The 474,980-nt window shown below is 43.6% G+C and overlaps 3 protein-coding genes across 9 annotated transcripts; 1 reads left to right on the plus strand and 2 right to left on the minus strand.

Moving 5' to 3' along the window:
• The first annotated feature begins 5,868 nt into the window (after positions 1-5,868).
• ATL1 (atlastin GTPase 1) lies at positions 5,869-106,562 on the plus strand. 3 transcript variants are annotated; one of them, XM_033953015.1, is made up of 14 exons: positions 6,016-6,260; positions 25,011-25,258; positions 27,761-27,895; positions 36,059-36,163; positions 42,029-42,079; positions 42,781-42,837; positions 47,312-47,404; positions 49,964-50,102; positions 53,085-53,212; positions 54,888-54,944; positions 59,686-59,757; positions 72,052-72,483; positions 100,442-100,456; positions 105,870-106,562. In XM_033953015.1, exons 1-14 carry the CDS (start codon positions 6,227-6,229, stop codon positions 105,978-105,980), a joined length of 1,677 nt encoding a protein of 558 aa, XP_033808906.1. In that variant the 5' UTR covers positions 6,016-6,226; the 3' UTR covers positions 105,981-106,562. The 3 variants fall into 3 exon arrangements, with proteins under 3 accessions (XP_033808903.1, XP_033808906.1, XP_033808904.1); XM_033953012.1 differs by lacking the exons at positions 6,016-6,260; positions 100,442-100,456; positions 105,870-106,562 and adding an exon at positions 5,869-5,996 and having other exon boundaries at positions 72,052-73,049; XM_033953013.1 differs by lacking the exons at positions 6,016-6,260; positions 100,442-100,456; positions 105,870-106,562 and adding an exon at positions 6,368-6,457 and having other exon boundaries at positions 72,052-73,049.
• A 7,436-nt stretch (positions 106,563-113,998) lies between these two features.
• SAV1 (salvador family WW domain containing protein 1) lies at positions 113,999-183,959 on the minus strand. Its single transcript, XM_033951926.1, has 5 exons — positions 183,399-183,959; positions 176,631-177,077; positions 142,977-143,247; positions 128,225-128,380; positions 113,999-119,321 (listed from the first exon to the last, which is right to left on the minus strand). Exons 1-5 carry the CDS (start codon positions 183,490-183,492, stop codon positions 119,123-119,125), a joined length of 1,167 nt encoding a protein of 388 aa, XP_033807817.1. The 5' UTR covers positions 183,493-183,959; the 3' UTR covers positions 113,999-119,122.
• A 7,139-nt stretch (positions 183,960-191,098) lies between these two features.
• NIN (ninein) lies at positions 191,099-454,837 on the minus strand. 5 transcript variants are annotated; one of them, XM_033951530.1, is made up of 30 exons: positions 454,683-454,837; positions 439,476-439,678; positions 405,963-406,044; positions 394,010-394,179; positions 363,210-363,249; positions 360,420-360,610; positions 345,605-345,751; positions 340,437-340,604; positions 337,277-337,413; positions 336,244-336,384; positions 332,078-332,252; positions 328,982-329,092; positions 321,656-321,745; positions 313,765-313,906; positions 309,592-309,713; positions 307,260-307,789; positions 293,001-295,121; positions 277,061-277,186; positions 276,603-276,675; positions 268,804-269,019; positions 267,268-267,381; positions 266,117-266,239; positions 265,487-265,600; positions 254,307-254,453; positions 240,246-240,425; positions 238,932-239,081; positions 234,052-234,153; positions 216,823-217,014; positions 205,363-205,476; positions 191,099-192,788 (listed from the first exon to the last, which is right to left on the minus strand). In XM_033951530.1, the coding sequence occupies exons 2-30, from the start codon at positions 439,656-439,658 to the stop codon at positions 192,576-192,578; spliced, it is 6,414 nt and encodes a 2,137-aa protein (XP_033807421.1). In that variant the 5' UTR covers positions 439,659-439,678; positions 454,683-454,837; the 3' UTR covers positions 191,099-192,575. The 5 variants fall into 5 exon arrangements, with proteins under 5 accessions (XP_033807421.1, XP_033807422.1, XP_033807425.1 ...); XM_033951531.1 differs by lacking the exon at positions 454,683-454,837 and adding an exon at positions 453,517-453,642; XM_033951534.1 differs by lacking the exon at positions 293,001-295,121.
• Positions 454,838-474,980: the final 20,143 nt, after the last annotated feature.

Here is a 474,980-nt window from a genome sequence, read left to right on the forward strand (position 1 = left end):
AGTTCAAAATGCTATCTCTTGCCACCCTATACCCTCTTCTCTCTCAGGGCGACTGGCTATGCTCCCTCGATCTCAAGGAGGCGTACACACACATTCCTATCCATCTGACGTCCAGGCAATATCTACGCTTTCTTATCAACCAACATCATTATCAGTACAAGGTGTTACCCTTCGGCCTGGCCTCCTCTCCCAGGGTGTTCACCAAATGTCTGATTGTGGTTGCGGCCTATCTCCGCTCTCACAACTTTCAAGTCTTCCCTTATCTGGACGACTGGCTGATCAAGGCTCATTCTCCTCAGGCGGTTCAGCTTGCCACCAATCAGACCATTCACTTCCTTCGACTGTTGGGGTTCGAAATCAATCTACCCAAGTCGCACCTCATTCCAACTCAGCGACTTCAATTCATTGGAGCCATTCTGGACACTATTCGGATGAGGGCGTTTCTTCCACCAAACCGCCTTCACACCATCCTTTATCTCTGTCAGCAGGTGTTTCAGCAAACTTCCATCTCTGCAAATCACATGATGGTGCTCTTGGGACACATGGCCTCCACAGTACATGTCACACCCTTCGCACGTCTCCACCTGCATACTCCACAATGGACCTTAGCGACCCAGTGGTCCCAAGCGACGGATCCTTGTTCACAACACATATCTGTGACCTCGTCTCTTCGACAGTCGCTTCTTTGGTGGTTGACATCCTCAAATCTATCCAGAGGTCTGCTGTTCCATCTACCTCCTCATCAACTAGTCATCACCACGGATTCCTCCCCCTATGCCTGGGGAGCTCACTTGAACGAGTTCCAAACTCAGGGGTTTTGGACTACCCAGGAAAAGAAACACCACATCAATTTCCTTGAACTCCGAGCGATGTTTTATGCCCTCAAGGCATTTCAACATCTTCTCTTCCCTCAGGTACTACTCATTTGCACAGACAATCAAGTTGCAATGTACTACATCAACAAACAGGGAGGGACGGGCTCCCGCCTGTTGTGTCAGGAAGCCCAAAGGATTTGGTCTTGGGCGACAGCTCGTCACTTATTCCTGAAGGCTGTCTACATTCAAGGGGAACAGAATTCCTTAGCAGACAATCTCAGCAGAATTCTTCAACCTCACGAATGGTCTCTCGATCCCATGACTCTTCAGTCCATTTTCGCTCAATGGGGCACTCCTCAAATGGACCTTTTTGCAGCTCCCCACAACCATCAACTGCCCCTCTTTTGCTCCAGACTCTCCTCTCCTCACCGTCCGGCGCCCGATGCATTTCTCCTGGATTGGACCAGTCTCTTCCTATATGCATTTCCCCCTCTACCGCTCCTGCTGCGGACATTGTTCAAGCTCAAGAGGGAACAGGCCACCATGATTCTCATCGCTCCACGGTGGCCCAGGCAACATTGGTTCTCTCTTCTACTTCAACTCAGTTCCAGGGAACCCATACCTCTTCCACTGTTTCCTTCTCTGCTTACTCAGCATCAACAGTCCCTTCTGCATCCCAACCTGCAGTCTCTGCACCTGACAGTTTGTTTTCTCTCGGGCTGACTTCGGCTCATTCACTCCTTTCTCAGCCTGTCCATTCTATCATTGATGCTTCCAGGAAACCGGCCACTCTTCAGTGTTATCAACAGAAGTGGTCTCGGTTTTCTTCCTGGTGCCTCTTACATCACCATAATCCCATGTCTCTAGCAGTGGGACTGGTGTTGGACTATCTTCTTTCATTATCTGACTCTGGTCTTAAATCTACTTCTATCAGAGTTCACCTTAGTGCAATTGCTGCTTTTCATGAGCCGGTCCATGGAAAACCCCTCTCGGCTCATCCTTTAGTTTCTAGGTTCATGAGGGGCCTTTTCAATGTGAAACCACCTCTTAGGCCCCCTCCGGTAGTCTGGGATCTCAATGTGGTTCTTTCTGCTTTAATGAAGCCTCTTTTCGAACCTTTGGCCACAGCGCATTTCAAATTTCTTACTTGGAAAGTGGTCTTCCTTATAGCTCTCACTTCTGCCAGCAGGGTCAGTGAGCTGCATGCACTAGTGGCCGATCCACCTTTCACTGTTTTTCACCATGATAAGGTGGTCCTCCGTACACATCCAAAATTTCTCCCTAAGGTTGTGTCTGACTTTCATCTTAACCAATCCATTGTCCTACCTGTATTTTTTCCAAAGCCTCATTCTAATCCAGGTGAACAGGCTTTGCATACCTTGGATTGTAAACGTGCTCTGGCTTACTATCTTGAACGCACCAAACCTCACAGATCATCTCCTCAACTGTTTTTGTCCTTTGATCCTAACAAGTTGGGTCATCCTGTATCTAAACGCACCCTGTCCAATTGGCTTGCTGCTTGCGTTTCATTCTGTTATGCTCAGTCGGGCCTGACACTGGAAGGTTCTGTCACGGGCCACAAGATTAGAGCTATGGCAGTGTCTGTAGCTTTCCTCCGTTCCACTTCCATTGAGGAAATCTGCAAGGCTGCTACTTGGTCCTCAGTTCATACTTTTACATCTCACTATTGTCTGGATGCATTCTCCAGACGGGATGGACACTTCGGCCAATCTGTTTTACAAAATTTGTTTTCCTAATGGCCAACCTTCCCTCCGTCCCTCTTTTTGTTAGCTTGGAGGTCACCCATCAGTCAAGAATATGCTGCCTGCTTGTCCTAGGATAAAGCACAGTTACTTATCGTAACAGGTGTTATCCAGGGACAGCAGGCAGATATTCTTGCGTCCCTCCCACCTCCCCGGGTTGGCTTCTTAGCTGGCTTATCCTAACTGGGGACCGCGCGCCTTCGTCGGGCAGGAAGACACTCGCACACGCGCGGTGCGGCCTAACTAGAACTTTCTAAGTTCTTAGAGTGCAATCACTCTAAAATTGTCCGTACCGGGGCTCCGTCGGTGCCGTCACCCATCAGTCAAGAATATCTGCCTGCTGTCCCTGGATAACACCTGTTACGGTAAGTAACTGTGCTGTATGGTGGCTCTCAGGGAATATAAATAATGCAGTAGAATTTTGCATGGATTGAAGGGAAAAGAGATGGTTGAGCAGAAGAGCTGAGAGAATAAAGTTGCAGTAATCTAAGCGAGAAGTGATGAGAGTGTGGTAAGGGTTTGGGTAATATGCATGGAGAGGAGAGGTCGAATTTTGGTACTATGTTAATGTAATATTATTTTGGGGGTGTTTGTTTTTTTATTAGACTATGACATTGTAAGTTGCATATTGAATGTCTTGGGATCTTATTTTATTATTTTCATACCTCTATAGGCTGGCTTGAATGCAGGAGGGGTTAATTTTTAGGAAAGCAGATTCCAAAACATAAAAAATTAAATGCATTTCCTTTTGGTTTTCATACCCTGTCCATTTAAATCTGGGTAATTTAAGACATAATTGCCTCACAGAGGGGAATAATTATCCAGTGAAATTAAATATCCCAGTGCAGTCCACAGCAGCATCTCTGGACCACACTTAATAAATACTGTAAAACCTTGGATTACAAGCAACTTGGTATGCAAGTGTTTTGCAAGACAAGCAAAACATTTTATTAAATTTTACTTGATACAAGCAAGGTCTTGCAATACGAGTACATACAGTATTTTATATTAAAATATTTGGGTTGTGGAATTTCCATTATTTCTTATGGTGAAATTTGCTTTGATATATGAGTGTTTTGGATTACAAACATGTTTTCGGAACGAATTATGCTCGCAAACCAAGGTTTTACTGTACTCTGGTAACTTAGCAGTTACATTTGTTTGTTACGAGTTCTAAGGTGGAAATTTCCTAATTCTGCTCAGTATTTATTATTGAAACTTCTGTGGATGGAGAGGGTGTGGTAAAGAACAAAAGGTTCAGAATTTATATCGAGAGTCTGCCCCGTCCTGGAATAGATTCAACATTTTACAGTACTCCTATATAGAATAATTTGGAGGATGCTGTCAAATAATGATAATAGTACAAGTTTTACCAGTGGTTGTAACTGATCAGGGGTCTTGTGGGACATTTTCTAGTAATGTCATTTATAGTCAGTTTTAATGAGGAGATGTGATTGGGTATAATGTCTGGAAATGTCACTTTGGCTTGCCATCTCCATACCTACTCTCTCTACCTCCTCTTGTCCCTGTAGCCTGTGGGTGGAGGGGGGGGGGAATTGTTGGGGGAGAAGGAAGGTGAAGAATTACTGGAAAGTAGAGCCCCTCTATTCTCTGTTCTAGCACGTCCTCTCCTGTAATTGGTAGTTGCTTGCTCTTAGTTATGTTGCTCTTTTTGGGGTGGTGGGACAGTAAGGACAGAAGAAGGGGACAAAAGAAGAAGAGTCTGGAGTAGAGATCTGCACGAGAATGGGGATTGCGGGAATCCCGTGGGTCCCGCAGGGATCCCCCCAGATCTACGGGACTCCCATGGGGATCCCCCCAGGTCGACGGGACTCCCACGGGGATCCCTCCCAGGCTCACGGGACTCCAAGGGGATGGAACTGGGGTTCCCGAGACCTGGAAAGAGAATTAGTAGAAGATAGAGAAAAGGAGAAACTGGGACCAAGATGGAAAAACAAAATATCCCACCAGCTACAGCAAGGGAGATGTTCATTTTGAGCGGGGCTAAGCTCAAAGTGGGAGGCCCAGCCCCCTCTCGTGGATATGCCACTAATTGTGTTTAGTACAAAATGAAGTACTTGCTGAGTTTGTTTTGGGGTTTCCAGTTCAGTTTTGGCACATTTTTCTTATGCAATCATTGTTCTGAAAAGTGCCTTTCTCAATTCTGCTTTAGATGATTTTGATGCCTGTATTCTTTGATTCTTTACTCATTGCTGCATTAAAAATAATTTGTGGATCTTGGAAGGACCTCTCACAAGTTACCTATGCCAGATGGTAGAACCAAATTTGTTTGCTCTACAGATATGAGCTTTAGATATGAGCTTTATATTGCCCAAAATCCAACTCTTATATTTCTTTTAACATGAAATGGTCACCCTACAGTAACATGACCTAATATCTAATCTCTTATTTCTGTTCAATGTTATTTGTTTATATTGTATTTTATTGTTGGTTTAAATAACCTAAGACTAAAAAAAAAATCAAAACTGTCAGAATTGCTGCTGGGGAACGGGCGGGAACAGAGGAGATTCCTCTCGGGGTCTGGTAGGGATGGGCGGGATTTCTGTCCCCCAGCAACTCTAGTCTGGAGCTGAATCCATGGCTTTCCTTTGCAAATTTCCCCCTGTGCTACTGCTGTAAAGTCAAGCTCACACTAGAGGTCTGCACGGGAACGGGTCCCGCGGGGTTCCCGCGGGAATCCCCCCTAACCCACGGGACTCCCACGGGTATGGAAGGCTTTGGAAGCAGGGTTTGTCCATATAATATAATGGACACGTCAGCCTTAGTAAAAGAGGGGGGTTTATAAGTTAATTACCTGAACAGAAAACAAAAAAAGGGTTCCACCAAAGAGATTCCAGCGCAAACACAAAAGAAACTGGAATGGATGATCCTGTCAGAAGTAATTGCTGCTTTTTATGGGGACGGGCGGGGACGAAGAGGATCCTGGCAGGGACGGGCGGGGATGGGTGGGATTTCTGTCCCCGTGCAACTCTCTAGCTCACACTTGACCAAAACTGAGTGCCCCTTTGAATGGATTTAGATATTCCACTGAAGAGTCAATACAACGAACATAGGCCGAACTTTGTCAGAACAGAGGAAAACCTGTTACCATCTGATATTTATTGCCTCAATTCTGGTTATCTTGGTAGCAAGGCATATCATGATTTCCTTCATCCCAGTCAATATTTATAGAGCTAGGGCGTGCTCCTGAATTGTTTGGTCAGTGTAATGCATGCAGGACATGTAATTTGTATGAGCCAGTGGAAAAGTGATTTGTAACAATAGCCAAACGATTAAGGCGGAGTAATTGAATAAGCGGAGCGGATTATATTATGTAAATGATGGTGCATTGATCTCTACGGAGCGTCGTGTGCCTGCTGGTCGATTTGGACGCCGCGTGAGCGTGTGTCACATCACGGTATGTGCGTGCGCCCTTCTCGCACTCGGAAACGTGGGAGCGGGTTCTCTGTGCATGTGTGCCTGTGTGTGACGCTATAGTGCGCGCACACATACACACACACACACACGCTCCAGGTTCTGAGGCTGAGCGGCGAGAGGCTCCAGCCTCGAGAGCGTCTCCTCGCCGCAGCATCAGCAGAGCCAGCGCCCAGGCCAGACAGCCCCCCACCCCCCCTCCGAAAGGCAGCCATGGCCAGGAACCGCAAGGAAAGGAACAGCTGGGGTGCGTAAGACTTCTTAAATTCCTCTTCCCCCCCCCCCGCTACAGGTGGGGGCTGCGCTTCTTCTCCCGGACGCCCTGACTAGCAGGTGATGGGCGTGCAAGACGGTCGCAGGGGCTGAATCTGAACCGCTAACCCCGATCTTGACGCATCGGGGGGGCTGTCGCCGACAGTTTGCTCCTGCGGGACTGGGGTGTAGGTGAGGCGCGGGCGGCTGCAGACGGGGAAGGGAAGGCCGCTGGGGGGCTGCCTTCCTTAGCTTCTGGGGGGGATCCCGGCTGCGACCCTGCCTGGCTGTGGCGTCACTCTCCCCCCCCCCCCCCCCAGGTGGCAGACCTAATTTCAATGAAAATACCCTCCGGGGTAGGGAGCACGAAGGGTTAAAAGCAACCGTGATCTCAGTAACGAAAACTGCTACTGAAAAAAAAAAAAAAGATAGCAGTAGGCTGCATTGATGCCAGGCGCATCTCCTAATGTCTTGTGAGACATATGGGGGTTCTGGCTCCCGGTTTTTTGGGATGAGGCACTTTAGATCGCCGGCTAATGAACTGTTTTAGAATCCAGTCGCGATTCTAGTTGACAAAAATGGGAGATGTGTTCGGGCATAGAGTCGGATATGGGTGGAGTATAGTGTATTTTCCATATCACACAGGCATTTATTACATGCAGTAATGCTGGCTGAATTAGATGAGTCAAATGTACACATTGTATAAAGGAATGGAATCGGCAATTCTTTATCCTAATAGATACTACCATCTCATAGAGCAGAAGAGACGTTTTTGACGCCCCATTCTCTGGGGCTGTGGATCAGTCCTTGCTAGTTTTTTTGTTCACTGCATGAGATGAATCTTTGTATATAAGAAGTGCCCAACAGCAGCTTGGGGGAGCTGAGCGGTAGTTCATTGCACATTGCTTTTGAAATATTTAATCAAGTTTCAAGTTTATTAGGATTTGATATACTGCTTATCAAGGTTATCTAAGCGGTTTTTACAATCAGGTACTCAAGCATTTTCCCTATCTGTCCCGGTGGGCTCGCAATCTATCTAACGTACCTGGGGCTATAGAGGACTGAGTGACTTGCCCAGAGTCACAAGGAGCAGTGCGGGGTTTGAACCCACAACCCCAGGGTGCTGAGGCTGTAGATCCAACCACTGCGCCACACACTCCTAAGCTAAGGTGTCTTTTCCAGGCTTTATATCGGAGGTTTCATGATTAAATGTTCAAATATTGCTTGTAGTTGACAATGGCTTCCTGTGTCCAAGCTGCACTGGCTTCCTGTCATCTCCAGGGTCCATTTTAAATGTGCCTGCTTAACCTTCAAGATGCTCCACGGCACCCTTCCACCTCTTATTCCTCTATCCTGGAATTCCTCAAACCCACTCTCCACCAGATCCACGCAAAAATTAAAACTATCTTTCCCCTCCTCAAAGGGTATCTCCCTCGTCGGTAAACTCGGGTCCTCCCTCCACTTCAGAATCGCTCAGCTCTGGAATAGTCTCCCTTCCCCTCTCCGCAACTTGAGCCCCCTTCTACCATTCCGTAAGCTTCTGAAGACCTGGCTCTTCTCCAAAACGTAACCCATCCCCTCCCTATTATTATCACACCTAACCTCTCTCTTACTTACTTTTATAAACCCACTGGAGTTCCGTTGCTTCCTAACCATGTAAACCGTGTCGAGCTCCACCTGTTGGAGATGATGCGGTATATAAACCCAAGATTTAGATTAGATTAGATTAGATTAGGTGCACATATTTGAGTTCATAATGTTCTGTGGAATACCCTCTTGTCTACTGGTACTTCTCCCCCTATAATCCCCAAAACAACCCCCCCCCCCCCCCCAGCTTCTTAGAAGGGAAAAGACAATTGCATCTAAAGAAGGTACATTTCTTGATGGTTCAGAGTACCCCACCAACTCCAGCAATGGAGAAGTGAAACCTTCTATGGTCTGTGTGTCCCGTGGTCCCGAATGTGGCAGGACTCAGCATGGGCAAGAGTAGGTTTTGACAGCACTTCTGTAGTTGGGAAGTAGGGCCATAGGGCCAGTGCAGGGCAAACATATTTATGGTCTGAGCCCTGAAAATGGCAAGAATGGATCAGGAGCTAGTATGCACATTTTGCACCCCATTCATATCATCTGAGTACAGGTCTTGCATATCAGCATACCATACCCTATGGTTTCTTATATCCTGCAGTTTTCAACGAGGAATCATTGCGGCTTACAATAAGATTGGGATCAGTTATTACATTAGCAATTAGATTCTAGAGAGCGAATTGGGTAGAGATCAATTATTGTGAGGAGAAAAGATAAGTTTTCGACATTCTTCTGAAGCTATAATAGGAGGGAACTTGACATAGGTAAAGGGGTAGTCTATTTCAGATTCTGGGGCCCAGGGATTCAAAGGTGGACTTGAACAGTTTATTTCATCGATGTCCCATCTTAAGATGTTGTGTCTTTCTTGTGTTATGGAATGAACGAGGAATCTTGATGTCTGATACTAGTTTGCCAGAGTTGTCACCATAAATCGCCATTTAGACCATGCAGGCAATCTGTTATAGAATCCTATTTTTCACTGGTAGCCAGTGCAATTCTCCCAACAGTGGGCTAGCCATCTTGAATTTGCCTACTTCAAAAATTAATCTGGCCACAGTATTCTGGAGTAGTTGCAGTCTCTTGTGTTCGTTCTCTGTGATGCCGTAGTATAAGGAATTACAGTAGTCTAATAGCAATATGGCCTGTGTGACAGTTCTAAAATTAGCCTGGCTTAGAAGGGATCATATTGTTCTTAGTTGTCTTAGTTGAGGGGGGGTATGGGGGAAGGTTGGAACTTAGCAAGCAAAATATAATGTACTGGAGTGTTGGTTCAACATTGCCTTGATAATGAATGTGACTGTCGAGCAGACTGGATGGACCATGGAGATCTGCCATCATTATAAAAATAATGATGGTAATGGGTGTTAATAGCCCACTACTCTCCCTAAACATAGGTTCAGAGCAGGTTTACATCAAAAAAAGGGGACATCTGTCCCAAACTACATAAATAAATAAATACACCAAGAAATAATATCATAAAATTATAACAGAAATTCTGAAAACAAATAAAACTTTAAAACGGTTCATAGACAAAACCGCCGAAGACAAAGGCGCGTGCCGACTACTGAGCGCAAGACGGAAGCGCGCGCCGAAGAAAGAGTGTTTTTAGGGGATCCGACGGGGGGTTTTGTTGGGAACCCCCCCCACTTTACTTAATACAGATCGCGGCGGCATTGTGGGGGGTTGTAACTGCCCTCATTATACTGGAAACTTAACTGTTTCCCTGTTTTTTAGGGAAAAAGTGAAGTTTTCAGTAAAATGTGGGGGGTTACAACCCCCACAACGTGGCGCGATCTGTATAAAGTAAAGTGGGGGGGGTCCCCCCCACACCCCCTGTCGGAGCCCTTTAAAACAGTCATTTTCTTCAGGGCGCGCCTCCGCATTGCGCTCAGTTGTCTGCGCGTGCCTTTGTCCCGGCGCGCTTTTGACCTGACACCCTTTAAAACGCTTTTGAACAAGACTATATGATGGACAAGATGGACAAGATCTTATTTCTGTTGATAACATGTTCCATACTATGGCCACTTTGGCCAATTTTCCAGCAACGTACCCCTCTTACCCTCTCTTCCATGTACTCACCCACACAACCCTTATGCATTCACCATCCTCCAGATTCTCCCCATTACATTTATCCATCCCACAAACCTTCTCCCCCCTACACTCCCTTCCTCCTCTCTTTCTCCCAACAAACACACACTCTCATGCTCAACTTGGTCTATCCCCCCTTCCACTGAACTCACCATCCCCAGTGCTCCCCATGTTAAACCCAGCAATCACCTCTATTACTATGCAGTGACCTAACCTGATGGTTAGCTTGTGAGGGGTGTGGAAGGAAGAAGCCATAATAATTGGAGGGAAGAAGTGATTTGGGTGGCCTTCTTTCCTACCACTCCTACAGTGTGGGCTTCACCAACTACCACTGTCTACCGCTCTATCCAATCAAGCCAACCTGCGAGTATGAGTCGCGCAGTGCCCATGCGCCTCCAATTTCCGCTGTCCTCTTTCCTGTGACAAGAATCAAAAAAGAGAACAAATTAACTCCCCCCCCCCCTTTTACTAAACCTTGATAGCGGATATTAGCGTAGGGAGCCGCGCTGAATGCTTTGCGTTGCTCCCGACGCTCATGGAGTTCCTATGAGTGTCGGGAGCAGCACAGGGCATTCAGCGTGGCTCCCTGCGCTAATAACCTCTATCACAGTTTAGTAAAAGGAGGGGGGTAAATTAATAATTAACCCCCACCAAATATCACTGTTTCCAATATCTCGGGGTTTCAACAGCAAAAAAATAAATAAAAAATGCAAATGTAAAATAAATCACCAAACACATACATATAATTTGTGAAAGAAGTGCTCAGTGCCACTTTTCTATTGTGGGCCCTGTTTTATGGAATGCATTGTCAGGAATTTTGAGATTCTGTGGAGATTTGTTGAAGTTTAGAAAGTTACTAAAAACACATTTCTTTGCTCAAGCCTTTTTATTGATGTAAGAAGGTCATACTTACTTTGTGAAATGGGACTCTTCCTTTTTAATTTCTGTTTAATTTTGTTTTATATTATTGGGAGATAAGTTATGTCCTTTTATATTTTGTATGTTTATTGTGAGCCACTTAGACGTTAAGCGGATTTTAAATATTTTAAATAAATAAAATTAATAAATCAAGGAACTATCATCGCACCTCAATTGTTCCCACGACTGCCTTTATTAAAAACAATTTTTATAAAATCAGTCACTTAAACTGAACACACAGGTGGAGATATGATGACTATCCATATTCCAAATTTTCATTGGTCCCAAATCTTTTACTCCCACAAACAGTGCTCAAAAACTCATTACAATGTTAACTCCTTCCAGCTGGTTCTTATACTTTATCGGCTCTCTCCACATTGGTGATTTATTTTGCATTTGTATTTCTTTATTTTTAACATATTTTTTTTGCTGTTGAAACCCTGAGATATTGGAAACAAATGGATCCAACACACTGCGCCTTGGAGTAGGAACCCTCAAACAAAGAGCAGGTCAATGGCGGTCAGCAAGATCCCAGCAATGGCAGCTGATGCAGCCACAGAAAAACTGTAGGTGACCATTTTTGAAAGTACTTGGTGCAAAAGAATTTCATGAGCTGTAACTGAACCTGTTCTAAATATAATGTATGTATGTTCAGTTTATTTGATATACCACTTTTCCTAACAATTATTGTCGAATCAAGGCGGTTAACATTAGGGCCCAAATTCTGTAACCAGTGCCTAATATTAGGCACCTATTTTGGAGGTGCCCAACTAGATAGGCGCCTATCTAAATTGAACAACGAGCTCAATTAAGCCTTTAATCAGCAATAATTGAAACTTAGGTGCCTATCAAGAAAGAGTGATTCTGTAACAAGGCGCCTCTAAAAATTTAGGCGGCCTTAATAAAAAAAGGCGCTATATGCATGTTAAGTGTGGGCGTGGCCACGTGTTAGATGCTTTGTTACAGAATCGCTGCTTTTAAGTGTGCTTAAGCGCTCGCATGGCCGCCTAACTCTTAGTTGTGCCTAGAGCTGGCCTATTTATTGTGCGCCTCCAATATAGGTGCCCAAATAGGTATCGCTCAGCTCCATTCACTAATCAGCATCCAACTATACTTGAATCGCGCTGAACGGTACCTATATCGGTGCCTAACTTTTGGGTGGGTCTTATAGAATTTGCCCCTAGGTGCTTAAAACTTCCTTATCTATCCAAAAAGGCTCACAATCTAACTAAAGCACCATATTAAACATTTATTAACATACTAACATAACAAAATTAATTAATGCTCCCGTGCATTTTATGAGCTAAAAATTCAAAAGAACTCCAGTCAACAGCTAAAACAAAGCAGCAAGACCTCCATTCCCCTTCCCCTCGATCATCCACTTCTGCCTCCCTCCCCCAGTCACCTAGACTGGAAAAGCAGTGGCGGAATCTGCAGTAGAAACAGAAGCAACATAGAACTTGTGAGTCAGTGTGCATTCACAAGTCCTGGCCCCTCTACACAGGTTTCTGGTCTGAGCCCACACAGGGCCTATGAGTACGCAAGGACACATGGGTCTCTCATTGCATGATACTGCCAATTGCAGGTTAGAGTAGAGGTTCAGAGGATTAGAGATCCATCCACTAGTTTTATTACTCCATCTGGAATCTTGACCCACAATTTGGAAACCAGGGATCTAATTATCAGTACCTTATAGCCAAGTGAAAGTCAGTTCTTCTAAAAAGATAGTTAACCGTTGAATATAGCTGTAATTTTAATAATTGGAAAAATGAGAGCCATAACAATATAATGAATAAGAATTGCCATACTGGGACAGACCAAAGGTCCATCAAGCCCATTATCCTGTTTCCAACATTGGCCAACCTAGATCCCAAGTATTTGGCAGAAACCCAAAGAGTAGCAACATTCCAGAGCTGAGATTGTGATGTCATAATTCCTCATTCCTAAGAACCAACCTCATCAGTGAGGTCACAATGGCTTGATTGTCCTATACTTGGCTCATATAAGAGCTGCCATAGTGGGACAGATCGAAGGTCCATCGAGCCCAGTATCCTGTTTCAAACTGGCCAACCCGGGTCCCAAGTACCTAGCTAGATCCCAAGTAGTAAAACAGATTTTAAGCTGCTTATCCTAGGAATAAGTAGTGGATTTCCCCAAGCCATCTCAATAATGGCCTAGAACACTATTATATATCCTAGTTTGCGTTCTGAAAGAAAATTTCATGAAAGTTCAGACTTTGATATTTCACGTGTTGCTTTATTAGAGTCCCCTCAATCTGGAGAAACAGCAACAAAAGACTGGCAGTGTTATGTGAACACTGGCACTCAGAGCAGAAACTGAAACAGATAATGGAGCTTCCAAGTAAATGGTCCAGCACAACATCAGAAAAAATAAGCAGATTTAATTTGCCATTTATAAAAATGGCCTGTCCATATCTCTGAGCAGTTTCCAGGCACAAATCAGTCACTGGAGCACATTTCGCAACAGGATCCTCAAGGCTATTAAAGCTCTTTTTCTCTGACAGTCATTATTTCAGCATTTACATAGTGCCCCAAACTAGAGCTTTTACAAGAAATTACATCTGGGGACTTGAGACCTTGCCCTAGAGAGTCTATACACAAAGCACTTTTACCCAAGTCAGTACTTCCCAGACTTTCATCCAATGTAACACAGCTTTAACATGTGACCCCAGATGCTGATGAAAACAAGATGTAAATCGCTCCCCTAATGGCTAATACCAGGCGGACCATATAATTAACATTGTCCACATTACATACAGTCAGTCTCCCTAATAGAACTCTTTTTTTTTTTTTTTCCATGGATCCTCAGCAGATTTCTATGAGCAAAATGTTTGCTTGCTCAAACTCTTCATTGGTCCAATATTTTACATATTTTTTTTAAATCTTGCAATTCACTTACCTGTATCAGTAATATTCCCCAGCAGGTTCTTAGTCATGTACTTGTAAACCTTTCTGAAGATTCTCAATTAGGTTTACCTCACCCAACATGAATTCATGTTTCAAATACCTTCTTCAGGGTCGAGGCACCACTCTGAACTCATACTCTTTGTATGTAAAAAGAATTCATTCTCACTCTCCTACCAAAATAGGAAAGTTGGCCATTTTATGGCTATGGCACAAGTGGCCACAGTGAGCAGGAAAGACACGTGTAAGCGTCATGTGGCTGTGGCTTTAGTTAAAGGACTCCTATATCTGCTATGAGGGGGCCGTTGAAAAGTTCTCAGCCCAACCAACAAAGTCGGGGCAGTCTTCATCGAGGGCTATACACTTAGGGGCAGATTCTATAAAGGGCACCTAAGTTACTTAGGTGCCTCTTAGGCAGGCGACTGAATTGGCAAAACACCATTAACAGCCTCAATAATTGGTTAAAAAAATTAATTGGGTGATAGGCACCTATCCAAATCTATAAAAGATAGGTGCCTATTGCAGTGCGTTTAGTGGTGCCTAATGCCAGGGCATTTATATGGGTGGAGTGCGAGTTAGGCACCGCTAAGTACGATTCTTCAAAAACTCAGGGGCCTGAAATGTAGGCCTTTAAAGTCCTCACTTACATTTCAGGCCCCTAAGTTTTTACATAAGCGCTGCTAGCCGCGATTCTGTAAACGGTGCCTAAGTGTGATTGACAGGCGGCTTTTTTTGTTAGGCACCATGTATAGAATCAGCCTCTTAGTCCAATGATTTTCCACTTTTTTCATTCCGTCGGAAAAATACAGAATGAAAAAGGTGGACAAGTTCCTGCTGAACCAAAACGTACACAGGTAGGGCTACTCTCTGTTAGGGCGCTGGTCTTTGACCAGAGGGCTGCCGCGTGAGCGGACTGCTGGGCACGATGGACCACTGGTCTGATCCAACAGCGGCAGTTCTTATGTTCTTATAAAATATGTCTTCTAAACTAAACCTTAAGTTTATATACCGCATCATCTCCACGGATGTGGAGCTCGGCACGGTTTACAAGAACTTAAAATATAGGAAGAGAAGGGAAAAAAAGGTTTACATGAACTTATATATAGAAGAGAAGAGTAAGGGGGATAGAATTACATTTTAGTGAAAAGCCAGGTTTTCAGTTGCTTGCGGAATAATTGGAGGGAACCCAGGTTCCGCAGCGGGGTAGTAAGGTCGTTCCAAAGACCTGTGATTCTGAAGAGAAGGGATTTTCCCAGTTTGCCTGCATAGCGAATACCGTGTAGAGAGGGGAAGGATAATTTATACCTTTGGGCAGGTCTGGTAGAGTCAGGACTCAAGGAGTTATAAAATAGTGGGATTAGGGGAGGAAGGATGCCGTGAATGATCTTAAAAGCCAGACAGGAGCATTTGAAATGGATTCTGGAAATCACTGGGAGCCAGTGAAGTTTGGCTAGGAGTGGGGAGACACGGTCAGACTTGCGTTTTGCAAAGATCAACTTGGCTACAGTATTCTGGATTAGCTGGAGAAAAAGGTTGGACGAACCTGATGTAGTGGGATCTTCCTCCCACTTTCTCCCCCTGCCCCCAAAGCACAAGAATATTATCTTTCTGATGTACCTGAGTCCCACTGACTTCTTCAGAAATGAGCCTAAAAGAAGTCTCCTGCATCACCACAGAAATGACCGCCAGTAAGCCTCTGGATCAAAGAGCAGCTCTTGATTTCTTCCCACTGATGGAAGAACCTATGTTGGCACACATGACTCTTGTTATGTCATACTGTGTGTGACATAACTACTTAATATTGAGTCGGATGTATTTAACAAGTCTCATTTGGCATCTATGCTCAAGTTTAACTTATTGTAATTAAGGGTAAGCAGTGCATAGCCTTTTCTGATATACACAGAATGGGAACATGTTTTAAATCAGGTCAGTGCTCTTATAGAGTGTTCTCGGAACCAGAAAATGCAATGGGCAGGCAACCTGAAAGGTTTTTTTTTGGTGGAGTAGAGTGAACTCTATAGAATATTTTTCGCTGGGATAGATCTTGGATGAACTATTAGATCATTTGTACCCTTGAGTATGCCAGATGTTTTAAATACTTTCAGTGTTATGCTGAACAATTGATTCCCTCAGGGCTTCTGCTTAGCATACTACTCTAATAGGGTAAAAGTGCACATTTGGAGGTGATTTTACAACAGTTTGCCTAAGTGTGAAATCTATTGCCCTTCCGGAAGGCAGTGAAGACACTACCATTCACAAACCAGCATGCTCCTGGTCTCAAACTTGAACCGACCAAGACACGGCACACCTGAGACTTTCTGTCAACCAATACTTTTCTCTTATCTACTGCAGCCAAGCTGGTACCATTCTTAGATTCACTATAGCATGTGCGTTCTAAGATTCTTCATAGCATGCGTGTTATTGATACCTGTCTTGAATTCTCTGTAGCATGTGTGTTATTGATGCTGAAGACTTCTGTGTGTGTATCTTTGTAACTTGTTCTGGGTTCCTGGGGAGGACGGACTATAAAACAAATAAATGTGCCTTAAGGCTGGCTTGGTGGCTAAGAAAATTATCCTGGCAGAGTGGGTATCAGATAGCTCCCCCTCTTATTGGGCGTGGCATAGTCAGTTACATGCTTTGATGTTGCTTGAGAGGGGTTGGGTGCGTGCTTCTTTTCGACAATCTAAGTTCTTTTTGCGGGTATGGGGTTCTTATATCTATTTTTTGTCTCCTAGAATCCGTAGTCTGATTCTAAAAACCTTACGAGTCTGATGTGATTTGAGTGGTGGGGGGTCGGCAGCTCTGGGATTGCCTTTCCCCAGATGTGGATCTCCTCTGTATTTCTCAAAACATTTGTTGTTTGGGTCTGGTTTGGGGTTTTTTCTTTGTTCCTTTATTCTTTTGTTGTTTTGCTTTTTGTTTGAGTTTTTGTTTGTTATGTCCTACTTCTGGGGTGGGAGGGAGGGGGGAGCAAAATCGGGGGTGGGGGTTGGTCTTGCATTATATCTCTCAGGGCTCATAAGAGTCCAGGGCTTTGTTTGGGCCTCTCCCGTCGGGTAGGGTTGAGCTTTGGTTCTTTGCTTCTCTTTTATGTTCTGTGATTGTTTCTAGTGTTACTGTACTTCTGTCTATAGCCTTGGTTTATCTTAGCTGTTGCCCCTCGCCTCTGTATAACTTTGTTTTTTTGTTGTAGCGGGGGTAAAGGGACAGTGGACTTTGGGTGTCGGGTGGGATGGTTAGACAAAGGGGGGAGGGCTAGAGTTGTGGACATTGTTGTATAACTCGTGAACAGATATTGTATTCTATTGTTGTTTTCACTGCTCTTTTCTGCTTGTTCAATAAAAATTGTTCTCACTAAATAAATGTGCCTTTATAAAATAAATCTCCAGAACCAGTGCAAGTAGCAGACAATTTGCCAAGCCTAAATTTACACCTGCTCTGAAAAAGATGTAAATGGCATATGCATCATATCTAGGGTTACCTTATGGCTCCAGAAAAAGGAGGACGGATTGTGACATCCGGGCTTTATTTCTACTGAAAGCAATATAAGTAAGAAAGACAGATAGAGACATCTGGGCTTTACTTCCATTGAAAACAATGGAAGTAAAACCTGGATGTCTCAATCTGTCCTCCTTTTTCTGGAGCCATACGGTAACCCTAATCATATCTGATGATTTTAAGGTGGCCAAACAGGTAATCTTCAGGACGCAGTCAGTCTAGACCAGTGGTCTCAAACTTGCGGCCCACCAGGTACTATTTTGAGGCCCTCGGTATGTTTTTCATAATCACAAAAGTAAAATAAAACAGTTTCTTGATCATATGTCTCTCTAGCTATAAATTACAATATTATTATTAAGACTTAGCCAAAAGGAAAGATTTATAAACTATAAAGAGTTTTACCTCATGCAAAATTGTCATTTCTTTAATAAGACATTGACTATTTTTTCTGTGGCCCTTCAATAATAATAATTTTATTTCTTGTATACCGTTATACTGTGAGGTTCAAAGCGGTTTACAGTAGATACAGAAGAGATGCAATTAAGTAAGGTAATTAAAATGAAGAAAAAGTACTTAGAGTTCCCTGACTGTCCCAAAGGCTCACAATCTTGCTAAAGTACTTGAGGAAAATAAATTAATTAGGCTAGAAACATAGAATAGAAGAAGGCAGGAAAACAGTACATAGGAAAATTAATTTAGAATACATTATATAGGAGGTTTTTTTTCGGATACGATATATGGGAAGGATTTAACATAATAAACATAATAAATTATGTATCATTAAAAAATTAAATCTAGTAACATTACAAAGATTCTAAACTGAATTCCTTACATTGATTGAGTAAATGGATTAGTAAAAGAATTTAGAAATTGAAATTGGTTACATTGATTAAGAAAATTGAACCAGGTAGTAGACTAAACTTGGGAATATAAAGAGGAGATAGAAGGAGAAGAGTTTAGGTAGATTGAATATGCTTAGTGAATAAATGGGTTTTGATTTCTTTTCGGAAGGCTTTGAGATTAGATGTTGTGATCAGCAATTTAGAGATTGAAGGATCAATTTTTGCTGCATGTGTCGCTAGGAGGCCATCATAAAATTTCTTTCGCAGGGTGCCTTTGAATGACGGGTAGGAGAATAGAGTCTGGGACCTCCTTGTTCTGGTTGGAAGTAGACGATTTAGGCGACTGTAAAGATAGGAAGGTGCCGTACCGTAAATTACTTTGAAGAGTATACAGTATAACTTGAAATGAATTCTGGCTCGGATTGGTAGCCAGTGTGAATCTAGATAAGCGTTAGTTATATGGTCAAGAGAATAAATCAATCTAAGAGCAGTATTCTGAACAGTCTGGAGTCGTTTGATCATATAATTGGGGCAAGGTAGATAGAGAATGTTACAATAGTCTACTAGTCCTAGTACAAGAGATTGAACCAAAATCCTGTATTGGACTTTCTCAAAGAATTTTCTAATTTTTCTTAAATTGCGCATTGTGAAGAATGCTTTTTGGGTAGTTTCTTTTAATTGAGTCTGCATTGTGCAGCATCTGTCTATAATACACCCAAAATTTTAAGGTACCTTTAAATCCAAAATGTGGCCCTGCAAAGGGTTTGAGTTTGAGACCACTGGTCTAGACGGTGGCTACTAAAATGGTTAGTGGTCTTCATCATAAATTGTATGGGACAGACTTAAAGATCTCAATATATATACTTTGGAAGAAAGGTGGGAGAGGGGAGCTATGATAGAGATGTTTACATATTTCTATGGACTAATTGAAAGGAGACTATGAAACAAGGGAACATAGGATAAAGGTAAAAGGTATAAAGGGGACAGACCCAGGAGTAATCTAAGGGTGTGGACATTTGGAATGCCCCTCCCAGAGAAGGTAGTGAAGATAAGAACTATCTGTATCTGTATTCAAGAAAGATTGGTGAAATGGTGTGGTGGTCATTTTAGTCTACTTTTCAAGGTAATATTAGAAATAAAACAGAAAAAAAACAAAACAAATAAAGTAATACCTCTTTTATTGGACTGACTGATGCATTTTATGATGAATTTTGAAGGTAGCCCTTCTTCAGATCAGAAATAAGCAAATGTTGACAAATATCAGTATATATAAGGAAACATGAAAGCATTTCAGTGGTAGTTTCACAGGGAGAGGTGTGTGGTTACATAGGAGACAGAGAGATGACAAAGCAGCTTTAAATGTCTTTGTAGTGTGAAAGAAAGTCCAGATCTTTGTTAAGTCTTGTCTGGTGGGTATCAAAATATTTCATCATTATAATTTCAAAGGTCTTATGTTCTTAGATTGTCTTAAAATTTCCTTTTAGTATTCTCACCATAAAATCATTGGTGCAGTGGTCAGTTTTTCCAAAATGTTGTCCGACAGGTGACATCCTGGTTAGTACGCCAATTTTTAATATGATATCTGTGTAAATTGATCCTAGTCTTTAGCATCTGGCCTGTTTCACCAATGTAACATCCCTCTTTGCGCTTTTTACATTGAATGATGTACTGTACACCACATTAGAAGATGAACATGTGAAGGATCCCCTTATGAACATAAGCATTGCCCCTGCTGGGTCAGACCAGGGGTCCATCATGCCCGGCAGTCTGCTCCCGCGGCGGCCCCCCAGATCCATGACCTGTAAGTGCTCCTAATCTAAAACATTCATACCCTATTCATTTAATATCCTGTAAAGTAACCCTTTATCTGTACCCTGCAATCCCCTTCTCTTCCAGGAAGTCATCCAGTCCCTTTTTGAACCCCAGTATTGTACTCTGTCCTATCACCTCTCCTAGAAGTGCGTTCCAGGTGTCCACCACCCTCTGAGTGAAGAAGAACTTCCTTGCATTCATTTTGAATCTGTCTCCTCTCAGTTTTTCTGAGAAAGGAAAGATTGGGAAAAAACAGATGATCTATAGGGAGAAAGAAGGGATCGTAGAGCCTAGTGCTTGGAATGAGTGAGTAGACTGGATAAGCTGTATGGACTTTATTTCCTCCCATCTAAAATCTTAGCTAGTATTCAAAAATCAAAGCAGTGTGGCAGTAAGCTCTGCTGTAATTTTCTCTGTTTCGGTTGCAACCCTGTCTCTGGTTCACCCAACCTACACCCTGGGAATGCCTTCACACAGATCTCATGAAAATAGGTACAGTAGACTCTCAGTTAACCAGCACCCATGGGGATTGATAGATGTCAGATAAATGTAGTTTCTGGTTGCTTGAGAGTCACTATTAAAAATAGGCCTAACTAGTACTATACCCCATACTATGCCATACCATAAACTGTTCCAGACAAACTACTGGACATGTGGTAGACAAAGTGTAGGCGTACTTAGGTGTGGCATGCTAGGTTTACACTTAAACTTCTGCCAAAAATTGATTTTATTTCTATTTAAAGTATTAAAGTATTTCTTAGATTTTTTTTTCTGGTTGCTTGAGAGTTCTGGTTAATTAAGTTCTGGTTAAAAGAGAGTCTACTGTATATCTTTTCTGAGTGCTTAATTTACATGTTTGCATGTCGTTCTGCAATTTTATAAAAGTCATTGTCTGTATGTAAAATTGGCTTTAGAAAGTGATTCACTTAATGCTCAGGACTGCTTCTTTCATTGATGAATAATTGATTATCCTCCCCCCCCTTTTACTAAGTCATGATAGAGGTTTCTAACACAGCCTGAAGTGCTAAATGTTCTAACGCTGCTCCAACACACATAGAATTCCTATGAACTTCGGAGCAGCAGCATTTAGCACCCCGGGCTGTGGGGGTTGCGGTAGAAACCTCTACCACAACTTAGTAAAAGGGTGACTTTGGGCTCCTTTTACTAAGGTGCGCTAGCGGTTTTAGCGCACGCTTAGCACGTGCTACAATGCCGTATGCACTAAATGCTAACGCCTCCATAGAGCTTGCGTTAGTTTTTTCATTTAGCCCATGGTTTGCGTGTGCTAAAAACGCTAGCGCACCTTAGTAAAAGGAGCCCTTAGTTTGTACATATCGCACTATCTCCAAAATATTTGAGATTAAATACTTAGAGCAGGGGTTCCCAAAAGGTCGGTCGCAATCAACCAGCAGATCACAAAGGCAACGCGAGTCGATCGCGTTGCCTTTGCATTCTGTTCTCCCTGTTTCCCTGACGCCAGGCCATGTGCGTACAAGCGCCGGAGTCAATTTTGATGTCGGGGGGGTGGGGAGGTTTGTGGGCCCGGTGCTTGCATGCATCTGGCCTGGTGTCGGGGAAGCAGGGAGAAATCGGCGGCAGTGGCTGGGGGGGGAGAGAGAAAGACAGACAGAAAGAAAGAAAGGGGGGCAGGGAGAGAGAGAGAAAGAAAGAAAGGGGGGCAGAGAGAGAGAGAAAGAAAGAGGGGGAACAGAGAGAGAGAGAGAGAAAGTTGGACTCATGGAGGGACAGAGAGAGATGTTGCTTGGGGAATGGAATGAGGTCTGGAGGAGAGGAAGCATGGAGGAGGCAGAAAGAAAAAGGCAGAAAGAAATATTGGATTTACAGTCAGGAGAAGGAAGTGCAACCAGTGACTCATGAAATCACCAGACAGCAAAGGTAGGAAAAATGAGTTTATTTTTAAATTTAGTGATCAAAATGTGTCTGAATTTATATCTACTATCTATATTTTGCACTATGGCCCCCTTTTAATAAACTGCAATAGCAGTTTTTAGTGCAGGGAGCCTATGAGCATCAGCAGCAGTTCAGCTCCCTGTGTTAAAAAATGCTATTGCGGTTTAGTAAAAGGGGAGGGGATATATTTGTCTATTTTTGTATAGTTACTGAGGTGACATTGCATATTTTAAAGTCATCTGCCTTGACCTCTTTGAAAAAACTCTGAGTATAAATGATAATTAACATTGTTTCTGCGTACAGTGTGCTTTGTGTTGTTGTTTTTTTAATTTTATTGTTGGTAGATCATTTTGACTTGGTCATTTTAAAAGTAGCTCGCAAGCCAAGAAAGTGTGGGCACCCCTGACTTAGAGGCTCATAATCAAAACTTTGAAACGTCCAAAAGTCAGCTTAATTCGGCACTTGCATGTCCTAATAGCAGGGACATGAACAAATAGTTTCTTATTATCATAGCAAGAGAAAGGTTGCTTCATCAATGTTTGATAGAAAATCTGAGAGAAATATCTTATTTCTAATTGAAATAGTACAGCAGTAAAATCAAACAAACAAAAAAGTTGACTAAGAAAAATATTTTTCTCCACTAGGAATTTGTGTTACTTTTTTTTCATAGGTAATAGTTTTATTGATAATGAGATAAGAACTTGAAAAATATTGTTCATGGTTTTATCCTAAGTTCCTATAGGATTGTTTTTCCTGCTCCTGCTCCCATAGGGAAACTTGCCTGTTCAGGTTAGGAAGCTGTAAATGCAGCCCTGCATGGTAAGGGACCATATGCTAACAGCAATGTGCAGTTCACATCCATTCCATACTCCACAGCAAACAATGCAGTTAATATGTGAATTAGCTAACACTGGCATGCCAATGTGGAAACTGCTAATGCAATCATGTGCTAACATAACCAATTCGCATGCCAACTTCTTTGCACAATTCAGGAAAAGGGCCTTTAAGTCATGGACAGTGAAGCAACTTGTCCAAGTTCACAGAGCGTGCCCTTGGAGAGAAAGGGTTTGAGCCTTGTCTTTCCTGGTTTATAGGCTGCTTCTTCACTTCTGAGTAGCTATCAAAAGCTAAGCTGCCTCCATCAGTCTAAAACTCTAAAGCAAAACAAGTGGGTATTGCCAGGCAGGGCTGCGGAGTCGGAGTCGGAGGAAATTTTGGGTACCTGGAGTCGGAGTCGGAGTCAGAAGTACAAAAAACTGAGGAGTCGGAGCCGGAACATTTATCTACCTACTCCACAGCCCTGTTGCCAGGGCCAGATTTTTAAAATATATGTCCATAGAAACTTGCAGGGGATGTTGTCTCTTTATATCATGACCTCACACTTCACCTTGTAGATCTTCCTAAGGTCTAGACTAGTGTATCGCAAACTGTGTGCTGCGGCAAGATTCCGGGTGTGTCATAAGAGACGCGTCCTGTAGGCATTTAACCAGCACCAATGCCTCTCCTCCTCTCCGCACCCCCCTCCCCCACTGGCGTAATAATTTCAGGGTTAGCAAGCTCAGGGTCCCATCTGGAGGGCCTCCATGCATGTGTGGACGTTGACGTGATGACATCACACATGCGCGTGATGTCATTGCGTCAATATCTGCACATGCCTGGAGGCCCTGCAGATGGGGCCCCAAGTTTAGTGTGCCAGGGCTAGAAAAAGTTTGTGAGACATTGGTCTCTCTAGACAGTAGCAACAGCATCAGCTTCAGGGAGGTATTATAAGGCCTGTGAGCAAGTCTTCCCTGGCCCACATAAGTTTCCTGTTATTAGGTAAACCCAGGCTGTTGTAGGGCTTGGGTGGGTGGTCACTGGAAGGCAGGCCTTTGCATGGAGATTTTCCTTCAAGTCCTTGCAGTTGCTGTTACTATGGTTACCAGGAGGGCTGGATAGAGGCATAGGCAACCTTGGCACCACAGGCAGCTGTCTATGCTTAAATCTGACTGGGCTTTAAAGAAAAAAAAAATTCCATAGAATGCTTGTTGGCTGAAAGAATGAAACTTTGGAGGTCCTTTTATTAAGTGCAGTTTAGGTTTTGCTAATGAATGGTGTATGTGCAAAGACTGTGCAATAAATGCAGGGGTCTGCCCAGCATCTGCCTTGCATTTACAGCACAGGGCCTACACTTAATGCACAGGTACCAAGTTGCATGCGGTGGTATGTAATGTAGAAACACCTGACTGCCTCTCATGCAACACAATGCAGGCCCACTCAGAAATAAATAAATTTGAAAAGCACAGTACTGCAGCTCTTCTCCCTCCCCATATCTCTCCCCAATCCCTCAAGTCAGAAACTCCAACACCTGATCCCTCAAGCCCTTTCTTTGGCACAAAGCACATCCCACAGTTCCCCAAGCCAACCTCTTGCCCAAACCTCCTTCCCAGACCCTCCAGGAGTTACCAGAGGCCATCCCTGGTGGGCTAGTGGGCCCAGACTGGAGAGGTTCACCCCTGCCCTTGGTTCCAAATTATCATGTGACACCCCCCCCCTAATGGTAGTCTTGTAGTACTACCACATTTATTTATTCAGTTTTCTAACTTTTCTCCCAGGAGAGCTCAGAACGGTTAATATGAGTTTATTCAAGTACACAACCATTTTTCCCTGTCTGTCCCGGTGGGCTCACAATCTATCTAATGTACCTGGGGCAAGGGGGGGGATTAAGTGACTTGCCCAGAGTCACAAGGAGCAGCGTGGGTTTGAACCCACAACCCCAGGGTGCTGAGGTTATAGCTTTAATCACTGCGCCACACTCTCCCCTCCAAGGGTTAGCATTCTACTGTGCAGTAAAACCCACACCAGCTGCTCAATACATCTTAGTAAAAGGACTCCTTATCTGTGTGCCTTATAAGAAATTGCTTATAGCACTGAATTATAGGAAGAACTTCAAGTTATGCTGAATTAGATTTAATACTGAGTCTATGGTTCAGTTTCCTAAAAAGGCAAAACAGGAAGGTCAGATAACATATTCAAGATTACACACTGAAGACCAGAGCTGTTGCCCGTTACTAAATGTATTTACAGAAGAAATTCCAGAAAACTTAATAGCCCCTGTCTGAGACTGCATTGAAAAGTGTGATTATTAGTACATCAAGAACTGTTCTTGGATTGTGTTACTTGCAGGTGGATTTGCAGACAAAAATTACGACTGGAGTTCAGAAGAGGAGGAAACGGAGAAGAAAGCTGGCCCAGTCCAGGTTCTTGTGGTGAAAGATGACCACTCCTTTGAGCTGGATGAAACTGCCCTGAACCGCATCCTTCTGGCAGATGCTGTCAGAGACAAAGAGGTGGTTGCTGTATCAGTGGCTGGTGCTTTTAGAAAAGGAAAATCATTCCTCATGGACTTCATGCTGAGATATATGTACAAAATGGTATGTTAGCACGCCTACAGCTGCTCCTTATTCTGCAGTAGATATTCCTTGCTTTGGTATCCCTCGTCTTCTTTTTATGAAACACACCAGGAAACCTTTCAAATAAAATTTTTTTGTTATTATGTGTCTGTGTGGGAGAAAAATATCTGTTGTGAATGAGGCTCTGTGTGAGCATATTATATAAAAGAAAATTACCTCCATTGATCAGAGCTGTCTGAAATATTGAAACCCCCCCACCCCCATTCTAATGCAGTATTAAATGCTGTGTGGTGTGAAGAGAAAGAGAACAAGGAAAGCACACTCCAGCTAGCGAATAAGGCCAGTTGAGATTTTTTTAAAAAATTAAGCAAATGCCTGCATGCCATTTTGAATAAATGTGAAATGCAAGTTATACAGCCTGTGCATATGTTTTCATCAGGCGCTGCTGTGTAAAAACACCAAGCTATTAATGTAAACCCTCTGAGAAGTGGCAGCCCCTATCATTAGTCAACAAGGACCAGCCTAGAAATCACGTTTTACTAAAACAAAAAGCACATTTGCTGTAATATTTCCAATCTCCTCCTAATTCATCCCCAGCTATTATAGCTTCCTGTCACACACCTTGAAACCGATGCTCACAAGGGCTGCTTGTGATTTAAAAAGGGTTACAAATCTATTCATAAACCTCTGGTGCTTCTTCTTCCCTGGGCCGCATTGGCCGAAAAAAATGTTTCTGGGGCCGCACAAATGCGCAAACGCTGCAGCAAGACAAAGGGGGGAGACGGCAAACACCCAGGGGCAGCAGAGGAAAACACTGCATCACACTCGACTAGGGCTGCACAAAATACTTCACAGGGCCGCATGCAGCCCTTGGGCCGCAGGTTGGACACCTGTGCCTTAGATCTTTGTTGAGTGAGGAGGGCTGATATAGCCCAAACTGTAGTTTGTATGTAGAATCTTGTTTTCTGATATTCAGTTAATATCCCCAGTTTTATAATCACCCCACTCTAGTTCTTCCTAGTCATGGTCTTGCTGATTTTGTTCAGTCTCTTGTTTCTTGTCATGGGTTTTGCCTATCACTCTTGACTACTTTAAGCTCTGAGGAGTGGAACTAGGGGCTCCTTTTACAAAGGTGCGATAGGGCCTTAACGCGCGGAATAGCGCACGCTAAATTGCCGTGCGCGCTAGCCGCTACCGCCTCCTTTTAAGCTACTGCGTGCTATAGCACGTGCTAATCTTGTGCGTGCACTAAAAACGCTAGCGCACCTTAGTAAAAGGAGCCCTAGGTGTCATTGTTGATGATACTTTTTAAACTAATAGGAGGAAATATATACTGTATATATTTTTTTTTGCATGAAATATCTTTTTATTAATGTGTCATTGCTGAGTGTGAAAACATAAAAAGTTATAGCTATAATACCAAGAAATTTGCTTCATTAAGAAAAAATAGCAAATTTTGGGGTCCTTTTTAATTTTTTTTCCCCAAAGTTTATTTTCATTTTCCAAAAACAATAAAACAAATAGGTGATACAGGGCCGCGTGAGCGGACTGCTGTGCACGATGGACCACTGGTCTGACCCAGCACCAGCAATTCTTATGTTCTTATACACAACCCTACACTTTTGCTATACTACTGTTACTAACTAGCAGATCGCAGCAGTATACAAAATAATTAAAAAAGGAGAAAAAAAGCTACAATAATTATCAATAAAAAGAAAAGCAGCGTCCAATCAAAGAGCACTCGCACTATAAACTGGGAGGAGGGAGGGAGGGAAGGCATATTGGTGAGTAGGAGATTGTGAGAGAGGATAGGTAAAGTGCAGAGGTAGGCAATTCCGGTCCTCGAGAGCCGGAGCCAGGTCAGGTTTTCAGGATACCACAATAAATAAGCATGAGATAGATTTGCATCTCAAGGAGGCAGTGCATGCAAATCCATCACATACATATTCATTGTGGATATCCTGAAAACCTAACCTGGCTCCAGCTCTCGAGGACCAGAATTGCCTACCCCTGGTATAGTGGAAGACCTACTCTGTGAGCCTTATATTTAAATATATTTATTAAACTTTTTCAAAGAAGTGCCAACAATTCAAAAGGTTCAACAGTTCAAAAGGTAAGAACATATTTCTCACATATGTGCACAAAACAATCTCCACCCCCCAGACATCCCCCTCCTCCCCTTCCCCCAAATCCCATGTACAAACATTATATCAAGAGCATGTAAAATAATATTGTGACAAAATTATCTATTCAAAAGTCTACTGCATGCATGAGGAGTAAGATCCATCCAAAAACGTTCCCAAATTGAACAAAAACGACAGCCAGATCCTGTGTCAAGATCTCTGTGAGCCTTAAATGTGAGAACTATTAGTTTGTAGATAATGCGTGGGCCGATGACTCAGTGACTGATAAGAGGGAGAAAGAAAATAAACTTTTTACTGTGAATTTCTGTGAAACTAGAACAGACTGTTTTTATCTGTGGAAAAGAGAGTAATATTTCTATATTCTGGTTTTCTCTTTCAGGAATCTAGTGATTGGCTTGGAGATTATAATGAACCTCTAACAGGCTTCTCATGGAGAGGAGGGTCCGAGCGAGAGACTACCGGTATTCAAATTTGGAGTGAAGTCTTCTTAGTAGACAAGCCTGATGGTAAACAGGTATATGATGTGTCTCTCCCTGCAGTAGGGATGTGCAGTCATTTGAAATATCTATTCTCCAAATCAATGGTAACACCGTGGAAAATTCTATATAATAAGTACTCCACGATACAGTGCAATAGTGATAAATAGTGTACACAATTTCAATATATGGGGAGAAAAGGGCCTCAGAGATAGTTCATCTCATTAAGGGCTCCTTTTACGAAGGTGCACTAGGGCCTTAAAGCGTGCTAAATTTCCACGCGTGCTATCCGTTACCGCCTCCTTTTGAGCAGGCGGTAGATATTCAGCTAGCGTGCACTATAGCGTGTGATAAAAACACTAGCGCACTTCATAAAAGGAGCCTTAAGTTTGTGGCTGAATCTATCTTACAAGAGCCAATCATCAGTCCTAAAAAAAAAAAAACCCAAAACATTTTTAATTTCATTTAAGTGTTTGAATTTTATAATTAATGTGAAGCACTTATCTGATAGTGCCTGTAACCAGAACTTCGTTGTGAAAATGCTCAACAGAGAGGGAAGTTAAGTATCTATTTAAAATTATGATGGAGACTGGTTCCTGAAGAAGCTTACATAGTGAAATGGGTAACTCCGTTCACCATTTTGATAATTATGTTCCCGTTGCAGATACGAAGGCCTTGATTTATTTAGTTATTTTTAAATTTTATTCTCCGCTTAATTACTAAGCGGCTAACAATAAAAACAGACACAGTTTCGATACATACAAACATAGCAAAAACAGTATCATCAAACCTTTTCCATAAAAGAATGTACTAACAAAGCTCTAAAATAGCCTTCCCAATAATAAGCTAATAAAAAGTCTTAAACAGCAAGATTTTATTTTTTTAAACATCATCATGAGAAGAAAAACAATCAGAACCAATAGGCCCAACTGGATATAAACAAATAATACAAAAAAGTGTACAACAAGAGAAAACTCATTTCCAAGATGTTTGTAATTATTCCCTCCCTCCCACCCCACCCCCCAATCTGCAAGAGATTGAGTGATGCCCATACAAAGTAATCTCTCAATCTCTACTTAAGAAGAAAAGAGCTCAGAAATACAGTCACAAATTAAGTAAATAGCTGTGGGCAGCTGGTGTTAGGGAGTTCCAAAAGGGTGGCGCCCAGACAAATAACAAGATTTTTAATTGTTTTTTAAGACATCTTGTCCCTACATAATCTCAGATATCCTGGTAGTGCATTCCACAGACGTGGACCTGCTACTGAAATTGTTGACCTCTGCGCACTTCTATGGTGTGTTTCTCCAAGTGCTTCAATTGATAATTGCATTGCAGATTGAGATCTTAAAGATCTAGGAGGAATATAATGTTTCAGCACTTGAGTTAGGTACCAGGGGGCCACCCCCTAGATCACCTGGTGCACAATCGTTCAAAACCTTATACTCAATCCTCATTTCAGTTGGCAACCAGTGTAATTGTATCAGCACTGGACTGATATGCTCATTTCAATCCGTTCCTGTAATCATTCTTGCTGCAGCATTCTGAACGAATTAAAAAAAAAAAAAAAGAGACCAAATGACACGGGAAATGAAACAAGATGAAACTTTTTGTTACCTGCGCTCCCCTACACTGTTGCTTCATGAAACATAAGGCTTTCCTTTGCAACCATCTGTTTGCCAACTTACATCTGTAAGTGATTCCTCCAGCTCTGACTAAGTGGTGAAGACTAGGAAACTGAAGTCAATGGAACTGAGCATTTCTGCAGTTTCATTTACCCATGCATGAGTCACAAGCTTGGTATGTCCATTTTTAAAATATTTTCCTCATAAACAATGTACTACATAAACGTATTTCATAAGTGTACATGAGACATGATTTATCAATGTTTTTATTTCACTCTGTGTCTCTGAGAAAAACGTGTAGTAAATCAGGCCATTTAGTCCTGAAAATTTCCTGATTTAAGAATGTTTTTTTCTACTATGACTTGAACATCTCATAGAATAATGTAACATAGTAAATGACAACAGATAAAAGACCTGAACAGTCCATCCAGTCTGCCCAATAGTCACACTCATAATCGTACTACTACTATCCATTCAATCGAGTCTGCCCCTTGGATACTCTGTAGGCCAGTCCTTGACATGCTTTCCTGTTTAACACGGCTTCTTTCAATTGCTTGATGTTCATTCACTCATTATATATTTATGGTTAAATTGTCTTTTCTTTAATATTTCTGGGCAATAGACCATAGAAGTCCACCCAGTACTATCTTTAGGTTCCCTTTGCTGGAGTTGCCATGAAGCCCACTCCAGCCTATCCTAACCATCCTGTCACTGGAGCTTCTATCAAAGCTCTCCCCAGCTCATCCTAAACCAAATCACCATATATGGGGCACAGACTGCAGGATTGCCTAGTATTGACCTTAGTTTGTTTTTACCATTCATTTTCTAATTAGAGATCCTCTGTGCTCATCCCATGCTTTTTTGAATTCTGTCACCATTTTCATCTCCACCACCTCCCTTGGAAGAACATTCCAGGCATCTATCACCCTCTCCATGAAAAATAATTTCCTAACATCACTTCTAAATCTTCCACCCCGCAACCTCAATTCATGCCCTGTGGTTTTACTATTTTCCTTTCTCTGGAAAAGATTTGTTTCTATATTTAATACCATTCAAGTATTTAAATGTCTGTACCATATCTCCTCTGTCCCTCCTCTCCTCTAGAATATAAATATTCAGGTCTTCCAACCTCTTCTTTGTACATCTTTTAGTGCAAGCCCTTACCATTTTTGTCGCTTTCTCTGGACTGCTTCATGTCTTTTTACATCCTTAGCCAGATACGGCCTCCAAAGCTGAACACAGTACTCCAGGTGGAGTCTCATCAATTACCTTTACAGGGGCATCAACACCTCCTTTTTTCTGCTGCTTATGCCTCTTTCTATACAGCCCAGCATCCTTCTGGCTACAGCCAACACCTTGTCACATTGTTTTGTTGCCCTCGGATCCTTAGACACTGTCATCCCAAGGTCCCTCTCCCCATCTGTGCATATCAGCCTCTCACCTCTCAGCACATATGGTTCCTTCAGATTTCTACTCCCCAAGTGCATCACTCTGCACTTCATCACATTGAATTTTAGTTGCCAATCATTAGACCATTCTAACTTTTGCAGATCTTTTTCATGTTTTCTGCTCCCTTCAGGGTGTCAACTCTATTACAAATCTTGGTGTCATCTGCAAAAAGTCAAACCTTACCTTCTAACCCTTCAATGTTGTTCACAAATATATTGAACAGAGTTGGCCCCAGCACCGATCCTTGTGGTACTCCACTACTCACCTTTCCTTCATCCAAGAGAATTCCATTAACCACCACCCTCTGGCTTCTATCCATCAACCAGTTTCTCATCCAGTTCACCACTTTGGGTCTTAAATTCTGCCTGTCAGGTTTATTCAAGAGCCTCCTATGCAGAACCGTGGAAGAACCATGTCAAAGGCTTTGCTGAAATCTAAGCAAATTACATCTAGCATGCAACCTCGATCCAATTCTCTGGTCGCCAAGTCAAAGCATTCAATCAGATTTGTTTGGCATGATTAACCTTTAGTAAAGCAATGTTGCCTCTGATTTGTAAGCCATTGGATTCTAGAAATTCACTATCCTTTCCTTCAACAACACTTCCATTATTTTTCCAACAACCAAAGTGAGGCTTTCTGGCCTGTGGTTTTCCTGTAACCACTTTTGTGAAGAGGGACTACATCTACTCTTCTCCAATCCCACAGAACCTCTCCTGTCTCCAAGGAGTTATTGAACAAATCGTTACGAGGGACCCGCCAGAACCTCTCTGAGCTCCCTAAATATCCTGAAATGGATCCCATCCGGACCCATGCCTTTTTCAAGTTGTTTAAAGGCACTTTCTTGCATAAATGGTGCAGTATCTACTCCATTCTCATGTGTAACTTTGCAAGCCAATTGCAGTCCTTCTCCAGGATTTTCCTCTGTGAGTGGGGAAGTGCTATGAATAGAGCCATTATTCTAATTCCCCCTCATTCTACAACAGGCTGCTTAATTATAGGCACCATTTTACATCTACATTAATTGAATACGGTCATTTATGTGGGTAGATGTAAACTTAATGCATGTAAATTGCAGCTGGGCACTCGGCACTGTTCTATAACATTGACATGCAACTTGCTTAGCACATAAATTCTGGTCTCCTTATTTCAAGAAAGATATTGTGGCGCTGGAAAAGGTTCAAAGAAGAGCGACCAAGATGGTAAAGGGGATGGAACTCCTCTCGTAAAGGGCTCTTCAGCTTGGAAAAGAGACGGCTGAGGGGAGATATGATTGAAGTCTACAAAATCCTGAGTGGAGTAGAATGGGTACAAGTGGATTGATTTTTCACTCCATCAAAAATGACAGACTAGGGGACATTCGATGAAGTTACTGGGAAGTGCTCTTAAAACCAATAGGAGGAAATTTTTTTTTTCACTCAGAGAATAGTTAAGCTTTGGAACGCGTTGCTAGAGGATGTGGTAAGAGTGGATAGCGTAGCTGGTTTTAAGAAAGGTTTGGACAAGTTCCTGGAGGAAAAGTCCATAGTCTGTTATTGAGAAAGACACGTGGGAAGTCACTGCTTGCCCTGGATTGGTAGCATGGAATATTGCTTCTCCTTAGGTTTTGGCCAGGTACTAGTGACCTGGATTGGCTACCGTGAGAATGGGCTACTGGGCTTGATGAACCATTGATCTGACCCAGTAAGGCTATTCTTATGTTCTTAAATACAACATAGGCATGTCTAATATTTATGTGGACAACTTACAGAGAGCACTGTAAGGTATGTGTGTAACTGCTGCATTTAGGTGAAGGGCCAACAGAGAGCTGAGGCTGCTTTGGTCTCAGCCAACAGAGGGCTGATTCTGTTGAGAGTTGAGACTTCTCTCGGCCCCCATCTATACCTGCTATCGGTGATGAGATCTGCTGATCTGACACCTCTCACTCCACCTGGAGCTGAAGGATAACGTCATTCAGATGGAGCTGAAGGTAGTAGAGTAGGAGGGGGCAGCAAGTGGACATGTAACGTCAATTGTTAGATGATTTTAGAGGATTGTCCGCCACTCCCTCACAAAAACACAATAGTGACTTAAGAGTCTCTATGATCTTTCATGATAGTACTAGATGCTTCTTTTACTGTTTGTGCTATGAAACGTAATAGTCTTGAGGTAGATAGGCCGCTGTCTAGGCCTACCTCGGTAATGAGACCTCGAACGCTATATACTGGTTTCAATAAGTATATATTTATTTATCCAATCAATAACAGCTTACAGGAATAAATCATTTAGTATATAGCGCAACAGAAGGTGACCTCTAGGCCCAGAGGTTAGGCCCAGGCTAGGCACCTTGGCCAATCAGGCCTTAGGATTAGTGGGGATGGGCGGACCCGCTATGCCTAAGGCCTGATTGGTCCAGGCTTCTACAGCCTGGGCCAATCAGGCCTTAGATTTAGCGGGGATGGGCCGGGAAGGGGCGTGCCGTCTCATTTCCATGAGGCAGACCCGTCAGCTGGACGGCAGCAAGACCCATCCAGCTGATCAACATTGAAAGGTTAGTTGGGGGAGGGAGATTAGATGGGGCGGGGGGTCGTTGGGCTTTCCGGCAGGAGGAGTTGGGCATCCTCCTGTCGGCGATTACGAGTTTGGGGGGGGAGGGGGTTCTGGGGTTCCGACAGGAGGAGTTGGGCATCCTCCTGTTGGCGATTACGAGTTTGGGGGGGAGGGGGTTCCGGGGTTCCGACAGGAGGAGTTGGGCATCCTCCTGTCGGCGATTACGAGTTGGGGGGAGGGGGTTCCGGGGTTCGGGGTTCCGACAGGAGGAGTTAGGCATCCTCCTGTCGGTGATGGGACAGGCGGCCGCGGCCGCTATACTTTATTGCAGCAGGGAGATCCCTTGCCGCGATCAGTATAGCGGCCGCATCTACTTACAATGTAGACCAGCATTTTGCTGGCCTACATTTTAAGTGTCTCTTCCTCTACTAGGGAGACGCGTAGGGCCACCTAAGTTCGCCTAAGGCCTGTAGGCGAGCTTAGGCATCTTGCGGGTCTCCCTAGGCTCCTGGAGGCGCCTTCAGGCCTGCCTGGGGAGCATTAAAAAAAAACAAAAACGTGCATCCCGATTGGCTGATTAGACAGCTGTAGGACGTCTACAGCTGCCTAAAATCGGGACGCACTTTTGGAGAATCAGGGCCTTAAGGCCAGCATTGAGCTGGCGTTAGTTCTAGCCGCGTAGCGTGCGGTAATATCCTGCGTGCGCTAAAAACGCTAGTGCACCTTAGTAAAAGGACTATTATGTTGCCTAATGAAGATTTTAAACCTGTTTCAAGTTTATTTAAAATTTGATATACCATCTATTAGAAAGTAAAATTACTATTAATATAAAATAAAAGAATGTTGGGTATCATTAAGAAGGGTATCATGACCAGGACAAAGGAAGTCATCCTGCCACTGTATCGTGCTATGGTGCGCCCGCACCTGGAGTACTTTGTTCAGTTCTGGTCGCCGTACCTCAAGAAGGACATGGAGGTACTTGAGAGGGTCCAGAGAAGAGCAACTAAGCTAATAAAGGGCATGGAAGACCTCTCATATACTGACAGACTGAAAAAGCTAGGGCTTTTCTCCCTGGAAAAGCGGAGACTTAGAAGAGACATGATAGAAACCTTCAAGATCATGAAGGGCATAGAAAAAATAGACAGGGACAGATTTTTCAAATTAAGGGGATCAATAAGTACAAGGGGGCACTCAGAGAAATTGAAAGGGGAGAGGTTTAGAACAAACGCCAGGAAGTTCTTTTTCACACAGAATGTGCTACCAGAGGATGTGATAAACAGGAGCACGCTACAGGGGTTCAAAGAAGCTTTGGATAGGTACTTGGAAGACAAAGGGATTGAGGGGTACAGATAAGAGTAAAGGTAGATTATAGGGATGGGATTAGAGGTAAGTTACGAAATTAATCAGGGACCACTGTTCAGGCACTAGGCCTGATAGGCCGCCGCGGGAGCGGACCGCTGAGCAAGATGGACCTCTGGTCTGACTCAGCGGGGGCAACTTCTTATGTTCTTATGTTCTTAATGAAAAAATAAAAAGGTAAATACGGACAACAATAAATCCATAACTTAATACAAAGAGAGTAACTTGGAGTTTATAGACTATGAGAGTTTAACTCACATATCACATAGTTGAGTTGTATTTGATTAGATTTGTACTGAAAGCTTCCTGTGGTTGCACTATGGGGCCCTTTAACTAAAGTACGATACATTTTTGCACTTAATCTTGTTATATGAAAAGATGTCCCTTAGCAATGGCATAATAGGGTGGTGGTGGGGAGGGGAAGACTGCCCAGGCGCTGGTGCCAGCACCTCTCCTCATCTCTGCCTGCCTCCCCATGTACCTCTTTAAATGTTCGCCAGCATGAACAGCATCTTCCACCTGCTGCTTGCACCAGCCTCAGTTCCTTTCTGACATCACTTCCACAAGACTACCACTAGGGATTAAGGTGGCCATTTTGGAACTTAGCCAAAGCCCAGGCAAGAGCAGAGGGTGATTGATTCCTCCCAGGACCATCGAGCTATCGAAGATGACCCCAGGTAGGTTCCAGGGAGGGGGTGATTTTGAGGGGGTGAAGTTTTCACCATTGGGGGGTGGATTTTGAACCAATGGATGGGTAGGGTTTACACCATCAGGGGGCAGGGTTTCTACTGTAGATAGAATCTGATGTTGGGGAGGGGGGATCAGGAAGAGAGTCCAACTTCAGGGAGAACATGTGATGAGGGAGGGGGGTGCACCACTGCAGCAGTGCTGATACCTGTATATTTGTTGTTTCTGAGTGGTGAGTTGATGTCAGGGATGGTGTTGGGAGGGTAACGGGAGGTGGGGACTAGAATTTGAAAGTGCCAGCAGGGATTGAGTCACCGTTTACAATCGAGCCACTGTTTGTAGAATCAGCCCCAAAGTGTTCTCCAAGTATGTTTAATCAACTGAAACAGTCTCCTCCTCTTCTCACCTGGTACCGGTACTGAAGATCTTTGTGTTACCTCAAGCCAACCACCAGAATCCACAGCTAATGGAAAGGGAGACTGGAATCCATCTGACCTATCTAACACTCATTTTTGAAACTGTAAATATCATGCCTTGACTGTTGCTTTCTCCCCTCAGGTTGCAGTGTTACTGATGGACACTCAGGGAACTTTTGATAGTCAGTCAACACTGAGAGATTCAGCTACTGTGTTTGCACTCAGTACCATGATCAGCTCGATCCAGGTAGGAACAGCAAGAGAGGGTGACTTGTCTTTCAGACACTGAAAGCCTCTTCTAGAAATAAATACTGACAATGTTTGTCCCATAAATCTGCCTAGAATCATCACTGAAGATAATAGTCTGTAGTATTTTGAATAAAAGGGCAAAATAGTTCCTCTTAAGTCTTCTTTGCAGTCTCGGGTATTACTAATCCTGTAAAGAAACTTCAGTAGGGTTCAGGGTCAGTTCCCAGATGCATATAATATCATTTTCCTGCTACTATTATTGCTTATCATTTCTATAGCACTGCTAGACATACACAGCGCTCAGTGGCATAGTAAGTGAAGGGGTGGCCCTCCCCGGGCGCCATCTTCTTGGAGGTGCCAGCACCCATCCTCCTCTCTGCTCCCCCACTCCTTCCTTGCCCCCTCCTACTACCACGTGCGCTCACGCTGCTTCCCTTCCCCCGTACCTCGTTAACATTTGCGACACGAGCAGCAACTCCAACCTACCACTTGCAGCAGCGTCGGCTTTTCTTCTGACATCACTTCCTGGAACTGCACCTAGAGGAAGAGCTGAATGTTAACCAGGTATGAGGGAAGGGAAGGGCGTGCACTCGCGCAGCAGGAAGGGGTGGGGAAGGAGCAGATGGGGGTGGGGGTAGAGAAGAGGGCGGGGGAGGGGCACCACTGCCCCAGGCGCCTCTCCCCCTGGCTACACCACTGACAGCGCTGTACATCAAAACATAGAAGAGACATTCCCTGCTTTAAAAGAGCTCACAATCTTGTCAAGACAGACAAACTGGACAAGAAGGTTTATCAATGCACAGTGCTCAGGCAGGGGGATTACTGAAGGAATGATAAGACAGATATTGATGTTTAGCTGGTGGGTTGGAGTTTGGAATTGAAAGCAGCTTCAAGGAAGTGGACTTTTAATCTGAATCTGAATACTGCTAGACTCAAAAGGCAAATTCAGCAGTACTTTAGATGTGGTTATCCTTCATGTGTGAGAATGGTGAGCTCAGTAAATCTTCATTCAGGGTCTGATTTGTAATATAAGGCCTTATTCTCCTGTTAAGCAGAGTAGAGCAGTCAGAATGTGACTGACATGACTTCATGTTAGGTGCAGCTGAGCAGCAGGGGAAGCCCCGAAGCCAGCAGCTTCAGGAAGTCTTGCCTGCTCAGCTGTTAGGGGATTCCCTTGCCGCAGTCAGCTCGGTGGACAGAGAAAGCAGTGGCGGCAGGCAGAAGAGCCCCCCCACCCCCAGTCAGTAGGAGGGATGCTCACTCCCTCCTCCTGAGGATGCTCCCACATCTGAAATCAACAGAAGGGATGCCCATTCCCTCCTGCTGGAGGACATCCCCAACATCCCTCCCCCCCCCAACATCAGCAGGAGGGATACCCACTCCCTCCTGCTCAGAAGGGCACCTTAGGTGCTTGAGCAAATCAGGGCCTTATGCCCCTCCCAGTGCATCCCAGGGAAGGGGCATAAGGCCCACCATTTTGGTGGGGTTGTTTTAGCTGTCTATAGTTGGTAGTGCGTTTGAGCTTAATTATGGGGATGGGATTCTGGTGAGATCCAAGCAATCCTCAGGTGTGGCTAGTGCATTTGGGGGCCTGAAACTTTGTTGGGCGGAGTGCCAAGGGGAGATGGTTCTGTTAATGGGAGATGTAGTTTGAACTTCTGTGAGACTAATGAGGCATAGAAGAGGTAGGATTTGAATGGGCGAAAGTTTCATTGTGGGAGTTTAGTTTTGGAGCGAGTTTTAGAGTTACTAGCTTAAGCTCTGCGAGTTCAAAGCTATAAGAGTGTCATGTTATAAGATAGGGCTTAGGTGTTTAGCTTTCAGTCAGTTCGTGCTCTTATACTGCTATGGCAGAGCTAGGTTGAAAAGTCTACACTTATCTCTAGAACTTGTCTATTGTGTGTGTGTGTTGGGGGTGGGTGGAAGCACTAAAGAACTGTAGATAGGGATTTTAGGCTCAGAATAATGTCCAGACATATTACCCATTTTTCTATTTTCTGGACATTAATATATAATTGTAAAATTCTGCTGACTTCTGGAAGTTTGCCAGTGTCTTAAGCTGGTCCTGCCATGTAGGAGTGTTTGTAAGATACAGTAGACTCTCTATTAACTGGAACTCAAGCAACCAGTAAAAAAAAAATCTAATACTGTAATACTGTACTTTAAATAAAAATGAAAATAAAATCAGTTTCTTTTCTGGTGGAAATTTAAGTATAAATTTGGCATGCCACACCTGAGTACGCCCACGCTTTGCCTACCACATGTCAGGTAGTTTGTCTGGAACAGTTTATAGCATGACATAGTATGGGGTATAATGTTAGTTAGGCTTATTTTTAATAGTAACTCTCAAGCAACCAGAAACTTCATTTATTCTGTTTCTATCAATCCCCATGGGTGCTGGTTAACTGAGAGTCTACTGTACTAGTTTTCGGAGTGGGGTAATTTATGAGGGGTTTTAGAGCAATGTCATGGAGTACTTTTTGGAATTGGACAGTTTGTGTGGCGGGGAGTTGGGGGCAGTTGCAGGTAGGGTAGTTATTGGGGAGTAGGGTAATTTAAGAGATGATGAGCAGTTGTGGAGGGTTAATGTTTGGAGATAAAACATTTGAGGGAGATGGGGAAATTGGAGGAGTAGTTTTTTTGGAGGGGTCAGTTTGCAGGGGATAATTTTAAAGGGTGAGGCCAGTTTGATGGTCTGGTAGTGGCAAGGGATATTTTTTGCGTGTGGGGGTCATATTAAAAAGATGAAATATGGGACCTGAATAGTTTCAAGTTTATTTCATATTTGATAAAATTGCTTTTTTCAAGGATTACAAAGTGATGTACAATAAATAATTTTCAAATGAGGGGAACATACTATGTAGGGATACACAAACTTACACTTCTAAGGGAAATCGTCTGCTGTTTATATTTTTGTGCATGTATTGTTGTTTTTATTGTGTACTAGCTGATGCCCCGGCGTTGCACGGGTATTTAATTATAGCAATAACACTGTAAATGGATTCAAATAAAGATACTTTATAGTGGTGAATGAAAATATTTTTTTACAGCTTTATAAAAAGTACAATAATCAAATTATAATGTGAAATATTTGACAAAATGAATACAATACAACTAACACAAAACTTGATTATAAACAACATTTTTAGTTTCACCTCCAGGAACAAGAACATATACATTCTTGGGTGAACCCACCCTTCCCACATATTTCCCATTGACATGAATGGGTGAAATCTGATTATCTGTTTGTAGCTCCGCCCACGTGTGCAGGTGGGCCGCGAGACCCCCAGAACATATCACCCCAGGTAGTGAGGGATCTGCATACCAAGTTTCGTTCAAATCGGTCCCACAGCTTTTAACATTTTTTCCATTGACTTGAATGGGTGAAATCTGATTTTCTGTTTGTAGCTCCGCCCACGTGTGCATGTGGGCCGCGAGACCCCCAGAACATATCACCCCCGGTAGTGAGGGATCTGCATACCAAGTTTCATTCAAATCGGTCCCACAGCTTTTTACATTTTTTCCATTGACTTGAATGGGTGAAATCTGATTTTCTGTTTGTAGCTCCGCCCATGTTTGCAGGTGGGCCGTGAGACCCCCAGAACATATCACCCCAAGTAGTGAGGGATCTGCATACCAAGTTTCGTTCAAATCGGTCCCACAGCTTATTACATTTTTTCCATTGACTTGAATGGGTGAAATCTGATTTTCTGTTTGTAGCTCCGCCCACGTGTGCATGTGGGCCGCGAGACCCCCAGAACATATCACCCCCGGTAGTGAGGGATCTGCATACCAAGTTTCGTTCAAATCGGTCAAGCCGTTTTTGAATTAATGTGAGAATGGCATCTTTTTACATTTTTTCCATTGACATGAATGGGTGAAATGTGATTTTCTGTTTGTAGCTCCGCCCACGTGTGCAGGTGGGCCGCGAGACCCCCAGAACATATTATCCCAGGTAGTGAGGGAGCTGCATACCAAGTTTCGTTCAAATCGGTCAAGCCGTTTTTGAATTACTGTGAGAATGGCAGCTTTTTACATTTTTTCCATTGACATGAATGGGTGAAATCTGATTTTCTGTTTGTAGCTCCGCCCACGTGTGCAGGTGGGCTGCGAGACCCCCAGAACATATCACCCCAGGTAGTGAGGGATCTGCATACCAAGTTTCGTTCAAATCGGTCAAGCCGTTTTTGAATTACTGTGAGAATGGCAGCTTTTTACATTTTTTCCATTGACATGAATGGGTGAAATCTGATTTTCTGTTTGTAGCTCCGCCCACGTGTGCCGCGACAGGTAGCGAGGGAGCTGCATACCAAGTTTCGTTCAAATCGGTCAAGCCGTTTTTGCGTTATCGCAGCTTTTTACATTTTTTCCATTGAAATGAATGGGTGAAATCTGATGTTCTGTTTGTAGCTCCGCCCACGTGTGCAGGTGGGCCGCGAGACCCCCAGAACATATCACCCCAGGTAGTGAGGGATCAGCATACCAAGTTTCGTTCAAATCGGTCAAGCCGTTTTTGCGTGATCGCGGCACATACACACATACATACATTCTGTTTGTAGCTCCGCCCACGTGTGCAGGTGGGCCGCGAGACCCCCAGAACATATCACCCCAGGTAGTGTTTTATAGTTGGAATTACAGTGAGAATGGCAGCTTTTTACAATTTGTCCATTGACATGAATGGGTGAAATCTGATTTTCTGTTTGTAGCTCCGCCCACGTGTGCAGTTGGGCCACGAGACCCCCAGAACATATCACCCCAGGTAGTGAGGGATCTGCATACCAAGTTTCGTTCAAATCGGTCAAGCAGTTTTTGCGTTATCGTGGCTTTTTACATTTTTTCCATTGACATGAATGGGTGAAATCTGATGTTCTGTTTGTAGCTCTGCCCACGTGTGCAGGTGGGCCGCGAGACCCCCAGAACATATCACCCCAGGTAGTGAGGGATCTGCATACCAAGTTTCGTTCAAATCGGTCAAGCCGTTTTTGCGTGATCGCGGCACATACACACATACATACACACATACCTCCGATTTTATATATATAGATGTATTTGTTGTGACCCGCTTTCTATAAGGCGGGATACAAATGAATAAACTATATACTATGAATAAACTATATGTCAGGTGGTGTGGCAGTTGCACAGAGTGGTTTTTCGCTGAGGAGAAATTGCAAGAGGTCATTTTTGAGGAATAGAGCAGTTTTCAAGGTGGTGGGACAGTTGCAGGAGGGTAGTGTTTGGGGGTGGGCAGTTTGTGGGGTGGTGTATGTGGGTAGGGGTTAGAATAGTAGAAAATTCCTTCTTTTCAACTAACTTGCCCTTTTCTCTGACTGCTACGTTTCATTCTATCTAAATATCTGTGCTATAGAAGCTGGAACTTATTTTCCCATAGAAATGGAATGGGCTATATTTTGGAGGGGCTCGTTTCTTGGGAATCCCTGGTCCAGTTTGGTCCATTTTCAAACCAAATGTGTCTTTGTACTATTTTTTTTCCCTCTGGCCAAGTTTCATCCCATTCTGTTAAATTATTGGAGTTTTATTTTGTCCCCCAGACAGACTGTCCGAGAAACAGATAGACATATTTGCCCCTTCTGTATAATTCTTTCCAACTTAGTTTGGGTTGGGAAGACTAAAAAATGGTAAAGGTCTCACTTATCATTGCCTAGGGAGGCAGAAACTGCATCTTATACATCCCTCCTCTGCAATGTACTACCCTAGAATTCAGCTGCTCCTATTGCTACAATGTAATTCTACCTCCACTGACAACTATATCTTTATAAGGAAAAATAAGTTCAAATATTTAAGTATTTAATTAAACTTCACTGTCATTTCAAATCAGCTAATAGACCTTATTTTTTAAATTAAGGTATATAATTTATCACAGAATGTTCAGGAAGATGATCTTCAGCACTTACAGGTACTTCTTCTTCCCTGCTGCTTCCTGGGTAGTTGTGTGTGTGTGTGTGTAAAAAGCAGATGGGCAGATTGGATGGGCTGTTTCTATGCGGTATGTCATGAATCTCAAAACCATAAACGGCAGAGGTAACTTCTACTTTCGATACATCCGCAGAGAATTAGTGCACAAGGGCCCCCTGTTTCCATTCTGAACCTTAGATTATTCAACTCTGGTAGTGCATGGAGGAAGCACATATGTCCCCCTAAAAGAAGAGAGCTTTGGTCATCACTTATTAAGAGAAACGGAGAAAAATGACAGCAGGTATAAGGCTGCCCATCCATATCATCCACTTTTTCTTCCTCCCCCAAGGATGTCCTACATGATCAAAGGCAGCCAACAGTGCATGACTGGAAGACAATTCTAATACCAGCCCAGAGGAAATGGGGCAACTGGGAAGGGGGGAAAAGGAGAGGTTAGAATCCTGGCTCTCATATGATGATGGCAGAGGTAGGATTCCACTAGGCTAGAAGTTGAAGGTGGGTAGTCTCTAGATAGTTCCAGAAAAACAATGTGTTTGATTTTTAAGCAACATGTTGATGTGAGGAGACTGAGCAGTTGACTCTCTGGTGCCTGAACAGACCCCCCCCCCAAAATCTCATCCACTGCATGAAGCCACTTGTAAATAGATTTCATGTAATATTGTTTCCTTTATTGTCATTCAGCTTTTCACAGAGTATGGCAGGCTGGCAATGGAAGAAACGTTCCTGAAACCCTTCCAGGTTGGTAAAGCGAAGCCTATGCCATAGTATTTGCTCTTTAATTACTTAGGTCTCCTTTTATTAAACCGAGGTAGAGCTTTTTACCGTGGGCTGGCAATGTAAATGCTCCAATGCTCATTCACCCCCTCCCCCCCTTTTTACAAAGTCACGCTAGTGGCTGCCAATGTGGTATCTGCCCTGAAGCCCAAAGGGATTTAAAGGGCTTCGGGGCTTTTGCCGCACAGCTATGTAAAAGAAGGGGGTCAGTTCCTATGAGCGTCAAGAGTATTTCACTTGCCAGCCTGTGGTTAAAAGCTCTACCGTGGTTTGATAAAAGGAGCCCTTAGCTATGCTATTTGTGCTTGCCACTTTTTAAAACTTTGTACCATAATTTTTAGGATATTATATGAAATGGCTCCAAATTATATGCCATGTTCTTTTTTTTTTACTTCAGACTTAGAAAAACATTTACGAGCAGAATCGGAATTACTGTTTCACTTTCCTCCACATACAGATATTAGACATAAAAGATGTTTAACTTTTTTCTTACATCTGTCTGCTAAATTCTGGAACTCTCTGCCATCCGAAATTAGGATAGAATTGTCTTACCTAAAGTATAGGAAGTTATCAAACGTTTTTATTTCAGAAATGTTTAATGGCTCAAATATAACTTTTACCCTATAATTTTTTGTTAGGATTGCTTGTTTCTTAGTATTTTCTTTTGTAATCTGCTTTAAACCTTTGGTAAGATGTGGATGATATTTACCAGTATTGCATTGTATTGCAATAGGGTAAAGTGGTGTGCAGTGGGACTAAGAAGGGAATGCTGAGGCTGGGAGCTGAGCAGGGATTATACCCATTGCCACAGCTCTCAAACTGCTATTACCAAGTAATTCTTCAGGATTACTAGGCATCCATAGCACTGGATAGATATCTGCAAGAAACACTTATTTGTTTATTGGTATTTATGAAGAGATTCACCCATTTCACTTCCAACTCTCTGAAGCTTACAAACCAAATAATTTCTACCTATCGCGGTATAGCGTTGTACAAGAAATAAAATTATTATTATTATTATTATCGTGCAACTATTACAGTAAAACATGGTAAAACGTTGAAGATCACCCCCTTAAAAACATGACTTTTTTGTCAGGACTATTCATAATGCCGCTTATCAGACTACCCTTTCCATTTTTATCTGTGGGCTTCGTGTTTTTGACCCATTTATGTACAGGATGTTATATACAATATTATGGGGCTAATTTTCAAAAAAGTTGGACATCCAAAAGACAGCATAAATCAGCACTTGGTTGTCTTACTTGTCAAAATGTCCAAGTGGGCATTCTCAAAACAGACTTTCTAGACATCTTTCTGGTCATTTTGTCTCCAGTGCATCCATATCTTAGAGGGGCATGTTAGAGAAATGTTGTGGGTAGGCTTAGGACTTGGATGCTCGGCAGGGATAATCAAACCTTAAAAAAAAAAACATCCAGGGCTTTTTTTTAAATGTGTGGTGCTAGACCTCTTTTAAAAGCGTCTAAATACCAAAAAGGTTGCCCAAACTGACCAGATAACCACTGAAGAGTTTAAGGCATGATCCCCCTTACTCCCCCCAGTGGTCATTGATCCCCCCCTCTCACCACCCAAAGATGTGATAAAAACAGTACATTCTAAGCCACGAGGGGGTGCTGAAAAGTTCTCATCCCAAGCAGCTTCAGATGGTAACTCAAATATTTGAACCCAGAGAGCAGAGGGGTTCTTTAAGTAGCGAATTTCACGTTAAAAGTCCCAGGTACAGATGTCGCTATATCTTGCTTATATTGTATGGTGAGTTCTCCAAAACCTACTGTACCTACATTAAAATAACACCTGCAGGCATAAGGGCAATTGTTGTGGTGTACAGGTGGGTACAGTAAGTTTTGAGTGGGTTTTGGAGGGCTCACCATATAATATAAGCAAGATATAGTGACATCTGTCCTTGGTACTTTGAATGTAAAATTCACTACAGTACTTCTTAGAAGAGCCCCTCTGCTATGCTCAGCTGTCTGAACAGTTTGCTAAGAATGCAGGCTGCCTGGAAGAAAACTTGCTCTTGTGCGTTTTTCATATGGACGTTTTTAAATTCGAGAATGACCAAAACAGATAGATGTACTAAAGGTCTACATAGGTCATATTAAAAAAAAAATAGGCATCTTGCTGTTTTGAGAATGTCTATATATCTTCATTTTAAAGCCAAAAATAACTGCAACATATTTTACAAACATTTTACACTTTAGCAGCACTTAAAAGCAGTCAAAATTATATTTTATAACAAATACATATATCACCCCCCCCCTGTCTACATATCCAAAAATTGCACTCTAACTTAAAAAAAAAATAATAATCCCAACCCCCTCCCTCCCACCCACCCTGGATGTGTATTATCAAAGGGGAAAATCAACAATCACTCCTTACAGAATTTTGTCAATGGCTCCCAAGTATCCATGAACTTCCTATAATGTACCTATTGTATGGCCATCATCCGCTCCATTTTAAAAGTGTAACACAGAGATTCCCACCAAAAAGTATAACTTAATCGATCCCAGTTTTTCCAGTTCCTCAACGAGCACTCCTCCTGCTCCCAACGATTTTAAAGGTATGGGCACATCCATCTCATTGATTAGCAATTTTATTCTATCTATTTTAGTTTCACCATTGTTACAATTACCCATATGTAGCTTAAAGAACTTTAAATAAATGACTCTCAAATGTAATTTTTTGTTGGTTTTGCAATTTCAATTATAATGTGCCATGAAAAACATTTGTGCTGTTTAGTGTGCTGGAGCTAAAAAAAAGTGTGAAAGACACTGCTTTAAACAATGGTTGCTGCATGCAAAAGGGAGCCCTTAGGCCTGCAGAAAAGAAAAGGATAGCTACACCTTATTGAGATTTATAAATACCCCTCCCCCCCTTTTAAGTAAGCCACGGTAGAGGTTTCTATTACAGCCCAGAGTACTAAGGGCTAGATTCACTAACCCCCAATTCCATGTCCGATCCGTTCCCGATTGCATGCAGACCAACGAATTCACAAAAGGCCTGCATGCAAATGGGAATGATCGTTAACATGCCCCCTACGCACAGCCAGGATCGCTAGAGAGCAATCCTGGAGCATGCACAGACCCTGACAGTATTAGCAGCCTCCTGACACTGCTGTGACAGGAGAAGCAGCCTCCTGTCACTGCTGTCAGGGCTTCTGCCGGCTTTTTTTATTTGTTATTTTAATCGGGCAGATAGTTTGCGTGTATTACACACACAAAATAACTGCTTGGTTAAAAAAAAAAGCCCTACCCCCCCCCCCCCCAAAGTGTCAACTCGCTCCTGCCATCTCAAAACCATCCTGGCCGGGCCGGGCCTGGCCCACCTCCCTCCCTGTAGCTTAAGCTAGGCCGGCTGGCTGGGCCCGGCCCACCCCCTCCCCGTACCTTTAAAATCATTTGGAGCAGAAGGGGTGCTTGGTCCCTCCAGCCTCCTGCACAGCAATGACGGCCTTAGGCCATGCTCCTAAAGAAGTCCCTGATTGCCTGAGGAGCCTGAGGTGCCTCAGCCAATCAGGGCCTTAGGCCCCTCTCCGTGCATCAGATGATGCATCGGAGGCCTAAGGTCATCATTGCTGCGCAGGAGGCTGGAGGAGCAGGAGGGTACGGGGAGGGGGTGGGCCAGGCCCGGCCAGCCGGCTGGCATAGCTTAAGCTACAGGGAGGGAGGTGGGCTGGGCTGGGCCCGGCCAGCATGGGTTTGAGATGGCAGGAGGGAGTTGGCATCCCTCCTGCCTTTTGTTCATCGGTGGGGCATCGGTGCAGTTCCCCCTTAGGGTGTGGGCATCAGTGTGGTTGGCATTGGCACAGGGATCAGTGTGGGGGGCATCAGCATGGGGGGGTTAAAACCACAGACTGGCAATGCGTTTTACAGAATTTATAAAAAAGTAAGAATTCATTTTTTTATGTGTTCTGCAAAAGCACATTGCCAGCCCGTGGTTTTAAAGGGCAGGAGAGTTGGTAAGAAGTGAAGCGACTGGTCCTTAGCGGTCGCTTCACTTTGGATCGGCAAGCCCAATCGGTCTTCCTTTTTCTCTTAGTGAATCAAGTCCCTGCCTACTTTGCATGCCGTTTCCCCTAATTTGCATGCATGGATCGGAAGTGGATCGCAGGAGAGGTTAGTGAATCGGGTCGGAGGGAAATCGGGTCGCAAAGGGGTTGCAAACCGATCAGTACACGATCGGTTTGCTTGGTGAATCTAGCCCAAACTGTTTGTGCTGTGGAGTTTGTCTCTTCTTCCTTCTATGTTCTGACATTGGATCATGCTTAGATAGAAGGTTCTTTCATTTAATAGGAACATATTTAGGGCTGATCTAAGTGTTTCACATTGCCAAAAGGTTTCAATTAATGTCTTCATGCTTCAGGGATGGGGGAGATATTTTACATTTTATCAGCTCTAAATCTCACCAATGTGTTTTTCAGTCCCTGATATTTCTTGTCCGTGACTGGAGCTTTCCATATGAATTTCCTTATGGTTCCGAAGGTGGAACTAAATTCTTGGAGAAACGTCTTAAGGTTTGTCTGGAGTGGTTAATAGATCATTACCTAAAGTTATTTACAAATTGCAAGCATGATTTTGGAGCCATTTTCCTTATGGGAACAGTCAGGATGTTTCAGTGATTAGTGACAAATAATTTGTTGCTTTAATATTGAAATATGATAAAAATCAATTATACAAGAGTGGTTTGAAAAGGTTGGTAAAAAAGCAAGTTAAGGGGTTCTGTGGTGAGCTTTGACAAACATGGACGTCTGAAGCTTCAGCTCTCGAGTTTTCAGTGCATCCTGGGAGCTGTAGTTTCTGCACAACTGGCCAGTGCACACTGCTGCCCAGTGATATAAATACATCATTACTGAGGGAGAATCCCTGACTCTTTTACAGTACTATATATAGAATTCAGTCCTATATGAAGCATGAAAATATTTATTTTATTCTTTTACTGTCTTTCCTTATACACAACAAATCAATTTACAAAATTATTAAAAGCAAAAATTTAGGGCTTCTTTCACTGAGGTGCGCTATGCTTTTTAGCACGTACTAAATATTAGCGTGTGCTAACCACACGCTAAACGCTAACGCGTGCATGTTAGTCTATGGCTCTTTTGCTGTGCTATGGAACAAGTGTCCTATATCTGTTAAACAAGAACAGTCCTATTTTTCTTTATGTAAAAGTTTTTAAATGCATTTATTTCAGAAAAATAATGCTCGTAAGTAGAGCTTGTTACTGCTTTTCTTTATTTTTTAGCGTGCTATCTAATCTAAATTGACATTTATAACCCACTTACTCCCTATAACAGTCCAAAGCAGCATACAATCTACTATAATAAAACGCTAAGCGCGCATGCCTTTTACCTGCGTGATCCCTGATCCGTGATCTGTAGGTCTGTGGCCTGCAGGAATGCGCATGCGCGCATACAACGGTCCCTCTCTCACAGACCCCAAGGTGATGTGCGGTTTTGCCGGCTCCCTTTCACCCGGCCGAAGTTTATTTTTAAGTTTAAAAGCCGCTGCGGCTGCTTCTCTTACGAGCTGCACCTGCGTCGGAGAAGGCTTCCGACACAGGCGGCAATCGTGAGAGGAGCCACCGCAGCACCTTTAAACTTAAAACTAAACTCCGGCAAGGGACTAAGGGAGCCGGCCAGACCGCGGGAAGGGAAGAGGGGTAGGGGAAAATGCTGATGCACAGGGACGTGGAGGGGGAAGGAAATACTGCTGTGGCTGCTGCAAAGGAAAGTAGGGGGGAGGGAAATGCTGATGCACAGGGAAATGGAGGGGGAGGGAATGCTGCTGCTGCACAGGGAAGTGGGGGGAGGAAAATGCTGCTGATGCACAGGGAAGTGGGGGGGGGGAAGAAAATGCTGCTGATGCACAGAGAAGTGGGGTGGGGAAGGGAAATGCTGCTGCACAGGGAAATGGAGGGGAAGGGAAATGCTGCTGCATAGGGAAGTGGATTAGGGGGGAAATGCTGCTGCACAGGGAAATGGAGGGGGAAGGAATGCTGCTGTGGCTGCTGCACAGGGAAGTGGGGGGAGAGAAATACTGCTGCTGCATAGGGGGCAGGGAGAGAGACAGATAGAAAGAAACACAGACAGCAGGAGGGAGGGAGACAGAAAGAAAGGAAGAAAGCCACAGGGGCAGGGAGAGAGACAGAAACAGAAAGACAGACAGACAAAGGGGGCCAGGGAGAGAGACAGACAGAAAGAAAGACAGACAGCGGGAGAGAGAGAGACAGAAAGAAAGAAAGACACACACATTCTAGCACCTGTTAATGTAAAGGGCTAAAAGACTAGTAAATGATAAAATACTATAAAAAAACAAAATTTTCTTACTGTAACTAGTAGCCCATTATAGGGTATTGATACATCAAATAATTAATTCACCTACTATAAATAAAATATTTCTCAAGTAAATAAGGGCTCCTTTTACTAAAGGGTGCTAGAGGTTTTTAGTGTGGTCCTTTGAGGTAAATGCTCCAATGTTCATAGAATTCCTATGAGCTTGGGAGCATTTACCGCTCTGACCCGTGCTAAAAACTTCTAGTAAAATCCAGCTTAAGTTTTGAAATCTTTATGAAATAAAAAGTAAGGAGATTGATTGATTCATTAAGCATGGTGGCAAATTGTTCCAAATCAAAACAGCCTGTTGAGAAAAAGAATTCCCCAATAACTGTTACTAATCGTAGGTAATGTATGCTTCTTTGAGCCTTTTAGGATTTAGTGGTATACAAATCCTAGAGCAGTGGTTCCCAACCCTGTCCTGGAGGACCACCAGGCCAATCGGGTTTTCAGGCTAGCCTTAATGAATATGCATGAGAGAGATTTGCATATAATAGAAGTGACAGGCATGCAAATCTGCTCCATGTATATTCACTAAGGCTAGCCTGAAAACCCGATTGGCCTAGTGGTCCTACAGGACAGGGTTGGGAACCACTGTCCTAGAGAATAGAATAGGATGTTTCTATCAGATACCCTGTGGAGAGGCAATATAATAGCCATGAAAGCTGAGAGTTTTTCTGGAATCTTTTTTCTTTTCAGAATATTCTGTACTTGGTTAACAAAATTTTTCCTTTTTTATAGGTATCGGAGAATCAACACGAGGAGCTCCAGAATGTTCGAAAACACATTCATTCCTGTTTCACAAACATTTCCTGTTTCCTGTTACCTCACCCTGGACTAAAAGTAGCTACAAACCCCAATTTTGATGGCAAATTAAAAGGTTTATAGATTTGTTATTTTGGCTTTTAGGGTGGGGGTGTTAGGTTTGGCAGATACCTCCTGCTCATTTAGGTTTTCAATTCCAGTGGAACCAGTGTCTCTTAGCATCATAATGTAATTTTATTTCTTATATACCGCTAATCCGTTAGGTTCGAAGCGGTTTACAGAAAATATACATTAAGGATACAATCATAAGCCTTTATTCACAGCTACAAGGGGCCATTGAAAAGTTCTCAGCCCAATCAACAAAGTTAGGGCAGCCTCCATCAAGGGCTATACACTTAGTCCAGTGATTTTCCCCTTTTTTCATTCCGTCAGAAAAATACAGAATGAAAAAAGTGGAAAATCACTGGACTAAGTGTATAGCCCTTGATGGAGGCTGCCCTAACTTTGTTGGTTGGGCTGAGAACTTTTCAGCGGCCCCTCATATTTGAGGATTCTCCTCTGCTACCTTCTCCCCCTCTCCAACTCCCACATATACTCATACATATATTTGTATTTCCTTTCCCCAAAGACCCAGTTATTAATGTGACAGTAATGATTACTGGGTCAGAAGGAGCCATCCTAGCTTACAGTGGGAGTCTTAGGGCACTTGGAGAAGATACAAGACGTGAGCAGGTGTTCAACACTACCAGTGATCCCAGCCTTCATCATAAACTGTCTTGCATCAAGAGAGATCATACATACTTCATTATGTTTTGGGCTTATTGTGTTTTAATGCAGAATTTTAATTCACAGCAAGCTCAAAACTAAACTGCCGGTGTAGCGACCATTGTTAAAGGTATGGTAAGTTTTGAGAATCTGGCCCTAAGTGTTCCTTTGATAACTTTACATTAGCCAGTCAGTACATAGTAAGGCCCTGATTCTATAGATGATGCCTTAAGTTAGGTTCCTAGATCGGTGCGCCTAGCCAACCTAGGTAGGGTTGCCAGATTTTCCAATCAGAAAATCTGGACTCCTAGACCCGCTCCCAGGCCCGCCCTAATCCCGCCCTCCCAGACCCGCCCTAGCTTCGCCACCTACTGCCTGCTCTTGTCCACCGCTCCCTGTTCTTGTCCGCAAATCGCATTGGGCAGGGAGGAAGTCCACGCATGTGCCGATGTCATGCGATGATGTCGCACATGCACGTGATGTCATCACATGACATCCACGCATATGTGGGCTTCCTCTCTTTCCAACGCAATTTGAGGAGGCTTTTCAAAACCCATACATAGTGCTGGGTTTGTTTTGCATGTAGGCACCTGTTTTAGACTTAGGTTCAAATATTTAGGCCAAGAAAACTATGGTAGGCATCTGAACTGTAGGGTGCATCTAAAGTTCAGATGCCTTCCAGCGCCTAAGTCCACTTTAGGCACTGCTAGGCGTGATTCTGTAAATGGTGCCTAACTTAAGATTGCCATGCATTCCTAGGTGCTTATAATTTAGGCACCATTTATAGATTCAGGCCCTAAGTATTGTGCTATTTGACTAATTCTACCATGCCTGCTCTTTACCCATGCCACACCCCAACAGAAAAATTCAACAATATTCAGTAATGCATGTACAATTCTGGAGGCCGCACCTTCAAAAAGATATTAAAAGGATGGAGTCAGTCCAGAGGAAGGCTACTAAAATGGTATGTGGTCTTCGTCATAAGGCATATGGGGACAGACTAAAAGTGTTTGGAGGAAAGGCGGGAGAGGGGAGATATGATAGAGATGTTTAAATACCTATGTAATGTAAATGCGCATGAGTCGAGTCTCTTTAATTTGAAAGAAAACTCTGCAATGAGAGGGCGTAAGGATGAAGTTAAGAGGTGATAGGCTCCAGAGTAATCTAAGGAAATACTTTTTTTACAGAAAGGGTTGTAGATGCATGGGACAGTCTCCCAGAAGAGGTGGTGGAGACAGAGACTGTGTCTGAATTCAAAAAGGCCTAGGATAGGCACGTGGGATCTCTTGGAGAGAGAAAGAGATAATTTACTGCAGATGGGCAGACTGGTTCATAGACAACGGCGCGAAAGACAAAGGCGCGCCCAGACAATTGAGGCGCGCCACTCAAAATTACTGTTTTTAGGAGCTCCGACGGGGGTTTTTGTTGGGGAACCCCCCACTTTACTTAATAGACATTGCGCCGGCGTTATGGGGGGTTTGGGGGGTTGTAACCCTCCACATTTTACTGTAAACTTAACTTTTTCCCTAAAAACAGGGAAAAAGAGAAGTTTTCAGTAAAATGTGGGGGGTTACAACCCCCCACACCCACCACAACGTCCCCACAACGCGGCGCGATGTCTATTAAGTAAAGTGGGGGGTTCCCCCCCATGCCCCCCCTGTCGGAGCCCTAAAAACATTAATTTTGAGCGGCGCGCGCCTCCGCGCTGTGCTCAATTGTCTGGGCGCGCCTTTGTCCCGGCGCGCTTTTGACCTGACACCAGGCAGACTAGATGAGCCATTTGACTTTTATCTGCCATCATGTTTCTATGTTTCTAAAGTACAGAAAAACCTGTTAATGGAGTCACGTAGTAGCCTATGTTCCCTCTTAAGTGGAGCGCATGAGCATCACTCATAGATTTTACATGGTCACTTATAAAAATACTTGCAAATTTGAAAAATTTTAGAACATTTTGCTCATGCGAAAAAAATATATATATATATTTTGAACTTGGTTGCTCGCACACAAAAAACTTTGCAAGCACTTGGCCAAGCATTGGTGGTAGCCTGTTTCTAGAAATTGACCACAAGTTAATACTTACTGCGCTTAAGTAAAAGGACCCATTATACTGTAACATCATCTTGAAAACTATTTTTCATAGAACAAAGCTCAAAAAGTCCTTTAGTGCAGTTGATATGATGGAAATAAAATCCTAATCGTGTTGATAACTAAGTTATTATTGAGTTAATGTTTGAGTATATACAGTACCTGCATATACTGAACCATAAAACTAACTCCTTTGAGGGTTTTTTTTTTTTCCTTATGCTTTGCTTTGTTTTGTTTTGGCTTTTAGAAATAGATGCTGCATTCATTGAACAACTTAAGATACTGATTCCTTGGCTCTTGAGTCCTGAGAACTTGGATATTAAAGAAATTAATGGAAATCATATCACCTGTCGAGGTCTCGTGGAGTACTTTAAGGTAGTCTCTTTTGAACCTAGGAAAAGTAGGACTATATGCAACTCAAAACAAAAAAACCAAAAAACAATCCAACCAACCTGCAGTGAACAATCAAGCGAAGAAACAAAAAAAAGAAAAAACTGTAGTCGTTGTACAAAGTGTCAGGTTGTTTTATTAAAAATAAAATCAATATCAATTATAGAAATCTCAATGATGGTTCTCTATATGAAGTACAGGGTCCTGTTGCTTTCAGGGGTAGACTATGTAGCCGATGCTCTTTATGATGTGACTCTATTTCCACCTACAGAATGCATTCGATCAGACAGTGGTCGGGTGATTCTGCATCTAAGGCTACCCTAAGCAGACTACCCTTTAAAGGGCAAATGCTATTCAGCAAAGGATTAGATGATCTCCTCCAGAACCACCCAAAGGTATAAACTAGCCTTCCCCTCTCTACTCGGCATTCACTATGCAGGTAAACTGGGAAAATCCCTTCTCTCCAAAATCACAGGACTTTGGAACGACCTCACCATCCCGCTGCGGAACCTGGGCTCCCTCCAATTATTCCTCAGACAACTGAAAACTTGGCTTTTCACCAAATTGTAATTCTATCCTCCCCCCCTTTTTCTTCCCTTCTACATATAAGTTCATGTAAACCTTTTCCTTCTCTACCTATATTTTAAGTTCTTGTAAACCGTGTCGAGCTTCATATTTGTGGAGATGATGCGGTATATAAACTTAAGGTTTAGATTAGATTAGGACCATCGTCCCAAGTCACTGCCTGACAGTAGAAGACTACAGGCACCAAAGGGGTCTGGTAGGAGTTCCTTTCATGGCTACAGGAAATCTCGCCACTTGGCAAGCTCCTCAGCACAGAGACCCTTTCACAGATCTCAGCAGAGATTTGGAGGCTCCAAACAAGCACAGACGACAGGGTCCCACTCAGCAGCCTCCACCAAGAAGTGCCAGGTTTGCAAAAGCCGTCCGGATGCTCAGACAGTCCTCTAAAAAGAGGACATTTCTGGGTAAATCCATACATCTGGTAACCCTAAGACAATCCCACCAGCAAAGGTAACATTTTTAACGTGGTGAAGGGGAAGGAGAGAGCGCAGAGAGAGATGGGTGGCTCCCCTAAAATGGTCTGCTGGCTGTTCCCTGCCTAGCACACTTTAGTAATAAAGCTTCTAAGTCTTGTACATTAAACAATTCTGCAGACATCTTAAGCCTCATTTATTTGTACAAGCTTTTTTATGTTAAACTAATTGACCAAAGAAGAAATTTCATAAGGTTATAGAACCAATTTTAAACAGTGCAGTTATATGGGCATGTTTGGGGGTTTTTTTTTGTTTTTTTTTTTTAGATTATTGTGTTTTACATGGAAAAGGGAATACAGATATGAATGCCTCTGTTTATGAGAATTGGATAACGTCTGAGTGTTAATAATTTATGTATGCTTATTTTGTGATCTGCCAAGGGATAGGCTAGAGATCATTTTTAAATAAATTTGCAGTTATTTCATAAAGGTTTAGAATTTGCAAAGATACGACTCTGAATCCTGCAGTAACCTTATAAAAGAGGATATGTGTTTCTCCCATTCTGTGTCTATGGGAAATTGAGTAGGGGCCAGTCCATATGAACTATAGAAATATTTTCTATTAAAATAGTCCTCTACATCTGAATTGTTCTTATGTCCTAGGCATATATAAAGATTTATCAAGGAGAAGAGCTGCCGCACCCAAAATCAATGTTGCAGGTACATACAATATTTTTGCATCCGCATTGTGAATTTCAAGAGATGTTGAATGGTTGCAACGCATGTTATAGGTGCTCCTGAAGTGACCACCTATGGCATAGGAGCCAACTTTACCAAAATGATTGGGTTGGGTGTGTGTTCTAAACTAGAGAATGACACGGTGGCGGTTTACCCGCGGCCACCGCATTTTAGCCGCGGGTCACCCGCCGAAAATGGGGAAGAAAACTAGCAGTCGCTGCGGCGATGGGGACAAGGCCATTCACCGCCCGCGGGGCGGTGAATGGTCTTGTCCCCGCAGTGAGGCATGAAGGATCGCGCGGTCCCCGCAGCTCACACCCGCCTGCCCAATCGATTCTAGTGTTTAGCCAGCTCTCTCCCTTCTCCTCACCTTAGTTTGTAGATTTTCTTTTTCGGCGATCTGCACGCTATCAGAGAGCCGCGCACGCGCGGCTGCTTAGTGTTCAATCTTCTGCTCTGACGCAACCGGAAACAGGAAGTTGCAGCAGAGCAGAAGATTGAACACTGAGCAGCCGCGCGTGCGTGGCTCTCTGATAGCGTGCGGGTCGCCGAAAAAGAAAATCTACAAACTAAGGTGAGGAGAAGGGAGAGAGCTGGCTAAACACTAGAATCGATTGGGCAGGCGGGTGTGAGCTGCGGGGACCGTGCGATCGCTAGTGTTCCCGGCTCAAATTGGAAGGAGGGAGTGAAAGGGAAAAGGATTCTGGGCCAAGGGGATGAAGTCGGAAAGAAAAACCCACAGCAGGAAAGAAAGGGAAGGACTGGCAGGTGAGCCAGATGCTAGAAGCAGGGGGGGGGGAAGAAAGAGGGAAAAAAGCTAGATGGGGTTGAAAAGAAGAGACACACTGGTATGGAAGAGGAAGATAGGGGAAATCTGGACACAGGAAGGTAACAGAAAGAGGGGAAATTATGTGCATTGGGCATAGGGACAGAGACATAAAGGGGACATGCCATGGGGATGGTATATGGACACAGGGGGGGCAATGACAGATACATAGGGGAGATATTAGAAATGGAGAAAATAGGAGCACAGAAGCGAGATGGTTTGTGGGGATGGGACAGGGACCGAGCTCGCAGGCTCCAGTGGCTTGCACAAATTACATTGTAACGTGCTATGAAAATAAGAGGGAGGAAGGTAGATAGATAAGCCACGTGAGAGGAGCTGAAGGGTAGTAGAAAGGAACAGATGGTAAAGGAGGGAGGGAAGGGTGGTGGTGGAAAGGAATAGGACAGACATTGAAGGAGGGTGGAGAGGAACAGACCCTGAAGGGAAATGTGGAAGACAGAGTGGGAAGAAGACAGATGCCAGACTATGCGGGAGCGGAGGGAAGAAGATGGGTGCTAGACCAATTGGGGGGGGGTTAAGGGAGAGGCACAGTAACAGCAAATGGAAGACGCAGAGAGAAGACACACAGTGGATGGAAGGAATTCAATGAGAAGATGTGGAAAGCAGAAACCAGACAACAAAGGTAGAAAAAAAAATTATATTTATTTATTTATTTTTTGCTTTAGGATAAAATAGTATATTAGTTGTGTTGATAAAAATTTATAAACAAAGCCCTGCCAGCTGAACATCTCTTTCTCTAGTTCAGCAGCAGGAACTTTGATTTATAAGAAAGGAATAAGCTAAATATTACAGTACTAAGGCTTATATGGATGCAGCGGGGACGGTGACGGGGCGGTGAATGGGATGGCAGTGGCGGTGACGGGGCGGTGAAAAGGATGACGGTGACGGGGCGGTGAAGGGAACGGCGGTGACGGGGCGGTGCAGAGGATGGTGGGCCGGTGACGGGGCGGTGACGGGGACAGATTTTTTCCCCGTGTCATTCTCTATTCTAAACCCAATGAAAATTACCCCTCCTTGGACCCACTCAAGGAGTTTGCTGAATATTGGGGGTACTGAAGCACCCACAAGGCAGATTTCCCATGCACCTAAGGTATAGACTTAGGATGAAAGTTTGTCCAAGGTGTATCTGAACTGGTAGAGCTCAGTTTTAACATCTTCTAGAACAAATCAACATGTTTTTTCAGGTTAACATGAGTTTCTTCCAGCTTTCACTAAACCAAAGCAAGGGCACATAGACTCATCCTAGAAAGCCCTTCTAAGTTGAAATGTGGTGAAAATGGGGGTATTTCAGTTACATATTGGAATGTGTTTTGATGAGAGGTAGACTGGATAAATGGAGCCACCAAAAAGGAGTCCATTTTTCACCCCAAAAAGGTATAATCTAAACATGCACTTCTGGTAACTGCATTGATCCTGAAGAAAACTGAAGTCGGTTGTCATGGTGCAAATAGAGACATGACAGAACACATAAGCACGGCTACGATTTATTTTTTTTTCCTTAAGGCAAGCAAGCATGTCCTACAGTGCTCCTTTGTATATCTTAGCTGCTTCTGTTTCACTGTATGTTTTGGATGGCGATGAAATGGGGCAGTTTGGAGTTTTCATGTGCCAGAATCCAGAGACTAGATTGATCTATTGCAAACTGCATGCCGCGGCACACTGGGGAGGAGAGGTGCCAGTGCCGACTGACTGCCTACAGGATGTGCCTCTCGTGGTGAGAGGCACGTCCTGCAGGCAATCAGCTGGCGCTTCTCCTCTCTGGCCCTCTTCCCTGCTGGCACCTGCCACTGGCGTCTCGGGTCCTGGCTGAAGGGCCTTAGGGCATGTGCGGACTTCAACATTATGACATCACACACGTGAGTGACGTCACCACAGCGACGCCCGCACACTTCCGGGTGCCTCAAGATGCGGCCACTACCTTTAGTGTGCCTTAGCTCGAGAAAGTTTGTGGGACACTGGATTAGATCCACCATCACAGAAGCAAAACAACTGTCCCTGTGCATTTTCAGTCAGGGCAAGCAGGGCAACTACTGGTGCCCAGATGCTATGAGTAAATTAATTCTTATTGAATGTGAACAATCTCTTTAATCGGTGAGGGCAGCAAAACAGTACCCATAGAAAACCATTAAGTATTACTGAATTTAAAACAAACTCTAGTCTATGGTTTGGATGATCTTTCTATCGGAGAAGTCTCTCTTTTTTTTTTTTTTTTTTTACGTCATATCCAATACAGAAATATTTGTTTTTGTACAAGTCTGTTTTGAAGACATGCAGAAAAATTAGAAATTTTTTTTTTTTAAGTATTAAATTAAAATTTGATTTTTAATCTGTAACGATAATGAACTGATGGCGAGATTTGGCAAGCTGTAAGTCGTTGGCTTATGTGAAAAGAGCCACCTCCAATGGTACAGGTTGGAGATTGTTCTAAATTCGATAACACTTAAAGATTTTCTTTGGATGCTGGGATGTATGTGCAAGTGAAATGATGCCAAGAAACAAAACAGCCCATTGACAAGCTTCAGTACACAATGTCTGAAACTTCATCCAAAATACTGTTACAGATGATTTTTGTCACATCTCTGCTGTGACATCAATCATCTTTCAGCTGCCCACTATACGAGGGGGTGCTGAAAAGTTCTCAGCTCAACCAAGAAAAGAATGACGGGGATATGGTTCAATCAATGATCTGAAACAATGTCAAAAACATAGAATTTCGTTTCCGCAAATTGGCACTTAACAAAATAAGATAACACTCTTTTCAGCCACAGCGGCAAAATAGTGGTCAGAATTTAGGAAGTTGGTTGGTTGGGCTGAGAACTTTTTAGTACCCCCTTGTATACTCATTTACCATGTACACTGATTGATTAGTGGACTGCATTTAGGGGGGTCATTTTATTAGGGTTATGTTTCAATTTAACATTTTATTCATGGCTAATCGCACGATTAAAAGGTATGTAATTTATTTTTTCCAATTGCAGCTCCTTGTAACTCTGGGCAGTGGAGGATTAATGACTTGCTCAGAGTCACATCGCTAGAAAAATGAAAGAATAAAAGTAATGAAAAGAAATACAAAATAAAAACCGAAAAATTTCAAATGAACGAATCTAAAACAGCCTGCAGAATAGCTATAAACAGCCTTACAGTTGCACAACCTGCCTCAAAACAATACAAGACAAAATCATTTAAAATAGTGGCCTCTTAGGGGTCCTTTTATTAAGGGCTCCTTTTACAAAGGTGTACTAGTGGTTTTAGCGCTCGCGTAGCGCACGCTACAATGCCGTGCGCGCCAGACACTAACGCCTCCATAGAGCTTGCGTTAGTATTTTTCGTTTAGCGCGGGGTTTGCGTGCGCTAATCTTCAGTGCGCGCTAGAAACGCTAGCGCACCTTAGTAAAAGGAGCCCTAAAGTGCGCTAACCGATTTTAACATGCACTAAAAATTAGCGTGTGCTAAATGCTAAAGCATCCATTATATCCTATGGGTGTCTTAGCATTGAGTGCACACTAATCTTTAGCGCATGCTAAATCGGTTAGCACACCTTAACCTTTTCCTATCGTGTGTCCCGGATGACTGGACATTCCAAAAATGTCATTGCCATCGTGGATAAACAGTCTGTATGGACTAATAAAGAGCCAGGAACACAAAATATTTGAATTTACAGACTTATGACTTATTTACATTATGTTTACAATAGCCGTAAATGATAGCGGTGAATAATACAAACCTTTGCTAAAATAATTATGATTGGAACCAGCGTAACGTAAAATTTATTATGATAGGAAAAGGTTAATAAAAGGACCCCTTCATTTGTAATGTATTACTTTACTTAAATGATACACCTAACATAGTTTTTAATTTTCTTTATTCTACTCAAAGGCAACGGCTGAAGCCAACAATTTAGCAGCTGTAGCAACTGCCAAAGACTTGTACAATAAGAAAATGGAACAGGTAAGCTAAAGTGAGACATTCACCACAGGTAATATATTTATTTAATTAAATATAAATTCCTAAAGTAAGCTGGGCATAGTAATAGGCAACAGGTCTATTCTTTAGTTAACGGGCTCTGGATTGCTCCATTTCCTAATAAACCAAACTGATGCCCAGTGGTGTACCAAGGGGAGGGGTGGTCCGCCCCGGGTGCAAGCCCTGAGGGGGTGCTCCCGGTCTGGTCCCCCTCCCCTGGCGTCCAGTTCCCCCCCCCCCGACGTCCGGGTCTCCCGTCTGGCGTATGGATTCCCCCCCTCTCCCCGCACCATTTACCTAGAGAAGCAGCCTGCAGCAAGATCGCGATGCCAGCGATCTTTGCGCTGCTTCGGTGCTATTTCTTCTGCCACGGTCCCGCCCCTCTTCTGACGTCGGGAGGGGCAGGACCGCGGCGGAGGAAACAGTGCCAAAGCAGCACAAAGATCGCTGGCATCGCGATCTTGCTGCAGGTTGCTTTTCTAGGTAAATGGTGCGGGGAGGCCAGGGGGATGAGCAGTCCTTCAAGTTTCAAGTTTAATGATTTTTTTGATTAATCGCTTAATCATATTTCTAAGCGATGAACAGTTTAAAATTACATTTGATGGGAAACAATACAATACAAAACTTTATATAATAACATTAGGGATTAAAGTTTAACTTAACACACTCATAACACAAGGGAAGAGGGGATGTGAAATACAAATCAGTATAGGAAAGTAGAACAAAAAGGGAAAAGGTGGGGGGGCGGGGCAACAGGCCTTCAGGGTGGGGCCGGCAGGCAGGCCTTCAGGAGGGACATGCCTTCAAGGGGGACAGGCAGGCAGGTCTTCAAGGGGGGGACAGGCCTTCAAGGGGGGAGGACAGGCCTTCAAGGGGGGGCAGGCCTTCAAGGTGGACAGGCAGGCAGGCAGGCCTTCAGGGATGGGATGTAGACTTTTAAGGGAGGGGGGCCCTGGTGTAGAAGTACATGGAGGGAAGGGGGGGTTCAAAGAGACGTGCATATGCCGGACTTTGGGTGGGAAGAAATAATGGAGGAGAAAATAGAGGAGAGGGAGAGAGATGATGGACCATGGGTTTTAGAGAGGGAAGGAACAGAAAGGGAGAGAAGTTGGAGGGGGGGATAGAGATACTGGATAGGAGGGTAGTTGGAAAAAGAAAGGGAGAGATGGTGGACCCTGGGGTGGTGGGGAAGGAGGAGAGATGCTGGTTGAAAGGGTAGTTTAAGAAAAGGTGGATCTGTGGAGGGAGACGAAAAAAAGGAAAGATGCCAGACATCTGGGGGAGGGAAGGGAAATGGAAGGGGAGGACAGAGGTGGCAGATAGATGATTAGCATGCAGAAAGAAGAAAGAAGGAGTCCCTGGCAAGCAAGTTATCAGAAGACAACCAGAGCCTTGGACCAACAAGATTTGAAAAATAACCAGACAACAAAAGGTAGAAAAACTAATTTTATTTTCTGTTTTGTGATTACAATATGTCAGATTTGAAATGTGTATCCTGCCAGTGCTGGTGTTAGACTGCAAACGTGAGCTAGGATTTAACAGAGAGAGGAAAAGTCCTTTTTGTTTCTTTATTTTATTTACACCACAGCACCAGTGTGGTTAGGAGAAGCCAAAGGGGGGTGAAAAAGCTATAAAATAAACCCACCAGGAAGTTTGAAAAAAACAACAACACCCAATTGGGCAGGAAAGTCGAATCAAAAAACCAATTCAATAGGCTGAATTGAATTGAAATTTTTTTTCCTGAATCGGGCATCACTAGTTTGCGCTACTGTCTTAGACTTTAGGACCTGGGATTGGGGAGAGATGGCATCCTCAGTATTTTATAATGCAAATGAAACGAGGATTTGGTCAGACTTTTGAAGGGTCTGCAGAAGAAAAATATTGTATAGGCTGGGGACATGTGACAGCAGGAAATGGGAACTTTTTTCTTCTTTCTATTTTTGTGAATGGAAAGGCTGAGGATGTCAGAGAGTTCAGTTAAAATATGTGCTTAATAAGAAAATATAATAATGTGTTTTATAAAGTTTATAAGCATTGCTGGCCTACCCGGTGAGGTGTTCCTAGTGGTGATGGTGGTGGCAGCAGCGTGTCAATGTGTTGAGAGGAAGAGGTGGTCTGGGAAATTCTGCTGAGCAAACTCCGGGCCCATTTCCACCCCCCCAGTTAGTCCACTCCACTCAACTGGTTCACACACTGAGTGGGTCTTTGGGTGTTGTGCCTAGGTAGTTGTTTTGGGATCTCTTCCAGTGGTTTGTCAGTATTTCCTTGTGGTCCAAGGAAGGAAACTTTGTTAACCTTAGCATTGACCTTCAGAATATGTTTGTAACAGCGCTGTTTGTGTGGCATTAGGCTATGTAGTGATCGAAAGAAAAAAACAGACCTTTGCACATTTTTGCACTATATGGTGGGTGTAAGAGGAGATTCACATTTCCTGAACAGCTAAGTCCTTGTGAAGTTACCTTGTTCTTTCTGTATTTGACATCTAGCAAGGTCTCTGTTTGGAAGGAAAGATCTAAGCTTAAAAATGAAGTGGCCAGAAGTTATGGTAAAAACAGATAGCGTAGCTGGTTTTAAGAAAGATTTGGACAAATTCCTGGAAGAAAAGTCCATAGTCTGTTATTAAGACATGGGGTAAGTGTCTGCTTGCCCTGGATCGGTAGCATGGAATGTTGCTAATCTTTGGGTTTTGACCAGGTACTAGTGACCTGGATTGGCTTCCATGAGAATGGGCTACTGGGCATGATGGACCATTGGTCTGACCCAGTTAGGCTATTCTTCTGTTATGTTCTCATCTGTAGGGGCCTTTGTTTTCACTTCTTATTTTAATGTCTTTTTTTTTTCTGGGAACTTATCAGTGTTTTTTATAATGGGAACAAAAATGGAAGAGAATTAATGTGTGTGGAATGGGGGGGTAACTAATTTCTTCAACTAAATAATTCAATCCACCTCAACCAGACATAGGAGAACTCGCGCACCATTCACACACCCTCCAACCAAAAATGTCAAAAAAAAAAAAACTGTTCGACAACCTCCTAGCCATTCGAGCTGCAACACTGGACCCCCAACTCTACAACCTATTGACCTCGACCACAGACTACAAAACCTTCAAAAAATAAATAAAAACCCTTCTATTCAAAAAACACATAAAACCGAACTAACACAATCAGAACTGTCCCAAGCATCACCTGCAACTACTCCATATGTACTTCTGATGTCATGACAATTCAGACATAATTTATGTTATGTTATGTTTGGAATAATGGTTACATATATGAGGTTCAATAAAAGAAAATTTTCACTGCCTGTTTCTATTCTAACCATTTATTCCGTTTCGTTGTCATTACAAAAATGATGGGCCACTGCTGATGCCAGTCTTCATGATTCAAACATTGTATAGTACATTTTTTCCCTCTTCTTTGAGAGGCCTCTATCCTGCAGTTTCTGAGTCATACAAATTTAATTTAAAACAGTTTACAAACAGCTGTTTCTGGCAAAAAGCCCTTTTTAAGTAGGGTACAATAAAAACAATGAATTCATCATGAATATAAAAAAGGACCAATTTATAGAGTTAAACAGACAAAACCCAGGAAAAGAATATATATTAGACACAATGGACCCGATATTCAGGGAATGGATCCCAGCTGTCTAAATAGCACATGACCGACTATTCACCGATATTCAGCGGATCGGCTATATTCAGTGGTTCGCTAGCTAAGTTCGATGGTCAGACACAACTGACTAAAAGGGTGATATATCTTTAGTCATTGAGACTTAACCGGCTAGCTGTTGAATATTGTCATAGCCAGCTATGTCTTGACTGGCCAAAAATAGACTGGAAATTCAATGCCGCTGGCTGGATACGGCGTTGGCATTGAATTTCCAGTATCTCCACAGACCACAGGAGATTGCCGGCAATCTCCTGCAGTCTGAATATGAGCTTGAATAAAGACATCCAGAGCACATTTATTTATTTAAAAAATTTATCAACCGCCTATTCCTAAGCGGCATTACAAAAGTAACATAAAACATATAAGACTTACACAAATATCTTAAATTACAAATGAATAATTACATCTTAAAACCAAGATTTCATAGATCATCACAGTACCATTTATCTTAAAACCAGCAATAAACAACATATCTTTTATTGAAATGCTTCTAGAAATAATATAGTTTTAAGTATCAGACACATACACAAAAAAACCCAAAACAATAATCTCTGAAACTTTATGCTAAACTGTCTACACTTGCTGTGCTCTAAAGCTCAAGAATATCAAACAAACCTGGCCAACTGAAATGCAATTAACCAGATTCTATACTCCATTGTAGAGTTCCAGAGAGCTGGCATGCCACTGAGGACGCTCTGACCCTGGTTCTAGCTTTTCCCCACCTCCTCAGTAAGATGTGTCAGGTATTCTCCTCAGGGCAGGATTAACCAGTAGGTAAGTAGACACATGCCTAGGGCCCCAAATGGTCAGGGGGGCCCGATGAAGGAGGGCATCAACATTGTTATTTCCAAATGGCGATGCCCCCCCCCCCGATTGGCAATGCGCTCCCCCCCCCCTTTGACGGAAAGTAAGACAAGCAAGCAATGCGGGTAAGAAAGACAACGGGAACTGTAATTGTGCAAGCGGTGCTGCTTGGCCAAAGCTTCCCTCTGACACAGCTTCCTGTTTCCGCCTGGGCGCATGGTGGGGTGGGCGGGGCAGGGGGACTGTACTTGTGTGCCTAGGGACCCTCGACGAATTAATCCTGCCCTGATTCTACTTCCAACTAGATCTCGGTTCCTTACTCTGTTTATACCACTTAGCTCAACTCCCTTCAAAACACATTCTGGCACATTGTTTAAATGTAATGTAAGCTTAGATGGGCAGCAAGTTGGCAATGCTCTTACCCAACAAAATTTCTTCCATACCTCCCTTACCACAAGTTTTGGACTAATTGCAGCTTTCTTACCAATCTAGAAACATAAAAACATCGAAACATGATGGCAGATAAAGATCGAATGGCCCATCCAGTCTGCCCATCTGCAGCATCTGTTATCTCCTCCTGTCCCTAAGAGATCCCATGCCTGTCCCATGGTATCTTGACTTCAGATACAGTCTTCATCTCCATCACCTCCACTGGGAGACTATGCCAAACATCTACCGCCCTTTCTATAAAGAAGTATTTTCTTACATTACTCCATCCTATACCCTCTCCTTCCGGAGTTATCTTTCATTTGAAAAAGACTCACCTCCTGTATATTAATGACACAGAGAGATTTAAAGTCTCTATCAAATCCCCTCTCTCCCATCTTTCTTCCAGAGTATACATATTAAGGTCTCCCAGTCTGTCCCCATATTATTTAATAGTAACAACAAAGAGGCACAACCAGTCACAACAGGGTTTGGATGGGGGACGCTCAGAATAAGTAATAGTACTAGCCTGAAGCAACTCCACTGAAGAAGTAAAGGGCGCTCTCAGTGTGAACCATCAGCAATGGGAGCAAAAGCTCCGATGCTTCACTTCCGGGCTGAGGCGGGAAGCCTCCACCACCACACCATCATTGAGCCCCCTATGTATATGTAATAATGAAAACACCTACAATAAGGCCCTAAATAAATAATGTAATCCAAACAAACCCGTGAGCAATTTAAACTCAAACGGTGGAGATACAAACTGAGCGACCCCCACACAAACCCTGCCAGCCGAAACCCGCCAAGCTAACTACAAAGCAATATCATAATTAATCTAAATCAAAATTATACTTATCCAAACCAAACTGCCACAATGAAAGCGCCAGGAGCCGAAGTTCAACCAAGCTGGTTTCGGGGAGGAGCCCTTCTTCAGGAACCAGCCCCCGACCGCAAACCAAAAACAATGAAAAAAACGCCGAAAACGAAGCCCCCTCCCTCCAGCCGTCCCGCTTCGTTTTCGGCGTTTTTTTCATTGTTTTTGGTTTGCGGTCGGGGGCTGGTTCCTGAAGAAGGGCTCCTCCCCGAAACCAGCTTGGTTGAACTTCGGCTCCTGGCGCTTTCATTGTGGCAGTTTGGTTTGGATAAGTATAATTTTGATTTAGATTAATTATGATATTGCTTTGTAGTTAGCTTGGCGGGTTTCGGCTGGCAGGGTTTGTGTGGGGGTCGCTCAGTTTGTATCTCCACCGTTTGAGTTTAAATTGCTCACGGGTTTGTTTGGATTACATTATTTATTTAGGGCCTTATTGTAGGTGTTTTCATTATTACATATACATAGGGGGCTCAATGATGGTGTGGTGGTGGAGGCTTCCCGCCTCAGCCCGGAAGTGAAGCATCGGAGCTTTTGCTCCCATTGCTGATGGTTCACACTGAGAGCGCCCTTTACTTCTTCAGTGGAGTTGCTTCAGGCTAGTACTATTACTTATTCTGAGCGTCCCCCATCCAAACCCTGTTGTGACTGGTTGTGCCTCTTTGTTGTTACTATTATAGGATTTTTGGCATATTTATTGAGTGTATTGTTGTGTGCCCATATTATTTAAGACAAAGACTAACCAATTTTGTAGCAGCCCTCTGGACCAACTCCATCCTATTTATATCTTTTTGAAGGGACAGTCTCCAAAATGGCACACATTATTCAAATAGAGTCTCACCAGAGACTTATACAACAGTATTATCACCTCCCTTGTCCTACTGGCCATTCCTCTGCTTATGTACCTAAGCATCTTCCAGGCTTTGACCATTGCTTTTTCTACCTGTTTTGCCACCCTGAGATCATCAGTCACAATCACCCCCAAATCCTGCTCTTCTTCCATGCACAGAAGTACTTCACCTCCTTTACTATACCATTCTCCTGGCTTTTTTTGCAGCCCAAGTGCCTGACCCTGCATTTTTTTTAGCATTAAATCATAGCTGTCAATTATCAGACCATTCTTCAAGCTTCGCCAGATCCCGTCTCATGTTATCCACACCCTCCCTATTACAGAGCTTGGTATTATCTGCAAAAAGACAAATTTTGCTAGACAGTCCTTTCACAATATCACTCACAAAGATGCTAAATAGAGCCAGCCAAAGGACAGATGTCTGCAGCACTCCACTAACAACATCACTTTCCTCCGAGCAAACTCCATTTACCACTACCTTTTGTCTTCTGCCACTTGACCAGCTTTTAATCAAGTTTGTCACTTTAGGGCCCATACTGCATGTAATTTATTTATCAATCGCCTATGCGGCACTGTGTCAAAAACTTTGCTAAAGTCCAAGTCACTACATCTAGCGCCCCTCCCATATCCAACTGTTTGGTCACCCAGTCAAAGAAACTAATCGGATTCATCTGACAAGACCTGCTTCTCATAAAGCCATGCTGCCTTGGATCCTGCAGTCCATTTGATTCTAGAAATCTCACTATCCTCCGCTTAAGAAGTGTTTCCATTAGTTTACTCACTTCTGAAGTCAGACTAACCAGTGTTTAATACCCAACCTCCTCCTTACTTCCGCTCTTTGTGCAGTGGGATCACATTCGCCCTTCTTCAGTCCTCGGGAACCACACCAGACTCTAAGGAAGCATTGAAAAGATTAGACAACGGACTGCCAGAACCTCTGAATTCCTTGAGTACCCTTGGATATATCCTGTCAGGCCCCATCGCTTTGCCTGTTTTTAATTTAGCTAGCTCCTCACAAACACAATCTTCTGATAATCTTTCCTGGTCTATTACACATCCATTCCCATTTGCATTCATTTTCTGCAGTCCTATCCCCATTCTTTCATCTGTGAACACAGAGCAGAAATAATTGTCAAGAAGTTCAGCCTTATCCTTTCAGTTTCTGCGCATTTGGCCCCTTCACCCTTGAACCTCTCTGTGCCATTTTGACACTTCTTCCTATCACATATCTAAAAAATGTTTTGTCCCTTAATATCGCAAAAAGTAAATTCGATCATGTTTCCCCACTTCTGTCAAAACTTCACTGGCTTCCAGTGATTTCTAGGGTTCACTTTAAATGTACCTGCCTAACATTCAAGATCCTACATGGCATTCTTCCTCCCCTAATTTCACTATCTTGGAATTCTTCGATACCTGACATTATCAGATCCACCCCAAAACTTAAACTATCTTTCCCCTCGTTAAAAGGCATCATCTGTGCAGGAAAATTAGGGAAATCTCTTTTCTTTAAAATCACTGAGCTTTGGAATAACCTTCCTGCCTTGCTGCATAATCTGGGCTCCTTCCATTTATTCCAAAAGCATCTGAAAACCTGGCTTTTCTCAAAAATGTAAAGCTCACCACTCCTTTTATAAGCACTAATTCTTATTATGTTCTTCCCTCATTTATTAAAGTACCTGTAAACAGTGCCAAGCTCTATCTTTATGGAGAGGATACGGTATATAAACTTAAGGTTTAGTTTAGCATATCAGCTCTATTTTCTTCCATTTGCATCTTTGCTTTTCTGACAGCTTTTCACGCTTTTCGTAGCTTTTCCACATATTTTTGTCTGTCTTTCTCTTTCTGTGATGTCTTGACTTTATGAAGGCTAATCTTTTCAGCTACTACATTTGAAATCCAAAGTGGCCTTCTTTTCTTTTTACCTTTATGTACTTTCCTAATATAAAGTTTTGTCGCCTTTAGAGTAGCTTTTTTCCAGTTTCATCCACTGCTTTTCTACTTCGTTCAGATGTTCCCATCTAACTTCTCCTTGAGGTATTCCCCCATATTTACAAAGTTAGTTCTTTTGAAATCTAGAACCGTCAAACTTGAGTAAGTCCTCTCAACCAGCATTTTAATATTGAGCTTCACCATTCTGTGATCACTAGATACTAAATGATCACCCACCTTAACCTCAAAAACACCTTCCTCGTTTGTAAGCACCAAGTCTAGAGTAGTTTTGTCCCACATGGGTTCTGGAACAAATTTTTCTATAGCGAATCTAAGATTTCCTTGCTTCTAGATGACCCCACAGCAGGGAAGGTCCAATCAAAGTCAGCCATATTATGATCACCTTTCCTAGCTCTTTTGTGACTGTCTTTAATTAAATCTTTGTTTATTTCTTCTGTAGAAAATACTTAATTTCTCAACATGTAATTAAACTCTGTCTAAAATTTGTTGCTAGAGAACGTGATTAAAGCAGTTAGCTTAGCAGGGCTTAATAATGTCTTTTGGACTTTTCTTTTAGGAAATTATCCAAACCTTTTTTTAAGATGGACTTGGGAAAATCTGCTGCTTATTTCTAGGATAAGTGACATAAAGTCTATTTTACTGTTTTGAGATTTTGCCAGGTGCTTGTGTTAGCCTCTGTTAGAAACAGGATATTGGACTTGATGGACCCAGTATGGCAACTCTTATGTTCTTATGGCCCTAGAGTAGTAGGTGCTTAGTGGACCCTGACTATTTTTCTGTGCGTATAAAACTATGCACGTACTGAAGTAGAAACATAGAAAGATGACGGCAGAAAAGGGCTACAGCCCATCAAGTCTGCCCACTCCACTGACCCACCCCATTAAGTAAACACATGGTTTAATACATGATTGCCATTAAAAATGAAACTCAAGTGGTTTAGTGCCAAACATTTAAGTCCCACTTGAAAATTGATCTCATAATAATTATGGGCTTGATTCAGCTAGCAGTGGTGAGTGTTTTGCTCACTGGCAACGCAACTATACCCAGATATTCAAAGTCAGGATCTGTCGAGACTTCGGCTTTGAATATCGGGTTATTTTTGAGCTGGCTAACACATAGCCGCTGAAGTCGATATTCAACATGTAAGCAGCCATAAGTTAGCGCATAAAGATAGGACAAACTTTTATGCGCTCCCATTTTTGCTCTAAATCATTGATTTTCTAAACGTCAAAAGTGCAATACACAAATCTATATCATATAATAAGTTAATAAAAGCACATTCAAGTTTCAAGTTTATTCGTTATTTGATTGATCGCCTATCACAATTCCTAAGCGATTTACATATACAAAAAATACATGATAAAACAATAACAATAATATAGTAAAAATATAAAAATCATTTAAAAAACTAGACAAATTACAACAGGAAACACTGGGATAGAGGGGAAAGAAATACAATTTATAATAGGAAAGGAGGGACCGTTAAGGGTAAAATACAAAAGGAAAGGGAAAACAAAATAATTTTTGGAAATAGTATACATAGCTGACTAAAATGAAAGGGAGTTATAAAGAGCAATTGGCATTTCAATTAAATATTGAAAGCATCTTTAAAAAGAAAGCTCTTAAGTTGGCTTTTGAATTTATCAAGATTCAACTTATAAATATGCATAACCAACCATTTTCTCCCCCTCCCAATGATTATTCAATAAAACACAGAAACATAGACTATCCCAATAACCTTGCCCTATTCAGATTAAAAATATCCTCCCACCCTCCTCCCACCCCAGGTGGACCTACTCAAAAGTCAAATTAGGACAGAAATAGCCCCCCTCTTTCCTGGATGTGTACAAAAATAAACCAAAACTGACTCATAATCAAAGACCTACTATAGTGAGGTCCCCAATGGCCCCCAAACTAGCTTAAATAAATTACTGTGCCCCCAACTATCAGCATTCATTTTTTCATATCTATAGCTGGAGCACAAATTTGCCCACTAGAAAGGAAAATTTAGACGGTCATAGTTCTTCCAATTTCGGGTTACCATCTGCATGGCTATCCTGTTCATGACAAGAAAAAGGCGGCATTTATAACGATCCATAGGGGGTTTAACATGTAATAACGTTCCACATATGACTGCCTCATATGTCGGTTGAATGGATGATTCCAATATTTTTTTAATCGTACCCCATATTGCCCTCCAAAAGTTAAGTATCAAAGGACAATAGAACAACAGATGATCCAGTGTCCTTATGTCCAGACAGTGCCAGCATCTATTAAACTTATCCACTTAAGGGCTGAATATCAATACTTATTTATTTGGTTTTATATCCCGTTCTCTCAGGAGAGTTCAGAAAGGGGTTACAAGTTTACATACATAACAAAGCAAGGTAAAATATAACATGACAAACATGGTATGGTGTGACATAGCATGACGACCATTGTATGACAAACCATTTCATGGCAGCTTAGCATGGCAACCATAGTATATTATATATACAAGCTTAGCATAGCATGATAAACATAGTATTTCAAATGTACTAGCTTTGGAAGTCTTTTTCACGGTGTTTCTTTGGCATATTTTATGATTTGGCATTGTAATTTTGAGCATTGACTCATTTTATGAAAAAAGTGACTACCTGGTCTCCTGATGCAGGCTTATTAGCCGAAACACGGCTCGTGTCGAGTCCTATGTATGTTTCATAAATACTTTACATATGCTATATTGGTTGCCATTAAAGTGTGGTTCGTTTGAAGATCTGGCTCGCTCTGCTCTTTTTGGACTTCTTAGGATTTGTGCAGAATGGACTTTCTCTGTTGTTTGGAGCATAATATGGCAGACATACTCTTGTATATACAATCATAGCATGATAAACATAGGATGGCACAGTTTACAAGTGTGGCTAACCTAGTATGACATGACAGTATGACACTTAACATGGTAGAACGTAGTGCAGTGGACATGAAGTGGCAAATATTGTACAGTGGATATAGCTTGTGAATTTGTAGCATGGAAGACATGGTATGGCAAATATAGTAAGGAAAATATAATGTATAGTAGAGTGGGAGAAAAAGGTGACCGTATGACAAAGTGTGGCCAAGCATTGGATGATAAAAAAATCATGATGACATAGTAGAGTAGAGCATTATATGAAGGACAATATAAAGAGCGACAATTCATGGTATAGTGGGTGAAACAGCAGAGGACTGGTGCTCTTCTATGTAAGTTTTGGGAATTTGGGTAGGTGCATGCTCAGAGGGTCAAGGGAAGTGGTAGGTTTTTAGTGCCTTCCTGAAGTCCAGTAGACCACCTAATGTTCTTATGTGGATAGGTAGTTTATTCCAGAGGTGTGGTAGGTAGTGGGAGTATGATCCTTTTTTGTGCGGTCTCAAGGTGGAGGGCACGTCCTGAGGGCATGCATAAAGATTGTATCTGATCTTAGTACACCATGGACCCCATATAACGCTGATGTTGGGGGGTCTAAGATATTTGACCATATTATAAGTGAATCCACGTCATATGGGAGTCTAAAGAATAATAAATAAAAGAAAAAAAGGGGTCCACCCTTGACCATGTGGTAAGAGATACCATGTTATATCAAGACACATTATTTAGAGTCTGTGGTGTATTAGTTAAGCTGAAGTGATCATATTTAATTCAGAATTGAATGGAGATGAAACATTTGGATGACTTTTGCATTTTTGAATTGCAGGTTTGTGGGGGTGACAAACCATTTCTTGCACCAACTGATCTACAGAATAACCACCTGCAAGTGAAGGAAGAAGCAGTTAAGCTGTTCCGTGGGGTTAAGAAGATGGGTGGGGAGGAATTTAGCCGTCGCTACCTACAGCAATTGGAGGCTGAAATAGATGAACTTTATGTACAGTATATTAAGCACAATGACAGCAAGAATATCTTCCATGCTGCACGTACCCCTGCAACTCTCTTTGTGGTCATATTCATCACATATGTAATAGCGGGTGTGACCGGATTCATTGGTTTGGACATTATAGCGAGCCTTTGCAACATGGTAATGGGACTAACCCTTATCACACTATGTACCTGGGCATACATCAGATACTCGGGGGAGTACAGAGAACTGGGAGCAGTAATTGACCAAGTGGCGGCAGCTTTGTGGGACCAGGTAGGATCATTTCCCTTTTGTTAAAATTAGAATTTGCTCATCTCTTAATTCACTTTTGGCCCAATATTTAGAAAAGGCTGAGCTCCTAACTTAGTGCCCTATGTTCAGCCAAACTTAGGGTCCCTTTTATAAAGCTGAGATAGCGATGCCCGCAAGACAAATGCGATGCAGCCCATTCAGTTCCTACGGGCTGCGTCGCATTTGCTGTACTGGTAGTCACTACTGTGGCTTTGTTAAAGGAGTCCTCAGGAACTTAACTTTTCAGCTGATAATTCGTCTTAATTTAGCAGCCTAAAACTTAAGCTCATACTTTTAGGCCTGACATTTGTTTGCCTGGATTTATGAGCCGAGTACTAAATTCGCTCCTGTTGCCACCCACTTTTTATGCTACTAGATTCAAGAATTTGGTGAAACTTTGGGTAAATATTTATGCAACTCAGCCCTAGTAAATTTTCAAATATGCCATTTATATGCATAACTGAATTAGGAGTATGAATCCCTTGAATATCAGTCTGTTTATTTTTAAATGGTCTTTACACCTTAAGTAAACCAGAACATTTGTGTTATGCATTGTGGTATGTTTCTCATTTATATAAGGAGTAATGGTCAACACACAGGCTCTAAGTCAGGGGTGGGCAACTCTGGTCTTCGAGGGCCAGAATCCAGTTGGGTTTTCAGGATTTCCCCAATGAATATGCATGCGATCTATTTGCATGCACTGTTTTCAATGCATATTCATTGGGGAAATCTTGAAAACCCAACTGGAATCCAGCCCTCGAGGACTGGAGTTGCCCACCCCTGCTCTAAGTGATGCCTTTCTATTAGATGAGGATAGTTATATTGAGTTATTACAGTGAAATTTCACCTACATCTTGTTTCTTCACATTTAAGTGGTTTAATTACTCTCCTCACATTTATATACCAACACCAACAGACAGCGGCGTACCTGTCAGATTGGGAACCCAGGGTGGAGCACCCCCTTGTCTGGCCATAGCACATTCTGCATGCTGCTATCAGCTGTGCCAGTTCCCCACCCTGGAACAGGAAGTTGACATCAGAGGGGGTGGGGTCTGGCGGGGCTGACAGCTGTATGCAAACGGACAAACGGCTCCAGCACCCCCAGGCCCCTGCACCCGAGGCGGACCGCCCCCTCGCCCCACTCTTAGTAGGCCACTGCAAACAGAATGATTCTAGTTGAAACGCATGATTGACTGCCTGCAAAGTCCATGCAAATGATTACAAGAATGTGTAGGCCTGAGAGGAAGAATCCAGTTATAAGGTAGATTATTTAGATAGACTTAGAGAAAGCCATTGCATATCCCTGGGGTATATAGCATGGAATCTCACAACTTTTTAGAATTTTGCCAAGTACATGGGATCTGAATTGGCCACGGTTGCAAACAGGATTGTCAGTTAAGCTTTTATGCTAGAATGAGTTTTACACAGAGATTTCAGTGCATTGCTTAGCAAGAGTGCCAGAGGAGAAGATCACAATAGGTTTTCTAAATATATGTTAAATCTTAACTGACAAACCTTAGCTCACACTTCTAATTTTTGCACTTCTAATGTTCCCTCTGTGCAGGAGTCCTCTACCTACAACCCTGCCTGTGGTGGGTGCTGTTTCACTATCACATTTCCAATATTGAGGGACACGCAAGCTCTTCAGGACTCCAGGGAAGCTGCCTGTCCCTCCCCATTAAAAACACAGTATTCAGGCATCACCCCCTACTGGCAGCAATGCAGTTGGAGGATTCCTGCACACCTGGGGTGTCCACTATCCAGGTGAAAGATGATTCTATAACTGCACCTCTGCAATTACACACATCTGCTCTTAGGCTACTTTGCAAGGCACCGCATAGACAGCTCAGGGGAAGTTTGCCTTGCTGTATCATGTGGAATTGGTTCTGATGGCTCCATGCTGAAGGGAGAGGAGAGCTGAGTACTAAAGACAAGGGCACCAGCTCAGTCACATGAGCTGTGCCATGAAGACACAGCAATCAAAAACAAGCGAGGTCCAAAAAAAAAAAAAATGGTGAATCCAAAACAAAAAAAGGAGAAAACTGTACAAGATGAATGCAGTGTTTATTACAATAAACAATTTGTTGCACACTAGTAGACCACCTTAAACAGGTGATGGGTCTAAGCTCACCGATTGTGTCCCGACCAGTTTGCGAGCCTAAGGAAGTTCTTCTTCACCCAGAGAGTGGTAGAAAACTGGAACTCTTCCGGAGGCTGTTATAGGGGAAAACACCCTCCAGGGATTCAAGACAAAGTTAGACAAGTTCCTGCTGAACCAGAACGTGCGCAGGTAGGACTAGTCTCAGTTAGTGCCGCCACGTGAGCGGACTGCTGGGCACGATGGTCTGACCCAGCAGCGGCAATTCTTATGTTATTATGTTCTTTTCCGACCCTGACCCAATTCACTAACCTTCTGCCTGATCTGATCCACACCCGATCCGATCCGCACCGCACATGCAAAAGAAGGGAAATGGCATGCAAAGTAGGAAGGCAGCGATTCACTAAACTAAACTGGCTGATCCAAAAAGAAAGCAACTGCTGAGGACCAGTCGCTCGCGTCCTTGCTGACTGTCCTGCTCTCTGCTGCCCTGAAATCCCAGCCCTGAAACCCTAAAAATAAAAGTTTCAAGTTTTATTCATATTTGATTAGTCGCTTAATTAAAATTTTTCTAAGCGAGTTACAATATTAAAAACAACATATAATTTAACATTGTATTAAAAACAAAAAAACAAAAACAAACAGAAAAAAAAAACCCAACAAAAAAAAAAACAGAAAACAAAGTAGCAAAAATAGTTTAAACAATAAGTATGATTTGAAAAATGTTTAAAAAAGGAATACAACTGGCAAGTTTACGGACTGATACACTAGGTAAGAGAAAGATAAACATTAAAAGGGAGAAGGTTGAAGAAATATGCAGAGGAAGGAAGAGAGTCTAAAAAAGCAATTTACAAGTTGAAAGCATCCTTAAATAAGAAGCTTTTTAAGTTCTTTTTAAAATGGCTTAGATTATTTTCATCTCTTAATTGTAGAGGTAAAGAATTCCAGAGTTGTGGTGCTATTACTGAAAACATATCTTGACGACGGGTTCCAATAATTTTCAAGGAGGGAATAACTAGAAGTTTTTGGTTAGTTGACCGAAGAGAGCATGAGGCACTATATGGAATAAGTATTTTACTAATGAATTGAGGTTCGCTGGAATCGAGAGTTTTGAATGTTAATAGTAAAATCTTATAAGTAATGCGATGATTAATGGGAAGCCAGTGTGATTTAATCAAAAATGGAGTAACATGATCATATTTTTTACTCTTGTAAATGAGTTTAACGGCAATATTTTGGATAATTTGTAAGCGTTTCTTTTCTTTTTGTGTAATATTTAAAAATAATGAATTGCAGTAGTCAAGTTTAGTAATAATTAATGAATGAAGTAAAATGTTTAAAGATTTTGGCTCTAGAAACTTAGAAATCGATCGAATTAAACGAAGTCTAAAGAAACATGATTTAACAATATTATTTATATGATCATGATAGGAAAGTTTGTTATCAATAATGACCCCAAGTATTTTTAAAGATGATACAAACTCAATAAGGATATCCCTTGTGCAAAAAGCGCCCTGCTCTCTGCCAGCCCATGTGTTTAAAAAGCGTGTTCTGTTCTGTAGTCTGGCTGCAAAGTGAAAGTCCTAAAACAACAATAATTTGAGTTGTCGGGCAAGCAATTTTTAACAAGCAAAGCCCTGAAGGTGTCAATCAAATAACTGCTAGCATATAATAAAGTGCATTGCATTTGGCAACCTTCCCCCTGTAGCACTGATTGGATGAACATTATAGAGAGTGGGCAAGGCTTCCTCGGGTCCCTGCCTAAAAGCAGAGCGGGAGCAGGGCTCGTGAAGTTGAAATGCTTCCTGCGCATGCATCTCGATCGCTCTACAGCGATCCATGGGATCGCTTATGGGCGTGCGTCCGATCAGATCATTTGCATGAGGACTCTTTAATGAATTGGTCACCCGGCAAGACTCGGCCATGTATCGCCCATGGATCGAATCGGAAAGTTGAGTTTAGTGGCTCTAGGCCTATAATCGCAGCTTCCTTAGAAGTGACACACCTCGCCAAACAACGTAGCATACTGATCGGGCAAAATTGTTGTGAATATATCTTTTACTACCATCTCGGGGACCCCTGATGAAGACATGTTGATCGAAACACGGACTGTGTCGGATCCCTTTATCTGTTTAAGGTGGTCTAGTTGTAAACACTGCCTGTATCTTGAACAGTTGTCTGCAGTTTTATTCTCTTTTGCTTTGGATTCACCATGCCCTCATTGCAGACTTGTTGGATTATGGCCTAGATTCACTAAACTCACCTTTCCGATCTGATCCATAGGTGATCCATGGCTGAATCTTGCCGGGTGACCGATTCACTAAAGAGTCCCCATGCAAATGATCTGATCAGACACACGCCCACAAGCCATCAAACGAATCGCTGCAGAGCCATCCAGACCCATGCGCAGACCATCCACTGCCTGGAGATGCGATCTGTGCATGAGCTTACTCTCCACACAAGCTTGAGGTCAAAACAGAAGGAAGGAGGTAGCTGCAGTCGCTGGCCCCACAAGAATCAGTTCAAGGGAACAGAACACACTTTGCAGCCAGACTGGAACAACTAATAAGCAGAACACACCGTAGTGTAGACACCGTAGTGTAGGTTAAAAACACGGGTTTGCAGAGAGGCAGGGCGGCAGAGAGTAGGGTGCTTCTTTATTTTGATGGTTTCAGGGTGGCAGAGAGCAGGACAGTCATCAAGGACGTGCATGACTGGTCCTCAGCAATCACTTCTTTTTGGATCGGCCAGCCCATTCGGTGTTCCTTCGTTGGTTTAGTGAATCACTGCCTTCCTACTTTGCATGCCATTTCCCCTCACTTGCATATGCGGATTGGATCGGATGCGGATCGGATCGTCCAGAAGGTTAGTGAATCGGGTCGGGGTTGGAGAAGGCTAAAGCTTAGTGAATCTAGCCCTTTGGGGGTTTTTTTGTTAAAAAAAAAAAAAAGACCAGAAGTAACAGTAAGACAATCAACACAAACAATGGCAATATGGTATCAGTCAGTTTATTAAATGAAACACCCAATGAGGTCACGTTTCAGCTAACACCTGCATTGGGGACAGATGGATCTAAAATCTTTGCACCAACTTATATATTAATCTGCTTAAAATATTTATGCTTGCAACCATGTTCTTTCTGTTTCTGACGTTCAGTTTTTGAATTTTATGTGTTTAAAGAAGAATTTTAAAAAATTTACCCCCCTTTTTACAATAACATAGCACAGTTTTTAACGCCAGCTGTGGTGGTAACAGCTCCTATGCTCATAGGAACTCTATGAGCATCAGAACTGTTACCGCCAAGACCAGCACTGTAAACTGCGCTACGCTTATGTAAAAATGTATGTGGGGGGGGGGGGGTTAAATCTTTATTGAAAACTCTGCTGTTCAGTGAGGCCTTTAGTGTTGACTTGGAGGGTAATGGCACAGTGCATTAGCTGCTGTGGAACTATAATATTTGATTATGAAACTCTGAAAGGATATTTAAATGCTTCTGTATGATTATGGTAAGGTCTTTCCTATCAATTCAATGAAGTTCTTACATGGATTGTGTTTTTGTTAATCACTTTGTTTAGTTGGGCTAGGTCATGGGTGCGCGGGTGGGGAGGATAGCTGGTATTTTGCCATTCTCCTCCAGCTTTATGGTCACCAAGATATACAAATTTTTATTTCATTTTTTAAATTCAATTTTCTATACCGTTCTCCCCAGGGAGCTCAGAGCGGGTTACATGAATTTATTCAGGTACTCGGGCATTTCCCCTGTCTGTCTTGGTCTAAGTGACTGACATATTTTTTTTTAAGATTGATATGGATTACACTGTCTGTGGAATTATAGCATCTGCTTTTTACAAAAACAAAAAATTTGTTCCTATAGGACTGGGACTTATTATACGTGCACTTTGCGCTTTGGTGTGCACCGGACTCGCATGTGTTTTACAGTATATAAAGTGAGATTCATTATTTTTTTGCACTTTCTACTTTAGTTGAGAGGCTTATTGATGTTTCTGTGATCGGAACCCTAGTGAAATCTTCATAGGAGGCTCCATGCTTTGACAGTCTCATTACTTGATAATGTCACTGAAAACTGAGGACTCTCATCTTTTTCAAATATTTATTTTTATTGTCGTCACACGAGTTTTGATATGCATACACTGCCTCCATTACATGCAAATTTCTTTCATGCATATTCATTGAGGCAAGGGGGTACTCCAGGACTGAGTTGAGAAACACTGACCTAGGGGACCCAGTATCCTTGCAGTGGCCCTAGTGAGGGTGGTATGCATGTGTGAGGTAGGAGGGTTGGGAGTGGTGTGTGTGATGGAGTGGAGGTGGAGTAAGAAGTCAGGGAAGGGGTGTGGGAGGGATGCGGGCTAAGATGGGTTGTTTGCATGCACATGCTTGTGTGGGGGAGTGGGAGGGGTGATATACAGACATTCTAGCTTCCTTCCACCCTCTTGCACTCTGCCCTTGTTCCTGTCACTGCATTCTCTCTTTCCCTCTCTTCTCCAGTTTCCCTTTCCCCATGCCTTTCTCTCTTTCTCTCCCAGCCCCCTCCCAACTTATAACTTTTATTCTTTCTACTGGGTCTCTGCCAGAAGCAGAATGCAGCAAGGCTGTGGCCACAGTGAAGATCAGCAGAGCTTGCTGGCTGGTACTGCAGACCTCCTTAATTCCAATGTTCCCCACAGCCATGGACTTTCTGGGTCCTCCAGTCTTTACCATAGCTATGGCCTTGATTTCTTCCTCCACCAGCAAGGCTTGGGATCCCCATCGGCAGGCACTGCATTCTTCCTCATGGCTTTAATTGTTAATTCCTCTGCCTACAGGGTATGGATTGGGGTAGGGTTACCAGATGTCTGGACGGCTTTTCAAAACCCAGCACTTTGTCTGGGTTTTGAAAAGCCTCCTCAAATCACATGACATCTGCACATGCATGGACTGCCTTCCTGCCCAACATGATTTGCAGACAATAGCAGGCAGCGGGGAGTGGGGAGGGGGGGCAGACAATGGGGGCATGGCAGGGTGGGCCTGGGGGCAGGTCTAGGAGGTCCGGATTTTCCGATCGGAAAATCTGGCAACCCTAGATTGGGGTTCCCACCAGCAGCTGCTCCCCCTGTTCACCGTTGCCTTGGCCTTTTTGCCGCCTTTTGCCAGCAGAGGATGGGGTCCCCGTTGACACGCTCCACTGTTCTTCCCTTCACCACATCCTTTCTCCTACTGGTGAGGCTTGAGGTCTCTGCTAGCAGCAACTGCTCTTCCTTGTCACTTCTCACTAGTGTCAGCCCTTCCAGGGTGGAATGGGGGGGTCCCAGATGGCAGATTTATGCTCATGCCGCTTTGGCGTTCCCTTTCTTGGGATGCTTATGTTTGTTTATGTGCAAACAAACCTATGTGTGAAGACAGGCCAACTGATGGGCCCTTCCCAATAGATACTATCACATGGGTGAAATGTACCTAAAACATTTACTTCTCATAACTAAATAAACACTATTCCAGCCGAAAGGCATTTGATTATGCCAGTTATTGTGCTACTCTGCACACAACTGCACAGAGACTAAGGCTGTCTTCCTTCCTCTAGCTGCTTCACTGGCACTTGTACTGAGACCTAGAGGGTCCTTCTTCTCTAGTCCGTAAGTACTTGTCTATTTACTTTAATTTTCACTCATAGATAATACATAATTATGGTTGAATCTGTGTAAGCTGATGTGTCATGGCTGTGTCTGGTTAAAGTGCTAGAAGTCTTACTTATGAAGTGCATATTTCTAAGAACTGCTGGACATATTTTAATTTGTCTTTACTTTTCAGACTACAGCCAGAAAGGCCCGGGCCTGCTCCATGATTATGAAGCAGTGATTACTGGCTAGAGCATCCTGACTGGATCATGTGCTCTGTATTTGAGAGGCAGGATGCCTTAGGGGGGTAACATGATCACATAATGTGTCCTCAGGTGGCAAGTATACTTTTTTCTGTTTGTATGATTGTATATGTATATCTGCAAGTCTGAATTCACAGGCTCCCCATCTCTGGTACCTCCTCATGAGACAGCATGGCTGTCCCATTCATTTCATGCAAGCTAGCTTGGCCAACTTGTCTCTTGATTGTTCTTTGTTGATATGCTGATCATGTTTCAGATATAGGGCAGGTTGACTTCTCCTTAGTTTATGGTGCGTGATTCATTTTGCTGGAGCGGTTTTGTGGACCCACTTATGGTCTTTGAAGGGTTGCTGAGTTCTCTTTAACTTTTGCTTACAGCACGGGATGCCAATGGTTGGGACTTTCAGAATGGATCTGACTATTGGTATCTTTTCTCCGTTACTTTTCCCAATCATGGTCATTCCCATCATCTGTCTGCCTTTTCTCCTTCTGTATAGGTTGTTGAATTTAAAGTAGCTTTTGTCATTGATCAAACAGGATGTGAGTCTTGTAATCTTGTGATGTTTCTCTTCCATAGTTGCTGGAGCATCTACCACAATGGGAAGAGGAACCACAGACAGGCTTCCAGAACTTCCAGAGCAGCAACAGTGGCATAAGTGAGACGAGATGGGCTGAGCTGCAACTATCTTCAGCCTCTCAACCTGCAACAAAGAGGCTAATTTTTGTGTGTTTGTGAATAAATATTTGATATCATGTATTGTCAACTTTCTATACAACAGTACAAGCAAAAAATTGACCCTGATGCTCTACAGAAAAGAATTCCACCAAGAACAAAAACAAAAGTCTCTGTGGAGAGTTGATGTTCCAAATGTTGGCTTTATTAAAATGTCAATTTATTAATCCACATAAAAGTATCTAGGACCCAATCCACTAGGATCTTTTGGGATTAGATCCTAGATACTTTTATGTGGATTACTAAATTGAAATTTTAATAAAGCCAACATCTGGAACATCAACTCTCCATAGAAACTTTTGTTTGTGTTCATTCTTCAAATTATTCACAAAAGTTTTTCTACTGCAAGTCTCCCAGCAGATTGGAAGCATTCAATCCTTTATTCGAGCATTAAAAATCCAAAAAGCACCCCTAAAGACAGTTCAAACTATTGCCCAATAGCCAACCTTCCATTTTTAGCTAAAATAACAGAAAAACTTGTATTTCAGCAACTATCAAATTTCATCGAAACAACTCAGGTTCTGCATCCCAATCAAGCTGGTTTTCATAAAAATTATTCCACTGAACATTCCCTTCTAGGACTTACCACAACTATTCATTATTATCTTGACCAATACAAGTCTGTATTACTAATCTCTCTGGATCTTGCGGCCGCATTTGACACAATAAATCACAATCTATTACTTCAACGACTCGCCTCCATCAGTTTAACTGACCAAGTCCTGGATTGGTTCAGATCCTATTTTTCTGATAGATTCTCCACAGTACATTTTAATCATTCAATTTCTAAGCCTTACCACTCTAACTTCGGTATTCCACGGGGTTCTATATTATCCCCTCTACTGTTCAATATCTATCTGGCTCCCGTCCTGACTCTTTGTCAATCAATTGGATTTACGGTTTACACCTACACTGACGACCTTCAACTTTTGCATACTATTGATCCTATAAGCCAAAATGATATATCTTCTATCAATCAAAAGTTATCAATTCATGATTGGCTAAATACTAATATGCTCTCTCTAAGCATTACTAAAACTAGTACTGTGCTTTTTCCATGGAAAGAAGGGTTACAACTAATTGCTCCAGTTTCTATTGATAATATTCCACTTAAAACCGATTACTACTATTAAAATTTTAGGCGTTCTTATTGACAATAAACTTTCATTTCTCCCACAAATTAGTGCACTGGTTAAAAATTGCTTTTATAAGCTAAGGATGATTAGATCATTGGTCCCCCCCTTCTTGATGCTAAATCTCTCTTAATGTGCTCATTCATTCCCTTATAATATCCAAAATAGATTATTGACTTTTAAAACTCTACAAACCAACGCTCCAGCATTCGTCGATAGACTCCTGATTCCATACGATCCCCCGAGAGCCCTTAGATCAACTTCACAGTACACCCTTAATGTTCCTTCTTTGAGATTAATTGGTACTCGTTGTACCTTCATCTTTTCAGTGACTGCCCCAATGATCTGGAATTCTCTTCCTATATATTTAAGATCTGAATGTAATCTGCAGAAGTTTAAAAGCAATTTAAAATGTTTCCTTTTTAAAGACGCCTTTAATTGAATATTCGAAACAAGTCCAGCAAATTTTAACTTCCCCTCTCCCATTTGTGTTTCCCTTTCATGTACTTTTCCTATATAAAAATTGTAGTTCTCCCTTCATTCCCAATGTCTCTTTAAGTCTTGAAGTTATGTACGTCTAATCAATTAAAATTGTTTGTCTCCTTGAAATCCTATAAATTTTTTTAATTTATTGTACAACGCTTTGTACCTTAGGATAAGCGCTTAATCAAATACTCAAATAAACTTGGATTGTCAATTTTCTATGACATATTCTGTTTAGTACTGTGTATGTCAGAAGATCTATACATGATGACCTCTAAATAGAGGTGTGTGGGGTATAAATTCAGTGAAATCTGTGCACTAAAACTTATGATAAAGATGTGACAGTGTACACTACAGCAAAGTAACATAAGAACATATTTTTCACAGAATGAGTGGTAGATATCTGGAATGCCTTCCCGGAAAAGTTGGTGGAGGCAAAAATGGTGGTGAAGGAGAGGGATCCTTAAAGCAGTGCTACTCAACCCTAAGCACACCTGGGTTTATTCAGGAATATCAATGAATATGCATGAGATAGATTTGCATTTAATGGGTGTCTAACACATCATTGTGATATTCCTTAAACCAGGGGTCGAGGTAGAGGTCCATTTTTGGGGGGTGGGCATGGGTGGACTGGGAGGCACACATCCCTCTTATCTTTCTCCTCCCCCTCAAGTGGCATTAAATCCTTCCTTTGTGGTTTTCTAAATTTATTAGTTTTTATGTATTTAATTTTCTATATTGTTCTCCCAGGAGAGCTCAGAGTGGTTTACATGAGTTTATTCAGGTACTCAAGCATTTTTCCCTGTCTTTCCTGGTGGGCTCACAATCTATCTAGTGAACCTGGGGCAATGGAGGGAATTCAGTGACTTGCCCAGGGTCACAAGGTGCAGCGTGGGTTTGAATCCACAACCCCAGGGTGCTGAGGCTGTAGCTTTAACCACTGTGCCACACTCTCTCCACTGTGCAAGGCTGGAATTGGTGTCCCTGAAGAAGTATTTTATCCATCTGCAAACCCCTTTAAACCACCCCACCTATCACATGATAGAAAATAGTACATACTTTAAATACCTTTAGCTCTCTCTATCTCAGCTTTGCTTGCTTGGGTTTTTTGTTTTTTAAAAATTTTTTTTATTGATTTTTAAACTTTGAAGTGCAATACAATTAGTTAATCTTGAACATTGTATGAAATGTACTATTAACTATACAATTAATACATTAAATAGACATTTTCACCCAGTCTCGATGTAATTATTAATACAGTAATACCAATGATGCGATTACAATATTGTGATTAAATTATTAAATTCCTCAAAGTACATTTCCCTCCCTCCCTGGATGTGTAAGGATATCTCATATAAAAGAAAAAAGAAAGAAACTTGACTTTTATTGTACTGCAATAAGAGTAGCCAATGGACTCCATATATCATTAAAGGACTTACTATTTCCCAAGCGTTCCACCATCATTCTTTCATATTTATATTCGGTACATACATTTACCCACCAAAAAGTGTAGTTGATTCTGTCATGGTTCTTCCAATTATGAGGAATAAGTTGAACACCTATTCCTGTTAAGATCAGGAAAAGACGACTTTTATACCTATGTAAAGTAGGTTTCACATGAAGTATCGTACCACAAATTTTCGCCTCATAGGACAGTGGCATAGATGAATCAAGAATGAAATTTATTTGTCCCCAAATTGACTTGCTTGGGTTAAGGCAGGGGTCTCCAAAGTCCCTCCTCGAGGGCCGAATCCAGTCGGGTTTTCGGGATTTCCACAATGAATATGCATTGAAAGCAGTACATGCACACAGATCTCATGCATATTCGTTGGGGAAATCCCGAAAACCCGACAGGATTCGGCCCTCGAGGAGGGACTTTGGAGACCTCTGGGTTAAGGTATGCTGTTTGTGCTCTGCAAGTTCAGTATTTGTCCATATTGTCCCTACAGGCTCCCAGCTCTAAAAATCCAACCCGGTTTTTCTAAATCACTCTGGAAGGCTGGAGTTAATATCCCTGAAGCAGGATTGTGTCTGTCTGCAAACCCCTAGAAACTTGTATGTACTTTTAAATGCCTTTAGATCTCTCTCTCAGCTCTGCTTTCTCGTGGAGACATCTTTGTATACTGGATCCACACAGGGTTACCAGATTTTACGATTGTAAAACCCGGAGCCATGGCCCTGCCCTGTTCCGCCCCACCTCCCTCAACCTCTTCGTGTGCTCGGAGCTGCGTTGGAAGGGCATCTGCGCATGCGCAGGTGTGATGCGATGACATTGCACGCATTCGCAAATGCGTGTGATGTCACAACGTTGCATCCTAATGTGGTCCCGAACTGGAAGTTTTTCAAAACCCGGACAAGTGCCGGGGTTTGAAAAGCCGTCCAGATGCCTGGACAGTCGTCTAAAAAGAGGGCATGTCCCTGGTTGCTTAGGCCCTCCCAGCCTACCCCTCATCCCACCCACCCCTAGGCTCACATTACCTTTTTACTCCACTTAACTACCCTTAACAATCCTCCAGCTGATCCTGGCAAAGGAAATAATCACTTACTGAGGTTCCTATTAGATAATGACACGGTGACAAAATTCATCACTGTCCCCGTCCCCGCGGATAACCGCGGGAAATAATCCCATGTCATTTTCTAGTGTCTATTTCAACCTCAGTCCTTCTACACCAGCATTCTTCAAAGCAAAGCTTGCGGGTCAGTGGTTGTGACCATTCATACTCTGATTCTTATGTGAGCCAAGGATAATGAAGCCATTGTGACATCACTGATGTGATTGGCTCTTAGGCACTGGTGGAATGAGGCATTATGACATCACAATATCTGCTCTGGATGCCAGAGACTGTCATTCTGTAGTGTCTATCTCAACCTCAGTCCTTTTACACCAGCATTCTTCAAAGCAAAGCTTGCGGGTCAGTGGTTGTGGCCATTCATACTCTGATTCTTCCCTCTCTCCATAAAGAATGACATGAAGATGGTTTCCCGCGGTTATAGGGACGGGAACGGTGATGAATTTTGTCACCGTGTCATTCTCTAGTTCCTATGTCCACACCTTCATCAGGTAGCCCTCTTAACTATCACTGAATCGTCCTTTTCTTATATTCGATCTACTACCAAACTTACAAATCACTCCAAACAAAATCAAACTGTACTATATCGTTCCCAGTAAAACTTATCTGTGACAACCACCGGATCAAAAACCCACCATACTTCAATGATGCACACACCTGCAAAGTAAAAGGTGTTTTACCTCTATGTTAGGAAATGGCCATACAGAAAATGCTGCAAATTTAAAATACCTTATGTCTACTAAGTCCGTACTTACAAGTCTGTATGTTATGGCTATACTGTAAAAGATGCAATTTAAACCCTCGTGTCCACCAAGTCTGTATTTCCCACCAAAGTTTGTTCTGCTTATACTGGGAATGTTCTCTTGTGATCCGTTCTGGGCTCCTTTAGGAGGACGGGCTAAATGAATAAATAAAGTTATTACTGCTGATACAAGCAAACCTGTCTACCACACCCACTTTCCATACTAAGGAGGCCTTGCAATCCACCTGCAGACACCTCCTTGCACTCCCCAGGGAGACCCCCTAGCCCGCCCTAATCAACCTCACCTCAGGTATCATTTCCCTCCTTACACCTTCTTCTCTTGATAAACTAACCTCACCCAATCTCTCCCTCCACCCCAACCACTGCATTCCTCAAGGGTTCATTGTCCACTTTTTCAATTCACCATCTTGCCATCCCTTTTATTGCCCACCTTCTTCACAGCACTAAGGCTTATACAAAATGCAGTGGCATGTCTGATAATGGGTTTGTCTAAATATAACCATATTTCACCATATCTCAAAAAACTGCACTGGCTTCCAGTCGTCTTCAGAGTCCAGTATAAAGCAGTGCTGATTTGCCATCAATTTCTGTATGGAAACATCCCAGAATTGCTTAAAAGTAATATACGCCCTATATACCAAAAAGATCTTTGCGTTCGGAGAATTTAGCTCTACTGAAGATGTCTGAGAACCCAAGACTTGTTGAGACTGGTAAAATGACTTTCTGTTGTGCAGGAGTTAAGTTATGGAACTCCTTGGTGGGTCAGATACGAAATTGCTGTGAAAAGGGTAGCTTGAGAAAATTACTAAAGACGCAGCTATTTGTAGATGCCTTTTTTTAGTTCCTGTTGATAAAACTCATGAACTATCCATGATCTTTTTTTTTTTTTTTATCCACATTTTGGTATTTCCTTGAAGATTGTTTTTATGTTTATTTTATTATATGTTTATTCAACTATGTATCTGTTTTCACTATGTGTTCATTTTAAATACTGTGTATGTAAATTTTGTAAACCATTTAGTTTTAAACGGTATATACAGTTTTTAAATAAATAAATTTCTTCCTCTCATTTAACCTTCCTCATCCTGTCTGACTGCATCTTGCCTCTCCTCTGACTCACTGCTGGGCCTTCATCAATTCTCGCCCTGCTCATACAGATCACACTGCAACTCCCCCAGTCTTATTTCCATTCCTCTCCTCTCCCCTTCTTCTCTGCCTTTCTCAAGTGCCCTGTGGAATTCCCACTCTATCTCCAATAAGCTCGCTTTATCTCTCCTGCTTTCCACCTGCTTGCACTAACTGAGACCTGGCTCTGCCCCGAAGACTGTTTCAATTGTTGCCCTATGTCATGGAGGTTACCCTTTCTCCCATACGCCTCACCTGGTTGGTCATGGAGGAGAGGTTGGGCTGTTACTCTCATCCTCCTGTGGCTTTCAACCTCTTCTCCTACCTCAGTCTCACTACTTTTCCTCCTTTGAAGTCCACTCTGTCTATTCACTCCTCTACCTCTCCGAATAGCAGTAATTTATCAACCCCCTGACAAATCCCTATCTTCCTTTCTCATTGACCTTGACGTCTGGTTCTTTGTCTTTCTCGAACCTTCATCTACATCTACATTTAGTGCCTCGGGCCATGATAGAAACCTCTACTATGGTTTAGTAAAAGGAAGGAAGTAAGGAATATAACAGGAACAACTAAAGAGGAGAATTAGTGAACACACTTTTTTTTTTACACAGCTAGTATGACTGTAATAAAAAATATAAAACTAGATTAGGACATTAAAAGGAAATCTCTGAATTAAATTTAAAAAAAAACAAAAAACCAGAAAAGAATGGATTGATATTTTGAGGATTTTTTGAGGAGTTTTTGTACTCCAGGGCAGATGGACTGAAGCATTTTTCTCATTTTGGGCCTGTAGTAAGAATGGTTAGAGCATCTGGGCCTAACATGTCACAGGGAAATACATGCCTTGGGTGTTAATTTACTGTGTGTGAGTAGTATGGCCGAGATAAAGCATCATTTGGAACCTCAGCATGTCTTATAGTTTCACAAAACTTGGGAAAATCCATGCACAACAGAGACATAGGGTTACCCTATGGCTCCAGAAAAAGGAGAACGGATTGAGACAGCCGGGTTTTACTTCCATTGCTTTCACTAGAAGTCAAGTCCAGATGTCTCAATCCATCCTCCTTTTTCTGGAGCCATAGGGTAACCCTATGTCAGTAAGCAGTGACAAACCTGAGATTAATTTCACTTTAAACTCCATGACTGAAAAAAAATATCGAAATCCCTTTGTTTTAGAAGATTGGAAAATGCCGGGTTTTAACACTACTGCGCATGTAGAAAGCTCAGCTTCTACTGCCATGCAGTAACATCTTGATTCAGTTTAAAATAATACATCGAAAGTCCTGGAATTAAGGTGGCTGTGGTCAGGAAGCAGGAAAATAGATCAGGAGCACTTGAGGCTGCAGTGCCTTCTCTCACACCCCATCGGCAGTATCTGAGGAAAACAACCTGCAAGGCTTGCAGTATTAATGTGGGTAGAAATTTCACCCAATAGCTGAGAGTCTGATATCAGACCAGTGTTTCCTAGACTTTTGAAGCCTAAAACACACTAATCGCTGTAGAGCAGGGAGTATGGAGGTAGAGAGGGCTTGGCTCCGCCCACCAGCTCACTCCTCTTCTTTTGCCCTGTGTTCAGGGCCGTCAGACCACCGTTCCTGCTCTTCTGCAGGCAAAGGAAGGAGGAAGAAGGCTTCCATTTTGTCCCTCCTTCCTCAGCCCGACTCTGCAGCACAGCGACATCGGGCTTGGCTCCGCCCACCAGCTCACTCCTCTTCTTTTGCCCTGTGTTCAGGGCCGTCAGACCACCGTTCCTGCTCTTCTGCAGGCAAAGGAAGGAGGAAGAAGGCTTCCATTTTGTCCCTCCTTCCTCAGCCCGACTCTGCAGCACAGCGACATCGGGCTTGGCTCCGCCCACCAGCTCACTCCTCTTCTTTTGCCCTGTGTTCAGGGCCGTCAGACCACCATTCCTGCTCTCACAGCTCTCCCTTGTTTAACCCTCCCAACCCGGATTCCGCCCGATTCCAATTTTATTCCTGACTATATTTTTGTTTAATGCCAAATTTCATTACTGTCTATGCTCTTTTTTCTATGCTCTTGTTTAGATGCCAAATTCTATTACTGTTTATGCTTTTGCTTAGTGCCAAACTGTATTATTGCCAAAGGTTTATCAGTATTCACTTTTGTTGCCCCTACTTCCCCCCCAGCACATCCTTGGGCTACACACAAACCTTGGCTGCGCAATCTTTCCTGTTAGTCATCTATTGTCCAAGCCTCTCCTGGCTTAGCTACAACAGTAGGACTTAGCCAGCACTTGATAGGGAGACTCTCCTGAATTCCATCCGACCCAACACCCAATCCCCCTTCCTGCCATGCCCCCAATTCTTCAAGCCACCACCTTCCCCGCCCCCCCTCCCACCACTTTTCAAACCACCCTCCCAGCCACCCCCACTTCCACCACTTCCCCTACACTCCTTACAACACTATACTTCACCATTCCCATAATTACAGGCCAAGGCAGATACGGTGATCTCTCTTCACGACCTAAAAAATGCCGTACCAGAAACCCTGCCAACCTCATCCCCATTCTTCCCTCCCAACAAGCCCCCTCCAGCAATACACTCAAACTGGCACTCATCAATGCAAGATCAGTTAACAACAAATCCTTCCTCCTACACGACCTCATCTGTGACAAGACTTGGGACGCCCTCATGATCACTGAAACCTGGCTCCAAGACAATGATGGGATAACACTAGGCGAACTATGTCCTCCAGGCTACCAGGCCCTAGCCTGTTCACGTACCTCTGGGAAAGGAGGTGGAGTGACTACCATTGTCAAGACCTCCGCCACACCTAAACTGATAAACTCCATCAATATTCCCTCCCTAGAAGCACTTGCGTTCACCATAGGCCACAAACACAAAATTGCCCTCATACTCCTCTACAGAACCCCTAGCTCCCCAGCAGATACCCTAGAGACCCTCCTCGAATTCATCACTGAACTATCCATCTCACACAAACACGTGACCATCCTAGGAGATTTCAATTTCCCAGACTACCCCAACACCTCAGGACAAATTGACAACTTCCTCTCCTCCCTCACCGACCTGGGATTTCATCAGGCTATAACCACCCCCACGCACTCAGCAGGCAACATCCTAGACCTGCTCTTCACCCTCAGTGACCCAACTGCAGAGCCCCAACAAACAACTTATACCACCACACCAGTCCCATGGTCAGACCACCACCTCATTGAATTCGAACTCCCACTCGAAACTACCCTAGCCCCGCGTAAAGACCCTACCCCTCCCACCCTACGTCAACTCCCTAACTCAGTCAGCCCTCCAGCCATGGCCGCGGGCATTCGCACCCTAAATGATACCTGCACCCAACATCCCCACTCCATTGACCAGGCAGCCTCCGCATGGCACTCCAACATCCAATCCCTCTATAATAGCCTCGCCCAGACAAAAACAACCCAAATAATCACCAACAAAGCACCTGCTCCCTGGTACACCAGTGACCTCCGATCCATAAAACGATCACTGAGGAAAGCAGAAAGGATCTGGGTCAAACACCCGAACTCGGAAACCAAAACCCACTGGAATAACATATCCATCACCTACAAAGCTGCCATCCTAGAAGCAAAAAAGACCTACTACTCTCGCCTCCTACAACTAGCCCCTTCTAGATCCAAACAATTGTTCACCCTCACAAACCAACTCTTCACCAGCGCCCAAAGAAAAAGTCACAACAACCAAACAGAACTTGATAGCGAGACTCTCTCGGACTTCTTCCAGTCCAAAGTACAAACCATCCGAGATAATCTTGACACCAACACCAAACCCACTCCTATTCAGCCCCAACCGATTCCAAATACCCCACCCTCCGCCGCTCTCTCCCAATTTCATATGGCCACTCATGTCGAGGTTCTCGAAACCCTGAGAGAACTCAAACCCTCCAACACCATCCTCGATCCCTGCCCATCCAGCCTCCTGCTGTCCACAGAAGACGCCATGGCAGAATCCATCCTCCCCATCATTAACACCTCCCTAACCACTGGGACTGTGCCCCTCAGCTGGAAGTCAGCTATTATCAAGCCCACTCTCAAAAAACCCACCCTTGATCCTAACGAACCCGGCAACTATCGCCCAGTCTCCAACCTCCCATTTGTCTCCAAACTCCTTGAACGAATTGTGCTCCACCGACTTCACCCCTTCATTGAAGAACAAGCTGCTCTATCCCCTGCCCAGTCCGGCTTCCGAAAAGGCCACAGCACAGAGTCAGTACTCCTTGACATCATTGATGACAGCTGGGCAATACTCGACAAAGGCAGTGATGCCCTACTAGTCCTACTTGACCTCAGCGCTGCCTTTGACACAGTCGACCACCACCTCCTCACATCCAGACTCTATGACCTCGGAATCAAGGACACAGCCCTCCAATGGATCACCTCCTTCCTCCATCAAAGGACCCAGACTGTCCTACTAGGAACACACAAATCTCGCCCCAAGCCTATCAAATATGGTGTTCCTCAAGGCGCCCTTCTATCCCCCCTCCTATTCAACCTCTACATCAGGCCTGTCATTGATATAGCGCAGAAATATAGCATTAAAATCCACTCTTATGCAGATGACATCCAGCTGCTCCTCCCACTAGGCGAGAACCGATCGTCCCAAATTACTAACCTCCAACATTGCCTCTCTGATATGAAAACTTGGATGTCAAACAACAAACTTCAACTAAACGCCACTAAAACAGAACTCTTATGGATCAGGAAAAAAAGCACCAAATTCACACGTCCTACCCTAGCATGGGACTCCACTCTACTAACGGCAACAGATCAGGTACGCAGCCTAGGAGTAACCTTAGATGGACACCTATCCCTATCTGCCCACATACCCCAAGTAATCTCCACCTCCTTCTACTACCTCCGCCAACTGAAAAAGATCAAACCCTACATCTCCACACCTGACCTCGCCCAACTCCTCTACGCATATGTCCTCTCCAGAATGGATTACTGTAACTCCCTATTTAATGGACTAACCAAAAATAATCTCAAACGCCTCCAACGTGTCCAAAATGCAGCTATCCGCCTCCTACACAACCTCAACTACCATGATCCCGTCTCCCCAGCACTCCGCGCTGAACACTGGCTCCCAATTAGCCAGCGCTGTGCTTTCAAGGCCCTAGCAGTAGCCCACAAGAGAATTTATGCCACCACCCCCTCCTACATAAAATCTAAGCTTCCCATCTACACCCCCACTCGCACCCTCCGCTCAAAATCGGAAATACGCCTATGCATTCCCCCTGGAAGGTCCCTCCTCTCAGAAACTGCCCGCAAACGATCCTACAGCCACTTCATCCCACATCTCTGGAATAAACTCCCCCCCCAACTCAGGCAACAGAACTCTTTATTGACATTCCGTAAAATGGTAAAGACCCTCCTCTTCAACTAAAGGTCTCCCTCAGTCTACACCCCCCCTTAAACCCCACCTCTCTCTTCTCTCCCCTATTTAACTTCTCCTAAATTTCAGTATAGTCCTCTCTTAGTCTGTACTCTGATAAATTGTCTGTACTCTGAAAAATTGTTTGTACCCTGATAAATACTGCACAATCTTGTATGTCCAAGCATCTAAACCTATTGTACATCTTATTTGCCTAATTACTTCTACTGTGTATGTTTACTTGTAGACCGTTCTGAGCTACTGGGAGAACGGGATATAAATCTAAATAAATAAATAAATAAATAAAAATAAAATATGAGGGACTCAAAGGAGAAGGCAGAGGAGGGTAAGGAAAGAGAACGGGGACTGTGTGTTTTGTGGGTTCAAACCCTGCATTGCTCCCTGTGACCCTGGACAAGTCGCTTAATCCTTCTCTGCTCATGGTATATTACATAAATAGTGAGCCCATCTGGACAGATAGGGAAAATGCTTGAAGTATCTGTATAGCAGTGGTCTCAAACTTGCGGCCCAGGGGCCACATGCGGCCCGCCAGGTACTATTTTGAGGCCCTTGGTATGTTTATCATAATCACAAAAGTAAAATAAAAGTTTCTTGATCATATATCTCTTTAACTATAAATTACAATATTATTATTAAGACTTAGCCAAAAGCAACTTGACCTAAGCAGTGCTTTCGATCTAGTTGACCACACCATTCTCCTAAACTGCCTTGCACACATCGGCATCTCCGGACAGGTTCTCAGCTGGTTCAACGGGTTTCTAAAAAATAGATCTTACAGAGTCATCAAGAACGACTCCTACTCCCATAGCTGGGACAACTCTTGTGGTGTCCCCCAGGGCTCGCCACTATTCCCCACCCTATTCAATATCTACCTCGTCTCCCTGGGAAACCTCCTGCACAACTTCAAGCTCAAATTCTTCATTTACGCAGACGACATCACAATAATCATCCCTCTAACCAGTTTCACCCTAGAGCTGCTTGATTCTATATCACACTTACTCAGGCAGATAGAACTCTGGATGCTATCCCATAGACTAAAATTAAACGCTGACAAAACTAAATTCTTCCTGGCCTCCCCCAACGACAAACTCAAAACTACCTCAATCCAAGTGAATGGATCGGACTTCCCCCTAGAACAAACCCTAAAAATACTAGGAGTCACCCTAGACAAACACCTTTCCCTTGAGAAGCACACTGATCTTACCGTCAGGAAATGCTTCTCGGTGCTCTGGAAACTCCGCACCATAAAAAAATACTTTGATGACAACTCATTCCGACTGTTAGTACAATCTTCCATTCTCAGCATCCTCGATTATTGCAATATCATTTACCTAGGCGCCATGAAGAAAACCACCAGGAGACTAAAACTGATTCAGAACACGGCCGTCCGCCTTATATTTGGCCTAAACAAATGGGAACATATCACCCCTTTCTACCATAAACTGCACTGGCTACCATTTGAATCCAGAGTACTGTTCAAGTTCGCATACCTCAGCTTCAAAACGGTGTTTGGTCTATTCCCAAGCTACCTCATCCCCCACTTTAAATTAAATCACAACAATAAGAACTCTCGCAGAATTCATCTATTCGCCTTCCCCTCCCTAAAACTACGGTATGTCCTCTCAAACGATTCGTTGACAAAACCTTCTCCTTCCAGGCGGCCAAAATAAACTCATGGCTTGCCCAAATTATACTTGACGCCCCCACTTACCTGGACTTCAGAAAAAAACTCAAAACTCACTTATTCCACAGACAGAATCCCTAACACTCCCTCTCGCGACTTCTACTCCCTTCAATACACTTGAACCCCCACCTTCCCCCCCCTAGGTTCCCTCCAAACCTATTAACTTCCCGGACACACATGTATATTCCATGTACTATATTCCCAGTATATTCCTTGCATATTCCTTGTATTTTCCTTGTACCATACTCCTTGTATTCTCCTTGTATATTCCTTGTATATTCCTACTGATGGTATTTTATATCGACTTCATCTTGTTAAATTCTTGTTAACTTCAACGGCATGTACATTCCAAATAATTGTAAATTCCAACGTTATTTTCATGTGTAATCTTATTAACTGCTGTGAACCGCCTAGAACTCTCTGGGTATGGCGGTATACAAAATTAAGTTATTATTATTATTATTATTATAAAGAGTTTTACCTCATGCAAAATTGGCATTTCTTTAATAAGACATTAACTATTTTTTCTGCAGCCCTCCAAGTACCTACAAATCCAGAATGTGGCCTTGCAAAGGGTTTGAGTTTGAGACCACTGTTGTACAGTATGTAAACCGCTTTGAGTGTAAAAAAGTGGTATACAAGCAATGGTGTAGTGAGGGTGCAAGGTGTCCCTCCCCCACCCTCTTCTCTGCCTCCCCACACCCATCCGCTCCTTCCCCTACCCCCAACTGCTGTGTGCATGCTCGGCTCTTCCCCTGCGCCTCTTTAACATTCTCGGCTCTTCCAGCATAGGGTCCCAGCTGACCCACCCCCTAGACCAGTGGTGTAGTATGGGGGGCACCAGGGGGAGGGCCACCCTGGGCACAGCACACCTCCTCCTCTCCGCCCCCACCCTCCCCCACTCCTCTCCTTGCCGCGCACCCCTTTCCTTCCCTGTACCTTTTTCCCTGGTGGGAGGTTGCTTCCTGCATTGGCATCGGCACTCTCTCTGATGTCACTTCCAGAGCCCGCGCGTAAGCAGTGAAGTCAAAGTGCAAGCTGATACTGACGTGGCCAGGGAAAGGGAAGGGGGTACGTGCAGCAGAAGGGGTGGGGGAGGGTCCCTAGGTGCTGTTCACCCTTACTACACAACTGCCCTGAAGCACAAGGAAGTTACTGGGCCTGGCAGAGGCAGCCTGCTGTGAGCAAGAGAGTTAAACAAGATAAGCCTGTATAACCCACTCTGTCCTGGCCTTCCTATGGGAGGCAGGCCTTGGGAGAACAGTATAGAAAATTTAATAAATAAATGTTATCTTTTTTTCCCAATAAATTTTATTGTATTTAAAAAGTTAATAACAAAAGTACATAAAATATAGTGCTTACTGCACTCAGCTTAGTGAAAAGTCCCCTTAGTCTGATAAGAAGCAGCTTTTGGAGAACGTAAAATGTGAGTCAGCAGGTTTACATTTTCTACAAATGATAGACCAAGCAATAGTCTTGGCTTCTGGATCTTGCTCAACCTGTGACTTTTCTAGACTCAAGGGTGATAGTATCTGATTCCTGCTGTCCATGTCCCTGGAGAACAAGAATTTATGCAAGCCTGTTAAATATAGGGGTCCTTTTACTAAACTGCAGGAAACACGTGGAGGGGCATAATCGGAAGGAACATCTAAGTCCGTTTGTGTCCAAATCGCAAGTCGTCCAAAGTAAAAAACAGCCTAGGACACATTTTCAAAAAATACATCCAAAATTTTCTTTGTTTCGAAAATCATCTAATTATATGTCCTGCCAATCTGATCATCCAAGCTGCTAAATTGTCCATCTTTATACCACATTTCCGTCCAAGTCCAAAACGCCTAGAACAAGCCCTGTTGGACGTGGGAGGGGTCTGCAAAGTGATGGACTCAACACCCAGACTTGGCACCTAAATAGTGGGGTACCTTACAGGGCACCGCTGTGAATGTCACAGAAAAGGTGCCATGTCTTCTCCTTCCTACAGCTCCCTTATAGGTCACGGTGAGCCCCCCCAAACCACCTCCAGAATCCCCTAGACCCACTTATCTATCACCCTAATAGCCCTCATGGCTGTAGGAGCCACTTATATGCCAGTAAAAAAGGGGTTTGGGGGTGTATAGGGGAGTGCACATGTTTAAGTATCAATGCAGTGATTACAGGGGCTTATGGGCATGGGTCCTCCTCTCCATGAGTCCCTAACTCACCCCCAAGATGGCTTAAGCTGCCTCTGTGCTGGACGACTAGGCTTTCCTATGCCAGGCAGCCAGGTGATGATGGTCTGGAAGCTGAATTTTAAAGGTCTGATTAATATTTTTATGGGGGGGATCAGTGATCACTGGGGTAGTGTATGGGGGTCTGTGTTATGTGTTTTCAGTGCTTATTTGGTGAGTTTAGGTGAGGTTTTGTGACTTAGACCATGTTTTACATGGTCTAAGTCACAACGTCTAAGTTCCGTCGATCATGGGCTGTATGCTATACGACTAAGTCTAAGCTGGCCCATGTCCCGCCCAACTCACACTTTTGACACTCCTCCCCAAATGCCCTGTTTAGCTTTGCTTGTTCAGCAGCACTATGTAGGCCTAGGTCGTTTAGAAATACGTCCAAAACCCATTTTTATTATCAGCACTTGATCGTATTTGGGAAATGTTCGTCCAAGTGCCGACTTAGGCCGGTTTTTGGATGATTTTCTCTTTCGATTATGAGCCCCAATGTGTTTACTGCAGCTTAAAATGCTTTATTGTAGGGTTTACTCAGGTGTCCCACAGTAATTTTGGCATCATTGTGCATTCCCCACATGCTAAAAAAATAGGTTCTGCTTAGTGTTGGAGCAGACTGTGGGCATGTTGTACGCTAAACAGTTAGTGCAGCTGCATTGCTGCCAACTAACCTATTAGAATATAGTTAGCATGTTGGTCCTTATTGCCTAAATAAGGGGGGGCAGTAGGGGCTCACTTTCTGAAGAGGCGGGCCTGCCAGCCAGAGGGAGTAGGCATCCCTCCAGCCGGCCCTTCTGTTAAAGGTATGGGGGTGGTCCAGGTGGGCTTTGTGGGGGTTCAAGGGGGTGCCGGCAGGAGGGATTGGGCATCCCTCCTGCCACGGACTGTGTGTGTGGGGGGGTGTCAGGGATGGCGGCGGAAGGGAGTAGGCATCCCTCCTGCCAGCTGACTTGCGGTGGGGTTCAGGGGTTTTCTGCCACTGCCGTTCAGCTGATCGTGGCAGGGAGATTCTCTAAATGGCATCTGTGACATGGACGCTGATTAGAGAATTAGGGTGGTTAGGTGATTCTATGTAGGGTGCCCATGTGTGGCTACTGAGACTGGGCGTTGTATACAGAATCAGGCCCTTAGTGCGTACTTATCATTCCTGTGTGCTAAGGCCAGTTTTACCACAGTTTTTTACCGCAGAATTTATGCAGAATTCTCCATCTGTGCAGAATTCTGTACAATCCTTCCATTCTGCCCTTCTCCACGTAGGCCTGGCCTCCCTCCCTCCAACCAATTTCCCCCTCTTCCCCTCCATGAGATTAGATATACCTGTGATCCTCCCAGAGCAACAGCAACAGCAGCAGTGGGCCAGGAAACAGGCAGCATTGTGAAAGGGCTGGTTGCGGTTGGCCCTGCCAGGACCTTCCTTCTGCCACATCACTTCCTGTAGATAGGTGACACAGCAGAGGGAAGGCCCTAGCAGGGCTGGCCACAAGAAGCCCATTCACAGCAGTGCCTCTGTTGGCCTGCTCCTGCTGCTCTGGGAGGCCCACAGGTATGTCTAATCTTACGGAAGAGGGGGGGATATTGGTTGGAGGGAGTGACAGAGGCCAAGCCCATGAGGAGGAGGAGGGGAAGGGTTGAATAAAAGGATTGTGCTGCTGCTGCTCTGGGAGGCCCACAGGTATGTCTGATCTCAATTTGGAGGGGGGAGGAGGGAACATGGATGCCAGCCCCGTGGGGGGGGGGAGAGGAGGGGACATGGATGCTAGACTGCAAGGGGGGAAAGGATGGGACATGAATCCTGGACTGCTTGTAATGGGGGGAGAGGAGGGGACATGGATCCTGGACTGCAAGTAGGGGGGGGGAGAAGGGGACATGGATGCTAGACCTGCAAGGGGGAAGAGGAGGGGGAGGCGATATGGATGCTGCACTGCAAGTGTGTGTGGGGGTGGAGGAGACATGGATACTAGACCTGCAGGGGGCGAATGAGAGGGGAGGGGAGATGGATGCTGGAAGTAGAGGGGAAAGGGGATGAAAAGGAAACCCAGACCAGAAAAGGGAGAAGAAAAAGAAAAGATGCTTAACCATAGAGAGAGAGAGATGCCAAACAATGGGCAGTAGGGAAGGGATTCATGGTGCAAACAAGAGAGGTGGGGGGGTGAGGGGACATGGATGCTGGACCCACAAGTGGTAGAGAGGAAGAGAGTGTCCGAGACCAGAAAGGGAATGGGAAGAGAGGAAGAGATTCTTAGCCATTGGAGAGAGGGAGAGTTGCCAGACTAAGGGAGGTCAAGGAGAGAATTCAGGGTGCAACTGAGAGAGGGGTGGAATTTAGAGGGAGACAGAACTGCAGTTGGCAAGAGAGAGGGAACTGAGAAGGCTGGAACCTGAGAAAAAAAAAAAGAGGAAGGAATTTCAGGCCTCAGGATAGAAGAATTCTACACAACAAATAAACTTTGCAGAATTCTCAAAATATTTATGCAGAGTTCCGCCAAGAGTAAGTATTTAGGCCCCCCTTCTATGAAGCTGCGTTAGGCTTTTTTATCGGTGGCCGCAATGCTCTTAGGAATTCTATGAGCATCTGAGTTTTTACCACCACAACCAGAAATAAAAAAGTCTAATGTGTCAAATAATCAACAGAATAATGGTGGTTCTCACCCTGAAAAATATAAACCACAGCACTAAAAATTATATATATAAAAAAATTAATTTTCAAACGAAAAAAAAAATCAAAATACAGTGGTACCTCGGTTTGCGAGTGCACCGGTTTGCGAGTGTTTTGCAAGACGAGCAAAACATTCGCAAAATCGGCGCCTCGGAAACCGAGCGTGCCTCGATTTACGAGCGCCCCCCCCCCCGCGATCTGGCACCCTCCGCTCGCATCGCACCCCCTCCCCGCCGTGATCCGGCATTGAAAAGGCACCCACCCACCCGATCACATTTCTTACCCCCCATTTGGCACCGGCACCAGCGCAGAAGGAGGCAGATCTTCGGGCACCGGCATCGGCATGTCCTATGCATTGGTGCTGGTGCCAGTGCCAAATGGGGGTAAGAAATGTGATCGGGTGGGTGGGTGCCTTTTGATGCTGGATCGCGGGGGGGGGGGGCAAAAGGAGCGGGGGAATGGCGGATCACGCGGAGGGGGGGCCTTCATGAGCGGGGAGAGCAATGCCGGTTCTTCGGGGGGGGGGGGGGGGGGTAGAGCAACACCGCTGGCCTCGGGGGATGGGGTGGGTGGAAACGAATCAAGCGAGTTTCCCTTAGTTCCTATAGGGAAACTTGCTTTGATATACGAGTATTTTGGTTTACGAGCAAGCTTCTGGAACGAATTATGCTTGTAAACCAAGGTACCACTATATAGCAAAAAGTTAAAAATTATATTAATGTTTGCGTTTTCTGGGTTTTATTTTGTTTGTTGGTAGTTTACAGTACTTTATTTCAATGCAATGTGTAAAAACTAAGGGCCTCTTTTAGAAAGCCACAGTTGCCCATTCACTTCCTATGAATTTCGATGCATTTGCCACAGCAGCATCACTACTGCGGCTTTGTAAAAGGGGCCCCTAAGGATGAAAATCGGGAGTGGGGTTGGGAAGGGTGGGAGCACAAAACAATGAAAAGTTGTAACAGGAATTGTCTTTCTCAGCTTACTATTCCTGATAATGTTGCTTATTTTCCAATATGTTACCTGCTGTTAAAAATATTTATATGTCTTGTTAAACTGCAACTTTAATTAAAAAATATTTAAACGTCCAGTACCATAAAACTAGGTACTAAAAGAGCCACTAAAAAGCATTATTTAATCAGAATTGCCACCTATGAAGAGTAATACATACAAATGCTATTTTTCCTTTTATCATTGCACTTACCATAGGGAAGCACAAATGAGGTAAGTTAGCTTCTGCCTGGTAAGTTAGTACCCGCTTAAAAATGCTCACAACTTTGCACTATAAGCATTTCTAAATAGATTATTGTGATAGAATTTTTTTTTTTTTTTTGGGGGGGGGGTCTTTTTACTAAGTTGTGGTTATAAGTAGCCTTAGCACACCCTTACCTGGGTTTTTTGCCACAGGCTAAGGCCATGTTTACCATAGCCATAAAAATGGCTTTTTCTAGTTTTTGTATTACCATATATACTCAAATATAAACTAACTCAAATATAAATCAAGGTAACCTATTTTCCCCCAAAAAGGAGGAAAAAAGTTGACTCGAATATAAACTGTGTGTGTGTGTGTGTTAATATTCAAGCGCAGTGCCCTGCCTGTCCTACCCTACCAGGCTTTGCACCCATCCCCCGTCCCTCCCTCCCTGTCCTGTTAGGCTCTGCACTCTGTTTCCCCTCCCTTCCTGCTCTGCCGGCTGTGCATCCAGCTCTCCCCCCCTTACTCCCTTGCCTACCCTGCCAGTCTCTGCACCCAGCCCCCCTCCCAGCCCGGATCTGCATTCAGCCCTCTCCCTCCCCTGCCAATCTCTGCACCCAGCTCCCCTCCTTCCCTGTACTGAAAGGTTCTTTACCCTGTCCCCTTTCCTCCCAATGCCTTACATGCCTCCACCAGGCCTGCCATAACTCCTGGTGGTCCAGCAGAGGGCCGAGACAGGAGGGTTCCCTCCCGCCTCCTGTCTCGGACGACTCTCAGAAGTTTTACCTCCTTCCACCGTCCCCCACATACCTTTCGGATCCCTGGTAGTCCAGCGGTGAAACACAGAAGGAGCAACCTTCTTTCACTCCTGCCTGTGCAGAGGTGCTAGTTGATTGGTTGCTGCGTGAAATTGCGGCAGCCAATCAGCTAGTGCTTCTGCATGGGCAGGAATGACCTCCCATTGTTCCTGCCCATGCAGAGCTGCTAGCTGATTGGCTGCTGCCCACCACTGGACCACCAGGGATTTAGCAGGAACACCGGGGGATGCGGTGGGGTGGGAGGGAAATAAAAGTTGGTCGGAGCAGGAGATGGAAAGGATCCCTCATGTCCTGGCCCACCACTGGTCCACCAGGTCTTATGACAGGCCTGGAAGAGGCTTGCAACAGGTTTGGGAGGGGGGTGGGTCAATATTGACCTAAATATAAACCAAGACCCCCCATTTTGGGGCCATTTTTTGGCCCCAAAATCTCAGTTTATATTCAAGTATATATGGTAATAGCTGTGTGATAATGTTGCCGTTAGCATGCAGCCATTTTGTCAAATTACTGCATGTGTACCTACTGGCACCCTATTTGTAAGTGGCAAGGGCTCCTGCACTATTTGTGCTCTAACCAGTTAGCACCAGGGCAGGATTAATTTGTCAAGGGCCTCTGGGCCACCTGCCCCGCCCCACCCCACCCCACCATATTCCCAGGCAGAAACAGGAAGCTGTGTCAGAGGGAAGCTTTGGGCAAGCAGCACCGCTTGCACAATTACAGTTCCCGTTGCCTTTCTTACCCACAATTTCTTGCTTGTCTTACTTTCCATCGACTGGGGGGAACGTGTTGCCGATCGGGGGGGGGGGGCACGTTGCCTATTGATGCTGGAGGGGCCCATCGTCGTTTGGAAAAAACAATGTTGATGCCCTTCATCAGGGCCTCCCTGACTATTTTGGGCCCTAGGCACGTGCCTACTTGGCCTATTGGTTAATCCTGCCCTGGTTAGCACATGATAATGTAGCTACACTTTGGTTAGTGTAAAAAATGCCCCCTCCAAAAATATTTATCAATGTTTGGTTAGCACACTGGGGATCACTCCTGCCCACCCTGGTTCCAATCTCAAAATGGCTGCTGCAACCTCCAGTGACAGTCTCGTAATTATGGATTGCTTTTGCTTCAACTAGGCCACTAGACCAACAGGCCTTCTAAGAAAGGCCCAGGGAGGGCCTCCAGGTGGTGGGAGGGCAGCCTGTTTGTTTTTTTTGGGATGGGTTAGGCACCAAGAGCTGGTGAGGCATGTGACCTGCTTTTGGTTGTGGTGTTATGCCCCCTGGTTTCAGATTCAGCCAAAATTATGCAGCAAATTTTGGCTGAAGATTTAATTTCAGTCATTCTCTACTCAAAGAGTTGCCAGCACAGGGTTCAAAATGGCACTGGTGACCCCTAGCTTTTTTTTTTTTTTAAGATGGTTTTTAATGTTACATGTCTCCATCATAAAGATACCTCAGAAATAAGAAATATTTCAAAAAGAAAAAGAAAAGAACAATTATCCCAACAGAAATGACCACTTATTATCCACAAGAATAGGCAAATAGATCCAAGACTTAGGAAACAATGACCCCTAGCAGTAGTCTCATAGTAATACAGCACCTGGCACCGGTAAGGGCGAGTGAATGAAGATTTCTCCTGTCCAAGCCCAGTAGACACTAGAGATGTTTGAAGGTAGAACTAAGGTTAGGGTTACAAGAGATTAGGGGAAGTCTGCTGCTTGGGATACTTCAAGAGATCTTGTCTGGGGGGGGGAGCCTTCAGGGGAACAGCTGTTACTTTAGGCAGTTCATAGACAAAACCGTGGAAGACAAAGGCGCGCACCGACAACTGAGCGCAAGATGGAAGCACGCGTCAAAGAAAATGTGTTTTTAGGGGCTCCGACGGGGGGTTTTGTTGGGGAGCCCCCCCAATTTACTTAATACAGATCGCGGCGGCATTGTGGGTGGTTTGGGGGGTTGTAACCCCCCTCATTATACTGTAAACTTAACTTTTCCCCTGTTTTCAGTAAAATGTGGGGGGTTACAACTCCCCAAACCCCCCACAACGCCCCCACAATGCAGCGCGATCTGTATAAAATAAAGTGGGGGGGTCCCCCATCGGAGCCCCTAAAAACAGTTATTTTCTTCGGTGCGCACCTACGTGCTGCGCTCAGTTGTCGGCGCGCGCCTTTGTCTTCCGCGGTTTTGACCTGACACCCTTTAGGCAGACCCTTTTAAGACATGCTCAGGAGCATCAGGGTACAGCTTTGCACAAATAACCCCAATAACCCCAGGTGATATGTTTCCACCTATAGAATTTACTTAGTAATGAGATATTTTTCATGTATTTGTATGTTTTGCATCTCATTACCATGTAACCTATGACAATGTTAAATATACTGCAACTTGCATTATTTTTCTTTAATACACATTATAGTCACAACACGGCTTGATAACTCCCTCTCTTAATATCTAGAATGCTATTTGTTAAATTTTAGTAAGAGCCAGCATGTTCTAGGTGTCATAGCTAGATAATGACACGGGGACAAATTTTTCCCCGTCCCCTCGGGAACTCATTTTCTCGTCGCGTCGAGTTCTTTTCCTGTCCCTGCCCTGTTCTTACAAGCTCTGTCCTCATCTGCCCAAGCCTCAAACACTTTATAATCATAAATGTCCATGGCTTGTGTAGTTAAGGCAGAGCTTACAGGAATGGGGCGGGGACAGGGACAGCGACACAATGCACAGGGATGGGAAAATTGAGTTCCTAGAGGAACGGGGAAAAATTTGTCTCCGTGTCATTCTCTAGTCATAGCTGCTTTGCTAAATAGCCACTGAGGCCATATAAAGGGTTAAGAAGAAGTCTGAGAAGATTATGCTATGAGTGAAATGAAATAAGTATGAAATTTCTGTAATAACAAGTGATCATATGAACGTCAAGACATTATCGAGTATGGCATTAATTGAATATTTGCCTCTACTCAAAAATTAATAGATTGAAGCCATTAAATCTAGTGATTGCTAAATACTAAAGCATTTCATTTTGTGATTATGGGTTCTATCCTCTGCTGTGGGGCTGAAGAGGAAAAAGCCCCAGTGCAGCTCAAACTTCACTACGGCCACTTAGTGCAAACTTTTCTTTACCACCTCACCACACAGAAACCTTCAGCTGCTTTTACAGTTCTCAGATGGTTTCACATTTTAAGCTAAAAAGGGTGTGGTAGCCGCGTGTTAGTTCACTTTTAAAGATAATATATAGAAATAAAACAAAACATAAAGGAGATAAGGTGATACCTTTTTATTGGACTAACAATGCATTTTTTGATTAACTTTTGTAGGTAGCCCTTCTTCAGATCTGAAGAAAACGGGGTACCCGTGAAAGCTAATCAAAAAATACATTTAGTCCAATAAAAAAGTATCACATCTCCTTTTTGTTTTATTTCTATATATTACATTTTAAGATGTATTTATACCACAAGTGACTATGCTTTTGGCTGTAGATTATAAGGACCCATAAAATTTGTTTTGAAACCCTGTCTAAGAGATTTATTATTACTATTAAATCACTCTTAAAGCAAGGGGAGTGTTTTTGCTTTAAACTATTACACGATCATGTTTACAAAACAATCTAATTTCATAAGAGGATCATACAATAATAATAGTCAGCTCCACACTTTACCCTGTGCTTCCATTTTAAAATTATTGATTAAATCAATTCTCTGCCTCTGAAAAGCTCAGTGCATGGACTGTTTTGCTGTCATAGACCTGTCTGAAAGTGCTTTATCTGTAAATTTTGTCCAACTGCATGACATATGCAAAATTAGCATGCCTTAAATTGTTTAATACAAGATCTGTTCAAAAAGTTCTAGGACTGATTGTATAAACATTTATTAAACAACCTTAGAACTTATTCCATTGGGTCCCCTTCAAAGTACTCCCCTTCCCTACGTATACACATTTCCCAACGTCTTTTCCACTTCTGGAAACAGTCCTTAAATGCATCTTTAGGAATCGCCAAAAGTTGCTGCAGCGAATTTTGCTTTTTGTCTTCAATGGTGTCGAATCGCTTTCCTTTCAGCGTGGATTTAAATTTAGGAAACAAGAAGAAATCAGCAGAGGCCAAGTCAGGAGAGTAAGGTGGCTGGGGAAGAATTGTCATTGCATTTTTGTACAAAATTCGTGAATTTTGATGCATTCAAAACACTTTCCACGACTCATGACATGTTCCCCATAAGCCAATTTCAACATTTCATAAGTTTCTGTAGCGATCTTACCCAATTTAAAACAGAACTTCACGCTGTAGCACTGCTTGTTGAGGTCACACATGATGAAAAATAGCCGATCACCAAAACACATTTTCACAAAAACTGCTATAGGTTGGAGACGAAAACAGATATCAACAAATGGAAAAAAGGAGGTTTCAAGCTACTCATTGTCGCCTGAAAAAAACTTCCCGTTGGTGCGCCATTCAAACTGTCCTGGAACTTTTTGAACAGACCTCGTATGTGTAAATCAAGTTGTAAGTCCACTACTGTTGTGATTTCATTGCATTCAGTCAGAAAACATTTCTAAAGACTAATGTAAGGAACCTCCTTGCATGCAGTCAGACCTTACTGGTTTTCTGTTTTACTGACCCTTGACTGTACTTCTGCTCCCAGGCTCTGTACAAGCTGTATAATGCAGCAGCAACTCACAGACACTTGTACCAGCAAGCCTTCGCAGTGCCACAGGCTGATGCCACTGAAGAACCAGAAAGCAAGAAAACCTAGGGCAAAGGATATGGGGCTTTAGGAAGATGCATGGATGAAGCCAGACTTTCTAAAATCAGTTCTATCAAATGCACATCCCTTCCCCCAACCCCTACACCATGCAAAAGCGGTGCTGTCATTTCTCAAGTGGAACAGCAAGAATGAAAAACAAAGCACTTGTAAAGACAACATATCTCCCACTACTTGTTTTGTTGTGGCAGCAATGTCTCTACTAAGCATGGTTATTCTCCTGTCAGAATTTTAAGTTCCAGGATGTTGATGCAAATAAAGTGCAGTTGCTTACCTGTAACGGGGAGTCTCCGTAGACAGCAGGAGAATGCAGCCACATTTATTGGTGAAGTTCTCAGACTGATCTTGTGCGTCGGTGCTCTCCCCTAGCAATAGTAAGCTTTGGGCTTACTGAGCATGTGCAAGGACTCCCGCCTTCAGTGGCTCCTCCCCTTGATACTCAGTTTAGTCTCTAACTGAAAAAATACATACATGTCTTGGAGGAGAAGGTAGAAGGGTAAGTGTGGCTGCATTCCCCTGCCATCTACAGAGAACCCCATTCCCCTGCCATCTACAGAGAACCCCCCCATTATGGGTAAGCAACTTCGCTTTCTCTGGAGACAAGCAGAGGAAATGTAGGCACACGAATTGGTGAGTCTCTAGCTACTCCTTATAAAAGGGTGGTGGTGATAGATCAAGGAGCAAATAGAACTTTGATTACAGTCTGTTGAAAATACACATCCGGTGCTGTGTTTTGGTCTAAGCAGGAAAGTTCAGGAAAAGTGTGAACTGTGTACTAGGATGCTCTGTACTAGGGTCTTACCGGTGGTGGGCCACTGAAGAAGCTCTTGCCTGGAAGTGGTGTGTTTGTTAATTCTGTGAAGTCATTGGCATGTTTAAGAGTAACAGAACTCTATGCAGTGGTAAAACCATATGGAAATGGCAGCTTCTGTTTTGTGGTTCTATTTTATCAGGACTTATACTGCTGCTTCACACATACTTATTATCTCTTGCCTGTGGCATGTTGCAGCAAAGCTATCTAGAGGAGCTTCCTGTGACTTTTTGCAACCATTTCCATTTGTTGCTCCTTGATTTGGCTGCAATATGATTTAATCATCAGCCTCTGACCTCTACAACCTACAGAGATTTTAGGTCAGTGGAGTGGCCAGTGTTTGCTATGCTGCTAGGCAAACGAGAGCTATTTGGGTCACAAGTACCATCCTAAAATGCGGCTTCGTGTTGTTCCATCTTCTTGGGAAAAAGGAATATGTGGTAACAGGGGTTAATGTAGCTGGTAGTAAAAAAAAAAGGTTTGGACAAGTTCCTGGAGGAAAAGTCCATAGTCTGCTGCTCAGACAGACATGGGAGAAGCCACTGCTTGCCCTGGATCAGTTGCATGGAATACTGCTACTATTTGGGTTTTTGCCAGGTACTTGTGACTTGGATTGGCCTCTGTGAAGACGGGATACTGGGCCAGATGGACCATTGGTCTGACCCAGTAAGGTTGTTCTTATGTTCAGTTTCACAGGTGTACTGTAGCTGTAGAGATGGCATACACAGGTGCGGCTTGCATGTGATGTCCACATACATGGTAACAGTGGTGCTGTCCACAAATGTGGCTATAGACACAGTAGCTGCAGATGTTTTACATACAGGAGCTGTGAAGTGACCATTTATGTATGGGCCACAGGCGTGTCTGAACAGTTGAGTTTACAGGAATGGTCCTGGCTGCTATTTGTGTAGGTGCAGTGCTACTACCGTTAAGTATTGTGGGAAGACTGATGGCACAGAAGAGAATGTACGTTATTAAACTACATATTCAGGTATTTCATTGGATTACGATCTAATCCTATTGAATCTATCTAATACTTGTACCTGCTTCTATAACTAGAGAAGCTGAAGAAAGCATTAGCATCTTGTTTGATGACACGAGGCATATCCAGATGGCCAATTTTAGCCCAAAGTAGGTTTAGTAATCAGTATCTGTGAACGGTGATGCATAATGTGTTGTATCTTCAAACTAAAAGAGAAAGGAATATTGATAGTGAAGCCTTCGTTGGCGACTTGCCAGGATCCGGACAGCTAACTGAGCTCCTTAGCAGATGTTTAGCAGCCTTGAAGAACCCTGCTAATTTTGATTTTTTTTTTTTAAATCTGAAACCATAGAGGGATGAGGAAGATGAGAGTATTGAAGGCCTGGAATCTCTTGTCCTTTATAATCCAACTCTGAAGGTGGACAAATCAAATAAGGCATTTGGTAATTGGTAAGTTGAGTGTCATTAAAAAGTCATAGACAGGTAGTGCAAGATTGTTCATGGAAATGGTAGCACATAATTGAAGAATAGCTAGAGAATTTCTTCTATTTGTTGTTTAGTGGAATAAAGTTGATTTTCTTGCTTTTTTTTTTTTTTTAAACCTCAATAAAAATTATCTTTTGCTGGAGATATAGGTATTGAGGATAAGAAAGGTATCCTAAATGAGGCAAGCAGGGATATATATACTGTCAACCACCTTTGTAACTCCGCTGCTAATCTCCTTGAGTCTTATTGTAGCTCGCTGACGCTGGCCAGTTTTGCCTCTTTTGTAAATTGCATGGCTTATGCGATATATAAATAAAAATTTATGTTATGTTATATGGTTATTGCTCTGGGTCAGAATACACTGAATGCTGTTGCTGTTTTGGAGATAACTAAAAGGTGAGGATTTAATTAAGATTGCTAGTAAATAAAATATGGTTCTGAATGTGAATCTGATATATATAGATATATATATATATAGAGAGAGAGAGAGAATCTAGAGCAAGTGTGAATATGTTAAGTAGGAGAAAACAGATATCAGTGGCTGCTAGAAAAAGTCTGAAGTATACTGTAGTGTTGCCCGATTTCCGATTCGAATTGATTCACCAATTCACTTCGGGTGAATCTATTTGGTTTTTAAAAAAAAATCGGCCTCGCCGATTCAGTCACGAACCCTCCTCCCCATGCCTTCATGTCTCCTAAAGCAGAAGCGGCAGCGCTGCTTCTTGATGGCCGGGAGGCCAGGGGGGAATCTGGAGGATGCTGAAAATAGGGGGGGGGGGGGGGGGGTATGCAGGCCTTCAGGGGGTCCCTGGTGTAAAAGTACACGGAGGGAGGGAGGAAGGGTTCTGGTAAGCGAGTTATCAGAAGACAGCCAGAGCCAAGGATATGATTTGAATAATGATCAGATAACAAAAGGTAGAAAAAATAATTTTATTTTCTGTTTTGTGATTACAATATGTCAGATTTGAAATGTGTTAGACCACGAACGTGAGCTTGGATTTAACAGAGAGAGGAAAAGTCTTTTTTGTTTATACCACAGTACCAGTGTGAGTAGGATAGGGCAAAGGGGTGAAGAAACTATAAAAGGGGTGAATAGGGTATAAAATAAACTCACCAGGATGTTTGAAAAACAAACAAACCCCAAAACACCCAATTGGGCAGGAAAATTGAATCGAATCAAAAATCGATTCAATAGGCTGAATCGAATTAATTTTTTTTTTTTCCTGAATCAGGCAGCACTAGTATTCTATATAAAAGTCTGAGAATGTGCTAATGTGCCTGAGGGCTCTTGTAGGAGGGGTTCCCATGCTGGTTGGTGACATTCTGAGCTGTTGTCTTGATTTTTTAAAATAAGACTGCTTTACCTGCTTTCTGCTCCAAATACTTCGAGGAAGTAGGTGGTAAAGGGGTATCTGAAATGAGCTGTGCTTTTGAAACTGCTTCATGAGTATGTTGCTGTTTAACATTTATAGCCTGAGAATATTCTGTCTCTGCGAGTCTGCGGGAAAAGTTGTTGAAGGGCTCATGTGATGGGGTGAGAGCAGTCCCTAAGCTACAGACCTGGCTCGACCCGAGCTCCTCCACCACCAGCACTGAATCTAGGTGTGGGAGGAAGGTAGAAGCTGAGGCTGAATGAAGTCCTGAGTGATTTCACTTCCCCCTGCAGTTATGTTGGTTACCTTTCTCTGTTGACTACTGCTGATTTGAAGCAGGAGAGGACTGTTAGGCCGATGCCTACCGTATCCTGCATGAGCCTTCCCAGTCCTTGTGTGGCACCTCAGTATTGAGGCAGATTGTACGCTGTTTTCCTGGCTAGTAGCAAGGTAGCTGAAGAGCAGGTCTTACTGGTGTTGCACTGCATCCAAGGGGGGGGGGAACAGGTTGACAATTCTGACTTCCATCTCCCCCCCCCCCCCCCGGTGGTCTTGTCCACTGAGATCCACTTTTTCCTCTCTTGGGATCGTCAGGAACACGTGCAGGTCACCTCACCAGCAGGGGCAATACAGGGTGCTGGGGGAAGGGAGCAAACAGAGCAGCTGGTGGTTGTGACCCAGACGTTTGTTTCAGGTCACAGAGCCCTGTTGAAGGTAAATGTCGCTGCTTTTGTGGTGGGTGGGAGTTAAGGCATCCACGATTTTTAATAAAAATCTAGTAAGTGAGGAGAGGCAAGAGCTGTGACCATTAGGAGCAGCTGAAGAAAAAACTGAGTATCAAGGGGAGGAGCCACTCAAGGCAGGAGTCCCCGCACATGCTCAGTAAACCAAAAACACTATTGTTAGGGGAGAAGAGTCTGAGGCCTTCACCAACAAGTGTGCCTGCATCTCTCCTGCTTGTCTCTAGATTTATATGCACACAGTTACTACTGCAATCATAATCTGTTACTGTCTTCCACTCTGTTATAAAACATAATATGGAACTGCAAACCCTCTTTAAGCTCAACCATCTCTAAAACAGCTCTTTTAAAACTATTTACATACATACAGATACAGCGCACCTTACAGATTTGGTGAAACCACTTTTTACCTGCATTTGCCAAAACCAAGACTAGCATTAAAAAAAAACACTTTAAAACTAATGCAGTACCTTGCTTTATCAAAGTTTAAAAATATACACCAATAATGAAATGTTGTTAGTGAAATTTATCACAAATGCACATTTTCTTCTGACAAGTATTTATTTCACTGTAGTGTAAAAACAAAAAAAAGTACTTGGTACTCAGAGCACGGTCTAAGCTGATTTACTTTTTTAATGCATTACTGAATTCCACACAATGTTTGTTTATTTATATATTTATTTTTTAGTTGGTGAATTCCTACTTTTTATAGGGCCCTATGTGTCATGAATTAATGCTAGAAATCTACATTTTGACCAAATGTTTCTTCTATTTTTTTCTTTTCTTGTATAATGACATCAAAATTAAATTACACCACTAGAAGAAAACTCAGTTCCATGCTCTATTTGCCACAGCTAAAACTTAGTGATATCAAATGCATAAGTCTGAGGATGGATGGAATATGCTATGCAAACATTACAGCTAATGGCTCAAAAGAGGATTGAAAGGCTTGTTAATTTGTTGAGAGCACCATACACCATACCTATGAGCATCAGAGCTGTTAACCCCCCTCCAGTGCTAAAAAAAATGCACTACCTTTTTATAAAGTGTGTGTGTATGTGTGTGTGTGTGGGGGGGGGGGTGGTATGTGAAGTAGATAGGGCATATTGATATCTTTTGAACTCATTATTTTCCTAGTTGCTGGTACTTTTAAAAGCCCTGTACCATGGACTCTACACGTCCCACAACCTTAACTTCAACTGTTACTAGTTTGTACCTGTGACATTGGAGAGTTAAGTGACTTACCCAGAATCACAAGGAGCTGCAGTGGCTATTGAAGCCAGTTTCCTGGGTTCTCAGGTCACAGCACTAACCAGGCTACTGCTCCGTGGGTAAGTAAATAACTTGCCCTCCTTAATGCATATTTGAAATTAAACTGCCATTTATCACAAAATACTGCTACAGCCTCAAGTTCAAATTTATGAAACATTGGTCAGGGGAACAAGGAAGATAATGTTTTGCCTCTCTTGTTTACAAAACTCTTGCCCTTAGGCCAGTGCTTCTCAACCTAGTCCTCAAGGCACATCTAATCCCATCAGGTTTTCAGGATATCCACGATGACTATGTATGAGATAGATTTACATATGAAGGAGGCAGTCAATGCAACTCTCTCTCTCTCTCATGCAGTCATTGTGAATATCCCGGAAACATGATGGGACTAAGTGTGCCTCGATGACTGTGTTGAGAAGTACTGCCTTAGGTGACTTCAAACTAGTAGTATAACTAGATTATAACCCATACACCTGATTTTTTAAAATAAGTAAAAAAAACAAACCTGGCTTGAAAGATATTAAAATAAAATATTTGCATGTCATCATCTTCAGGACCAAAAGAGACTATTTCAGGTAACAAATACCGGTCCAAGAAGGGTAGCAGTGCTGTAGAAAAGCTGCCCATAGACTCCAAAAGTTACATGTGCTCACTAAAAATGGCATTCCATTTCACTACTTAATCAAAGCACACCACTTCAGTAAAGCTGTTTTCAGAATACAGCCCTTTTCCAAACCACATACTCCCCTGTTCTTGGACATGTAAAAGAACATAGTGGCAAAACAAAATCAGGCAAGTAAGCAGTACTGCCATATGAATTCCGCACCACTGTTTCAGCAGGTGAAAGTTCATGATAGATTTTTCTAAATAATCAGAGCACTTCCAACAATGTAAAGCACCAGTGCTTCTGGTGTGAAATGATATTTTCCTCCTATGCAAAAGTTAAGGTTAAGTTTCATTCCAATACGACATAAGATTTAGACTTCAGCCACCTCATAGCATATCAATTTGACAGAGAGAAACCATTCATGTTGGGAATGGTCTATAAATAGGCTAAAAAGTTTTGCATCTCATTCATCCTTAGTCACTCCTGATCCATCAGCCACAGTGTGACAGTTCTCAGCATCAGTGTGGAAAAATTATCCATTATATTTACACAAAGTTCTCCACTGTTTCTACCATATATTTCTGAAAGAAGCTACTTCTCTTTCAGTCATGTTTTTCCCTTTTTATACCACCATTTCCTGTCGTTTCATGTAAGCCATGATGATCTTTTAATTAAAAGCTAGAAACCTTTACCAAGGGTGACTCCTTCACATCTCTTTACTATTGGTGGGGGATAGACAATTTAGCCAAACTATACCAGCCCCAAAAGGCAAAAAAATAAAATAAAATCCAACCCAGGGGCACAAATGAACTTATCAGAAACTAACATGGGACTTTTCCTATATATGCCAATTCTAATGCATCCATCAAATACAGTATTTTTAGCCTTTTTATTTGCAGGTTGTAATGTTGTCATTAGTGTGTCGCAACTGGAAATAATTAAGATATGAGCACTTACCGCTTCCTAGTTAGGAGGTGCTAAACAAGGGCTGCTACGTTAAGCCTGCATTATTCATGTAGGGCATATTATTATGAGCATGCTACCAGAATAGCACTTGCACACTCACAGAAAAGGGAAAATGACTGCTTGTTTTGTGGTAAGCCTTTTCCCTCATTAAGTATCCATTGATGCTTAATGCCATTTCATAAACAAGCAGTCCCTTGGTTAAGAATGAGTTATGTTTTTATAGCTGTTCTTAAGTTGGATTTGTATGCAACTCAGAACTTGTAGATTTTAAGATTCTTTCCGCTTACCTCTGCTTCCAGTTAACAAAAGGGCCAGTTGTCTCCAGTGTTCCCTCTAAGGTACAGCATGAACAACCATACACTGTTCTTAATGTGGCCTTGCATCATTCCTGAATCTGCTGCAGAAGTATAGGAATCTGTGTCACTGGAAATATTGTTTAGTGAAATCAAATGAAGCCACAACTGTGTTCTTAAGTACGATTCATACTTAAGTCAGGTGTCTGTAGCTCAGGCACTCCCTGTAAAGGGCCCCATGAACCTGCATTAGTGAAAATCCTACAAAATAATACAAAAGCTATAACAAAATGCACAAATGATGTTTTATAAAGCAACCTTCAGAAAATCAAAGGATTTATAAGAAAACTAAGCACTTGTCTTAGTAGCTGTGTTTATTGCACATATATAACCATGATTAATAAATAAGAAACATTGTGATTCCTGCCTAACTAAAGTAAAATAAATGAGCAGAAAGAAATACAATTACAAAATTACAAGAAAGTAGATTTACTATTTTAATAATCAAATCCCTGATTATATCACAAAGATTACATTGGATCTAAATTTAGAGACACTTAAGTTTTAAAAGGGTTACAACCGTACCACCACACATTCTCTCCAAATCAGAATAGCTATAATTTGGCCATGATGGCTGTATATATCATGGTTCTGGAAAACTGCACTGAAATTAATGTGATTCTAAAATAAATCGCACCTAGTATACACACTCTGTATGGTTTTAAAATTCCACATTGCAAACAGTATCTACCTTAAAGGCATAAAAATATTCAAGTGTTATAATAAAAAATTTACAATATTCTTTTGCAATTCATTTGAAGCCCTGGGGTCTGTTGACACTGCTACAATAAAAAAAACAAAAACACCCAGAGAGTATTTGATTAGTTTCTGTAATGGCACTTATGGCATTACTGCCAATAGAAAGCAATCAAATCCAGCATATATAAACTAATTTGTAACCTTGTTTTGAGCCTGAGTGCTCTCAAGTTTATTGGAAAACTGTTTATTGAATTTCAAAAGCAACAGCTTAGATGTGTTTATATCATCAAACTTAAAAAGTCAGAGTCTGGTTATATCCTCCATGAATTCAAGAGTCTTACCGAAGGACCTAAGAATTGCAGAGGTATCATTGAGAATACATGCAATTCTGTTTGCTGTTAATGTGGAAGTCTTTCTAGATTAAGCAGTTCTAAGTGCTTTGTAAGACTGTGGTATAGTTCCCAAACACCTGATGATTATTATTAGTTCCACCACAGACTTTTTCCAGATTCTTGCAATTTAAGGACCTCTTTTACTAAGCTATGGTGGAGGTTATACCATGGCCCAGAGTGCTAAATGCTCCGACGCTCATAGGAATTCCGAGTGTCAGAGCATTTAGGCCCTCTTTTATTAAGCAGCAGTAAAGGTTTCTACCATGGTCGGGGGCACTAATTGATCCTGGGTCATAGTAGAAACCTCTACCACAGGGGGTGGGGGGGGGAGGGGGAGAGTCAATTTGTAAATCCTAGTATAAATTTTTTCTAGCTTTCTCTCTCTACTATCACCTGGTATTAATGCTTGAAGAAATCATGTTGTTTTTGATTCTATCACCATTATGTAATTTGTTAGTTTGGATTTTAAAATCCCAAAGTACTTTTATATTTTCATTTTCTGTTACCCTTAATTTCATTTTCTCAATAATTCTTAGTCACAATGAATGCATATTTCTTTTAAAGAAGCGCCAGTAAATTAACCTGGAGACTATTTTGTGTAATTTCCTATATTCATTTCACCAGCATCTACTTACAATGTGCCAATTCACTACCTTTTAAAAATCTCCTTTGTGTGAACAGCAGCAGAAATGTAGGTTTTTCTAAACAGCAGTTATCAAAAGATCAATTCAGAAGGTATTCAAGGATGACTAAAAAAAATATTAATTTCAGTCTGATCCATAAGAGATTATTTATCACAAATAAATTTACTCCTAGATATGTTGTGCATATTCCCCAAAACAGTTTTTGTTGAACAACAATCACAAAGCAGACAGTGTAGGAATAAAGACAGTTTAGCATTATGGTTTCAGATTTGCCACATGGGTACATATGCCAGTTTGCATGGAATCACTTCTCATGGCTGATTAAGAAATGTTAAATCTGTAAAGCAGCTGTATTTCCACCTAATTCTTCATTCGAATGTGATTCCTGTAGAAGGCTGTGCAATTTGAAGAACTTTGACTGCATAAAAAGCATCAGCAATGATGAGATGCACTAATTGAGGGATTAGTCCAAAGCTGGCACTCCCTCTTGTATACAGTTCACTATTTCCTCTTACTGACAAAATCATGAGAGTGATGTCAGTGTCTGTTTATTTTTTCCCATACCATTTATATAGAAATGAAAGTAGCATTTAATACCATTTTAGAGACTGTATCTCTTCAGTATGCACTACTGACTGCTTATCAGTACAATATTAGCCCAGCTACAGAAAGGGAGAGGAGGAAGCTGGTGGCAGGAGTGCTGAGTCAGCAGCTGAGTCTTACATCGTTTTGAGAGACATGGCCATACAGACATCCCTGCAGCTCAGACAGACAGCCTAGTGGTCACTGCAGTAAACTTTAAACAATGGCACCCAGGTAACAATTCCTACCATAATTCCAGGGGTGTCAAAGTCCCTCCTCGAGGGCTGCAATCCAGTCGGGTTTTCAGGATTTCCCCAATGAATATAAATGAGATCTATTAGCATACAATGAAAGCAGTGAATGCAAATAGATATCATTCATATTCATTGGGGAAATCCTGAAAACCCGACTGGATTGCGGCCCTCGAGGAGAGACTTTGACACCCCTGCATAACTCCAAGCACATCTGTGGTGGAAATAATGAACCCTACAAAACCACCACTGTACATCATTACAATCACCTTCCACCTACAGGTGTTGCCTATATTTATGAGCAGTAGGTAATTTTGTGGTTCTGGAGGATTCATGATTTCTAGCACAAATGTACTAGATAAGAGTGGAATTTGGACCTTGGTCCCCTTGTTTACAGTCCACTGAACTAACCACTAGGCTACACCTGGAAGCTGTTTGTGGCTCTGCTCGATATGCCCCATAATACCTGCTGTCATACAGCCTGGTATCCCCTTTCAGTTTCACTTCTTATGGGGGTGGGAGGTGGACAAAATCCATTGGGGGATTAAGGATGGTCAAAGTCTTCATCCTTCTAATCCTTTTTGTAATTTAGATAAGATTGAAACACGTCCTTTTTTTGCTTGTAGAAAGCTTTGTGCTAGAGTCAAATATAAGAGATATCAGCACAGCATTTATCATTTCATAGTGTCCCTCTACTCTGTCTAGATAACTCAAGGTGCTCCCTGGCATACACTCTAAGCTGTCTGTTTTTCAGGATATCCATAATGAATACATATCTCTGCATATAATGCAGACAGTGTATGCATTTCTCTTTCTTTCATCATCTTCATTGTGGATATCATGGAAAGCAAATTGTCTAGAAAGTATTTCAGGAACTACTTGAAAAACACGGATCCAGATGATTGCGAGGCTGGTTACTGTTAGCAGCTAAATCAACACTCTTCCTTCATCCCTTCTATGAAGAACATTACTACTTTGTCTATTTCCTTAGAAAGCCTTATTAAGTTCCCATTTGCCTTACTGAAAACCCAGTTTCAACACTTTGACCCATACACAAAACTATTTTCCCTTCACTCCTGCCAATATCAGCAAGGTCTTTGCTGAGTGCTGCACATTTTCCTTGATGGTGGCTATATAGGCAGAAGGGAAGAATTAATGGAAGGACAGAAAGACTGATTAAGAATCTGGATTAGATACAGAATACAAAAAAAAAAATACCAAAAACTCACATACAAGTTATCAGGTAGATCTGAAGATATGAGCTTTCACAATATAATTGAGGATAGTGAATATGGAGTGTCTTGGGTGCAGCCAGATGCTGTTTTATTAAACATATCCCATCACAGGGAAGGTGGGAGAAGAATAAAAGGTGACCTACTTTGCCTGGGTTTAGACTTCTCTGATCTGTCACAGGACTTCATCATTGAGAAATGGAAGTATGAATCCTCTGGAGCAAGAGAAAACTGTGCTGATCCCAAAAGCATACCTAAATCTTAAATTTACATCTGTAAGGGAGCTGCTCATCCATTAAGAAGGCAGACTTCAGATACAAAAAAAAAAAGAAAGAATTTTGTGAGGTTGGATACATGTTCTTTAAGACCACAGTTGTTTGTGCTTTGGACTTTATAAAATGAAAGAAATGCTATGGCTTAGTAGTGTATTTTGGTAGTTTTTCCTATTATTTCTCATTGAACAAGGTAACACAAACATTCTCTCAAATTCTCATAAGGCAATTGTGAATGAAATATGAGCACACCATTTTGGCTTCTTGCCATTAGATCATGCTAGCATCACTCCTTGAGCATATGCTGTGCATTTCTTCTACACTCTTCTAAAAGTTATCAACACTGGAGACCAAATTCTATATGTTCAAAACAGGAATACCAACCACATTCATATTTTAATAAGGTATATTATGTTAAACCTACATACATAGGGCTTTTATCCTTAGGTACATAGAAATTGTAATTTTTAGTATTTTCCAACTAATTAGGGATTCTTTGAAGGTACAAAAATATCAGTGTTTTGTGGTCATTGTTAGGAACCTTTTCCAAATCAAATCCAGACATTTGTGCAACTGAGGGATCATCAGGGCAGACTGAAGGATCCAAGACAGCAATGAGAAGAGTAAGTGTTCAAGGAAATGAGAGTTTTCTGCTATTTATCCAATAAACGTGTATAATATTTCTTTGCATCAGGGGTAGTTTATTGGTCTTTAAAGGTTAAATCCTAAATCAGAAGCCTTATGCATGCATAAGAGTGGCTGAGTAGTTGCTATTCAGGCTCTAGGCCAGTCTCAGCAACCATTAAAACCCATGATACCATATAAAAAGGATACTCAATCCCCCTCTTAATACCTAGTTATCAAAGTCTTCAGCCAGCGCCTGTTTACTTCTGAAATATTGTTCAGCACATCAAGGACATAAGTTTATTCTAGGTTCTCAACTCCTCCCATAGCATCTCTCAAAAATAAACAAACCTTGATTTGATTTTTCTTCTAAAAACTTTGGTTTAGATTTAAAGACAGCTCTAGCTCGAAAGCTTCAACATTACTTCTGTACAAGCACAGCACCATACAGTATCATGTATTTTACAAAGTGTTGATGGGTTCAGTTCCTGCAGGTACTGTACACAAAGCAAGTGCAAGAGCAAAGTAATCCACATTTCCTCTTCTTTTATGGAATTCCAAACAAAGGCAGATTAATTAAACTGGAAATGAGAGATATAAAAAGAATGACCAGCATCTGTTTTATAACACTGGCTCTGTTTTACAAAACACATAAAAATACCTTTTTATTCTATAAAAAAATATGAGATACATATTAAGGGGAGGGAAATCCCTTTAAAAGTCTTCAACTAAAAGGTTGCCAAGCAGCTGCCCTTGTAAACCGAAGCACAGGTTCATGGTTTACATGTACTTCATGTTCATGATTAAAACAGTATTTCGTCATTGTCACAAAATTCTACTTTCTCGAACATTAGAAATTCTTGCTGTGCTGGGCATACCACTGCTGTCTCTGCTTGCGATTATCCAGCTCCGAGAGAAGGGCTTGTCTGTAAGCTTCATAGAGTTTGACAATTCGTTCCAATTCTTTCATGAAAAGCAATTTTAACATTCCTTGGTATGTGTCGAGGTCAGCTAACTGGAAGAGCTCCCATTTCAGAATATGATCATACCTATTTTAAAATATAGAGAGAAATAATTTTTTGTGTATCTCTCTCAAAATACATATGTAATGAATTAAGCATAACACACGTTTTTATTGGGAGGGGAAAATAGGGAAAGCACAGCAGATAACCATATGAAACAATAAGCTCCATCTGCTTTGATCATTGCACTGCACTGCTGTATGTGAATATTAAAAAGAGATTAAGTTCTTACTTTGTTAATATTTTTACCAGTAGATAGGTGTGGCATTCTGGACAAGCGAGTAATCTCCCCATGGTCACGAGCTTTTACAGAAGGAATCCACTCCTAATTTTTTTTTTCTGTATCCCTTCTACTTTGCTGAGAGCTCTACAGCACAGTTACTTATCGTAACAGGTGTCATATGGAAACAGCAGACAGATATTCTCACATGTGGGTGACGACATCCACAGAGAGTGCTAAAAATGTACTGTCACTTTAAACTTTTGAGACTGCCTGCACCACGCACGTGCCTTCCCGCATAAAGTCGGCTTGCGGTTCCTCAGTTTTGTAAACAAGCTAAGAAGCCATTCCAGGGGAGGTGGGAGGGATGTGAGAATATCTGCTTGCTGTCCCAGATAACACCTGCTATGTTAAGTAACTGTGCTTTATCCTTGGACAAGCAGGCAGCATATTCTCACATATGCGACTCCCTAGCTTACTAAATGGAATGGTGGGAAAGTTGGCCATTAGGAAGAAAATAAATACTGTAAAACCGCTTGGCCAAAACAACCATCTCATCTGGAATAGGATTCTAGACAATAGTGAGATGTAAATGTGTGAACTGTGGACCAAGTAGCTGCTTTGCAAATATCTTCAATGGGAGTAGAATGCAAAAAAATCCACTGATGCTGCCATAGCTTAGACTTTGTGTGCTGTAAATGTCTCTCAAGCTGCAACCCAGCCTAAGCATAGCAGAAGGAAATGCAGACTGCTAACCACATGGAAATAGTTCTGTTGGTTACAGACAGGCCCAACTGGCTAGGGTCAAAGGAGATGAATAGTTGAGGTGAAGTCTTGTATGGCTTAGTTCTTTATAAATAGTAAGCCAAGGCATGTTTACAGTCTAATGTATGAAGAGTAGTTTCTCCAGGGTGAGAATGAGGCTTTGGAAAGATGACAGAAGCACAATTGATTTATTCAGATGAAATTCCGTGAATACCTTGGGAAGGAACTTTGGATGAGTTCCGAGAACCACTTTGTCATGATGAAAAACTGTAAAAGGTGGGTTGCAAACAAGTGCTTGAAGTTCACTCATTCAACAAGCAGAAGTGACAGTTCAAGAAGACCACTTTCCAAATTAAAAATTTTAAATGAGCAGATGCCAGTAGTTCAAATGGTGGTTTCATCAGACTGGTGAGAACCAGATTAAGATCTCAGATAACTGGAGGTGGTTTTAGTGGAGGTTTCGAATTCAAGAGTCCTTTCATAAACCAGGAAACAAGTGGATGAGTAGTCAGAGGTTTATTGTTGAAAGGAGCATGGGAAGCACTAATAACACTGAGGTGAACTCTGACCGAAGTGGTCTTAAGACCACAGAGTTGGATAAATGGAGAAGGTAGAATAGAAGATGTGGAAGGATCCAGATGATGGAGATTACACCACGAAGTGAACCATGTCCATTTGAGTTGATAACACTGCTGAGCAGAAGGCTTTCTGGAAGCAGCTATAATGGCTTGTACTGGTTCAGAAAGATTGAAGTCTGTTGAAGTCGGGTCAAAAGGTACCAAGTTGTCAGGTGCAGAAATTGCTGATTGGGATGTAACAGAGATCTTGATTCTGGGTGAGTAGAGAAGGAAAGATCTGCAATGGAATTGGATCCTTGATACTCAATTGAAGTAGAAGTGAAAACCAAGGCTGTCTGGGCTAAAGAAGAACTATTAGGATCATGGTGGCTGACTATGTTTGAGTTTGACTAATGTCTTCAGAACTAGAGGGATTTTCAGAAATGCATACAGAAATTTGTGTGACCAATCCAGAAGAAAAGCATCTGCCTCCAGATGATGAGGATACTGTCTGGAGCAGAACTGAGACAGCTTGTGATTGTAGAGAGAAGTAAATAGGTCTGTCCGAGGCATCCCCCATAGTGAGAAGATGTGACATAAGATTTTGGAGTCGAGTTTACTTGTTGGGCCAAAGAAATCTGCTGAGCTTTTTGACTAGAGCATTTTGCTTCCTTTGTACATACATGGTTTTCAGGAATATGTTTATTTATTTATTTAAAAGATTTTTCAACTGCCTATTCCTAGGTGGCTTTACAAAAGTAACATACATAAAATAGGACAAATTAGACTTATACAAACATCAAAGATGACAAATAAATGTAAACAGATGGTTCACAGCTCTCCATAATAAATCCATAAACCAAAATTGGTCAATATCATTCATTGGAATGCGTCTATAAAAGGTGTGGTCTTGAGCATTTTCTTAAACTTCAAAATATCGGACAGAGATCTTTGTGGTCCAGTTAATTTGTTCCACAGAGTTACTCCTATCATGGAGATAGCAGAGGCTCTCGTATTCTCATAATGCACTTTTGAGAAGTCCATCAACGATAATAGTATTGCACCCTCAGACCGCAGAGTTCTAAGCAGGTGATAGATTGCCATGGTTTGGGATAAATCCAAGGAATCCCATGGTAAATGACTTTAAAGACCATTACTACTGTCTTAAAAAATGAATACGTTAGCGTACAGGTAACCAGTTCTGAGGATTGCCCAATTCCAAATGTGTTCGGTTTCTTGACACAAAGGAAAAGAGTCTGTTCCTCCAAACAAGGAGGACTTGATTTGAGAGACGATCTTGAAATGTTTTCAGAGCATTGCAAATTGCCCACAACTCTAATAGATTGAGGTAGAATGCCTTTTCTCGAGCAGACCACAGACCCTAAGTCCTGAGACCATCTAGGTCTAGATGAGGTCCCCAAGCATACATGGATGCATCTATCATAAGTATTTTGTGATGTGGAGGAAACAGCAAATCTCTGAAGAGATTTGTCAGATTCAACCACCACTGTAGAGATTGACGAAGAAGCAAGCTAACTGATTCCTTGGGAGAAGAAATCCGTGGCCCAAGTCCACTGATCTGATCTGAAGTCGAGTGAAGGGAATGCCATGAGCTGTGGATGTCATGTATCCCATGAGACACATAATTTGTCTTGCTGAGATGTTTTGCAGAGTGGACACATGATTGCAAAGGTGAAGCAAATTGTTTTGTCTTTGTTGGGGTAGGAAAACCCTAGAAGGGTGGTGTCAAGAACAGCTCCTAAGAGCTCCAACATTTAAGAGGGTTGAAGATGAGACTTTGGAAAGTTGACTTCGAACCCTAGGAGCTAGAAAAAAGCTATGGTCGCTCGAGCTGCTGAATGCACTGCTTGAGGTGATGCAGCCTTTATCAATTGTCTAGCTATGGAAACACTTGAAGCCCTTGGGTACGTAGGGTTGCTGCTACTACCACCAGCCACTTTGTGGCAGAACCTTGTAATGGAAATGTTGACAATGTACAAGAAAATGAATAAACTTTCTGTGATCTGGATGTATGGATATGTGCGTGTAGGCCTCTTTGAGGTCTAGAGAGCACAGCCAATCATTTCATTCTAGAAGTGGGTATAGAGTCTCCAGGGATAGCATGCAAAACTTCTCCTTGACCAAATATTTGTTGAGGGCTCGGAGGTTGAAAATGGGACGAAGAGCTTTAAGAGCAAAAAAATGAAAGTGTCCACTAGATGCTCTGGGCCCAGACACTGATTCACCCGTTCTGTGGGTCAGTGATAGAGATGAGTTGTTGCCAACGAGTGCACTTTTTAAAACCGGGAGAAGACCTCCACATGTGAGGAAAAATCTCAATGGCTAAATCAAAAACTCAATGCTTATAGATGAAGACTAAAACCCCCCCCCCCCCCAGTGAAATTCCGAAGAAAGAAGGCCCAAATGAGGAAAATGAAAAAAACATTGAAAAAAATTTTTTTTTATATAAAGTAGAGAAAGAACTACTAAATTAGAAGAAAAAGAAAATAGAGCCAAAGGGCAAAAATACATTGGGAAGGAAATGCAATTTGAACGAAGTCCAAACACAATTTCTTCACTCTACGGAGAAAGAAAAATTAAGAAACTGCGAGCAGACATCAGGCGGGAAGGAAATTTCTGTGTGCGGTGCAGGCAGTTTCGAAACTTCATAGTGACAGTACACTTTTCGCACTGTCCGTACTGGGCTCCATGGATGACATCACCCATATGTAAGAATATGTTGCCTGCTTGTCCAAGGATAATGCCACCTACAGTTAGTCCTCAAGAAAGCAAGAGCTCTACTGAAATTAGGTGAAGTAGAGATATGGGATAACTTCCCCAAATAATAAATTTGTTCTGCTCAATCAAAGTAATATAAGAACTATGAACATTCAAACAGAGCAGCAAACATGCTAGTAGAAGCATTAAAGGAGCTCAAATAGTAACCCAAAGTATCATGGCCCAAAGTGCTAATTGACCTCCAAGAACAGAATTGGACAACAACATTCTTAATGAGACAGTAGGTAGGTGCAGGAATAAAATGACAAGGCAGAGGTCCAGAATGACATATCTATCTACTGGAAAAAAATATTAGCAAGATAAGAACCTAATTCATTTTTCCAGTGCAATAGGTGTCATTCTGGACAAGTGGGATGAACATAAGCAAGCCTAGAAATTTAGGGTGGGATGACTGACCCAGCATGTAGTATTAAGGACCTAAAGGCAGAGTCCTCCCTTGCAACCACATCCACTCTGTAAAAATGGACCAAGTTGCTGCCCTACAAATCTCCACTGGAGAGAATGCCGTAACTAGAGAATGGTGCTATGTCAGACCTTTTGCAGCCTGGGGAGTGTAGGAAGCAATTTGTGAGTATATGCAAAGAAATATCATTTTTTTATATGTATGTAGCATGCAGATGAACAGGAAAACAATGAACAATAAGGATAAGAGAAAGAAACAATGTAAAAAAGTGAGTTCTTGCTGTCTCTTTAATAAGAATTCAGGTAATAAGAGTTGAATTAAAAACTAAATTTTTCAGAGGCAGATATTCAGAACTTTGCCTTATAACCAAAATACTTTTTGCCCCTTTCTTGACTTCTTGTCCTTAGCCCTCAGTATATTAGTTGAACCCATTTTTTGTCTTTGCTTTCTTTTGCTTCTCCTTTGCTATTATAATGCTTTAGTTTTATATTTAGTTAGATTTCATTCAGTTAACAAGCCTTATTTGCTAAGATTGTGTTGTATGAAGTGTGTCTACGCCCAGAAAGAATGCATGTATGTATGAATTGGAAAATATTGTGTGCAACATTTAAACAGTGACAAAAAAAAATATGTGTTTTACTTTTCTTAGAAGGGTGTATGTAAGAATAGTTTGACAGAGGGCCTCTTTCTTACACAGACATGACTTGCAGAAGGCTGCAAGAGGGCCTGTGTGCCTGTATGCTGCACTAAGACATAACTAGAAAAAAAATGCATGGTTAAATTTCAGGTTTTACTATATCGTCATTCTTTATATTTTATGAGGTTATTATTGTTAACATCAAACATTTAATTAAGGTTTTAATGAGTTAAATAAGAAATTGCTGTTATTTAAACTTAATTGTATTATTTAGAACCAACTGCAAAAAGAATGCCCTATGTAATAGAATGGAAATGCTTTTGTAACTAATTGACTTTTGATAAATATTGAATATATAATTTCAATTGAAAATGCATATAATTGTACAAATCTTTTGATTTGGGGGATTACAGCCTTTGCCCCCTGCTCAAACTTCAGCCCACGATGAAGCTACACTTCTGGTTGACTATGTCTTCACGGAAACGGGAGACTGTTTCCCACAAACAATGTATGCTGATGAAATGGCCCTTCAGATCCATCTGGAATTCATGGCCTTGAAAGCTGGCGCACCTGGCTTATCTGGATTAGTCAGCACAAAAAGATGGTCAGAGAACCTAAACTCTTTGGTGACCTCCAAATACTGAAGTACAGTACTCCCCCCTTGATATTCGTGGGGGTTCCGTTCCAGGAACCCCCGCGAATCTCGAAAAACCGCAAATACGGTTTTTCATGGGGGAGCCTGAAGAGGGCAGCAGGAGAGCAGCCGGAGTGTCGCAAGTACAGGAAATCACTTGCGGTGCGCTCAGACCGCCTCTTCCTGCACTAAGTCGGGCCTTATCCAATCAGGAGCTGCGTGTCAAAGCAGCTCCTGATCGGATAAGGCACGACTTAGTGCAGGAAGAGGCGGTCGGAGCGTACCGTGAGTGATTTCCTGCACTCGTGGTGCTCCGGCTGTTCTCTCTTGCCTCTCCCGCTGCCCTCTCCTTGTTGGCGGTTCGCAGTCGGAAAATACCGTGAATGACCAGGACCGCGAACCGCCGACCGCGAACGACCAGGGGAACACTGTAGTACTCTTTTCATAACCAACTTCTTTAAAATCTGGTCCAGTTTCTTGGAACGCTGGCAACTGAACCTGACATGAAACGCCAAAGGAAGGAAGGAAGGATCGGTATGGAAAGAGACTCCAGTGTCAGAGATCTAAAGGAAATGCTCCCTATAACAAAGAGCCTAGAGTTCCAAGACCAGTCTTGCTGATGTCACAGCCACCAGAAAAACTGCATCAAGCGTCAAACCCATTGGTGCTGCTTCTTTCAGCAGCTCAAACGGAGCTTGGCTGAGGCCCCGCAGAACCACGTTAAGATCCCCTAAAGCAGGGGTGTCCAACCTGCGGCCCAGTGAAGTATTTTGTGCGGCCCCGGTCAAGGGCAATGCAGTTTTCCTCTGCTGCCCCCGGGTGTTTACCGTCTTGCCGGCTCCCTCCTCTGTCTTGCTGCAGTGTTTGCGTGTTTGTGCGGCCCCAGAAACATTTTTTTCGGCCAATGCGGCCCAGTGAAGCCAAAAGGTTGGACACCCCTGTCATAAAGGGAATGGTCTTTAACCAGTGGGCTAATTATGCAGTGCATATGTGTTATTTAAGGCCACACCCAATAGAAGCGTACAAAAAATTGGTGAATAAAAATCTGAATATGGATGTAGCCAAGTCCAGAAAAACACATTATAGATTAATATTAAGGAAAAGCATAATAATATTCTTTTTATGTACTTTGCTATTAAGCTAGATCACGGAGGAAATCAGGATATACATGGACTCCATTTTGTTCTCTGTCTTTCTGTATCTTCTGTTTGGTTTTATTCCATTTTGTGTTCAGCCTTTGTTCTTTTGTTCAGGTTTCCCGCTTTTAGCATCGTGGTTCTAATTGATACCAGATGTGCCTTAGGCTGGTTAGGAAGAGCATATTAGATTACGTATCCCAACCTGAGATACATATAATATGTGAAACTATGAATGAAATACATAGTATGAATGAAATTATGAATGTATGGATATGGGGCCCCTGAATGTGTGATATGTGGTGATATAAATGGTTTATAAAAAGAATACTAAGGAAAAATACTGAGCACAACATCTGGAAATAATTAGAGTCAGAAACTGTTCCAGTCTCCAGCATAGGAAGGGGGGCATTGGCTTAGCACTGTGTAGGTGTAACATGAAGCTGTCATCTCAGAGAGAAAGGGGGGAAACAGCCCCTCCTTTTTTCTCTAAGACTGAGAATATCTCAGCACTTAAATGCAGATTCTCTTAATATACCTTTTTGGAAAGGACAGAAAGAATATTGGATATGTAATAAATGAATGTAAACAAAACAAATATGATTTCTAAAACTTTTAAACATGTAAAGGAATTTTCTTTGCACCACCTCTGTTAGTTTTGATTGGCCCACGGCCAATGATGTCATACTGAACTAAAGGTATATAATGGGAAGCTTCGAAGTATCGAGTTGAGTGCGTTATCAGAAGGCCAGCATTTTGGCAACTATAACGACCTCCCGCTAACGCAACTAGCTTTTGAGATCCATAATGAAAAATACAAGTAATAAAATTATATTTTGGTGAAACTTGCGTTTGCGTCATTTTCCATATTTTTGTTATTTTGCATATCTTGAGTGAAAGCTAGCAGCTTAATTGGCAACTGCAGCTTTATGAGTGCGCTGGCGTCCAATGCCCATGCTCAGGTGGTGGAGCAGCTGTAGTGGGACTTTCTAGGGGTAGGAATATTTGTAAGGGAGTTTGTGGGGTGGGATAGTTGCAGGGGGATAGGGATAGCAGAGAACAGGGAAAGACAGTTAAACAATTCCCTCCTTTTAAAACTGTGTTTCACTGTATGTAAGTTTGTAAGCTAGAGCAGCTAGAATTTCTTTTCCCATAGAAATACACTGCCATTTTTGAGAGGCTTATTTCTCTGAAACTCCAGTCTGTTTTGCCCATTTTTTTTTTAAACTTTGATATGTCTTTTTACTGGTTATACTCACACACACCAAGTTTCATCCCATTCCATTAAATTTTCTATGCTGCAGAAACTGGATCTTCTGGCCCCACAGAAATCCATTTTTATTTGGGGGGGGGGGGGGGTGCTGCAGGGTGGAGGAGCTTATTTCTATGAAAACCCTCACTCCAATCTGGCACATTTTGCAATGTGATATATTAATGGGTTTTCCCATTTGTCAAGTTTCATCTCAGTCTTTTAAATTTTTGGAGATTTATTTTGACCCCTAAAGTGATGGACAGATGTTACCAACCTCCTTTGTACAATTATTTTCAACTCCCATTGGGTTGGAAAGAATAAAAACAATCTTAAAATTTTCTCACTCAACTAAACCTTATAATTTGTATTTGTACCATAAACTGACAAGTTATATCATTTTATTATATTTTCCTAAATGTCTTTTGCCTCTTCATAGCATTACTTAAACAGAATGATACTTTACAAGGTGTTATTTTTAAATATAAGGCCTCTTGTAGAAAAGGAGAAAAAAGAACAGAATTACTCACTTCACTGGAGCTCTAGCATAAACCTGTAGCCAGTCAGGGATCTCCGCAGTGTGGTATGGATTTGCAGGGACCAGCAGTGGTTGGCTTCTCTCAATTTGCTGGGGTTGATATGTCACAGGAGGAGGAAGAGGCGGTGGCTGATCATACCTGGGGACACTGTATAAAATGTCATGCTATTAAGACAGACAAAAAGCCCATTTAAAAAACTTCACTGAGAGAATACAAAAGCTCTTTTTCTAAAACAAAATGGATCAAATGCAATTAGAGTCTACTGTAATCACATTAAAAATACATACTCTTATACTGTTTTATAGATGAAAGCTTTAATCTCTTACTCAATATTTTATACTTCAAAAATGTTTATAAAGCAGTATTAAACTCTTGAGCACTCTACATTTCAAGAAAAAACACACACAATTTGTTCTTTTATGAAATCAAAGCACATAATAAAATTTGCTTCACTTAACTTAAAAAAGCCCAAGAGTTTTCACTATTATATTTTTATTTCAATATCTGTTTTCATTAAAAATTGAGAATAAACATTAAAAGACAACAATAAAGACAGTTCAACAAGAATGTTTAACTGTCTTTCCCTGTTCTCTGCTATCCAGTTATAGAAAGAAAACTAAAATCACTCAAAGTAGGACCAGAAGCCTATGTTCTTGAACCCCAGTCACCAATTATAAAAAGAAACCAAGCCCTGCTGTCCCCTCCCTGAATCTACCACCCTCCCCCAATCAAGAGCTCTGTACTGATAAACACAATTAACTGTCAACCTTCATCCCCAGAATTGAGCTAGAAAGAATGGCTGTGATTAACAGCGGGATCTGGATAGGCCCTGCTGTCCATCATAACCCTCCCCCAACTTTACCAAAAAACACACTACAGTCTTCTGGTTGGTAAAAATTAGCTGCAGCTCATTTTATTAACCATACACATAAAACATATCTTAACTTCATTAACATTATTAACATCATATAAAGAGTTCCTCCCGAGCTACCAAATTAATTATTTTTATTCCCTCGACCCAGCCATCACAGCAAGAGTCAGAGGGGTGGCATGTACCACATGCCCCTTTTCTGGGTCACCTGACCCACCAGGCACAGCTCCCCACCGTCCCAACGCTCATCACCTGATGAGCCCCTTGACCCAGCTCGGGAGATCTGCCCCCCCACCCCCCGAGCTACCAACATCAGCCCCCAAGCAACTGGCAGGCAGGTGGGAAAAGCCGCCCTGGAGGACCTCAGAAGGAGCTGAGTCCTCCAGGATCTCGGCTTTATGACCTCGCCCTTCTTCCAATCTTTTTAAAATTCCCCACTTACTTTCCTCTCCCCCCCACCACTAACCCCACTTACCCCAGCTGATGGGCGACACGAGGGCCCTAGCAGCCCCGTGTTATATTCTGCTCATCGACATGGGGGTCTCGGGTTCCCATTTTCTGCTGCTCCCTTTCACATTATAGCTTGTCGTGCCACTGGGGCTTGCGCACATCTGAGAAACTGAAAGCTATGCCATTGGCAATCTTATTAGCAGCAGGGCCTCCCAAGGCAGACATGTTTCAGCGGAAATGTCAGACTAACAATGTACCTCCCCACCTGGGCAGCAGGAGATGAGCAGTGTTGGAGGTGGAGGATTGCGTTTGATGTGACAATGGTGACATCATCAAATTTATACTGCACAGATGGCCTGGCAATCTACATCTGTATTCTGCCATGAAAACTTGATGATGTTCATCAAATCGCTAGGACTTGAACACGAGTCGATGGCACCTATCATAGTGATAAATACAGACTCTATAGAACACCGTGTTCCTATGCTTATGCAATTTTAATCCACATACCCTGATGGTTTAGGATGCTTATGATATATGGGTTTCACATTTCTCACATAAAATCCAAAGAATTATTAGAAAATTCTGGCACATCTTGGAAGAATATGACTGTTTCAAAGACAAAAAAACCCCTTGCCATTGTTTATTCATGAAATTGCAATTTAAGAGAAAGCACAGTTACTTACCGTAACAGGTGTTATCCAGGGACAGCAGGCATATATTCTCACACATGGGTGACGTCATCTACGGAGCCCCAGCGCGGACAGCTTTTTAAGCAAACTTGCTAGAAGTTTCAAGTTTGCACACTGCACCACGCATGTGCTAGCCTTCTCGCCACTAGAGGGCGCATCCCCACCTCGTGGTCCTCAGTTCCATATCCAGCAAAGAAAAGCCATCCCCGGGGAGGTGGGCGGGTTGTGAGAATATATGCCTGCTGTCCCTGGATAACACCTGTTACGGTAAGTAACTGTGCTTTATCCCAGGACAAGCAGGCATGATATTCTCACACATGGGTGACCTCCAAGCCAACCAGAAAAAGGGGTAGGTGGGAGGATGGCAATTTAGGAAAACAGGTTACGTAACACCGACTGGCCAAACCGGCCGTCACTCCTGGACAAGGAGTCCAGACAGTAGTGGGAGGTGAACGTATGAACCGAAGACCAGGTGGCAGCTTTACATATGTCCTCCATAGGAGTAGAACGGAGGAAAGCAACCGAAGCTGCCATCGCCCGGACCTTGTGCCCCGTGACTCGACCCGAGAGCGGGAGACCAGCCTGAGCGTAGCAAAAGGAGATACAAGCAGCTAACCAGTTGGATAAGGTACGCTTGGAAACCGGATGTCCTACCCGATTAGGATCAAAGGACAAAAACAATTGAGGAACCTTCCGCTGAGACTTAGTACGTTGGAGATAAAAAGCCAACGCCCTCTTACAGTCAAGCGTGTGAAGCGCCGTTTCACCAGGATGAGAATGGGGCTTCGGAAAAAAGACCGGAAGAACAATGGACTGATTGAGGTGGAAATCAGACACAACCTTAGGCAAAAATTTGGGATGGGTGCGAAGAACCACCTTGTCATGATGAAACACAGTGAAAGGAGGATCCGCAACCAAAGCCTGTAGCTCGCTAATCCGACGAGCGGACGTGAGCGCAATCAAAAAGACTACTTTCCAAGTGAGAAACTTAAGAAGAGCTTTATCGATCGGCTCAAAAGGAGGTTTCATCAGTTGAGCCAAGACCACATTAAGATCCCATACTACAGGAGGAGGCTTGAGAGGGGGATGAACATTCACAAGACCCCTCATGAAACGAGCAACCAGAGGATGCAGAGAGAGGGAACGACCCTCGAGATGTTGATGAAATTGCACTAAGATGCACTCGAATGGAAGTCGTCTTCAGACCAGAATTCGACAGATGCAACAGATATTCCAGCACCGAAGACACAGGAACTGAACCCGGGTCAAGGTGGTTCGTGGAGCACCAGGAAGAAAATCTGGTCCACTTCTGGGAATAACAAAGCCTAGTCGAGACCTTGCGAGAGGCCTCTAAGATTTCCCGCACTGAGTGAGAAACTGGAATCGAAGTCAAGGGGAAAGGAACCAAGCGGTCAGATGTAACGACTGAAGATTGGGATGTAACAGCGAACCCCGACTCTGAGACAGCAGAGAGGGAAAGACAGGCAGAAGCAGAGGCTCCCTGACACTGAGTTGAAGAAGCAGGGAGAACCAGTGTTGTCTTGGCCAACGAGGCGCAATGAGAATCATAGTGGCTTTGGTCGATTTTAGATGAACCAGCGTTCTCAAAATCAGAGGAAAAGGAGGGAACGCATAAAGGAACCTCCCCTCCCAGTCGAGAAGAAAAGCATCGGCCTCGAGACAGTCCCGGGAGTACATCCGAGAACAGTAGAGGGGTAGTTTGCGAGTCTCGGCCGAAGCAAACAGATCCACCTGAGGAGTCCCCCAGCGGTCGAAGACTTCGCGTAGGACTCGGGAGTTCAGCGACCACTCGTGCGGCTGGAGAAGACGACTGAGTTTGTCTGCTAGACAATTCAGCTCCCCCTGAATGTAAACCGCCCGCAAGAAGATGTTCTGAGAGACGGCCCATGTCCAAAGTCGCAGGGCTTCCTGGCACAGAGGCCAAGAGCCCGTCCCCCCCTTGCTTGTTGACGTAATACATTGCCACCTGGTTGTCTGTCCGAACGAGAACCACTCGATCGTGCAGGAGGTGACCGAATGCCCGAGCGGCCAGATAAATGGCACGAAGCTCCAACACGTTGATGTGACACCGACGATCCGCGGCCGACCATAGGCCTTGCGTTCGTAAACCGTCTAGATGAGCCCCCCACGCATACTCCGAAGAGTCCGTGGTCAGGACCTTGCAATGCGGAGGGACGCGAAAGAGCAAACCTCCGGACAGATTGGTAGAGTTGGTCCACCAACGGAGCGAGCGTCTGAAAGACGGAGTCACAGTCAAACATCGAGATAGCGGGTCGCGGTCCTGACGCCATTGCGAGGCCAAGGTCCACTGAGGAATCCTCAGGTGCAACCGAGCAAATGGGGTCACTTGGACCGTCGACGCCATGTGCCCCAAAAGCACCATCATGCGTTGAGCCGACACTACCTGCAGTTGCGAAACCTGCCGGCCCAAGCGAAGCAGGGCCTCCAGCCGTGGAGAAGGAAGGAAGGCACGGAGGAGAACCGTGTCCAGCACGGCCCCTATGAACTGGAGGGATTGAGTCGGCTGCAAGTGAGACTTGGGAAAGTTCACCTCGAACCCTAGACCCTGAAGAAGCGTGATAGTCTGTTGGGTCGCTGAAATAACTCCTTCCCTTGTCGGGGCCTTGATCAGCCAATCGTCCAGATAGGGAAAGACCTGCAACCCCCGGGAACGCAGAGCAGCCGCGACCACCACCATGCATTTCGTGAATACCCGAGGGGACGAAGCCAGACCGAAGGGTAGTACACGGTACTGCAGGTGCAAGTCCCCGACCTGAAATCTTAAAAACTTCCGAAAGTCGGGATGCACCGGAACATGGGTGTACGCTTCCTTCAAATCGAGGGAGCACATCCAGTCCCCCTCGTCCAACAGAGGATATAGAATCGGAAGCGATAACATACGGAACTTCTCCCTGACCAGGAACTTGTTGAGCTTCCGGAGGTCCAAAATGGGGCGCAAGTCCCCGGTCTTCTTCGGGACCAAAAAGTAACGGGAATAAAATCCCCGGCCCTGCTGATCGAGAGGTACCCTTTCGACCGCCCGAAGGCTCAACAAGGCCCTGGCTTCCTCTCGGAGAAGGGTCAACTGGCTTCGATTGGACGGGCACGCCCCGGGGGGCATGTCTGTAGGCTGCCTGGAGAAGTTTAACGAATAGCCCTCTGAGACGGTCCGGAGCACCCATGCGTCTGACGTAATCCCTGACCAAGCCCTGGCAAAAGCCGTGAGCCGACCCCCGATGGGGAGGGGGTTGGGCGACCTCGCGGCGGGGGCCAGCCCCCGGCCGCTCATCCCGTCAAAAGGACGGCGCCGGCTTGGACGCCCCCTGCGTAGCGGGCTTGGCGGCCCCCCCTCTACCCTGTTGGGTAGGGTGACGGGGTGGAGGCCTCGAAAAGGCCGGTGTTGATTTTTGAGGATACCGCCTAGGCGGCTGTTTAAAAGGCCTCTGAGGCGACGGCTTAGGCTTTGGACGAACCAGAGACGCCAGAGAGCGCTCTTGCTCAGAAAGCCTCTTGGTAGCCGCATCCAGGGAGTCGTCGAACAACTCCGACCCGACGCAGGGTAGATTGGCCAATCGCTCCTTTCAGGTTGGGGTCCATCTCGAGGGTCCGTAGCCACGCCAGCCGGCGCATGGCTACCGCACAAGCCGAGACCCTCGAGGCAAGCTCAAAGGCGTCATATACCGCATGAAACAGATAGAATCTGAGCTGGGACAGGTTCGACGCAAAAGTGGTAAATTTATCCCTGTGTGACTCCGGGATCACCCCCTGAAAGTCCGGCAGATCCTTGACCATGGACCTGAGGTAGGAAGAGTAGGCGAAAGCATAGTTGAGGACCCTTGTGGCCATCTGGGAATTCGCGTACAGACGGCCGAATTTATCTAGGGTCCGACCCTCTCTCCCCGGGGGGACAGCAGCCGAGACTCTAGAAGGCTGCGAGCGCTTAAGAGCCGACTCTACCAAGAGCGACTGATGGGAGAGTTGCCCCTTGTCAAACCCCTTAGGGGGAAGAGTCTGGTATTTGGATTCCATCTTGGTGGGCACTACCGCCACTGTAAGAGGGGTCTCAAGGTTCCGCAGCAAGGTTTGAAGGAGGACCTTGTTAAGCGGGAGGCGGGGGGATTCCCGCTGAGGGGCAGGAGAATCCTGTTCCTCCAAAAATTATTTGGTATAGTGTGACCCTGCCGACAGGTCCACCCCCAAAGCCTTCGCCATGTCATGGACAAACTTTGAAAAAGAAGATGTCCGTGCAGGCGGGGAGGGTGACCGAGACTTCTCAACGGAGCCGAAAGGAGAGGCCTGGCGAGAATACCCGAACTGTCCCCCGGACCCCGAACCCCAAGAGGCACGATCCCGTGACCTCGAAGGAGTCGGGGACATAGTCCGCCGAAGAGACCCCCGTGGGGAACCCCCCGGGGTACGTGGTATGGAGGCCCGTCCCTTCCGCCTCGGTGAGGAGGCACGGGAACTCTCCCGGATCGGGGACCGTAAAAGATCGGGGTTGTCGAGGCGGAGTTCCTCGACACACAAAGCTCCGGCCTCGGGCGTCGTCGAGCGACGACTCCTCAGAGGCGAGGCTCGAGCCCGCTTGGCCTTTTTAAGGCGGTGCTTCGCCCGAGGCTTGCTTGAGGGCGATGAACCCCGTGAAGACCTCGGGGACGAGGACGAGGAGATCCGGCGTACCCGGCGCTGCTTGTCTCGGGACCGCACACTGACCTCAGGCTGTGTCATCGAGGTCGGGTCCGAGGGAAGCGTCGAGGTCGAGGCCGAGGGAGCTTCGGCCGCTGAAAGGCCGGTGCCCGAGGCCGAGGTCGCCAACTGCGGGGCCGCAGAGACCGAAGTCGAGGCCGAAGCCTGCTGCAAAGTCTCAATGGCCCCGGAGAGCTCCGAGGAAATTAAAGCGCGAAGCAATTCCTGGAAAGCCGGGATCGTGAGACCCGGAGGCAACACCTGGGGACGCTCCGCAGAGGGCGACCTCGGTTTCGAGTATTCCCTCGGGGCTAACCCCTTCGATACTTTGGGCTGGGCCGAGGTCGACGGTCCCGCCGACGAAGAGCCCGAGGATGGCTTCCTGGTAGATGAAACTGAGGAAGGAAGTGGAGACTTACCCGGGGCTTGCTTCTGCGAGGCAACCTGCTTCGGGGTAGCCGAGGGGTCCGAAGTCGAGGCCGAGGTCGAGGCCGGGGCCGAAGCCGAGGCCGAGCTCGAGGCCTTCCCCATCGGGGCATCGACGGCAAAGAGATCCGCCATACGGGCCTTGCGACGAGTAAGGGCCCGTTTTTGGAAGGTGGCACACTTAGGGCACGATGCTGTCGGGTGATGGGGCCCCAAACACCTCAGGCAGCACCTGTGAGGGTCAGTGATGGACAAAAGCCTATCACACCTACCACACTTCTTAAATCCCGTTACGGGCCGGGACATGGGCCCAAAACAAGGCCGGGAACAAACGAGGTTCCTCGGCCACGGCTACCGGGAGCCCCCGGAGCACACAGAAAAGTTAGGTTTTTTTTTTTTTTTTTTTGAAAAAAGGAGAAAACAAAGAAAGAAAACACAAATAACGCAGCGACCACACACAGCCGCGGCGACAGAAGGCAATACGAGCACAAATTATCCACAGGGCTTCTGGCTCCGCGGATGAAAATGAACTGAGGACCACGAGGTGGGGATGCGCCCTCTAGTGGCGAGAAGGCTAGCACATGCGTGGTGCAGTGTGCAAACTTGAAACTTCTAGCAAGTTTGCTTAAAAAGCTGTCCGCGCTGGGGCTCCGTAGATGACGTCACCCATGTGTGAGAATATCATGCCTGCTTGTCCTGGGATAAAAATTAGTTCCTTCAACCCTCCCTTCTCCTGAAGCAAAATTAACATAAACAATAGGCAGCCACACTCCTTGTGGCTCCTGTTCGGTATGCAGGCATTCGCTAACTTTGTCCAGTTTTCAATATCCAACAAAAATATCACGTTCAAATTGCATCAAAAAACACTGTTTACTTTGAAACAGGTTAAATATGTGATAATTTGCACATGTGATCTAGCGGCTGCTGCGTGGTAAGAGCCCCGAAGCCCATAGAGATTTAAAGGGCTTCAATGCTGTTGCCGCATAGCAGCTGCTAGCGTGGCTTTGTAGAAGAGGTGGTATGTTTTAAAATATGCTTTTACTAGAACAATGGCAACTAAATTTTAATGCCAAAAAATGTAAGGTAATGCACCTTGGTAGCAAAAATCCATGCAGAACATACACCCCGAATGGTGAAAACCTAACCAGAACTGTAGCAGAACGAGACTTGGGAGTAATCATCCGGGAAGATATGAAAGCTGCCAATCAGGTGGAGAAAGCTTCAGCAAAGGCTAGACAAATGCTGGGTTGCATCAGAAGGAGCTTTATCAGCTGAAAGCCTGAAATTATACTGCCGTTCAGTTTTGGAGGCCACATTATCAAAAGGATGTGAAGAGAATGGAGTCGATTCAGCGAATGGCCACTAGGATGGTCTCAGGACTAAAAAATCTCCCATATGAAGAACGTTTGAGCAGGCTGCGCTTATATTCTCTCGAAGAGCGCAGAGAAAGGGGGGACATGATAGAAACATTCAAATACATCACGGGCCGCATTGAGGGGGAGGAAGCAATCTTTTGTCTTATGGGTCCCACGGCGACAAGAGGGCATCCGCTAAAACTCAGGGGGGGGAGGGGGGGAAATTTCATGGGGAAACCAGGAAATACTTCTTCACCGAAAGGGTAATTGATCGATGGAATGGTCTTCCATGTCAGGTAGTCGAGGCCAATACCACGCTCGACTTCAAGGGAAGATGGGACAGACAGGAGGGGTCGCTCCAGAGGAATGCTTAAAAGATGGATTCTCGAAGGAGGGAGGGTTCTTGAGTGGGCAAACTTGTTGGGCCATCGGCTCTTTTCTGCCATCATACTCTTATGTTTCTATGGAGGAGATCGGCACATTTGTAAATGTATTTTTTCATTCATTCATTATTTTGTAATTTTCTTATATACTTTTTAATCTTTATTATCGACATCCATTCATTTAGAGTTAGCACGTTTTTTTCTAATCTCTATTATGCTAGCACTACTGAGAAATTATGTCTTTTAGGGCTCCCTATTAGTATTGTTTTCTTTTAAAACATTTAAAATTTTCTGCTTGCAACATATATCATGTATTTACCCTTAATAAGAACCCTGACTACAACATTGTTTCATTCACAACTTGCTTGCCACATATCTCTAGTTTCAGCTAGCAAATTGTATAACTTTGTTTGCAATTGCAGATAGTGCTCCTAGTTTGATTAAAGTTGTCACACTTGGAATGTTCATTTACATGCATAAAATTAGGCACTTTTAAGTTATTCTTTTCATGTTTGTGAGTATCTATTTGTATACAAAACACTCATATGCACATATTATGGTCAGGTCACTATTGCTCGTATTTGTACATTTATGAAAGACTTAAGTATATGTTTTGTTTTCCTATAGTATCCTTATGGATCTGACTTTTATTTTTTGTTTGTTACTAACTAACCCATCCCCCCTTTAATTAAACCGCGATAGCGGTTATTAGCGCAGGGAGTCGCACCGATTACTCTGTGCTGCTCCTGACTCTCACAGAGTTCCTATGAGCGTCAGGAGCAGCACGGAGCATTCAGCGCAGCTCCCTGCACTCATAACCGCTTTCACGGTTTAGTAAAAGAGGGTGGTAAATAAGGTATGTATGTTATTTTTAATTATTATTTAATTTATCTTAACCATTGTATTATTTATGTCACATGGCAATTTATGACATTATAAGTTTTAGGACTCCTGATGCACGTGGTTTAGCCGAAACATGGTCCATGTAGAGTCCATGATTTGCCAGATGCTTTTATTATTGACAAGATTGTTTTACGCATGTTTTTCATTATTGGTTGCTATTAAAGTAGGTTTTAAGGACCAAGCTCACTCTGCTCTTTTCCACTGGATTCTGTTGCTATTGGTGCAGAGGTGACTGTCTCCACTGTTGGTGCTTACTAATGCTTGGGGTCAGGAATAATTATTCTAATGAACATGTTGCTCACAAATTCTTTACTGACTTCCAAAATCACCAGCCACTTAAGCAAATGTTCTTCAAAGAACTCATCCAAATAAGCTACATTTCTCTTTCAAGTTTGGAAGAAAAAAAGAAAGAGAGGACTGAACAGCATATCAGAAAGGAGGAGTATTAGATCCCTAGCCCCAAGGGTATTAAATACTATACAATACACTAAACAACCTTACCACACCAAGCAGCAAAACGGTGGATTTTCTCCCAAATCCCCCTTCTTACAAACACTTCCGTAAAGACCTGAAAACCTATCTATTCATGAAATTCCTAACATAACCAAAAGGTCAACTTTAACACTGGATAAAATACAAAACCCCTTTTCCACATATCGTGATGTCACGATCTCCACGAAATGATTGTAATTCCAACACAGGCACCAAATAAAATAATGTAATCTCCTGGGTATGACCAGTTTCTTATTCATGTAAACCGCACAGAACTCCTCATAATGAATATTGGTGATCCACAAATAACGTAATATAATTTCTAACTAAAGGGAAGAGGGATGGTTCTAAAAAATTTCAGGTTACTGATACAGGACATTTAAGGCCAAATGCAATAAGAGGCGCCTAAGTTAATTGCTCAAACCACCTTAATAACAACAAGCTCATAATTGAAAAAACAAAAGTTTTAATTGGTCGATTCTATAAAAGGCAGGCACCTATCGCACGACGCCTAATGGCACTTAGGGGTAAATTCTCTATACTACGTCTAACTTAGGCGTGCTTTAGACGTCCAGGAAACGCAACTGTCAATCAAACGGTACATAGGCATCTGGTAGACGCGCAGGATAGACGCGGCTTACTGAAACGTCATCTAGACGTCTCCAAATGGCAGTGCTTAGAAGCCAGATAGATGTCTTCACGATGTTTTTTTTTTTTTTTATTATACTGATTTTTTTAATACTCTTTACTGATTTATTATCAGTCATTCAGCATTGTGAGCTTTCACATAATTAACCCAAAGTATAGGATGATGAAAAGGATAATCAAAACACAGTATACCATTTTGTAAACTATATATATCAGTGAGGTAGGGAATGGCAGACAGAGAACCCTGCTGTGTTGTATCTTTTTCCTCTATGATATCAGAATTGTACAGTTTACCATTAATACAAAGAAAAAAATATATTATGTTTGAAAGGAGAACTAGAAGATGAAACGTACCGAGTGGGTGTTGAACTTACATTATCAGTATGGAAGGTGGGAACCTGTAGATGTATGCTACACAGAAAGCTGTACAGTAATGTCATACTCACCTCCTATTAGAAGTGGAAAGGATAGGACGTTGAACCATATAGGCTTCTGATAAACCTAGTTTAAATTCCACAAAGACTGGCAGGAAAGGCACCCTAAGTCATCCACTAAGCTTTCTTTGGATTTCCCAGAGACATTATTTCAGAGAGGATACTTTAGAAGTGATATCTTGCTCTAAATAACACTCTCCTGGTCTTAAAACATTGCTACAATCAGCTCATTCTTCAGAACAAAGGTAAATCCCATAATTTACACTGGCCCAACTTAGAAACAGAATCAAAACACAGATCAGACCAGAATGTGGCTTCTAGTTCACAGAAAGAGGAAGTAGCCAGCAGCACAATGCTGACCTCATTGTGACATCATCAAGGTGCACCTGGAAGGTAGATATGCCACAAGTAAAAGACAAGCCGGGAGTTGAACTCACAACCTCCGGATGATCAATACAGCGCTTTTAATCACTGAACTACACCACCTTTTACTCCAGCGTCTCTGGCTCCCCTGTCATAGCATACCTTAGTGATGTGCTAAGGTATAATCTACTTATCTATCATCTCACAATCAGTTGAGGTAAAAGACTGGTAGCTCAATGGTGTAAAGCACTGCTGTCACGGATGCAAAACCCATATTCTTAAGTATGGTTCAATAAATGTAATACAGGGTCAAATTATGCTGTTTATTTTATCAAACCCAAGCTCAACTTTGTAATGTATTGTGTATAGTATTGCTAATGTGTTTGAGATGAAAATAAGAAGCGATAGGTCTATGTAAAATAATAAAATGCTAGCCGCTCACTCAGACCTGCGTGATCGGTAATCCCTGTTCTGTGAGATGTAGGTCCATGGCTTTGCAGGAGTGTGCATGCGCGGGTCCCCGGCCACTCCCCTCCTCCTGCCCTCACTCAACATGGAAGCCAGGCAAGCTCTCTCCCTGCCCGCCTCCTCAGCAGGGAACACACCTCGCGCCCTAACTCGCCGCTGCTGCCGCTGCTGATCCTCCTGTAAAGAGCATCCTGCAATGGTGTCCGGAGGCTGGCTCCAAAGAAAATGCTACCCCTCTGTCCAAAGCCGCGGCGGCAGACTTCCTCAAGAGGCGCACCAGCATCGGAAGTCTTGTCTCTGACGTTGTGACGTCAGAGAGGTATCAGACGCTGGTGTGGCTCCCGAGAGAAGCCACCGCCGCAGCCCCAAACAGAAAAACAACATCTCCATGGGATCCAACCCCGGACACAGGAAGTCTCTCCTGGGCCGCGACGGAGAGGGCAGGGGGTGCTAGCGGCCGGCAGCCACCACTCCGCACCACCTTTCGCCTCAAGCCGTGCTGCCTTTAGAAACTTTGGCCGGTAGGGCCGAATTGTGAGGTGGAGAGCAGGGAAGGGCGCGCATGCTTGTCTTGCCACATCCCCGACAGAAAAGGATCAGGGAACACGCGAGGCAAGTGCGCATGCGCGGCTAGCATTTTATTATTTAAGATGAGTTGAACCCAAATTATCAGCATGGAAGTTTAGTTTTCATGCTACACAGTAATGTTATAATCAACTTCTATAAGAGGTGGAAAGCATCATCAAGGTGCACCTGGAAGGTAGATATGCCACAAGTAAAAGACAAGCCGGGAGTTGAACTCGCAACCTACGGATGATCAATACAGTGCTTTTACTCACTGAGCTACAGCACCTTTTACTTCAGTGTAGCTGAGAGGAAATGAATGTATCTGATGCACAATGCTGATGAAAATATCACAGATCAAGCATGAATGCACAGGAGTGTAAAGGAGACAAAATTTTGCTATTTTACAGCCCTCTATATCCTATACACGTCTAATTAACATCTGACGCATAGGCGTTGTTAAATCTTACTTAATCCCGCATAGGCGTCGTATGCGGAAAAACGGCATCCTTAGCGTTTTGCGGGCCTAGAAGAACGCCCATGCGGCGTCTAGTGGCATCATGCCGTTTCAGCGTTGTGATGTCACAGAATCGCCGATTTTTACAACACAATTGATTTTGGAAAACATGGCTGCCAGGAGGAGCCCCAACTTCTCCTCGGAGGACTCCCACCTCCTGGCCACACTGTTCCTGAGAAAGAAACACCACTTTTTTACAGTGGCAGGGCACATAAGGACTTTCCTTCAATATCGTGCCTCCTGGGAGCGCCTGACCAGGAGGTACAACAGACTGGCTTCCTATCCCAGGAATGTAAGTATTCATATTCAAGTGATCAAAGAATAAAATAAATATATTTTCTTTACATAAATCTGTACAGAATATTGCTTTCTTATTAACCCCCCCCCCCCCCAAGGTGGCAGAAAGTGCACTTTTTAATCTTTGTGCCACATGTAAGTGATTCCAAACAGCTCATTTATAGTATAAACTTATTGAAGTGTGCACCTTCTGCTGCTGCTTCTCATCCTAGCCAACCCATTTTATTGGCACACCAGGATAAGAGAAGAAGGCTGAATGCATTTATTTAAACTATTGCCATAATGCTGTACAAACCTAAATTTACTCATGTTGCTTCCTGTAGCCCAGGCTGCAGCATTGGGGCCTGCTAACATTCATGTGTGCTCCCTATCCTATTATCACTGAAGGCCAGCAAAATTTATCACCCATTTTTCTGTGTTATAGAGGTCAAGACACAAATAAAACAGTAAGGCCACAGTGCGATATGACACTCATCCTCTCTGTAGCGTCTTAAGTAGTGCCTGCCCATCAACATGCCCCTGTCACGCCCATGTCACGCCCACGTCTAGATATGTAGACGCGCCTATCTCTTACATAGACGTCTAGCCCCCGTCTATCTTTCATGGACGTCTACCTGGCGTCTAGCTACGTCTATGTCCCAATTAACGCTTGTTAAGACCCTTAACGCCGTAATTATTCAATTACTATGGACGTCTAAAGCACGTCTAAATTTAGACGTATTATAGAGAATTTATCCCTTAATGCCTAAGTAGGCATGTTTGGGGGCGGAAACAGATATAGGCACCACTAGATGTGATTCTCTAAAGAACTTAGGCACCTACAATGTAAGCCAGTAAAACCCTAGCCTACATTACTGGTGCCTAAGTTTTTTGATAGGTGCTGTTGGGCGCAATTCTGTAAATGGCACCTAAGTGTGACTGACACATGGCCGACACCTTTTTTCTAGGTGCCTGACAATTTAGGCACCACTTACAGAATCTGGCCCTTAGCTTACTTTTGGCTAAAAATATTACACTATGCAATAAACAGTCTAACATAAATTAAGAAAATCATATATTAACATTTTCTTAATAGGTAAAGTTAGGACTGTTTTAGTTTATAAAGCTTTTACAAATGTTCAAAGATCTGGTCAAATGAAAAAAACAGCAAAATGCAAAGCACCAATATGTTACCTAGGAGCACATGGATGCTTGTACTGAGCTCTTTTATTGATATGATCAACGTAATACACTCCAAATTCAGCAGATTCAACTTTTTCCCAGCCAGGTGGCAGTCCTTCTCGTTCAAGTGGATGGCTCCAGTGAGTTGTATTGGTGTTATGATCTATATAGTATTTCCTTCCTCTAATGGTCCAGTCTACTGACCAGCCATGAGGAAGTGGCAAATCTTCAGTATTATGATTTGTTAAGTTTCCTAAAGATGTCGCAGCAATCCTCCCAATTCCTAAGAAGATGAGAAAAAAAAAAGCATTGTTCAATAAAAACATAGACTATCAGAAATTAACAGCTTGGAAACAAAAATCAGTTGTTTCTTATGGTAAGGCATAACATTTTGAGATACAACTGTTTTTAAAAATGCCTTACCATTCAAGAAAATTGAGTTGGACAGTGACAAAGAAAGACAGGAAAATGCCTTTTAATTATGGTGCTGGCAAAGAAAGGACAGTTACTTATCTGTAAGAGGTACTCTGTGGAAAGCAGGGTAAAGTCAGCCACACAATTGCTCCCACCTCCCCTTACAGCCGAAATTGTTTGAGCTTTGAAATGGACTAAGGAACATGCCCAGAAAGCTTTCTAAGCTCTGGGCTCTGACAGAGTAGATCCAAACCAGTGCCATAGGGGATGATTACATCCATGGTGTGGTCAATTATATCCTTTTGTCCAAGTAAAATACTGCATTTACCATGGAATGGTTGAAAAACAAATTAATATTGGAGGAGATCATATCTAAGCTTTCCCTGGAAGCTCAAGTGAGAGATGACTTTTATGTTTTGGACATAGATATGAAAAGAAAGATCATCAGAGAAAGACATCATGCTTGGCAAAGTTGAAAGTCAATAAAGAATAAGACTGGCAATGCAATGAATTGATAAAACAACAACAACTATGAATGCCATCTATCAATAACTAGTCACATGACTGAACACAATTCAGGCCAACTATACACAGTGTTGATATGTATCAACGGACTCGATGGCACTTAACATGTCATAAATTAACAACTTCTTAAAAAAATATTTGATGTGCATAGTTTTTGATGGAATATTAAGTGATGTTAAAGTGTAAAGTGATTGTATCTTATGTTGCACTTATTGAAAGTTTTAAAAATGAATAATAATTAAAAAAAAAAAAATCAGTTATTAACAGTAAGGAATTTAAAAATGGCTGTATCTAGAAATGTTATGTCTTACCATAACATTTCTAGATACAACCATTTTTAAATGCCTTACTGTTCAAGAAGGAAAAATTATGTTCTTACCTGTTAATTTTCTTTCCTTTAGATGCAGCAGATGAATCCAGAGACTAGTGAGATAGCACACATCTACTAGCAGGTGGAGATAAAGAACTGATTAACAGGTGATCCTTTTGGATGGAATGTCTCCTGCATCTTCAGTATTGCTCCTTGCACAAACATCCGGAACCAATAATATGCTTAGTATACAAAAAACTTCTTTCCCATAACAAATTCAAAGCTAACACAAAATACAAGTACCAACTATAACAAAACTTCTGAAACTCCAGATAGCAAATATCCAGAATGGGCAGGGCTCTGGATTCTTGTGCTGTGCCTAACGGAAAGAAAATTAACAGGTAAGAACATAAATTTTCCTTCATTAGCAACAGCAGCAGATGAATCCAGAGACTAGTGGAATGTAGCAAAGCAATTCTCAATCTTGGTGGGTAATGAATGCCGCCTCCACAATGACTAAAGTGCCAAAAGCAGTCTCCGCACGTGCTGCCACATCCAACCGGCAATGCTTAGAGAAGGTATTCTTGGAAGACCAATGCCTGCAACTCAGAAACTCGCCGGGCCGAAGCTATGGCCAGCAGAAACACCGTTTTCACCGTCACATCCTTTAAAGTTGCTTTAGACAAAGGCTCAGACGTAGCCTTCTGTAATCCTTCAAGCACTAACTTAAGACTCCACTGCAGATAAGGCTTCTTAACAGGTGGATGAATATGCTGTACTCCTTTCAGGAACTGAACTACATCAGGCTGAGATGCAAGCAAAGAGTGAGACACCTGGTCACTATAACAAGCAATGGCCGCCACTTGAACTTTAAGGGAATTATACACCAACCCCTTGGCCACACCATCCTGCAAAAAAGAAAGAATGTGAGACAGAGAAACTGGAAAGGCGAAATACCCTGAGAACTACACCAAGAATTGAAAATCCTCCAGACTCTAGCATACGCTGCGGACGTAGACCTCTTTTTTGCTTAGAGAAGAGTAGAAATAACCTGCTCTGAATAACCCTTATGCCTCAGCCATGATCTTTCAAGAGCCAGGCCGTAAGACCAAAGTGGGACAGATTTTTCACGCTGATCAGTCCCTGGGTGAGCAAATCTGGAGTTACCAGGAACTACAACGGCTCACCTACCAAAAGACTCATCAGATCCGCATACCATGGATGGCATGGCCAATCTGGAGCTACCAGGATCACCTTGACCTGAAAGTACCGATCATTGACCAAGGGGGAAACACATAAAGATGACGACTATACCCCCTCTAACTCCTGCTCTCTGCGTCAGCTGAAGAACCGAGGAAGCTTTACATTTTGAGATGAGATCATGAGGTCTATTTCCAGGAGACCCTACCTCTGCATAATGAGCTTGAACGCCTGAGTGGACAGTTCCTATTCTCTGGGATCTAGAAGATTTCTGCTGAGGAAGTCTGCCTGAACATTTGCCAGTCCCGCAATGTGAGCCGCAAACAGAAGAGGAAGATGAGCTTCCGCCCACCGAAGCAGGATCATTGCCTCGCTCGCCAACTGAGGACTTCATGTACCTCCCTGCCTGTTGTTATATGCCACTGCCATGTCACTGTCAGAAAAGACCCTCGTTGGTTGACCCTGAATCATGGCCTGAAGCACTAGCCAAATTGCCCAAATTCCAGAAGATTGATCGACCACTGAGCCTCCTCTGGAGACCAGACACCCTGCGCTATGGACTGAGCCCCCCATCCCAACAGACTGGCATCCGTGGTAACTGTGATCTAGTCCGGCGATATCAGTAGCATTCCTTTGAACAGATTGATGTTGCTGAGCCACCAATTCATGCTGAGCAATGCTTGAGGAGTCCACTGGAGAAAACAACTATAGTCCTGAGATACCGGGGACCACCGGGACAGAAGTGACTGCTGCAGTGGCCTCATATGAAAGCTGCTAGGGAAGAAGACCTGTTGACATTTGCCGAAATTCCTCCATTCGCTGATGTGCTCTGTACCGAAGTGGGCACCGCCGAAAATGAAGGGGAGCAAAGCCGTTTTGGCTGGCAGTTGTAAGCTGTAAGCTGACAGGAAAGTACAGCAGAGAAAACGTCGGACTCATTTTTTTTGTTGTTGTTGTTGTTGTTGTAAGGGAAAGAAGAAAAATGTAAAGCCCCAACTAAACCCTTCAATTCATCGGAGGGGAGAGTGGAGCTGGGACCTAAGGGGGGGGGGGGGGAGACAGGTGTAACTCCTAAAGCTGGCACCGCTCAGCCAGACATCCCCATCTCACTGAAAAGCAAAAAACTCAACAGAAGATTTAATGAAAAAACATAGCAACAGCCAGGAGCTAGTGAAATAGTGACAATCTGCCTTCTGGAGATAGATGATACTGAAGGTGCAGGAGACATTCCATCCAAGAGTACCACCTGTTAATCAGTTTCTCTAGCTCCACCTGCTGGTAGATGTGTGCTATCCCACTAGTCTCTGGATTCATCTGCTGGTGTTGCTAAGGAAAGTGTCTTTTTCTCTCTCATCATCTGGTAGGAGGATAGACCCTACTACTGTACTCTTGACTGGTCCAGCAGGGAGAAAAGGAAGGTCTATATTTTTTAATCATTACTAAGGCCATATTTTGTAATTCAAGCTCACTTTTCAACTGCTGGTGCTCAATCCATACTTTCCAAGTATCCATGTAATATCTACACAAAGGTAAAGCATGAAAAGTGCTATTACAGAGTCACTATAACAGCAGTTAAGTTTAAGTTAAAGTTAAGTTTATTAGGATTTTATATACCGCCTATCAAGGTTATCTAAGCGGTTTTTACAATCAGGTACTCAAGCATTTTCCCTCTCTGTCCCGGTGGGCTCACAATCTATCTAACGTACCTGGGGCTATGGAGGATTAAGTGACTTGCCCAGGGTCACAAGGAGCAGCGCGGGGTTTGAACCCACAACCCCAGGGTGCTGAGGCTGTAGAGCCAACCACTGCGCCACACACTCCTTCTAAAGCAAAAATTTCATGTTTCAACTTTGCTTAAAAAAAGGAAAAGAAAATTACATTAAGGACATAAGATTAGTTAATCTAGCTAGATTGACTAATACTGCTGTTTTAAGAAACCATGAAGACTAGAGTAGTAGAATTCAGAACTCTTCTACTTTATCAAGCAAACTTATGTATTATTATTACTACAAGAAAACAAGCCACTGTTTGTCCCTCTGGAGATATTTTCTAACTGAAGATCAAGCAGCTTGTCAATTTGAAATTCCATGCATGAGAGGTCAGTAACCCTGAAGTCCTAACATTCTTGCTTTACAGATGGTTGTTAAGAGACCATTTAAAAGGACTGTGGTCTTGCCTGCATAGAGTACTTTTGAAGACTGGACAATTCCATGTTGTACATAATAAGAAATATGATAGAAGTTTTAATTGAAACTGACCTACAATGTTCCTCAAATTTAACTCTGTGAGTCGGAAACAACTAATTGAGATTCTCTATAAAAACCTAAGTTGCAGCACAGAGATCTAACATGAGGCTATACACTGCATCGTGTTTTATATCCTCACTTGACCTGGAAGAGCACATAAGACAAAGAAAATATTAAACGCAGGTGTAATTTACAGATTCAAGCTAAAAGAGGATGAGAATACATTCCAATAGAAATACTAATCCAAAGATGGCGATCGTATAGGCAGGCTGTGTGATTGCTCCCGATAGCCTCCTTGAAGTGGTTATTATTTCCGAATTCTAACGTTGTTTCCTACCTTGAAGATGCCTAAACGGAAAGGGAGAAGCGTCGCTGGGGCCTCGTGGCGCTTCGGGACTCCCACAACCGGCAATATTGAAGAGCTTATCCGGCACATGCAAACATGTCGACAGGAGCAGGGCTACCCCCGCTGGAGACACTGCAAGGGAACAACACGCAGCAGTTCTCCTTGGGGCTTGAAACTACCTTTTAGCCCTGATTTGCGAGCACCGCCCCCGCTACCTCGAACGGCCAGTTCCCCGAGGGAGGGGGAGCTTCCGGGAGTTGGAGTGCTTCCCCTCCTGGAGGCAGTAGAGATCAGTTCGGGGGACGGAGATTTGGGTTCCCAGTTTTCTTCGGGGAGCTTGAATATGGAGTTGGAGGCTTCAACAGCTGCGTGAGATGGATTGGCCCAGCCTGAACAGTTTGTGGAAGACTTGCCAGTGGGTGAGCATAAGACTATACATTTACAATTTCCTCAGTTAAATAAACCCCAGGAAGTAACGTTGGACACCCTGTGGGACTTGGTTGCTACTATTCCCAAGACCATAACTTCTCAATTTAACCAAGTTGAAGAACGGTTTAAAGAGTATGATAAGGATATTTCAGGGTTACAGAAAATTACCACTGATATAAAATTACAGATGGAAAACCAACAACAGAATATAAACTCTTCTAAAGTAGTACAGGAGGCATTAATTAAAGATAACACAAATCTAAGAAGAAAACTTGAATCAATTGAAAATTTTTCAAGAAGTAACAATCTTAGATTAATTAATTTTCCTAAGATTACAACAATAACTCCTAGAGAAATGGTTAATCGTTATTTAAAAGAAATATTGGAAATTCCTGAATCATCTATTCCACCTTTTACTTAGGTTTATTATCTTCCTTTCAAAGAAACTAAAGATCAAAAGAATTTACAAGAAGTAATTCAAGAACCTTTGGATGTGACTGCCTTATTAGAATCCTCAGATACGGAAGTAGCCACTCCGGCAACTTTGCTTCTTTCAGTTGCTCTTACAATGGATAAAACATGGATATTGAAATTACACTTTAAAAATAAACATAAAGAATTTTTGGGACTGAAAGTTCAAATGTTTCCTGATTTGGCCAGGGACACACAGAGGCGGAGAAAATAATTTTTGTTATTAAGACCAGCAATTACTGCCCTGGATGCCACCTATTTTCTTAGGTATCCTTGCAAATGTATAGTCCATTATAAGTCGCATAAATTTGTTTTCTTTGAACCTTCACAACTGACAACATTCCTATCACTGTCAAGGCTAGAGATAGCTCATGATGGATAGATGATGGCCTACCACAGTTTTACCTATATTTTCTTCATTAATTGAAAGCTTAAATTCCGTTTAAATTTAATCTTGGATCTTATATGAGGACTTGAGCGAGATTTAAGATGGAATTTATTTCTTGATTTTTTGTATATATGTTTGAATGTATTTCTTATCTTTCTTTAATCATGCTTTCTGTACAAGTTTATACTTGATTATTATATTTGAAAAAATTATAAATAAATAATTTAAAAAAAAAGAAATACTAATCCAAGAAGAAAGTGGACACAAAACTATACTATGGAAATATGCTCACAAATGACATGTTAGTTTGATTTATTTATATCCTACTCATCTAGAATTCTAAGCAGTGAACAGAGCATGCACACACATATGCTCACAATAAAAACAACACATATAAAAAGAATACAAAACAAGAATACAAAAGAGAAGTCCATAGGCCAATTACTAAGATGGCTTGGGGAAATCCACTGCTTATTCCTAGGATAAGCAGGATAGAATCTGTTATGCTACTTGGAATCTAGCTAGGTACTTGGAACCTGGGTTGGCCACTGTTGGAAACAGGATATCGGGCTTGATGGACCTTCGGTCTGTCCCAGTATGGCAATTCTTATGTTCATTTAATAAAAATCAAATTAAAAATTATAGAGTTGTAACAACAGTTGAATCCAGATGAGTGTGTTATCTCCATCTACAAGCAGGCGGAGTAGAGAGCACAAAGTTGAGCTCTACCACATATTGGATGGTATGCTCACTGTAATTCAGAATTTCTCGTAATAAGCAGTAGGCACAAACAAATGGGCCCAATAGAGCTCCCTCCTCACAGCAGGAGACTCCACTTTGAGGCCGGCCAAGGCACCAAATCCTTTGAAACAAAGGCAACATGGAAATTAAAGAAAAAGGTAACAGAAAAGGGAGGGGCTCTGGATTCATCTGCTGTAACTAAAGGAATGAACCTTATCAGGTATGAAACAATGTTACTTTCCTTGTCATCGGCAGATGAATCCAAATGAGTGAGATGTAGCAAAGAAGTCCTAAGTAGGGCAGGTCAGAAACTAGTAGACAGATGACAAGCCCCAAGGAACCACATCCCCGAAAGGGATGAATGATGAATGACGTCTGAAAAGCCCGTAAAGCACAGTTACTTACCGTAACAGGTGTTATCCAGGGACAGCAGGCAGATATTCTTTACGCATGGGTGACGTCACCGACGGAGCCCACGGTACGGACCTTTTTACTAGAAAGTTCTAGTTGGCCGCACCGCGCGTGCGCGAGTGCCTTCCCGCCCGACGGAGGAGAGCGTGGTCCCCAGTTAGTATAAGCCAGCTAAGAAGCCAACCCGGGGAGGAGGGTGGGACGTAAGAATATCTGCCTGCTGTCCCTGGATAACACCTGTTACGGTAAGTAACTGTGCTTTATCCCAGGACAAGCAGGCAGCATATTCTTTACGCATGGGTGACCTCCAAGCTAACAAAGAGGGAGGAGGGATGGTTGGCCATTAGGAAAATAAATTCTGAAGTACAGATTGGCCGAAGTGCCCATCCCGTCTGGAGAAAGCATCCAGACAGTAGTGAGTAGTGAATGTGTGAACTGAGGACCAGGTGGCCGCCTTGCAGATTTCCTCAATGGGTGTGGAACGGAGGAAAGCAACAGAAGCGGCCATAGCTCTTACCCTATGGGCCGTGACAGCGCCGTCTAGTGACAGACCGGCCCGAGCGTAACAGAACGCGATGCAAGCTGCAAGCCAGTTGGATAGCGTCCGTTTAGAGACCGGTCGACCCAAACGATTTGGGTCGAAGGTCAGGAAGAGCTGAGGGGACAAGCGGTGAGCCCTTGTACGATCAAGATAGTAAGCCAGGGCACGCTTGCAGTCAAGGCTGTGCAATGCCTGTTCTCCGGGATGTGAATGAGGTTTCGGGAAGAAAACAGGCAACACAATGGACTGGTTGAGGTGAAAAGCTGAGACCACCTTTGGAAGGAACTTTGGATGGGTGCGCAGAACCACCTTGTCATGGTGAAAAATAGTGAACGGTGGATCGGCAACCAGTGCATGAAGCTCACTAACCCTCCTGGCAGAGGTGATGGCAATGAGGAAAAGAACCTTCCATGTCAGAAATTTGAGCGAAGTTGTGGCAAGCGGCTCAAAGGGAGGTTTCATGAGGGCAGATAAAACCACATTCAGGTCCCAGACGACCGGAGGAGGCTTCAGAGGTGGTTTGATGTTGAAGAGGCCCCTCATGAATCGGGAAACCAGAGGGTGAGCCGTGAGAGGTTTTCCCAAGACAGGTTCATGAAATGCCGTGATGGCACTGAGATGGACTCGGATAGAGGTAGACTTGAGGCCTGCGTTGGACAGGGAGAGCAAGTAGTCCAGAACAGTTTCCACCGCTAAAGAGGTGGGATTGTGATGATGACGGAGGCACCAAGAGGAGAACCTGGTCCACTTCTGATGGTAACATTGGAGGGTGGCCGGTTTCCTGGAGGCGTCTAAAATGAGACGGACAGGCTGAGACAGATTTCCTGAAGAGGTCAGCCCGAGAGAAACCAAGCTGTCAGGTGGAGCGAAGACAGATTGGGATGTAGTAGAGACTGATGTTGCTGTGTAAGAAGAGTAGGAAACACAGGTAGAGGAATGGGATCCCTGGAGCTGAGCTGAAGCAGGAGGGAGAACCAGTGTTGACGAGGCCACCGGGGAGCTATGAGGATCATGGTGGCTCCATCCCTGCGGAGTTTGGATAAAGTCCGCAACATCAGAGGTAGAGGAGGAAAGGCATAGAGGAACCGATCCGTCCAGTCGAGAAGGAATGCATCCGGGGCCAGACGATGAGGAGAGAAGAGTCTGGAGCAGAACTGGGGCAGCTGATGGTTGTGGGGAGCTGCGAATAGGTCCACCTGCGGAGTGCCCCAGCGAGCAAAGATGGAGTGGAGCGTGGGAGGATCCAAAGTCCACTCGTGAGGTTGAAGGATGCGGCTGAGATTGTCGGCCAGGGAGTTCTGTTCGCCCTGGATGTAGACAGCCTTGAGGAAGAGACTGCGGGCCGTGGCCCAGGTCCAAATGCGAAGAGCCTCCTGACAAAGGAGGCGAGATCCGGTGCCGCCCTGTTTGTTTATGTAGTACATGGCAACTTGGTTGTCCGTGCACAGGAGCAGAACCTGAGGGCAAAGAAGGTGCTGGAAGGCCTTGAGAGCATAGAACATGGCTCGTAGTTCCAGGAAGTTGATGTGATGAAGACGCTCCTGCGGGGTCCAAAGACCTTGGGTGCGTAGGTCTCCCAGGTGAGCTCCCCATGCATAAGGGGAGGCATCCGTGGTGATGGTCATGGAATGCGGGGGCAGATGAAAAAGAAGGCCCCTGGAAAGATTTGAGGAGTTCAACCACCATTGTAGAGATTGCTGAAGAGACGATGTCACAGAGATGGGATGAGAAAGAAGATTCGAGGTCTGCGACCATTGGTTGGCCAGAGTCCATTGAGGTGTCCTGAGGTGGAGTCGTGCCAGGGGAAGCACATGCACCGTCGAGGCCATGTGGCCCAGGAGGACCATCATCCGTCTGGCAGAAATGGAGTGATGAAGGAGCACCTGACGACACAGGCGGAGCAGGTTCCGCTGACGGTCGGAGGGGAGAAACGCCCTCATGAGTGTGGTGTCGAGAACTGCTCCAATGAACTGAAGGCGCTGCGTGGGAAGCAGATACGACTTGGGGTAGTTGATCTCGAACCCCAGGAGGTGGAGGAGAGAGATGGTCTGATGAGTGGCTTGTAGCACAAGCGGAGACGTAGGTGCCTTCACCAACCAATCGTCCAAATAGGGAAACACCTGGAGGTTGTGAGATCTGAGGAAGGCTGCCGCCACAATGAGGCATTTGGTGAACACCCTGGGTGATGAAGCGAGGCCAAAAGGTAGCACTTTGTACTGATAATGGCGATGGTGCACCTGGAATCTTAGGTAGCGACGTGAAGCTGGATTGATTGGTATGTGAGTGTAGGCCTCTTTGAGGTCCAGGGAACATAGCCAGTCGTTCTGAGAGAGATGAGGGTAAAGCGTGGCAAGGGATAGCATTCTGAACTTCTCCTTGACAAGACACTTGTTGAGGTCCCTGAGATCGAGAATGGGACGTAGGTCTCCTGTCTTTTTTGGAACCAGAAAGTAACGGGAGTAGAATCCCCGGCCCCTTTGTTCCAGAGGTACTTCTTCGATGGCATTGAGGAGAAGGAGGGATTGGACCTCCCTCAGGAGGAGGGGGGTGTGAGTTGAAAGAGAAGCAGACTCTACTGGAGGATTGTCTGGTGGAAGAGTCTGGAAGTTGAGAGAGTAGCCGTGGCGGATGATGTTGAGGACCCACTGGTCCGATGTGATGACCTCCCAACGGCTGAGAAAAATGTGGAGCCTGCCCCCGATTGGTTGAGGGAGAGGCAATGAGGGTGGAAGACTGGCTAAGCCCTGGAGAGAGGAGTCAAAAGGGCTGAGAAGGTTTGGCAGGAGGAATAGGCTTGGCAGGTTGATTAGACTGTGCACGAGCCTGGTTGTGGTGTTGTTGGCGAGCCCGCCTAGGTTGCTGTGAAGGCGGGTTAAGCGGCCTAGCGGAGAACCTGCGCTGGTAAGAAGACTGTGGTTTGTAAGGCCGAGCAGGAGGGGCCTTCTTCTTTGGTTTAATGAGAGTATCCCATCTGGTCTCATGGGCGGAGAGTTTTTGTGTGGTGGTATCCAGAGACTCTCCGAACAATTCGTCTCCCATACATGGGGCGTTGGCTAGTCGGTCCTGATGGTTGACATCCAGATCAGAGACCCTGAGCCAGGCCAGGCGGCGCATGGCCACAGCGATGGCAGATGCACGAGAGGTGAGCTCAAAGGAGTCATAGATGGAGCGTACCATAAATTTTCTAAGTTGAAGCAGGCTGGAGATGTGCTGCTGGAATAGTGGGACCTTGTGCTCCGGCATGTACTTTTGCATGGCGGAGAGTTGCATTACCAGATGTTTCAGGTAGAATGAAAAGTGGAAAGAGTAATTGTTTGCCCTGTTGGCAAGCATGGCATTCTGGTAGAGCCGCTTGCCAAACTTGTCCATAGTTTTGCCCTCCCTGCCAGGAGGGGTAGAGGCATAGACACTGGAGCCTTGAGTCTTTTTTAAAGTGGACTCAACCAGGAGAGATTCATGGGGCAGCTGGGGTTTATCAAATCCCGGGATTGGAATAACCCTGTAAAGGCTGTCCAGTTTACGGGGTGCCCCAGGGACAGTCAGTGGATTTTCCCAATTTTTATAAAAAGTTTCCCGTAGGATGTCATGCACGGGTAACTTCAGGAACTCCTTAGGTGGTTGATCGAAATCTAATGCCTCCAGGAAAGCTTGTGATTTCTTGGAATCAGATTCCAGAGGCAAAGATAAGGCCCCCGATAACTCCCTGAGGAATTTCGAAAAAGAAGATTGCTCAGGTTTAGATGTGGTATCGGGGGCCGAGGGCTCTTCGTCCGACGACGATGCATCCTCCTCGGTACCGAGGGGAGATTCCTCCCAGAGGTCCGGGTCTCTGACATCGGTGTGTGCGTGCCGAGAGACTGGAGTGGAAGGCTCGGTATGATGAGTTTTAGACCGAGACTTGCCTGAGCGTACCGAGACGGTACCGGGGGATGAAGACCTGTGTCTGTCTCGGTCCCGGGAAGAACGGTGCCGGTCAGGTTCGCGGGAAGACCGGTGTTCCGCTCGGTCCCGAGGAGGATCGGTTGTCGTCAGAGCAACGGCCTCGGCATGGGCATGGATATGCGGTGCCGAGAGAATGGGCATGGATTGGTCCATAGGTACCGATGGCGTGGATACCGGTTGGACGGTGTGGGGCTCGGGCCGGTCTGGTACCGAAAGCAGCGGGGCCAGGATAGAGGGCAAGAGCTGTTTAAGTTGCGTTTGGAGCTGTTCCTGCAACTTATCCTGGAGGATGGCCGCAATGCGGTCATCCAGGGGTGGCACCGGAACCACTTTTTTCTGCTTTGGTTCCATGGGTGCCGCTCTACGCTCCGGCGATGAGGAGGCCGATGACGAGGCACTCACCGATATCGGAGCGGAGCGCTTTTTAGTTCGGCGTGGAGCCGAAAGAGCCGGTGTCGCCACCGAGGTGGGAGGGCGCTCAAGGGTGGAAGGCTTCTTAGCCGGCTTACCTGGCGCCGGTGGCGCCGATGTGATGTCAGGCGGTGTCGAGGTGGTCGGTGCCGACTTCGATGGTGCCGCAGTTGAAGAAGTCGAGTCCATAGTCAGGCCGGTGCCGAACAGCAGACTTTGCTGGATTTGGCGATTCTTCAAAGTGCGTTTTTTTAAGAGTGGCACAGCGGGTGCAGGAATCCGCCCGATGCTCCGGTCCCAAACACTGTAAACACCAATTGTGTGGGTCAGTGAGGGAGATCGGGCGTGCACACCGCTGGCACTTCTTAAAACCGGGCTGCGGGGGCATGAATGGAAACACGGCCTCCGCAAAATCAAACCCCGAGGCCTGGATCGTGACAACAGGCCCCGCCGGGGCAAAGACAAAAAACGAAACAAAAAGAAAATATTTTTTTTTTTTTTTTTTTTTTTTGGAAAATGAAATAAAAAAGCAACCCGAAGGTAAATAAACGAAAAAAGAACGCGAGCGGGAAGGCAAAAAGAGGTTTTCAATCGGAGTTGAAAAACGCACGTCTTCTTCGCTCCGCGGAAACGAAGAAACTGGGGACCACGCTCTCCTCCGTCGGGCGGGAAGGCACTCGCGCACGCGCGGTGCGGCCAACTAGAACTTTCTAGTAAAAAGGTCCGTACCGTGGGCTCCGTCGGTGACGTCACCCATGCGTAAAGAATATGCTGCCTGCTTGTCCTGGGATAAATAGTGATCCTTGCTACCCACAAGGAAGAAAAGCCTCCTCTAGGAGGTGGTAATGAATCCCAGGGTGCCAAGGAAGCAGCATCTCCCATCTGTGAAGGGCAGTGCAATCAAAACCCCTGATCAAAAACGGAGGACACCCCACTGGAGGAAAAGCTGCTCGATCATCCCGGAGGGTGACCCTCACAGCAGTCTCTTGAAGCCACGTGGCCAATCAGGAAGCCAAGGCCGCACCCTAGAGAGGTAGCTGAAAGTCACTCCGTAGAGCCAGAGATGGAGCAGCACCTGGCAGGCCATTGAAGGCACTCTGTACAGCCAAAGGTTGAACAGCGAAAGGCAGGCAACCAAATTCGCTCTGGATAGACAGAGATGGAACAGCACTAGACTGGTTGCTGAAGCACTGCGCTGAACAGCCAGAGACGGAGCAGTGCTTCCTCCAAACCTGGCACTTCCCCCTCCTCCAGAGACTCCAGAAGAGCAAGGGACAAGCTGAAGTCTGATGCAAGGTCCCCTGCATCTGTGGGAGCTATTCTGCAATGCTTAGCCATTTGAGACTCCACTGGAGGGGAATTAGCAGGGAGTAAAGGCAAGTTTAGATCCCTTTTATGTGCAAGCTGAGAGCTCTGCAATAAATAGGCCTTATGCATCAACTTTAAAAACTCAGGAGTAAATGACCCACAATTGTCCCCTACCAGCACTGCCTGCACACTATCATGCAATAAAACCGGCGCTGTAATGAGAGCTGCAGAAGTACTGGCTGTTACCAAAATTTCCCCTGCCTCCGACTCACACTGAAACAAAGCCAGTACTGCTGCGAATGAAGAGGAACTGGGCCACGCTTCCAACTGCACAGAAAGAAACAGTGTCGCCAGACTGGAAGTGTAATTCCTCCCCCACAGTGTCTGTGCAGCCGGCCGCACACAAGCCCAATGGTGTTCGGCGCTTCCCACAGTGTGAACACCTTTTCACTGCTTTTGCCGCCATGTCGAAGAAGCGAATGCCCGACATCCACACAAACAGCTGATGAAAATAAACAAACTCGCGAAACCAGCAAACACAGCTGAGAAAATACTTAAGTTGTGTAAACTGACAGAAACCAGCAAACATAGCTGACTCGCGGAAACTGACAGAAACCGGCAGATATGGTATAAACCAACTCATTGCAGGCTAGCAGGTCGAGAGAGAGAGATAGCAAGAGGCATTCTGCCAAAGGGTAGACCGACAGTCAGAGTCAAACTGAAATGCGGAATGCACAGGAGAACCATAAAGGAGCGGCGCTCCAACTCGGACTGAAGCCACATAGGGCACCATGGAGGAGCTGCTGAGTACTCCTACTACCAATAAGGCTTCCCATCTAAAAGTATGGCTGCCACCTTATCCTGAGCAGAAATTGCTGTGGAACCTACCCTGTGTGCCGGACAAAGAGAAAGGGCCCTAGTAGCAAGGAAACTAAATTAAAACTAAACTAAACTAAACCTTAGGTTTGTATACTGCGCCATCTCCATGGTCATAGAGCTCGGCACGGTTTACAGGGATTGTAATGAGAAAGGAACTCCAGGGAAAAGGTTAGATGAAGATCGGAGGAAAGAGGAATGTTAAAGAGCTAGGATGTCAGATGAGGAGGGAGTGATTAAATTTTTGAGAAAAGCCAGGTTTTAAGATGTTTACGGAAGGGTAGGAGAACACTCAGGTTCCGAAGAGGGGAGGTAAGGTTATTCCATAGCTCGGTGAACCTGAAGAGGAGGGAAGTCCCCAGTTTTCCTGGGTGGGAAATGCCTTTTAATGAGGGGAAGGATAGTTTCGATTTTTGGGTAGGTCTGGTGGTACTAAGATTTGAGAAATTCCAGGACAGTGGGATTAATGGAGGAAGGATGCCGTGGAGGATCTTGAAAGTTAGGCAGATGCATTTGAAGTGGACTCTGGAAATTATCGGAAGCCAGTGAAGCTTGGAAAGAAGAGGTGTGACGTGATCGAATTTACTTTTTGCAAAGATAAGCTTGGCCGCGGCATTTTGAATCCGTTGGAGTCTGTGGAGGTTTTTCTTCGTTAGGCATATGAAGATGGAATTGCAATAGTCCAGTCTGGAGAGGATGATGGATTGGACGAGAACGGCGAAATGTTTTTGATGGAAACAGGATCTTACTGTCCTCAGCATATGAAGGCTGAAGTAGCATTTTTTTACCAGGGAGTTGAGGTGGTCGTTGAAGGACAGTGTGGAATCAATGATGACGCCCAGGACCTTGCTGGATAATTCGAGCTGCAGAGTGGAGCCGGAGGACAGTGGGATTGAGGTGGGTAGCTGAACTAATTTTGGGCCAAGCCAAAGAAGTTTTGTCTTGGATTCATTCAATTTCATTTGGACGGTGTGGGCCAAGGATTGCAGGTTCGAGATACAGGAGGATATGTTCTCTGAGAGATCATTGAGGTTCGAGTCTGTCTCCAGAAGGACAAGGATGTCGTCAGCATAGGTGTAAATTGTTTCAAGGGGGGATAGCTGGAGGAGTTTTAGGGAGGACATATAAATGTTAAAAAGGATAAGAGATAGAGGTGAACCTTGCGGGACTCCACAGATTTGTATCCAGGGGGAGGATGAGGTGCCATTCATGTTGACAATGTAGGAACGGGAACGAAGGAATTTTGAGAACCATTCAAGGACTGTAGAGGTGATGCCAATCTCGGAGAGTTGGTAAAGTAGAATGTCGTGGTGAACAACATCGAAAGCAACAGAAAGGTCAAATTGCAGGAGGACGGGGAACTTGTTGCGGGAGTGAAGTTGTTGGACCTTGGAGATTAGGGAGGTCAAAAGGGATTCGGTGCTGAAATTGGGGCAAAAGCCATATTGGTAGGGTAGGAGAATGGAGAATTTCTCTAGGTAGGATGAGAGTTGGGTCGATATGATGGACTCGAGCATCTTGGTTAGGAAGGGGATATTTGCTATTGGGCGATAGCCGGATGGAGTGGAGGGGTCAAGGTCGGGTTTTTTCAGTAGCGGGGTTAAGGCGATATGGCCCATTTCTGGGGAGAAAATGCTCGAATGTAGAGCAGAGTTTAGGAGTAAGGAAAGATAACAAAGAATCCATACTCACGAATTAGAAGATTGAAGCACTCTCTGACAAGTGACCACACTTTCTTGCAAATGCCTCCTGACCACTGCACTCTCTCTGAGTTTGCTAGGCTGTTATCTCTGTGTTTTGTTTTGTTTTTGTGAGGAGGGATTAGAGTGCAGGGCAAATATCCTATGGGGCCACAGAGGACTGGTAACATCAGCTATACCTAACGTGACCATTTATTTTTTTCATTAAAACGGGACTTCATTTAATATACAGCCCCGCCCCCAATCCCGCCCTAACCCTGCCCCCAATTTCTTCCATTCATTTTTCATGTACACATAATATCTTATTAATTCATAATGGTAAACATAAAATTAAAAAAAAACCCACAAAGCACACTATACGCAGAGAAAATGTTAATCATCATTTACGAGTTTTTTGTTTTTTTTTAAAGATATCAAGGCAGATTACTTTAAAATATGCAATGTCACCTCAGTAACTATAGAAAAATAGACAAATATAGTGCAAAATATAGACAGCAGATATAAATTCTCAAAACAGACACATTTTGATCACTAAATTTAAAATAAAATCATTTTTCCTACCTTTTTTGTCTGGTGATTTCATGAGTCTCTGGTTGCACTTCCTTCTCACTGTGCATCCAATCTTTCTTTCTTTCTTATCCAACATTTCTTTAACAATCCAGCCCCATCCTCTTTGGGTCCAGGTTTTTCTCTCTTTTCCCTCTGTTACCCTCCCCAGATCCAGTGCCAGTTCTCATTTATACCTTTGTTCCAGGTCTCCCTCTCTCTCCCTCCTCTGTTATGATCTTAAATCTCCCTGTTCTTCCCCAGGGTCTCTCCCCCTCTGTCTGAACCACCCATAGTTCTGCATCTACCTCCTGTCTTTCCCCTTTGGTCCAGGCCTTTCTCTCTCTAGTCTTTCTAATCTGCTTACAACCCCCCTCTTTTATCTGCCTCTTTCGCGCCTTCCTTCCTCCCTCCCTCCCAGCAGATTTTAGCATATCTCTCTCCTCCTTTTGTCCCCTCAGATCTGGTATCTGTCTCCTTCCTCTATTCCTCCTCCCAGGTCTGGTATCTGTCTCCTCCCCTTCCCCCCTGCTCAGGCATCTCTCTCTACACTCCCTTCCTCCTGTTCTTCCTTCTTAATTTATTTTCTGCCTCTTTCTAAATTCTTTCTTACTATTCAGTTCTCAATTTCCCATTTCATTGTGTCTACCTATAGATTGCCACCTTTTTCTCTCACCCCTTCCAGTATCTAACTCAGGGATTTCAAAGTCCCTCCTTGAGGGCCGCAATCCAGTCGGGTTTTCAGGATTTCCCCAATGAATATGCACTGAAAGCAGTGCATGCACATAGATCTCATGCATATTCATTGGGGGAAATCCTGAAAACTTGACTGGATTGCGGCCCTCAAGGAGGGACTTTGAGACCCCTGATCTAACTCTATCCTCTTCCCTCAATCCAGCATATGCCCTTTTTCATTTCTCCTCCCCACTACCTTCCAGCATCTGCTCCCTCTCTCACCCACTTCGATTCAGTCTGCCCCCCTCTTCCCCCCACTTCCATTCAGTGTCTGTCCCTCCTATCCCCCACACTTCCATTCAATGTCTGTCCTCCTCTCTCTCTACCCCTTCCATCTACTGTTCACTCTCTGTCTCGCCCCTTCCATTCTCTGCCCTCTCCATCCAGTGTCCGCCCTCTCTCTCTTCCATATGGTATTTTCCTTCTTTCTATGCTCCTTCCATAAACTGTTTTCTTTGTACATGATTCATTTCAGCTTCATCCCCCCTCTCAATTTTTCTGTCTCCCTATGCTCTGGAATCTCTCTCTTCTCCTTTCCTTCCTTCCTTCCTTCCCACTCCATTCCATGGTCTGGCATTTCTACCTCCTTCCCTTCCCTCCCCCATGCCCTGGCATCTCTCTCCTTCCATGCTCTGGTACCTCCTCTCCCTCTGGTCTGGCATTTGTTTCCCGTCTCTCCCCCCCATGCCCTGGCATATTTCTCCTCTCCTTTCAACTCCCCCTCCCCTTCCATTATCTGGCATCTTCTCTCCTTCTTTTCTCTCCCTCCATCCTTCCTTCCTTTCCCATGGTCTGGCATCTGACTCCTTCCCCCCCACCCATGCCCTGGCATCTATCCCTACCTCTCCATGGTCTGGTATCTCCTTTCCCTCCCTGCCATGGACTTTGCATCTCTCATGCCTCTTCCTTCTCCCTCTTCCTGTGTCAGCATGCCCCCTATCTACCTATTACTCCAATATCCAGAACCTCCTTTTTCTTCTTACTGCATCCACCCCGTGTCCAGCATCTCCCACCTATCTTCCTACTCACTTCATGTCTGTTTTTTTTCCTTCACCAAACAATGCGTAACCTAAGAAAAATAAGAAAATTCTTCAACAAAGATCAATACAAGATATTAGTACAATCCCTAGTATTAAGTATTGTAGATTATTGCAACAGCCTCTACCTATCATGCCCAAACTACATGATAAAACAACTACAGACTGTTCAGAACACGGCCCTCAGACTCATCTACTCCCTCGGCAAATATGACCACATCACCAACGCATACCTAGACTCACACTGGCTACCAATAAAAGCAAGATCCCAGTTCAAATTCTACTGTCTACTATACAAAGTAATACACGGAACAGCACCCAGCTACATAAACAACAGACTACACCGTAACCTCTCACACAGATTAAGGAGAACTCAGAGCCTATTCATTTACCCCCCTCCCAATGGAACACGACGAAAGAAACTATACGACAGCCTTTTAGCGACACAGGCAGCAAAGATCGATACTACCATCTCCAATCTACTGACCAAATCAATAGACATTAAAGTATTCCGAAAAGAAATCAAAACTCATCTCTTCAAAAAACACTTCCCATCATCATAACCTCACAATAGTATTAGAAAATACTCTCATGACCACCACCACCACCACAGCAACACCTCTGAATCCTGACTGTATTATTTCTATTCATCAAAACAACCTATCACTATCTACTATCTGCTTTCAATTTCTCCTGGAAATGTCCAGACTAACAATTGTAACTTGACACATTCTTGATTCTATGTACTGCAATGCTACTGGAAATGTCCAGTCTTCTAATTTGTAATCCGCTTAGAACCGCAAGGCACAAGCGGAATAGAAATCACTAATGTAATGTAATGTAATGTAACCTCCATGTCCAGCATCTTCCCGTGTTCCTTGTTTTCCTTCCTTATCCTTCTAAAATGCTGGCATGTCCGTCCCGCACCCCCTTCCCTGATAGGTCCCTTCTACACCTCCCGAGTCCCCGCTGCTGCATCCCCCACTTCAGCCGCAATGCATTATCTTCACCTGAACACAGACCTGCAGTTGTTTACCCCGCAGAGCCTTGAAACACTCCTTCCTACGCAGAGCTTCGGCCTGCAAACGGCCGACGCCGTCTGTCATCTTCCCACAATGCACCCGCCAGGCCCCGCACAAACTACCGCTGAGCCCTGTGGCTGCTGCACTAAGGACCCGTCCTAGGGGACAGTGGAGAGGGCAGAACGCATCGATTGGTGCCTGAGCGCTGTTCCTATCCCATTAATGAAAGGGAAAGTTCGGAAGAAGCACTGCCCTGCCTGTCCCGTTGGCCCACACACAGCTTCGGGATACCGTCTCTGAAAACGGAACATTTTGGCATCCCGAAGCTGTGCATGGGAACAATGGGATAGGGGAACTGAAAAAGGGACAGTCCTGTTCAAAACAGGACGTATGGTCACCTTAGCTATACCCAAATAGGACCCAGGAAGCCTAATCCCCATGCTCAAAAATAGCTTAGACAAGCCTTGTGTACACAGCACTACTATCAGCAGGCTCCACAACAGAGCAGATACAACCAGGAGCAGGAGACCATCCATCACAAGCTGGGAGATAGAGAAAACTGAATTACCAGTGAGAATACCATTCAATATATGGCAGAGCTCAACTTTGTGCTCTCTATCTCTGCCTACTGGTGGATGGACACAACCCACTCATCTGGATTCATCTGCTGATGACAAGGAAAATCAGATTAAACAAAAATGGCTTCATCGGCAGAAGCAGCATAAGAGATATCCTAACTCTATCCTGCAAAAAGGCTTGCTGGAAAAAGTAAGCTAGTTTAATTGCTTATGGAAATAAAATACAGATGATAATGAATGCAACTGTAATGGCAAAGTATATCGCAGAATAGGTCCTTCAACCATAAAGAGAGTAACTTGTGCCTTCTTTTCAGTACATTAAGTTAGATGAGTATCATCATAAAATCCCTTGTCAGCAGATTGTAGAGCATTAGCAGATTGATATATTTTTAATGAAACAGCAATAAAAGGAGAATAATCATGCAAAACTTTGTAAATGAAAAGAAGAACTTTAAAATAAATTCTCTCTATATAATAGGAAGCCAATCTAATTTCCAAGGTGGTGAAATATGTTCAAAATGAGAAATCTTATCAACTATCCAGTGGCATTCTGAGCCATCTGTAATACATGAAGTCACTGATGGTAATACAAGAAAAATGTGTTACAGTAAAAGAAAATCAGAACATTGTCCAAGTGTAGAAAATTTTGTAGGACTTAGGAAATTCTGCAGTGAAGAATAATTTTTAACTTGAATATACTCCTGAGATTTGATTTTGAGGACAAAGAGAAGTTGTTGTGAGGAGGTCCAGGACTCTGTTTTGGTTCACACCTTCTCAGAGATGAGAGGAAAAAAAGGTTACAGGTATATGAGCACATTTGTTGGAAATCTTCTACATCTGAAAGCAAATCATATCTTAAGGAACAAGCTGATCAAGAACAGATTTCACAAAAAAATTTCAAAAGTCAACAGCTTTATAAATTGTACAGGAAGAAAGATCAGACAACCGATACAACCAGATATTCTTAAATTCATTCAAATCATATATATCACATACCAAGAGATATTTGCAGCATTAACATTAATACCAACTTCTTTATACTACTACTACTACTATTAATTATTTCAATAGTGCAATCAGATGTACCCAGCACTAGTCACAAAGAAAACAGTCCCTGCTCAAAAGAGCTTACAATCTAAACAGCCAAGACATAAGAATAGCCTTACTGGGTCAGACCAATGGTCCATCAAGCCCAGTAGCCCATTCTCACGGTGGCCAATCCAGGTCAGTAGTACCTGGCCAAAACCCAAGGTGTAGCAACATTCCATGCTACCAATACAGGGCAAGCAGTGGCTTCCCCCATGTCTTTCTCAATAACAGACTATGGACTTTTTCTCCAGGACCTTGTCCAAACCTTTCTTAAAACCAGCTACACTATTTGCTCTTACCACATCCTCTGGCAACACTTTCCAGAGCTTAACTATTCTCTGAGTGAAAAAAATTTCCTTCTATTGGTTTTAAAAGTATTTCCGTGTAACTTCATAGAGTGTCTCCTAGTCTTTGTAATTTTTGATGGAGCAAAAAATCGATCCACTTGTACCCATTCTACTCCATTAAGGATTTTGTAGACTTCAATCATATCTCCCCTCAGCCTCTTTTCCAAGCTTAAGAACCCTAACCGTTTTAGTCTTTCCTCATACGAGATGAGTTCCATCCTCTTTACCATCTTGGTTGCTCTTCTTTGAATCTTTTCTAGCACCACTATATCTTTCTTGAGATAAGGAGACCAGAATTGAACGCAATACTCCAAATGAGGTTGCACCATGGAGCACTATGACATTAGTCTTGTTAACCATCCCTTTTTAATAATTCCCAGGATCCTGTTTGCTTTCTTGGCCGCCGCCACACATTGGGCGGAAGGTTTCATCATAATGTGTACAATGATGCCCAGATCCTTTTCTTGGACGCTAACTCCCAAGGTGGACCCTAGCATCCAGTAACTGTGATTCCGGTTATTCTTCCCAATGTGCATTACTTTGCATTTGTCCATATTAAATTTCATCTGCCACTTGGACGCCCAATCTTCCAAACAGGACAGACAAACAGGATGTCATGGATATGGTTAAGGGGAACGGTTAATCAGCAGACTGGGTTGGAGAACAGAGAAGTAGGGTTAAGGATTGATGGCTATATCAAAAAGGTGAGTTTTCCGTCTGCTTTTAAACAAGGTAAGGGGCTTGACTGACAAACTCGGGTAATTTATTCCAGGCATAGGGGCAGCTAGATGAAAGGAACGGTTCAAAAATGGTTCATAAACCATAACTGAATCATGAAGACATTAAATTCAAGTGCTGACCAGTCATGAGTAGGTTCAGCCACAAATCTCAGACCAACCTATAAATGGCAAAATATGCAAACCCCCTCCGCCCCCCCAACTTTTCATCAACATGCAAATTAAAACCACCCAACAGTATTGTATTCTTGGGCTGAATACTGTGTGTTACAATTTGCCTCTATCAAAACTAAATAATCCTTATGAAGTAACCCATCAGGACAACATAAAATATGTTTAATCAAGGAAGAGATCTAAAACAAGATTTCTTAATGAATAGAAAAATATCACTAATTTGAAAACCAGGGTCTTAACTTAATCAACAAACCCCCCCTTCTGCATGAACAAATTTTTAGAAAAGGCAGAATAAGTAAAAGACAAGACAAGACGGACACAATATAAATTGTTATATTCCCTCAACCAGGTTTCAGCGAAGCAAACAAAATCAGGTATTGTTTCAACAACAAAATCAGGGTTTTTCACTGAGCAGGCATTGATCTCAGACAAAAGATATATCACAGTGGTAAGACACTGAACTAGGCAAGTAAGCAGTAGAGGTACAGTAGCAAGAGTATGATCAACTCTAGAAAATAAACACTGTGGTGCTAAAGAAAAATTATGTTCTTACCTGTTAATTTTCTTTCCTTTAGATGCAGCAGATGAATTCAGAGACCAATGGGATAGCACACATCTACCAGCAGGTGGAGATAGAGAAACTGATTAACAGCTGGTCCTATGGCTGGCACAGCTCCCGAATCTTCAGTATTGCTCCTTGCCCAAGCATCCGTAACCATCAATATGCTTAGCATGTAATAAACATCAAATTTCAAAAGATAATAATATAGAATACAACTATCAATAATAACAGACTTCAAAAGTAGCAAAAGAAAAAACGACAAGTCAATATCCAGAAAGGGTGGGGCTCTGGATTCATCTGCTGCATCTAAAGGAAAGAAAATTAACAGGTAAGAACATATACTTAGCAACAGCAGCAGATGAATCGAGACCAATGGGATGTAGCAAAGCAATCCTCAATCTAAGTGGGAAGCGAACGCCGCCTCTGCAACAACCGTAGCACTAAACTGAGCCTCTGCATAAGCCCCCACATCCAACCGGTAATGCTGAGATAAAGTATTCTTGGAAGACCAAGTAGCTGCATGACAAAACTCCTCCAAGGTAAAAACCTCTGGACTAAGTCCAAGAAGTAGCCATCGCTCTGGCTGAATGATCATGAAGTTCTTCCACCAACCGCTTCCCTACCATCAAGTAAGCGTAAAGAATGTCCTCCTGGATCCTTCGAGCGATGGAAGCTTTGGATGCTGCCATACGTTTATCGCATCCCTTGGAGAATACAAAGAGGTGATCTTAACGACTAAAAGTCATTGGAAACCTACAGATTGCGGAGAATGCTACGCAATTTTAAGAAACGCAGTGAAGAAAAGCTCGCCTCCCCATTCCTCCTGTGAGAGCGGCATAAAAAAAAGGATGACACCACCTTAGAAAGAAATTGTGGTACTGTCCGAACTGACACTCCAGAATTTGTAAATCAGAAATAAGAATCCCCACCTTCCAAGGCCTACAACTCAGAAAACCGCTGAACTGAAGCCATGGCCACAAGAAACATCGTGTTCAACGTCACAGCCTTTTAGAGTCTCAAAAGACAAGGTTGAAACGGAGCCTTCTGTAAACTGCGAAGAAGTACCTTAAGACTGTACTCCGGACAGGGCTTCTTAAGAGCTGTACGGATATACTGTACTCCTTTTAGGAACTGAACTACATAAAGCTGAGAAGTAAGTGAAGAGCGAGATACTTAGCCATTGTAACAAGCTAAGATTGCCACTTGAAGCTGAGGAGAATTGAATGCTAAGCCCTTGGCAATATGCTTGTGCCAAAAAAGAAAAAATATAAAGCACAGAAGTCTGGAAGGGTGCCAATGTTGAGAAGTACCCAAGAAAGGAAAAGCCTCCAAATGGTAGCATAAGCCACAGGTGAAGACGTCTGTATTGCCTGGAGAAGAAATAACCTGCTTTGCATAACTCTTACACGTCAGCCATGACTTTTCAAAAGCTAGGTCGTAATCCAAAGTAGGATGAATATCCATGCTGATTGGACTCTAGGTGAGTAAATCCAGAGATAACGGGAATCTCAACAGTTCGGCCATCGAAAGACTCATCAGATCTGCATAGCAAGGACGGCACAGCCAATCTGGAGATTCTCTGATTACTGTGCCCTGAAAGTGAGTTTGAGATGGCAAATCCATCCAATCATCAGCCAGGGGAAAACATTTAAAAAAGAGAAACCAGAGGTGAGAAAGAAGCAACGCTGCTACCCCCTCTGACTGCCACTCCCTGCGTCTGCTGAAGAAGCTAGGAAGCTTTGAATTTCGCTACAAAGCCATGAGGTCTAGTTCTAAGAGATTTCACCTTTATACAAAGAGCTGGAATGCCTGAGTGAATAGTTCCCAATTTCCAGGATGTAGAAGATTTTACTACTACTATTTATTATTTCTAAAGTGCTGAAAGGCGTACACAGTGCTGTACATTTTAACATACATTAGACGGTCTCTGCTCAGATTTTGTGATGAGAAAGTCTATCTAAACCCTTTTCCTGTCCTATAAAATGATGCGCTGACAGAAGAGGAAGATGAGATTCCACCCACTGAAGTAGAACCATTACTTTACTCGCCAACTAAGTACATCACGTACTTTCCTGGCTGTAGAGAAATACCACCGTCATAACACTGTCCTAAAAGACCTTTATCATCATTCAAGAAGAATGGTCTGAAACTCCTGAAACAGTAGCCTGACCATGCTTCAGTCCAGAAGAATGAACGAGTACTGAGTCTCCTCTTAATACCAGACTCCTTGCGCTGAGGATTGAAGGCACTGAGCCCCCAACCCGACAGCTTGGGATGTTTGATGACTATAAGCCAGTCCAGCAAAGACCGAGGAATGCCTTTGAAAAGATTAATCTCGCTGAGTCACCAAATGATATTAAGCGATGCTTGAGGAGCCTACTAGACACTACAATTGGAGCCTTGAGAAACCGGGAACCACTGGAACAAAAGCGACTGCTGTAGCGTTCTCACATGAAAGCGAGCCAAAATTTCCAACGGAGTCACCACCATAGATCCTAGAACCTGTACAGAATCCCATACTATTGTTCTTGGTGAATGAAGAAGATGACAAACCTGAGACTGTAACCTGTTGCCCCAGTCTCTAGGAAGAAACATATTCCTCTCCTACGTGAACAACATCCTCCGATATTCCAATAATTAGTACAGGAGAAAAGAGCTCTTTGGAAATTTGAAGATTCAAATCCAAAGAATTGAAGAAAAGAAGTTCAAATAAAAGAAATCACCCGTTTGTGTCTGACAAATTGACCTCGCTGAAAGACATCCAAATCAAGCAGTTGTCTAAGAAAGAAAGTACCTGAATCTCCTGTTTGTGCCAAAATGCCACTATTGCTCTCATTTTCTAACATATTCATGGAGCCGTGGCTAGGCCAAATGGCATTTTGCCAAAGCTGATAGCGCTGCTCGATGAGAGCCAAGCGAAGATAGTGCTAATTCGGTGTCCATAGGAAAATTGTACATATTCTCACAGTTTTTCTCTGGAAATGGCTAACTCTGAGAAACTAATTTACCAAAATGAGATCCAGCCCCCATCTGACCAATTCCCCCATCTTAGGCACTATGAAGTAAATGGAATAACTTCCCTTAGTTTCGGAAGAACTAAAACTACTGCCCCATGTACCAGTAATACTTAAAAGGGGTCTCGCACAAACGTAACCTTTGGAAGCTCAATACATGGTGACTCCAAGAAAGAATCTGAAATGGGAGGAGTATTCAAAGTTGCAAGCATCCTGAAAAATGCCCAAAGCCCTCTGACCTAACATCATAGTGTCTCCCCCCTCATGAGAAAGCATAAAGAGTCACCAGAGGAAGTGAAGAGCAGACAGTTGGCTGGATGAGAGCTGTAAATTCTGAAGAAGAAAGGAACTATCCTACAAAAAAAATCCAGCTTTGCGATGTAAGATGGAGTATGTTGGAATTCTGAAAACAGTACTAACTCCGTGCAATGTTAGCCAAAAACTTACTGCCTTTAAAGTGAAGACATACTAGACGTAATCTAGAAGCTGCATTGACTGCCCCATGGGAAACAATCCGTACCCTAATTGTTATCCCTAAAGAGAGCGTCAGGGATGATTTCAACAGCCACATAGCGTTTGCTACTCTGTGGGTTTGGGAGAATAGGTAACTTGTCCCTGGTTAGAAGGAGCCACACAGCTCTTCCTGCCAGTGTAAAGGAATGTCTAGCAGGTGCCATGAGAAGATGGTGACCTGAGAAATCTGTGCGAGAAGTTTTGAAACTTGCAGTCCCTGGCACCCTAAAAATAGAAAAGACAGTTCTGCCCATAGAAAGATGTGAAGTGCCATTATGACCCTAGAAACTCCTCCAAATTCGTAATCTATTCGTACTATGTTCAGGAGTCAATTCCATAGTGTTACCAGACACACACAGCACTGCACAGAGGCACAAAGAATAAGAAAACCTCTAAATCTCCATAGACTCGCCCTTCAGGGACCCCAAGAGATACAAGAAGATACCTGTATGAAACACATCAATTTGCCTTCTGCTGACCCATAACGGCAAAAAAAACAAGACTGTGCAGCTAAGCCCAGGGCAGAATCTCATTCTTAAGCACTGTGAGGCATAACAGTACAGTCTTTATTAAAGTAGTTAAGTCTTTTCAAGTAGAGAGAGTGGGAAACACACAAGGTATATCACCGCAACAGTGGCAAAAGCTGTTGAAACACTCCCGATGCATAGAACCCCGAAAACAGGGAAGCCGTGGGATACAGTGACCTGTCAGCTGCAAAATAAACCCCATGAATGCTGCGGTGCTCCCGCTAGCGCCAGAGATCCAAGCGCATGCCTGTTTCATGCTGAAATGAGCCTGCTCTATCAAATTGCATTAAAAACCTACCCGGAGCCAACCATTAAAATATTTTCCCCACTGTTATGGCATAAAATGCTTAAAATGAACATTTGAGAGAAATAAATGAATACTGCTTTGTTCTCCTCAACTTAGGAAAATAAGCATGCGCCTCTTGCGCTCGGTCAGGAACTGGCTATGTGAAGAACGGGATCCGGAAGGTTCGCCCCCCACATTTCGCCCCCAGCAATTCGCCCCTCACATTTCGCCCCCCACATTTCGCCCCCAGACACATTTCGCCCCCACACATTTCGCCCCCGCACATTTCGCCCCCCGGATGTTTCGCCCCCACACATTTCGCCCCCGCACATTTCGCCCCTGAGTGTCAGACTATTCCTCTCGCAGGCGATTTCTTTGCCGACACGACGGCGCTCTCGATGAGGGAGAGGACGGTGGGGGCGGCCCGCCCGGAACTTGCGTGCGGGTCCGCCCGCCTTAGAGCGCTGCGCCTTCTTGCCGATCGGCTTTCTGCCCTCGGCGTTTTTTAAACTTGTTGCCGGCTCTCCCCGCGTGGAGCTGGTGCAGGAGGGGGGGGTGCGGCTTGCAAGGAGTCGGGGCGTCGGCCGCGCCGGCTTTCAGGGCCGCCGACTCCCTCCTCCCTGGCCGCAGGTTGCTTTGCCGTTCGGGGTCGGCTAATCGTTGGGGGGGGCGGCACCTCTGCCCAGGCCGCGGGCCGCGTGTGAGCCAGCGGCTCGCGGCACCGAACAACTCTCTTCCTGGCAACTATATGAGCGGGGCGGGTCGCCCCACACGTGCGGGCTGGTCCGCCTGCCCGGGAGCATCGGATCGGATTCCTGCCCTTAGCCGGTAGTCTTCCCTCCTCTCATACCGCGGGCTGCGTTGGAGCCAGCGGCCCGCGGCGCAAAAACGCACCGTACCGGCGCTCCCCTCCTCCCGGCCGGGCCGCTTGGGGGCTCCTTCTCCCCCTCCGGCACCAATGGCCGACCGCACCAGACCGGCGCTTCCTTCCTCCCAGGCCGCGAGCCGCGTAGGAGCCAGCGGCCCGCGGCAAAAAACGCATTAGACCGGCGCTCCCTTCCTCCCAGGCCGCGAGCCGCGTTAGGGCCAGCAGCTCGTGGCGCAGAACGCGCGTGCCGGCGCTCCCCCTGTAGCGGCTGGCGGCGCCGACCGCAGCGGACCGGCGCTCCCCTACTGCCGGGCCGCGGGCCGCGTTGGGGTTGTCTGCTCGCGGTGGCGTTCGGGGTCGGCGGGTCGTTGGGGGGGGCCGCGCCTCTGCGCGGGCCGCGTTTGGGCTGGCGGCTCGCGGCGCCGAGCGACTCTCTTCGCGCTGGGGGGCGGCGCCGGCGTTCGGGGGCGCATCAGCATACTCCCTGACTCCTTAAAAAAAAAAACCGCTACAAATTCAAAGTGCACAGCTGGCGGCCCTGCAGCTCCGGACTTCCCCACACCTGCTCTCTCCCCCCCCCCCCGATCACTATTATTTTAAATGTTATGGCAGCCACGGCGCTGTATCCATCGGAGGAGACTTCTAACCTCGGCCTGCCCCGGAACTCTTCCTGCAACAGCAACTTCATGGCCGAGGTTAGAAGTCTCCTCCGATGGATACAGCGCCGTGGCTGCCATAACATTTAAAATAATAGTGATCGGGGGGGGGGGAGAGAGCAGGTGTGGGGAAGTCCGGAGCTGCAGGGCCGACATTAGAGGCAGTGAGAACAGCCAGCTGTGCACTTTGAATTTGTAGCCTGCCGTCGTGTCGGCAAAGAAATCGCCTGCGAGAGGAATAGTCTGACACTCAGGGGCGAAATGTGCGGGGGCGAAATGTGTGGGGGCGAAACATCCGGGGGGCGAAATGTGCGGGGGCGAAATGTGTGGGGGCTAAACATCCGGGGGGCGAAATGTGCGGGGGCGAAATGTGAGGGGCGAATTGCTGGGGGCGAAATGTGGGGGGCGAAACTTCCGTGAACCGTGAAGAACACACCTGGAGCCGTTCAAATATTCACTTCCACCTGGACGCAGGAACTGCCAAGCAGAGTCCGCCTCGGAGAGAAATCCCACTACCGCTGTGGTGCTGCTGCCAGAGTATGAAAACAAGCGTGTGCCTACAACACACAGGAAGGCACCAGTTTCCATCAACGGAGCTCTATCCATACACCTGAAGCCCTTTACTGAACAAACTTCATACAAATGTAAATTTACTTGTCAGTCGCTAAACCATTTCTACAAAATATAGCGTTTGATAAAAAACATATTCCTTCTGTAGATTCACACCGAATCCGCAGCTCCACCACAACCAGAAAAGAAGTTCAAATAAAACATATACTCACAACTTTGTTGATAGTGCTGGCAGATGCCGGTCGCTCAGCACTATGTGGGCAGAAATGTTTAATAGTCACTGTGGTCTTTTTTTTTTATAGTGAAGGGAAAGAAGAAAAATCGAGACCCAGTCAGACCCCCTATCATTGGAGGGAGGGTGAAGCAGGGATCTGGGGGGGGGGGGCAGGTGTAACCCCTAAAGCTGGCACCGTTCAGCCAGACACCCCTGTCTCACTGAAGAGAAACCTCAACAGGAGAAATAGAATTGCCATCTCACTGAAGAGAAACCTTAACAGGAGAAAATAATTGCCCAGTCACAGCCAGAATCCGGGAGCTAGGTGAATAGCAACCATTGCCAGTTGGGAGATAAAGCATACTGAAGATGCAGGAGGCGTGCTAGCCAATAGGACCACCTGTTAATCAGTTTCTCTATCTCCACCTGCTGGTAGATATGTGCTATCCCATTGGTCTCTGGATTCATCTACTGCTGTTGCTAAGGAAAGGGCCATGATGTTCATGACCAATAGAAACAGGTATAGAGTAAAAATCTATAGTAATTAAAGAATCAGTACGGGTAGTTCTCGGATTAAGAACAAGTTACATTTTTTAAAGCTGTTCTTAAGTCAGACTTGTATGTAACTCAGAACTTGTAGAGTTTTAAGATTATTGCTGCTTACCTCTGCTCCCAGCTGACAAAAGGGCCAACTGTCCTTTCCAGTGCTCCCTATAAGGTACAGCATGCACAACCACATACTGTTCTTAATGTGGCCATGAGAGGAGGAGTGTTAAATGCATAGATTCTGGACTGAAGTAAATAAGGTAAAAGTCCAGCTGTAATGGAGCAATCCAATGAAAAGGAATAGTAAAAGGATTGTAGTCTTGCTGGACAATAGGAGAAGGGCCTACATCTCCTTGGCTGATAAGACAGCAATTGAACAGTAGAAATTTCTGTCATGCATATTCATTAGGGATATCTGAAAACACACTGGCGATCCTTGAAAACTGAGATTAAATGAAAATTAGGTTCTTGCCTGGATAATCTTGTTTCTGTTAATATATACAGGAGTCTGTGCATTAAGTGATCAGCCCATACTCACGAACCACTTGCAGAAGAGTGTCAATCATATCTTTCAGCTCCTCCCCCTTCACCAATAGAGTATAGTTTCCTCTTCAGTTTGTACCATAACATAATATCGTGCTTCTAAACCGCATAACCGCAAGTTCATCGCGGTTTACAAAAGATTATATTAAAAGAAAGTAACAAGAGAAACACAATAGAACTACTTGGCCAGATATTTTGAGAAGAGATAAGTTTTCAACTGGATTCTAAAATGTTTATAAGAACAAGTTGTAAGCAACAATGATCAAAATTCTTTATCATAGGAAGCTGCCTAAAATGCTAGTGTATGATCGAGAAATTTCTTGCTTTTACAACCCTGAACAGATGGAAAAATGAAAAATCAAGCTCTACTGTAACATGAGAAAAGAGGAGGGGCATGGGGAACTTCCCTAGAAATAACACACATTTCTGTTCTGCTCTGTAACTCATTAAAAAAAACAATTAGCAGCATGAACTTGCAACGGTTCACGGAAGTTTCGCCCCCCACATTTCGCCCCCAGCAATTCGCCCCTCACATTTCGCCCCCGCACATTTCGCCCCCCGGATGTTTCGCCCCCACACATTTCGCCCCCGCACATTTCGCCCCCCGGATGTTTCGCCCCCACACATTTCGCCCCCGCACATTTCGCCCCTGAGTGTCAGACTACTCCTCTCGCAGGCGATTTCTTTGCCGACACGACGGCAGGCTACAAATTCAAAGTGCACAGCTGGCTGTTCTCACTGCCTCTAATGTCGGCCCTGCAGCTCCGGACTTCCCCACACCTGCTCTCTCCCCCCCCCCCCCCGATCACTATTATTTTAAATGTTATGGCAGCCACGGCGCTGTATCCATCGGAGGAGACTTCTAACCTCGGCCATGAAGTTGCTGTTGCAGGAAGAGTTCCGGGGCAGGCCGAGGTTAGAAGTCTCCTCCGATGGATACAGCGCCGTGGCTGCCATAACATTTAAAATAATAGTGATCGGGGGGGGGGGAGAGAGCAGGTGTGGGGAAGTCCGGAGCTGCAGGGCCGGCGTTAGAGGGAGTAAGAGCTGATGGTGCCACAGGGTCCCGCGTTGGGGGGGGGGGAGGGAGGAAGAAAGAAGATGGGGGTCATAATCCAACGCTACCTCGGCCTGAGGTGTGGGGAAGTCCGGAGCTGCAGGGCCGGCGTTAGAGGGAGTAAGAGCTGATGGTGCCACAGGGTCCCGCGTTGGGGGGGGGAGGGAGGAAGAAAGAAGATGGGGGTCATAATCCAACGCTACCTCGGCCTGAGGTGTGGGGAAGTCCGGAGCTGCAGGGCCGGCGTTAGAGGGAGTAAGAGCTGATGGTGCCACAGGGTCCCGCGTTGGGGGGGGAGGGAGGAAGAAAGAAGATGGGGGTCATAATCCAACGCTACCTCGGCCTGAGGTGTGGGGAAGTCCGGAGCTGCAGGGCCGGCGTTAGAGGGAGTAAGAGCTGATGGTGCAGGGCCGGCGTTAGAGGGAGTAAGAGCTGATGGTGCCACAGGGTCCCGCGTTGGGGGGGGGAGGGAGGAAGAAAGAAGATGGGGGTCATAATCCAACGCTACCTCGGCCTGCCCCGGAACTCTTCCTGCAGCCACCACCCGCCTAGGCAGGAACATGAAGTTGCTGTTGCAGGAAGAGTTCCGGGGCAGGCCGAGGTTAGAAGTCTCCTCCGATGGATACAGCGCCGCGGCTGCCATAACATGAAGTTGCTGTTGCAGGAAGAGTTCCGGGGCAGGCCGAGGTTAGAAGTCTGCCATAACATTTAAAATAATAGTGATCGGGGGGGGGGGGGAGCAGGTGTGGGGAAGTCCGGAGCTGCAGGGCCGGCGTTAGAGGGAGTAAGAGCTGATGGTGCCACAGGGTCCCGCGTTGGGGGGGGGAGGGAGGAAGAAAGAAGATGGGGGTCATAATCCAACGCTCAGGGGCGAAATGTGCGGGGGCGAAATGTGTGGGGGCAAAACATCCGGGGGGCGAAATGTGTGGGGGCGAAATGTGTGGGGGCGAAATGTGTCTGGGGGCGAAATGTGGGGGGCGAAATGTGAGGGGCGAATTGCTGGGGGCGAAATGTGGGGGGCGAACCTTCCGGATCCCACTTGCAACATAGGTGTTTCAATGGACCAACTTGCAGTGTGCAACTAGAACTAACACATAAGCTCGATAATTCAGTATTTTATTAGTAAGTTAATCATACATGTTCATCCAACTGACAGGAGAAGAACTCCAGTTCTGGACCATAGAGTTGTCAGAGGCAGAAAGCAGGTGAATTACAGAAAACGCAGGGCAGGTAATAACCTAATCTTTTATTCTGTTACATGTACACAGGAGTCCGTATATTAGGTAACGTACCAAAACGTCTAGGGAGAGACAGATGAGCTTGCTCGCTAGACTGATGATCCAAAAGCGGTGTCGAGCCACTATGGCCACTTTGTAGAACTTTGTAAAGGTAAGCAGAGTAGATCAAGTAGCTGCTCTACAGATCTTTTTGGCAAAACTGTCTGGGACTCCACCTAAGAAGATGCCACACTTCTTGATTCGCTTGCAAAAGGAAAAACTGGTGGAGGAAGAGCTGAAAGATGTGATTGACACCCTTCTGCAAGCAGTTCGCGAGCATGGATTGATCACCTAATGTAAAGGTTCCTATGTATGTGAAACAGAAGATGAAGCTTAGAGCTTAATGTAACTGCAGCAAAGTCAATCTTGATAAATGGCAAAATAAACAAACACACACACAAAGATCCTGAACAAGTATAATCTTTAAAGTATGACAACAGTGGTTTGAGAACAGATTAAAGAATCATATTTCTATAAGACAAATTGCTTTATTAAATAATTACACTTGCCTGCTGGGTGTCTCCCTTGACTCTGTGGCATCCTCTGAAAATGGTCATTATTGTGCTCATAACACCTGTATTCCTCATGTGTACGATCACCCAATGCCTGTCTCCTTCGTGCATCATAGAAGTGATCATAGTGATAGCGGGCACCATTTTCTCCATTTTCCACAATTGAATTAGCATCTGTTAAGAAGGACTGAGAGGAACCACCATATTCCCGAGGCATATCAGTCCTGATGATATAAGAAGGCGCAGACAGTCTATTGCTCTCTCGTCTGATGACCTCATGAGGTGCTCTTTGGACTGGAGCTCGTAGGAAACTCTGGTTTCTGGCCACTGCACCTTCCTTAGCAGCAGCAGCAGCAGTATAGGCAAAAGAACCAGAATCTGGAAGACCGATATCAGTTCGCCTTGGAATGGTTGGACCATGGCGAATAAAAGAAGGCATCAGATCTAAGGTAAGGCAAAAAGTATAAATGTATTATGTATATAGCTTTTATGAAAGAAAGTATGAACTCAGCGTTACAGCTAAATTAAGCTTAAGGAATTATCAGCTAGAATTAATGTGTGCTAAAGCAGTAGCGCATGTTAGTATTAGCAAATAGGTTCTACGGCATAATACGAGACCCATGAGAAAATAACACTTGCTAAGAGTAGAAATACACATTAAAAAGCTAGAGTTAATATTTGCCACATTTGTCACTATATTACGAGACAACCGATAAATTAGCTAAATGGTCAGTAATAGGGAATGAGGACTATCTTTCAGAAAGGAAGACCTTGGGATAGATGAGCACTAGGTCTAAACTCTTATGTACTACCTTGCCCATCAATAGGTATGTCTAGGCGGTTTACAATCTAAAATAGGGGTAAGTTTCATAGGTACACAAGAGGGGATAAATACAGATAGGATAGCAGGGATGAAACCCAATTAGGGAGGGTACTGTGCTGTTGTTTCACTACTGGCATACTGCAGGCAAAGGGATTAAGTATATGCCTCAGAAAACAGGAAAGTTTTTATGTTTATTCTGAACTGTTGTTGGGAGGTTTGTCGTCGAAGACACAGAGAGTTTATCCTAGAGCTCGGGGCCTTGAACTGAGAAAACTGTGTGGTGGTATATCAGATACAAACTCACAAAAAGCGGGAACGCTAAGTAGGTTTTGTTGAGAAGGTCTAAGAGTTCTAAGAGGACAATACTGTACATCATACTGTTTACTGTTGGCAGTGGGAAAGTGGAGAGCAAGTGCTACGGAAGGGTGGCTACAACAAGATTTGCTAATGGCTAAGCTCACAGTCATACAGTTGGAGTAGCTAGACTTCTGATGCCTAATATAAAAAAATGGAACAGGAGCCAGCGCCACCAATGATGCCTAGATACTGGGGTTGGTAGAAAGAAGAATGCAGTAAACCACTGAGTAGATTCAAATTCTGTATTGTTAATAGCATGCATTGTGTGTAAGGTCCAGCAACACTGTGAGATTTGAGACATTTGCTTCTATGAAATTATCTACTATAATTTGATTGATTGATGATTACCAATTATGTTGTGTCTAAGGCAGCCCTGCACAACATGCGGCCCAAAATGGCTCTCACTGCGGCCTGCGCCTGATACGGCTCTCCCTTCCGTCTGTCTTCCTCAGATTTCCTCCCTTTAAAGCTAATTAAGGCAGCCTGCTAGGTTGCAGGCTGCCGTCAGTCTCCGCAGCATGTTCCCTCTGCTGCAGTCCCTCCCCTGACGTCAGAGGAGGGGCAGAACCACGTCAGAGGAACGTGCTGAGGAGGCCAACGGCACCCCGCCATTTCTTATTCTGTGCCTCTTGCTCATCCTCTCGTAGTTGCTTGCTGGCGGCATGGGTCATGTCCAGCCGTGGCTCAGCACACCCAACAGCTCCAGCTGCTGCTGTTGGAGGCCAGTCCTTTATCCAAACCACTTTGCAAAAATGCCAGGATACGAGCTAAGGAGGCTACTGAAGGTGAAACTGCTCTCTCCGCACACCAAGACTCAAAGAACCTCTACACTCCAGCATAGGTCACTGAAGAAGATTGCTTCTTGGCCTGCAGTAGGGTAGTGATGACCTCATCTGAATATCCCTTCTTCCTCAAATTTGCCCTTTCAAGAGCCAGGCTGTAAGACCAAAGATGGAGGGATCCTCCATGAGGACTGGACCTTGAGACAGGAAACCCCGCCATCCTCTCAGTGGCAATTGGTTGGCTACCAGCAGTCTGACCAAGTCTGTGAAAAATGGACACTTGGGCCAGTCCAGTACTACTAATACCACCAGACTCGGATGGCGAGCAGCAGAAGTACTCAATTCCAATCAATTTGAATCTATTTGTTTACAGAAAAAAAACAGACTCACCAATTCATGAGCAGTGGCACCAGCCTCCTTGCCGCTAATCTATTTTGCAGAGGCCTGTTTGGGCTTTCCCTCTCCCGGAGTCCTTCCATCTAATGTAATTTCCTGTTTCACGAGCTCACATCCCCCTGGCTTCTTCTCTTTTGCCTTTTATTTTTTTTTTTACTGGTTAGCTATTTCAGCACACTCCTTTCCAGAATCAATCCTGTCACTCTACTCCCCCAACAATGTTTATCTAATTCCCCCCCCCCTCCCGCATCTACCTTTAATTCAAAGCAAAACTTGTTGCCAAGCGGCAGTAGCGAATGTAATTCATAGAGCTACCCTGCTGCTAGTCAAGGTGTCTTCTCTCCATTGCGGCCGCCCCACCAGAAACAGGAAGTTGTCACTGAGGGCAGGCCGCAGTGGAGAGAAGACGCCAGGAATAGTATTTTTGGAAAGAGTAAATAAGCAATTCACATCTACTCTTTTCACTCCACTCAGTATTTTATAGACTTCTGTCACAAACCCTCTTTTCTTCAAGTTGAAGAGCCCTAGCCACTTTAGCCTTTCCTCATAGGGAAGTTGTCCCTTCCTTGTCATCAACAGCAGATGAATCCAGAGACTAGTGAGATTACATCCATCAACCAGCAGGTGAAGATAGAGAGCACTTGATTTATCATTGGGTATATCTTGGATGCACAGCCTCCTGGCCAACCAGCATACTCTATCTCCAGCAGGTGCATGAATGTTTCCCTCACAGCTCCTGGCTTCTGCTTGTGAATTTCGGTTCCAGGCCTGGATGTTTGGAAGGAGAGGTGTTCTGGCTGAACGGTGCCAGCTTTGGAGGTACACCTGGGCCCTCCCAGTGTCCCTACCTCACCCTCTTCAGGGTAACACCTGGGCCCACCCAGGTCCCTTACACTGCTGGATGTGGTGCCTTCTGGACTACAGGGCACAGCTCCTGGATTCTACGATGGATTTCTAGCCAGGCTTGGCAGCTACCGGCTTCAGTTTCCTAGATCAGAAAAGAGACATGTGCCTGTGGCATTCGGCCTCAGTTGAGACATGTGCCTGTGGCATTCGGCCTCAGGTGAGACATGGTCATGAGGCTTAGGCCTCAGTGGAGACATGAGCCTGGGGCTTAGGCCTCAGAGGAGATACGGGCTTGGGGCTTAGGCCTCAGTTGAGCTGCAGGATGGGGGCTGTATAGTGTTATTTTTTTGGGGGGGAAGGGGGCAACAGTCCCTTTCCCCCTCCCCCCTCTATAACCTGGACACATATGACCCGTAAGCTCACTCGTTTGGTGGGCGCAGGGTTACAGAGGTCGCTATTTTCTTCAGAGAGGTGCCGATGGGAGGAGTTTGTTACTCCTTTGTCGCGTAGGATGGCCGAGGCTGATTCAGCCTTAGTCACGCATGGCCATTGGCCTGCAGCTGAGGCAGGCAGTAGGAGGCTCTGGGCATGGTCAGCCAAGGCCTTCCCTCCCGCTACGAATGGATAGGGGTGGGCTGCAATTGCTGGCACCGCCGCTGTTAGTTTTTCTCCTCTCAGAGGATTGCTTGTATATCAAGTTAAAATTTAATTGAATGTTTTTTGCTTGTCTTGCAAAACACTTGTAAACCAAGTTGCTTGCAATCCAAGGTTTTACTGTATTTGTGTAGTTAATAGTGCGTTGTACGTAGGATTTTATGTTTAATTAATTGTATTGCATTTTCAGTTTGGAAAATCAATAAAGTTAAAAAGAAAAAAAAGACCTCACTAAACCTCTATCTACTAAGCCAACTATTATCTTTGTCTCAGCACTTACCCCAAGGGTATGTGCAAACCAGCCTTTTATATGTTTCATACCAAGGATGTGAACTGCTTACATTGCTTTGCACCCATGAACACACTAGCAAGTTTCCATAAACATTTTAACTCTGTCACAGATTTTTTTTTTTTTTACACAGGCATGGAAACTGATACACAGGACTTTACCCATAAATGAATCTTGATGTGATGGTCTTTATGTGTCATTAAGCATGTGAAGTTGTATGCTCATGTATCCAGACTAGAAAGACAATAAAAACTGATATGGAAAGATATCGTACCAGCAATCAAGGTTCTGTGGCTAGGAGCTGGTATTTAATCTAATATTGGTATGCGTTTTATCAAACGCATTAATCAATGCATGTTAAAGAATTATTTTATTTATTAGGATTTCTTTATTTTTAAAATCATAAACATACTAGAATAATTAATACACAAAGGAGGTAAGAAAACTGGACATAGTGGTAAGGGAAAACACCAGAACACCACAGAAGTGTCTGTTCCAAGCAATTACTGTGTGAATTGTATAGAGGAGAATCCTTAAGTACCAAGAAATGCAGCCTGAGACCAATAAAATGTATCAAAAACCTATACTATAACTATGGTAAATTGTAATCTGTTAATTGTATATTATGTATGTTAATCTGAGTTCTTTGGGAAAAACAGGATAGACAACGAATTAAATAAATAAATATTTCCCATCATTTTTGGGTGCCACAGGCTTGATCAAAAGGAATTTCCAAGTACACCTGGAGAGATTGCTTGCCTATGTTACATCTGATGGACTCCAGAGGGAAGTTCTGTTCGGCATGATGTAAGTTCTACGGTGAAAATTGACGGTAAATTTAAGAGACAGATCATACTCCACATACACTGGCTTAGGAGCGAAATTTACTCCTGTCATGGCATATGCAAAACTAACCTGCAAGGAAAAACTGCAGCCAAAGGGACAACTCTCTGACTGGATACCTCTAAATAGGTACCCCAAGGGCAGATAGATGCCTATTCCATAACAAAACCTAGACAACTAGTGTATGCTGGTATCAATGTATCTAACATTTAGATGCCTACCCCTAAACCACCCATAAGTGCAGGAGACTAAATGTGGCAGGCAGGGCCGGATTTAGATGAAAAGAGGCCCTAGGCTATTCCACTTATGAGGCCCTTTCACCTCCCATTTTTAAGTTTGTAAATTACATGAGAGGTAATAAAATACATCATTACTGTGATATATATCAATATGTTAAATGAAACATGTTGTTATCGGTACTAACCTTTATAAAAAATGTGACACGGATAATAAATAAAAAAAATTCGAGAATCTGAACCGGAGACAGGATCAGACCGGGGACCGGCGCGCGCCCCCACCCAGGGCTGAGACCGATTCCCCTCCGGAGCCGGGAAAGGGGTGGGGGGGGGGGAGAGGAGCAGCGGGATCCGATCCGGAGCACGTGTGCAATTCGGATTCCCCACCCCCGGCTGAATTTTGATGAGTCGCTGGCGCAGGCGCCGTGAGGAGTGACAAACAGAAGCACACCTCACACCACCAGGACTCAGTGTTTTAGTGTTCACTGTTTTTAGAATAGTGTAATTTTAATTTTGCTAACAATTTGAATGTAGGCCCCTCTTGATCTTGAGGCCCTAGGCTGAAGCCTAGTTAGCTTATAGGAAAATCCGGCCCTGGTGGCAGGGACTTGCATACAGTACAGTATTCTGTAAGTTACACATGTAAGTGGGAGCCCCATCTACTGTATGTCCTGCCCATGCATATACATCTCCCTTGCAAATACATGCTATGCAATATAAATATTTACACAACAGCACTTATGTATATATACTGTACTAGTATTCTGCTAAGTGTATACCTACATGCACATATGCTAATATTCAAAACATTTATCTATGCAGTGCCTAGATTATTGACTTGCCCTTAAAGTGTAGAATCAAGTGGACAGACTGAATGATCAAATTATACAAGTATGGGTGGCTCCCTTGATTTATACCATAACACTGTAGTAAGGACCACCATAAATTATAATTATCCACTGATAAAAGCAAAAAACACATATTGCTCAATACAATATTGTATCAAAATACAACTCATATTAGCAAAACAGATCACGTTCAAAAGTATATTAGTAATCGAGACCCCCTTTTTCTTAGGGGCTGGTTTAAATCTAACCAGAATGTAGGGCGTGTAGCAAGTATATAGGACCAATAGAGCACCACAACATTCAGTATAGTATAACATTCCTCACACCAGTAAATCAGTTACTTCTTATTACTTTGCTGCTTTTACTACCTTTGAGATATCTGAATGTAGCTTAACTTTGGAATGTGTTTTTATTTCAAGGACATTCCACAACAGCGTTTCTTCGCGGCTCTTATTACCACAGCTGGATCAGATTGCACGTATTATTTATTCACTGATGCAACTAGATATAAACAACCATCGCTTTACTTATTTAAAGCACAGACAAGGGAAAGGAGTCATTTCCCTGTTGCACAGGAAGGCGCGCCAGCAACAATCACTTTAAAAAGAGGAATGCGTCTGCCTAAGATTCCCATCTCCCCTCTCAGTTACCCCGGGCCCTTCTCCTACTCCCCCTGGCTGCTTATACTTACTCCTCAGCAACGGCGACGTCTCTTTCTTCACGTACTTTCCCTGCACTTCAGCAGGCTTGGAAACTTCCTTCTTGGTTTTCTTCCTGGACAGCATGCCTGCAGGTAAACCACTCCTGTTCTGGCGGCCACCCCCCACCCCCCTCTTCTATCTACCCAGCCGCACCGTCCGCGGCAGACCCGCGGGACACCGCCCGCATGCCCCACTCAGCTTAGCCCGCTCCGGTTCTGTCTTTCCTCCCCCGGGGCTCAGGGGGAGCGAGAGAGGTGGGGTGCGGGGCATCGCCCCGCCTCCCCCGGGGTCATCTTCTTCTCAGGTTCTGCCTTCGCGCTCCGTTCGACTCCGCCACTTTGTTCTCGGCCGGCAAGCTCGCGCCTGCTCCTCAACCCTTCTCCGTTCTACGCAGCGCGGCCGTGGCTGGCTCGCCACTTCACCTCTCCCACACGAAAAAAACTTTACGACGATCCTGTCTCACGCGACAGGCATTCTGGGAACAGAAAACTAGACGTAGGCAGGATTGCTTGACGTCAGTCACATCTCTACGTCAGAAGGAAGCCAGCTGGACGTTATGGAGGAGGCTCAGTGGAGCGCGGGTTGTGGCGCAGTACATGCAAAACGTCCCCGCACTGAGGCGCAGATAGGCCAAGAGATTCACTTGGATCACGTTCGTTAGCAGTCTTGCTCACGTTAAGCCTTTTTTTTTTTTTTTTTTTTACATTAGAGCCTCAGTGCCAGTGCACTGTTGAATTCAAGGCAAGTCTGAGAGATTTCCTGCTAGCTGCCTCACTGGGAAATACTTTTTCAGGGAGAGGGCAATGGATGCCCGGAATTCCTTATGGGTAGAGGTGGTGGGGACAAAACCAATTACAGAATTCAGAAACGTGCGGGATAAACACGGAGAACAAAATTAAAAAAAAAGGTAAATGAAGCCGGGTATTGAGGGTTATGTATAAAACCCGTACAGATTGGCAGGTACAATGCTGGCTACCTGGGTATATTGGATGGACTATAGGGGTCTTTGCCCTCATGATCCTCTTGTCCCACCTACAAGCAGGGCAGAATTAACCAATAGGCCAAGTAGGCACATGCCTGGAGCCTGATGAAGGTGGGCATCAACATTGTTTTTTTCCAAACGGTGATGGGCCCCTCCAGCATCGATCGGCGGTCCTCCCCCCCCCCCCCCCCCAATCAATGGAAAGTAAGACAAGCAAGCAACACGGGTAAGAAAGGCACCGGGAACTGTAATTGTGCAAGCAGTGGCCCAAACCTTCCCTCTGACGCAGCTTCCTGTTTCCGTCTGGTCACATAGTGGGGGTGGGGCAGGGGGCCTAGTGTACTTGTGTGCCTAGGGGCCTTCGACGAATTAATCCTGCCCTGTCTCCAAGTATATATGTGCAGGGAGAAACCTATGCACATAAGCAATCCAGTGGTGGAAGAGCAGCTTTCAGGCCAGAAAGTTTGCCCAAGTAACTGAGGTCACACCTGGCTATATTTAATAGTGGATCCTGTCCAGGCACTGCTTTGGAATTACGGAATGACATAGGGAGGGACATATTTTTCCCCCCATCCCCACAGGAACTCAATTTCCCCACGAGTTTTGTCACTGTCCCATTCCTGTAAACTCTGCCTTAACCCCACAAGCCTTGTGATGTTAAAGTGTTTGAGGCTTGTGCAGATGAGGACAGAGCAGGGACTGAAAAAGAACTTGCAGGGACAGAATATCTGGTCCGACGTCCACACTGTTGCTGGCTGCTTGCACAGGCCCAAGCTGAATATCAGCTGAGACCCTCAAATGCATCTTGTCAGTTTCTCTCCTCCATGCCCCCCCCCCAACAATACAGACACCCTCCCTGAACCCTCTGCCTTGATATTAGCTTTCCCCATTCCCAAGTCTACCTAAATCACTGGAGGTATCCCAAGCAGAATTGATCCATACTTGCTCCTAGGAGTGCCGTGTGCTAAAATGGCTTGTACAAGCTCTAATAATAACATAGAATATAAAAGGGCCAGTAGCTCATCCAGTCTGCCCACCTGCTATTTCCTCTTCTCCATAAGAGATCCCTTGTGCCTGTCTACTTTCTTGAATTCAGACACAGGCTCTGTTTCTAACATCTCTATCAGGAGACTATTTCACACCTCTACTACCCTTTCTAAAAACAAAAAAAAACAGTATTTCCTTATATTACTCCTAAGCATATTACCTCTTTGGCCTATGCTCTCATTCTGGAGCTTTCTTTCAATTATGGCACACTTATGGCATATGTATTAAAAAATTATCTGTTATCTCCCCTTTCCCATCTGTCCTTCAAAGTATACATATTGAGGTCTTTTAGTCTGTCCCCATACACACAGATTACTGACCATTTTAGTAGGCTTCTTCCAGACCGACTCCAACCTGTTTCTATATTTTTGAAGGTGTTCTCCAGAATTGTATACAATATTCTAAATGAGGTATCACCAGAGTCCTATATAGGAGCATCAATATCTCCTACAGAGGGGGAAGGCACAAGGAGATGGGTGAGATAAGAACATAAGAATTGCCACTGCTGGGTCAGACTAGTGGTCCATCATGCCCAGCAGTCCACTCACACGGTGGCCCTCTGGTCAAAGACAAGCACCCTAACTGAGACTAGCCCTACCAGCGTACATCTTTGTTCCGCAGGAACTTGTCTAACTTTGTTTTGAATCCCTGGAGGGTGTTTTCCCCTGTGACAGACTCCAGAACAGCATTCCAGTTTTCTACCACTCTCTGGGTGAAGAAAAACTTCCTTACGTTCATATGGAATATATCCCCTTTCAACTTTAGAGAGAGTGCCCTCTCATTCTCCCTACCTTGGAGAGGGTGAACAACCTGTCCTTATCTACTAAGTCTATACCCTTCAGTATCTTGAATGTTTCAATCATGTCCCCTCTCAATCTCCTCTGTTCGAGGGAGAAGAGGCCTAGTTTCTCTAATCATTCACTGTACAGCAGCTCCTCCAACCCCTTAACCATCTTAGTTGCTCTTCTCTGGACCCTTCGTGATCCCCTTCATCATTCCTAGCATTCTGTTTGCCCTTTTTGCCGCCGCCGCACACTGCGCGGATGGCTTCATTGACTTGTCAATCAGAACTCCCAAGTCCCTTTCCTGGGAGGTCTCTCCAAGTACCACCCCAGACATCCTGTATTCGTGCATGAGATTTTTGTTACCGACATGCATCACTTTACACTTGTCCACGTTGAACCTCATCTGCCATGTCTCTGCCCATTCCTCAAGCAGATTATGTCACGTTGCAGATCTTCACAATCTGCATCTTCACTACTCTGAATAACTTCGTATCATCCGCAAATTTTATCACCCTGCTCGTCATACCTATGTCCAGATTGTTTATAAAGATGTTGAAGAGCATGGATCCAAGCACCGAGCCCTGCAGCACCCCACTGGTGACGCTCTTCCAGACTGAGTATGGTCCATTTACCCCCACTCTCTGTTTCCTATGCTCCAGCCAGTTTTTAATTCACGTGAGTAGTTCACCCTCGATTCCATGGCTCGCAATTTTCCAAAGTAGTTGTTCATGCGGAACCTTGTCGAACGCCTTCTGAAAGTCAAGATATACAATGTTGACCGGGTCGCCCTTGTCTATCTGCCTGTTTACTCTCTCAAAGAAGTGCAGCAGGTTTGTTAAACAAGATCTGCCTTTGCTGAAACCGTGCTGGCTGGTCCTCATCAGACCATGTCTGTCAAGGTGATCAATGATGCGGTCCTTTATCAGCGCCTCTACCATCTTTTCCGGTACCGAGGTCAGACTCACCGGTCTATAGTTTCCCGGGTCTCCCCTCAAACCAAGTTCCAAGTTTCCAAGTTTATTAGTTTTTGATATACCGATCATAAAACAAATATCTGACCGGTTAACAATTAAAAACAATTTGCATAAAATAGAAGAGTAAGAATTAGTTATTGGTGGTTTGGAGATGTTAGTGAAAACATATTAGACATATACAGAACGAACATGATTGTGAGGTAAAAAAAGGGGAGGAAGGGAAAAGTTACATAATATAAGAGGAAATGAGATAGAGGGAGGGGAAAATGAGATAGAGGGAAGATCAGCGAAACATTTGCCACCTTCCAGTCCTCCGGAATCTTTCCCATTTTGATCGACAGATTGGCTATTAGTTGAAGCAGTTCAGCTATGGTACCTTTCAGTTCCTTGATGACCCTCGGATGGATGCCATCTGGTCCCGGGGCTTTATCGCTCTTAAGCCTGTTAATCTGCCTGCATACCTCTTCTAGACTGACTGTTAACCCTGTCAGTTTCCCATTTTAACTTACAGCATATAGTCTGATGGGTTCCGGTATGCATTGTATATATCCTCTTTGGTAAATACAGACGCAAAAAATGTGTGCATTCTGTCAGCGATTGCTTTGTCCTCCTTTAGCGCTCCCTTTATTACTAGGTCATCCAACGGTCCCACCGCTTCCTTCGTGGGTCGTTTCCCTTTAATATATCGAAAGAATGGCTTGAAGTTTTTTGCCTACTTGGCTATTTTTTCCTCGTAGTCTTTTTTGGCCCCTTTTACTGCCTTATGGCACTTGCGTTGATGTTTTTTGTGCTTATTCCAGTTTTCATCTGTTTTTTAATCTTTTCCATTCCTTAAACAAGGTTTGCTTCCTTACCTCTACAGTGAGCCATGCCGGTTCTTTATTCTTTTTCCTCTTTGATCCCTTGTTGATACGCGGTGTATCCTTAAAAAGAGACCAAGCTTGCTCTAGCATTTTTACAGTGTTTATCTTCTTAATCTTCTTCCACACCATGCGTCTCATCTCTTTGTAATTCCCTTTTCGGAAGTTTAGTGCCGTGGCTGTCGTTCTGGACCTATGTTTTGCCCCTATTTCCAGGTTGAAGTGGATCATATGTGAGGGAGAGAAAGGAAAGAGGAAGAATTGGGGTGAAGAAGAGGAAGGGAGAGATGATCATGTACATGAAAATAAAATAAGGCCTACCCTGGAAATAAGCCCTAGTGCATTTTTTGGGCCCAAAATTAATATAAGACACTATCTTATTTTCAGGGAAACACGGTACATCCTATCGGAGATGTTTTTCAGCTAAACCATCTGCTGCTCCCAGACCACAGCAGAACAGAAGCAGCAATGTTCTCAAAAGCATCAACAGTCTGCTCCTTCTAAATCTATTCAGTCTTTTTGACCAGTTCCTCGAGCATAGTTTCAATCCAGTTGCCTCTGCCTCTTCCTCTCCCAATTGGAGGTAGTGTTCAACTTTATTTTCATCATTGGGTGTTGATTACATCTGACCTCTGAGTTCTCAACATCATTTGAGATGGTTACTCCCTTCACTTTCTCACCATGCCTCCACAATGTCGTCCAAGAGAGTCTGCTTCCAATCTCCTTCAACCCTTCCTTCTTCAGGAGATCGATTCTCTATTACTTCTCAATGCCGTCAAGAAGATTTCTCTGGACCAACAGAATGGGTTTTACTCCCATTATTTTCTTTTTCCGAAGATGATGGGAGGTCTTCGACCAATATTGGATCTCAGAGCTCTCAACAAATTTCTTGTCAAGGAAACATTTTGAATGTTATCTCTGGCAACTTTGTATCCTCTATTGAATCATAATGATTGGCTATGCTCTCTAGTAGTGCTGCCCGATTCAGGAAAAAAAGAATTTCGATTCGATTCAGCCTATTGAATTGGTTTTTCAATTCGATTTTCCTTCCCAATTGGGTATTTTTTTAAAACATCCTGGTGGGTTTATTTTATAGCCTCTTCACCCCCTTTGCCTTCTCCTAACCACATTGGCGCTGTGGTGTAAACAAAATCAACAAACAAAAAAGAGTTTTCCTCTCTGTTAAATCCTAGCTCACGTTTGTGGTCTAACACCAGCTCTGGCAGGATACACATTTCAAATCTGACAAATTGTAATCACAAAACAGAAAATAAAATTATTTTTCCTACCTTTTGTTGTCTGGTCATTATTCAAATCTTGTTGGTCCCAGGCTCGGGTTGTTTTCTGATAACTTGCTTGCCAGGGTCTCCTTTTTTCTCCATGCTAACCATCCACCTGCCATCTCTGTCCTCTGGCATCTTTCCTTTTTTTCGTCTCCCTCCACAGATCCACCTTTTCTTAACTACCTTTTCATCCAGCATCTCTCCCTCCTTCCTCACCACCCCAGGGGTCCACCATCTCTCCCTTTCTTTTCTCAACTACCCTCCTATCTAGTATCTCTATCCCCCCTCAACACCATCCCTTGTGTCCAACTTCTCTCCCTTTCTGCTACTTCCCTCCCTAAATCCCATTGTCCATCATCTCTCTTCTCTATTTTTAGACCCATTATTTCTTCCCCCCCCCCAAAGTCCAGCATATACACGTCTCTTTGAACCCCCTTCCCTCTCTCCCTTTGTGTACTTCTACACCAGGGCCCCCTCCCCTGAAGGCTTGTCCCCCCTTAAAGGCCTGCATCCCACCCCTAAAGGCCTGCGTGCCTGCTCCCCTTAAAGGCCTGTCCCCTCCACCGAAGGCCTGCCTGCCTGCCTGTCCCCCATGAAGGCTTATCCCACCCCCCACACCAAAGGACTGCTCACCCCCCCCCCCCCCCCCAAGGAAGGCCTGAGAGTTCCCCCTGGCCTCCCACTGGTGTCCGGCTTACCCCCTGGCCTTCCCGCACCCGTTTACCTTTGAAGAGCAGCCTGCACAGAAGATCGCGGCGTTAGCGATGTTTGCAAACAGCTTTGGAGCTGTTTCCTCTGCTGCGGTCCTGCCCCTCCTCTGGCTTTTCTTCCTACCCAGTCTTTCCTGAACAGATTATAGCCCAGTATATCTATATCCTAGTCATGGTTCTCCATGAACCATGTCTCTGATCATCACAAAATCCAACTCAGCCTCTAGACAAAGAACCTTGTTTCCCATATTTTGAGCATTAGTATATACTGCTTTCCAGATATTGTTCCTTTTTCCCATTTGTGTAGAAGTATTTAGTGATTCACTTACCTGAGTAGTCCAAACAAACGAGACTGTGGAAATACAATGTTCTCGGACATTGGAGATAATTTATTCAAGATTTTCTTAATAAAAGCAAACAACAATAAAACTAGTAAAAACTCAATCCACCTGTGAAGGACCCACCCAACACGGGCCATGTTTCGGCTGAACACGCCTTCCTCAGGGATCCAAGATGTAAAAGACTGTCTTTCATATATGTGGAAAAAGTATATGCAAAATCCTAAAAAGATCCAAATCCAAAAATCGAATTACTTAAGCTTAGGTTATAAATGGCTGATTAAGTGCTCCTAAATAATCAGCAATGGCCTGCTGAGTGCAATCTAAGCAGGTAGGAGCCTCTTCTGCCTGCTTAAATTGCTTTAAATATAGGACAGTTGATCTTTAGAATTTAACTGTAATGTTGTTCAATAAGTTTAGTTCATTATGCTGCTTAAGTGTTGTAGATCTGCTTTGTCAGTAGCAGGCTAGCATATTCCATATTTCTTATTGTGATGTCTGCATTAGCTGGGTAGGAGGTCATTTACCTACTTGTCTGGACTGGTATAGCAGGACTCAAGTAAAAACAAGTTTCACCTGTTTACTAGAGCTACAAGAGAACATTAAATGACGACAAATCATGATTTTAGGCAGTTTTGGCAGTTTTTCTTCAGCCATTTTTGTGATGGTACAAGGATGGGTGCAATTTACAACTAAGACAAACAATTCAAGTAGAAAAATAATGCTTTAGTCTTTCATCTGTACAACACCTTAGGATTTACAATACAATTTGAGAACATGATGTAACAAAGGCAAAGCAATATACAGTACAGTGCAATTCTAATTACTGCAGATGCAGTGTATTTCATCAGCTAGACAGTTTCTGTTCTTTGGTTAAAAGGATGCTTTTTCCTCTACTTGACCTGCTACATATGAGGCAAACAAGTTTTCAATATCTTCCTTAATTTAAAATTAGAAATGCACAACAGTTTAGGGAGGGCCAGATGCACTATTTTTCCCCATAGGTAACATGCAAAAAAAAGTCTTGGTACATCTGGTCTACTGCGCATTTTACTCCAAAAAATTCAAGGAATATTGATGTTTATATGTATACAAGCTCCATTTAAGTTTTTCTCAAATGAAAATTAAAGTGCTAAGGACAAACAATGTATTTATCTGAATTGAGTTGCAAATGTGTAGTTGAAATTGTCTGAAATGTAAAATGTTCAATTCCAAAAACATATTCTTGAACATCAAGAACCATATGACTCCTGGTTCCTTTAGAAGCATGTCTGAGTTAAGTCTGTTTGATAAATGGCTTAATGCTTTAAAAAGGCAGTGAAGGCTGCAACATCACTGAGGTTTATTGGGCAACATTTGATAGTCTTCTTTTGAAGCTGCATGTCATCAAGTAAATATGAGGTCAGTGATAGCTACAGTGTTTCAAAAACATTAGGGCCAAGGGCCAGTAACCATTCAATGGTTTGCGTCCAGATTTTCACATAGCACAGGATTCTAATTTCACCTTTATCTTTCCCTGAACTGCTGAGGCATCTTCAAGTACAGTTGTTACAAAGGAAAATGAAGTAGAGAAGCTTTTGGCAGTACAACAGCTGCACCATTTCCAAAAACTCAGGATGTTGCTTTGTTTTGCAAGCAGAGGCATTTACTTTTTTATTGTATGGGGGTGGCGAGCCCCATGCAACTTTCCAGTTATCTCTGACTGAGATCAAACGTCACAGTTAGAAAAATTCAGAGAAGCCAAAGAATCTAAGTACTAGTATACACAAAGAATCACTGGATCTCTTTCTTAAATTCTTCTAACACTAATGACCTACAAGTAAAAATCTAAACTAATAAATGTTTAAGATGACAGTTTAAATTTAGACTTTTGCAAAAAAACTGATCTCAATATTTTGTTTTCTGATTCAATTGCAAATGATACTCTGAGAAGATGGCAAACTCAACATGGTAATTTAGGAACTGCAAAACAACAGTTACAACTCATTAAATTATATGCATTTAAGTACAGAAAAAAGCAATTTAAGACCAAGCTGGCAACTTCTAAACTTGATCTGCTACAGAAGTAATGTCAATTTTTAAAAAAATTATTCTGGCAGCATCAGTTTGAGCTGGAATGTTCTTCACTACAAACAGAAAGCAGCAACAGAAAGAACAGTTCATTGTGTCGTAATCTCTCCCAGTCCATCTAGGATCTTAAATGATGTGTTGTTATTGCAGTTACATGTGGGGTGAGGTCTCTGACTATTCTACTAAGGCCAGCGATTTTTTCTTCTAGGAGGAAGTTCTTCTTCTCAGCAGTCTGCTGGCGCTGTTCTGTCATTTCCAGTGCCTTCAATAATCGAGCATTCTCTACATAAAGGTCCTTTATCATGCCATCTGCTTTAGTGTTCTTGGACATCTGGATATGAAACATTTACAAACAATTAACTTCTGCCTGTGAAAATATTTTAAGAGGATGTGAAAGCCAAAAGATTAGGTTTTAACTTTGCTAATCTTCTTTCTTGTAAATCCTCCCTTTTTTCTGGGATCAGTGGGTTATGCATCCCTTGCTGCCAGGCACTATAGGAAGCCTCAGATGATTGAAGTCTGAACTCCTCCCTCCGATAACAACCCTGGAGCATGCCCATTGGACACCAGTCAGTCTTAAAGCAGTCAAGAATATCTGCAGAAAATAAACACGAGCGAGAGGGGAACTCCCTGCCATAGAAATCAATTTTGCTCATCTTAACAAATGCAAAACTGCAACAATGAAAATGAGAAAACAGGTAATGAAACATTAGAAACCTGAATGATAAAACAGTGCTATAGGGAGAGACAGCCTGCACTGTCAGAAGGGGGCGCTTAACTAAGGACCCCCCCCCAAAAAAAAAAAAATTAGTGCTAATTCCAGTCAGATGGCACTCTTTTAAAGGCTTGTCTGAAACTTAAATCCAGCTTACCAGTACCTCAAGGTAGGCAATCAGCAAATCAGACATACATAGGGCGGGTGCCCAGAATAAATAAAGGGAGGAATGAAGAATAAATGAAGAATAAAGGGAGGATTTACAAGAAAGAAGATTAGCAAAGGTAAGAGCCTAATCTTTCGTTTTTGTACAATCCCCCTTTATTCTAGGACCAGAGGGACATAACATAGTAGTCCCGAAAACATAAGGGTGGGACTGATGAGCTCGCTGCCAACACTAAGACACCAAAAATGGCATCCTGTTTGGCCGCCACATCAATCCTGTAAAACTTGGTGAAGGTGTCTAAGGAGGACCATGTTGCAACAGATCTCATCCAGAGACACCCCAGATGACTTGACACAAGAGGAAGAAACCCCTCTGGTAGAATGAGCCTGCACCCCAAGGGGGGCCTTCTTTCCTGCTGCTACATAAGCTGTAGAAATGGCCGCTCAAATCCATTTCAAAATGGTAGCTGTAAGAGGCAGGCTCGCCCTTGCATGCAGGACCCATAAGGACAAACAGGTGGTCCAAGACACAAAACTCGGTAAGATCCAAATACCGCAGTAAAAGCTTGTGAACATCCAGGGACCGCAGCATCCAGTCCTAGGTCTTTGAACAGGAAGGAACAAATGCCAGAAGTTGGACTTCCTGATTCACTTGGAAGACAGAAACCACTTTCGGAAGGAAGGAACCGAACACAAGAGCACTGTGGTATCTGTAATACACAAGAAAAGATCTCTACAAGAGCTTGAAGCTCTGAAACTCTCCGAGCCGACTTGACAGCCACAAGGAGTATTGTCATGATAGTAAGATCCATCAAGGACACCTGCTCCAAAGGTTCATAATACGGACGAGCCAGTGAGCAGAGAACCAGATTCAGATTCCATATTGGAAAAGGGAGGTGCAAAGGAGGGCTCAGACAAACCACGCCCCGTAGAAAACAAATCACATCCAGATGAACCACCAAGGAGCTCCTCAAGGCAATAGGGCCCAGGCAAGAGAGACCTGCAATCTGAACCTGTAGTGAAGCCACTGTGAAGCAACATGGCTATCACCGCAGTAGAATAGCCCCAGGCGCACCATGCGCTCAAGAGCCATGCCGTAACACTAAAGCAGTCTGGGTCCTGCAGAGTGATTGGCCCTTGTGTGAAGAGATGAGGGTAACAAGGCAACCCTCGACCCCGCTGGACGAACCAGGTCAGCATACTACGGCCACCTCAGCCAGTCAGGAGCCACCAGGATCACCTGTTCCCCGTGCTATGCTATTTGACGCAACAGATGCATGTAAAGAAGACCCTCCTGGGACCAGGGCTGCACCAGAGCGTCCAGGCCATCGCTGCTGGCCTCTCGACTATAAAACGGATCGGCCTTCTTGTTCGTCACAGTCGCCATGAGATCACACACTGGGACCCCCCTATCGGTGAACTATGCATGTTAACACTCTCCAGGGGAGAGAGAGACCACTCTCCGGGATCCAGCATCTGTCAACTGAGAAAGTCTGCCTGAATGTTGAGCACAACTGCCACGTGAGCTGCGGACAGCGCTACCAGCTGTCTTTCCACCCAGCAAAAGAGCAACCAAGCCTCCATGCTCAGGGACTCCTCATGCCTCCCTGATGACGGACGTAAGCCACCACCGTGGCATTCTCTGAGAACACTCGGACAGCTCGATGATGGAGACGGGCCTGGAAATTCAGGAGGGCCAGCCAAAATCACCCTCAGTTCCAGACGATTGATCAACTACTTGCTCTCCGAGAGTGCCCACTGGCCCTGCACCAGAACAGACATACAGACTCCTCCCCAGCTAGAGAGACTCGCATCCGTAGACTGTCACCCAATCCGAAATCCGGAGTAAAAGACCCCTGGCCAATGATAGGGAATGCAACCACCACTCAATGCTGCTGTGTGCCGCTACCATTCAGGGCAGGAGGGCAAGCAATGGGTGCCGCTGCGGATTCCATTGGGACAACACAGCCTCCTGCAGAGGATGTAGTCAGGCTCTGGCCCATGAAACTACATTGATTGTCGCCACCATGAGCTCCAGGACCTGGAGATACTGCCAGGCCTTCGGGGTTGGAGTAGCCAGAAGGTCTCTGATGACTTTCCGAATTTTCTCCTGATGGGACACGGGGAGGAAAATGTTTTTTCCTGTGTGAAAGCGGACCCCCAGATACTCCAAATCCTGGGTGGGCTCCAAGTGACTCTTCTGAAGGTTCATTACCCAACCCAGGTGCTGCAACACGTGAACTACCTGCTGCACCACCTGGATCCTCTCAGCCAGAGAAGGAGCCCTGATCAGCCAGTCGTCTAGATCAGCCAGGACACTTAGGGAGCCGAGATGCGCTGCCACTACCATAATCACATTGGTGAAAGTCCTGGGCGCTGTTGCAAATCCAAATGGAAGAGCCACAAATTGAAAGTGCTGCTCCAGGATGTGAAACTGCAGAAACTCTGTGCGCCAGAAATATGGAGCTATAGAGATGTACCTCCATGAGGTCCAGGAAGGCCAGAAACTCCCCCAGCGCCACCAAAGCAATGACGGAAAACACCGTCTCCATGCAGAAGCAGGTTAGCTTCAGCACCGCATTGACCGCTTTGAAATCCACAATTGGTCTCCAAACTTTGGAGCCTTTTGTTGGAACGATGAAGTATATCAAGTATCTCCCTGAGCCCAAGTCACCCTCTGGCACAGGCTCGATTGCCGCAAGATCTAACAGTCTGTGGACCGTGGTATGCACCCGAAGCACTTTCTCGGGGCAGCCTGCAGAGGAATCCAGAAAGTACTCGGAGATAGGACAGAGAAACTCCAATTTGAACCTGTCGCAGAGTACCTGCAAGACCCAGTGGTTGGAAGTGATGCTCTCTCCATTCCTCCAGGAAGGCTGACAGCAGCCCCCTGATGTGCAGGAGAGAGGCCAGGGGCCTAGCATCAGAACTATTTCTTAGGGGGAGCTGCTGGACGTCTGTTTGAGCACTGCTGATGGCCAGACTCCCCAAAGCATGGCCTGGAAGAAGAAGGGTACCTCTGCTCTGAGGAGGGAGAACCGGAGTACTGGTGAGGACGTTGAAACAGACAAAAATTAGAATGCCCCGAACTCCTGGCAGGATGGGACCTGTTCCCTGGTAAAGCCTTGGGTTTGTAGTCTTGTACACTCGCCATAAGGTCATCCAGACCCTGTCTGAACAGAAGCTGTCCCTTAAAGGGCAACTTGCTCAAGGTGGCCTTAGAAGAGGAGTCCCCAGATCACTGCCTGATCGACAGCATCCTCTGGGCAGACACTGAATAAGCGCCCACCAGCCATATAAATGGAAGTAAGGAAGAAGTAGGGAATTACAGGCTGGTAAGTCTGACTTCTGTGGTAAGCAAATTAATGGAAACACTTTTAGAGAATGGTCAGGTTTCTGGAATCCTGTGGATTACAGGACTGGAGGCAACATGGATTCACTAGAGCTAGGTCTTGTCAGACAAATCTTATCAATTTCTTTGACTGGGTGACCATAGAACTAGGTAGAGGATGTGTGCTTGAGGATGAGGATGTGTGCAAAGCCTTTGACAGTGTTCCACAAAGACATCTAATAAATAAACTGAGTGCCCTCGGGATGGGTCCCAAAGTGACAGGCTGGGTCAAGAACTAGTTGAGTGGAAGGCGACAGAGGGTAGTGATCAATGGAGATTGCTCTGAGGAAAGGGATGCTACCAGTGGTGTGCCTCAAGGTTCTGTTCTTGGGCCTGTTCTTTTTAACATTTTTATAAATGATATTGCTGAAGGGTTGTCGGGTAAGATTTGCCTCTTTGTGGATGATACCAAAATCTGCAATATACTAGACATACCGGATGGTGTGAACAACATGCAGAAAGACCTGGCAAAGCTTGAAGAATGGTCTGAAATTTGGCAACTAAAATTTAATGCTAAGAAATGCAAGGTCATGCATTTGGGCTGCAAAAACCTGAGGGGACAGTACAGTTTAGGGGGGTGAAGAACTTATATGCACGACAGAAGAGCAGGACTTGGGTGTGATTGTATGTGATGAACTTAAGGTGGCCAAACAGGTTGAAAAGGTGACGGCAAAAGCTAGAAAGATGCTAGGTTGCATAGGGAGAGGTATGGCCAGTAGGAAAAAGGAGGTATTGATGACCCTGTATAAGACTTTGGTGAGACCTCATTTAGAATATTGTGTACAATTCTGGAGGCCGCACCTTCAAAAAGATATAAGGTTGGAGTTGGTCCAGAGTAAGGCTACTAAAATGGTATGTGGTCTTCATCATAAGGCATAAGGGGATAGACTTAAAGATCTGTATACTTTGGAGAAAAAACGGGAGAGGGGAGATATGATAGAGACGTTTAAATACCTACGTAATGTAAAAGCGAATGAGTCGAGTCTCTTTCATTTGAAAGGAAACTCTGCAATGAGAGGGCATAGGATGAAGTTAAGAGGCGATAGGCGCCTGAGTAATCTAAGGAAATACTTTTTTACAGAAAGGGTGGTAGATGCATGGAACAGTCTCCCAGAAGAGATGGTAGAGATAGACTGTGTCTGAATTCAAAAGGGCCTGGGATCTCTGAGAGAGAAAAAGATAATGGTTACTGCGGATGGCCTGACTAGATGGGCCATTTGGCCTTTATTTGCCATCATGTTTCTCTGTTTCCATATAATCCACCCCGGAGATGAGAAAATCCAAATCACTATTAATCCAAATCCTATTAAAGACTTGTTAAACAAATCTCTGGAGACGGGAGTGGTTCCTGGGGATTGGAGGAGAGCGGATGTGGTCCCTATTCACAAGGTGGTCACAGGGATAAAGCAGGAAACTACAGGCCGGTGAGCCTCATTTCGGTTGTTGGAAAAATAATGGAAGTGTTGCTGAAAGAAAGTATAGTGTACTTCCTTGAATCTAATGGGTTACAGGATCCGAGGCAACATGGCTTTACAAAAGGTAAATCGTGCCAAACGAACCTGATTGAATTTTTTGATCGGGTGACCAGAGAGCTGGATCAAGGACATTTGCTAGATGTAATTTACTTAGATTTCAGCAAAGCCTTTGATACAGTTCCTCATAGGAGGCTGTTGAACAAACTTGAAGGGCTGAAGTTAGGACCCAAAGTGGATAATTGGGTTAGAAACTGGCTGTCAGACAGACGCCAGAGGGTGGTGGTTAATGGAAGTCGCTTGGAGGAAGGAAAGGTGAGTAGTGGAGTCCCTCAGGGTTTGGTGCTGGGGCCGATCCTGTTCAATATGTTTGTGAGTGACATTGCTGAAGGGTTAGAAGAAAAAGTGTGCCTTTTTGCAGATGATACCTGAGGTTGTAGCCAGCTGCTCAGGCCTATGCCTAAGAAGAGACTTTACACTCAATATACTGGTGCTAATCAATAAGTAATTTTATTAACAAATCAGTAACAGTTTACAAGAACAAATCTTTCAGTATATAGAGTAACAGAGCATGATCATCAGGCCTGAGGATCTCTTGGTGTCTGTTCTCCCTACTTCCTCTAAAAGGCCTGTTTTTATACATTTCTAGGTGGCCAGCACCACGTTGGTCTAAATCACATGATTAGTTTTTATTGGTTATTTCTTTCACATCATTACACTTGTTAATTCACTAATTGGTTTATAATATTCGTGTCATGTTATACGTGCGTCCTGTTTACCAAAAAATCTATCTTTTCCCTCATATGCCGTTTTAATCATCACTGTCAGCAATCTCAAGCCATCGGCCAGTAAAGCCTGTTTGTCACAGGGCATTCTTGCAAAATAATGTACTTTTCTATTCTTGATCAGGATGCTGATCAGGATGTGTCTTAATCCTTTTATGATATCATAACAGATGTGGTGCTTTGTTTATCATGTAAAGGGGGTGAGTTTCACTTGTTTTGCTTATCATGCTGTATAACATCTGACCATTATAGTCAGAATGTTTTGTGAATTATTTCCAGGCCTTTAATACAATGGTTTATTATAGCAGACGTTGGGTTACCTTTAGCTCTACCTAAAGGGCTTATTTTGCTTCACCTGTATCAATACAAGGACTTACGGTTTTTCCCCCTTCTCTCATACCAAGATTTGTAACAGAGTAGAGTAGACACCAAAGAGGGAGTGTAAAATATGAAAAAGGATTTGCAAAAGTTAGAGGAATGGTCTAATGCCTGGCAACTAAAATTCAATGCAAAAAAATGCAGAGTAATGCATTTGGGGATTAATAATCAGAAGGAACCGTATATACTGGGAGGTGAGAAGCTGATATGCACAGACGGGGAGAGAGACCTTGGAGTGATAGTGTCCGAAGATCTAAAGGCAAAAAAGCAGTGTGCCAAGGCGGTAGCTGCTGCCAGAAGGATGCTGCGCTGTATAAAGAGAGGCGTAGCCAGTAGAAGGAAGAAGGTGTTGATGCTCCTGTACAGGTCATTGGTAAGGCCCCACTAGGAGTATTGTGTTCAGTTTTTGGAGACCGTATTTGGCGAAGGATGTAAGAAGACTTGAAGCAGTCCAGAGGAGGGCGACAAAAATGATAGGAGGCTTGCGCCTGAAGACGTATGAGGAGAGACTGGAAGCCCTGAATATGTGTACCCTAGAGCACAGTTCTTCAACCGCCGGTCCGCGGACCGGTATCGGTCCGCAGGAAATTTTTGCCGGTCCGCGCAGGACCGGCAAGATTGACTCATTTGAACTTCCTGCCGGTCCGCGCAGGACCGGCAAGATCAGCATCGGAAGCGTGCGCTGGGCCGGAGAGATCTTGGGGAGCCTCCGACAGTGGCTTTCTCCCCTCTCTGCAGCTCTCCTTTACTTCCCAGCGCAGCGATTCACGAAGGCAGCCTCGGGGCTTTTGCTGAGTCGCGGCTGCCTCTGATGATGCAACTTCCTCTTTCCTCAGAGGCGGCGCGACCCAACAAAGGACCCGAGGCTGCCTTCGTGAATCGCTGCGCTGGGAAGTAAGAAGAGCTACTGGGAGGGGAGAAAACCACTATCAGTCTGGGAAGCTGCTGGGCAGGGGAAAAAAGGGACAGCTGCTACTGGAAAGGGAGAAGGAGAGATGCTTCTGGGAGGGGAGGAGGGAAAGGAATCTGGGAAGCTGCTGGGCCAGGAAAAAAAAAGGGACAGCTGCTACTGGAGAGGGAGAAGGAGAAGGAGAGATGCATCTGGGAGGGGAGGAGGGAAAGGAATCTGGGAAGCTGCTGGGCCAGGATAAAAAAGGGACAGCTGCTACTGGAGAGGGAGAAGGAGAAGGAGAGATGCATCTGGGAGGGGAGGAGGGAAAGGAATCTGGGAAGCTGCTGGGCCAGGAAAAAAAAGGGACAGCTGCTACTGGAGAGGGAGAAGGAGAAGGAGAGATGCATCTGGGAGGGGAGGAGGGAAAGGAATCTGGGAAGCTGCTGGGCAAGATAAAAAAAGGGACAGCTGCTACTGGAGAGGGAGAAGAAGGAGAGATGCTTCTGGGAGGGGAGGAGGGAAAGGAATCTGGGAAGCTGCTGGGCTAGGAAAAAAAGGGACAGCTGCTACTGGAGAGGGAGAAGGAGACGGAGAGATGCTTCTGGGAGGGGAGGAGGGAAAGGAATCTGGGAAGCTGCTGGGCAAGATAAAAAAAGGGACAGCTGCTACTGGAGAGGGAGAAGAAGGAGAGATGCTTCTGGGAGGGGAGGAGGGAAAGGAATCTGGGAAGCTGCTGGGCAAGGAAAAAAAAGGGACAGCTGCTACTGGAGAGGGAGACGGAGATATGCTGCTGGGAGGGGAGGAAGGGAAGAGAGTTACTGCTGGACAGGAGGAGGAGGGAAGGGAGAATGAAAAAAGGAAGGAACAGCTGGCAGAGAGATTAGAGGAGGGGAAGGGGAGACACAGGCATGAGAAAGTAGAGAGATTGATGATAGGAAGGGGTCAGCAGAAAAATAAGCAGAGGGACAACGATGATAGATCTGGTGTAGGAGAGATAAAAATGAAGAGAGCAGTGAAGCTGGAATGAATCATGTAAATAGGAGAGAGGGGCACAAGCTGGATGGAAAGGGGAGAGGGACATAGAAAGAAGACAGATACCATATGGAAGGGGGAGAGGACAGATAGTGGATGGAAGGGGCAGATGCTGGATTGAAGAGACAGAGAGGGCATACGCTGGAAGGAAGAGAGTGAAAAAAAGATTGAAAGCAGAAACCAGAGACGACAAAAGGTAGAAAAAATAATTTTATTTCTATTTTGTGATTAGAATATATCAGATTTGAAATATATATCCTGCTAGAGCTGGTGTTAGACATAACTGGGGACTGCAAAACCCAGGCAGTGCTTCTTTAGCTTTCAGCTGGCTTAGGGCGCTCTCTGACCAGGGGGCAGTTGCCCTAGTTGCACTCCCCTAAAACTATTCCTGTCATGTGTTACTTCAGTATTCTGTTAGCATGATATTTCTGTGTAGCATTCTGTAATAATTTGGCTTGTTCAGTTTTCTTGATAGTAGAGGGGATATATGTGAAGGGGAGGAGAGACAGGGGTTTTGTTGATCCTTGCTCTGAATTATTTGTATTTATAAAATGACAATTCTACAGAATATTGTTTCTTTTTATACTTTAATAAAATACATTCAATATAAAATCATAACTGAGGCTTGTGTGGATGGGAACAGATGATTTGTGGGGACCGAGCTCGCGGAGATGGGGCGGAAACGGGATTTTTAAATTTTAGTCCTAGTAGTTTGCCGGTCCACAAAATAATTATTTTTTTTCTGCTGGTCCACGGGTGTAAAAAGGTTGAAGAACACTGCCCTAGAGGAAAGGAGGGACAGGGGAGATATGATTCAGACATTCAAATACTTAAGGGTATTAACGTAGAACAAAATCTTTCCCAGAGAAAGGAAAATGGTAAACCAGAGGACATAATTTGAGGTTGAGGGGTGGTAGATTCAAGAGCAATGTTAGGAAATTCTACTTTACGGAGAGGGTGGTGGATGCTTGGAATGTGCTCCCGAAAGAGGTGGTGGAGAGAAAAACGGTGACTGAGTTCAAAGAAGTGTGGGATGAACACAGAGGATCTAGAATCAGAAAATAATATTAAATATTGAACTAAAGCCAGTACTGGGCAGACTTGCACGGTCTGTGTCTGTATATGGCCATTTGGGGGATGATGGGCTGGGGAGGGCTTCAATGGCTGGGAGGGTTTAGATGGGCTGGAGTAGGTTTTAATGGAGATTTCGGCAGTTGGAACCCAAGCACAGTACCGGGTAGAGCTTTGGATCCTTGCCCATAAATAGCTAAGAAGAAAAAATTTAAATTGAATCAGGTTGGGTAGACTAGATGGACCATTCGGGTCTTTATCTGCCGTCATCTATTATGTTACTATGTTATGCAGCACCACAGTATCAGGATCATGGCGTAGTTTGGAGTGGCACACCCAACAATGAAGGACGAGGCTGTCGCCGCGTTGACATTGAGCACAGTCGAATCAAACAGGCATTTAAGGATGAAATCCACACACCTGTCCTGAACATCCTTCAGGACTACCCCTCCCGTCAGTAGGGAGGGAAGTACGCTTGATGACCTGAGCCACAACTGAATCCATCTTCGGAGAAGCAAAGCACTTGGTAAAACTGACTACCATGGGGTAAAGCCTCACCATGGCCCAAGCACATTTCAAGGGGCCCTCCGGGTTATCTCAACTCAAATCTCCGCCAGGATACGAAAAACATCAGGGTTATCAAGAAAGGAGGCAGTTAGCAGCCTCTGATCATTTATGAGAACATTCTGCCTGGACTGGCTGATCAGGCTGCAACTTTAATTCCTGCAGAGATTCCGTAATGAGGTCCTCCAAATGAGCAGGTTTGAAAAATCAGCGTACCATAGGATCGTCAGCCAGGTCCTGAGACCCACATGGATCCTTATTGCGGAGCTCTGCCAGATTTGCCACATCTGCGGATGCCGCCAAACCTACCTGCGAAAGCACAGGGATCGAGAGAGTGCCCGACGCAATCGTGGGCATCACCCTTTTCTGCTCCAGGATGGGGAACAAAGCAAAAGACCCAGGTAGTCCCCATGGATGGCCCAGACGTTGGTGGGGTGACCACAGACATGGACTTCTTAACTAAGTGTGCCTGATAGAGCATATTCACAAATTCCGGGGGGAAAAGGTTTCCTGTGGCGAGAGCACCCTGTGCGCCTCAACCTTAGTGCTTGGAAGACTTATGAGGCTTTTCTCTGGAACTGCGTTTGTGTTTCGCTGATATGCCACCAGCACTCTCCCAAGAGCCCCCAGATGCAGTGTTCACAGAAATTGGTGCAGAAGGCTCAAGCAGGGTCTCCCTGGAGGTGGAAGGCACTGCATCTGTGCAAATTTCCCCCCCTCCCCCCTTGTGGGCCACAGTGCACATTGTGCGTATCTGAAAGCCATCCACCACAAACGAGGCATGAATCCATCCTGACCTGGAGAGGCCATCTGTAAAGTTTGGAGGAAAAACGAAGCTAACTATAAAAAAAATCAGCGATTTGGGGATTTTAGAGGTGGGGGAAGGCTAGGGCATGCAGGGAAACCACCCAAAACCCCTTTTTAAGACCCTCCAAATTTCTAGAACAAGTTGTCTATTATTCACTGTTCCTTTGTGCTGTATGAGAGAAGCTGCAGGCAATGCTGGAACAGCATGTAGGGAGATCTAAAGCCTCAGGAAGTTGGAAACCTGGATTTCAAGTCTTCTGACGGCCCCACCGGCCCGACCACCATGCCTGGTGACCTCCGCCACCCTTCAAAACGTCACACAACTATCTAGCGGAGGCACACAGTCCAACTCCGATCCCAGTTGTGCCTCCATGGAACCTCTCAGCCTACGCTATACCCACTAGTGGACGAACCTGGGGTGAGCTAGCTCCCAATCCCAGAGCCCCGATCTGACTTGCAGATTGTCCAGGGGACTTACTACAAAGCATGGAACCCCGCAGAAGCAGACTTTCTCCAGCAGTCTGTGATCTCGTGCCACAAGGATACATAGAAACAGAGTATGACGGCAGAAAAGGGCTGCCGGCCCAACAAGTCTGCCCACTCAAGAACCCTCCCTCCCTTGAGAATCCATCTTTTAAGCATAACTCTGTGGCAACCCCATCTGTTTGTCCCATCGTCTCTTGAAGTCACGCACGCTACTGGCCTCGACCACCTGGCGTGGAAGACCATTCCATCGATCAATCACCTTTCGGTGAAGAAGTATTTCCTGGTGTCACCATGAAATCTTCCCCCCTTAAGTTTTAGTGGATGCCATCTTGTCGCCGTGGGACTCTTAAGAAAAAAGATTTCTTCCAACACTTCAATGCAGCCCATGATGTATTTGAATGTTTCTATCATGTCCCCCCTATCTCTTCGCTCCTCGAGAGAATATAAGCGCAGTCTGCTCAGACGTTCTTCATATGGGAGATCTTTAAGTCCTGAGACCATCTGTGTGGCCATTCTCTGGATCGACCCCATTCTTTTCACATCCATGTCCCCACAGGGAACCTCCACAGCACAAGGGCAAACCCACGTAGGAAAATACTGAAAAAAAATACTGAAAACTGTCAAAGGAAACACGAGCAGAGGTGATAAGCTCCTAAAGGCTGGCTTGTAGGAAAGCAAGACTGGGGTCTAAGGGGCATGCTCCAGGTTATGCTATCAGAGGGAGGAGTTAATTCAACCATTTGAGGCTTCCTACAGTGCCTGGCGGCAAGGGATGTATAACCCACTGGTTCCAGAATAAAGGGGGGATTGTACAAGAATTTGGAAATTCTGTAATTTCCTGAACAAGTTATTCAATTTGCTAGCATAATGGCACACATTTGATCAAACCTGAGCATTAAAAATCACAATAAGAGTCTCTGTCTTGTGTCTAGGGTTTAAAAGACCAGGGACTTGAGCTTTTGATTTGACAGATAAGTTAGAAATGAAATAAGAATCAAAATATATGCCAGCCAATCAGAATAGATGTCCTACTTGGCTAGGTAGCTGCTCCTATGGGAGATATACAAAATACATTCTTTATCATCAGGGAAAGAAGTCTTAGAACTTTATTAGTTGCACTGAGTAAAGATACTGATGAGACACTTACTTGTTCTTTCAACTGATTCACTTTATCTTGGAGAAGCATTTTCACAATCTTGAGATTCTGTTCAACATCTAGCATACGGTCTTCCATCTTTTTTAGAAGCTCTTCATGGCCACCCTAGGCAAAATGGAACACAAAGGAACATTATGGCAGGAGGATCCCAGAAGTGGCAATCTTATCTGCTTTCTGTTTCATGAGATTGTCATGATAAGGTATAACAACACTTAGGTGCCCTTTTACTAAAGTTGCATTAGATGCTAATATGCACCTAATGCAGCAAAAAATGGAACACCACAGAACATGCACAGGCATCCTGCGGTAATTTCAAAATCTGCACGTGCTAACTAGGTGCCAAAAGATTTTTCAAATTTTTTTCTTAGGGGGCTTTCCTGTGCTATACACCAAGGGCTAGATGCACTAAAGTCAGCGATTGTCGTTAAACCTATTTTCACAGCTTTAGCGACGATCGCTTTTACTAACCCGAGGCACAAAACGGCTCACCATGTGTTTTTCCCCTCGATCGCCCATCTTCCAATCCAGCCGTGCAAATTAGGTAAAACCCCATGCAAAGTAGCCAAGTGACTGATGCACTAACATCGCTTGGCTATTCCCCCCCCTAAAAAAAAAAAGGGGTTTTAGCGATCGGAAAAACTGACAGGTCTGCCTGATTGTTTTTTTTCAATGGCATAGATATTTTGCATGTGTTACACATGCAAAATATCTGTCCCATAAAAACAAAACAAAACTGAAAAAGTCCCCCACCACTGATGACAGCCATCCCCAAAAACCCGTGACAAACGCGGCATGAGAGAAAATTGGCAGGACGGATGCCCACTCCCTCCTGACACTGACAGATATTGTACAGGGGCTTTAGGCGTGTGAGCCAAGCAGAGCCTTAGGCCCCTCCCTGTGCATCATATGATGCACCGAGGAAGGAAGGCCCTCCATTTAGGATCAGCAGAGCTTGAAGGAGAGAGGGACTGTGCTTCCCTCCTCCTTCCAATGCTAAAAGGTACTGAGGGAGGGAGAGCATCCAGTGGCAGCAGGGGTATCTCTCCTGCCTTTTTCGGGTGGAAAGGGGGAGGATAGGGGATGTCTGGAGAGGGGGCACTGGCATGGGAATGGTAATTGCATTGGCAGGAGGGAATGGGCATCCCTACTGCCAATTTTCTTTTGTGGTGGTGGGAATTCAGCATGGCAGGAGGAAGTGGGCATTCCTCCTGCCTTTTTTGCAGGGGTGGGGGCGGAGGGTCCGTCGTTGGAGAGGGCCATCATCAGCAGGGGTGGGGTGCTTTTTTTTCTAATGGGACAGATATTGTGCATGTGTAACATGCAAAGCATCTGTGCCCATTTAGTGCATTGGAAGCCATGTTAGAGCATCAATCACTCTACTAGTTTACATGGCATTTTAATTAGGTTATTTGCATGGTTGGCATTTTAATATTAATTAGATTATTTGCATGGTCGGATTGGGGAATGAGCGATCATGCAGAAAACCAGGCAGTGAGCCATTTTCTGCATTGGGTCGGCAACTGCAATTGTTGCTAAAACTGTTAAAACAGGTTTAGTGATGATCTCTGGCTTTAGTGTATCTGGGCACAAGGCCTATTCTTCCAAGATCTTAATAATTAAAACCATTTGTATCCTGAAATAGAAGTTTAATTATTGGGATCAAAACACAATTTGTAAAAGTGCTAAGGAGCCTTTGTGGCAGTCTGCTATTAAATTGTGTTTTTTTTGGTTTATGTTAGGAGAAGGGCTTGTATGTAGAAGATTGGGGAGGTTATAAGAAACAAGGCCTTCCTCTTAGCAGTATAGGGTGTTGTCTCCTTTATTATTTTTCTATATTTCAAACTCTTTTGGGCTTGTACATGGAATGGTGTACATTACGTATGCTATTCTATTTAGACTGTTGTGAAAAAATTAGGACACCCCCAAGAAATATTCAGTTCTCTCAAATTTTCATATATAATGTCAAGTAGCACAGTTACTTACCGTAACAGGTATTATCCAGGGACAGCAGGCAGATATTCTCTACATGTGGGTGACGTCACCGATGGAGACCCCTAGTGGACGTTTTCGCAAGCAGACTTGCTTGAAGACCTTCAAGCTTGCGATTGGCCCGCGCATGCGCACGTGCCCCTCCCGCTCAACCTAGGGCTTGCGTCTCCTCAGCGTGGCCTCAGTTCAGATAGCTAGCCAAGAAGCCAACCACAGGGAGGTGGGTGGGTTGCGAGAATATCTGCCTGCTGTCCCTGGATAACACCTGTTACGGTAAGTAACTGTGCTTTATCTCAGGCAAGCAGGCAGCATATTCTCTACATGTGGGAGACCTCCAAGCTAACCACAATGGGATGGAGGGAGAGTTGGCAATTTAGGAGAACAGATTTTTCAAAACGGACTGGCAAAAATGGCCGTCACGCCTGGAGAAAGCATCCAGACAGTAGTGCGAGGTAAACATATGAAACGAGGACCAAGTGGCAGCCCTACAGATTTCCTCAATCTGAGTCAAGTGGAGGAAAGCAACTGACGCCGCCATCGCTCTGACCTTGTGGCCTATGACTCGTCCCAGCAGGAAGAGACCAGCCTGAGCGTAACAGAAAGAGATACAAGTGGCCAACCAGTTAGAAATGGTCCACTTAGAAACAGAGCGACCCAAGCGATTTGGATCGAAAGAGAGAAACAGCTGGTGAGCAGAACGATGAGGAGCACTGCGCATCAAGTAGAAGGCCAGCGCACGCTTACAATCAAGAGAATGCAGAGCCACTTCTCCAGGGTGAGAATGAGGCTTCGGAAAAAACCCAGGAAGAACAATGGATTGGTTGATGTGAAACTCAGAAACAACCTTAGGCAAGAACTTAGGATGGGTACAGATATTCAATAAGCGATTTATCAAGCACTAATAAAACTTGAAATTTGATGTAAGACAGTGAAAGGTGGGTCCGCTACCAAGGCTTGAAGCTCACTGATCCAACGGGCAGAAGTGAGAGCAATCAGAAACACAACCTTCCAGGTAAAATACTTCAAGTGAGCCCGCGCTAGCGGCTCGAATGGGGGTTTCATCAAGCGAGCAACGACCACGTTAAGATCCCAAACCACCGGAGGAGGTTTAAGGGGCGGATGAATGTGGAAAAGGCCTTTCATAAAGCGGGAAACCACAGGATGAACAGAGGTAGTCTTCCCATCAATCGGCTGATGAAAGGCAGCAATGGCACCAAGGTGGACCCAAACCGAAGAGGATTTAAGTCCAGCGCCAGACAAGTGTAACAGATAATCCAGAACAGTAGGTAAAGAGGCAGACATCGGCTCCTGTTGTCGAGTAGCACACCAGGAAGAAAATTCGGGTCCACTTCTGATAGTAACGTTGGCGAGTGGACTCCTTCCGAGACGCCTCCAGGACGTCCAGCACAGGCTGAGAGAGCTGGAACGAGGGGACTAAGTCTCAAGGAACCAAGCCGTTAAGTGCAGAGACTGAAGGTTGGGATAAAAAAGAGAACCTCGACTCTGCGTAAGCAGAGAAGGAAAAACAGGCAGAAGAGGCTCCCTGGAACTGAGTTGCAACAGAAGGGAGAACCACGGCTGTCGGGGCCACCGAGGGGCTATCAGAATCATGGTGGCACTCGTGGACTTGAGCCTGATGAGTCTTCAGAATCAGAGGGAATGGAGGGAACGCATACAGAAACAGGTTCATCCAGTCCAGCAGGAAAGCATCCACCTTGAGTCTGAGAGGGGTGTAAACCCTGGAGAAGAAGCGGGGCAACTTGTGATTGAGAGGGGATGCGAACAGATCGCTGTCCGGAGTCCCCCAACGAGCAAACACTTGACGCAGGGTCAAGGAATGGATGGACCACTCATGAGGCTGCAGAAGACGACTCAACCTGTCCGCCAGACAATTGTGCTGGCCCTGAATGTAGACCGCTTGAAGGAACATGTTGCGGCGAATGGCCCAATCCCAGAGCCGCATCGCCTCTTGGCACAGGGACAGGGACCCCATGCCCCCTTGTTTGTTGATATAATACATGGCGACCTGGTTGTCTGTGCGGATCAGCACCACTTGGTCGCGAAGCAGGTGACAAAAAGCCTTCAGGGCGAGGAAAAACGCATGAAGCTCCAGCAGATTGATGCGACAAAGGCAGTCGGCAATGGACCAAAGGCCCTGAGTGTGAAGACCATCCAGATGAGCCCCCCAAGCATAGGCCGACGAGTCTGTCGTCAGGACCTTCTGCGGAGGAGGAACATGAAACCTCTGCGGAGGAGAAAACCTCTGGAAAGATTGGAAGAGAGCATCCACCAACAGAGAGACTGCTTCAACAAAGGAGTCACGACAATGAGTCAAGAGACAGGTCCCGATCCTGGTTCCATTGGGTCGTTAGAGTCCATTGAGGAACATGGAAGTGAAGTCTGGCAAAAGGAATCGCGTGAACCGTAGAGGCCATGTGCCTTAGGAGGACCATCAGGAGCCGAGCGGAGACGAACCATGTCCAGGACTGCTCCGATTAATTTCAGAGATCGGGATGGACAGAGGTGAGACTTGGGGAAGTTCACCTCGAAGCCGAGACTCTGAAGGAGAAAGATGGTCTGATTCGTCGCTCGCAGAACTTCGTGACGTTGAGGATGCTTTGATCAACCAGTCGTCGAGGTAGAGAAACACCTGCAGGCCGCAGAGACGCAGCTACCACAACTAGACACTTCATGAAAACCATCGGAGGCCGCCAGGCATCTGCCTCAACGGGGAACGCAAACTAGTTTTTAGGAGGGGCAAGCTTCGACATAGTAGCGGGTGAAAAGCGGCCCCCAGGGTCTGGATTCTCGAAAAGGCACAGGTGACTCGGGGGATGAAGAATCGCTCAAGGAAACCCGAGTCTTGCGGGCACGGCCCCAAGACACAAGAGCAGGATGCTCAGGCTGGTCAGACTGAGGCTGGGTCGAGACCGAGGTCAGAGACGTTGAGGTCGGGACCAATTGGCTCACCACCAAGAAAAGAACACGTTATTGGAGGTGGAGATCACTCACCCGGAATCTCAGATACCGGTGAGAGGCCGGATGTATCGGAATGTGCGTGTATGCCTCCTTGAGGTCCAGTGAACACAGCCAGTCCCCCTTGTCCAAGAGGGGGTACAAGGTAGGAAGGGTGAGCATTCTGAACCGTTCCGTGACCTGAAACTTGTTCAGAGCACGGAGGTCCAGGATCGGACGCAGATCCCCCGTCTTCTTGGGTACCAGAAAGTACCGGGTATAAAATCCGGTATTCCACGGGTCCGGAGGAACTTCCTCGACCGCCCGAAGGCAAAGAAAGGCCTGAGCTTCCTGCAGAAGGAGAGGCAGCTGAGACCGGGCAGAAGGAAACTCTTGGAGGAAGGTCCGAGGGCACGCGACTGAAGTGAAGGGAGTACCCCTCTTGGATGATGGAAAGTACCCAATAGTCGGTGGTAAGATTTTCCCACTGGGTATAGAAATGATGGAGACGACTCCCGATGGGGAGGGGGGAAGGCTCCAGGAGGAAGGGAGCCTGAAGGCTCAGACTGGAATTGTCAAAAAGACGGCCCAGGCTTCGCTGGAGCAGGCAGCTGGGCCTTAGCTTGTCGCTGTTGCGGCCGCTTTGAAGGAGGCAGAGAGAAAGCAGGAGTAGATTTCTGCGGATACCTCTGGAGAGGAATTTTGTATTGCCAAGGCGGAGGGGTCTTCAGCTTAAGTCTCACTAGAGAAGCGAAGGACCGTTCGTGTTCCGAGAGGCGCTTGGGGCTGCCTCTATGGAATCATCAAAGAGCTCATTACCCACGCAAGGGAGACTGGCAAGACGATCCTGGAGATTCGGATCCATGTCCACAATCCTGAGCCAAGCGAGGCGACGCATGGCGATGGTAAACGCCGTGACCCTCGAGGATAACTTGAAGGCATCATAGGTCGCCTGAAACATATAGAGGCGGAGCTGGGAGAGGGTCTCAAGGAGACAAAATTCCTGACGCCAAGAATCCGGCACCTCCTCCCGGAACGAGCAGAGGGCGTCCACACAGAACCTGAGGTAGGACGTGAAGATAAAATTATAGTTGAGGACACGGTTCGCCATCATTGAGTTTTGATAAAGACGGCGACCAAATTTGTCCATTTTACGGCCCTCCCTGCCCGGAGGGACGGCAGCGTAAACTTTCGAGGGGTTGGACTTCTTCAAGGAAGACTCAACCACCAAGGATTGGTGAGAAAGCTGAGAACTCTCAAACCCCTTAACCAGGATCGTCCGGGAACGGGACTCCAACTTGGAGGGAATGGCCATGACCAAATAGGGGGTCTCCAGGTTCCGGAGAAATGTTGGCCGGAAAACCTGGTGCAAGGGCAAGCACAGCGCCTCACGGGGCTGATGAACAACACCGATTTCCCCCAGGAATTCCTGGGTATAATGGGACTCAGACTGGAGGTCCAGGTTCAAGGCCCTTCCCATGTCAGAGATGAAACGAGTAAAGGAGGAGTTTCGAGAAGAAGACTTTTCCCCCTGAGGAGACCCCGAGCGAGATCTGGGGGCAGCTGAGAAAGAGGGAGAAATTTCCCTCGAATAGTAAGCCGGGGCCTCGGAGTCCCGCGAATGGGAGATCAAAGAGGCTTGACTAAAATGTCTGGGGGGTGTTGAGTAACGACCCCGTGGAAGGTGGACCGGTGAGTACCCCGGAGTCCGAGGAATCAGCTGGCGGAGCCTTGAAGACGGGGCAAAGGAAAATTCCTCCTCTGGTTTCAAAGAAGACTCCTTAGAGGTTGGCATCTGCCTCAACGGGGAACGCAAACTAGTTTTTAGGAGGGGCAAGCTTCGACATAGTAGCGGGTGAAAAGCGGCCCCCAGGGTCTGGATTCTCGAAAAGGCACAGGTGACTCGGGGGATGAAGAATCGCTCAAGGAAACCCGAGTCTTGCGGGCATGGCCCCGAGACACAAGAGAAGGATGCTCAGGCTGGTCAGACCGAGGCTGGGTCGAGACCGAGGTCAGAGACATTGAGGTCGGGACCAATTGGCTCACCACCGAGGAAAGCTGCGTGGTAAGGATAGCCTTAAGCATGTCTTCGAACATAGGCACCGAGACCAAAGGCTGTTGGATCGTAGGTGCAGCAGTGCGCTCCTTCGGGGGCGACCTTGAGGAAGAGTATTCCCTACGTGAGGAGGCACGCTTAGAATGATATCTCGAAGACGCCGATGAGGCGGCACTGACATGAGACTCTGAGGCAGGCTTCTTTGCCAGCACACCTGAGGAGGAAAGAGTAGACTTACCCAAGACCAGAGTAGCAGGAAGAGCCGAGGCTGGAGCCTTTCAGGCCGAGGGGGACTTCAAGGCCGAGGCACCCAACGAGGGTGCCGAGGCTGAGCTCAAGGCCTGTCCTACAGGATCCATGGGGCCACCCTCCGACGAAGAGCCCGCAGTTGCAAAGTCACACAACGTGGACACGACTCAGCGCGGTGCTCTGCACCCAGGCACTCCTCACACCAACGATGAGGGTCGGTGATGGAGATAACCCGGAATGAGGCCAGGACATAAGAAAAAGGACGGCTGTGGCCCGCGGCCAGAACAAGACCGAGAACCTGGTCAAAAATATACCAACAGAAAAAAAGAAAAATAAAGACGCGGGAACAGCGACTATACTAAAAGTAATCAAATAAGCCGCGGTGCAATAGGGACAACGAGATCGCGCAAAGCAAGGGAGCAGTGCTTCTGGCTCCGCGGAAAACATAGAACTGAGGCCATGCTGAGGAGATGCATGCCCTAGGTCGGGCGGGAGGGGCTCGCGCGCATGCGCGGGCCAATCACAAGCTTGAAGGTCTTCAAGCAAGTCTGCTTGCGAAAACGTCCACTAAGGGGCTCCGTCGGTGATGTCACCCACATGTAGAGAATATGCTGCCTGCTTGTCCTGGGTAACTATTTTTATTTATCTCTGAAAAAGAAAGTGATGTAATTGCAGGTAAACAACAAAAATTTTTCCTTGGTTTACTCATGAAATAAAAGATACACAAAAATGTGTATTCTAACTGAGGAATAAATTAGGACACCTTACACCCTAATAGCTAGTGCTACCCCCTTTGGCTGAAATTACTGCAGTGAGATGCTTCTTGTAGCCATCTACCAGTCTCCGACATCGGTCATAGGAAAGTTTGGATCACTCCTCAATGTAAAATTCTTTCAGCTGTGAGATGTTTGAGGGGTTTCTTGCATGTACAGCCCGTTTCAAATCACCCCACAGCATATCTCAATGGGATTAAGATCAGAGTTTCGACTCGGCCACTCCAGGACTTTCCATTTCTTAGTTTTCAGCCAGTTCTTGGTGGGTTTACTGGTATGTTTTGGGTCATTGTCGTGTTGCAGGGTCTAGTTCCGCTTCCGCTTTAATTTTCTTACAGATGATCTCACATGTTCCTCAAGCACCCTCTGATACATGGTAGAATTCATGGTGGATTCTATGATGGTGAGCTGGCCTGGTCCTGCTGCAGCAAAGCATCCCCAAACCATGACACTTCCACCTCCATGCTTCACAGTTGGTGCAAGGTTCTTTTCCCTGAATACTGTATTTGGTGTATGCCAAACATGTCCTCTTTTCTGGTGTCCAAATAATTCAATTTTAGAATCATCTGTCTATAGAACACTATTCCAGAAGTTCTGGTGTTTATCTACGTTCTCTCTGACAAACTTCAGTCTGGCCTTGATGTTTCTCTTAGAGAGCAAAGACATCCTCCTTGCACACCTCCTATGCAAGTTAAATTTGTGCAGTCTCTTCCTGATTGTAGAGGCTTGCACTTTCACATCAACAGAAGAGCCTGCTGCAGGTCCTGTGATGACATTTTAGGGTTTTTGGAGACTTCTTGTAGCATCTTGCAGTCTGCTCTGGGGGTCAACTTGCTTGGACAGCCAGACCTGGGCATGTTGGCAGTTGTTTGGAAAGTCCTCCACTTGTACACTATTTTCCGGACCGTGGAATGGCTAATGTCAAATTCTTTCAATTTCTTTTAAAATCCCTTATCAGAATTATAAGCTGCTATATGATAATCTTCTTTCTGAAGGCGTCCGACAGCTCTTTTGATCTCACCATGGTGCTCACTCTCACCGCTGCAATCATGAGCACACTAAACTAATGTCTGAGGTTTAAGGAGGGCAAACCTCCTTCAAAATGCTGAGTAACAATGTTCTAATCATGTGCACCTGATGTGATATACCTGTGTGTGATTTGAGCCACTTTAAGTGGGAGGATATGTGGGGGTGTCCTAATTTATTCCTCAGTTAGAATATACATTTTTGTGGATATCTTTTGTTTCGTGAGTAAATCAAGGAAATTTTTTTGTTGTTTACCTGCAATTACATCACTTTCTTTTCCAGAGATAAATTTAAAAAAAGGATTTGACATCAATATGTGAACATTTTTTAAAGAAAGAACTGAATTTTTCATGGGGTGTCCTAATTCCTCCTGTATGTCTTTAAAGATTAATTAAAAAAAAAAAAAAGATTCAAGTTATTTTTAGAATAAAATAGGCAATCAGACCTTTAATTCAACACAACATTGTTCAACCTAAAACAATTTAACTATACTAAACTGATGGTAATTTCACCATATTTGCCAACTAGCATTTATAATGCTTAGTTTCATGGCTTGCACTTGAATGCTATTTAGTCAATAAATATGGGAAAAGCTTCTGCCCTATATCTAAGACTTCTCTCTAAATATACACAAAAACAAAACTGCCACCCAAAAATCCTCACCCCCTAATCAACACCTACCAGACTAGTAAATCTTAAGTGGTAAACTTAATGCAAATTATAGCATGTTACAATAAAAGGCTATTATATTTAAATAAGATGCATAAGAGTTATCTAGTTACTTCAAAATGTTTTTTTTTATTAACATATACATCAAAATGCCCTCTTTCATGTCAAAAGCTATTATACAGGTTTTACAAAACTCAGTATAAATAAGCTCATTTTTTCTACATACATTATATAAAATTTGCTTTCATTAAAACAGTGTACATTACAAAAGGAAAATCATTTATATCCTTGTCAATTAAATAAACTCACCACAAATGAAAATTTAAAATAAATACAATGATTAAAAAAAGTTATTCCAAATTTTGTACACAAATATTTTATTCTACATAAATAAGGATAATACTGTAAAGGCTTTATAAAAAAAATGTACATCTCATTCGTTTCTCTTTTCCACCATTTTTCAAGCTTATGCCAGTTTTTAAGGTTTCAGTGATTAGTGTAAGTAATGAGTTGATTAGCAGCTGAGCCTTCAGAGGCGCCCAATCCTCCTGTAGGAATCTGCATGCACTGCTCGTTGCTCCGGTAGCAAAGCCTAAAGAAAGAAGGCAAGTGGTATACTTCACCCCAAAGTTGATTTTAAAACAGTAATTAACTAATAAACCTTCACCAAAACACACCACAGCACAAAGGAGAGAAAGCAAAAGGCTAAACCAGTTTCACCACATGCAGCAAATCTAACCAAGGCAAGGGGAGACCTGACATACCCTGCAAAACATCCTGTATTAACCACAAGTCTTCATATTAGCCTCTTAACTGGGGGTGTAAAGCCTTCTTACTTTGTGATAAGACCATGTAGACATTGTTGTTTATCATTATCTGCTGGCTTGATCAGTTGTCTTTATATGATTAATAGGCAAATAACTTTTTGATTCTTCTAAGACTACTGTGAAAAGTCAATATTCTATATTCTTTTTATTTCATCTTGCCATGTTACTAACTAAGGAACGTGATCATAACATTTATTCTTTGTACTCTCTAACCTGGTTGACTACCTAACCCCCTTGTTGTTTTGAATTAATAAAGCAATGGTAATAAATGCATTAGTGACAGGTTAGGGAGATCCATTTTGATATGGCAATTAGGATGCTAATTTACAAACATGCTCTTCCTTTAGACAACTGAACAAGACTTACTACTTGCTAAACAGAAGAAACGAAAAGTGAGGGGGAATAAGGACAGTGCAGATATACTAGATAAAGACAAGTGATAAGACACTAGATACCAGATAAGCAACATCACACACAAACAACAAATTAGAGAGGATCAGTGAAGACATTTCACAGGTTTTTAGAGATATGTTACTGCCATAATTAGTTATTAATGGCAGAAGTAAAGCTAGAGACCCAAAGTACCATAAAGACGAAGCCATCCAAATTCAAAATTCTGAATGGACATTTTGTCATTGTGTTACATGCTTGCATCACTAGAAATACAAGCAAATAGAGGTCATCAATACATAGCTTCTAAGATACTTTACTGGCTATGTCACTGCATATCCATATAAAGCAAAGATGGAGACATCTGCCTTTTGTAGCGGTATATATGCTTTTGCTGTCTTCAAGAAAGTAAAAATTTAAAGAAAAAACTGGCATAAACTGAGAAAAAGATCTTGGTAGGTGGAATTGAAAAATGAAAGTCATTAGCTAAGTGACTATACCACAGAAGGGTTTGTACCTGTGGCATGTTGGTGTCTAAAGGCCTGCTTTCCAATTCCTCCTGAAGATGTTGACTTCTCCTCTCTGCCTGCTGTAATTGTTGTTGAAGTTTCAGGTATTGCTCCCAAGGTACCATGGTACAGGTTTGCTGCTGGAGCTCTCGAGAATATGGAGACTGACTAGGCGTCACAGTGGAGCTCGGGTGTAGCATCTGATTAATAACCAATGAGAATTGTCAAACTTTTTCTTAACTAATTAAAAATTACATAAAATATGTGTGCCTACTATAGTAAAACTCTGATATAATAGCAGTAACATAAGTAGCCATCAGTATTTGAAACGGTGAAGCCTAAAACCTGTTAAGTACATTTCCTTTAAAAATGAGTTCATACCAGACGCAGACTGCCTTTACAGATAGCTGTAGGATATGTGAAATTTGCACTAAGAGGCATTTAGGGCCTGATTCTCAAAACAGCATCCTGACTGTAGGTGTTCTACCACCGTCAAATGGACCAATTGGGATGCACTTTTATTTATTTATTTTTTAATCGATGCGGCAAATGACGCCTACAATGTAGGTGTATGACTCACACCTACGGAAGCGCCTATGGACACCTAAGGCCAGTGTAGGCAAAACTTATGCTGGAAGTGGCCTTAGGCGTCAATAGGTGTTTCCATAGGTGTCAGTCAGAAGCCTTAAATGTAGGCATGTAAAATGCTGGCCTACATTTAAGGCATCTGTACAAAAAATAGATGCGATTCTGGATGTGGTGCCTACCAGTGATTGACACGCAGTAGGTACCCATTTTGCAAGCATCTACCATAGCAGGCACCGTTTCCAGAATCAGGCCCTTATTATATGGCATATGATATTCAGTGAAAATAATTCTTACGTTAGAATTCTGGAAACTAAAAACTTGCATTTACCCAGAGAGTAGATTTTCATATGTAATAGGTTTTGGAATTCACCTCTTTATTTGCCCTCAAATGGGACCAGATCTTAGTGGAAAACACATACATTCTAATACTTTTTCCACTATAAGCCTACTTAAAAATATAATCACCCCTCCCAATATTTATTTATTTGGATTTATATCTTGTCCTCCCCAAAGAGCTCAGAATGGGTTACAGTTTTACAGTCATGGTGTTACAAAAGGCTACTCTTAGAATATTTTATGGAGTTACAGCTGATCTTGCATGGGGATACACTATTTTTTTCCTTAAAACCATTTGGTCTAATGGACTTAATCAGAAGTTAGAATGGTGTGCTTTTTATTAGAAATGAAAATCAGTTGTTTGATCTAATGAAGTCTAACGGATATGACGTCATGAAACCGGTAGTTTAAATCCAAGCACCATTCTGAGCTTTGTGTGGACAGAGCAGGAGAGAACGCAAACTTCCCTGACGCAGTCATTGAATGGCGAAACAAGAGCCTTGTTGGTGGTAACAGCTAGTTCCTGATTCTTCAGTCCAGCATGAGAATTGCTATAGCAGGAAGATCAACTCGCTGGACGGAACATGAAATGTTCTGAGTGAACATCTATGAAGATAAGTGAACTGTATGTCTTGTTCTTTTTCTTTGTTCCCTGTGCACAGTGGTGGTTTTTTCCTATTTGGAAAATTAGTGGAGTTTTTTTGCCTATGATACAGAACAGGACTGGCTAAAAAACTCATTGGGTTGCCGTCCGAAAAGTGTTGATGGGTTGAGGCTTTTTCTCCACTGAGTATAAATGGTTTTTCATGTGGTATTTCCACCACTTGACTAATAACATTTTCATTGCATTTATATTTTGTTATTACAATTAGTATTCTTGTGATACAGTATCGTACAATATTATGTTTTGTGCAAAATTTAAACCCAATTGGCACTGCTTGAAATTACTGGCTGGCATTTAAAATTATACTGGTATATTCAACACTGGCCAATACCAAGATAAAGTGCAAAAGAGCGTAGCTGGTTTTAAGAAAGGTTTGGGCAAGTTTCTGGAGGAAAAGTCCATAGTCTATTATTGAGAAAGACGTGGGGGAAGCCACTGCTTGCCCTGTATTGGAATATTGCTACTCCTTGGATTTTGGCCAGGTACTAGCAACCTGGATTTGCCACCATGAGAGCAGGCTACTGGGCTTGATGGACCTTTGTTCTGACCCAGTAAGGCTATTCTTATGTTTTTATATAAAATATCTGGTGTGCAAAATATCTGAATGTAGACAGCCTGCTAGAAGTTATATGGATACATCTAATATTTGGCACTGAACATCAACAGCACTGAGATAATTTTTAGCACTGCCTTGGCTCTACCCAGATAATTTTTAGCACCTGGATTGCCCTGGCACTACCCAGATAATATTGAGGTGGTAGGTGAAGATTTTTAGTTGCATTGTATAGACATTGCTGCTGAAAATCCAGTTATGGCTTTAATGAGCGGCATTTATTTGGATAGGATCCACTTCTAAATGGATAAGTGCCACTGAAGATCTGGCCCAAAGATTTTCAGATGTTTTTTTTTCCCAGAAACCAATGAATTCAGAGACAAGTACTGTACAAGACAAATCCTTTCAGAAATATTTCCTTGTCAGTCACTGATGGCAATGGTCTGTTTCCTGTGTTTAAAGTAGTCTAGATTTACTTTATGAAATCAACAGTTCCGTTTTACAGAAACTATTGCCCTCCTTACGAGATCATCCATTTTCCTCTTCCTTCAACTTCACACAATACAATTTTCTTGGTCATTATGCTCTCTCTCAAGGTCACTATTTTCCCATTATCCTTACTGTTGGAATATACTTCCTAATAGAAATACTACATACATATAACAAGGACCACTGGGAACATCTAGTCTGCCCAGATTCTTGTATTTGCTATTGTTATAGCACCTAATATATGTCTCTCTGGTAGGCTGCTCTATACCTCTCTTGTCACATTCTCTGTGAAATATTTTCTGATGTTACTCTCGACTCTACATCCCCCTCCCTTGGAGCAGTGGCGTACCTAGGGGGGGGGGCGGGGGGGGGGGGGGGCGCGGGCCGCCCCGGGTACCAGCCCTAAGGGGGTGTTCCCGGCCTTGCCGTTCAGTCCCCCGCCACCCCCGAAGGACCGCTCGCCCCCCTGGCCTCCCCGCACCACCTATGAACAGCCGCAGCAGGATCGCGAAGTCAGCGTCAGCATCCCTGCGCTGCTTCCTACGACGCGATCCCGCCCCTCCTCTGACGTCAGAGGAGGGGCGGGACCGTGGCGCAGGAAGCAGCAGGGATCGCTGACGCTGACTTCGCGATCCTGCTGCGGCTGTTCATAGGTGGTGCGGGGAGGCCAGGGGGGCGAGCGGTCCTTCGGGGGTGGCGGGGGACTGAACGGCAAGGCCGGGAACACCCCCTTAGGGCTGGTACCCGACGCTGACTTCGCGATCCTGCTGCGGCTGTTCATAGGTGGTGCGGGGAGGCCAGGGGGGCGAGCGGTCCTTCGGGGTGGGTCGGGGCATCAGGCCTTCAGGGTGGGGCGGGCGGGCAGGCAAGCAGGCTTTCAAGGGGGAGGGGGTGACAGGCAGGCAGGCAGGCCTTCAAGGGGGGACAGGCCTTCGGGGGGGGGGTGCAGACATTCAAGGGGGGCAGGCAGGCCTTCAGGGGGGTGCAGACCTTCGGGGGGGGGGGGTAGGCCTTTGGGGGGGGGCAGACCTTCAAGGGGGTGCAGGCCTTCAAGGGGGGAAAGGCAGGCAGGCCTTCAAGGGGGGGACAGGCCTACAAGGGGGGGGGGGCAGGCCTACAAGGGGGGGGACAGGCCTTCAAGGGGGGGTGCAGGCCTTCAAGGGGGGGTGCAGGCCTTCAAGGGGGGTGCAGGCCTTCAAGGGGGGAAAGGCAGGCAGGCCTTCAAGGGGGGGGACAGGCCTACAAGGGGGGGGGGACAGGCCTACAAGGGGGGGGACAGGCCTTCAAGGGGGGGTGCAGGCCTTCAAGGGGGGGTGCAGGCCTTCAAGGGGGGTGCAGGCCTTCAAGGGGGAGACAGGCCTTCAAGGGGGGGAAAGGCAGGCAGGCAGGCCTTAAAGGGGGGACAGGCCTTCAAGGGGGGGACAGGCCTTCGGGGGGGTGCAGACCTTCAAGGGAGTGCAGGCCTTCGGGGGGGGGGTGCAGTCCTTCAGGGGTGGGGTTTAGGCCTTCAGAGGGGGACAGACCTTCGGGTGGGAGGTAAAGTCCTTCGGGGGGTGCAGGTCTTCAGGGGTGGGGTGTAGCCCTTCGGAGGGGGGACAGACCTTCGGGGGAGGGGGGTCCTGGTGTAAAAGTACACAGAGGGAGAGAGGGAAGGGGGGGTTCAAAGATACATGCATATGCCAGACTTTGGGGGTTAGAAATAATGGGTCTAAAAACAGAGGAGTGGGAGAGAGATGGTGCATAATGGGATTTAGGGAGGGAAGGAACAGAAAGGGAGAGAACTTGGAAACAGGGGATGGTGTGGAGGGGGGATAGAGATACTGGATAGGAGGATAGTTGGGAACAGAAAGGGAGAGATGGTGGATCCTGGGGTGGTGGGGAGTTGAGAAAAGGTGAATCTGTGGATGGAGACAAAAAAAAGGAAAGATGCCAGATCTCCGGGAGAGGGAAGGGAAACGGAAGGGGAGAACAGAGATGGCAGACGGATGGTTAGCACGGAGAAAGGAGACCCTGGCAAGCAAGACAACAAGAGCCTGGGACCAACAAGATTTGAATATTGATCAGAGAACAAAAGGTAGAAAAAATAATTTTATTTTCTGTTTTGTGATTACAATATGTTAGATTTGAAAAGTGTACATGAGACAGCTTGAAATGGGAACTTTTCTATTTTTGTGAATGGCAAGGCTGAGTTCAGTTAAAATATATGCTTTATAAGAAAATATAATAATGTGTTTTATAAAGTTTATAAGCATTGCTGGCATACTCGGTGAGGTGTTCCTAGTGTTGGTGGTGGTGGTAGCATGTCAGTGTGTTGAGAGGAAGAGGTAGTCTGGGAAATTCTGCTGAGCAAACTCTGGGCCCATTTCCACCCCCAGTTAGTCCACTCCACTCAACTGGTTCACACACTGAGTGGGTCTTTGGGTGTTATTTCTGGGTAGTTGTTTTAGAATCTCTTCCAGTGGTTTGTCAGTATCTCCTTCTGGTCCAAGGAAGGAAACTTTGTCAACCTTAGCATTGACCTTCAGAATATGTTTGTAACAGCGCTGCTTGTGTGGCATTAGGCTATGTAGTGATCGAAAGAAAAAAACAGACCTTTGCACATTTTTGCACTATATGGTGGGTGTATGAGGAGATTCATTTCCTGCACAGTTAAGTCCATTTTTTCTACTGAATAATAGTATAGGTACAATGAAAGTAAATAGCAAAAATGTTTGAGTAGATAATTAAGGAAATCTTTTTCATATTGCTTGCTTATGGACTGGGAAAAAAGACTGTTCAAGCAAATGTCTCCAGAACTGCTTTAATGGAAAAATGTGATTTTTTTTTTTTTTAAGTACTTTGTGAAATTTATTGTTGTTGTGAAATTTATTGTTATACTTTGTTTAAACTTAAAAAGCGGTGTCATTAACAGTGAATCTAATCGAAAAATCGATTCAACAGGGTGAATCGGATCGAATGAAATATTTTTCTCTGAATCGGACAGCACTATTGGCTACCATGAGAATGGGCTACTGGGCATGATGGACCATTGGTGTGACCCAGTTAGGCTATTCTTATGTTATGTTCTCATCTGTAGGGGCCTTTGTTTTCACTTCTTATTTTAATGTATTTTTTTCCTGGGAACTTATCAGTGTTTTTTTATAATGGGAACAAAAATGGAAGAGAATTAATGTGTGTGGAATGGGGGGGGGGTAACTAATTTCTTCAGCTAAATAATTCAATCCACTTCAAACAGACATAGGAGAACTCACGCACCATTCACACACCCTCCAACCAAAAACGTCAAAAGAAAAAAAACTGTTCGACAACCTCCTAGCCATTCGAGCTGCAACACTTGACCCCCAACTCTACAACCTATTGACCTCGACCACAAACTACAAAACCTTAAAAAAAGAAATAAAAACCCTTCTATTAAAAAAACACATAAAACCAAACTAACATAATCAGAACTGTCCCAAGCATCACCTGCAACTACTCCATATGTACTTCTGATGTCATGACAATTCAGACATAATTTATGTTATGTTATGTTTGGAATAATGGTTACATAAATGAGGTTCAATAAAAGAAAATTTTCTGTGGGAGCATTTGTTGGAACTTCTGTTATCCTGATTTCTTCTATCTGTGGGCTTTCTTTAGCTAACCTACTTATCTGGGGCTTTCCACTTCTGCAGCTGCCCTTTTCACGGTCCACTTTGCGCTTGCACTCTCTGGGGAGGGGGGGTTGGGTCTGGGCTTGGTGGGGTAGGTGTGTCTGGTAGTTTTGTCTGGGTGGTGGCTGGGTGTTTCTTGGGTGCTTGTTGTGCGGATTGGTGTGTCTGGTGAGCGGTCTGGGTGTTGTTGCTTGTGGGGGTTTTTTTCATTATAAAATATGGCTGAGGGTCTAGTCCGGCTTATTATTCTTGTGGGTTCTGGGGTGGGATTTGTTTGCTTGCCCCAAGTTTTGGCCTTTTGTTGTGTATTGCTATGCCTCTCATTGGCAATTTTCTCTTGGGAGAGGCTTGTTCATGCTTGTTGTTGCTGTTACTCTCATTCTGTGTTCTTTTTGATAATGTATAAGTTTCTGTACAGACCATGGTTGCTTGTCTGGACCTTTTGCCATTCTCAATAAAAATACTTTGGAAAAAAAAAAAAAAAAAAAAAAGAAAATTTTCACTGCCTGTTTCTATTCTGACCATTTATTCCATTTCATGGTTATTGCAAAAAAAAAAAAAAAAAAAAAAAATTTTACATGAGGGGGGGGGGGAGGGGGTGTCAAAAAATGATGGGCCCCGGGTGCCACATACCCTAGGTACGCCACTGCCTTGGAGTCATATATCATGACCTTGTTCTAATTATCCTAACTACTAGGAGGGTGGGGGAAGGGGGAGTTTGTTTCTCAGAGCAGCCACCCAGTGGTTAAATCAGGGAGCTCAAAACCAGGACAGTAAGAATTAAAATCTTACTCCTACTAATGCTCTGTGACCTTAGGCAAGCAGCATCATTCTCCATTGCCTCAGGTATACAACTTAGGCTAAGCCCTGTAGGGTAGGGAAATAGCTACTGTACTTAAAATCATATGTGCTAGTATCTAACAAATTTTGAAACTATATGGTTCAGTATAGAAACAGAAACCCTCTTGTACTTACTTTGTGACTCAAGCTACTGAATAATCTAGCTAATCTAAACATCATTCCTGTCTTTATAACATAAGAACATAAGAATAGCCTTACTGGGTCAGACCAATGGTCAATCAAGTCCAGCAGCCTGTTCTCAGTGGCCCAATCCAGGTCCCTAGTACCTGGCCAAAACCCAAGGAGTATCAACATTCCATGCTACCGATCAAGGGCAAGAAGTGGCTTCCCCCATGTCTCTCTCAACAACAGACTATGGACGTTTCCTCCAAGAAGTCGTCCAAACCTTTCTTAAAACCAGCTATGCTCTCCGTTCTTACCACAACGTCTGACAATGCGTTCCAGAGCTTAACTATTCTCCAAATGAAAAAATATTTCCTCTTATTGTTTTTAAAAGTATTTCCCTGTAACTTCATTGAGTGTCCCATAGTCTTTGTAATTTTTGACGAAGTGAGAAATCAATCCACTTGTACCCATTCTACTCCACTCAGGATTTTGTAGATTTCAATCATATCTCCCCTCAGCCGTCTCTTTTCCAAACTGAAGAGCCCTAACCTTTTTATCTTTACTCATACGAGACTTGTTCCATCCCCTTTATCATCTTGGTCCCTCTTCTTTGAATCTTTCTAGTGCCTCTATATCTTTCTTGAGATAAGAAGACCAGAACTGAACACAATACTCCAGGTGAGGTTGCACCATGGAGCAATTCAGGGGCATTATAACATTTAACCATCCCTTGTTAACCATCCCTTTTTTAATAATTCCTAGCATCCTGTTTGGTTTTTTGGCTGCCACCAAAATTGAGCAGAAGGTTTCATCGTATTGTTTACGACACCCAGATCCTTTTCTTGGGCACTAACCCCCAAGTTGGGCCCTAGCATCTGGTAACTGTGATTAGGGCTATTCTTCCCAATGTGCATCACTTTGCATTTGTCCATATTAAATTTCATCTTCCAATTTCCTAAGGTCTGCCTGCAATTCTTCACAATTTGCATGCATTTTAACAACTTTTAACAGTTTAGTGTCATCTGCAAATTTAATCACCTCACTTGTCGTTCCAATTTCAAAATCATTTATAAATAAGTTAAATAGTGCCGGTCCCAGTACAGAACCTTTAGCAGCAGTGCTTTTGCAGATTTGTAACAAAATTAGATATGTTGGATGGTTTGGGGTACTCATGGATAGATCAGCTAACCGGGAGTAAAGGGACAAATAGATTTCTTCAATCTGAGTACTAGACAACTGTTAAAATGTTACATCTTGCCTGCCAGATTTTAAGGCACACAGACAGCAATAACAGAACTACAGGACATGGTCTATATATAGAATTTCTACGGTTCACTGCAAACAAGGCAGTTTCCTTCCTGCCACTGACTGCTTCATGTTTAATATATTTTTTTTAGAACAGAACTTTTAACTATTCATCTACGGTAGTTCTAAACTTTCTGCATGATAAAGCAAACTAGACAAGATCTATCACACTACATTTGTGGCCTAGGGATGGTTATTGAAGTACCACAACAAATATAGAACACAGTAAATTCTAAAAACCTCCTCTAGTTTGGTTCAGGAGGCAAAATACTCGCTTTTAAGAAGGAACTGTATATTCTCCAATTTGGAAAGAAAGCATATGGTTTTCACTATGAATCACAACCAAAAATGAAACATGACAGCCAAATGAACACCGTGAGTGTAAAGCATGCAGCTTGATGACAGTTCAAGATCGAATTAAAGCACACAAAGAAAAACTAATTCATAACAAAAAAGAAAATGGGATGAATGAGATTTTGGAGCCACTATCCATTTCCAGGAACCTATGAAACTCAGAATAATTACTTATTTCTGTGGGGAAAAAAAGGTTTTGTCATTTTAAGTGGAATACACTTATCTTTGCCTTTGAATCAGTAGAGGTTTCAATGAATCCATAGTTTTCATGCTGTTATGTAAGTGAATTGTATTTTAGTTGCCTATTTTAATAGTTAAAAATAAAGAATAGTGACTCAAAGTGAAAATGAATAGACTGTTGTAAACCCAATTAAATTATATTTTAAGAGAAATGAGATTTTATCATGCTAACACAATATATTGAGAAAAAATTGCTCTACCTTCAACTACATCAGACAGAGAAGTGCCCTCTTCTCTGCTAGTTCCAATCACAGAATTCTAGAGAAGTTAGCCACAGACAGGAGAATAAGCATGAATAGAGTTAACAAAAGATATGCATTATATAAACCCACAGCAAGAAAGCATGTTTAAGCAGCAGTATCCAAGCCTATACTGTACGGTGTTATTACATGCACATTAGATTCATCATGCATGCCATATGGGAAGAAAAAAGCATTCTTATTCACACTGAAACATTAATTTACATTTTTGCCAGATGTTTCTCATTTTTAATTAGAATTTCTTACCAAACAAACTGCTCTGTAGGTTATCCAATTGAAAACAAAACAAATAAAAATTAGAGAGTTTCAGTGTATAAAGTTTAACTGAATGGCTAGTCCCAAAATACTTCTGCTTATTTTTCTCCTGTTGGTGTTATCTTGAATTGTTATCTCACTTTTGAAGATCACACCAATTCTCAGGTTAAAAAATGCTTTTCACATTATGGAAACTTCATGCCATCAAACATTATTTTAGACTATTGGTCCAGTCCTTCATTCTAAATATTTTAGATTACTGCAATATTGTATATCTAGGATCTTTTAAGAAAACTATCAAACAACTAAGCATTGTTCAAAATGCAGCAGTCTGTCTTATTTTCGGCCTGAAAAAACTTATCATGTTAGCCCCTATTATAAAAAATTACATTGGCTATCTGTGGAAGCCAGGGCTATCTTTAAGTTTGCTTGTCTCTGTTTTAAAACTTTAGCAGATTCAGCTCCAATCTATCTCTCCTACCATTTTGATTTTGCTGGTATTACTAGTCGTACATGTAGTGCCCATCTGTTCTCCTTTCCATCTTTGAAGGGTTGTATCTACAAGAAGTTCCTAGATAGGACATTATCATTTCAGGCAAATGGAATAAATGCCTAAGTGAGTTTATCTCAAATGCATTTTCTTAACAAATCTTTAGAAAAACAGTAAAAACTTATCTCTTTGATAAACTTGTATAATTTCATATTCTGTTGATGTATCTTTGAATTGCTTTCTGTAACATCGCTGTTTGTATGCAGTCTCTTTTTTTGTAAACCGCTCTGAACTGTTTGTGGTATTGCGGTATATAAAAATAAAGTTATTATTACTACTCTCTTATTTCTGCTTTGGCACTTACTATAATACCTGAGATCATCTAAGTTGGCTAAGCAAGAAATTTCAGAATTTCTTCTGGAATCAACATTCAGCCTACAGGGGATTCACTTTTCTTTCTTTCTTTGGTACCTCTCTGATGATACAGCTTTAAAAATGGCTTTTTATACTCTTCTGAGATGACAAGAACATTCAATTAAAAGTAACATAGTAAATGACGGCAGATAAATACCTGAATGGTCCATTCAGTCTGCCCAACTATACATGCTCTATAAATTAATCATTTAATTTAAAAGGTCCTTTTTCTTAGATATTTCTGGGCCAGAAATCCAGAGCTCTGTCTGGTAGTATGCTTATGTTCTATCTACTGGAGTCTCTGTCAAAGCTCACTCCAGCCCATCTAAACCATCCCAGCCATTGAAGCCCTCCCCAGCCCATCCTCAACTGAATGTCCATATACAGGACACAGACTGTGCAAGTCTGCCCAGTATTGGCCTTAGTTCTTTCAATATATACCCATTATTTTCTGATTCGAGATCCTCTGTGTTCATCCCACACTTGTTTGAACTCTGGTCACTGTTTTCCTCTTCACCACCACCCTCGGGAGCACATTCCATGCATCAACCACCCTCTCCGTAAAGAAGAATTTTCTAACATTACTCTTGAGTCTACCACCCTTCAACCTCAAATTACGCTCTCTGGTTTTACTATTTTTCTTTCTATGGAAAATATTTTGTTCTATGTTAATACCTTTCAAGTATCTGAACATCTGAATATCTCCCCTATCCCTCCTTTCCTTGGCATAAATTGACTGAACCATACCTTTTCAAATCCCCATAAAGTACTTTATATTCAGTGTACCAACTATTTATTAAAAAAATTCATTTCAACAAGAAAAAATATATTATTCTCTTTTATAGAATGTGGGCAAAGTAAGTGTTGACAAGATACTGGACTTTCTATAATACCTCACTTGTATATTGCAGATTTTTTTTTGCCTTTGTCAAAGAACTCTTATTTTCGGTATGTCATTTGAGTAGCCTAATGGTTAGAGCTGTGGGCTGAGAACCAGGGGAAACTGGTTCAAATTCTATCATAGCTGTCATGATCTTGGGCAAGTGTACTATACCTGAATGTACATAACTTCAATAGTTTTCACAAACACAAATACATTTATCCCAAATAAGAAGGATATCAGAAAGATTTATCTTCCAGCCATCCAGAACACTTTGCTTAAAAATGATACTTGGGGGGGAGGGGTGGTCAATATTTCAAAAGCACGGTAGCAGTATCAACCAACAATTATACGACCAAGAAAGGGAAGAGGGTGGGTCAAAAACTTGTATCATCAATGACAACACTCAAGTTATATGTTCAAATGCTGGGTAAACATATCACTCAAAAACAACTCTAAACAGCCAGTTCTACAAGTGGATTTTCAGAGCTGGCCCTGGTACTCACAATCCTCGATTACTGCAATGCAACCTTACTGGGTCTACCAAAGTGCATGATCAAATAAATCCAAACAGTACAAAATACCGCAGCAAGTTTTTTGCTAGGAAAATCAAGACAGATAAGTCTAATCTAATCTAATCCTTAGGTTTGTATACTGCATCATCTCCACGTTTGTAGAGCTCGATGCGGTTTACAGTAGAAGAAATAGGAAGGAACTACAAACAGAGGTTGGAGGTAGAAGTGTGAAGAAAATTTAGAGGACTTGGGATGTCAAGATGAAAGAGTTTCCTTGATTCCTAATTTGGAGGGAGAGTTACATTTTTTGAGAAGAGCCAGGTTTTCAGATGCTTGCGGAAAACTTGGAGAGAGCTCAAGTTCTGAAGAGGGGAGGTAAGGTTGTTCCAGAGCTCAGTGATTTTGAAGTGGAGGGAGGTCCCTAGCTTTCCTTTGTGGGAAATGCCTTTTAGCGAGGGGAAGGATAGTTTTAATTTGTGGGAGGATCTTGTGGTATTAGGGTTTGAGGAATTCCAAGAAAGAGGGATAAAGGGAGGGAGGATACCGTGTAGGATTTTGAAAGCTAAACAGGCGCATTTATAGTGGACCCTGGCGATTATCGGAAGCCAGTGGAGTTTGGCCAGGAGCAGGGAGACATGGTCAAATTTACTTTTAGCGAAGATGAGCTTGGCCGCGGCATTCTGGATCCGTTGGAGTCTGAGGAGGTTTTTCTTAGGCTTAAGTAGATAGAGTTGCAGTAGTCCAATCTGGAAAGGATGATGGATTGGACAAGGAGGGTAAAATGTTTTTGATGGAAGCAGGATCTAACTTTCCTCAGCATGTGAAGGCTGAAAAAGCATTTTTTTACCAAGGATTGGAGGTGGTCATTAAAGGACAATGTGGAATCAATGATGACGCCCAAGACCTTGCTCGAGAACTCAAGCTGCAGAGAGGAGCCAGAGGGTAGTGGGATGGAGGTGGGTAGGTGGTCTAGTTTTAGGCCGAGCCAAAGAAGTCTTGTTTTGGACTCGTTCAATTTCATTTGCACAGTGTGGGCCCAGGATTGTAGGTTAACTATACAAGAAGATATGTTCTTAGACAGGTCGGTGAGGTTCGAATCGGTCTCGAGGAGAACGAGGATGTCGTCTGCATAAGTGTAAATTGTTTCAAGGGGGGATAAGTGGAGGAGTTTTAGGGAGGACATATAGATACTGAAAAGGATAGGAGATAGTGGAGAGCCTTGTGGGACTCCACAATTCGTTTCCAAGGGGAAGATGAGGAGCCTTTCATGTTAACAATGTAAGAACGAGAGCGGAGGAATTTAGAGAACCAATCTAGGACTGTGGAGTTGATGCCTATCTCAGAGAGTTGATAAACAAGAATATCATGGTGGACGTCAAAAGCAGCGGAAAGGTCAAATTGAAGGAGGACGGCGAACATGTTTCGAGAGTGAAGTTGTTGAACCCTTGAAATCAGGGAGGACAGTAGGGATTCAGTGCTGAAGTTAGGACAAAAGCCATATTGAAAGGGTAGAAGAATAGAGAATCTCTCTAAGTATGATGAGAGTTGGGTAGAAATGATGGACTCTAGCATCTTGGTTAGGAGAGGGATATTTGCAATTGGGCGATAGCTGGAAGGTATGGAAGGATAAAGGTCAGTTTTTTTCAGTAGTGGGGTCAAGGCGATATGACCCATTTCTGGGGAGAAATGGCCCGACTGAAGGGCGGAGTTTATGAGATTGGTGATAGAAGAGATAGCCTGAGCGGGAATGTTCTGGTATAGGTTGGAGGGGAATGGGTCCAAGGAACAATTACAGGATTTCAGTTTGAGGCAGAGATTGAGGACCAGGGATTCAGAAACGGCTCAAAGGTGGTCCAGGATCTGTCAGCTGGGATAGGGTTGGAGACCATTAGAGTGGGATTGGGATCGGTGGGCACTAGGTAGTTGTAGGAGACTGAAGGAGGGAAGGAGCATCTCAAAGAAGAAACCTTATCGTTGAAAAATTTTGCTAGAACATCGGCTGAGGGAGAGAAGGGGAGCACGGTGGGATCTCTTTTGGAGGTTAGGGAGCGCCAGATGTTGAATAGTGTACCGCTCTGATTGTTGGGCCTGGAGATTTTGTCACCATAGAAGTTCTTTCTTGCTTTTTTTAGCGCTGTATTGTAGAGCTTGATATTGACTCTCCAGGACTGTCTGTCTATGGGACATTTAGATTTTTTCCATATGCGCTCCAGAGCTCGACATTTCTGTTTTAGCTCTCTTTGATATGGGAGGTACCAAGGGGCCTTGCGGGGATAGGAGATGGATATAGTGGAAAGCGGAGCGAGGGAAAGATAGGTGGATTCGGAGAGAGCGACCCAGTTATGCCAATTGGTACCAGAATCTACAGGCTTAGGGGCAGAGGAGAATAGATTGAGGAATTTAGACTAGAACAGGTCGCTAGTGATTTTTATGCGAAAGGTAATGGGGTTGGAAGTGCGGGGCGAAGTCCCAAGGTGCGACACAAAGATGGGGAGACAGAAAGCCCCTAGGAAGTGGTCAGACCAGGGGATATGTTCCCAGTGAGTGTTGTCAACTGACGTCTTGTGAGCGGTAAGGTCGAGGAAGCTAATGAGGTCTAGTGTGTGCCCCTTTTCGTGGGTTGGGGATGGTGCGTGGGGGGAGGCCAAGGGAGGTGAGGAAGCTAATAAGTTCAATCGTATCCTTGCTGGTGATGTCGTCTAGGTGGAGAATGTTGTCTCCGATGATTAATAACCTTTGGAACTTGAGGAAGGCATTTGTTATAGTCTCAAGGACGAGTTCGGAGGAGTTGTTCCAAGGGGTAGGTGGGCGGTATAGGAGCAGGATGCCTAGTGGGTGAGGGTGAAGTTCATCGTTGATGGAAGCAAGCATGTATTCTAGTGAGGTGTGGCAGCCCCTTTCGAGGAGCTGAACATCGAAAAAGGATTTGTAGAGGATTGCCAGGCCACCTCCTTTATGGTTAGATCTAGGTGAAAAGAGACCTTGGAAGCCATGGGAGCAGAGTTCATTTTGTGTAAATAGGTCATCATTTTTAATCCATGATTCCATGATGCATAGGAAACCAGGGTCAGAATCTTCAAGTAGGTCCTTCAGAATTTGAATCTTGTTGCAAGCGGATCTTGCGTTGCAATAAAGTGTTGGGATTGGGGTGAGCGAGTCAGAGGCAAGGTTGGGGAGATTGGCAGGAGAAACAGATTTTAAAGAAGCATGGTTGATTCTTCGGGAGGGGGGGGGTTTGGGAGGATGTGGTCTGGTGCAAATCAACATGGGGATTTTGAGGCCAGGGCAGATATTATTGGTATTCGCGGAATTGAGAAGATCGAGAGAAGGGGGTATTACGCAGAGGGTGGTGTTGAGGGAAAAGCAGAGTAGGAGGAGAAAGGGCCACGAGGATGGCTTCATGGTGAGAGGTTGGTGAGCCTTTGGTGAGCTTTTGGGTTGTGAAAATATATATATATATATTTTTTTTGTGTGTGTGTGTGTGTTTATTTATTAATTTTTTTTTTTTAATGGAAAGTTAGCCCTTGGAGAGCTTTTGGGTAATATATTATTTTTTATTTTTTTAGAGGAAGAGCTAGGCAACTTGATATCTAAACAAGGCTCGGGAGGGGGTGGAGCAGTGCTCCCACGCTCCTCTCCGCTTGTGGCCGGAGGAAAAAAAAGTCTCCTGTCGGTGGTGGAGCTTGAGATCAACGGTGCTGAAAGACCTATACCAGCTCCTGATTGAAAGCAGAGTGAAATTTGTGCTGACACAGAAAACCATACACCTCTCAGAACCACAATATCTAGCAGCCAGAGTACAAAACCATACACTGCCATGCGCCCTACGCTCAATCCAAAAGTCTCTACTACAAATTCCTTCCTTCAAAGTCATCAAATACAAAAGCACCAGGGCAAGAATGTTCTCAGTAATGGCTCCAACGTGGTGGAACGCCCTACCGAAGGAATTAAAAAGGACACTGGAAAATTCAAGAAAGGGATAAAAACTATCCTCAGACTTCAAACTGAAACCGTGAACTGGCAAAAGGATAAGAGTAAATAGAGCGACTATAATACTGTTACTAGAGCTAGTTGATAAACTTGAAACTAAATACATTTAATTAGTTAACCTAGTAAGACGGTGTATATATAGTAAATATAGTAAACTAAGTTAGAAGGGTTAACTGTAATCTTGAAAATCATACATTAGCTAAAATTATGTAGTATAAATAGTGTTGATAATATGTGGGTGTACCACGTCACGATGCCTGAATGCACCAAAACCAAAAGTGAGTGCTATACCAAAAACCATCACAGAAACACTCTAACTCTCTATTGTACCACCTCTGCAGCAGCTCACGTACTGTAACACCTTTGCGGAAGCTCATGTAAACCACTCTGGATTGACCCACCCAGTTATTGTTTTGATGTTTCTTCTTTTAGACTGTTGGTACAGGTCATTAATTCTAAGTATTTTGGATTACTGTAATATAGTTTACTTAGTGGGTTATCAGAAAAATCTTCAGACTCCACATCATACAAAACAGTTCGATTAATTTTCAATCTGAAAAAAAAAAATCAGATCATGTCACACCTTATTACCAAAGACTACACTGATTACCAGTCGAGGCCAGAGTCAGATTTAAGTTTGGTTGTATATGCTATATAAAGTCTTACAAGGTTTTGCACCCAATTATCTTGTGGATAATTTTTTATTCATTAATTCAAACATCCAAGACGCAATTGTAATTTGTTTGCTTCTCCATCGGTAAAGGGTCATTTATACAAGAGCTATTTTCAATGACTCCTCTTTTCAGGCAGATTCTTGTGTTAAAGTTTGGTAAATCTGTTAGTTAGCTCTGTCTCTTACCAGCAGTTCAGCAAATTATTAAAAACCTACTTATTTAAGACATTTTTGTAGTTTCTAGGTCATTTGTTTTTGTTGTCACCGTTTCAATTTTTTTGGTAAACTGCATAAAACTCTTAAGGCACTATGGTATATAAATACATTTTTATGTTATGTTATTAGTAGCAGTATAGAAGCTTTCAATGAACACTAAATATTTTCAGCATCACTATCCACAAAACTTTAAATGTATTCCTTGAACATTTAAGTGGTGACCACACTGATGAATACAGATCAACTACTGTGATCAGTGATATACTGTACAGTACTCTATAATTGGTATTCCCAAGGGTCAATTTCAATCTAGGCTTTATCCTATGAAAGATGTCCTTGAATGCACCAAAGTATTTGTTATAATCTTTTCAGTGTGTTATCTTTATTGAATCATACCTCCATTAATTGTTCATCCAGTTTCACTTGCTGCTTCTTAAGTCCTTCATTTTCCATCCTAATGGTTTCTAGTTCTTGTTCAAGTGAAGTCATCCGACTAATCTGTTTAGGAAACAAAAGTCTCAGAAAAATCATGTTTCATTTACATTCTAAAATACCAATACTCAGGCAGAGCACATCTGAACATCTGAGTTACAAAGACAAGGAAGGTACATGTGATTACATGTGAAGAATTAGGAAAGCAGTAGAAAAATAACATCTCTCAAATGTGTCCTCAAATGTTTTTTTATAGCCAGTGGTCACTGCTGGGTTGGTGAGTGCAACAGTACCATGTGGAAGAGCTGGCTCAAAATTTTACTTTCTGACTATTCTTTTTCTCCATTGATCTATGAGAGTGAGGAATATTTTCAAATTCTTCGATCTTGTAGGTACCTTCCTCCCTCCATCCCTTCTGTACTGTTTGGGGTACCTACTCATAACAGCTGAGTGATTTTTTTTTTAAAATCTCTCTCCCACTGAGAATAATTCTGCTTGTTAAAGAGAAGTGGCTTTCCAAAGAGTTGTTTGGGCTAATGGCACTGGCTTGAGCTTCTGATCTCATGTTAATAAAAATACTTGATTAAGATACTCTCAAATACGTTCCATGTTCAATCCAGGATGATTAACAGGCATCAGTGGCAATCCTAACCCCTATCTATCCCTCAACTAGCTATGCAAGCAAAACATCAGGCTGCACTTTGCCATGAATTCACCATACACAGACTTAGGGTTTTACTGCACCATCACTGAGGTTCAATCACTGCAGGAGAGACCTGTTATCTGACTATAAATCAATCATGTCTATTCTATGCAGTTCATGTTATGGGGAATTCAGGATGTGTGGAAACCATTAGCAAAATTTTGTAAGGATTAGTTGAAAATGTTTCCCTTTAATGTATCAATTAATTTGGGTAGGGTGAGGGATATTTTATTAATATGTTTTTTATATGATTATGGAATATATGGTAGGGAGGGGTGGGAAGGGGGAGGGATAAAAATTTATGTACTGTACAAATGATAGAATGTAAAATGATATATTTATTGTTAATGTGATTGAATATATATATATATATATATATATATATATATATATATATATATATATATACACATACATATAATGTAATTTTGAAAATGAATAAAGAATTAAAAAAAAAAAAAAAAGTCTACGGCTGCCCATATGAAAAGCAAACAATCTCTTTTAGAGGGAACATACTCTTGGCTCAGTGTAGCAGTTTCTTACTTTCTGGGTATCTTTTCCAGTAGCCAGTCTACTTCCTTATACCTAACAGTTCTCTGTGGCACTCATGTCCATTTCTTTGTGAATTCTTCTGAATCTAGACTGTTACATTTCTGTGGTCATTTTTAGGGTGTCCGTCCCTTTTGTACTAGCCCTCCACTTGACAGTTCAGCATCTAGAATTGTTTTCTGTTAATACCAACACCTCCAATAATTTCATTACCTATTGTCAGTATATTCTCACTTGTACTTTTAATGCAGTATTGATATATCACTCTAGTATAACATATTCACTTTTGTGCTTTTATAGATTTCTGATCTATCCGCGCCAGCTTAAATTCTCCAAAACCAGGCCCCTGGCCCTAGTCCAAGCCCAGCACTATAGAGGACTTTGTGGAACAAGCATCTACAGTATAACCTGTTCTAGTTAGGGCAAGGCAATCCAATATAATAGGCTTTAACCTTTGCGTACTTTAGGGCTTCAATACACACTCTACTAGGACTATTCTGCTGCTATGTCTAACCTTTCTATCACAAAGGATGCTTCTAGAACATTTTCTAGACCCATCACCAGCATTGGCTTTATTAAGTCATAGCTCATCCTTCATTAATGGAAGCCATCAATGACACAGCCAGGATGCTTCTAGATTCCCAAGCTGTTGTATCAACTGTTGTATTAGATGGTGTTTCTCCTCGAGTGCTTTTGATGACGGAACTGATGCAGATGCCGCTGCTTTACTAGCTGTTTCAGTAGCTTCTCCACCTTCATGCTTGTTTCTCTATAACAGGGATGCCCAAGTCCGGTCCTCAAGATCTACTGGCAGGCCAGGTTTTCAGGATATCCACAATGAATATGCATGAGAGAGATTTGCCTACACTGCCTTCTTGGTATGCAAATCTCTCTCATGCATGTTCATTGTGAATATCCTGAAAACCTGGCCTGCCAGTAATCTCGAGGACCGAACTTGGGCAGCCCTGCTCTATAATATCTCTTTCCCCACTTCCTTTTTCCTTTACATGACTCAGAAAGAAAGCTATTACTTTTTACTGAACTATCACCTTATATATTTTTCTCTCTTAACCATTAATTTCCAGAGGGGGAAAAAAAAAAGTGGTGGAGGAAACCTTGCTGCCTAGATATTTTTTTCAAAGTCTATATGGAGAACCCTTTTACAAGAAAGAAAGATGGGATAATAAGAAGGTGCTCCTGCATATATAGCCCCTTTAATGTCATACTGGGTACTGAAAATGATTCCTCCTGCCTGGATTTTACTTATTTCTCAGAGAATAACAATCTCCCAATTAGTATACATAAATCCCTCCATAGCAAGAGGGAATTGGTCATCTCTCTCTGTCCTTACATGATGCCTCATCACCACCACCACATTTTTTCCTTGGTTTATCTGTTCTGGTTTCTCAGCTGAATTTCACTTTTCCAATGATGGCTGAACCTCGACTTCTCATAGGAGAGCAAATGTCATCCTGGGTCAAATGTCCATTAAGCCCAATATCTTCTTCCCAATGACAATGGCAAATTTAGGTCAGAAATTACCTGGAAGGATCTCAAAAAAAAAAAAAAATCCATGCTGCTTATTATATACCCAAGGATAAGCAGTGGCTTTCTCCAAGTCCACCTGGGTAATAGTAGTTTATGGACTCTTTTTTTACATATTTATCAATGATCTAGAGATGGGAATAACTAAATTTGCTGATGACACAAAGTTGTGAAAAATTGCAAAAGGACCTTGTGAGTCTGGGAGTCAAAATGGCAGATGACATTTAATGTGAGCAAGTGCAAAATGAAACATGTGGGAAAGAAGAACTTGAATTATAGCTATGTGATGCAGGTCTCCACATTAGGAGTCACTGCCCAGGAATAGGATCTAGGTGTCATCATTGAGGATTCACTGAAATCTTCAGCTCAGTGTGCAGTGGCGGCTAAGAAAGAAAATAAAATGTTAGGAATTATCAAGTAAGGGATGGAAAACAAAGATGAAAATGTTATAATGTCTTTGTATTGCTTTATAGAACAGGCGCACCTCGAATACTGTGTGCAATTCTGGTCGCCATACCTCAAAAAGATATAGCGGAATTAGAATAGATACAGAGAAGGGCAACAAAAATGATAAAAGGGATGGGGTGACTTCCCTATGAGGAAAGGCTAAAGTGGCTAGGGCTCTTCAGCTTGGAGAAGAGACAGCTCAGGGGAGATATGATAGAGTGGAGTAGAAAGGGTAGATGTGAATTGCTTGTTTACTATTTCCAAAAATACTAGGACTAGGGGGCATACGATGATAGAGCTACTAAATAGTAGATTTAAAACAAATATTTCTTTACTCAATGTGTAAAACATTTCTTTACTCAACGTGTATTAACATAGAACAAACGTGTATTAACGTAGACCAAAATCTTTTCCAGAGAAAGGAAAATGGTAAAACCAGATGGCATAATTTGAGGCTGAGGGGTGGGAGACTCAAGAGCAATATAAGGAAATTATTTTTTACAGAGAGGGTGATGGATGCCTGTCCCAAGAGAAAAACGGTGACAGAGTTCAAAAAAACATGGGATGAACACAGAGGATCTAGAATCAGAAAATAACAGTAAATATTGAAGAATTAAGGCCAGTACTGGGCAGACTTGCATGGTCTGTGTCTGTATATAGCCGTTTGGTTGAGGATGGGCTGGGGAGGGCTTCAATGGCTGGGATAGTGTAGATGGCCTGGAGTGAGCTTTGACGGAGACTTCAGTAGTTGGAACCTAAGCACAATACCGGGCAGAGCTTTGGATTCTTGCCCAAAAATAGCTAAGAAGACAAAAAAGAAAATTTAAATTGAATCAGGTTGGGTAGATTGGATGGACCATTCAGGTCTTTATCTGCCGTCATCTACTATGTTACTATATGTAATTAAATTCCAGAATTCATTTCCGGAAAATGTGAAATCAGTTAGCATTGCAGGGTTTATAAAAGGTTTGGATAATTTCCTAAAAGAGAAGTCCATAGGCTATTTTTGAGGTGGCTTGGGGTAATCCGCTGCTTATTCCTAGGATAAGCAACACAAAATCTGTTTTACTCCTTGGGATCTTGCCAGGTACCGTGTCCTGGGTTGGCCACTGTTGGAAACAGGATACTGGGCTTGATGGACCTTCGGTCTATCCCAGTATGGCAATTCTCATGTTCTTATGTTTAATTTAGCTTAAAATATTACTGCTTAGTAACTTCATGGTATGTCCCCTAGGGTCTGTACTTTCTGAAAAACCACCAACTTGCATTTACTGTTCCACTCCATTCATGATATTATAGACCTTTAATGTTCCTGCCCAGCTTCCATGCTAAAGAGCTCTAAGTTCTTTAGTCCTCCCTCCTTATAAGGAAGCTCCTTTATAATTTATGTCACTCTTCTCTGTTTCTTTTGTAATTCTGCTATATCTTTTTTTTGAGATGCAGTGACTAGAACTGTACACATTACTCATGATGCAATTGTACCATGGAGTGGTACAAAGGTATTATGATATTCTTTTATTCTTCCTTTCTTGCTTAATAATTCCTAACGTTCCTTCTCTATCCATACTTGAAAATAATGTTCAGAAAGGAACATACTAACCTTCCTGTTTGCAGAAGCAAGTTCTTTCTGTAGATGTTCATACTCTCGTTTCAAACTCAGCTTCTCCTGCTCCATGGCTTTTATCATGTTTGCCTGGCTTTGGTGCTTTTGGTGTTTGCAGCAGAGGATAGAGGACTCTAGTTGTCGGATCTGAGAAGACGATAAACACAAAACAAATGTGTCATTAAAGAATGGATTTGCAGCCAACAGTCTTCAGATTTCCATTTTACCAAGATGGGGGCACTTTTCCTTTAGGGCAATTGCACAAATGGCTCTTTGTTAACTGCCCACATTCAATGTGGATTACAAGAGATGCACATATTCATCAGAGGCCTTCTCCACATGGGGTTAAATTAGAGGAGGCAAAACATGCATAGTCATGTTGCACAGGGCAACTGCCTTCAGAATATTTTCTCTATACTTGAAACAAAACAAACTCCCCTTTTACGAAGCTGCGTTAGGCTTTTTTAAGTCGCTGGCCACAATGGTATTTGCTTCTATGTTTCTAGAATTCCTATCCTATGAATGTTGGAACTAATAACAATGTGGCCATCGATTTAAAAAAAGCCTAATGCGGCTTCGTAAAAAGGGGGGTGGGGGGTGTAAATTTGGAGTGGTGATACCATTTAAATTTACTATATCAGGTCATTGCAAATTCCAGCAAAAAAATCAGTGTTACCACTGAATCTACTGGATTCTTTGTCAGCCCATGAGATAATGGACAAATCACACAGTGTAAATCTAAACACATTGCTTGTTTCTGAGGCAATTCAATTGACAGTGCACTCTGTGTAACCAAGGTTTTGCTTCTTTCATATCCAGTTGGGAAGAAGTCACCTTGCTAGGATTCTGATAGATATGAAGGTACATGGAAAGATATGGACAGAGAAGAAAAAATTAGGTCTTACCAGCTAATTTTCTCTCTTTTAGTCCATCCAGACCGGCACAGACAGATGTATTTACGCTCCTCTGCCAGAAGGAGGTAAAACAAAATTGTCAGAGTTGGCTGGGACAGGAGATGGGAGGGATCCCTCCTGTCCCAGCCCATCCCACCCCACCAGGTCATACTGAAGTCCTGATGGAGGCCTGCAACAAGTCCGGGGTGGGTGAGTGCTGACCCGAATATAAGCGAGACCCCCGTTTTGGGCCCAAAATTCTTGGCTTATATTCGCGTATATATGGTATTTTGATTTTGAAAATTGTAATAATTTATGTGCAGAGTTTTAATTCATGACTTTGTGAATAACAGGCTCACTTTCTAATCAGAAACAATCGATCACAATTAGTATTTGTATTGATTTCTGTAATCATTACCTTCTCCCTGGAGTGTGTTAACTCTGCTTTAGTGCTCTGGACCTCTTGTTGGAGTCTCTCATTCTCCTGCCTTAAGATCTGCTGCTCCTGCTCCATCAATTGAGTCAAGTCATCCCAGTAATGTTTTTTCTGCTGGTTCTGGAGCCCAGAGGAATGGACTGCCCCTTGGAGAACCTGATTCTAAAAGTAGATAAAATAGCGAGATGGGAGCTGGCTCATTGGATGTGCTGCAACTGCCATATGGGAAGCGCAAGGTTCAGTCCTGGAACTGGGTAGGCTAGGGATACAGCACAGAAGCATGCACAGTCCTTGGGTGAAGGGAGTCATAGTCCTTGTTAAGAATGACACCTGCTAGTCAGAATTAGAACCCACGATATAGGGTTCTAACACATGGTATCTGGCCTCAGAACTATTGCAGTAATGAATAAGAGATTGGGTCTATTAACACAGGGGGAGGGGGGAACTATGTATTATAAATGAAAGCTCATGAGAAGCAATTCTGTAAATGGGCACCTACTTTTAGGCACTCTTAAGAATGTAAGGAGATGCTAATGCTAATATTTTATTTATTTAAAAAATTTATTTTATTTAAAAAATATCTCCCCTCCTGTTATTTTCTGCTGTTTTCTGGCATTTACTTTATTATACTTCTTTCTTTGTTGGTAATGCACTATCTGTAGCCTGGAATCTCTGTAGATTGATTACACCACGAGCATTACCTTTGTTATACTTATAATTACTCCAGTTGCTATACTTTCTTTGTGTTTTTGTATTATGCAAAAGTCAATAAATAGTTTTGAACTAAAAAAAAACAACCCCCCCCCAAAATATATCTATCCCACTTATATCCTAAGCAGGTTACAATGTCCACATACATAAATGAATAAAAACAACAAATACATAAAATTTACAATTCTACAAATTCAACAGAAAAACTATACATTAAAATATACCAAATTCAAGCCTGATAGGAAAAAAGGATGCTGACATCTCCTCATTTATAAAATGCTCTTACAAATAGATGAGTCTTTAAAGATTTTTTAAAGGATTTAAGGTCTACACATAATATAAGCTGGTATCGGTGAGCTTTAAATCTGTTTGCCTGCAATTACACCAGCTATAGATGCAGCGTAACTGCAGGTGTCTAAATGCTGCAAGGATGCATGTAATGTACTGCATTCTTAAGTTGCACATTAAGCATTAGCTCTGCCTATGACTCGCCTATGCTCCACCTATGTGAATGACCCTCCTTGTATGCACAAGCAATGCCACTTGTGTGCCTTTACAGAGTAGTCCACTATTGAATGCATTGCACTGGCTACCAATGAAAAAAATAATTCAGTTTAAGAAAGATATAGTGGCGCTAGAAAAGGTTCAAAGAAGAGCAACCAAGATGGTAAAGGGGATGGAACTTCTCTCATATGAGGAAAGACTAAAAAGGTTAGGGCTCTTCAGCTTGGAAAAGAGTCTACAAAATCCTGACCTAGACTTAGCTGTCCTGCAGGGATAATCAAATGTTTGACAAGATTGCCTAGGCAAAACTTGTATATTACAAGTTAGATGATGTAAAGACAGGTATAAGTGCCCAAAAGGTATCAAAAGTGACCACATAACCACTGCAGGGACAAAATAAAGACTCCAAACACACACTCCCCCCCATGTTCACTGATCCTGTTGGAGTCTGGGCCCTGGTTTGTACAAGTTTATTTAGGGTATCTGGGTGGTGTTGTCAGGCCTCCGGGGGTCCCAGCTGGATATAGATAGGCAGACAGGGTCTAGGCCCTCTGGAGCAGCCTCTTGCTCAAGAAGTGTTACATTGGGTTCAGCAGTTTTCAATATCCCCTGAAGTAGTAAGCCTGAATCGGGGGGGGGGGGGAGGGGGCAGCATTTTTGGCAGATATCCTCTATGACCTGTTTAGGATCTTTGCCAGCTCTCTGACCTCAATGGTAGCGGCCTGCAGATGGTTTTGTCTGCCAATGTTGTTTCTAAATCATGACTCAGACAAGCTTCCCTTTCAGGGGAAGTTGTTTGGCGAGGACATGGAAAAGCTGGTGGAAGATTTAGGAGAACCCAGGCCTCAGTATCTTGCCAAGGACAATGTGTGCACCACCACTGCATCAGGTAATAAAGGCTGATCTAAAGATTGAGGTTTGCACTCAAGTAGAAAGGGCTCCTCCTCTTCGGCTGCATTTAAGTTTCAGTACAGGCATCCATTTTGAGGAGCAATGGCATTTTCTCCTCCAGCTCTTCCTTAGCCAAAGATCCACAATAAGGAATGGCAGATCTTATCCCAGAAAGTACAGGTGGCTAGCTGGTTCTATCTATTTCACTGGGAATGGGCCTGGTGACCTCTAACCACTGGGTGATGGGATATGCTATGGAGTTGGTGGAGATGCCTTTATAGTTTCTCCCTGTGGCTCGAGCTCAAAAGGTGGATGTTCAGAGACACCTTTCAGCATCTATTCCACCTAAAGACAGTATCGTGCCAGATTCAGAGTAAGGCAGGGTCATTATTCCATAATTTAATGATGACCAAGAAGGGTGGTTCATTAAGGCCTATATTGGATCTCAAGAGAAGTCAATACCTCACTCTGGGTCCTGTGCTTCTGCATGGAGACATTACATTCATTGATTGCCTCAGTGAGGCCCAGATAGTTGTTTATTTCACTAGATCTCAGGGTCTTTCTACACATATCCATCAGAAAGTCTCTCAGATGCTATTTACATTTGTATGTGCTCAGCATTTACAAGTCGGAGCCCTTCTGTTTGGACTGGCTACAGCTTCTTGGACCTTCTCCAAGGTCATGGTAATGGTGACAGCAGGCTTCTGTGCAAGGAAGACATTCGCGTGCATCCCTACCTGTTCGATTGGCTGATTTGAACAGACTCAGACTCATTTGCAGCTGTGGATCAGGTGGTTCAGACACTATTCCAGCACTGCTCCTTGTGACCCTGGGTAAGTTACTTAATCCTCCATTGCTCCAGGTACAAAATACTAAGTATCTGCCTATATGTAAACCGCTTTGAATGTGTAACCAGAAAAAGGCAGTATACAAGTCCCAGTCCCTTCCCTCCATTTTGTCAGGCTCCAAGATCCTGGGATTATCTTCAACTATTTAGAGGTAGTGGTTTGGGCAAGGGCACATCTGAGGCTGTTGCAACAGGCTTTCTGGTCACCCAGTTTGAGGCAGTTTAAGAAGACACTGCCTATTTTGGCACTCATCAAGGAGAACTTGGTCTGGTGGGGTCAACCAAGCCATCTGTGCTACTAGACATTCCTGAGTGGGTGGTGGTAACAATAGATGCCAGTTTGTTGGGCTGGAGGGCTCCACTGTCTAGGTTGTGTAGCTCAGGGACAATGGTTGGAAGGAGAGGTGTCATGGGCAATCAACTAGTTGGAGATGGGGGCTATCTGGTTGGTACTTCTTTAGTTTCTTCCACTTCTGAAGGGAAAAGCTGTTCCAAGTGATGTCTAATGATAAAATAGTGGTGTATGTCAATAAGCAAGGAGACACAAGGAATGTGGCAGTAGACTGCGAGACTGTTGAGAGTTATTATCAATTGTCTCAAACTTTGTCACTACATCCCCATTTCCTATTCTTTTAGGAGACTTTAATCTCCATTTTGATGATAAATCTAACCCATATACTTCTGACTTTCTTACCCACACAAATGATCTCAACCTAATACCATTAAAAACTGGCATAACATATATAAAAGGTCATACACTAGACATGATTTTTGCCCCCGGGGAATTACTTGCTAATTTTTCTGAACCTGAAATTCTCAAAGTTCCTTGGTCCGACCATAGTCTTATCCAAACAACTCTAGAACTACACCCTCTTCAAGACTCCCCTAGGCCACCCAAAGTTATCAAGGTAAGAGACTTCCAAAATATTGATGATTCGCTTATCATTTCACCAATACTTGATCTAGATAGATTTAAATCTTTAACAATAAATGACCAATTACTTACTTGGAATAATACTTGTCAATCTCTTTTAGATAAAATAGCTCCAATAACAATTCAAATTATCTCCCCTAAAAAGCAAAAAAACCCTTGGTATAAGAAAACTGACATCATTCACATACCCACCACTCAAGGGTACTCACCGCAAAAAGCTTTATGATAGCCTCCTGGCAACACATGCTGCAAAACTCGAACCTTCCATCACCAGATTGTTAACCACAACATCAGACCTCAAGACATTCCGTAAAGAAATCAAAACACTGCTGTTCAAAAAGCATATACAATCTACCTAACCTCCCTCACCCCATCCCCCAAGAAACCAAAACACTGCCGTCCAAAACATCTTCCGATGTTATTAAGTCTTTACTATCATTCTGTTATTAAGTCTCTATCCTCAAACTGTATTCTCTATTGTCATGTACCATCCTGGAAATGTCCAGTTCTCTTCTTATGTAATCCGCTTTGAACCGCAAGGTACAAGCGGAATAAAAATCACTAATGTAATGTAATGTAATAATTCTTCTCTTGCTTTACTAAAACGACAGTTACATTCAGCCGAACGCAAATGGCGCACCAAACCTACACAAAACAACCTGGATAATTATAAACAACATTCTCAACATTACCGTCAAATGATTAACAAGACAAAGAAAAAATATTACATTAAAAAAATTTCTATGACTAAGAATTCCTCATCACTTTTCAAAATGTTAAAACAGTTAACAATTTTCAAACATAAACCAGTTATTTCCACAGAAGACACTCCTTCTGCCAACTGTTTAGCAAATTTTTTTCACACTAAAATTACATCAATTAGAGCAAACATAACTAAAAAAGTTTCTACTTGTCTAGACAAGCATAGCACTAGTATATCCCTATCTAGCGCTATTACGGGTATCTCAGATGAAGATCAAAAAAGTTATATGTCATTACAAGCTACATGTTCTAACTTTATTCTTCCAACTCTAACTGAATTAAAACAGTTATTTCAATCTATAAAACTCAAAGGTTCTAAAACTGAATCCTTCCCTCCTTTCCTTCTTAAACGTTATTTTTCAATATTTGGCCCAGTTATTCTCCAAATTATTCATAAAAGTCTGTCTACTTCATCTCTCCCGACTGATTGGAAACACTCTGTTCTCCTTCCAATTATTAAGGATTCAAAAACCAGTCTTTGCGATTGCTCAAATTATCGTCCAATAGCGAGTCTTCCGTTTTTAGCCAAAATCACCGAAAAAGTAGTATTTCAGCAACAGTCAGATTTTATTGATAAAACTCAGGTTTTACATCCCAACCAATCAGGATTTCGTAAAAATCATTCAACAGAACATTCACTAGTAGGTCTTGTTACATCTATCCACTACTATCTAGATCAACACAAATCTGTCATTCTCATTTCCTTAGATTTAGCAGCAGCATTTGACACAATTGACCATCATTTATTACTCCACCGCCTTTCTTCCATCGGCCTAAAAGATCAAGTACTAGATTGGTTTCGATCTTATTTCACAGATAGATTCTCTACAGTGTACTTTAAAAATTCTTTTTCAAAACGTATCAAACAAACTATGGAGTTCCACAAGGGTCTATATTGTCTCCACTACTGTTTAACATCTATTTGGCCCCTCTCTTAACCCTTTGTCAATCCATTGGATTCACAGTATATGCTTACGCAGATGATTTCCAACTTTTGCATACCATTGATCCCACAAGTTCCCAGGACATATTTAATATTAACCAAAAGCTGGCAAAAATCCACGAGTGGTTGAATGTCAATCAGCTATCTCTAAGTATCAATAAAACCACTACTGTGCTTTTCTCAGGGAAAGAAGGGGTACAACTCAGTAACCCAATCATAATTGACAATATATCCCTTAATCAAACTACCAATACAAAAATATTGGGAGTCCTAATAGACAATAATCTCACATTCCGTGCACACATCAGTGCATTGGTCAAAAACTGTTTCTATAGGCTAAGAATGATTCGTTCACTCGTCCCCCTTCTTGATTCGTTTTCCCTTAATACTTTAATTCACTCCCTAGTAATATCAAAATTAGATTATTGTAATTCCTTATTAAAAGGGGCTTATCTAAAGGATATAAGGCGTCTTCAACTCATACAAAACACTGCAATAAAGATAATTTCAGGTTCAAAAAAATTTGACCACGTCACACCTCTACTTCAAAAAGCTCACTGGCTGCCAATATCATACAGGATTACATACAAAATAGCTCTTTTAGTCTTCAAGACAATAAAAACAAATACTCCAGCATTCATAGATAGGCTTCTGATTCCATATAGTTCGTCTAGAGTTCTTAGATCATCCTCTCAGTCTACTCTAAATGTTCCCTCTTTAAAAATTATCGGAACACGCCGTGCTTCTATTTTTTCGGTTACTGCCCCAACGATTTGGAACTCTCTTCCTTTATACTTAAGACTTGAACAGGATTTGCAAAAATTTAAGAAAAGTTTAAAGTGCCTTCTTTTTAAAGAAGCCTTTAACTGAAAGTTTACTTTCCCGGTAAAATCTTATTGTTTCCAACCCCCCTTAACTTCAGACTACCAAAATCCCTCCCTATTGACCTTTCTTCTGTCCCTAATTCTTTTCCTCATACCCCCTAATGTACTTCCCTTTTATGTACTTTTTCTTTAAAAATTGTATTTCTTCCCCTCTTTCCTACTGTTTCTAGTGGTTTTTAAAGTTGTTACCCTTGTATGTTTGGTTAATATACTATGTATAAGTGATTCTCGAAATCCTATTTTATCTTTTGTAAAACGCTTTGTAATTTGGAAAAGCGTTCAATCAAATAATATAAATAAACTTGAAACTTGAGTGACTGGGCAAAGTCTTTGGCTCTCGTTCACATAGACTCTCTCAGCCACTACACAATGGATCTGGAGAAAGTGGGACTAGATCCTGTACAATCTAAAGGTGGTGCAGCAAAACGCCAGGTACCATGACTTCTTCAGCTGCAGAAGAGGTGAGGGGCCCGTAGGGCTCATTGTGTTGGTTCAACCTCTTTATGTGTTCCTGCCATAACCATTGATTATTCAGGTGACCCAAAGGATTTCAACTCACCAGTTTTCAGTAATTTTGCTAGCCCCAGACTAGAAATTGCATACCTGGTATGCAGACTCAGTCAGACTCCTGATGGAGCTGTCCCTTTGCCTTTCCAGAAGTCTGAGACTCTTGGAGACTGGTCCTTTTGGAGAATCCAGATCTGTTTTTGGCTTACTGATTGGCTGATGAGGGGCTTCATCTGAATCAGGACTACATACCTTCAGTGACTGCTACTTTTCTGAAAGCAGAGAGATCCTTGATGTATATAGCTTATACATGTGTCCGGAGTTTGTTTGAGCACTGGTGTGAAGAGTGGCACTGCAGCATGGTGGGCTGATTTGCTGATCTTCTTGCAAGAGGGCTTGGATAAAGGTCTCACCCTCAATTCGCTTAAGGCTCAGGTCACAGCTCTGACTCCAAGGCAAGGTGGATGGTATGTTGGGGTTACAGCTCTTCAGAAGAGGTAGGAAATCAAACAAAGTATTTGGCAGCCTCACAGCAAGACCTCAATTTGGTGAGGAGGGCACCTTCTAAACTGCTGTTTGAGTCTCTGAAGAAGGCATCAGTATGTGATCTGTCCTTAAAAGTAACATAGAAACATAGAAGATGATGGCAGAAAAGGGCCATAGCCCATCAAGTCTGCCCACTCTATTGACCCACGCCCCCCCTGGCTTTACACCCTTAGAGACCCCACGTGAATATCCCATTCTCTCTTAAATTCTGACACGCTGTTGGCCTCGATCACCTGCAGAGGGAGTTCGTTCCATTGATCGATCACTCTTTCGGTGAAGAAATACTTTCTGGAATCATCATGAAATTTACCTCCCCTGATTTTCAGCAGATGCCCTCCGGTAGACGAGGGGCCTATAAGGTGGAAAATATCATCTTCCACCTCGATACGACCTGTGATATATTTAAACGTCTCAATCATGTCTTCTCTCTCTCTTTGTTCCTCAAGTGAGTACAGCTGCAATTTATTTAGCCTTTCTTCAAACGGGAGATCCTTGAGACCTGAAACCATCCTGGTGGCCATTTGCTGAACCGACTCAATTCTCAGCACATCTTTCCAGTAGTGTGGTCTCCAGAATTGAACACAATACTCCAAATGAGGTCTCACCATGGATTTGTACAACGGCATTAAGACTTCAGGTCTCCTGCTGACAAAACCTCTACGGATACAACCCATCATTTGCCTTGCCTTGGAAGAAGCCTTTTCCACTTGATTGGCAGATTTCAAGTCATCACTAATGATTACTCCTAAATCGCGTTCTGCCGTGGTTCTAGCTAAGATCTCACCATTTAGTGAGTAAGATCTGCACGGATTTCTTTTACCCAGGTGCATTACTTTACATTTTTTAGCATTGAAGCTTAGCTGCCAAGTCGTTGACCATTGTTCCAATAGTAGTAGGTCCTGCTTCATACTGTCATGCAAAGTGCTTTTACCTACTATGTTACATAGTTTTGTGTCGTCGGCGAACAATGATATTTTTCCTCTTAGCCCTTGGGTCATATCTCCTATGAATAAGTTGAATAGAATCGGGCCTAAGATCGAGCCTTGTGGCACTCCACTGATCACATCCGACATTTTGGATGAGATACCATTTACCACCACTCTCTGAAGTCTACCGCTCAGCCAATCCTCAACCCATGCAGTTATTGTTTCTCCTAATCCCAGGATTTTCAGCTTGTTCACTAACCTGCGGTGCGGGACGCTATCAAAAGCCTTACTGAAGTCCAAATACACTATGTCCAGGGACTCCCCGGCATCCAGTTGACTTGTTACCCAGTCAAAGAAGCCAATCAGATTTGATTGGCAGGACCTGCCCTTGGTAAATCCGTGTTGGTGGGGATCACGTAGATTTTCCTCGTCCAGGATTGTGTCAAGTTTGTTTGATCAGTGTTTCCATGAGTTTGCTCACTATGGATGTGAGACTCACTGGTCTGTAATTTGCCGTCTCTGTCCCTTTTTGTGGAGTGGAATAACGTTGGCTGCTTTCCAGTCCGAGGGGACTCTTCCCATGCGTAGGGAAAGATTGAAGAGCTCGGATAATGGTTTCGCCAGGACTTCACTCAACTCTCTGAGCACACTGGGGTGTAAGTTGTCTGGTCCCATGGCTTTGTTCACTTTGAGTCTTGAAAGTTCGCAATAGACGCTGCTGGACGTAAATTCGAAATCTTGAAATGGGTCTTTCTGGCTTTCCCTTGTCTTTAGCTGAGGACCGACTCCCGGTTCTTCACAGGTGAAGACTGAGCTGAAGTATTCATTAAGTAGTTCTGCCTTAGTGGAATCTGATTCTGCATATTTCCCGTCCGTTTGTCTAAGGCGTTCTATCCCATCTTTGTTTCTTTTCCTATCACTAATATACCTAAAGAAAGATTTATCCCCTTTCTTAATGTTCCGTGCTAGATTCTCTTCTACTCGGAGCTTGGCCTCTCTGACTGCTTTTTTGACAGCTTTAGACCTGTCCAGATAGTCTTCTTTCGCCTCCCGCTTTCCTAAGTGTTTGTAGGCAATAAACGCTTTTTTCTTCTCTTTGACGAGATCTGAAATTTCAGTACTGAACCACTGGGGTCTTTTGTTTCTCCGACTTTTGCTCACTGTTTTTATATATCGACTTGTTGCTTCATGCAGGGTGGATTTCATAGTTGATCACATAGCCTCAACATTGTTTGTTTTTGCTTGGTTGTGCAGCTCCCGATGGACAAACGCAACCATGCTGACGAAGTCTGTGCCTCTAAAGTTGAGGACCCTTGTTGCTGTGTTTGATCTAGGGAACCCTTTCTTGAGGTTAAGCCATACCATGTTATGCACTGGAGGCCAGCGTATCGCCCACCAAGACCTCCGAGACGCTGTCTCCGTTGGTGAGTACCAGGTCGGTAATCTGTTTAGTCCAGAGTGTCTTGGAGTTACAGGCACTCTTGCATTGGGATTCTTTTCTTGAGTATCTCAAAAATATCTCCCATTTGCAGGATTCAATTCAATTTGACAAAAGTGGTACCTCCATTTCATTTGAATTGCTCTTAGTCTCTCTTTCGGCATTTAGATCTGACAGGATAGAGGAAGCTAAGAGAGATCTCCGTAATCTAATTTGTAGGGCTTTGTTGAGTACCTGGAAGTCACCAACAGTTTCAGATCAGTTTATCTGTTTACATTGTTCAGCGGTCTATGCAAAGGGTAGGCAGCATCCAACTGAATTATTGCTCAATATATTAAAGCAGTAATTAAGGCTGTGTGCATTCTCAGTCTGAAAGTAGTTCTAGAAATGTTCTGGGCACATTCATCTACATTGCAGGCGGCTTCCTGAGTGGAGTACAGAGCGGTTTATCTGGAACGTATTTACAGGGACAGTGACATGGTTGTCACCGCATGTCTTTGATAACTACAGGATAGATATGTCAGCTAGAGAGGATAGTGCCATTGGTTGGATGGTGCTAGAACAGGTGGGCAACTCCGGTCCTCAAGGGCTGGAATCCAGTCGGGTTTTCAGGATTTCCCCAATGAATATGCATGAGATCTATTTGCATGCTCTGTTTTCAATGCATATTCATTGGAGAAATCCTGAAAACCCGACTGGATTCTGGCCCTCGAGGACCGGAGATGCCCACCCCTGTGTTAAAATGTACATGGTCTTCCTTCCACCCTGAGGGATAAAAGTTGGGTACATACCCCATTGGTCTGGTCTGCTATCCTTCAGTCCTGCTAGACCAATCCAGCATCCCTCTTGGGAAGATTGTGGCCCTAGTGTTCTGTCTATGCATTGTATCTTACATTTTTGGGAAAGGTGTGTTTCACTGATAGAACTGCTGCCTCTGCACCCAATGGTTGCGAGGTCAAACCCCAGTGCTGCTCCTTGTGACCCTGGGAAAGTCACTTAATCCTCCACTGCCCAGTAGCGTACGAAGAGGGGGGGGGGGGGGGGCGGTCCACTCCGGGTGCATGCCGCAAGGGGGTGCACAGCCGGCCACCCTTCCTATTCTGCCGCTGCTGCTTTCCTTAACCAGCAGCAGCGGCAGTAAACAGGGGTGTCCGCGGGTGCTCACTCGGCGGTTCTTCAGTTTCTGCCCGGCTCCCCTGCTCAAAGCCGCAGGTGTCAGCTCCTCGTGCGATCCATGGCTGCGTCGGAAGCGTTCCCTCTTCCTAGGTACACTCTTGTTGTGCGATATGTGGATTGTTACTAAAAATCATATTTTTGATATAGATGGGAGGGGTGTCAAAATATGATGGGTCCCAGGTGTCACATATGCTAGGTACGCCACTGCCCACCGCTTTGAATGTCAGGCAACTGGTGTTGGAACCGACAAGGGATCAGGCAATACTGGACCTGATACTTACCAATGGAGAAAGTGTCACAGAGGTCTCGGTGGGCGACACATTGGCCTCCAGTGACCACAACATGGTATGGTTCAATATCAGGAAAGGTTTCACTAAATCTACTACACTAACCAAAGTCCTCAAATTCAAGGACACAAATTTCAAAGAAATGGGAGACTTCGTTCACCAGGCGCTACAAAGCCAAGAAGAAACCGATAACGTGGAAGACATGTGGTCGACTTTGAAAGCAACCATACAAGAAGCAACAAACCGCTATGTAAAATCAGTAAGTAAACGGCGAAGGAACAATAAGCCACAGTGGTTTACTGCGGAGATCTCAGACCTGATCAAGGAGAAGAAAAAAGCATTCATCTCTTACAAACAATCAGGGAAGCAGGACTCTAGAGCAGACTACCTGGCCAAATCAAAAGCCGTCAAAACAGCAGTCAGGGAGGCTAAATTCCTCATGGAGGAGTCTCTAGCAAAGAACATCCAGAAGGGAGATAAATCCTTCTTCAGGTATATCAGTGATAGAAGAAAAAACTCAGGCGGGATTGTACGTCTTAGGAAACCAGACGGAGACTACGTGGAAAAGGATTCGGAAAAAGCCCAACTATTAAATGAATACTTCTGCTCAGTCTTCACCCGAGAAGCACCAGGGCTCGGCCCTCAGCTACAGACAAGGGTTGGCTCAGTTGACCCGTTTAGTAACTTTGAGTTTACGCCCAGCAGTGTCTACGGTGAGCTGTCAAAGCTCAAGGTTAACAAAGCAATGGGGCCGGACAACCTGCACCCCAGGGTGCTTAGGGAGCTGAGTGATGTCTTGGCGGAGCCACTGTCCGCGCTCTTCAACCTCTCCCTTAGTACAGGCAGCGTCCAGTTGGACTGGAGGACGGCTAACATCATTCCACTCCACAAGAAAGGCTCAAAGATGGAGACAGCAAACTACAGACCAGTGAGTCTAACATCGATAGTGAGCAAACTAATGGAAACTCTAATCAAACACCAATTAGATAAGATCCTGGATGAGGAGAATCTACGGGATCCCTGACAACATGGATTTACTAAGGGGAGATCCTGCCAATCCAACCTGATCAGCTTCTTTGACTGGGTAACGGGGAAGCTGGATATTGGGGAGTCCCTGGACATCGTGTACCTGGACTTTAGCAAAGCATTCGATATGTACCACACCGCAGGTTACTGAGCAAGATGAGTTCTATAGGATTAAGTAACACATTGACGAAATGGGTTGGGAGCTGGCTTGGAGGTAGGCTCCAAAGAGTGGTGGTGAACGGCACCCCCTCCGAAATGACGGAGGTGATTAGTGGAGTACCACAGGGCTCAGTCTTGGGCCCAATCCTATTCAACATCTTTATAAGAGACTTGGCAGAAGGGCTTCGAGGTAAAATAACATTATTCGCCGATGACGCCAAACTGAGTAATGTAGTGGGCAAATGCACAACAGACGAAGATTCAGTGCCCGACAACATGATGCACGACCTACTCCTACTGGAGCGATGGTCTAGGACATGGCAACTCAACTTCAATGCCAAAAAATGCAAAGTTATGCACCTGGGCAGCCAGAATCCATGCAAGTCTTATACCCTTAATGGCGAGATCCTAGCAAAAACGGTAGCAGAACGAGACTTGGGGGTAATCGTCAGTGAGAACATGAAGTCTGCCAATCAAGTGGAGCAGGCTTCGTCCAAGGCAAGACAAATCATGGGCTGCATACGAAGTGGTTTCGTCAGTCGTAAGGCGGAAGTCATTATGCCATTGTATAGATCCATGGTGAGGCCCCACCTGGAATACTGTGTGCAATTCTGGAGGCCGCATTATCGCAAGGATGTGCTGAGACTGGAGTCGGTGCAAAGAATGGCCACCCGGATGGTCTCGGGACTCAAGGATCTACCATATGAAAAACGGCTTGACAAATTACAGCTATACTCGCTCGAGGAGCGCAGAGAGAGGGGGGACATGATCGAGACGTTTAAGTATCTTACGGGCCGCATCGAGGCGGAGGAAGATATCTTCTTTTTCAAGGGTCCCACGACAACAAGAGGGCATCCGTTGAAAATCAGGGGCGGTAAACTACGAGGTGACACCAGGAAATTCTTTTTCACTGAAAGAGTGGTTGATCGCTGGAATAGTCTTCCACTACAGGTGATTGAGGCCAGCAGCGTGCCTGATTTTAAGGCCAAATGGGATCGGCACATGGGATCTATTCACAGGGCAAAGGTAGGGGAGGGACATTAAGGTGGGCAGACTAGATGGGCCGTGGGCCCTTATCTGCCATCTATTTCTATGTTTCTATGTTTGAATGCCAAAGCCATTAAAAGTTCCCAATTAGCTTTCCCTTTCCCTTAGTAAGTACTGTATATATAAGGGAGTTTTATATTTTGCAGAGTTCGCTAGCAGATCCCTAGTTTTTATTTATTACATATTTGCACAATGTTTGCCTGGGTAGTTTTGGCTTTGGCACCGAGTTGTTCCAGGTTGCACCACTCCTTATGACAATGTCACCACAGGAATGTTCAAACACTACCTTCATCATGTGCAAGCAGGGGGATACAACTCACTGGAAATGGTTTAGAATAATTCTGTTGACATTCTGTCTTCATTGTTATATGATGGTTATGTGTTGCCTTTCACATTAAAATTGTATACAAATATAATGAAGCAGCTAGTCCAAAAAGAAAATTAATCTAAATTACCTTATCCTTAGTACTCTGTAAATGTTTGTGCAGTGACATCACTTCCAGTTTAAGAGTTTCCTTCTCCTGCTGGGTCACACGAAGGTCAGATTTCATACGTGACATTTGGAGGTTAACACTCTGTAGTGTTTCTTCTAGACTCCGAGTCTGAAAGACAGGACATATACAGTATGAATAATGATATTCGGGAAACCTGCTTTTTTCACCGATGGCTGGCTGGAATTCTTTCCCAGTAAACTTAAGTGCCCTAGACTTTATGCAACCTCCCCCTTTCCTCATTAACATTTAGGTCCCCTTACCCTCCAACAATCTCGATCACCCCAACACTGTTCCTCCCAGAGCTACTTGACAATTGACCACCTTCCCTGCTGGTATAAGTACTTCCCTCTTGTTTCTTTCAGTTTAGATGTTTTGCTTTGATTGCAGAAGATCTTTGATGCCCTCCAGAAGTTGCTGCCTTTGGAGATTCCTAAGTCTTACCTAATGGTTAGGCTAACCCTGAACTTTGCACAAGCACTTCACTTCTATCTATCTAACATGCTTGCTTTCGAGGCTTTACTTAACAAGGGACACATTAGCAAACCTGCTCCATATGAAACCTGTTTGGTTATATTTGTACTTAAATATATACAGTGCTTTATAAATTCTTTACACCCTTGCAGTTTTCACACCCTGTGTCTAAAAATACAACTGAAAATACATTAGGGTAGACATTTCATTCATTTAGACAACATTCTACACTTTCAGTATGAAAGAACACTACAGAAATATTCTTTTTTTTTTAAATATCTTTATTCCTTTTTACATTATACAAACAAGTGTACAATAAATCAAGTCATACTATACATTCTTCACTTGAAACTTTACAAACATCTTATACCATAAATTACCTCCCCTCCCTCCCTTTCCAAATATTTTTGTAACTACTCATCCTAATGTCATAAAACCCACCCATCCACCCTCCCACCCTATACATACTAAATGGGGATAAATTCATTTATTTATTATAGAAATCAATTAATGGTCCCCACAAATCTTTAAATTTCTTATAATATCCTCTCTTAATCGCCAATGTTTTTTCCATTTCATACACATGACACACCGAACTCCACCAGAAACAGTAATTCAACCCCCTGTAGTCTTTCCAATTGTATGTTATTTGTTGGATGGCAACTCCTGTTAAAATCATTAACAGCTTATTATTATTCGAGGAGATTTGACTTTTGGCCCTCATAGACATCCCAAACAAAACTGTGTCATATGACAGGGCCACATGATTCTCTAACATACAATTTATTTGTCCCCAGATCAATTTCCAAAAATTATTAATAAGAGGACAATAAAATAATAAATGATCTAGGGTTCCAGCCTCAAGATGACAATGCCAACATCTATTAGACTTAGAGCAATCCAATTTTTGTAAACGAACAGGGGTCCAGAGTGCTCTATGCAACAGGAAAAACCATGTTTGCCTCATAGACGCAGACAATGTACATCTTATCCTCCAAGACCAAATACGTGGCCATTGAGATGCATTAATTTTATGCTTAATCTCAATGCTCCAAATATCTCTAAGTACAGTCCTTGGTTTTTTATTTAAATAGCCAGATAATGTTTTATAGCACTGCGCGGCCTGGTGACCCAGAAAATCTGCCTGGAAGCATAAGAATTCTAGAGTAAAATGAGTATTTAAAGACTTCCATTCAGGGAACCCTGCCTGAATGGCCTGCTTCAATTGCAACCATTTATAACTTTGTTTTTTATCAAGACCAAATTTATGTTGCAATTGTGAAAACTCCAGCAGCTTACCATCATTAATAACATCATTTAAAGTACGTATTCCTGCCTCAATCCAATCCTTCCAGACAATCATAAAACCGCCTATTCGTATCTTGGAGTTCAGCCATATGTTTTGACAAGTAGATTTTTGAATAGTAATAGGAGTTAAATTGTTAACATATTTTAATGTTGTCCATGTGTCCATTAATATCCTATTGGTTTTCCTTATTCTAGGCATTTTAATGCTAAGCAGATGACGAAGCCTGATAGGAGACATGAGCTGCCACTCCAACCATAACCAATCTGGAAGCTTCTCCATGAGTTCTGGGAGGACCCAATACATACCTTGGCGCAAGATATAGGATTGATGAAACCTATAAAAATTTGGAAAATTTAGCCCTCCCTCCTCAATTGGTTTTTGTAAAGTCACTAGAGCAATTCTTACAGCTTTACCCAGCCAAATAAATTTACTAAGAATATTGTTTAATTTTTTATAAAAAGACCCCTGAAAAAAAACTGGTATCATTCCCATTTGATAGCAAACCACAGGCAATATCATCATTTTGACAGTTTGAACTCTTCCCCACCAAGATAATTGTAAAGGATTCCATTGCTCACATAACTCTGTTACTTTTTGCAATAAACTTTTTTCATTCATTATAATTATCTCATCAAGTGTATTTTTTATCCATATACCTAAGTATTTTATTCCTTCTTCTTTCCATATAAAAAGGAACGAATCAAATAATCCTTTTGTGCAATGCACATTTAAAGGAAGAACTTCTGATTTAGTCCAATTTATTTTATATCCTGAAAACTTTCCAAATTTTTCTATCAAATCCAATAAATTTGGAATGGTTGTTTCAGGATTCCTCAAATGAAGTAATATATCATCCGCATATGCAGAAACTTTATATTCTTTATCCTTATGCGGTATACCCTGTATCTCCTCTTCCTGTTGAATAGCTAGTAATAAGGGTTCAAGCACTATATCAAAAAGTAAAGGAGATAGAGGACATCCCTGTCTACCGTATTTTCGCGGATATAACGCGCACCTGTGTAAAACGCGCACAGGGGTATAGCGCGCAGAAATCACGATGATATGTACCAAAACTTTTCTATACCGCGCTCAGGCATATAACGCGCATGATGCCCGACGCTCCTTTCGCCCGCCCTGACTTTCCGTGCGCTGTCCCGACTCTCCGTTCACCCCCTGACTTCCGTGCACTGTCCCCCCTTGAAGTCCTGTCCCCCCTTGAAGGTCTGTCCCCATCCTGAAAGCCTGATGCCCCCCCCCGACGTCCGATACATCCCCCCCCCCGGCAGGACCACTTGCACCCTCACCCCGAAGGACCGCCGACTCCCCAACAATATCGGGCCAGGAGGGAGCCCAAACCCTCCTGGCCACGGCGACCCCCTAACCCCACCCCGCACTACATTACGGGCAGGAGGGATCCCAGGCCCTCCTGCCCTCGACGCAAACCCCCTCCCCCCAACGACCGCCCCCCCCCCAAGAACCTCCGCCCGTCCCCCAGACGACCCGCGACCCCCCTGGCCGACCCCCACGACACCCCCACCCGCCTTCCCCGTACCTTTGTGTAGTTGGGCCAGAAGGGAGCCCAAACCCTCCTGGCCACGGCGACCCCCTAACCCCACCCCGCACTACATTACGGGCAGGAGGGATCCCAGGCCCTCCTGCCCTCGACGCAAACCCCCCTCCCCCCCCAACGACCGCCCCCCCCCCAAGAACCTCCGCCCGTCCCCCAGCCGACCCGCGACCCCCCTGGCCGACCCCCACGACCCCCCCACCCCCCTTCCCCGTACCTTTGGAAGTTGGCCGGACAGACGGGAGCCAAACCCGCCTGTCCGGCAGGCAGCCAACGAAGGAATGAGGCCGGATTGGCCCATCCGTCCTAAAGCTCCGCCTACTGGTGGGGCCTAAGGCGCGTGGGCCAATCAGAATAGGCCCTGGAGCCTTAGGTCCCACCTGGGGGCGCGGCCTGAGGCACATGGGCCAAACCCGACCATGTGTCTCAGGCCGCGCCCCCAGGTGGGACCTAAGGCTCCAGGGCCTATTCTGATTGGCCCACGCGCCTTAGGCCCCACCAGTAGGCGGAGCTTTAGGACGGATGGGCCAATCCGGCCTCATTCCTTCGTTGGCTGCCTGCCGGACAGGCGGGTTTGGCTCCCGTCTGTCCGGCCAACTTCCAAAGGTACGGGGAAGGGGGGTGGGGGGGTCGTGGGGGGTCGGCCAGGGGGGACGCGGGTCGGCTGGGGGGGCGGTCGGAGGTTCTTGGGGGGGGGGGGGTCGTTGGAGGGAGGGGGGTTTGCGTCGAGGGCAGGAGGGCCTGGGATCCCTCCTGCCCGTAATGTAGTGCGGGGTGGGGTTAGGGGGTCGCCGTGGCCAGGAGGGTTTGGGCTCCCTTCTGGCCCAACTACACAAAGGTACGGGGAAGGCGGGTGGGGGTGTCGTGGGGGTCGGCCAGGGGGGTCGCGGGTCGGCTGGGGGACGGGCGGAGGTTCTTGGGGGGGGCGGTCGTAGGGGGGAGGGGGTTTGCGTCGAGGGCAGGAGGGCCTGGGATCCCTCCTGCCCGTAATGTAGTGCGGGGTGGGGGTAGGGGGTCGCCGTGGCCAGGAGGGTTTGGGCTCCCTCCTGGCCCGATATTGTCGGGAAGTCGGCGGTCCTTCGGGGGGGGGGGGGATGTATCGGACGTCGGGGAGTCGGCCGGGCAAGAGGGCTTGGGCTCCCTCTTGCTCCGATCGTGGATGCGGGTGCGGGTGGGAGCGCGTGCGAGCGGTCGTTCGGGGTGGGGGTGCGAGCGGTCCTGCTGGGGGGGTGAATCGGGCGTCGGGCGGGGTGGGAAGGGAACTATGTTTAAAAACTTTTCTATACCGCGCTCAGGCATATAACGCGCGAGGGGTATGCGCGGTAGGTAAAATCGCGTATAACGCGCGCGTTATATCCGCGAAAATACGGTAACTCCCCTTTGCAATTTAAAACAATCAGTAAAATTATTATTGATATATAATCTAGCAACAGGAGAGCTATACAGTGTTTTAATCATTTGTATAAATCCCGAACCAATACCAAACCATTCCATGGCCTGATACATAAATGTCCATTCCACCCAATCAAAAGCTTTCTCTGCATTTAGAGACACAGAAAAAGCCGGATCTCCAATTTCTTTTGTTAAATATAACATTTGCAATGCCAATCTGGTATTATTAGAAGAGTGTCTCTGAGCAACAAACCCTGTTTGATGCATACCAATTACGTGAGGAAGACCTTTTGCCAAACGTATAGCCAAAAGTTTGGCTAATAATTTACCATCCACATTTATCAAAGAAATAGGCCTGTAATTTGAAACCAGCATGGGATCTTTATTTGGCTTCGGCAAAACAATAGTTAATGATTCTGCCATAGTGCCTGTTATTCAACCTTTCTTTAGTTGATCCAACTGCAGTCCTTCCTTCAGAATCCCATTAACTTTTTTAAACATATGAATTTCTCAAACAAAAATAAAACATTACAACCAAGAAAGTAAATACTTTCATCCAGATCTCCTCTTAAGTAGCCATTGGTGATTCACACTGCTCCAGAAACTCTTTAAGTTTTGCTGCAGATTCAAAATTCAAAGTTTTATTCTTATAAGTGACCCGCATAATTGCCGGGTATATGAGACCATATTTAGCTCCCAGACTTCTCAGCTGTGGTCTCAGGTCCAATAACTGCTTCCTCTTTTGTGCCGTTGCTCTAGCAAAGTCAGGAACGATGTAAATCTTAGAGTCCTGACATTTTAAATTTTTATTATCTTTGGCCAATTTAATTATTTCAGCTACCTGCTGATATCTCAGTAGCTTAAAAATCAGTGGACATGGTCCTTTCTGGCTGCTTGTCAATCTCGTTGGGACCCTGTGCACGCGTTCGATTTCCAACGGAAATTTATTTTTTATCGGGAGCACCTTTGGCAAAAAATTGAGCAAAAATCCAATCGGAACCGACTGTTCAATTCCCTCTGGGATCCCAAGCACCCTATAATTGCTCCTTCGTTCCCTATTAGATAAATCTTCCAGCTCCCTTTTCAGCGCTTCAATTTCTTTACTGTGTTCCTTATGCTGTACACTTTCCTCCTCACACTTTTCCACTCTTTTCTCTATTTGGTCCACTTTCAATTCCATCACTTGCAGTTTATTTGACAAACACACCATCTCTTCCTTTACTTCTTTTATACTTTTAGCACATTCTAAAACTATTTCTTTTACCGCCTGGATTTCCTTCATTATGTCTTTATTTTCTACATCCTCCGGCGGCAACGGAACTGACAGCAGGGAAGCCATATCAAGTTTTGACCGCTTCACACTTCCTGAGCCGCTTCCCCTGTCAAATTTTTATTTTGCTTACCCGAAGCCATAATCAATCTCCAATTCACTTTTCAGAGCAAAATTTGAAATTTTTCCTGACTATATTATCTGTCAGTTAGCTTGCCTTCACAGAGCTACTCCATTACCCAGCCATCTTCGTCTGCTCCAAAGCCACGCCCCTCCAGAAATATTCTATAATTAAGAAACCAAAAAATGTGATTGTTTAAGTCTTAGACAAATTACTGGAGGAATAAAGATATATTCTGTGATGACAATCTATAATGGTTTCATTGATCACAGCTCTTATACAAAAATACTAAATAATAAATAAATTTAAATTAAATGTGAAGTGCTCAGACCTTATAACCAGTGTTTTAAGTGTTATCACCAAAACGAGGTTAACAAAGGGACCATCATTGCCTTCACTGTCCCTCGACCACCTGAATAATATTATCCACAATCTCAGTGTGAGTAGATTGATATAAATGATGTACTTATCTCTGACAGATGGTAATCGGTGGTGTTAATCCTCGTTCAAACAAACGTAACCAAAGTGATGTGCTTTTAAAAGGTTTTGTTTCTCTATGTGTGCCTTTTACTTCATAGTCCCAGTCCCCCCGACCCAGGTTTCGTATCTTCGTCAGGGAGGGACATTGATACTAGAGAAAATAAATTAAAACAATAAACAACTTAATTAACTCAACTAACGTTAATTGATCTGAAATAGAATCTTAAAGATTACTAGTAATCTTACAATAAAGAATATTATGTAAATATTACAAAAATAGTATCAGTAAATCTACATACCAAATGTTGGCTCACTGTAACTAGACCAGACCGCAAAGGAGGGCAAGCTAATCACCAGAGACCAACGCTCTACTTTTATAGGCTAAAGAACCGGAACTTATTGAATTAAGCCCTGCCGGAAATGAGATCAAACAGAAAATGACAAGACACTCTCCGTTGTGTTATAATAGTAGCCAGTCAATCTCTGAATTTAGTCCATCAGGGGTAAGGGTGTGCCAATTATAGATGAACCGCTGTTCCTTTTGAATAAGTAATTTAGAGAGGTCTCCTTGAAAATGTTCAATGTGTAATAACACCGTATATTGAAGATCCTCAAGTGTATGTGCTTCGCTCAGCCAATGGGGAACTAAAGGGGCGGTGATGCGTTTGGTGCGTATGCTGCTCAAATGCTCGATAATACGAGTCTTAATTTTACGGGTGGTCTGCCCAATATATATTTTTAAACAAGGGCATTGTATATAGTAAACGACTCCTTTGGAGTCACATGAAGTATCAGTATTTAATATAAACCTACGACCACCCGAAAAAGGAATTGTTAATTGAGCAACATTCATAACGTGCTTACATACCTTACATTTACCACACGGTTTATGAGATTTCTTCTGTGCAGTAGAAATGTCAAAATTCTTATGTTTTAATTTTTCACCCAAATTAGGCCCTCTTGAAAATGCGAATTTAGGTTTCTGAGTAAGCGAAGGATGACTTTGAAGTATTGACCAGTGTTTTAAAACAATATGCTTAATCGCATTACTACTGCCAGTGTAAGGCATCACACATACCGTGTCCGTCTTTGACTGATCTCTATTAGTTGGTAACATCAGCCAAGGACGGTGGCAGTTTTTTGCCCTCTTCCAAGCTCTTCTTATTATTTTCCCAGGGTACCCACGTTGCTTAAATTTCTCATATAGCGCTGTCGCTTGTTTGTTGAAGTCATCTTCATTTGAACAAATTCTTCTTAAGCGTAAGAATTGGCCCACGGGTATGCCATTTCTTAAGGCTCTTGGGTGGAAACTTCCATATTGTAACAAAGAATTTCTATCAGACGGTTTTTTGTATAGGGAGGTAAGAATTTGACCATCTTGTTTATAAACCATGATATCCAAAAAAGATATCTGATGTTGATTATATTGATATGTAAAAGAAATATTCGGATCTTTGTGATTAATATCTTCTAGAAAACTATTTAATTCATCAATATTACCTCCCCATACAAAAAACACGTCATCTACAAATCTTTTCCAACAGGAGACATGCTTGAAAAATGGGGACTTGTAAACAAACATTTCCTCAAACTGTGTCATATATAAACAGGCTAACGTGGGAGCCACTGTAGCTCCCATAGCAACTCCTGTTGTTTGATGATATATCAGATTCTCAAACTTGAAATAATTATTACCGATAACGGTGGTTGCTAATTTCTTCAACATAATTCTTTTCCCATCAGATATATCTAATTTGAGTAAAAATGATTCTGCTAATGTAACAGCCGCCTGTTGTGGTATATTCGTGTATAAGGCCACGACATCGGCTGTTACTAGAGAAAAATATTAGCTTGCCCTCCTTTGCGGTCTGGTCTAGTTACAGTGAGCCAACATTTGGTATGTAGATTTACTGATACTATTTTTGTAATATTTACATAATATTCTTTATTGTAAGATTACTAGTAATCTTTAAGATTCTATTTCAGATCAATTAACGTTAGTTGAGTTAATTAAGTTGTTTATTGTTTTAATTTATTTTCTCTAGTATCAATGTCCCTCCCTGACGAAGATACGAAACCTGGGTCGGGGGGACTGGGACTATGAAGTAAAAGGCACACATAGAGAAACAAAACCTTTTAAAAGCACATCACTTTGGTTACGTTTGTTTGAACGAGGATTAACACCACCGATTACCATCTGTCAGAGATAAGTACATCATTTATATCAATCTACTCACACTGAGATTGTGGATAATATTATTCAGGTGGTCGAGGGACAGTGAAGGCAATGATGGTCCCTTTGTTAACCTCGTTTTGGTGATAACACTTAAAACACTGGTTATAAGGTCTGAGCACTTCACATTTAATTTAAATTTATTTATTATTTAGTATTTTTGTATAAGAGCTGTGATCAATGAAACCATTGTTTAAGTCTTTACACCTTCTTGACTCTACTTAGTAGAAGCCACTTTTACAGCAGTAACAGCTAAGGGCCATTTAGGATAAGAGTCTACCAGCTTTACAGAGTGGGCTAGTGCAGGTCATTCCAATTTTTCTTGGCAGTAGAACTCTAGCTCTTTCAGGTTGGCTGTGGATTGCAGTCATCAAGTCTTGGCATTGATTTTCTATTAGATTCAGGTCTGGAGGCGACTGGATCACCCGAGACATTTGCTTTTTTTTCTTGCTGAGCTCCTTTACTACTCTTTTTGCTTTAGGCTTAGCATTTCTCTTGCAGAAAGGGGAATAGTCTTCCTAGTCAGATGCCCATGGTAGACTGGAATAGGATTTCTTCTATGACCTTCCTTGAACTTTGCACTACCCATCTTTTCCTCAATCTTCACATTCTCTCTGCTTCAAACTTTCCAACATTTAAGAGTCTTTTTATATATTGTGTATATTTATTTTGTGAACCATCTAGAGTTTAGGATTATGTGGAATATCAAATTTTTAAAATAAAATAAAGCTGCTATGACCATGCTCTACAGTACACAGCATGTATCACTGAGCAAAGAGACCAGAGAGGTACATTTTGGTTTCAGTCTACAAATCCTCCTATGAATATACAGTGTTTTGCTTTTGTATTTGGTTTTGCAAATACTATGTAGCACCACATATACTTTTCTTTTGCAGCAGCATCCTTTTCACCATGCCCCCATATTGCAGGCTGTTATTTGAGAAGTAATCTTGAAAATGCTGAATAGTTAATATTTTCTTCCTCTGTTTCTTCCCCCTCTTTTTTTTTTTAAGTAATCTTAGACCTCAAAGTGGCTTCTTCAGCAGTTTCCTTAACTCATGGCTACTGACTTTGGGGGAATGGTATTGACAAGGTGGCGTGATACTGATAGACCAATAGTGTTTCAAGAACTAGTCAAATGCACAGACATTTTCTTATAGCCTTCCACTACTCTGTACCTTTGAATAAAATTTTATTATTTTTAACAGCTCAGTGTTTGGAATGTTTAGACCTTTGCTTCAAATTTACTTCATACAACAGAAACAGTTTGATTCTTCATCCAAAAGTATTCTAAATCAGATCAACTGCTACGATTGGACACAGATGGGCTTTATTTAATGTATTATAGGGTGTGGTAGCATGAATGAGGGTAGGCCTGGAACGGGACAAATTGGAGCCGCACAGCAGGTAAGGTAGGGGTCCTGTGGAATTTGCCACAGCATGCAACATACACTGCTAGGCTCTGGTCTAGCATCTCAGAGTTACCAGTATAATTGCTAGCAGTTCACCTAAACCATCATCTAGCTGGGTCAAAGATTATCAGGTTGCAAAGATCCAAGTCAAACGGCCTAAATGACCGTTGCTTTTGCAGTTCATATACAGGTGGTGGATATATATACAAGTTGGGCACTGCTGCTTCACTCTGGGCCTCCTAACCTAGCTGTTCCCTGAGCTTTTATACTTCCTAGTTCTTTCTCTCCTGGCTCCACATGTTCCATATCACTTCCCCCTTGGGTGGGAATATGGATCTTAAGGTGTTTCTGACACTGTGAGTCCTTATCCTTAAGGGGATATGGTAGCGTCTTATGGACTCTCTTACAGGGTCTTAATGCAGTTTTTATTTTGGAACCAGAGTTAATTTGGGTTAGGGTGTGAAGATTTATGAAATCTATACTTTTTGTTTCTCATTCCTAATTATCTTTTTGATATTTGTATAATTGCTTTCACTTTGGGAAAAGTGTGTGTAATGTATGTTTTATAGATCAGTGAAAAACTTCTACTTCAATGTATTGTGATTTTTATTTTTTAAAAAGCAAAATGTGAAAATGTATAAGGGTCTGAAGACTTAAGGCATTGTATATATACGTGTGCACTTTTAAAATACTGACACAGGCTAGCAAAAGACATCAAAATATCAAGTGGCAAAATACACATTTCCTCACCATTCTGTGTTGGGGTTAGACTACCGATAGCCCTGAATAAGCATTCTAGTTTCAACAGGATGCTCTGTGCCAGAAGACTTCCACATCAAAATACGTCCAACAAGAAATTTAAACAAGCATCCAGAAAAATACATACCTTTTCTTGTGAGCCCGCAAGCTGATTTTTAAGTGTCTGGCATTGCTGCTCCAAGGCCTTATGTTCTTGCTGCAGGCTAGACATTACATTTTCTAACAAACATACTTTAGCAGCCTGAAATGAAGATATACAGAATAAAGTTTATAAAGTTACTTAAAAGTACACAGATAGTATAGAAAGACCCTTAAAATCGAAAAGTTAAGATGACAAAAAAAGGTCTGGGTGGAAACGGGGTAATCATCTGGCCTTATGGCATGGAAAACTCTAGAAAAAAATAAGGCACACTCACTTTATACATTTTAAGAACAACTAGTAGGTTAAAGCTCAGTCAGGAGAAAAGTTTGGTTCCTGTTTACCACTGACTGTGACTTTGGCCAAGCCACTATCTTCCTATGTATCTGTGGGAAGGTGTGGCTCACTGGTCGAACTGCTGCCTCTGCACCCAGAGGTTGCAAGATCAAACCCCAGTGCTGCTCCTGGTGACCCTGGGCAAGTTACTTAATCCCCCATTGCCCCAGGTACATTAGATAGAGTGTGAGCCCACCAGGACAGAGAGAGAAAAATGCTCAAGTGCCTGAATGTAAACCACTTAGGCTGTGTTATTTTAATACTTAAATTAAAAAATAATACCTTATCTACACATCTATTTAGTTCTTCATTCAGAGCTTCTTTTTCTTTTAGCAGCTTTTCATTGCTACTTATTATGCAGGAAATTTGTTCTTGGCGGTCACAGAGTTCAGGACATTTTAACATCTGTGAAGAAAGCCATGAAAAAGTCAACAATCATCCTAGAAAGAAGGCTGTTTTATGGAATTTGCCTTTTTATTACAGATGTTTCCATAGACATTTGCTGTTATGTAAACTGTTCAGGTTTACTGAGGTGAGCCATACCCCCAGCTCTTGATATATGCTAAACAAATGAATGTTTTCTAAAGTAGGAAAATAAAATTTTAAAAAATGAAAGAAAACGTATAAAGATTTAGCAGTCTTCTTTCCATTAACGATTATTGGGTAGCTCAATGCTACAGACCATAAGAATAGCCATATAGTGTCAAGACCAGTGGTCCATCTAGTCCAGTATACTGCTTTCACAGTGGCCAATCCAGGCTTGACCCTTTTATTAAACAGCATTAAAAGTGGTCTTAGCATACCCTTACATGGGTGTTTCCTATGCGCTAAGGCCATTTTTACTGCTGGGGTGAAATAGCTGAATTTCCTATTTTATGTATTAATTACAATGCACTACTTTTGCCATTAGGGTGTGGTCATTAAAACAGATTAGCTTGCGTCAACGCAGATTAGTGAACAGCCCCTTCTTATTTTTTGGTGAGTGGGTGGTGCATGCACATCCTGATATTACTATGGAATGTCTTAGTGTGCCTTGTGGTACCCCATTTTTTTTTGCTGTGGTAAGCACCAAATCACGCCTCTAATGCTGCAGATAAAGTAAAGGTCACTAGTATACAAAGGATGCATTCTAGAATTTATAGAAACATAGAAACATGATGGCAGATAAAGCTATAAGAGTGAAAAAAGTAAACTGTACCTACAGATCCTGCCTACCATCTAGATATTCACCTATGTGTGGTGACTAATGGATGAGGATTACAGACTGCTAGACCACCACAGGAAATAAATGGTAAGTTTATATTAGGAAGAAATGGAAAAGCAGCCAAGAGTCTTATCATGAAAATTAAACAAAGATGTCACAATCTTCTTTTCCATCCTAGCAGCACTTGAAATTTTCCTGTTGATTCCATCCTGAGATCCTGGATTCTCACCCGTTTTGTTTCATCTAGTTCCTGTTTGAAAAGGAGGTTCTCCTGCTCGACCACATGCTTTTGGACTTTTACTTTGGACAGTTCCATCTCCAGAGAAGATACCAATGTTGAGGACTATGGGGAGAAATGTAAAACAAAAGCAGCATTCAAACAGCTGAATGTACAAAATCTTACAACTTTACTTGCAAAGCCTTTCAAACCAGGCAACATTTAAAAAACTATGGTTGCAGTTCTATAAGTGGGTGCCTCCTTTTAGACAGAAAGTACTTATTCTATAATGGCATCCAGGCACCCAGGTTGTGTTATAAAGAAAGGCAAAGCAGATGGGATTTCTGTGGTTACAAAGCGGTTTACATATTATTTACAGGTACTTATTTTGTACCTGGGACAACGGAGGGTCAAGTAATTTGCCCGGAGTCTCACAGAGCTGCAATGGGACTTGAACCCAGTTTTCCTGGTTCTCAGGCTACACTAGCCACTACTCCACTGTTAGCAAATCAGCAAAATCCAGATTTGGCATGCCTTATATATTTAGACACCTGCAGTTACACCAACCATAGAGCTTGTGTAAGTAAGTGCATCTAAATGTGGAGAGGGCCATGGCCAGAGCCGCTGAGACAGAAAGCCAGGGTCAGGGCAAACAATTGTAAAGGCCACTGCCTGGCTGCCCCCCCTGCACCATCAGGTAACAGTAAAGTTCACCCCTCACTCCATCTACCCTCCCAGGCCTCTCTCTCTTAAGGGATGCTGGCAGCAACTCTCACAAGCTACCTGCAGCTGAACCAGAAATCCTCTGCCTCGTCTTGCCCCCTCCAGATTTAACTTCCTGATGCAGCAGGGGGGAGGATTGCTGGTCAGCTTAAGGCAGCATGTGAGAGTTCTGCCACTGCTGCTGGCAACCCCTTGAGAGGCTTAAGGGGAGAGAGATGCAGGACCGTGGAGGAAGGCTTTCTATGGCTGGCAACAGGCCCAGGGGTATCTTGCCCCCATCCCTGCTCTCACATCTTGGTAGCCCTGGCAAAGGCATGCATTCCTTATAGTATTATACAAGTTGTGTGCATAACTAGGAGTCATGTCCATGTCCTGCCTGTGCTCTGCTCATGTGTACACCCCCCCTTGTATTTGTGTGTTATAGCACTTAGGGCAAAGTGCTACTTTTTGGCACATAACCTGTATGTGTGCAAGGGGATGCCTAACCTCAGGTGCTTTGTTATAGAATTGCCCTTCACATTTAGACTAGCTTCAGGAGCAGCATTCACAGAAACCTTTTAATATCCCTCCTGATGTTATTCTTCCCTAAATGTTTTTTCTTTTTGGTTATTTTATTTTAAACAAATGTAATTTATCCTTGTATTCCTTATGTATCGTCAAATAACTGTAGATAAGATTGTATGTTTTTATTGTTTAAATGGTTATTTGTCCCCCCAAAATTACTATTGTTAAACGCATTTAATTATTTGATATTGCATTCAAATCAAAATCTTAATAAAACTTGTAACTTGAAATTTAGTTGCAACATGTCCTGTGAACTTTTACCTTTGCTTTATAGCTCTCCAGCTCTTCCCTAAGTCTTAATTTCTCCCGTTCCCATTCTTCTGTCATTGCTTGGCCTGTCTCTTTTTCCTTCTGCTGGATTATGCCCATCAGTCTCCGATTGAGATCCAGCACATCATCTTGGTTTTTGATGTTCTTTTGGCACAGTTCAGCATTCTCAGAACTAAGCTGTTGATTCCTGGCTTTTAATTCCGATACCTGATTAGAAACACATACTGACCAATGAAGTCAATGGCTCAAAGGCTTACTTCAAGTGAATGTTCTCCGATAAGCAGGCAGGGTAATGCAGCCCCACTTGATGATGAAGTCCCTGGATTGAGCCTGTCTCGTGGAACTTTCCCCTAGCTACAGTATATTTCCCCTACCTCACATCTACTGGGCATGTGCAGCCACCTTGCCTGTGGAGCTCCACCCCTGTAGACTGTCAGTATGTCTCTAGCTCATTAATTAAGCCGATATGTGGGGATGGAGGGCAGGCAAGTGTGGCTGCATTCCCCTGCTGACTACGGAGAACACCTGTTACAGGTAAGCAACTTCGCTATCTGCTCCTTCTGTTCCCACCCTTTGTATCAATGTTTTTTCCCCCATTGGAAACTTTAAGTGCACTGTAAAGGTTCTGCAGCTGTACCTTAAATAGGTCACTGGGGCAGAAGTGCTCCTCTTCGCACACCAAGTAAAATCCACTAAGGCCCTGATTCTATAAACAGTGTCTAACTAGTAGATGCTGTAGACATGATTCTCTGCTAGGCACTGTTTATATCAGGGGTCCCCAAAGTCCCTCCTTGAGGGCCAAATCCAGTCGGGTTTTCAGGATTTCCCCAATGAATTTGCATGAGATCTATGTGCATGCACTGCTTTCAATTAGAGAATGACACAGGGGGAAAAATCTATCCCCGTTACTGCCCCATCCCCCTGTCCCTTTCACCGCCCCATCACCACCATCCTCTTCACCACCCCGTCCCCGCAGCATCCATACAAGCCTCAGTACTGCAATATTTAGCTTATTCCTTCCTTATAAATCAAAGTCCTGGCTGCTGAACTAGAGAAAGAGATGTTCAGCTGGCAGGGCTTTGTTTATAAATTTTTAATCAACACAACTAATATACTACTTTATCCTAAAGCAAAAAAAAAAAAAAAAAGAAATAGAAATATTTTTTTTCTACCTTTGTTGTCTGGTTTCTGCTTTCCTCATCTTCTCATTCAATTCCTTCCATCCACCGTGTGTCTTCTCTCTGCGAATTCCATTTGCTCTGTTACCGTGCCTCTCCCTTCACCCTCCCCCCAATTGGTCTGGCACCCATCTTCTTCCCTCCGCTCCCCCATAGTCTGGCATCTGTCTTCTTCCCTTCCATCGTCTTCTCCCCACTCTGTCTTCCACATTTCCCTTAAGCGTCTGTTCCTCTCCACCATCCTTCAACGTCTGTTCTATTCCTTTCCACCACCACCCTTCCCTCTCTCCTTCATCTGTTCCTTTCTACCACCCTTCAGCTCCCCTCACGTGGACGGACTATCTATCCCCCTCTCTCCCTCTTACTTTGTGGTGCGTTACCGTAATTTGTGCAAGCCGCTGTGAGCTCAGTCCCCGTCCCATCCCCACAAACCATCTCACTTCTGTTTTCCTATTTTCCCCATTTCTAATATCTCCCCTATGTATCTGGCATTGCCCCCCCCCACCCGTGTCCATATACCATCCCCATGGCATGCATGTCCCCTTTATGTCTCTGTCCCTATGCCCATGCACATAATTTCCCCTCTGTTTCTGTTACCTTCCTGTGACCAGATTTCCCCTTCCTCACCAATGTGTCTCTTCTCTTCAACCCCATCTAGCTTCTTTCCCTCTTTCTCCCCCCCCCTGCTTCCAGCATCTGGCTCACCTGCCTGCCCTCCCCTTTCTTTCCTGCTGTGGGTTTCTTTCTCTCCCTCTTCATCCCCTTGGCCCAGAATCTCTTTCCCTTTCACTCCTTCCTTCTTAGTGTGAGCCGGGAACACCAGCAGCCCCCTTCCGCCCGATCGCAGTGTTCCGCTATCTCCCTCCTTCCACCTCACCTTAGATGCCGAGTTTGCCGACTTTCTTTTTCGCCCAGCCACACGCTTTCAAAGAGCAGCGCACGCGCGGCTGCTCCAGTTGTTCAATCTTCTCCTCTGATGCAACCGAAAACAGGAAGTTGCAGGAGAGAAGATTGATTAACTCGAGCAGCCGCACGTGCGTGGCTTTTTGAAAGCGTGCGGCTGGGAGAAAAAGAAAGTCGGCAAACTCGGCATCTAAGGTGAGGTGGCAGGAGGGAGATGACGGAACACTGCAATCGGGCGGGTGGGGGCTGCTGGACCGCGTGATCTGTGATTGCCTCACTGCGGAGACAAGACCATTCACCGTGCCATGTGGTGGTGAATCGCCTTGTCCCCGTCACCGCAGCGACCACTATTTTTCTCTCCCCGTTTCAGCGGGTTACCTGCAGCTACTTGTGGCTAGCCGCGGGTAATAACCACTGTGTCATTCTCTACTTTCAATGCATATTCATTGGGGAAATCCTGAAAACTCGACTGGATTTGGCCCTCAAGGGGGGACTTTGGGGACCCCTGGTTTATATAATTGCGTTTAAGCAGTCTTGGGCGTCAGTAGGTATTGAATCCTTTAAGCACACTGCCATTTAGGCCAGGGTTTTCTTGGCCTGAGGGCACTTAAGGTGCCTACCACCCTAAACCCACCCCTAGCCACACCTACTTCCCGGTATGCACCTCAGTGTAGACGCCTACTGGCTAATTTTTTAATGGATTTAAATTGGGTGGTTTTTTTTTAAAATGGCATTTTCAATTAGCAGCGCTGATAAAGCCAACTGAGAAAATTACATTAGGCATGCCGATCTGGGCACCTAACTTTAGGCATCTTTTATGGAATCAGGGCCTAAGGGTACAAAAGAACATAACCTTAATTTGTTCTAATTAGCCCCCATCAATACATACAGAAAAAAACAAAACAGTCAGCAAGGGAAACTTTAGCGATCAAAAGTTAAAACTTTAGAACATGTAATAATCTGTATTCATACTTTGTTCTGCTGTCTTTTTGGCACGTTATTACATGTTCTAAAGTTTTAACTTTTAATCGCTAAAGTTTCCATTGCTGACTATCTATCTCAGCCACTTTTTCTTTTCACTCAGTTGTATTTTATTTGTCTACTTCTATTTGCTTACTTAGTTTAAAATGCTATAGCTTTACTGGCTCATTTTGCTTTTCTCTTTAGTTTGGCTGGATTGTATTCACCACATTTTAATTTGCTTGCCTAAGTGCCTGCACCAGCATTTTAGATGCTATAGCTCACAATATTTGTCCACATTTGTTAATTGCTATGTATTTTGTCTCTCTTATGATTGTGTATGATTTTAAAACATATATATAGTGGTACCTTGGTTTACAAGCATAATTCGTTCCAGAAGCATGCTTGTAATCCAAAGCACTCATATATCAAAGAAAATTTCCACATAAGAAATAATGCAAACTCGGACAATTTGTGTGAAATCTTTTCATTAACTGGTCAAATTAATAACATTTTAGTGCAGGCCTTTAATACAACTGTAGATATGAAATAAATATTAAATAAGAATAAAAATAAATAAAAGAAAGACAAAAAGAAAAATAAACGGAGATTGAGTTGAAATCAGTCATTAAGGCAGCTTGGCCAACACAACAGGACACTACCTTTGCAAGCAGGGGAAGGCACCGTTGCCCAGCTCCAGGAGCAACCAAAAACAGCAGGGTCAGAAGTGAAAAGGCTGGCCATTGAAGCAAAAGTCCCAAAGCAGCCGAAGGAAGCAGTCCGAGACAGAAGGCAGGAGGGGCAGAACGACCGAAGGCAGCAGGCCGAGGAGAGAAGGCAGGCCACAGAAGATCAATCAAGGCGAGCCCACCACTGGAGAGACAGAAGGCAGGAGGGGCGGAACGACCAAAGGCAGCAGGCCGAGGAGAGAAGATGAGCCACAGAAGATCCATTGAGGAGAACCCACCACTGGCAAACACAGCTCCGGCATCTGCCCCAGGTCTCCGACACACAACCAGACTCTTAAGGCATACCACAGCCCCACCAATAAGCAGAGACGCCGCACCAAACCAATAAGCAGAGCCCCATCAATAAGCAGAGATGCCATGCTGATCTCAGAGCCCCACAGCTGCCGATGAGGGAAAAGCTGAAGGGCCTCAGAGTCAATCACCCTCGTCAGGGCAGATCCGGAGCACAGCAGGTAGGAAACCCACATTACCAATTAAAGATTAGGATCAAATTTATGTGCTCGTACTGCAAGACAACGCTCATTTTGCGAGTTACAATTTGCTGAAGTGTTTTGCTCGTCTTGCAAAACACTTGCAAACCATATTACTCGCAAACTGAGGTTCGACTAGTTGTCTTTATTTCTGGCTTTAATATTTGTATTCATAGTTTAAACATTTTCTGGTATTTGAAATTATGTATGTTTTATAATGTTCTGTCCATTTTTACATTCTTTCCGTCTTTATATGCTATTTGAATATTACATTAGACTATATTAAGGATTAGCCATTACCTTGCGGTTCAAGGCGGATTACAAAAGAGTTAAAGAGGGTGGGTTACAAAAAGATATTTGGTCCTTTTCAGGGAAAATAAAGAGTAGAGCAGATTGTTTTGGGGGGTTGGGGAGTTGTGGGATGATAGAAGGAAACTTGTGGTGTTAAGTCTTTTTCAGGAATTTCTTGAAAAGTATAGTCTTATTTCTTTTCTGAATGTTTTATAGTCTGGGGTAGAGAGCTGCACGGGAACGGGGATGACGGGAATCCCGCGGGACCCGCGGGGATCCCGCGGGTTCCCCCTTTGGGTCACGGGGATCCCGTGGGGACGCCCCCTAGGGTCGCGGGGATCCCGTGGGGACGCCCCCTAGGGTCGCGGGGATCCCGTGGGGAAGCCTCCGAGGGTCGCGGGGTTCCTGCGGGGTTGGATCGCAGCGGGGTTGGTCGAGCCGCGAGGGTAGTCTCCTTCTCCTTACCTGCCCTGTCGCAGCACACATCCGAACAGAAATCTTCCCGATGTCAGCGCTGACGTCGGAGGGAGGGCTTAAGCAAAGCCCTCCCTTCCTCCGACGTCAGCGCTGACATCAGGAAGACTTCCGGTCGGCTGTGTGCGGCAGGGCAGGTAGGGAGAAGGCAATGGCGTACGAAAGAGGGGGGAGGGGGCGGATCGCCCCGGAGAATGTGCACAGCCGGTCAGATCCCCCGATCGACCGACAACAGGCCCGGCCGACAAATCTCCCTGCCCTGTAGCCGCGAATCTAAATTACCTCTTACAGCAGCTTCACTACTCCAGCTGCTGTAAGAAGGTAATTTAGATTCGCGGCTACAGGACAGGGAGATTTGTCCGACCGGGCCTGTTCTGTTGTCGGTCCGGTGCAAAAGCGCCACAAAGGTGGAGGCAGGGAGGGAGGAAAGGTGGAGTGGAGAAGAAAAGACGCTTAAGGGGGGAGAAGGCCGCTGAAAGCACTGGGGAAGACAAAGGGGTGGAAGAGAACGCTGAAAGGACATGGGGTAAACGGGAGGAAGGGGGGGGGAAGGACCCTGAAAGCACTGGGGAAGACAAAGAGGTGGAGATTGCTACTGAAAGGACATGGGGAAGACAGAGGGGGGAGAAGGCCGCTGAAAGGACATGGGGAAGGCAGAGAGGGGAGAAGGATGCTGCCTGACAGGACATGGGAAAGATGGTGGGGGAGAAGGACACTGAAAGGAAATGGGGAAGAGGGAATGGGAAGAAGACGCTGGCAGGGAAGAAGACAGAGGTGCCAGACTATGGGGGGAGCGGAGGGAAAAAGATGGGTGCCAGACCAATTTGGGAGGGGGGAGAAAGGGAGAGGCACAGTAACAGAGCAAATGGAAGACACAGAGAGAAGAGAGGCAGTGGATGGAAGGAATTGAATGAGAACATGAAGAAAGCAGAAACCAGGCAATAAAGGTAGGAAAAAAATTCTTTTTTTTGCTTAAGGATAAAGTAGTATATTAGTTGTGTTGATAAAAATTTATAAACATTAGAGGCTCTGGTAGAAACCCGTTTACAAAGTATGTATTCTTCCCAATTAATATTTCCAAATTAATAAAGTCTTTTTGCTTATTTTTAAATGGGTTTCTACCAGAGCCTTTAATTCAGTAGCATAATTAAATGAAATAACTATTTCTGTAGTTTATAGTGACGGGCGGGGACGTAGGGGATTCCTCGCGGGGACGTAGGGGATTCCTCGCGGGGACGGAGGGGATTCCTCGCGGGGACGGGTGGGGACGGAGGGGATTCCTCGCGGGGACGGGTGGGGACGGAGGGATTCCTCGCGGGGACGGGTGGGGACGGAGGGATTCCTCACGGGGACGGGTGGGGACGGGTGGGACTTTGGCGGGGACGGGTGGGGACGGGTGGGATTTCTGTCCCCGCGCAACTCTCTAGTCTGGGGTCGTCATCAGTAGGTTGGAGATTTGGTTGTCTAGTTTTGCTGCTTTAGTGGCTAGGTGGCCATCATATAGTTTTTTCCATTTAACTTCTTTGATTGAAGGGTGTGCGAATGGGGTGTGAGTTTTCCTGAGCCTGGTTGAGGTGTTTTGGATGAGGCAGTTGTTCAGGTAGGTCGGGCTTTCTCCATTTAAAGTTTTAAATAGTAGACAATAGAATTTGAATAATATTCTTGCTGGGATTGGAAGCCAGTGTGAGCTGAAGTATGCCTCTGTAATATGGTCATGTTTCCTCAAAGAGTAGATGATTCTTAGCGCTGTGTTTTGAATTGTTTGTAATTGTTTTGTTATTGTGGCAGGGCACGGGAGATAGAGGATGTTGCAGTAGTCTAGTAGTCCTAGTATTAGGGGTTGTACTATGAGCTGAAATTGTGTCGTCTCGAAGAATTTTCGAACTTGTCTTAAGTTTCTCATAACAGTGAATGATTTCTGTATTGTTTTATTGATTTGTGGTTGCATGGTGCAGCATCTGTCTATTGTTATTCCTAGTAGTTCTAGGGTGGGTTTTATAGGGTAGTTGATTGCGTTGATTTTTATGTCGGTTATGGTTTTGTTATTTTCGAGGAGGATGAATTTTGTTTTGTCTGGGTTAAATTTCAGTTTGTGCTCTTTCATCCATGTCGCTACTGTTTCAAGTGTTCGGTGTAGTGTATGATTGTTTAAGTCGTTTTTATTTCTGTTTAGTTTCAATTCATCCCCTGAATGAAGGCATCTACGGCTGCAGAAACTGGGATGCTAATTGGGACATTCTAGGCATTCCTAGACTTAGCCTACTTTTACATCACAGCTTTTGGATCTCTTTATGAGACTTTAAGATGGACAATAAGATATAGACTTTGTTTATAGTATATGTTTTGCACAATAAAATAACTGTTTGGTTGAATATCTTGACATCTCATTAAAACTTGATAATGCGTAATTTCAATTTGAAAACTCCAGGTTTCTTTACTAATTTTATAAAAATGTTCAAGTAGAAAACAGGAATTAGCTTCTCATTTGTATTCAAGTCATTTCCAGTTAATGAATGTCCTGTTTATTAAAACTCTATTAAATAACCTTCCATTTTATAAGCACAATTAAAATACATGTCCAATACAAAGTGCTACACAAGCAAACATTTTGGAAGAGGTTCCAGAGGCAGTGGCTTTTTCAGCTTCAGGCAGACTTGGGACTCCTGCTGACAGAGGATCCTTTAACATGAGCCCCCATCCACACAAGACGAAGAAAGATCTTTCTTTCATCAGACACCTGAGAAATGCTGTAGCAGGTCACATACCTGTTTATTTAACTTTTCAACCATCTTCTGAATTGTCTGCTTTTCTTTAGCAGTCTCTATACTCTGCCTCTGCCTAAAATATAAAATTTGAACACCACAATGCATATTTGGTTACTGTGATACATTTACACATCCAGAGCTTCAAGTAGAATAAACAGTATGCTCAGAAAATAGAAAGGATCCAATTTGCCTGCAAAAACAATGCATTAAAAGAAAACCAAGTAATTTGGAAGATATCAGGCAAAACATTTTAGATTCAAGCTTTCATAAGATAATTCAGAGAAAGAGGCATGAATGAATCTGACATTAGTAAAATGTATAAGCTACTCAACAGATTTGAGGATTTTTCTTTTAATGGTAAAAACAATCAGCTGTGTCTGCTTGGAAATGATGTTACAAAAATTAATCTTGCCCAGAAAGTAAACATTGTGCTGGCTTTAAATCATCTGAATTCTTACCATGTTTCTTCTCGAGATCCCTTTGGAACCTTTCGTTTCTGGTCAGAAGTCGTACCTTCCTCTCTCAGGGACTCTAAGCTGTTTCTCAAGGCAACCTTCTCCTCACTGAGCCTCTGAATCTCACAGCTGAAGTATGGAAAGAAAACCCAGCTTGAACATAAGTAACCAACTTTTACAACAGCATATCTTTAGAAATAGCATGCTGACTACAAAGCCATACATATATTTGGGTAGGATGGAGTGAGGGAATGCAGTGGTTCTCAACTCAGTCCTCTGACACTTAGAGCCAGCCAGTCAATTAATAAACACAAGATAGATTTGAATACAATGCAGGTATTGCATGCATAATTATTGTGGGTATCTTGAAAACCCGAATAGGCTTGATGTATCCTGTCCCTAGGATTAGGTTGAGAATTCCTGAACTAATGATACAACATCAATCAGTAAGCAGGATTTTCATGTTTAAGTTTCCTTTGCTTAAAGATTAGGCCCTTTTGAGGGCTCTATCCCTATTTATTTCTTTGCATTTGCACAAACGGATCAAGTAACAGTACAATCTGAGTGCCAGAGGTTTCAAGAAGTCAGACTCCATCACCTACATAGGAGAATACAGCAGCTGTAAAAAAAAAGAAAAAAAAAGGAGCATGTGGCAATGGCAACCATACCAGTACAGGCAGTCCCCAGGTTAAGAACGGGTTTTGTTCTTAAGTTGAATTTGTATGTAACTCCTAGTATTTGTATGGATCCTAGTATTCTTCCCACTTTCTCCACCTCCTTGAGGCATCCCTTTCCATCCATCCCATTGTTCCCTCTCTACTGCCACCACATCCAACATTACTCCCTCTCATCTCTACCTCACTCCTCTCCCACCACCATGTCCAATAATTATTTCCCCCTCTCTATGCCCAACAATTCTCCTCTTTCTTCATCTCCCCGTGTGCACCATCTCTATTTCCCTCTCTCTCAGACACCCAATTCACCCATTCTATTCTCTCCCCACCTCAGCATCTCTTTCCCTCCCTCCCTCCATTCTTCCATCCTAAGGCTCATGCTCCCCTCTATCCCTCCCTCCATTCTGTGCCCTAAGTTCATGCTCCCTCCGAGTCCCAACGCACACCTCTCCCTCCCTTCCTCCATTTTGTGCCCCAAGTACGTGCCTCCCTCCGGCGAATGTTTACCTTCTAGCGACTCTCTCCTCCTTCCAGCTGCAGTTGTTTCTCTGCACAAAGCCATCGGCAGTGGCTCCTATGCGCATCCTGTGGCTGAGCCAAAGTCTTCCCTCTGACATGGGAGGAAGCTCCTCCCATGTCAGAGGGAAGGCTTCCAGCTCAGCCACAGGATGTGCTTAGGAGTCGCTGCCTGCGGCTTTGTGCAGAGAAATGATTGCAGCTGGAAGGAGGAGGGAGCCAGCCAGAAGGTAAAAAACCCACTGGAGGGAGGTATGTACTTGGAGCACATAATGGAGGGAGAGAAAGGAGCATGTTGGAACTCCAGAGAGAAGGAGGGAGAGGGGCACGTTGGGACACCAAAGGTACAGTAGAACCCATTCTTAAGTATGAGTCCGATGTAAATCGGATGTTTGTAAAATGGGAACTGCCTGTATAAAAAGAGGATTGAAGCCATGGCCATAGCAAGGAAAGGAGAGGGTAGGGAGAAGGGAAGTAGAGTGTGCAAGGGCAGGGAAGGGAAATAGAGAACGCAAAGTGAGCTGGTAGGAAGCAGGAGATATCACAAGTGGGAGGGTGTTAGATAAATGATAGGGATAATGCAAATGAGGGATGGAAGGAGGGCTGAGCAGCCTATATGCCTGCAGGCAACACACACCCTTTTCCCCTCAATATATCCCCGCACACCCACCTATAGATCCTTCTTTCCTCAAACATCCCACATCATCTCCACAGACATACACCCCCCCCCCCCAGACATTACACACAATTCATGATTGTTCTAATTCCCCCAAGACAACATGTCCAAAGCTGAATGGAGGAAAGGGGATACATGCCATTATGGCACACTAAGTAAGCGTTTTTAATCATAACATATTTATTTCCTGACACTATAAATTCTCAAAATTCTCAGGCTCTCATCCTTAAAAAGGCCAGATTTTAGAATTCCTCACAATTACAAAAATCCCTGCATTTTTCATTAAGAACACAGGTCCAACAAGGTTTTCCTTGTTGGACTGGAAAGAAATAAAAATAGGGATAGAGGAAGGTAAACATCCTTTCACCAAGAAGGAAAGGAGATAGGATGGTGCAGCATCTTTGATGAGAACCATCTGTGCTCTCCTGTCTTCAAAATTCACTCCCTCGCTCCAAACTCATGAATCATAAGCCAGCATATTTATGTTTTAAAACTGTGGGGGGGAACAGCCAGCTGGGAGGGCTTTGCCGGCTTTAAGTTACTGACCCCACATTCTTCCTAACAAAATAATACCCATCAATATACTTGGAGAGAAGCAAACCACTGCAAATTTACACCAGTTCTGAAAGAGGGCAGTTATTACTACTGAATTGGTTATAAATCAGGGACTAGTTTTGTATGGATTTGTGAAAACCAAAGAGGAATCAAATTATTTTTTAAAGGTTTTCCGCACAGAAAAGTTGCATGTAAATAGTATCCAGTGACAAGACAGTATTGCACAGCATTCAGGCATTATTTGAAATGTAAATTAGGTGAAGCAAGGGCAGAGTTACAATTCATGCATGTTTGTACAGACTCCTCTCCATTTAATAAATGATCACAAACTCATCACTCCAAATTCATACAAATCCACTAGGAAGTGCTTTACTTTCTAGCTCCATTCTTATGGAACAATTTCTCTTTCCATAGATCTGAAAGCTCCTTTAATAAATTCAAAACAGGCTTAAAAACTTTTTCCAGGACCTTAAGCTAATCCTATATACAGTATATCCATATGCTGCTTCTTTAGCAGCTCAGGGGGCCAAATGCAGTCAATGTCAGTATTCCTATTGTTATTGTGTTTTGATGTTTTATTTTAACCTCCCTTCCTGAATCTCTGTTTTTCTTCTTTCAGTTAGTTGCCCTGGCAGAATGCTCGATTCTTTCCTATATTTTTATATAGTTCTTTTCCTGCTTCTAATTTTACTCATACATTGTTCTGATTTACATTGTAAATAAGGTGATTAAGGAAGGAATTTTTGCTTCTTAAGCCTGGGGTCGCTGCAATGAGGGCATCATTTCTTTTACGATATCCTTGCAAATGCATTGTAAAGTATAAATCTTGCAATTATATCTTCTTTGAACCCTCTCAGCTGACAGGATTTCTCTCCAGGAAGGGCCTTGAAGGGGATTAAGAAAATCTCAATGTATAATTTACTCTTGATCCACTCTCATCTGACCGCCTAATTTGTAATTTGAATTTATTCTTTTTCCTTTTAATAGTTTCTCACTCAGGAACATCTTGGATCTCAATATTGGGACTTTAATTTTGATTGAGTAAATAGTAATTTTGTCATATAGATGTTACTTCAATTGTTTATATTATGTTGACTCAATCATATTCTGTACAAGAAGTTTATTCTTGATAATATGTTCAAAAAAAAAAAAAAAGTAAATAAGGTGATTTAATCAAACTGGAATAAATAAACAATTGTAATAACAAACATAAATCTGCAAAGGGTACATGCACACACACTACCTCCAAGAACATGAGAGTTGCCATACTGGGACTGACTGAAGGTCCATCAAGCACAGTATCCTGTTCACAACCGTGGCCAAACCAGAAAAAGAAAAGGGTGGCAAACCAGAAAAGTTAAATCGAAAATTCAAGGGGTGGAAAGGCCACAAATAACCAAGATGAGAGCAGGAGTCCAAAATGAAGTCACTTTATTAAGAACACTATATGAAAAATGAAGCAGTAAAAAGGCTCCTTAGTACACCCATTCATCTGGATTTTGCAGCTTCATTTTTCATATTGTGTTTTTAATAAAGTGACAAAACAAAAACCAGGAGAGAAACCTCCACACACACAATCAGAACCAACAAACAGTGGATGTTCGAGAACAATGATGTGCAATTTTATTCAGCAAATCATAGTCTTGTGCGGTGGCTCGACACGCATGTGTTTCAGCCAATGTGGAGTCTTTTTATCACGATCACAATTTCTCAAATAATTAAGAAATTGATGATTCAAAGTAACTCGGGAAATAAACATAGAAGTACAGAAACTCACTGCACACGCCAAATACAGAGTTAAAAAGGCTCCTGAATCATGCCACATTGGCCGAAACACGTGCGTGTTGAGCCACCACACAAGACTATAATTTGCTGAATAAAACTGCGCACCACTGTTCTCGAACATCCACTGTTTGTTGGTTTTAATAAAGTGACTTCATTTTGAACTCCTGCTCTCATCTTGGTTATTTGTGGTCTCACAACAGTGGCCAACCCAGGTCACAAGTGCCTGGCAAGATCCCAAGGATCTGTACTGGAGGCCAAGTTGTAAAACAGATTTTATGCTGCTTATCCTAGGAATAAGCAATGGATTTCTCCAAGTCTATCTTAATAATGGCTTATGAACTTTTGTTTTAGGAAATTACCCTAACCTTTTTTTAAATCCTAATTCAACTCTCTTCACCTCTGGCAACAAATTCCAGAGTTTAATTAAAAGATGAGTGAAAAAATATTTTCTCCAGTTCACTTTAAATCTACTAATTAGATTCATCGCATGTCCCCTACTCCTAGTGTTTTCGGAAAGAGTAAACAAGCGATTTACATCTACCCATTCCAGTTCACTCATTTTATAGACCTCTGTCATATCTCCCCTGAGCCATCTCTTCTCCATTGGAGGCTGAAGAGCCCTAGCTACTTTTTCCTTCTAGGGAAGTCATACAACCCCTTTTACCATTTTGGTCACCCATCTCTGTATCTTTTCTAATTTCGCTATATCTTTTTGAGATATGGCAACCAGAATTATAGTACAATGTGTCTAGTAGTCTGGAAAGCTAGGGTTATACATCTGAACCCACAAGTTGCTTGCAGAATGAAATCACTCATCTTTTAAACTCCTTTCCAGGAGGCTTGGGCTCCTGCACCCCCAGTTTTTATTCTGCATTCAAGTGTTTCTGATCTGCTCTGCAGTTTTATTATTTTTTGTCATTTTAAGTTGGAGGCTCAGTGCCCAGAAGTATACGCATGTTGGGATCTCTGCCTGGGAGAAGACAGACTCATGCGGCAGAAGTCTGCTGCTATTGGGATCAGCCCTCGGGGACACCTGTCTAGCCAGTTTGCAATATATTTTTGGAGCTCAGGGACCGTACCCCGAGTAGCTGCTCATATCCCTGATTTATCAGGAGCTTGAGCACAAGCTGTTTGGCTCCTTCCCAGCTTGGCCGGGATTAATAGTAGCTCAGCAGTGTGGTTTTCCCCTCTTCATGGTTAGCTTCCAGGGGTTGAGGCTCAGTCCGACATCTGTCTAATTGGCTGTCCGAAGGCCAAGTTTGTAATGCAAGCTTGTGAGGCAGAGTTCTCCATTTGTTCCAGCTGCACTTCCGAGCTGAGGCAGGCAAGCAGTCGCCACAGGAAAAGGTGAGTAAGGCTATTATATAGTCTATGGGTTCCCCACCTCCAAAACCCCTTTCTCTATAGTTTTTGAATTTATGGGGGGAACTCCCCCCAAGCTTGGTGCACATTCACTGGTGGAAGCCATCTTAGATTTTAAACAATATTTTTTTCTAAAGCCTTCATCTGCCTCAAAACCCCTCGATTTTGCTTAATATTGATAGGGATGGACCCCTCAGGCTTTTCTACCTCTGTATCATACCAGGTTTGTGCTGGATGGTTGGCCAAGGAACATCTGTGTACTGCAGAGTGTGTGGGGGGGGGGGGACACAGGAGCCTTGGATTCAGCCCTTTCCAAATTCTCCAGAGCTGGGGATCCACAGGAAGCTTAATCCAAGGGGAAGAGGCCTTTTCCAGAACCCTCCAGAGATTTGACTAAGTGCAGATGCGTGAACACTACAGAGCCCAGGAGGACCTTCAGGGAGTCCCTGTTGGCGTCATGAAGACCTCCTATGCAAGGCTTCAACCCAGATTCTGTAAGCCTGATGTGAAATAATTATTTAAACTGCTAGGGTCCCCCAGTGACTGCTGAAAGTGTAATAGTAGGGGCAGCACCATGGATTAATCCTCCGCCTGCGTCAGGTGCAGACAAGGTCTCAAAGCTGGACCAGGCTGTTCAGTCTGACATCAGTAGGGAGGATGCAATGTCCGATTCCATGTCCTTATTGTCTCAGGATGTAGATTTCCTGGCAGAGTCTGGTTTTATTTTATGCATGAGACTAGCAGAGAACAGTGATGGCCCTGGTGGGGTAACTGTTCAAGGCTTAATAGCTAAAATGCTGTGTGAATTGCAGCTGAAATAGTAGCCAGCCTCTATGTCACAGTGCTCAATTATGAGCCGCTTAGCGACTCAGATCATGTTCTTTCCCTTGCATCCTGACATCACAGAACTAATCATTGACCACTGGGAGTCTCCAGAATAGCCAAGACTATGGCCAAGCTTTCCCATAGCTCTGGCTATGTAGCAGATGCTCTGTATGACATTTTAGGAGTCAGGAGACATGTGTCAGCCTATTTTATCTCTGCCCGACAGATGCTCTGGATCAGACAATGGGTAGGAGACTCAGCTTCTAAAGCCACTCTCAGCAGGCTTTCCAAGGATCAGATGCTATTTGGAAACATAGAAAAACATAGAAACATAATAGCAGATAAAGGCCAAATGGCCCATCTAGACTGCCCATCCGCAGTAACCATTTAACTCTTCTTCTCTCTAAGAAATCCCATGTGCCTCTCCCAAGCCTTTTTGAATTCAGTCTCTGTCTCCACCACTTCCTCCGGGAGACTGTTCCATACATCTACCACCCTTTCTGTTAAAAAAAAGTATCTCTTTAGATTACTCCTGAGCCTATCACCTCTCAACTGCATCTTATGCCCTCTCATTCCAGAGCTTCCTTTCAAATGAAAGACTCGACTTGTGCACATTTACGCCATGTAGATATTTAAACGTCTATCATATTTCCCCTTTCCCACCTTTCCTCCAAAGTATACATATATTGATCTCTTTAAGCCAGTCCACATATGCCTTATGACAAAGAGCACACCATTTTAGTAGCCTTCCTCTGGACCGATTCCATCCTTTTTATTTTTTTTTGAAGGTGTGGTCTCCAGAATTAGACACAATATTCTAAATGAAATCTCAACAGAGTCTTATACAGGGGCATCAATATCTCTTTTTTCCTACTGGCCATCTCTCCTATGCACCCCTAGCATCTTTCTAGTTTTCGCCGTAACTTTTTCAACCTGTTTGGCCATCTTAAGATCATCACATCCAAGTCCTGCTCTTCTGTTGTGCACATAAGTTCTTCACCCCCTAAACTGTACCGTTTATTTAGGTTTTTGCAGCCCAAATGCATGACCTTGTATTTCTTAGTATTAAATCTTAGCTGACAAATTTCAGACCATTCTTCAAGTTTCACTAGATCTTTCTTCATCCGGGGTATCTACTCTATTGCAGATTTTGGTATCATCCGCAAAGAAGCAAATCTTACCCGACAGCTCTTCAGCAATATCACTTATAAGAATGCTAAAAAGAACAGGCCTAAGAACAGAACCTTGAGGCACACCACTGGTAACATCCCTTTCCTCAGAAAGGTCTGGATGACCTGATGGCCAGTGTTACAGACCATGGCCCTAAGGCCCTGCTGGAAATCAGACTCCAGGCAGCTTGGAGTTCGGGGCGCAGGAATTTTCAAGACTCTCGAAGATTCTGCTCTTACGTGGGAAGTCAAGCGATGCAGAAGTCCCTTCAGGGATTGCAGCAGAGGTTCAGCAGGGGTAGAAAGCAGCAAGCCTCTGGTTCTCACCCCTCTCTAGCCTCCAAGAGATTGCAGCGACACCAGGCCAGCGGCTGCTCCCCCTCCCGATAGATGGCAGGTTGTTTGCTTACTGGACGTTTTGGGCACAGATAGGTGCAGATTGTTGGGTCCTGGAGTTTGTTCTAGAAGGTTACAAGATCGAGTTCTGTGCTGCCCTTGCAGACTCTGTAGATTACCTGGCTGGCTGGAGAGAGCCATCAGAATCCGGGCAACGGTGCAAAGGCTCCTGGATCTTCACACCATAATGCCAGTTCTGGATGATGACTCAAGCAAATACTCCATATACAGTATTTAACAATGCCAAAGAAAGGCTCAGATGACTGGAGGTCATTTCTGGATCTCATGTGTTAAGAGAACCACACTTCCAAAAGGAGACTGTTTATTCAGTCATTGTGGTGGTGGAACTTGGGGAATTTCCTGCCTTCTTCGATTTGACAGAGGCCTTTCTCCACATTTCCATTTTTTGGCTCATAGGAGGTATGTTTATATTTATTGGAAGCTTCTATTCTGCTACTAAGGACTGGGGAGTCAATTCAGATTGGTTTGCATGGGCTTCAGTAAAGGTGTTAGAATACATGAGCTTCTATGCATATATAGCTTCTGTATGTCATATATTCATCTCTCTTTATATTAATTTGTGAGTTCACACTTATGTTCCAAGTGGGTAGTAACCCATTTCCTCCATGCTGCTATTCCCCCTAATTGTTTCTTTATTTGCTAAAGTGTTCTGCGAAGAATATCATCTTTATTCCTTTCTTGAAAATTTTGGTGTCCTTTTCTAGTTTTAATTCTCTTGGAAGGGAGCTCTACCACATTGGGGTCATACTTTAACTGACGCTTTTGTATTTGATGTCTCTGAAGGAGGGTATTTCCAGTAGGTATTCTAGACTCGAGCGTAGGGCACGAGTTGGTTTATAGTTTATTCTGTTTGCTAGGTACTTACGGTTCTATGCATTTCTAATTCTCCACTCTCCCCTTTGACTTGCCATGGTGCCTTGCACCTTTACCAATGTGATGGTGGTGGTAGCAGCACACCTAGGCAAGGCAAGGATCCAAGTACACCCATATTGATCAGGGCCCCGGTCCAAGGAACAGGGCGAACAGGCAGCCTCGAGAGTGGTCCAACTCCTCCGGGACTTGAGATGGATAGTCAACTTCAAGAAGAGTTACTTAGAGCCAACCAAGTGCTTGGAGTACCTGGGAGTTCTATTCGATGTGGTTGAATGCCAGGTTTTTATTCTAGAGCCATAGAGATAAAAACTCCAGAAAGAGATATCAGATCTGCTTGAGTCTGGCTCTGACGGCGTGGCATTAACTGCAGGTCCTGAGGTCAATGGCGACAGCACACATGAGACACACATGAGACCCTTTCAAGACTCTTTCTTATCCCTTGGTCTCCTCAGACACTCGCTACAGTAACTGCTTCCATGGACCATGGATGTGAGAGACAGCTTGCAGTGGTGGCTGCAGATCTGCAGCTTCCTTCTCAAAGAGCATGTCACTCCATATACTCTCCTGGGAGATATTGACGACCGATACCAGTCTTTACATTTGGAAAGGTCATTCTAACAGACACCTAAGTTCAGGGTTGTTGTTCCTTGACTCAGCAGAAGTGTTCCATAAATTGCCTGGAACTCTGAGCCATTCGACTGGCATTGCAGGACCTAGAGAAAATAGAAAAAAAAAAAAAAAAGGAAACAATATGGGATCTCAAGTTTGAGTTTCTGCTTCTTAGCAGGACACGTGAGTAGCTACAAGCTCCATAAATGTTACTGCCGGTTGCACGCAGTTTTGTATAATTTTGATAATGTTATATTTGTTCAGAGCAGAACAGAAGTCTAGTGTTTGGGAGTTCTCCCTGTTGCCCTCCTTCTGGTGGATGTCTTCCATTATAGAAGTTCTTGACTGCTTTTGTAAAAACTGAGGGGGTAGGAGGAAGCCTATTGGGAATGAGGCAGAGTTGAAAGATAAGTGATTTCATTATGCAAATAAATTGCAGGTTCAGATGCATAACTAGTGTTCAGGACTACTAAACACATCTACAAGAAAGAAGATTATCGAGGTAAGAACCTAATCATTCTTTGCACACAGTATTCAAGATGCAGTCATACCATGGAGTGATACAAAGGCATTATAACACTCATCTATGCTTTCCATTCCTTTTCTGATAATTCCTAACATTCTATTTGCTTTCTTAGTTGCTGCCACTGCACACCGAGTTGAGGGTTTCAATGTATAACACCTAGATCCTTTTCTTGGGTGGTGACTCCTAATGTGGCACCCTGCATCATGTAGCTATAGTTCAGGCTCCTCTTTCCCACATGCATCACTTTGTACTTGCTCACATTAAACATTATCTGCCATTTTGATGCCGTCTGGTCTTCCTTCCTCCTTTTTTAATAAATGCAATATATTTGGTCTGGGCTTCCAGGATGATCTTTTTGAACAACATTACATTAGTGACTTTTATTCCACATTACCTTGTTACAGAGTTGAGAGGGTTACTTCAGGGGATTGAAATGCTTCCTGCGGAGTTAGTTTGTTTTGATGTATTTCTTGAATAGCAGGGTTTTTATTTCCTTTCTGAAAGTTTTGTAGTCTGGTGTTGTGATCAGTAGATTGCAGAGCTGGTGGTCTAGTTTCACTGCTTGCGTGGCCAGTAGGCCATTATACATTTTTTTGCGTTTGACGCCTCTGTTTGAGGGAGTACGTGAATAGTTTCTGGGTTCTCCTTTGCCTGGTTGTGGTAGTTCGGATAAGGTGGTTGTTCAAGTAGGCTGGGCTGTCTCCATTCATGGCTTTAAATAGTAGACAGTAAAATTTGAATTGTATTCTTGCTTGTATTGGGAGCCAATGTGAGTCGAGGTACGAGGCGGTGATGTGGTCGTATTTCTTCAGCGAATAGATCAGTCTCAGGGCTGTGTTTTGTACTGTTTGTAGTTGTTTTATCATAACTTCGGGGCAGGGGAGACATAGGATGTTACAGTTGTTTAGAACAGTGGTTCCCAACCCTGTCCTGGAGGACCACCAGGCCAATCGGGTTTTCAGGCTAGCCCTAATGAATATGCATGGAGCAGATTTGCATGCCTGTCACTTCCATTATATGCAAATCTCTCTCATGCATATTCATTAGGGCTAGCATGAAAACCTGTCTGGCCTGGTGGTCCTCCAGGACAGGGTTGGGAACCACAGGTCTAGAAGTCTAGTTGTCTAGAAGGATTGGACCATGAGCTGGAATTGTTTTGTCAAAAAAATTTTCGGATTTGCTTTGTTTTGCATGACCGCAAATGATTTCTGTATTGTTTTGTTGATTTGTGGTTGCATGGTACAGTTTCTGTCTATCATGACTCCCAGAAGTCTTAGGGTGGGTTGAATGGGGTATGTGATTGAGTTTATTATTAAGTTTATGGTTGGGGTTTTATTTTTTTTGAGACGTATAAATTTTATTTTGTCAGGATTTAGTTTTAGTTTGTGTTCTTTCATCCATGTAGCCACTGTTTCTAGTGCACGATGTGGTTTGTATGTTATGGAGTATGTTGGTTGATCAAAAGGAGAGAGGATGATGATGCCATCTGCATAGCTATAAGAATTTAAGCCTAATTTGTCTAGGCGGGTGCCGAGGGATGCAATGTAGAGATTGAAGTGTGTCGAGGATATAGACGACCCTTGGGGTACACCGCAGGGGTTGGACCATGGTTCTGATTTTTCTTTGTTTGTCTTTCTCTGTAGGTCCCGGATTGTAGGAACCCTTGAAACCAAAGGCTCCTTTTACAAAGCCGCGCTAAGGCCTTAACGTGCGGAATAACGCGCGCTAAATTGCCGCACACACTAGCCACTACCACCTTTTGAGCAGGCGGTAGATTTCAGACTAGCACATGCTAATCCGGTGTGTGCGTTAAGACCGCTAGTGCAGCTTTGTAAAAGGAGCCCCAAATGTGCACCTTTCTTGTGATTCCTATTGTTTCTAATATTTGTAGTAGAATGTCATGGTCTACCAGGTCAAATGCTGCGGTGAGATTTAGTTGTATAACCAGCATTTTTTTTGCCTGTGCTGAGGTGTTGTCTAGCTGTGTCCAGGAGGGACCCTAGTAGTGTCTCTGTGCTGTAGTTGGTTCTGAAACCAGACTGTGTAGGGTGGAGCAAGTTGTGGTTTTCTAGGTAGTTGGTGAGGTGTTTAGCTACGAGGCCTTTCATTAGCTTGACATATAATGGTATTAAGGCTATGGGTCTGTAGTTGGATGGTAGATCTGTTGCTACTTTTGGGTCTTTTATGATTGGGGTGATGATGATGTCACTTAGGTCTCATGGGAAAAGGCCATCTGTGAGCAGGGATTGTATCCATTGTATGAGGAGAGTGTGGAATTTTGGGCTGGAGGTTTTTAGTAGATATAGAGGACAATGGTTGAGGTCGCAGGCTGCATGGCTGTATTTTTTTGTAGAGTCTGTTTAGGTCGGACCATTGTATAGTGGTGAAGTCGGACCAGGTTCTGTCTGCTGCAGCCTATTCTTTTTCTGTGGGGAGCATTGAGATCTCATCAAGGTGGACTGGGGTTCCTGCGAAGGTTGTCCTGGCTATTGTAATTTTGTTTCTAAAGTATTCGGCCAGAAGGGTGGCTGAAAGGGGTGGAGTGTCGTTATTGGCCAGGAAGGGTTTAGCATCTTTTATTAATTGGAATAGTTTTTTTGTGTCTTGAACTTCTATGCCTAGTTGGTTGGTGTAGTATGTCCTCTTTTCTTTTAGCTTTTGCTTGTATTGTTGGATTAGTTTCTCCATGATGTTTTTGTGTGTTCTCAGTTACTTTTTCTCCATTTTCTTTCTAGTCTGTATTGTCTTTTGAGTAGGAGCAGTTTGTCTGATTGTCTGCTGATGTAAATTTCTGACCTTTGCAGCTAATCCTCAGTTTCTTTTTTACCAGTCTCCTCATGTTATCCTTTTTTTAAAAGTTAAATGCTATTGTATTGGATTTCCTGTGTATTTACCCCAGAGATTACATCAAATCTGAACATGTTATCACTACTGTTATCAAGTGGCCTCAGCACCATTATCTTCATGTACTCCACTAAGGACTAGGTTTAGTGGAATACATCTTGTTAGTTCCTGAACCAGCTGCTCCATAAAGCAGGTTTAAATGTGTGCACTGGCACTCACTTGCTACAGCGGCTGATTGTATGTGTTGATAATCTTTCATATATGGCATGTAATACTGAGTGGTTTTGTAATTAAGCTGGCCCGCTGGGAGGACGAGGCAGCCAGGAGAACTAGGCTGACCCGAACGGCGACGGCAGCTTGAGAGTATGCAGGCGACCACGAGCGGCAGTAGAGCGCGTTGGGAGCACAGTATGGCGGCCGCGAGACTTGCCTGCTGGATGACATCAGCTGTAAATTCACACGCCTAAGTTTGAGGCATGTGAATCTACAGCTCATGCCTTCTGTCGGGTAAGTCTCGTGGTCACCACGCTGTGTGATGCTATGATCCCGACGCTCTCTACTGCCTGCACTCTCCCGGATGCTGTCACCATTTGGGTCTGCCTAGTCCTCCCGGCTGCCTTCACTATTGAAGAGGTGATCTCTGTGATTATCAGTCACATCTAACTAATACATACTGGAAGAAAAATATAAATCACACAGCTGAACTCCTAAAGCAAGAAAGCACAGCTGGAATGGTTTGTAAACACAGAATCCCTGGGATGTATCTGGCTTCTGTCATTTGCACTTCAGTGCACATTTGTGTTAATCTGAGCTCATCCCAGACACACAGTTTTGCATTCCTAAACCTTCTACCTGACCAGAAAGTCAACTTAAGGTGGTTTTTAGTGTCAGCAATTGACTATTACCTCAATGTGATATGTTAAGTTAACATTTGGGAACCTGGGTTGGCCACTGCTGGAAGGAGGATACTGGGCTTGATGGACCTTCGGTCTGTCCCAGTATGGCAGCTGTTATGTTCTTATGTCAGGAGAGGTTGTAACCCTATACTTCTACTAAGGCTAAGGGGTGCTTTTATTAAGGTATGCATTTAGTGTGTGCTAAATCTGTTAGTGTACCTTAATAAAATGACCCCTAAATATCTTAATAAAAAATTCAGCCTGTGACTTAGCCTACGATTTAGATTTCAGCCCCTTATGTGATTGAGTTTAACACCCCTGCTGTACATCGTGATCTCACCTCAGCCATTGAGAGGGAAAATTTAATCACTTTGTATATCTTGATTATATATTTTTTAAAATTAGCATCTACTAGAATCCGTTACTCAAAAAAGAAAATAAGCAGATGTGATGCCTCATTTTGCATAGGATATATAGGTCAAAAAGGGATTTGCAAGCTGGGAAAATCTTTAGAGGAGCCAATTATGGACCTTACATTTTTGACTTTTTTTGAAGGTGGTTTTTAAGGCCAGAAGGATAAGCACAATTGTTCCTCACTCACATCCCAAATTCAAATAGTGGTTAGGAGTAATAATAGGGAAAGGTTTTGAAATACATATGTATTCCATTTCTAAAATTTAATAATTCTGCTTTTCTAGAATTGCTATTTACATGTCAAAATGCCGGCTAACTCATTTAAAATTACCTCCTACAAACATCAGTAATCCAATTCTTTCATGTCTACTCTCGGCACTTTGTAAATAAACACTTTGCAGCCTCCAAAGGAAACGTTTAGCCTCATTACACAGGCTGGCAATAACACCACTTAGTACAGCTCAACAATTCCAAACCAAAGCTCTCAGGGGAAAGCAGCAAATAAACTCCTTTCACTGTTATTTTGGAATTTACGCTGTTGTACTGCCCAGAAATATTCCCTTTCCTTTAAGCTAAAGGGCTGAAATATGCCAATACTGAACAATTTTTTTTAAATGATAAATTACCAGATTTATATTATTTTTTCTGAAATGTACTTCATGCGTCTTTATTATAGGTTTGCATTTGATGATATATAACAAGCAGCTTAGGGCAAAAAGTGAGCTGAAACCAAAACAAAACGTTATACCTGCAACACAGCTACACCTCAAATCTATGATGAAGGCTAAAATGGCAAGGGATCTTCTGCCTGCAGAAGAGACGGCTCAGGGAAGATACGATAGGAGGTCTATCTGCCTGCAGAAGAGAAGGCTCAGGGAAGATACGATAGGAGGTCTATAAGAAACTGAGTGCAGTGGAACAGGTAGATGTGAACCGCTTGTTTACCCTTTCCAAAATTCTAGGACTAGCATGCAATAAAACTACTAAGGGCTCCTTTTACAAAGGTGCGCTAGCGTTTTTAACGCACGCTAGCCAAAAAACTGCCGCCTGCTCAAGAGGAGGCGGTAGCGGATAGTGCACGCTATTCCGTGTGTTAAGGCCCTAGTGCGCCTTCGTAAAAGGAGCCCAAAGTAGTGGATTAAAACAAACTGGAGAAAACATTTCTTCACTCAGCGTATAATTGCCAGAGAACGTGTTGAAAACAGTTAGCTTAGCAGGGTTTAAAAAAAGGTTCAGATAACTTCCTAAAAGAAAAGTCCATAAGCCATTATTAAGATGGACTTGGGGAAATCCACTGCTTATTTCTAGGATAAACAGCATAAAATCTGTTTTACTCTTTTAGATCTTGCCAGGTACTTGTGACCTGGATTGGCCACTGCTGGAAACAGGATACTGAGTTTGACGGACCTTTCGATTTGTCCTAGTATGGCAACTCTTATGTTCTTACTATGGAACTATACCAGCAATGCTAGAGAGATTTTAAGTCAGGTTTTTCAAGGCAATGGTACGACTTTGCCTTCACATTGTATAAAGATTTTTGCCTAGCAAAAACAAAAGCAAGTCAAATTTATTAATTTGTATGGTGCACATGACAGTTCATGTACTACATGAATCTAGAACTTTGTCTTCTAGCAGAGGTTAATTTGCTTGTTAATGCCATATTATACAGAAAAATGGAGCAACTAGCAGTTATGCAGCCCTAGTGTGTTAGTTGCAAAAGCATAGCAAGCAGCAGTGCAGCTGAAGATAGGCATACATGAGCTGTACACAGATGTTCCATGGATGCTACAAGTGTACGTTACCTCAACACTTCAACTTTTTGTTGCAACTCGCTGCACTTGCTTTGCAAGCCAGATATCACTGTTACCGACTTCTTTTCAACATTCTCCACTTGGACGTTTGGGTTCTGTGGCTCGGCAAAAGTTGGCGCATCTTCTGTTAGCTCATCCAGCTTTCTATTTAGCTGTATTTCTAGTATACTTGATTCACACCTGCCATGCTTCTTTTTCCAATTCAGAAGAACTGCAACCCTTTCTTCCAGTTTTCTTAGCTGTTTTTGCAGGGTTAGTTTGTCATTTTGCATATCAGTCTTTTCATGGGCAGAAATATCACAGGTACTCTCCAGTTCTTTCACTTTTTCCCAAAGCTGTGAATTTTCTTGTCTGCATGTCTGATTCTTTTCCTGAACCTCTTCAAACAGAGTTTGCAATTTTGCATACCGTGGGACATATTCTTCCAGTTTTTTATTTTCTTGTATTAATTTTTTAATCTTTGACTTGAGATTCAAAATTTCAGTTCTGACTTCTTTGGGGAAATCCAAAGCTTTTGAATAGGCTGCTTCTTTCTCCGTCAGTTCTAGAATCTTTCCCTGAAACTGAGGTACAACATTTATGGCATCAGTGTTCGCTTGCTTAGGTTCTTTGCATATATTCTCAAGCTTAAGCATAGGCTCAATTATTTTCTCTGAATTTTGTATGTCAGAAACTTCAGAAGAGAAATTTCTATTTTTCTCAACAGCATCATTATACTTAAGTTCTATCAATTTTAAGTTTTCACGAAGACACACATTTTCTTTCTGCAGATCTTTGTATAATGTCTTAAGCTTGGAAATATTATCTGGGATTCCTTCAGGTTGATCCAGTTCTATTTGTTGCTCAGGGACCATACAGTTCATGCCTTTATTCTCCCCTGTCATGTGTTTACAATCCACACTTAATGTCTTTATATTTTCTTTAAGTTGGAAGACCTGATCCCTGAGGTCACTATTCTCTGCTTTAGTTTTTTCATAGGTCTTTTCAATCTTAGACAGAATCGCAACAGATTCTTCCAGCTCTTTAATTCTAGTCCTAAGTTCCAAAACAGAAATCAAGTCTTTTTGGTTTTCTGCATCTTGAAGAACTGCACCATGTATATTTTTTAGAGAACCACTATCTTCTGTTTGTTTTCTCTGCGTCTGTCTTGGAGAAACCTTGGTTTGTGCCAACACATGGCCAAGCAGTTCACTGCTAGCTCCATCCATATTAACCAATGCTGCAGGCTCTTGCTGCATCTCTTGCAGTCTCTGCTGTAAACCATAGATCTCTGACGCCATTTTCACATTCTCCTTCACAGCTTGCTCATGTACCTTTTGCAGATTTCTAAAAGTGTCCCTGTCCTGCTCCAGCTGCTGTATGTGATCTTGAAGCTCAGCAAGCTTAGACTTCATTTCCGAGTTCACTTTCATTAACGCGTTATAGTCAGCTTGCAATTTGGTCAGCATGAGCATCTCCTGCTGAAGTTCACTTATGGTGCTTTGAAGCTTGGAAATCTCCTGAGCCATCTCTGCTTTTTTTCTTTCAGCTCGCTCACATGTCTCTTTATACAAGCTCTCAGATGTAAGAAGCTTTGAAGTCAGGTCTCGCCTCATCTGCTCGTATTCCTTTTCTAAGGTTTCTAGCTTCTGGTGAGTGACAGCAGCTTTCCCCTCTGCTTCACACTGAAGTTGATCTCTCTCTTTTAGCTCCTCAAAGAGATCATTTTGCAGCTGAAGTATTCTATCAGATGCACTTTCTTCTTGCTTTCTTGCAGTGTTTTTCAAGTCTTGCAACTGTTCCTCGAGCTGCAGCTTTTCTGCAGTCAGCTTGTTCAAATACTCCTTGTGTTTTTTCTCCAGCAGTTCTTTTTCAGAGGCCTTTTCTTTTTCTAGTGTTTCCTTCAGTCTCTCTTGTGCTTCTACGCTCTCTTGAATGATTTCGTCTTTTTCGAATTGCCACTGAGATTTCTGCTCAAAGTGCTGCGCTGTCAGGTCGCACTGCTCTTCCTGGTAACATTCTTCCAGATGTCTTAGTGCTTCTTCATGCCTTCTCAAAGTAGCTTGGAGGTCAAAGGAAAACTGAACTTCAGCTTCAGACGTTCTTCTCTCATACTCTGTTTTCATTTTTTGCCTAAACATGGTTAATATATACCATTACTAAAATCTAGATCAAACTCAGAAGACATTATTTCTTAAAGACATAACAAAATGGCTACTTTAATGTCATCATTTTCTATCATTCCATTTAAATTAGTTGAAAGGGATTAAACCTATCAAAAATGGTTTAAAAAAACAATATTGTATAGAGGAAATACCTTTAATATAGCCAGCAATGTTTTGACTGGTGCAGGGGCCTAGCTTAGATTTTTAACATTCATTAGCCTTTTAAAACAGTTATTCTTAAAAATTTATATACAGTTTTTTCCTTTGCTACAGAACTGAAATTATAACCCTTTAAAGTTTAAACTAATCATAACATGAAATAAAAGTGATTGTATACCAAGTGTTAAAATCTGGAAATAAATCAGTTTATATAATATAGCACAGTGGTTCTCATTCTCAGCCCTGTCCTGGGGACCCCCAGCAAGTCAGGTTTTCAGCATATCCCTAATGAATATGCATGAAACATATTGCATGCATGTTTCCTCCATTATATGCAAATCTCTCACATGCATATTCAATAGGGATATCCTGAAAACCCGAATGGCTAGTAGAAGGATGAAAAAGTGGAGAAAACTGACTATGCAACTTGGGCCAGGAAAGGATAAATGTCGAAAGGGGAAGGGAAGAAAGGATGTTGTCTTTGATTTTGTGACCAGGTAGGGTTAAGCGTGAAACCAGACTTCAAAACCTCTTATGAGCTGGTTGGCTACATTAAATCGGATACTTAAGGAACTTTTTTTTATTCACTGCTGGTCATATTAGTCTAATTTTTAAAAGATTTCAATCAACTAGGTATGAACAAATTATTTTCATTGCTCTGTTAATATACAAGCATCTGTCAATGACAAAGCAATTGGACAGCCATTAATAAAAATCTCTTAAACTATGATAATTTTTATTGTTCAGGCTGAAGAGAATCTCACAAGATTAAGTTATTAAACCTTTCTATAGTTGTTAAATTATGGCAGCATTGATAGTATTTTACACCACAATGGGAGAGAGCCATGGTGGTGTTAAAAAAACCCCATTACATTTGCTCCCATCCCTCATATATATGCATTACTATCCCATGTTTTCAAAAGAAACTTTAACATGGCTGCTCCCAGTAGATTAGAGGAATTTGGGATAAAGATATTATCCAAAGCATAAGAATCAGGCCCTTATCTGCCATCATTTACTATGTTACTGTATTAAAGGGGCAATGGAATCTGAGATTAGATCTAGAATGAGGTTATATGGAGCTGAAATTCAGGGAAATGGCTTAGATGACAAAGATATTTACATTTAGGAATAACAAGATTATGGTAATTTATGGTAATTAATGAATGCAAATTTTTTTTATGCTTCCCATTGTCACAGTTGGAGACCACACTGTATGCTAATTTAATTCAGGCTGGAACAAAAGTGATATACCAATTCTGGAGGCTGCACCCTCAAAAATAAACAGGATGGAGCCAGTCCAGAGGAAGGCTACTAAAATGGTCGGTGGTCTTTGTCATAAGGCGTATGGGAAGCGACTTAAAGATCTCAATATGTATACTTTGGAGGAAAGGCGGCGAGGGGAGATATGATAGAGACTTTTAAATACCTGCATGGCATAAATGCGCATAAGGCAAGTCTTTAATTTGAAAGGAAGCTCCGAAATGAGGGGGGCATAGGATGAAGTTAAGAGGTGATAGGATCAGGAGTAATCTAAGGAAATACTTTTTCACAGAAAGGGTGGTAGATGCGTGGAATAGTCTCCCAGTAGAGGTGGTGGAGATAAAAACTGTGTCTGAATTCAAGAAAGCATGAGACAGGCACGTGGGATTTCTTAGGGAGAAGAGGAGATAGTGGATGCTATGGATGGGCAGACTAGATGGGCCATCATATTTCTATTTTCTTGAATGGAAATTGTTTTTTAAATTTAGATTATTAAGTGGATAATTAATAAATTAAGCGGCTTACAATAAAAACATTCATAATCATAAAATGGACAAGAAACAATTGTCTAAATATAAACAATAGAGTTATTACAAGAAAAGTCCTCTTAAGCCATTTCTATGAACAATGTAAAACATTGAAGGTGGACAAAGCTATTGGCCCAGATAGGATCCATCCCAGGATATTAAGGGAGCTCAGAGGTTCTGGCAGGTCCTCAAAGATTTGATTAATAAATTCTTGGGGACAGGAGATCTTTTATGAGGTTGGAGAATGGGATGTGGTCCCTCTTCACAAAAGTGGTCACAGATATGAAGAGGGAAACTACAGGCTGGTAAGCCTCACTTCAGTTATTGGAAAAATAATAGAAGAGTTGATGAAGGAAAGGATAGTGAATTTCCTAGAATCCAAGGCAACATGGTTTTACTAAAGGTAATCCTCAATCCTTGACAAAAATGTACATAAACCAAAAACAAATCCAGATACTCAGAAAAGGATTATAGTATGACTAGTAATGTTAAACGAAAGAAAAAGAACTCAGAAATCCACACCAAAGATCATTACAATCTCAATTGGCTTAAATGTGGAAAGAGGTTTTCTTTCATCGATCCTTAAAACACCTTCAGAATAAATTGATGGTTTGCACAAACTGACAATCTTATTTTCTTTTTTTGGTTTTACTATAAATACTTTTAAATGATCCCATAAAAATCTACATAATTTACTACCAAACACCTCATGCAGATGTAAAGGAAAATGTACCCATAGTGAGTAAAGCTATTATGCAAAAATGTTACTCATAATGAGGAACGCACATCTTGCATGGAACACCAAAATTTGTATGTCAAAATCTCATTCTTGCATGATGCACATAATTTTTTTTTAAATCATAAACTCTCAAAATTTTCTTCTGACAGACCCTGTTTCGCCCGAACCACTGGGCTTTATCAAGGAGGCAGCCGGGGTTCTAGTGCATCAACTGCAGAAGTCTCAAGTGCTTCAAACTTCAAATGCCAAATGAATTCTTTGACTGAGCAACCAAAGAACTGGATTGAGGATGTGAACTAGATGTAATTTACTTAGATTTCAGCAAAGCCTTTGACACGGTTCCTCATAGGCGGCTCTTGAATAAGCTTGATAGGCTAAAGTTAAGACCTAAAGTGGTGAACTGGATTAGAAACTGGTTGATGGAGTGTGTGGTGCAGCGGTTGAAGCTACAGCCTCGGCACCCTGGGGTTGTGGGTTCAAACCCCGCGCTGCTCCTTGTGACCCTGGGCAAGTCACTCAGTCCTCCATAGCCTCAGGTACGCTAGATAGTTTGTGAGCCCACCGGGACAGGTAGGGAAAAATACTTGAGTACCTGATTGTAAAACCGCTTAGATAATCTTGATAGGCGGTATATAAAAACCTAATAAACTTGGGAACTTGGACAGACCGCCAGAGGGTAGTGGTTAATGGAATTCACTTGAAGGAAGGAAAGGTAAGTAGTGGAGTGCCTCAAAGATTGGTGCTGGGGGCCAATTCTGTTCAATATGTTTGTGAGAAACATTGCTGGAGGGTTAGAAGGTAAGATTTGCCTTTTTACAGATGATAGCAAGATTTGAAACAGAGTGAATGCCCCAGAGGGAGTGGAAAATATGAAAAAGGATTTGCAGAAGTTAGAAGAATGGTCTAATGTTTGGCAACTAAAATTCAGTGGAAAGAGGTGTAGAGTGATGCATTTGGGGAGTAGAAATCCAAAAGATCCGTATGTGCTAGGAGGCGATAGGCTGATATGCACGGAGGGGGAAAGGAACCTTGTGTCTGAGTATCTGAAGGCGATGAAGCAGTGTGACAAGGTGGTGGCTGTAGCCAGAAGGATGCTAAGTTGTGTAGAGAGGCATAACAAGTAGAAGAAAGGAGGCATTGATGCTCCTGGTCAATCAGTGCTACTTGTAACAGAGCTTAAGGAAAGTAGAAATACCAGATATGCCTTTCCCACATACTAGAAATGAAAGACCCCAAAAATTTCACGACTAAGACTGCATCTTAACCACCAATTACACACTGAACTGGAACTAACCAAAATACAATGCAGTCAATGGTTTCCTACATACATACAGGACGGGACCCTGGAATCATCTGCTGCTTCTAAAGGAAAGAAAATGATCAGGTAAGACAATTTTTCCTTCCTTAGCGCATGCAGCAAATGAATCCAGAGACTAGTGGGATGTAGTAAAGCAGTCCTTACTAGTGAGGAAAACAGAAACCACCCCGTGAAAACCAAAGCCTCACACCCAAAAGACATGCAACATTGGATGAAGTGATGAGATATGAGGGAAAGCATAAAAAGTATGATAGGTACAGCCTAACTAGCAAGGCTCTAGCTCATGGGACATCATAGACATGAAAGGAAAATGCTCATGACTCAATTGAAGGGCCATGTTAAACTATCAAGCTTCAGACACCTCCAGAAGAGGAGGTTTGCATAAGGAAAGATACCAACGAAGTGGTCAAATGAAATACAGTCTAATAGGTTCATATAAAGTACCGCAGAAGGAGGTACCATCAAGAGCCTGAATTAAGCTGAAAGAAAGCAATCAGGCAAAGCTACCAGAGCCATGTAGCCAACAACTATTGCCAGAGTCCTAGAGAAGGCTGATGAGCTTGGGTCTGGAAGCAGCTAAGGAATCCTGCATGGAAGGCAAGGAACCAAACAATCTTAATGGAGATTAGATAGCAACACAATTGAGAAGCAAAGTTAGCGCCAGACAAACTTCTATGGTCTATGCCCAGAGCTTGGTAGACCACCACCGTATACCCCAAATATGGCAAGGACAAATCAAGATCCAGGATGCATATTCGAAAGATTAACATATCTTATGAGTTTATCTTGCTAGTCGGACTGGATGGAACGTGCAGGTCTTTATTTGCCATCCTCATCTATATACTATCTTAATATGGTGTTGTGATAGGTAAAGCTATGCAGATAACAGTTGAAGCAGACACAAAACATACAGTAGATAAGGAGATAAGGTGGCAAAAATGGTTCCTGGAATTGTACACAGCCAGAGTTCTAGAGAGGAAGGAGTGCTAGGTACAGAAAATAGTTGTAGCAAACGCATCCAGTATTACAGCAGCTGAAGAACAGCCTACTGTTCTCAAAAGAATAGGTTGCGGCCCCTTGCGCCAAACAGGCCACTACTGTATCTGCAGTAGAACCAAGACGACTGCAAATCAGTTGCTCAGATATGCCTGTGACCCCACCTATACAGACACTTCATATCCCCTGTTTGTGAAGTCATCTGCTGTTGATATGTCTAAAGCCACTTTGGTGAAAAGCACCAATAAGAACATAAGAAGATGCCTCCGCTGGGTCAGACCAGAGATCCATCGCTCCCAGCAGTCTGCTCCCGCGGCGGTCCATCAGGTCCATGACCTGTAAGATGATCCTTGTCTAAACCCTTTAATCCCCCTTTTCCTTATATCTATACCCTTTCATAGCCTATCTCTACCTCTATCTATATCCCTCAATCCCCGTATCCTTCAGGAATTTATCCAATCCTTCTTTGAAACCCGGTAGTGTACTCTGTCCTATCACAACCTCCGGAAGCGCATTCCAGGTATCCACCACCCTCTGAGTGAAAAAGAATTTCCTAGCATTGGTTCTAAACCTGTCCCCTTTCAATTTCTCCGAGTGGCCCCTTGTTCTTGTGGTTCCCAATAGACTGAAGAATCTGTCCCTTTCTACCTTCTCTATGCCTTTCATGATCTTGAAAGTCTCTATCATGTCTCCTCTGAGTCTCCGCTTTTCCAGGGAGAAGAACCCCAGCCTTTCTAACCTGTCTGCATATGAAAGGTTTTCCATACCTTTTATCATTTTCGTCGCTCTTCTCTGAACCCTCTCAAGTATCACCATGTCCTTCTTGAGGTACGGTGACCAGTATTGGACACAGTAATCCAGATGCTGGCGCACCATCGTGCGATACAGCGGCATGATGACCTCCTTCGACCTTGTTGTAATACCCTTCTTAATAATACCCAACATTCGGTTTGCTTTCTTTGAGGCTGCTGCACATTGTGCCATTGATTTCATTGTTGCATCCACCAGTACACCCAAGTCTTTTTCAAGGTTACTTTCCCCTAGCACTGATCCCCCTCATTTTGTAGCTGAACATCAGGTTCTTTTTCCCTATATGCATGACCTTGCATTTCTCTATATTAAAGTTTCATTTGCCATTTATTTGCCCACTCTTCCAGTTTGTTTAGGTCTCTTTGTAGGTCTTCACATTCTTCCGCGGTTCTAACCCTGTTACAGAGTTTGGTGTCATCCGCAAATTTTATAACTTCATCCCCGTTTCCAGGTCATTTATAAATACATTGAACAGCAGCAGTCCGAGCACTGACCCCTGCGGAACACCGCTCGTGACCCTCCTCCAGTCTGAGTAGTGGCCCTTCACTCCAACCCTTTGCTTTCTGCCTGTCAACCAGTGTTTAATCCATCTGTATATGTCCCCTTCCACCCCGTGGTTCCACAGCTTCCTAAGTAGCCGCTAATGAGTTACCTTGTCAAAGGCTTTTTGGAAGTCGAGATAAATGATGTCTTTGGGTTCCCCTTTGTCCATCTGGCTGTTTATCCCTTCAAAGAAGTGCAGTAAGTTCGTTTGGCATTATCTTCCCTTGCAGAAGCTATGCTGGCTTGTTTTCAGTTGTCCATTTTTTTCTATGTGCTCACAGATGCTGTCTTTTATCAGTGCTTCTACCATCTTGCCCGGAACTGAAGTCAAGCTTACCAGCCTGTATTCCCTGGGTCACCCCTCGATCCCTTTTTGAAGATAGGTGTGACATTTGCTATTTTCCAGTCCTCTGGGATCTCCCCAGTTTTCAAGGATAGGTTACAAATTTGTCAGAGTGTTTCCGCTATCTCGTTTCTTAGTTCTTTTAGTACCCTTGGGTGTATTCCGTCCGGGCCTGGTGATTTGTCACTCTTCAATCTATCTATCTGTTTGAGGACATCCTCATGGCTTACCTCTAATTGCAACAGTTTTTCTTCTTGATCTCCACTTATGATCTCTTCGGGTTCTGGTACATTGGATGTGTCCTCACTCGAAGGCAGACGAGAAGAACTTGTCAGCTACCTCTTTTTCCTCCTTTACCACTCCCTTTCTGTCTCCATCATCCAAAGGTCCTACTTCCTCCCTCACCGGTTGCTTCCCTTTAACGTATCTGAAGAATGTTTTGAAGTTTCTTGCTTCCCCAGCCAACCTCTCTTCGTATTCTCTTTTTGCTTTCCTAACCACTCGGTGGCATTCTTTTTGGGGGTTTTTGTGTTCCTTCCAGTTCTCCCCGGTTTGGTCCTTTTTCCATTTTCAGAACGATTTTTTCTTATCACCTATCACTTTCTTCACTTCATTTGTTATCCATACCGGGTCTTTTGTTCGATTATTTTTGCACCCTTTCCTGAACTGGGGATGTACAGGTTTTGTGCTTCTTGCACCGTGTCCTTGAATAGGGATCAGGCTTTCTCTACGGTCTCCATCCTTTTTGAGCTGTTTTTGAGCTTTTCTCACCATTGCTCTCATAGCATCATAGTTCCCTTTCTTGAAGTTGAGCATTGTCGCTGTGGTTCTCTTCACTTTTGTTGTTCCTACTTCTAATTTGTATTGGATCATGTTGTGATCACTGTTTCCTAGTGGTCCTACTACTTCCACATTCTTTGCAGGTCCCCCTAGCCCGTTGAGGATTAGGTCGAGTGTGGCATCCCCTCGTGTTGATTCCTTGACAAGCTGTTCCATGAAGCAGTCCCTCACAGCCTCTAGGAATTCTGCTTCCCTCGCACAGTTGGAGTTTCCAATACTCCAGTCTATCTTGGGGTAGTTAAAATCCCCCATTACCATCACACTTCCGCTTTGGCATTTCCTCCTCAATTCTGCTTCCAGTTCTTTGTCGTTTGCTTCTGTTTGTCCAGGTGGGCGATAAAACAGTCCCAATTTTATGTCAGCTCCATTTCTTCCCGGTAGTTTGACCCATAATGATTCCAATCCTTCCGCCTTTGCTGCCGTATCCATTCCGGTTGAGTGAATGGTGTCCTTTAAATATAGTGCTATTCCTCCACCCTTCTTGTGAGTCCTGCCTCTATAGAGTTTGTACCCTGGCAGTGCTACGTCCCATTTCTTTTCCTCAGTCCACCATGTTTCCGTGATTCCAATGATGTCTAGGTCCTCTTTTTTGGCCGTGACTTCCAGTTCTCCCATTTTGGTCCTTAAGCTCCTTGCATTTGCGTACAAGCAATTTAAGTCCTGGTTTTTCTTTTTCCTGCTGTTTTTCCTTGCGATTTGCACCTCTTGCCGTCCCCCTCATGGGCTGCCAGCCCCTGAATTCTGTTGCATTCTTCCTTTTCCTGTGGTGCGTCTTTTTCGTCCTCAACCTGTTTTCTCATTTCCACCTGCTCCTCTAGCTCCTGCTGTTTGCTCTTCTTTTTGTTCTCCAGTCTCTCTTGATCCTTGGACTCCTGTAGTTTGTCTTTTGTTTCTTCCCAGCATTTTTCCCGCTCAGTATCTTCATTGGATACTCCTGTCCGAACCGTCGACGTTAGGTCGACTGTCGGCTTTCCCCTTCTCAGTTTAAAGCCTTCTCTATTCCTTTCCTGACGTTGTTCGCCAGCAGTCTCGTTCCTGCTGTGCTCAGGTGTTGTCCATCCCTCCTGAATAACTTGTTCTTCCCCCAAAAAGTTGTCCAGTTTTTTACAAAGTGGAAACCTTCCTCTTCACACCATCTCCTCAGCCATGCGTTTATTGCTTATAGCTCGGACTGCCTCTTCACATTTGCCCTCGGTACTGGCAGGATCTCTGAGAATGCTATCTTCTGTGTCCTCGGCTTCAGTTTCCTTCCCAGGATCTTGAACTGCTCAGTTAGTGTAGTCCTGCTGTAATTTCTTCTGTTGACATCATTGGTTCCAACGTGGATCATCACTACTGTCTCTTCCATCTTGGCTCCTTCCAGGATCCTCTCGATTCTGCGGTGATGTCCTTCGTTCTTGCCCCTGGGAGACATGTCACTAGCCAGTCTTCTCTCCCTCCTGCTACGTGACTGTCCATTTCTCTCAGGATTGAGTCTCCCACTATGATTGCAGATTTCCCCTTCTTCAGCTTCCTCCTTGGTCTCAAAGTCTGTATCCTCGGTGTGGTTCAGTACTTCTCCCTCAGGGTTCTGGTGAGTCTTTGCTCGAGAGGAGTGACATGATCGAGACATTCAAGTATCTCACGGGCCGCACCGAGATGGAAGAAGATATCTTCTTTTTCAAGGGTCCCGCGGCAACAAGGGGGCATCCGTGGAAAATCAGGGGTGGGAAACTGCACGGTGACACCAGGAAATTCTTTTTCACTGAAAGGGTGGTTGATCGCTGGAATAGTCTTCCACTTCAGGTTATTGAGGCCAGCAGCGTGCCTGATTTTAAGGCCAAATGGGATGGACACGTGGGATCTATTCACAGAGAAAGGTCATTGGGGTGGGCAGACTAGAAGGGCCGTGGCCCTTATCTTCCGTCTATTTCTATGTTTCTATGATTCTTCCATAAGATCCTTCATCCTTGGTGTCTGGTTGTTTCAGTCTTCCATCTGTTAGTTCCTGTCCGCGTTGCTGATGGTCCTGTTCCTCCACCCTCCTGTAGGCCTCCTCGATGAATCTCTCGAGCTCCCTTACTTGCTCCTCAATGTGGCACTCTTGTGGGGTCCTCAGTTGTCCTGTACGGTTCTTCCGAGATGCGGAGTCCCTCCAGCTCCTGGACCCTGTCCTGTAGTCTACCGACCTCCTTCCTCAGGCTTTCCAGTTCCTGACACCGACTGCATATGTATGCCTGCCTTCCCAAGGGGAGGTAGTCATACATATGGCACTCCGTGCAGTAGACTGGGAAGCTCTTCTGGGTTCCTGCTGCTTCCATTTCTCTTTCTGGTCTCTTGGTGCGTGGTGTGCGAAAGTGGTCCCTGCTGTGCAGCTGGCTGAAAGAAGAGAGAAAGAAAGAGAATGAGAGAAGAAAGAAGTACTTGTGACTTACTTTCTAGGTTAATCTGCTGGGTGGCCTGGTGTCCTGGCTCCATCCTAGGCTCCTTCGCAAAGGTGCTCTCGCTAAGGCGAGCGCTTTTGCCGCTCGCCTTAGTCGCGCCGTTGGCTCCCCCCCTTTTAAGGGGGAGTCCGGGCAATGACTCGGTCGCTGACGCGGTGCGGGTGGGCGGAGCTACACCCGCTGCCCGCTCCTCTTCTGGCTTCCTCCTTCCTCCTTGCCGGCTCGTTGGTTACTCCTCTTATCCCTTCTGCCTCTCTCCGGCTCTTATCAGTCTTCTCCTGCCTCCAGCTCCCAACTGAGCTCTGTCACGCGCCGCGGCTCCCCTCCTTTAAGGGGGAGTCCGGGCGATGACTCGGTCACTGACGCGGTGTGGGTGGGCAGAGCTAACTCTCGCCCGCTGCCCGCTCCTCTTCTGGCTTCCTCCTTCCTGGCTCGTTGGTTACTCCTCTTCTCCCTTCTGCCTCTCTCCGGCTCTTCTCAGTCTTCTCCTGCCTCCAGCTCCCAACTGAGAGCCCCATATCATTCTCTACTCCATGGTTCTTGGAATGGCTGAAGCAGCAATACAGAAGAGTCCCCAATGTTGCATGGCAGTCACAGACCCTTGGAACAGCAGGCTAATGCAGCAGTCAAGTTCATTTCAGATCTAGAAAGTGAAAAGTATGGCTCAACTAATTGAGGCTGCCCTGAAGAAGTAAACCCCGCCCAAATGGCTATTTAACTGCTGTGGGAACAGAACCCCGCGCAAACAAAACAGTCATGGGGAACTGAGAATAATGCAGCTGCCCTTCCCCCCAACACGGAAAAGAACCAAGTGAGCTGTCCGCACAGAATGAGGCCTCTATAACAAAGTCGCCGATGCTTCTTGCAGTACAAATAGCGCTCGCTGCTACCATCAGAACCCAGTACCGCAAAAAGCTGTTCTGCACCTAACAAATAAATAAAATTTAAAGGGAAATTCACCGAACTTGGCCCCAGAAAAGAAGCCTTGCTAAATGCCCAAAACAGAACTGCAGGTCACAAGCACTGACCCATCAGTCTGTGTAGGTTTTATTTTTTTTTTTTTTTAAGTGAGTAGGAAATAATAGACAACTGCCATCAGGGTGGGAAAGGGACCAGGTGAATCCCCTAAAGTTGGCACCGCACAGCCAGGAAACCCCTCAGCTCTACTGAAATAAGTTAGAACAGAAGCAGTCAAGCAGAAATCAGGAGCCAGTGAGAAAACATCTATCCACGTGCTGGAGATAGCGTATACCGATTGACCAGGAGGCTTTCCATCCAAGAGGACAGAGTTCATTTCAGTTCTATCTCCATCTGCTTGTAGATGGACACAACCCACTAGTCTCTGGATTCATCTGCTGCTGGCGATAAGGAAAAGACATTTAAATACTTGAAAGGTATTAATATAGAACCAAATATTTTCCAGAGAAGGGATAAAATAGAAGGCACAAATTGAGGTTGTGGGGTAGAAGACTTGGAAGTAAAGTTAGGAAATTCTTTTTCATGGAGAGAGTGGTTGATGCCTGGAATGTCTTCCTAAAGGAGGTGGTAGAGATGAAAATGGTGACTAAATTAAAAAAAACGAACACAGTGAATCTCTAATTAGAAAGTGAATGATATAAATTGAAGAACTAAGGCTGGTAACCGAGCAGACTTGCATGGTCTGTGTCCTGTATATGGCAATTCAGTTTAGGATGGACCTGGGAACGCTTTGATGGGAACACCAGTAATTTGGACCATGAGGACAGTACTGGGCAGACTCTTACGGTCTGTATCCCACAAATGACAAGATGGTTTAGTTAGGCTGCAGTGAGCTTTGATGGCAACTCCAGCAGTTGGAACCTAAGGACAGTATGGTCTATGGCCCAGATATATCAAAGAAAAAAGACCATTTAATAATGAATTTATAATCTAATCTAATCTAAACCTTAAGTTTATATACCGCATCATCTCCATGAGAATGGAGCTCGACACGGTTTCAAGAACTTAAAATAGTGGGTAGAGAAGAAGAAAAAGGATTACATGAACTTATGTGTAGAAGGGGGGAGAGAAATGCGTGTAACTGGACTGTACATCTTTAGAAAGGCCAGCGACTAACGGAGCTGCATATAAGTTTATAAAACTAATTTGAAGCAATTGATTTCTTACCTTTCTTCCTGCAGTTCATGCTGATGCATATCTTGTAGTTCTCTTCTTAGCTCATCTTTCTCCTTCACAAGCCTCTCTTTTAAGCTTGTAATCTGCTCCTGGAAGTCAAGTTCTAGCTCATTTTTTTCTTCTTGCAACGTCCTTACTAACTCACTCATCTTTTCCTGCACCTCTTTTGCCCTCTGAGCACTATTCTGAGACAGCTCCTCTTTCTCTCTGTTGAATCTCTCCTTCTCCTCTTTTAATCGAACCTCAAGAGCTTCTCTTTGCTTCAGTTGCTCTTGCAGATGTGCTTTTTCTTCTTCAAATTTCATTTGCAGCTCTTTCCTCTCATCGTCATGCATACAAGCCATCTGTTGCTGCTCGTCTTTGAGCTTTTCTATCTCTCCTTGAAGCTCCCGGGATTGGATTTTAAGATCATTTATTTGCTCTTCTGTCCTCTGAATTGTCTCTTTGTACTTCTTTACATCTTCTTTTTCCTTTTCACACAGAGTCTGCATCCCCTCTAGCTGTTCTTCATAGTGGTTTACCTTCACCAAAAGAAAAATATGAGATATCAATGAGATCTAAAAGGCTGAAGTATTTCTGGGCATGAAAATGAATGTTAGTTTTAAAGTTATCCCATGAAAGAAAAAAGTTAAACCTAAACAATTCCTATCTAAATCCATCAGATTACAGGGAATCTACCCATGCTAGCAGAATAATTTTCTTTGCTCTATTCCATCATTACAAATTCTCAAATCAGTGTGTCAACCTTTTATAACCAATACAACAAACAAGGAAAGATTTAGTGCAAGCACTATAGCTCTGACACTAACACTTTCATATCAGGAGCAGAAGGAAAAAGTTCAGGGACAGTCAATATCTTTATTCTACTCACACTAGTCTATATAAGAAAAACAAACATTGTTAAAATGTCTTTATTTTATAACATTTATTTGAATTTGGCTCATAGCGAGCTACATTCAGGTATACTAGGCACTTCCCTATTCCCAGAGGACACTTGGTCTATGTTTTTACCCGAGACAATGGAGGGATAACTGATGCCCAAGATCACAAGGGGCAACAGGGAGATTTGAACTGTATTTTACTGGTTGTCAGCCTGGAGCTCTAACAACTATGCTACTCTTCCCCTCCTGTCAGTTTATATGCCAATAAAGAAAAGTTAAGAATACACTTGCAAGCCCAAACCCTTGGCCATTGCAGGTAATCAATCTTGTTATGTGTGTAAATTTGTGAATTTTTAATATGTCTGTTTAGATGTTACCCCTCTGCTAAAAGACGCTCACTGGTTGCCAATTTCACATCGGATAACTTATAAAATAGCTCTTTTAACGTTTAAAACCAGGCAAACTAATTCTCCAGCTTTCATTGATCGATTATTGATCCCCTATGACTCACTAAGATCTTTGAGATCCATAACCCAATCTAACCTTAATATCCCTTCATTGAAGATGATTGGTACACGTCGTACTACCATTTTTTCAGTAACAGCCCCAACAATCTGGAATTCTCTTCCGTTGTATTTAAAAATAGAAAATAATCTAACATCATTCAAAAGCAAATTAAAATGCTTTCTTTTTAAAGATGCTTTTAACTGAAGTTTTACTCTATCTTAAATTTAATTTTAACTGACGTCTTAATTTTAATCTTTCTTTTTACTTTTTTTTTTTTTTTTTTAATTAATCTCCCTACCCTTTTGTTTTTTCCATTAATGTCTCTTCCATTTACTATAACTATTGTATTTCTCCCCTCTTTACCTTGTGTGTTTTTTGTTCGTCCGCCCACAATAACTTTGAGTGTATTATAGTTCATCTGCAGTATGTTTTAATTGTAATATTGTTTGTCAAAAGGAAAAATTTTTTTTTTTATTATGTACAACGCTTTGTAGAATCGATAAGGCGTTTAATCAAATAAATAAATAAACAATAAACAATAAACAATGTAATCTGCTTAGGCATAAAGTGGAATAATTTTTTTAAATAAAAAAAACTGGTAGAAAAGTAGCATTATAAGAATTATGACTGCACTAGCGTTTCCATATTATGATTTTTTCACTATAAACATCTTTTCCTTCTGTAAACTTCAGTTACAGTAGGGTCTGAATGTTGATCCTTCCCCTTGTACCAAATTTCAGCAACATGAATTGAGCAGATGTTAAAACTTGGAAAGCATAAGATTTGCAACACATTTTGAGCACTCCTAGAATAGTGATGCATGCAGAAAAAAAACAAATTCTTTTTCTAAGATTGAGAAGATCCATCAGAGGCTGACAATTTGAGGGGACGTGTACCCTATAACTCTCACATTTTCAGGAAGCAAAATTGCTTACTTTATCAAGAAGCTCCAGTTTCAATTCCTCTAGCTCTCTAAGATGCTGTTCTTTCATTTGTTCCATAGCCATTTCTGTTTCTATACTCATGTTTGAAGGAGAACAGTCCTCAGAACCAAGCCCTAGTAGATAAGAAAAAAACATAATCATGATCTCATAACCTTGTTTGTTTAGTTAGGATTTTTGTTGTTTTTTTATTAGGTGCAGCGCTAAAAAATAAAAAAAAAGTCTTTTACCCAAACTTTTACCAAAGAGTTTATAGTCACTTCTCTTATACAAGCTTCTGAATAAACAGAACTCATAGAAGCTCAATGGCTATTGATCCAGCATGTTATACTTTACTGATCAAATTCCAAGTACCTTTATTCTTTTCAACTCAAACGAACATTGGAAAGAAATTATATATAAGAAGGATGAGAATGTGTGTTCATCAAGGGGCAAAATGACTCTGAAAATTTAATGGAATTGGACCAGATTTGTCATGTGAGAAAAACTGATGAAGATATATCAAGTTAAAATTGGGTCAGATCAAACCAAGGGTTCCAAATAAATAAATTCTCTCCAAAATGGCGCAGTACATGTCTATGAAGTAATAGTTCATGTTTTAGCAGTACATAACACTGGTACACTGAAACACAGCATTAGAAAATTGTTCCTTTCAAACCTCCTCTCCAGGTTCCATTCAATGTTAATACAAATTCCACCCCACCCCCCAAATAGAAATGATTCTATAAAGCAGTCACCATGCTCCTCTCTCTGCTGGGCTGGCTTTATTGTAAATTCTATTGTGAAATCTAGTGGCTGAATCATATAGCTGTCTTAATGGTGGCAGTTTATGGTAAAACTTATTGCCTGAATCATATAATTAGCTATTGCCTATTACTGGTAGACAAGCATTGCAATACCTGCTGCCATGGGACAGTTGCATCCTGTGGTTAGATTAGGCTCTGACAATCCCCATTGGGCTTCATTGCTACAGGCAATGTTTTGGCTGCAGTTTCAGTTTCTGCTGAAAATGGTTAGACAATTTTTGTAGCAGTTTTGGTTTCAACTGAAACTGAAAAAAAAACTCCCAACAACCCCAGCTTTGATCAGCTTCTAAAGTGGTTTTGCGTTTTATTATAGTTTAAAAAGTGCAATAAACAGAATTTTTAAAAAAGCATGCTAGCCTATGAATTAAAGTGTGTTGAACCCTCTTATGCTAAGTTTAAAGTAGCTCTAAAAACAGTTTTACATGTCCTGTTAACACCCGACTTTTCCTCTCCTTCTCTCCTTAGCAGTTAATTTGTTTTATGTGAATCACTTGGGGCTAGATTCACAAACCTGCCCAATCGAGACCGACCCGTGCCCGATCCGGGCAGGTCCGATGGATTCTTCAAAGTCTAATATGCAGATGGGGGTGATTGGAGGAACGCCCCCATCTGCCGGCATGGATCGCTGGTGTGCGATCCCAACCCATGCAGGTTAAAACCATGGGCTCACAGTGCGAGGAAGAGCAGGAGAGATTCGGGGCAGGCAGGAGAAAACTGGGGACGAGCAAGGCGGCGATTCGGGGCGAGCAGGCAGGAGAGATCAGGGACGAGCAGGCAGAAGAGATCAGGGACGAGCAGGACGGTGATTCAGGGCGAGCAGGCAGGAGAGATCAGGGATGAGCAGGCCGGTGATTCGGGGCGAGCAGGCAGGAGAGATCGGGGTAGAGCAGGCTGGTGATTCGGGGCAAGCAGGCAGGAGAGATCGGGGCAGAGCAGGCCGGTGTTTCGGGGCAAGCAGGCAGGAGAGATCTGGGAAAAAGCATCAGGGTGGCAGGCAGGAGAGATTCGGGGCAGCAGAGAGTAGGGCATGCAGAGAGCAGGGCTTCTATGGAGCTGGAGAGTCAGAAAGATGTTTTTGACTGGTCCCCTGCAGTCGCTTTTTGGGTTGTTCGGCCAATCCAGTCGGTTTTAAAAATTTGGTTGGTGAATCACGTCCCTGTCTACTTTGCATGCGTTTCTCCTCATTTGCATGCACGGATTTGAAGCAGATCGCAGGAGAGGTTAGTGAATAGTGAAGGAGGGAAATCTGGTCGCAAAGGGGTTGCAAACCGATCGGTACACGATTAGTTTGCTTTGTGAATCTAGTCCTTAGTCCTTGGCATATGAGGTATATCAAGCAAATGTAAAATAAAATTTTAAAACAAGAAAATGTCTCAATTTTAGGGATAAAAGCCTGAAAATGACCACACAAACTGCCTTCCCCCCTTCCCACCCACTATACACAATCCTACCAAGAAACTACTCTCTCCAGATTATACCCTTCTTTTGAGGTTAAGCTGAAAACTTAAATTTTTGATGTGAAAGTTTGATTCCGTGACTCCTTACTTTATCCACCTACATAGGGGAGGTGAGGATTCAAGTTGAGATACATATGGTATTTAAGATCATCATATATATGAAGTCATATGTCACTCTAAATGAAACTAAATTTTCCAGCTGTCATTAAAATTAAATCTTGCAAAACTGTTTTCATTGGTTTCTTATCAGGTGATGTCAACATGGAATGCCCCCCCCAATAAGATGACTGAATAAATATTTAAGGTTGAGGAAGGCAGTCAAAACTATTTTATTCTAGGTGGTGTATCTGTTGTCAAAGACTTGATCTGCTTTTGACCTACTGGAGATATTAAAATTTATTGCAATTCTTAGGACTGTTTTATTCCTAGTTCTTCTTGCTTTGTTATCCACAATGTAGTTCCTTGTTCTATACCAGTTTATGAGATCGTATACCACCTTGTCCTGCTCGCCCAGTTAAAGGTAGTAAAGCAAGTCATTAAATAGATAGATATTCTGCAGGCTACAGAACTAAGATAAGATAAAATCAGATGAGTGGAGAAGGTATTCTTATTAGGCATGATGGCATTAATAGGGTGTCCTCTTATAAAGTGAGAGTCTATTGCCACATTTAACTTTCCATCACCAGGCAGAAGCTTGGACCAGGGATCTGGGGATTCCTATAATAGTAAGTTTACTCCATCGTTTAATTTATAAGCCTCTTGTGAAATTGACTTACATAAGAACATAAGAACAGCTTTACTGGGTCAGACCAATGGTCCATCAAGCCCAGTAGCCCGTTCTCACGGTGGCCAATCCAGTTCACTAGTACCTGGCCAAAACCCAAGAGTAGCAATATTCCATGCTATCAATCCAGGGCAAGCAGTGGCTTCCCCCATGTCTTTCTCAATAACAGACTATGGACTTTTCCTCCAAGAACTTGTCCAAACCTTTCTTAAAAACCAGCTATGCTATCCGCTCTTACTACAACTCTGTACATATGAGTAAAGTCCTTCTATAACTTACCGAGAGCAACAGTATAAGTTCCTATGTAGAGTCTATATCTCCCCATGTCAAAGTTGGCTTGATGGGGCAGACCCCTCGTAGTGCACACCACAAATATGAGGAGGCCGACCCACATTTGGACCATACGTTCTGGTCTTGTCTGGCAGTGCAATCTTTTTTGGAAAGTTTCAACAAGTCTTTAATTTTCATATTGCTATGCAAGCTCAAGTTTTTCTTTTTGATTGCTGTAATAATAATGGGCCTAAGCCTAATAAGCCTCAATGTACCTTAGTGTACATGTTTTTAGTGACCAGGAAAACAATTTTATTGCAATGGATGAGTGATGAGGCTCCAAATAAGACTCATTGGTTGAATTTATTGTCTAGTCATGATTCTAGAATGTTACAAGGCTGGATGGCAACACCCGGCTTGTTGGCGTACATTTCAACTGATCTGGGAACTGTTGAGGCATACCTTGCTCCATAGGACATGAAATTGGATTCTGAACTATTGATCTGTTTTTCTTGATACTCTGACCTTACTTTTCTGTGCTTCTGGACTTGGACAATAAACCACTAAGTCCGGCAGCCTTGTATGTTTAGTTTGGTGTAAGCTGGTGTGGGGGAGGAAGGATTAGGATTATGTTCAAAAATGTTGTGCTATTTGATTCTTTGAACATTTTTTTGTTGCGATTGTCAAATTTTTTATTTATTTATTTTTTAACCAACCCAAAATCAATTTCCAGATTCAGTCATTAGTGGAGGTTTATAATTATTAACATTCCACTGGATACTGTTCTCTATTCCTACACAGCACCAACAGTTTTTGGTAATAAGTAAATTAGACATGAAACATCCCTTACCTTGGTCAGACTCAAGGCCACCACTTCTACCGTCAAACTCCTCAGACAGTGAGCTTTTCAAAGAACCCCTAAAAGCCCTGGTACCTTGAACTTGACACTCTTCTAGCTCACATTGGAGTTCATCTATGCGATCCTGCAGCTCCTATGTAAAGAAAAAAAAAAAGTGTAAATGTAAAAGAAAAGAGACTGATCACATCCTAGTAAAATCACACCAAAACATCTACCACATTCCTTCCCTATCCATTCCTAAGCAGGCATGGAAGTGTCTCCTTTGAACCACTGGCTAGCTACAGCACACATTTATATGTCTGATTTAAACATGCCATAAATGGCTCCTGGACAGATAAATTACCTGTTTGGGGCTAACTGGTCATTTTCTGTGGCACTTAACTGGTTAGTGCCAAACTCAAAACCAGCTTGTTTTAGGGGAGTTCTGCAAGCGGAGTCAGTTCTTAACCGACCAGGTTAATTGTACACGTAGGATTGCATAAAAGTCAATCCTTGCTTTACGCGATAACTTATACCTTGTTAATTGCTGAATATCACACTTAGCCAGTTATGTGTTAAGCTAGCTTTGCAAACTTGGAAATCCAGTGCTGGTGCCTGGACATGGCTCGGCATTGAATTTCTGAGCTTAGCCTTTTAATGCATTTGGGGATTAACAATCGGGAGCCATATATGCTGGGAGGGGGTGAGGGAGCAACACAAAGGAATCCAATCAATCAATTGACTAATTGCTTTTAATTGGTGCTAATTGGTACTAGTTAGCAGTTATATGCATAACTGTCATCAGTTTGAATGCTACAAAATGTGTGTAAATAATCCATAGCATATGAAGGAGAGCCTGGATGGGACAGGGGTGTGCCTAACACTTATACTAGCAGTTATGCACTAACTCCCTACAGTTAAGCACAAGCATTATTTATTGTATCTTTAATGCATCATTTTTGTAAACCGCTTAGAAACCTCACGGTTATTAGCGGTATATAAGAATTAAATTAAATTAAATATACACTAGCCACTGAGTTAGCTTAAGTGCTCATGCCTAAAAGTAACTAGGCAGTCATGTGCATCACTACCGTTATAAAATTTATGCTTACTGTGCATCATCCCAGTACCCAACATTAGATAACCTTTTGATCTATCTTTATGTGATGAAATCAATTCTTGTAAACCGAGTCAAGCCCTTTCTTAGGGATGACCCGGTATAAAAACCTAAAGATTGGATTGGAGAATTACCACCTATGGGAGTAATTTTATAAAGTGGTTTGTGCCCATAAAGCATGTTTTAGATGTAGAAAATGGTTATAATAAAATGCTGGTGGCATAGAAGTACATGTGCCACCAGCAGCATGTGTATTCTTGTGTGGTCTATACAGGGGTATTCCTGGGGTGGCATCTGGGGCAGAACTGCAAGGTTCGGAGAAACTGAAGGGAGATAGGTTCAAAACAAATGCAAGGAAGTTTTTTTTCACCCAAAGGGTCGTGGACACATGGAATGCGCTACCGGAGGAAGTGATCAGGCAGAGTACGGTACAGGGATTCAAACAGGGATTGGACGGATTCCTGAGGGATAAAGGGATCGTGGGATACTGAGAGAGATGCTGGGATGTAACACAGGTATAGAAAGCTAACCAGGTAATAAGTATAGAAACCCAACAGGTCGTACATGTGCAAGACCGGAGGGTTAGGACTACGATGGGAAGATAGGACTTAAATGAGAAACCAAGGTGGCAAGGGAGCCCCTTCTGGTGATGCAGACAGGTCGTGACCTGTTTGGGCCGCCGCGGGAGCGGACTGCCGGGCAGGATGGACCTATGGTCTGACCCGGCGGAGGCACTGCTTATGTTCTTATGTTCTTATGTTTAAGAAGGGGGGTAGTGCTTGGGCAGAACTGCAAGGAACACAGTGTGCACAAATTGCACAATGAGCAGCAATAACATTGTGCAAGAATATTTGCCTTCTTTCTCGCTATCCAATAGCATACCCAAGATACTATTTTATAAAGAATATATAAGACCAAGTGTAAGCAGCAGAAACTGCACCTTGAATTCAGGTGCAGACATGAATGCCTGTTAAAGAGATGGTATAAATGTTTAGGCAAAAGTTCAAACACACAATTATTATTATTATTTTTTTTAATCATCAATGCACATACTTGTGAACTCTACCCATGCTCCCCCACATCATGACCCTGGCAACGTATATACTAAAAGTACATATCCATACAAATGCCTACATGTTCAAATACATATTCATTTAATTAAGTTGATCGGATCAAAGAATTTTTCTTACTGGCGGGAGCAATTACTGCCAAACCTTGCACAATGCTCAGTGCCCAATGTGTAATTATAAGAACATAAGCAGTGCCTCTGCTGGGTCAGATCAGAGGTCCATCATGCCCAGCAATCCGCTCATGCGGCGGCCCATCAGGTCCAGGATCTGTATAGTGATCCTCTATCCATACCCTTCAGGAAATTGTCCAATCCCTTCTTTAACCCCAATACCGTACTCTGTCCTATCACGCCCTCTGGAAGCGCATTCCAGGTGTCCATCACCCTTTGGGTGAAGAAGAACTTCCTAGCATTGGTTCTGCATCTGTCTCCTCTTAATTTTTCCGAATGCCCTCTCGTTCTTATAGTTTTCGAAAGTTTGAAGAATCTGTCCCTCTCCACTTTCTCTATGCCCTTCATGATCTTGTAAGTCTCTATCATATCCCCTCTAATTCTCCTCTTCTCCAGGGAAAAGAGCCCCAGTTTCTCCAGTCTCTCAATGTATGAAAGGTTTTCCATACCCTTTATCAATCGTGTCGCTCTCCTCTGAACCCTCTCGAGTATCGCCATATCCTTCTTAAGGTACGGCGACCAATATTGGACACAGTACTCCAGATGCGGGCGCACCATCGCCCGATACAATGGCAGGATAACTTCTTTTGTTCTAGTTGTAATACCTTTCTTGATAGTACCTAGCATTCTATTCGCCTTCTTAGCGGCCGCTGCGCACTGTACCGACAGCTTCATTGTCTTGTCCACCATTTCCCCCAGGTCCCTTTCTTGGGTACTCTCACCCATTAACAGCCCCCCCCCCATCGTATAGCTGTACTTCGGATTTCTGTTTCCTACATGCAAGACTTTACATTTCTTTACATTGAACTTCATCTGCCATCTCGTCGCCCTCTCTCCTAGTTTGTTCAGGTCCCTTTGTAAATCTTCGCAGTCCTAACTCCACTAAATAGTTTGGTGTCGGGAGAGACACGCTGGCTGAAGTGTTGCAGCTCTCCCTCGAGGCAACATCTCTGACCCCAGAAGAGCGGAGTCCTCCGAGTCGCCCGGGGGCGTTTGTCCGATTGACTGAAGATCAAAGTCCTCCGAGTTGCTCGGGGGCGTTTGGCCAGTCGACGGTGGAGGAAATGCACCAGGGTGTTTGCTCTCCAGGCATGCTGAGTTCGGAAGTCGGCTCAGTAGGAGGAGGAGTGAAGCCACTATTATCTGTGCATTCGGAGGAGCTGGGACAGAAACTTCCTCAGGATTTCCTGACATTAACTTCATCACCTGCTGAAGTTCCAGGTACTTTTTCACCAGAGGTTCTGGGTGCTGAACTGACACCAATGCAGAGGCCCAAGGTTTTCAATATGGAGACAATTTGGGAAGCAATATCTAGTTTGCAAATCTCTTTGGGAACTCAAATGCAGCAACTTACTACACGTTATACCTCTGTTGTGTCTGAAAATTTGGAAATGAAAAATAGGATATCCAGCGTTGAAAATAAAGTGGATGGACATGAAACTAGATTAAAAACAGTGGAGTCCCAGGCTTCGGTCTGGGTAAAAGACAGTGGAAACCTTAGCTTTAAGGTGGAAATGTTGGAAAATATGACTAGAAGAAGTAATCTTCGGATTATTAAATTCCCAAAATTACCACTTATTTCAGCGCAGGATACATTTAAAAAATATTTGAAAGAAGTTTTGAAAGTTTCCGAAACCTCCTATCCGCCTCTCACTAAAATTTATTATTTACCAATCAGAGTATCTGTTCAACCAAACCAGCAGAATTTGTCTGCTGATAGTTTGGATTTGACAAATTTCCTGGAGAGGTCAGGTGAAGAGATACCGGCAACTGCTACGCTATTTGTACAATTTGCTATAGATGCTGACTGGGAATGGATGCTTAAATTGTTTTTCAAGTTTAAAGATGTTCCATTTATGACTAAAATAGTGAGAATGTATCCAGACGTGTCACGAATGACCCAAAAGAGAAGAAAACAATTTCTTATTTTGAGACCAAGGGTTCTGCAGTTAGGTGCGACGTTTGTACTCAGATTCCCCTGTAAATGTGTAATGACCTATCAAGGGGACAGATTTATTTTCTTTGAACCTCAGCAGTTGACAAAATTTATTTCTGCTAAAGAGCAAACTTAAATTCTTGAGAGAAGTTCAGTCTCAACCTGCTCAAGTATAAGGTTTTTGGTTATGTTCTCTCCCGCTACCATTTTCATTTTTCTTTGTACTATTTGATTAAGATTTCAGCAATTTTAAAGCTTTCTCCCCCATGGATTGAGGTCTAACGATACAAACCAGTAAAAATTTATTTTGTGTTTAATGTTATGCCGTATGAGAAAGGGAAAAATTTTGCCTTGATTCCTTTATTTCAATTGTAAATGTTCATTATTACCTATTGTCTCATTTTAATCTTTGAACTGACTTGTATTATTTTCTTGTTTTGACTAATATTATGTCAATACTATAAAATGAAAATAAAGATTTTTTTAAAAAAATAGTTTGGTGTCGTCTGCGAATTTTATTACTACGCACTATGTCCCTGTTTCTAGATCATTTATAAATACATTGAACAGCAGTGGTCTGAGTACTGACCCCTGCGGAACACCACTCGTGGCCCTCCTCCAGTCAGAGTAGTGGCCCTTCACTCCCACCCTTTGCTTTCTACCCACCAACCAATTTTTGATCCATTTATGTATGTCACCTTCCACTCCATGGTTTCTTCAGTTTCCATAGTAAGCGATCATCATAATCTTCATGCAGGATATAATCTTCAGAAGTCTCAGTGGTGGCTAGTTTCACATGAGCCACTCTGCCCGTGATTCACCTAACTCTTCATAAGCTTCAAATATTGTTTCATAAAATACTCATGAAACATACATTTAAAAAAAAAATCTTTCACAATAATACATATCTAAAAAGGTACTTAAGCATGAAAAGGTGTGTCTCTAAATACACATTTATGCCACTTTATAAAATTACTCTCCTACTGGTTAAGCAAACATACATATTAAAAAATTACTAGGTGGGATCTCATAACTTGGGTCCTTTTGTTATAGTAACAAAAAGATTGGCTAAAATAGAGCCTTCCTTGACTAACACCTGTTCCATGGTCCAGTCATCATTTATTGATCTGTCATTTTCCCAGCAAGATCTCGCCATTAGTAGCTTTAGATGTGTAAGGAAACCAGCAGGCATGCAGTTTCTTAAAATTTAATAAGGATATATTTTTAGCTAAAATATTCCCTTGCAGATGATTCCTCAGATACCATAACTTACATACTGTAGTGGATTGTTGAAACACAACCATAGCTTTGGCTTCTTTCAAGCCATGTGAATTAAGAAATACCACATGGTATAATTCTGACCTTAAGAAAAAAGAAAAAAAAGATTGCTATATAGGTAATAGAGGCAACTGGATCAAACTAGGAACTGTAGTGCATGAAGATTATTTTTTAAGCAGTTTCAGAACTGTTGTGTCCTGGCCAAGCTTATTAGAAAAAAATACATCTCTAGCAAATTGTAATTAGCTCAGAATTGCCCAAGGGACTTCTTTGATCGGGTTCACTGACGACATACGCTTCTTATAGTGCTAAGCCCTCAGGTGCTAGTTATTTGAGTCAAAAGTACAGCTAAGTAATACTAATATGTTTATTATGATCCACATCAAATATAGGATGAATTCTACCTGCCTACAGCAGATGAAATTTGTAATATGAGGGCAAATCTAAAATTAAAGGCAACTGTTAAATTACGCAAAAACTGGAACAGAGAGCGCGAAATGCAATATATGTACTCGTACATTGCCTGTTGGATAGTTCATCCACGCACAGTGCAGCGCTCAGTCTTTAGTTGTGTGGCAGCCAGAAACTCAGAAACAAAGACGCTCCATTGCAATATTGTACCATCAAAGAATGTCATGCAGTAGTGAACTTTCTTTGGGCAGAGGGAGTGATACATGTAGATATTCACTCCAGATAGTGACTCAGTATGAACATAGCACCATGAATCAACAAAAGGTTTATGAGTGGGTAAAAATGTTTAAAGCGCGAAGAACAGGTGTAATCGACGAAGGTTGTTCTGGTCACCCATTAACATTTGGCACACAAGAGCACATTTGACAGGGCGGGTGCCTTGATTAGAGAAGACCGACAGATAATGGTGTCTCAATTGGCTGAAAATTGGAATATCAGCTATGTATAGAAACATAGAATATGACGGCAGAAAAGGGCTGTAGCCCATCAAGTCTGCCCACGCTAATGACCCACCCCCAGATTTCACCCGGCTAGAGATCCCACATACATATCCCATTTCTTTTTAAAATCGAGCACGCTGCTGGCGTTAATCACCTGCAATGGAAGTTCATTCCAATGATCGACTACCCTTTCGGTGAAGAAATACTTCCTGGCGTCGCCATGAAATTGCCCGCCTTTGATTTTCAGCGGATGACCTCTTGTGGTTGAAGGTCCTTTAAGAAAGAAGATATCGTCTTCCACCTCAATGCGGCCCGTGATATATTTAAAAGTCTCAATCATGTCTCCCCTCTCTCTACGTTCCTCGAGCGAGTATAGCTGCAGTTTATTTAGTCTTTCCTCATATGGGAGGTTCTTGAGTCCCAAGACCATCCTGGTGGTCATTCGCTGAACCAACTCGATTCTCCGCACATCTTTTTGATAATGTGGTCTCCAGAATTGAACACAATATTCAAGATGAGGTCTCACCATGGATCTGTACAGGGGCATTATGACTTCGGGCCTCCGGCTGACGAAACCTCTACGGATGCATCCCACCATTTGTCTAGCCTTGGATGCAGCTTTCTCCACCTGCTTGGCAGTTTTCATGTCTTCACTAATGATTACTCCCAAATCACGCTCTGCCCTAGTCCTAGCTAAGGTCTCACCATTTAGAGTGTAAGTTCTGCACAGGTTTCTGCTGCCAAGGTGCATGACCTTACATTTTTTGGCATTGAAGCCTAGCTTTTGCCATAATGCATGATGACTTGGGATACAGGAAAGTCTGTGCAAGACGGTTTCCCAAATAGCTAACTGATCTGCACAAGTCAACAGCATATGGAGGTTGCGACCCAGTTCCTGAGATGGTTATGAAGACAATCTGAGTATTCTGGAGAGAATTGTCACCGACGACGAGACATGGGTGCATCACTGTGATCCAGAGAGCAAAAGATAAAGCATGATGAAGTACAGGAAGCAGTGATCACCTGGCTTTGGGAGCAGCCAAAAAACTTCTCTGCAGGAATGCAGAAGCTAGTTGAACATTGCAACAAATGCGTTGTCTTGTATGGAGAATATATGGAAAGTGATATGTTCAATTGCTCACAGTTACTTCTATTAAAGCCATTAAATGTATTTTGCCTTTACTTTTTGATTTACCCTTGTATTATGGGTTAACACCGCTACCTATCTGTTTTTCCTTACCCCTGGGCCAAAGTTGTTAGAAACAAAGTGATAGAAAGCAGCCCAGGCAGAGTTCTGTATTCAATTCTTTTCTGCAAGGAACTTAAGCAATTCCGACACACTAAATTTGTGGTATGTGTGTGGAATTATAACACTGTTGTAGTGGGGAAGGAGCTGCAAGCAGAACTTACAACATACTTACCCTGCACTGCCGTTCATGCTCCTTTTTCATCTGTGCTAATCTCTCTTCCTGCAGGAAAAACTCCGCACTACTAGGGTCCAAATCACCAAACTGCAGAAAACATGAAAAGAAACAATCCCCGGTCACAACAATGCAGTGTGTAGATCTAGTAGTTATCAAAGAGCTTTATTTTTCCACATACTAGCTGGGTTTTATCAACAACCAACCTGCCTGTTTCCCAGTTCTTTATTAAGACAGCTCTGACTGTTCTGTGCTGTTCTAGCAGGAAGAAGTCAACCAACAAGGAGGAAAGAGTGCTGCACACCTCCTGGTACCATCAGGTCAATCTTGGTCCAGTGAACTGAATGGCAGGAAACAGCCAAAGATTTGACGGAATAAAGGGTGAGAGAGAGAAGTCGAGCTGGAAATGTGAAAAGTGATGAAACAGGCTGGCAAAAAGTGAAGAGGACAGAAATGAGGCTGTAGAAATAAAAAAGAATATAGAAGTGGTTTCCAAACTGAGTTGTAATGGCAAAAGGTGTCACAAATAAAAATTTTAAGTCAAGCAAACTTCAAACAGCCTTTCCTTCAGGCTCAATTTTTTGGAATATACATCATGTTAAGGGTGGGAGATAAATCATGCTAACCAATGAAGCAGCTGGAATACTGTGAAGAAACCAGTAGCCAATCAACAGCTTTCCAGGGCTACCAATCAGGAGGCAGCTTCCATGTGGTCTGTTCCTGACAGGAAACCATTTGTGAGGTGTGCTTGCTTATACCATATACTGGAGCTGCATGAATCATGTGGGTCTGGCTCCTGCACAGAATCCTTGGGCTAGACTCCTGTACAAAAATTATAAAACGCATGCAGGAAGTACCAAGATGTCCCGGAGCACATTTGGAGTAAGGGGATCAGTTTGCTTCTACCCCTTCACCCACTTTTGGCACAGTGCTACTGTTCAGTAGTGTAAGAACATAGGGAAGGACTGGGACAGAGATCAGAGAAGTAGCAAAGGAATGCACTAACTGGACAAAAAAACAAGCTGCCAAGGGAAGGTGTAACAGCAGATGCACCCTCATTGAACTCTGCTGCTGGCACTGCTCAGTAATGAGCTTGCTGTTTCTGGAACATCTAGACAAGGAAATTCAGGATTCAGAGACTGGTGATGGTGGGGAGGCTGAAAGTGAAAGCGTGAGGAAAACGACTGAAGAAATGAGAGGCTAATATAAACATCAAGAGTAGCAGGTTGAGAGGTACTCAGACAGATTTACATATATGATAATACATACTACCAGTAGTTTAAGAAATAGAATGAATTTTTTTCAGGGGTCATTTTTATGAAGCCTTTATATAAATAATGGCTTACATGCAGAAAATAGCATGTAGAAAATTGTGCAAGGGTATACATGAATAAAATTAGGCACACAGTAACCCAGCACCTACATGGAAGCCATTCTGAACAGGGTGGAGCTGCATGTACATGTATACTTTATTAACAATGTATACCTATAGATCAGAGAATGATACGGGGATGACCCGCAGTTAACCGTGGGGCAGGGATGGGGGACTTGGTCTGTCATTCTCTACAAACTTGAGACTGTAATATAAAAAACTTGAGACTGTAATATCAATATGTAAAAACTTAACACATCTTAAGATAATTGGCAACTGAATTCAATAATTTTAAAAAAAAAATAATAAATGAAGAAGCTACTTTTGAATTTAAATGAACTACTGTTAAATATCATTTGTTTTGTCTGCCTTTGATGTGGCAACAAGAGTCTTGCTGATCAGACTCCTACCATCTGCAAAGTCCTTCCATCATGTGCCATCTGCTCAAGCATCCTACTGTTACTGCAAAACAGATTCATCCATCATTGCTGGTATCAAGGAATATTTCCAGCATTTAATAGACATTTATTTTCTTGTTCATCCACTACACAGTTTAGGTTCTCTTCTATATATCTGAAAGACAATCCAATTGCCTTTCCAGATGATGTAAAAACATAGGCAACTGAATCTTTGGACGTTTGCACTAAAACCAGATCTAGTTGTGATTTATTAACAGTTCTACAGAATATTGTCCCTTTATATTCTTTAATAAAAAGATTTAAATATAAAATCATAAGTGTTTGAAGCTTGTGCAAATGTGGACAGGGACAAACTTTGTTCCCGTGTCATTCTCTTTTTTTTTTTTAAATAAATTTGAATATTTACAATATCCAGTAATACAAAAGAAAAAAAGGTGATCTCATAAGCAATACATAATTAATCATACACAATTCCTTTTTAAGCCCACATAAATGAGGAGACATGATACATTTTCACGAAACAAATTATAAGAAAAGATAAAGAACTTATAAAAACATAAGAAGTGCCTCTGCTGGGTCAGACCAGAGGTCCATCGTGCCCAGCAGTCCGCTTGTGCAGTGGCCCAACAGGTCCAGGATCTGTGTAGTAGTCTTCTATCTGTACCCCTCTATCCACCTTTTCCTTCAGAAATTTGTCCAATCCCTTCTTGAACCCTAATACCATACTCTGTCCTATCACGCCCTCTGGAAGCACATTCCAGGTGTCCACAACCCGTTGGATGAAGAAAAATTTCCTAGCACTGGTTTTGAATTTGTCCCCTTTCAACTTTTCCGAATGCCCTCTCGATCTTGTATTTTTTGATAGTTTGAAGAACCTGTCCCTCTCTACTTTCTCTATGCCCTTCATGATCTTGTAAGTCTCTATCATATCCCCTCTAATTCTCCTCTTCTCCAGGGAAAAGAGCCCCAGTTTCTCCAGTCTCTCAATGTATGAAAGGTTTTCCATACCCTTTATCAATCGTGTCGCTCTCCTCTGAACCCTCTCGAGTATCGCCATATCCTTCTTAAGATACGGCGACCTATATTGGATACAGTACTCCAGATGCGGACGCACCATCGCTCGATACAATGGCAGGAAAACTTCTTTCGTTCTGGTTGTAATACCCTTCTTGATTATACCTAGCATTCTGTTCGCTTTCTTAGCAGCCGCTGCGCATTGTGCCGACGGCTTCATTGTCATGTCCATTATTACCTCCAAGTCCCTTTCTTGGGAACTCTCACTCAATAACAGCCCTCCCATCGTATAGCTGTACCTCGGGTTTTTGTTTCCTACATGCAATACTTTACATTTCTCTACATTGAACTTCCATCTGCCATCTCGTCGCCCACTCCCCTAGCTTGTTCAGGTCCCTTTGTAATTCTTCGCAGTCCTCTTTAGTCCGAGCACCACTAAATAGTTTGGTGTCGGCTGCAAATTTTATTATTTCGCACTTCGTCCCTGTTTCTATGTCATTTATAAATATATTGAATAGCAGCAGTCCTTTAAAGGGATTCTTAATTTTTTTTTTTCCTCATAGACTCAGCTCTGAAACTTAAAGAGAAATTTAATTCATTTCTGTTCGAGTAATTAAAAATTGTTGTAGTTGAATGGGATCCCAAAAGACATATTCAATGTCTTGTAATTTAACAAATCAAACAGCTACCTCAAATGCTAGTTTCATAGAAATAGGAACTTCTTCCTAGTTTCAAATAGCAACCTCATTTACAATCTTCTCAGACCCTCAGCGTCACCACTCAGAACTCAACGTATCATTGTTCTGAGATTTACATGGCAAATCGTCACTGGATATAGAATATCAGAGGAGTTTGACAGTGAAAGAGGGTGAAGCCTTGATAAAGCGGTTTCCCGCGAAACATGTCGGCTAAGACACCCTATTTACCATAGACACTTACTAAATGAAGAACAGCATATAAAGCTAAGTACATCATTTCAAGACTATTGAAAAATGATTTAAAGTTATTGAATACTTTTAAAATTATAAATTAAACTCTTAAAAATAACATAAAATAAACCATATAGATCCAGTGACGATTTGCCATGTAAAGCTCAGAACAATGATACATTGAGTTCTGAATGGTGACGCTGAGGGTCTGAGAAGATTGTAAATGAGGCTGCTATTTGAAACTAGGAAGAAGTTCCTATTTCTATGAAACTTGTAATTTAACAAGACATTTACATGGAAATTTTAGGTAAAAAGATGCCTCTAGAGCCAAAACTGACTTTTAATCTCAAAACTCTTTCCTCCTTAATTGAGTAGCTCTAGAGACATCAGGAAAAATTCTAACCAAATCTCCACAAAATTTTGTTAATCTATTTTTGAAATAAAGTTTCATTATTAAACATCTTATCTATCTCACTCATGCATGTTATCACCAGAGTTGACCGACTCTGAATCACATCCTGGCTATCTTCTAAGAATTCAGTCAAATTAATTTCGGTTGTGACCAAATGGTCCACCTCCTGGGCAGATTCTATTCTTTTTTGAGGAACATAATAAAAATTATTAACTGGAAAATTCTTTACATTGGGCAATTCTTTAAAATATTTCCTTAATAAAATTTCAGATGATAATAAGTGAGTTACTGGGAAATTGACCAAGCGGAGATTTCTCGCTCTATACATGTTTTCCATTAATTCCATTTTAGAATGTATCACAGTAGAATCTTTAATAGCAGATACTGAGACAGCTTGAAGAGTATTACACTGTTTTCATCACATTTAAACGTCTATCCAAACAATTCAAAATTATTATCCATATTTACTAATTTATGAGAAACAGCTTGGTGAAAAGTCCACTGTTTGTTTCATCGTTGACCTGAGAAGCCCTTCAACTCTAGAAATACCTAACCACAAATCTTTAAGGGTAATATCTCGTGTTTCCACCGTTGGTGGTTGTTCCTTCATTACACCTGAAAAATCGTGATTTAGGTATTTCAGTATAGACCAATTTGTTTGTCTGAGTGGAGGATACCACATGTTCGGTGGATATAGTAGGGTTTATATTCCCACTATCACTAGATACTGGATGAAGGGGAGGAGTCCGTTTGAGGGGACTCATTGAAGCACCTGACATGGAGGAATTCATATTCATTGGTAATACTAAAGGATTTTCAGTTAGTAAGAAACGCCTTCACCGGATCAGACCAAGGTCCATCTAGTCCAGCGATCCGCACACGCGGAGGCCCATTTAGGTGCTCCTTTTTGGAGACCCGGATTTCCCGTATCCCTCAATATGATCTGCAAGAAGGTGTGCATCCAACTTGCGTTTGAAACCCAGCACAGTATTTTCTGCAACCACCTCCTCCGGGAGAGCATTCCAAGCGCCCACCACTCTTTGTGTGAAACAGAACTTCCTGACATTTGTCCTGAACCTGCTGCCATTCAGTTTCAGGCTATGACCTCTTGTCCGCGTCACATCTGAAAATGTCAGTAATGCTGCTTCCTGGTCAATTTTATCAAATCCCTTTAATATTTTAAAAGTCTCTATCAGATCCCCACGCAGTCTTCTCTTTTCGAGGGTGAACAGTCCCAGTTTTCCGAGGTGTTCCTTGTAGCTTAAATTCTCCATGCCTTTGACTAGTTTCATGGCTCGCCTCTGCACCCTCTCCAACAGAATTTTATCCTTCTTAAGGTATGGAGACCAGTGTTGGACACAGTATTCAAAGTGTGGTCTGACCATTGTTCTGTAAAGCGGCATTATAACATCTTCCAACCTACTCGTGATCCCCTTCTTTATCATGCCTAACATCCTATTTGCTTTCTTCGCCGCCGCCGCGCATTGAGCCGATGGCTTTAGTGTTCTGTCTATCAGCACCCCCAAATCCCTTTCTTGTTCGCATTTGGCTAATGTCACCCCCGACATCTTGTATTCATGTTCTTTGTTTTTCTTTCCCAGATGCATCACCTTGCATTTGTCTATGTTAAAATTCATCTGCCACTTTGTCGCCCACGTTTCCAGCTGCTTTAGATCTTTCTGAAGATCCTCACAGTCCCTTTGAGAGCCAACCGCCCGACATAGTTTTGTATCATCTGCAAACTTGATTATATTGCATGATGTTTCCTCTTCCAGGTCATTTATAAAAATATTGAACAAGATGGGCCCAAGAACCATGGGGCCAGATACGGCTGGTGTAGAACTCTTAGGTTTTATTTTCCTTTTCCCCATGTTTGATCTATCAAATATTTATAAGATAAAAAGATACAACCTTTAGTTCCAGCTCCTCTGCTCCTCGTGGCTCCAAGGGGCTCCCAAGGGGCCAGACGTGCCCCTTTGGGCACGCCCCTGCGGCCGCAACCGCGGCAACAGCTTGAATTTGAGAGGTTGGAGACGGACCCAATGACGTCAGGGGTCCGTCTCACTCAATGCCTGCCTGCTGAGGAAAAGAACAAGCGCTGCTGAAGGAAACTCTGGAGCTGCAATAAGTCTCCTCCGGTGCGTCCCTCTGACAGGTACCAAAGTTCCCCGTCATTCTCTACTATAGATTACAACAAGCACAAATTTACATTTGTCTCATAAAAGTAATGGTAACCCTTGTACAGGTACCAAGTCATGAATGACTTACGGGGGCTGCCACTTGCATGATAGTTTCTTGGCAGATTAATAGCAAGATTGCCATTGCTGCCTTGAAGCAAATGTAAATCTGTAAAGCATGTGGGATTACTGTAGGAACTGGGAAAGCCATTCAGAGAGCGGCACAGGAAAAGGGAGGAATCTAAAAACTCGCATCTTCATGCTTGCTGCTCTGCCGGTGGGGTGGTGGAGAAAGGAGAAAAGGGCAGGAAGCTGAAAGCTCCTGCCCTACAGCGCTGGACCGCCATTCACGGAGCAACATTGGACAAGGCAGGAAGCGAAAAACTCGCACCTGCCTTCTTGCCACTCCAACTCTGCTGCTGCCACTAGGGAGAAAGCTGGAGGAAAGGGCAGGAGGCTGAAAACTCCTGCCCTATAGCGCAGGAGGAATTAAGGTAGGGGAGGGAGGTTAGTTAGTATTTGCTCCATAGGATGCATCCTTATTTCCACTCACTTTTTTTTTTTTTTTGGGGGGGGGGGGGGTGAGTGTGTCTTATAGAACAAAAAATACGGTATTTATTTTTGGACCTGGGGCAATGGAGGGTTAAGTGACTTACCTAGAGTAACAAGGAGCTGTACCAGTAATCAAACCCTGTTCCCCAGGATTTCAGACTACTGTACTAACCATTAGACGATTCCTCCACTCTGTATGTTTTAACACTGTAACTCACCTGGATTTGTAAGAGAGTGGGCTATAATTAATTTGCACTCAAACTAAGCTCTGAGCAGCATTCAGTAAACATGATCCTACGGTCTATATAACTTGGTAATGCCTCAATCCATTTCCTTGAAATATCTTAGCTCGCTCTGATCTTGAAGAATCCATTTGGCGATGACGGTGTGGGCAGACTCGATGGGCTGTGGCCCTTTTCTGCCGTCAATTTCAATTCTATGGTGTGCTTACCTTTTCCCTGAGCACATTCTCAAGGTTTCTTTGCAACGTGTTTGCCAGAGTCTCAAATTCTGCCATCTTTTCTGTATTCTCCAACAGCTCCCTTTCTAAACGACTGTTTTCCTATAAAAAGATAGAAAAGGGTTTGTTTCAATAATATTCTCCTACACACCCCCCATTTCCTGAAAATGGTCTATCAACTATTGCTAAAAAGAGGCTGGGGGGTAATAATACCAGACAAACTTAACAAAAAACTCCCACCAGAAATATTTAGAACTACCAAACACACCAGCTACCGGATCAATGCTGTTTTCATAGCAAAACGAAAGAAAAAGCCTCAGTTATAAAGTGAGGGTAACCCTCACCACCATTCATCCATCATAGGCAGAAAAAACTTTTGTTGCTATAAGTAGGCACCCTCTGCAAAATATACTTATGTTTAGTTTCAAAACAAGAGGAAGAGCGTTTGTGGCTGGCTTGTGACAGATAATTTCATGTGCTACTTTTTGTGCGTGGATTGGAAACGCGTTGTTCCACTTGTTTTGAAACTAAACATGTTGCAGAGGGTGCCTACTTATAGCAACAAAAGTTTTTTCTGCCTATGATGGATGAATGGTGGTGAGGGTTACCCTCACTTTAAAACTGAGGCTTTTTCCTTCGTTTTGCTATGAAAACAGCACTGCTCCGGTAGCTGGTGTGTTTGGTGGTTCTAAATATTTCTGGTGGGTGAAAGTTTGCTATCCTACATGGAGCCATCCTAAATACAGACATGAACTGTATAATTATTTTGATTTCTTCAGGGCTAAAAGAAATTTATATGTATATTTTAATCATTATAGTTAGAACAAAATATGTTGGAACTTATAAATCTTGAATTACTTGTGCTATTAGTGAATACTGTACAAAACTAGAAGCATTTCAGAGCATGTGGCATCTATTTATTTAAAACAATTATACACTGCCCATCTAGTGCAGTTCTCAGTAGTATGCATGAAACACAGGAAAATTGTTCCATCAAATCCACAAAGGTCATTAAGACCTGCTTAAAGGAAGAGGGTAACGGGCCAATAGTCAGCTGCTGCAGGATTTTTTTGGGAGGGTTGTTTTAAACAATACCCAAAATATGTAGTAAGAAAAAAAAAATCCTGATATTCAGCTGGCACTAAATATCTGAACAGGGTAGCAAGCTGAAGCATTATCGGGCTAACAGTGATATTCCTGTACTTTTATCTGGACATAAACAGGCATCCCCTTTCTGAAACAGGAAATACTTTATTTTTGGTCAATACTAGTGCCACTCAAAACATGCCCAAACCAAATATACACACTTCCGGTGCTAGACAATTATATCGTGGCTTTGCATAAAACCTAAGTGCCAGTTTATACACTTCTATAATACATACTATAGAAACAGGATGGCAGATAAAGGCCAAATGGCCCATCTAGCCTGCCCAGTGGTGCAGTAAGGGGGGGGAGGATTCACCCCAGGCAATGTCTTGGTAGGAGCACCGGCACTCATCCTCCCCTCTGCCCCCTGCTCCTTCCTGACCCACCCCCTGCCGCAAGCATGTAATGCACCCCTTCCCTTGTACCTCTTTAATTTTCCCGGCACGAGCAGCATCAAAACTTGCTCCCTACATCGGTGTCGGCTCTCTCTGATACCACTTCCGGGGTCTCGCGCCTAGGAAGTGGTGTCAGAGGGAGAGCAGACACGACGCGGGCAGCAAGTTAGTGATGCTGCTTGCACCAGGAAAGTTAAAGAGGTATAGGGGAAGGGAAGGGAAGGGAGATGCGAGCGTGAGGGTAGCAGGAAAGAGTAGGGGAGGGGCAGAGTAGAGGGCGGGAAGGGGCGCCACTCACCATCGCTACGCCACTGAGTCTGCCCATCCACAACATTTGCTATCTCCTCCTCTCCCTAAGGAGATCCCACATGCCTGTCCCACCCTATCTTGAATTTAGACATAGAAATCAGAAACACGTAGTAATACGATCATGTCAGAAGGTACACTGCTGCGTTTTCTATGGTCCGTAAACCCTTTTTCAAAAAAATTTATTCATTTTCAAAACTTCAATTGTGCACAAAAGATGATGCATTTACATAAAATATCATCATTACAGCACAATATACTTAATAGAATAAAGACAAGACTTATTTTCTACCACCCACTTTCCAATTAACCAACATCTCATAAAAATACCTGTAAACAACCTACACTTCTCCCTCCGTATTTGCTGTGATAGGGGATTAACAGAACTGCAAATAATCGAAACCGCGAATGCTGAAACCGCGAATACGGAGGGAGAAGTGTATCTATATCTCCTAACCAATGCCAAAACATACCCCCCCTCCCGGATGTGCATGTTTTCCTCAGTTTTATATAAACTTTTCCATTTTAAAGACATAACATAAGGATTCCCACCAGAATGAATAATTTAATCTATCCCAATTTTTCCAATTCTTTACATGACCATTATTGCGATGCAACAAATACAGTCAATGGACTCTACACTTTATTAAATGAAATACTAGACCCCAAACGTTTCGCATTCATTCTCTCATATTTATATATATTTATAAGTATAGAACAGAAAGTGCTACAATGAGGTGTTGCAGAAATCAACAGTTAAGATGGTGCAATGGCTTAGAAATCATCAGCTGTGATAACCTTCAGCCTGCTTGAAGGCAAGCCATTTCATTATCAATCTGAGCTTTCGCTGGTAGATTTATTTATGGGACATATAGTGGTGTTTAATATATGAATTTAGCACATGCGTTTCACATGGTGAATAACCAAATAATACAAATCCAAAATTGAATGCCTTCATGCTAAACTATCTTTATTCAGTCTCATTACTATATTATAAATATGTAGAAATTAGATTCAGAATCTCAGCACTGGCCTGCAGACTGTGCATCCACTCAAATTCACAGTAAGAGATTAGATTGGCAATTGTATATGGGCCTTTACTGTTATGAGTTATAGTAACCTGTACATTTGAGATTTGCTTTTAAAAATCTATTTTTGATGCACTGTTTTATGTACCACTTTTGATTTGGACTCTGCCTAAGGATGGTGGTATCCGATTAAGACCCAACGTTTGCTTTACCTTTATAGAAAGGGAAAGACGGTCTCTAATATAGTTCTCCTCTATCTTCATCTTTTCAATCTCCTGTTCCAGCTCCAAGCGCTGTTTGCTAGCCTGCTGTAAGATATGATCTCTTTCTCTCCCAAGTTCAGTCTTCAGTGCTGTGATGCGTTCCCTGTACTCTTCATCCAGTTTTCTAGACACAAAGGGATGAGAATTAGTAGCAAGCCGCAGCTTGTTAATCCATGGAGAGCAATGAAATTCATACATATGCCCCCACCACCAACAAAAGCACCTGCTATTAAGACTCCCTATTTGACGTGGCATTTAAGCAGCCAGTGTGCAGTAAACACAGAAGTGAGGCACTCTTTAGAGAATGACACGGGGACCCGCAGAACTCATTTTCCAGTCCCGTCCCTGTGAGATCTTTTCCTGTCCCTGCCCCATTCCTGCAAACTCCATTCTCATCTGCACAAGCCTCAAACGCTTTAAAATCATAAGTAGCAACATTCTAGAGCTCAGATTGTGATGTCATAATGCCTCATTCCACCAATGCCTAAGCTCCGTCCTCATCTGCACAAGCCTCAAACACTTTAAAATCATAAGTGTTCGAGGCTTGCGAGGCTTGTGCTGTTAAAGCAGAGCTTACAGGAATGGAGCAGGGACAGGGGCAGTGAAAAAACTCACGGGACGGGGAAATTGAGTTCCTGCGGGGACAGGGATAAATTTGTCCCCATGTCATTCTCTAGCCCTCTTGTCTAACACCTCCATGGATGCCCACATCATTATATCCAGCACCTGCCTCTATCTGGAAAATAATATCTAACAAATTATTCTGGTAGGTCACTTGGGCCTAGACACTCCTGATATACTAGATGATTATTCAAGCTAAACTGCTCCGCATTCTCCTTTCTCTAGTGAATGCACAACCCTAATGTTTAGTATACTATAGACACTGAAAAGTAATAGATATTAGGTTTTATTTTGGAAGCAGTTCTGACCACCATATCTCAAAAAAGATATAGTGGAATTAGAAAACATACTGAGAAGGGTGACAAAAATGATAAAAGGGATGGGATGACTTCTCTATGAGGAAAGGCTAAAGCAGCTAGGGCTCTTCAGCTTGGAGAAGAGATGGCGCAGGGGTGATATGATATCAGACAATACTGAGTGGAATGGAAAGGGTAGATGTGAATCACTTGTTTATTCTTTACAAAAAATATCAGGACTAGGGGGGGGGAGACATACGATAAACTACTAACAAGGCCTCTAAGGCTGTTATGTGGCACTTTCACCACTTAACAGCTAGCTAGTAGGAATAAGTGTACTGAAAGGTTTGGTACATGAGAGGAAGGAGGAAAGGGGGTGAACTTATTTCTATCTATCAGTATCTATATGTGGGATGACTGATTTTATGGTGATCAATATGCAGTATATGGTATCTGTACAGGATAGAGGTTAGGAATTGTATTGCGGAATTATTCCGACAGTGAAGGCAGCATCCATAGCTAGGACTGAAGGGAGGTGGAACAATTGGGGTTTTTTCCCCTTTTACGTTCTTATTCTCTTACAATTGTAGTTCTTCCCTTTTTTCCTTGTGTTTATGTACGTCTGAAATGGTATTACATTACATTACATTAGGGACTTCTATTCCGCCTATACCTTGCAGTTCAAGGCGGATTACAAAAGAGCTAACTGGACATTTCCAGTGAAGTTACAACAGTTTTGGGTTTTTGGGGGGGTTTTTTTGTTACAAGGGAGGAGAGGTACCTGGATTAATTCCAGAAGAACTTGCAAATTGGATATTAAATTGACTGTACGTTACTGTGTGATATAACGAATAGATTACAGTTAGAGTACAAATAAGATTACGTTATATTTCAGGGATCTGAATACTTGGTTGGTGTTTTGGGGAGGAAGAGATTATTTAAGTGGAGGTTTTGGGGAAGAATTTATCTAGGAGGAGGGGGAAGGGTTGGGTTAATATACTACCTGTCAATTTTAACTATTATTTATGTATTTTATTGTAATGTACACTGCCTAGAAGCCTGATTACCGTATTTTCGCGGATATAACGCGCGCGTTATACGTGATTTTACGTACCGCGCATACCCCTCGCGCGTTATATGCCTGAGCGCGGTATACAAAAGTTTTTAAACATAGTTCCCACCCCGCCCGACGCCCGATTCACCCCCCCCAGCAGGACCGCTCGCACCCCCACCCCGAACGACCGCTCGCACGCGCTCCCACCCGCACCCGCATCCACGATCGGAGCAAGAGGGAGCCCAAGCCCTCTTGCCCGGCCGACTCCCCGACGTCCGATACATCCCCCCCCCCGGCAGGACCACTCGCACCCTCACCCCGAAGTACTGCCGACTCCCCAACAATATCGGGCCAGGAGGGAGCCCAAACCTTCCTGGCCACGGCGACCCCCTAACCCCACCCCGCACTACATTACGGGCAGGAGGGATCCCAGGCCCTCCTGCCCTCGACGCAAACCCCCCTCCCTCCAACGACCGCCCCCCCCCAAGAACCTCCGCCCGTCCCCCAGCCGACCCGCGATCCCCCTGGCCGACCCCCACGACACCCCCACCCGCCTTCCCCGTACCTTTGTGTAGTTGGGCCAGAAGGGAGCCCAAACCCTCCTGGCCACGGCGACCCCCTAACCCCACCCCGCACTACATTACGGGCAGGAGGGATCCCAGGCCCTCCTGCCCTCGACGCAAACCCCCCTCCCCCCCAGCCGACCCGCGACCCCCCTGGCCGACCCCCACGACCCCCCCACCCCCCTTCCCCGTACCTTTGGAAGTTGGCCGGACAGACGGGAGCCAAACCCGCCTGTCCGGCAGGCAGCCAACGAAGGAATGAGGCCGGATTGGCCCATCCGTCCTAAAGCTCCGCCTACTGGTGGGGCCTAAGGCGCGTGGGCCAATCAGAATAGGCCCTGGAGCCTTAGGTCCCACCTGGGGGCGTGGCCTGAGGCACATGGGCCAAACCCGACCATGTGTCTCAGGCCGCGCCCCCAGGTGGGACCTAAGGCTCCAGGGCCTATTCTGATTGGCCCACGCACCTTAGGCCCCACCAGTAGGCGGAGCTTTAGGACGGATGGGCCAATCCGGCCTCATTCCTTCGTTGGCTGCCTGCCGGACAGGCGGGTTTGGCTCCCGTCTGTCCGGCCAACTTCCAAAGGTACGGGGAAGGGGGGTGGGGGGGTCGTGGGGGTCGGCCAGGGGGGTCGCGGGTCGGCTGGGGGGGAGGGGGGTTTGCGTCGAGGGCAGGAGGGCCTGGGATCCCTCCTGCCCGTAATGTAGTGCGGGGTGGGGTTAGGGGGTCGCCGTGGCCAGGAGGGTTTGGGCTCCCTTCTGGCCCAACTACACAAAGGTACGGGGAAGGCGGGTGGGGGTGTTGTGGGGGTCGGCCAGGGGGGTCGCGGGTCGGCTGGGGGGGAGGGGGGGGTGCGTCGAGGGCAGGAGGGCCTGGGATCCCTCCTGCCCGTAATGTAGTGCGGGGTGGGGTTAGGGGGTCGCCGTGGCCAGGAGGGTTTGGGCTCCCTTCTGGCCCAACTACACAAAGGTACGGGGAAGGCGGGTGGGGGTGTCGTGGGGGTCGTCCAGGGGGGTCGCGGGTCGGCTGGGGGACGGGCGGAGGTTCTTGGGGGGGGGGGCGGTTGTTGGGGGGGGGGGGTTTGCGTCGAGGGCAGGAGGGCCTGGGATCCCTCCTGCCCGTAATGTAGTGCGGGGTGGGGTTAGGGGGTCGCCGTGGCCAGGAGGGTTTGGGCTCCCTCCTGGCCCGATATTGTTGGGGAGTCGGCGGTCCTTCGGGGTGAGGGTGCGAGTGGTCCTGCCGGGGGGGGGGATGTATCGGACGTCGGGGGGGGCATCAGGCTTTCAGGATGGGGACAGACCTTCAAGGGGGGACAGGACTTCAAGGGAGGACAGTGCACGGAAGTCAGGGGGGGTGAACGGAGAGTCGGGACAGCGCACGGAAAGTCAGGGCGGGCGAAAGGAGAGTCGGGCAGCATGCGCGTTATATGCCTGAGCGCGGTATAGAAAAGATTTTGTACATATCATCGTGATTTCTGCGCGCTATACCCCTGTGCGCGTTTTACAATGGTGCGCGTTATATCCGCGAAAATACGGTAGGCGGTATAATACATTTTAAATAAACTTGGAGGTGCCAGGAGCTACCTGAGGTTGTATTCATTCCGCTGTTCTATTGCAGCATGGTGGTCGTCTACTTCAGAAGCCATCAGCGTCTTCAGCTTTTCATTTTTTTCCAGATCTGACCGGAGTTTATCTTTTTCTCTGGCAGCTTGATCGGCCCTTTCACTAGAAAATGTGAGTGTGTTCCATTAAGAGAGTTCACCATCCAGTATCCCATCTTTATATCTCAAGTAGTTGTAGCACAATGCAAAGCTACACTTATACCTACTTGAACATAAAACAACCATCCTAAAATTAGGTGACTTCCACCACCAAAGTTGCTCTTACTCCTATGAAAAAAAAAACAACAACTTTGCTCAGCAACTTAATATTTGCCCATCTGTTTCTTCACAGATGGGCAAATATTAAGGGCTAAAACTGTTATTCATCCTTCAGCTCAATGGACTTCTGGTATCAGACTTGTAGAACTACCTATGTGGCCCTTCCTCCTCTGACCTACATAAAACAGCCAAGGCAAGAACAGTTTTTAAGACAGCCTTCTTAGGCCAAAGATAGTTTTAAACTGAGACTAAAGGGCCTTAAAATATTTGACATTGAGAAGCTCCTTCAGACCACTGCAACCTGAACCATGAACTTAAGTGCTCATAGTTCCCCCTTTTTCCTTCCAGTTCATTTGAAACCAGTCCTATGAACTCTTCAGCTGCAACTACCCCCTCCACAAGTCATTCATAGTCTGGTCATGGCAGTCGGTAGCTGTTCTGAGGCTGAGAATCATGCAGTTCTGAATCTAGCCACCAGGTGTCATCCTTACTGAGCACCATTAATTTATCCCCCTACCTTCTGCTATGGGCTCTGAATGCTGCTTTCATAGCATCACCTAGTCACAGCTGACCTAGAATGTGGCAAGTTTGACCCAGGGCACAAACTAGGGACCCTCTGTATAGAAGTATAAACCACTGCCACCAAGCAAGCTCATTCTATTGTATGTTAGCCCCTACCTTGGGCAGCTCTGTGGCGTGAGAGCCGATAATATGAAATGTCAGGATCTAAAACTTACAGCAAATGTTTGATCTCACTCTTGAAGCTTGCCAGCGCTGCCTGTAGGATCCCATTTTTGGTGACCAGGAGTTCATTTTCCAGAGCCATTGTGAGTTCTGTCAAGTTGATTTTTCCATCCAGGTCAAAATCCAAGGCCTTTGGGAGGGAAAAAGAAATGTTTTTTTATTTATGTATTTTTTTGATTTATATCCCATCCTCCCCAGGGAGCCCAGAACAGGTTACATAGTAACATACATAACAGCATACAAGACATAACAATTAACAACAACAGGGAACAGAAGACTAAGGCCCTAGGGCACTGTGAGGTGTGTATAGTTCAATTGCTTTGGATTAGCAGACACGTTAAGCCTGAAGCATGCACAGGGAGGGAGTCAGTTGGACATCTATTAGGAATACAGTGGTTTGGGTGTAACAGTCCTGAGGGGTCAGGTGAAGAGGTAGGTTTTTATTGCTTTCCTAAAGCTCAAAAGTCCATCAAGGGATTTGATGTTAGGAGGTAGCTGATTCCAGTACTTCGGTAAGAAGTGACGAGTATGACCTTTGTCTGGCACTTTCTAGTTGGAGGCTCCGCCCAGAGGGAATCTGAAGACGTGCTTCCTCTTGGGAGCGGAGAGGTCTGTTCGGGACATAAGGCGGGAGTTTAGCTGATATGTAGCCAGGCGCCATGTCATGCAAGGACTTGAACGCAACATACACAGCTATAGGAAATATGAAAATCTATGACAATAACCCATTGTCGTATTTCTTATGTACACTTAAACAAGCACAGACCTGTTCATTGCAATAACCTTAGGTACCGAGACAAGAGTGCATAATTAAATGAAATAACTAGCTCTGAAGTTTATGGGAACGGATTCAATTCCATCAGGAACGGGTCTGATTTCTGTCCCCGCGCAACTCTCTACTCTTGATGCAGGCTTTGGCTGAATCATGTCAGGTCAATAGAAGTGCTTCAGGCCCCTTTTCTTGAGGTCTATTGTGCTTTTCATCATGAAAATCATTTCTGCATTTGCACTTTTCCTTCTTTTTAAAGAGACTCACTGCAATGCCAGTTTAAGGATGGGTATAAAATTAAAAGATCTCAGATAATTTCACATAATCCAGGTAACTGTAAAATCAATGTTCGTATTGCTAGTGCCTAACAGAAGCTAGGTCTGACCAAGCTGGAAGCCCAAAGGGGCAGAAGAAACTCTAGATACCCCCTAAAAAAAAAAAATATCCCAACAAAAAGCACATTATAAATGATTATCTTTAACTGACACTGCCCATCTCACAAATGGAGGGCTGCAGGCAGAAAACATTAACACTTATGAACACTGTCAACACGGGAATAAGATAACTATACAGCAGATTGACTATACCAGAAATAGATTTATCCGCAATATAAATGAAAAACCTTATATAACACTATGTAACAAAATTTTATTTTAATTTTTTTTGTTCCCGAGTAATAAATGTTCTCTCTTAATTTTTTATGCCATAAAAGTATAGAAAATGGCTATCACTCCCCTCAAACTTTGCTTTAGTGACCAGGACATTGGTATTTTGAAATTTACCTTTTCTTGTAGAACATTTCAGATTTATTTCAAGTTGAGTAAACCTAGGGGCCCTTTTACTAAGGCACGTAGGGTACTGTCACATGGCAACCATACTGCAGTAAAAAAAAAAAAAAAAAAAAATGATTTACCACACAGCAATACAGGCGGTAAAGGCTTACTGCAGCTGTGGGCGGAGGAAGGGGCATGTTGTGGGCATACATATCCACAATGCACTGGCACACGTGGTAAAGGCACACGGTACTTCTTACCACCAAGCTAACCCAGGAGCTTTTACCGCCCGCAAAAAGGCAGGCGGTAAGGGCTTTTCAGACATGCTTACCTCAGCGCGTGTGAGGAGAAACCTGCCAGCAAAACCGGATCACAAAATCAAAGTTTTATGGAAACAGCAGACATTTTCTATACGCTTTAGGCATGAACAACTAGGAAATTACACTTACTGCCCAAGAATAAAAATCATGTTACATAGTGTTATTGAACAGCAGATAACACATTAGTTCAGCATGTCGCAGTACTGGTGGAAGCACTGGAATACTATGCTTGGTTTGGGAGAAAGGAAGGGGTAAAAATTATCTTTTGCTCTTGCTCCCTTAAACTTGCTAATTTTTGGCGTGAGACAAAAAAATTGATCAAGCTACAATGCGGCTCCATAATCCCTTTTCTCTTGCTCTACAGCCTGTTTGGATGTGGAGACGACTCAGGGATCATCCATTATATTAAGGGGGGGGAAAAAAAATCTATGGCTCCCTTGGTCACAAGCGATTACCAATACCCAAAGATATAGAAAAAGACATTGGAAAAGAAACCTCTCAGGGTTTCATAAGGTCGTGCTGAAGGGATGAACAGAGTTGTATACCTTTAGCAGGTGTTCTCTGTGGACAGCTGAATCTCACAGCCATGATAGGTGACGTTAGTGGGATGGCACTATCCCACCGATATCACCCACCAAAGTGGCTTTCCCTGAAGAACCCCAACAGCCCTATTACATGAATCAAATTTTATTTTAATGTTAAGATCCAAGTCAATTTACACAGTAATTCATAAAGGAAAAGGGATTGGGACTTACCGCTTTATTATAGTTTTATAACCACACTCAAAATGGTTTACATACAGGTACTTCAAGCATTTTCTCTATCTGTCCCAATGGGCTCACAGTCTATCTAAGGTACCTGGGGAGGTGGAGGATTAAGTGACTTGCCCAGGGACACAAGGAGCAGTATAAACATGCATCAATACATGATACTGTTGTTTAAATCATCATATTACATTTTTAATCTTAACTGTACCTTAAAACAATTCACTTTAAGCTCCTACTGAAAAAGCATGGGTAGTAAGTTTGGATTAAATGACATGCAAGAAGTATGAAAAGCAAAACAGCATGTTATAATAGGGCAGGGGTAGGCAATTCCAGTCCTCAAGAACCGGAGCCAGGTCAGGTTTTCAGGATATCCACAATAAATATGCATGAGATAGATTTGCATCTCAAGGAGACAGTGCATGCAAATCCATCTCATGCATATTCATTGTGGATATGCTGAAAACCTGACCAGAATTGCCTACCCCTGTAATAGGGAAGAGAAAAAAAACAAAACCTACAAATACCTTCAAGACTGCCTGGCTGTTCTCAATTCCTTCTTCCTGCCACGTGTCCAGAACTTTCTCTACGGAGCTATAACCTGTCCCATCATCCAAGAAGGAGAACAAGCAGAAGCCAATTGTGCCCAGCATTGTTGATGGGGTGGTGGTTCGCCTCCCACTCTCATCAAAGGACTAGAACAGAGGAGCGAGACGGTGAGCTCTTGAAAAGCAGTTTCAGCAAACAGCCTGCTTACCTGCAGCTCCGCCACACTTTCACATTACCTACAGCTATAAATTCAAACCCGAGATAGCGGGCTGATAATCGTGATGAAGCAAGGGACTTAGTTTTTCATGCTGCTCCTTCCCCGCCAGATTTTATAGAAATTCTTACAAGGCCTAACTGTTCGGCTGTTCAGCTAGTGCTACCGAAATGTTTCTTGTGGACTTCCTGTTGTAACAAAACACCCTCACGTGTTTAAAAACTGGAATTCCCTCAAGGCCACACTATTAGCATACAAAGGATAATTCATTAACAGTGAACTTCCTGAAATCCCAGTTCCCAGCACAGTTTATAAGGAGAGCCACCTTCCCTTCTTTTAAATAAAGATGCATTTCCCATTACAGTAACTATTACTGGACAGCAGTGACAGCCGTTCCAGTCTCACTGAGGCTAAGCTGTATCATAACAAAGAAACCACTTAAAAAATGCACATGATGAATTTATTAAGTATCCTAGGTGCAAACAGAAATAAATTGCATAAAAAGAATGCGTCTGAAAAAGAAACTTCTGTAATTACTGGAAATCTGGGGTGTTGAATAAACATCCTTATTGTGAGCAGATCTTTACACTCTTAACTAGGTGCAAAGTATCTGCAGAACCTGTACACTTGCATTTCCATTTTGAAACTCATGTACACATATGTATGGGGGAAAAGTACATCTAAGTTTGAAAATAAATTCTGTATGAATTATTTACCTTTTCCGACTTAAGAATGCCTCCTCAAAGGCTGATTAAATGTACACTTGATATGAAGGAGCACTTGTGTTTTAGGAACATTCAAGGAGAGCTATTTTAGGCACATATGCACAAAACTCACCCTGCGTTTACATTGCTAAACCAGTTTTAACTGGTTTAGTGTCAAAATATTGCATCTATTGATGCACAAAATGGTTTAGTGTCAAAATATTGCATCTATTGATGCACAAAATGGCAAATCACAGTCTTTTCCTTAGTTTGGAGCAGCCTCCGTTAATCATATGTAAATATATTACAACAAGATCATCAATATCAAACTAAGCACTCTGATCAATGCACAAAATGAAGTGCCAGTTTTTAATGCTCCAAAATCTCAAACAGATCTGGGGGTGCCAGTAGCATTAAAAAAAAAAGTGTGAACAGCAGCTTTTTTTTTTATGGGCACAGATGTTGTGTCTGTGTTTGTTACACACGCAAATATTTGTCTCCATTAAAAAAAAGGAAAATAGGATTTGTGCTGGCTGGAATTCCCCCCATGATGGCCCATACCCTCCAAACCTCCACCTGGCCACCCCACACCCTCCCTATCTTTAAATTAAAGAGCGGCAGGAGGAATGTCCACTCCCTCCTGCCGCCAGTGACCATGAACCCCCTACAGCCCTCCAACCCTGTACATTTTTTATTAAAATACAGTAGGAGGGATACCCACTCCTGCCTCTTCAAAATGATGGGCCTTCCCCTTCCCAGTGCATCCTGGGATGCACTGGGGAGTGGCCTAAAACTGATTGGCCTAGACACTTAAGGCCCCTCCCGTAGGAGTGGGCTTTGGATTTAATATTTTCAGTAGTTAGTTTGGCTTTATAGTTGTTTTATGTGCTGTCATACTTTCTCTCTATAATATGGATTTTTACCTTTGTCAGCATTTGACCTCTGACTCACTAAAAGCTACCTGCAGTTGTTAGCAGGCACTTATGTTGCTGGGTTTCACAGACACACACTTTTGAGTGCTGTTATTTAATGCTGCTAGTCTCTACACAGATACACACTTCTGAGGATTATTACCTTTTACTTTGTTGGTAAGGATGTCTTATTATGCTCTCTTTTTGTTTTAAATGTTTTTATTGGTGTTTTTGCTTCTGCTCTTAGTTGTTCAATCCTTGTTTAATTCCTTTCTAGCTTTCAGCTGATGGTGTTTTCAGTTTTTATACATCATATAGGTATATACTCTTTTTTCCATGGCTTTCCATGGTTTGGCTTTGTAATCCTTTTTTCAACAGCTGGTTTGGATTTGTAGTTGTTTTATGTGCTGTCTTGCTTGCTCCCTATAACATGAATTTTTATCTTTATCAGCATTCCATTATTTACACGCTGGATTAGTTTTCAGTTATAGCTTCTGTTTATATGGCATAGCAATCACCTGCATTTATGTATATATATATATATTTTTTTTTACATATAGGCTTTTACAATGGATAGTGGCTGAATATTGTCCATCTGTAGAGTTAGTCAAAAAGTGTCAGGGCAAAGCAGTGCTGGGGCAGTCTAAGATTTTTCAGTTGCTCTATCCAGATAGTGCAGGTGCATTTTATAACAAGTCACCTAAATTAAGATATAAAAAGGTGCTTATTTTTAGCCTGTGTGTCTTTTCTAAAATACCAGGACTGAAGTAGTGGACATTTACTTGTGGGTAATCTGAACAACTGTATTTTACACTATACATGCACACCACGCAAAACACACCTACATGGACATCAAGTGAAAGAATGTGTGCTGTCACCCTGTGCACTTCTTTGTGCGTACCCCTGGGGTTTTCATAAAAGTCCTATGCCATAAAATAGGGTTTTTACATGTGCAAAAAGTTCATAAAAATCACCCCCATCATTGCTGCTGCTAGAGATCTAGCCTAAAGGTATTAGATGCCCTAAGCCAGGAGTCCTCAAATTCAGTCCTTGAGGTCCACAACCCAGCCTGATTTTCAGGCTTTAAACAATGAATATACAGTAAAACCTTGGATTGCAAGTAACTTGGTATGCAATTGTTTTGCAAGACAAGCAAAACATTTTATTAAATTTTAATTTGATATACAAGCAAGGTCTTGCAATACAAGTGCATACAGTATACACATAGAAACATAGAAAAATGACGGCAGAAAAGGGCTAAAGCCCATCAAGTCTGCCCACTCTAGTGACCCTTCTCCCTGAGTTTGCTCACCAACCCCCTGCCCTTACCTCATTAGAGATCCCACATGAATATCCCATTTATTTTTGAAATCTGCCACGCTGTTGGCCTCAATCACCTGCCGTGGGAGTTCATTCCAATGATCGACCACCCTCTCAGTGAAGAAATACTTTTTGGAGTCACCATGAAATTTCCCTCCCCTGATTTTCACGCATCACATCATCACAACTGAGCTGATGGTTCTTCTCTCTCTCTCTCCCTAACACTGCAGGAGTGTAGTGACTATTCTAAACAAGCAAGGTCTTGCAATACGAGTACATACTAAAGAGAAGGGAACTGGTGAAGGGGGGAGGAGGTGGGAGTTGCATTGAGGGGGGTCCGGTTGGGGTTAAGCCATCTGTATTCAAAAAATTTATACAGATGGCTTAACCCCAACCGGACCCCCTCAATGCAACTCCCCCCTCCTCCCCCCTTCACCAGTTCCCTTCTCTTTAGCCTCAAGCATGTCAACTGCTTCCCTAACGGTATATATACTGGATCTGCACTATTTCCTATTTGTACAGCATCTTGTAGCTCTTGAAATATACAGCTCCATTATTCTTGTAACTTCTCCTGAAAATGACCAGAATTCTCTCTAATTATCCTGGAAATGTCCAGTTGTCTCTTTTGTAATCCGCCCAGAACTGCAAAGTTGAGGCGGAATAGAAATCAGTAATGTAATGTAATGTAATATTTTGTATTAAAGTTTTTGGGTTGTAGAGTTTCCATTATTTCTTATGGGGAAATTCGCTTTGATATACGAGTGTTTTGGATTACAAGTATGTTTTTGGAATGAATTATGCTTGCAAACCAAGGTTTTACTGTATATGAGATTTGTTTCCATTCACTGCTTCCACTGTGAATAATTATCTCATACATATTCATTGTGGAAATCCTGAAAACCAGGCTGGTTTGTAAACTAGAGAATGACATGGTGACAGAATTTGTCACAGTCTCCGTCCCTGCAGATAACCGCAGGGACGGAGGGACCCATGTTATTCTTTAAGGAGAGAGGGAAGAATCAGAGTATGGGCACAGCCAGTAAACCCTCAAGCCTTGCATTGAAGAATGCTGGTGTAGAAGGACTGAGGTTGAGATAAGACACTAAAGAATGACACGGGATGGTTTCTTGTAGTTATCTGCAGGGACGGAGATGATAACAAATTCACTATGTCATTCTCTACTGTGGACCTCAAGGACTGGATTTGAGGACCCCTGTTGTAGAAAACAGGGCAGGTAGTCTGCAAGGTCCAAATTGATGGACAACAAAAATAAGTACAGCCAAAAAGATGTGTAAAAAAGCAAGTTCAATTTTATTGTGCACCCATCAGATAAAACCCAACATAGGCCTTAAAAGGGTTGTATTGGGGGTTAGTTAAGCCATAAAAAAAAAAAAACAACAGAAAATCATTATAATAAAACAGTGTATGTTGAAACATATGTACAGTCATCAAAATAAAAGCTACATGTCTATAAAGGACATAGTGACTAGACACATACAAGCAGTGAATTACCCAAAGCCATCTCAACAATGGCCTATGGACTTCACTTTTTGGATAATTTCCTAAAAGAGAAGTCCATAGGCCATTATTGAGATGGTTTGGGGAAATCCAATGCTTATTCCTGGATAAGCAGCATAAAATCTATTTTACTACTTGGGATCTAACTAGGTATTGAGACCTGGGTTGGCCACTAGAAACAGGATACTGGGCTTAATGGACCTTTGGTCTGTCTCAAAATGGCAATTCTTATTTTCTTTTGTAATCACACTTAAATGTAGGTGTGTTTATTTGGGTTTATGCTACTATTCTATAATGGCATCTAGACACTCGGATACAGTTATAGAATTGGAGCTTAGTACATGGCACTGGCACAGCTAGCTTAATGCACCAAGTTATAGAACTGCTGCCAACATAATAATCAGAGATTCATCATCATTAGACAACCTCCAAGAATGAGACCACACTCTGCAGGAAAGCACGCATTTCAAACATCTTACCTGCATGGAGAGATGTCGCTTCAGTTGCCTGTAGGGTGTGGAAGCTGATGGCGTAAGGGGTTTACCATTTTTAAATACTTCATAGAAAAATTCTTGTAGGCTCATAGTGTCATCTTGACCAGCATTCTGGAAAGCATCTTCAAGTACCTACAAGAAATTACATAAAATTGTCCTGAAGCACATGAAATCTTAAATCACATTTCAATACGTTTTACCTACTAGAAAAATTACCTCATGCAGTCAAAAAAAAACCCCAAACAAACCAAAAAATAAAAAAACCCCCACGTTTCATACTGTCTATTACGGGGGTGTCAAATTTGGCCCACAGGGTAATTAGATTTGCCCCCAAAGTAAATGCACTTTCTGTTCCTTCCCTCCCTCTATCTCTCTCCTAGCTTTCCGGTCTCACCTTCAATGCAGTCTGCAGTGGCTTGTCAGTCAGCTGTAGCAATCCTAGCAGACTTCCATAGACCTCTGCAGCATGTTCCCTCTGCCGCAGTCCCGTACGCAGCAGAGGGAATATACTGAGGAGGCCAACAGCAGCCTTCTAGGATCACTACAGCACCGGCAATCCTCTGCAGGCTGCTTTGAAGGTGAGACCGGGAAGCTAGAGGATACTAGAAAGAAGGGGGGAACATGCAGGCCTTCGGGAGGGGGGGAGCGACGGGCCCTGGTGTAAAAGTACACGGAGGGATGGGTCCAAAGAGACATGCATATGCTGGACTGAGGGTGGGTACGGGGGGGGGAAGGGGAAGAAATAATGGGTCTAAAACCAGAGGAGAGGGAGAGATATGGTGGACAATGGGAGGGAGAGAAGTTGGACACAAGGGGTGGGGTGGAGGGGGGATAGAGATACTGGATAGGAGGGTAGCTGGCAAGAGAAAAGGAGAGATGGTGGATCTGGGGATAGTGGGGTCCATCCCTGCAGCTGTGGGGATGGAAACGAAAAAAAGAAAGATGCCAGACCTTCAGGGGAGGGAAGGGAAATGAAAGGGGAGGACAGCGATGGAAGATGGATGGTTAGCACAGAGAAAGAAGAAAACGACAAATGGGCAGGAGACCCTGGCAAGCGAGTTATCAGAAGACAACCAGAGCCAGGGACCAACATGATTTGAATAATGACCAGACAACAAAAGGTAGAAAAAATAATTTTATTTTCTGTTTTGCGATTACAATATGTCAGATTTGAAATATCAGAGCAGGTGTTAGACAGAAAGCATGAACTAGGACCTAAGAGAGAGAAGAAACATATTTTTTTATATATTTTGTTTACATCACAGAGCCATGTGGTGTTGGAGAGGTTGTAACCATATACGGTACTTCTATTAAGACTAAAGGATCCTTTTATTAAGGTGCGCATTTAGCATGTGCTAATCTTTAGCGCACGCTAATTGGTTAGCGTACCTTAATAAAAGGACCCCTAAATATCTTAATAAAAAATTTAGCCCGTGACTTAGCCTATGTTTTCTATTTCAGCCCCTTATGTGATTGAGTTTGATACTCAAATGTAGTTCATTTAAGGATGGTAATGAGGAAGTAGTCTAACTCAATCAGGACGTACACAGACATCAGGATGCCCATAACATGCATCAGATAGCTTTGTATGTACTGCCTTCAAATTATATTTTATGCATATTCATTGCAGGCATGCAAACACCCTCACTGGCTGGGTGTGTCCTAAGGTTTGAGTTGGGAAACCACTAGTACAGGGCGAATACAATTAATGCATTTCATGCTGGCTAGAGATTATTTCATTTATATGCATGAATTCTAGCCTACTGGTGTTTTTGGAACAATGGTACTTGAACATAAGAACATAAGAATTGCCTCTGTCGGGTCAGACCGGCGGTCCATCGTGCCCGGCAGTCCACTCATGCAGCGGCCCCTCAGGTCCAGGACCTGAAAGTGCTCCTACCCTAAAACTCACATACGCTTTTCGCTTTTGTTCTGTAGAGTAACCTTCTATCTATACCCTGCAATCCCCTGGCTTTAGGAGTATAAGCAAGGCGACTGTCCTGGGCTCCCATGCCACAAAAGGGTTCCAAGCTTGCACAAAGCAGAAGGAGAGAAAGCCTGCTAGTGGGGTTTAGGGACATTTCTTGGATATCGGGCAGTGACTTTGGATATTTAATATCCAAAGTCACTGCACTGTGGAAATTGAGGCTACAAGTGTTTCTGAAGGTGTGGGACAGTTTTCATGAAAGACACTCCTTGTGGTAGAAGATTTGAACAATGACTATCAGTATGGGCCTCTGTGGCCTGTTCCTCCTGACTAGGTTTACTCCTGCAGGAGAGATGATTTCACCTGGGAAAGGGCAGTGATGGGGAGGGTGGGAGGTTCTGATTGAGTGATGCTTTTGTTGTACGAGATGATTTATGTCACTCTTTTGTTTGTTTGTTTGTATTATATTGTGTGTGTATGCTGTTTCCTGCCAAAAACAAAGACCCTGCAGGATATAAATTTATAATAAAATTACATGCATATGGGATGTTAAGTATTTAGATCTACCTGCTGCAACATGCGTCATCTTATGGCTTTTCTACTGTGGTGCATAGTTTAAACATATTTCTTTGGTTTTGTTGTGGTGTTTTGTTGTTCAGTGAAAAAAAAAAAAAGGGAGCCGAGGTAGACTATAACCATGCCTACAAACACTCCCCCCCACCCCCCAAGCTCGCCCTTCACTTGTGTAAGACTCATTTACAAATGGCATGCTTTTCAACCATGCTGTGAGCAGTCTGCTTGAAACTGATAGAACGGATGGCAACTCATGGGCAAGTCTCCAAGTCATGTCATAGTATAACATGATCTGTAGCTAAATGGTTCACCAATAGAGGTCATATGCACAAAACAGAAAGTTTATAAATACTGCTAAAAAAAAAATAAGATTAGCTTCAGTTGGAAAAAGGGAATTAGATCAATATTTATCAGATCTAAATGAAAGTATGCTCTGTCTCATGCACAGTGTTACTGGCGGGAGTGACCGAGTTAAAAATACACAGCCATTTTTGTTTCTTCTTATAAGGTACAGTACACTGCTCTCAGTCTTTACTGATCAGCAGCCACAACATTTTTTTTTTAATTCTTTATTCATTTTTAACATTAAATACAAATGTTCTTATGTTCTTTATGTTATGAGCGTCTGTGTGTGTAAGGATACAATCGCCCAGGCAAGCATCATTCTTTGACGCGATTGGTCCTTGAAAACTAATGGCAAGTAATTTTAGTTTTATTTTTTTATGCAGTAGTTATCCTAACTTGAGCAACAAATCAATCAAAGAGGAGACTGAGATGGGATGTGATCGAAACATTCAAGATACTAAAGGGAATAGACCTAGGGGCATTGGTTCTAGAAGCGTAGCGTGCGGTGTAGCACGTGGTAATATCCTGCATGCGCTAAAAAAGCTAACGCACCTTAGTAAAAGGAGCCCTTAGTAGATAAAGAAAGGTTGTTCACCCTCTCCAAGTTAGAGAGAACGAGAGGGCACTCTCTAAAGCTGAAAGGGGATAGATTCCGTACAAACATAAGGAAGTTCTTTACCCAGAGAGTGGTAGAAAACTGAAATGCTCTTCCGGAGGCTGTTATAGGATTCAAGACAAAGTTGGACAAGTTCCTGCTAAACTGGGAATGTACGCAGGTGAGGCTGGACTCAAGAGCACTGGTCTTTGACCTAAGGGCCGCCGTGTGAGCGGATTGCTGGGCACGATGGACCACTGGTCTGACCCAGCAGCGGCAATTCTTATGTTGTTACTGTTTGGATCTTCTTATCTTTGCAAATTTGGATTTTCAGCTCTGACAGAAATAAAATTGGAAAAAAAGAACGATGGCTGACAGTGGATGATGAAATGTGTGTTTGCTTGTCAACTATCAAGCCACATTTTGAGTTCATTTCCATTCAAAAACAAGTACACCCATCGGATTGATTAGCAATTATATTCTATCTACTTTAGTTTCACCATTGTTACAATTACCCATACATAGCTTAAAGAACTTTAAATAAATAACTTTCAAATTTAATTTTTGTTGGTTTTGCAATTTTATAATTTCAATTATAATGTGTTATGAGAAACATTTGCTCCGCTTAATGTGCCAGAGTTTAAAAAAAAAAAAAAAAGTTTGAGACACCAACTACGCTCGGTCGTCCTTATTTTGAACAGTTTATTTCTTGTGCCTGTATATAGGAATTCCCCAAAGGGTAGGGGGGCAGGGTACACAGCGACCAACCCTGTGTACCCTCGGGTCGGGGGGGGCACAGACACCCTGTACATGATTGGTCACTGATATTTATTGATTGATTGCTTTTTGCACCATTAGCACTTTGTTTAGTGCACTTGAAACACTCACAAAATTGTGGGGGATCGTCCAAGGATGTCTCGCATGTAATATCCTTTTGGGTATATGTTTGTGGCAGCTATGCACTAGGGGTGATTCTCCATTGCGGGCTGTGAGACCAAGGACTTCCCTACTTTCACAAATTTATTTGTAGTCAGTGCCAGCTGTCCCTGCCCCCCTATTCTCCAGGGAACGAGGGGAGACTATTTTGGTTCTTCTCTACTAGTGTACTCCTCCGTTGGGTTTGTTGTATTTAAAACCCTGTATATAGGAATTGACAAGGCCAGATATCATTACCACTGGAGAAAAGAAATAACGAACTCCGACCTAGCAATAAATGTTTTATTTCACCAAGTTACAAAAGAGTTATAGAAAAGACCTAATATAGCATAATTAGATTGAACAACAAGTGACATATATTCAGTATTCTTATTTCATCAAGGGCATGTGGAGCACCAATTGCAATGGTAGAACCACTTCACTGTTGTTCCTGAAAATCTACAGACAAAATGCTCTCTAAAAGCCAAATACAGGTACTTTGGAAAACAATCGATGCCGAGGTACTGTCATTTCAATGACAGAACACAACTGTGGGGTTCTTAAAAAATTATTTTTACCGTTATAAATGTAAGCAGTTCAGAAGTTGCTCCAGTTGTCTTGGAGGCTTGTACGCTCCCCTCTTTGGTTCTCTAAAGATTTATTTGACAGAGTAAGCAAGTTTCAAGTTTATTGGTTTTTTATATCCCGATCATAAAACAAATATCTGACCGGTTTACAATAAAATATAAATAGGAAAGAAAGAAATATTTAATGGTGTTTTAGAAAGATTAGTGGGAAAAATAAAAACATATAAAACGTATGGACAGAACTGACAGCACTTAAGCTCCCTTCTTGTACTTAGTTGTCCTTCACATGCCCTTACCATTGCACCGTCCCAAGCATGGATTATATTAGGTCAGTTTTGTTTGCAGGACTCGCTCTCTCATTAGGCAGAATAATGCAGTCGCTTAAGTTAGCGGCTTGAGGGTGCCAAAGAGCAGTTGCAGTGATACGGTTTGCGAGTGTTTTGCAAGACGAGCAAAACATTCTCGCAAATCTTGCCTCGCAAACTGAGTGTTGACTCGATATGCGAGGCATCGCCCCCGAGAACCGGCATCATCTGCACCATGATCGGGCACCGGCACCAGCCCACAGGATGTGCGCCGGTGCCCAAAAAGCCTGCCGCCTGCCACTGATTCTGCTGGGCCTTGAGCATCTGTGCATGCTCAAGGCCTTCTGGCTCCCGCTCTCTCTGAGATTCTAATGAGATTCTCAGACATCGGACAGGTGTCCGGATGGCTTTCACCCTTGCCGAGTTTTCTTTCCTGTCCCCCCATCTACCTTCAGTTCCGCTGAAATGTAATCTTCATGCCGGTAGGCTGCAGTAGTGAGGTGAGCCTGCTGCCGATGGTCTGCCCTGGAAGCCGCCTCTCTGGAGCGTCATGCTTACATGGGAACAGGAAGTCACTCCAGAAAGGTGGTTTCCGGGGCAAGCCAACAGCAGCAGGCTAACCTTGCTGTTGTAGCCAGCCAGCCAGCCAGCCAGCCAGCCTGAAGATTACATTTCATAGAGCCAAAGTAGGTGGGAGGACAGGGGAGAGAGAGAAGCACAATTTTGCAAATGGGGGTGGGGGTGAGGGGAAGGTGAGGGTGTTTGGAGAGAGGGAGAGAGAAATATCCAAGGGAGGGGAGATGGAGGGCGGGAGGGAAAGAGAGAAAAGAACCTGCAGGGAAAGGGGTTGTGGAGAGAAAGGGAGGGGGGAGGGTTGGAAGGAGGGAAAGAAGCACTGAAAGAATTGATCATTTTACTACAAGCCTTATACTGAATAAGAATTTTTCTATATTCCTTTTTATACTACAATTTTTGCAACATGCAATATGTGGGTTTTTAAAAAAATATCTTTGTTGTATGTTTATTTACAAAATTTCAATAAAATAATTTAACTTATGAAGATGGGAAGGGGGACTAAGAAACAGATGAAAGGTGGGGCGGGGTAAGGCAGGGGCGAGACTGGTGAAAGGTGGGAGGCAGATACAGGGTGGGGCCATGTGTACTCTTTTTTGACTTCACAAATATGGTAACCTTACCCAAGAGGCTTGACAGTTAATTAGTGAGGCACAAAACTGAAGATTTGCTTAGGATGCCTAATAATTTTTGCACCAGCTTTCTGAAAATGCTTTTATTCAAGTTTCCTTCTCACACACTCTTGAACTTTTTTGCCTTACCATATTTTATTGAAGCCTATTGACAATTTCTATCATATCCCTCTCTTTCTTCAGCAAAAACATTTTGAGATTCTTACATTTTTCTTAGTAGTATTTACAGGCTTTATCATTTCCGTAACTCTTTCCTAAGCTATTTTTTATCCTTTCAATGCTTCAGCCTTATAAAGCTACAGCCTCCAGAACTGGGGTTTCACCTTAATCTATACAAGGGCAATAATATGAATACCTTTCTTCCAGAGGATGATAGTACTATTTATAAAACAGAGCATTATGTTAGCTTTCCCACTTTGTTTTATTACATTATTTTAGGGTTTAGTTTATTGGAAGTCTTAATATACCACCTTTCAACCTTAAAGGACATAGCAAAGCGATTCACTATTAGGAAAGGATTTAAAAGAAAGCTACAATCAATCAATAGGAAAAGGGAAGAAAGGAGAGAGCCAGTGTTCCCAGATAATCTCAGGAATGAAACAATCACATCACAGTACACTAGGGAGATTAAGTAACTTTCAAAGCTGGTTTGAAGTGAGATCAATTTGACTCCCCTTTCATGCGATCAGGAAGAGAATTATATTCTGAGGGGACCAAAGAACGACAAAGCTGTGCATCTAAAAAGAATTGAGATGGAAGAGGATGGTAAAAACTAATTGGTTAGGTTTATGAGCACAGTAAGATACTTGGATAAGGTGGTCAGGAAGGTAAGTGAGAACGCTGGCCTGAAATGCCTTGTGAACCAAAACTTTGTGGCAAAAACCAATGGGCCGCTGTCGCAGCTGTTATTTCAAAAAGGAAAGTCATTCTCATAAAGCATGCAAATGAGATTGGCGGAGAGGAACAAAGGTTTGCTAAATTTACAAGAGATGAGTCGCTGGTGATTGGCACATGTGCAGAATACACCACGAAAGAGGTGTAAATGTGCTAATGTGCCAGGAAAAGCAACACCGTAAGCAGTGTGTCAATCATAGGAGTGCTAGAGCTATTGGATGAAGGGAAAGGAGGGGAGATGCAACCTTGGCTTTCAACAGATGTGCATAAGTCATGCCTTTTCTCCCCTAAAACTAATTCATGTAAATCTTATAATTTTTAAATGTCAAATTCTATCATGAACCACAGCCCAGAAACACATAAGACACAGCTATAATACATGTGCTCAAGAAGTGTGCTTTTGTCCACTCCCATCCCCCCAAAAAGGCTATAATTTATGTGAACCATGTAATTTTGTTTTATTTTCATGATCCACAGTCAAAACACATGCCAGAGATGCATTTTTCATAGTACTGACCCCCCCTGGACTAGTTGCTGATTTCTGGTTGCCAAAAGCCAATGTTGTGCTTGGAGAATCACTCGGCAATGATAAAGAATGATGAGCCCAGTGTCGGAGACTGTTAGGAAGCTCGGAAAAGACCATGGTAAGCAGTTTTGATAATCCGCCGCTAAAATATAGGAACGCTAAACTGGCTGGAACCAGTGTAGCGACTGCGTTAAAGGCAACATCAAGTTTTGAGATTCTGGCCCTAAGACTGGCTACCTCAAGGTCATTAGAGATTAATGCCTAGAAATTTTTTAAAAAAATTTTACAGTTTTCCAATGTTATGCCACTAATGGATATGTCCCAAATGCTTAATTTTATATCTACAATAACAATAGAAGAGAAAATCAGTGTTCATAGTGCCATACCAATCAATACTAAATAGTAAACACCTTTTAGGAGATACTATTTGAATGAGGAAACGACCTCAGGATTGTTTTTACTATGCCTTAGTGCCTGACTTTTTTCCAAAGCAGCAGCACTATTCTGTCTTTTTGGCAATTGAATTATATTATTAAGAAGCACATCCCTGATGAAGCCTTAATGCAAAATGGTTGGGAAGAGGATAAGTGCTTTTTTTTCTATTTTGAAGCTGCTTATGATTTAAATTATTATTTTAGACGATAATATAATGAAAAGGTAAAAAAGAAAATTAGTGAAGATAAAGACCCCCCCCCCAATATTTTTCACATGAGGTTTTTGACCCATGATAAGAATTTATGCCCTGATGTGTCAGTCTGGCACTAATGCATAGTAAAACCAATCTTGAGGTCTTTTCCTCATTCAAATAGCATCTCCTTAAAGGTGTTCACTATTTAATATTCATATTTTTATATCTAACATATGAACTTATACTTTAGCACTGAAACTCATTTTTCAGATCTTTGACAATTCTTCCAATTTGTTCAAATCCCCGTCAATATATTTCACCTCTTCTAAACATGCCTCTGAAGCAGATTTCTCTCATCTGTAAGCAGACTTATTTTTTTTTTCAGTCTCCTCATTAATTTCACTAAGATACTAAAAAGAATACAAAGACCTGGGATATTCGATAATCCGATCAAACAAGCCCTAGAGGAAACAAATCACTACCATCCATTGCTTTAACCATAAGCTGCTGCCGAGGACACGCCACATGCTATGGACTTGGTTGACACAGCAACAGTGTTATATTCACAAAATAATAAGCTGCAAGTGAGATAAAACCATGTCCAGGTACTTGCTAGACTGGTTGTCTTTGTCATTCAATGAGCCATCCTTCTCTAGGTTAAGCCACTTAACAATTGCCTAAGAAACAGAGGCAGCATATGTAGCCACCTGCCAAAAAAATGCCTTCATGCAAACACTAAATTGTGGAGAAACATTTTCTTTACTCAATATAAGCCAAACTCAAATTTAACAAAAAATGAAGCAAAAAAAAAATCTATATGATATAACATTTTTAAGGTGCAGCGTACACATAGAAAAATGACCTCGGACACTATTATTTATCAATGTCTTTACTGGGGAAGATTGTGAGTGTGTAGCACACGCACATCTATGCCATTAAAAAAAAAAAAAAAAAAAAAGAAAGAAACCCTAACAGCAGTGACGGGAGGTTGCTTCCCCTGTCACTACTGTTAGGGCTCTGCGAATGTGTCAGTCACTCACTGCGCAATTGATCTGTTGGGTTTGCGTGCAAATCATTTGCATGCAAACTTGGTAGTGCATCAATCGCTCGGCCAGAATCGGGTCAGAGAATCGGCCAACAGCAATCCAGTTGGTATTACAAACTGACTTTAGTACATCTAGCCCTTAGACATAATTCTATATACAGTCATGTGAAAAAATTAGGACACCCCATGAAATATTCAGTTCTTTCTTAAGAAATGTTCACATATCGATGTCAAATATATTTTCATTTTGAGCAATAAAATTTGTGGTGGGCATATCATAACTATACAGATGTCAATCCTTAGAACCTCTTATGATTATGTGTGTATGTGGATATATATATATATGTATATCCACACACACACATGATATATAATCATAAGAGGTATATATGTATATATATATATATATATATGATTATAAGAGACTTACATGACATACATGACGGAAACTATATATATATATTATAACTGAAAGGCAACACTTATCTGAACTTGGTGGATACTAACCACCGTCAACATTGATATTGTCTAACTCCCGACGTCTTGGTTTTTTAAAGGCATTTCAACTTCAACCGGATCTTCTTCGGGGAATATTAAATATAAGGTGCCTCTCTCAATAATGTATATACCGTGAATTCAATATTCTCGCAGTGTATATGAACATCTCATTTTTAATCGCAACTGTCGGCCAGATTATGTGCCATGAGCTTTTTATAGCGTACGGCAGTTGTTTGGAAATTCCTCCGCTTGCATACTATTTTCCGGACCGTGGAATGACTAATGTCAAATTATTTCGAGATCTTTTTAAATCCTTTACCAGACTTATAAGCTACTACAATCTTCTTTCTGAAGGCTTCAGACAGCTCTTTTGTTCTCACTCTCACCGCAGCTGTCATAAGCACACCAAACTAAGGGCTCCTTTTACTAAGGTGCGATAGAATTCTTAGCGCACGCAGGAAATTAATAATGTAATGTAATGTAATTTATTTCTTATATACCGCTACATCCGTTAGGTTCTAAGCGGTTTACAGAAAATATACATTAAGATTAGAAATAAGAAAGGTACTTGAAAAATTCCCTTACTGTCCCGAAGGCTCACAATCTAACTAAAGTACTTGGAGGGTAATAGAGAAGTGAAAAGTAGAGTTAGAGGAAAAATAAAAATAAAATAAACATTTTAACAAGACAGCATTGATCTAAATACTTTGGAAGGTAGAAGAGAGGAGAGAAAGGAATAGAAGCAGAAGGGGGAGCCGTTGAACAGTAGAATTCTGGAGAAATTTAAATGATAGAAATAGAACAAAACAAAGACAAAAGGCAAAACAATAGATAAGATTAAAGATAAATCATAAGCTGGAAAGAAAAATAAAATAAAACTTTGTCTTCAATCCACGGTTTCATTCTTATTTATTCTTATATACCGCCATACCGAAAAAGTTCTAGGCGGTTCACAACAAGGTGAGCTAATACATGGGATACAGATAAAATACAAATTAGAATAATGGACTTAAAAACAGATAGACAGAAAGCATTTACAATATAATGCAGAAAATACTGGCATGGCAGGGAAAGAAGTAATACATAGAACAGATTTACTGCGCACTACGCTTCTAGAACTAACGCCAGCTCAAAGCTGGCATTAAGGTGTAGCGCGTGCTATTCTGCGCATTAAAGCCCTAACGTGGCTTAATAAAAGGAGCTCTAAATGTCTTGAGGTTTAAGTAGAGCAAACCGCCTTCAAAATGCTGAGTAGCAATGTTCTAATCATGTGCATCTGTGTGTGATTTGAGCCACTTTAAGTGGGAGGATATGTGAGGGTGTCCTAATTTATTCCTCAGTGAGTATACACATTTTTGTGGATATCTTTTGTTTCATGAGTAAATCAAGGAAAAATTTTTTATCTGCAATTACATCACTTTTTCCAGAGATAAATTCAAAAATAGATTTGACATTGATATTTCATGGGGTATCCTAAATTTTTCACATGACTGTAGATTGCCTAAGAAATAGGTGCCAACTAGTGCAGTGCTAACTGCGATTCTATAAAAGTTAGCGCACTGTAAAGAAATGCGCTTAGCATTGCCTAAGAGGCGTTAGGCATTGCTAGGCCTCAAACTTTAGGCGCACCATATTCATGCCAGGACTTTATCGCCTAAACCAGCACTTAATTCAAAAAGAGGAACCTAACTCAAAAATTTGCCCATGATCTGCCGCTAACCACACCCACTATTATGTAGGTACTTTGGATTAGGCACCTACTTTTTTTTAGAATCATGTTTTGAGTTACACCTTTTAATTAAGTCCAATTAATGACAATTATGGGGCTGCGTGCCAATTAAACCTATTAAACAATTAAGTTAGACACCTACATTGGCTAGGCGCATCTACTACTACTATTTATTATTTCTATAGCGCTGAAAAGGCGGCGTACGCAGTGCTGTACATTTTAACACATAATAGATAGTCCCTGCTCCGAAGAGCTTACAATCTAATTTAGACAGGACATTACAGGGTTGGGGAGATTATAGTAGAGGAAATGATACAGTGGGTATAGGTATCTGACAGTAGTGAGTGGGAGCTAAGAGTTGAAAGCAGTTTCAAAAAAGTGGGCCTTTAGCTTGGATTTCAACACTGCCAGGGTTGGAGCATGACGTATTGATTCAGGCAGCCTGTTCCAGGCATACGGTGCCAAAAGAAAGAAAGGATGGAGTCTGGAGTTGGCAGTGGAAGAGAAGCGTACAGATAAGAGGGGTTTGCATGATGAGCGAAGATCACAGGGGGGAGAAGCATAGGCAGAGATAAGTGAGAAGAGATATTGGGGGGCTTCAGCGTGAATGCACTTGTAAGTCAGCAAGAGGAGTTTAAACTGTATTCGGAAATGGACGGGGAGTCAATGAAGTGACTTGAGGAGAAGGGCAATGAAAGAATAGAGCTCTCACGGAATACGAGTCGTGCAGCAGAATTTTGAATGGATTGAAGAGGCGAGACAGTTGCGCGGGAGGCCGGAGAGAAGTACATTGCAGTAATCTAAGCATGAGGTGATGAGAGCATGGACAAGGGTTTTAGCATTGATGTAGGAACTTAACTTTAGGCAGACTATATAGAATTTGCCAGTTATTGTCCTTCCAGTCTGTCCAACAAGATAAACTCACATCTCTCTTAAATTGTGTGCCGCGGCACAATGGTACGCCACAAAGAGATTCCAGAATTTATTTTTTTTAAATTCCCTTCATAAGAAATAATTCATGAAGTAAATATACATCAGACTAGATGACGTGTAAATCATGTTTGCAAGAATCTTGTCACCGCTAGCGCCTCTCTGCCCCCGACGTAGCTCTGTAAATGCTTGGCAGCGCGAGCAGCATCTTCCACAGCTCCCTTCTGATGTCACTTCCTGTCATGATGTGATATCAGGATGTGATATCAGAAGGGAGCCGAGGGCAGCGCGAGCAGCAGGTGGAAGATGCTGCTCACACCAGCGAACATTTATAGAGGTATAATTTCAATTATAATGTGCCGCGAAAACATCTGCTCTGTTTAGTGTGCTGGAGCTAAAAAAGGTTTGCAAGACACTGGCATATGATATGATGTGATGTAACATAAGCTCGATCTATCCTTGCCATTTTCAGGGCACTGATTGTAGAAATCTACCCAGCAGTGGCCTTATTACCCTTAACTATAGGAGCTGCCATCGAAGTCCCACTCCAGCCCATCCAGCTCTATCCAGCCACGATTAATAATAATAATAATAATAATAATAACAACAAGTTTATATACCGCAGGACCGTGAAGTTCTATGCATGACCTACTTCTACTGGAGCACTGGTCTAGGTCCTGGCAACTCAGTTTCAATGCCAAAAAATGCAAAGTCATGCACCTGGGAAGCCAAAATCCATGCAGGATTTACACCCTAAATGGCGAGATCCTGACAAGAACTGAAGCAGAAAGAGACTTAGGGGTGATTGTCAGGGAAGACATGAAGTCTGCAAATCAAGTGGAGCAAGCTTCATCCAAAGCAAGGCAAATCATAGGTTGCATACGCAGGAGTTTCGTCAGCCATAAACCTGAAGTCATTATGCCACTGTATAGATCCATGGTGAGACTGCACCTGGAGTACTGTGTGCAATTCTGGAGGCCGCATTACCGCAAGGATGTGCCGAGACTGGAATCGGTCCAGAGAATGGCCACCAGGATGGTCTCGGGACTCAAGGAGCTCCCGTACAAGGAGTGGTTAGGGAAATTACAGCTCTACTCACTCGAGGAATGTAGAGAGAGGGGAGATATGATCGAGACATTCAAGTATCTCACGGGCCGCATCGAGGTGGAAGAAGACATCTTCTTCTTTAGGGGTCCCGCGGCACCAAGGGGGCATTCGTGGAAAATCAGGGGCGGGAAACTGCACAGTGACTCTAGGAAGTTCTTCTTCACTGAAAGGGTGGTTGATCGCTGGAATAGTCTTCCACTTCAGGTTATTGAGGCCAGTAGTGTGCCAGATTTTAAGGCCAGATGGGATAGACATGTGGGATCTATCCGCAGAGATAGATAGGGAGGGTCACTGGGGTGGGCAAACTTGATGGGCCGTGGCCCTTATCTGCCGTCTATTTCTATGTTTCTATGTGGTTTACAATTATTAGAAATGTTAGATTGTTTATTCCATTTAATCTGTAACATTACTAAAGTACAGACTTAATTATTGATAGTTCTAGTGATCATTTGTTGAGGATTGAGATTGTATAGGTTGGTTTCCTAAGTACTTCATGATCAGAGATGTGTTTTTAGGCGTTTCCTAAATTCCACATAGGGCACAGACTGTAGATTAGATGAGCTAGAGAAGAGCACCAGTAACATTTTGCTTTTAGATAGAATCAAAGAGAACATCGCAAGAAACTAACTCAGAATGAGCAGCAAAATGAATATGTCCTATAAAAACAAACCAAGATGCATTGCTTACCACTAAAGGTTTTTCCATAAGACAGTGTAAATAAGGGGGAAGCCTAGTGAAGAGTAATGTGACAGATTTTATAAAAAGCAGCAGTTGAATATGGATTTCAATAAAATCTGGTATTATTAAAGCCCTTTATTTTATTACCTACCTCAAGCAGTGGAGACTAATCCAGCATTTTAAGTTAAATGTTTAAGACCAGTGACAAATTTGAAGTTTCTCATAATTTTTAAACTCACCCTCGAGCCCCTCAAATGCCTGAAGTGGAGCAGAAGTTCCACATTAAGTCACTGTGGCACATTGGAATGTTTACCTCTCTTTCAAGGTTCTGGAAGCCATATTGCTCACAAATGGAGATCAGCTTTTTCCTGTTTAGGAGACCATCTCTTGTGATCCCCAGATCCTCACAGATGACTGAAAGCTTCTCTTCTATCCAGTCTTGGGATGGTGAAAAGAGATTTTGTGAAGCACTTAAGTCATCTGGGTTCCAAAATCTCAACTGGCCTGAAACAAAAAGCATAATCGAGCATAAATGCACAGTGACTGACTGCATATTAAACAGGATTACACACAGGCAGTTGCTTTGTAAATGGTTTTCTGATGCACATGCTAAAAGCATTTACTCTAGATACATTAAACTAATGAATGCAAATTACTGTGGCATTATAAATGTGTGCAGGCAGAAAAATAAAAACTGCATATTGCTACAGTACCATGCTGCAATTCTCTGCATTGGATGGAAATTTTTGTTTTCTGTTTTCCTGTCAGTGCATAAGTCAGTTCCTCAATGCTCAATGTTGAACAAGGATGGATTCATGCACTGAGGTGGGGGGGGGGAAGAGTCCCCTCTTCCCCTAAAGGTTATCAGATTAGGAACACTCTGGACTAGGGATGTCTCAACCAGAGCACCCCTGAAGTTGTAGCATCTCAGTAGGCCATAAACACTTATCTGGTCTAGATGAAGCATCCCAGGTCATCCTTTTTCTCTGCCATCACCTTAGAAAGTGGAAGCACTTGGTACCTACTGTATGTCGGGCTGATCCCTAGAAATATATTCTATCAAATAAGGAAGCATTCCTTTATTTGGCAAGCTGACCTCCAGCATGTATGTTCTGATGTATTACATAGGGTCAGGAACTGCCATTTTCCAATATCGCTATGCTGGAAGCAGGAGTGAAAAGGTGATGCACCTGCCTCTTGGCTTAAAGATGGGTTAGGTTGGGGGGAGGGGGAAGGAAAAAAGTGAAGGACTTCATTGCCCACTTGGGCCACCAGGGATATTTTTTCAACTGGGGTCATCTGAGAAGACATCCTGCACTTGACCTCATATGATCCTTTAACTCCCATGCAAAAATATATTACTTTTCCAGACTGTAGTAAGATTCAACGCTGATTCTGCCAGTTACCTCAACTAGCCTTTGCATGGTGGTTTTAATTTGGATTTTCCTTATTAAAACTTCCTACATCAGGTAACATTTGCATGGGGAAATTGAATAAACCGTCACACTAAAAGATAGTGCAGCTTATTACATTGGCCCCAGTTTCAGGTGAAGAAATTCTGTGTGTTATCTACAGTAGAAAATACTGAATAATAATAATAATAATAATTTTATTTCTTATATACCGCCAAAGCCGTATTAGTTTGAGGCGGTTTACAACAAGGGCTGTGTGGTTGGGTGGGACCTATAAGGCAGTTCTGTCTCCACCTGGTGGTCAATGGAAAAGACTATCCCACTAGTTTGGAATAGTAGGAAAGATAAGGAAAAGCACTTTCTTCAGGAATCAGTCTTTGCAATAAGAATTGTGACAGTGTGCATTGGCTTCTACTAATGCAACCAGAAATGTACTAAGGAAACAGCCATTGCTTTCAATCGATGCACCTTTGTCTTGAAGATGCCAGCTTCTCTATATCTGATGCTAAAAAAGATCAATCTAAAGAATGTCTTAACTCTTTGTAAATTATTTACATATTTGGTGGGAGGTACCTGAACCAGATGAGTCTATAGCCCTGAAATATGATTTTCAAACTAACATAACTAGGTGGGAAAAAAAGAAAATCTAGTATCAGGTAGACACAAGAAAGTTTATCATAATATTATCCAAATCAAACTTCCAATGCAGAAAAGTCCATGTGGTTTAAAGAACAAGGACCCAATACGGTTGGTCAGTCCTAAATATTTACTGTACATTTTGTCTCTAATGCTCATCTACCCATAGTGGATTGATTTGGGCTTCTGAGGAAGGCAGTTTGCTGAAACATGGACCATGTTGGGTCCTTGTTCTTTATTCATGGACTTTTTTTTTTTCTTTTTAAAACATGGACTTTTCTACACTGGAAGTTTGATTTGGACAATATTGTGATAATAAACTTTCTTGTGTCTACCCAAATACTGGATTTTCTTTTTTCCCACCTAGTTGTGTTGGTTTTCTTCTCCGAGTGGAATTTTCTTGACCCCCTTTTCTGTGTCTCATATGATTTTCAAAACCTATTTATTGGTGGTCATTGGTGACAATGTGTTCCTGTAAAATGTAGCTAACTGAAACTTTTCTTTTTTTGGGTGACACCAAAACTGCTACCGAAACGGTATAAACGCTTTTGGCCAAAAGCTGCAGCTGAAACCGAAAACCACAGCCCTCTCAATTGAAAGTAAGTTCTGAAATGTAGAGTTATAGGATGAAAGCAAGTAAATGGGGGGGAAAATCTATAAATATTTCTTTACAGAGAGGGTTGTAGATGCATGGAACAATTCTCAGTGGAAGTTTAGACAATCAGGATATCTCAATTAAGAAGGTATGGGACAAGTACAGAAGATCTCTGAGGGAGGGGAAGAAAGCACTGATCCTTACCTGGCAGCTTGATCCACAGTGGCTATATCACAAAACTACCACTAGGTGACAAATTCACCATTTTGGACCAGAAAGCAAACAGGGCCAGAACATCCAAGGATCACTCCTGCCCCTCCCCCCCACATTAACCAGAAGAGAGACACTTTAAGAGGCATGCTTATGGAATGAGCAGGTAGATGAAAGTATGAATGTCATTGTGTCATTTTCATAAACCTGTCAATCAAAACATACATTTATAGAAAATTTAAATTCATACCTTCTGCTTCATATTCTTCACTGTCCTGAGTCTTCCAGAGCTGTAAAAGACCCACAAAAACACAATCAAGGAAGGATTATAATTCTGCAATTCTTCAAGCAGCTCTCTTTCTGAAACTGGCCGTCAGTTAACTTACAGTATGCCTATAACACCAGATTCTTTATTGCATACTTGTTCTGTGGAAGGTTGTTAGCACGTCATAATTTAAGAGAAGATTTTAACATCAATATGGAAATGTTTAAGAATTTGTTATTGATATTTTCAAAATATTACTGACTTGCATTTCTTTACCAACAAGCAGCATGAGCTGCCACACCTGAAGGTGACATCAGACAATGCCAATACCGCCTTGGTCTAATTTTTGACCATTTTTCCAACTGAGCTCATATTGTCTCTAATGATTTTATTTGCTATTCTTGATCATTGTTTTACTGAAAGAGTCTCTGTTCAAATAGTGTCTAGCCAGGTTTTAAGAACTTTTCAAGATTTTTTGTTTCTCTATTTGGTCACTGCCGAGCCTTCATCAGCCCCTACCCCAACTTTGTTTAGCGACAGTAGCTGCAAACCGGCCTTAATTTTTCCCCCCAAAAAAAGTTTGCTAATATCTCACACTAGCACTGTGGCTTCAAAAAGTGCCCACACACAATCAAAAGTGTAAACAACTTGACAACTGAAAGTTGCATAATGTGTTACAAGGCCATGTCATGCCTCAGCATCTGTGCTAAATGTCGCCTAAGACCATCAAGTTCTGAAAACAAAGTGCAGGAGGACACGAGGTTTCTGGGGAACTTGAAGTGGCGGTGCACTTTTCACACTGTCCGTGCTGGGCTCTGTGGATGACATCACCCACAAGTGAAAATGTTTGTGTATGTCACCAGATAACATCTGTTATGGTAAGTAACTATGCTGTACTGTCATACTAGGTTAGCCATGCTTGTATACTATTTATTTATTTAAAAAAAATTTCTATTCTGCCTATCAACTAGGTGGATTACAAAACAAACATACATAAAATGAATGACTTACCAAAAATGCTACGTTTGTCATGCTATGCTAATATATATAATACTGTGGTTGCCATGTTATGTCTGTATACATAATACTATGGTTGCTATGGTAAGCTGCCATCCTATGCTTTGTCATACAATGTTCATTATGCTTTGTCACACCATACCATGTTTGTCATGTTAGATTTTACTGTGCTTTGTTATGTACGTAAACTTGTAACCCCTTTCTGAGCTCTCCTGGGAGGACGGGATATATAACCAAATAATGAAGTTGCTTGATGTGTTCAAAGTCTGATACTCCATCAGCATCAAAGCTTTTGGTGTTGAAGGATCAGGGAAGCCATGCTATCTGCTGCTGGTTCATTGACACTGAGGGGAAGATTATACTCCTTGGAACCAACACTTAGGAACAAGTCCAGAACAGAGCGCCATCCTACTCTCTGCAATCAAAGAACAAAGGTATATCACTCCCAACGTTAACCTTAAGGGGTCATGACACTGAGTGGAGGCATCATAGCTATGACAACAAACCCCATGGGTATGAACAAAAGTCAAAAAGGGGAAACAAACCCCATGGGTATGAAACACCAAACAAAAAAGTGAGGTGCAACAATGTACAATGAGATACAGATATAGTAGAACAAAAGGTATGACTCAACATGGCTGCGTTTCAACAATACTGCCTGCATCAGGCATCCAATCCCCTTTGAATATGTATCAAATCTATAGCACTATAGAAATCATTGAACATGGCCTAAAGGTGCAAAAATATACAGGGGAAAGGGAATGGGACTTGTATACTGCCTTTATGTAGTTATACAACCATACTCAAAGTGGTTTACATAAATACAGGTATATATTTTGTACCTGGGGCAATAGATGATTAAGTGACTTGCCCAGGATCACAAGGAACAGCCCTGGGTGCAGAGGCAGCAGCTCTATCACTAAGCCACTCCTCATCTTGAGCATCAAAACACCACAGGTATTTTGACGAAACAGTGACAAACGCTCTTAGCACTTCAGAGTAGCAGTGTAACCATGGAAAGATGTCACCATTGGTGACTGAGGCCAAGTGCTAGGAGATAAATAGAAAAACATCAGCCATTCTAACTCCAAAGCAGAGTGACCGCCTCCACTTTGGAATTAGCACTGACAAATTGCAGAGGTTTGCATCAGAATCTCTTCCTCCTGCAGGTCACTCCAGATGATATTTCATCTTCTGTTGTATCCTACTACAACTACTACTAATCATTTCTATAGTGCTACTAGGCATATGCAGTGCTGTACACATTATATATGCAGGTACTTTTCTCTGGCCCTAGTGGGCTTACCATCTAAGTTTTTGTACCTGGGGCAATAGAGGGTTAAGTGACTTGCCCAGGGTCACAAGGAGCTGCAGTGAGAATTGAATCCAATTTCCCAAAATCAAAGCCTGCTAACCGCCAGGCTACTTCTTCATTACCCCCAGCATTGACATCAGCAACCTTTGATGAGGCGCTGGACTGAAGGATCATAGAGACCATCTCAGAACCTCAATAGCACTGAGATGGTGCCAAGTAGAAAATGGCACGGAGATAAATGTTTCCCCGTCCCATCCCCACAAGTTTTGTCGCTGTCCCTGTCCCATTCCTATAAGCTCTACCTTAACTGCATAAGCCTTGAACACATGATTTCAAAGTGCTTGATGCTTGTGCAGGTGAGGACAGAGCTCGCAGGGATGGGGCAGGGATAGGAAAAGAACGCAACGGGACGAGAAAATTTGTCCCTGTGTTATTCTATAGTGCCAAGTGCTTAGACTTTGACAGACATTGACAATACACGAAACCCATGCCCTAGCACAGGACAAGTTAGCAATGGCACCACGAGTAGCTCATCTCTCTCTGTATTGCAAATGTAAATCACTCAGCGTTGGAAAGGGAAGCCTCGCCTATGGCTGATGTTGAGCCGCAGAAGTGTCACAATCATCCCCTTAAGGGAAATCAGACTGTAGTCATTTAGGGTCCATGGGATCTGAGGACTTTGTATTCTACAGGGATCCTATCAGATCATGCTCTGTCACAGGCAAGGAATAGATCTTTCAAGGACCCCTACCCTGGTTTCTTTAGAAAATGACTAAGGGTTTTTCTTGCAGGTTAGATGTGGAAGGAGAATCCAGGGCATGTTTGGCTTCCTTAAAACCAGGATATCTCAAAAGGAGCTAACAGCAATGCTTGTCTATCAGTTGTTCAAGAAGTTCGGCTGCAGATATGGGTGACCTCTTTGCAGTACTTTGTTTCTAAAAAGACCGATGTGACATATAGAAACTCCAACAGGTATAACTTTAAGGGAAACCCTTCCTTCTGGCCAACAAAATCACGGAATTAAAATCCAAGGTAATGGGAGTCAATATTAAGGTGGTTAGCCACATGGCTTTCAACAGTACAAAATCACTTCTTTGGTACATTTCCACATAAGAAAATCAGTGGTCCCTACAGATTCAGTGAAATTCAGACAGTGACTAAAAATATTTGCATCTCTGTCAAGTTAGCTCAAAAAGAATCCACTCTTACTACCCCAGCAATGACAATTGTGCCTCCATTGTAACCCCTGTCTATATACCTTGTGTAAGCTGTACTAATTCCAACCCCTGAAAATGTCAAAAGATCCACTCTTTACCAATCTAGTAAATCAACTGTTCTTCCATTGTTACCCCTGTTTATAAATCTTTTGTAAGCCGCCTTGAACCGCAAGATAATGGCGGAATAGAAATCCCTAATGTAATGTAATTATTGGCTGAGCTATGCCAATCTCAACAATGCTTATTCTTCTCAATTCTTCTACATTAAAAAGATGCTTTATTTTTGTCCTGGGGAGCTCACAAATCAAGCTCTATACCTATTCAAAAAAGGGTATTGCATTTTCTGGAACTTCAAGCAGTATTAAGCACTTTGAAACATCAGATTTCCAACAAAATTGTTCTACCTACACAAAAAAATCAGGTTATTTTTAACTTAAGCAGAGACAATTGGGACATCGTTCAAGAGGCAATTAAGAGCCACATCTCTAGAAAAGCAGCCAATTTCATAGTAGACAGGTTAAGTTGGCTCTTAGAACCTCTCAGAGGGTCTCTGGATCAGAAAAAAAGCAAAGGGCACATCTGAAATAGATGTTTGTGGTACCTCACGATAGGAGGATCTGAAACTTCAGTTTCCAGAGAAGATCAGGGGACAGACTAGTGTCCAATGCCTTCTTCCTTTCACTTGGAAAAAGCTCCTCATATATGAGGAACATTCAATAACTTATCTACCAGAGTATGAAAAAGTAGCAAGTGTGTTAAAACAAGTCTGTGCATGCTGCAACATATCTCAAGGTTACTCATACATAGTTGTGGCTCAGTGCGAGTAACATTCCAAGAGACAGGATGTCAGGAGAGTCCTTGTGCAAATCAAGTAAGGAACTACTAGATTTGGAGCACCAGTGATAAAATCTCTCACAAAAGAAGGGAAAAGCCATCATCCTACCCCATCATCCTACAAAAGTAAAATTTTGGAGCAAGCAGTTTAAGTGGAGTAAAGGGTCCATTGAAGATGACTCTCACACTGGATGGACCAAGGAAGCAACTTTCCACAGAAATGTGCAAGAAAGTTGAGGATTTAATTTTGTCAGACAGCTGAATTAAGGTTTCCTGAACAGTTGAAGCAATAGGCATCTCAGCAGGTACAGTTTGGAAAATAATTCATGAAAAGTTGCGTGTGTCCAAGGTTAGTGCAAGATGGGTTCCAAGAATGCCAATGCCATGTCAGAAAACCACAAGGCTCCAGTGCCCTCAGGAGAACTTGGAGATGCTCCGTGAAGACCAAGTGAATTTTTTTCATCGTTTGATTTGTAATTTCCCAGATCTCCCCTGGAACTCTTTTTAAAAATTGACGTAACATTGGCCACCCTCCAATCCTCAAGTACTAGATGATTCTAGCGACAGGTTACAGATCACTAACAGCAGGTCAACAATTTCATGTTAGAGTTCTTTTAGTACCCTGGGATATATACCATCCAGTCCAGGCAATTTATCACTTTTTAACTTGTCGATTTGATTTAGAAATCTCAATGAATCTGGAAGCTGTACTTTCAGTTCCTCCGCATCATCACCCTTGAAAACCATTTCCGGTTCAGATAGATCTCTTACATCATCTTCCATTAAGACCGAAGCAAAGAATTCATTCTGTCTCTCCGCAATGGCCTTATCCTCTCTGATTGCCCCTTTTGCTCCTTGATCATCCAACGGTCCCACGGATTCCCTCTCACAGGTTTTCTGCTTCTGATGTACCTAAAAAAAATTGTTATGAGTTTGCCTCTTTTGCAAGTTTCTCTTCATATTCTCTCTTAGATGTAAAGCATTCATGATGATAAAAAGCTAACTTGCCAGTGCTTGTGTCTCTTATTTTCTTCATTCGAATCCTTTTTCCATTCTTTAAAGGATGTTTTTTTGGCTCTAATAGCCTCTTTCATTTCACTTTTTAACCATGAGTCGTGCTATGCTTAAATAGGTTCAAGGCGACTTACAATATAAAGAATAATAGAATGCATATGCTACATTATAGCAATTTGATAAGGACAAAGTTTTATGTACTGGTAATGGGGGGGTTCTAAAACTATACTGGTATAACGCTTGAAATGAGTACGGGATTTAGTGACATTAGGTATTTTGAGTTAGATGTCTACAGTGTGTATATTTTCAAAGAAGAGAATTTCAAAGAGAGTTTTTGATTTTATTTATTTATTTTTTTTGAATCTGTCATAGTACATTTCCATCCTAATGTCAATTGGGAGGTTGTTCCAGGTCTCGGTGCCAAGGTAAGTGAAGAGCGAGTTGAATGTGTGTTTGTATTTAACTTCTTTAGGAGATGGAAGGAGTAGTTGTAGCGATTCTAATGCTTACTTGTTCCACAAAATGGCTTTCCAGTTACACAACTGAAATCCCACATACACCAGTTGAGTTATGACACCAGAAACCTATGTCATATTTAGATGAAAGTAAGTTTGCTGTGCTAAACCGTAATTTTATAAAGAGATCAACAATGGCTATAAACAATCTTCAGACCTCCACCAAATACAATCTACTCAAAACATCAGCTGGAAAGTCCCAAAAAGTTTTCAAAATGAATTCTATTGTTATCTCTTATTTTCTCATTTTCTCATGGACCTCAGTGGTACCGTCTGCATGCCACTAATTGTCATTGGTCCCTTATAATTCAATTTTTTTCATTTTTCATTAATAATATATATATTTTAAATATATCAGTACTTACCCCCACCCGCGTAGCACAAGATAAGTACTGATATATTTAAAATATATAAATTATTAATGAAAAATGAAAAAATTGAATTATAAGGGACCAATGACGATTAGGGGTGCCAATGCTCTGCATGTTCTAAAAGTTTAGTGGCATGCAGACGGTACCACTGAGGTCCGTGAGAAAATGAGAAAATAAGAGATAACAATAGAATTCATTTTGAAAACTTTTTGGGACTTTCCAGCTTTTATAAAGAGAGACATTGCTATGTAATCTACTGAAATTCGGCAGTGAACATTCTCTCCTATTCCTTCCTATCAATTTATAACCTGTATTGCACCAGTCTGGGGAGTGGAAAGACCATTTAGATGGCACTGGTATATCTGTTAAACTCTCCCCACGTAACTATAATATACCATATACACACCTAACCAATGATCTATTTCCCAAGTCATTAGAGGTGCATCTTGTTCAGATTATATCTAAAAGCCACTAATCTACTAGGTTGCTATGGAAACTAGATTAGGTCATTCTTTCCTATTGCTTCCTCATTCTGAGTCTGCTTATACAAATACTACATGCAGTTGTCACACATGCAGCCTTGCTTCCCGAGGTTCTTCTTTCTGGGCTCAGACATTCATGAGCAGAGGTGGGACAGATTTTCCCTTAGGCAGAGAAGACAGCTGCCTAGGGAGAACAAGCCTAGCACCTAGGAATGGCCCATTAGGAAATAGTAGGTGGCATCTAGGTCAGAAGCATCTGAGGTGCAGCAAGAACAGCTCCAATGAAAAAACACCACACTAGATTCTCACAGCCAGATAATTTAAAAAAAATGCATACTTTCACCTGGGTAAATGACTTTTGGAAACTGCCCTTATTCTTGTGTGTGTGCCCTGGCTAGAAAGGGCAGTCAGCTCTCCCAATGCCTTGAAATAGCTGGAGGGTTAAATCCACCACTGTGTAAAGCAGTCAGTCATCGCTGCACATCTGGTAAAATGAGACCTGCTAAGCTGTACTTGACTATGCTGCCCAATTTTTACTTTAAGAACTTTATTATTATTATTAGGATTTTTTTTTTATATACCGCCTATCAAGGTTATCTAAGCGGTTTTACAATCAGGTACTCAAGCATTTTCCCTATCTGTCCCGGTGGGCTCACAATCTATCTAACGTACCTGGGGCTATGGAGGACTGAGTGACTTGCCCAGGGTCACAAGGAGCAGCGCAGGGTTTGAACCCACAACCCCAGGGTGCTGAGGCTGTTGCTTCAACCACTGCACCACACACTCCTTAAACACAGAACCTTAACCAGTAGTGCCTATAGGGGTTGTATAGCTCAGAAACTGGCAAAAAGAAATGGAGTCCAAGTCATAAGACTAAAGTCTAAACGCTGATGCCATTTGATGAGGAAGGCAAACCCTGAAGTGTGCTGAATGAACACACACTACTCTCGCATCACTCCAACAGGCCACACAATACCAATACACTCACGCACTGGTGTTGTGCCTGTTTGATGGAACAGGCAGCCATGGCATTCAGTGCCATAAGCATAAAGCAGAAAAAGATATCACCTACAAAATCTATTTATAAAGTCTATCCTTTCAATATGTTAGGTGCAAGAGTTGGAAAAAATTTTTCCTCATTACAAATAGTTTTACTATTCCAAAACAATATTTGCATGCTCATCTATACAAAAGGGTTCATAAACTGATGATGATCTCCTGCAAGCCCTCCAGGATCTATTTTACAAAAAGTTATCCAGATGTCCATGCAGCAGAGGCACAACTCTGCTAATCAACAGTTTTAGCTGTTCTCTCTCAAAAAAAACAACAACCCAAGGCTTCTATACCACTGTGGCCACTGATGGGTCTATTTCACAGCTTTCTACTGCATCAGCTGGCAGAGCCCAATTTACCAGCATGCCCTCATTACCATATCAAGTATTCGGCAACAGCAGCTTCATTGTGGAAAGAGAAGGGGACCCAGGTCAAAGGTTGGGGCAACTCCAAAATGGCTGCCAAAGGCAGCAGGCAACATCTTTTGGGCGGACAAAAAGAAAGGTCTCTTCAGTGCTGTGGAGCGTGCATCTCAATGACATGCTAAAGGTATTGTTTCGCAGACTGCAATTGTTCTACAGCTGGATGTGGGTCACACATATTATCAGAGTCCTCCACCCCGTACAGAAGGCGCAGCTTTTTGGAATACATTACTTTGATAGACACGCGTTCTTTTGGGATGAGGAGCAGATGGCTCAGGTTTCTATGATTTCGCCTTCCAGCCCAGCACCCGTGTAAGCATCTGCAGCCCGTGTCACTCGCTCACTGTGGCCCCTTTCCCTAATAGCTTAGCAACCTCTTCCACCCTACCATCTGCTTCTCCGAGACAGACCTTTGTTCTCTGCCAGAATACAGCTAATTAAAGGGATTACTGAGGCACACTGCACTGGGTTACGTCTAATACCGGTCTCTGAATTGTAAGGGGACTTTTTTTTTTTTTTTTTTGCAATTACTTTTTTGAAAGGTCAGTTTACAGATGTAGACAATAGAAATGAAGAATCTTACAACACAAACTCCCTTGCAAATCACAGCAGCAAACCATTTCACAAAAGCACACATTAACATTGTCCATTAAGCAGAACTCTACCTAGGACACAAGTCATTTAAAAGGGATATTTTAAGGAGATCTTCTGGTATAAGGATATCCCATCCAAATTCTTTTCAACCCAGTACAAAGTAATTTCACAACAAAAAAAACTAAGGAACTATTAAAGAACTGTGCATAACATTTGTGTTCCATTACATTAGATTACAAGGATCTACATCATAAATTCATCCTATGGCTTGAAGAGTTATTACACAATAAGAATGACATGAAGGTATACAAATTTATTGTGGCACAGTGGTTAGAGCTACAGCCTCAGCACCCTGAGGTTGTGGGTTCAAATCCCTCACTGCTCCTTGTGACCCTGGGCAAGTCACTTAATTCCCCTCATTGCCCCAGGTACACTTGATAAGAGTTCGAGCCCACCGGGACAAATAGGGAAATATAATAAAGTAACTGAATGTGAACCACTTTGGATAAAAGTGGTATATAAATAATAAAATAATTTTAATGTACCTCTCATACTACTTTTATTGATGTACATCGCCTAGACGTCTGATTAGGCAGTATAAAAAATTTTTTAAATGAACTTGATATCCTGAAAAATATGACTGGCCAGGTGAATCTACCTAAGAGCCTAAATTTGACTCCCATACTTTTCTAAGTAGCCGTTACTTGCATTTATCAAGACAATCCCTCGGTAAGGCCAAAAGTCCATCAAGCACCAAGGATGCATATTGCAGGGGCTTCTGCCCAGGAGGGAAGGGAGGACATGTTTTTTTTAGTTACAAATTTGATTAGGCATATAGATAGCTTGGTGATTAATGGACATTGGTGACTAGTGGGCATGAGAACTGCTTGGCCACCTGCCTACCTAGTACAAAGGTGAGGGACCTCATAAGTCACCTATATATGTTTTAAAACAGTGCTGAGGAGGAGCTGGCTGTTTTGATACACGTGGGCATCAACTATATACAAAAGTATGGGAAGGAGGTTCTGGAAACCAATTTTAGACTAAGTTGAAAAGTTGAAATAAAGAACTACAAGGATAGCATTCTCTTGAAATGCTTCCCATTGCAAGACTCAAGAAGCAGGCAGAGCTCTGAAGTCTCAATACATGAATGAGAGAATGGTATAGGGAAGAAGGCTTTAGATTCATTAAGAAATGGTAACATTCTTGGAAGGCCTATTACATAAAGATGGCCTCCACCTAACAGGGGTGGATCCAGAATGCTGGCAGTAATGTTTTAAAAGGAACTAGAGTGGCTTTAAACAAAAAACTAGGGGAAAGCTGACAGTCACTCAGAAGCACACGTTTTGGAGTAAAATATTTTTAAAGGATACTAACAAAACAGAGAAGTTGGATGAAAAAGAGATTAAGAGGAAGATGGATGATAAAGACATTAGGTTCTTAATCTCAATGATATCTTTTCCAGTAGATAGGAATGGTATGCTGAACCATAGAATTGTCCATGCCTGCTCACGAGCATTCTGCAGAAGATGTCAATCAATTTTCCAGCTCCTCCTCCTTTCGCCCAATCTCTGCTGCCCCCTTCAGTCCATACCACAGCCAGTGACAGCTCGACAGAAGAAAACATGAGAAGGAGGGGTACGGGGAATTCCCAGACACCAAGTGTCTGATCTGCTCAGAAGAATTTTAAAACAATCACTGGACAAACAGTAATGTAGTGAAAAATTAACAAACCTCTTGAGAGAACAATGAATGTAAGAAAAATACAAATTAAACAAGAGCATAACAGCCTGAACATTAATGGAGCTCAACCATTCCTCCCTTATAATTACACTAGTCTTTAAGCCCGTTACATTAACGGGTGCTAGAATAGATATGTGTCTGTCTTTTTTTCTGTCTCTCTTTCCTCAGCTGTCCACCATCACCCCTTGCCTGCTCCCCCTGTTCAGCAGTAGCCCTTCTCCCTTCCTTTTACCTCCCCCCTGTCTAGCAGCACCTTTTCCTTGCTCCCCTGTACAGCAGTAGGCCTTCTCCTTTCCTGTTACCTCCCCCCCTGTCCAGCAGCACCTCTTCCTTGCTCCCCCTGTCCAGCAGGCCTTATCCCCTCTTCCCTACTCCCCCTGTCCAGCAGTAGCCTTCTCCCTTCCTTTTACCTCCCCCCTGTCTAGCAGCACTGTTTCCTTGCTCCCCCTATCCAGCAGTAGGCCTCCCTTCCTGTTACCTCCTCCCCTGTCCAGCAGCACCTCTTCCCTGCTCCCTGTCCAGCATCCGGCTTCCTGGTCCGTTCGCGTCTGCCCTCCTCTTTAAAGCAGCCCTGCTGAGGATCGTAGCCAGCTGTAGCGAACCTTGCAGGCCGCTCTGCGCCTCGGTAGCACATTCCCTCTGACACGATCCCGTGCGTCAGAGGGAACGTGTTACTGGGGTTCAGAGCGGCCTGCGAAGTTCGCTACAGCCGGCCGCGATCCTCAGCAGGGCTGCTTTGAAGAGGAGCAGCAGCGGTTGATGAGTGAGGGCGGGCGGAAGGGGGGGGGGAGTCGCCGGTGTGTTTCCTGCCTCCGTGTTCAAATATGGAATTCGGCATGGAGGGACACAGCACACTGTCAGGAAACACGCCGTCCTACGTGCACATGCGTACTTAGGATTTTATTATAAAGGATACACAGACTCTTCATAGTCTAACAGAAAAAATCTGAGCTGTGGAGCTGACCACTAATTTTGAGTCAGAAAGCAGGAGGGAGGTTCAGCATGCCATCCCTATTTACCGGAAAAGATTATTATTGGAAGTAAGAACCTAATCTCTTTTTCCAGTACAATAGAAGATGATATGCTGAACCATAGGGCATACCTAAGCAGTCCCAAAGGTCTAGGGTGGGAAACATAAGCCTGAACGTAGTACTGAAGACCTAAAAGTGGCATCCTCCTGTGCTGCTATATCCACCCTGTAGAACTTGGTGAAAGTATTAAGGAAGACCAAGTCAATAACCTACAAATCTTCTAAGGAGGAATTGCCCTGGCTTACACGAGATAGGTAGCTGTTTGCCATAACCAATGTATGCAGAGGAAATAGCTCTATGAATCCATCTGAAGATGGTAGCTTTGGAAGTGGGTCTGCCTTGTCTCACCCGATTGGTTAGCAAGAATAGATGATCTGAGAGATGAAACTCATTGGTCACCTCCAGATAATACAATAGGACTCTTCTGATATCCAAAACCGTTAAGTACTTGTCTTTTTTTCTTGGACCCTGTGGGGGAAAAAGCTGGCAGTCTAACTTCTTGATTGATGTGAAACACTTAAACAACGTTCAGCAGAAAGGAGGGAACCGTCTGCAAAGTCACGCTTGCTTCAATGATACAAAGAAACAGCTCTCTGCACAATAGGGCCTGCAATTCAGAGACTGTCCTGGCCACCAAGAAGACTGCTTTAACCGTCAGATCCACAAGGGAAGCTTCCTGTAAGAGCTCATACAGGGCTCTGCTGAGTCCGTGTAAGATTATAATTAAGGTTCCAGGATGGAAACGGTTCTTGAATCAGAGACCATAGTCTCAAGGCATCCTTCAGGAACCTATGTCCAGGTGGGCCAATAGCAAAGTCCTCTTCTTTCAGCCCTGAAAACATGATACCATTGCCATTCCCTTGTCAAGGCCCACCTGCAGAACACCAGTACAGACGAGATGGGACATTGCCTGACTCTAATTTTACTTTGTCCCACCAGCACTGAAATGTCTCCCATGCCTTAGCATAAGTTGAAACCATAATTGGCTTTTTGGCTTTAAGTAGAGTAGCAATGACTACTTTTGAGTATACTTTTCGGACTGGCACTGCACGCTTAAGAGCCATGCCATAAGATCAAAGCATCCCGGGTCTTCTAGGGCAATAGGCCCCTGCAATAGCAAGTCTAGATGTACTTGGAGCCCGAGACTTTGCTCCTTTTGTACTCTTACAAGATTTGCACACCACAGGCGCCTGGACCAATCTGGTGCTACAAAAACTACTGTTCCCATGTGATAAGCTATCTGGCGGATCACCCAGCCTTTCATTGGTCAAGGAGGAAACACATACAGCAGCCCAATCTCTGGCCATGCTCAACCAGTGCGTCTAGCCCTGCACTTCCGGGCTTGTATCTGCACTTGAAGAACCAATCTGCCTTCTTGTTCTTTGCAGTTGCCATGAGGTCGATCGCATGACCCCCATCTTTTCTGCAGTCGGAGCAGCACCATCTGAACTGCTCGGAGTTCCAGTCCACTGATAGACCACTTCCGTTGAGATGAAATCCATTGACCCTCTACAATGAACCCCCCAGTCAAACAAGCTAGCATTCGTTGCCAAAGATATCCCCACTCAGGAATATCCCCACTGAGACGTAACAAAAATACAACATGGAGGGCTATGTAAGTCAACGCACACAGTTTGGGGAACAAGATTCTGGAATTGGAAACAGAAATAAGGAATGCCGACCTGGATGTGGTGGCGATATCTGAGACCTGGCTCACAGACTCCCACGGGTGGGACATGGCCATACCAGGTTACAACTTGCTTCGTCGGGACAGGGAGGGCAGAATGGGAGGAGGTCTAGCATTATATACTAAAGAAGACATTAGGGTCACAAGAATCTCAGATATCCAGTACACTGGGGAATCCCTTTGGGTTAATTTGGCCAGAGGGAAGGACAAATGCTTGTATCTTGGCGTGATTTACAGACCCCCCAAGACAACAGGATGACCTGGATATGGAAATAATCGGAGATATAGAAAATATCACCTTGCGTGGGGACACGGTATTGTTAGGTGACTTTAACATGCCTAATGTGGATTGGGATACACTTACCTCTGCTTCCGGCACCAGTAGGAGGCTATTAAACTCTATGAAGGGAGCTGGTCTCAAGCAACTGGTGTTGGACCCTATGAGGGATCAGGCAATACTGGACCTATTACTTACCAATGGGGAAAGTGTAACAGAGGTCTCGGTGGGGGACACATTGGCCTCCAGCGACCACAACATGGTATGGTTCGATCTTAGGAAAGGTTTCACTAAATCCACCACACTAACCAAGGTCCTCAAATTCAAAGACACAAACTTCCTAGACATGGGTTCCTTTGTTCACCAGGCACTTCAAGGGCAAACAGAAACCGATAGCGTGGAAGAAATGTGGTCGACTTTGAAAGCCACCATACAGGAAGCGACAAACCGCTATGTTAAATTAGTAAGCAAACAGCGAAAGAACAACAAGCCGCAGTGGTTTACTGCAGAGATCTCAGACCTCATCAAGGAGAAGAAAAAAGCATTCATCTCTTACAAACAATCGGGGAAACAGGACTCTAGAGCAGACTACTTGACCAAATCAAAAGCCGTCAAAACAGCAGTTAGGGAAGCTAAATTCCACATGGAGGAGTCTCTAGCAAAGAACATCCGGAAGGGAGATAAATCCTTCTTCAGGTATATCAGTGACAGAAGTAGGAACTCAGGCGGGATCATACGTCTTAGGAAACCAAACGGAGACTATATGGAAAAGGATTCGGAAAAAGCCCAACTATTAAAATGAATACTTCTGCTCAGTCTTCACCCGAGAAGCGCCAGGGCTAGGCCTTCAGCTACAGACAAGGGCCGACTCAGTTGACCCGTTTAGTAACTTCGAGTTTACCCCCAGCAGTGTCTACGGTGAGCTGTCAAAGCTCAAGGTTAACAAGGCAATGGGGCCTGACAACCTACACCCCAGGGTGCTTAGGGAGTTGAGTGATGTCTTGGCAGAGCCACTGTCAGCACTCTTCAACCTCTCCCTTAGAACAGGCAGCGTCCCGTTGGACTGGAGGACGGCCAACGTCATTCCACTCCACAAAAAAGGCTCAAAGATGGAGACAGCAAACTACAGACCAGTGAGTCTAACATCGATAGTGAGTAAACTAATGGAAACTCTAATCAAACACCAGTTGGATAAGATCCTGGATGAGGAGAATCTACGGGATCCCCGTCAACATGGATTTACTAGGGGAAGATCATGCCAATCCAACCTTATCAACTTCTTTGACTGGGTGACGGGGAAGCTGGATATTGGGGAGTCCCTGGACATAGTGTACCTGGACTTTAGCAAAGCATTCGATAGCGTACCACACCGCAGGTTGCTGGGCAAGATGAGTTCTATAGGATTAGGAGACACATTGATGAAATGGGTTGGGAACTGGCTTGGAGGTAGGCTTCAAAGGGTAGTGGTGAATGGCACCCCCTCCGAAATGACGGAGGTGATCAGTGGAGTGCCACAGGGCTCGGTCTTGGGCCCGATCCTATTCAACATCTTTATAAGGGACTTGACAGAAGGACTTCGAGGGAAAATAACTTTATTCGCCGATGACGCCAAACTAAGTAATGTAGTGGGCAAATGCACAACGGACGAAGATTCGACACCCGACAACATGATACACGACCTACTCCTACTGGAGCGCTGGTCTAGGACCTGGCAGCTCAACTTCAATGCCAAAAAATGCAAAGTTATGCACCTGGGCAGCCAAAATCCATGCAAGATCTATACCCTTAATGGCGAGATCCTAGCAAGAACGGTAGCAGAACGAGACTTGGGGGTGATCGTCGGTGAGGACATGAAGGCTGCCAATCAAGTGGAGCAAGCTTCATCCAAGGCAAGACAAATCATAGGTTGCATACGCAGGGGTTTCGTCAGCTGCAAGCCGGAAGTCATTATGCCATTGTACAGATCCATGGTGAGACCCCACCTGGAATACTGTGTGCAATTCTGGAGGCCGCATAACATTACATTACATTAGTGATTTTTATTCCGCTTGTACCTTGCGGTTCAAAGCAGATTACATAAGAAGAGAGCTGGACATTTCCAGGAGGGTACATGACATTGGAGAATACCGATTGAGGGTATAGACTTAATAACAGAATGAATGTGTAGACATAATAACATTGGAAGATAAATCAGGTTACATTACATATCAAATAGTCTGTTTCCATACGTTGGTGGTAATCGGTTTCGGTAGGATGAATTAGGTTCCAGGTATTTTTTTTTTTATATATATATATATATATATATATATATTTTTGGTCGATTGAGGGTATGGTGCCAGGGAGTGAGCAAAACCTGGTCGGTGTAAGTGGAAGAGGAGAGGGAGATTAGGTAGATTGTATATACTTTTTGAATAGCAGCGTTTTGATTTCTTTACGGAATGCTTTGAAGTCAGATGTTGAGGTTAACAATCTGGTGATGGAGGGTTCGAGTTTTGCTGCATGCGTTGCTATGAGGTTATCATAAAGCTTTTTACGATGAGTGCCATTGAGTGGTGGGTATGAGAATGGTGTCAGTGTTCTTCTTATTCTGGGTGGAAGGTTACAGTTTAGGCGATCGTTTAGATAGGCAGGTGCAGTACCGTTGAATACTTTGAAGATTAGACAGTATAGTTTGAATTGAATTCTGGCTCTAATCGGTAGCCAATGTGAGTCTAGGTAGGCGTTGGTGATGTGGTCATATTTTCCGAGGGAGTAGATTAGTCTGAGAGCTGTGTTCTGAACGGTCTGTAGTTTTTTGATCATGTTTGTAGGGCATGGTAGATATAGGATATTGCAGTAGTCCACAAGACCTAGTACCAGGGATTGTACAATGATCCTGTAGTGTTCTTTGTCAAAGAATTTCCTTATTTTTCTTAAGTTGCGCTTTTTGGGTAGTTTTGTTGATTTGAGTCTGCATAGTGCAGCATCTGTCTATCAGCACTCCCAGGATTTTGAGGGAGGTTTGGATTGGGTATTTGATTGCTTTAATTTCCAGGTCTGTTATGGATGGGTTTTTGTCCGTTTCAAGCATTAAGAATTTGGTTTTTTCCGAGTTTAGTTTTAATTTGTGGTTTGTCATCCATTTTTCTACTTCGTCCAGTATTGTTTCCAGGTGTCCTGTTGAGGTGTGGTCTTGGGTTTCGAAGGGGAGGAGAATAGTTATGTCGTCTGCGTAGCTGAATGATGTTACATTTAGGTTGTCTAGAGTGGTACCAAGGGAGGAGATGTAGAGATTGAATAGAATGGGTGAAAGAGGAGATCCCTGCAGGACTCCGCATGGATTTGACCATGGGTTAGATTTCGTATCGTTTATCTTAACTCTGTACGTTCTTGTTTTAAGGAATCCTTGGAACCAGTTGTAAACCACCCCTGAGATCCCTATTGCATCAAGTATCTGGAGTAGTATGGTATTATCAACTAGATCGAAGGCGGCGGAAAGATCTAGTTGGATAATTAGGATCCTGTGTCCTTTACTGAGGTATTGTCGGGCTATGTCCAGTAGTGTTGCTAGTAGTGTTTCCGTGCTGTGGTAAGATCTAAATCCTGATTGAGATGAGTGAAGTATATTGTGGTCAGCTATGTAGTTGGTGAGCTATTGAGCCACAAGTCCTTCAATCAGCTTGACATATAATGGGATCGAAGCGATAGGTCTATAGTTGGTAGGTGTGTCTACAGGACCTTTTTGGTCTTTCAGTAAGGGAGTGATTATGATCTCTCCAAGATCTTGTGGGAATTGGCCTTCTATGAGAGTGCTTTGTATCCACTGCGTGAGGCTGGTTTTGAATTTAGGGGAGGCATTTGTGAGTAGATACGATGGGCAGTAGTTCAAGTCGCATGAGGTGTGGCTGTATTTTTTATATAGTCGGTTCAAATCAGGCCATTGTAGAGTTGGGAAGGTGGTCCATGTTCTGTCTGCATTATCGCAAGGATGTGCTGAGACTAGAGTCGGTTCAGAGAATGGCCACCTGGATGGTCTCGGGACTCAAGGATCTCCCGTACGAGGAACAGCTAGACAAATTGCGGCTGTACTCGCTCGAGGAGCGCAGGGAGAGGGGGGACATGATCGAGACGTTCAAGTATCTCACGGGCCGCATCGAGACTGAGGAAGATATCTTCTTTTTCAGGGGTCCCGCGACAACAAGAGGGCATACGTGGAAAATCAGAGGCGGAAAACTACGAGGTGACACCAGGAAATTCTTTTTCACTGAAAGGGTGGTTGATCGCTGGAATAGTCTTCCACTGTAGGTGATTGAGGCTAGTAGCGTGCCTGATTTTAAAGCCAAATAGGATCGACACATGGGATCTATTCACAGGGCAAAGGGAGGGGAGGGACAGTAGGGTGGGCAGACTTGATGGGCTGTGGCCCTTATCTGCCGTCTATTTCTATGTTTCTATGTTTCTAAAGTGACCCAGGAATTAATCCGAAGTGGGATCCCCTTTGCCAGAGACTGTGGACAGAGCCACCACTCATGCTGTGCTTGGCTGCTGCTGTCTAGGGTAGAAAGAACTTAGAGAGTTTCTCTGAAGCGACCAGCAAGGCAGCAAAGCATCTTGGAGGGGGTGCAAGTGCATCCTTGCAGTACCACCTCTATTGTGGCCACCTTTGACCCTAGGACTTAAAGGTAATGCCATGCAGTAGGCTCTGGCTTGGTCAACAGGTCTATAAATTTGATTATGAAGCTTTTGTTTGCATGCTTCTGGAAGAAAGACTCAGCCTTCTGCTATGTTGAATAAGACTCCCAGATATTCCAGGGACTGTGTCTGAACAAGATGGTTCTTCCAGAAGTTCACAATCCATCTCAAACTTTGCAGTGTCTCCACAACTGTTGCTACCACCTTTCCTCCTTCTGGTTGGGACAGCGCTCTGATGAGACAACCATCCAAATACGGGTGCACCTGCCAACCCACTCTGTGGAGATAAACTTTCATCAAGGTTATGGTGGTGATGACAGCTTGGGGCGCTGTTGCTAGCCCAAAGGAAAGCACTGAGAATTGATAGTGATTTGCCAACATATAGAATCTAAGGAACTTCCTCTGTGTTCCCAGAAGATGGAGATGTGAAGGTAAGCTTCTGTCAAATCTAAGGTGGCCAAAAACTCTCCTGGCTCCACCGTTGCAATAATGCACCAAATGGTCTCAATTTGAAACAGAGGTACTCTCAGAGCAGTGTTGACATGTTTGAGATCCAAGATGGGCGTCATCTCCTCCGAGCCTTTGGCACAAAAAGGTATATGGAGCATCTGCCGGAGCCAGTCATTTGGAGCAACTGGTTATGTGGCTTGAATATCTACTAACCTCCATAGTGTTGCTTGGATCTATTTTGCTTTCTCTAGCTGACCAGCCTGCGAATCCACAAACCAGTTGGAGAGAGGGTATGCAAATTCTATTTGTAACCCTCTGATAGTGTCCAGAACCCAGCCATTGGACTTTATCCATTTTCAAGCCTCCAAATAATCAGAGAGCCAACCTCTGATCTTCAAAGAAGCGAGGCGAAGGCAGGCATCATTGTGACTTTTTGGTTGGCACTGCAGAGCGGGAACCTGAATCTTGGTTCCTCCGATTCTCAGATAATTTCTGTCTGGAGCCTCGAAAATCTCTCTGGGTAGAGGTTCCTATGGAATACCAATGAGAGTTCCAGGAGCCACAAAAGGGCCCCCGGCTCAGGCCTCTAGATGCTTGGGGCCTGCTTTCTGGCAAAGATCTTGTACACTAACATAAGATCATCCAGTCCCTTACAAAATAGCATCTGTTCCCTGAAAGTGCATTTGGTCACCTGGGCTACCAGGGAGCCCACCTTTGACATAGCAAACATAGCCCCAACCCACTGCTCTATGTCTGGCATCTCTCCCCCCCCTCCCCTGCAGATGATCCAGACAACTCCTCCTCCCCATGTACCTTTTAAAACGCCACTTCACCAGCAGTAAGCAGTAACAGATGGAAGCTGCTCAGTGCTGGCTCAGTTTTCCCTCTGATGTAACTTCCTGTTTCTGCATAGGTGGGCCTATATCAGAGGGAAGGCAATTAGCTAGTGCTGAGCAGCTGGCATCAGTTACTGCTCACTGCTGGTGAAGTGGCGTTTAAAAGGTATGGCGAGAGGAGATACCAGGAGTTTTCAGCTTGCAGTTCTTAGGGATCCCTGCCAGCCACATCATAGGTCTTCTGCATCTGGGTGGACATGGGTTGTTGCAGCTTCACACATAAATAAAAAAAAAATAAAGGTTTTCTTTAGTTCCTATGCTTTCCAAACTGCTGTAGCGTGAGAAGGATCCTCATGAGTTTTGGGGGGCTAGCTCCTACTGAATTGGTCTCAATTTACAACATTTATCTTTTATTTTCTCAGCTGTGTCTTGCTGCACATTACATGAATTAAAATCCAAAGCAGAATTTAAACTAACTAATAGCATGAATTCACTAATCAGCAATTTAGCTTATACAAAGTAATGAGATAATTAAATAAGTCTAGACTTACTGACAGAAATACTTTCCAAGGAACCAGTACGCATTAATATTTATATATTATCTTCCTGAAAAATAATTTGATTGTGTACACAATAAGGGATGTGCCAACATTTTTTTAAAATCCTCATTGTAAAAGCTGCATTATAATGAAATTAATAAAGCTATTTTAATATGGAATGGGTTGCCTGGCACTTAAGATTTTTTTTAACTGGGGGGGGGGGGAAATCAAGCAGACAGTTGAAAACATGCTTGTTTTCATTTGCAATTCTATTGTGAAATTGATATGACAGTGTCTATCTACCAATGTAGATATCATTTGTTGTTTTTTTTTAAATATTATAACCTCATCAAGCAAATTTTACACAGTTCAAAACTGAAGTAGATAAGGACAGGTTGTTCACTCTCTCCAAGGTAGGGAGAACAAGAGGGCACTCTCTAAATTTGAAAGGGGATAGATTCTGTACAAACATAAGAAAGTTCTTCTTCACCCAGAGAGTGGTAGAAAGCTGGAACGCTCTTCCAGAGTCTGTCATAGGGGAAAACACTCTCCAGGGATTCAAGACAAAGTTAGACAAGTTCCTGCTGAACAAGGACATACACTGGTAGGGTTAGTCTCAGTTAGAGCGCTGATCTTTGACCAGAGGGCCGCCGTGTAAGGGGACTGCTGGGCATGATGGACCACTGGTCTGACCAAGCAGCGGCAATTCTTATGTTCTTATGATCATTGACAATTGTCATGTAAACATTATGGGGTTTTACATTTCAGTCCCCTTCTCACCCCTTCCAACAGCAAGACTTTAAGAAACCAGCCACAGATTGACTCCTTACCATGGCTCCCTTATCCTCATGATACAGCCTCAAAGCTCGGATATTCAACAGGGCGCTACAGTTCAGTGGGAGAGCCTTTCCCATATCGTGACCAAGTATTTTGAAATAATCAAACATGCTAATCTGATAACATCTGGGTTTTCAAATTTTAACAAATGATTTATTTCTCTCTATGATGACTAGATTATCTAGAGATCTCCAATTTTTCAAAATAAATTTCCTTTCCAAAAGAAATGCCTTCTCACACAGCCATCTTTCTCCCCTCCTCAATTTCTTTTGCTCAAACACAATCAAAAGCTGAAAATCTACAGCAATTTCAGCTGACATCCCTACATTCCCCAAATAAGTAGTCAATCTATCCCAAAACATATGCCCTAAAAGTAACTTGCTCCTGGGAACACTGTGGACAATTCCATCTGGGAGAGATTTTAGCATAACATTCTTGCTGTGGGTAAAGAAATCCTCATCAAAAATTTATATTGCTGTCCTTGTAACAAGGCTGATCTTGATAAGCCTTTCAACCTCTTGCATTGCTCTACTGAAGTTCTCCCCTCTGTCATATTAATCTTACCCTGTAAATCCTCTATCCAATTATCTCTGCAAGTCAGGATTCCACTCTGGCAAAATACTCAATACCACTTTTAACTGTGCTGTTTGATCTATTTAATAGTACAGTATACCTCCACAAATTTGCAGTTCAAATCGCAGACTCATTCTTTCGCTGAATTTTCCAACTGCCTCTTCCAGGAACTTAAGTCAGGCTACACCAATCAGGAGCTGCTTTGACACGCCAGACTAAAGCTCCCGGAAGAGGCGGTCGTAAAATACTAAGAATGATCCCGCACCTGATTTTCAGCACCCACCGGCGCCCCAGATACCCTCTCCTGCCTCCAATCCGCTCCTAAACCGCATTTGCAGTTTTTCCAAAATTTGCGGGTGTTCCTGGAATTTCAGGGGGAGTATTGGTAATGTATTAAGTTTCAAACCTTTTCCATTAACTCTGAGACCTAAAGTCTGCAGATAGTATCTAAGTCAAATCAATGTACCATTCATTATCAGCGAGGCCTAATTCTGTTGTTAGAAGGTCAAACGTTTTACAATTCCCTCAAGTGTCATTGACATGGGTGAGCCTCTTCCCAGTGCACGGCATCACATTTGCAGGTGGGGGCAGCAACACGCATCCGCTGTATCTCACCCTCACTGATATCACTTCCCATTTCATCTCTGGCAGGACCCGGAAGAGGTGGGTCTGCATGGTTGACGCAAGTAGCAGATACATATTGCTGCCACCGCCTGGAAACTGAGATACACTGGGTAACTAGAGAATTGGACAGAGGGAGTGTGAAAGATTTAATGTATTTAGATTTTAGCAAAGCCTTCAAAAGTGTTTCACAAAGGTATCTTAAATAAATGGAGTACCCTCGGCACAGGCCCCAATGTGACGGACTAGGTCAGAAACTGGCAGAGTGGAAGGCAACAAAGGGTAGTTGTCAACGGGAGATCACTCTGAGGAAAGGGATGTTACCAGTGGTGTGCCTCAAAGTTTGGTTCTTGGGTCTGTTCTTTTTAACATTTTTGGAAGCAATATTGCTGAAGGGCTGTCAGATAAGATTTGTCTCTTTCCAGATGATATCAAAATCTGCAATAGACACCCCTGATTGTATGAAAAACATGAGGAAGGACCTAGTGAAGCCTGAAGAATGGTCTGAAATTCAGCAGCTAAGATTTAATGCTAGGAAATGCAAGGTCATGCATTTGGGGTGCAAAAACCTGAAGGAACGGTGCAGTTTAGGGGTGAAGATCTTTTGCGCATGAAAGAGGAGTAGGACTTGAGTGTATGTATGTAATGATCTAAAAATTGATCAAACAGGTTCAAAGACGGCGGCAAAAGCTAGAAGGATGCTAAGATGCATACGGAGTGGTACAGCCAGTAGGAAAAAGGAGGTACTGAGGCCCCTGTATAATACTCTGGTGAGACTTCATTTAGAATAGTGTGTACAATTCTGGAGACCTCACCTTCAAAAAGATAAACAGGTTGGAGTAGGTCCAGAGGACGGCTACTAAAATGGTCGGTGATCATCATAAGGTGTATGGGGACTGACTTAAAGATCTCAATATGTATACTTTGGAGGAAATGCAGGAGAGAGGAGTTATGATACAGATGTTTAAATACCTAAGTGGCATAAATGCAAATGAGAGGAGTCTCTCATTTGAAAGAAAGCTCTGGGACATAGGATGATGTTAAGAGGCGATAGGCTCAGGAGTAATCTAAGGAAATTTTTTTTTTTTTTTTTTTAACCAGAAAGGATGTTAGATGCACAGAATAGTCTCCCTGAAGAGGTGGCGGCAACAATGACGGTGTATGAATTTAAGAAAGCGTGAGACATGCATGTGGAATCTCTTCGGAAGAGGAGGAGATAGTGGATGCTGCAGATGAACAAACTGGATGAGCCATTTGGCCTTTATCTGCCATCATGTTTCTATGTTTCATTTAGAAAGTCATTTGCTAGCAGTTAGCATGTGCGAACACTGTTAATGTGCATTATTCTTGCAAGGCCCATTACTGTTTTTACTATTTAATTCTGTTAGTGCCATACAGTGATTCTCCAGTCCTTAAAAAACATTTTTGCATTTATATATAGCCAATTGTCCTTATCTGTAGCCATTACCCTCTGAGCAGTTAACAGGGTAACTTGAAATCATTTACATTTGTTTACTTTTATTTTAATGCTCCTGGTCTACCTCTGCTTTACCACAATCTCTCTTTTTGAATATTCTAAAGTTCCCATTTTGCCTACATCCTTTGAAAACACCTCACTCTGAACCTTGCACTCCAGAGCGTTTGTCGATTCCCCTCCCCACGTGGGTTCCATTCTGGTTAAGGTGGAGCCCATCCCCTTGGAATAGGGTTTTACCTTCCCCAAATTGTTCCCCTGTTCTTAACAAATCTAAAGCCCTATTTCCTACACCGTCTCATCCATATAACAAGGCTCTAGAATTCAGGGCATTTCTGAGCATATCACCCTGGAGTTTCTGAATTTCAGTTTCTGACCTAAAAAGCTTAAATCTAGCTCTCAGAACTTTTACTTTGCACCTTGCTATTTCACTAGCACTCTCATGAACCACAAGACTCAGCTTCTTTCCAACATTTTCTACAATCTTATTTAGGCTATGTATAAGCGCCAAGTATGCAAATTTGATTATATAAACCCAGAGTTATCTTTGGAAGGCAAGATTACCAAAAAGAAACTGACCTATATTTGACATGCAACAAGGGCAAATTCACTAGAAAAGGAGGTGCTAAAAGAGGTAAAAGCAGGGGAGACCAAAGGCCCATTAGCTGGATACCATCAAGAATGACACAGGAATGATCATCAAGCAATTGAAAGAAGCCATGGAAAACAGGAAAGCATTGCGAGGACTGGCCTACAGAGTATCCAAGGGTCAGACACAACTGAATGGATAGTAGGAGTAGGCAAATTAGCTGCATGGGAGAATGTGGTGATCACTTGGTATTACATTGCTAATGATAGCATCCTAATTTGTCCCTCATGAGCACATATGCCTATAAATACATCATCCAGAGCTACAACATCACTTCCTGCCATGTTAAGGTTATGATCTCTTCCCAGGTAACATCTCTCTTCCAAAAGCAGCACAGCAGCTGCCATATGTCACTCTCTTGACTCCTTTATACGAAGGGGGTGCTGAAAAGTTCTCATCCCAATCAACTTCCTAAATTCTGAGCATTATTTTTGCCACTGCAGCTGAAAAGAGTTATTTTATTTTGCAAGGGACCAATTTGCAGAATCGTAATGCTACGGTTTTGACATTGTTTCAGATCATTGACCGAACCATGTCAGTGAAAAGTGTGGCATGTTCAACCGTGGAACTCTGAGCCATTACGAGGCTCCTATTCCCGCAGAAGAAGACACCAAAGGAAATCAATTAAATGTATGATGCAATCATTGAGTGACAAATGCCCGTCATACTCCACAGTGAAGACGTAGTATGTGTGCTTTCAGCATGGAGATTGAGACCAAAGATGCAGCAAAGTCTGGGAGGCCTCAAACGACATCAGCTCCTGAAATTGTTGACCATGTTCATGACCTGATTTGGGCAGATTGGTGAATATTGATTAAAACAATTGCTGAGACACTACAGAGAACGTATTGGGAGTATAATCCACGAGCAGCTGGCTATGCAGAAGCTGTCGGCCAAGTGAGTGCCCAAATGTTTGAATGCTGATGAAAAACGACATTGAGTGGACACTTCCAAGTTGATTTTGCAGCATTTTCAGCGAACATTTTGGAACTAGTTACTGCTGATGAAACCTGGTTACACCACCATCATCCTGAGACAAAACAGCAGTCCATGCAATGGCAGCACTCAGGTTCTCCAAGGCCAAAGAAATTCAAGACCCAGAAGTCACTGGAAAGGTCTTGGCCACAGTGTTTTGAGATCAGGAAGGTATTGTAATGACTGACTATTTTCCAGGGGGCCAAACAGTTAATGCAGAATACTACTGCAACTTGCTGTGCCAATTAAAGAAGGCATTTAAAGAAAAAAAGGAAAGGGAAGCTGTGGAAAGGAGTTCTTTTTGCAAGACAATGCACCTGCTCACAAGGTTGGCAAAACAATGATGTTTAACAGTTGGGGTTTCAGTGACTAGCCCAATGTATCACAAACTGTGTGCCATGGCACACCAGTGTGCCTCCTGGATTTCAGGTGTGCAACATACTGGCGAGGAGGAGAGTCATCCATGCCGGCTGAGCGCCTGTAGGAAGCCAGCCAGCGTGGACGACTCTCCTCGCACCTCCCGGATCCCTCCACCAAAGCGGGACGTGGCCAGATGGGCGTCCGCGCACTTCCGGCTAGGGCACTAAATTTAGTGTGCCACCGGCTGGAAAGTTTGTGAGACACTGGCCTAGACCATCCACCCTACTCACCAGATCTTGCTCCATCTGACTATTTTCCATTTCCAAACCTTAAATAAAGCTTGAAAGGGTGACAATTTGAGTGATTCGGCAGTCACTACAGTAGAGGAGAAGAATTTCAGTGACCAGACATCAGCGTATTTTTGGAAGCGCTACAGAAACTTCAAACACATGTGCCAAGTATGTTATACTTAGGGGTGAATATGTGGAATAACTTGTAAGTTTCATGGTTCCATGTCATTCCCTTCAGCACCCCCTTGTATATCTAGATCTGTCTCAGCTCCTCCAAGTCTGCCATTCTAACCTCAAGAGATTGGACTCCTTCGTAGAGCTTGGCTCTCTCTGCAGTAGGCAGACAAAATATCTCTTGCCAACTGTAGACCCATGTGACACTCCATGCTGAAGACTGAAGACTGCTGGGCAACAGTCTACATCTTAAAGTTGTATAATAGTTACTTATTTAAAGTTATTTATACAATGAGCAAGCTTAATTCTAAGCCCTTTAAATGTACATAGTACATTTTATCTTTGTTTGTTTGGAAGAACTATAATTAGTTTGCAGAAAGATTACAGTTAATCTGTTGCTAAGGTTGGGGTTATTCATTTGTTGATATAAATTTGCAGTTAACTCTTGTGAAAAAAAATCCCTTCTGTCCACATCATGGAAGGCCATAACCATACAGCAAAGGCAGATCTGAAACCTAAGCTAACATGATTTTGGTTACACCGTCTTGGAAAGCAAATATTCAGAGAAAGGTGACAAAAATGATCAAAGAATGGACCACCACCCTTTTGAAGGGAAGCTAAATATAACAGTTCTTTTCAGCTTGTGGAAGAAAAGTAATATGACAGAAGTTAATAATGGAATGCAAAAGTTAAACGGGTTGTTTATCCTGTAAAACACCACCAAAAAAAAAAAAAAAAAGGCATTATGAAACTAATGAGCAGCAGAATGAAAAGAAGTTTTTGAAAAAATTATTTTCACAGCACACATACTTAAGCTGCGGAACTTGTTATTGGAGGATGCAATCAAAGCAACCAACGTAACTATGATATACAGTACTTCCCCGATATTCGCAGGGGTTCTGTTCCAGGAACCCCCGCGAATGTTTTTAGCAGGGGAGGCAGGAGAAGGCAGCTGGAGCGCCGGTGAGTGAAGGAAATCACTCGCGGTATGCTCCAACCACCTCCTCCTGTACTAAAGTCGGGCCTCACCAAATCAGAAGCTGGTTTGATACGCAGCTCCTGATTGGTGAGGCCCGACTTTAGCATAGAAAGAGGCGGTTGGAGCATGCCACTGCCCTCTCCTGCCCGGTCACTCGTGGTCAGAAAATACCGCGAAAGACCGGGACCGTGGGCCACAAATTCACAGGGGACACTGTATATCTTTGTGATGCTTTTTGTACTGTGTATTATATTGTACTTAACCTTTTGTAAATTGTTATTACACCTTGTGGTGTTTTTCTTTTTTTTGCATTGTTCATTATATTTCACCTAGCATTTGTGAACCTCTGTGATGTCATTTTGGCCATTCAGTGGCTTCTTTGTAATCCGCCTAGTACTGCAAGGTACAAGTGGAATAGAAGTCACTAATGTAATGTAATATCAAAGTTTAATAAAGATAACGGGATACAAGAGAGGGTTAAACAAGTTCCTGGAGGGAAAGTCCATAAAAATTATTAATCAGATAGACTTAGGAGAGTCACTATTCAGTCCTGGAAATGAACTGTGGGAAACATAGTTTTCAGGATCAGCCAGACTAGCTGCTGTTGGAGACAGGACACTGGGTTGACTTCAGCATGGCTTCTCTTATGTTGAAATAAAGATGTATTTGTTAAGGGAATGTTCTAAGCCTAATCTTCTATCAATTAACATATTAAATAAAACCAGTGCCTAAGCACAGGACACAGACCCACCTACTTCAGCTCTGATCAGCCCAGCTTATAAGTAGAGAATGACACTGTGACAAAATTCATCACCGTTCCCGTCCCCACAGATAACCGCGGGAAATAATCCCATGTCATTTTCTAGTGTTTATTTCAACCTCAGTCCTTCTACACCAGCATTCTTCAAAGCAAAGCTTGTGGGTCAGTGGTTGTGGCCATTCGTACTCCGATTCTTCCCTCTCTCCTTAAAGAATGACATGAAGATGGTTTCCCGCGGTTATCCGCGGGGACGGGAGCGGTGATGAATTTTGTCACCGTGTCATTCTCTACTTAGAAGTCAGTGCAGATTCAAGAGCATCAACTATCTTTCATCTGAAATGGGCATGGAAGAATACAGTAACCCTTTAATTCATGGAGAAATGCAGCAATCAAATCGCTTTTCCTGATTATATCAAAGGGAATTAGTTGAGAAAAGCTTACAGATCAAACAGACTTCCCATGAGAAGTCTGAGTATTTACATTGCTTGCACAGTTTAATAGCTTGTCAAAAATAAGGGAAAAGTACAATAGGAAGGTTTTCTTCTTCATACTAGTCATTTTTCAATTTCTAGATGTATTTATTTTTCAAAAAAAGATGGTTTCATATAGTGAAATACTTGGAGGGGGGGGGGGGAGATAAAGCAGGAGACAGGAAAATTACCAGAAGGCATAACAATCAGCTAGGAAAAACCTACACTACAGCTCTCATTTACATAATGAGAAGCATTCATTGCTCCACACTGGAAAGGTACATTATCTCACTTAATGAGAACATTTAAAACCAAGTACTGCCACAGAAGCCTTTGCACTTTCTCCATACATTAAAGGATACAGTCCATGAACAAAATGTAACGGTTTAGTAAGAAAATGCAAAACCGCCATAAAATTTTACATCTTTTTTCTGTTTGTGTCTGTGTCAATAAATTAAATATCCCTCTTCATCCAGTTTGTTTTATTCTCAAAATCTGTGAAGTCAGGTTAGACAACTATCTTCCTACAAACAAACATTTAAGTTTCAAGTTTATTGATTTTGATATACCAACCATCAAATTAATATCTAGCTGGTTAACAATCGAATTAAAAAGATAGGGAAAACTGAGAAAAATAAAAAGTGTGTGAACATATAATAAAACAAACAAACAAACGAACAAACAATTACCAGACGTACTAGAATGTGAGGGTAGAATAATGGGATGGGTAAAGTTACATATTAAAGAAGAAGAAAGGAGATAGTAGGGGTTGGGTAGTACATAAAGGGAGGGGTTGCTTTGTCAAGGAGATTGTTGTGAAAAGGAAGAAAAAGAATAATAGTCAGTGAACAACAGACTGTAAAAATCATGGTCCAGTTATTCAGCACCATCTTCAAGATGTATCAGTACAGACAGGAAAAAAAGCGTCTCTGCAAGGGTGACGCCCCCTTCCCCCATAGCAGGTTCCACCACTAAGCACTTAGCCATGATTTTTTTAAAAAATTTAATTAATTAATTAATTATATCCTAAGTGGTTTACATTCAGATACTTCATCCTATTTCCCTATCTGTCCCAGCGGGCTCAAACTCTATCTAGTGTACCTGGGGCAATGAGGGGATTAAGCGACTTGCCCAGCGTCACAAGGAGCAGTGAGGGATTTGTACCCACAGCCTTTTGATTTGGGATAGCCAGATATTTGTACACTGAAGCAGGAAGACAGTTAATGTTCTGCAAATAAACATTGATGTTATATAATTGAGAACACTAATGCCATGTCTCCTGGTCTTGACATCCATAAAGGCTCCTCTAAAAGTAAAGTGCTCTGTACTGGTGGCAGAAGTCTCAAGAAAGCCATGCTCTTGACTGAGCTTGAGACAAAATTTTTTTTTAAAAAAACCCCAAAAAACATGTTTGCGTGTTAAGAGGGGGTTGCAGACCACCCCAGGCGCCGTGTCGGTGAGGGTACTGGAACCTCTCTGCCCCAACACTCCCCCCTCCCCCCACCCCGTACCCCTGTAGATTTTTGCTAGCGCAAGCAACTTCTCCTGCCTGGTTCTCCTCTGAATCACTTCCGGGTCAAGGAGCCAGAAATTGATAGAGGGAAATCTAAAGCTGCCACGAGGAGCATGCTGGAGAAAAGCCACTTGCATTGGCAAAGATTAAGAGTTAAGGGGGTGGGAGAAGAGAGAGAATGAGAGGGAGGGGGGGTCGCCACCATCCCAGGTGCCTCCTACCCTTACTACGCTACTGCTTGCACACTGTAGGCAAGAAAACCTAAATTACATACTCATTTTTACATAAGACTTTAGATAATTGAATACAGCCAAGAACAATATAAAAAATTCCTCACTGAGCCTTCCGACAATGATAAACAAAGAATAGACCAAGTGGCTTTTTAGCCTAACTCATCTATTTTAAGTTAACCTATAAATGAATATACTTCCCTGCTGGCTCATCTAAAACAGGATATTGCTCCCATCAGTTAATTAGCAGAAAATTTTGCATGCTTCTTATAAAATGTTATCATAAAATAACTCAGCTACAACTAAAGCAGACAACTGTGCCTGTTTCTCCCAGACTGAATACCCAAACCTAGAGAAAATGGCAGGGACCATACTCAAGGACCGGACATACTAAAGGGGTTTTTCCCATTTTGGCCTCAAGAAAAATATTTAATATGTAGAGCCACAAAGTTGGAGATGATAACTCAAACTACCCCTCTTGTCCCTGCTCAAATCTCTAATTAAACATATTCCAGCTTCTCAGTTTCTGTGTATCTTCTACATTATTTATAGCAGCCCCTCCTATTGTCTTTTCCCTAATTGTTCTCTTTTACTTTGACTATTGTAGCTCTTGCCTTTTTACCTTTTGTTCCTGCCTGTCTTTGTTTTTAAAGTCTCGAAAGTTATTGTTATTGTTTGGTGATGCATTGTCAGCTTAAACTTGTATTTTAGCTAAAGTATGTTTCATGTTTTTATACACCGCCTAGAAGGTTGATTGGGCGGTATAAGAAATTTTAAATAAACTTGAAACTTGAAGCTGAGTTTGTTCTCACCTCATCACAGCTCCCGGAGGGAATGTGCGAAGACCTGGCATCCTCATCTTCTGCTTCAATAACTGTCACCTCAGCAAACTCTTCCATGGAGTCTTGAAGCTCAGGTAACGACCTCCGCCCATAGCGTTTCCCATCTTTGATATATTTGGGCTGGGCTTCCGGTGAAGAATCTACATAATAAAATATAGGTGAGTGATCTCATACTAATAAGCATGAAAAAAAGCATTAAACCCTCCCCTTCACCGACAGAGATACTCCTGATTCGCTACTGAGCATCTCTGACGTCAGTGAAGGGGAGGATTTAATGTAAAGGAAAAAACGCCGCGGCCATCTTGGTTTATAAGCAGTGAACAGATCAGGATGGTGCAGAGTAAATATAGAAGGGGTAACTATTCAGATTACATGGTTTATGACTAGTCTGCTCCTATTATAAGGATGTAAAAATAATTTTTAATATAATATATGACTAATAATATAGTGAATGGATAAATATGTTCCAGGGGACTTTTCTTGAAACAGCCTTCAGGCGAAACACATCGAAATGACAGGTCCCTTCCCGATGTGAACAAACAGCAAAACAAAGATAAGTTTTAGCTTTTATTAGCTTTTTATCATAATAATTGTATGAAATTGATACAATATAGAGTACTGAGCACTTTAAAACATTTGATTTACTTAAATAAAAATTATGGGGCTAATGAGGAGGCCAATGCCTTAGCCACTGAAAACATTTGGCTAATAACTGGCACTTCTGAAGCCCTTAGAAAAAGATGAATAAAAAAAGATAAATGAATATTATCTTTTTTTTTGGGGGGGAGGGGGGAGAAAGGGTAATAGGTTTTTAACATTGAATCCACCAATTCTCAGCTCACTGTTGTAACCAGCTCTAAACAAACAGTTAGATATGACAGAGAAAGAAAAATGAAGTTTAATATAAGCCAACATTGCTTTTTTTCCCTTCATAAAAACAGTTAATCCATTATCTCAAAATCAGTCCTGCACTTGATCAAAATAAAAACACATGGCTCAAGGCATACAAAAATTGTGAGAGGACAAAGGACAAAAAGCTAATGCCCGAATTCTTGAACTGGCACCAAGACAGCTGCCTTAAAAGTGGCTGCTGGTCGTGTGTCAATCACGCATCAGCGTCAGTTTTGTAATCACGCCAATGTGAAAGATAGTCACCGGAAACTTAGGCCAGGGTTTTCCAGGCTTATCTTCATGTGAATCACACCTACGTAGGCGCTTTAAGTCACCTAGTGCCACTTCCGAAGTTGGCCAAGCCTACTTTGGTGTTGAACGGCCTAAAGCGCCTATTTTCTAGGCACCGGTATGTGCCTCAAATCTTGGTCAAAAATACCGTTTGAACCACATTTTTAAATGGAGGTATGGGTGCCGACCGATGCCTGCAAAATCAGTGCTGGTTCGAGAATCCGGGCCTAAGTATATAAATAATTAAATATATCCAGAGAGAAAGCCAATATCAAGTAAAATCAAGAAGAGGGCTGAAGCCTGTGGTACTGCTATCATATCGCATCAGAACAGTGTTATTCTATTATCAGCCTCCTGGCATGTGCTCTGATCTCTTCCTTTCCTCTGTGCTTCACACAGACTTGGCTCACTGCTTTAATCTCTTGCACACCCATTGTAGATATTGTATATTAATTTGCATCATTTAAGGATTACAATTACCTATTCCTTTTCTAACAATATATTTGAGGTTTAAATACAAAAATGAGCAAATCAAGAAATCAGGACAAGACAACAAGTCAAAGGAAACTTATTTATTATTATTTTTAAATTTCTTGCCTGCCTAATACCTAGGCAGGTCACAGTTATACATACCTATTCCTTTTCTAATGATCATAAATGTTTTATTTATCATTTAAAAAAAATTATCAAAAGAAAAACAGGCTTGTGTCCTTACTGATTAGTCTGTCTCACTGTGGTATGTGCCTGAACAAAGCAACAAGAAAAGTGAGTTCAGCCTGTCTGGCTGTAAAATCCTTTCCACATGGCTTCCCTGGGTGAGTCAAGCTCCATATCACCTAGCTATGCACCTGAACCAGCCCCCATCAATCTCAGTCCTGCAAGAGTGTGCAAAGAGTTAATCAATTACACCAGGGGTGTCCAACCTTTTGGCTTCCCTGGGCTGCATTGGCTGAAAAAAATGTTTCTGGGGCCGCACAAACACTGCAGCAAGACAGAGGAGGGAGCCGGCAAGACTGTAAACACCCAGGGGTTGCAGCCCTCGGCCGGGGCCGCACAAAATACTTCACGGAGCCCCATGCAGCCCTCAGGCCGCAGGTTGGACACCCCTGAACTACACTTTGGAGCTGCAATCTGTGCCTACACTCAAATGTCCAATTTCCTTACAGCCCCTTTTACTTGTCACTTTCTATTTCTACCCTGTTTCTCTCCTGGGTTATATATGGAAGATAGTCTATTTACATAGACTTCAATCTCCCCAGACTTTGTTACGTCCCCGGCACTTTCTTCCTTCAACTTAGAACATAAGAATAGCCTTACTGTGTCAGACCAATGGTCCATCAAGCCCAGTAGCCTGTTCTCACAATGGCCAATCCAAGTCTCTAGTACCTGACCAAAACCCAAAGAGTAGCAACATTCCATGCTACTGATCCAGATCAAGCAGTGGTTTGCCCCGATGTCTCTCTCAATAGCAGACTATGGACTTTTCCTCCAGGAAATTGTCCAAACCCTTCTTAAAACCAACTACGCTAGCTGCTCTTACCACAACCTCTGGAAACACATTCCAGAGCTTAACTATTCTCCAACTGAAAAAAAATTTCCTCCTCTTGGTTTTAAAAGTATTTCCCTGTAACTTCATCGAGTGTCTCCTAGTCTTTGTAATTTTTGACACAGTGAAAAAAAAATTGATCCACTTGTACCCATTCTACTCCACTCAGGATTTTGTAGACTTCAATCATAGCTCCCCTCAGCTGTCTCTTTTCCAAGCTGAAGAGCCCTAAGAGTTTAGTTCCATCCCCTTTATCATCTTGGTCGCTCTTCTCTGAACCTTTTCTAGTGCCACTGTATCTTTCTTGAGATGAGACCAGAATTGAACGCAATACTCCAGGTGAGGTCATACCATGGAGTGATACAGAGGCATTATAATATCTTAGTCTTGTTAACCATCCCTTTTTTAAAATAATTCCTAGAATCTTGTTTGCTTTTTTGGCTGCCGCCACACATTGGGCAGAAGTTTTATTGTATTGTCTACAATGCCACCCAGATCCTTCATTAGGCGCTAACCCCAAAGGTAGACCCTAGCATCCAGTAACTGTGATTTGGGTTATTCTTCCCAATGTGCATCACTTAGCATTTGTCCACATTAAATTTCATCTGCCACTTGGATGCTTGGTCTTCCAATTTCCTAAGGTCTGCCTGCAATTTTTCACAATCCGCATGCGTTTTAACAACTTTGAACAGTTTAATGCAATCTGCAAATTTAATCACCTCACTCATCATTCCAATTTCCAGACCATTTATAAAAAAGTTAAATAGCATTGGACCCAGTATAGATCCCTGCTGCACACCAATATTTATCCTCTTTCATTGAGAAAATCGACCATTTAACCCTACCCTCTTTTTCCTATCTGATAACAAATTCCTAATCTACAACTGAACTTTACCACCTATCCCATGACTCTATAATTTTCTCAGGAGCCTCTCATGAGGAACTTTATCAAAAGCTTTCTGAAAATTTAGATATACTACATCAACCAGCTCACCTTTGCCCACATGTTTATTAACACCTTCAAAGAAGTCAAGCAAATTGGTGAGGCAAGATCTCCCTTGGCTGAACCCATGCTGACTCCGTCTCATTCAATCATGTTTGTCTACATATTCCATGATTTTATTTTTTATAATCGTTTCCACCATTTTGTCTGGCACCAAAGTCAGGCTTACCAGTCTGTAATTTCCCGGATCTCCCCTGAAACTCTTAGAAAAATAAATAAATCGGTGTAACATTTGCCACCCTCCAATCTTCAGGTATTACAGATGATTTTAACAACAGATTACAGTTCACTAACAGCAGGACAGCAATTTCATGTTTGAGTTCTTTTAGTACCCTGGGATGTATATCATCCAGTCCGGGTGATTTATCATTTTTTTAACTTGTTGATTTGGCTTAGTACATCTTCCAGATTCACCAAGGTTTCTTTCAGTTCCTCTGCATCATCACCCTTGAAAACCATTTCTGGTTCAGATAGATCTCTTACATCTTCTTCCATAAAGACCAAAGCAAAGAATTCATTCAGTCTCTCTGCTATGGTCTTATGCTCCTGAGCGCCCCGTTTGCTCCTTGATCATTTAATGATACCACGGATTCCCTCGCAGGTTTTCTGCTTCTGATACACCTAAAAATATTGCAAAGTTTCTCTTCATATTCTTTTCTTAGCTTTCTTTATTAATGTTTTGCATCGAACTTGCCAGTGCTTGTGTCTTTTTCCATTCTTTAAAGGATGTTGTTTTCTTTGGCTCTAATAGCCTCTTTTACTTCACCTTTTAACCATGCTGGCTCTCGTTTCCTCTTCTTTCTACCTTTGTTGGTATGTGGAATACATCTGGTCTGGGCTTCCACAATTGTATTTTTAAATAACACCCACGCCTGGTTTACAATCCTAACCTTTGCAACTGATCCTTTTAGCTTTTTTTTAACCATTTTCCTCATTTATCAGTCGCCCTTTGAAATTAAATGCCTATACAGTACATAAAACATAAGAATTGCCGCTGCTTGGTCAGACCAGTGGTCCATCATGCCCAGCAGTCCGCTAACGCTGCAGCTCTCCGGTCAAAGACCAGCACCCTGAGACTAGCCCTACCTGCGTGTGTTCTGGTTCAGCAGGAATTTGTCTAACTTTGTCTTGAATCTCTGGAGGGTATTTTCTCCTATGACAGACTCCCGAAGAGCATTCTAGTTTTCTACCACTCTCTGGTTGAAGAAGAACTTCCTTACGTTCATACGGAATCTATCCCCTTTCAATTTTAGAGAGTTCCCTCTCGTTCTCCCTACCTTAAGTATATTCCCTTCAGTACCTTGAATGTTTCGATTATGTCCCCTCTCAATCTCCTCTGTTCGAGGGAGAAGAAGCCGAGTTTCTCTAATCTTTCACTGTACAGCAACTCCTCCAGCGACAGAGAGAAGACAACTGGGACGACGTATGGCAGCTTACAAAACTCACTAGAGTCCGCGATCATCTTCTGCAGGGCAGGCTGCTGAATTTAGGTAAATTGCTGCGGGGAAGCCACTTTCCAACTGACCCTCCCCACTCGCCCTCTAAAGCAGGAGCGGCAGGCCAGCAAGAGGCAGCGCTGCCTCTCCTGCTTTAGAGGAGAGGGGGGAGGGTCAGTCAACGAATCGGGAGGCCGATTTTTTGTTGTGGTAAATCGATTCAAATCGATTCACCTGAAGTAAATCGGTGAATCGATTCAAATCGTGAATCGGGCAGCACTACTCCCCGGTGTAACATTTAACCAGTCAATGTCAGGGTAATTGAAATCATCCATTATTATACTGTTCTCCAATTCGCCAGCTTTCCTAATCTCTGAAAACATTTCTTCATCTATCTGCTCATTTTGTCCCAGGGGACTGTAGTACAACTCTACCTTTATATGCCTTCCTTTCACACATGGAATTTCTATCCATATGAATTCCACACTGCTATCTATGTCATGCATAATGTTTATTTTATTTGATTCAATTCCCTCTAACAAATAGCGCAACACCCACCCCCCCTCTAATTTGGTCTATTCTATCCTTGCAATATAATTTGTACCCAGGTAATACAGTGTCCCATTGAATGTCTTCCTTCCACCAGGTTTCTGAGATGCCTATTATATCTACCACGTCATTCAGTGCTATATACTCTAAATTTTCCTATTTTATTTTTTAGGCTTTTAGCATTTGTATACAGACACTTCAAATTGTGTTTTTTCCCTGTAACTAGAGGGCTGCTGAGAAGACAGGGAAAATATGAGTCTTTTACTCTGCCTTCCTCTTAAACCCTCCTGGCTTCTGCTCCACCACCCATTTGATTTTGTCAACAGTCCTTTCAAATCTCCTGGGGCACGCCACAGCACCACTCCTGAGAAGTGCCACCCAATTCACCGATTCACTTCAGTGAATCGATTCGTTTTCTTAAAAAATTGGGCTCAGTGAGTCCCGAGTCTCTTGAAATATGTCCATCTCCTAAAACAGCAGCAGCAGAAGAGGCAGGCAGTGAACAGGCTACTCTTGGCCTGCCCCGCCGGGGTCTTCCCTCTGCCAAGTCACTGATGACATCACTGATGATGCAGAAGAGGGAAACCCTTGCAGGCAGGTAACTAGCAGCCTGTTCACCGCTGCTACTGCTTTAGGAGGTCCAAATGTTGAGGTCTCACGGTGGGGAGGGGTTGGAGGTTGTCAATTGGGAAGTGCTAAGAGGGATGAAAAGCATGGGAGGGAGAGAGGAGAAAGGAAAAATTGTTGGACACGGGGAAGAGGAGATGAAGGGAGAGATGCAACAAAGGTAGAAAGGGGTGAGGGAGAAATATTGCACATGGTGGAGGGGAGGGATACATACATGAAGAAGAGTGGGAGAAATGTTGGAAATAGGATGGAGGGCTGGGAGAGTTGGTGCATGAGGAGAGAGAAATAAATGTTACACTTGATAATGGAAGGGAGGAAGGGAGATATGCTGCATGGAAGGGAATAAAGAAGTTTGACTCAGGGCACAAGGTAGGGTGAGAGAGATGGTAGACAGTGGGAAAGAGCACACAACAAAGGAGTCGTGATGAAAAGAATCAAGTAATCAGCCATAGGTATATTGTTCTGGAGTCACTTTATTGATAATATGCTACAAAAGTTCATTAACTCGACACTGGCAGTGTTTTGGCATCTGTGCCTTTATCAAGAGTCTGCCTTGGAAGAATGACACAGTATACATGGACACTATAGATCAGGGATCTCAAAGTCCCTCCTTGAGGGCTGCAATCCAGTTGGGTTTTCAGGATTTCCCCAATGAATATGCATTGAAAGCAGTGCATGCACATAGATCTCATGCATATTCATTAGGGAAATCCTGAAAACCCAACTGGATTGCAGCCCTCAAGGAGGGACTTTTGAGATCCCTGCTATAGATTAAGCGCTGGTGAAATGTCTGTAGGATCAGCGAGAGAACAAGTGTCCAAAGCAGAGTTAATGGACTAGACTCTAGAGCACAGGTGTCAAAGTCGGTCCTCGAGGGCCAGAATCCAGTCGGGTTTTCAGGATTTCCCCAATGAATCTGCTTGAGATCTATTTGCATGCACTGCTTTCAATGCATATTCATTGGGGAAATCCAGAAAACCCGACTGGATTCCGGCCCTCGAGGAGGGACTTTGACACCCCTGCTCTAGAGCATGTTTCCCAGGTCATTCCTGGAATACCCCCATGCCAGTCAGGTTTGCAGGATATCCAAATGAATATCCAACAAATATGCATGAACTTAATTTGCATATATTGCCATTATATGCAAATTGCTTGCATTTATATTAATTTGTGGATATCCTGAAGACCTAACTTAAGAAAGACTGAGCTAGTGAATACAACAATCCTACCCTTGCTGGGATTCCTAAGCAAAAGGACACATTTATGCCAAGTGGAGGGACTAAAGCTACTGAACACTCAGTTCACAAAACTGCAAGCTTCAATTCCCAGGCTGTGGGCCAACAGAAATCAGGTTTATAGATGCTTGATCTCTTGTCATTTTTCAGCATTGTTTAATGATATTCAATGGTGTAAGACTGGTCTATAGTTATTTTTAGAGGCCAAATGAGTGTATTGTGATATTGTTTGAAAAGCAATGTAAAAAAGAAAACTGATGTGAGGAAGGGAGCTAAATTCTATATTTTGGGCTTGGAGATCTAGTGAGGCAGGGGTAAAAAAAATGCTAGGACCTAGCCAGCCTCTTTGAAGAATAGTCAGAATTTTATTTTATTTTTTTTAATATTCCCAAGGAAACATTTGCATCTTGTTTTGAATTAAAGGGAGTGGTAGATGACAGGTTCCAGCCCAGAATAAAAATGAACATCTTCTGTAAATCCTCTCTGTCACTAAGAATGTCTTCGGTGGGGGAGGAAGGTATAAGAAAGGACACCCTAAGGACATCAATCATCTAATTTTTGAGCACCAGGTCAAGATCTTAATCAGAAAATCAAAGCTGGTTCATAAATTACATGCAAGTGCTGACAACAGGATTCCTTATTTAGATTAACCTTAGCCTGCTCCACCCCCCACAATGGGGGGAAGAAAGAAAAAAAGAAAAAAAAAAAAAATCAATGGAACATATGAAAACAGAGAAGGATTCTTTCTGAACACAGTGTTGAATAAAATGTTAAAAAATTCTCATTTTCACAAAAATGCTTGCTTATTCTTTTTTCTCCCGCAATGGAATAATATATATATATATATATATATATATATATATATATATATATATATATATATATATATATAGGTGGTAAAGAAGACGAGCAGGATAAGATGACTTAACATTGGTGATACTGGTCTTGAGAGTCCGATAAGAGACTCCAATACAGTGGTATCACCTCTATGCTGACGACTCCCTGATCTCTCTCTCTGCGCCAAATATCTCTACTGAAACCCAGACCAGAGTCTCAGCCTGCCTGTCTGACATTGCCAACTGGATGTCTCACCGCCATTTAAAATTGAATATGGCTAAAACAGAGTTGCTCATCTTCCTGCCTAAATCCACTTCTCAGCTTCCCTCATTCTCCATCTCTGTGGACAACCTCTTCCTTCCCGTTTTGTATGCTCGTAATCTCGGGGTCATCTAACTCCTCTCTCTCCTTCACTGCCCAGATACAACATATCACTAAAACCTGCTGCTTCTTCCTCTATAATATCATCAAAATCTGACCCTTTCTCTCTGAGCACACTACCAAAACACTTATCCACGTCCTTCATCACTTCATGCTTAGACTACTGCAACTCACTACTCTCAGGCCTTCCGCTTAGTCATCTCGCTCCCCTCAAATCCATCCAGAATTCAGCTGCACAACTCATATTCTGGGAAAGCCACTATACTCATGTTACTCCTCTCCTAAAGTCACTTCATTGGCTTCCCACCCATTTCCGAATACAATTCAAACAACTCTTGCTGACCTACAAATGCACTTACTCAGCTGCCCCTCACTCTCGCTCTTCATTTATCTCCCCCTATGTGCCCCCTTCTCCCTATGTTCCCCCTTCCCTCATGAGCTCCACTCAGCTGGTAAATCCCTCCTTTTTGTGCTTCTCTCCAATTTGCCAACTCTAGACTCCGTCCTTTCTACCTTGCTGCGCCATATGCTTGGAACAAGCTGCCCAAATCCCTATGGCGGGCTCCATCTCCGGCAGTGTTCAAGGCCCAGTTAAAAGCCCACCACTTTGAGAGTGCTTTTGACTCCTAAGTCCTCTCACCTTGGGTTCTGCATCTCCAACCCTATGTGTCATGTCTGTCTGTCCAAGTTAGATGTAAGCTCTGAGCATGGACTGCCTATAAATGTCAAAATGTACAGTGCTGCGTACACCTTTCAGAGCTATAAGTGATAAGTAGTAGAAGTACAATGTACATTTTGCTCAGAAAGCTTGCTTACAGTCACTCCCAGATTTCTGAAGTGCACTCACTAGATCCATTGGAGGTCCTTGACTCAGGGCTGGCTCAAGGCAAGGACCCAGGTGAGTAACGACAAAGCACTAAGGCCTAGATTCAATAAACTCACCGATTGTGTCCCGACCAGTTTGCAAACGTTCCTCGACCCGGATCTGATTCACTAACCTTCTGCCCGATCAATCTCTCACCCGATCTGATCATGCAAATGAGGGGAAATGGCATGCATAAGTAGGAAGCCATCGATTCACTGACCAGAAGAAGAAAACACTGATTTGGGTTTGCCGATCCAAAATGAAGCAATTGCTGAGGACCAGTTGCTTACTGTCCTTGCCAACTCTCCTGCTCTTAGCCGCCCTGAAATCCCAGTATCAAGGTTACAACCCCAACCATCAAAATAAAAAATATAAAACTGTAAAACTGCAGAACTACTATATGTACGCATACAAACTCCCTTCTATTCTGCAAAAAGAGCGCAGTGCTAGCCCATGGTTTTAACCCACGGTTTAATGCTGTTCCCCATCACACATATCCTCACAACACTAACAGGAAGTGTTTAGGAGCCAGCATAGGCCACATTAATGGTTGGTGTTTTAGTCACTCACTTATTTTCCAATGCAATTTAAGGTCAAATCAACCAGTTTGGCTTTCAGGTTATTTAAAATCACTACTCAGGAAACATGGTTAAGGAACTGGTTGCATGGAAGGCGACAAGAGTAGTGGTCTATTGAGATTGCTCTGAGGAAAGGGATGTTACCAGTATGCCCCTCAGTTCAGTTCTTGGGCCTGTTCTTTAACATTTTTGTAAGCGATATTGCTGAAGGGCTGTCAGGTAAGATTTGCCTTTGCGGATGATACCAAAATCTGCAATACAGTAGACACCCCGGATGATGTGAACACCCCTGATTGTGTGAACAACACGAGGAAGAGCCTAGCAAAGCTTGAAGAATGGTCTGAAATTTGGCAGCTAAAATTTAGTGCTAAATAATGCAAGGTTATGCATTTGGGCTGCAAAAACCCATGGGAACAGTACAGTTTAGGGGGTGAAGAACTTTTGTGCACGAAAGAGGAGCAAGATTTAAGTGATAGTATGCGATGATCTTAAGGTAGCCAAACAGGTGGAAAAGGTGACTGCTAGGGTGAATAGGGAGAAATATGGCCAGTAGAAAAATGGAGGTATTGATGCCGCTGTATAAGACTCTGGCGAGACCTCATTTAGAATATTGTGTACAATTCTAGAGACCACACCTTCAAAAAAGATATAAATAGAATGGAGTTGGTACAAAAGAAGGCATATGGAAACAGACTTAAAGATCTCAATATGTATAACTTTGGAGGAAACGTGGGAGAGGGAAGATTATGTTTAACTACATATGTGGCATAAATGTGCATGAGGCAAGTCTCTTTCATTTGAAAGGAAGCTCCGGAATGAAACGGCAGAGGATGAAGTTAAGAGGTGATAGGCTCAGGAGTAATCTAAGGAAATATTTTTTTTTATAGAAAGGGTAGTACATGCATGGAATAGTCTCCTGGTAGAGGTGGTGGAGACAAAGACTGTGTATGAAAGCCTGGGATAGGCACGTGGGATCTCTTAGGAAGAGGAGACAGTGGATGCTGTAGATGAGCAGGATGAATGGGCATTTGGCCTTTATCTGCCATCATGTTTCTGTGTTTCTATTAATTTACATTAGAGATCAGGAATACAGAAATTTTTCATTTAGAGATACTTTAAAAAGTCTGACTGGCTTGGGAACTATTAATCTTTGGGAACATATTCAATATGATTTATGCATGCAGATTCATGCCCACATAAACCCTGCTCAGTGGGTCATCCCTAGACAATCAGTGACACTTAACCACACAGTGTTGCTGGGTATCCCTTCAGACTGCCATGGCACTGCGAGGTCAGTGCCATGGTGGTTCATGGGCAGAGTCCAAGGCCATTTTAAGTGCTGTGCCCATATAAATAAACGGGCAGATAGGACTGTCTTTTGTTTTATCCTGTCTTTGCCCACTTAGCTGTGGAGGTGCTGGCAGAGAATATGAACTGCCGGCTGTACAACTTTCAGGTTTGCAGCTGACTCGGTTACTCAATAGTGATGCCCTGACATGGACCCAGAAGGGAATATCTGGGTTAAGTTCAGCCTGTGGCAGTCATGGCTTTAAAATGGCCGACCACCACAGGTTGAATATTGGAGGGCTAGGCTTTAAATACACATCACATTGTCAATCTCCTCCTTTCAGTCCTCATCTACTCAATATAAGAAGAGGTTTATTACTGGAAAATCATATCTTACCTTGCTCCTGAAAGCTCTCTTCATTGGACAGCGTGCTGGATAAAACCAGTATCAGTGCTTCTTTAAACTGGTCAAAATGTACCTTTGAAACAATATGAATGAAAGAAGGGGAAAAAAAAGTCAAGACTACATTTTAAAGGAGACGACGATGAGACAAACTGCTCATTAGTTTTATTTACGTCTGTTGCTCTGGACAAGTCCCTCGAGGTGGAACATTTTTACAACAATCTCTTTAGGCAACAGATTACATCATTCAGCAGAAAAACATTTGAAATTTGCATCCCAAATAAAATGTAAGGTATAAATGCTAAAGGGTCCATGCGATTCCCTCTCCCCCACCCCAGTCAAAGAAATTTACTGCCAAAGCTGCCCTCTTCCTCCTTGTTACTGCCTCAGGGGTGAGGAAGTCAATGGAGTGTCTCCACCACCAAAATTGGCACTTCCCAAGCATTCTCAGTTCATGCACAAACAGAGAAAGCATTGGTGGCTAAAGATATACCATTGGCATCCCACTCCTGAGACAGTATGAGGAGGAAGAGAGCAACTCAGGCAATGGACTTCTTCAGCTATCCCACCAGGCATTGAATAAGTTCTGCAGCGTTGGAAGGGGCCTAGGTCTCCAAGGCTCCCCCGAGGTTATGCCACTGATTAAGAGCCCTCCCTCCTCTCCCCCAGATGCATTCTCTCTTCCCTCTTTTCCAACCTTTCCCCCCCACCTTTTCCAACACTTCTCTCTTTCCCAGGTCCATTATCAATCTCTCTTCCCTCCCAATCTCTAAGGCCAACATCTATTTCTCTCCTCCCTCTGTTTCCCTCCTTTAGTTTGGCTCATTAGGGGGGCTCATTCAAAAGTAAAGGTTCTAGACTTTTAAAAAAACTAACTTTGAAAGGATGGAAGATTACGTCAAGGAATTATTGTCTTGATGGAAACATCTGAAAGGAGTAGAAATACAGTGAGCAAAACTGAAATGAGTTATTGTAAGGGCAACAAACCTTTTTGCAAGGCAAGTAAGTAGAAGTAAGAGGAAAAGGCTACTTTGGTTCTCAAAAGTAGTAGCTGAAAAGGTAAACTACGAAAGATTGCAGAAAGAGGAAGACGGGCAAAAATACATAGAAAAGTTGAGAGGTTGGTTGAGTAGTCAGGAAAGCAAAGATAGAAATGAAAGAAAAAAATAGCAGACATGGTAAAACAGGGAGACAAGGACAATTTTTAGATACATCAGTGATAGGAAGAAGTGCAAAAGTGGCTTTGTGAAACTCAAAAGTGAAGGGGAGGAATATGTAGAAGCTGAATTGCTAACAAATATTTCTGTTCTGTGTTCACAGCTGAACCTGAAGGAATGGTACAGTTTAGTGGGTGAAGAACTTATGTACACAAAAGAAGAGCAGGGCATAGGAGTGATTGTATGTGATGATCTTAAGGTGGCCAAACAAGTTGAAAAGGTTAACGGCGAAAGCTAGAAAGATGCTAGGGTGCATAGGGAGAGGTATGGCCAGTAGGAAAAAGGAGGTATTGATGCCCCTGTATAAGACTCTGGTGAGACCTCATTTAGAATATTGTGTACAATTATGGAGACCGCACCTTCAAAAAGATATAAAAAGGATGAAGTTGGCCCAGAGGAAGTCTACTAAAATGGTGCATGGTCTTCATCATAAGGAGTATGGGGACAGACTTAAAGATCTCAATATATATACTTTAGATCAGTGGTCTCAAACTCAAACCCTTTGCAGGGCCACATTTTGGATATGTAGGTACTTGGAGGGCCTAAGAAAAAAAATAATTAATGTCTTATTAAAGAAATGACAATTTTGCATGAGGTAAAACTCTTTATAGTTTATAAATCTTTCCTTTTGGCTAAGTCTTAATAATAATATTGTAATGTATAACTAAAGAGACATATGATCAAGAAATTGTTTTATTTTACTTTTGTGATTATGATAAGCATACCGAGGGCCTCAAAATAGTACCTGGCGGGCCGCAAGTGGCTCCTGGGCCGAGTTTGAGACCACTGCTTTAGAGGAAAGGCAGGAGAGGGGAGATTGTAAGCTCTTTTGAGCAGGGTCTGTTTTCTTACTCTTTGTGACTCTGTGCAGTGCTGCATGTGTCTGGTAGCACTATAGAAATAATTGTAGTAGTAGTAGTAGATATGATAAGAGACGTTTAAACACTTGCATGGCATTAATGTGCACGAGTCGCGCGTCTTGTCATTTGAAAGGAAGCTCTGGAATGAGAGGGCATAGGATGAAGTTAAGAGGCTCAGGAGAAATATAAGGAAACACTTTTTTGCAGAATAGTCTCCCGGAGGTGGTGGAGACAGAGACTGTCTGAATTCAAGAAGGCATGGGATAGGCACGTGGGATCTCTTAGAGAGAGGAAGAATTAATGGTCACTGCAGATGGGCCATTTGGTCTTTATCTGCCATCGGGTTTCTATGTATAAGAACATAAGAATTGCCATTCTCAGATAGACCAAAAGGGCCATCAAGCCCAGTATTCTGTTTCCAACAGTGGCCAACCCAGGTCCCAAGTACCTAGCTAGATACCAAATAGTAAAACAGATTTTATGTTGCTTATCCTAGGAATAATCAGTAGATTTCCTCATGCCATCTCAATAATGGCCTATGGATTTCTCTTTTAGGAAGTTATCCAAGCCTTTTTTAAACCCCGCTAAGTTAACTGATTTTTCCACATTCTCCAGCAATAAATTCCAGAGTTTAATTACATGTTGTGTGACGAAATATTTTCTCCAGATGGCGGTAGCTAAACTTGAAAATTTCAGCTATCTGTAAATTGAATGACAATTGAACTGGGAATAGAAAGCCTATTCAGTTGTTGACGTACACAACAGCCAATGATGGTGCTCATCAGCAGAGGGTTTTTAAATCACAGCTAGCTTCATTGTTCTTTCTTCCCCAGTCAAATGGATCTGAAAAAATATAACTCATTAGAGCAGGAGCTTTTAGCAAATGTTTGGGGTTTTATTTTATACCACTTGATGGCTAATTTATCCATTGGCATCTGTAATTCCTCCTTAGCTTCAGGAGCCAGTGTCCTCCTGGCACAACAATAAAAACAGGAGTCACTTCTGTTGTGTATACCCAATAGTCTCTCTTACATTATAAGGAGGATTGCAACAGGGCTGTCATTGTTTAACCCACAGCCAGCAACTACTCCAGGAGGATCAACTATTACAAAAGATCCTGTTTCACCAAAGCTGGCCTTTTGTCTAGATTTAGTTGCCAGATGGTTGAAAGATAAATCATTTGGTTTTGAATTTCTCTAAAACCTCCACTGGAAGATATGAGTGCCCCAGTTTGGCTACTAGTTTTGGGACTTTCTCTTTCCCTGTTGTTGACTCAAATATCTAGGAATTATAATTGACTATCAACTTTATTTTCTCAGGAGCAGAACACTACCACTGATAGGAAAGATGCACACATTATTCATGTACTACTACATTTATCATGTATGCAGCGCTGTGCATTTTGACATCTAATAGATAGTCCCTCCTAAGAAGAGCTTACAATCTAACTTGGATAGACAGACATGACATATAGGGTTGGGGATGCAGAGCCCAAGATGAGAGGAGTTAAAGATTTTTTTTTTTTTTTTTAGTATTTATATACCACATATAGCCTAAGTCAGGGCTGCCCAAGTCCGGTCCTCGATATCTACTGGCAGGCCAGATTTTCTGGATATCCGCAATGAACATGCATGAGAGAGATTTGCATACCAAGAAGGTAGTGCAGGCAAATCTGTCATGCATATTCATTGTGGATATCCAGCTCTCGAGGACTGGAGTTCCCTACCCCTGGTCCAGAATGTCTCACCTATTGCACTGGAAACCCTGTTATGCTAGGATTCTATTGGCTAAACTTTCCACAGGGGCTGTCTCATGATAGGAACAGTGAATCTCTAAGGAAATCTCCTCAACCCTGAAGAAGGATTGAAAGGTGGATTAATGTTGGAAGGGGTGAAGCATCGCTTTAAAGTAAGTCACTTCAAGTAAACTAATCCCTGGTTAAAAAGAAAGTAAAAAAGTTAGCAGATGAGAACATAAGATAAATGGATCAATGAGGATAATGGCTGGAAGAACAGGAGTCACACACCTTGTCAGCCATCTGAAGATCCAAATAATAATTAAAAAAAAAAAAAAAAAAAAAAAAAAAAAGAATGAAATGAGAAATATAAAATCCGTTTTAAGAAAAGTAGTTATATTGAATGCCTCCCATTGATATTGCATCAAAGATAAAGGAATAAGAAAATAAAATATTGCTGTGAAATGAAATAGGGCGACTGGAATTGAGGCGTTTTAGGATTCTATTAGGGCAGGAGTAGGCAATTCCGGTTCTCGAGAGCCACATGCAGGTCAGGTTTTCAGGATATCCACAATAAATATGCATGAGATAGATTTGCATCTCAAGGAGGCAGTGCATGCAAATCCATCTCATACATGTTCATTGTGGATATCATGAAAACCTGACCTGCATGTGGCTCTTGAGGACCGGAATTGCCTACCCCTGTATTAGGGCATCTGGACAGAACTGGCCTCTCCACCTGTTTAAGGGCTAGATTCACTAAGCCCACCGATCAACTTCCGACCACTTAACGACCCCTTTACGACCCGATTCACTAACCTCTGTCCCGATCATCCTCCAATCCGCGCATGCAAATGAGAGGGACCGCATTCAAATGTAGGCAGGAAGAGATTCACTAAAATAAAAAAGCAACACTGACTGGGCTGGCCAATCCAAAAATAAGTGACTGCTGAGGACCAATCGCTGAGGTCCTTTCTGACTGCCCTGCCTTCTGTCAAGAATACGCCTTGACAGCCACCCTATCGCTTTCCGACCATATCTCTCAGGTGATATCTTCCTCATTTTACTACCTAAGACAACTCTGAAAAATAAGGAACTACTTTTCAGAGTTACTTCGCCCAACTACTCTATGCCTTAGTACTCTCCTGCATGGATTACTGTAATGCGCTATTCAAACGGTCTCATGGCAAACAGGCTTCTAAAACACCTTTGTGCCTGCGACCCTGTCTTCCAGGCTCTAGCGTCAGCTCACTAGCTGCCCATAGCCAAACACTGTCTTCAAGGGCACAATGCTAGCATGGCTATGTGATGGCTAAGCTTCCTCCATACATGCCGAACCAGTCCCTCTGCTCCCAGGATGAAATACGCCTCAAAACACCCCCTGGTTGTGCCCTTCGACTTCAAACCACCAAACAACGTTCCTACTCCCATTTCATATCGAGCCACTGGAACTGATTGCTCCCACAGATCAGATCGGTTCTTTGAAGGACTCCTCAACTTTGGGAATGCAATAAAAAAAACATACCTCTTCACCTAACTCCCAGCCCTTGATAGATGAATCACAAAGAAATAAATACGTAAGGAAACTTATATTGTAAAATCTTGCACTGTAACTATGGCAAATCCAACCTGTAAACTGTCTTTTGTGTCAATTAGGATAAAACTTGTACTGAAAATCTGCGCTACAAGAATAATTATGGCAAATTGTAACAGCAAACTGTATATTATGTATATTAGTATTAGACCCTAGTATATGTTAAGTTAGAATAACTAGTAACGTAAACTTGTACTGAAATTATGGCAAATACAGTGCAAATCGTAACCTATTAACTGTATACTATCTATGTTTAACCTGTAACTCATTCTGAGCTCTTTGGGGACAACGGGATAGAAAATTAATTAAATAAATAAATACCAGGCCCTGATCCAATGTACACCAGATAATCCCTCCTCTTCACCTAGCACAGCTACTGCAATGTCTTCCTTGGCCAAAGTCCACAAGAATCTAGCACACAAGACACCCTGAATCCAGTGAGTAGGTGCCACTATTCTACTATAACTATATCCGATCATGCCTCACATTTATTTTATTCCGAAGATACACAAATCTCAAGAAAAGCCACCAGGAAGACCTATCGTATCAGGACGACAATCTCTCATGGAACCATTATCTCAATATGTGGATTTTCATTTGAAGCATAAGGTAACCCAAGCTCAATCTTATATAAGGGACTCCATGCATTTCATTCAACAACTACAAAATCTTAATTGTGACCAAATGGATAATCTAATAATGGTAACAGCAGATGTCACATCATTATACACTAATATTCCTCAAGCAAGGGCATTGGAAACAGTAAAAGACCATCTACAGTCTGATAACACCAAATCAGATGAGAAGAAAAATTTATTGAGGTATTTGACAGAAGTGATTTGCAACAATTATTTCACATATGACAATAAAACTTTTTTACAAATCAAAGGAGTGGCCATGGCCGCGCCAACGATAGCATGCTTATTTATGTCACAGTTTGAAGAAGCTATTACTATTAACACATAAAGGAACAAAGTCTTCAAACTTCTAACATCTTTTAACATTCAATGGTGCTCAGATTCCAAGATGGAGGTTTAAAGAACTCAATAGGGGCATTCAGCCCGTGAGAAACTTTATATGGTATCAATCATTGCACCGAGTTGTAAAAGATGTTTCAAAGTCCTTAATAGGTTATACTTTGTAATGTTTGAAAGTCCATAAAGTGGAAACACTAATAATCCAAATTTTTCACTGTGTGTGTATTAAGAACTTCCAAAAACCTTTTCCACTTTATGGACTTTCAAACATTACAAAGTATAACCTATTAAGGACTTTGAAACATCTTTTACAACTCGGTGCAATGATTGATACCATATAAAGTTTCTCACGGGCTGAATGCCCCTATTGAGTTCTTTAAACCTCCATCTTGGAATCTGAGCACCATTGAATGTTAAAAGATGTTAGAAGTTTGAAGACTTTGTTCCTTTATGTGTTAATAGTAATAGCCCTTCAGGAACATTTGTTTGAATCATACCCAGTTGTTTACATTGGGATTCAACAGTTTGAAGAAGGTCATATATACAAGTCTAATTATTTTCATCAGGTTAAATTATGGAAAAGATTTATAGATGATGTAATCTTTTTCTGGACAGGTATCTCTTGTGGAAATGAATTCTTATGATATAAATACAGTGGTGCCTCACACAACGAACTTAATTGGTTCCAGGAGCAAGTTTGTTATGCGAAACGTTCGTTATGTGAAACGCGTTTTCCCATAAGAATACATGTAAAAAAAAATAATTCGTTCTGCAGCATAAAATATGCTAAGATGACATAAAAAAAGATAAATTTTTGGTTATTATTTTTATTTAGATACATCTAAAAACATAATTGTTTTTTAAAACAACACACATTTTTTAAATTTAAAGACAGACTAAGTAGAGTCTAATTTTACAGTGAGAGAGGGCAGAGTCTCAGCGGCAAAAACTGGGACTTAACTGTTCATTTTTTTTTTTTTTCTACCGTGTTTCCCCGATGATAAGGCAGGGCCATCAAATAAGACAGCCCCCCCTTTTTAGAAAAAAATGTAAAATAAGGCACCCCCCCGCAAATAAGCCACCCACCGATACCTGCGCTTACCCGAATCGGGTGGTACGGTGGGTGACTCCGTGTGGTCCCTGGCACCCCCGACACGATCGGGGCAAGAGGGAGCTCAAGCCCTCTTGCCCCCCCCGCCCCCCCGACACGATCGGGGCAAGAGGGAGCCCAAGCCCTCTTGCCCCCCGACTCCCCGACACGATCGGGGCAAGAGGGAGCCCAAGCCCTCTTGCCCCCCCCCCCCCGACTCCCCGACACGATCGGGGCAAGAGGGAGCCCAAGCCCTCTTGCCCCCCCCCCCGACTCCCCGACACGATCGGGGCAAGAGGGAGCCCAAGCCCTCTTGCCCCCCAACTCCCCGACACGATCGGGGCAAGAGGGCGCCCAAGCCCTCTTGCCCCGCCGATTCCCCAACTCCCCGACAATATCGGGCCAGGAGGGAGCCCAAGTCCTCCTGGCCACGGCGACCCCCTAACCCCACCCTGCACTACATTACGGGCAGGAGGGATCCCAGGCCCTCCTGCCCTCGACGCAAACCCCCCCTCCCCCCAACAACCGCCCCCCCCCAAGAACCTCCGACCGCCCCCCCAGCCGACCCGCGACCCCCCTGGCCGACCCCCACGACACCCCCAACCCCCTTCCCCGTACCTTTCTGTAGTTGGCCGGACAGACGGGAGCCAAACCCGCCTGTCCGGCAGGCAGCCAACGACGGAATGAGGCCGGATTGGCCCATCCGTCCCAAAGCTCCGCCTACTGGTGGGGCCTAAGGCGCCTGGGCCAATCAGAATAGGCCCGGGAGCCTTAGGTCCCTCCTGGGGGCAGGGCCTGAGGCACATGGTCGGGTTGGGCCCATGTGCCTCAGGCCCCGCCCCCAGGAGGGACCTAAGGCTCCCGGGCCTATTCTGATTGGCCCAGGCGCCTTAGGCCCCACCAGTAGGCGGAGCTTTGGGACGGATGGGCCAATCCGGCCTCATTCCGTCGTTGGCTGCCTGCCGGACAGGCGGGTTTGGCTCCCGTCTGTCCGGCCAACTACAGAAAGGTACGGGGAAGGGGGTTGGGGGTGTCGGCCAGGGGGGTCGCGGGTCGGCTGGGGGGCGGTCGGAGGTTCTTGGGGGGGGGCGGTCGTTGGGGGGAGGGGGGGTTTGCGTCGAGGGCAGGAGGGCCTGGGATCCCTCCTGCCCGTAATGTAGTGCAGGGTGGGGTTAGGGGGTCGCCGTGGCCAGGAGGACTTGGGCTCCCTCCTGGCCCGATCGTGTCGGGGAGTCGGGGGGGGGCAAGAGGGCTTGGGCTCCCTCTTGCCCCGATCGTGTCGGGGAGTCGGGGGGGGGCAAGAGGGCTTGAGCTCCCTCTTGCCCCGATCGTGTCGGGGAGTCGGGGGGGCAAGAGGGCTTGGGCTCCCTCTTGCCCCGATCGTGTCGGGGAGTCGGGGGGGCAAGAGGGCTTGGGCTCCCTCTTGCCCCGATCGTGTCGGGGAGTCGGGGGGAGCAAGAGGGAGCCAGGCGGAGAGAGGGCAGTTAAGCGCAGTGCCTGCGCGGAAGGATGCAGCTCGGGCGACTTCGTTGTGTGAAACGAAGTTCGTTGTACGAATCAAGACATAAAGTTCGTTGTGCGCAGCGTTCGCTGTGCGAGGCGTCCGTTATGCGAGGCACCACTGTACAGTGGAACCTTGGTTTACGAGCATAATTCGTTCCAGAAGCATGCTCGTAAACCAAATTGCTCGTATATCAAAGCAAGTTTCCCCATAGGAAGTAAGGGAAACTCGCTTTGATTGGTTCCACCTCCTCCCCCCCTTCGAGGCTACCGGCGCTGCTCCATTTCCCCCCCCCCTTGAGGAATCCGACGCTGCTCCAAACCCCTCCCCGCAATCTGGTTCCCCCCCCCTGCGAACCGGCATCCTCCCCCCACTCGCGTTGCCCCCCTCCACCGCGATCCTACTTCCCCCCCCCCGAGCACGTCAATGACACTTCCTTTACCCTGACTTGGCACCAGTGCCGGTGCCCGAAGATCCTCCCTCTTCTGGTCTGGGCTGGGCTGGACTGGCTTTGAGCATTTGCGCATGCTCAAAGCCTTCTGGTCTCGCTCTCTCCAAGATTGAGAGCGAGACCAGAAGGCTTTGAGCATGCGCAAATGCTCAAAGCCAATCCAGCTCAGACCAGAAGAGGGAGGCTCTTCGGGCACCGGCACTGGTGCCAAGTCGGGGTAAAGGAAGTGTCATTGACGTGCTCGGGGGGGAAGTAGGATCGCAACGCGAGTGGGGGGAGGATGCCGGATCGCGGGGAGGGGTATGGAGCAGTGTCGGATTCCTCAAGGGGGGGAGGGAGGATCTCAGCCGCACCGCCCAGCCCAGGCCGCGCCAGAAGAGGGAGGATCTTCGGGCACCAGCATTGGTGCCCAGTGGGGGTAAGGGATGTCATTGCCGTGCTCGAGGGGGGGATGTAGGATCGCGGGGGGGGGGGGATGCCAGATATATATATATAATTTCTTTACCTGTTAAAATTATGTCAAATAGATATAGAGAGATAGACTATATATATATATAAATATTGTAGAGATTTCAAATTTCCCGCCATAGAAATTGACCCAATCAAAACACTTCGAGATATACAAATTACGTCACTTCCCGAGGGTCCACCATTTTCAACGGCTGAATTAAGTAAATAGTTGGCGTCTCTGGTTTGGGAATGTTCAACATATTTGAGGTAATATACTTTCAATTTAATTGATTAGTTGTGAACTATAGATATTTTTGAATTAATAACTGTATTAGGGATCTCATTGTCTAACACAAATGGACTAGTTTGGTAGATGATAATATTATGAATGATTCTGACCCGCGAACTATACGACGGGGTTTTATGGCACCTTCGGGATTAATAGACAAGATATGCACTTTCCCTAACTCATTCAGGCTTTCCCAGTTTAAATCCAAGTTGATGCCACAAAATACATACTGAGCATACCGAATGGGGCTCTTCAGCTTGGAGAAGAAAAGGCTAGGGGTGATATGATAGAAGTCTCTAAACTACCGAGTGGAGTGGAAAGGGTAGATGTGAATCGCTTGTTCACTCTTTCCAAAAATGCTAGAACTAGGCGGCATGCGATGAAGCTACTAAGTAGTCAATTTAAAAACAGACAGAAGAAAATATTTCTTCACTCAATGTGTAATTAAACTCTGAAATTTGTTGCCGGAGAATGTGATGAAATCAGTTAGCTTAGCGGGGTTTAAAAAAGGCTTGGCTAATTTCCTAAAAGAGATGTCCATAGGCCATTATTGAGATGGCCTGGGTAAATCCACTGCATAAAATCTGTTTTACTACTTGGGACCTGGGTTGGCCACTGTTGGAAACAGGATACCGAGCTTGATGGACCTTCAGTCTGTTCCATTATGCCATTCTTATGTTCTTAAATTACCAAACAATATTTTGTAGATCCTTCCAGTTCTATTTGGACTGAGAATTCTTAGCAATGTGTTTGCTACAAGGAACACCAGATTCGTTGTGCATTTTGCTTTAAGCATAGTGTATCAGCTGTCCAAGTAAATTATAGGCATACGCTTCCACTAAGCACGCATTTAGCCTGAATGAGAGGAGGTCTCACTCTCCTTTCACAGTATTTATAAATCTTAAATAAAAAGCACAGATCATCATATAACTCTAAATTAGAAACCAAAGGCCCACTGCAGTACATTTTAATTTATTAATTAGGTATAAAAGAATTAAAGTCTACAGAAGCCTGCTTTCAAAAGCACCCTACTGGTGCTCAGGAGCCAGACAAAGAGCAAGACTCATCTCAATGGCTAGTTTCACAGCTTGTAGTTAATTCTGCTTTAAAGAAAAAAAACAAACAAACCCACATCCAAAATAATCCTCTGTAGCTCTGCTGCTCCCTTACTGCCCAACTGCTCACACCAAATTTTAAATGTTGCTACATATTCTAAAGGAAACGCTGAAGCTTTGTAAGCACAATGTAAACGTGAAAGGCTCATCAAGTTACATTTGCATCTCATTTTGAAATGCTGAAATGTATTTATTCATACACACTAACAGGGATTCCCAGAGGGCCTCATTTTCTAAGAGAGTCTTCCATTCTGTGTGTGCCTAGGAGGGAAATCTTTTGAATGTAGCATATTTATTATGCTGTGCTAGAATATTAGAGAAAGCACAGTTACTTACCGTAACAGGTGTTATCCAGGGACAGCAGGCATATATTCTCACATGTGGGTGACGTCATCTACGGAGCCCCGGCGCGGACAGCTTTTCAAGCAAACTTGCTAGAAGTTTCAAGTTTGCACACTGCACCACGCATGTGCGTGCCTTCTGCCCACTAGAGGGCGCATCCCACCTCGTGGTCCTCAGTTCCATAACTAGCTTAGAAGCCATCCCCGGGGAGGTGGGCGGGTTGTGAGAATATATGCCTGCTGTCCCTGGATAACACCTGTTACGGTAAGTAACTGTGCTTTATCCCAGGACAAGCAGGCATGATATTCTCACATGTGGGTGACCTCCAAGCCAAACCAAAAAGGGCAGGTGGGAGGATGGCAAATTTAAGAAAACAGATTTTGTAAAACTGACTGGCCAAACCGGCCGTCATTCCTGGACAGAGTGTCCAGACAGTAGTGAGAGGTGAATGTATGAACCGAAGACCAAGTGGCAGCCTTACATATGTCTTCCATCGGGGTGGAACGGAGGAAGGCTATCGAAGCTGCCATTGCTCGGACCTTGTGCCCCGTGACTCGACCCGGGGGAGGAAGGCCAGCCTGAGTATAGCAAAGGGAAATGCACGCCGCCAACCAGTTAGACAGAGTGCGCTTGGAAACTGGGTGCCCTAATCGATTGGGATCGAAGGACAAGAATAATTGCGGGACCTTCCGATGGGACTTGGTGCGTTGAAGGTAAAATGCCAACGCCCTCTTACAGTCAAGCGTGTGAAGCGCCGTCTCGCCAGGATGGGAGTGGGGCTTAGGGAAGAACACAGGAAGGACAATGGACTGATTGAGGTGGAAATCAGAAACAACCTTCGGGACGAACTTAGGATGGGTGCGGAGGACCACCTTGTCATGATGGAATACGGTGAAGGGTGGGTCCGCAACCAAGGCTTGTAGTTCCCCAATCCGCCTAGCGGAGGTGAGGGCAATCAGAAACACCACCTTCCAAGTCAGAAATTTCAAGAGGGACTTGTTGAGTGGCTCAAAGGGTGGTTTCATCAGTTGAGCTAAAACCACATTCAAATTCCATACGACTGGGGGAGGTTTGAGCGGGGGACAAACCCTGAGTAATCCTTTCATGAAGCGTGTCACCAAGGGATGGAGAGACAGAGGGCGTCCATCCAGGTGTTGGTGGAAGGCGGAAATCGCACTAAGATGGACACGCACCGAAGTGGTTTTCAGGCCAGAGCGCGACAAATGGAATAAGTAGTCCAGAACCGAGGGTACCGGGGCCGATACCGGGTCCAGGAGGAAAGATGAGCACCAGGTGGAAAACCTGGTCCATTTCTGCGAATAGCAAAGCCTCGTCGAGATCTTGCGGGAGGCTTCCAGCACTTCCCTCACTGATTGAGACAGGTCCGGAGGGGTCAGGGAACAAGAAACCAAGCTGTCAGGTGCAATGACTGCAGATTGGGATGTAACATGGATCCTTGATTCTGAGATAGCAGAGAAGGACAGACAGGCAGAAGAAGGGGTTCCCTGGCGCTGAGTTGGAGCAGTAGGGAGAACCAGTTCTGACGCGGCCACCGAGGAGCTATGAGAATCATCGTGGCCGTGGACGATCTGAGATGTACCAACGTTCGCATGATCAGAGGGAAAGGAGGGAATGCATAGAGGAACTTCCCGTCCCAATCGAGAAGGAAGGCATCCGCCTCCAGACGATCCCGCGAGTACATCCGAGAGCAATACAGTGGTAGTTTGTGTGTCTCCGGAGAGGCGAACAGATCTACCTGTGGCGTTCCCCAGCGAGCGAAGACCTCGTGCAGAACTGCTGAGTGTAGAGTCCACTCGTGGGGTTGCAGGAGTCGACTGAGTTTGTCCGCCAGACAATTCAGTTCCCCCTGGATGTAGACCGCCCGGAGGAAGATGTTCCGGGAGGCCGCCCACTCCCAGAGGCGAAGGGCCTCGGAGCAGAGGGGCCACGACCCCGTTCCCCCCTGTTTGTTCACATAGTACATTGCTACTTGGTTGTCCGTGCGGACGAGGACCACCTGGTCCTGTACTACGTGAACGAAGGCTCGAAGTGCTAGGAAGATGGCCCGAAGCTCTAGCACGTTGATGTGACAGCGACGGTCCTCTGCCGACCACAGGCCCTGTGTGCGAAGACCGTCGAGGTGGGCTCCCCACGCGTAGTCCGAGGAGTCCGTGGTCAGAACCTTGCGAAATGGGGGAGTGCGAAACATTAGTCCCGTGGACAGATTTGAAGAGTCTGTCCACCAACTTAGCGATTTCCGCAAAAGCGGAGTCACCGAAATGAGGCGCGACTCCGGATCGCACTCCTGGCGCCATTGTGATGCGAGTGTATACTGAGGGATCCTCAGATGCAGCCTCGCAAATGGCGTGACGTGTACCGTCGAGGCCATATGGCCGAGCAGCATCATCATGCGCTTGGCCGACACCCTTGGTAGTTGAGAGACCTGGCGGCTCATCCGTACCAAGACTTCCAACCGTTGGGTCGGAAGGTAGGAGCGCAGGCGCACCGTGTCCAGCACCGCACCTATGAATTGAAGAGACTGAGCCGGCCTCAACTGAGACTTTGGAAAGTTTATCTCGAATCCGAGGGTTTGCAGGAAGGCAATAGACTGTCGGGTCGCTGAGATAACCTCCTCCCTGGTCGGGGCTTTGATGAGCCAGTCGTCCAGGTAAGGGAACACATGGAGCCCGCGAGACCTCAGGGCTGCCGCCACTACTACCATGCACTTCGTGAATACTCGTGGGGACGCGGCCAGGCCGAAGGGCAGGACTCTGTACTGGAGGTGTAGGTCTCCCACCTGGAATCGTAAGAATTTTCGGCAGGTGGGGTGCACCGGGACATGGGTATATGCTTCCTTCAAGTCGAGGGAGCACATCCAGTCCCCTTCCTCCAAAAGAGGATACAAGACCGGGAGAGATAGCATTCGAAATTTCTCCCTGGCCAGGCATTTGTTGAGCTTCCTGAGGTCGAGTATGGGGCGCATGTCCCCGGTCTTTTTTGGGACCAAAAAGTAACGGGAGTAAAATCCCGTCCCCCACTGGTCCTTGGGGACCGGCTCGACCGCCCGAAGCTTCAGGAGAGCTTTGGCTTCGGTCAGAAGGGTCGGTAGTTGCGACCGGTTGCACAAGGCTAAATTTGGGGGACTGTCCGGTGGCGAGGACACAAAATTGAGCGAGTAGCCTTCGGAGACGATCCGGAGCACCCAAGCGTCTGAGGTAATCGCGGTCCATGCCTTCCGGAAGGACCGAAGACGCCCCCCGATGGGAAGGGGTTCTGGTGAAGGTGCGGAGGGGAACCCGCCCCGTCCGCTCAGCCCGTCAAAAGGAAGGCGCGGGCTTAGAAGGGCCCTGCGCCGGGGCTTGGGTTTGTCCCCCTCTGCCTCGTTGAGACGGACGTCTCGGAGGCGGTCTTGAGAAAGACGGGGTCGACTTCTGGGGGTACCGGCGCGGCGGAGGCCGGAAAGGTTTCTGCGGCGGGGGCCTAGGTTTGGGGCGGACCAGGGATGCTAAAGAGCGTTCCTGTTCCGACAACCGCTTGGTCGCCGCCTCCAAAGACTCGTCAAATAACTCGGACCCCACACAGGGCAGGTCTGCAAGACGTTCCTGCAGGTTTGGGTCCATGTCGAGGGTGCGAAGCCAGGCCAAGCGGCGCATGGCCACTGCGAGGGCCGACACCCTCGAAACCAGCTCAAAGGTGTCGTACACTGAATGGAATAGGTACAACCGCAATTGAGACAGGTTGGACATAAACTTATCGAATCCTGCTCTTTGGGAGTCCGGTAACGAGTTCCGATATTGAGGAAGGTCCTTCACCATCCCACGCAAGTAGGAGGAAAAGGTGAAGGAGTAATTTAGAACTCTGGTGGCCATCAGAGTGTTTGAATAGAGGCGACGGCCAAACTTGTCCAGGGTCCGCCCCTCCCTGCCGGGTGGAACCGCCGCAGAAACCCGTGAGGGCTGTGATTTTTTAAGGGCAGATTCCACCAGGAGGGACTGGTGGGAGAGCTGCGCCTTATCAAACCCTTTCGGGGGAATCGTCCTATACTTTGATTCCATTTTTGACGGGACAGACGTGCCTGTAAGAGGGCTCGACAAGTTCTTCAGCCAGGTCTGCAGGAGGACACTGTTGAGAGGGAGTCTAGGTACCTCTCTAGGGGGAGTGGGAAGGTCCTGTTCCTCTAGAAATTCCTTGGAATATTTGGAACCTACCATCAGGTCAATCCCCAGGGCTTGGGCCATGTCCTGGACAAAAGATGAGAAGGAGGACGGCCTAGCCTGGGGGGACGGGGTTCTCGACCGTCCCGCCGAGGAGCGGGGGGAGGCCTCATGGGAATACTGAGGATTCCTAACCGATCCTGAATCCCAGGATCCTCTCTCCACGGCCCTCGAGGGGGAGGGTGAAATCATCCTCCTAGGGGAGTCCCTGGGGGAGGATCCCGGGGTCCGTGGGGTCCTCTCCCGTTTCCTCGGCGAGGCGGCACGGGAAGACTTTCCCCGGGGTGAGCGGAGGAGCCTCGGATTTGTATTTATTCATACACACTAACAGGGATTCCCAGAGGGCCTCATTTTCTAAGAGAGTCTTCCATTCTGTGTGTGCCTAGGAGGGAAATCTTTTGAATGTAGCATATTTATTATGCTGTGCTAGAATATTAGAGAACTCATTCTACACCAGCTCCTGTACCTCTGGGCTGCTAAGGGCTGAAAATATCAAATGTTCCAAAAAAAAGAGAATTTGCTCAATAAATGTATGCATCCTGCAAGTAGTACATGGGGGGGGAGAAGGAACGAGAGGGACTTCATTCTCCCCACTGTGTCAAGCTTGCAAACAGCTGCACTGAGAACAGATGGCTCTTACCCTGCCACCCGAGGCCACTTTAGCATGACCACTCCAAATACAGCTCAAAAGAAGATTAGATTACATGGAAATGACTGATAACAAACCCAAATTCAAATGAACACTGCAATCAATTTAACTTTAAAATCGAAGTGGCGATTGCCCATCGAGTCTCAACACACTATATAAAGTAGGAACCCTAACAAGGAAATGGTTTCTTGGGTTAGCTCCGGGGTCTAATTTTTTTAAATATCAAACACATATGGCTTTCCTTAAAAACTGCTTACAGAAAGTTTCAAGCAATAAAATTATAATTCGAAATATCTTATAATTCTAAATTATAATTAAACAAACCCATTTAAGACAGAGATCTCACAGAAACTATTTCAAAACAAATAGTAGCCTAGTGATATTTCTTCGAGTACAAGAAGGATTGTAGGGCATAATTTAGCCTGGAGTTTTTTTGTCCCACAGAGACCAAATACAGAAGTGGTTTAATAAATCAGACCCGCAGTGCTCCCCTCCCCCTCACTCTGATATTATTCCATCACCCCTCTATTTCCATATTATCCTCCAATGCACTTTCATGTATAATATATTACAAGTGTCAAGCAAGCCCATAAGGAGACTTGGTAATCAAACTGTGTGACTAGAAAATATAAATACACTAAACCTGGTACCAGTGAAATATTGGTCACGAAACAAAAACATTAGCTACCAAGGCCATTATTTAAGAATCATATCAATGTGAAAATTATGGCCGTCTGAAATCAGTTCTTTGCATACAAATGTGTTATAGAAGCAGGGAACAGAGTAGTGAGGATAAAATACCCCCCAAAAAAGGAGTAGGTCAGAAAAACCTTATTGTTAAAAAAAAAAAACCCACATGTTTAATTAGTTCCAACAGGAATAAATGCAAAGTGATCTCGTTCAATTACAAGTGTAGTTGCACAAAGGATTGGAGTTGGCACGGCCGTGTTTGGACACTACAGTCAGTGTCTCCAATATGGCAAAACAGAGCAGACTTTTACAGTCTATGTCATCTACACCTAACGGCTGATAGTGAGTAAAATGTCAAGTTTGCAACATTGTTGGATCATTGGTTTATTCAGTATTGACAATCCAAAATAATAAAACTGCTCTTCTGTGATTGGTTGACTACAGTACCCTATTTGTTCTGTTGATATTTGATCATGACATAGTGTAACCTACGTGGAGTTACAGGTGCAGCTCTGGCCACCTTATAGGGCAGACTATATGGACCATAAAGATTTTTATCCACCGTCATATACTAGATTATCTCTGGCTATGTCTATTGTAGCCATTCACATAGCTCCCTCCAGTCTCAAGGGAAGACCTTCATTAGGCAGGGCGCATTTACTAATAACCAATGGAAGCAACACTCCCTGCTGAGCCTGAGAGCCTCACACCCCCAGTAAGGACTCAATATTTCCAGCACTGTAATCTTTTGAATGTTTAGTATGATTTTACATTTTAAAAAAAAGACAACCACCAGGGACACCACCTATAAAAGATACTTTGCAGTGGCGTAGTAAGGGGTGGGTGGACTGCCCTCTGGGTGCTGTCTTGGTGGAGCATCGGTAACTCTCCCCTCCCTCACGCCATGCTTTTGCCCTCCCTCCCTCCATGCCATGCTCACGCCATCCCTCCCTCTCCTCCCCCCCCCCCCCCCGGTACCTCTTTAAATTTTTGCCAGTGCAAGCAATTTCTCTGACCTGCTGCTCATGCCAGCCTGGCTCCCCTCTGAAATCACTTCTGGGTCATGGGCCAGGCCAGGAAGTGACATCAGAGGGAAAGCCAACGCTGGTGTGAGCAGCAGGCCAGAGAAACTGCTCGTGCTGGTGAAGATTTAAAGAGGTACGGGGGAAGGCAGGTCACTGGTGAAGATTTAGAGAGTTACCAGAGGGGTGGGGTGGGGAGAAGAGAGGGCACAAGTGTGGCATTGGAGCTGGGGGGGGGAGGAGAGCACCACTGCTCCGGGTACCTCCTACCCTTCCTAGGCCACTGGATACATGTATGTTTCAGCAGTGCATGGCCCTGCAAAACTTTCTGTAATATGTGCAAGAGTATGAACTTGGGGGTTTCTCTCTCCCCCCTCAGGATGTATAAGTTGGTCAGGTCAAATATTTTGAGCAGCATTTTAGAATTGAGATGTCTAAGTCAAAATGTCTTAAGTTTTGCTAGTACTAACAGGATCTGCTGACAGAGCTTGTTCTAAATACATGTAGAAATGGACATTAATGCACTGGTTATTTGTGCCATTAACAGTCATTTGTTTTTCTACAAAGTGCCTAAAATATACAAGCCTGGATGTAAACATTTATCTTGAAGCAGTCCTCAGCATCCCTTGCCAGTCAGGCTTTGGGGGGGGAGGAGGGCAGTGGAGATACCCCCTAATCCCTGTATTGTGGCACTGCTCAAAATGAACCCTTTTCTGAAACTTAAGTGTTCCTAGTAGCGGTGTGATCCCAGCATCTAACACATTCATTCCCCTTCTAAAGTGGGGAATATTTTAGGCATGCCCTAGTCCTAAAATGTTACACAATTTTGTGGAAACTTCGGACGACAAAAAATTTTTTTGATAGTGCATCATTTAGATTATTAGTACAATCTTCCATCTTATCTGTTCTTGATTATTGTAATATAATATACGTGGGATCTCATAAAAAGCTTCAAAAGAGACTGGGACTTATACAGAACACGGCAGTCCGCCTAATTTTCAGCCTGAAAAAATATGATCATATTACCCCATTTATCGACAGTTGCATTGGCTGCCTTTTGAGGCTAGAATATTGTTTAAATTCAGTTGTATATGTTTTAAAGTGTTGTTTGGTATGGCGCCTATTTGTCCTCATGCTTTGAACGATACAAACCTAATAAGATTACTCGAGGGCAATATTTATTTGTTCTCCCGACTATCAAGTCTTGTCATTACAAGAGATTTTTTTATAAACTGCTCGGTTTTCAGGAAGGTAAAATGAACTTATGGTTAAGTACCATTATCTCTCAGGCTCACTCATATGTCTTTTAGGAAACTACTAAAAACCGATTTATTTGACAAATTTGTAAACTGATGTTTTAGAATTCTGACTGGTAAATGCATAATCAAAAAAAACCGTCTAAGTCCCTTTTTGGCCTAAGGCCTTAAACGTTGAAAGTAGAAGCAGGGAAAATGTCCATAACCAAAAAAATAATGGCCTGCATCTACATTCAGCTGTTAAACGCCCAGACCACCACTACGTCTACACTTGTACCCCATAATGAACCAAAAAAACACCTAAGCCCCAAACATCCAACACAAGGGCTTTTAGGCAAAGGAGGAGCCAGTCCTTCACCTAAAAACTGGAGTCTGTAACTGGTGTCTGTCAAAAACAACACCGGTTATAGAATCCACTCCAAGCCCCCCTCCTCCACGACATCGGGGCAGGAGGGAACCCAAGCCCTCCTGCCCCGAGCACCCCACGACAACATCGGGGCAGGAGGGAGCCCAAGCCCTCCTGCCCCGGGCACCCGCAGCACCCCGCAACAACATCGGGCCAAGAGGGAGCCCAAGACCTCCTGACCTCTCGTCCCCCCAGGCGGACCCCCCCCCTATCCCCCACAATACGGGCAGGAGGGATCCCTGGCCCTCCTGCCCTCGACACAACCCCCTCCTCCCAATGTCCACCCCCCCGAACCCCTGATCACCCCCCCCCCCCCGCTGACTCCACAAACCCCCCCACCCCCACCCTGTACCTCAAATCGTTGGCCGGACAGACGGATGCCAAGCCCGCCCGTCCAGCAGGCCAGCTGGCTCCAGAATGGGGCCGGATTAGCCCTGGCGGCTGAAACCCCGCCCACAGGTGGAGCCTGAGGCACCTGGGCCAGTCAGTATAGGCTCCTCCTGTGGGCGGGGCCTTAAGCACATGGGCCTCTCCTCTCAGTCCCTAGCTCTCCCAGTCTCCTATTTCCTTCTATCTACCCCCATTACTACATTTTTACTACTGTACTTACAGTTCTCTCACTTATCTTGTCATCTCACTTCTGACCTCTTCCACGTGGTTCACCACTTCCAGAATAACCCTCCCTCTCTCCACTCGTCAGGCTACATCTCCCTGTCCCTTTCTCTCCATCTCCTAGCATCCACCTATCCCACCTCTCTTCCCCTCCTGCCCTCCCATGGGTCCATCTCTCATTTTTTTTGCAGGGAACTGCCAGCCATGGCAGCGATTCTCATCAGCTGCCTGTGGCCCCTCTCCATGCTTTCCTTCTGCCTTGGACTGTCCCAAAGACACAGCTTCCTGTTTCTGATTGGGTGGACTGCAACAGAAGGAAAGCACTGAGAGGGGCCACAGGCAGCTGATGAGAATCACTGCCACAGCCGGCGATCCCCTGCAATTAAAATGGATTTGTCCGCAAAACCGATGGCGAGCGCGATGTTGAACCAGCAACGTTAGAAAGAGGAAAACGTGCTGGCCCACTGGGAACCCTCCAGAGCCTTAAAGCCCAAGGCAGTTGCCCTGTTTGCCCCCCCCCTTAACACCGACCCTGATAACACAACAAGTGTCAAACCATAGCAAGAGAGCACCTAAGATGTAAGAGAGAGGGAGAAGGGCATTTGCAGAAAGGATGGTGAACAAGAGCTCATTGTCTCATTGTGTTACACCAAAATTACTCTCAAGTTACCATGTACCTAAAATCCAACAACACTTGCTGTGCACGCTCTTCATCTTCCATCTAGGGGACACTAAGTAAACAGTCAGTTGCATGCTACAAATTTGTGCCATTAAGCATTCAATGGCAAACATCAATTACAAAAGACAGCACAAGTCTTGTTCAGGTGTAAATTCTCGGACAAAGAAAGCAGTGCCTTTCAAAGCCACTTTAGCAAATAAAAATGCAATGCACGACACCTGGTATGTAAAATGAGAAATGCCAACAATTCCTATTACATAAGGCCATTTTGATGCCAATAACTAGTATATACATGATAAAGAATGCTTTGTTTACCTGCAATACTATGACAACCTCAAATGAAACACAGCTTTGTTTGGTTTGGTTTCCTGCATAGGCCTGAAACCTAGACTTAACTATGGACATGGACCACTGATACTACTGTTAATATATAACATGGAAAGAAGATATTAAGAAAATTACTAAATGCTGGCTTGTTTCTTACTTCAAATCACGTCTTCTTGGTCTTATTCCCACATTTTTAATATGAATGTACTTTATTTTAGGGTTATCTTTTGTTCAAATTAATCTTTTTCAAGGTCATGCAAGTTGTTTGTGCTATATTCATAGCTGAAAGCAGAATGATAACTGGTTCACTCCCCCACCTAATCACCAATGGCTTCAGAAAAATCCTGCATAGCTGTCCAGACCAAGCTTGAACTATATTTTTTAAAGAGAATTAAGCAGTAAGCATTATGTATTGATCCATGCTGGTGTGCTGAAAAACACTGCAACATGGAGTTAGATTTTTTTTATTCTAGATTAAATCATGGGACATAAGAAGAACCTTGGAGGAAGGTCATTTAGGTCATGATGATCTGGGACAATCCTGCACACCCATGAATATAGTCAGAGGGTAGGTCTGCCGAATCTCCTCTTTAAATGAGCCTATCAGAGAATGGTTTGTGCATGCTTTAAGATGAACAGGCCTTTGCTTCATAGGACCAATTCTTATGACTTAATCCTCATCAAGCTGGGCCAATCATGAACTGCCAAACTCCATTACTTCCCTGTTAGCCAATGACAGGACTTACCATTAACAATAGATTTCCTGGACATTGAGGAGAGGAGCAGAGGAGAAAGAGAATGAAGAGGAGGAGACTGTGAGAGAGAACTGGTGGTTTCTAGCCCTGCAGAGAGAGACTGGAACTATGTGCCATGAAGAACAATGTCTTACCGGGAAGGGGGTGGGGAAAGACAATCTCTTCCCAGGCAGAGGTGAGAAATGCTGCTACAGTGAAATTATGTTTTAAATCAGACTTTTTTAGAGCAGTACTAGTCCGACAGCAACTAGCAAAGTTCAAATTAATTTACTAAACAAGGAGTAAATATATAGTAATGACTGTGTGGAAACATTAAACATTACATCTTACTGAGACACAAAGCTTATAAGTTTATATATATTTCTGTAATCTGACCTTAATTAAGATTGTTGATCTGTGTTACTATTAATTTGAGCTACAAAGAGCCAATTTTAAATCCCAAGCACCTCTTTTATTTACATATACAGCATAACACTGAGAAGATATAAACAGATCCCATTACAAAACTATGGAGAACTCTAGCACAAATGGGAACACCTAAACACAGAACTCAGCTGATAAACAGCCTCTACAAAAATCAAGAAGCTGCAGTAAAAACTGAATGTGGCAACACCGATTGATTGGTTTGCATTAAAACGTGGCATCAGGCAAAGATTCACTTGTCACCTTACCTATTCAACCCTTAAGGCAAAACCATCTCCAGAAAAAAAAATTTGGAGGAGCGCATTGGTTTCAAAGTTGGTGGCCAAAAAAGCATCATCTGCATAGCGCAGGTTGTTTGTAACCTCATCACCAGCAGCAAAGACGACATGCTATATCTACTGAGAAAAGTCAAAGCTGAAAGTTATAACATGGGATTAGAACTGAACAGAAGCAAGACGAGGATCATGACAATGGAAAAATGATGAAGATTTTGAGCTTGAAGGCAATAGAATAGAAGTTGTTAAGGATTTCAATTTCCTGGGCTTTTTCATAAACAAAGAAGCAAACTAGCAGGGAAGAAATACTCTGCAGAATAGCACTGGGTCGAACACGAGTCGATGATACCTAACAGTCATAGAATTATTCATCAGTCAACATGTTTCCAGTCTCAACTGGAGACCTCTGGAGTTCATCAAAGCAGTCACAGTGACCTTCCTCAGCCATTTCCTTAACACAACTACCAGCTTTGGAAGGGCAGTCTGTTTCCATCCTACAATGATGAACCTTTCCCCAAAAGAGGCTTCCTCTCCCCAATCCATATCTTTGAATAACTTTATTCCATAGTTCTCCTGGTAACACCCTGCTAGGCATTGTAGATCTTTGCATCAAATTAATTTCATAGAACAAAAAACATGATTCTGCACCCAGCAATATTCTAAACTGCTCATCTATCATCACTGAACCCAAGTGGGCTTTAAGTTGTTATGGGCCTTGGTCAGACAGAGCTTGGAAGTGGAACCAAAACTAATTCAGGTTTGCAATGACAAAGGTTGAATAGATCTAGACAACCAGACCGATTTCTTACTCTATACTTTCAGTTATAGAAACATTCAAAAAGTAATTATGTTGTACAAATCAGTGAAGCAGATTTTTACTTTAATACACTTAGAACTCTATTTTTTAGACAGCAGAATGTGGAAAAAAATGCACAAGGGTGTGAAGATTGTTGCAAGCCATCCTGGCTGCCAAATGGTCTATAAAACCATTTAAGATACTCACCAGAACGAAAAATTCAGTTGTTAGAGATGTTCAGTCATCATTACATTTTAATCTCCCTATTCATGGACCAATAATACAGGGTAGATGTGAGCGCCTCAACTTGATCTGTCATTTTCTTCTAAGGAACTAATTGAGGGTTTGCATCATATTTTATTGCTCGTTGACTTTGGACTACCGTATTTTCGCGGATATAACGCGCGCGTTATACGTGATTTTACGTACCGCGCATACCCCTCGCGCGTTATATGCCTGAGCGCGGTATACAAAAGTTTTTTAACATAGTTCCCACCCCGCCCGACGCCCGATTCACCCCCCCAGCAGGACCGCTCGCACCCCCACCCCGAACGACCGCTCGCACGCGCTCCCACCCGCACCCGCATCCACGATCGGAGCAAGAGGGAGCCCAAGCCCTCTTGCCCGGCCGACTCCCCGACGTCCGATACATCCCCCCCCCCCCGAAGGACCGCCGACTTCCCGACAATATCGGGCCAGGAGGGAGCCCAAACCCTCCTGGCCACGGCGACCCCCTAACCCCACCCCGCACTACATTACGGGCAGGAGGGATCCCAGGCCCTCCTGCCCTCGACGCAAACCCCCCCCCCCCAACGACCGCCCCCCCCCCAAGAACCTCCGCCCGTCCCCCAGCCGACCCGCGACCCCCCTGGCCGACCCCCACGACACCCCCACCCGCCTTCCCCGTACTTTGTGTAGTTGGGCCAGAAGGGAGCCCAAACCCTCCTGGCCACGGCGACCCCCTAACCCCACCCCGCACTACATTACGGGCAGGAGGGATCCCAGGCCCTCCTGCCCTCGACGCAAACCCCCCTCCCTCCAACGACCGCCCCCCCCCAAGAACCTCCGACCGACCCGCGACCCCTCGGGCCGACCCCCCCACCCCCCTTCCCCGTACCTTTGGAAGTTGGCCGGACAGACGGGAGCCAAACCCGCCTGTCCGGCAGGCAGCCAACGAAGGAATGAGGCCGGATTGGCCCATCCGTCCTAAAGCTCCGCCTACTGGTGGGGCCTAAGGCGCGTGGGCCAATCAGAATAGGCCCTGGAGCCTTAGGTCCCACCTGGGGGCGCGGCCTGAGGCACATGGGCCAAACCCGACCATGTGTCTCAGGCCGCGCCCCCAGGTGGGACCTAAGGCTCCAGGGCCTATTCTGATTGGCCCACGCGCCTTAGGCCCCACCAGTAGGCGGAGCTTTAGGACGGATGGGCCAATCCGGCCTCATTCCTTCGTTGGCTGCCTGCCGGACAGGCGGGTTTGGCTCCCGTCTGTCCGGCCAACTTCCAAAGGTACGGGGAAGGGGGGTGGGGGGTCGGCCAGGGGGGTCGCGGGTCGGTCGGAGGTTCTTGGGGGGGGGGCGGTCGTTGGAGGGAGGGGGGTTTGCGTCGAGGGCAGGAGGGCCTGGGATCCCTCCTGCCCGTAATGTAGTGCGGGGTGGGGTTAGGGGGTCGCCGTGGCCAGGAGGGTTTGGGCTCCCTTCTGGCCCAACTACACAAAGTACGGGGAAGGCGGGTGGGGGTGTCGTGGGGGTCGGCCAGGGGGGTCGCGGGTCGGCTGGGGGACGGGCGGAGGTTCTTGGGGGGGGGCGGTCGTTGGGGGGAGGGGGTTTGCGTCGAGGGCAGGAGGGCCTGGGATCCCTCCTGCCCGTAATGTAGTGCGGGGTGGGGTTAGGGGGTCGCCGTGGCCAGGAGGATTTGGGCTCCCTCCTGGCCCAATATTGTCGGGGAGTCGGCGGTCCTTCGGGGTGGGGGTGCGAGTGGTCCTGCCGAGGGGGGAGAAGAATCGGACGTCGAGGGGGGGCATCAGGCTTTCAGGATGGGGACAGGACTTCAAGGGGGGACAGGCAGATCTTCAAGGGGGACAGGCAGACCTTCAAGGGTGACAGGACTTCAAGGGGGACAGGCACGGAGAGTCGGGGCAGTGCACCGAAAGTCAGGGTGAGTCGGGGCAACCAGAGGAGAGTCGGGGCAGTGCACCGAAAGTCAGGGTGAGTCGGGGCAACCAGATGAGAGTCGGGGAGGGCGAAAGGAGAGTCGGGGTGGCCAGAGGAGAGTCGGGGAGAGCGAAAGGAGAGTCGGGGTGGCCAGAGGAGAGTCGGGCAGCATGCGCGTTATATGCCTGAGCGCGGTATAGAAAAGTTTTTGTACATATCATCGTGATTTCTGCGCGCTATACCCCTGTGCGCGTTTTACAACGGTGCGCGTTATATCCGCGAAAATACGGTATATTTTCTTTAAGAAATTGATCATCTCCCCTTGTTTCTTTTCTAATTATATAATGTCTCTATATACTGTATATTATATATTTTGGAAATTTGGAAGAAATCCTATAGTGGCTAGCTGGAAATAAGCTTTTATTGTATCCAAGTTGATTGGAAATTTTATGGATTGGCAAATCACCAGTCCTGAAGTGGTTAGTGTTAGTAAGACCAAAGGCAAACATCATCTTAGCATATATCAGATTCATAGTTTGAGCGTTATTTTAGATGGCAATCCTCTACTATGCAGCATCATACTCAATTTTCAAGACTATTTTGAGGCTTTTACATAGTAACATAGTAGATGACGGCAGATAAAGACCCGAATGGTCCATCCAGTCTGCCCAACCTGATTCAATTTAAATTTTTTAATTTTTTCTTCTTAGCTATTTCTGGGCAAGAATCCAAAGCTCTACCCGGTACTGTGCTTGGGTTCCTACTGCCGAAATCTCTGTTAAAACCTACTCCAGCCCATCTACACTCTCCCAGCCATTGACACCCTCCCCAGCCCATTCTCCACCAAATGGCCATATACAGACACAGACCGTGTAAGTCTTCCCAGTACTGGCCTTAGTTCAATTTTTAATATTATTTTCTGATTCTAGATCCTCTGTGTTCATCCCACGCTTCTTTGAACTCAGTCACAGTTTTACTCTCCACCACCTCTCTCGGGAGCGCATTCCAGGCATCCACTACCCTCTCCGTAAAGTAGAATTTCCTAACATTGCCTTTGAATCTACCACCCCTCAACCTCAAATTATGTCCTCTGGTTTTACCATTTTCCTTTCTCTGGAAAAGATTATGTTCTACGTTAATAACCTTCAAGTATCTGAACGTCTGAATCATATCTCCCCCGTCTCTCCTTTCCTCTAGGGCAGGGGTGTCCAATGTCGGTCCTCGAGGGCCACAATCCAGTCGGGTTTTCAGGATTTCCCCAATGAATATGCATGAGATCTATTTGCATGCACTGCTTTCAATGCATATTCATTGGGGAAATCCTGAAAACCCGACTGGATTGCGGCCCTCGAGGACCGACATTGGACACCCCTGCTCTAGGGTATACATATTCAGGCCTTCCAGTCTCTCCTCATACGTCTTCTGGCGCAAGCCTCCTATCATTTTCGTCGCCCTCCTCTGGACCACTTCAAGTCTTCTTACGTCCTTCGTCAGATACGGTCTCCAAAACTGAACACAATACTCCAAGTGGGACCTTATGGTCAGTTTCCCAGATTAAGTCTTAGCATTGTGGATTTGGTTACTGAAGTCCAGGTGGTTATTGTTTCTCATCTTTACTGTGACGGTATTTATATAGGTCCTTCTACCAAATCCATCCAGCAACTCAATTGGTTCAAGCTGCATCAGTATTTTTCAGCCTGTGTATTATAGAACTCAGAACTGGGTCTTGAAAGTTTTAGCTAAAGCAGCAAATGCTCCCACCTCCAGTCTTAGGCCAATACATAGTGCCTTGTTGGTAAATCCTTCCCTTGAAAAGTGCCTATTTGTCACCTACCCCCTAAAAAACAGGCTTTTCCCACTGGGGAAAATATTTCAGTACAGTTTGGGGGTAAATTATAAAAATATGCACAGGCTTTTGCTATATACCGTAGTAAAATTAAAATTTCTTGTAACCCAGCTATGTTACTTTGTTAGCTCAGTTTTAAGGATCTTATCCTTTGAAGTCCATAATGTTTAAATGCAATAATACCCCTACTCGAGTTAGATTTTATAAGGGCTCCTTTTACAAAGGCACGCTAGCGATTTAACGTACATAATACCGCGCGCTAAACCGCTGGCCACACTAGCCGCTACCACCTCCTCTTGAGCAGGCGATAGTTTTGGGGTTAGCGCGTGATAAAGTCACGCACATTAACCCCGCTAGCACAGCTTAATAAAAGGAACCCTAAGTCTTCTATTTCTTTTATTTTGGAGTTTTTCCATTTTCCACATGACATGGGCTATTTTCCTGAACTATATTTGTTTGTTAATGCTGTTTTCATGATTAATTTCACAATTTTGTATTTGAAATAATGCAATTGAAATATTAATAAAAATATTTCAATGTTATAATTAACTATTCATATGTGTGCTGTATTTTAATACTGTATCATGCTTTGGCATTTTTAACTTAGGCATGTAATAAATATTTTGCTAAAACCAGTAAATATTAAAAAGCATGATGTATAAAAAAAAGGTTTGTTAGGTTTTATCTTATGTTGACTTGTAAATTAAATAACAGATGCTATTATATACAATTTTTCACATTACTTTTCACCTCAGATGCAATAAAAAGGCATCATAACCGCCTCGGAAGGCAGCTTCAATTATGCCTAAGTAGATCAACCTGCCAAACAAAGGCCGACTGGTAAACTCATTAATGCAGAGAGGTGCTTTTAAGTAAAATCAGCTTTACCAGATAATAGACGAGACATATAGAAAGTCAAACAAGCAGTTAATATTTTAGTCACACTACCGTTCTAAACACAGACTGAACTTGAAGCAAAAGACACAGGCCTTAACAAGACACATGCCTGCCAACCACCACTTTTCTGTTTAACCCTCCTCCCAGTCACAAAGTGGGTGGCACAGATGTTATAATGTGGATCAGCTATGTCGAGTTATATTATGTACACTACACTAGATAATTGGGGGGAGGGGGAGAGGAGGAATTATGTTGGTAGAAGGAGTATTTGACTGTTCAGTGAATACCTATTTGTATGCAAGTGAGCAGGAAGTTATTAGCTCAGGTAGGAGGGAAGAAGGAACTGGAGATGCTCTGCATTCTGACTCTATTCCTTGGATGTAGAAGGGGAATAGCAAAAGAAAAAAAGGGGGGGGAGGGGGGAGATTATATGATTTCATGAGGGAGGCTAATCTGACACATAAGGTAACTAGTTCAATGCATGGGGAAAGGTTGGATCTGATCGTTGTTTGGCCAAACAGACTTTTGAAAATGGAAGACGACTGAACTAGGGAGGTACCATAGTTTGAACATAATGCTGTTTACTTTACAGAGCTGTGGCGCAATATGAGAGATTGCAATAAATCATCCCCCGAGCCTGTGAGGTTTGTTCACACAGACTGATGGAAAGCCACTTTGAAAAGCATGGTCCAGTGCCAATTGTTTATGGCGCTAATGGATTTAACAAGGGGTAGTAAAAGAATGGGAGGGGAAGAAGATACAAGTCGTAGATGTTAGCCTCATTTAAAAGAAGTAGGCAAGCAGTCAGAATATTGGCTCCTGGCTTATGGGTATTAAAGAGCTGTACGTTAGAGAATGACACGGTGACAAAATTCATCACCGTTCCCGTCCCCGCGGATAACCGCGGGAAACCATCTTCATGTCATTCTTTAAGGAGAGAGGGAAGAATCAGAGTATGAATGGCCACAACCACTGCCCCGCAAGCTTTGCTCTGAAGAATGCTGGTGTAGAAGAACTGAAGTTGAGATAGACACTACAGAATGACAGTCTCTGGCATCCAGAGCAGATATTGTGATGTCATAATGTTCATTCCACCAGTGCCTAAGAGCCAATCACATCATGATGTCACAATGGCTTCATTATCCTTGGCTCACATAAGAATCAGAGTATGAATGGCCACAACCACTGACCCGCAAGCTTTGCGTTGAAGAATGCTGGGGTAGAAGGACTGAGGTTGAAATAGACACTAGAAAATGACATGGGATTATTTCCCGCGATTATCCGTGGGGACGGGAACGGTGATGAATTTTGTCACCGTGTCATTCTCTACTGTACGTCCTTACAGAGTGTGAATACCACTTTGAGGAAGCTCAGGGTCAATACAGGCAAGTCTGCGTTTGGTGTAGGCTCTTAGGCAGTGATGTGCTAATTACTCTTCACAAGTAATTACAGTTACTAGTTACTTCTCAACTTAAGAGTAGTTAGTTACAATAATTCCAATTACTTATATAGGAAAGTAATTGATTACCGATTAGTTACCTGCTTAGAGTAACTAATAGCTTTTTCTGCCAAGAATACTTATAAGAATAGCCTTGCTGGATCAGACCAATGTTCTCTCTAGCCCAGTAGCCCGTCCTCATGGTGGCCAATCCAGGTCATTAGTACCTAGCAAAACCCCAAAAAGTAGCAACATTCCATGTTACTGAACCAGGGCAAGCAGTGGCTTCCCCCATGTCTGTCTCAATAACAGATTATGAACTTTTCCTCCAGGAAATTGTCCAACCCTTTCTTAAAACCAGCTTTATGGTATATGAAAAGGTAAAATATTGATCCTATACACATTCCCAATGTGAATATCACATAACTTCATCTCTTGAAGCTTATTTCAAGGTTTGACCAACTCATGCCAACCACATCCTCATTTCAAGCAATTAGTTATAGTTACTGGGATAGTGAATAAGTAGTTAACTAATTACTTTCATACAGTAATCAATAAAGTGACTATAGCAATCAATTACTAGTAACTCAATACTGTAAAACACTACCCTTAGGGAGGCTAAAGAAACTGGGAGAGGTGGATAATAGTGCCCAGGAATTGTTTTGGGCAGTGTGGATGTTGACAGGTCAGCAGCCAAGGATTGGGATTGGGGTCCAGGCAGTGAGTTACTGATGCCAGAAAAAGAGAGAGGTTAAAAGGACTGGGGGTGGGAGACCTTGGGGAAGGCACTGAACTCGTGGGAAGGGGGTGCTGAAAGAAAGTATTAGACTCTTGTTTGGGGGGAGGGATTGAAAGTGTGTTGGGAGTCTCGGGGAGGAGGACAACGCTACTACCTGCATACCACTAGAGCTGCAGCCTGCTCCTCTGCTTGTACGCCAGCCCTGTGAGAAACATTTCCAGGATATTTGCAACATATTGATGCCACCAGTTGCAGCAGAATACCACTGCTAGACATACTGGTGGCTTGCAGAAATTTAATAATGTCTCCCCAAGGTTGAAATTGTTACAAGTGTAGGACTATATAAGACAGAAAGAAGATAGACTCATTTGAGCTTTGGTGCTGGAGAAGAATTTTAGGTGGGCTGTGGACCGTGGAAGAACTAACAAATCGAAACTGGAAGAGATTAAACAAGCTACGTCTCTCAAAGCCCCAGATACAACTGTCTTATTTTGGTCACACTATCTGAAGAGAGATCAATGGAGAAGGCCATCATGTTTGGGAAGATCGAAGGAACCAGGCGAAGAGAGCTACCTGCAATCAGATGGCTGGTCATGTTGAAAACAACCACAAGTACGACACTGGAGGATCTTTCCGGACAAGCACAAAAACGATTTCTTTTTAGATCTGCAATTCATCAAGTCGCTAGGACTCCAACATGAGTCAATGACAGACAACACCAGATACAAAGTACTGATTATTTTCAAGTATTTCAAGAGGATACTACATACACATTTAAGGGAGGATAGGGTTTATTGATGGTGCCAAGCGTGTAGCAGGTGGTCACAAGTTGTATGGGGGAAGAAGGCTTATTTTTCAGCTTAGGATGCTGTGTTGGAAAAACTTGATGGTGTAAACTTGGAAGATTTGAGAGGGCTTGGAATTTAGAATTACTAGGGGCTAGGATTGAGGAGATGGATGGAAAAAAATGGGTTGGGGAGGGTTGTATAGCATGTATTTTATTTATATTATATTACTGTTTGGTTGATCAACAGAACTAAGCATCTTAAGTCTTGTCATAAAATTTTAAGTCTTGTCAAGAAAAGTAGCAAAGAGGTATTTGAAAATCAGACTGTTGCCTTATCAAAAATTATATATTTTTTTAGGATTGAGGCACCCTTGAAGAGTGAGGAATTGTTTGGAAATTAATCTAATTCAAAGTGATTGTACAGGCTTTAATTATTAGTCAGTTGGATAACTGCAATATGTTTTATGCAGGATGTGCAGATCTCTTATTGAAGAGATTGTACACCCTGAATAATACAATACTGTGACTGTTGTATTCAGCTAGAAAGTATGATAAGGTATCACCTTATATATTAGAGCTCATTGACTACCAGCACAGGCAGGTATAATTTTTAAAGTTTGTATGATGGTGCTTAGAATTCTATATGGCCAAGTTTCACAGTACATGATAAAGCTTGCGTCTTTTCCATCATCCCAAGGGATGTTAGATGTATGAATGATTTTTTTTTTTTTTAATTTCCACTTTTTCATCAAGCCACAAAAATGTGGGATGATTTTCCTGAGAATATTAGAATATCTGCAATTTAAGAAACATCTTTAAACTTGGCTATTTCAGAAATCTGTATTGGAAAGATGACTTAATATTATTGACTTATTCTATTTTGTATTTTTCTTGCAGTCTGTTAACTAATTGAGGAACATGAAGGCTGTAGGTATTGCATTAGTATTTTCAAGACAACCATGCAATGCAAATTAGTCTGATTTTTAGAACAAATTTAAGCAGATAGTTCTGACAAATATTCATTTTAGAGAACCTGAAAACACACTCTTTTGACATTTTTTTTTTCTGAGAGCCCCTGGATAAAACAGGAGCCAGTTAGATTTTTTTCCCAGGGAAAACAGAGAAGAGTGATGTGGGTAGAGCTGGACTTAAGGTTTCAGCACAATCAGGCAAATCCAAGCTGACATTTTCTCTCTGGTACCCTTGGTTCCAAAGTCTGGAAGCGCAGAGGACAAGATATAATGCCACAGAAGTACCCTTTTAAAGTAAAATATACACATCACCCGAAAGAAGCGGTTCTCAAATCAGTCCTAGGGTCACACCTAGCCAGTCAGATTTTCAGGATACCCCAAATAACAATGCATAAAACAGATTTGTATATAATAGAGACAGTACATGTATATTCATTATAAGATACCTGGAAATCAGACTGACTTAGTGTGTTCTGAGGATTGGTTTGGAAACCCCTGCCCTAAAGCAAGTATGAGCAGGCCTTGGTATTTGGCACTCTAGGCGGTTACATATGCCTAGATCTGGGCTTGAATGCAGCGATTTGAACCCGAGTCTCCAGGTCTCACATCTGTCCCCCAAGCTTTCTGTGGCTGGCCTCACTGCATCCAGTTCCTCAGCCCAGTGCTTTGCAACCCAGCTACTCATGCTTTCAAGATATCCACAATGAATACACAGGAGAGAGATCTGCATACCATGCAGATCTCTCTCATGCATATTCATTGTGGATTTCCTGAAAGCACGACTGGCTGGGTGTGCCCCGAGGGCTGGGTTACAGAGCACTGCCTTAGCCAATTACCTTTTTTTTCCAATAGCTGCCCCTGCTTTGACAGGAGATTCTTAGAACTAGGCCATCGCTACAATTTCCCCCAAAAGTACTTCTCACGTATCAGGCACTTCCTCTCAATTCCTCTTACCCTTCCTGAGAGGTTGTCTTGCAAAAGTGTTTGCTGTAGTGTAGGGGCCACTTCCTCCAGCTGAAGCATGTGACAGAGGTCAGTCAGCTCTTCCTGACCAAGTGATCCAGTGCCTGTTGAATCAAAGCTGTCAAACAGCTCCTTGAGACGGGCCTCATACTGGTCCTGCTCTGCTTCATCCATCCCATAGTCCACTGCTCCGCCTGCAGTAAGATGACAAAAAGACTTATCAGGGCCTTATCTGAATATATACCATACTACAACTAGCAGTGAAAACACAAGAGCAGATAAGGATCACAAGGCCCAGACTGCCTGCCCAATTTCACAGAGCGTCTTTTCAAAACATCTGTTATCTATGACTAGCTGCTGGTGAAATGACAGTACGCAGTTGGAGACGTTTCATTTGAATCACCATAAGACATGAATCATCATAAGACAAGTGTTTTGCAAAATCATGTTGCAACATACACACTGGCCTTCTTCTATCTCTACCCCTGCTCCCACTAAAGATTTCTGTGGTGGGACTGGGAGGGAGCAGGCAGGTAAAAAAGAGCAACATCTGCCTCATAACTATGATGCTGACTCAGGCTCCACACAGCTCTTGGGGTTTCTGTTCCAATGAGACTCGTTAAAATCAGGACTATGGAGTTGAAACAATTTTGGGGTTACTGTCAGATTCAGTGAAAATGTGTTAACTCCCTTAAATTGTACGCCATACAAATATTATAATGCTTAAATTTCTGATTTCACAAATAATTTGATTAACCTATTTTTTCAGGACATGCTTTACTTTTAGAATATATTTTGATATCAAGTTCTTTGATGTTTAAAAAATTGTAATATATTTTATTGTATTTATATTTGTGAAAGAGAAACCTAGAGAATGACATAGGGAAAAAATTTATCCTTGTCCCTGAAAAACTCTGCCCCAGTTCCCACACTCTTGTTTGATCCCATCCGCACAAACCTCAAATAGTTGATTTTATATTGAGAGAAATGGTGTAAGCCATGTTAGTCTACTCTCAAAGATAATATGTAGAAACAAAAAGAAATAAAACAAAATAAAAAGAATCCAAGTGATACCTTTTTTATTGGACTAACAAAAACATGGTTAGATAAGCTTCAAATGTAATCCTGCTCCAGATCAGCGGCTTTGGAGAATCCCATGCCAGCTCAGTTGATTAGACAGCAAAAAAAGCGGCAATCCTCTTCCCCAAGCCCACGAAACAAAATCCTGGCAGTCTAGGTGGGTCATGTGGGATCGACCTAGCTCAAGGATCCTCTCTACCCCCGAGAACCTCCATACCTTTTAGATGAAAATTGTAGGAGGGATGCCCACTCACTCTTGCTAGTAGGCCTGCCTCTTCAAAATGGCAGACCTTCCTTTTCCTGGTGCATCCTGGGATGACCTGAGAGGGGCCTAATGCCCTGATTGACTCAGGCACCTAAGTGGTATGGATACTCTCTCATTATTATTACCATAATCATCAAGGGGACAAGAGTGGAACCACCTTGCATTTCAGTCACTCAGGCCTAGATTAAAAAGAAAAAAAAAGACAGGTTGCTATCGCAGCCATTCTGGTAGCAAATTTTAAAAAGAGAGTCATTCTCCAAAAAACGCTCATACAAATGAGGTTGGCGGAGAGTAGCGAAGACTCATTAAATTTGCATGTGCCCATCGCTGGTGGTAGCAATGGGAACATGTGCAAAACAAACACAAAAACAAAACGCACAACAAAAGTGGGAGATGAGCACTCTCTCCTACCACAAGAAACCCCCCCCCCTGCAGCAGCAACCCCCCTCCCAGCAGCAGGAGAGATGCCCACTCTCGTGTCACATACACCCCCCCTGCAGGGGTGACCCCCCCCTCCCCAGCAGTGTAAAAGATGCTCATTCTTTCTTGTCACAAGCAACAACCCTCCCCCTTCAGTGATGACCCCCCGCCCCCCTCCCTCCCTCCCCGGGGGCACTTTAAGTGCCTCGCAGGGATTACTGTATTACATAAAAAGGGGAAGGACCCTGCAGTCTGTTCTTCCTATCGACCAATCTCGTTGCTAGGAGTGGATACCAAGATCTTCGTGCAGGCTTTTGTGGATAGGTTGATGAGTTGGGTACCCCAGCTGATACACCCAGATCAATCTGGCTTTAGAGCAGGATGACAGGTGGGCAATAATATGAGATGGGTAGTGAATTTGAGAGAGAGTGGGTGGTGCGGTCGAAGCAGAAAGTGGTATTTTTATCAGTTGATGCGGAAAAGGCATTTGACCGGGTCTCTAGGCTGTTTATATTCCAAGTTTTGGCACATAGTGGCCTGGGACCTTGGATGTTAGAACAATATATAATTCCCTTTTAGGTGCATGAAAGTTAATGGGATGTATTCGAGCTGGCCCTGGGGACGAGGCAGAGATGCCTTCTGTCCCGATTCTTTTTGCTCTGGTGGTGGAGCTTTTAGCCCAGAGGATACGGGAGAATCCTGATGTAGTAGGAGTTGAGACCCCTGGGGAGGGGTGTATAAGATTAGTTTATTTGCAGACAATATTTTGTTTATCTTAACTGAGCCTGACAGATTCCTGGCAGCGATCGAGGAGACATGGGGGAAACCACTGCTTGCCCTGGATCAGTAGCATGAAATGTTGCTACTCCTTGGGTTTTGAACAGGTACTAGTGACCTGGATTGGACACCGTGAGAACGGGCTACTGGGCTTGATGGACCTTTGGTCTGACCCAGTAAGGCTATTCTTATATTCTACTGCGTTATGGCAGACTCTCAAGTTTTCAGGTAAACATGACCAAATTGGAGCTGTTAAACATCACTCTGCCCCCTGACTGAGAAAGGGCTCCCAAGCTGTCTCTTTCCCTTCCGATGGGTGAAAGGAGCTATGTGCTACTTGGGAATTCAAATAGGCCCTCCTACCCTCCGCCTCTAATGACTCAAATTATGTCCCAACACTTCAGAGAATTAGAGAGGAATTGAATACTTGGGAAAAATTTTGTTTCTAATGGCTCAGTAGGATTGAGGTGGTTAAGATGATGATTCTATCCCAGCTCCTATTTCTTTTTCAGACCCTTCTGATTTGGGTACATTTAAAAACTGCTTGAGGCTCTGCAACAGCAAATTTTTGCTTTCGGGTGGACCCACAAGCATCCCCGGATCAGTGGGAGTGTGTTATGCCTGCATAAATAATTCGGTGGCCTGGCGGTGCCGTCCCTTTTGAAATATTATCAAGCGGCCCAGCTGAGGGCGCTTCTGGAATGGCAGGTTCAAACTTGCAAACCCTGGGTGGACATAGAACAGGGCGAGGATGACTCGATTCCCTTACTCCATCTGCTATGGCTCCCAGGGAGGTAGGAAGTATACATGGAGTCCGGAAGCTATGGAGACTGCTCTGCGGGTCTGTCGCTCAGTGGAGTGTCAGGCCCTGCGGGGACGCTGACATTCTTGGTATACCCCACTCTGGTTTAACCTTGAATTTTCCCCTGGAGATATGGTAGGAATATCAAGGGTTGATATGGGTGGGGCAATTAATAAATGATATAGAGGAGCGGATGGTGCAGAACCTAGAGATTTGTTCCCATATCTCCAAGTGAAGGACTACATTCATAGGGCTTGGATTCCAAGACAGCTCCTGGGGGGAAAACCAAATTTGTTGGGCCTGGAGGTCAAGAAGGGCATGATTTCCGCCATATATGCCTGTCTTAATTGCAGATCCAAAGTCCTCCTGAAATACATGTTAGCATGGGAAGCAGATTTGGGCAGGAATATAACCCCAGAGGAAAGGGACATGACCTAGAAGCACATTGCCATGCTGGGCTTGGCCACTGTGATGGTAGAAAATGGGTACAAAGCACTGCTGCGCTGGTACTACATCCATAACATAAGACTAGCCTTACTGGGTCAGACCAATGGTTCATCAAGCCCAGTAGCCCGTTCTCACGGTGGCCAATCCAGGTCACTAGTACCTGGCCAAAACCCAAGGAGTAGCAACATTCCATGCTACCAATACAGGGCAAGCAGTGGCTTCCCCCATGCCTTTCTCAATAACAGACTATCGACTTTTCCTCTAGGAACTTGTCCAAACCTTTCTTAAAACCAGCTACTCTTCTAGTAAAACTCTTAGGGGAAGGGGGATGTGCAGTGGTGGTGGGACTCTGGGCTACCGGGTACTTATTTGCATATGTGGTGGGATTGTGGAATGGCTCAGGGGTTCTGGATCTCGGTATTCCGAGCCTTGTCTTCTATTCTGCATAGGGATCTCGAGCCCTCCATTGGGTTGGTTTTTCTGCATCATTATGATAATGTTTGGGAGGAAGGGAAAAGTTTACTTCACCAAACCGTTCCCGACGGTGGCTCGCTTGGTGCTGGCGGCCAGTTGGAAACAGCCTGCTGCTCCGGATCTGCAATTGGTGCTGACAAAACTGGACGATTGGCTGTATAGGCTGACGGCCTTTAAGCATCATAGGATGGGGAGTTTCATTAGGAATTGGCAATGCTATGAAGAGTGGAGGAATACTGTACCACGAGGACGATGTATGTGGGATCTTGTTGCTTTTTATACCATAACCGACATCTTGTGTATGATGCTTTTCAGTTCTATGGTTCTTTTGCTTATTGATCTTATGGATGCGTTGCTCTGTATAATGTGCATTAGCAAAATTTAAAAGTTATAAGTTAAAAACCAAAACAAAACACTGTTCTTTCTTACAACAAGAATGAACAAAATCCAAGCCTACTACCAGAGCTGTGGAGTCGGTAGATAAATCCTTTAACTCCGACTCCTCTATTTCTGGTACCCACAACTCCGACTCCAGGTACCCAAAATTGTCTCCGACTCCTCGACTCCGACTCCAGGTACCCAAAATTGTCTCCGACTCCTCGACTCCAACTCCACAGCCCTGAATCAGTAGATAAATCCTTCCGACTCCTCAGTTTCTGGTATCCACGACTCCAGGTACCCAAAAAGACTCAGACTCACTCCACAGCCCTGTCTACTACACACCAATTTTTTAAAAAGCCCTCACTGATGCAAGAAATATATGAAACAGTTCGGAGGGACCCTGGAAGGGAGAGGAAGAGATGGATGGTTCTTCCCACCACAAATAAAAGGTGCTTGGGATTTCTGAAGTGGTGAATTCTAGAAGTAGAGAAAATGCTGATTTTGACAAAGGAGAAATGTACAGAGCAAGTGAATACGTTAAGCAAGGACCCTCCCCTAGCCACAGGAGGTTCCTCTGTTAAAGCACAGATAAGAATGTTGATTAAACCGTCAAACTATCTTGAGCTTAGGAGTTTAATAAATGCTTAATCCACAATACCTTAACTCAGGACTAATAACCATGTTGAGGGGTTTTCTTTCCAGTCTAGACAGCTTAATTGTTCCACACAGTGTATAGAAGTTAAAAAAAATAGCATAGCAGGAGAAACCCAACATAAATCTACTCGTTAGCAAAGTAGACAATCCGCAGACTAGTTCACTTGGTTAAGTTATTCTCCAGCCACTATTAGATCACCTTAGTCGGAAACCCAGCTCCCACGAGTTATGCTTATTCCCTGAAGGTTCTGCACAGACTTGTTTACAGTGAGAAGAGGAAAAAGCACAGCACCAGGGGCAGGTCACTGTTAAAACAAGCCATTGCCTTGGAAAAAAAAAACCCCCGCTTTCATTGTATGCTAATAGATCTCTTGCCTAGTCTTTGGGGAAATCCTGAAAACCCAACTGGATTGTGGTCCTCGAGGAAGGACTTTGACACCCCTGGTGTACAGTGTAAAATTACTTCTAACAGAGCAGTCTATCCAGTATATCAGATTAGGGCCAGCAGTGGCTTCCATCTTCCAGTCCAGCTGCACTCTGCTGAAGTTCAATAAAGGTTCCAGGCAGTGGCGTGCCAAGGGGGGGGGGGGGCAGTCCGCTCCGGGTGCAGCCTTAGGGAGGGTGCACAGCCGGCCAGGTCCGGAAAATTTAGCGGTGAATGGTGTTGAAAAAGCTCCCTTTCTCCCTCCCTGCCCCTTACCTTCGTGGTGCTTTCCCCCCCGCCCGCCCAACCGACAATAGACCAGGTCCGACAAACCTCCCTGTCCTGTGGCTGTGAGTCTAAAAATTACCTTCTTACAGCAACTGGAGTATTGAAGTTGCATCAGAAACGACCTTTACGGCAGCCATATGCAACTACAACGCTCTGCTGCTGTAAGAAGGTAATTTAGACTCACGGCCACAGGGCAGGGAGGTTTGTCGGACCAGGCCTGTTGTCAGTCGGGGGGGGGGGGGGAAGCACCACGAAGGTAAGTGGTAGGGAGGGAGAAAGGGAGGAAAGGTGGAGTGGAGAGGAAATGACGCTGAAGGGAAATGGGAAAGACAGAGTGGAGAGGAAATGACGCTGAAGGGAAATGGGAAAGACAGAGTGGGGAGAAGGGCGCTGAAGGGAAATGGGGAAGAGAGAGTGGGGTGAAGGGCGCTGAAGGGAAATGGGGAAGAGAGAGTGGGGAGAAGTGCGCTGAAGGGAAATGGGGAAGAAAGAGTGGGGATAAGACGCTGGCAGGGAAGAAGACAGATGCCAGACTATGGGGGAGCGGAGGGAAGAAGATGGGTGACAGACCAATTTGGAAGGGGGGAGAAAGGGAGAGGCACAGTAACAGAGCAAATGGAAGACGCAGAGAGAAGAGAGACAGTGGATGGAAGGAATTGAATGAGAACATGAGGAAAGCAGAAACCAGGCAAAAAAAAGGTAGAAAAAAAATTCTATTTTTTTTTTTTTGCTTCAGGATAAAGTAGTATATTAGTTGTGTTGATAAAAATTTATAAACAAAGCCCTGCCAGCTGAACATCTCTTTCTCCAGTTCATCAGCCAGAACTTTGATTTATAAGGAAGGAATAAGCTAAATATTGCAGTATTGAGGCTTGTATGGATTCTGCGGTGACAGGGCGGTAAATGGGATAGCGGTGACAGGGCGGTGAAGGGGACGGTGCAGTGACGGGGACAGATTTTTTCCCCGTGTCATTCTCTAGTGCTTACGTCATAAACTTCCCTCTGACTCAGCTTCCTGTTTCTGCTTTTGACTGAGCACCGCATTGCAGATCTGAAGTTCTGTTGATGCCAGGGGTAGAAGGAGGCCCGTTGACGATCTTAAGTGTCAGCGCAGGGGAGGGAGGGGGGGGTGCAGATCTTGTTGCCAAAATCGGAAAGGTTTGGAAGGGAGAAAGATGGGCCTGTGGTGGATGGAGAGATTGAGAGAAGGGGGCAGATGATGGAAGTGGGGAGAAAGGGGAGAGAGAAAAGGGAAGATGATGGGGAAAAGGATTGAGTTAGAGAAATACTGGAGGGGGTGAGGGAAAGAGGTGGCGAGCTGTAGGTAGACAGTAAAAAAGGAAATTGATGAGAGGGTAGTAAGAACGTAATCTAGATGGATGCAGAAAATAAAATGAAAAGGAAAATGAGGGAAGAAAGGGATTGAAGGTGTGGGACAGGGAAGGAGGAGAGAGATGCCAGACCAATGGGGGTGAAAGGAGAGATGGAAGGGGGAGGCATACAGTTTCTGGAAGGGGCATAGGAGAGAAGATGCCATATAAAGACGGGCAGAGAGATGGCAGACAGTGGATGGAAGGAAGACAGTAACAAGAAGATGAGGAAAGCAGAAACCAGAGAAGACAAAGGTAGAACAAAAATTTTCTATTTATTTATTGCTTTAGGAGACGTGTCACTGTTTCTGTGGTGTTGCATTTTATGCAGAGTCCAGCTTCTTGCTGGTTCAATTTAACCTTTTGTCTATGTATTTCTATTTTATCCCCCCCTTTTACAAAACTTTGGAGCGTTTTTTAGCGCCAGCCGTGGTTGTAGCAGCTCTGATGCTCAGAATTCTATGAGCGTCAGAGCTGTTACCACCGTGGCTAAAATCCACACTACAGTTTTGTAAAAGGGGGAGGGGTTAGTTTGTGATGATATATTCCATATTAGGTGAAGGTGTTTTCTGTGTGTTCGAAAGACATGGTTTTCTGTTAGGATTGACGGAGTAGGATTGATCTGTACTAGTCTGGCTTGTTTAGTTTTACAATGGGTGTATTGATGTTGTACTACTCACTGCAATATGTAAGATGCTGCCTTTTCCTAGGTGCTCATGTGTGACGTGTGGCTTGTTACTAAAAAATCATGTTTTTCGTACAGATGGGGGGATGCCAAAAAATGATGGGCCCTGGGTGTCACATATGCTAGGTACGCCACTAGTTCCAGGTTAGCAACTTGGCAGAAAATCAGCCCCCAGCCTCCTTTCTCTCTCACCAGGAATGAGGCAGCTACAGCTTTCCAGTAGCACAGTCAGTATCCCAGGTCAGGCACTGTTGCCAGAGGGGCCACTTATGGGCTGGCAGGCCCGCTTGGCCTGTTCTTCTCGTCGCTGGAGCTGAGACTTTGTCAACATCTGGACTCCATATTTGAACATTTTGTCCCCTGTGAGTCATAGCCATATCCTGAATAGACTCCAATTGTATTCTGGTATACCCGTTTGACATCTAACCCCTGTCTGTGTACTGTAGTATTTCTGTTGGTGGGGGAGGGAGTAGAGTTGGGCGGGGTTCTTTCTGCGGGGTAGGGGTGTTGATCATGACCGTGGAGGACATACAAGTCCAGTCCTCTGCGGTAGCTAGTTTCTATTGTAAATCTTGTCTTACGCTTTTGTTGTTCCTGCTGTTGTCACTGTTTAATAAAAAGATTTAACTATAAAAGTGTCGTGCATGAAACACATGTTAGTTCAGTCACAATAAAGTGACCAAAGCCTACCAGAGGTTAGAAATTAACCACACCTGTTCCTAAAGGTTAAAACATGGACCTACACAGTACTCATATCAAGAACAAAAACCAAGTGGTAGCAAAGTGTGCCGGAACCCAAAACTGGCGACAAAAGCTACCAACTGCACGACTGAGTAGTGCAATGCGATACTGCTGTGGGTCGACACCCCAAAAGGATTACAGGTTTAATTTGTTCCACTGAACTCATCCAATTATGGGCATCTACATTTCCAGTTATGGAAACAGTATCAGTAGAATTCCTGACCACACAAAAAAGTTATCAGATTACTAGGGGCAGTACCTTCACTTCTTACCTTCTTATCACATGGGTCTGCGACAGAGTAACGGTTCATAGTCAAATGCGAGCAAGACAACCGCACGCTAGTGTCTTTGCGCGGTATTATCTTTGCGCTGATTTGCCCAACCTGATTCAATTTTTTTTCTTCTTAGCTATTTCTGGGCAAGAATCCAAATCTCTGCCTGGTACTGTGCTTGGGTTCCAACTATTGAAGTCTCCGTCAAAGCTCACTCTTGGACAGCCCTTCTACACCATCCCAGCCGAGAGAGAGAGAGTGAGAGCGAGGGCTAGATGAAAAGAGAGAGCGCTAGATGAAAAGAGAGAGCGCTAGATGAAAAGAGAACAAATGCTGGACATGGGGGGGAGCATGCAGGTCTTCGGGGGATGGGGGTCCTGCCTTCAGGGGTAGGGGGCCCTGATATAGAAGTACACGGAGGAAGGAGGGTTCAAAAAGATGTGCATATACCAGACTGGGGGGAGGGAGGGGGTTTGAAATAATGGGTCTAAAAACAGAGGAGAGGGAGATAGATGATGGACAATGGGATTTAAGGAGAGAAGGAACAGAAAGGGAGAGAAGTTGGACACAAGGGATGGTGTGGAGGGGGGTGGGTATAGAGATACTGGATAGAGCTGGTGGACCCTGGGGTGGTGGGGAAGGAGGGAGAGATGCTGGATAAAGGGTAGTTGAGAAAAGGAGAGATGGTGGATCTGGGGATGGAGATGAAAAAAAGGAAAGATGCCAGACCTCCAGGGGAGGGACGGGAAACAGAAGGTGAGGGCAGAGATGGAAGATGGATGGTTATCACAGAGAAATAAGGAAATGACAAATGGGCAGGAGACAACCAGAAAACAACCAGAGCCTGGGTCCAACATGATTTGAATAATGACCAGACAACAAAAGGTAGAAAAAATAGTTTTATTTTCTGTTTTGTGATTACAATATGCCAGATTTGAAATGTGTATCCTGCCAGAGCTGGTGTTAGACCGCAAACGTGAACTAGGATTTAACAGAGAGGAAAAGTCTTTTTTGTTTGTTTGTTTACACCACAGGGCCAATGTGGGGAGGAAAGGGCAAAGAGGGTGAAGAGGCTATAAAAGGGGTGAAGAGACTATAAAATAAACCCACCAGGATGTTTGAAAAAACAACCAATTAGGCAGGAAAATCGAATCGAAAAATCGATTCAATAGGCTGAATCTAATCAAAAAATTTTTTTTCCTGAATCAGCCAGCACTCGTAAGCAGTGATTAACGGTATCAAAAGCAGCAGACAGTTCAAGAAGGATGAGGACTGAGTAAAGGCCTTTACAGGAACAGGTCACTGCAGACTTTGGTAAGGGCAGTCTCTGGGGTGAAGGGGGGCAAAAGCCAGATTGTAGAGGATCAAGAGCTGGTCAAGATAAAAGGAAGTAAAGGCAGCGATGGAGGACAGTACATTCAAGTTCTAACAGGTTCTAAGCATGAGGGCAAGGTGTTGGGGGGGGAGAGGTCACACTATTTGCCAGAACCGGGTCACCACTGAATATGGAGGGTCAAAGGAATAAGAATACCTGGTCAGTGATCTACTGCAGTGTTTCTCAACTCAGTCCTTGAGTACCCCCTTGCCAGTCAGGTTTTCAAAATATCCACATTTGCATATAATGGAGGCAGTGTATGCTAATCAAGTTTATGCAAATTCAATGTAGATATCTTGAAAACCTGACTGGCAAGAGGGTACACAAGGACCGAGTTGAGAAACACTAATCTATTGTGATCAAGGCCAAGACAATTTGTCCCCAAGGGCGTATAATCTATTGTATCCAAGGCAACAGAGGCTTAACTGTCTTGATCAAGGTCACAAGGAGTAGTTGTGGGAAAAGAGGACCTGAACCCTGGTTTTTAGCCCCCTCCCCCACTGTAACCTCCAGGCTACTCCTCCACCCTAAATATCAAAGGTTGCATTCCATCTCCAGATCCAAGAACTGCATCTCTACTGCCAGATTTCAAATCCACACTTGTCCACAGATGGTAAAAGGAAACTTGGATGCCACTTTATAGCCAAGCACGACCATTAATTTACACTACTACTCTTGCTTTCTTAGAAAAGTTGTATGCAGGTAGTTCAGTCAAATTCATTAACTAATAAGAGACCATTTGTATCCTCAATTTCAGCTCATGATCAGTAAGAGAATTCTTCAGCCAAAATGTCTATTTGAGTCCAGAGATCAGATGTTTGGTCATGGATTTTTCAGCCCAAGCTGCAGAAATACACCATGGTGCTGAGGGCTTTGATTATGGCTGCCATTAATTTTACTATGCCTGATGAAACTAAGGGGGGGGGAGGGAAGAAGGAGAAGCAACAATTAGAGAGAAAAAGAGAGAAAGAAAGAAAGAAAAAAGAAAGAAAGAGAGAAAGAAAGAAAGAAAAAGAGAGAATGCAATCACTCATTAAATCAGTGCAGCGCTGTTTATTTTAAAATTTTCTTCTCCACTTAATGCCTAAGCGGATTACAATAGAACATACATATTCAAAAACATGTAGACCTACCACAACAAAAACATTATCGTCAAACTCCTCCCCACCAACCCTGAACACATCTACTAAAAGTAGCATACAACTAATAAAAATTTGCTCTTTGTAAAGCTCTAAAACAAATACAATTCTTAGACTTTCCTTCTGTAGCAGGAGGACAAAATGCTACCAAACATTCAACAGGCTCCACTGATTCCATGCCCTTGAAAGTGTAGGTCCAAGTATCCTTTCTAGGAAGAGGAGATAAGGGAGCCACAAATAGCCCATATACAGACTCCATTTTCCTGTGCCTCCGCTGCAGATGGTCTGCCAGCTGGGCTGCAAGCAACGCTCTATAACAAACAGCCTTTGCTCAGTTGTCTTCCACTCCTGTAAATCACTACAGCTTCAGCAACAAGGCACAACCAACAGTCAGAAACCAGAAGCCTGGAGCATATACTGTTGGAGGAACAGCCCTAAAAGCCAAGATTTAAATCCCACTAGTGCTCCCCCTGATCTGGAGCAAGTCACTTAACTCTCCCTTGCCTCTCAGGTAAAAATTTAGATTAAAAGCTCTTCTCCCCCCTCCCTCCAGATAAAATGTAACTTGCCTTGAATTAGTGAAAGGCTTAAGTTCAAATAATACAAAAGGGCTTGTGCTGAGATGTTATCCATGCACCAAATACTCTCAAACATTCACCTTGCAGAACAATGAAAAGTTACCATAATGAAAGAGGCTGTTTTAAATCTCCTCAACAGAGTTACAGTATCCAGTTAGGACCAAACATTTCCAGAAGACACACCTACCACCTCAGGTGAGGATTTTTGAAACCTTGTATTTCTCAATAACAGCGTCAAAGCCTGTATAATTTGCTTAAGCTTCTTAAAATATTACATGTAAGAAATCTACCTTCCCATTTCACTACATGAGCAGGGAGAAAGCAAGGAGGAGAACCCGAGAAAGCAAAGAGGCAGTGTTGATTGATGTCTGCTGTGTCTAATTGCAACAAGAACACTTTCATGCCGAGAAAGCAATTAAAGTGTCCAGGGTAGCAGAGTCTCCTCAAGAGAAACAGGTAACCCTTGAAACAGCAGCTCTCTCTAAATAACTACTATATTTTTCACTAATTCCGGGATTCTGTTGCCAGACCTCCTCGCCCATCAGTGGCATATAGTGAAAGACTTTAATTTGCTAATCAGTTGATGCGGGGAGAAGCAGAGATCATGCACTTGACAGGAATGAATACGGACGCTCTCTCTTAGCTGTGCAATCAACAGAACAGCATCATTAATCCAAGAACACAAAATCAGCTGCTCCATCTCTAAGAGTTGCCCTCTGTAAGGACACAATTATTTCCAGGACACCTGGCAGTCTCCACCTACCTGCAGCATGGCTGTCCTGATGAGTAATTTCTTAGGGGGGTACAGGAGTGTAGATTTTCCAAGGTCACAAATAACGAGCTAGGAGAGACTAATTTTATAGTGAATTCTTTATATTTAAAAAAAGAGTCCTGCATTTTATTAGTAATAAAATCTGAATATCTAAGCAGCAGGCGTAGTAGGTCTGTGCCCTGTATAAAATGAAGGATAACTGAAGACATAGGCACCAACATTTCAAAAATGTCTAAGGGTGCCACACATAATACAAAACTGACCTGGACACAGTGAAGTAGGTTGCTCCACACAACTGACCCCTCCTCCTATAACAGAGTACCTGAATAAGTTTGGCAGAGTTTTCCAAGCAGGTCTGTCAGAATCCTAATCTGGCAAGGCTATCCCCAGTTGTCAGCCTCCCTTGCAGCTGTCCTGCCAAAAAAACACCCCTCCATTGTACAAGTGACTGGCACCATATAATCTGCAAGCAGTTCATAACCCCAACCTGGGGGTGGGGGAGCCCATCGCATGGCTTTTGCCAGCTTTAAAGTTTATTCTCTCCCATCAACCACATCCTAATATCTTTCTGTGGATCACAGAGACACAATGTAAATTAGATTTCATCCCTACATCATCGGGTGAAGCAAGTGTGTGGCGTGTGGGGAGTGTGTGGCGCAGTGGTTAAAGCTACAGCCTCAGCACCCTGGGGTTGTGGGTTCAAACCCACGCTGTTCCTTGTGATCCTGGGCAAGTCACTTAATCCCCCCATTGCCCCAGGTACATTAGACAGATCGTGAGCCTGCCAGGACAGAAAGGGAAAAACGCTCCAGTACCTGAATAAATTAATGTAAACCGTTCTGAGCTCCCGTAGGAGAACGGTATAGAAAATTGAATGAATGAATAAATAAATAAAAATTATGCGCTCGTACCCCTGTCCCTGAACAGCAGAGCCAAATCACCTCAAGCAACGCCACACAAGGCTCATAACAACACAAACAAAACAAAAAAAACACCCAAGAACTTGCCACAGAAAATAAGCAGCTACAGGGGGGGGAAAAAAAAAAAACAACCTCCATTACGATTCTCAAATAAGCGGCAAAAGTTACCTTGTAACGAAACAGCAAACGTCAACCGTCCTCGCTTCAGTTTAATGCCCCGAAACACTGTAAAACAAAGGCGGACCCTATGGAGCAGCCAAGCGCGGACTCACACGGCGCGCGCACAAACAGCTGCCAATGTATGCTAATCACTTGGATGAATAGCAGCGGGTTAAATAGTCGAGACGCTTCTCTATTTGCATCCTAATGGGTTATTTCCCCCCAAACAATGCGCCCCCCCCCCCAAAAAAAAAAAGAAAGAAAGCTTCCCCCTAAGAAAAATGAAATCAGCACTAATTTTGTAATTACATATTTTGTGCACTGCCTCCGTCGCTTCCCAAAATAAGCCATCATCAGGACAATTAAAGCTCGCTGTTCAGCTTTTCTGCATTTTTGCTCCGACAATATTTCCGGCTGCTGCTTTAATCAAAGCGCTGGGCAAACCTCATCGCGGATCAATTTCTTTTTTTTTTTTTTTAAACCAGGCTCCCTTTGTTTAAAGGGCGATCTTTTCTATAATAAGCACTAAAACAAGGTGGCGGAGCTTTTACGACATGAAACTGAAAACAATGTTCATCTTTCCTGGGGGAGGAAGATGTTCGTGTTACCCTTTTGGCAACAGTTCTCGTTACAATTGCTGGATTGCGCGTGTGTGTGTTTTTAGTGGAAATCCTAAATTGCCTTATAAATCATTGCAGGCTGCCTCGTACCTAAAGCCTCCGGCCTCTGACAGACATGAGTTCAGGGCCAGGCGCTGGATCAGCGTCCGAGGAGGCAGGTTCTTGCTTTGTGTCCCCCCCCCCTCCCCTCCCTGCCCCCGATTTCCAGCTCCTTCGCCTTCAGAGCCATCTCACGCCTCGTCCAAAACGCGACTCCTCTGGCTAGGAAGTAAGCCCGTTGCAGAGGGGGGGAGGGGGGGAAAGGGACCGGAGATGCACTCGGTGCGAGCGAAAAAGCAAGGAGCCCCGGCGACGGAGGAGCGAGTCCACGGCCAGCTGCTTTCCCGGCTCCACGAGCGGGCAGGGGGAGGGAAAAGCCCCCCGCGGGACGGGAACGGCTCCCCTAGCCTCCAGATCTAAAGGGAGGGGGGGGGGGCGAGTCCCTTTCGCAAAGCCCCCGGAAATCCTGCGCGAGAAACCGTTAGCGCCCGCCCGTGGGAAACGAGGCGTACTTACTCCGCGCTGCAGCTCAAAGGACCCAGGCGCAGCTCGCGCGCCGCCTCGCCGGCGACCGCAGGCAGGGAAGAAGCCCCAGGTTCGGGCAGAGCGTCAGGCACGAGCCGCGCAGCGGCGCCGCCGGGAGGTTTGAAGGTTGTGGGGGCGGGGGGGAGAAGTGGGGGGTGTGGCCCGACAGTGACGCGCAGCTCCGCGCCCTCTACAGGTGAAGAGAGGCGATTGCAGCCCCTGTTAAAAGAACGGACGGTGGACCTGCGGTTAGAGGGTTTCCCTCCTCTCCAGGCTGGTCTGGAAAGGAACAAGAAGAAGCTACAGAGCAGGCTAGGCGTCCCTATGGGGGTGATTGTACAGCTTTTCTGCAGAAAGATTATCTGGATAACTTATCCGTAGCTTTTCATATCAGCATTCAAGGCCAAGGGCAGCGTCTTTAAAATCCAGGGCACAGCGTTTACGATATATATGGTATATTGGGCAAAGCGCCTTTGTCAGGATATTGCAGCGCTGAATCTAGTCCAGAGCAGTGACTATCATTCTCCCGTTATCCTGTAATCAGTGGCGTACCTAGGGTATGTGGCACCCGGGGCCCATCATTTTTTGACACCCCCCCCCATGTAAAAAAATATTTTTTGTAATGACCATGAAACGGAATAAATGGTCAGAATAGAAACAGGCAGTGAAAATTTTCTTATATTCCAAACATAACATAACATAACATAAATTAGTTGCAGGTGATGCTTGGGACAGTTCTGATTGTGTTAGTTCGGTTTTATGTGTTTTTTGAATAGAAGGGTTTTTATTTCTTTTTGAAGGTTTTGCAGTATGTGATCGATGTCAATTGGTTGTAGGGTTGGGGGTCGAGTGTTGCAGCTCGAATGGCTAGGAGGTTGTCGAACAGTTTTTTTTCTTTTGACGTTTTTGGTTGGAGGGTGTGTGAATGGTGCGTGAGTTCTCCTATGTCTGTTTGAAGTGGATTGAATTATTTAGCTGAAGAAATTAGTTACCCCCCCCCATTCCACACACATTAATTCTCTTCCATTTTTGTTCCCATTATAAAAAACACTGATAAGTTCCCAGAAAAAAAATACATTAAAATAAGAAGTGAAAACAAAGGCCCCTACAGATGAGAACATAACATAAGAATAGCCTAACTGGGTCAGACCAATGGTCCATCATGCCCAGTAGCCCATTCTCATGGTAGCCAATCCAGGACACTAATACCTGGTCAAAACCCAAAGAGTAGCAACATTCCATGCTACCGATCCAGGGCAAGCAGACACTTCCCCCATGTCTTAATAACAGATTATGGACTTTTCCTCCAGGAATTTGTCCAAATCTTTCTTAAAACCAGCTACACTATCTGCTTTTACCATAACTTCTGGCCACTTCATTTTTAAGTTTAGATCTTTCCTTTCAAACAGAGACCTTGCTAGATGTCAAATACTTAGCTGTGCAGGAAATATGAATCTCCTCATACACCCACCATATAGTGCAAAAATGTGCAAAGGTCTGTTTTTTTCTTTCGATCACTACATAGCCTAATGCCACACAAGCAGCGCTGTTACAAACATATTCTGTAGGTCAATGCTAAGGATAACAAAGTTTCCTTCCTTGGACCAGAAGGAGATACTGATAAACCACTGGAAGAGATCCCAACACAACACTCAAAGACCCACTCAGTGTGTGAACCAGTTGAGTGGAGTGGACTAACTAGGGGGTGGAAATGGGCCCGGAGTTTGCTCAGCAGAATTTCCCAGACCACCTCTTCCTCTCAACACATTGACACGCTGCCACCACCACCACTAGAAACACCTCACTGGGTAGGCCAGCTATGCTATTAACTTTATAAAACACATTATTATATTTTCTTATAAAGCACATATTTTAACTGAACTCTCTGACATCCTCAGCCTTTCCATTCACAAAAATAGAAGGAAGAAAAGTTCCCATTTGCTGCTGTTTCATGTCCCCGGCCTATACAATATTTTTTTTCTGCAGACCCTTCAAAAGTCTGACCAAATCCTCGTTTCACTTGCATTATAAAGTACTGAGGATGCCATCTATCCCCAATCCCAGGTCCTAAATTCTAAGACAGTAGCGCAAACTAATGCTGCCAGATTCAGGAAAAAAAATTTCGATTCGATTCAGCCTATTGAATTGGTTTTTCAATTCGATTTTCCTGCCCAGTTGGGTGATTTTTTTCAAAACTCCTGGTGGGTTTTATAGCTTTTTCACCCCCTTTGGCTTCTCCTAACCACACTGGCGCTGTGGTGTAAATAAAATAAAGAAACAAAAAGGACTTTTCCTCTCTCTGTTAAACCCTAGCTCACGTTTGCAGTCCAACACCAGCTCTGTCAGGATACACATTTCAAATCTGACATATTATAATCACAAAACAGAAAATAAAATTAATTTTTCTACCTTTTGTTGTCTGGTTATTTTTCAAATCTTGTTGGTCCAAGGCTCTGGTTTTCTTCTGATAACTTGCTTGCCAGGGTCTCCTTCTTTCTTCTTTCTGCGTGCTAACCATCCATCTGACAACTCTGTCCTCCCTTTCCATTTCCCTTCCCTCCCCAGGAAGTCTGGTATATTTCCTTTTTTTCATCTCCCTCCACAGATCCACCTTTTCTTAACTACCCTTTCATCCGGCATCTCTCCCTCCTTCCCCACCACCCCAGAGTCCACCATCTCTCCCTTTCTTTTCCCAATTACCCTCCTATCCAGTATCTCTATCCCTCCTCCATACCATCCCTTGTGTCCAATTTCTCTCCCTTTCAGTTCCTTCCCTTCCTAAATCCCATGGTCCATCATTTCTCTCCCTCTCCTCTATTTTCAGACCCATTATTTCTTCATCCCCCCCCCCAAAGTTTGGCATATGCACGTCTCTTTGAACACCCCCTTCCCTCCGTGTACTTCTAAACCAGGATCCCCCCAAAGGCCTGTCCCCCCTTAAAGGTCTGCCTGTCCCCCCTTGAAGGCCTGCACCCCCCTTGAAGGACTGTCCCACCCCCTTGTAGGCCTGTCCCCCCCTTGAAGGCCTGTCCCTCCCCCTTGTAGGCCTGTCCCCCCACCTTGAAGACCTGCCTGCCTGTCCCCCCCTTGAAGGCCTGTCCCCCCCTTGAAGGTCTGCACCCCCCCCCCGAAGGCCTGCACCCCCCCTGAAGGCCTGTCCCCCCCTTGAAGGCCTGTCCCACCCCCTTGTAGGCCTGTCCCCCCCTTGAAGGCCTGCCTGCCTGTCCCCCCCTTGAAGGCCTGTCCCCCCCCCCTTGAAGGCCTGCACCCCCCCCCCCGAAGTCCTGCACCCCCCCTGAAGGCCTGCACCCCCCCTGAAGGCCTGTCCCACCCCCTTGTAGGCCTGCCCACCCTCTTGTAGACCTGTCCCCCCTTGTAGACCTGTCCCCCCTTGAAGGCCTGCCTGCCCCCCCCTGAAAGCTTGTCTCTCCCCCTTGAAGGTTTGCACACCCCCCCCAAAGGCCTGTCCCCCCCCTTGAAGGCCTGCCTGCCTGTCACCCCCCCTCCCCCTTGAATGCCTGCCTGCCTGCCCACCCGCCCCACCCCGAAGGACCGCTTGCCCCCCTGGCCTCCCCGCACCACCTATGAAGCAGCACTACCTATGCTCCCGGCCTTGCCGTTCAGTCCCCACCACCACCACCACCCCCGAAGGACCGCTCGCCCCACTGACCTTCCTGCACCACCTATGAAGCAGCCGCAGCAGGATCGCGATGTCAGCTATCCCTGCGCTGCTTAGGCGCTGCTTCCTGCGCCGCGTTCCCGCCCCTCCTCTGACGTCAGAGGAGGGGCGGGACCGTGGCGCAGGAAGCAGCGCCCAAGCAGCTCAGGGATAGCTGACCTCGCGATCCTGCTGCTTGCTGCTTCACAGGTGGTGCAGGAAGGTCAGTGGGGCGAGCGGTCCTTCGGGGGTGTGGGGGGACTGAACGGCAAGGCCGGGAGCACCCCTTCAGGGCTGGCACCCGGGGCGGACCGCCCCTCCCGCCCCCCCCTTGGTACGCCACTGCCTATAATTATGCGGTTTGTAGGACTGCATTTGTTTTTACTGCTACTTATCATTTCTGTAGCGCTGCCAAACGCGCGCTCATTAACCACCTAAGAGACAGTCCCTGCTCGACAGAGCTCACAATCTAATCAGACGAACAGGACAACTGGGGTATTTTAAATTTCTAAATGGCTAACAGCTAACAGCTGAATAAATGTAGAGTCAGGCAGCTTGCTGGCACTGCTCCAACGCTATTTGGATAGGGCTAGGTGGGTATACCATGGAGGCAGTTCCTGAAAATAGATCTTGTGCAAAGTTATTGCAGCCGCATAGCCAGGCAGCCAGATTTGGATGGGCCTGAGCCTAAAGTGGGTGGACACAATTTTTTTTTTCTCTGCCCCCAACCGCCCAACTCAAAAATAGCTGATGAGGATCCCCCCAAACCCCACCAGTTGAAGACTTCCTGAGCCACCAACACATGCTGGGCACCTTCAAAGGAGGTCCTCAGCTGGCAGGACTTGGGGATCCCTACCAGCTACAGCAAAGTGTCAGGGGCTGGTGTTAGACAGGGTGGGACCCTCCTGATCCCAATTCTTTCGCCTGCCATTACTACCATATGACAGACCCTTGCAAAATACAGAACAAGGGATCACACAGATTAGAGAACAAATTAGCTTTATAATTAGATGGATGTTCACTGACCGATCTAAGATTTTCTCTCTACCTGAGCCCTTTTTCCTCTTGTATTTTTCCTCCCTCTTCTTTCCTATTATGATAATGTAGTTCAATCCCCGGCTCCCTCTAAAACTTACCTATATGTATCCTGTATGACTTCATTTTGTCTTGTTTTTATAAATTAATATCTTGTTCTAATATTTTCCCCGTTTTTTAATTGTACACCGCTCCGATATACAATGTGCGGTGTATCAAACCCAAAATAAACTTGGAAACTTGAAACTTAGAGATAAAGCTATGTAGACCAAAATTGAACTGTGAACCTCAAGAACTTAAACTGGTTAGTTTGGAGGGGGGCAGAGTGGAGATTAATCTCTTCTACCTATTAACCTATCCAAAAATTGCCTTCTAGCTACATCACTCATGTAGCAGGCTTATAATTATGTGTCATCTTGTCACCATGCATGCTCACATGGACATACACCGCTGCACAATTTCATAAAAGGAACTGTTTATAAAACTACAGTTTTTGAGTCCCAGAAGAAAGGTTTTCTTGGTGTAATACAGGTACTAAAGGAAGCAGTAAATTTGATATGGAGGTGGTACCCAGCATGCACTGACTTCAGAATGAGATTCAGTCCTGTCACGGTATATGGAGAATAAACCCATTTGGAAACAATATTTCTCATTCCCCCTCCCCCACAACTGTTCCGGAAGAAAGAGGGATCGGTCCTAAAGCTCAGCAGTCACACAAAGAGTTGGCCTCAGTCCTGAAGTGAAGCAGGGATGGATTCTGTGCTCATTAAACTGCCGGAGAACAAAACGGAGAAAGCGCCCCAGGAGACCGTGATCACCATTAGCAGAGACCAAAAAAACACACACTGATATGTAGCCAGAGCACCAGAGACGGAGACGTTACCACCAGACCCCGACAGCGCAGGTTTAAGTCCCTTGTTTTCAAATCAAATCCACCTTTCTCCCATTGTATGTTACATGGGGACAGTACTGAGACCAGAACAGAGAAAATAGGTCAAGAGCAAGAATCGAAGCTGGATCTTACTGTACACATGTCCCCAGACATTTTAAACCCTCAGGGCTGGCTTAACCATTAGGCCAGTGGTTCTCAACCCTGTCCTGGGGACCCCCCCCCAGCCAGTCGGGTTTTCAAGATATCCCTAACGAATATGCATGAGAGAGATTTGCATACCTGTCACTTCCACTATATGCAAATCTTTCTCATGCATATTCATTAGGGATATCTTGAAAACCCGACTGACTGGGGGTCCCCAGGACGGGGTTGAGAACCACAAAGTACTGGGTTTTGAAAAGTCGTCCAGACCCCCAGACATGTCCGAGGAAATCCAGATGTCTGGTAACTTTACATAAAACCATGAGCACAGCAGGTTTATCCACAGGAGGGTGGGCAATTTTTAAATAGCCCATTTATCTGGATACATAGCCATTTACATAGGAATAGGGAAAGGGATTGTTACTATACCCCCTTTTTGTAGTTTATACAACCACACTCAAAGTGGTTTACATACAGGTAATTCAAGCGTTTTCCCTATCTGTCCAGGTGGGCTCACAATCTATCTCAGTTTCTCTCAAACTTTGTGCCAAGGCACAGTGGTGTGCCCCGAAGAGATACCAGGTTCCAGGTGTGTCACAAGAGAGCACGAGAGATTCCTGAATTGTACTTTATTATAAAAAATTCCCTTCCTAAGTATACACTAGAATATATGACATGTACCATTCGGGTCTTTATCTGCCGTCATCTACTATGTTACTATGTTACTATGTTACATGGCATATGCAAGAGTCTGTCGATGTTATAAGCCAGGGATCTCAAAGTCCATCCTTGAGGGCTGCAATCCAGTCAGGTTTTCAGGATTTCCCCAATGAATATGCATTGAAAGCAGTGCAGTCACATAAATCTCATGCATATTCATTGGGGAAATCCTGAAAACCCAACTGGATTGTGGCCCTCAAGGAGGGACTTTGAGACCCCTGTTATAAGCCCTGTGTGCATAAGGATACAACTGCCCAGACAAGTATCATTCTTTGATGTGATTGGTCCTTGAAAACTAAAAGCAAGTAATTTTATTTTTATTTTTTAAGCAGTAGCTATCCTTTTTTTATTTTTAATCTTTATTGATTTTCAAACTTTGAATGCAATATAATTAATTGAACATAATTAATTGCATAAAATGCACTATTAGCTACACAAATGATACATAAAACAATCCTTTTCTCCCACCCTCCTCCCAATTATTAATACAATATGACATATGATGTGATTACAATATTATAATTAAGTAATTTTAATCCTCAAAATACATTTCCCTCCCCCCACCCACCCACCCTGGATATGTAAGGAAATCTAAGAAAAGGAAAGATACATGACCCTTATTGCGAGGTAACAAATGTAGTCAATGGGCTCCACACTTTATTAAATAAACTAGCAGTAACTATCCTAACTTGAGCAACAAAGCAATCAAGGCTTTGTTACTGTTTGGATCCTCTTTATCTTTGTGAACTTGGATTTTCAGCTCTGACAAATTAAATACAAAAAAAAAAAAAAGAATGACTGTGGTTAATGGATGATGAAATGTGTGTTTGCTTATCGACTATCGAGCCACATTTTGAATTTAATTTACATCCAAAACAAGCATATCCATCGCAATGATTGGCAATTCTATTTTATCTACTTTAGTTCACCATTGTTATAATTACCCATACATAGCTTAAAGAATTTTAAATAAATAACTCTCAAATTTAATTTTTGTTGGTTTTGCAATTTTATAATTTCAATTTTAATGTGCCACGAAAATCATTTGCTCCATTTAGTGTGCCGGAGCTAAAAAGTTTTGAGAGACACTGATCTATCTAATATAGAGGGCATTTTCAAAAGGTCATCCAGCCCAGTCTTGCCATATGCCGGACGCAGACCATAGAAGACCATTCAACATCGGCTTCACTTTCCCACTGCTAGAGATGCCATCAAAACACACTTCAGCCTTATCCAAAACCATGTTGTCATTGGCAGGACACAGATCATATAAGTTTGCCCAGCTCTGTCCTCATGTTTCAAATTACTGGAGTTTCTGTCAGAGCCCTCTCCAGCTCATCCTAAATGGGACACAGACTGCGCAAGCATTTCCATTACTGGTCTTAGTTCTTCACAGCCAGAGTTACCATCTAAGCACCATTTAACACATCAAACACACATTCAACCATCCTGTCAGTTCTTTCTTCAGGTACGGCCCATTTTGCTAAAGTCAGCATGTTTGAAATAAGTGCTTTGAGTTTTGTGTATCTGCTGTCCACTTTAGCTCTTATATCAAACCATATAGTGTGATAATCAGTATCGCCTAGGTCAGGGGTCAGCAACCTGCAGCTCGTGAGCCACATAAGGCTCTTCTGCTATGTGGCTGCAGCTCTCCTGGTCCCAATCCTTTAATCTCCCTCCCAATTCCACAATTCTCCCCCCCCTTCCCAGGCCTACCGAGATACCTGGTGGTCCAGCGGGGGTCTTCATGGCAGGAGCCCGGCCCTTGCTTCTGCCTCCTCACAGCTACCTTCTAAAATGGCTGTCGTGACCTCTCACAGCAACTCGCAGTACTACAGGAAATGCTGTGAGCAGCCGTGAAAGGTCACGACAGCCATTTTAGAAGGTCGTCTGTGTGGACTGGTCTGCTCCTGGTGGTGCTTTATCCTTTTACCTCCCCCCTGTCCAGCAGCACCCCCTTCCCTGCTCCCCTGTCCAGCAGTAGCCCTTCTCCCTTACTTTTACCTCCCTCCTGTCCAGTAGTCCCCTTCTCCCTTCCCTGCTCCCTGTCCAGCATCTGCTAGGCCGGGCAGCCTCGGGGCTTTTGCTAGGCTGGCCCGCCTCGCATTATCGAAGTGGGCCAGCCTAGAAAATGCCCCATGGCTGCTTGATGAAACCGTGGCTGCTACCACTGCTGGTCCGGGGGTGAGAAGAAGAGGCATCCTGGCAGCGGCAGCGTAGTCAGAAGGCAGAAGGCGTCGGAGATCGGGGCAGGAAATCAGCTGAGGCAGGCACTGTGCATGCACAGCACGGAAGCACGATCACGGACGGATGGAGTTTGAAATGCGCATGCGCACTAAGGGTTTTATTATAGTGGATAGACACAATGGGGGAGAGTGTGGATGGTACAAGGTAGGGTTTCCTTAGGGGTAATGAGTGTGTCACTGAAGTGCATCCACCTTAAGAATTGGTATGGTAGCCTTTCTGGCCAGGAGAGTAGGGCTCAAGGGGAAAGCAGAAAGTCAAAAGCCCTCTGGCAGAACAGGATGGGGATACCCCAAGTGAATAAATCTTAGCTGCAGTACCTAAGGGGATTTCAGGGAAGAGGAGCAGCATTACAACAGACATTGTTACCCTGTTTTTGCCAGAAACAGAAGCTTATTTGAGATAGGCCAAGTTTATCTTGGAACCTGGCTTTGGAAGTCAGAGCAAAGCTGGGCCCAAATATGCTGAGTATTGAAAGACAAGACTTGAACTAGGGTTACCAGATGTCTGGATTTATCTGAACATAATTATAATAATAACAATAACAGTTTATATACTGCAGGACCGTGAAGTTCTATGCGGTTTACAATGATTAATAATGCTTCAAATTGAGTAGAACTAACAAGTTAAAAACTAGTGACTAACGGTTCTAGATATCAGTTAATGTGGGAGAGATTGTACAAATCAGCTGCCTAAGTACTTCAGGAACAGATATGTTTTTAGGTGTCTCCTAAATTCCCCATAAGTATTAGCAAGCATAAGTAATTGTTCCAGATCTTTACCCCATCATACTGCTTGATATGAGAAAAAATGTTGATGATTTTTAAATTTACATCCTCTAACCGGTGGAGAAACAAAATTCAAGTGTGAGCTTCTCTTATGTCTATTGGTTGAGAAAGAGAAAAGGTCTGTTATATATTTAGGGGCTAAACCAAATAGTACCTTAAAGCAAAAACATCCATACTTAAACTTCACACATGCCTCCATCGACAACCAATGCAGAAGTCAGTATGGAGTTACATGATCTAACTTCTTCAACCCCAAAATCTGCCTGACCTCTGCATTTTGCACCAGTTGTAATCGCTACATATTCTTCTGGGAAATTGCCAGATAGGCGATATTACAGTAATCGAGTTGGCTCAGCATTAGGGATTGTACTAGAGAGCTGAACGGGGATGACGGGAATCCCGCGGGACCCGCGGGGATCCCCCGAGTTCCCCCTTCGGGTCACGGGGATCCTTTGGGGATGCCCCCTAGGGTCGCGGGGATCCCGTGGGGACACCCCCTAGGGTCGCGGGGATCCTGTGGGAATGCCCCCTATGTTCGCAGGGATCCCGCGGTGTTCAATGCCTTTCCTACCTGCCCTGCTGCGAGGCCTCGTTTTCCATTTCCTTCCTGCTTGCCTTGCTGCAGCACACATAGCCAATCAGACGTCTTCCCCGATGTCAGCGCTGACGTCGGAAGGAGGGCTTAAGCAAAGCCCTCCCTTCCTCTGACGTCAGCGCTGACATTGGGAAGATTTCCGGTCGGCTGTGTGCGGCAGGGCAGGTAGGGAAAGGCAGTCGCGTACCAAAGCGAGGGGCGGTCCGCCCCGGGTGCAGCCATGGGGGGGGGGAGTGTGCACAGCCAGTCAGGTCCCCTTTGTGGCACTTCCCCCGATCGACCTAGAACAGGCCCGGCCAACAAACCTCCCTACCCTGCGAATCTAAATTACCTTCTTATACTCCAGCTGCTGTAAGAAGGTAATTTAGATGTTGCGGCTACAGAGCAGGGAGGTTTGTCCGACCAGACCTGTTCTGTTGTCGGTCGGATGGGGAAGCGCCACAAAGGTAAGGGGCAGGGAGGGAGAAAGGGAAGAAAGGTGGAGTGGAGAAGAAAAGACACTTAAGGGAAATGGGTAAAACCGAGGGGGGAGAAGGACGCTGAAAGCACTGGGGAAGACGGGAAGAGGGGAGAAGGACGCTGAAAGGACATGGGGAAGACTGGAGGGGGGGAGAAGGACGCTGAAAGGACATGGGGAAGACGGGAGGGGGGGAGAAGGACGCTGAAAGCACATGGGGAAGACAAAGGGGTGGAGAAAGATGCTGAAAGGACATGGAGAAGACGGGGGGAGAAGGATGCTGAAAGGACATGGGGAAGACAGAGGGGGAGAAGAACGCTGAAAGGACATGGGGAACACGGGGGAGAAGGACACTGAAAGCACATGTGGAAGACAGAGGGGGGAGAAGGATGCTGACAGGACATGGGGAAGATGGGGGGGAGAAGGACGCTGAAAAGAAATGGGGAAGAGAGAGAGGGAAGAAGACAGAGATGCCAGACTATGGGGGGAGTGGAGGGAAGAAGATGGGTGCCAGACCAATTTGGAAGGGGGGAGAAAGGGAGAGGCACAGTAACAGAGCAAATAGAAGACGCAGAGAGAAGAGAGACAGTGGATGGAAGGAATTGAATGAGAACATGAGGAAAGCAGAAACTAGGCAACAAAGGTAGGAAAAAAATTCTTTTTTTTTTTTTGCTTCAGGATAATGTAGTATATTAGTTGTGTTGATAAAAATTTATAAACATTAGAGGCTCTGGTAGAAACCCCTTTACAAAGTATGTATTCTTCCCAATTAATATTTCCAAATTAATAAAGTCTTTTTGCTTATTTTTAAATGGGTTTCTACCAGAGCCTTTAATTCAGTAGCATAATTAACTGAAATAACTATTTCTGAAGTTTATAGGGACGGGCGGGGATGTAGGGGATTCCTCGCGGGGACGGGTGGGGACGGTGGGGATTCCTCGCGGGGACGGGTGGGTACGGAGGAATTCTTCGCGGGGACGGAGGGATTCCTCGCGTGGATGGGTAGGAGTCCTCACGGGGATGGGTGGGGACGGGTGGGACTTTGGCGGGGACGGGTGAGATTTCTGTCCCCGCGCAACTCTCTAGATTGTACCAGTATTCTGAATGATGAAGCATCAAAATACGCTCTAATGGACCGAAGCTTCCAGAGAGTAAAGAAACCCTTTCTAACCAAAGAGTCCACCTGGTCTTTCATAGTTAGGCCCTGGTCTAGTATTACATAGTAACATAGTAACATAGTAACATAGTAACATAGTAGATGACGGCAGATAAAGACCCGAATGGTCCATCCAGTCTGCCCAACCTGATTCAATTAAAATTTTTTTTTTTTTCTTCTTAGCTATTTCTGGGCGAGAATCCAAAGCTTTACCCGGTACTGTGCTTGGGTTCCAACTGCCGAAATCTCTGTTAAGACTTACTCCAGCCCATCTACACCCTCCCAGCCATTGAAGCCCTCCCCTGCCCATCCTCCTCCAAACGGCCATACACAGACACAGACCGTACAAGTCTGCCCAGTAACTGGCCTAGTTCAATCTTTAATATTATTTTCTGATTCTAAATCTTCTGTGTTCATCCCACGCTTCTTTGAACTCAGTCACAGTTTTACTCTCCACCACCTCTCTCGGGAGCGCATTCCAGGCATCCACCACCCTCTCCGTAAAGTAGAATTTCTTAACATTGCCCCTGAATCTACCATCCCTCAACCTCAAATTATGTCCTCTGGTTTTACCATTTTCCTTTCTCTGGAAAATATTTTGTTCTACGTTAATACCCTTTAAGTATTTGAACGTCTGAATCATATCTCCCCTGTCTCTCCTTTCCTCTAGGGTATACATATTCAGGGCTTCCAGTCTCTCCTCATACGTCTTCTGGCGCAAGCATCCTATCATTTTCGTCACCCTCCTCTGGACCGCCTCAAGTCTTCTTACGTCTTTCGCCAGATACGGTCTCCAAAACTGAACAAAATACTCCAAGTGGGGCCTCACCAATGACCTGTACAGGGGCATCAACACCTTCTTCCTTCTACTGACTATGCCTCTCTTTATACAGCCCAGAATCCTTCTGGCAGCAGCCACTGCCTTGTCACACTGTTTTTTCGCCTTTAGATCTTCGGACACTATCACCCCAAGTTCCCTCTCCCCGTCCGTCCATATCAGCTTCTCTCCTCCCAGCATATACGGTTCCTTCCTATTATTAATCCCCAAATGCATTACTCTGCATTTCTTTGCATTGAATTTTAGTTGCCAGGCATTAGACCATTCCTCTAACTTTTGCAGATCCTTTTTCATATTTTCCACTCCCTCTTCGGTGTCTACTCTGTTACAAATCTTGGTATCATCTGCAAAAAGGCACACTTTTCCTTCTAACCCTTCAGCAATGTCACTTACACCCAATACCTTCATAGTAGATTGGATAGGGTAACTAAGTTTGTTAATGCACAGTGATGTTTTAGTATCAAGTGGGTGAGATGAAGCTACAAAGAATTTTGTTTTTTTCTGAGTTAAGCTTCAGTCTAAATTCAGTCATCCATTTTTTCCATCAAATCTAGTACTTCTGTTGCCATAGGAGTAACTTCAGAGAAAGAGAGGTAGCGAATGGGATAATGATTGTAAAGTCATCTGTGTAGCTGAATAATTTTATCACCTAATGATGACATGTAACGTTGAAAAGCAATGGGGATAGTGGTGACCCCTGCGGAGCACCAGATGGATTACTCCAGGTATTAGAGAGATTGTAATTAAAACATACTTGATAGGTGTGGGACATAAGGAAGCCTCAGAACCAGTCTAACACCTCTCCTCAGATACCAATTGCATTTAAGTATTGTAACAATTTCCCATGATCCACTAAGTCAAAGGCAGAGCTCATATCGAATTGCATAATCAGGGCATTAAGGCCCCTGCTAAATAAGAAAAGTAAATTATCCAAGATGGCCGCAATTACTGTATCAGTGCTAAACAGAGGTTTGAATCCAGATTGAGTTTCATGTAAAAGAGATATTCCATCAATTGGGTATGTACCAATCCTTCCATGATTTTTACAAAAAGTGGAATGGATGCTACTGATCTATAGTTGGTTACTGATGCTAATGATTCTTTACGATTTTTTTGGAATTGGGGTTATTATAATGTGACCATTATTAGTAAGGATTTTTCCATTTTTTAAATTATCAGACAAATAATTCAACAAAGTTAGTTTAAAGTTTAATGGAGCTGCTTTCATAATTTCTGGGGGACAGGAGTCCAAAATGCAGTATGATTTAGTGTACTTGTATGATTTGATAAAATTATTCCATTCTAAATCTTGGAAGGAATTCCAAATCATATCCGCTGGTATTTTATTTCCTTGTATATTAACTATTTGATGTTCATATATATCATTTGTCGAACAGATAATTTTTAAGTTTTTAATTTTTGAATCAAAATGCTGTGCTAGATCATTTGTTGAAGGTAGCTTAATATTATGCATGAATTGAGTGTAGCATGTGGTTTCAAATAAATTCGTAACTAAGTTGAACAGTTCTTTTGTATGGATTCCTTTCGAGCTAGCATTGGATGAGTCAATTTTGGATGAGTAAAATGCTTTACATTTTTCTTTTATTAATTATTTGTAGATTTTTATGTTGGATCTCCAGTTGTTCCGGACTGACAATTTTCCCGTTTTTCCCAGATCCTTTCCAATCGTCTTACTAATTGTTTCATTTTTAAAAGTCCATTTATTATACAGTGGTACCTCGGTTTACGAGTGCACCAGTTTGCGAGTGTTTTGCAAGACGAGCAAAACATTCGCAAATTTGGTGCCTCGTAAACCGAGCTTGCCTCGCTGTACGAGCGCCCCACCCCCGCGATCCAGCATCCCCCCCCGCTCGCGTTGCCCCCCCCCCGAGCAGTCAATGACATCCTTTACCCGACTTGGCACCAGTGCCGGTGCCCGAAGATCCTCCCTCTTTTGGCGAGGCCTGGGCTGGGTGGTGCGTTGGAGATCCTCCTTCTTCTGGGCTGGGCTGGACTGGCTTTGAGCATTTGCACATGCTCAAAGCCTTCTGGTCTCGCTCTCTCCGAGATTGAGAGCGAGACCAGAAGGCTTTGAGCATGCGCAAATGCTCAAAGCCAGTCCAGCCCAGCCCAGCCCAGAAGAAGGAGGATCTCCAACGCACCGCCCAGCTCAGGCCGCGCCAGAAGAGGGAGGATCTTCGGGCACCGGCACTGGTGCCAAGTCGGGTAAAGGATGTCATTGACTGCTCGGGGGGGGGGGGGCAACGCGAGCGGGGGGGGGGGTGCCGGATCGCTGGGGGGGGGGGTTTGGAACAGCGTCAGATTCCTCAAGGGGGGGGGAGAATGGAGCAGCGTCGGTAGCCCCGGGGGAGGGAGGAGGCGGAACCAATCAAAGCAGTTTCCCTTACTTCCTATGGGGAAACTTGCTTTGATATACGAGCAATTTGGTTTACGAGCATGCTTCTGGAACGAATTATGCTCGTAAACCAAGGTTCCACTGTATTTATTTGAGCAGCTATTTCGTTTAGGGGCAATTTTATCTAAAATGGATGTGCTTGTTTTCATCCAGTGATCCCAAAAATCAAACCCCTTCTTCTATCTCCACTCGTAATTCATATTGTGACCAATATTCCTCTGGATTAATATGACCCCTTGTGAGATGTTCTTTTTTTATCCTTGGATGTGTTTTAGATTTTAAATGAGTCCAGATTAAATTAAAATAATAAGTAAAATGATCAGACCAGATATCATGACAACAAGTACCATCATATAGAGAGATGGAAGGATCTAAAATCTCCTTTGTGGACATAGCTACCACATCTAAATGATGGCCTTTTTAATGTACAGAATATTGTCTCATTTTATACTTTAATAAAAAGGTTTAAATATAAAATCATAAGTGTTTCAGGCTTGTGCAAATGAGGACAGAGTCTGCGGGGACAGGGCAAGGACAGAGATTGCAGGGACGGGGTGGGATGGCGATAGAGCCTGCGGTGATGGGGACAGAACCCACGGGGACAAGGACAAACTTTGTGCTCATGTTATTCTCTAGTATAATACGATGTCAGCATAATAGTAATGAAACACTCAAATAAGATAGATATGATGCTAATGTTTTCCACCATACAACTTATAATATAGCTGAAGGGGCAAGTGCAGATATTACATGGGGACAAGATGGGTGGCACAGAGTCAGCTGGGATAAAATAGATGGGTGGCTAAATTCAAGGCAAGTTCTTTGTACAATTAAACAAGATATAAGGAACTGATCTAAATTACAGTGTGTGCAGAGGAATTCTATGAGCATCGGAGCTGTTACTGCTGTGGTCGGCGCTGAAAACTGCAGTTTTGTAAAAGGGAGGTTAAGTGCACATACGGTCGCACAATTTTATCCAAGCTTGTTTCCACATTTACAACAAGCTTTGCACACAGCAAATGCTAAAATAACCCCTAATGAGGACAGTTTAAGGAGGAAGGTGTGGCCTAGTGGTTAGAGCAACAGCATCAGCACCCTGAGGTTGTGGGTTCAAATCCCACGCTGCTCCTTGTGACCCTGGGCAAGTCACTCAGTCATATTGCCCAGGTACGTTAGGTAGATTGGGAGTCCACTGGGACAGATAGGGAAAATGCTTGAGTACCTGATTGTAAACCGCTTAGATAACTTTGATAGGCGGTATATAGCTACCTAAAATAAATACATTTCCAAACTCCATGTATCCAGGTGTTTGAAACTTGTCCGCCCTTCCAAGGGTCACAGTGTGTTCTGATGGTTCTTTGCATTAAGTAGGTAGGGTAGGGTTATGGATTTGATATACCACCTTTTTGTGAAACAATCAGAGCGGTTTGCAAATATACATCCCCCCGATCAAAGGCACACAGCGCAAGAAGATGTACAATGGCCTACTAGCAACTCAAGCAGCGAAACTTGACCACCACCTCTCCAACTTGCTGATAACAACGCCTGATTACAAAACCCTCCAAAGAAATCAAAACCCTGCTATTCTTAAAATTTGTCAAGACAAACTAATGCCATGTCTTAATTATACCTGAACTTGCAAATTCCTGAAGAAGTCACAGTCCTGTAATTAGTACATAATCTTGTAACTCACCTGGTACCACTCTTCTGGTAATGTCCAGCTTACCTCTTTTGTAATCCACCTAGAACTGCAAGGTTAAGGCGGAATAAAAGACACTAAGGTAATGTCCTTTCTGTCCCTAGTGGGCTCTCAATCTAAGTGTGCCCTATTGTGCCTAGGGCAACGGAGGGTTAAGTGACTTGGCCCATTGTATCTGGGGCAATGAAGGGTTAAGTGTGGTGTCAGGACCTATTGTGTGGCTGTGACTGCTGCCGCCCTCTACAAACTGCTGCCATAGAGACTACCTGTCTTCCTGTACATAAAACCTGGTGGATCTGAATTCACTTCACCCAAGCCTTTCATCCAAGGCTATTCAATAGCATATCTGCATTTTTACCACTGCATTATTCTACGTAGTTAAATAGTTGATAATAATTCCATACCGTGTTTGCCCAAGAGGAACATTATCCACTCGCCTCATGTTTTTTAATGAAATGTGCTCCAACTACATACTTCAACTCTCTACTTTTCTTTTTTCTTATGTATTCTGTGAGACAAGGTTTGATTAACTGGGTCAATAGCATTTTAATCTGTTCATATATTAAAAATGTGATGGTTAGAGTAATAATATAATGTTTAGCTATCATGCTTGCTGTAGTGGATAGCAAATGGAGCAGAGAAGAGACCATGTAACGCAGAAAAGTCCGGGGGAGGGGGGGGAACGGGACACCTGATGCAGAGGAAGACACAGATCAGTGGACAGCCAAAAGCAACCTGGAAGGGCCAGCAGCCATCAAATCCAGAAAGGAAAAAGTGGGTGTGAAGTCAATCACGAGTGCACAAAATGAAGCTGCTGCTGGCAGAGCTGATCCGGTACTTGCTGGCCTCAACCCAGGGAAGAAAGGCTGAAGTGACTGAGCAATAATTTACCACTATCCAAGCAAGACACAGGCGGAGTTACAAAGCAAGTGCAATCCTAGGCTGCTAAAACCTCTTACCATTTTCATCGCCTTCCTCTGGACCGCTTGAAGGATATAAAAAGACTTGAAGCAGTCAAGAGGAAGGTGATGGAAATGGTAAGAGGTTTGATCCAAAAGAAGTATGAGAAGAGAGTGGAAGACCTAAATATGTATACTCTGGACTAGAGAGTTGTGCGGGGACAGAAATCCCACCCATCCCCACCCGTCCCTACCAGGATCCTCTCCGTCCCCACCCGCCCCCCGTCAGGATCCTCTCCGTCCCCACCCATCCCCGCAAGGAATTACCTCCATCCCCGCCCGTCCCCATAAAAAGCAGCAATTACTTCTGACAGGATCATCAATTCCACAGTTTCTTTTGTGTTTGCGCTGCTGTTTTCCTTGTGGAATCTCTTTGGTGGAACCCTTTTTTTGTTTTCTGTTCAGGTAATTAACTTATAAACCCCCCTCTTTTACTAAGGCTGACGTGTCCATTATATTATATGGACGAACCCTGCTTCCAAAGCCTTCCATCTCCGTGGGAGTCCCTTTGGCTAGAGGGTGGTCCCCGTGGGAGTCCCGTGGGCCAGAGGGGGGTCCCCGTGGGAGTCCCGTGGGTTAGGGGGGATTCCCACGGGATTCCCATGATCCCCGTTCCCGTGCAGACTTCTACTCTGGAGGAGAGGAGGAACAGGGGAGATATGATGCAGATGTTTAAATACTTGACAGGCATTAATATAGAACCAAATCTTTTCCAGAGAAGAAAAAATGGTAAAACTAGAGGGCATAATTTGAGGTTGTAGGGAGGAAGACTCAGGAGCAATGTTAGGAAATTCTTTTTCATAGAGATGGTGGTAGATGCCTGGAATGCATTCCCGAAGGAAGTGGTGGAGAGGAAAATGGTGATGGAATTCAAAAAAGCGTGGGATAAACATAGAGGATCTCTAATTAGAAAATGAAGGATGTAAATGAAAGAACTAAGGCCAATATTAGACAGACCTGCACGGGCTGTGTCCCATATATGGTGATTCGGAGTGGGATGGGCATCAATGTGAACTCCACTAATAGGGAATATGAGGGCGCAAACAACGGGATGGTTGGATAGGCTGGAGTGAGCTTGGACGGCAACTTCAGCATTTGGAACCTAGGACAATACCAGACTTTACCGTCTATGGCCTAGAAATATCAAAGAAGAGACAAGTTAATCAAATCCTGTATTTTTTTTAAATGAGTATCACTTATGGGCAGACTGGATGGACTGTTCAGGTCTTTATCTCCCTTCATTTACTATGTTAAACAGAAACATGCAGACAAAACTGAAATGGAAATCCCCAAGAAAGCCAGAATCTATAAGCTACAATACTGGATAGAGAAGCAGAAATGCAAAATACAAAAGCAGGAAAGATGCACATTTTCCAAAGCTGACACATTCCAGTCTCTAAAAATGTTAAATAATTATTTTCTTTTCTACCTGTGCTGTCTTGTAATTTTATTTTTTTTATTCTGTTGGTTCCAGTCTCTTTTCCATTTTATTTCGTCTGTCTTTTCCTAAACTCCTATTAGTGTCTCCTTTCCAATTTTTTTCCTTTCTCCTCTTGTCATCTTCTCTTCCTTTTTTACATCCAACACTTATTTTCTCTCACTTATTTTTAGATTTCTCTCCTCTGCTTCTTCATTCATACTTGGGCTCTATCCCTCATTTTCCCCTTCTCAGTTTTCACTCTCAGTACTAGTCGCCGTACATGAAGAAGGACACGATACTACTCGAGAGGGTCTAGAGAAGAGCGACTAAAATGGTTAAGGGGCTGGAGGAGTTGCCATATGGTGAGAGATTGGAAAAGCTGGGCCTCTTCTCCCTTGAAAAGAGGAGACTGAGAGGGGACATGATCGAAACATTCAAGATAATGACGAGAATAGACTTAGTAGATAAAGACAGGTTGTTCACCCTCTCCAAGGTAGAGAGAATGAGAGGGCACTCTCTAAAGTTAAAAGGGGATAGATTCCGTGCAAACGTAAGGAAGTTCTTCTTCACCCAGATAGTGGCAGAAAACTGGAACGCTCTTCCAGAGGCTGTTATAGGGGAAAACACTCTCCAGGGATTCAAGACAAAGTTAGACAAGTTCCTGCTGAACCAGAACGTACGCAGGTAAAGTTGACTCAGGGCACTGGTCTTTGACCTAAGGGCCGTCGTGTGAGTGGACTGCTGGGCACGATGGACCACTGGTCTGACCCAGCAGCGGCAATTCTTATGTTCTTATGCTCCATCCAGCCGTACCGTATTTCCCCATGTATAGGCCGCAGGAAACGCCGATTTAAGTTTTTAAACTCTTAGATAAGCCACCCCATGTTACTAGCCGCAGCTTATCTAAGAGTTTTAAAACTTAAATCAGCCAATACATCATCCCCCCCCTCTTAAATACCTTCTTCGCCAGAATCCTGGTCGGCTGCGCTTGCCTCCTCCAAACACGCTGTGCAGGGCAGGAGCGATGTTTGCGCTCTCAAGCCTTGCCCCATGCCCTTCCTGATTGGCTGCTGTTAGTTCTCACAATGGCAGCCAATCAGGAAGGGCATGGGGCGAGGCTTGAGAGTGCAAACATCGCTCCTGCCCTGCACAGCGTTTTTGGAGGAGGCAGGCTCAGCCATCCAGGTGGATTACCGGCAAGGGAAGTATTTAAGGGAGGGGGAATGATGTATTGTTCCAAGTATAGGCTGCCCCATTTAAGCAAGCTGTAC

Source organism: Geotrypetes seraphini, chromosome 7 (assembly GCF_902459505.1).
Source record: "Geotrypetes seraphini chromosome 7, aGeoSer1.1, whole genome shotgun sequence".
Taxonomy (NCBI): Eukaryota; Metazoa; Chordata; class Amphibia; order Gymnophiona; family Dermophiidae; genus Geotrypetes; species Geotrypetes seraphini.

What these genes read in the sequence shown, in the direction of transcription:
- ATL1 (XM_033953015.1), top strand. Translation starts at nt 6,227, where the DNA reads ATGGCCAGGAACCGCAAGGAAAGGAACAGCTGGG. An exon ending in ATGATCTTCAGCACTTACAG is followed by an intron (nt 42,080 to 42,780) that starts GTACTTCTTCTT and finishes ATTGTCATTCAG; the next exon opens with CTTTTCACAGAGTATGGCAG. An exon ending in TTTTGATGGCAAATTAAAAG is followed by an intron (nt 50,103 to 53,084) that starts GTTTATAGATTT and finishes TTTGGCTTTTAG; the next exon opens with AAATAGATGCTGCATTCATT.
- SAV1 (XM_033951926.1), bottom strand. Translation starts at nt 183,492, where the DNA reads ATGCTGTCCAGGAAGAAAACCAAGAAGGAAGTTTCCAAGCCTGCTGAA. An exon ending in TCAAGGGAGACACCCAGCAG is followed by an intron (nt 143,248 to 176,630) that starts GCAAGTGTAATT and finishes TCATCTTCTTAG; the next exon opens with GAATTGGGAGGATTGCTGCG. An exon ending in TATGCTAGAGCTCCAGTGAA is followed by an intron (nt 119,322 to 128,224) that starts GTGAGTAATTCT and finishes ATTTTAAAATAG; the next exon opens with GTATGATCATATTCTGAAAT.
- NIN (XM_033951530.1), bottom strand. Translation starts at nt 439,658, where the DNA reads ATGGATGAAGCAGAGCAGGACCAGTATGAGGCCCGTCTCAAGGAGCTG. An exon ending in ACAGCCAGGCAGTCTTGAAG is followed by an intron (nt 337,414 to 340,436) that starts GTATTTGTAGGT and finishes TCCCTCCCAAAG; the next exon opens with GCCTTGGATTTTGACCTGGA. An exon ending in TTGCTTCTGCAAACAGGAAG is followed by an intron (nt 234,154 to 238,931) that starts GTTAGTATGTTC and finishes TTTCCTAAACAG; the next exon opens with ATTAGTCGGATGACTTCACT.